Source organism: Hippocampus guttulatus, chromosome 14, assembly GCF_054856545.1.
Source record: "Hippocampus guttulatus isolate MCC_2025c chromosome 14, RoL_Hgut_1.0, whole genome shotgun sequence".
In the NCBI taxonomy this organism is placed as follows: domain Eukaryota; kingdom Metazoa; phylum Chordata; class Actinopteri; order Syngnathiformes; family Syngnathidae; genus Hippocampus; species Hippocampus guttulatus.
Genome location: NC_141274.1, coordinates 10,800,719 through 11,270,290, shown reverse-complemented (window position 1 = coordinate 11,270,290; position 469,572 = coordinate 10,800,719). Strand labels below are relative to the sequence as shown.

Sequence of the window (469,572 nt, the reverse complement as noted above, 5' to 3'; positions counted from 1 at the left end):
ATGGCAGAAGGTACATATTTATTCTCTATGTACTTTTTGGGGAGGGGAGATGCTGTGACATTTTTTTAAAGGTAAAAAAAATGTGCCTTGGCTGAATAAAGGTTGGGAAACACTGTTCTAGTGTACATGGGACTGTACATGTTGATGGATGATTAACGTTTTCCTTTCGGTGATGACATCATCACAGCGAGACAGGGGGCTGAACCTTTGAACCGTCCAAACAAAACAAAACAAAAAAAAGGAAAAAAGGTTCATCCAACCCTACATGCTGGTAATCATCTGCTTTGTTTATTTGCAGAATTGATCGACGGTCCGAACGCATCTGACAACTCCTCACAAATGTTTGTCCGAAAAGAAATCAATCGCGATCTATGGCATCGCAGCCTTGGATATCGTCACATTGCTGCACTGCGAATGGACGCTTTTCCAAACGTGCTCCTGAGTACTGCCGTTGCGCTCCAAAAACTCAACTTTTACAGTCAACGGAGAAGAGCATTTCTCCACTTTGCACTTGATGACCAGTGAGTCACTCGACTTGCGAAGAGTGCAGCCGCTCAGGTCGGTCATCTCCTCTTCGGGCAAACGACACAGAAGCTCGTCCCTGCCGATGGACGCCAGCGGTCGCCTCCGCAGGAAGTCGGGACTCTCGCACAACATCCTGTCCGGCGCCTCGACGCCCTGGTTGTTGTTCAGCACGAAATCATGCAAATACCACATGTGGCAGTCACATCGCCAAGGGTTCCCGTGGAGTCGTAACATGTGCGGGAGTGCAAAGTGGTCCAGGAGGCCCAGCGGGAGATTTTTCAGTTGGTTGTCAGACAGGTAGAGTTGCTGAATGAACTCCTGGTCCTGAAACAATCTGGACTGCAACCTACTCAGCCGGTTTTTGTGGAGGTGGATCATTTTGACGCGTTTGAGCTCGGCGAAGATCCTCTCCGGCAACGATGAGAGTTTGTTTTTCCGAGAGATCCACGTTCTCGAGCGAGGTGACGTTTCGAAAGATGTCTTCCGGGAGCCCTGAAAGCTGATTGGATGACAAGAAAAGGTCAGTCAGGGATGTCAGCGTACTGAGAGAGGACACTTGTGTCAGCCTGTTTCCTCTCAGGTCCAAATGTGTCAGATTCGAAGCCTCCCGTGCAAATACGTCGTCGCTGAAAGTGACGAGGCGGTTCCCACGGAGGTTGAGCACCTTCAGTTTGGGCAACGCAGAAAAGATCTCGTCAGCGAGTTCTGATATTGTATTCCCTTCCAAGTGGAGCTCCGTCAGGTGAGCCACGTGATGGAACGTGTCCGATGAAATATTGCTAATGTGGTTGTTGTTTATTTTGAGAACCTCCAGCGCGGTCAAACCAGAAAAAGTCTCTCCTTCCACTTTCTGGATTTTATTAAGAGATAAATCCAAGGTGCGCAGATTGCGAAGGTTCCGAAACAATAACGCGGGTAAATCGGAGATGATGTTGGCCTTGATCTGCAGGGTCTCTAGGTTTCTAAGAGCATTAAACATACCGGGAAGAATAGTGTGGAACCTGTTGTAGTTGAGCTGCAGCTTGGTCAGGTTTTCCTGCTTGGAAAAAGTCCCCAGAAACAAATGTTCCAGCCAAGGGTTCCCGCTGATCTCCAGTTCTTGAAGCGCCGACAGGTTTTGAAAAGCCCGAGAATGAATACTTTGCAGCGGATTGTTCAAGAAGATCAGCTTGTGGAGTTGGGGACTCTCCTCAAAGGCAGTGGGGAACAAGTACTGCACGGCTGATGTCATGATGATGACTTCCTTGGCTTCCCGGGATATGTTCTTGGGCACCGATGTCATGTGTTCATCAGCACACAGGACTTGGGCTGGCGTAAAGCATTGGCATCTGAACGGACAGTTGAAGTGGGACAAGATGGCGCCTTTGGGACAAAGAAGCAGCAGCATGAACACGGTTGGCCGCAGTCCTCTGTCCATTTTTTGCTGTTGAGACAAAACAGAAGAGCTGTAAAATGGTGGCAAAAGTAACCACACTCGATATTGAAGTACAAGTACAAGTATATTTGTGTAAAATAACACGATGGTTGTAGTAGATATAGTGGTTTTAATTTTTATTGAAGTAAATTTAAGTAACTGGTAAAGTAAAAAAAAAAAAAAAGTACGGACTGAAATGCACGTTAGTACCAAAGCAACAGTGAATTGTTGATGTCAATTGCAGTGCTTCCCAAAGTGTGTTATGAGTTTAAAAAAAGGCACTGAATTAAATGTTCAATCTCTGGATTGTGTCGCAGTGTCTTCAATTCTTTAAATTCAGTTGGTGCATTTCCATCACATTTAACTTCTAAAGCCCTTTAGATGGGGATCTGTAAAAGTGTGAAGGTTTTTGACGACCCTCGTGAGAATAAACCGATTAGAAAATGGATGGATGGATGTTTACTCTTTCTTTCAGTGATCCCCAAAATGTGGAATGAGTAACATGAGTGGTGTGTGGCTCCCTCTTGAGGTACGGTGCAGTACAATTGCTAAGTGCAGTTCACTTGCATTTAACTTTTAAGTACAATACATTTCAATGTATCATTTGGGGTGGCGGGAGGGCTAGTTTATTTTGAAAGAGTAAGAAGTAGAAAGTACGATACATTTAGTCGTACTCGATCGAGTACCTGTACTGTACTAGTATCTCTTTTCAAGGGGAGTAGCAGTTAACAAAGTCATCTAAAAATGAAATATTCAAGCTGACTACAGAGAGCGGAAAAATATACTTCCTGTAATTGCAAAAAAAGAAAGCATTTGTATTTTATTTCTTCCCAACACACTGGCTTTGTAACACGTTTGTAAAAGTGATGTCGTTGTTCAACTCACCGTTGCCGCTGAAATGGAGCGTAGAAATGGATTCAGCAGCGTGCTGACCGAAAGGCAAATAGCTCAACAAGCCGGAATTAGGCAAGAGTAAACCTTTGGTCGATGGCCACTTTGTCTGTCACTTTCTTTTGCTCTCAAAAAGAAACCCCTTTGAGTGTTTTATTGCCTCGATAACTCAATCAAACAAAAAAGTAATTCGGCGAGTTCTTGTTTGCAGACTTGAAGTACTTCTATGTAACATCTTCTTGAAAAAATATGAAGAAAATAGCCACGTACAATTTACGAAAAACGTCAAATGAAAAGTATTGTAATGTCTGTTTTTTAAAAATAATTTTAGTTTTAAGAAAGTGATATATTTTATTGAAAATTGCGTTTGTGTTATAATTGCCTTTGCCTTTTTTAATCAACGTGTACATTTTGAATTTGATATATGTCTTTCAACATTTTAACTTGTTCTAAAAATAGGATGAAAAAATTATGGCTATATTTTGAGAAAAAAAACATGCTCACCATCCATCGTTGTTTTAAATTGCTGCGATGTAGAATTGTACCACCTCATTGAATAAAACATGTCATTTAGAAGTGCGAGTGAGCATAGAAAGACAGTAGCGGAGGATGGTTTCAATCCATCGACCACTGGGTTATGGGCCCAGCACGCTTCCACTCTGCTTTGTAATTTCAATTGTCATTATCATGTTATCACGTTCGGGAATACGCATGCAGTACACAACTTTATCCATTAGGGGTGGACATACACCATCAATAACCTGTCCTATATCTGACAGTGAGTCGATCCTCCCTTTTCTCCAGGTCACTCCCAGTGATACATTGATAGAAAAAAAAATTGTGTGTGTCAAAGAAACAGCCTCAGCACCAAAACATCAGCCTCATTTGGGTTTTTTTCCTACTTGGAGTTTCATACTTGGATTTGATTTGATTTTCCTCTTGTAATATTTTTGCTCTTGATTTGAAACATGGCCAATGCTGGAATACAACTTCTTGGCTTCTCACTGGCCTTTGTGGGTTTCATTGGCTCCATCGCATCCACTATCATGGTGGAGTGGAAGGCTTCATCCTACGCAGGAGACAACATCGTTACAGCTCAGGCACTTTATGAAGGCCTCTGGAAAACCTGTGCATGGCAGAGCACGGGCCAAATTCAGTGTAAAGTATATGATTCAATTCTCCAACTACCAGGTAATGTTCCATTGAATTAAGTGCATTTCCACTAATGTCGTTTATTTCATTTTTCTTAAACAAATGTAATCCAATTACACCATCTCACAAGAGCAGAGCATGACAAGCTGTGTCAAGTCTAAATGACCATTTTGTTTGGGGATCAGTACATGTTCTATTAAAGGCTCTATGCTCATTCAAACCTTCCTTAAGGCGTTATAAAAGTGAAGCGTGGATGCATGCAGGGACATGTCAGTCAAATACCAACCGATGCCTCATCAAACAGCCCGAAAAGTGGGTGGAGAAGAGAAACACAGGGAATATTAGAGGCTAGAATTTGGAAGCGTGAGACCATTAAAAAAAAAAATCATTTTGAATCACATTAAACACATTTAAATTAATTGCCTACACTCACTCTTGCTGTCAAGAATTTGGGAGACTGTCATATGGCAAGATTTTCAGGAAATGAAAAGAAGACTCTTGCTAGTATATTTTTCCAAATAAGAATCCGAGCGTGCTTGCTTCAAGCTGCTTGTTTGTTACCCCAAAGCGGAAGAGCATTTCATTGTTTGTTGAAATTTCGTGTAACATCAATACATAAAACTATCAAGTATGATACGTTGTATATTTAAACACCAAACCATTCAATTCGGTCGAACAAAATTCAGCTAAATTGATGCTACGTAAAAACGTGAAATGCCGCGTGGGTTTTCAAAATATTAGCCTCATTGGGAGTAGAATATATATTGAGATGCTAATGTAATCACATCCATGCAAAGAGAAAATTAGCAGCATATTAGATTCAAGGTGAACAGTATCATCGAGTCATCTTGTTTTTCGATAAAGAAATTAGAGTATGACGACCAAGCTATCCATGGTGTCTGTGAGACAAGCCAATGCCCACTTGTACTGTGTGTTTGTCTCCCCAGCCATTGTTTTGGGCACACGAGGACTGATGCTGACGGCCATCTTTCTCTGCTTGATTGCCCTCTTGGTGGCAATGGTGGGCATGAAGTGCACCAAGTGTTTGGCAGAACAGCCCGAGCAGAAAGCCAAAGTGGCTTTAACAAGCGGAATCATCTTGATTATCGCGGGTGATTTGGTTGAAACACATGCTTTCGGTGCTGGGTGGGAAGCAACTAATTAGAAAAGATTTTGTGACTTTACAGTCTGTTTTACCTTTGCACTTTAAAATGACAGTACATTTTATTTACCACGGTGTTTATTAGTTGTTAATTTTCTATACATTTATGTTTGATTTTTACGGTGATTATTATTGTTTCATTTAGAAAGGTGACTAAAAATAGAAGCATGTACGATATTCTTATTTTGATGTACAATAGGCTTTTCTGGGCATATGACGTTCTGATAAAGTGCTGTCAGTGTTACCGGTGTAAATACATTTGAAATATATTGTATGTAAATAGCAAATCTAATGTTATTAGGCATACTGGTGTGATGTTACCAAGTACAAATACTTAGTTGCTGTACTTTATTTTATTATTCAGGTACCTTGGGTATTTATTTTTCTGACGGTTTTTACTTCCTTTGTCAAAATAGGCTTGTTACTTTTTTAACCTCCGGTAAAGTTCCCATGGTTGAGCTCTTAATATCCATATTTTTATTTATTATCATTATCATTCTTATCCTTATTATTATGCTTTTCCAGGCCTCCTTGCCCTGGTGGGAACATCTTGGTACGGCCACAGAATAGCTCAAGACTTTTACAACCCCTTCACACCAACCAACGCAAGGTGAAGTGACTGGAATTTACAATGCTGTGTTTTTATGCTGATTAGTCTATTTCATGTTGTTGATGTTAAATGTACGTGACATAATGGCAGGTACGAATTTGGAAGTGCCCTCTTTGTGGGATGGGGCGCTGCGATCCTCATCATTATCGGAGGAGGCTTCTTGTGCTGCAACTGCCCCAAACAGGACTCAGGGAAAGCTCCACGCTATCCACGAAGCAACGCGGCCAGCAACTCGGGCAAAGACTACGTGTAGGCTGTCTTTCTCACCAGAAATAAACAGGCCATTAGAGGTTGTTATGTAGGATTTTTTTGTGCAAAATGTACAGGATATTGGCTTTGTTAAATGTTGCTTTGTAGTACTATTATATCTTTATCTATCAATCTATGTATCTAGTTTGCTAGCTAGCTATCTAGCTAGCAAACTAGATAGCTAGCTTTCTCTCTCTTTCTCTCTCCCTCTCTCTCGCTATCTATATTAGGGCTGGGCAATTAAACAAAATGTAATCGTGATTCTGCCTTTTCTCAATCTTTAAAACGTTATAATTAAAGAAAAATGATTGTGAATTCTATGTAATTCTGCCGTCCGTGAACATGCTTTAAGCTGTTGAATGACACCCCAGTGGGAGTGGACTGTAAAACTAAACACACAACAATAAGAATTACACACATTGTAGATTTAAACACAAAATATGCTACTGCTAATGCTAATGCTCAAGTCAGTGTAAAATCCCAATGACATGCTAATGGGAAATTAGCATCAACTTCAAGGGTGATATTCCTTCAAAATAGCATACAAAAGTTGTGAGAATACATAAACACTACTCAAATGCGCACATTCTTCCTATCTGTGAAAAACAAGTTGGATTAATAAAGCTCAATTACAAATTTCTTATTACCACATTGTGTGTACTCCATGGATGCACGGCACCACACGACCCCATACGAGGACAACACGATGAGAAATGTGTTATTAATGTCCATCCATCCATCATCAGCCCATTTTCAAAACTAATTGTGCTAATTGGGGTTGCAGTTGAGCTGAAGCCTATTCCAACTGACTTTGGTATCGTTCAGTAACGCTTACAAGGTCGGTAATTTCTACACTATTCTAATTGTGACTTTATACAACGATTTTTTTTCCCTTCTACCTTTGCGGTTCTACCCAAAGATGGCTTGACTGGATGAAATATGAGTGAACACTTCCTCTCCTGTCTCCCTTAAAATGGGAGCCTCACAGTGAGCTTTTTCGTGTTTCCATGGATTCAAATGCACCAGTTGCTACTGCAGTAACGTGGAGCCTCCGGGGCAGGGAAAAAAAGGAGAGGGGGAAGGGCACCTGACAAGCATTCCTCATTTCATTCATTCCTGTTGAAGCACGCCCGTTTACAGTAAGATTCAACCATCTGTAACAGAGGGCACCTGGTCCCACCTTTAAAAAAAACTCAATTCCCCCTCACCCCATCCTTAACAACCAGAAGTGGTCGAAAACCTGCTGTTTTTGTTGTCCCAACGAGCTCAAAAACGTTCACATTGGAGAGGAAAACGTACAAAATGTTGCAGTTTCAGAAGGTTCATTGGTTGAATACATTGCAGATAGCGCCCCCTTCTGGTCAGACTTCGACTGACTGGATACAGGTAGTAACATGGATTTATGAATCTGTATTACTGTATATGTATATGAACTGCTAACTGGAGGACTGTGGAAAACGAAATTTGTTTCAGAAGTTCAATTAAATAATGTATATTTTTTGTGCATTATATTTTTACTATTATGTTGATAGATTCGAGATGTACACCGATCACATTAAAATCTTCATAATTATAGCTAATGAAAAAAGTATTAATTAAAGATATGATAAACAAGCATCATTTGTTTGATTAAACAATCACATTAAAGTGCAATTCCCGTCGAAAAGTACCATTACAGATTACAAATAATATCATGATGTGATTATTTTTTCTTTTCTTTGTGGCTCTGATACTCCTCCGCGGTACTGCTCATTTTGGAACTGAATATTATCATTTGGCTGTTAAAATAAAGTTGTAGAAAACACAATATGATCATGTTATCAAATGCCCCATTTTGAATATGAATTAGTCGACTTTCACTCGCATTCTGGAAATGGTAATGACTAGAAATTTCCTCCAGAGGACAACAGAGGACACATCTTGAATGATTGATTTCAGAAGAGGCTATGGATCTCAAACTTTTTGGGTCCAGGAACACTTAACAGGAGAGAAATTTTCCTTACCCGTTTAGAATCCTGCTGCCAATTAACATAACATATACCACATGTACCCGTCAATCATACTTCAATAAAGGAGCTTCCTAGTTTTGGGCTGGGGTCAGAATGTCATGATAATGTTTCTTTCCAGCAAAAAATAATGAAATGTTATGAGAATAATAATGAGACATATTTTCCACCCGTACAGGAATAAAATTGTATTTTTACGAGAAATGCAAATTACTTTTTAGTACCAATGCTTGTTATTATTATTATTATTGTTTGCTGTACTGCCCATTTCCCATTGGTGGGACTAAATAAAGACATATTATGATACTGAAGTCAAAGTTTATTGAGGGAAAAATGAAGTGAATATTATTTAACAAATATATTTTGAAATACAACTTCTTACAAATTCTTACAAATACAAATTCTCCAAGTACTGTATTACACTTTTTGTACAACGGCTTTTATTTGGGAAAATACATTTTAATTGTCCCAAAAAATAGGATGCTTTCCTTGGATAATGTTTTCATAAAAAGCAAAACAAAGTAAGCGGCGATAGTGGTGCTGCTATAAAGACGCATTTTAACTGGATTATTCCTCAAGTGAAAGGTCACATAACATTCTTAAAGAGGGATGAGTGGATTATTGAGACAAATCTCCGCACAGCAATGTCAAAGTATGTCACCGTGAGACTAGACGGGTGTATCTCACTAATTTTGAAGATTGTAGAAAAGTTTGTTCATTTAGATTAATTTTTTTTAAAAAAGTGAAACTCATATTATATAGCATGATGAAAAACACTGCAAAACACCTTTTAAAAGGCCGATTCCTCCTTAATTACTTTGTCAAAAATAAGTTTGATGTTTTTTTGTGTATAATCTAATTCCTCAAGATATTATCATCAATCTTAGAAAAATAAATAAAATCATGAAATAGTTCCCTTTGTGGTGAATCTGAATAATATGCAAATTTTATTCCCTGATTTGAACCGCAAACAATTTATTGAGGTACGCTTGTAGCAGGGGAAGAATTTAAAAGCGCTTTCATTCGACTTTAACTTTCCACTTTGCATCATCATTATGATCAAACGTTTTTTTTTTAAATGAGCCTTTCATTTCAATCCTACTGAGCAGTTAACTCAGTTTCCTCCCTAATTGAATTGGGATCCTTGCATAACCGGCTGCATGTGCACCAAAAATATCTGCAGGCTCCCTGCTCCTGAGGTGATTGGCCTGTGTCATGTTCCGAGACTGATCCAAAAGAAGCATAATCTCTGAGGTCAAATCAACCCGATTGGTTAATCCCTACTGGAACTGCGGCAACACATACTCCGAAGTGCATCGCGAGTACGAGGTGTAAAACGGTTCACAAAATCCACCATGCGGGTCCTATCGCAGTTGTGTCGTGCCAGTTTTCAGTTTGGCAAACGTTGATTGTGAGGAAATTCCATTTTGCCTTGTACCGTCAAAACATCTTTCAAAAACTCAAAGAACGAGGCAGTCTGACATTTGACATGTATTCGTGACAGTCTGAGGTGAAATGTAGGTGAGATTCTGGCTGCAAATACACCCGATGAGACACAGCGTATGGGGGATGGCGTAAGAGAAGGATCATGGAAGCTGACCCACATGATTTGATTTCGGGGGCCACATAAAATGATGTGGCGGGCCAGATCTGGCCCCCGGGCCTTGAGTATGACACCTATAATGTAAAACAACAAGGCCAAAGTCATATTTTGACAACAAATCATTTTTTTTGCCTTAAACATCTCCTCATGATGCTGGCTCCCCTGCTCAAATCAGCTACAGACGATGAAAATATTAATAGATATAATATAATATAATATAATATAATATAATGAGTATTTGGTTCAGTTTTTCGTTTCTGTCAATTTGGTACCTCTGCCTTAAATGATAGATACTGTACCATCAATTCATTCATTCATTCATCATAACAACCCACAGGTTTGCCACGTATAGCACATCACACAAAGCAGTTCAGAATCAATAATTATCTGATAACTGGAAAAAAACATAAGAAAATCGTTCAAATGCATCATGTTCACTTGGGGTGGTGATTACTAAATGGATGAATATGTGCAAATCCTAGCCCTTGTGTCTTGCTAGTCGAACACCTTTGCTCTGAACGACACATCAGAGGACAGAAAAATGTTAACCAAGTTAGAAAATGAATTTGAATTGCGATCGGTTGAAGAAACTAGTCGCATTTGCTCAGATAGTTTCAGAACTACTGTTTCTAACGGCCCTGGGCAGATTAAATTGACGTGGCAACACGTAGAGGCAGACATTTGATTGGACAAAAGTGCAGCCAGGAAAAAAAAAAACCTACAGAATTGAGAGAATAAACTTGATAGCCTACGTGTCTGCATTAAAACAAGCAAAGAATGAAGGCTTTTGGGATTTTTACCCCCTCCACTCAATCACTTGTTTTTGTCCATATTTGGTCGTGATAACGTGTCAGAAAAACAGTACATTGAGTAATCAAAGTTAAGTGCTTTGTGCTCTCCCATGTACACTTCCGGCGATTTCACGTGTCATTACGCAAACGCGGCGATGCCGTTGCAGCAGCACGAGGCTTCTTCCGAGATGACAAAGTTCAACGTCTAACTCCTATAATCTTTTTCGATTAAGTAACACAATTATGCCACATGCGGTCTGAGCGGATGAATTGGAATCAGTTGAAAAGCGATGAGGAAAAGGCGGCGTCTTTTACTGACGGTTAATGTGCGTTGCAATTGCAACGTCAAGAAGCAGTTGCTGGAAATTGCCATTCCCTGCAATTTATTAAATGGTACACTGCACGCGCGTTGCCACGGTGACATCAGTGCTCTTTAATCACGATCCGCGACCTCGGACACTGCTGATCGGTCACGTTTGCGCAGCGTTTACACAAACTTCCGAACGAAAATACGTGATGTTTATTTCCAGACGCATTGTGCAATCATTGGATTGTTTTCGTTTGCTTCAGACAAATTAAATGCTGTGATTAAAAAAAAAAACACTACTCATGTGAAGTACAGTGAGATCACAGTGTCTTATGGCACCGCGTGGGCACAATGTGCCCCCCATGTGATTCAATTAACAAGAATCATGTGGGTTTCACTCCAATGACACAGGAACGACGTGAAGGTTTTATCAACCCTTAACGATTCCATTTCGCACGCCGCTTCTTTTTTTTTTCCATCTTAAATTGGCCTGAATGAGAGGCAGCTGACATCATTTCACACTTAATTCTAATTCCAGTTAATTTGACTTGCCTCAGAAGAGACTGGCAAAAAAACCCCCAAAAAACACCAAGTGTTTGAGATAATCTCCTATTGTTTATTGTGATGCATCTGATAGCGTATAAAATGAGCCACAATAAGTGTATAATGTGGCCACCCGTTGGTGCTTAGAGGCGCTTATAAAGCACAAGACCTGTCAAGCCGCCTTTTGTTGCTTTGAGGTGAAAATAAGCCGCTGCCTCTGGACTTTATTGACACCTTGGTAACGGAACGTGGTAACAAGCCAAATAGGTGCGGGCGCGGTTAAATTCTAAATTATTCATGCTCTGGCCAAATAGCTCGCTAACAAGCCCGTTTTCAATTCGTCAGATCTGTATGTTCCAGTTGAAGAGATTCAAACATGAGAAAGGAGAAGACGTGCGATGAAATACTTCTTAAACGAAGAGAGGTCAGCTTGAGAAGGTCTGGAAAGGCTTTCCGTATAGTTATGCACCAATCGCCGGGGTGGGATGTGCATAATCACATTGTCCAGGGCTACTTTGGGACCAGGAATGTAGCGTTGCACATACAAAACGGGAGGAGCAGTTACGGGAGGGGTGCGGGTTGAAGGGAATTATCTGTCGTTGCTTTTCACAAATCATAATTTGTGAAATGTGGAATTCCAGATGTGATGACCTCAGATAATATTCCCGTGTTCGTGTCAGCGCAGTTTTTGGACACGACGCGTTAAGATCGCTAATAGCCACGTGCATCATTTCTATGGCCAACCATTTTCTTTGATCTACAGAAAAGTGTTGTGAGTGAGCAGGAAAATGATATACACACACACACACACACGACTCCCAAAAAGTGAGCCATATGAAGCTTTCCGACTGCACGTCCACCGTTCCACTACTTTTGCAAAGCTTGAGACTCTCTCGCACAGTGCCGAGGGGCAAAATTCCCAACAGGTGTTTGATCCCTGAAGATTTTCCAACCATGTTCAGTTTCACGCCTTTCTGAGACTCTTACGTGTTCTCTTTGTCTTTGATATCTTTCCCCGATGACGCTCTTAAGTGCGGTGGCCACCTCCGACGAGGGGACATGCTATCTGAAGCCGCGCAATGAGGAGGCTTCGGACAGAATGTCCTCAGAGGAAAGCGGACCTGCGCCAAGTTTACACAGTGCCCACGAGCATCCGACAGTAGAGAGACTGAAAGAGTCACAGAAAAGTAAAACAGGAAATGTGTCCTTGGAAATGAAACCCTTGTTGGGATTTTTGCTGTCCGGCTCCTAGTTAGAGAACAGGAAGTTGGGGGCGTAAAAAAATTGTGAAACGTTGAACTGTTGGGCAAGAATTCAAAAGCTGAGATAATAAAAAAAAAGAAAAAGAAAAAAATAAATAAATAAATAGGAATAATGATGAACCGAATCAAAAGTTGTTCTGCGGGGTTGCACTGTCATAACAGATGCAAATAAAAACACGACAATTCAAGAGACACCGTCGCATCTGTCCAACTTGGACAGATCACTTTCTTTTGTCTTGATTCCTCGTCGTGGCCATTTCTGGTTCCAGCAGTTTGGAGCCGCGTATGCGCAGGGCTCCCTTGTTTATATCCTCGTGTGTTCTCGGAGAGGAATGTGATCTCACGAACCCACCCCGATCTGCGGTGTGCAGACGGTGAACTATTTGTAAACCCTTTGACCGCACTGAGGATCGTCAGCCCGCGCAGGTCAGGCACCGTGTTGGCATGACGACGTTTTATTTTGTCGAGTGGCTGCACAAAATAGAACCATCGGGATTTTGATACATTTTTCTGTATTTTATGCAACCACGTCAGGGAATAACATTGAGCAAATTCAAGACACCGTTTTTTGGGGGGGTTTTCGGTGCATGGAAAAAAAATCTAACACTTCGTTTTGTCATCAAGTGCTGACACATGGCAAGCACATTCGCTGGCAAAGATTGTTGTTGTTGCTATTTGTTTGTTTTCTTTGTGTCTGTGTCGCCACGTCAACGCAACGCGCACCGCCTAGGGCCCTCGGAATCAGTCGTCGCGGCAAACGGGTTCTTTGCGACACTGGCCTACCTGGTTCAATAAAAGTTAAGAAGGAACGAGTTCTAAATTTGCCCCTCAGACGCATTGACATCACCGTCTTTCTGTCCTGTGATTGGCTGGTCAGAGGACACAGGTGGACTATCAAAGCACATCTGTAGACATCTGGTGGTGGATATTAATTGCTTTTCCGTTTACTTTTTTTTTGGTCTTGTAATTAGAAAAATGGTGATTCTGAACTGCTCGAGTTGATGTACAGGAAGTGGCAGACTTGCATGCTGTTATGGTCTGCTTGTTGGTTTTTTTTCAGTATTGACAACTTCTAAAATGATGATCACGGCCTGTATTGAGATGCGGATGAAATCGAGTGAATCACCGCAGGCAATGACAAACGAATGAGATGAAATGAAATTGCGGTGGGAATGCCACGCTATTTTTTTTTTCCCCGCACGCGCATTTGTCAGATCCATTTAGGACAAGTGAGGACGAAAAAGTTTTACGTTCCAAACCGGAAAGTGTGTCTTCAGTCTGTGTTTTGTCCCTTAGGGGAAAAACTGATCCAGGGCGCCGACACTTGCTCGCCCTGGAAGTCTGTCACCTGCGGGTGTCGAATGCGAGGCCGAGGCAGCGGCCCCGCCGGCTTGTGACCAAAGAACCGATGATCTCACCACCCGGCCGCTTCTGTGCGAGAGACTTATTTACCTCATGCTCGGGTTTCACGTGTGGGCCTCGACAGGTCTTGTGAAACCAAAGGAACGAGCTGGAATTCTACCCCGTGACCTAAACATGAAATGGTACTCCTGTGCCACGGCGTCTGGTAACGCTTTTCAAAATTCCGTTTTCTCTTCCAACAGCAGTTGTTTGAGCAAAACACGTCCTTGTAAGCGGCCGAGTTGGACCTGGTGTCGTGTGAAGGCGAAGGAATGTACAAGGACATATCTTTCGAGCCGAATTCCATTTCATCTCCATGCCATCATCTGACGCAAACGGCATGAAAACAAAAATCCTACGGTAAAATCTGGTTTCGTAACATGCCACTGCTGACTTGAAGTGACACCGATTAGGGCACGGATTCCAAACCAGTATGCAATGAGAGATTATGAAACATTATTTTGATGATGACGTTATTACTATTCAGCAAATAATGTCTCTTTTTTTTTCCAACTATCCATGCCGGTGATGTATACTCATAGGCCGAACAATTAAAAGTTCTTCTTCCACATGGCAGAAGGCACATTACGAACGTTAATCCTTAGCCAGATCCCGAGCTTTGAAAAAGCGAGGCAGCGAAGCAAAATGCAGCATTAAGCACTTTGACATCAACGTTCTGCTAACTGGCTAGTTAATAATTTTATCAAAAGGCGGCGCCTTAAAATGACTTTGTTGACGTTTTGAACATCTCCAAAATTATAACATGGGAGCCGTGTACACCCAACGAGCCTCCCACCATGGGACCCGACGTCATGCGCGACTTCCCCATGATTGACGACCATCTTTGGGCATTGGAATGTTGCGCCCACCTTGGCCCTATCTATTGCAGTGAAGAGGAGCTTCTGCGCAAGTACAACTTTGAACGTCAGTCAATACATCGACTTGTGGGCCACCAGACCTGGAAGTGTGTCCACTCTCCACATCTATTCTTCCTGCTGATCTAAAAATAAATACGCTGTACGTGTATGATTTTATTTGAATATTTCATGAATTCTACCAGTTCTTGTGTGGGCAATACTGCGGCTTCCTCCCGCATTCCAAAAACTTGCAGGTAGGTCAATGGTCCAATGGTTTTCAAAACTAAGTGTAAACGGTTGTTCATCGACCCTGCAATTGGCTGGAGACGGCTGGGCTAAGCCACAGCTCAGCCATGACCATGATGAGGAAGAAAATGGATGCAGACAGTATTTTTCAAAATCTAGAGCAAATTCTGACACATTTAACCCAACGTGCCCTCAAACCAAAACAATTTGTGTCAAAACAACAATCATAAAAGAAAATTATTTTTCAAATCTGACACGCATTCAATCCAAAGTGCCCAAAAAACAACTGCAATTTGGGGACAAAAACATCAAGCTGGAAAAAAAACTGTGTGTTCGTGCCTCAAGCGTCACGAGAAAAAGACAACGATTCATCTCAATTGAACAGTGGAATCGGGGTCACAGGAAGAGTTCACAGGACTTATTCACAAGTGTCATGTGGACCAATGGAATAGATGGCCTTTTATCACAGATCGAGCAACAAAAAAAAATATTATATATATATATATATATATAATTTTTTTTTGCAGTATGTAGCGTCATTTCCCAATGATTCCAAAACACTCACTAGATCATGTATCTACCATATCATTTTGCATCGTCATAAATTAACCAGCGCTCTGAGCCACAACGCCACACACCGTATCTGATTTCAAGTCCCAACTCGCCGACGAGATTTGCCACAATTTATAGCCCGACCTTGAATCGTGGAGAATGCGAGCGGGCAGTCGAAGCGGTACAAAGGGACAACGTGTGTGCGCGTGCGCCCGTGTCGATTGGCCACTCGGGAAAGCTCGGCGGCAACTACTTCTGAAGCTCGTTTACGACTGCATAATAAACAGCTTGTTGCGCAGAAAGTTGAATTGCGACGACCCTCCGGTTATTTCACGAACGCAAGAATGGCACGCTAATGAAAATACGTTTTGCCAAGCTTGAGGCCTTTGAGTGTTATTTCGCCCAAGGTTGGAAGCCTCCGAATGTAACGCTGGACTATTTCACATCTAGGTGATGATTGTGCGAAACCTCTCAAAAGGCAGCAGCTGCCCTCAACGGGCTGGAGTCTTTTCAAATTCCATTGAAATCGGCAAGAACTTTCTGCGACGGCCGTAGGATCGAGGCCGCTTGTGCTCACTGAGGTTTTCCCCTTCTGGAATCCTTCTCCTCAAAGTGTTTCGTTTGTAACCGTAGCTACATCCTGCGCTCACATTTTCCTGGATGGTCAGGGGCCTTTCGAGGTAAAATCTAAAACTGCAAAGCTTTTAGGAAAAAAAAATAATAATGCAACTCAAACACCCGTGTGGAAATACTTGCCAGACTGGGAGAACATGAAATACTTTGGAATCAACAAGCTCATAGGGGAATAACTGTTGCGTAATTCTGGGAGAGGTTGAGGTTTGGGACAGATGTTTTTCGAATTCCACAATGACACGGGACTCACACTTGTGAGACGAAATGCAAAAACGGAAACTACCGCCGATGGATTGCTTTGGCGTTTTCTCCAGCATTCTCTCACGTTTGGAAAAAACATGCCTTTCAGGTGAAATGAACATTCGGAAATGTTTGTAGGGCACGATGCGTGTTTGTCTGTTCGAGTGGCGTCAGAAATGTCCCAGGACTGGTGTCACAAAGGATCGCTTTCAAAGCCAAACGACGACCTTGAGGGCCAGACGATCACACAGCTCGTCCACAAAGAGAACCAGTGTTTGCTTTGTTCAACGAGGCAAGTTGTGGTAGGACAACTCGTGGCGGCCGCTTCAACCATGACAACGTGCCCACAATGCCCTGAGCATCCGGCAGTTCCTGGCCAAGAAAAACATTTTTCCGCTTTCGCAGGTGGAACATGGAAACTCCATACTGGCATGGGATTCGAACCCGCAATCTGTGCGCTGTGAGGTGGACGTGTTCACCAAGTGTAAACCTTCAGTATATTACTCCCATGAAATTGGAGCCGAGTTAGCAAATTATGGGCTGGAAAACGTTTTTCTGTCCCCGACTGCAATTCAAGTTTGGACTCTTCCACTGCTTAGCTACAATTTACTTGATTGATGGCGAGTTTCTCAAAACAGGAGCTGGGCGTGACAAACCGCGGGGCGCAAGGCCTGCTACTACCACCGGGCGTGAAAGCGCAGAACGGCGAGAGCGGGAGAGAGCGGGCGAGAGGGCAAAGTCTCTCTCGCCCGCCCTCCGCTCAGCAAAAACTCGATTCTGCGGAGGCTTCGGAGTCATTAACTTTGAGCCGTGCCGACTTCGGGTTGTTCAAAGGCTTCAAGCGGAGGATTATGATGCTCAACAACCTGAAGTCAAAGTTGAACTTTGTTGTTACATCGAGGATTAAAGCCAAAGCCGTGTGCTTGGCGGTCCTCACTCCCCGCTTTTCCATTTTTCATGTTGCGCCAGCATTCCTGGGCCTCGTAGTGCATATATTTTAGCTGTCAAGCACGCCGCGTGAATCATCCACACCATCTCGCGGAGGGTGGCACGAATCCAGAGCCGGAGGACGCCACATTTGCTGAGCAATGTCCACGCACGGATTTAAATCGACATAGTTTACAGATGAACGGGATTGTCTGATCCCCCCCACCCCACCCCTCCCCCACTCGCGACAGTAGCACGCTTTGTACAGCAAGATGTTTCTTCGTCACCGTGTGATAATAACCATGTTCAAAACTGTTTAGCTCTGCGAGTCAAAGTAAATTCAATTCGCTAAGGTGCCTTTTCAATGACGAATGGCGTTTGCCAACTCGGAACGAAGAGCCGAGGCCGTTTATATCCGACAGAAAAAGGAGGGAAGTTGAAGCACGCCGTCAATCGGCAGAGGAACCGTGCCCTGTCGTTGACCACTCTTTTTAAATACGGAGCTCGGGTTGCATAGTGATATATAATATTTGGCAGAACGATGAGGCAGCTCGCACCCTGGTAGTACACTGTGATATTTATCTCGCGCCGGCCTGCCTATGTTGTAACCCCTTGCTTGAGGTCAAGGGTGAATCTGCGGCATGAACGTGCAAGGAATGCTCCACGGAAGGGAGCGGAACCCGAAGAAATTTCAATATGAGCAAGTCGATTCAGCGTGTGCTTCTTAACTCATTCAGGATCGGCCAGTTTTCAGACCCTTGAAAAAAAAAATGGGAGGAAACCGGAGGACCCGCAGAAAACCCACACAGAAGCCCGTATTTGAACCCTACATCTTTGCACTGTGAGGCAGTCGACCACCGTGCCATTAGAATGTTCATTGAGACATGATGGACTCTATTTTCAAAGAATGCACTTGCGTTGTGAGCCTGATTTCTGTATTCTTGTGCAAGGCTGCGTATGTTTGTCAATTTGACAACCTGGTCTCCGTCAAGTCGGGTGGACTATTTGGTGGCAGAAAGTCAATCGAAATCTGTTGCCTGCTCAGGGATGGCTAAGTTTAATGCTAAATATATATTTAGCCATTATTTTCTCACCCTGCCTACGTATTTGTCAAGCCCCCCCTCTAGGCCCAGGAGAAAAAAAAATTCTTGGAGTCGTGCCCGCTGCTCAGACCTTGTCTAATAATGACGCAGAGCAGACAGTTGGTCGAACGTGACGTATTTCATTCATAAATATAGGAACAGCGGGAATTAGACCGTCTGACTCACTGTGTTATTATTTGTTGAATGATCCCATTGGGCGTCACAGCAAAAGGGAGGTGTGGGCCACACGAACGATTGGGGTGGGGGTGGTCTCCAAGTGCCCACTTCACATCACAGATATACTTCCGCCATGTACAGACTTTATTGTACCGTGTAATTAGTATGTCACGTTTGAAGGGCATGAAAGGAGTTGCTTCGATTGGCCATTATTGAAGTTGGCTGTGACCACTCCCACAGCAGCGCAGATTTCCCTTCTCAGATCCACCAGCCTCTTCTGGTCTTTGATGGGCTGAACACAATCTAGCTTTCTCTCTCTCTCTCTTGCTGTCCTCTTTTCCTATATATATACAGTATATATATAAACTGTATATATACAGCCATCCCCTCAAGTGTTACTAACAACCCTGTAAAATTTGAACGTTTAAAAAAATATTGCCAAGTATAGAGAATGAGGCTTTAAAATTCTGGAAATTCAAGCTGTTTTCGATGCTCATTGAAAAACGGCTGCTTCTTTGGCTAGCATCTTTCTTAAGCCGACAAAAAACAACACGTTTGAAGTGCGAAAATATATCCACATCCAGTGGCTGGAATGCATCCCACTGGGTTGTCACGAGGCTTTTTTTTCCATGCGGCGACAATGAGGCGCTCCTAAGCGACCATGCCGTGTGAAGCCTCTGACCACACACTGGCTGTGGAGTCAGACTTATAATTTTTTATTTTTTATTTTTAATGTTCCCCATCTCCTTGCTTCTGTATTACTTTCGCACTCTCACGGCTCACAACGAGGCGTTCTAATGCCAACAGGTGATCGGATGAGAAGACGCAAAGCTAGATGCTAAGTGCACATCACAATTACGTCGGGTTAACCGCAGAGGACGGCACGCAAGTTATTATAAAGCGGGGGAAGGGCGACTCACGCCAGACTCCAAAATTTTCGTACTTTGCTGAGAGTTTTGGCCGCACCTCCAGCCTTCATCGTTGTCGTTACCACTTCCTTCCTCAGTGTGACATCATGACCAATCTTTGCACGTGTTTTCAGCAATGAACGGATGTATTTAGAAACAATCTCACTTCACCGGGTCTTGAATAAATTCAAATTGAAGAACTGCGTCTCTTGCCCACACCTCAGAACTGTGCGGCAGGAAAACGTGCTAACCACTCTCACGCCGCGCTTCCCTTAATATTCGTACAGATCTGTTTTCACACGCACACACACCCATCCACACTGCCGTGTTTATATTTGAAGCTATAACGGCATGTGTCGTTTTCAAGAATTTCACTTGCAAAATGTTCGCCTTCTCTCCCCAACTGAAATCCACAGCCACTTATTTTCAAGTCAAGTCAAGTCAAGAGTATTTAGAGAGCACTTTCAAACAGCCATCGCTGCATACAAAGTGCTGTACATGGAGCAATTTAACATGCACAATAAACAGTAAGACAAATCGGTAATAAAGGCGGTAGAGAGCACCAAATAGTAAAACCAAGAACAAATCTAAGTCATGCTGAGTCGAATGCCAAAGAAATTTGAAGTGTTTCGTCCCCCTATCCGCAGTCCCGTTTGGCCTTTCTCTTGCATCGTTGCGTAAACATGCGGCCAACGCGACAGCCGGCTACCTTCCAGCACCTTCTGCAGCTACTGTTTACATTTCAGTGACATTTAACAACAGACAAGCTCACTTTGTGTGGAGTTTCTACAGAGTATCTGGGAACGGGGGGGGGGGGGGGGGGGGCAGAGAAAGCAGCTTCACTCCGTGGCAATGACTCTGGAGGCCACGGCAAAAGATAACAGAGGTGGGTCAAAAGCGCGTCGGAGCGTCTTTGGGATTTTGGGTCACAATCACTCGGTCATCATGAAAATGGAACGGAAGAAGGAAACCTTCCGTTCTCGTTATAAACGACCAAACGTTTGCACGCATGTGAGTTCAATGAGAAGTCTGCCATGTGTTTCCTTCCTTCTATTCAGACATTTTTTTTCTATTGGATGTAGGTGATTTTTGCATGTCCTTATGACATTTCTTTTTAATGTACATAATGCTCAGGAGAAGAAACATACACTACATGTCGCACATTGTTTAAAAGTTTATCCTGGTGGAGCATTTTGGGGATATCAATGCCTTCTTTCATTTGCAACTTCATTTCTGATTCCGCAGACGAATCCAGAATTTGTGAATCGGGGACGTCCTCCGTGTCGCCGAACGAGCTTGTCGAGGCAAAAATACGGTGCATCAATGATTGACTCTCCCCTGCAGAAATGTTCCCGGCTCCTCTGTTACCACACTACGCGTCCAAACCTCGGCGACTGGAGAGGTGCCCAGGAAAACATCAATAACATTCCTCTGCCTCTTACATGCGTGAACACATACACACATGCACACGCACACTCAAATGCATCCACACACCCCTGTTGGATGCGCGGGCAACTCCGACCAATCATCGGGCTTTGCTGTAAAACAACAGGGGAATCTGCCATGTCGACATGGTGTACCCTGGTACTTTTCCACAGTGAAAGGTGGAAGGAGGGGCGTTGGGGTTGTTGTAATGTGTTTTTGGTTTGTTTTATGCATTTATTGCTGAACATTCCATATAGGCAAGGTACACTATGATCAATTCCTGACACTGAAAATGTCTTTGATCAAGCCCGCAGTGACTGGGGCAGCTCGACAGCTCATCTGTTTGCGAGCCAGAGCATTTACTCATGATACTGGCAAAAAACAACAACAACAACATTTACAAAAAGGTATATAAGAACCCAAAAAAAAAAGAAAACGGACAAAGTGTAACTCGTGTCTCTCTTCTGTCCAATCTCATATCACTCATTGTGCGGATCTTCTGACTAAACCTTTCCACTCCAAACTTAATCCATTTAGCCAGCGACGATTGAGCATGCATTCTTGACTGGAGCACAACAAGGCCGCCTTTCTTGTGAGCACCCCCGCGGACGCTAATACTTAGGACATGGCTGACTTTTAGTAGATAGGAAGAAAAAAAAAAACGTGTACAATCCTTCAGTTTGGTCGGGAGAGGATGTGCGAAATGTGCCGATTTCATTAGCAGAAATAATCGTTCGGCGGCTGTACTTTGTAAAAGGGGGAGAATACGACAATCACGGTTCATTTATTTGATGATTTGTTCTTATTTTATTCTTTTTCTTTTTTTTTCACGTAACATTTCTCTCTTTCTGTAGTTATTTTATTGTTAGCGATTCATGTATTTGTTTATTTAGGCACGCTTTATCCAATACTCTTTATTTCATTCTAAATTGAAGCTGCTCTTTTTGATGTGATTGTAAGTGTAATTTTGTTTTATTTTAAGTGTATAGTTTTAATTAAAAGTAGTATTTGATATATTTTTATGTTTTATTTATTTCATTTTCCCTTATTTTTATGATTTGTACTATTTAATTTGAAATGTAATGGTTAATTGTTATAGTTATGCAACAAAAATATTTTTATTCAATTGTATTTAATTTGTAATTCATGCTTGGTTTGATTTCAAATTGAGTTTGTATGTAATCAGTAATTGCATTTTTCCTTCTTTTTTTTTTTTTTTTTTTAATTTGACTTCACTCATGACCATCAATTGTATATTTTAGGATTGGAAATCTCAGACGGGGAAATCCACCTCACGTGGAGCATATTTCGCTGAAGCGGTTCCAAACAGTATATTTTCGAGATGCTGCCAATGAAAAATAAAACACAACAGTTGGAAATTTGGAACAAAAGAAAAGAATCCAAATCTCTTTCATTTTGATTTGTTTTTTAATAATAATTTTTTTTTAAAAAGTCTGTTTGAAGGCAACAACAGTAGCACTTAGTTGATGCATGAGGGTCATGTGAATAATGATGCAAAGGCTGCATACCGCCTGCAAGTCAACTCCCTGTAAGCCTCAGACATACGTAATTAAAGCGGCTCAAAGTTCAAAACGTCCACGCTCGCATGGACTTTCCATACTCGCTGGAGTGTTCCAACCCGGTGAACAACATGCACCTTGGCAACAGCTACGAAAAAAGACACTGGGTCACTATGCTATAAATAAGAAAGGCAAGTATTTGTCGGACTTGTTCATTCAAATCACGTCGCGTCGTTTTTGTTTGCCCCCTTTTAACTGCCGTTTGGCAATGAGGTGACCAATTCAGAAAATCTTGCAAACAGATAAAGTCATGTGGCGGCATTTGTTGTTGTTGGGGTTTTTTTCTCGTGGATCTCATTGCTGTAATTCAGGTCTAAAGTACAAGGTTGCCTTGAAGAGGAATAAATACCTGCCCCTGCCTCGCTCCTCAGGCTATATGTGTGTGTGAAGACCAAACTAGTTTCAGAGTCATATTTTACTGACGTGACCTTTGATCCCTGTCAGGCAACCATGTGCCTGGGTCATGTTTTGGGACAGGCACGTTGATAAGCGTCCGCGTCTAAGGCCCTGGGTCAGTCGAGTTCATTCGAGGGGGTTGGGTGTGCTTATTAGCACAGAAAAATCACCCTGATTTCCCCCCCCCACCAAAACACACACACATGCATATATATTTTTTTCACCAATATCTACATAAAGCAGCGCCTCTATCAGAATTTTGCGTGCTTTCATTCCCATAAGCGATATACATTTAGCTAATGCATCAAAAATACATCTTCCCAATTATCATCTGCGGCATGGCCATTTTCGAGCGCCTCATTGTCAGCCTTGAGTATGTGCATTTGATGGGGGAAAAGGCAGATGAGTGAGGAGGAGGATTTTTTTTTTTTTAATAGATATGCTCGACAAGAGTTGATAGCAATTGTGTGGAACGCGGCTTCATGCTGGCATTTTTTTATGTCCGACTATACAGCCAGCTTGTCAACCGGGCCTTTGCACCGGCATGGTCACTTCAGATGTTGTGACACCAGTAAAGGAGGCATCAAATGTGCTATTTACTGAAAAATGTAGCCATATAGTAAAGATAATTAGCGGATCACTTCTTTCGTTGAGATGATTGTATTTCGCCAAATGTCTCAAGTTGTTCTCTTTACATTTCCAACGGAAAAAAGATCTTTGTCTTTGAAATGAAGGGGGCGGGCGGGGGGGGGGGGGGGGGGTTAACATTCAGGTTTCTGAAGATAACTGCAGGGTAAAAGCATCAACAGTGAAAACGTCATCAAGACCGAGACTTTTAGTTGCCACGGTGACATGAACAGCGGCAGTTTAAACTTGTTGATCTGCTCTGAGCATTTTGTGTAGGAAATTGGAGCGGGTTTATTTGCGTCATAATTGTTTGCAATGTAGACCAGTTTTCAAAAAATAAATATCATAAAAACTGGAACTCAGACTTGCACCGAAGATCCACATTTTCTCTTCTTATTGATATTAGCCACCGAATGAACAAATTCATTCGAGTGGGCGACTTCATTTACTTTTGACGAAAAACACGTCAAAGTCCAAAAAATGAAGAGATCAAAATGGTAAAGGTAAATGGAGTGCATTTATAATATAGAGAGCCTTATCTTGTCCCTACTCTGTGTTTACAAAGCCATATTTACTTATCTCATTCAAACGTATCAGAGTGTCGCCGATGCCGGTGCGTCAACACTCGGAAAGGTGAACCTTTTTCATTTAAAATAAGTTGCGTCAACCTTGACAATCCTGCTTTGTCAATTGTTTGTTAGCATTAGGCTGGCAGTCTTGTTTTTTTGAAGATTCGTTCACTATCTGACAAACTTGCTGTTTGTCATGAAATTAGCTGAGTTCACTGCCACTATACCATGCTTGTATCTCAAATTTGCGCTTTCAAGTCAAAGCAAAAAAGTAAATAAAATCACCCAAATGACAACACATTTGACAATAAAGTTGTACTTGATTTGACTTGACTTGACATATCTTGAACAACTCGAGATCACTTGCATCTCAAGGCACCACTGCACACACGTCATATGATGAAAATTACTCAAATGAACTGTAAACATTTCATCTATGGCTATCCACTCTTTCAGCCTCATTTGAAACACATTTTAAGAAACATCATATTGTACAATGAAACCTCACAGTGTCATTGTGTTACTACATGTTCATGATGACTGAGTGATTCTGACGAGGACACCACATGCACTTTATACAGTCGGGATATTGACCCACTAGCCTCTCCGACTGTGTCAATCGCATGCGCGGCACTGTAGCGGCTGGTGAGTGCATTTGAAAAGTTGAAGTGCATCACAATCAGTCCTTTATGACAAGCAGAGGAAGTCGTATTTCCCTGACGCACTTGTTGATGAGTCTACAGCTACCAATTCCATATCCTATCATGATGCTATTATTCAATTGAATGTCTTTGAGGTGATATGAAGAGAAGTTGGTTGGCCTTTCGAGGTCATTCGGTCCGAGAGTTTTCGAACATGTGTATTGCGAAATGGTGGGACTTGCACCTTGTAAAACTTAGATATGCAGCTGCACGGTGGTGAGACAGGAAGTGGTGGGAACAGATGAGTGAAGGCAAGCGCAGGTGGAAAGTTCAGCACTTGAGAACACATTTTCAAGAAGTCCATTGCATGTGAGGTGTAAAAAAAAAATTCTGCAAACTGTGCAATAATGTTATGCATACAACACATGTACAATGAATATTATGCCTATTAATCTGTGTACTTTGCACCGTTTCGACTATAATTCATATTTAGGCCTCTTAATTTGCACTTGTGCAAACATGACCTCAGACTGTGACAGTCTGATCACATTAACATTTACTTATTTAAAGAGAGAATTTCTGTCAAATCTCAATAGAACTGTCATGCATAAACTCAATTTCAGAGCAACTTCCATACACTCTATGTATGTATTGGATGTGTTTAAATTCGTTATTATGGCACCGTGTATATATATATATATATATATATATATATATATATATATATGTGTGTGTGTGTGTAGCAGTGTCAACAATAAATTGTATTTTGCAACAACTGTACAAAGATTACTGTAGCTTAATTGAACAACATTCAGTACTTACCAAATACAAACATGCAACGTCTTAACCCTCTCTTTTTTCTTTTTCCCCTTTTAGATTAGATTTCAATGTACATGTGTTTAAGTTCATCCTCAATGCTGCTCTTTGTGTTTGTTTTTATTTATTATATTTTTAATACGCGTGAATTCCTAATCTCTGTCTGTCTGCCTGCTAAGACAATCTGAGTTGATGCATATTGTGCCATGCATGAGCTCATACTGCTAAACATTGTCAAGTTTCCCAGCTAAAATAACATTCTCACGACTTATGCATCCATTCCATAGGGGGGAAAATCGGGCTATGACCAATTATTACGACGCGGGGGGGGGGGGGGGGGGTTGTAATACGTGTATTACAGGATGAAAACTCCAAAATGAGGCTTGCGTTGTCCGATTGTGAGCGAGTGTGCTGCCACAAGTTCAACATGTTCTCATTTTCCTCTCGGTATTTATAACTTGGTCAGCTGACCGCTCACTCGGAATGTTCCACTGCTCGGGAACGTCGCTGAAGCATTCGAAAACATGACTTTGCCGTGGCGAATACGGTAGAATTAAAAAAATATTAGTCGATTGACTTGTAAAATACTACCTTTTGTTACGCCGTCTACTTTCTATTAATAGGGTGTTAGAAAAAGGCCGGTGGGGGTTTTTCCGTGACCGCCCCGTCGCTCACAAAATGGTACGTGCCGATGTTGAAATTCCGAGAATTGAGTAGCTCAGTTTCTTAGAACTGGATTCGCAGAAGTGGAGTGGCTCGGATTTTCGAGGAAACTTTTTACAAGGTTAGTTTTTTTTTCCCACTCTCCGGCCTTCATCGCCTTCACTCTTCCCGACACTGAAGCACAACTTTAGGCTTCCCTCCTCGGCTGACTTGCTGTTTCCTATTTCCTATATTAGACATTAACAGTGCCGCTTTTACAGCTGGACCATTATAACAATTTGTGACCTTTTTAAAGTGTAGATGTGTGGAAGGTGATTTTATTTGTTGACATTTTGAATGGGCTTGTGCGTGGCTGAGAAAGTTGGGTTGTTGACTTTGAATTGTCGCCACATTGGCTTGCCTTTTCTTTTATGTAAGCAGTCAAACTTTTTACGACCCTGCTGTCACTAAACGTGGCGCAATCTGACCGGTCTGTCTGGTTTGAGTGTCGTTTTTACTGTCAAGTAAACGCAACAGAAGCTTGCTATGGGGATGTTTTCCTCTGGAAGCAGCATTTCGAGACAAACTAATAATGGCGCAGTCTGAACTTGAACGCAGTGTTGTTGTGTTCAGGGCCTGACTTTCTTGGCGTGGCCAAGCAACCCAACGCGGCTAAAGCGAGTGTCCTTCACGCAACGTGATTATTTATCTTTCAAAATTTGGGAGTTTTGCTGATTTCTGATCAGATTGGGAAGAAAGGGGGAAAGATCGAATATAAGATTGAGATAGAAGATGAGAAAGGTGGGGTTCATATGTTATCCACTGTCATGTTATGTTTATTTATCTATCTGTATTATTTGATAGTATTATCGTTTTTGAAATTCAAACCCAACATACGAAGAGGGCTGATCACTGAGCGTATGTAATAGCTTTTTATAAGGAGAGCAATCGCCCTGTAATTAAGAGACCGTGCTAAGTGAGATCAAGGCGAGTAGGTTACAGTAGTTTTTTTCTCTCCATAATTCGCCGCCCCCTGGTGAGAGATTGCCAAGTGTCAGTTCACAAACTTTTTTTTTTTGCCACGAGCTGCACTCAAAGAAAGAACGTGATCACAACATCAAGTAGCAATCGACAGATAAGATGCAAATATGCAACCTGATAGCTGTGAGTAGAACTCGAAAGGATTGGCACGAGTTCAAGTTGTATTTTTCGGACGGGAAAACATTTTAGAACTGTGCTGAGGCCAGGGAAGGAGAAACGGCCTTCAAACAAGAAAAACGACAGATTTTGAAAACCTAACGGCAAAATTAAGCTAATTATATGTTAGTATGTAGTTTATTATTTTAATATTGTAGAGTAGATGTACCACAGCTGGCTGGCGACAAGTCCAGGGTGTAGTCTTTTTGCCCAAATTCTGCTGGCCGTGCCCCCATTGAAGACGAGCGATGAAGAAAAAAAATGGATGGATAATAGCATTGGTATTTGTTGTCATTTGCCATAATGCAATGCGTTTAAATCAGGGATTAAGTGCAAAACATAAAACAACATAAACACGCTGCCGTTCAAAAGTTTAGGGTCACTAAGAAATGTCCTTGTGTTTGAAAGGAAAGCAGTTTTTTTAATGATTAAACCATTTAATTAATAAGAATTACAGCCTAAACATTTTAATGAGGTAAAACTAATTTGTATATGGGGGGCTGCAGCTTTCCCATGATCAACTAATTGGATATAAGTGGATATTTGTATTACTACACACACAAAAAGGCCACAAATGCCATTTCGGTAGCAGTTATTATTGTTGTCCACTTGAGGTCGCTATCCTCACTGTCCACCCTACAACAACTGAGTGTGGATGGCTTTAAAAGGTGATGCCTGGCCTGGTGAGTGATGTGGGTGCCAGCAAACGAAGGTTAGAGTTGGCTGTTGTGAGCTGAGATTAGGCTGGCGGTTAACTGGTTTGCTGTGAGTCAGGACGTCGAATTATTACCAATATTTGATGAGTTGTTGCAGTCCCATCAACACTGTTTTGATGGAAAACGGTGGTATGGTGGGGGGGTGTCACAATTTAGCAGCCTTAAATTCCCATGATTAAAACCTCATTTCATTTTGGGCACATTTCTTCCTTTTGCTTAATTTTCACAGCACGGCAATGACTGCAAATGGGTGTGTTCAATTTACGCGGCACGCAGGTGACGTCCTGCTCAACTTTAACCGCCTGCGCAGCAGAAATATCCTGACCGACGTCACCATTCAAGTGGACGGTCAGCTTTTTTACGCTCACAAGGCCATCTTGGTGGCCTGCAGGTAATGCAGAAATGTGACCGGACCGCAGGGAGCACCGGGGGACAACGATCCTGATTCCTGTCCTTTCCTTTCAGCGGCTTCTTTTATTCGGTCTTCATGAACCCTGAGAACACAAACCTCAGTGTCATCAGTTTAGATCCCAAAATAGATGCCAAGAGTTTCTCAAACCTCCTGGACTTCATGTACACGTCTTGCCTGAACTTGACGGATAGCATGCTGGCAGGCACCATGAACACGGCGCTCTACCTCCAGATGGAGCACGTGGCTGACACCTGTCACAGGTTCATCAAGTCCAGGTAACCATCGCAGCACACACATTATGAAGTAAGCCCTTGCATATTCAACTTAAAACGCTTTGGGATGCTATAAATTATAAATAGGAATTGCTGTCAAGGAATTACTGTCGAGGAAGTATGTTGAAGCGATACATCTTGACAGAGAAACCAGCTTCGCATGTTGGGGTGGGAGGAGCCAAGTTTAGCCTTGGTTGTTCGTGGAAGATGCATAGTCTTTGTCGTATTTGATACATCCGGTGCATTTTTTTTTCTCCCCAAAATCAAATTGTAAACGCTCAGCAAAAACAATTCTGAAATATCTAAAAAATTAAAATTAAAAAAGTGTTAGCTGTTAAAGATTGCGCTTTGGTATCATCCTGTGGCATTTTAGGGCACGTCACAGAGCACAAAGTACAAGTGATACATCTCGACTTGCAGACAAAATTTGTATTTCGGGGAAGGAAGTTAAGTTGCGCCTGCATTGTTATGGAGAGTCTGTGCAGCATAAAAATGTACACCTGCAAACTAGTTATTTTTCGGGGCGGTGCTGTGAGAAGAGTTTGAAATGATAATTGTTTTAGGGATCGTAGTTTGTGGTATATTTTGTTTTAAAACTATGAATATAGGCAATTATATAAAAAAAAAATTAGTGGGGTCCCTATCGTTCGCGAATGGAAATCAGTGACATGGCTGGATTGTGTTTCTCCAGGCCATCTTTAAATGTGCACGTTGAAGAGGTGCAGACCAGCATGTTACCCCTGGCTGACCAACTCTCCACACTGAGGCCGATCCACGTGACCGAGTTAGATGTTAAAAACAGGTACACGGCCACATCGCCCCCTCTTCAGGAGTGCAGGGGTTACAGCGTTTTTCGGGGCATCAACACCTCCGGCTCCAATCACGTGTATGGCGATCGCCACGTCCCCGCTGGCAAGTCCGTAGATTCCCAACCGACGGGCATCCCAACCAGAGCATTCTCCTTGTCCCACAAACCATTTGTGCAAGTTCCCGGCACCGACGCGCCTCACAAGGAGTCGTCGGCCATTATCGGTTTCCATCCCGCTATCATTCGACCTGCCGCCCACATGGAGGAAGACGGCGTTCAGCACCCTCTTGCCGATTGCCGTCGATCGTCTCTCAGTTTTGGCAAAGGTGTGATTTGCAGCCCTCAGAGTCCCTTAAGATCCGACTGCCAACCCAACTCGCCCACCGAGTCGAGCAGCAGTCGAAACGCGACCCTGAGCCTCAAACAGCCCCCAGATTGCCACAAAGAAGCCAAGGTCCAAAACTGGAAGAAGTACAAATTCATCGTGATGAACCAAAACCCCGAGAGCAAGGAAATGGATGCTCCGAGAAGCAGTCCTGAAAGCGGATCTCCTTCGCGGAGTCCCTGCAGGAGTGGCGGAGACCAAAGGGAATCCCAAACGGAAGAAGCAGCTGGTGAACACAGGGACGAAAACGCCACGACTGTCGATGGGTAAGTTACACAAAGTACACATTTCAGTGACTCGGTGTGAACAACTGTCAAAAATGAGACAGGTTTTATTGGAGAAAACGCAAAAAGAAAAACAGTTTGAACATTAACACTGCGATTCAAAATAGGAAAATATACAAATAAAATGTCTGGCAGATAAGTTACATAGAAATTGTCGCTAAATAAATATTTTCAAACACCAGTTCTTAAGGATTAAATGCACTGAACTCAACTTGGGCAGTTCTTTCATGTACTTCTAGCGGGAGCCCAGGTAGCGCACTTGGAGAATCTTGGCATTTTTATGCGCAATATACGACGCTACATCGGGTCTTCACTGTAGTTCAGTTGTATTTAACTTTGAACTCGACTCAATTTCTACATCCCTTGAAAAACAACCGCAGTTGAAATAAACGGCTGTGCATAAACTCGACAATAAAACAGAAAAACATAAACATAAGTGGAACACAGTGAAACATACAGGAAAGACCATAGAAGGATGGCAATGTTCAAGACAATACAAATACAGGAAAGAAGACGGAAGACGGGGAACAAGTGAAGGATTTTCGAAAACAGCCCAAGTCATGTTGAATTCATCAACGTCTGTCCTTCCCTTGCAGCCGCCACAAATGCTCCTCGTGCGGTTGCGACAGCCCCCAACAGTTGGAGGCCACTCACCTCTTTCCCAACTCTTACTGCGGAGACTCAAAGTTCTCGCTGTCGAGCTGCGGTAATGACAACTCCGCCCTCCCTCCGCATTCGACAGTATTGACGTGAGATCGAAAACAAGGGCGCGCTGACGACGCATCTTCTGACTTACAGAGGGCTTCCCCGAAGACGATTGCCCCAAAGACCACGCGGCGCAGGTCCACAGAAAGAAGCCGTACAAGTGTGACTGTTGCCAGGCTGCCTTCCGCTACAAAGGCAACCTGGCCAGCCACAAGACTGTTCACACAGGTGAGATTACCGCTTACAGTCAAGGTCGTCATCACCCGCTTGGCATCCGGAGGCGCCAATTTGTTTTGTATTTATATCGATATATATATTTTAATTGCCGTTGTCAAACAACGAAAAGCTGTTAAAACAATTAAGGGGAAAAACAGCAGACCAAACACAGCAAATATAAAAAGTGGACACACCCCTGTTCAAATGCCAGGTTTTTGTGGTGCTCCGCAATGAGACCAATAGAAAGCATTTCAAGCCACTCCCCACCATTAATGTGACCTATAACCTGTACAGCTCATTAATTCAAACAAGTCACCTACACACCTGTCACCCTTTAAAGTGCCTCAGATTGACCTCAAAAATATCACATGTTCTAGTAGGCTTTTGTTAAAATGTATTTTGCGTCGTGGCAGAAGCATGAAGGTTTTGTGCTCACACTGATTGTTGTGACATTCTAGCACATTTTCGCACGTGTGTTTGGGAGATTTTGTTACGGTCCGAGTTGAGCTTTTTGCACAGACGCTGTGCTTCACCCCCAAAAAAACACCAATCATCTCTGTTGTGAGGCATGGCAGTGACAGCATCACACTTTGAGGCTGTTTTCTTCAGCTGCAACTGGCGCCTTGGACAAGATGGAAGGAATTATGAGCGGTACAAAATAGCTGACAGTGTGGGCATAAATTCAGGCAAAAAAACAAAACAAAACAAAACCCAGCGAAAGCCTTCTGCAACATCTGAAATGTATTTGCTGTTCATCAAGGGCACTTTAAATGGTGGCAGGTGTGTGCTGACTGTCACTTAACACGAGTTTGAAAATGACGGCTGACTCTGAAAACATTCACGCACCAGTTGTGCAACCACATTATTGCAGTCGTTTGTTTTTGCTTTGCTTCTGGAAAATATTTTGTCATTCAACTTGAACACGTTATAGGCCTCAAGGTTAAGTCTGTGGTCTTATTTATTTAGATCGCAAAAACCGGGCATTCAAACAGGGGTGTGTAGACGTATTTCCACCGTGTCCCGGTGAGTTAACGGCTTATATTTGTCCTTCGTTTGGCCTGCTTGCATAAATACATTTGAAACCTTGACTGAATTTGTCATCACTCTTGTAGGTGCAAAGCCGTACTGCTGCAACATCTGCGGGGCTCAGTTCAACCGGCCAGCTAATCTGAAGACCCACACCCGCATCCATTCTGGGGAGAAGCCATACAAGTGCGACACATGCGGCTCCAGATTTGTCCAGGTGAGAAAGTCTTCCGAGACCGCTCGCAAATTAACTTGCTGCGAACCCTGAGCCTCTTCGATATAATGGTTTGCGGACCAGTTAACTCATTCACTCCCAAAGACGTTTTTAAACGTCTTTACAGACTTGGTCCAGAATTGGCTGGTACTGAATGAGTTAAGAGGGAAGGAAGAAGTAATAATTACCTGCACCCAATTTAAGTGTTCGACATTCCTGCATTGTTTGAATAATCGTTATTTTGTTGTTTTGGCAGGTTGCCCATCTTCGCGCCCACGTGTTAATTCACACAGGAGAAAAGCCATACCCTTGCGAAATCTGCGGGACTCACTTTCGCCACCTACAGACGCTCAAGAGTCACATGCGCATTCATACCGGAGAGAAACCTTACCATGTAAGTGTTCCCGTCAAATCTGCTGGGGGGGGGCAAACAAGAGTATAAGCGCGTATCTGCCGAGTGGTCGTACAAATGGGTAATGGGAAGGATCTGAGCAGGCGTGCAAATGCGTGGGTGGAAACTGTCAGGTAAATTCCCAGAAAGCTTCCAGTAAATTTCCATGGAAAGCCCAGCGTAGACTTTGAAAACTATTCCCCCCCTGTGATTTGACCGTTTTTATTTGATTTTTTTTTTAATGGAAAGGTATTATGTTCAAGCATAAATATTGACCCTGTCAGGATACAGTATTAAAAAAAATCATACTCTAAGGAATCTGTTGCGTTGAAATCGATATATATGGCAAAACCCGATCAGGCAGCAGGGCTCGTCCTGTACTTGCATGGAATCTGCCCGTTTTTGGCCATTTTCTGCTCCCATGTTAGGTTTGCAAGTTTAAAAAAAAAGGTACGGAATTTCGCAACCCTCTGCAACAACTTGAGTTTAAATTGTGTCCTTTGTTCCTCAGTGTGAAAAGTGTGACCTCCACTTCAGACATAAGAGTCAGCTGAGGCTTCACCTCCGACAGAAGCACGGCGCCATCACGAACACCAAGGCGCAGTACCGCCCCGCATCCGGCAGCCTGCCCTGCTGAGTGCAACGCGCCCCCCTCCCCCTATCAGCCAATGTATTGTAAACAAACAAAAGATTTTTGTAATCCAAAGAACCAGATTTTTGTTAATGTTGGACTATTTTTCAGTATTTCAGAGTTTATTCTTGAAAACCTCAACTGAATGTACATTGGGACTGTGAATTTGAACACATCGGGGGTTTTTCTGGTCAACATTTTTTTTCCCTTTCCAACACAACACGACTTGTTACAGTTTGCTCCAGTATTGATACAGGTTTGGCCGCCAACGTCATCACTTTTGTTGTAAATAGGATTGCCATCTGCTGGCAGAGCGTGGAAAGGTTTTCATGCCCACTGAGCTTTTACTGAAGGACAGTGACAATACGACGCTTTGTTTTGGTCACTTTTGGTACGTATTTTTGTGTACAGATTGACATCCATTTGTATTTTCCTTTGTATGCACAGTACAATCTTTTCATAAGCCATCGTTGGTATTTTGCACACATATTGCTGTTATTCATAAAGTCTTCAGACTTTTCAGATATACTTGTTTTTCCCTTGTTACTAACATGTTGAGATGTTCTCAAAAGCATGTCCCTGCCCCTGATGCATGGCTAAGAAAGAATTATTTTGCATTCAAATTTCCCTTGCCATATTGTCCCAATTTTGGTGCTGCAAAATTTCCTGAACAAACAGTACACCTTTGACCGTACTACGTGTATTATTACAGTGCCTTAACATTCGAATGTTTTATTGGCGACTGTCGGTTTCTGATGTAAATGCCATGTACAGCCATGCTTTTCTTTTTTGTTAGTTGTTCACTGTATGCCGCTCGTAAAATGCAGACAAGCTAAAACATGCTCAGGAATATTGCCTATGTTTAATCGCATCTTTGTAACTGCAGAATACGTAATATATATTTATATTTATGAAACAGAAATAAATATGCCTACCGCAGCAGCACTCTTGTCTTTCACGGCTCCTCCTCTTACACTGTACAAGCACTATTTTGGTGATACCAAAGCCATTTTCAAAAGTTGCACAGGTAATTAACAGTTGCCTTTAATACCTTTCATGCACTCACTTCATGAGACACTTGCGTTGAAAATTATTCGGGTCCATTAGCTTACAGTATGACTTAAAAATACATTTTTTTAAAAATTCAAATTTCCCCTTCTGAATGGAAAACAAGTTCAATATTTAACAGGTGGCGATAATTTTATTATTGCAACCAGTTTTAAAGTTGTGTAAAATGAGTGTGAAATCAAAAACACAATCACCAAAAATATGGGCCACGTTATGCTTTAGGTGGGCTTAAGTGGATGTCATGTTCGTCAACTTTGTGTGCTATTGCTCAAGATACACAGATGCAAATAAATACAAGGAACATTTTCATAGCTGCTTTTTATCTTCTGCAGATACAGACATCTCAGGAGGCGTGGGCATGATTAAGCGCATTGAGTGGTTCTGAACTTGCTCATACTCCTTTGAGTCACAGAACTTCTAAGTACAGTAACAAAGCGTGGAAAGCGCAACTTGGTCAGGCCCGTCCGGCCGTGGTCTTGGCAGCGGGATAATTATGCATTTTATGAACTATTTCAGCTCCCTTTGACTTCTCACGTCGGTACGTTTGTTGATTTGGTCTGAAAAGCACGGCGGCTGCTGCCAAAAACGATAACGTAATGAGATCAGCAATACATTTGTGAAGCAAAGCACACCTCATTGGTAACAGTACATTTTGTCCCTACGGACAGCGCTCCGAACTACAATGGAAGACCATACGGATGGACCAGAGTCACTGTGAGCATTTCATTATTAATTCCTACCCTAAACATTGTACACTATGGCCCAAAAAGGAAGAAAAAAAATAGTGCAGATTTTACAAGAGAAAGAAATAGACATGGTAACCGAAAGTGCCAATGGATGCAGAGATAAATATGACGGTTTTCATCACGAAATGGCAGGTGATAAAAAGAAAAACTAAAAAGAGTAAAAATGAGTGCCGGCGACAGCGGGGCCTAAGTCAACCCTCTTTGTCAAAGATGAGTTTCACGTCAGCAAAGACCTGGAAGAGACAAACACGTGAAGAGTGTGGTGCCTTGAGGTCCGCGTGACCCGACTTCGGTTTTTCAAGATGCCAGCTACCGTTTGGCCCATTTTTTTTCCCCCTTTGACTTCCAAGTAGGGAGCATGAACTCAAACCTTACTGTTGCTATGCTGAAAAAAAATTATCACAAACTTTTCTGGGCTAAATGGTCCTTTTGTCTTGTCTCGCTTTTGGAATGGATGAAGTTCCATCTTGTTGTTTCAAATATAAATGCGTTGCGGGGCGGCGCCACGATCCCACATCACAAGTGTGCACACGCAAGCGTTGGACAACAGCACAAAAACAAACCCGGACTTGTCAGAAGGCAGGGCACAGTTATCATTGAAGCTCGGCTTTTTTTTTTTTTTTGCCTTGAGCAAACCCATGTGAAAACTGCCTTTATGTGTAAAAACCCCGGACAAGCATTATTCGATGCGGAGAAGCTGCCAACATTCATGAGGAGTTGACAACTGATTGCAGTGCTGCTTTTCGACACGGGAACCACAGTCCAAAAAAAAAAACATAAGCCAAAGATATTCTTTTTGAGGCCCACAGTGAGCAAAATGAACATGTTGCAGTGATAAAAAAGTAAATGAGAAAGATCTGCACTGCAAAGTCTTAAAAAAAGGAAGTTAAAGCTCTTGAATTCTAGCTTACTTTTGTCTTAAAAAGCAATCCCGCATCCGAGACTAGTGCCCGGTCAACCTGGAGTTGAGCTCTCGACGCGTTTCCCGAACGCAGTTGCCGAGCACACTCACCTCAGCCACAGAGTGAGAGGCATCCACACAGCGCACTTTGCCTTGCTTCTCGTACAGCTCGATGATCGGTCGTGTTGACTGCAGATACGTTTGGATTCTGTACGGGGGGGGGGACCAGATGACACAAGTGCTTATAAGTGAGGTCCAAAAACACTTGCAAAGGTGTCAAAGTACATGAAAAAAATGGGTCATGGATATATTTATTGATTTTGCTCATGTTCAGGTATAGAAAATATTTTACAGTCGAATCTCTGAAGCTTCATCTGAAGGAGTCGTCGGGTTGACGTGGAAAGTGTTTGGGTCATTTTGACTAAAGAAAATGCTAAATTTGATTAAAATGCTGTATATGCATAGAAAAGATAATGTTAGGTTTTTCCAACTACTATATTTCATTCAAATAAAACGACGTATCGGCATTATCAAGTGCCGGCACTCTGTATCGGCGAATACTTGGACTTGTACCATGTCGGAGGGGAAAAAAAGTGGCATTGGTGCATTCCAAGTTTTAATTTTAGAAAACACCAATCTCAGGTTTAGCCCACCGTTTCTCCAAGCTTTCTCTGTTGTCATCTGTACGCCCGCTGCTCTTTCCTCGTTCTAAACATCTTTTGATGCAAACCTGTGCACGGATCACACAAGAGAAAAGAAATCGTCAGTATCACGACAGGCAAAAGCTAAACAACTTCTCTGCGGCACGGCGATCCGTGGCGTACCTCATTGCTGCAGTCAAAGAAAAGGACAAACTTGACATCTGCTTTGCCATCCATGACTTTGTTCCAACCCTGAAGGTTGTCCTCATTACGGGGGAAGCCATCTATGAGGAAGCGAAACTTTTGTTCATCTTTTTTCATGGTCTCTTCCATTGCCTTTAAGGGGGGAATGAAAAAAAGTGGGACATACTTATTGATGGAAAAACACAACACAAACAAGAAACAAATTTGTTTTGTTCATTGCTCAACACAAAATCCATCTGGTTTGTCACGGTGACATAAAAGCTGGGACAAAAATGGAATTGCACTGGCGGTCAGGCTTTGGGCAGAGATTTTTTTCCCCCTTGCCAAAACGGAAAATATTTGTTATTCAAAGCGGCTGGTTGTCACAATTAGCACAGCGCTGCCCCCTTGTGGAAGCAAAGGCTCCATGCACAACAATACCATTTAAGATAAGAAAACCTTTATTAGTCTCACAATGGAGAAATTCCCAATTCACAGCAGCAAAGTTATGAAAGGAAGAAGTAGAACAGGAACATTTGGCAGAAAATTGACTTCTCGTCAATGTGCAATGTGTGGGCCCAATGCAAATATGTGCTCTCATTAAAACGATTGTTAGTGATGTCATGATCTGTTGATGTTCACAGCATAAAGAGGTATGTACTGTCGACTTTTTTTTTTATTCAACAGTACCTTGGACATTGCTGCCATCTAGTGGGCATAAATGCATGTTCGCTGTACCCATTTTTGCATCATTTTAAAACGAACCCCCCCCCCCCCCCCACAAAGGCATCCAAGATACTGAGCCGAACTACTCACTTCAAACTACTACACCTTTGTAAAAAAAGAGGGATCAAAAAAGGTTTCTACTGTCACGAAGAAAATTGTGAGAAAATTAGAATCATTTCAGACAAAGCAAATGACTTGCAAATGGCTCTTGCGGAACTTGACGTGTGGCATGCGTGCGAATCCGTTTCTCACCATTCTAAGCAAGTTGATGGTGATCTCCACAGGGACAATTTTGCCTTCCTTGATGAAGTTGGCGATAAGAACTCCAAACTCCGATCCCTCTCTGGCCCGTTCTGCCCTCAGCAGGTCGCCAGCTGACAGATGGGTGTAGTTGTAGCTCTGAGGTACAAAGCAACACAGAGCTTTTTAATACGCATGGTACACATTCTACCCAATCCTGGAATCTACCCTTGGGTATGCCGGCGACAATCATTCAGTCACATCATGGCCACTTCAACCAAATGTTTGAATTCAAAAACTCTCGCCGGTGAGACACTTGAGCTAAACACTATTTCACCGCGCTGCCTTGTGTTAACTTTGTATACAGCGATGGCTGTTTTAAAGTGCTCTATAAATACAATTGAGTTGAGTTTAAACTTTTTTTTTTTTTAATGGCTTCATCCCTCGCACGCCTCGACCTTGCAGTTACATCCGGGAAAGTGCTCTTCGGATCGAATGAATAGAGCCTCTGTGTACAGCTGTCATTCAGGCCTGAAAACCATACGTGAAGACCAACAGCCAACACCCAGCAATACACACACACACCCACACATACGCTGAACCACTATAAAATAGAAGGAGGATTCAGAAATGTAAACACTTAAGAGTGTATTAGGCAGCACGGTGGATGAATGGCGAGCACAATCACCTTCCTGTGAAGAGCTTGCATGCTCTCCTTGTGCGTGCGTGGGTTTTCACTGGCATCCTCCCACTTAATAAACATGCCTGTTGTAAGACTGTAAATTGTCCTTAGGCGTGAATGTGACTGTGAATGGTTGCCTATGTTTGTCTATCAGGCAAGTGACCCTCGCGCACACAAAGCAATGCACGGAAATAGGAAAACTGCGTTCCGCGGAAATGTTTTGAGACGCAACACGAATTGCCCGGAGCAACTTAAGAAAAAGAGGAAATGGCCGAGGAGTAAAGACGATATCCGAGAGCCTTTTTGCTCCATTCATTGACTGGGCAGGTGCATTCGGTGAGAGGCGCCACGGGTTGCTTTTTCAGCCACAGGTACATTTGAAATAAATATGATTAAGTGTTGTTCGCGACATCGTGTCGCGATCAACCTGCAATTCCCATCTCGAATTGCAGTAAAGCGCACGGTAGGACCCGACACACAGCGGCAATGTTCATTCGCATTTAGTCGCGTTGCTGTGTGTGAAGAATATAAGAAGTGGGTTTAAGGATGGAGCTGCATATTCGTGCAACTTCACACAATCAGTCATAGATGAGCTAATGCTTATACAATTGCACACGTTTGAAAACTCCTCATGGCATATGAGTAACTGATTGCATCTTCATCGAAAAGTTCAACCAACTTGGTGTCTGCGTATGTTTGCGCTGCTGTTCCTTTGCGACCTTCAAATGTGGGGCTGATTAAGGAAACGTTGCCCTATGATTGACATTTTTTAGCATGCCAGCTACTTATAAAATGACCAAGTCCAACTGATCTACCTGCTTTATTTATTTATTTCAAATACAGTTAGAATTCTTTATGTACAATATATATTGGTGTGCCTTGCATAACTGCATGAACGCATATATCACTGTATACACAGTGATATACTTTTTTCTGTAGTTTTTGTTTTCCCCATGGGCGTTGACAGTCAGCCACGTCAAGAGCATAAAACCGGAAGGGCTGGTAGAGATTAAGTTGATACAGTAAGAGCTATACCTGCACTTCTTTTGCAAGCTACTGGTAGCTCAAAATATATTTAATGGGCACCTCTGGTGGACACAGTTTTTGGCCCAAATTCAGATGCAATAGGTTCCAGCTCAACCGCAAGCCTAGAGAGGACAAGTGGTCTCGGAAATGAATGGATGGAAATTGTCTCTGTGTGGGTTGCTTTAAAGGTTACATGGACAAGTGCAGCCCAGACAAACACACTGACCCTGACACAACATCTGCTATCAGAAGTCACTGATAAGGTTACAAATATACTACCTACTTCCATTTCTTTAAAAACCAAATACTGTTTGGATACTGATTCAACGTGTGTGATTTTACCAAGTTTGACTGCGGCGTTAAGGCTCAGCTATTCATAAATATTTGGTTATTCTCACATTCTCTGGAACGACAAGTATCTCACTACCAAAGTAGTGTCGGAGTACTTTTGCCACCTCGCATAACTAGCTAACTTGCTAGCTAACACAGATTCATTTTAGAGGACGGCCGGAAGTCGAAGAAGCGGCGATAATAACTACTGTATTCCTTCCTCGTGTTTTTTTTTAAGTTACTGTCCATGATAAGACGTCATATAAAGGGGTTTGAATCAGTCTCGCCATCTCTTGTAGCCTACCTCGACGATTTTGGCGCATTGGGTCCCTTTGCCGGCCCCAGGCCCGCCCAGCACGAACACAACCTGAGGCTTCTTCATTGCATATACCCGGTACACCAGGCTCGGCACCCTCTGCGCGACGTTATTCACCAAACGGACGATCATAAACCAGCCACGCTGGCTCCTAAAGCGTCGACCAGCACGTCTCGGGGAAGGGAGGACAAACAGAAGCCCGGATAGCCGTCGGTTGAGTGTGTGTCAGACAGAGAGAATGGAGCCCGAGGTCACCACTTCCGCATGTGGGCTCAACGTCCAATGAGAGCTTCAGGTGTTTGTGACGTAATACACGTCCCCCCGCCCCCACAAGGAAGAAGTCGGGTGACGCCACTCCCCTGGCTTTTCAGCATCAGCACCTCCAAAACCAAAAATCCGCACCGAGAAGGAAAAGGATGCTCTCCCGAATTAGCATCGAGAGACGGCGTTTGTTTTTTCCACATTTATCTCGCCTCCGTTCATGATGCACCCTTCATGATTTATAAGAATGGAAGCACAGCACAGATAGCCGGGCTTTAAAATAGCGCCAGCCTATCCTTCACAAGCCGCTTCGCCGGCCTTCTTTTGACGCTGCTTTTTTCTCGTTTCGTGTTGCAGACGCAGGGTTTTATCTTTTCTGGGCACCGTGTAAATGTAGGCAAACAAAAGGAATCCGACCCCCCACCCCCCACACCCTGTTTCCTTTTGACGCACCTGTCAGTCCGGTTGACATGACAGCAGCGCGGAGCCGGGAGCCGAGCAGCAGCAGCAGCAGCAGGATCGAGGAGCCTCCGAAGAAAGGAGTCTCCGGACGCACGGGGGAGAATCTGCATCAGCATCATCATCAACAACCTCGGGGAGGCCGGATTGCAGTTTGTGGGGACGAGCGCCAAGGGCAGTGCGGCAGTCAGAAGGCTCACCAGGGGGAGGAGGCTGCAGAGATCTGTGATACTTCCTCCCCAGTCCCTACTGCACTCTCACCTCCACGTCACCCCCAGTATTTGCCCATGCACGCCGCTTTTACATTTAATGAATGGTGACTGGTTCTACAGACAAGGGTGTAACCTGCATGGGACTGATGTGCATGCTGGTCAGGTGTCATTTGCTCCCTTGTTTATTGCTCGCTCTGCTGGTCACCTGCACGATGGGATGTATTCAAAGCATCGCGTGCAAGCCCCGCATCAGACGGGAGAATATCGTGGTGTATGAGGTGTCAGCCTCAATCGACCAATGCCCCACCATCATCGAGGAGAATTCGCCCATCGTACTTCGCTACAAGACGCCGTACTTCAGGGCCTCGGCGGGAGTTGTGATGCCACCAGTGCCCCGGAATGAAACTTGGGTGGTGGGCTGGATCCAAGCTTGCACCCAGATGGAGTTCTACAACACATATGCTGATATTGGCATGTGAGTATCCAGTAATCTCTACTCGCCATTCACAATTCCCCAGTCCACTACAGTGCGCCTGACTTGAACTGTCCCTAGGTGGCAGAATGAGCAGCACAACTGAAGGAAAAAGTGTGCCAAAACGTGCTTTTGGTTTTTAATTATACAAAACATACATGACATCTCTATTTAAATAGCGCTTTCACGACAGCGGATCTAATGATGTAATTTGCCGTATGTTTTTCTAAATTCTAATATTATAGAGTGCAATTTTTCTCATGAACAGGGGCTCGGTCCTGATTACTGATTATCGTATCGCAAATGAGGTTTTGTTTTGATATGCACGTCACCCAATTTGTATCTTTTCCTCCTTTTCCTGCCACAAGGTCCAGCTGGGAACTACCGGAGCTGCGGGAGGGTAGGGTGAAGGCTATCAGCGACTCGGATGGAGTCAGCTACCCTTGGTACGGCAACACCACTGAGACGGTCACCCTCACCGGTCCCACCTCCAAACCGTCCCGCCTGACGGTCAGCATGAACGACAACTTCTACCCGAGCGTGACTTGGGCCGTTCCCATCAGCAACAGTAACACACCCATGCTCACCCACATCACCAGGGATCAAAGCTTCATCACCTGGCTGGTGGCCATGAACTCCATCACCAAGGTGCGACAAATGAATAGGAAACCGGCTCGTCTTAAACTCCATCCATCCAACCATCTATTTTCTCTAGCGCTAGCCATTATGATTGAAACCTTATCAAAAAGTCAAGAATAACGGTTTATTCACCTATTGTTTAAGTTACTATAATGATAACAAGAAAATGCTTACAGTATCACTCATCTTTATTACAAATGATCATTTTAAATTTTGGTACAGATTTTAGCAAGCATCATGAAAGTTGACATCTTTGATTTGCTTTTGCGGGCCACATAAAATGATATGGTGGGCCAGATCTGGCCCCCGGGCCTTGAGTTTGACATCAGTGATTTAGACAATCGGGGGTTGAACTGATTACACGACTAGTCGAGCTAGTCAAGGTGCCAATTTGACCACACTGCATTACGAGCAAGCCTTCTTATCATTTAATGTCGAGACTGAATATTACGAGTGTAACGGGGACTGATTTGAATCTTAGCCTTGTTACTTATTTAAAAAAAAAATAGTAGTAAAAATAAAGAACTGAGGTAATGTTGCACAGCTGTGCACACCCTCTTATAACTGGCATGTGTTTGTATTTAGAATTAACCAAACAAATTCAAAGTCGTGTTATAAACCTAGCTTAATTTACCCCAAATAAGTTCCACATGTTCAAGTTGGCTTTTTTATTGGCAGTTTTTGCTTTCTAGCAGAAGCCTGAACGTCAATACCCGACTCCACTGTCAGCGAAGGCTTCAACAAAGCTAACGGTGGTCCCCCGCATGACGCATCTCGTTGTTTCCTTCCTCTCCTCTTTCAGGAACGGATTGTACTGCAGACGGTCCGGTGGCGCATGCGGGTAGACATTGCTGTCGACCCCGACATGCCGCTGGGCTCCCGGGCCACCCTTGTAGGTCGGCCTTATCAGGAGCAGCCACACATCCTCAACTATCAGGAGCCCATCCCTCCCAACGCCCTGGGGAGGCCGAACGCCAATGATGCCCAAGTGCTAATGTGGAGACCGCGGCGAGGAGCACCACTTGTCGTCATACCGCCAAAATGAGAGACTTCCAAAAAAAAGAAAAGAAAAATTTTAAAAAGTCATTGTTTTTCTTCATGCCAAAAGAGAAGATGAGGGTGATCGAGCCAACAAAGGAACTGTTGCGTGAAGCGTCAGAGTCGATGGGAGATCTGGTGTTGCGTCAAGTGTTGTTTGGCCAAGAGCTGCAATTAGAAAGCTTTGCCAGCGTTTTTACAAGTGAACTCTTTTTAGATGCACCGGCAGAGAAATTTGACCGCCCCCCCTTCCCGACGAGAACTGCGTCCCGCATCCTCATGTAGATCTTTATTGCATGCGATGAGAGTGAGCAAAACTGTCATTGAAAAGCCGTAAGGCTCGCATTTGTTTTGTATTTCCGAAAGCCTTTGTGATCGAGACGTCACATCGGCCAAAAGCAAACCGCAGGCTGATGATACCTCTTTAGTGCCATCGAAGGCCTTCATCAGCACACTCATCACCAGAGTTCAAGAATGTATTCAGATGTTTTAGGACACCTAAGTATTATATGAATCTTTTGAGTTAAGATCGTGACTATTATTGCAACAAGTCGGTGTGAAACGGACAAACAAAAAGACATCTGCTGGAGTTTATAGCACAATGACTTCATCGGGGAAACATTTCGTGTCCAATTGTAACCGCATCGGCGACCATATTGAGGATTTTATTCACGATGCTTCGAACGGGAGCGCTGGGAATGACACCGAACGGTGTCAGATGGCAAATTTAAAAACAAAAGTGTCATTGCACGTCATATTTGCTACATGTGAAATGAGACTTAATGACTGAAATAGTCGAGGGAATGTGGGCCTAATCAGGCCAGCTCATCTTGCAGCGCTACATGCAAGGTACATCTAATGTATTTCCAGACAATCAGGGAATCTGACTCTCCTCCTCTTATTTCAGAGTGGAATTCCTGAAAAAAGCAGAACATATTCTGACAATGATAAAATCATTGTTCACATATGGCACAGTCGCTGTGTAGCAGTGGTTTTTGTGTGGATAATCGCCAACGAGAGCCTCTTCCCGTGTCACCGTTCTGGTCCGGTTCGCGCTGCGCTTTGTCCACGTCTCTGAACCGCCACTCCACAAACAAGCCACATGGCCGATTCCTCCATCTGTGCTTCTCTCCAGGTTCATGTCTCATCCTCCCATCTGCCTCCTTACACACTTGTAGGTCCACCTCAGCACACACAAGCACACACTACCTCCATTCCAACCTGCTCATTTGCTCTGAAGGCCACAACTATGCAAAGGTTGTCTGAGTGTATAAAAAAAATAATAATAATCTGAAAAAAGATCAGTTTCACTTCTGTTATCATCTTCAGTTATTTGTAAGGGTATTTGCTGAATAAAATGGCCATTACAATCATGTAAATATTCAAAGGATGCTATGGCAGGTTTTATTGATTCATCGCGGATCGCGTTGCTGCACCGCGACTGCAACATTTGTCTGTTGCTATAGAGACCGCTTCGGGTTTTTCAGAGTGCACTGGAACTACAGAACAATTCTCAAAATATTCAATGATGTGTGTGTGTGTGTGTGTGTGTGTGTGCGCGTGCGTGCGTGTGTGTAAGAGAGAGAATAGGCCCCACCTCTGAAGTATCAGGGCAAAGCTCAGTAAGTCCCTGTGAAGTGAAAATAAAAAATGTCATATTCATTGACACACCACACAGTGAAGAGTGTTGTCAGCAAGCCTGTAACATTTTAATCAATTAAAAAAAATAATAAAATAAATGCAGTAAGTAAATGGAACGAGCCTTCCGAATCGTGCAAAATCAAGCCATTCTCTCAACTCTCAGATCAAATACGTTCGTGTAACGAGCGTTTTCCTTACGCCTATATAGTCCACCAAGTCGAAGCACATGGACACACAGTCATGGGTGAAAGGCGGTGGTCAATTGTGTGACCGACGACATCATCCGCAAGGGAAGATCTTGCAGCTCATCTGTCTTAACGCACATGACATGCACGGACCCCCCAAGTCTATTTCTGCTTCCGCAATGTCAAGCCCTCAAGCATGGCATGCACGCTGACTGCCCGGATTTTAATGCAAATGAGGGATGCCACCACGATTGTCGGGGAGTTGGCTCGGTTTCATCCCACAACAGTAGACAATGGGGCAAACACACTCTTATAATTTAATTAAACACATCAAGCTGGTCTCGAGATTGTGGCATCCAGGTAAGAGGCGTTTTTTTTTTCAGAAAACGGATGGATGTATAGCCATGCAAAAAAAAAAAAAAGAGTTCTTATATAGTGGAGAAATAAATATCTGAATTCACTTTACGAGCTCTTGAATTCATTTGTTCCAACACAAAAACATTAATTTGGAAATTAGTAACACCGCAATATGTGAATATGTGATAGCTTTTGTCTCAAATCTCTTTTTTTTTCACCTGGATCTTTCAAAGGCATTTTTCTTTGTCATTCTTCCACTGGAATGAAGCTTAGTCAAGATTTTTCGAGATTCTGTGATAAAATTGAAATATCCAGTCAAGTCCTGTTGTCTCTATAGGCTACCACATTACTTTATTATAGAGTTGTCTTGATTTCACAATGTGTGTATGGATGTGCAACAACTGTTTGTTTTTTTCATTCTTTGGGCAAAGTTGCAGTGATGCAAGGGCATATCTGTTCAGAGTCATTGCAGATTGTCGGTAATATTTTTTTTTCCCCAATTCACAGCAATCCACAGAGTCCTGCTCCGTTTGCGTTTTGCTGGCAGTGGGTCTTCTCTCCTTTATACTTTTGCAGCGCTGCCGCTGGCAGGTTTGTGCTCATAGCCGTACAAAAATGTGGCTGCAATAACCAATGCTGCCCCTGAGAAAAACACCCTGACAAGCAGCAGGAGATAGCAGAGGGAAGAGAAAGGGTGAAAGACGTGTTACAAACACATGTATACAGTCGGAACTGGAAGCAGACTTTAAGACGACAACATCCTCAACAGTCCATTTGCAATTCAAATCACTCAAAGGCTTGTGTCATTAGCATGCATGTATTTACCCCGTCGGGTTGAAGTCTTGCAACAGAAAATATGAGATCAGCGTGGAAACGATGATGGACAGAGAGGTGGCGAACCCTTTCAGAATGTTGTCGGCATATTTAATGACCAAAGCTATGACCAAGCCTCCCAAAGCCTGCAGGCACACAAAACAGTGTTTCAAAGCAACTTGTGGGAGGAACACACACACACACACACACACACACACACACACACACACACACACACACACTTCTGAACATTGAATAAACAGTGGTCAGCGGGGGTGCGAAGGTGGGGTTTTCGATTTGAGAGGCAACACGACTTGTGCTGCCTTCGAGGAACTTCACCCCCTTTGCTGATCAGCAAAAGACAATCTGTTCCTGAGTTGAGTCGAGTATTTTCATTCAAAGTTCAAGATGTTCAGGTGAATTCCCTGACAATCAGATAGCTAGCTAGCTCGCTGGATAGACAGCTAACTAACTAGCCAGCTAGCTAGTTAGCGAGCTAAATAGACAGAGAGAGAGAGAGGTTCATTATCATTCAACAAATACTTTGTAAAGCAGGGCATACTTTATCAAAGAGAAGTACCAAAGCAGAAGAAAAGGAAAAAGTGAACTCTCCTACCTGCAAGACAACCACTGTGCAAGTGATCTTGTTGTAGCCTTGAAACATTCCAGACAGTGCCACTCGCTCGCCATCATACACCATCATTCCGAGTGTACCAAACACAAACCCGAACAAACCTGCAGGAAACAATTGATCATGTGGATGTTTCTATCCCACTTTGATTACGTGAGATCACCTCAGTTTAAAAACAAAGAAACACTTCCAGATATTTTATAGTCAATACTGGCTGTAGCCTTTAAACTTGTCGAAGTCATATAGAGCAGTCGCACAGTCAAGAACACACAATGACATCATCTGCTGATGTTTGTACTTCACATCCATAAAAACAATACACACAAAACTGTCTATTCTTCATCATTAAAAAGCCGCTGACAAAGGAATCGTGTACTCACCCAGTTGTATGTTACGAACCCACAAACTCTGCTTCGTCTCCTTGAGAATTTTTTCAAAGTAAACTCCAGCAAAGCCACTGGAAATGCATGCCGTCAGCACAGCCATCAGACCTACAAACTGGAAGCTGGCGGAGAGAACCTTTTCCTCGGAATCGCCGACAGATGCCGTGGGCCACTGCAGGGGTTCCAGCAAAAAAAAAAACAATGTCGGATTAATTGGTGACTACAGTGAGGAGAGAATATTTAAAAGCTACGCCTGAGGTTTTCTGCCGACCTGCACTAAAGCAACACCAGCCATGAGGAGGAGAAGGGACAGCCATTGATAAGAAACCAGCCTCTTGCCCAACATGGAGACGGAGAACAGCGCTGTGGTCAAAATCTTCAACTGGTACGTGACCTATATGAAAGACAACTCACACTTGTTACGCAATCTTGGATCGTCTAGTTAGTCGTGATTTGGACAAGCTTTGCTTTATCTTTGGACTGAGTATGGTCAGCATGCGTCCTATACTAAGCATGAACCATTTCAGAAACTACTGTATGGTATGCGGCCGTGATTCTCAAACATTGTTATGAGTGCCACTCGTAGTACACGGGCGCTCAAGTGCGAAGCAAAAAAAAAAATGCTGATTAAATAGCTACATGTACAGTATTTAACTTCTCTTCAATACATTTGTATTTATTCTTTAAACCAGTTGTTTTTATAGAGATATATACAGTCATACCTCATTTCAACGTAACGTATTTATGTTTTCACCGCTATAAAGTTCTAATTTCAAAGTAGATAAGACTATTGAATGGCAATCCCCTTCCATCCTGCTTTTTATTCCTACAGAAAGCAATGACTGTAGGTTCATTTTATAGTGGTTATTTGTTTATTTTTAATTTTTTGTACTCTACTGCATTCACAAGCCACCAAATTGTCCTTTGTCATTTAGTGTGCAAACATTTGCGCTCAGCACTCCGTACTTAAACAGAAGACACATTTTCACACATAAGCAGCTCACAAAAGCGTTCACTGTTGCAGTCAAGTGGCACGTGGGTAACCTGATAGGTGGCTGCGTCCAGGTTGGATAAAGCAACATAGAGTAGATTGTTCTGCAGTGTGTAGATCCCTGCAGGAATGGCCAGCTTCATGGTCTCCAGAGGCTTACTCAAAATCTCCTCCGTCAAGAGCTGGTTCATGGCCCGCACTCTGAAATCTACCCGATGCAGAGACAGTCTTGTCAGCTCGCCGCGGAGTGAAGACACAGTCAGGTACTAACGTAGATGTCAACAATTTTTTGGTCCCACCATCCACAATATAAAATTATTTTTATATAAAGTGAATCGCGACATGACGAGAGACGAATGTACTCACTCTTTTCCATCAAGACCAGAAGGGTGCAAATGATGATCTTGATGACCTCAGCGGACACGACGGCGGACGAGGCGAGGTAGCGGGAGCCATCTGCTTTCAGAGTACGCGAGTAGCGCATGGTGAGCACCAGCGAGGTGGTCTGCAACACGAGAACCCCCAGAGACAGATACTTCAGCCTCCTAGAATGCGTGGAGGACATCATGACGGGAGACTCTTCCTGGGGAGATTCTGGAGGATATTTTGGGAAAAGTAAAAAAAAGAAAAAACAAAACCATCAGCTTGGGGAGGAGCATCCCCGCTTGTGTTGTCAACGAAATGCTCAAAACATTGCTTACATAAAATAGAATTTGTTTTTAACGTGCACCAGGCTATCGTCAACCGTGGGCCGATTACCTCCATGCTGTGAAACAGGTAAAACTCGACTTGTGGCGATGGTTGAAAGAACCAGGTCGATTTTCCTGTTTTCTTTCATGGCATAAACCTGTTTCATCGTTCGATTTTGGTGTCAAATGATGCAGATTAATCTGGTGCGAGAGCTACCCTGCTGGTCAGAGCAAATGAATGAATGAATAAATCAATAAAGACTGCAAAGGCTAAAGTAGCATTTTGACAGAATAAGAGGTATGGCTCGTATGCACACTGACCTCTTTGTGGAGCAGATTTGTTGAGTAGCACACAATCCCTCGTGTGTACCGTATGTTTACGTTTATGTACAGCACCTCCAAACAAACGCTCCCCTCACTCCATCTCTTTCCATACATTGAAAAAACTGCTCACGGTGACTGTGAAGCAGCGCACACAGGCTCCGTCGGCACTAACTAACATGTAGCCGGATGGAAGACTCCACAGAATATTTAAACTTTCCAGTGCGCTTGTCGCACATTAACTCATGACGAGTTCACAAATGTAAACAGTGCTTTAAATTGCAGTTGGGATCTGGAAAGCAGTTGAATCAAACTTTCCCTGTTCATGTTAAAAACAACACTGGTTCTGCGACTGTGCTGTACTATCAGAACAGATTTCAAAGCTTCTTTCCAAAGTGCCATCAATGGAAATACAAGTAATCAGTTTCAGCCTCCCCCCTCCCACCGTCAAAAAATGTTTGTAGTTTTTTTTTTAAATCACGGAAAATAGCACTTAACAGAATCCAATAGAATGTAAAGAATTTAACAATTTGTGCCTCATGATTAATTCGTTGGCTCCTTCTTGTGTGAGATTTGGCCACCGGGGGTCAGCATAAGATGGATAGTCATGAAGATAAACGAAGAGGGCTTTCACGACTATTTTCAGTGACACTATAAATAGTAATATTATGATATGCCAGTGTGTATTGTTATATTGTCTGTCTATGTGAGTTGCTGCACCATTTGTGTTCACATATTAATTGATGAAAGCGTAACACCACCACGCCGATGCTACTCATGAGCCGGTCTATGGCATTTCCCATTATGTGTTAGCATTACCTGAGCAGACTTCGAGGCAAAGTTATGTGGTTGTTTTAAATACAGTATGCATATTTTTTTGTTTTGTGTTTACTTGGACAGTCAACTTCAACTGGAAGTGTCCTTTAGCCACTTGAAACCTCTGTTTGGGAGGGGAGAATTTATCACTATCTGCCAAACCCCTGCTTGTTGTGAAATGAGTTGAGTTGGGTTAAAAACCTTTGTTGGGGTAATTTGCATGAAAGGGAGTTGACCAAGACAAATATTGAACCTTTCATCATCACCAGGATGTAAATCCTTTAGAGCCATGATTCTCAACAAGTGAGATGGAAACCATTATGAGTGGGTTGCAGACAGGTCGTAAAAAGGTGCAGGTGGTGCTTATTTTAAGACGCTATATTGAACGAGTTCCACACAAGAAGGCAGGCGCAGTTACAGCTGGATCGAATTGAATTGTTTCATATTTATGTGCTACAAGTGTTATACAATACAAGACATGCTGATTTATATAGCGCTTTCACAACAGTGGCAGCTGTAACAAAGCGCTTAAAAAACAGTTAACATAAAGTAAAATAATAAACACAACACATAACATGGTTTTTCTACTTTGTTCGCATACAGTAGGTTAGTGATAGAGCCCGTTCCGACTTTTGGGGGCTTACGTAAACTCAGGAGAAAAATATTTAACGTGCAAAATAACCTTAGCTTGAAAGGCATGTCTCCGAAAAATTCTAACTTGGGTTTTAATCTAGCCTCTGTTATTATTTTTTGCGCTCAGGCCAAAGAAATTCTAACAGTCATTTAGTGGCATTTTAATGCCAAGGAACTGTTGACATGCGTTGAGGAGTTCATTTTGATATAAGTAGTCCCCGTACTACATTGAGTTCCCGCACAAACATGTTTGGTAACGGACAGCAAGTGTATGTAGTCTCCGCAAAACAAACACAGCGCAGCTCAGTCTCTGGCTACAGACATCCTGGCTTTTTGTGGCAATGTCAAACAAATTTAAACATGAGTGCAGGTTGAAGGAAAACGTGGTCCAAAGGCAACTTCCAGTGGCATTCCTACAGAATGTCATGAAAGCGATGGGTGCCCTTTCGCAAAAAGAAGAAATCAGCACCAAGACATTTAAAGTTGACCGTAATCATTTTTGGAAGTGTTCATTCTCAGTTTCTTAATATGGTGCTCGGAAAGGCTTTTTGATCATAAAAAAATATCCATATATAAATATGCTATTCATGTTTACAAGGGCTATTTAAGTATAAGCACATAATAAGTGTAAATGGTTGGACGTTAAAATTAAACAATAAAAAAGGCCTTTTGTGAAATTCATATGGAAACTTAAACTGTTGAACATCCAACTCGAGTGCGTTACCTGGAGGAGGAATGAGTGTGGGAAAGACTCTGGGGACGCTCATTCACTGGATAGTGATGTCCTCTTCTCTTCGGACAAAAATGTAGCTTTAAAAGTTCCGGCAACCAACATCCTGCATGGGGAGCCAAGTCAAATCCTCCCATAGACGTTCTTCACACACTTAATGGACGCAGGGTTGGGACCTCCCTCTTGAAATCCGGTTTGAAGAAGCCCTCCTGTAGGTCACACGATGAGCGGGGGCGGCCTCTAGTGGACACATTTATATTTCAGCAACACACATTTATATTTCCTTATGCTTTGACATCCTTGACATCCATCTCAAGGTCCAAGTATTATTGGTAGCATTTTTATCCTGGACTTAAATTATCCTCAGAAGAGGATAGTTCGAGCGTGGGGTTTTTTCCCTCTCCCTACCCAGCGTTTTCCTTTCTGAAGTCTGATTGTAATTTCCCCATTGCGGGACAAATAAAGGATATCTTAATACTAATATAAACACTAAATTACAAATGAGGCAAAACTGTGCAGTCGTTGACATCTCTGCACTACTGCTGGAGATGATCTAGGATAATGTTATGAAACCAGTAGACCTCACAGAATGCAGTTTGTGCAGTTTTGCCTCATTTGTCTTAACAAGCCAAAGTTGTCCTACTAGTGAGGACGAAGGAGAAAATGACTTTGTCCGACGAGTAACGGCATTATATGACATTTCTGCGTACTTGTAGCGCTTTTTAACCACCTCTGTGACTTCAAGTCTTTCTACGGGGAAACTGACTATGGACACGGGCCACCCATTCTGCTTCCCTGCAATAAATGCTCCAAAGGCTTTCCGTAGTTGTACTCATCACTGCATTTTGCCTTGATCTTGGAACTGAATGCTGTACTCATAAGCAGTTGTTTTTCACAGTGTTTGATACCAATCTGCAAATAAATTGATTGTATTGGAACATTACATTTCTTCATCTATTCCTTGCAAGAGAGATGACACGCCAATTGTAAAACTTAAACACAATGACAACCAGACTGTTGACAAATCATTGACCGCTTTATTGCTGCCTTGCCCGCATGCTGTAAATTCTGAAACATCCACTTGTGTTGTTATTGGTGTTCCAACTAGCAAGAGTCAGTGTGACAAGCTGACGTTCACGTGGCAGCATTACTTCACATTACATCTCACCACAGCAGTTTTGCCCTGTCCATTTTACAAACTGTTGGCTCTCATCTCCACAAATGGGGGATGAATCCAAGAGAAGAAGAAATGGTTTTCGCAGGCCGGAGACGGAAGAGATCCTTGGCGACGGTTGGGTAGAGAGACCGTTCAGTGTGACACTGCAGGATCACGAAATCCTCAAGGGGAGGGAAAAGTTCACGGTAACAGATAAATTGCGTTCTTGCCTTTTAAATATTTATGGAGCTGTGCTGAAAATGACACGTTATTTACAATGATAATGTATTTATCTGACAAAAATCTGATCGTAACTGGCTAATGTAACATATGCAAAGGATGATGGCTCCTGGCATCTTGAAACGCTTAAACAACTTGACATTCAGGACGGGGCAATGGCTTTTGCGCCACAGGTTTACAAGATCCTCGTGCTCGGGAGTCAGGGGGACAGCTGGATAATCTTTAGACGATACGCAGATTTCTGCAGACTCCAAGACAAGGTGATGACCAATCACACGTTTCACTCATCTAGGAGTATTCTAAAATCCAAGCCAATGCAATACGATTAAAGAAAACAAATGATTTGTGAAGAGTGCGCACAAGTGGACAATGTCATATTATTCCTTTTATATGTTGATTTTCGAAGCTCAAGGCTTTGTTTCCGAGCGTCCACTTAGTTTTGCCTCCAAAACGTTGGTTCAAAGACAACTACGACGGGGAGTTTCTGGATGACAGGCGGACTGGCTTGCAAACCTTTTTGCAGAATCTGACTTGCCACAAAGACATCAGCAACAGGTATTTTGTGGCGAGAGAATACGGGATGACAGTATATTTGTGCCATATAAGTTTGCATTTTGAACAATTAAAAAAAACGAAAATGTAGACATTCATTGCCATATTCAGGTAAAAAAAATTAAATGCGTGTTACTAATTCAGACTTAAATTGGCATAGCTGCATCATCGGGCATTTTGGCGCCATCTTAACTTTGAATTAGATATGTTGAATTGTTGACAGAAAATTGTATGGTTAAAAAAAAAAGTTAGAAATCGAAATTTAGTGTTGCAGCCATTAGATTTCATGTTTTCATTTCGAACACCGAATCCACGCGACGTGAACATCGCAGCCATCCGAGTTTGAACGTGAATTTCGAACACGGAATGGTTGGACCGTCAAACATTTCAATGTAAAAAAAAAACATTGTCTTAAATGTTATTGTAGTATAATGTCTTCAATATTCAAACTCAAGATATATCTGTGCTGTCTTAGTTTTGTGTTAGACATTTGATGGTTAAAAAAAAAGAGGATTTGGAATTCAAAGCCAAACGTCCAATGTCCAATTTGTTCTCGGCTCAATGAAATAAAGTCAGGAATTTATCTGATCCCACTGCAGCTCATATGATAAACACATGATAAACTCACTCTTGATTTTTGTGTTACCAGCGTTTCTGTCAGGCAGTTTCTCTGTGTGAGTGAATCCCCAGGCCCATTCGACAGTCTGGAAGAAAGCAGAGTCGGTTATCTTTCCTTCATTCTTGTCAAAATTACAAAGTTCCATCACCGGTATTAGGCTCGGTATCGTAAATACTACATCATTAAAATGGTTTCATGTTTTGCAGGCTTTCTGTGCCGCTCTGGAGGAAACGAACCATCGCCTACAGAGGGAACTGATGGAAAAACAGAGAGAAGTTGAACATTTGAGGGAGACGCTGAATGAGAGGACGGACTACATCAATTTTTTGATGAAGAAACACTATTGCGTTTCCCTCCTCAAAGAATCTCAAAAATCATCATAAAGCTATCAACCACGCATTTCCACACACTACGTTAACTTATGTAAATAAGCGTACTGCTCTCTGCTTCTTTTATTGCCCCACGGGGATAAATAAAGTTTTCTAATTTGAATAGCTTTCATTTTTCTTTCACCTCAACTTCCCATTGATGTCCGCTAAGGGGCGCCAGAAGCCTACACCCCACTGCAATTAAGGATTCATTCTTTCACAGGTTTCCTGACCGAACTTTTTGGTTCCAGAGAGCCCTTTGGATGATATTTTTTGAACACCCCCAAGAACCCAAAGTAATAAACGTAAAGTAAAAGTTCTGAAAAACCCAATAAACTACAACATAAAAACCCATGACAGTCAAACAACGATCCAAGTCGCAATCCTTTTAAAACAAAAGGAGCTAATGACATGACGACAAACAGGTGCGACGCTGGACGAGCAGCCCTCCAACGCCACTTGTTGGTCACAAACGGAACAGAGCCATGCCAGTAAACTATGAAACGAAGTCAAATCTAATTTAAAAAAACAGAATCATGACAGATAGTGTCATTCTAGTGAGAAGACGAAAGGCACTTTAGTGTGACACTGACCCAGCTAAAATGAACAAATTTGAAGTCAATATAAATAACGATTAGGAGTTTTTTTTGTATAGCTATCCCCTTTCTTTCAGTTTAGTGCAAGAAATGATCTGCATGTCTTAACTGTCTTGAAATAATCTCAAGACATACCTTGGAACATCTGTCCCGTTTAATAAATTGTGGTTGTGCAGTTTATTTATTGGGACGTATTACAGAGCTGTGGGCAACAGAACATATGTTTCACATCATGAAAAAACAACAACCCCCATGGCATTTCTCAGACTATTGCTTAATCTTTCTTTTTGATCTCGTGTCGAGTGTTTGGCTTCACGTTTGGAAAGAATGACAGTTTTTTTAGAGTGGGAAAGACAGCGAGATAACCAACCACAAAGCTGCTGCTTTCATCATTGTCTTGGATTGTACTTTCCCGTGTCTTGTCTTGTTGAAAGCGCCTGATTTTTATCACCACTATTGAAATCAGGAAAATTCAATCAGAATTGTTGTCACGCAGCCAGCAAAGTAACTAACTCCAGATGCTCTTTCCCAACTGCAGAGACACAAGACTCGTTGTTGTCATATTTATGAATGAAAGACGATGACATCCACCACCACCGGCGGACCTCAGAGTTTGTGTTGTGGCCTCTGTCTATACACCAATCTGACGTCGGCAGTTGGGAAATAGACATGACGCGTCTCGTGCAAAATGTGGTCTAATTACCAAGCGGCAAGCTACACTAAGAGTATTTTTTTCGCAGACACATGAAGCTTGGCACAGTCAGTATAATGTTTCGTCTACTTACAGGCAGCCACCGTGTCAAAAGAAACGCCTTCAATATCCCGGAAGTCCCACCATGGCGCAAAATATGTTTTCAAATTCCTGAACACGCTAAACAAGACTTGCACCAGCACAAATCAATCAAATCACATCAAGATGTGCAGCTGCACACAACCGTCTATGAAGAAGTATTATTTTTTCCTAACATCACTATTTTTTTTGTCTCTGTCAACCTTAAAAAAAATTAAAAGTTGCTACCGTAACTGTAGGACTAGTTTTTACATCTTTTTAATTTCTATAACATTTTGGATGAGACGGGTTAGATGAGGGGTGGGGGGGGGGGGTTGATATGTTGCTTTTTATAAATTAAGAATTACGAAATTGAGACTAGGATGACCAGCAAATTATAACACACACACACACACAAAACCTAAGAGGCAACGTTTCTGGTGATGATTATTATAAATAATTTTGATCATAATAAGCACAAAATTGGCCACGTTTCCTCTTCATATTGTTCATCTTACCGGGGGCAACCTCATGTTCTTCACCAGGCATCGTTCCCTGAAATCTGTGGAGCAGGTGGGTGGAGCCTCGAAGTAGAGTCAAGGCACAGTTGAATCTCCTCAAAGGAGCGAAACCTACTCATCAAGTGAGCAACAGCGAGAGGGCCGCCACTCTTGGCTGTTGAGGAAACTATTGCGGTGGCAAGGACCTTTCGTCCATAAGATCACACCATCATGAGAAAAATCAGTCTGAACGGGAATTACCTTTGCTTGTTGCTGCTCGTCGTCCCACTGTGCTTTGTGGTGGACGCCAAGAAAGGTTTGAGGCAGCAGGACATTGATGCAGGTCAGAATGACACACTATCTATCTATCTATGGGAGGAATCGCACAATAAAGGGAGAAATATTAGACTTCATACTTCTGCTGGTTGTTTTCCACAGTGTAAAGTTAAACAGGTCTTCAGGCGTCGTGATCATATAACTGTTCTCACGAGTAGTTAAAGAAATTTACTGTAATTTATATTTGTGACGTTATTGCTTCGCTGCAACGCTTTCATCATTGTAACATGCGCGATACCGCACTTGACTTCTCTACAAAGTGATAATGTGTGAAACCAAAACAATTGTGGGGTTGCCGGGTGAGAACAAAACAAAATAAATAAACAAAAAGCGCAATGCTTATTATTTATTTTTTTATCATGTGAATAGGAGGTCTGTTGTAAAAGAAATATATAAAAGATGTCTTCACTTAAACCAAAATGCGCGGGATACTTCCTATGCCCAAATATGGTCAATTTTGTTTTTTTTTCAAATGTTTGATTGTTCAATGGTGAAAATAGCTTGCTGTCATTGACAGTGAAATGTTAATGCGTCAGATATAGGTTTGTATATATATATATATATATACACACACACACACAAACCTATAGATACAGGTTCTGGGAGGAAACCGGAGTACCAGGAGACCATAGCCTGTATTCGAACCCCCAACCTCTGCACTGTGAGCAGATGTGCAAACCAATCAACAAACATGGTGCTACACAAAGTTTAATCAATAAAAAGTTTTTTTCCCCCTCCTGAAAGGATAGGATTCTGGTTAATAGCACTGATATCAAATATAAGCATTGATTTCATTTTTTTTTTTGTCTTTTCCCACAGTTTGGACCAGAAGACTATTTGCAAGGCAAAAGATCTCAACGCCAATTGAGACTCGCAGTCCGGTACGTTTTTTTTTTCTCTCACTCACTTATAATTAAAACAGTTCTTCCGTGTCGTCCCATGAAGACATAAAATAAATGTGAGGGGTGTACTCAACTTCTGTGAGATCTTGTGAGATATTTTCAACAACAGAGTGAATTTTAAATCATAAGTCTTGAACATACTGACAACCAAATGTTAAAAGGATTTGGTGAAGAAAAATGTGTTAGTAGTTGTAAAAAGTGAACAAATTATTCAATGTTCTTATCGTATTTCTTCCAACATGAAAAGAACACATCTATTGAACAAGCATCATTCATTTATTTCACGCGTGATCTCGAACAAAACAGCATACTGTCATTCCAGCTTTCCGATCATTAAAATCGAGGTGAACTTCGCGGCCATTTAAAAAGCTCGCTTTGGGCGATTTTTCAGAAATGCAAGTCAGAGGTCTCGGCGCCCGTGCGTCGCTGCAGCCTCCCGAAGGGGAGCTCCTCTTCCAGCGAGCCGTACTGCGGCCCCTGCTCCTTCTGCCATTGTCGATTCTTCAACGCCATCTGCCGCTGCTGGAAGATTAAGCCTCCATGTTTGGGGAGGAGGAAAATTCCGTGCACGAGCTTCAAGTAAACATCATGTTCCCATGTGGCGCGGCGCACAGCAATAAGAATGAGAAACTATCAGACAAAGCTCCTTGATCAAAGTGTCATGTGTTGACATTGTAGGAATAATGATTACTGGTACCGGTAATTTGATAATGTGATGCACAGTGGATCGAAAAATTCTACATCCCCCGGGTCAAATGTCTGGTTTGTGTGATGTACAAAATATTCCCCTGCCCCCTTAATGTTAACGATAATCTGTACTACTCAATTGAAACGGATATATTTTATATGGGGTGAGCAGAAATAAACTGTGATGATTTGGTTGCGCAAGTGTGTACACCCTCTTAGAACTGGTAAATGTTCAGGATTAAGGGGGGAGGGCGCACACAACCGTTCGTGGGTGGTGGGGTGTTCTCCAAGGGCCCACTTTACGACACAGATGTGCTTCCGACATGTTGAGACTCACATTTAAAGGGAATGAAAAGAGCCGCTTTGATTGCCTATTAATCAAGTGACCACTCCCGCAGAGATGCAGCCCGCCCACTCGCAGATCCGCCAGCCTGTGCCTCTCCATGAAATTAGCATTATATGGTGTAATCCGTCTCCGTGCAGAGTGCCGTGCACAATTTTACGCCGGTCCCAAAAATAGATTGTCAGGAAACACCTGGCATCGTTTAAAGTGCCTCTGATTCACTCTAAATGAAATTCATTTGTTGTTGTTCTTGTTTTCTGGCATATTTTTGCTTTCGAGTAGAAGCGTTCCCTCCAGAGCCGCACCTGTCACAGATCATCCGACAACTGGCTGTTGGATTATTTCAACCTTGCTCACGACTTTTGTCTCCAAGTGCCTGTTTATTCATATACAAGAATACGTTCTTGACTTTTTGCCTCATAGCTTCTCGCCTCACAGTAAGCAGTAGTTGTTATTTCTCGGTTTGTATTTTTGTGGATTGATTGATTTACATTTATCTTTTTCCTTGCCTTTTAGCAAGTGTTTTTTGGTTTGTGTCGTTTTGATCTGGTTCTTTGTCACCAACGTCATTTGTTGTACTTAGTCAGTCTTGCGTTTTTTGTGAATAAACCGTTTTGTGCAAAGACCTTATCCTTGTCTATTGTTTGGAGGATGCACTCCTATACATATTATTCCGGAACTTGACAGAAATACTGGGAAATCAACTTTATAAGGTGACGCAGCACTGTATATCTGTCAAATGTTTGAGGCAGACAGACGGGCCTTCATCATTACTGTGAACTCCTTTGGGAGAGGCCTAAGTAGCTCGGCCAGGAGTTCAGACTGTATCCATCCTGCGGTAAACTTTATCTTGAAAGCCTGCAATTGCTGTCCAAAGCGTAAGAATGCGAACAAGTCAAAGCGGTTGCTGATTTATCCAGTAAATCGACTCCAATCTAAGCAGAATCGCTTTTACAAGCTGTTGTCTTTCTGATTTCATGTGTTGACATGAATTATTTCAGGATCATAAGATCATTTTTGACAACCCATGCCCACAAGGAGATTACAAAACTCTGGAAGATGGATTCTTTCAACAAGAGGTCATAAAACCATGGCCACCTGTTCAAACCAGATTACCGGTAGATGTTTTCTTCTGACGGGCATGAAACGAAGATGTTCCCATTTCGACCAGTTAATGTGCTAATGTGGTTTTGGGTAAAACATTTTTTTGCTTTTACAGGTGGAGCAAAACTCAGTTTCTCATATTCTGCCCACTTTGTTCAGTCTGTTGGTTACCTTTCCAAAGTCCAAAATCTTGGGGTTCTGATAGATTCGGACCTGACTTTGAGGAATCATATGAAAGGAATCACAAAAACAGCCTTTTAACAGGCTGAAAAACTGCTCCAGACCGGAGGGTGGCATGCTCAGACCAGGAGAAACGTGACCATGCTTTTATCTCCAGTAGACTTGATTCTTGTAACGGTTTTCTTACTGGACTCTCTCAAGCCTCAAATAGCTGCAGCTCATTCTGAACGCTGCAGTTTGGGTTCTGACTAAAACAAAAGTGATCCGTACATATTTCTCCGGTCCTAAAGGGTTTACACTGGCTACCGATTAGCTGAAGGATCGATTTCAAAATGTTGCTTCTGGTCAATAAATCACTGAATGGTTTGGGTCAAGAATACATGAAAGATATGCTGATTGAATATAAACCCAGCAGGGCTGTGAGATCTGCAGACTTGGGTCAATTCGTGGTGCGCAAAGTTCAAAGTAAACATGGTGAAGCTGCATTTAGCTGTTACGCTGCACATATCAAATAAGATGTCACCAGAAGTGAAATGCTTTATTTCTACATCGAACTGAAGGAGCAACATCTGGATGTTGCAGATCTCATCCCATCTGGATCGCGGAGTGTGTCGCGCAGACAAATGTCCAAATGAGATCACCGCGTTTCTGGGTACAAATTAAACCGTAAGGATGTGGATGAGATGCACTGAAAGCAGCAGAATTTAATAAATGCACACGAAACAGGTTGCAGTTGAATTAAATCTAAGTCACTCACTGATTATCTTCATTGTACAACAGAAGAAGAAGAAGAAAAAGAACTCATTACCAATAAACAGATTGCTGTTTTTTAAATATTCACATTGTGACCGTGTTTGTCTGTTTCAAATCACACAAGTGTCAAGAAAGGGTGCAGCAGCTCATGAGGCATGAAAGTTTCATTTTGGCCTCTGAGAAATGTGTCCATCTTTACCCTTGCACTGAGGGGAATAAAAAAAAAAAAAAGGAAAATAAACTGTCCGTACCGCATCAACATCACATAAAAACTTGAATAAATATGAATTCATCATGCACGTTGGTTGTATAAGGGCCTAACTTACCACACTGGGTGGGGATTTGAAGGGGTATGTAGTTGTGTTGGCACAGATGAACAAAAGCAGACGCTAATCGACAGGGAGCAGTGGAGGAGCTTGACTCGCATACCAAGGAGAACTGACCAGGATCCACCTGATGGTAGACACACAGAAAGTACTCCAGAAAAAACAGCCCAAAAAGTTACAGGGACAGTCGCATTTTGTGCGCCATTTCAAGATCAACCTAAAATGCACTGTGACCTTTATAGGTGAACTTTTCTAATGGTGGGACCAATAAAGGTTATGTTAACATCGTGTAGCATGAGCTTGGATAATATTACACTCCCTGCTGCCAAGATGAGTTGTGTCATCAGGATTTGCCTCAACAATAATGATGCTCTGTTTCTAATATCACTGTCATTATACGAAGCTTCTGGATATCCTGACTTTGCTCTAAATCAATCTAAAATCAATTAAATGTTAGGGGGGTTGCACTTATCCTAACATTAAGAGCTCTAAACACCAAATAAAAGCATGTAATCATAAACTAAATGGTTTTATAGTTCTTGATAAAAAACTGTTTTGTTTTCTCAGGGATCAACCTCGCTGAACAATAACCCCGCTCGCCAACACACACACACACACACACACACACACACACACACACACACACACACACACACACACACACACACACACACACACACACACACAGCGTTCATACTCACCACCCCAAAACAGGAACTTAGAGGAGAATCAGCAGAGGAGAACAAAAATTCACATGTGACTGCCCTGGTGGCTACAAATTGCCTTTCAGCTGTCGGTCTTGCACACTCAGAGTTCACCTTGGCACAGAGCATGAACATCCACGTAAAAATCCTCGATTGTAGCCAATGGATCATTTCAATTTGCAGAGGGATAAATTGTTCACAGACAACAGCTCAAATAAATGCCAGACCTACCTGCCAGCTGTTGATGAAGTCCTTCATGTTTTCAGCTTGGGAATCATCACGCAAAGGTGAGTCATTGCCCGCTTCGTTGTCATTGGTCCCCAACAGACCCGTCGACTTGCCTGTATGCACACAAACACGCGTATTCTGTATATCTACCAGCCAAGGCGCATCTTTTACATGAGAGAAATCTTACAGCGCGGCACCAGACAAAAAATAAATAAATCTCTTGGAGAATATCATAAATGGGGGCTTGAAACATGGCTGGAACATCAGTGAGACCAAAGGGCATCACCAAATATTCAAAGTGGCCAAGGGCCACCTTAAAGGCTGTTTTCTACTCTTTCACCTTCCGGATACGCATTGCTAAGATCTAGTTTGATAAAAACGGAGGCTTGGTTGCTTGGTTGAGGGTCTCAAAGGAGGGAGGGGTCAATGAGGCGGGGTGGATACCTATTTTTAATGGTGATGTCATTTAGTCGTCTGAAGTCACTGCATGGTCACGGGATCTTTTTTTTTTTGGTCCACAAAGAAGTATGACAAGGTGCTCCTGTCAATCCTTTCGTGTCTTAAATTCTCACCATGCAACCATCCGTCGAGAGTCAAGCTGCACACCTCAATTCTCAGGTCACATGAGACCGACACGCCATTGCGACTGGATACCTGCACAATGCGTGATCCCTTACGGACGATGACGCCGCCATCACTTCGCCACATGTGTGTCACGGTTTTGTTGCACTGAACATTTACCTGTGACACAAACAACTCTTATAACAACTCTCCACTGGATTTGTGCGCCCCCCCCCCTCAAAGAACACGTGACATCATGGTGAATGTTCCCATACCTCTCCACTGCGCTGAATCCTGACAGTGCTGTTATTCAACCGCAGCAGGAGGAGGTTGTGTGGGTGTGAATTGAGCACAAGTGTGAATGAGGGCTGGGAACTAACATCTTGGGCCAGAAGAAGTGGGCAGGAAGGTGGCAGCTCATAAAGATGGCCATCGAACGTGACTACAAACTGATCTGCCACCAGCAAAGCTTGGTCTGTTGGAGGTAGAAACAAAATAAAAATCTAAATGTCGCAACAGTATGTAAGCAGCGGAGCTCATTAGATTGAAGTGTTTCTTACGAATAAACGGACTGTCCATGATCTTCCTCTTGAGGCGGTAAAGTTCAGCGGTGGATCTAATGGAGGCGAGGCTTTGCAGGGGCTTGAGGAGCCACTCTTCTAAAAGGATCCCCACCAGACCGGCCTCAGCCACACGAGTCCAGCGCAGCGGGGGAAGTGACATAGACGCAGCTACAGAACACTCACTGGCAAAACAAACCAACTCAAATCCTTAACAAGTGCAACATCTCTCACATTTGTTTGAGATGCACGTGCGGTACCTTGGCGAGTATCGATAAAGTGAAGCCAGTTGTTTCCGGAGTCCGGAAAAAGCCACTCCCAGTTTGCTTTCTATCCAGTGGTACGTGTGCTGGCCTGCCTGATAAATGCAGAACAGAATAACTTCAGACCTGCTCAATATATACAAAGTAAATTCAAATGTCAGTCGGCACAAATAACAAATGGTGAAGAGCTGAAGCTGAGCTGAAATACGGAGAAATACCGGCAAATGCAATTGTGCAAATGTGAAGCTATAATAATAGTTTGGATCACAGAACAAACTTTGATAGCATAATAACAACAATTGAGAGGATCTTGAAGAGTTCCTTACCAAATCCATGGCACGGCTGAGGGTAGCCATGCTTCCTCGAGCTAGCGGCCTGAGCTGAGGACTCTCCCGCAAAGCAGGGGCGGCCTTCAGAAGTTTGTCGGTCCACAAAACAACAGCCTCCCTCCACACAGCCTCCAGCCGCTGTCCTTTCACATCCTGGTACACGCCTGCGAGAGTGGCCAGCGGCTCTGTGGACGGCAAACATACTCGATGAATAATCTTGGATCGAGGTACGGAAATATAAGCCTCGAGCGGATCATAATCCCCGCGAATGACTGTTGGCAATCACAATTGAAAAACAAGTGTTACATACTCCTCAGCTCCAGCTGTCCCAGTAGCGAGGTGTGCTGTAAAAGGTGAAGATATCGAGGCAGGCTCGTAGTGACGATGTGCCGAAGGGAGCTACTGTGCCACAGAGCCAACAAACTCTTGCCTCTGTGTCCCAACAGAGACTCTGCTTGTTGGACAATAAGCAGAGCCGCGGCACTCACGTCTTGGAGCAACTCGCTTTCTCTGGACTGGAGAAAGGGGAAAAACTGCTTGTTAAATGTGTCCTTTTGTCACAAAAGAATCTTTTTGAGTTTTTTAAAGGAAAAGAAAAGAATTTACATCAGTGCCAGCTTTCTACTGACTACTTTACAGTGCCAGTAAATTCCTCTGAGATATTTTCGACATAACATCACAGCAGTATTAGCCGGTTAGTCACCTGTTGTCTGAATTCAGCAAGAAGATATTTCATTGTCTGGATTCTCTCCAAAAGCTTGCGTCTGACCTGAGAGCCGACAGCTTGAATCCGTGCCTTTAAAAATAAACACACCAAATAGGGAGAAATGCAAATACACTAGTCACACGAAAAGATTTTGGAATATTTGACTTCTGAGTGAAATTTTATCTATTTGCAGATTTCTTTTTTTTTTTTTTGTGTGTGTCAACATGTAGAATCTTACGGCTGCTGAAATGCAGTAACATGTCTGAAGCAGCATTACCTCCACTGCAGTCAGACTCTCCACACAGCCACTTGCTGTCAGCGTGAGCCTCCGATTGGCTGCTCCTGCAGACAGACTTCCCAAAGTTTCGGACTGGCTGCCGCCATCTCTTTTTTGTAACGCCAGCATCAGATTGCGACTTGTCCCCAAACACGCCACCACAGAAACATTCTCACTCAGGCCAGTACCTGCACATACACGGATAGACATGTACAGTACATACTGTGCATACCGTACTAGCTAGAACCATCAAGTACATTCGATGTGTCAGTCAAACTAAGCATGATTATTTGGTGAGCGTTGTGTGGCTGATTCTCTATGTACCGTTTTTATAGCCTGCAGTGGTCTGGAGACATCTTCCTTCCAGTGTGCCATTCAACCACATCTCGTCTCTGTGGTCCAATCTTGTGCGTACAAGAAGAGCAGACCCCTGGAGCCATGACAAAGCACTGGCTCCTACCTCCACACTCCAGTTCCCCATCCTAGACTGATAAAATATAGAATGTTTTTATGATAACCCACCATAGCATTTGGTTTCCTGGGGGACTCAACCCCCGTGAAAATTACTTAGTTAAGAGCAGGGACTCGGACATCACCATACACATCCATCTTATTTCTGTGGCACTTCATACCTACCGACCACAAACAATCGCAGGGTACATATAGACAAACGACCATCCACGCGCACATTCGCACTTCCCTAACGCTCTTGAATGAAATATTTTACAGACAATTATCCAAATTCATACTGTATTTGTTTTGGGGGTTTTTGCAGGGGGTGGGGGGGTTGGTCACCTTGTTTCAGATGCCTCTGTTCAATTACATCTTTAAGCATTTGCTTGACATTTTATGATTTCATTTCATGCACTGTTTTGCACATTTTAGTTAAATGTATGTGTGTGTGTGTCTATAATATGGATGTACATAACAATACAATATTTTCACGAAATAAAATGATGTGATAATTATCACAATATTGTGGGGAGGTCGCCGATATCATAAACTAAGCTCACCATAATATATAAAAATTCACAATAAAATATTAAAAAAAAAAAAAAAAAGCTCATTGTATTTGAAAAAAAAAAGTGCAATATTGCTTGCCCACCCCAGTCTGCACCTCAGTAAAGAGAGTCACGTTGGTGCGCTCAACATTCGATGAGTTGGTCAGAGTGAGCGTGAGGCTGCAGAGGTTGGGGCGTCCTGTTACCGACAGACGAGACTGGGTGTAAAACAGCTCCTCTCCAGAGTTCAGCCTGTGAGAGCCTGACCACGATAGAGTCTGAAAAACACAGACACACATGGAAACGGTTGCACATTGTCTGAATGTTGTACAACCCCTGGTAAAAATGTGCAATCTCTCTCGGAGGACGTAAATCGAGTTCTTTGAATTTGTAGGGAAAAAAAGCAGGTCATGAAATTCTATCAGTGTTAGGGCTTCTCCTTTTATTTTCGCTTCACTCAAGTGGTCGCATATCTCAAGCAAGTCAAGTCAACTGTATTTATAGAGCACTTTCAAACAGCCATCACTGCATACAAAGTGCTGTACATGGAGCAATTTAACATATACAATAAGCAGTAAAACAAATCGGTAATAAAGACGGTCGAAAGCTCAGCCAGCCCGGGTTACTGGAATGTTGTGCCCCACCTTGGTCCTATCGAATGCATTGAAGAAGTGCTACTGCACATGTCAAACTAATAAGAAAAAGATTAGTGAGCTCCCGACTGAAAATACCCCACAAAGCCAGACAACAGAAATTAAATAACCAACTTGTCTCATGAGTAAGCAAATTATCCCGCTCATCTAAAAAAAAAAACATATATTTTGAAGTTGTACTTAACTATTGAATGTTTGTCATAATCAAGATGATTCAGATGAGTGGAATGACAAACTAAAATCACAACAAAAAAAAAAATCAAAATTGATCATGTAACGGGAGAATTTTATCAAATCAAATTATGTTCATCATATTGACATCGCTGGTAGTTTTGGTTCCAACAATATTCTGTTGGATTTTCTCACATTTAAATTACTGAATGATGTGAGTTTAGTTTCCGGACTTGGAGCCACGTACTTACGGGCTGTGGCGGGCAGAGGGCCATCAAAACCGTGTACTCAAAGCGATCTTTGAGGTTGGTTTGGATTTTCGTTAAGACGGAATGTGAGGGACATGGCGCAGGCGACACTTTATCCAGGCCGATATTCACGTGGAGGCTGTGCATTCCTCGTGCACCTTTCTAAAGAAACACACAACATGATTAGATCTGCCAGAAGAAGGAGAATTTACATTGTCATTCAGTCCAGTGCAAGCTTTTGCAAGTTGTGTGTACCTCATACTTCATGCCTTGTTTTACACTCCTGTTGTCCCATCTTAGCTCAGCATTTTGTGAGAGCAAGTTTCCTTCCTGGCTGACTGAGACACAACCTTTCACAGGAGATGCCACTATCTACTCACACACAAATATACGGTATTAGGCTCAGAATGAAGATGGACCCTGGTTTGAGATTGACACCAATTGTTGCTTCCCTACCGTCTGGGTTGACAAGTGAGCACAAGCCTGCCCCCTGCTGGAGTTGAGCTGCCATCGTTTGTTTAGGCTGATGGAGATGTTGACCGGCAATCCGCTGAGCCAAGACAGCTGGGTCTGAGTTGAGCAAAAATATGGAAAGGAGGATAGCGGTGGTCACCTCAGACTGGTTGGGCAGGCAACCTGTGCAATATTCATGCTGTCAAATCAGCAGCTTGAATCTGAACGTGTACCACCACCTGCAGGAAGCTGCGCCGCTCTTTCTCAGGGCCGTGTGAGAGTGTGTGAAGTGAAAGCTGGCTAAGTAATGAAGAAAAGGGCTGGTTCAGCTCCAACTTGGTCTCATTCATCTCCCGGGATCGACTCCGCAAGCTGAGAGCTCTGACCTTGAAAGAGATAAAAAAACAAAAGTGATTAAAAATCATTCCTCATGAAAAAAAAAAGCTAACAGTCATCTGTTTCAGTGTGTGCGAAGGCCAACCTGCTCCAGTCGACCGTTTCTCATCCAGCCTAAGGAAACGCTGTCCAGACAACCTTGGAGGGAGCGCTCTCGTGCGACCTCCAAACTGGTCAAACGAGGCCGCCACTTCATCTGAACTACGGTCAATCACATGAAAAACCGTACACTTAAAGGTGAAAGAACATGATTTATTGTTTTTAAATGTTGACATCTGAAATGTGACAAAAGTCAGAAAATAGAATACAGCAGTGATTCCCAACCAGTAACAGTAAGAGAGAACACAGTGTATTCACTGACCGCAGCGCAGCTGGACCTTCTATTCATTAGATGAAACAAAAAAGCTTATTTGTGAGCATTGATGAATTTTTGCATCACACTCACCTTTTAGGGTTTGATTCCCGCTCTGCAGTGACGGAGGTGCCGTGTAGAGCCCCGACAAACTCAACTCCTGCTTTCCCCACAAGGCTCCGTGTTGCACGAGGTAACTCCAGTTCCTGGCTTCATACAAGGTCTTCACCGCAACATTTCTTGGCAGCAGCTTCAACTGCAGAACACAGACAGAGTGAGATGAATGGATTAACATGAATCTGAAGAAAAGCGATGTAAATGTGATATCGTCTTGGAATGGAAGCACAGCACTGCCTTCTCAAGAGCAGCCACTCTTGGTATGCACGTTTTGCATATCATTCCTCTGGCGAGGCGCGATAGCCAAAAAAACACAACCACTGGGAAGCGCCAGGTGAAGGCACGCCTCGGCAGAGCTGGTGAAATATCTGCGTACAAAATCCCAACAATACCTGAGGGTACGAGTGTTTGAGCTCGAGAGATTGTCTGTATCCACCATCAATCACCGCCAACTCCCCAAAGCTCCACAGACGCCTTTTGCCGGACAACAGCTCTACCAAACCCCCCATGCCGGACTGGCTTTGGTTCAACTGGACAGAAGAAAAGACAGATCATTTGTTTAGAGATGGCGAGTCTGCCTTGGGCATTACTCAGCATGTCTAGCATCCAACCGACCTGTGAGTGGAAATTGAGTTGTGATGGCAAGTAGATCTGCATCTTGGGAATACTCTGGACCACCTTGACTAGCAGATCCTTGCTGAATAAAACAATATTTTGTCGTCATTCGTAGTGATTACCAAAAACTGTTCCATGACACATGATTCCAATTGGTCCAAAAATTATTATTTGCTATAAAGGATGTAGAATTGATCATCTATCAATCCCAGTGACGTATAGTGACAGGCAAAATTATTAAAAGACAGACCCCCCCCTGTGTTGGTCTCATTTCTCTTTGTGCGTTGGTTTAAAATGCTAATTGCCTGCACGTGAGAGCAGATGGGTGCTTCACCTCAGGTAGAAGCCAATTTTCAGAATTGTGTTATTTCCACGCCTACCTGTTGGGCAGATGGTGCCCTTGGATGATTATTGCAAGTGAGGATGCAAGTTCAGGGTTCAATGCCATGGAGGACTTCAACTGTGACCCAGAGAGTCTTCCCCACGCCTCAACCTAAATGAACAAACAGAGAGATGATTGGCAATCTGCAAAAAGTCCCGTCGTCGATGCCTTCTGCTCTGTGTAATTTTTTTACTTGCAAGGCAGGACTGGAGTCGCCAGCTCGGATGTGCTTGAGAGTAACTCGGCCCTCTTTGGACACTCCCTTGAGCCCCCAGCCTGCAACGTCTGCGACCAAGCGAACCCGCCACTCTTGATTATGAGCGTGCACTGAGATGCTCCTTAAAGGACCTGTCGAGAGAGAATATCATAGCATCACATTTCTTCCTCTACGGTGCAAAAAAATTTCAGTTCAGCTCTTAAGACAAGCTGACCTTTAAAGTGCGCAGTCACCACAGTATTGAGACTGAAGTGCTTCCATGTTTGATTTGAAGGTGAGGGAGAGTAGGAGAGAAGTGCAGCCAAACGTCCGTCAACCGAACTCACATTCACACCCGAGTCCAGCAGCTTGTGCCCGTCTAGAGTAACCTGAGCCCTGGACTGGAGCTGGGACGACATCCCTTGTGTGGAACATAAGCCCTTTAGGACACATATATGTAAACATAAATACATTTATGTATTTTTTCTTGGCCTGATAAAAAAAATAGATTTTATGTCACCTTTATGAACATGCATTTACATATCACACAATCCAAAAAAATTGGCTGTGTTCACTCCCACAACAGCGGAAACTCTCTCTACTTGCAGCCATCTAGGAAAATGCCAAAAGAAACAAAACTACACCTCTGTGTACATTTAGACTGCGCTTTGGGAAACACTTGCACTGGGCACGAAAACAGGACCTGAGTGTTAGCTCAAATTGTTTTTTTTTCCAGATCTTTATTTTCAATCTCATTGGATTACAGGGAAACCTCATTTACTGTTATACCGTACCTCGATATTGTGCGGTACCCCTCTTTGCTGTAGCCACGGGAAACTGTGCCACATGATTGCTCTTATCTCTTTGGTCATGGGAAAACATTTAAGATTTAGTCTCAGTCCTGCTTGCAAATGCCCAGATTGGACCTTTACGGTTAGGGCCTTCCCTTCAGAGCACCCAATCTCCAGCTGTAGAATCAACACACAAATTAAAATATTGGCTCTTTTAATTGTCAGAGTTGGTGATTGACTGAATGTACCTGGATGCTACTGTTGCCAGGGAGACCCATTGAATTCAGGCGGCTCAGTGTATGTCTGAAATGACTCTTCACAATAACCGTCTGAAATGCTTTCTCCACGGTCATCTCTTGATTGAACTGTAATCCAGAAAGGACAATTTTTAGTTTAAAAAGGTACAGTCACCGGTCCCACAAACGTTACCTTTTCGTTCTGTGCTCTGCAGTGCATCCTGTAATAATACGATTGATTGCCATGATTCCCAGAACTCAGTAATATTTCCGTGTGAGTTGTGAGACCGAGTTTCTTTAACAGGGGCACGGAGTGGTCGAAATGAAGTGATACCTCATTTTGTGCCTGAAAAAGAAGAACATGGCATTATTAAGGTTCTCTGAAGACAAGATTGCTACATGTATGTGTTTACTGGGTCACCCAAAACAAAAATTATCATTCCCCCTTACTCCTTCCACATATCTCAACCGATTCAAACCATTTAAATTATATCCCAAATTAGGATGGACATATTTATCATATTTATCTCCTCCTTCTACAGACAATTCTTGACTGATTCAAACCATTCCAACTTAAGTCTCACATTCTACATTTTAAAAAGTCCGCAGCATTTCAGTTCACCATCGGATCTTCGGCAGTCGCATGCAATTACGACAGAAATTGCATTCTCGAGTTATTTATGATTTTCAAACCTTGGTTTTCTTCAGAGCAACTAATGAATGTAACTCAGCCTCGTCAATCGCCATCGACATTTGAGATTCAGCATGAACTGGGGTGATAGTCAAGGACCCAGAGGCCTGCATCATGTCCGGACTACCCCACTCCTGGAAAGCACAAATATGAGGTCAGCTTTTGATAAAGTGAACCAAACAGGAAGCAACCTTGTGAATGATATTGGACACACGCTACCTGAATTACACTGCAGTTGTTGTGATACATAAATGACCCCTGCAGGCCAGAACGTGACATCACAAATCCTCTGGCTCTCACAGCACATTCATCAAGTAGAACCAGAGCCTCGGTGGCGTATTGTTGTTTGCCGAGTTTGCCTGTTACCCTCACTTTGCTGAGTTCAGGGAAATTTCCCAGAGAGGGAAATTTATGCCTGAGCTCACCCTCCACACTTAACTCGGGCCATGGCTGCGCAACGAGCTGCAGGAAACATCTTTTGCCGTCCACGTTTGCGTCCACCACGGCTGCCCATTTGCCCTCGTTATCCCGCCACGCTGATCCATTCAACTGAGCCTGAGCAGAAATGAGGAAAGGTCACTGAAAATATTTTTGACAAGGAGAGGTGGAATCTATGAAGCCCCAGACATGATATGGATGAAAATGATGCCGCAATGGAATTGTTTTTGTCATGTCTCGGGCTTCATGAGAATCATCTAAAAGTCAGGAAAACGTTTTTACTACTTCTCCCCACAAAGCGTACTTGCAAGGTTGGGCAATCTGATTGCAGAGCCCAGAACAGCCGCACCCTGTCTTGGTCCTCAACAAATCTTATTTGACAGGCTCCAGCTTTTAGGAACAGAGTCCCAGTCCGCTCAGTGCTTCCTGGAGCAGTGGCCTCAATGACGACCATATAGGGAACACCTCGGCTCCTCAAACCTGAGAAAGAGTGTGTAAGGCTTGCAGACAGATGTGGGGAGCGGCAGGACTCGCGTAGCTCAAAAGCGAGCTCCTGGTTGTCTGCGTTCAGAGAAGAGCTGATCATACGCCCGCAGGGAACCCCTGACAAAGACCCCCGAAGAACCAAGATCGCAGGAATGATTGTCCCCTGTGGAAGAGGAAAAATGATGAGGAGCATGTTTGTGGTTTGCTTCTGTTGCATAGCTGCTTTGTTCATGTAGTCCAGGGGTTCTCCAACTTTTTCAGTTCAGGGACCCTTTATAAGACGGACGCCTCTCATATTCCTAATACTAATTATGACATCTACCTGTATTTGTACATCTAAAATAATAGATTATATAACTTAAAAAGTTGCCTGTTTTAAAAAAAGAAGTTGTAGCGTTACACAAATGTCAACATTTTCGAGAAAAAAAATGTATGAGCCTGAAGTCATATTGTTTTAAGAGAGAAAAAAGTTGTAATCTTTACAAGAACAAAGAAGTATTTTGTGAAGATGAACAGTGAAAATATAAAGTCATACTTTTCCAAGATGTTGAATTCGCCTTTTGTTCTACATGATAAACAACTTTACGGATACAAGCAATCACATCTGAGCTTTAAATTGAACCAAAGCTTGGACAGGGAGGTACGCGCTTTTTGAAATGACACCGTTTCCTACCTGCAAGGCAGGGCAGGAGTTGGCCACATTTACACTGTAAGAAAATCCATTGCTCTCTGCTTCTGAAGATTTGCCTTTATCCAAAAGGCCGCTGAAGTGACAGTTTCCAATGTCCAGGCCAACCTTTACAAGAGGCAAATGTGTAGCTAAGACACTGATGACCAGTGCGCCATTAGAAGGGAACCCCAACGCTTGCAATGTCTCTATAGAGTGCCGGACTGATGCGTTCAAACTAAGACTAGGCTGAAACGCAAGAGACAACGTAAAGCCGCCTCTCTGCTTATTTTGAGCCAGGAGATCAATGTGGACATTTGTAGAGGAACCAGAAGAGTTGATGGAGATGTTCATTGATGCCTGTGAGGGTAGGAGCACCTATACAACAAAAAGAAGAAGAAAAAAGTTAGGAACAGGATACATTTGAATTATTCAGTTTGTAAAATCTGTGGCAAATTTTCAAATTGTCATAATGTAATAAATAAGTTGAGATCTTTTCTTGTTACCCGAACAATAGTTGAACAAAGTATTCTTCTAAAAATTCTGATCTCCACTTTAGCTTGGAAACAAGATGTCTGACATGCATCTTGTTTCCTGTCTAACCTTCAGAAAGACACATTGCTGATGAACAAAAACAGTCCAGTGGCGTCTCCCGTTCTCTCCTCTCCTTTGTTGATACAGCAGAAGCATGGAACATTCATCACTTTCCAGCTGAAACCCGACTTGACCCGCTGTGGAGAGCACACCTACAGCGAGTGCCCATGGTACCTCGCGAGACACATTTTGGTCAAGCGTCATCCTGAGTGAGGGGAAGGACTCAAAGGCCACGGTGACACCTGACTGAGCAGACTGGCTTTGGACAGACTGTTGAGCACTACCATTGAGGAAGTTATCAAGCAGATGACCAGAACCTCGAAAGTCTGGTGTGCTTGGGAGGAAGGAGAAGCGGGAGGCCCGTTTATTCTGGAAGGTCCCACTCCGTTCAGTCTTCCGTTGCTTCAGTCGTAGAGAGAAGATGTGACGGATGGAGTCGTGTTGGTTGTGGAAGTAAAGAGCAGCTTTCAGTCCATCTTTCACTGCTTGCCCATCTGCCGTTAGCGACGTCTTCCGCAGCACATCCCCTTCGAGTCTTCTAATCTGCTCCAACACTAACCTTCCCTTCCCTCGACATCGCAAAGACAGCAGCAAACTGGAGCTGACCGAATCCCACCATGTAGTGAAATCCGCCCAGATGTGACACCAGCTTTCCAACCTCACGCGACCAGTCATCTCAGCCTTGTGTGTCACGTTACGACTGCCATACGCAAGTTTTCCATACCAGCCATACAGCCCACCATTCTCCATTCTCAGCCCCAAATTCCAGTCCGTTATCCACGGGCCAACGACCAAGCCAACCCCCAAGGCCCACCTCTGAGGCCCGGGCCGGAGGAGCAGCCTGAGGCCAGATTTGGTGGGCACCCCGTAATAGCTCAGCAGCACCACAGAAGAATGTGTGAGGTTAGCTTTGAACTCCCTGTGACCGTTAGGACTCAAACAGCCTTTAGCTTCTGCTTTGAGGCTCAGGTGTGCAAGTGACAGACCGTAGCAGAGCCTGCGATGTGGTCGATGAGAGCGAAATGCTCGTACCTCCACTGGGCGCCCTGCCACGTCTCCGTAGCACTGCGCAGAGAAATGGTCTGCAGCTGTGTCCCCTGTGCAGTTCATCTGTGAAAACAAAAGCCCCCAATGCCCCCCTGTTGTTGACTTTGCTGTTCAAAGCAGAAACTAGAAAAGAAAATAGCATTGTGGGATAGCACATTACGGATGTGAACCGTGAGAGCTGTAAAACACAGGTGTCAAACTTGGGGCGCCGGGCGAGATCAGGAAAACTTGTCCACATTTTTCCGAAATATTTGTTCCAATCAAATATTTTTAACAATGATGAGGGCCAAATGCAAGACAATGTCGCAGTTTGTTTTGGATTTACTCTATCCAAAGGGATTGAAGTTGAAACCAAGCTATGTACTGAACTATGATTGTTGCCATACCTTTACACGCTTGGTGATTATGCGTTTTCTGTTTCACCGCTAAAACCAGAATGATGTGGACCACAATGATACCAAGGAAATCCTCTTTGCTGTTTTTTGTGCTTTCTACTGTCTTCGTCATTAATTTAGTGTCTGGTTGTTCGTTGTGGTGTGAATTATTTTGCTCCATGTACGGCACTTGTTTTAAACTGCTCTATTAATACAGTTTAGATGAGTTACTCTTCAATCTTACTGTTTTTGGAGGGAGTGTTGCTTCACTGTGCAAAACAAGACATGCTTGAAAAAGACAAGAGTGCACAACCCCAAAAACTGACCTGCGACATGGCAGGTATGATCCCTTGCAGTAGCTTTATCTGTTGCCACACGGATGCTATGAATACAGCTGTGTTATTTTCTGTTCCGACAACTAAAAGGGCGTCAATCATTTTCATCTCTTCCATTTCAAATGCCACCCTGGCATCTACCCCAGTGGTATCTATCTGTTAGGGGAAAAAAAAAACAATGAGACTGGCACCATCAAATTAAAAATCCATATTCATAAGTAGTTTCGGACACCTCGCAATGCGCTTTGACTTGCATGGAGTTTGGTAAGCCTCGTCTCTGTAGTGCTTCAACTCTGTGCCGCAATGTCGAGAGGATTTCCCAGCGTGGGACAAGTCGGCTTGTCCTGCCACCGTTCAACTCACCTTTTAAATGCTCAGGTCCAGCCTGCAATTCTACAAAGGCTGACAATCTACTTTCATCTTGGTCCCAATTCACATGGGCACTACTACTCGGCGGTAAACCTAATAGAGTCACACAGCAAGAAAGGCTTGGTTTAAATTGCCATTTTACACCTCGGATTTAGAACAAAGTTATGCAGTTTTGACAAATGCAGAATTCAGAAAAACAGAATACAGCGGTGCCGTGAGATATGACCGAGTGTGGTCACAGAACAAACTCTAGTCATATTTCAGGGCACCGCTGTATGGATGAATATCGAATATAAAGCAACAGTCATGGAATATTAAGTCAATCTGCTTGAATTACGTAAAAAGTATGAGTTACCGATTACCTGTGGCATTGAGTAATCGGGACACGTGAGACAGCTGGATGTGGACCTCACCCACCCCTTTTTTCTGCGATTGCCTACTCACATTCACACAGACATTCTCAGCCCCCGACAGAACACACATCCAGCTACGGGTGGGGGACAATTTCTGGTCAAGAAGTTCTTCCTTTTCCTCCTGATGCCTCAGATCCATGCTGTAAAAAGTCTCCTCCACTCTAACTCTGACTTGCCCTTGAACCATTTGAAGAATTTTCAAGAATTTAATCAAGAATTAACAAAACAAAACAAAGCAAAAAAAAAAAAAAACATCGAGAATAGTTTTACCTTCAGTAATGGTGTCAGACAGTCCCAATATGACATCTAACCCCAGGATGGAGGGCAGAATAGCGAGGTTAGTCATTGAATGCCTCAGTTTCCCTGACACTGTATACTGAAGACCACTGCTGTTCCTTCGAGAACCTTTCACCTGAGCCAACAGAGTGTTACGTCCCTCTGCATAGGAACCATGTAGAGACACGCTAGAAGGCCAGAAGTGAAGAAGAAAACTATCCAGATAACAATGCTTTCTGATCAACTGGGGAAAACAAGTGAGAAACAATACGTGCCTTTGTCGAGACATATGGGCGGCCATTTTGACATGCAAGTCGGTGAGTTCGGGCAGAAAACTCTGCGATAAGTTGAGCCTCAGTAGGACTGATTTGTCTTCCTGCAGAAATAAGTGAGAGACCTGCGCATCCAATATCAGCTTGTCCCTCCCATCAGCCTTGACACAAATGGAGCTACTTCCTCTACCAGCCGGTGTGGACAGGTTAGCAGTTGCTTTTGCCTTCACGTGAAAATAGAAACATTAGGAGGTTATGCACTCACATTTTCCAAAAATCCATTAATGCTGATTTCTTATTTTTCAAAATCATGATAAAATTAAATCACGATAAACCTGGGGGAAATTTTTCCACATAGTTGCTCCAATCGGATTAGTTACATTTGTTTCTCAAATGCCATGTTTCCTATTTCATGATCTGTCCAAAAATGCACTGTATCATAAAATGGAAAAAAAAACAACCCACCTCCAGAGATTTGGGAATCTTTGATTTGAAAGGATGTCTGAGAGCTGAATAAAGAAGAATTTTGTCTGAAGTTCCATTGACCTGCATTGAAAGCTGAAGGGAAAATGGCGTTTCAAAAAAGCAAGCATTTGAAACCTGCCCGGTTTGACTTTAATGAAGACCTCAACTGTTTACTCACTTGACACTCCTGTCTCTCAATTTTTAGTCTCCCGCGAACTACATAATCAAATTCTCCGTTGTTTTGGGGGCGCCAGCATACATCTCCTTCCACCAAAGCAAAGGAGGGGATTTGCAGCTGGAACAGCAAAAAATGTTGAACTTGTCAAAAGGTAAATATAGAGGCTGGACGAATACCTAAAAACATTATATTTGGTGTAATTTAGGCAGCCATTTTTAATCTGCTGTTTGTTATTTTCAAATTGTCAGTTTGTGTCAAGGGCTAATTTACCTCAAGTTGATGGGTGACATTGGCTCGAACTTTTATCACTTGCCGATTCGGGTGCAATGAATTCGAGAGAAGTTCCCCAAAGAAACTCAGGTTCTCTTGGCTGCCGATCCGCAGCCATCCTCGAATGCCTTTCTGGGTCTTGAAGGAAAACGCCGATACATGTTTAAGGTCATTTACACATGCTTAAAAAAACAAATTGAACAGCATTGTTTTAATCATTGTCATTAATGTTTGATTTTAACATTACATGTCACCCAATTTAAAATGAATTGAATCATTAAAATGTAGATATTTAAATGATTTTAATGTTGCCTGAAATATTTTTTATTATATTACATTGCCTTATTGGTGACCCATTCCTGCTTATTTACAGTGTACAACTAGAAGTGGCAATGATGTTAAAGATCGAAAAAAAATGGAGGATACTTCTTGAATATCACTTGAGAATTTAGACCGTGAAATACTTACTTGGTTGCTGGAGGTGATAACACAGATCTCACAGTCTGATGGAAATGTTTCAGTGTTGAAAGGATGAACCAGCGCAGAGCAAACCTAAATATGAGGATATGCATTCAACAGTACCGTACCGAATTAACAACTCACACAATCCTCTTGTAAATACACAATTTGATTGCACTTACAAAAGGGCTTGGCGGCTTGGAGCAAATGGTCAGCGTGTGAATGATCTCTTTCATGCCAAAGAAACCGGCTCTTGATTCCAGGACGTAAAGGCCTTTCAGGAGGTCCACGGTGAAAGTCTCCCTAAGGAGAAGCTTCTGAGGAAATGACTTGAAAGGCTGTCTGTGCGAAAGGAATTTTTTTTTTTTTACATCAAAATCACAACCATAAAAGATTATGAGTGTAAATGAAAGTCGTGAACAGACCTAAGTTGCAGCAATGCTGTTTTTTGGTACATCTTCTTGTCCTTCATCAGCTCCTCCAACGTCCCTTCAAACTCAAACTCAGTAGGGGGACTCTTGGGCTCCAATAAACTCACGCTCAGTCTCACTTGCTTCTTTTTCAAAAGCTTGAACAGGATCGTTGAGAATACGGTCAATAAGACAAGCACATGCATTTTCCAAATGGGAGCAGAGCACCTTGTCAATGGTGTTCAGGGCAGCTGCGAAGGTGATGTTTTGTTTGCCGTAGCTGTAAGACATCTGCAGGGTGAGGCTGGATTTCAGGGTCTCCAGAGAGATGTCGCCTCTCAGGGGAGCAGTCCACAGGGAGCTGAGAGAACAGGAGGCTTTCATATTCTTCTTTCCCTTGAATCCCAGTCCTCCTACCTGTCAGGGGATGGGGGGTACAGATTGAGCACCGCTGATTTCACTGAACCTGACATAATCAAGGAGGTGAAGTTTCACATTACTTGCAAGAATGTGACACCTGGAGTGCAGAGCTTGAGATGGGCCTCCTTCTCGCGACCCCTATCTCTGTAGGAAGCCTCCAGGATGAGATTCCGGATTGTCACCCATTTGTTGGCGGTCAGTTCAGAGTTGAGCTGCAGCGTGTGGTGATGGTGCTGACTCAGCTTGTGGGTGGTGTAAATGTACAGCCACGGAGTGTCCATATTAAATGTTCCTGAGGAAGTCAAATACTCTGTCACTTCACATTGGCACAAAAAGACATCAGAGAGTTTGAGATGATACAATTCACAGCGAAGTTCACCTTCCCATTTCTTGTGCGGCGTGTCATTCGGAGGACTTTTCCAGTGTAAACCAACCACAAGAGGCGTAAAGTTGTTGTAGTTGATTTTAAGATGAGTACTGCTGTCGGACCCCAGTTGTCGAACGTAGGAATGCAAAAGCTGGGTCCGGTAGTTTAAATCTTTGTCGGGAACTTGTAAATTGAACTGAAAAGATTTGGGGACGATTTCAGTCGTTCATGCAAGATCGGGGCTACTCATCAGAATCGGAATCATGTGACATAATCACAAAATTGACAAAGTATACAGTGCACAGTAGTGTGTTAAAAATGATCTACAACAACCAACGGAGTCATTAGGTTTCAAACAAACAGAACAGACACAGAATTTTAAACCGAACATGATCAAACGATAGGCCCGGGTTACCTCTAATATGTAGCTGGTGTGGTTTTGCATGGTCTGATTTTTAAAGGACTGGCTCAGAAGAAGCGTGCGTTTGTTGTTTATCTCGTCCCAGTGTTTACCGTAGCTCATATCCATAGATGATCTCACATGACTGGGGCTTTCTTCGTGCCTGAAATGGATCTGACAAGAACACAAATTGGTTGGTCAAAGCAAGCCAAGTTCAACGAGCAAAATACATTTTTTGTTACTATTGTAACATGTAATAATGGGTCATATCATAATAAATCATCATATCATCATAAAACAGCTACTTTGTGGTTGATAGCAGCCGTGTTGGAACAGTAGAACTCGTGGTCAGCTCTCATCGTGAATGTGAGGTTAGCATGCCTCTCACTCTTGACACTCTGGGATGTATGGCACTCTTGATGCAGGTGCCGGGCGTCATCTACGAAGGGGCGAAAGGACATTAGCAATACATAATAATTATACCGACATAAACTCATGCCCAAAATATCATTTGCAATATTTTAGCAAGGAAATAGCTATTAGGAGATTGTATACAAAAGTATGTATAGTGAAAAGAAAGAACCATGTTGCAGGATGTTTCTCAAACACTCACCGCCCAGCCCATATTTGAGACGAAGCGCAGAACTCCACAGCGTCCCTTTCTGCTCCATGATTCCCAGAATTCTGCTGCCGACCACATCGGGGAAGAGAAGATCGGCTTCCAGAGAGTACTGTCTGCTGTGGCTGTCCCTCCTTCGCTCCAGGGCCACTACAGACAAACAATTTATGTAAGTATAATATTGTGAAAGGAAACATGAGACAATTCCATGGCAAAACTGTTGTATACCTGAAAGTGACGCGGGTAGTCTGAACACGTTCTTCATCGTGGCAGAAAAGCTCATTTTCCTGCCCAGTTCACGAGTAACGTTGGCAGAGAGAATGACTGGATTTCGATTGTCAGCCATGTTGGCTTCAAAGTGGTAGCGTGTCCTAAGTTCTGAGATGAGAGTCTGTTTGTCAACCAGAGCCTTGAGTACAGAAAATGGATCCAAATAAACTTACGGGTCAGAACATTAGACACACCTGCACCAAACATCAAGTAAGATCCATTGCATTGAATCTCATTCAACTGTCTGGACCATTTCATAATATTTGTAAACAATCGGCGCCAGATTACTTCTAGGTAAAAGACAAGTGAATCTAAATCTGACCTGAATTGAAATGATGGCATAATACGTGCTGTGTTTGGGTTTGCACTGTCAAGTATTCCCCAAAAGATTGAGGTATTTTCAATGTCTTCGGTTAAAATAAATACATAAATAAAATCACTACAAATCAAGCAGAAACTGTGGGCACACTTCACATATTCAAACTATGGTCATGCAAAAGAAGTCTTAAAATCCAAATTCAAATTGCTTGCTTAATAACTCTGCCTCATCAAATTACAAGTGAGGGTTGGTTCACAACTTTTGCCACTCCTTGAGTGCATGTGCCATCATGATGAAACATCCGGCAGGTGCACCAATGGTTGTGACAGTGTGTGTTTTAATAACAGAGGGAATCTTTCGGGAAAAGTCCAAATGATATGTTACAATACTTACCAAAACATAATAATGAACACCGTCAATTATTAGCTCAAGTTTTGCAGTCGTTGTACTCCTCTCTTGTTCGAGTTGCCCTAAGAACGTAAAACATATTTGGTATTCGCAAACCAAATCTGGTGAACGTTGCTCATTGGACTAACCTTGTACGAGGATACTTTTTACAGGGTGTGATACCCTGAGCAAAAATCTGCGAGGGTTGAAGGTCAGGTCAAGTGACATGTCCCTGGGGATGGATGACTTCGGAGTAGCCAGAAGGAGGTGCAAAGAAGCCTCTCTGGGGAACCAGCTGCCTATCTGAAGTCAAAGATAGGCTTGAGGTATTTGATATTCTTAAATCAGATTAAAAAAACTATCCAAATATATTTTGGTTCTCCTGAAATTCACAAGACAATATGATCTTTGTAGCTCTCACACAGATATCCGAAAGAAGAACGAATAGAAATTCTGCATTATATCTGATAGATTTCTAGTACCAGTGGGGTCATTGAGTAGGCCGCCTCAAGCAAGTAGTAATGGAGACCTCTGTCCAGTTTCAGCAGCCGAATGGATAGGTGGGTAGGACCTGAGGGCGGGAGCGAAATGCCCCCAGAAGCTAAGGGGAGGGACACATTGGCACAAAGTTGCCAGCCGACGATCTTTGAATCTGTGAAGAGAGAGCAGAAAAAGAGGCAATTCTTGCCTGTAAGGCCGGCCACACGCATATCTGACAGTTACATTCACTTCGCTGATGTCTATAGTGTACATGTGAATGTCTTACAGGTCTTTGGTGTGCAGGCAGTGTGCTGGATGCGACTCTTTGGTCCTTTAATCTCCTCCATGTGATCGCCACTGAGTTGAAATACTCGGGAGCTGGTTAACAAATGCAGGTGTGGGTGTAACATATTCAACAAAACACCCTTGCCTGCCTTCTTTTTCCCATTACAAATGGTTTCTTCGAATTTGCTGTGATTTATGTGTGTGGCAAGGTGCGCTCACCAAAGGGACATGATATCCATGGCATCCTCTGGCGTGTTAAGCGTGACTCTGAGATCTTGCCCCTCCTGCATGTGGACGCTCCCATCCAGACTAGTGGAGCTCACCAGTTCAGACATCCAGCCGACTGCAGCTTGACCCAGGACCCCATCAACTCCCATCCTGGCTGACAGGCCTACAAAAGCACTTTGGAAAATAGACACAACTCAACACAACTTGACACTGACAGAATAGGTCTTGCGAGTAGGCATTTCGATCCTAGAGTCCAGGAGGCTACGACTGTGTTGCATTAGACATGGCTACTAGCTGGTCCTATTGGTGTCATCGCAGCACAGAAAGATTTAATTGCATAGTAATAGTGGGGGAAAAAACATGACGAGCACAGTCTACTAGTTATGCAACCCATGCGCTGAAATTGTCTACTAGTGAGGACAAAGACCATACTTGCAAATGGACCTTAAGATGGATAATAACAATCGAATCAATGATCAAATGGCTTTCTAGATATGTCGACCTACTTGGGTTTAATGTAACCACCGAGGGAGAAGTGCGACACATCCCTGTAGTTGATGTTTCCTTTGAGCCGCAGTGAAAGAAAGGAAGTCATATTGGTTGCTATTTTCACAGGTAAACCAGACAAAGATGGCAGAACCAACTCTTCGGTCAAGAGCACAGCCCTGTGATTCAACTGAACCTCGTGACCCTGGAAGAGAAAGAGGATGTAAGGAACCTTTTGAAAAGCCAATCAACATCATGACAACAATGACGATGAAACCACCAGGACACCTTGAGCAGTTTGACAGCTAGTCCCGCCGCGCTAAGTGACATTTGGTCCATTTGCGCGGAGAAATCGTCGCACGTAAACATGCTGAGCTCATTCCCAAACACTTTCACACCAACCCAACACTTCAGGCGAACCTCTTCCATTTTTTGCCTGGTGGATAACTGGAACACACAAACAAATGCATGCTCAGCACACACTATATTGAATGTACACTCTCAGAATGCAACATTAGAAATGCTTGCATCTAATCTGGTACAGATGTGTGTAATTACAATATACTGAGATGACTTTATAATACATATTGTGATTAGATTGTTTTCATTACCAACTTTTATTGAGGCCAGGCCAATATTTTATGTTCTTGTTTCAATTTACTTACAAATTATATATACTCTGTGTAAAATGTGGACACATAACTATTACTGCACTCTTTTGCATGAATGGCAACAAGTGAATAAACGGGTCAAGTGTACCTTCTGCCATCTAGTGGGAGAGCATTGAATTACTTTCCCGGTCACTATATGTCACTGATATCGACAGAGATAGATGAACAAAGATCTATAATTTCTCACAAATAAATAATAATTTCCCTCGGCACAGTGGTTGGTAATCTGATTTTGCTACATCACATGGGAAAAATACGATAACTATGTCACGGTGATGATGCAGAATTCTTCTACACTGCTGCAACCAAAGTGAACCTCCACATATTAATGATTCAGCATTTCCGAAGTAACAGATTTAGAAAGGGGGTGACCTATCCTCTTTTTCGCTGTCTTACTGTATAGCAGTATTACTTTGTCATCATCTGGTGGTGAGTTGAAGAGCACAACATGGCCCGTGGTTAGGTCTTTCCAAAAAGAACAAGTGTCATTTCTAGTGCCCAGACTGTACATTTCTGAGCACGTACTGTACACGCCTATGATAACACCCCGGCGTTGTCATTGTCTCCCACCCTTTACTGTGACCTCACCAATGCCCTGGCCTGCTTCAGATAACTGTTGGTGCTGGATAAACAAACGTCTCTCTCGAGATGGTCTTCGTTTATTTTTCCTCTCGCCCTCGCCTCTTTGGACACCGAATCGTTTTGATGTGAAGATGTGCGTTCCTCTTTTGCAAAGGGACTCAGATGACCCAAAATGCTCTTCAGAAGGGGCTCAGCATTTTCAATGTGAAAATCAACCTAGAATGTAAATTGGGGCTGTAAGTACTGGAGACAAATTTACAGTCGTACCTTTTGCTAACAAAGTGGGGCTTAAAAAAATGGCACTCACTTCTAGAAGGTTGCTGGCCCGACCATGAAAATAAAGTGTAAGGTTCGTGGATGCAGACCTCGGAAGGAATGATTTGGAGGAGAAAATAAGAGTTGTTTCCACATTTGTGATTCCCATACCTGAAACATTCAAAAACAGAAACTTATGAAGAGTGTGTGGCCCTGGAGAACAAAGGCTTGCCCTACTACCTCACCCCCTGCCAATCCCAGCCCGAACCTAGACTCCTCCCCCCTCCAAGGTATTTTTAATAAACATTTGCAGATTTAATCAGTCTTACCATTTGTGACTGTGTTGTCTGAATAAGAAGAGTATTTCAAAAAATCCGATTCAAAGTCTTTGCTGATTATGTCATTAGGTAGAGAATCAATGAGGGTCTGCTTCATGGGGTCTTCGCTTCTCAGGATGCTGGTTAGGTGACTCCACACAAATGAGCCCACTACTCAGAAACACAAAATTCATGCAAAAGATGGAAAACATTAAATGTCATGCTTATTTTCTTATTCAAGTGGATAAACAAGAATAAAACTCACTTTTCAGTAAACCTCTACGATATTGTGGTTCATCACTGGCAACCCTACTATATGTCCCATTTTTAAGTGATTATTTGCTAGGGGGGTTTCTACAGCATACAGGCATAACATCCATGACCATTTCTATTAGCTCTTCTATGGCATTTTGCAATCACACCTAGGGACAGTTTCGAGTGTTCCGTTAACCTGCCATGCATGTTTTCTGAGAATGTGGGAGGGAACCGGAGTACCCGGAGAAAACCCACGCAAGCACGGGAAGAACATGCAAAGTCCATACAGGAAAGCTGAAGCCGGAATCGAAACCTACACCTCTGCACTGTGAGGTGGACGTGCAAACCAGTTGCCCACCATGCCCAGTAAAACGCCATATTGAGGCATCATCTACCGACCTTGGCTGGAGTTTTCATTTCTCAAGATCACCTTCACCGCCTCAAACACATCTTGATCTGGGCAGCGCATGAGCTCCTGGTATGCTGCAATTCTGACCTCCGGATCCTCTAGGGAGGAGCGGTACAGCTGCAACAACAAAGTCCTCTGAAAAAGGGAAACTGCTGTCAGTGACTCATGTCAGACTCCTGCTAACCTCCTAACCTCTTTACCTCGACCCGTCGTAAAGCATGGTTTTAGACATTTAATTCATAAAATCAACTCTCACAAAACACATGTGAATGAATTGTACACAAGATGCCAGAACATGATGAATCATTTCATTTCATGCAAAACGTTGTCATATTTACTCACATTAGTTGTACAATCAAAACGCCTGAAGGCTTTGATGGCAGCTAGTCTGAGCTCCAAAGGTGCTGACTGGTTGAGTCCACAGTGATTTAACAGAGGGATGAAGATTGAAGCAGCCAGGCCCATGTTGCCCACAGATTTCATTGCATAAATAACCTGTTGGATGAAATGAAATGAGTTTGAATTTTAGAATATATTTCTGTCCATTTACTTTGTCTTAAAGTACAAATGCGAATATTGTACTGAGCATTTATTATACCTCTCTCACTTTCGCAGGACTTTGTGGTTCACGGCATTCCTTCAAGGACACTTCTAGTTTCTGTATGAAGGCCTGTACCTGAGAAAGGTCAACGCAGGGTGTAGTGGACCGCTGACATAGTTGATAGATCAGGGAGGATCCGACAAGCAGAGCCTTGTCTCGCACCTCTTGGACGTTAACTAAAGTCTTTCAGAAACATCGAGAGTTTCAGAGCTTTCATTCCTCAAAAACAGTTGCATTTTATAGGATATAAACTATATGAACAAAGTTATTGAGATACATCTCCTAATTGATTCATTAATCAGGGATTGAGATGAACCCGTTGATTCTCACTTATTTTAACGAGCTGTATTAGAAAATCAACTATGGAGGGTAAATTTCGGTAGTCCCTTTTCTGTTTCAGTGTGAGGGTCATGACAGAATTGGAGGTTGTTTTTTTTTTTAAATAAATGCATGTTTGAGTGAGTTTGGTGAAACACAACATAAAAATCCTGACCCAGCACCATAAAAAAAACCTACACACATTAAACTACAATAGAAATTCTGACAAATTCATCTGGATAAATGGAGATGACTCCCACGCTGCAAAGTGGGAACTAGCGACATTTTAGGTACATGATATCACAATACTTTGTACATGTAGTTCATCTCATTAGTGAAAACCAGAAGGTGTAATTCCTGGTTCATGCCATGCAGACGTTCCTACATTGAGGGAGTGTATTATCTGTGGCGAAGGGTTAGGGATGAGGGCAATGGTGGTGAGGAAAGCATGAGCCTGTTCGTCCTCCACTTCTTTCTTCTTCATTAGGTCAGTCAGTAGTATGATGCAGTTTTCTGAGCCACAAGCGGGTAATGCGTCCAACAAGGGCTGCCTGTCCCAACAGTGAATGAATATTATGTTAATAAATGACGATATAACAAAGTTATGCCAAAAGAACGCTGACCGCACTGACCAGTCATTGCGGCACTTGAAAGACGCTTCCCGCCAAAGTGTCTTGAGCTGCGGTAGAGTCAGCTCTCTAAGCTGAAAAGTCAACTCAAGAAACCAATGAGACACCTAAGAGTGTAAAAACAAAACAAAAACAAGAAAAAAAAACATCACTCGATTAGAAAGTACATTACACAAAAAAAGTCAGGGAATTTCATTTTCTTCTGAGTGCTGATATTACGCTGAAATCGGATGCATTTTAAGCCTACCTCTTGTGGATGTGATGTGACGCTACACACCATCCTGGTAGTTTGGACGACTTGGTGAGGAGTGAAACTATTTCCAGATCTTGCAGCTCCTTCGTCCTCAAACCGCAAGTCAGCTTTTGTCCCACAACCTAAAGACTCTGCCAGTGTAGTGACGTACTATGCATCACATTGGTGTTGTCATTTCCATTCCATGTGGTGTGCATGAAGTGAATTTCATCTGTTAGGGCCCCATTTCCATCGCTTACCTGCTCCTGCAACGGTGCCTGACTGGGCTCTGAGCAACTGCAAAGTTGACTCGGTTTGCGTCTTCACCTGCCCTGCAGTCTTGGACCACGTTGGTATGGATACAGTTTCGGTACAATTGGCCTCTTCCATAACTGCTGAGCCGTAGGCCTGAATACAGCGTAGCTCTGATTGCACTGACTGTGGATGAGGCAAACGAGAATGAGGTTCAGTAATCTTTTAGTAATACAAATAAATAAATAATATAAATTGTTCATGCGTCGCAGGATGTCTTTGTAGACGTGCTGCTTGATCTTGTGGCCCACACTGAGGGGTAAAATTTATAGTTTGGATTTGAAATGTACCTTTTGTGATGCCGGTCCTGTCCACAACCAAATTTTAAATGCAGGAAAACTGCCCTGTGATCACTTGTATTAGACTTTGTTGAAGTCATTTTATTTTTCGAGAATACTTGTGCTGTTTATCATCCTTTTATTGGAAATACGAGAACCCCCCCCCCTCAAATCCCCAGGGGAGAAAAAATCCTGGTGCCATGCTAGTATAAACAATGCATTTTATTTACTTATATTTTTTTAACGTTAAAAAAGACAATGAGCATGAACACACCGTGTCTCCTGTTAGAGCCACGGAATGAGTCCAGAAATGTGCAAGCCTTGACTGGTGACACTCTTTCAGAGACCTGGTTTTCAACAGTAATCGTCCTCGCCTTTCATACAAGCTGGCGCACGTCCCGTGCACATCGGTCTGAAGCAGGAACAAAGTGATCAAAGTTAGAAAAACTCTCAGCACTTCATTAGGCTCTTCGTTAACCTAATGAAATAAGGATTTACAATAGAAGTTATAAGATAAGATAAGATAAGAAAACCTTTATTAGTCTCGCAATGGAGAAGTTCCCAATTCACAGCAGCAAAGTTATGAAAGGAAGAAGTAGAACAACAAAATATAGGAGCTGTTATGAATGCATGAATGATTTTTTTTTCTCCAGGTCATTGTAGGTGAAATGCATTAGACTCAAGAACTGACTCCTGGGGGACACCATAAGACACAAGAGCAAGGGATGAAGAGTATTGGTCTGAGGCTACTAAAAAAATGACTTTGATGCCAACCTACTGTTCAAGATGATCCACAAGTGTACTTTAATCTACAGTGCCCACAGCAACACTAAAATCAAACAGGATCAGACCTCACCTCCAATTCTGAATGTTTTGATTTTGTGTTGGAGGTCTGGAGCATGCTCAGAAATGCCCTTTTAATGTTCAACGTCCACATCTGCTCCCCCTCCTGGATGCATAAGTTAAAAACCTTCCCCCCATGGAGGCAGAACTTCAGGGGTGTTCTCTCCAACGACTCCCTGAGAAACAAAAACACCAGCTGAGCTCACTGGGACCCAAAAACACAGACGAGTGTTGCGAGTATCATATGTCATGATCTGGCTGTAAGACTTGTTGTGAGAATAAATAAAGGATGACACCACATGCATTGAGCACACCAACTGATGAAAGGATGCATAAGCAGATATATTTTGACATTACCGCAAACTTTTTAACCGAGGCACAGGGTGGTCCTTCTGAAGGGAAAGTCGCTTTATCTGTGGATTTCTTATCTATGACACAAGTCGCACGTTGTAAGTCATCAACAATCACAGTTTTCCTGATGTTACCGAAAGAGACAGAATTTGACCTGCATCATTAGATGACACTCGGAGATGGCATCAATATCAACCAAACAGTCCAGTGCCAGTCCATTTCTGCCGGCATTCGAACCGTGCAAGGATGTGGTGATTGTTGTTTTATACCTGTAAGTATACCTCACCCCTTTCTGATAGGACATATCAGAAGTAGAGAATGCTGAGGAGATGCAGGAATAAGAACATTATTTTTGAGATTTGCATGGAAATACTTACTTCTTGTTCTTGTTCAAAGAAACGATTAATATCAGTCAGATGCAGCTTTTTTCCAGCAAAATCTGTGCAATATTATAGACACAAACTCGTCCAAACATTTCTCACCTGCACAACTTGAATCACAGATATCAGATTTTGACTGGAGGCAATCGGTTACTGCAAAGATAGGCAAGCCAAATCTCACACAACTTCACTCAAAGATAGCATGGTTTGCTTCCATACTCAACATTCACTCAACACTCACGTTACTTCTCTTGTCTAATCTTATAAGATCAACTCACACACACAATAAAAAAAATAAAAATACACACATACACAGAAACTTACCACGCAGAAGACAAATAAACGCAAAATGCAGACAGTAAAACCATGGCATAGCCATTGCAGCCCCAAGTGACGGCAGGTCCTTCTGCCTCAGAGCCTCCACATGAAAGTGAGATGAAAACGAAGCACTGTTCCCAACCACTGAAAGACCACACTTGTATGAGAGTCTCCACAGTGACCCACACTGCTCACAGCAACCAATCAGGAAATACTTCCCAATTTGTAGCTCCAAACACACTCTGGACCAATCACTTCACACAACGCTGGCACCTAAAAGTAGCTGAACATATGGCACTTTGGTCAGAAAGCAAGGCAGGAGAGCAAAATCCAAAAGTACAAGATTATGAAATACAGAGATGCCTTGAGACACATGTGACCCTACTTATATTTGAGCCGTCGTATGGACAATTATTTTCTTTGACTTGCGAGCAAAAAAAAGAGATACGACGAGCACTCTATGTTGCCAGGGAATTCAACTCATATCACTTCCCAACAAACAGTTTGGCATTGTGAACAATTCTAGAAAAAAGAGGTTGCAAGCAGTTTGATACGTGAAACAGAGATTGTGTATTTCAAACAACCATGTAACTGCCTTTGAGTCTGCTAGCCTAATCCTAAAACATAATGGGAAATGCCATAGACAGACCAATGAATATCATCTTTGTAGTGGTGTTGGAACACACAATATAACAATACTCATATGCATGTATTCTTTATCCCCTGAGAGAGAAAAACGACAAATACTGTATTGCTGCAGAATACCAAGTCACTTACATTTGTTTGTATGACTTGTATGACAAGATATTCAATGTTCAAACTGATAAACGTTATTGTTTTGAGCAAATAATCAAAGAATTTGATGGCAGCAACACTACTACTTTACGGCAGCCCTTTTACGTCACATGCAAATGCTCATTTACGGCATCATTAGAGACGCTTGAATACAAACAATAAGGCAAGCGCGGAGAGCTTAGCAATGTTCGAACTCAAAAGGGAGCCCAAAGAGGAGGTGGAGGACTTGGAAGAGTTGGTGCCGAAAAGAGGGAGCCGGAGTTCCATGGTTTGGCTTTGGTTTGGATTTAAAGCATCAGACATCGAGCAGAAAACGGTCATCTGTAAAACATGCCGCCGTCAAATCGCCACGAGCGACTCTAACACGTCGAATCTCTTCTATCACTTAAAAACGCGACATGAAGAACTGTACATCGAGAGTGTGAGGTTGCGAGAAAGCATAAACGGCACATCGCAACTACAAAGTAACGGAACGAAAAAAACTGACCAGAGGGCTCGAAAGGAATCGTTGACTAAATTCATCCCGTATGACGAGCAGTCTCGCAGACATCGCGAAATTACAGATGCCATCTGTGATTTCATCATATCGGAAGACACGGCCTCTGCATGTACTGTCGAAAAGAAGGGCTTCCGGGCATTGATCAAAACACTTGACCCCAGGTACAACATGCCAGATCGGAAACACTTCAGTGACATCCAGCTGCCTCGCCTCTACGAAGAGTGCCGCGCGAAGGTGACTGAAGAACTTCGAAACGTGGAATATTTCGCATTGACAACTGCTCTGTGGACCTGTGGAGTCACACGGCCGTATATGAGCCTAACGGTGCATTTTGTCAACAATGACTGGATCTTCACTAGCCGATGCTTACAAACTGTTTACTTCCCTGAAGACCACACAGAGGTGATGATGGCCACCGTCCTCAGAGAAGTACTTGAATCCTGGGAGCTGCGTGAGGAGATGCTCATCTGCGTGACCACAGATGGTGCAAAGAATAGCAATAGTGCACTGCAGCTGAACGAGTGGAACAGGCTACAGTGCTTTGGGCAGCGTTTGCAGCTGGCAATAGGTGAGTGCCATGGAGCATTGTCTTAATTGTACTAATCCTATCCAAACAGATTAAACAAAGTTTACACCTTCCTTTGTATCTGAGTAACAGAGAGTAGCCTGAAAACACCGTCTCCTCAAACCCAAACGGATGTGCAACGTGCAGTTGAGGTATGCAAGCAGGTGACAGGTACCATCTCAAATTCATTCAAGAGAAGATGTGACCTGGCCAAGGCTCAAGTGGACCTGGACCTGCCCATTCACCAACTCAAGAGTGAGAGCCCCACAAGATGGGGCTCGAGGCAACAGATGATCAGCAGGTTCATCGAGCAGGAGAAAGCTGTTAAACAGGTACCGGTATGTTTATATCTATGCTCGGCATGCATGGTTCTATGTGGAACACTTGTGTTGACTGTGTGTCTTGAACATATCAACGGGGGGGGTGAATTTTTAAATAAAAAGGGGGAAAAGCAGCAGTGAAATACAGAATCAGGGACAGTTTACATATTCAAACGGAGTATGGGAAGTAAAAAACATACATTGTCCTGGTTGTGGCGCAAATGGACTTTTCACTTGTATAGCGCTTTTCTAGCTTCAAAGTACTCAAAGCGCCTTAAACACTGTCTTGTCATTTCATGACACTGAAATTGTCACAACCCATAACCTTGCGGTTGGGAGACAACCACTCTGCCACCTGAGCCATGCTGCGCCCTCATACTCTCTAATTAGCTTTATATTTATATTATGCAATACATCTTTATTTATACATCGCATATAGTCATTGGTTCACTTCTCCTGTCCCATGTAAATCCGCTTCAATTCCAAGCGCCAATTCTCAGCTCCAAACACGCATTTGCGCTCCACACAAGCTATATTTAAGTGAAATGTGTGGCAAAAGTGAGAAAAACACGCAGTTAGGTGTTAAAATGTAAATCATGACAAATTACGCTGAAAAGTGTTACATTTGAGTGAAACCTCTGCCATGTTTTAGAGTAGTATTTATTTGTGAATATTTGGTTCAAAGGAAACACATTTGTAATATAATTGCAAGACGGAATAGCATTATTTAGTATCAGTTCTCGGTACAGGTATTGGCGGGTACTCAACTGTAATCAGTATCCAAAACGTGCTATTGGTGCAACCCTATGTGTAACATTTTTATCCATTTTTTTAGGTTCTCCGTGAAGACAGTAAAGTCAGGCATCTGATCCCAACCAGGCAAGACATGAAAATTCTGGAGTCCGTGAACAAAGCCTTGAGTCCTCTCATGGAATTTACAGATGCCTTTCCTGGAGAGGAATATGTCAGCGTGTCGTACGTTAAACCTGTATTACACCTCTTGAAGCAGCAAATTCTCAAGTCTCAAGATGATGACTCACCGCTCACTAGAACGATTAAAGAGGGAATCCTGAATTACCTCCATGACAAATATACCGACAACGCCACTGAAAAGCTGCTCGACATGGCCACACTGCTGGATCCGCGATTTAAAACGGCCTACATTAAGGCAGAGCGAATCGACCTCATGAAGACAAGAGCCACTGCAGAAATAGAGTTGCTGGTGGCCGGAGGTGAGACAGCAGCACCGGCTGCCTCCACTCCAGCACCGTTTGCGGATGAATCCGAGCTCCCGACAGCCAAGAAAGCCAAGAAGAGTTTGTCCAGCTACTTCAGGAAAGCAGCGGCACCCAGTTTCCAAAGCACGGCAAAGCCAAGCAGAGCATCCGTTCAACTGGAGCTCACCATGTACTTGCAGACAGCTGACTTGGATCCTGAAGAAGATCCTCGCATATGGTGGAGGCAGCACGAGCTCCACTTTCCATTAGTGGCAAAGCTTGCCAAAAAATACCTGTGCATCCCCGCAACTAGTTTTCCCTCCCAGCAGATCTTCGGTGGTAGTGGGAACATGGTGACATGGAAGAGATCCTGGCTCAAACCCGAACGAGTTGACCAGCTTGTCTTCCTATCCGTCAACCTGTGAAGCACATGAATCAAAAAAAAAAAAGCCACAAGGGGTTTTATCGTATGTAAGACAAAACAAAAACTTAGCAGTCCCCTCCAAAGGTATTGGAATGGCAAGGTCAATTCCTTTGTTTTTGTCGTACACTGAAGACATTTGGGTTTCAGATCAAAAGATGATTATGAGACAAAAGTTCAGAATTCCAGCATTTATTTCATGGTATACACATCGAGAGGTGTTAAACAACTCAGGACAGAGCACCTTTTGTTTGACCCCACCCATTGATTTTTTTTTTGGTGAGGAAGGTATTGGAACATGTGACTGATGCTCACGTGTTGCCTTTTAGATCGATTGCATAAACATTACATTGTGCTTGTTTTTGCCTTTGGGTTTCACCTGCGAAAACTGAATTTGCTGTTAAGTAAACAAGAGGACTAGGGAGCGGTCTGTGTGTAAAAGCAAATCATTTTGAAGCTGAGAGAAGAGGGAACATCAAATTGGGTGTAGCCAATATAACAATTTGTAATGTTTTGAAAAAGAAAGGCACAACCAGTGTGCTGAGCAACAGAGATCGAACAGGTCGGCCAAGGGTGCCAACCGCAGTTTATGACAGAAACATTGCGAAAACTGTGAAGAAACACCTAAAGACAACGGCCGGTGACATCACCGCCAGCTTGCAACGGGCATGTTGGGAGAAGCAATATACAGGCTGCACACAAGATGCAAACCACTGATCAGCAAAAAGAATCGGAAATTTGAATTGAATTGAATTGGACTTTTATTTGGTCTCCCGTAGGAGAAACTTGTCTCGGAGGACAAAGCTAGATTAGATTTTGCAAAGAGGTACAGAGGTGAGGCACAAAAGTTTTCTAAGTTTTGTGAACAGAAAGAGGCTGCAGTAAAGGCCTGGAAAAACATTTCAAGTGAATACAACCGTCTGGAGAAGTCGATGGGCCCTAGGCTTGATGCAAATAAGGGCTATGCGACCAAATATTCAATATTTACTTCAAGTTAATTGAATCACATCTGTTCCAATACTTTTGCTCACTTGAAAAGTGAGTGGCTTCAAAGAAACCGTTCTCTGTCACACCTAGATGTAAATACCATGGAATAAAATCCCGGGAATCTCAGCTTTTGTCAATTTATCTTTTGATCTGAGACAAAAAAGAATGTCTTCAGTATGCAACAAAACCAAAGGTACAGTATTGACCTTGCCATTCCAATACTTTTGGAGGGCACTGTACATTATTTTCACTTTATTATTTATGGTTGACTATCAGATATTTAGAATGGTGCTTTATTTTATTTTCACCTTTCATTCATGTTCTGGTGTTTTCCATATAAAATGTGTTTTGTGAATAAATGGAGAAAAAGATAAAAGAAAGTCGATTGGCTGGCAACTAGTTCAGGGTGTACCCAAAGACTGCTAGGATCGGCTCGGGCATGACAAGTGGATTACAAAATGGATATAAAATATTTGGATATGGAATGTCCTTATATCGGGAGATAAAATGTTGTCCATATTGCACGGTACTTGCACTTTTTTTTTCTTTTTAGTTTTATTGTTCTAAATGTTTGTATGTTAGTATAGTTCATGTCCTGTACTCTGAACTACTGCTATTTTGTTAACATTTTTTGAACAAAAAGCTTGAAATACCTTCATTCGTCATGGTCCTTATTTCATAATGTTACAGTTATACCAGCGTATGTTAAAAGCGGAAGTTGGTCGCATAGATTAGACTTGTCAGAGGAGTTTTAATGCTGCATACATGTTACTTTTGTTTGCACATCTTTGTGAAGAGACGCCATTTTTATGCGTTGAGCTGTTTTCCGCTGTTACTTTTATTTTCTCTAGATGCGTTTACTATTGCTTGCACGAAACTTGTCACATGACTCGGTTATGCCAACACAACTACCAGTGACATTCGGCTCCATCTGACCGATCAAACGGAGCATGGTAGTCACGTGACCACTCACAGCTCTTCTCGGCCCAAAGTGACTTATTTACATGAAATATAGTTGAAATCGTTATTTACCTTTAAAGATAGGCCCAAGCATACCCATGAGCCAAGTAAGAATAAGCGTTATAGAAAATGGATGCACGACGAAAAAGAACAGCAACTGCATGTTATGCACTGTCATCTGTGACTGCCTAAAATGTCGACATTACAACTCAATTTAGAATCTAAGATGACAAGAGGCTGTCTTTGCTAAATGTAATGCTCAATGAACTAAAACCAGCAACACAGCACATTCTCTCTTCGACGATATAATAAAAATGTTTCTGTGCATTAGAAAAGCACAAAGAGAAACAATCAGCACCGAAAATAAAGGTGGATGTTGGTAGAACTCAAATTTTTGGAGTAAGTAGATGGGAGCATTGATGATAAATGTGAGTGAAAACAATCAAGTAAAATCCAATTTTGCTTCGTTAAAATATGTATCGTAAAGTGATAATGGTTAAAATTTGAGCATACACATACAGTATCTTCAACTCAACTGAAAAAAAAATGCCAAGAGAGGAAATAAAACCCAAAGGCTGAGATAATGTGGTTGCAGAGGTAAGTTTAGTGTGTTTAGAATTAAGCAATTAGGTTCAATTTCAGGTTAAATATGAGGCAGCAGAGATCCACCACCATTTAAAGTGTCTCAGATTAACCTCAAAAACGTTCAAATGTTCTGGTAGGCTTTTATTTGATTTTTAAATTGCCTCTCTCTCGATCTTTTTATTTCGGAATTCTAAACCCGCAAAAAAAATGAACAGGGGTGCGCAGATTTTTGTGCCCACTGTTAAATTAGTAAGAGGGGAATTATTTTGTGCTTCAGTACATTTCAAAGTCGAGACTTTTACTTATTGAAGTTAAACCAATGTTTCTTCTTTTACCAGTCTGTTTGTCTGTTTGACACAAATGTCTGTAGTTCTACTTAAGTGCAGGGTTTGAGTGCTTTTGGTTTTTGCACTAACTCAGCCTATCATCAGTCCATTACAAGTTGGTACTGACGCATAAAAGAATAGAGCCATCTAGTGTCTCGGTTTTGGACTTGAAAAATGCAAACAGTGGATGACTGGAAGCCATGTACATTTTTAGCTATAAAAAAAAGTCCCAATCATCCCACACGCCTTTCATCCTTCACTCCTCCCACCATCCTTACTCGAAGCTGGAGCTTGCCAGCCTTCCACGATGCACCCGCCAGGCCTGCCATGGGTCCACGCCCGTGCTGCGACGTCAGGCATTTTGTCGTTAAAGATGCGTTCAAGCCACGAGAAAAATTGGATATAGCGACACATAGGGAGAACTTTCATCGCGGGCAACCCTTGGATCTACTTATGAGCTACGTTCACGATTAAAAGCATGTTCAGATTTTAAATTCCTCAAAATGTGTAACATTGTGCATCCAAAATGACGCAAAGCTGTTGTTTTGCCCACATTCACACACATTTAGAAGTGGCTTTTTTCCATAACCATGGGCCTTGAACGCACCCAGCGGTCCGAATCAGGGGGCGTAGGTTTACCACCGGCTCAGTCAGACACAATGAGCCATCCGTCGTTGGGGTACGCGCATGTTGCCTCGGCGCAACGGGCACCATTTTAACCCACTTTTAGCCGTCGTTGTACACTTCTTTGATGTACTTGATTATTACGGAACAGTGGGAGCTCTTTATGGGGTTTACAAGTGCGGCTACGTCGAGTTTGATAAAAACGAGGTCGAGAGTCGACTACAGTAGTTAGCCCCTCCTGCCTGCTGGACCCCCCGCCACCCACCTCATTTAATTTTGCTACTTTTTGGACCCCAAGACGAACAATGTCGGTCACCGCGTCCTCTGACTACTTCGCCGCCGAGTGCTTGGTTTCTATTTCGAGTGGTCCCGTTTTGCACAGACCCACCCCGGTGGCCCTCGCCGCAAGCCAGCCAAGTACTACCGCGGGCCTGCTCCCCGGGGAGCACGACGGCTCGATCGAGGACCGCGAAGTGCGGGAGACCCTGAGGTTGGAGGGGGCCAACATGATGACCGTGGCCGGTATCCTCACCGACCTCCACGGCAAGTTCCGGCCCATGTCGGCCTACTCCGAGAGCAGCAACTCGTCGTGCGGTGGGGAGAGCGGTTACACCACGTTGTCGGACCCCACCACCCCTACCATGACCCCCTCTGCTACTCCGGTGCCCGGACAGCAACCGCCGAGGGGGGGAGCGGGAGGAGGAGGGGGCGTGGGCCCACCTCGTTCCCCCGTGAAGCGGCACCACTGCACTTTTGACGGATGCGACAGAGTTTACGGGAAATCATCCCACTTGAAGGCACACATCCGGACCCACACAGGTATGGAAACAACAGTGAGTAAGGTCACATGCTGTGGCGCATGGTTGACGCCTTTAGCTCAATTTCTCCCCTTCCCCTAACTTCCGTGAAGGCAACATCAAAAACACGTAATATATAACTTTTGTACAGTAAAGTGTTTCCTTCCGCTTTGTGAGAACTTTGCCTATCTTAGTGTCAGTTTATTTAATCGAATGTGGCCCGCAACCTGTTGTCGAACAAAAGCTACAGGAGGGGGCGAGGAAAAAAAGCTACCCCTTTAGCGACGTCGACAAAGAAGTAAACTAACAAAAGAACTGGGCTGGACGTTAAAACCGATGACGAACCTCTTCCCCGATTCGCTTTGCATATGAAGTGAACGCAAGGCGAAACCTCCGCTTTGTCGTTTGCCAGACACGCTCTCTCCTGTTGATGGCAGTACACCACACTACTCAGCTATTGGCATTACACCCCCACCCCAAACACACACGCGCCAGTGAGCATCTTTTATGTGAAATTAAAAAAAGCCCGAAAACATTGAACGTCGCAATAGTCATGCGACGTTGGACGGCTCGGGAAATAATAAAATTTACATTACACCCCCAGGTTAAGTCGGTTAAATGAGTAAATATGTTCTAATACGTCTATTATGTTGAAAACACTGGTCAGTCAAACGTAATCCTCCTCTTACTCCGTGTGGGCAAAAACGCCCACCCCCACCCATACGCAAATTGAATTAGACATTTTTACGTTATACCTGCTTGTGAAGTCTTTGTAACAAATATAACCCGCCCAGTGTGTTAAAGATACAATCCTTCTTCCCGTGAGCTAAAACGAACGAGATTTTTTTTTCTTGCGTAAATTGATGGGGGACACGGTGCTTTCGGGGTCGTTGAGCAGGCGCAAATGGATTCAGGACAGGAAGTGGCTCAAAGAAAACTGCGATGGAAACGCCCACAAAGTGGTCTGCAACAACAACGTGGTTTGCCTTTGTGATCTTGAAAATGGCTCCGAGCATCCTCCTCTTATCCTGCTTGACTCGTGGAGGTTTGTGGCAGATTAAGGCTAGCAGTAGTTTAGCAAAAGATAATCTGTAGGATCTGAATCCCTGTTCCTCAGTGCTTTTTTTTTTGTTGCTATATTCCACTGTGCAACAAGCCCCAAATCAGTTCTATACCACTACAGTAATACAGACACAATTATATGGGAATAACATACACTGTGACACATGAATCCTGGTAAAATTCGTTAGTTGTGCAATAAAAGAGCGCATACCTACGTATGGGTGTGCCCATAAAACAACTTTACTGTACTAAATCAATTACGCCTCCCTGCCTGAACATTCCTGCATGTGTGCAGCATTTCTACCTTGCAGCAATGGACAAATGTTTGATTTACATGAGTTTTTTTGCAGTTGAGTTCATTTCCATCAATCAGAGCTCTTGTAGTTTGACATTTTTAAAAATAAATGCAATATACTGTACATAATTCTTGGGAATAGGCGCCCAGCCCTAGCGCAATTAGCGAAAACCCACATGCAATGGACGCCAACCTTTTACGGTTTGTAATTACCAATAGATGCCACAAGATGGAGGCAAAGCACCAGCCCTGTGTCAGAGAAGCTCATCCCGTCACTTCAACATTGTTCTTTGAAGTAGTGGCGCACTGAACGGTGAACATTTGCGAGTGTTTGCCCACATAGTAAAGGTTTTTGTGGTTGTTGTTGTTGTCAGGGTTCCTTCAAGGTTGCAAAAGTTTGCACAGTTGTTCGCCAGACATTTCTAAACAGTTTTGAAGGTCGTAAACAGTTTTTCTTGTTGCCATCAAATTTTGAACATGATCAACATTCCTTTGCAGCAAGAAAACCCTTTGCGAACCTGTTTCCGAATGCCTTTGCAACCTTGAACCCTGACGAAAAACCAACATTTGCTACTTGTACAAACACTCACAAACCTTTGCCACCCTGTGAGGTAGGGGCTTTAGCGTCTCGATCCCACAAGATGATGCCCAAACACTACTTTATACGAGAGTGCTAACTTAGTGTTCATTTAGTTAACAAAAACGTGAGAGGAATGTTTTGGTCAATGCACATTTTTCGCCGGACGAAAAGTGGACTAGGCAAGATTAAAAAAATAACTGGGACAAAATCAGTATACATTTTCATGGACTACTGAAGACGAGATGAAAATGTAGTTAATTTAATTAAGACTGGGCAAAAATCTATGGACACGTTGGTTCACCAACAAAGATGAAAATTAATATATGATTTCTATGCCTTGATTAGAGTACGCTCAACCGAGTTCTCGCGTGATTCGCGACAAAATAACACCACGTGAGTAGGTGGCGACTTGCCGGACACGGCAAAATGACCACTACAAAAACGGTCATGTTTTGCATGAGGCCCCGGGAGAAAGAAAAGCCGTGATATGTAGACATATTTTCACTCTTCAGTTAAGTGAAAGGAAGAAAAAGATGCGTGCCTGATTTTAGTCAAAGGGAAGGTATGTGGGCACAAGGTCACACTAAATTATCGGTGCGGTGCTCCTGTTTTTCAGGCGAGAGGCCGTTTCCATGCACCTGGCCCGACTGCGAAAAGAAGTTCGCCCGTTCCGACGAGCTGGCCCGCCACACCCGCACACACACGGGAGAAAAACGCTTCCTGTGCCCGTTGTGCGACAAGCGCTTCATGCGCAGCGACCATCTGATCAAGCACGCCCGGCGTCACCCCGACTTCCAGCCCGCCATGTTGGGGCGCAACAAGGGCATGTCCTCTCCCAGCCCGACTGTCCACCATTAGATGGTTCAGGTTACTCGGGATGAGTGGAAGTGGGGGGGGGGGGGGGGGGGGGTGTTGGCAGGAGCATTCGTGGTCACAAGTGGGTGTTAACCAGCTACAATTTGTTTCATTGAGGAAAAATACAAGCATTGCTATGTGGTGCTGAAGAGGCGCACGTACCCAAATCAACGCAGCGGCTGGATGTGAGAGGCGACGAGCATTCGCTGCGCATCCCCCACAGATGAGTCACGTGACCACTTTCCACCTGCAACATAAAAAGGGTTGGGTTTCATTGGCTGGTATTGAACTGAGACCAGTTCCGAATCCTTCAGTTCAGATTTTGATGTGCTTCTCGATTCCACTTCATCGATTCCCGGAATTAGTCTGCTCGCTTGCACCTTTTCAAATCGTCGCAAAAGAGAAGTGCAGCGTTAAAACAAAGCAGAAAATCTTTCCCCGCCCCCCCCCCCCCCTTCCAAAAGGTGACAAATTGAAGAGACATGCAATCCGATGTGAGGCTAGACAATTCATTTATGTCATACAAGATTTTGTATGTCTAATTTGGGAGGTCTCACTTAAGGAACACACCAGAAAATGATGGCATGACAGACCTTCATGGTCTGGTAACCGTAACTGAAAATACATGATTTTTGCTTCCAAACAAAATTTGGGTTTCTTTTCTCAGGCGGGTTCGAATGAGAATTGGAATCGAAAAAGCAGATTTCAATTGATCCCCCCCCCCCCCCACCCCCCAAAAAAAACAAAAAATAAATCAACCCAACCCTAAAGTCATGTCAGACTTTCACACTCTGCAGGGATTTTTTTTCTACTCTGTCGAAATCTGCACATCACAGCAACACAACAGCCACATTTCCTCTGTCATCTCGTGGTTACTTTGTAAATTGTTGCTGTACTCTACAATTGCATTTATTTACTGTGGGTAGCACAAAAATAATATGATGATAGGTTAGCACAGCTACAACTAGATCATTTATATTCCTAGCGCTGCCAGTTCCATGTTTTTTGCAAGTTTTAGTGGCGATACATTCCTTTTGTTTTTGTCTTTTAAAATTGCATTGAAAGCATCATCCAAGTTATTTCCTTTGAAATGAAATCGAACCATCGATCAAATATGAATTTGGCCATGAAGTGGCTCAAGCTTCACTGTAGGCGACCTGTTTGCACGCCATCCTAAAGACATCCTTTAGCACCCTGGAAACGCTGGCACATGATACGCAGTAGTATTATGTCTAATAATGATGCTCATGTATATAAGCTTTAAGCTTTTAATGTAGAAAAAAAAGTATAATGCAGCTAGCAGCAGAAGTAATACATGTGATGTAGTCCTTATATTGGGGGTAACCGTATGGGCTTCATAGGAAGGTTTTGCCTGTGTGTGTTGGTGTGCACGTGTGCGGGCTTTTATGTTTTTCTTTAGATTTTTATTTTTTGTTTGTTTTTTGCTCAGAACAGATGATTCTTGATGCGCTACATTCAAAGTATAAGCATCAAGTCCACAAGTGTGGAACCAGACAGCGAAATACCTTTGAGGGTGCCAGGTTTTCCTCACACAGCAGCCTTATAAAACAAGACTCTTGCCGTGCGGCGTTCATGTGGTACTGCTGAGCTAAATAGATGGCCTATCCGAGGAAAAAGAACGGGTACAAAGTGTGATTCAACATTTCTGTTAGTTCAAAACTTGATTTGTTAGCATAAGAGACTAGAAAGGAGATAGCGGTAATGTTGAGAGCAAATACCAAATACGTTGGAGAAAGGCCTAGTTTCCAAATGCATCTCAGTTGATTTTGCTGACGCTTGGACCCACACTCTTTTGTGTTGTCCCAAAAGCATTGAAAAGAAAGTCTGGATAGTGACATCCACAGGCACCATCTTGCAGCCCAGCTTCAAAGTTAAAGTGATTTGGTTAAATACACGACATGAAGATGCTAGATTTTGTTTCAATTCATATTTGATTCATACAGGGTTTACCTCCAACAACAAATGAGAGGAAACGCCTTAAAGCCACACAGCAAAAATGGCCCCAAATCCACTTACAAAAGGCTCAAAACCGAGCAAAAGCTACCGTAGGCCCGTACTTGCGCTAATGGAGACGCTCGTCAACACCGTCCATAAATCATGTGATGTGGATTCAACCAAAAGCATCACAGTGCGATCAGTTCAGTGTCCAGACTTTTTTTTCTCCTTCATTTTGCGTGTTTTCCAGATTCCAGACGCACGAACACTAACACAAGAGAAAAAAAACACCAGCCGCCTGTTGTCGTCTTACGCTTCAAAATTGACTCCAGTCAAATCGGTTCAGTGTAATTCAACAAACTTGGACCTTCGAATGATTTTTTTGCATTAGCAGAGTGTAAAATTAAGTTCAGAGTCTTATTCCATGTTTGACCCATGGGGGTGTGAAAATGTTAACTCGGAAAAGCTAAAGCCGCTAACAGCAGTGCCAACAATAACACTAACAGGACAATGTGGCTAACGTCCACAACTTTTTGTGAGTGGCGTAATTGAAACAAGTTTGATGGTACCACAATGCAGCGTGTCAGAGGGCAACTCACTCACTCACTCTTTTTTGCAGGATGAAACAAAGCAAACCTCAGTCCCCCCATACCGCCCACACACTGTTTGTCCAGCATGGACCTATTCCTTTAGCCTCAACACCTCTTCAGGACACTCTGAAAGCCTTAAACTGCGTTAAAAATACTTTGCACCATGTTTACAGTTTGATCATTGTACAGGTATAAACACTATGTCTTCTTTTGGGGCTCTTTACACATACTCCTTATGCAACGTGGCACTTTTGTCTTACAGGTGTACAGTTCTTGGCTGGTAAAAAACAAAACACGCCACGGCAGCGTTGCTATGTGTCCTCAAGCAAAACTGTGTAACTTTTTAAAAATATGTTGCTGGGTTGTCAAACTGCCTTTTGTCGTAAGGGCTTTCAAAGGGGGTGACCGTGTTTTGATTTCTCAGACAGACTCGGATTTGTTCTCATTGTTTCATCTTATGCGGGAGATGTCTTTGTTTTTTCCCGTTCAACGACCACTAGCGCATCTTTATGTACGTGTCAATGTCAACACGAAGTGCCTTTGGTGTGTCCTCATCAGAATCACTCGATCGTTGTGAAAAGGTAGCTGAAGAATGAAATTCTGTCGTCAGTGGCCAAACTTTCGCAAGCATACTAGAGTAATGGAAATGGTTTTGATCATTGGATGTACTTGATGTTTTTTTTTTTTTTAAATTGTGGGACCTTGACCAAGAATCATTTCTAACTGCTTAACATCAACATGATATAATCAACGTGAAGTTCAATAAAAAAGATTTTTCCTGATAAGATTGGGACATTTCAAAGGCACCTTATGTTGATATTGACTCCTACTGTCTCACTGTTCAGACCAATGACAACTGCACCCATTGGAGTTCGTGTTTGCAAAAGTGTTCCACTTTTTTTGTCTTCACACCTGTTGATCAGTTTTTGGTTACTGCTGGCAGTGACTTTGGACGCACGGACAGTTTTTCATACGGATACACAAAACTACCTGTTTTCCTGCTTCCCAGTGGATGTAATTCTGTCAATTTCCTCTCTGACACATACACAAGAGTCCTCACAAAGACTCTCCAAGATTTAAAGCTATCATAATGCAATAAGAACATACCTCACAGTTTTTTCTCTTTTTTTTTCTGTCTCTGCAAAATCCATCCAACATGTGTCTGTCACGGCAAGATCCTGTTGCAACATCAACAGTTTCCGCGCAATTCTCATCCAACCTCTGTCGTTGACATGTAGCGTTAATGACTCAGCTGCATGAATTTTGCTCCAAAGCAGAGTTGCTGAAATGGAACGCAATATATATATATATATATATATATATATATATATATATTGGTAATCTGTCATTTCACTGCAGGTATTAATTGTGCAAGAGCTCAGTCCAAATTGTTCATATCACTGAATGTGCTTTGTTGGATGCATTATCCATTTTGGATTTCCTTTTTATGTGCTGCCTCTCTGAGGAATTACAACAAACAAAAAATCTCTTTCCGCCACACTAATTAAGATATGCACATTGTATTTTTTTTAATTGATGCCTTTTTTAAACATTAATGTAAATTGTTTTTAATTAAAAAAAATTCCTCTGATGAAAAGGCTTTAGTTAAGGAGGAATTGTGGAGTGAAATAATTGCTGCAACAAGCTGTTTTGATATTTATATTCTCAGGTTTGTTCAATTCTTTAGCAACAGGCTTTCAAGAGTTCCTTTGCGACACAAGCATGTTTTCTTTCTTTTTAGCTGATTAATTTATTCTGAAACGTATCAATTTTGTGGTTTGATTACTTTCATAACTACTTTTGTGACATGGAACTGATCATATTTAAAAAAGGGTTCCGTTGTTTGCTTGACATAAAATGCTTTTCTTCCCCCCCTAATAAAAAGCCCCAAGTTTATTCAAGTTTGTCTATTGTTTTGTATTATTTGATGAAAAAAACAAAGAGAACTGTTGTTAACAACTGTGCCAAATTTAAGTGATTTTAAAAATTGTGTTTTAATTCACTATTCGATGCACCTAAACCATAGATGTCAAACTCAGGTCCTGGAGGGCCGCTGTCCTGCATGTTTTCCCAAGTCTCCCTGTTGCAACACACCTGATTCAAATGATCAGATCATCAGCAAGCTCAAATGAACAGGTTCAATATCAGGCTTCCGCAGAGCTTGCTGATGATCTGATCATTTGAATCAGGTGTGTTGCAACAGGGAGACTTGGGAAAACATGCAGGACAGCGGCCCTCCAGGACCTGAGTTTGACACCTATGTCCTAAACAAACAATCAAGAAATCTAATACAAGATCAGTATCAAACAGGAATATTACCGTATTAGTTGTGGAAAATTGTCATGTCCCGAATTAGGTGAACATGTTGAACGATTTGATTTTTTTTTCTTCACACAACTATCTGTACTTCCACAAAGTCTGAGTACTTTTGCCAACACTGCTCAAATGGACAAACCTTGTTGTACATTCATACAATTACTTACGTGAGATCCCATTGAAATCCAACTTTCATCACATCCTCCTTCCAACTGGCAGCAAAATCCACCACAAGCACCTGCTGTAGCTGTGTGTGCCACACCACCTACAAAGTGATGGGTGACAGAATCACGTTTACCTACTTTCCAATGAATACTATTATTTATTATAACTTGACCCTCAGCAACAAATGCTGATAAACATCATACCATTTCCATAGGTTTTGGTAGCTAAAGGCCTGCATGCGCGTCCTTGTACTCGGGCAGTATGTCATTGGCCTTGGCCTGCACCTGGGAGGAGTTCAAGGCACTGCAAATAAAAATATTCCTTCATAAACAAAGTCATCTGCCAGATATTGAAACGGACTTCCAATATTTGCTGACAGCGAAGGCTTTGTTATTACCACTGACAGTTACTAGCGCTGTAATATCGTGTAAAGACGTTTCATCACATTGAATTGATCAAACCCTTGTATCATCTTGACATACAGTACGTAAGATTTAAAATCCTACAAATATGTGAATATTCCTCAAGGAATTAAGTACTTACAGCAAGCTACCAAACAAAAATGTTTTGACGACAAAGCACTTGGAAGTGAGAGGATCATGAAGCACAACACAGTGCATCTAGCAACGACACAATCATGAACCCATGTTACATCAACGACTGTTATTAGTAACCCTTTTTTTAGACATAAACAATCTTCACACAGTGCTCATCAATAGTATTAGCTATCTAAATAAAACCTAGCCGAAATAAAACGCCAGCACAAACTAATGTGACAGTACACGTTGGTAACCAAAAATACACATTAGTCCAAGTCATTAAATTCACCTTTTGGCTTTAACGCGCAATAATAAATGTTATGGAAGGCTACGAAACTATGATGGCAAAGTAGACTATATGGGCTATAGGTAGCGGGACACTGGGTAACAAGTGGAAACATACTTTGACTTTTATATATCTCATACTTGCCATCCGCCATCTCCACCGGTGTTCCACATAAATCGAGCATACTCGACATTTTAAAATGACTGCGTGCAGGAATTACGATTATCAACACATCCATCTACTTTATGCCTCGTGTTTCAGATATGATAAGAGAAAAATACAAAATTAACAGTTACTCTAAACAACTGGGGATTCGTGGACATTATCAGTAGTTTCCCGCGCATTCTCTCCTACCCGCGAGGGCATAAACCAGACACATATCCGAAAAAGTCCACATACGAAAGAGGTCCAGTTTGGATTTGAAAAAAAAAAAAAAGGAATTGTACTGTGAAATAAAAGTTACATATAAGATACAAGTTTTTGGGAAAAAAAATCGGAATTGTACTGTGACATAAAAGTTACATATAAGATACTCAGAACTTGGCTACGTTTTTCATGTTTTCTAAAAAATAAAAGAAAAAATGACCTGGGCAATTATTTTAATAAGGTTATATGTGACCTTCAAAAATGTCACTTGTTTATAATAATACAATATAAATGAACACTTATTGGGTTATCATTATAGTTAAGTATGTTATATTGTATACTTTATATACTCAAGTATCTTTACTTCTACTTAAGTACAGACTACTTTAGAATGAGTGTCTGTTTTACGCCTTTTCAGAGATCGTTAGTCGGAACAAAACTTCTTGCGTGTTCCATGACGAGCATATATAAGTGTAACACATACCCAGTACGTGAAGGAGTGTGTTCGAAATTGATGTCCCGGTACTAGACAAGCGAAATAATTCACTATTCTGTGTGATGTATCCTTGACTACGCCAAGGTGATCTAATGAGATCGACACTCGACAAATAATATCATGAAACATCGACGTTAACGCCCGACACATCACACATTCCATATCACCAGTGGCGTGGCCCGGTTTTAATTTTTAAGCGTCTGTCGGTACAGTCATGGACAGGTCAGGAAAGTCACCAAACTGGATGCTGCTTCATCCAGTGGTGAGTGTGTTTAATCAGACTTGAGTTATCGCCTTGCTAAATAAATGTGCTGCTAAAATACACTGTGTGTGCGTGTTGTATTCAGTATGTCAAGATGATGAACCTTGAGGTGGAAGACAGTGAACAAGTCCATGCTGCTTTCCTTGTTTACATGGATCTCACTGAGGGTACGTTTGCCATGAAATTGAGCCTCACCGTCAAAGTACACTTTTTATCCTAATTAAGAAGACAATTCAGGGTACCAGTAGTACTAACTTGGGCACGCTAGAAGAGGAAGTAGTAAAGTCTTTTTCCACGACTGCCTGACATTTCTGCAAAGGATTCTCCGATCTCGATACCAGTATCTGTGTCGCTAGTAAATATTATACCAATAAATGTATAATTTACAGACTGCAATAATTTAATTGGGCCAACGTTTCCATTTTAAACAATTATTTTTAAGAAATATATCGGCACACCCTTTATAGCCTGGACATAATTTGAAGTTCTTGATTGTTGAATATTGCCATACAATATTTGTTGCTCAATGTTTTGCAGAAGATGAATGAAGCGATTTAAAACAAACGAGATGTTGCTAAGAAACACTGTCTATTCATAATTGTTCTGTGAAGTATTTTGTGTAGAATATCATCAAATATTCAGGATTGAGTTTTTTGTTTTGTTTTTTTAATCAAAATATTTATACAATTTTTGCCCATATCAGCCAAACCCAAGTACATGCAGTTGTGAACTAATTCAGTTGTACCTTTCTAGCAACATTTTGTTGTCCTACTTGTGAGTACAAAGCACATACGAGGACATGGATCTTTAGGTGGATGTCAAGGATGATTGATTTGCATCTTTTCTTCCAATTTTTCATCCTATAAAACACTATGGATGCGCCTTGTGTATGAATGGTGCTGTACAAATACAGTTGGCTGGCCTTAATGTTTGCAGTGCGTCATTGGAAAGAAGTGTCCTGTGTTAAAAGTGACGAACTCAAGCTGGTTTTGTTGGAGGCGAAAGAGAAGGAAGGATCGGCCATCCACTCAGTTCTGCCGCTGCCTGTGCACCGGTCTCTGAGCCACAACGAGTGAGGGAGAAACATTTTCCTCTTTTTCAATAACTGGAAAGCACGTGTTTATGTTTTGAGTCATTCTACATGCTTCTATATGTAAATCAGCAAGTAACGTATCATCAACAAAAAGACAAATGTTACTGTCCTCGACTGGCAGACATTGCCGTGATTATCAAGTTTCCGGATGATGTTGGTAAGTGGTAGGATAACTGTAAAAAGTATGACAAATGTTGATTCTTTGGGAGCAAATTCACTTGCAGGGTTGTGAAGTCATTAAAGTGTGATCCATAAATGCAATATATTTTCTGTCTTCCCTTACAGGATCCGACAGGTTTTGGAGAGAGGTTTTCCTATGCTGCTGTGTGCTGTGGCCTCGGACTCCACGCTGGTCTACCAGAGGTTGACCGACGGTTTGGTGACCCCTGACCCACCAGCAGGCCCCTTCCAGGATGTGGGACGCCGGCAGCACAGGAAGAGACGACAGCAGCAGTCGACGTCCGGCGGGAAGCACAAATGATGGTGCATTTGTTTGGACGTTTAGCCGCATTGCAATTTTCTGCGTTAGCCTACTAGGATGCTGAAGGAGCCTCAGATTGTGTGTGTTAGCTGGTAATGCTAAGTCTACTTGATCAGAGGTCCCAGGATCCAAAATGTTTCTTGCAATACAAAAAAAAATCAGATTAGACCTTTACATGTGCGATTGCGTGGCAATCGGTCATAGGTAAGAATATCTTGACTGGGCATGGAAGTATTGACCGGATCTTCCTTGCGAAAGTTCCTCAAAATGCCTCTTTCTGCAGGTCACTTCATAGAGTTCATCTGGATTTAGGTCTGGGTTCTGGCTGGGCCATTCCAAAGCAAGAAGTCCAGGCATGCAAAGTTGTTTGAGCATTTACACCGTCGCCTTGATATCCAGCTTCAGGTCCATGTACAATTACACACTTTGCCCTTAGACAACTAGTCGAGTGACTGTGATTTACTAGCTATCATTTTCTACTTACTACTGCCACTTTTGGCCTGCTGTTACGGCCTAAGGATGGATAAGAAGACTAGAGGGGAAAAAAAGCTCAACAATTGTATGGAAAACCATTTGAGCATTTATTCGATATCCTTCATATTCAGCTGAAGGTCCATGCGCTTCACAAGTAGTGCTAGTGGCGTGCAGATGTCCACTTGTGCTGGAGCATGTAATTATCCTCTTTGTGTGCAGAAATGTCATACAATAGTGTCACTAGTAGTCCATGGACTTGAAGCAGGATATCAAGGATAAGTGCTCCATCGGCTTTCTATTGCAATGTACTAAAAGTGGAGAAATTAGTTAGTGCAGGTTGAACTTTTACTTTAGATGCCAGTTTTACTTAACACATTTGGATCAACAGCAGTGGAGATCAGTTATTTAAAAAAAAAAAAAAACATTTTTTTTCTAGAAAAACAAAAGACCAACATTGACTTACACAGTAACACTGGTGAGTGAAATACAGACTCTGAACAATATGTGACTTCACCCAAGCGGGGTTCATCTGGACGCGGTATTGAAGCGGGTCAGTACATAGTAAGCCGACCGTGTGAGTGTTTTAAATGTGCAGTGATGACAGGAAGCAACCCTGAGCCTTGTTTCTCATAAATATATTACAAAAAAATGTGGGTAGACACACAGACATTTAGTTTTGGCCCAGAAATTGTAGAAAAGAGATTCATATTGTTTCCTGGAATGCAGAAGTCAACCTGGTGACCTTTCAGGGAGGCATATGGGCACAGTGGGCCTCATGCATGAAACATCTGTATGCGCAGTTTTACTCTATAATTGTACGCTCTACTAACTCAGTTATAGATTTATTATTTTTGTAATCACCAGGCTTAAAGTCTCCATAAGCCGCATGGAAGCTGATTTGAAACATCAATGAAAAACCAAAAATCATGAAAACATGACTCAAGGCAAAGAGTTCGATTTGCTGAATACGTTTCGTCTTCTTTTTTTTTTTTTAAACTTTCATTTTTCCGATGACTCCATTGAGAGGAACACAACTCGGACACCCTTCATGTATTGGGGCATCCAATTTAGGTATAATATACGGATCTTATTTTTCCCCATAAATATATTGAAGTGAAAAATCAGAACCATTCATGCATGAAGCCCTATTTTCTGACTTGTCGTAAACAGCCGTGAATACTGACTTTGAGGCGAAATCCAAGCAGGGAAGAGTTCCTCTTGATCCCGAAATCCCTGACATCCTGTGATGGCTTTTTCAATAAAGTAAACTGAACCGAAGTATTCTCCTCAACTCCTGAACCGTCTTTGATTTTTGGTCGCTGGATTAAACAAGAAGGAGCTTCGTATTGAGCATACGGGCAAGAGGTTGCTCAGTGGAGTTTTGTCCTTCCGCCCTTTACGTAGGTGGAATGATACTTGCCCATTGCAACACTGACATCCTCTGCATCTGATGGCTGAAGGATGCATGGTCATAGTACTATGTCATGTCCTCCTCCTCGGAGCAGTAATCCCTGCCCTGAAAGTAATACAAAATAGTATAATCAAAATTAAACACTGATTTTTATCATCATTAAGTGGAAGTCAAGTAAATTTATTTTTTCAATAATGTGCGGTATTTTGATTTAATGCGTTGGTGGGATGAGAAGGAAGTAGAATAATCCACTCATTTTCATCATGTAACATTTGCAATGTGAGCCCGAGGGCACTTTGACTTCAATTCTAGTCGACAGCAGAGGGCAACAATGTCAAAATGGTTGTGCCTCGAGATACCGGTACAGTGTTTAAACACGAGGGGCACATAGAACATGTTACAAATAAAATGTTTGACTTGACTTCCATTTGAACCGAGTTAACTTTTTAGGCAGACCCGTATCTTTGAACCAGGCAAAAGGTAACTGCAGTAAAAAAGGGAAATACACAAAGTAGAAATACTTTCTCAAATGAAAAAGATAACAATAAATCTTGAAGAAACAGATTCCTAAAGACAAGCAACAAAGAAAAATCATACATTGGTGCCTTGAGATACAAGTGACCAGGTAATTTTATTCTACTTTACTCTATTTTATTTTTTATTTTTTTGACAAAATGCACTCAGGAGTGGCACCCAAATTTCGTTGTATGCAATACAATGACGATAAAGGCGATTCTGATTCTGACCCAACTTCTTTCATGATTTTACAAACTGGCAAACGGTGAACAATTCTTCAAAAAAGAAACTTCAAGATGTTTAATGCCACTCCCATTTGAAGTTTACAGTCACCTTAAATATCAAACAAGGACAATTTCGACTTGTGGTATAACAATAAATAAACGGAACAACTTTGCCTCCACTAGCTTAATGCTAACAAATAATTGAAAATGCTAAAATGATTAGCATCGAGAGTGGCAATGTTATAACCCTTTAGCCAAACGGATATTTTAACACATGCTGAAGCAAAACATGAAGACAGGCTATCACAATACTCACATGCTTATAATCTGCGTAAAACGACAAAATATGAAATGCATTTTATGAGTCACAAAGATCAATGAGACTTCATGACTGCATTATACTGCCGCCCGGTGGCCAAGTTGCGCACACCAGGAGAAGACTCAAGAAATGTACTTTACATTCTCAAAAAATATATATATACAGTGTATAAAATATAAAATTATATAAAATTTTTAAAAAATGGATCCCCCCCCCCTCTCCCGTTTTTAGGGGAAGGCTGGAATGGATCAATTTCCTTTCATTTTAATTGGATGATTTATAGTTACTTGCGTGGTCACCAATGAATTAAACTTGCATCTCAAGGCACTACTTTATTTCCAATGAAGCCACGATCATAAACTTGATTGTTGTCCTCATATGGTTATTGTTGTCGCGTTATCACTTGCTGGAGATTTGCCTCAGTCGGGATAAACCTCGACGACATCATTCCCTCATTATTCAAAGATATAATGTGTCCTCTCATCATACCTTTTCAATTTTCTCATCAAGCATCCTGAAGAACTCTTGCTGGCTCTCTGAGGAATGAATGCTCCTGTAAGGAGAAAACAAGTCAGTAACATGACAGCCCCAAAACAAAATACACAAATGTGATGTTGATATGGAAATACAACATCATAGGCCAGTGACTCTTACAGTATCTTTCCATCTTCATTTGATCCCGTCTCATCCATGTTTTGACTTTTTCCAAGCAAAGCACTTTTCTCCTGCAGGACATTAAAAAACAGACCTTCTACAACTGCGTATACTCAAATATACACTAATATATAGACTTCTCACAAAAAGTTAGGGATATTTGGCTTTTGGGTGAAATGTCAGGCTATTTTCTTTCATCCCTTAGTAAACAAATACAGTATACACATTCCATTTGACATGTAAACAACATACAGTATAATAATAAATGTAACATATACAAGTAAGTATAATAATGCTATGCTAAATGCGTCACATTTACACAGTTTATTCTTGTGTTGATTAATGTGCACCGTCCCGGTGAAATAAATAAGTAATAAGTAAAAAACAAACCATGCTGTCCTGGCCATCCCCTCCTGCCTCTTGTCCACTGATGTACTTGACTTTCTCCTCTCCTTTCATCTTGTACTCATCTGCGAACGAATGGGAAGAGACAAAAGAGGCACAGAGGAGCACATCTCCTTGTATTAATCCATGACACCAACGCCCGGTGGCTCCAACCCTCCCTCTCCCCTCGGTTCACATGCGGTTCTCACACTTCAGTTCTCGGCTAAGTAATTATGTGCTTGATTTCTCACGCTGCGACCCAAATCCTCTCCACACAAAAGCTTGGCGAGCGGCAAACACACGAGGTGTCAGCCTGATTCTCCTCTCACCGCGTTTTCTCTCACAATTGCGTGGCCACCCCTTCCTCCTCTGGCTCCCACGCGTTCAGAGAGTGAGGAGCTAAAATACTCGCTGCATGCAAACATCCAACTAATGTAAGAAATGAAAATCAGCCCCTTGTGACTCAGTGCAATGCCAACTACTTGTACAACCAGGGTAATTTTTCTAATAACACTTATCAACAAATGTTTAAGATTTTTTTTAAAATCCACTCCATTTTTTTCCTCTACCACATCAGATTTGCATAATAATAATACTCTTAATAATATAATATGGAATATAAAAATAGATTGTTTCATTTAATCTGCATCAAAAATATTTTGGGGGACACCTGAAGACACCAGTGTAACGGGCGCACAATCAACTGACCAGAGAAGAGGTCTCCATTGCTGTGGGCTTTGCTCTGGTCCTCTTCACTGTTGGGTACTGCAGACACCTGCTTGGTGGAGGTGCAGCCCATCTCCTCCTGCTCCTCAGCCTCGCTCCTCCTCACCCGCGAGCATCACGGTCAAGTCTGAGGGAAGAGAGAGAGTGAAGAGTGCTGTACTAATGTAAAAATAGAGATATTTGAGTACAAAAAAAAAAGACTCTGGTTGAAGCAGATATATTGGTTCAACTCCTGTACGTAAGTAAAAGTTTTTTTAAAAATACAGAATCTGAAATGTACCCAGGTTTACATTTGCAGTGACTCATTTGTTTGTGTTGTTTTTAACTTTAGTGTGATTTTTTTATGACTATTATTTTTGGTACAAATCGTACTTGTTACTTTTACTTGAGCCACATTATTCAAAAATAGCAGTACTCTTAATTTGAGTACAATTTGTGGCGACTCAACCCACTTCTCCAGCATACATCAAGCACAACATAACCCCCATAGCCAGGAGAATAAACCTCTTTAAGTTGCTCATTTTCCGAACTGTGCTGGCACAATTCCCTCAACCGACAGCTTGAAACCACTCATTTCTCATAATCAATTAGTCATGAAGCAGCAGCACCGCCCTCGCGCAGGTTAAAGCACGTCTCATTCCCAGCCCTTATTGAAGTGACAATGACTAGCCGGGCTCGGTCCACGCACACCAGCGCCGATCTTGCCAAAGAGGGTGCACGGTGGTGCCAGCTGCACCGAAACAATGGATCCTTTTTTTCGCCCTCTCTCTCCAGGCCTTTCAGTGGGGTCATTGATTAGTGCATCCAGAGGTGGGGGTGGGGTTCTGTTACACTCTCAAGGATTAAACTGGCGGCTGCTCCATCCACCACAGACCTGATCTATAAAAGTGAGCTGCATCAGGCTGTGGGCCAGGGATTGATCCCTCTTGATGAACAAACTGAGAGTCCAGATGCAGTTATCTGAGCCAGTCACAACACAACTATGTTTTAACTGTCGGGTTGACTGCAGCCCACAATCACTCATCAGTCATGATGAGTGAGAGATTGTAAAGTATGAATGCTTTGATTCAATTTCCAAACCAACACCGAGGCGGGCGAGGGTTATGCCACATATAAGGAATGAGGGGGAAAATGGGGGGGAACTGCCATCGCGCATGACCACAGACGCAACGATTTTCAACTGTCAAATATGATAAGCGAAAAATTACCTCTCAGGGGTATCCATGATTAAGGGGTCAGTCCTCAGGTTTCAGATTAGAGAGGGTTTTTGGAGCCAGACAGACCGCATCTGCGCCTCTTGGTTGGAGGCAGCATCCGAAGTCGAGATGCAGTCAGTCCGTCTGCCAGCTGGCTGGCCGGTCGCTGGATGATGCCGATTATACCCTGAACTTGATACAAATACACATCCAAGCCATACAATTGAAACAATGACTTTAACGAATCTATGGCATTAAAAACAAAAATGGTGCTGTTTTCAAATCGACTGTGCGCGACGGTGTCCTCGACTCGACGGAGAAACCCACCACGGAGTTGCATTGGCTTCAGGTGTAACACGGACGTATTTCACCAGCGCACCGATGATTTCCGTCCAAATCCTCTCTTCCGCATCGGCAACCCCCCCCCCCCCCCCAAAAAAAAACTTCGTGAAGTTTGGCGTCTCGAGGTTATAAAAGTTAACGCGTGTGAGTTTTTCGACCTCCAGGAGGATGATTTTCCTAACAATGATCGCTCGTGTGGCTGACGGATTGCCGCTCGCCGCTTCCATGCAAGAGAATGATCAGGTTTGAATCGAAAGCTAACTCCTCTCACCAAACCCTTCATGTTTTCAAACTTTTGACAGTCGCTTGCCTATAACGATGATAACGCGCTACCTCGGGTTTTTATTCTGTATATGAAAATTAGGTTTTTTGTTGTTGTATGAATGGCAAAAGGTGCAATGTAAAGCTGCACAGGTGAACTTAATTTGACTTTCTCTGAAATTTTAAATGTAATGTTCTTCTTGCCAGTCAGGAAGAGACCTCCAGCAGTACCAGAGTCAAGCCAAGCAGCTGTGCCGCAAACTTAATGCTCAAAGTCCAGACCGCTGCACGCTGGAAGCAAAAGACATCAGCTTTCAGTAAGTCAAGACAGGAAGCGAGTTGAATAAATATGTCGGTGGCATCATGAGAAATGCACACTATAGTGAACCCTCATTTGTTGCACAAATACATTCCAGATAGGTGGATATCTGCGATATCGGGAGTCCATATCAAAAATAGATTTAGTTGAATTATTATGGTATAACACCAATTTTAAAGTATTGCTTTGCACTGTTCGCATTTGCAATTTTACAAATACGAGGTCAAGTACACTTGCTTCAAGCTGTACACATTATATTATGAACAACACAATAGCCGGGGTTCACTGTATTTATTTTTTGGAAGGAACACATTTGTAAAGTCCTTGTTCACGTTGATGTCCAGTTTGCCTGGTAGCTGAATGCCTGAAATGGTGTATCTTAATTTCAGTTATTTAATAGCAGAAGATGTTTGCTACCTGTCCCTTTGCGAGCCATCTTTCCCCAAGAAAATTGTCTTTGCCTACCTGGAGGACCTTCATCGTGAATTTTCTGACCAGTATGGGAGGAAGATTTCCACAGTCACAAGGCCATACTCCTTCATCGAGTTTGGTAAGTCTTCCTTTTGTTGCACATTATGATGTCTCCTCAACTCTAAATGTCATATATTTCTTCATCTAGACACATACATCCAGAAAACCAAAAAGTCATACATTGACAGTAGGGCCAGGAGGAACTTGGGTAGTATCAACACAGAGCTGCAGGATGTTCAAAAAATTATGGTGGCCAATATTGAAGAAGTTCTGCAACGTGGAGAAGCACTTTCTGGTAAGTTTTTTTTTTCCTTTTTAGTTCGGGCCAGGTTACAAAAACAAATCACAGGACAATATAATAAAATATTGTCCTGTCTGTTTTGAATAATGACACTACACAAGATGACAGCTGCGATAGGCTCCAGCACACCCGCGACCGTTGTGAGGATAAGCGGATTTGAAAATGGATGGATATTCAAGGCTATGGCCTGACTAAGTGAAGCTCATCCCCCTCACATTAACATAGTTCATTGGCCCCAAGATGGCACTAAAACAATACTTTTCTATTAGACATAGCTTTGCCATGACCACAATTTATGGTACATTATGGAGTGAAAAAAATGTTTTTGGACCAATCAAGTGTACTTGGGGCAGACAATCCGTCACCATGCAGTTGTTGTAAGCACTTGAAACTATGAGCTCAATGGATAGTTCTTTGATCATATAAATCTGAATATATCATGGTTATATTTGTACCCCTAAGTGTGTCAATGAAAGCTCTAAGTAATCTGTTTTTCTACCAGCCCTTGACACAAAAGCCAGCAATCTGTCCACCTTGTCGAAGAAGTACCGCAGCGATGCCAAGTACCTCAACACCCGCTCCACATATGCCAAAGTAGCTGCTGTGGCAGTCTTCGTCATCACACTCATCATCTATGTACGCTTCTGGTGGCTCTGATGGAATTTTGACAACGTTTGGAGGGATTTCTCAGAGAGCAGCATGTTTAAATTGATTACCACTGTGCCTTAACAGGTGAGGTAGAGTTCATTGGTTGTACTACGGAAAGCATTTATTCGAGATCCATCTTCAGGGCAATGCTCTTGTGCGCTCGTTGTCCTCACGTGCAGGACAACTATGGGGGGGGGGATATTGAATAAATGCTCAGAACAGCGACCATATGATGAAGGCAAATGTTTCAACAGTGGCCGTGTTAGAGACAATGAGTGTCGAGCGACTTTGAGGGAGTCTTGCTCTGGAAGCAGGCTCGTGGTGCGTTCAAAAAGTTCAACTGTGCTGATGAGTCATGTTTACATGTTTGTTTTAGGGGAGATATCTTTAAGTTAAGCCTTAAAAACTGTGACTAAAAAGGTTCAATGTTAATTAACAAAGTTGTAAGTCTTAAAAGGGATTAAAAAAAGTATACCCAGATGTCAGTGTTTTCTTGTCAAATTTATTAATATCAGTACTGTAGACAGGTGTACAATGTTTACACAGCACATACAAACCATTTTGTCAGACACGTAACGACTACATATCTGTACAATCCGATCCATGAGCCAAAAAGCCAAGTTTTACAAAAAGGTGATAAACACAAACTTTACCCAATTTAAAAAAAATGTAGCTTGTAAGTCCTCACAATATTCCTCAGAAGTCTTCTCCGGTTCAAACAAAACAAACATCTCTGAAAGTTTGCCCAGTTTGTTGTTACACATCAAATTACATTTTATAACACTTAAAACAACTAGATGGCACACCAGATGTGCAATTTGTGACTGTATCAGAAATTGCATAGCAATTTTGAAATGATGGATGGAGACGATAGATTTTGTGTTTGAGAGTGGTGGGTGAGACTATGTCTCTAGAGGTTTGTGGGGAGCAAATAATTTATACAGACAGGTCATTTTCTCCTTATTGATGACAGTTTAACATCTCTCATTTTATCTGGCTTGTTGCAGAATGAACATGGCAAAAAAAAAAAGCAATCAGGCAAACATGTCAAAGTCGTCTCTCTGTAAAAGAAGGGGCCAATTAATGAAAAGGCTGTGATCTTATGAAGTAGTACTTTGCAAGTCAATCTTACAGCAACGCTCACCTCATCATTGTAATTCATGACATGCTGTTTGATTTTTGAGGAATGCACCCAGGTCACAAAATCTTCCATATTTCTGCAAAGATGAAAAAAAAAAAAGATTTCCTACATTCCCAAGTCTGCAGCAGTTTGTTTCCAAGTATTTCAGTGAAGATAACTTTCCAGACCTTGTGATGAGAAACGCTGGATCTGTGACAACTTCCGGGCCCACACGCACATCTGAGAACAAGTGAAGGTCCACTGGAATGTGTTTCCACCTGAGACACAATCAAAACCATCCAGTACAAATGTGCAGACATAAATAAGTAGTGAAGGATACGTCCTTGCTCAATCAAGGTGATGGCCGTTTTCAGGTTCTGGGCCATTCGAAGGGTCAGCATAATGCAGGGAAGCCTCCTCCTGTGGGAGTGAATAGGTTTTTTGTTTTTTTTACAAGGACAGAAGGTCAGATGGAATCAAAAGGGACCAACATTTTAAGTACAACACATTTGCATTTCTCTTCAATTTGTTTTTGAACATTTAAGTACAGTTTCTATTTTCCTATTTACTGCGTTTAAGGGGAAGCCCCTATCGATGCATCTCATTGGCAAGGGGGTCTTTCCACATGCAAATAATGCCAAGACACAAAATAGTGATTAAAAACAAATCCACAACATAATACAAATAACAGACGCTTGAGCACACTGTTAATTTACAAGCTGTGTGCAAATTTGTGCAACGGGGAACACTTTTGCTACTGTATTTTAATGTTGGTACTGTATTTGGAGAGCCAAATATATTTTAGGTGGTACTTGGTGTAAAAGTGTACTTTTGAGCAGTAGAAAGGTAATAATTGTCGCCTTTAAATTCAAGTGTTCTTAAACTAACCCTCATCACGTTCTTTTAATCGTATTACAATCAAGGGGAAGCCAGATGATTCTGGTTTTGACCGTACCCAGTAATTTGTGCTGTTTCACGCTATTTCACCGGATTAAAAATGGTGAAAAAGTATGGCCATGGACACACCAACACACACTAAGTAGTACTGCAAGAGTCTTACCTGCAAAATGATGAAGCCGTGACTTTCTCCGTGAGAGACAAATTCTGTTTGGTGGGGATAAGTCCGGTGCTGTAGCTATTAAAAATAATAAATGCATGAGTTTAACTCATAGACTTGTTTACAAATTGACAATTTAAATGCTTATTTAGGCCATGAATCATATGTAATGTGTGCGCAACGTACAACATATATTTGAAACACTGGTCATACAAGCATCCCCCCACTCCATGAATTGCTTCTCAAACTAATTTTAACCAATGGGGGTGGGGGGGTTCGTCAACAGTTAGTAAAATTTCCAGATTTGTTTTCCATGCTGCATGAATTTTAGTTCTTTCCTTTCATTTTCATGTTTCACTTCAACAATGTGTGTTTAATGGTGACCCCCACCCCCACGATTTGGGAAAGTACAGCTCTCATCTTACTCACACAAGAATATTAATTCCTCTTTTCCAATGATACTTCAAGTTGCAAATACTGTGTATTTAATTGCAAGTAGCCGTTGTCCCGTAATGGACAATTGGGCAAGCAAATTGAGCGCACCTTCTCCAATTGCTTACCCAGACATCCACGTTGGTCCTTGGAATGATATTAAATCCACAAATAAATAATTATTTGTGGATTTAAGTATAAACTGCCCCCATTATATTTTATTTATAATATTTTAAATCGTCTCCTACAGTTTTTCTAGTAGACGATGTGTACTCTGAGCTCTGAATCCATCTTTCTCGTCCAAGTCCCGGATTTTCTGTGCCAAGTCCCTGATGTTCCGACTCAACTTGTTGTACCTAAGAAAGAAACACTACTTTTACTCTTTAATTCCTATGTATGTCTCATTCGTTTTATATACACAGCGAAAAGAGCTATCGGTTGCTTACTTAGTGTAGTCCTCCCTCTTCTCGATACGGAATCTCCTCAACACTTTGACCTCGTGAATGTTGTTGTCCACCTCCCAGTTAATGAAGTCCACCTTCTTCAGTAACTTCTGCTCATGGTATTTCAATTTCCGGACCATTTTGTACTAATTAAAAATTATTTTTGTGCTTACTATTTTCACCCACACGTAGCGTGCTTGTAGACACGGGAAGCAAGCTTTACTCTTCGTTGGTAAAAACCGGAACTCTGATTTTCAATAGTGCCACCTCTCGACAAGACTAGGGAGTGATTTTTATGCACCACTTTACAGAGTGTAGCGCATTTGATCTCACCTCAAAATGACAGAATAAAGTATTTTTCTGTTAACATAATCCAACGATATGTAACAAACGAACTGTGAGGCCTGAAACGTAATAATTTCCTTTTCATACGTTCCCGTAGGGATATTTAATTTGATACACGAGTAAACTGACGGAACGAATTAAATCTTACATCACTGTGCCACTGAGACGAGAAAAACGGCCAGCGCCTGAAACATACCTGTCAACTTTTCGGAGCGCCAACCTGTATAAACTACCAAAAAAATCCGTATAAAGAGCCAAAAATCCTTATAACATGTCAAAATAACGGCACAGAAAAAAAACCACGAAATTTTCAATGATATTTATTGTAGATCTCCATAATGCAATGTCTGGTTAATGTCTAATCATCATTCTACTTAGTGGCATTACTGTGTTCAGAGTTGTATTCCGGAAATGAATGCATTCGAGTAGACGAGCACCGTTCTGGGCAAAAGCAAACGGAACTACCTGTCAGGGGGGGAAAAATCAAAAAACGGAAATTTTCAGAATCCGTATGATTTGTGCGATACGGCCATATACGTAAGATTCACCACAAAATCCGCATGAACTATGGCTAAACCGTATGAGTTGACAGGTATGCTGAAAGTGCGGAGTCCGAAGACACTGAAGGCGGCCTCACAAACCCCGAAGCGTGACGTCATGAATAATAACAAACCCGCCTACTTCAGTCTACTCGTGAGTAGTGACCGAGTTATCTTGAAGGGCGGTGCCGTATTATTTAGCAGACGAAATACACAAACCGAAACGTCCCGGCCTTTCGTGTCGGGGTGTGTATTTCTACCTCAGCAATTAGGCTGAAGTGCCGCTCCCATGTACCATTCCTTCGTTTCCTTCTTCATTAGCTTAGCTCGCTAGAGCACAACGACGTAATGTCATGAGATGTGTGCGAACACGCTGCCGCTCCTCCCCTTGCGTATTTCGAAAAGGCCACTTCTGCTTTTTACGGCAGTCTAGCGCATCCGAGACCTTCGGAAATTCGAAGGCTCACGTTGGGCGATGGAGCCACACGCGGCTACGGGCTGCGTGAACGTTGGTTGTCTGACCAGCACCTTACCGGAGATTCCCTACCAGAAGCTGACCGACTTGTACTACCTAAGCAGAGGGGGCTTCGGCACCGTGTTCAAGGCTCAGCACTCCGACTGGAGAACTACCGTGGCCATCAAGTGCCTCAAACTGGACTCCCCGTTCGGCGAAAGGTACCACGTGTTTATGTCTGTGGTTACTCTTTGTATAGTATAAAGATGGAGCAGCAGGGATGTAGTATTGAGTGGGCGGGTCGGGCTCACCTTTGGTCAAATTCAGTTTTTCCAACTTTTAATGAACCAAGGCACGCAATTTACACAACAACCTGCTCCAAACAAAACGTATGTAAGTTGAGGGGTTCGTTGTTTTTCTTACACGTATATTGTGAATATTGTGGTTTGACAGTCACAAATTGATCTTTTTTTCTGAGGAACCTATCAAAAAAACGAACCTGCCGCCAAAAGCCCCCTCCAATATCCATCCATTTACTAAGCTGCTTATCCTCAGGGTCGCGGGCGTGCTGGGGCCTATCCCAGCTGTTTTCACAGGACACAGAGAGACGAACAACCATCTGCGCTCACAATCCCTGAATAGAAAAGTAGTAATTGGTGTCAACACGAGCGCATCGAGGTTGTGCTCACAAACCCTTTTGAAACTGCTTCAGTTACTGATTCAGTTACTGGTTATGAAGGCAACAGTTAGTGTCGTTACACCTGTTGCCATTTAGTAGAAGAACTGTCTGTCACTGTGTGTGAATAGAAGAAAGGTGAGATTTGTTGTAAATAATGATTGATGTGAAAATTCAATCGGGGTTAAAAAAAAAGTCATATATGGTCATTTCCTGAGCCCTTACCTCACATCAAGGATTTATTGAATTGTTTGTGAAGGCTAATTTGTATCTGTCCGTGTTCCAGAGAGAGGAAATGTCTGCTGAAGGAGGCAGAGGTCCTCCACAAAGCCCGCTTCAATTACATCATCCAGATCTTTGGCATCTGCAACGAACCGGAGTTCTTCTGCATTGTGACCGAGTTTATGAGCAATGGCTCCCTGGACCAACTGCTGCATGAGGTAGATTCGTATGTGCCTCCTGTATCATGTCATCACTGTCACAACATCTGTCTGGTGTTTTAGACACTGAGAGCTTCTTTTTTGGGCACTGATTAATGCGCAGGACTGCAAGTTTGATCACTTACGGTAATGCTGCGGTTCTTCCTGGAAACAAAAGTGAAACTTTCATGTATTTATACTCTTAAGTATGAAGAAAAGCCAAATGTAATTGGGGGAATTTTCTGTCTTTCAGCCAGTTACTAGGCAAAGGTTCGTATTATCAACTCACCTTGGTAAAAATTGTCCGTGAATTTGTGTGTCCTGTGAATGCAGAAGGACATGTACCCCGTGCTCGCCTGGCCTTTGAGACTGAGGGTCCTGTACGAGATCGCCTTGGGAGTCAACTTCCTTCACAAAATGTCCCCGCCACTCTTGCACCATGACCTGAAGACACAGAATATTCTGTTGGACAGCGAATTCCATGTGAAGGTTTGCGCAGGGTGCTTTTAAATTTTTTTTTTTTAAATTATAATGAAGACGAATGCTTCACTGAGCAATCCTGTACTTCACAAACCACTAAAGCCTCTGGCTGGGATATTTAAAGACTATTTGGAGATTTCCTCTTTTTTGATTTTCTTTAATGTTCATCGGGGTAGTATTTTATGCAGAGCTGTACAATTTTATTGAGATACGATACTATTTATAGACGAATGTTGTCGAAACCCCCTAAAAATAATCATTTGAAGATTTGTGATAAAACAGGATTGCATGCCATTAACCAACTTTCAATTTATTTGGCATGTTGGCTTGGCGGCAGCATCATCAACTGTTGTCTTATTTCTTTCCAAAATTTGATTTGAGGATTTTTCCATGTTGTTGAATTCATTGTACTCCACTTTCAAAAACGGTACTTGTCCTTCATTCATCTCCTGAATGATTTTTTTTTTTAACACTCAATGTCACTGCAGTGCATCGACACGCTGATGATCTTCCTTCTGTTTAGATTGCAGATTTTGGTCTTTCCAAGTGGCGCCAGCTGTCTGTCAGTAAAGGCTCGGGGTCCAAACCGTCGGAAATTGGGGGCACTGTGATCTACATGCCCCCTGAGGAGTACGAACCCTCCAAGAGCCGCCGTGCTGGCGTCAAACATGACATGTACAGGTGAGACAATGTCAGTCAACAATCAGTATTGTGGTCTTGCTCACGTGTCTGCCTGTTTTTTGTCTTTCGTATAAAGCTACGCCATCATCATGTGGGAGGTGCTTTCCCGGCAAATTCCATATGACGGTAATTTTTATTTTTTTCTTCTTCTCCATCTGCGCTTGCTCACTCTCGGATTTCGTTGACTTGCTGTCGATGTGACTTTAGTCTGACTGGTGTGTGTGTCAGAAGTGACCAACCCCATGAAGATCATGTTCAACGTACTTCGCGGGATGCGCCCCGACACCGGCTATGCCAGTTTGTCCGATCAGATCCCCAGCAGAGATACGCTCGTTTGCTTAATGACCTGCGGCTGGACCGCGAACCCCGACGAACGACCTTCTTTCCTCAGTGAGCATGCACACGCACCGCACACTTGTCTCTTCAACCCCAACTCCGGTCTTTGTGTCGGCGACGAGTTTGCCCTTCGGCGATGTTCGGTACAGATTTGGTTTCTCGGGATTTGTCAATTTTAGAGTGAGAAAGTGGAAAATAGTTCCGTGTATGGCCTGAAGGTGCTAAACAACTTCAAGTGGAAATGCTTTGAATGTGAAAATGTGACTTTTGGTGCTCGTAGGATTGCGAGTCACAGTTTGAGATCCTCGCTGCCGTTTCAGAGTGTCTCATTGAGTTGGAGCCCATGGTGAGGAAGTTCACCGAAATCGACTTCCTTGTGGCTGTACTAGAGATTAAGAAGTCAAAGGTCAGCACTTTTTTTTTAAAGTGAAACCGTAATTCACCTCTTACAGGAAGTTACTTGCTTCATTACTGATTAAGCCTTGCCTGACTATGAGTCCCGAGTATTGGTTGCATGACATACACGGTACAACATTTACTGTCCCCCATCTTATCTGAATGGCGTAAGGCCGTGACGTGTGTTTGTTTCACAAAGTTCATCCTTGAGAAAGTCCCCCCGGAAGGTGACTGATAATGGTTGACGGGTCATGACTTAACATCGTTTCCCCTAACGTGACCTTCCTCTTTTAAGTGTCTATGTGCATGTGTGAATGTCTGCTTAACTCTTAAGTGGTTATGGGTGAGGAGGCGGTGGGGGGGGGGGGTTAATTACCCTTATTGCATATCAACGCACGTGGGATGGTAACGTTCCCTTGCTGTGGGTCTCGTGAATGCGGACGGAGAAAAACAGATCACACTTTCGGCTTTCAGAAACGTTCAGGTTCTCGCTTATAAAAGACTGGTTGTTTGAAAACATCTTACGTAACCCGGTGGTTCCCAAAGCCTGTGTAGTGACAGAGCATCGGATATGCTGTGGGGAAATTCCCCATCTTCACTTTGTCTCACAATTGTTGACTTCCAAATAGTTTCTCTCTGTTGATCCACCCGTGGCCATTCATGCAACAGAGTCATCGCTTTCTTTTCAACTCATTGGGCGGCATGTGGCAAAATGTTTCTGACGGCGCAATAAAGGTTATGGGCAACACTGATTTGTCGCTCGTCGGCGTGACTTATTTTTGTCTTCCTCTCCATCCGTAGCTGACCCAGCGGTCCAGCTGCTGCTCAGCGCAGCCCGAGAGCGAGAAAACGGCTGAGGATGAAACTCTGACGAAGCTGAGGGACACGTCTCGCCCGTGGCCGGTCAGTCGGGATGCGCCAGCATATGCGATGACTAGAAGAAAAAAAAAGTTAATTCACTGGGTGCGCTTGCAAATGTGAATCATCCTCCCTTGGTGTGTGACAGGAGAGCTGCACCTCAGGCTCAGGCTCTTGTTCATCCCAGGAAACAGACATGTCGCTGCCGGGCGCGCTCACCAGCACCAACACGGAGCCTTCAAAAGGTGACACTCAACTTTTTCGTCGCCATCGTTGCACACGCTTGTTGGAAAGTCAAGTTTCGTCACATCGAGAGAGTGAGCCTAAAAATCGTTTTATGTCATTTTTGAGACTGGATTTATTTTTTCTATAATGCGGGCGGGGCAAACGTTAGTGCTCAAGGACCACGTTGATTTTTAAAGTGAACATAAAATCTAGACATGATCATTACAAAAATTCACTCTGATTTTAATTTCTTATCGTACTGAATTTAACTATGATGACCCAACCAGTTGTTTAATAAAATTAAGAAAAAGAAAGAAATAACAAAAATTATGTATTTTTTATTTTATTTTAATAATTTTTAAAAATTTTACTCACAACACATTTTACAATATTTAGTAGGCCAATTATTTAATATATTAATTTTTAAAAATAATTATTTTTATTTTACTCATTTTATATTTTATATTTAAATGAAATCAACAAACCAATCAATCAAATTTTTTTTTAAATAACTCATGTTTAGATTCTCCATATTCATACTTAATTTAATCACAATGAATTAACCAATTCTGAAAATACGATTCATACTTCATTTAATTATGACGATGGAACTGATTAACACAATAATCCTTTTTGATGTGTTTGAAGTATCGCTTAATTATTTGATTGGACAAAATGAATTCAAATGAGTACCCCGTTTTAGTCGAAAACGAAACCTGCTGAAATAATGCTACAAATATGCTTGCTGACATGAGGTGCTTTCGTTTTCCTCTTGTGCCCTCCCGCAGAGGGACCTCCATCATCAGTTGCCATTGATACGTTGGAGCTTCCCGAATCTCTGAAGGACCCCTGCCCTGCCAGCAATCTGAATGGCTTCCAGAGTGCCCGGCCCATCACCGACCTCAGCAAATCTCTCAAAACTGCTCTGCCCGTAGCCGAGGGCGAAACACAGTTGGGCGCCCTCACACTCCGTGTCAACTGTGCAAAGCCACAAGGTGCCAGCGCATTTCAGTCAGACGCACAATTTTCATTGTGTTTGGAATCGCTCCCGATCCACCAGAGACAGTGGCTAGAACCCGTCGACTGGCCCCTTTTCAAATGATGGCTTTGCAAGATGGTAAAATAGATTAAATTCTCAAACTCCTGTTAAGTGGGAGTCAGCACACACCTACCACCCTTTCAAATGCCTCCTGTTCACCTCAAATAAATTTCAGCTGTTCTAGTAGACTTTTACTGTCACTTTGTCTGAACTGCTCATAATTCCTCGCACCTGGTCAAAGTTTCCAGTTCCAGCTCAGTAAAACTCAGCCCCAAAAGCATGATGTTGTTGCCACCATGCTCCACTGTAGGTCGGCCCTTCTTTTGGCGATGAGTGGCAAGTTAGAAGAAATTGCGAAAAGTTCTCTTTGTGATTAGGGAACAGAGATCGAGTGAATAATTCCAACCGTGGTTTTTGCTGTTTTGCCACATTTTCCAATCAACCATATCATTCGTCTCCTTCCTCCCATCAGATAATTCGCCTCCATTGCGCAGCTCGTCGCCTTCGCAAGGTCCCATCGGTCAGTGGATGTCGACGCGACGCGAGGAGATCGTGGCGCAGATGACGGAAGCCTGCCTCAACCAGAGCTTGGACGCCCTGCTCGCGCGCTCCATGCTGATGCGCGAGGATTACGAACTGGTGGTGAACCAGGCCACGCGCGCCGCCAAGGTACGCCAGCTCCTGGACAACTGTCACAGGCACGGTGAAGACTTCTGCCGAGTCGTCGTCCACAAGCTGCACCAAAACAAGCAGATGGGCCTCCAGCCGTTCCCCAACGAAATCGTTTCGCCCACCGCGGTCTTGGTGCCCAGCGCACCGCCACTTTCGGTGTCCTACAACATCCCGAGGAACATTTAGGCCCGCGCGAGGAACCGTCCAGATTGTAGATAGTGCCAAATAATTGCTCTGTGGGCCTTTTACTGTCATTTTGTCTGAACTGCTCATTTTCACCATTTTTGGGTGACAAAGACTCCAAAGGAACTGATTCGGAAAACAAGATACAAAATACGTCATGATGTTAGCCATTGCTGCGCCCTTACATGTCGCACATGCCAGGAAGCGCCACCGGTGTCAGTCGAAAAGAGGTCGCTATGGGAGGTAAATTGCTTCCAAGACGCAGTGAACATAATCGCCGATGGAACGGCGAATTAATGGACTTTTCTTTGGACGCTGAAAGCCGTAGTCTACTTGTAGGCTAGCCTTTATGTTTTGCTAAATTACTTGAAAAGAGCCCAGACAGATATTTTATAAACACCTGTGAAAAAAATCCCTTCCAAAAATCGATGATGTCGATTTGGATTGAGCAGATTAGAAAATGGATGGATCATTCTCTCTAATTGCACAAAACAAAGAGAATGAATTGAATGAATGCAAATCAAGTTGTATTTTTTCTTGTCAAATTGTTGTCTTTAGAAAATCAATAAGCTATTTTGTCAGTAAAAAAATCAATCAAAACTTCTATTTTGGAAAATATGCCTTTTTTCTTTAAAAAAAAGTAAAGTAAAAGTGGTAATAAAACCCCTCATGTTCTGCAAAAAGAAAAATGTTGCACGATGCATTGACATATGATTGATATTTTTCAGTCATATGACAATGTATCGCACGTTATCTTATGAACCCCAATTTGAGAACAACTGATCGAAAGAAATGTATTTGTGATTTTATTTTTCCGAAGATTCCGTGATTTGCGGTGTTTGTATTGCCTTTATTCAGAGGCCGCTCGACAAAGTCTCGCGTTGGTATGTTGTTTGCGGTCACTTGGATGTCGCCTCATTTGAAGAATGCTTCTCAGCACTGGAGCAAAGATGAAGATATGATAACACTTTTAAGAGGCTGGAAACAAACTGCAAAAGTAGGGTTGACTTGGAGTGCAATTAAAGTGTTCTTTGACCCGTCCAGGGACTTCTTTCATGGTTCATCGCTTCAAAAATATGACAGTTATCCCCTCATAAGTTGTCTGACTAAGTGGGTAGAAATGTTGTCCAACAGTGTGTAAGGGGCGAGGGGGGCGAAGAGTCTCGTTCGACACGGCCGTTCAACTTGTGCGTTGTCTCATGAGGACAAAGATCAGACTAGTATGTGAACCCTAAACTGGATCGCCCAAATGGCATTCCAGAGGTGTCTGTTCATTCTCTGAAACGAGATAGAGATGAATAGAGCAGTGAGCAAAAGCTTGTTTTTGGGGAGGTTGCCATTAGTTCTGCATCACATTGTACGCTACTGCATTTGGTGGCTTCGCTCGCTTCCTCATCATTGCCCTCACTTCCTCAAACTGAGTCTTCAGTGGTTGTATTGCAGCTGCGGCACTGACTGATATCTGAAGTCAAAGCTGCATATCTTAGTTCGCCTTTTCACTGAAGTCATGGAGTTTAAAAAAAATACAAAGCCATTATATTTAGGTCATGGCGTTCACTGACTTTTTAGGTCCAGAGACCCCTTATAGGGGGAGCGTTTTTCCAACAACCCCCTCATAATCCGAATTCATGACAACGTGTAAACCTAAATCCCATTGGAATGAAAATTTGGTTTCTTTTGAGGCAAGAAGTCATAATGTTACATTAAAGTTTTTTTTTCCCCTCTCCCTACCCAGCGTTTTTCCTTTCTGAATTCTGATTGTAATTTCCCCATTGCGGGACAAATAAAGGATATCTTATCTTATTTTATCTTAATTCATTCGCATTTTTTTTGAGAATGAATTAAACCAAACCAAATTTCTGCATAGGTATACAGTCCATACCAGTTGCGATATTCTTTTACAGGCTGACTACATGTTCTTTCGCTGCTCATGCAGGTTGACAGTTTTGACCCAGAAGTGTCCTGTTCTTCTGTAGAGGGGAGGGCAAGATCAGCCCCCAGACTGAAAATAGCACAGACGGGAACGAGAGAATGTAGTTTTGCATGGAGCTTGGAAAAACACATGTGAGATGTAGTTGAGCTAAGCTGTCGGGTTGCCTCACCGGCTGTCTCGCCGTGTACGACTGCTCAACGCGGGCCCGCGAAGGTCTCACGGCCTCGTTCTGGGGAGTGTCAGTGGCCCCATCATAGGAAGAGTCGTAAAAACAGCAGTTGATCTGAACAACAAGGTAAGTCATTCCTGTTGTCTTCTGAGATATTTCCTCTGGAACACTTTGTTTCTTTCATGGCCACACTCATGGACTGCACCAAAGAGACAAACGTGCCTGCTGATGATCCGATGGTGGGAATTTGATAGCTTGCATGACCTTTTTAATTGTATGAGCCTGTTCATGGACATCAAGCTTGGTAGTTTGTCAGCATGGAGTTCTACGTCACTGTGAGAAAAGTCTGAAGTTCACATTTGTAACTTTGTGTTGTTGACCCAAGTGGCTCCCTTTTTTGTGTGAGAACAACAAAAAGTCATGCTCTGCTAGCTTGCTCTGCCTAGTAATTATCCGATTCAATGTGTAATATTACGAGAATAAAGTTTTGAGATTCACTTGTTCAATTATGACTTGTAAATGTGGACTATAATATTAACAGAGTTGGACTTTTCCTCAGCGCCGCCTGAATAATGGGTGAACTAAGAGAGAAGATGAGGGCCATATCCCAGACGATCTGCCCGAGAGGCCGAGTTCCATCCGACGAGGGTTTAAAAACTCCAAAAGAGGGCAAAATGCAGATGAAGAGAGAAATTTCCCTCATGAACGGGGTCTGTCTCATCGTGGGCAACATGATCGGCTCTGGGATCTTCGTCTCCCCGAAGGGAGTCCTTATGCACAGCACCTCGTTTGGACTCTCCTTGGTCATCTGGGCTCTCGGGGGGATCTTCTCGGCGTTCGGGGCCTTGTGCTACGCCGAGCTGGGCACCACTATTACCAAGTCTGGAGCCAGCTACGCTTACATCCTGGAGTCGTTCGGTGGCTTTCTGGCCTTCATCCGCCTGTGGACGTCCATCTTTCTGATGGAGCCAGCGAGCCAAGGTGTCATTTCGCTGACCTTCGCTAACTATCTGGTGCAGGCTTATTATCCAACCTGCAGTCCTCCATACAATGCCGTACGGCTCATTGCAGCAGCCTGCCTATGTAAGAGTTTGATTTTATTTTTTCACTCATCAACACACTGCCCATCTCATCACGTTTTGGCTGTATCATGGCCACTTTTGACCAAATGAAAACCATGGCAAATACATTGGAGCCCTGACTTCCAAATTCAATTAATTCCGTGACCATGTTCATATCTCAAATTATCTTTTAACATTGAAATAAATGAACATGCCATTAATCCGTTCCTGGCCCCCCCGAAAAACATCAACAATTTTTGTAACATGTTTTTTATGAAGAAAATACCACTCTTCAATATTGCACTTTGTACAAACATACTGTAATAACATAATTGAATAGCATGCAAAGGATGGATGGATGGATTTAACGCTAACAATGTAGCAAACTCAGTGACAGAGTCCATCTTGCTGTCCTTCATTTGGGACGGTGGGAAAACCTTGCCTGTTTTCTGTCTCCTCTGGCTTCTCCAGGCATGATCATCTTCATCAATTGCGCCTACGTGAAGTGGGGGACGATAGTGCAGGACATCTTCACATACGCTAAATTGTCAGCCCTCGTCCTCATCATAATGGTAGGGTTCCTGAAGTTGTCCACCGGTAAGCAGCAATGAATCAACAAACCAAATCATCTGAAGACAAAGTGGCTTTTCTTTACTCAACTTCTTTGTGTAGGTGAGACAAAAAGCTTTGAAAGTCCGTTTGAGGGTTCCACTACGGATCCTGGAGACATCGCTTTGGCCCTTTACGCGGCGTTGTACTCATACTCTGGCTGGGACACACTCAACTTTGTCACAGAGGAGATTCAGAATCCAGAGAGGTAAAATAAGATTGAAAATCCTCTTCTTGTGTTCCTCTTTTACGCTGTCTGCTTTCCCTGCACATATGTTTCGTCCGATGACATCATCACATTCTGTATGAGTGGAGACGGCCCTTTCCTCAACCATTTTTAAACAATGACTCCATATACTCCTTCTCGACAGTCTTTCTTTGATAACAATGTATCGTTCTTCTCGCAGGAATCTCCCCCTGGCCATTGCCATCTCCATGCCCATCGTGACAATCATTTATGTGATGACCAATGTGGCCTACTATGTGGTTCTGGACATGCCCTCTCTGCTGGCCAGTGACGCCGTCGCTGTGGTGAGGCATCAACAGCCACTGTGCTGCTAAATATAGTTCTGCTCTTCCTGGAATGCTTTGACTCAACATGTATTTTCCCCGTTTGACATGAAATCTGATTTCAATGATTTGTGATTATTCGGAATTGAGGATGCAAAATTTGATTACACAGACTTTTGGGAATGAAGTTTTGGGACCGTTCAAATGGATCATCCCTGTTTCCGTGGCCATGTCCTGCTATGGAGGACTAAATGCATCCATTATTGCTGCTTCAAGGTAATTTTCAATCAGCAGCAGTGGCAAGTAATGACGCACAAACACTTAACTATCTAAGTAGTGAAGGAGTTCAAACAGTAGTGTTGGTACTACTCCGTAAATCTGGTTTAACCAGAGTAAAAATTACACTTGGAAGAGAGTAAAATATTCAGAGTAAATTGTACTAAAAAAAAAAAACCATTAGCAGTTTCGATGCTAATAACTAGCCGGCAGCCACAATTAATCGTCTCATCTTTTGCTGAGTTCCATTTGCAAGTCAGAATGCAGCATGTCATGGATTGACCGATTTGGACTCAAATCTGATCACATCGTAGACGTCTTTTTGAGACGATGACAGAGAAGAGTACTTTTGCCACTGCTCTAACATGCGCACAAGTCACCTTTAGCCAAGGATAACTCAAAAATATCCTTATGTTGCAGGTTGTACTTTGTGGGCGCTCGAGAGGGTCACCTCCCTGACACCCTCAGCCTGATCCATTTGAAGCGCTACACACCCATCCCTGCAGTGTTGTTTAATGTGAGGACATCCCAACTCAAACTAGAATGGGACATCTAAATTCTATTCGTTCATAAAAAAAAAAAAAACAACAACAACGAATGAATGACTGGATTTCTTTTTTTTTTTTTTTTGGTATCATTGCAGGGCTTGATGGGCCTCATTTTTCTATGCGTGGAGGATGTGTTTCAGCTCATCAACTATTTCAGTTTTAGCTACTGGCTCTATGTGGGCTTGTCTGTGGCCGGCCTCATCTATCTGCGCTTCACCCAGCCCGACAGGCCCAGACCCGTGAAGGTGTTGTGTTTGCTTATGCTTTTTGTCAAGTCGGTTTAATATGTTAATAGCTTTTGCTAAAATTAGGAATATAATGTACGGTATTCTCAGATGGAAACATAACTGAACCCCCCACGCCCCCACCCCCACAATGCTTTAAATAACAGCTGCGAATACCATCACATTTGTAGACGACTGGCTGGCAGGGCAAACTGGACAGCTCCACTGAAACATCATCTGCATCGTTTCTCAGAAAGAGATTAACGTGATTACGCCTGAAAACAGATCCGTTACCAAGGCAGGGACCTGAACTTATCATTTTGGTCTTTTGTAGAAAAGCAATTATATGCAGGACAGATAAAGACAGATGAAAGAAAATTCAGATGCCGTATGTTGCCGTATCATGTGTCCAAACCAGCCACCTTTTAATTTCACAATATCAAGTGTCTGGGTGTTTGTCTCTCATCACACCCATGCAGGGACAGAGCTATGTGGTGGCCAGGGTTGGCCATGGCCACCCTTTGTCACTCTGGCCACCCTCACACCCGGAGGTAGATTTTCATACCTGTGACTATACTGCCATTTTCACATAGAGGCAGTATTCCTAGACGTCTCGATATTCGATCTCCCGTCCAGATTTCTGGCGCGCCCACCAAACATAACCACCAAAGCGGCATGTTTCAGTGCAGCCTAAGGGTGGCTCGAATTTCCATATCTTGGACTTTTCGTGACACATGAATTATCGTGATCCATTTTGAAAACATGTCACACTTGGATCGTGAAATTCTACTTGCGTCGTGGATCCGCAAGTTATCGCCAGTGACGCGCGCACATTTCAACGTTCAGTCGTCATTGCAATGTCTTAGGGATTCGCTCTTGAAAAATCAAACGAGTTCAGAGTGTTACGATTCACGTGGTAGAGGATCACATGGAAACGAAGTGATACGATAACATTTTCCATCACGGGGGTACACATGGTTGTTATGTTTGTATGATGAGAGGGTCCTTGGACAAATTTGAGATTCCTCGGCTGTAAGACGTCTCTGGAGCCAAGATGTTTGACAACCCCTGCTCTGTTCTCTCCACAGCTGACCTTGTTCTTCCCTTTCATCTACTGCCTGTGCAGCCTGTTCTTAGTCATTGTCCCTCTCTATGGAGACACCATCAACTCTCTCATAGGCATTGCCATCGCCCTCTCCGGCGTGCCCGTTTATTACGTGGCCATCCACCTGCCCGAGGAGAGGAGGCCAAAATTCTTGCGGCCGCTCAACAGTAAATTTCTCTTTTGAAAATGTTTCCTTTTCTCCACATGTGCCGAATGAAACTCTGATTCCCTTCCTTTTTTTTTTTCCAAGTCTTTGCTACCAGAAATACCCAAAAGCTACTCTACTGTTGCTTGACGCAACACGACGGTAAAAGACAGTGAGCTGTGGACAAACTTCGGCGTGAGGCCGCCCACCGTTCTCAAAAGAAGGAGCTGATGTTGCGTCTGGCCGCGAGCAGTGAGAAACGACCCCCGCACGTGTCTGTGAACATGTCACACGGCGGGTCAAGTTTAAAAAAAGGCCTGCGGTATCAAATGACGGCTGAGGGCGCTGGCCTTGAAAAGCAATATGCACTACTCGCAAAAAGTTGGCCGACGTGGAACGAGACCCCTTGCACAACCCCCTCCCTACAAAAATCCACAAGTAGTTGACACCCACCCATTAAGGTGAGTATGATATTTTTCGCACAATAAGGTGCTATGGAGTCTAAGGCGCATCAATTAATGGCCTATTTTAAAACTGTTTTCATATTTTGAGCGTGCTGCTTGATGAGGCGCGTAGAATCGAAGCTACAGTAGTGGCTGCAGTTGCATTATGCATCCACTAGATGGAGCGACGCTAAAGGGAATACAATACAATACAGCTTTATTTATATCGAGCTTTCACAACCGCTGCAGCTGTAACAAAGCACTTTCTAGAACATTTAAAACACTATGTCCAAGAAATCGGGATATTGATCAATAAAGAAGGCGCATAGGATTATAAGGCGCACTGTCGGCTTTTGAGAAAATTGAATGCTTTTAGGTGGGCCTTATAGGGCGGAAATTACGGTAATTCTCGATACATGCCAAAAGATGGTGGCAAAGCAATATTTTTATAGTGGACGTTGCTTTGGCACAAAACAGTGATCAATGGAGTCCAGGTTCCCCCCCAAAAAAATCCATGAATGACAAACCAGGGTTTTGGACTTTCAGGTGAAATATCCAAATGACCCTTTTCTCTAAACTGTTGATGTTCAGTAGTTCAATGTTTCACTTTGTTTTTGCACAATTTTCTGTTCTCTAAGTAGCCACAATGAAAAATTCACAACCGGTATTTGATCCATGTCCATCCAAAAGTTTCGAGAAGGTCAAATGAAATTTCATTTGTTAGGTTGATCCTGACATCTACCCCAAAAGCCCAATATCCTAAACTTTTTTGGAATCGTTTATTTCTCACTAGAGATCATTTGGTATCTTCCATGAGGATTTTAAGAAAACATTATTTGAGATGGTGCTCCCTTGTTTTGTTTGACTGAAAACCAAACCGGAAGGGCTTTTTGCAATGCATGGACTGATGAATTGTAGGACCGTTTGTGTTATCTGTATAGACTTTGTATTATGTGTTTTGTGATTTTACACCATGAAGAATATTTCATTAAAAAGTACAGTTCCACAAGATGTTTCGGAGTGATCTATTTTCTGTCTGAACTGAAAGAGTGGCGTCAATCCAACTTGACTTTTTTTTTTTAAGAAAAAAAAACCTCCAATGGGTTGCCTTTCTCTTTTTTTGCTGGCCAGCACCATGTTTGAAGTGACGTTGCTCTCCCTGATTGAAGGTGAGCACGATAAACAAATGACAAAAGAAAATCAAAAGACTCTCTCGATCTGCTCCAAGCGCCGTCGATTCTCATGCTTTGTTCAGGACAAGGAGCAGTTGGCGTTCTCAAAGCCAGCACAGATCCACTTGTTGGTGAAGCGTTTGTATCCCTCAGCTTCAATCAGGTCACTTCCTGAAAGAAAACACGTAACACGTCACATATCACATCATCTCGACTAGTTCGGAACAGGGTTGCAATAGTTTGGGATTTTTCATTGCAGTTGTTTTTCTATTTCATTTGGACTTATGTTTTTTTTTAAAATTCTGTTCGTCTTAATAAGTTTTGAGATCAAGTTTCTTCGTTTTCTTTTGTTTTGTTTTAGTTTCAGTATTGGTTTTTGTTTTTGTTTTTTTTAATCGATGGATTATTTGTCTGGGGAAAGATTTTTTTTAAATGCTCACGTCACGTCAAGGTATTGTGTAATAAGTAAACTGCAGTTCTTGACTGATCTTCCTTCTTCTGTACTGTAAATACGTTTAAAATGAACCCCGAAAGCTCACGCATGATATTAATTGACAAAAATAAAAAGTTTCCCTATCATTCTACATAGTTTCCTAAAAGTAAGATGTCATTTCAGTGAGGTTTTTTTTCGAAGCATTTTTGTTTTTATTTTCTTCACGGAAATGTTTTCACAATTTTTCTTTTGGTTATTTTCGTTAATTGTCGTTAACTATAATATTAATATGTGCAGATTGCTACAGATGTGGTTTGCTTGTCCAAGTTGCCTTTTACACGTTTTGCTATGGCCAATCAATCAGAGGATGCAAAAAATGCTGACATTTATTGCATCTGTTAAGATGAATTGAATTCAATGGAACAATTGTTAGAATTTAGCACGGAAATGCAGGCCGTTGCTTCCGAGTCTGCAATCGGCCACTCTGTATTTCCAAGTAATTCCTGCGCACATGAACTGACCATCCATCAAGTTCTGAAGGCTGCAAAAATTGGTGCTGTTCTCGGCTGGATCTTTGGAGGACTCCGACGTTCCTTCTCCCTGTGTATGACCCAAACACTTTGATCAGTTTATCAAATCAATACCTTTTTTGACATGGACTTCACATTTACACGTCACATTCTTTTCTTTTTTTTTTTTCACGAGCTTTGATATCAGGAATGAATAACATACGGTCACTTTGCAAACGGCGGACTGCTCCAGAAGAAACTGCAGGTCGTTGACTCTCTTGGTTTTTGGAGACGTGTGCGTGGCTGTTATCATGTGTGGACCAGTTGACACGAGCTGCAATGAATTTTGAACACACAACTTTAATAACACAATCAATTTTTCACCCCCAGCCTGGAAACAGTGGCTGCAGTCATTGTGATCATCCTCGGCAAACATCGTGGTGACATAACCGACGCGTGGAATTGAGCAAGATCGAGTTCAGGTTCAATGACATGTTAACTGAGGAGGAAACAAAATGAAAACATTGTGCTTTCCTTCAAGCGTGTCATTGAGATTTTTTTCCATTTCTCTGGTTCTATTTACAGAGGCCAAACTCTTGACCAGCCACAATATTAGGAACAGCTTGAATCTAATGAGCAAGGCACTTAATGCCCTCGTTATTTGCTGATCTGGAAAGTAGCCCACCACGAAAGGGATTGTTCAAGTGTGTGTCTAATGGAATGTCTGGTGAGTGTACTCATCAACTGACTTCGTATGAGCATATCTCTCCTGCATCTAGGCAGCTTTGTCGGATCTGCCAGGCCTTGATCTGGTTCACCAGTGTTCCATAGACATCTTCACACGGGATTCCAAACAACCTGCAAAGCAGATACCACGGACACTTTTTTGTAACTCTAATGTTTAATTAATGATTATAGAACATATACATCTTCAATCATTTATACAAAAAAATGGTGTACATGTCTTTTAAATTTATTTTGGTTTTTCACTAATCAATGCAGTGTCAAAATTTTAAATGTTCCATTTAAATTCCAACCAACAAGCCAATCCTTTAATAAATGTTGTCAAACGTTCTAGACTATATTTTATGTCCCGATGAGTCAAGCTCTATAAACTACTCAAACACAAATCGCAGCAACACATGTAGACCAAGCCTATAATCATTCCCACAAACACAAATTATTTATCCTCTGTGGAAAACAGATTATATTGCTGTAGTTTAGTACAAAATAGAAGCACTCTTCTTTTTTCATCATCAAATATACGTGCAGTATGGTTCCGTGTACTATACTGTCTCCTGGTGGCCAGGCACCCACACCAAACATAATCCCCATGAATAATTATACATGAAATCATGATGCACAAACTGCTTAATTCCTCGCTTTGTATTGATTTTTTAAAATCATTGTATGTTTTTATAACGTAGAATACTTTTAAGTGCGATTTTTCTTACTAAGAAAGCCTTTCAAAACATTTTATTATTACCGACATCGACTAATGGTATTTCCATTCATTTTGTTGGGGACAGGTCATTTGAGATACGAGTGTTTTGAGTTATGAGCGTGGTCACACCACACATTCAAACTCCAAAATCAAGGCCTGCTGTACCAGCAATAATGAAAATAATTTGTTGCAGAATGACGCTCAAATAAAGAAGCATAGATGACATGCTAGCTAAATGCAATGCATTGTAAATCTAAAAGACAGAAAAAAAACAAAACATCCTACCACTTGATTTTGCACTGCGCTGTGCCGTTCGCCAGCGAGATGGCGAGTGTTGCTCCAAGAATAACGGCTAAACTTGTAAACAGGAACCTCAGGTCCATTATAACCAGATCACCACTAACCGGAATGTGCTGCGTGCTGCACTGCACGGGCTCCTTCTGTCCACTCCGACAAATGTGACGGCTTAAAAGGACAACTCACAGTTCATGGGGAACATTGCAGCAGAGGACCATCCCGAATGAATTAACACAAGAGGGACATGGGATTATGAAACCAATGTAGCCTCAATATGAGAGGAAAATTGCAATTAAAGCAAACATTTGAATCGACAAGTCAACTCGTTTTACTTTTGACCGGGAAATGGCCCGCATTTTCCTCTTGGGTTATATCGGTCGTAATTCAGAGCAGGGTTTCCCCCTTTTCTCTTGACAGTTAAGTTCCTTAGTTAATCATACACAGTGGGCAACAAAGACAAGTACAGTATTCACGCTCTGTACTTAAAAGATGAAAGTTGTGAAAAATACTGAATTTAGTGCTTGTGCTGAGAAGTAGTTGTCAGTCTTTGCACGTTTTCAGTACCGGTAATCATCTCCGCTAGTGTTTAGAAACAAATCTCTGAATTCACTTGACAGGGTCGTTAGCTTTTTTTTTTTTTCCATGATCAATTTCAAAGCAGAGACTTCATTTTGCACGAACCCCTCTCACTTTCCTTAGTTGACAAAGACAAAGGTCGAGTACAACAATACCGCAGTGTTCACACAACTGGTGAGTGACGATGAGGTTTCATTTCCTGGTACAGAGCACAAGTGGTCAGAGGAGCCTAGAGAGCAGAGAAGAAACATTTTCCCACAACTGATTTCACAGCTGTTTTTATCCGGCACGACGTTGTCATCTTCCTGATGCTTCTGCTGATCCCGTTTGTTGTGTCTGTGACCTCATGTGCTACAGGAACAAGTGAGTAAATTCAACTCGCCTCAAACATTTTATTTAAAGGATTTTCAGTGATGGCAAGAGGATAAGAAACAAAACAATCAAACAAGCTAAATTATTGTTGATCATTATGACCTCTCCAGTCGCAGCAGGGCTGCCGACAGCCCCAAACTCAACGTCACCGACAAAGCTAGGCAAGTGCGCTTTTTTTCTGCTTGCAACTTCCATATAGGCACTTGTTTGAATTCTTCTGAAATGATGTCATTTTGTGTTTGCCTGTAGACGTGATGGCCATTTTGGAGATGAGAGTTCTGTCTGAAATTGACTTACATGGCATGCCAACACAACCATTTTTGGACAAGGTAACTTGAAACCACAAGTCACAGTAACTCATTTATGCACCGGCATGAAACCTAAACATACGATTCAATTATTTGTGTGTTTCAGCTCTATGAAGTCTTCCGGATGGAATCAAATGTGCCATTCGTTCTAACAATAAAGAGTATCACGGAGGTTTAAAATGGGAAGGCAATTCTCAGCAGCATGTCGAATATCTGTACAACAAAAAGGTGCCTTGAGATACAAGTCCAATGTGTTCCCGACCATGCTTGGAACTCAAAACACACACGAGTTGCGATTAGAGTGATTTTAAATTCCAAGTATGGCTCCCCCACTTAAATGATTGGAAATGCTACAATTCAGCATCCTCAAAGAAAACAACACCAATTTTGACAAATCTGTGTTTTTAATTAAGGAAAATAGCACTCCATAAAACTGAGTTCAAGAACATTAAGAAGTCAACCTAAGCATTTTCTTTAACAATAATATATTGTGTGTGCACCCACTACTCTAATCAGAGTATTCTGTTTCACATTGCGTTTGTGGAAAATGAAAAAAAAAGCAGCAAAATCTCCCCGTTTTCAACCATCTTGGGAGCAGCCATTTTGCCACCTGCTAATGAAAAATGACGTCACAGCTGCTCGGGGCTCAAACATTACAGGTCTCTTTCGATTCAATATAAATGCTCTGTTGACTCTTTGGAGGGCATCAAGCTTCGACTCACCATTTAAAAGCCCGCCCGCCCCAAATGGATTTGTTCTCAGGGGGTCACTTACGTGAGAAACGTAGCTGCGACAAATGCCGTGCGAGCAGGTTTGAATTCTTTCATGTGACCACTCTACCGCGTTAGCTGTGGCCGCTGTTACAGTTCACGTTCATGCTTTCGATGCACATTCCTGCCACTTTTCATGTAGTGAAACTTGAGAATGAATTCAGAAGTTGAAAGTGAGGACAATTTCATGATTTATTGGTTATATTTCCGTTGTTGCAAGGGTTTTAACACTGCCACACCGAGGGGAGGCTGTCTCGTTATTTTTGCAAATTTGTTAGCTTATCTGAATCTTTGTGGTTGTTAATTCAGCATTTTTTCTTTGGCGTGCCAAATTATTTACAACTGTTGTAGCAGGCTTTTCCTGAGCTTTTATTTTGTTTTGCTTCGTAACGGGTAGATTTTGTGCTAATATCGACTGCTTTTTTTTTTTTGGAACTTGCTCATAATTCCCTCCATCTTGATTAAGATGGGGCCATAGTGAGCTGAAGAATAATAATAAAAAAAAGCCCCTACCATGCTTCACTTGCGCCTCCTCTCAAAAAGCTTCTTTTTTTCCAATGAGTTGTACGGTTTGTATTCCACATTACAGGAGGGAAAAGTTTTTAAATGATTTACATATTTTGGTCTATTTTTTTTATAGCATAAACACCTGGCATAGTATCATACTATGGATTCTTCAAGTTGCTGCTGGCTGAGCTGGAGCCCCTGCTGACTGAAAAAGGAGGGGAGGGAACAGGTAGATCCAGACTGAGGGCAACAGTCTTGACTAAAGAAGACTGAGGGGCAGAGGTGCTGCGTCTGCTGGCTGAGGAAGCTGAAGACCTGCAGGTTGGAGGACAGTACATTTAGACATTGACACTTTTTTACTGATTGAATGTTTATTTCAAAGTCAACACCCAGTATCAATTTGATCCCATCCTGAAACTGTCGCCCTCTTCCACATTTGCGAGTCTAGGAAAATACCCCGCAAAAAAGGGAACATTCCAACCATGCGCAAAGTTAAGACTGCACTTTGCACCAGAATTGCATTGATCACAAAAATAGGGCTCCAAATGTGTGTGTCAGACCTGGCAGAGGTGGAAATGCGAGCCGAATTGGTCTTGGAGCTTCGGTGGCTGCCGGGTGTGGACGCAGGAGATGGAAAAGACAAGTTGGTCTGAGAGAGAAAGGAAATTCAACATTAAATAGGGTTTTTAAAAATATATATTTCTATTTATTTATCTGTTTTAATTAAACAGTAAATCCCAGGCTAAAGGCTGCATCATATCGTTTTCCTGCAGTTTACCTGTAGAAAGTACTTCTCCAATACTGATCTGAGGTCAGGTCTGTCCTTTGTGGCATCATTAAGCATCTTGTTGATACTCCTGTCTAAATTTTTTAACTGTCTCAGCTTGACGTCCTTCTCCTCAAAGGTCTCTGACTTGGTGTTTCTTGAGCAGCGAATCTTTTGTGTTAGTTTAGAGCACTGGGTAATCAGAAAAACGTGAAAAACATTTCCGGTACGTTAAAGAGAACTTCTGCAATCATGATACATGTCAACGAAATGTACAGTCCAGTAACGAAAAGAAATCGGTCACAACATCAAACCTGTTTTGTGGCTCTGTTAATCTTGTCCTGCTGAGAGGCAACCTCCCGATTCAATTTGCTGATGAGGGACTGCGTGTGTTCGATCTTTTGGTTCTCCACCTGTTTCGCCCGTAGGAGACTGTCCAAGGTGTTGTTCAGTTCCTGAACAAAACCATAAAGGTGAAAAGCGCAGAAGTCAGTTCCATGGTTGACTCAGAAAACAAACAAACACAAAAACCACACAGACACCCAATTTGCCTTTGTGATACAACATGAAATGAAGACAAAATAGAATTGTAAGAATAAGTACAAAATGATTTTAATGCTAAAATTCAAATTCAGTCTACTGAGTTCTATTATGATCAATGTCCTCCAAATGGATCGATGTCGAAAGATATTTTCATGGTACTGTCCAACCTGCAACACTTCCACACAACGATGCTGCTCCAGGGCTCCCCCTACAGTCATCAACTATAATGATCATCTCAGGAAATTAAGAGCAGCCACACTACCTTTGTAAAAATGTTTAAATCTCAAATGACAATTTATTTCGACATTTATTTGGTTAAGCCACACCTATTATTTTTTTTCTATTCACTATTGTTTTTTTCTTCTTTCTTCTTTCTACCCACAATCTTGCTGCTGTAGACTGCCCCTTCATTTAAAATGCTGGAGACAACATTGGGCTTTGATGTGTGCATTCAGTCGATGATTTAGGACTACAGTTGGAATCCAGTAAATGAAAAAGTTCAGTGAGAAAAATAATAATAATAACAACAACCAGTTGGTCTTGCTGAAGCTCTCCAACTTGTCTTCTCTTGTACTTCAGTGTGCCTTCGACCAAACGTAGCTGCTCTTCCATCCTGATTTTTTCCTGGTATTCTGGACCTGACAAAAGAATCATAAGTGGTCCAACTAAATCATCCAAAGGAGAGGCCTGTAAGCTATTCCTAAAGTGACTGACGACAACATTGACTGACTGGATTCTTTTGCTTTGGCGACCGACGTGTGGAATCCTGAATTGCTGACGTTGAACAGCAGCGTTGTGTTCTGCAGAGCTTTATTTTCTTGCTCGGCTTTGCGTATTTTGGCAGTCAGACACTCTGCCTGCTCCATCAGTTCTGCTCTCTGTAGCGCCGCCTTTTGGGGAGGGGGGGATGCAATATGGTTACACAGGTGGTTTCTCAATCTTAAGATAAGATAAGAAAACCTTTATTAGTCTCGCAATGGAGAAATTCCAGATTCACAGCAGCAAAGTTATGAAAGGAAGAAGTAGAACAACAAAATATAGGAGCTGCTGGAAAGGCAGCCACTCACGCGGCGCCATTTTGAAGTCAAAATAACAAAAATAACACAACACAACACATAGGACACAGACAGTCGTGCAATCTTCACCACTTTTCTGCATACACTTTGTTCTCTGAAGCAGTTATAGATGAAAGAGGAGAGGATCAAAGTGTCCTTTCACCAGTGGATGAGAGACGTCGTGCTGAAAATGTGCACACGTCTGCTACAAGCTAAGTTTTGAAAGCAAACAACTGAGCCCCCCAAAAAATCCTGTCACCTTAGCAATGTAGCGAGCTTGACACTTCACCACATCTTCCTCATCCTCTCCAGGGGTTGCCATTGAAAAGGTCACAACTTCAAAATGTTTCTTCACGGCGTGAATTTTGGACAACTTTCTGTTCAGGTCAGCGCTGTGAAGAAATCACTTTTAAATTCATTGGCTTTTTGCCGCGCTAAAACTTGCTTGAAATTTGAAGGTCGGGACTTAACAAATGAGCACCGATACAAACGAGAACGACAGTCGAAGTTTCACCTGATTTTCTGTCTCTCCTGCTCGGTGGTCTTCAGCTCCTGACTGAGCATTTGACTGTAGATTTTGATCTCCTCTTGCCTCCCTTGGATGGCTTTCTTCACATTCAGTTGTCTTTTCTCCAAGGAGAGCACGCCGTTGGCTTTGTTGAACAGAAGGTCCCTCTTGCGCTTCACCTCCAGCTTGAAGATGTTCTGCTCCACGAGCTGTTCCTGATGAGGAGCGACACGGTGCATGGTGACGCCGATGGTCCGAGATCCACCACGGATCAAATTGTGGGACCCCCCCCCCCCCCCCCCCCGCACTCCAACGCGTGCATCCTAAGTCATTACAAATACACTATCGGGCTTGCGCTGTAACCGTGACAAGTTAGCTTAACTTGACCGCCCCTCAAGATCCAAATTTTCAGTAAATTTGGCACAACTTGGAAGTTCTTCAACCGTGGGTCGAATGGCAACATTGACGACTGGTGTTTGAGCCATGCCAATATCTCGACTTTCTAAACACAACCCGCAAAAGTGGATTAGATGCAAAAGCTCCTCGCTTGCACTGCGCTGCGTAAACAGTATTGTTGAGTTTGCCTCTCGGGATTTTCACCTCCAGGTGTCTGGATGTGTCAGTGAGCTTGAAGATTTTTTTTTTTTTTAATACTGTCACACGAGACTTCCTTCAGGTGGTCATATAAAAACAGAGTCAACTGTTTTGCAGAGTGCAGTACCTGCTTATTGAGGCCAAGTCTCTTCAGCTCTTTTTCAGTATTATTGTTGATGAGCTTCAACTCTTCAACTTTGTTGAAGAGTTCTTCCTTCTCGGCTGCTGACTTGTCATTCTCTTTCCTCAAATAGCGAATGTCACCCTGTCAATGACAAACTATGTAATGACAACTGGAAAAATGGGGTCAAGATTGGTGAATTCTCCCGTACGCAGGCTGACTTCAGATTCTTTGATGGCGTTGATGATCCTGCTGGACGTCTTCATCATGTTGTCGAGGGCTTTGGTCAGTTCACCCATTTTCATTTCTAACACTTGCTTCTCATCCGAGTCGTGAACGCCTTGCAGTCGAGCGAGCTTCTTCTCCAGAAAGACGATCTGGAAGTCCTACAACGCAAGCGTGCCAGAAGAAAAGACGTGCTACCATCTGATTTGAAATCACAGTTTTGGCCCAGCATACTTTTTCACTCATGATCATCTGCTGCCTCCTCAAATGCTTCTCCTGTTTGCTGAGCTTTCGTTCCAGACTGCTGATGGTGGATTTGCTCCACAACTCTTGTGCCAAAGAGTCCTTCTCCATTCTCTTGAGGTTGTCAACATGCTGCTTACAACGGAAGAGCTCCTCCCTGCAGTCACGCAGTTGGACATCCAACTCCTTGTACAAAAGAAAAAAAATTATCTATTTTCTTTTAAAAGGCCTTTTGGGAACTATTTGGGTAACATCAGCGCATATCCGGCAATGTTTGTCCTTCTTCATTTATAAGTGATCACATGATTCCTCACCTTAATGGCCTGTTCCTCGTCTGTGAGGAACTGTTCCATTAGGGCAGCTTTCTCTTTCTCGCTCAGGGCGTTCTGCGTCACAGCTTTCAGCTTCTCCTCAAGGGCCGAATTTTGGCTCAATGTTTGCTTGAGTCTACCATCAGACATGAAGAAACAACTTGTTTACCAGTCCCTACAATGCCTTCCATTGACAGCTGTGGCAAATAACGGACGAAATGTGACTGACTTGACGTTGTTTTTCTGGATTTGATCTTTGAGCCTGGCGATGTCGGACTTCATCGACTCCACGGTGGAAGCTGTTTTATCCAGCGAGGTTTTGCAGCTTTTTTCCTGCAAACGTGTCAAACAAGTCAAATACACAATCAGCTCAGTTGAAATACTGCATATTCATGTTTTCATGGATTTGTTTTGGAGGGCGAGGGGGGACTTATCCTTGTTGATTTGTTGAGTTTGTGCTCAGGCCAAAGCCATGTCTAATAATGAAAATATATACAGTATAGGTTGGGTGCCATTTTGATTGACATTCTGAAAATCAGTGTCAAAAATATGCTTGGGGACACATAAAACCATCTCTGGATTAAGTTTTCTATTGACCAGTGATCTCGGCAGAATTTTCGTTTCACAGCACACGATTTCATCTCTGCTCCGAAAATGTTTACCTCATCCTTCAACTCCAAATAATTCTTCTCCTGCTCCTTCAGTTCTTGCCGCAGTTTTGCAGCCTGGCGATTGGCTGCGGTCAATTTCCTCTCGTTTTCCTTGTTGTCGTTCATATGCGAGTCGTACAAGTGCTTCATTTCTGTCAACTGGCCATTCCTTTCCCTGATGAGCTGGTTGGTCTCTGCGAGATTCTGGAATGATGGATGCACTCGTCTGTGTTGTGCAGGTGTGTTTTGTGTACTGCCAGGGTTTTTCTATTTTCCTGGGTCAAATAAAGGCAGCGATGGTACCATCCTGCTCGCTCAAAGGATGGGAAACTCGAGCATCTTTTCAAATCAAAATGAGGCGGAGTGGTCCACCTGCGAATGTTATCTACAGGAAAAACCCAGACGTTGTGTGGGAAATATTGTTTGGTTGGTTACCAGAGCCAAGTGTTGTGTATCATCATCTCGTTGCTTCATCTGATGGATAGTGTTTTCCCACTGGTGGATGATCTTCTCGGTTTCCCGATGAGCCTGCTGCAAATGCTCCGTTGTTTTGTCTAAAGCAATCTGACAGGAACAATGGGAAATTTGCGATTCCACTCTGTCCAATCTGTTCTTTGATATATGAGGTATATCAGGTACCAACAGGCCAAAAATGACATATAACTCATCTGTACAGAAAAAAAATCTGTCTCCTTCACTCATAAAATCCTCACATGCAAAAAAAAAAAAACCCCCCAAAAAACACATCGACCAAAAAATGTTTTGGGGTTTGTTTTGGTGAATTAGACCACTTTTGGGGCATTGGTATAAACTCTGTCTGCGTGAGTTTTGTTGGGTTTGGAAAAAAAATTCTGGGGGGGGGGGGTTCTTTTCAGTGTTGGATTTCAATTCAACATACGTCTTGCTGCGTCGTACCTGTACAGATAAATTTTCAGTCATTTGCATGTCAAGGGCTTTGCGCTTCTTATTGGCCTCCAGCGTTGTCCTCTCGATGGCCAAAGTGAGGCCCTGTGAGATCAACAAGAGATTTTATTGGGCTTTCAGAGACCTTCAAACACAAGCTCTTCTCATGACCTTGATCCTCTGTTCATCCTGCTGCGAATACTTGACGATGGCCATCACGTCGTCCTCTTTTCGTGCCGACTCCTCCAAAAAAGAATCCATGGCCCGCTGGTCCCAGTTCATTTGAGTGCGAAAGCGCTGCAGCTTCTGTTTCGCCTTGAAGATGTGATTCTGACGACGCGGCCAAAAGGTTAATATAGCGGTCACGCCGCCACACCTGCGATTTGATATTTCAAAGGAAACGGACCTCAAGCGTGTTCTTTCTCTCGGCCAAAGATCGAAGCTCATTTTGCATCTGAGCGGTTTCCTGCGCCAGGTGGCCAATTTCTCTCTGGGCAACGGCAGTGAGGTGCGTCTCCATATCTGCTTCTCTGTCTTTGGCCTGGCATAGGGCCTTGGCACGATAAAACCACACAGCATATCAGAGCGTTTGCATATAAATGACACGTTCTCTGCATCGTTGGGGGGGGGCGCAAATACCTCCAAATTGTGCAGCTCTGCTTCAACGTGTTTCAGGAATTCCGTTGCCAGTTGTGTTTGGTCTTTATGATTTTCTCTCCTGCTTTTCAATTGCGAGAGTTCCTTCCTCTTCTTGAGGATCTGTGAAGACGTCATCAGATGACTTGAATCGTGGGAAAAATCTTGCCCACATTCAAATATATCCCTAAATTCATGACTTTTTCTTGTTTCTTTTGACAGCTTTTTTTGTTTTGTTTTTTGCAGTGTTATATTATTCAGATACTCCGTTAATCCCGCAAATACAAAATAAACAAGATAGCAATTGTGGTATATTTCATAAATAAATCTCTCACCTCTTCAATTAAAGCCTTGTTTTCAACATTGGCCCCGGGAACAGCGTAACATTCCCCCCAGCTCATCTCTGGAAAAACTGCCAAAGCGGCACTCAACATTGCACATAAATCCCGAGTCACCCCAAAGATGGAGATCTAATTTGAGCTCTAAGGTTTTAATTTCTTTTTCTCACTGCGTTACTATCCGTAGCTTCTTGCTGTAAGCTGCGAGGACTGCTGTTTGTTGTTAGTTGCTCCTAGCAACCATTCAGGCTTCTTTTTTTCCCCCTCCCCAAAGATGAGCACCAGGAGGAGGCAGCAGGCAGCTAGGTTTAAAGCCCTCTAGCACAGGACAAATTTTGCTCAACAATTTTAAAAATGCATGTATTTTTCTAATGTCATCATTGGCAAAATTGTTCAATGACTCACAACGGCTGTGCTGTAACTGTTGCTTTATTTGTAATCAAGGGGAAAATTTGGACTGAAGCACGTTAAGAAAAGGAACAGGTTCCACCACACCACCCGAATTTAATGTTGCAAATTTCGAATGAACTCCCCGATTTCATTTCCAGCCAATTAAACTCACATATTTTAGGGTTCAGTCAGAATCTTTAGAAGCCACTGGGAGGGGCAAATGTATCATTTTACATGTCACTCAAGTATCTGATCTAAAAGGACTATCGCACACTATTGCCCTTTTTAAAAGGTAAAATGTATTTTTAAAAAAAGAGTTTCCAATAGTCTATGCCTTTTTTACTCATGTGTGCAAGGAATAACAATCATCCAATGCACACTCTCTCAAGGAGAGGAGGTCAATGGCCAAGTTGCTGAAAAGGTCACGAGCTCAAAACCGTTAGGGAAGATCCTGGCCCAGGATCACGGTCTTCACAGTGGGGTCCGGCTCATCAGAAGGCTTGCGGCTGCTGGCTGAGAGTGCAGCACACCTGTGATGGCGAGGGAAAACTAGAGTTACACACCCAGAAACAGTTTTAAGTATATTTAATTATTTTATTGGTGTGTTTGACCTTGCAGAGAGAGAGCTGCTGACAAGGTTGGACCTTCGACTCATGCCAGAGACAGTACGAGAGGGAAAAGGCAGATTGGCCTAAAAGAAGCACATACTGTACGTAAGCATTATTGCATCGCGATAATATCAACGTCCAAGTTTCCCAATCTTGACACGAGGTGCATATTATACATCCGAAAAATCACACGGCAGCAACGAGAGTAAAACGTATCACGATCAAAATCATGATCTCATCTCGATTCACTTCCTCGTTTAGCAACTAGTGTGAAATGTGAACGCAAATCTATTATACGGCTCAGTTGTCCACAGTTTAAAATGCACCCCTCTTCCATCTAGTTGAATAACGTTGTCACTGTTCATCGCTGGCATAGATTGATGAACAAGGATATATTATTTGTACTCAATAAATAATCTTTTTCGGCCCAATTGGGTCCCACACAGTTGTTGGGCATCACTGATCTCCATCTATTTACCACTTGGGATTCGTCAAAATGTTACCCCCCGCACCCCCACACACACACACGACCTCATTGATGACAAACACACGAAACAGCGTGAAGAGCCCAACCTGCTGAAAGTGTTGCACTAGCGACGATTTAAGCTGAGGTTTATACTTGGTGGCAGCAAGCAGCATGTCATTGACAGAATCATTAAATTCCATTATTTGCATGACTTCCTTCTCCAAAGCCTGCTTGGCTTGTAGTCGATTCTTCAAGGCACTGTTAATTTCCTAAGACAAAACAGGAGAAAAATGCGAAAGAAAGAGGAAGAGGGTCGCGCCCAGCTTGTTTGAGAAGTGCAAGTTTCGACGTAACTGTCATAACAAACAGATGCCAACAGAGAGAAGCATCGCATCACTTTGGATTTGGGATCTGGCGAGCTGTTAAATTGAAAATAGATGATCGACTGAATCTCGATTTGTCACGTCAAAAATGAGGGAGAGAAATGCTAACACGTTGGAAGTTCAACATGAACGCTAAAGAATGGACAAAGCAACTTCGTCATGTTACAGACGCTTCTTAAAAAGGTTTGTTATCATAAATAGATTGTATGTTAAATCCTACTAAATCCTCGCTTGCAGTACCTGTAGGTCCTCACGAAGCTTTTTAGCCATCTGCCTTTTGGAGCCCAGCGTTTCCTCGGCTACCTGCAGCTGCTCTTCAAGCTTGAACTTTTCCTGATAATCTGGAGCTGACGTGGAAACACGCATCTATTATTGATCTTTTTCTCAATTTCTTACTCTCACATTTATAATTAAGAGATCTCAACACTCGTAGTGAAATGAATGGCAATGCTATTAATCCGTTTCAGAATGCCCTCTGAACTATCAACATTTTTGTAATGTATTTTAAAATATAAAAATCGCATTTTTTATAGTTGACCCAAAACACAGAATTGGCAATTAAAGAGTGTAAGGAATGCATGGGAATTCACAACTTTTTTTTTTCTTCACTTCAATGGACATTGTGCTGTTCCTTTGGATGTGTGGGCCTTGGACAGCAGGGGGCGGCATAATGCACTTCTACTGATAGACACAAAAACATGCCATTAAGTATATTGGCTGTCTGGCACCACTGCATATGTTAAGTTTGAACGGTTTCTATCGGTAGAGAAACTTGGGAAACAGTATTGGGGCAAAAAGGGACAATCACACAAAATCAAAGGTTTTACAAGCAAACTATTCTCGCGAATCATTGTCAGCGATAAGAACGTCACCGTCAAGTTTACATACTGGCTTCTTTCGCTTTGACGACTGTTGTGTGAAATCCGGTGTTGCTGATGTGGAATAACAGAGTTGTGTTCTCCAGAGCTTTATTTTCCTGCTGGGCCTTGCGGATTTTGTTATTTAGGCACTCTCCTCGCTGCTTGAGTTCGGCTTTCTCTAGCGCGGCCTAGTGGAAGAGAGTCGCATCTCCATGACGGTGCCAGAAGAAATGGCGACGTTTCCCATCTTCTTACCTTGGCGATGTAGTGAGCTTGAGACTTGACGGCGTCCTCGTCGTCCTCTTCGGCGGCCATAGTAAAGGTCACAACCTCGTAATGCTTCTTCGTGGCTTCAATCTTGGACAATTTTACATTCAGTTCCAGACTAGGGAGGATGGCAATTAAGAAAGGAAATTGTGCTTCAGTTGCCAGCGCAACTCAATGTTGTCAAAAAAGTCAAAATTCCAAAGAGAAAGCCGTCAGAAAACCTGGGTTGGACTTTATAAGGTTCAGTTTCAACATTTAGCCATCTTTTTTCTTTTTTTTTTACCAGATTTTCTGTCTCTCCTGCTCTGTGGTCCTCAGCTGCTGAGTGAGCATTTGGCTGTAGACTTGGATCTCCTCTTGCCTCTCGTGAATTGCTTTCTTCACATTCAGTTGTCTTTTCTCCAAAGACAGCACGCTGTTGGCTTTGTTGAACAGGAGATCCCGCTTCCGCCTCACCTCCAGCTTGGAGATGTTCTGCTCCACGATATGCTCCTGAAGAAAGGCCACTGGGCATTATTATCAATGCAGTTGATCCATCATTAACTGTTTTTTTTTTTTCAACAAGAACATAAACCCCAAACGTATCTACAGTGGTAAATTTTATATACAGTATCTCATAAACGCGAGTAGAAAAATGCATTTTTGCTACAACGTAAAATAGGCAGCGTACAGCTGCTATAAGAGCGTAAATTGACTGTGCCCCCCCCACTCACACACACAAAAAGAGGGCAATTAATATCTTAACCGCCAGCAACAAAAGTGAGAACACCGCGAAGCGAAACTGTCCAAATTGGGCCCAATTCGCCATTTCGAGGCGTCACGTGAGTCATTCGTTTTTGTTTTTTTTCTTCTTCAAGGTCTTCAATGTGAATCCGTAGCAGGTATGTTCAATTTGCATCGCTCGCACTCTTTCAGAAGGAAGTTCAACGCGGCATCCATGCATCAGCGACCTGTTTCTTGAGCCCGAGTCTCTTCAGCTCTTTCTCAATATTATTATTGATCAGCTTCAGTTCTGCTACTTTGTTGGACAGCTCCTTCTTCTGAGTGGCAGAATCTTCCCGCTCTTTCCTCAAATACCGAATGTCCTCCTGCCACAGACAAAATAGGAATACAAAGAATGATGTCATCGTTTGTTAAGATTGGCACGTCCTCCTGTGCGCTGTCTCACCTCGGACTCCTTGATTTTGACGAGGATCTTACTGGATGTCTTCTTCTTCTCCTCGAGGGAATTGAGCAGCTCCGTGATCTTCAATTCCATCGCCACCTTTTCATCGGAATCGCCGACGACACCTTGCAACCGTGCTAGCTTTTTATCTAAAATGATTAACTGGGAGTCCTAAAGCAGAAGATAAAAAATGGGGAGAGAAAGCAAGCAATTGGGCTGAGGTAATTATCGCGTCTGTTTTTTTTCTTTTTTTTTTAGGTATGCCTACCTTTTCATTCATGATCATCATCTGTTTGAGTAAGTACTCCTCCTGTTTCCTGAGCTGACATTCCAACGTGTTGATGGTGCATTTGCTGCGTAACAAATGCGCCATATAATTCTTTTCCCTTTTCTTGTAGTCCTCCCCATGCTGCTTGCAACGGACAAGCTCCTTGCCGCGTTCACACAGCTGGTTGTCCAACTCCTGGTAAAGAAAGCGGCATGGTGAGCAGCAAATAAAGCACAGTGTGGTGCCTTTAGATACGACTTGAATTCATTTGCGCAAAACATTCATGACCCAAATCATCGCTCCCCATTGAAATGAGTGTGCGTGCCATAAATCCGTACCAGCTCCAAACCCAAGGGATGATTTTTGCAAAACTAACTTCTTCCTTCACCATAACATCCACAAGGATCGTAGGCTGTGTTAACTTCAGCTTCATCGATAACTAGTCAAACGCGAACTAAGCTTCATATTGGTCATACCTTTGATTGAATAGATCAGGGGTGGGCAAACTACGGCCCGCGGGCCGGATCCGGCCCGTTGGTCTTTTTAATCCGGCCCGCCGAAGATTGGTGCACAATTAAGGTTTGATTCCATTCATTTCGTTTGGACTTGTAATGACTGGTATTTCATCACCAGGTGGCGCAGTTACTTCAAGTTGCAGAGCACAGGGAGGGAGGGGTAGACGAAGAAAGAGGGAGAGAGTAATGACCATGGAAGGGAAAGTGATATGTATCTGATTAAACGAAGCGGGTAACAAAGTACGAAACATTCAGGAGACGCCTGGAGTCGGAAAGACTCAAATCTACGAGACTTTGAAAAACAAGGAAGCGATTTTTACTCAGTCCGATTCTCGCAATTTCCATGCTCAGAGTGAATTGCTTGTGGTTCGAGTAAATGAACATTTCCTAGAACGGTTTGATTGTTATCATGTTAAAAACTTTCCGCAAACTAGACAGCTAATAAGAGTCGGAGAGCAGTCAAATGTGTAGAGCGTGAACAACAGGGGGCTCAGTACACATCCTTGAGGAGAACCGGTGCTGAGTGTGATGGTGGAGGAGAATGTTACATTATTACTGGCATACAAAGACATTGTGCTATCTTCTTTATTTTCTATTTCTATTTGTAACTTTTGGCCCGGCCCTCCACAATATTTTCTGCTTCTCATTTGGCCCCCCTGGGAAAATAATTGCCCACCCCTGGAATAGATGATAAGTACCACGAGTGGTACATGCTCTCCCTCTAGTGGTGTTAGAGGGAATCGCTGAAGCAAATACAGACATTTACAATTAACACATGCAGTCTATTCGAACACAATGTACTTTTTGTTTTTTAATCCAGGACAGTGAATGTACTTTCATGTATAGTACATTTTTTTCTTACTTTTTCAGAATAAAACGATCTTTAAGTACAGTTCAGTTACGTTTGATTGAACTCTTTAAAAATGTGATTCTTTTAAAACAACTTCATTAAAAATTTGAACGTAATTAGTATCGTCACTGAGTGCTAAGTAGCTTATGCGCGGGTAAATACGAGTGAGCAAAACTGAATGGCTTGACTTATAACTTGCTTAACCTGTCATGACTTGACCCGACTTGCCCGAAAACTTGCAGGTTAAGAAACGGGATCAACTCGTACGTGATGTGATTTTCTCCCACCTCGGAGGATGACCAACTTGTATTTTATGGCTCTGATTTTGCAACTGCCATGGTGGCATGAAACAAGCGAAGCGTACAAGGTCCCACCTTGATGGCCTGTTGCTCTTCCTTGAGGAAATTTTCCATCTGGGCAGCTCTCTCCTTCTCACTCAAGGCGTTCTGGGTGACAGATATCAGCTTGGCCTGAAGGGCAGCATTTTGAGCCGTGGTGTGATTCAGTCTGCGAGAAACAAAATCTCGAATCATTGTTCTGCGGGGTTTGGCACGAGACGGCGTGCCTGTTGAGTTGGACTGACTTTTCGTTGTTGTTCTGGATGTTTTCTTCCACCCTGCGTATGTGGCACTTCATCGAATGCACGTTGGAGGTTGTTCTATCCATGACTGCTTTGCAGTTTTTCAGCTGGAGATACATGAGGATAAACATTTAGAAACAATAAAATCAATTCAATTTATCTTGAACAAAAATTAACTTTTATTTTTTTAATTATTTTTTTTAATCTTAATTAATTTCATAAAGTCATCTGAAATTTTTTTTGGGGGGGATGGGGGATCCTATGATGTATTCCCAAAAGTCTATGCTCTTCATTTTATAAGGCTTGATCTTGACTTCCAGTTTGCGTTCATGAATGTTGGACATTTTTCTCCAATCCGATTTGAGCCTGTGTTGCTACGTCCATCAAATCCGCCTTGGCACTCAGTAGCGCTGGCCCGTATCAATTCAACGCGCTGGGTATAAATAACCTAGCATGTCGGACCCAGACAATTTTTGAACTGCTCCAGATGACACGCGGCAGTCGCGTGCTGTCGTAACGTCGCCAAAGTTTCTGTGATTGCGATGCGCTAAGAGGTCGATGAACTCGGGTTCAAAAGCGCGTGGCCGCCCGCCGACTTTCACCTTACCTCATCCTGCATCTCGACGTAATTGCTCTCCTGCTGCTTGAAGTCCAGTCGCAGTTTTGCAGTTTGTCGATTGGTTGCGGCCAATTTTTTCTCTTTTTCTGTGTTGTCGTTCATCTGCGACTCCTGCAAGTGTCTCATTTCCATCAGGGTGTCGTTCCTTTCCCTGATCACCTGGTTGGTCTCAGCCAGTTTCTAGATCGACGGCGAGACCAGCGGGTTACACGTGAGCGTGTGTGTTCACATTCTGTTTTGTTGAGATTGTTCAATCCAAAGTTGGTTTACCAGAGCGCTCTGATGGATTTCACCATCTCGTTGCTTCATCTGCTGGATGGTGTTTTCCCACTGGTGGATGATCTGCTCAGTTTCTACGTGAGCCTGCTGCAAATTCTCTGTCGTCTTGTCCAAAGCAATCTGCGAGGAAAACGCGAGACGTACGGACGGTCCTCAAGTTCCTTTTCCGTTCCCCCCTCGGATGTTTCTTTTGTTCAGTACCTGCGCCGCTAAAGTTTCGGTCATTTCCTTGCCAAGTCCTTTGTGCTTTTTATTGCCCTCCACCGTCGTCCTCTCAATGGCCAAAGTCAGTGACTGCGGGGCAGACAATTCCAGCGCAGTTGAGAACGATTCGGAAATGACGAAAAGAAACGCGTGGTGCCAATTTGCTAATGACCTTGATCCTCTGCTCATCCTGATGTGAATACTTCATGATGGCCATCATGTCATCGTCTTTTATGGTCGATTCCTCCAAAAAGGAATTCAAGGCCTGCTGGTCCCAGTTCATTTGCACCCGAAACTGCTCCAGCTTCTGTTTGGCCTTGAAGATGAGGTTCTGAGCATGGATTGGGGAGGGGGCGAAAGGTTAGTCATTGCATTTTGGCAATTTTAGGGTGATATTTCAAATCAAAAGGGAACAATCCACCTCAAGAGTTTTTGTCTTTTCTGCCAAATACTGGAGATCGTTTTCCATCTTCGTATTGTCTTGCCTCAGGCGGCCGTTTTCTCTCTCGGCAATGGCGGCAAGGTGTTTCTCCAGTTCTACTTCTCTGTCTTTGGCCCTGCACAGAGCCTTTGCACAAAAAAAAAAAAAAAGTGACTGGTGAGCCAATTCCCAAAAGACACTTTTTTTTTTTTTTAATGAATCCTACCTCTGTGATTTCCAGCTCCTTTTTGGCATTTTTCAGGCAGTCGCTTCCCAATTGCTTTTTTTCATCATTAGTTTCACGTTTGTGTTTCAGTTTCAAGAGCTTCCTCTTTATGTCACATATCTGAAGGATCAGAGAACAAACATGGCGTCATGGCATTCCCAACAATTTGCTCCTGCACTTCCTGTTCAGCATTTCCGCACCAAACAGAAATGCATCAAATAAACGGATCAAGCTAAATTATTTCAAAACTTTTTCCGCCATCAATGTGACCTACGACACATACGACTCAATCGAAAGGCAAATCTTGGAGAGAAGTAAAAATCAACAGGAGGCGATCTGGTTGCACAAGTGTGCACACCCGCTCAAAAGTGGGGACGGTGCTCTGTTCAGAATTAACCAAATCCAAATCATGTTAAATGGTAGTCATTGCACACCTTCCACCATTTAAAGTGCCTTTGATTACCACCAAATACGTTTCAGATGTTCTAGTAGGCTTTTCCTTCCCTTTGTGTGTGTGTGTGTGTGTGGTCCCCAGCAACAGTTTGAAGGTTTTGTGTGCTACCCCCGACTGCTAATTGGAACAGCTCATAATTCCCTCCACCTTGACCGAGGCCCCAATTCCAGTTGCAGAAAAACAGCATTTCCTTTTTCAAACGAGTTGTACAGATATGTCGGCCACACAACTATGGAAATATTTTTGAAATTCATTCATTCTCCAAACCGCTCATCTTCAGTAAAGTCGCAAGGCACGTTTTGAAATGATTCGCAAAGTAATGACACTTATTCCACATTGCGTCGTGGAGATCAAGCATGTTCGGTATAAAACTTACCTGTGGTCGTGAGAAAATAAATCAGGGCCATACTCACCTCATCTATTAAAGCCTTGTTTTCGGTGTTGAGCACCGGGAGGGCATAGTGCTGCTCCCAGCCCATCTCGGATAACACTCTTGCTGCAAATGCGGCCATATTTACTTATTGCAAGTCAGGTTTCTATATTGGTAAGGATTTCTTTTGTTGGCTGATGCAACCGCAGCATCAAGTTAAAAGTGTACATGGATACAACTGACTCGTCACGTCAAAAGCTGAACGTATTTCACCCTCCCGTCTCCCTGGACTGATTGAATGTACGACATCGTTGCATTGGGTGTCGTAGTCACAGTGACTCTGATGATGTCACTTACCGAGATGCATCATTTGAAAGGCAACACTTACAGGGGGCACTTTATGACACCATATGGCAGAAGATCCCCCTTGGAACTATGTCTCTTGTCGCCTAGCAACGATGCTAGGGGATTGGGGAGGACTGGGCAGTCGGATGTAGAAGTAGCCAAAGTAGTGCGCTCACGTTCTGTACGTAGCGATATTTCGTGTAAAAAGTAACCTATAGTAAAGAGAACTCCTGTCCTTGAGTAAAAGTTAAAACTGATTCTGAAATGTGCTTAAGTACTAAAATGTTGTCATCACATAAATCAACCATTTCTGCATGAATATGGTCTGATTTATTGGAAGCACACGGGGGCTGGCAGTTTCCAGATACCAATCAATACCAAATTGAAACATTTATTTCATGTTCAAAGAAGGAAACAGCATTGATCTTGGAAAAAAAAAACAGGCTATAAATGAAATCGTCACAGATGTATCATAATAAAAATCGGGATGCCACTCAGAAGTCAAATTTAAAATTATTATTATTATGAAAGAATGTTGACATTACAGTTCATGAGTGTGTTTGTTGACACTGGAGCGGAGCCCAAACACATCCCAAAACAGAGACGGTGCCTCCTCTCGCTTGGCTTGGGCACCCCCCCTCAAAAATCCCAATACTGTACTGTAGTTAAAAGCGCCCCAAACCACCACAAGCTGACCGACAAAGTGATATGCATTATTTTTATATCCGTCTTGTACGTACACGAACACTCACTCACATGTTTTTATAAAGTCTCTGCTGTGTAAAATATTTCAGTCCTGAGGATTGAAAAGGCAACGTAGTTGTCAGCTCAGTGAGGGCCACGTGTTCTTTTCTCTTGTCTGCGTGGGCTGTGGAGAGGAACTTAAACTGCAGTACTCTTGGTCCCGACGTGCGGTCGTGCAAACTCCACAAAGTCATCGATGAGTACAGGCCAGGCTCCTGACGGAGGGAAAACATTCATGAGGCCACGATGGTTCTCGGTGAATATAAAATATGTTTTGTCTCTTTTAACTCTTTCGGGGACAGCAGTTACTGCAGTGGACAGCTTATCGCTTTATCAGGTTACAGGGTGCATGAAAGGATTCTGGAGCCGTCTGAAGCCATAACTGAATTTCCTAAGAGTCGAAAACAACTACAAACCTTGCAGAAGGATTTTGTTTCACCCCATATACTGTCATGATGCTGTTACGGTCTGTCTTATGTGCGATGCTGCAAGGTGCTATTTTTTTTTATCAAATACACTGACATTTTTTGGGGGGTTCAAGTGGGGGGGCGGGGGGGGGGGGACACCAGAACGGATTAATGGCATTTCCATACATTTCAAAGGGGATAGATGATTTGAGATCCAAGTGTTTTGCGTTACGAGTGTGGTGACAGAATGCATTGTGCTCAGTGTCAAGTCACCATCGGATGACAATACAGGCTTCTAAATCCAGCGACATTTAATAGCTTTCCCGATTGTAGCCATGCCGAGAGCAGACACCTTTTCATTCCAAACTGAAAGGCGGTACGAACCTTCCTCGTCATAATTGGACATGTCATCTGTGATCATGGTGCTGAAGTCCAGCAGCAGGTTCCATGTATCCTTGGGAATCGATCTTTTATGGTGCTCCTGCAATATAAAAATGGCAGAGTCAAGCCAAAAAAAAAAAAGATATTAGTGAGCAAGAACTTTCCTCGAAGCTTTAGTAGGATTGCTTTGAAATTCTACGACGACTGAGATATTTCAGATGACATTTTGGCTGGAGTTACAATATTTGTCATCGACAAACAAGGCCATTCGCAGTCATTTAGAGCCGCTGCAGACCGACAATCTGAGATGACCGCGAGTTAGAGATAACTTCCTTTTCAGAATGACTTACTGTAACAATTCTTGTGAAGGAACAATGTCAAAGTGCATCTTGGGAACGCATGCGGTGTACTTACAACTAAAAATGTTTTCCATAGGTCGAGGAACTTGAATCTTCCATCCAATACTAAATTCCAATACGCAATAGCCATTTCTAAATCTAGAAGAAAAAAGCAAAAGGGGGGAGGAAAAAAAAACACGTTTAAAATAGAGATTACAAAAAGCGGGTTAGCGCACATCATTTGGTGTGTCACAGTTGCGTTACCTAAACCTTTCTGGCCAGGATTCTTTGCAAAATTAAATGTAAACTGGTAAAAGTCCTTAAATCTTCCTTGATCTTTTAACTCCTGCTCCATCTTGGGTAGCTGAGCTTTTAGCTTGTCTACACTGTCGCATCTGAGGAAACACAAGACAGTCGATGATCACGTCTCATACTTGGTCCACAACAGGAAGCCCGCAAGAATCGGACTAAGGGCTCCCAATTTCTGGACTTTCTTGACTCGATTTCGTTACCCTAACACGACATCGCCCTACGTCTCACCCTTGCTCTGCCATGCCATCCATGAACTCCTGTTTCGAGAATTCGCACTGCGTCGCAGCCCTGAACTTCCAAGCGATGAGGAGAACGCTTATACTGGCGGGGTCCAAACCGAGGTCGTCGCAAAACTGCTGGATCCCTTCGATGCCAATCTTGTTGTCATCGTGAGGATCTGGGTGAAAAAGGTGGGAAAAATGATCCATAATGAATACGTCAATAAAGATTTTAGCGTAGTAATCTGTGATCAATCTTTCTCCCAACCCGCAACAGGATAATATGCAGAGTATATTTGTTGAAAGTCGTACCTCTATATCTGTTGTATAGTTGCTCAAGCTTCTTCTTGTCCAAAGCCCCTTTTAAACTGCAAACGTAGAGCTCTGGGTTTTGGAAAAACTTGTCGGTGGCCACCTCTAATTTCCAGTCATGTTGTGACAGACAGACCAGTGCAGTCTTCTCGTTGGATTGTGTGAAAATCATGAACTGGCGAATTTTATCCTTGTGTGAGGACTTCAGCTTGTTCTGCAAAAGGAGAAAAACCAACAACAAATTTTCGAGACACCCGAAAAGGCATACAGCCAACACACAAATACTACAGTATGTACAGTAATCACTAGGGCTGAACAATTTTGAAAAATAATCTAATTGAGATTCGCCCCCACTCACTATCGCGAAAAACATTTATAATGCAATTCTTTAATTTCAAGGTCCTCTTGACATCCATTTTACATGTGCCACTACATTAATCACATCAACTTAATTCATTTAGCACAGTAGTAGTAATTGTTTTAACACTTTTACGAAATCAATATCTTGATTAAAAAGAAAAAAAAAACACCTTCAGAGTATTTCAAAACAAGTTCTCCAATTGGAGACAAGCTCTAATAGGACGCTGCCATTTTTAAACATGTAAACGACACTGCCACTATCAAAACAGGGCATGACTTGACACGGCCTGGCTGTTTCGACTGAACTCTTTACATAGCCCCTTTGATGATGAATAAAATTCCAATTAGATTCAGACTTTGTATTCCCACTGAGCTGTTCCGATGGGAGTTTTGTCATTCCATTTGCCCATTCGGTTTCATGCTGATCGAAATACAAGGCTCCATGTTAAGCTGTCATAAATCAGATTACACAATAATGCAAACAAATCTGTGGCTTTTGCACTTCATCGTTTCATGTTTTACGAAGCAACGATATGGAAATATGTGGACCGTACTTTTTAAGTGCTAAACATATCCAAACACTATATAAATAAGTGCATGAAGTACACGTGTATATTTAAAAAATAATAATAAAGCGTACCAGCCAACCAAATTGAAGCCTTTTTTTCCCCAAAATTACATTCTACAACTTTGTGATATTGATTTAAATTTGATCAATTGTTCAGCTCTAGTAATTACACTTCATAAAACATTTTTATTTTTTTACATGCTATTTTATTATGCTTTTGCATCAACGGTGCTACTTTTCTTTATTACTAATGCAGGGGAAATTTGCATTCAATGGGAAACATTCATTTTAGTCACTCGTTTAGCCACGGAAGGAAATAATTTTGAGTTACGAAATTTGTACAGTTCAGTCTGCCCTTTACTTTTACTTAAGTGAAGGAATTGAATAAGTCATTTAATTTCTACCATTTTTTTACACAAGATTTTACGTCTACTTCAGTACAGAGTGCGTATGTAAAATAAGGCAAACTAAATGATCTTAGATCTGAAGCACACTACAAGACTGACTTAATAGCTCCATCTACATTCCAAGGAGCCCACACATTTCAGTTATCAGACGCCAAAACACTGTTTGACAACTGTGACCAACTGATTATCCACTTGCTCCCATTTGTTTGGGGAAGGAAACACTTCGCCAAGAGCAGGTCGACAACACTACGGGGGTGTCATTTGCGAGGAGTGTACAACTCTGATTATTTGGCATCAAACCCCTTCAGCAGCTTGGTTAGCTGAATGGACGAGTTGGCCTCAATACCTTCAGCTAGTTAGCGCATGCTAACGCGCCTAGTTGCGTATCGATGGGACCCAGAAGGGCTGTTTCAGGCAATTAAGTGTTTTTGTCGACTACAAGGACCGCGTTATCGGGATTATTGATATTCTCAGCAGTGCACTAATGTAAGAAGTAACGTTTCTTACCATGTTTGTCTTTGCTTGGCTCCCTTTCCTCCCATCCAGCTGGCTAAAGCTTGTAAAGTTGTTACAGAAACAAGTAAGTTTCCGGTTGTTTTTTGTTCAAAATAAAAGCGTATATTTGTTTTATCTATAATATTTCAGAGAAGATTTAATTACCTGTAATATCGATGACTAATGCCGAAAATATTTACGTTTATGACTTAAGATTTGGTGGAACGACAAAAGGTTTGGCCACGAGTAGCCAGGAGCAATTGCTTTTATAGTTCAGTTCTGGTGTCGGAAGTGATTAATTCATTGTTTCAACCTAGGAGTTTATCCGAGTAAGGTTAGTTCCTTGTTCCTCTGAATGTTTCGAAAAGTACTGGAGCGATCACGGCTTAAGTGGAGATCATACCGGCACCGATTTTTGCCTTGGGTTGTTTTAAACATTTCTAAAAATGAGAAAACACTTCGAAATGTTCAAGAGCGCCGTGAGGACAAGTTGGTCCCGGACGAAGAGGTCTCACGGAACCTCCTGCATTTCTTCCGAGTTCTCCACAGGGCGAATCGTCGTGTGGAATTCGGTAATTTCCACAGCCAGGTAATAAGTGACTACGAGCGGCGTGTACATGATGCCATGTTCCAATCACTTGGATTCTGCATCGACCGGAAGCCCAGCACACTTCCCGATGCAGGAAATGGAGTGTTTGTCACCAGAGGCTTGGTACCCAAAGGAGCAACAGTCGCCATGTATCCTGGTACCATCTACCAAGCATATGAGCCTATTCTCCTCCAATCCATCAGAAACCCATTTGTCTTTCGGTGCATTGACGGCGTCTTGGTTGACGGAAATGACAAAGGGATCTCTAAGATGGTGTACAAGTCATGCAGTGGCAGAGACCGAATGGGTCCTTTCATGACGAGTGATACCACCTGGCTGACAGTCACTCCACAGAATCCGCTGGCAGTGGGTCAGTATGTAAACAATTGCTCTAATGAGAGGCCCGCCAATGTGTGCTACCAGGAGTATGATGTTCCCGACACACTTCCCATGGAGTTTCGGTGTTATCTTCCCAATGTCAACTACAGTGCGCATTCGCAGAGACCTCTTCGCTGTGTGGTCCTTGTATCACTCAGAGACATTACAGCAGGAGAGGAGCTATTTTCCAACTACTACACTATTGTGCATTAGAAGCATCAATTTGACATGGACCTAATAAGGACCACTCGGAGCGAAGTACCTAAAAATAAAATGTGCCTCCACAGCTCTTTTGTTTGATTGTTACACTAACTCATCTAATCGTACAACTGTGCTTGCATTGTAATGGTTCTGTTTGGTCCAGAAATAGCTTCACGGATTACATGCATGTTAGATTCACCAACTCTGGTCCTCGAGGGCCCCGATTCTACATGTTTTCAATGATTCTCTACACCTTTATACTGATTGAAATGATCAGGATCGTTATCAGGCTTTTACATTTTCCTCTCCCATCCCACCTTCACTGAGTACAAGGGACGTTTCATGACAAAGCCTTATGTGTCTGTACAATTTTCCCCAGCCAGCAGCTGCAAAAACAATCCTGGCCAGGAAGCACCCATCCCCTAGCTGTCGTTCTCAAAATTGTTTTCAATAACTGTGTGTACAGGGAAATGCAAGACAGACTGTTTGGCAAGAAATGAACACTGTTGGATCATCCCTTCAGGTACTACAGAAAGAACTATTCATTCTCATGACTGGAATACTTTAAGGTCAAACTGCAGTGTCAAATGAAATCACTCCACGATGCAAATAAATTGCACTCCCAATTACACATTTCAAGTTGCATTTGAACAATTTCATGAGTTGGTCAGTAGAAGGAAAACCGTGAAATTGCACTAATTAAAATGACCAAGAATCACTCGAGAACAGACTCCAAGATGCCAAGGAAAGCATATCTGTCTGGCTTGATTGAAGAATCATATTGTGCAAGCCCATGCTGGTCAGTCTGAAACCAAGTCTTGTTGCATGAACTGGTGTAACCTCTGACGTGAGGCAAAATGTGTTCCAAGACAATCAATTCAATGCCTTGAGGAAGAATTGACATGGATTAATGAGAATATACACAAGCACAAGTGAAGCTGTGTCAGCATGTTCAGGTATGTGTGGTATCAAGTTGCCATGTATGGCAGTCCCTTCCCCAGTGGTAAATGTGACCCATGTCACCCACCACCAGTCAAAGCATAATTATAAATAGTACTCTGCATTGATTGTCTCTGTAATATCATGCCAGTCTGTGCATGTTGTGGATTCACTGGCCACATTAAGTATACTTCAAAAGAGAACCTCCAACAAGAAGAGCGTCAAAAGCAAAGAAACAAAAAACATGTAATCTGGTTAGAAGTTCATATTTTAATAACTAAAGGGGAATGATTTATTCTTCATAAAATCACAAAAAATATCAGAAACACCTCTCAGTATAAGGCGGTCTAGTAATACGCCACTGAAGACTACAGTAATAATCATATTAAATCAATACCTATTGGTATAAACATTCTGACTCCACGAAAATGTTGAAACAAATGAGGTATGGACTCTTGTCACGATACAAGACATCGTTTTCATTGTACCATTCCCTTTGGTTAAATGACAACCCTGTTGCGAAACTCTACCGCCATACGTTTGTCCTTTCCCAGGCACTGTAGTTGCCGCAGTACTATTCATTACTGCAAAATCCCTCCGCTAATAAATGTAGTCAGCTATGATTTCATTTTTCTATTAATATACGTAGACACTATTTCAACGAACTGATATGTGTTATATTTTTATACGCTGTAAAGAGAAAAATCCACACAAGATAAACAATATTCCCGACGATAGCGAGTACTGAGTTCAAACGGCGAAAGTAGTTCGGCCGCATAAAGGGAGTTGACGTCGCCATCAGCGATCTTTCCAGTCGCATGCCGAGCTTGGATACGTATCATGTCTAACGATTGTGCTGATTACAACAGGTAATTAAAAATTACGCGGCGGGCTAAACATCGTTGCAATGCGTGGAGCAAAAGCTTATTTATATGTATATGTTTTCGCCCTATGTTATGCCGACTAACTGAAAAGCAACATAGGCCCCAAGGCCGACGCTGCTAACGGAATGGGGTAGCTAACGGTTGGCTAGTATACGTTCGCGACGAGTCCTTCCCTCTGTCAAATATGAATAATATTTTTCCTATAGATATATAATACAATGTGTCAGCAGTGCTATACTGTTAATGTGAACCAGGTGGACTATGTTGTAATGGAGGTAAATGTAGTCCAAATTGTCCGCGGACTGTACAGTACTGCATAGGCCCAATTGGCCGACATGTTGGCCCTGTGATCGAACTGTGGACTCCATGTTGGGATTTTCCTCACATTCTGTACATGCGTACGATAATAATTTGCGGCGCAATTTGGCACGAACGTCCACACTGGTACGAAACACGCTCGGTTACATAAGCAGCATTTTTTGCGGGGGGGTAGGGGGTGGTAGGTAGGTAGTTGATCGAGCTCGGCCCGTTTTTGCGAAAGTTGACGAATAGCTTGATTTATGACTTTAATCTTATAGGGCCATGGTCATCTGATATTTGCTTACGATTTTTTTGTCTAAATTAATTTTTTTAACGTTAATCCGACACGATTGCGCCATAACGGGGAGTCTTCGCCGCACCACGTGGTTGCAGGGGCTCGGGTTATTCATTTGGGGGCCGAGGCAAAAACCCAGTCATGAGGCCCTCCGGATCTAATCATTGCATAGATTTTGAATGTTATAAGGTAAACTATTTGGGTATGAACATTTTCTCTTTTCGGCACATTTTCCTAAGCAGTATGAAATCTAAAAAAATACTTGAGGATGAGGGAACAAACAAGGCGGTCATGGCAACGCTTTTCTGCAATTGATAACAATGTTACTCAACATGTAATATAGTTAAAAATATCAATATTACTTACCACCACAATGTTAATATAATGTAATGAGAATTGTCCCCACATGGTCTTTACAGCATCGCCCTTTCCTGACGATGGTGGCAATACTACTATGGCCAAGAACGTTAATAATACATTTTATTTATAAGCGCCTTTCAAAACACTCAAGGACACCTTACAATCAGTTTGGCTCTTTTCTGTTGTCAATCATACACATTTGTTGTCACAGTGAAAGAGATTGAACCCTTTTGGTAGTCTTAATCCAAAGTCATTGTTTTCTTCTCATATTAGCCAACCCTCTCCATTTTCCTCGCGGTGAGTCCAATTTTATGTCACGTTTTACCGAATCAAATCTGCATATGTGCAGCAAAGAACAGAATGGCCTGTTCCATGAGAAAGGAGGGCCGGAGCACTTAAAACAAGCATTAAATATTAAGAAGCTGGATTAAGATTTTTTTTTATGTTTGGCGGCCCCTGGAAATGGTTAAGTAACTGCCAATTGTTTCCCCAATAGTAAGTCTGCCACTGCGCGGTTGCACATAGCATGGTGTGGTCGTTCACGCCTTGTTTTACCGAATAAACGTGCCAACATTCCACTAGTTGTAAGGGCAGAAGTGCAGCCAAAAAAAAAACGCATCAACATTTGTGTTGCTTCAATTAATACAATTTGCTGCTCTATCAACCCAACTGGTTGAGGCAGATGGCTTCCCAACTGAGTATCAGGCCTGTTCAAGCGTTCTTCCTTAGAGGGAGTTTTTCCTTTCTGTCGATGTGTGGGGAGTGTTTCTTTCGACCTTGCTCCATTATTTAAAGTGCTTAGAGATGACCTGTATAATGAATTATGTCCATATAAATTAAATTGAATATAATTGGGGGTTTTTTTTTTTGTCCTAACAGCGACCATGTGGGGCCAGATGGAATGGAGCCAGATGGTGTCATTGAGGTACGAGCACTTTGCAACCAATTCATAGTGAAAGATGCCGACACATTTGTTCATTTGAATTTTGTTTTCAGAGCAACTGGAATGACATTACGGACAACTTTGATGATATGAACCTGAAGGAGACGCTTCTCCGGGGAATTTATGCATACGGTTTTGAGAAGCCTTCGGCCATTCAACAGAGGGCTATAATCCCTTGCATTAAAGGTACAGTCGTCTATGAAACCCCTAATTTAACTGGTGTATTTGAGTGACATGATGCTTAACCATCTTTCGGGACTTACCCAATAATGGTGATACCTTCTTTTCCCTGATCACTCAACATGTAGTCAATGTTTCCCAACCTTTTTTGAGCCAAGTTGCACATTTTTACATAAGGGATATCTCAACTGCGCGCCACCAGACATCTTGAAAAAGATTATTGTAGCTGCCTGGTTGAATCATATCTCCAAAACAAGTTCTCGGAAAGTTAAAATGTTTTGCTCTTGACAATACCCGGTACATTTTCAATAGGGTCCCAGTCAGGCATGTTCGCAGCTCAATCAAGTACTGTCATTACAAGGCTATTAAAACGGGGATTGGCAGCTTTGATTTATGGGCAGGTGCCAAATCCCGTTGGAAAATAAAGTCAGGCGTGCGAAGCACTCAAACATTTCCTGGTAGCCAGCAGTGTCGACTGTGGACTTGATAAAAGACGATGGACGGCAGCAAATGACGTTCCTCAAACCATGTCTGACTGACAAGATCACACTGGACAACATTGTTTTTGATCTGTAAAGAGGACCACTGAGCAATCCACCAGAGGCCTCACTTAGTGTGTCGGATTCTAACAAAAGTGTACGTATGCACAAAAAGCATAAAATAGTGTGAATACGTACGCGTGCCCTTTCTCTTGATAAGTCACTGAACTTGGAACCCGCACGTATCTCCCTCTACATGATCAATGGTCAATCCAGTAGCAGTAAATGAGCCATGCTAGCCAGTACTTTGTGAAGGGTGAATCATAAGGACCATGTTTATCAGCGCAGTGGAAACAAAGAAGGGAATATTGTTTGGTGGTGAACAAAAAAGAGAATTTTATTGTTGTGACTACATCCCATCGAGTGTTGCTACGTGCGCTCACACAGATATACAAATGTAACTGCTCGTGTACGCTGTTTGTGGTTACAGTGTAGTAAATTGGCATATATTGTAGTAAAATCTAAAAATAAGGTGCTGGCTGCCGATTTGATGGGCGGGAGTGGCTCAGTAGTTGACGCGCTCTGGCTCCAAGCCAGTGACACCGACACAAAATATGAACTAATATGACATGGAAGCATTCTACTAGTCGACTGTTTGGACGCTCCTGCTTCAACATTACCAGGGTCTTCTCATTGAAGATAAATTATTGACAGCATAACGGTCATTTGAGCAAATGTGTTAAAAAGTTTATATCAAATTGGTAGCGCTTTGCATTAATCAGTACCCAAGAAGGAGATCCCGGTTTTTGACTGTCCGAAATTGACTAAATTTGGACTTGGCCAGTCGTCTTATTGGCAGCCGCTCTTTTTGGCTCAGGGCATAAAGTATCTGTAGTTTGGATGGCAACACTAAGAACACTTAATATTGAGGTGCTGACTTGCTAATACACGCACGCGTGAATAGAGTCAAACGTGTTGTGTTCACATGGCGATTAGCCAGGGTCTTAAAACGTAGGTGGGCAAAGCGTGCCCAATTCAAATTAAACCTGCCACCAGAGAGTGCTAGAATTGCATACATGGAAAACGATCTCGCCCTTTGAACAGATGTGATTCTTTTAATAACTTGACATGACGACAAGGCTATTGCTGTTCTTGCTGTTATCGTTTCATCCCTACGACATACTGTGTGAAATCCATCCCCGTGTGGTTGTACAGTTTGTATTCTGTTTTGACCACCAGAGGGTGCCGGAATTGCACAAATTGAAAACAATCTAGCCCGTTGAACAGACGTGATCCATCGAGCAAACTTTATCCACTATTAATGTCTTGACACAACGATATTGCCGTTGTTACATTCCTGCTAATTATGAAAAATGTTTGGTTGCACAGTTTGTATTCTCTTGTGGCGAGGCACGGGGAATTTCTTGTCATTGGGAATATGCCATTTAACTTTATTTTTTTGTGTGTGCTGTGGCACAATGGTTGGGGAAGCAGCGACTTAAAAGTATGAACAAATGACTGCCTGTACCTTTGAGTCTCGCCATGAATAATTCTGTGCCCCTTTTGTCATCAGGCTATGATGTCATTGCCCAAGCCCAGTCAGGCACTGGCAAGACGGCCACATTTGCCATCTCTATCTTGCAGCAGCTGGACATAGAGCAGAAGGAGACTCAGGCTCTGGTGTTGGCTCCAACCAGAGAGCTGGCTCAGCAGGTATGCTGTTCCTGAGGTCATGACTCATGAATACCTCAGCAGTGTCTCAGACCTAAGCAGCACATTGAGGAGACTATTCAGATCTAAAAGGTACCGTTCTTTAAAGACTTGTGTAAATTCTGCAAACTTAAACCTTAGCCCTCTAAGATTTGGTGTAGTCCCAGTCCATGACTGCACTGGTCTAAAAGGTGATCTGGCTTATCTTCCTCTGTCTTTTTTGGGGAATTTGTTGGTGTGAATAACTGGGTGACGTGATGGCATACCATCTTTCGGGACTGACTCTTCGTGTTGAGAGCTCTTGACACACTGATCACTCTCCAGTTTGTCTGCGCGGGCTGCCGTTCTTCGGTGTTACTCTGAGCCCGGTGTGCTTGTCTTCTGCTTCTGCCTGCTCTTTAGATTCAGAAAGTCATTCTGGCCCTCGGTGACTACATGGGGGCAACTTGCCACGCCTGCATCGGAGGGACCAATCTCCGCAGTGAGATCCAGAAGCTTCAAGCCGAGGCCCCACACATAGTTGTGGGCACACCGGGCCGAGTGTATGACATGCTCAACAGGAGACATCTGTGTGAGTGCAATGACGGGAGTTTTATTTCTTTTTTTAATAATAATCCTAATAATAATGAAACAATTTGAAGCTGTTGGCAAGCACACTCATGCCAATTAATTTCCCTTACAGCACCAAAATGGATTAAGATGTTTGTTCTGGATGAAGCTGATGAGATGTTGAGTCGAGGTTTCAAAGATCAAATCTATGAGATCTTCCAGAAATTGAGTACAAACATTCAGGTAAGACTATTGGACATTAGCAGTTGAAGATTGTTTTCACCCCCTCCTCCGTTAAGAGAAGTCTGCTAGAATTGCATGATCCAGAACGTTTTATCTCAGTGTGGAAGGTGGTGTCTTGTTTTAATTGCCAGCTTGCCTTGAGAAGACGCGCTTATCGTTTTCAACCAATCCAGGTTGTCCTGCTCTCGGCCACCATGCCTACAGATGTGCTGGAGGTGACCAAGAAGTTCATGCGGGACCCCATCCGCATCTTGGTGAAGAAAGAAGAGCTTACCCTTGAGGGTATTAAGCAGTTCTACATAAATGTTGAGCGGGAGGTAGGTCTGTTATGAGCCGTATTGACTTTGAAACGTGCCTTCTCTCTAAAGCACCCTGCCCAAACTGCAAAAGCCGAGCCCCCTGGGGCTCGGCCAATGTGGGTGTGTAAGCACGGGTACACCAGGGAAGGAGATTAAAGCCACAGTTTCGGAAATGAGGCGTGGAGGGACCTCTTTCTTAATGTCCGCTGTCCATGGTCTCGAGATTCTGTGCTACATGGCTTTTTCATCAAGGACTTAATTGCTACTGAATTTGTTGAAGTGGCTGGACGTGAATGTTTGTGCGCATGTGTGACCTCAGGAGTGGAAATTGGACACTCTGTGTGACCTCTATGAGACTCTGACCATCACCCAGGCTGTGATCTTCCTCAACACTAGAAGAAAAGTGGACTGGCTCACAGAGAAGATGCACGGTAGAGACTTCACTGTTTCTGCTCTGGTAAGATGAGTGACTTCATTACACTGTTTAATTAACAATGTAGTGCCCGTTACGTTTGCCAATTCAGCCGACGGAGCATTTACAGTCAAGTTCATAAATGTTGGGGCATAGGCCCAATTCTCATCTTGGCTGTGTCACCAGCTGCGTGTCAGGAAAGCTCAGATGACTGATCACAAAAACGTAGAACTACTATTAGGGGGTCTGAATATGATTCGGATGAATCACAATACTAGTTTTGTGCCTCCTCTCTCCACAGCATGGTGATATGGACCAGAAGGAGCGTGATGTCATTATGAGGGAGTTCAGGTCTGGCTCAAGCAGAGTGTTGATCACTACTGATCTGCTGGTTAGTATCAAACGCAGCGGTGTTTTGTCAACTTTTATACATTGGAAAATCCCAACTGCAAATCACCACATGCCCCAAAGTGTCTATATTGAGAAAATAATAACCTCCGTTTACTTGCGGTGAAATCTGCGCCAGTGATTCTGTTGTATGAATGGCTACAGTTGGATACACGTGCTGATTGTACTTTCTGCCATCGAGTGGAAAATCCATTTCATTTTTCCACTTGGCATCCTTGTCGCTGATGGTTCATTTTGGGACCAATTTTAAGTGAACCGTATCGTTGACAATGTAAATGTGCTTCGGAGTCATTGCAATAGCGGTTGTTGGTTATAATTGTGTCAAGCCCAAAAGCTTCCAAAAATTCTGTAAAAGTCCCACAATGACTTGGGAGATGAGTGCTCAGACTCCACAATGGCTTCCTCTAATGTAGGAATCTGTTACTTATACCCGAGCGACATTAGAGTATAGCTGAGGTTAACCATCAAACGTCTTGATTTAAATCAGTGGCCTAATTTGTCGATTGTTCTCCCAGGCTCGTGGAATCGACGTACAGCAAGTGTCCCTGGTCATCAACTATGACCTTCCTACAAACCGAGAGAACTACATTCATAGGTAAGTTGGAATTGCCGATGAGAGTTTCTCCCAACATGACAGACTCCCTCCATTCCCCCCAGAATTGGCCGTGGTGGCCGCTTTGGCAGAAAGGGAGTCGCCATTAACTTCGTCACCGAAGAGGACAAGAGGATTCTGCGCGACATTGAGACATTTTACAATACAACGGTGGAGGAGATGCCCATGAATGTGGCAGACCTCATTTGAGCGTTTTGGGTTTTCCGTTCTAAAAAGGCAGTGATAGTTGACTGTACACTTGCATTGTGCTTATTATTCCAGGAGGTGGGGGAGGAAAAAATTAAATAAAACAAACCACCATATTGATGCTAAACCTTGGATCTAAATACTTTTGCGAGGTGATTTCTATGGTAGTCCCACTCGGGCCATTGTAGGCTTCGTACCCTGCACGGTTTTGGCTGGTTGGAGCTACAAAGCCATGGGGTCTGTTATCGTGGTCCTTTTCAGGCATTTCTTTCCATGTTCTATTATAATGCGTATATTTGATGTGCTCCACCATTTAGTAACCTTCTTGTGGACTAAAAGGTACAAGTGCTGTATAAAGTCTGCAAATTCTGTTATGCTAACATGTGCGATGTGTTGTGGGCCTGCTTACTTAGAGGCACTTGTCACGGTATTATATAATATAGTAGATTTGTATTTGCTTTTTTGTGAATGTTTATTTAAATGTATCATGTTTTCATCCAGCTCGCAGTCAGAATTTCTCGGCTAGGCCATAGTTTGCTGGTGTTTTACTCACAATAGGGTATATTAGCATTTAGTGACATGCACACCTCCCCCCTGCACTACTTTTCCGATCTCTCAAATTATAAGAATGTCTTAATAAATGAAAATTGCTGTAACCTGCTGTTGTAGTCCTTTGAGGTTTTAAGTCACCACCCGCTAGCGATACGGTTGGTGCCACTTTTTGACAGTAAAGCGTCATCTAAAGCATTACTCTTCCCAAGCAGGCAGATATTGCATATTTTTGTCCCGCTTTGCTACTGGTGTGAATGGGCCACATGCAATGGAATCTTTGTGCTTCAGTTTGCTGAAACAGTAACACCACTATACACTCACTTCATAGTCAATGAAAATAGAAACTTGGGGCATGCATGCAAAGCTACAAATTGAAATGCAGGCATTCTGATTAAATTCGCTCATTTGTAGGGGTTGGTCATTATGCCAATTGGTGAAAATGGCATCACGGTGATGGGGCACAGCTTGTCAAAGTCACATGACCCAATCTTCCCGAAAAGGTAAATACAGGGGCTCTTGTTTACAATCCATTAGGTACTATTAATATTATGTGTTGCCCTCTTAGCGTATACACCGAACACTCAAATATAATTTGCTTCAACATAAAGCTAATTTTGGATTTAAACTTAGGTGTCTAATATGTACTTTGTGGTGCGATGCATCATACAAAGTGCAATATTAGTTGTTTGGGATCCCTTTCATGTGTTTATTGGACATGTACTGTAAATTCTCGAGTAAAATGACACCATAAAAACATAGTAGGCCTTTTTTATGACAGTTTTATTTCAGTTCACAAAACTGCTTGCATTATCAGTCACATTCAACATTTTTCTTCTCTGTGTGGAATTTTACACTAAGCCACGCAGATGTTTTTGGACTCATTTGATTGGCCATCCTTTGGATTCACAACCAGGACCAGCTGCTTTGCATTGTGGTGTAAACCAGTCGACAATTTTAAAGTCATTTTATTTGACTTGAGGCAAGACACAGCATCTGTATTCAAGAAAATGCATATTAATTCAAGTACTCACAGCTAAAGTTCAACCGTAGCTTAACGAAAGACGGTATTTTATATATATTTTTAGCAGGCAGTGTGAGTGATTGAGAAACAAGACGGAGCATTTACTCTAAGTGGAGCACAGAAGGAAACCGGCACGGTCTTCTCCGACAATTTTTATGAGGTTAATTTATTTTAAAAACGAACTGTGTTTCAAAAATGAATGCAGGGAATTGAGTCTTAACTTTGGTGTCTCGTTACAGCCCTACCATCCGTGGCCTTATTTGCAAGAGGGTTTCATGGCTAACGTGTTGTTCCAGCCTAAAACCCACCAGCTTATTGTCATTAATTCTCCATCTAATTTGACAAAGCACCCAGGTAAGATGTATTTTCTTTTCCAGTTGTCGAGATTTGTGATTTATTTTTTGGTTTTTTGGGTCAGTTTAGGTTAGCGAAGCTGTGGGAACACGTTTTGATTGCGTTAATAGCTTGTCCTTGCTTTGTCAAAACAGATATTGTATATAAATGGCAGTAAATATATTTTTTACTTTTGGCCTTAATTACATTCCAGAGTGTTAGGAGACTTACGGAAAAACTCAGCTCAATGGAGTACTTTTACTTAACTAGCAGAGCATGTGTACTTCTTAAGTCGAGTTTTTTGCTCCCTCTAACAGTAAGGAAGACTCCAATTACAACACTTAAGTCATGTCATGTCATGATTGTAAAAAAAAAAGTTTGTACTGTACAGTGGGGTAAGCCTGCAGCCACAACTGTGTACTTAAAGGGTGCGGGGCCTGTGGCGGTTCTGGGGGGGGGGGGGGGGGGCAACGGGGGCCAGTGCCCCTGTAGCACCGATTCTGGCCCCCCCTCCGAGCGCAGATTACGCAGTCGTGCCGAGTCGCCGACGCGAAAGGTGGAACCAACGTGCGTAATTTAACATTCTAGTCGGACCCTTTAGTGCGCTGCGCCATTTAAAAATGAGCGGGAAAATGAGAAGCAGTCCGCAGAGAAGGAAATTACCACGACACGAGTGCTATTTGCGTGTGTGCGTGCGCGCGTGTGTGTGCGTGCGCGCGTGTTTGTGCGTGTGTGTGTGCGCGCGCGTTTGTGTGCGTGTGTCCGTGTGTGCGCGCGTGTCTGTGTGTGTAACTTTTTTAGTCTCCCTTTTTATTTTAATTTTTATTTAACAGGATCAATATATAAGACATTGCCTTTTAAAATTTGGATAATTATATGCATGTAAAACATCTAGCTTCAGTGTATTTGCAATTTATGTCCCCGGCCGGCTGGTACCATATCATCCCCTGGCTTGAATATTCTCAACAGACGTATTGTTACGCTTGCAGACATTTTAGCCCGCCTAATACTGTTTTTTTCTCATCACTGTAATGTTATGACTACAATTTCAAAGTCTGAAGAAATAAAAAGTCAAATAAGATTTCGAATCTGTCTTTTTAGCCCTGGGTTGAATGTGCCCCCCCATCAAAACCCCTGGCCCCAGCCCGGCCCCCTCAGTGAAATTGATCCAGAACCGCCCCTGTGCGGGGCCGATTGAGTGACAGCCCAATTGTCTTCATGTGGGTAGTGGATGTGAGCCTACTGTATTTTATATTTGTGTGTTTTGACGATTTCTTGCATTCATTCATCCATGTTAAGAACTTGTTCAGCTTGTCCTGTCAGGGCCCACCAAAATGAGTGACTCACTGACATGGAATAGGTAGTTGGGGTTTTTTCCCCACTCTTGACTCGACTTCCAGCCAATGGGAAGCTCACTTGTAACTTTTTTTAATTAAAGCAACACAATCCCAAAAAAATTGTTGATGTGGTTATCGAAGTATTCCAGCCATACAGACGGTTCATTTATTACAGGCGGCAATGACGTGACGTCACCTTCAGTAGCCGTCTCCATTAAATGAGATCATGGAGCTTTGACTCATATACCCAAAACGTTTCTACTTCTTGCCACCACGCTACTATTGCGATAGGAGATGATCAAATGCACCCCGATACACATTTACCTCCGTAAGCACTGTGCTGGTGTATGTCACTTCATGTCGTGCATTGTGCCCATGCGTGTGACATCACAGACTCATTGATTTCAAATTAGAAGGCGTATTTGTTTTTGTAATGTGAACCAATACATCAGATCAAATTTAATAAAAAAGTCAGAATTGGGCGTCACATCTTGCGGTGTGAACGCAGCCCAAGTAGCTCAATTCAGTTGCAGTCATTGTCGAGGGTCAATTTTATGTCTATTTTGTAAGACAAAGTTTAATGATTATTTAAAAAACATAACATGCAATGCTCTTTATTTTATGTTTAGTTTGACGGTCAACTGGGATTGTTGAGTTGAATCAACTAAACTTTTTCACTCTCTTCCAAATTGTGTTAAGTTCATTGCCAACATTTAACATATCTTTTCGGTCCAATTTATGCTCAAGTCAAAAAAAAAAGGGATATTATCACCAAAAAAACCCTCCAGAATCACTTTGTCAATCAGGGTACCGCTGAATTTTTAAATGTTCCTTCCTTGTACAATCTCAATAAAAAGCGGCGAGGCAAGGGTAGCCGTTGAGATGGTATCGACAAAGCAGAAAGATCTTCACGGCCGTGCAGTAGAGCTTGCCTAGTAGTCCAGACGTCCTCTCTTTCACCTTCGGGTGTGTGGCCGCCTTCCACAAGTCTTGGAGGTCCTCCACATGTCCGTGGGAGGTAATCATCTGGTTATAGATACACAGGTGGTACGGTGCCTTCCCCTCCCCCGAGAAATACAAATGCTCCTGCGGCGACACGCCAACGGCTTTTGCGCAGATGCCCATGAACACGTCATCAATGTGAAGCGAGGCATTCAGCGTCAGGGTGGCGTGGTAGATCTTGTCCGCCACGTTGCCGGACAGCACGTAGCCCCCCCCGGGCGTGTAGTCCGGGTACGATATCCACTGGTACATATCCGGAGGCACGTAGTACTTACTGTCTTGACTGCGCTTCGGTGGCGCGCCCCGGTGGACCCGGCCCACCCAGAAGTCAGAGATGCCCTGGTCTCGGACGCCTTGCAGGTATGCCACCAAGTTGGGCATGTGAATAAAGACGTCGTCGTCGGCCGTCATGAAAAAGCGGGCGTGAGCGCAGCACCTGTGCATCCAGTGAAACTGCATGATCAGCTTCAGGGTTAAGTTGTGGAACGAATCCCGAAAGTCCTGCTGGATCAAATCGCCATGGTGACGGTCCTCTCGGAACAGCCGCATCTGAAGAATAGCGTCCGTGCCGTTGGGTCCCGAGGGCGCTCCCAAGGCGAAGACCACCTTAACCGTCACCCCCAGTGAGTCCAGTATGAAGGTCTCGTTACCCCAAGTGGATCGAATGGCCTCGCGCCTGGCGGTGTTCACCGGGGACGATTTCACAAAGAGCAGCAGGAGGACATCCTGGTCGTCACATTTGTTCGGGTGATCCAGCAAGTTGCGGAAGTTGCTGAAGCTGCGAGCCTGCTCCCGCGTGATGGTGAGGCTCCTGTTGATATCGCCGAAGCGGTTCACCAAGAGGCGGTACGAGTAGGACTTGACATGGTTCATCATGCCGTTATCCCACCAAACCATGACCACCGACAGCACCAGGCAGGTGGTCATCAGCCGGACCCAGTGCGTCCTCATTGAACGGCGGACTCTCCAAAACATCTTGTCACTCGGTCGGTCCAGCGAAGCGGCGAGGTGCGTTATGAAAGCTCGGAGCTGCGGTACCGTGGCCCCTCTGTGCGGCACTTAAAGCGGGTCTTCCATTCGAGGAGGCGATGATGGGATTCACTGGGTCTGTTGGGAAACATCGTCCATCACTGAAGAATTACTCGCGCCCTGCAAGCTACTTAGCAGCCAGTCATTCATCTTCATCTGAGGAAGGAGAGCATATTTACTGTGGTGACAAGATTAGGGCCAAACAAACTGCAGCGTTAATAGGATAGTTCATGAAAGTCCAACAAACAGCGGTAATTGCACCGTCGCGGATGACGGCCAAGCAAAAAAAAAAACCCCCAAAAGGTAGAGCACAGTAAAGCTGAGATGTTGCGGTCCCCCGCGATTTGAGATATTTGGGGTCTTCATGCCATTTATCCTCATTAGGTCAAACATTCACATTCTCAACTATGGACAAGAACCCAACGTACACGTTTTTCCAAATGTGGGAGGAAGCCCGAGTACCTGAAGAAAATTGAGGTGGCTCTTTTGGGGTCTTACAAGGCGGAAAAAAACAGCGACATTGAGGATTGTGAACCAGGGTCCAACAGATTAATCCAACCATCCATTTTTTTGATCCGCTTTATCGTCACAAGGGGGGTGCTGGAGCCAATCCCAGCCGTCTTCGGGCAGTAGGCATGGGACACCCTGAACCGGTTGCCAGCCAATCGCAGGGCAAACAGAAACGGACAACCATCGGCGCTCACATTCACACTGAGGGGCAATTTCAAGTGTTCCATTAGCCTGCCATGACTGTGGGAGGAATCCGGAGTACCCGAAGAAAACCCACCCAGGCACAGGGAGAACAAACTCCACACAGGACAGGCCGGAGCTGGAATCAAACCTGGTACCTCTGCACTGTGAGGTCGATGCACTAACCGCTCACCCACCGGGCCGCCCCCAACATTTTCAGAGAAGCATTATATTCGCCATTGTAGTGGCGGATGGTCAATCGAGGGCCCCCACCCTTTCGCCTCAAATAAGACCAAAATTCAATCACAAAAATCAAATACTTTGATAAACCTCAAAAACTTATTTTTACATATTTCTGGCCTTGACCTTGACCCACTGATCCTTGGTTAAAACTTTGATTGCCCAACTACCCCACCGAGAGACACACAGAAAAACGACATCCATAGATAAGAGAATTGGTTGAACAAAAATAATTAGCGTCTCGCGCTGGCTTCAAATCCACCGGTTTTTACCATTAACAAAAATTCTCCGTCTCGTGTAAAAGAACTACATACGGGTACCGTGTCTTTTTTTTTCCTGCTGTTGTTACCTTTCGCTAATTTAGCATTTTGTCATTAGTACATGTCACGTTAGCAAACATGCTATCTTGATGGAGTACACGTGTGAGTACTTTTACAACTTGTACGTTAAAAAAAAAAAATCACGATTCCACACAGTTGATTCGCCATTTCTGCCCCGTAAGAACAAAACCACTATAGCGTGCAGCTTCACCGCTAGGCCACAAGCAAGATTTAAGAGATGATGTTTTTCCGCACCTTCTCAGAGAACGGCACCTCCATTTCCTGAATCATCACGGCCGGCAATACTGACGGAGGTGGAGTAAGTCACATAAGGGGAAGTCCGAAGTACCGCATTAACCTTTGAGCATGTTCCAAGCTACTGTGGCAAAATTCAAGCACGTCAAGTCAATGCTTGGGTTCCGGAAGTCATAAATCATGTCATGCCTTCTTGCTCAGCCACAAGACAAAGAGTATGGTCACCGATGACATTCATCATTTCGGCGCCACATTTAGTTTTTTTTTTTGTAATGGTCGCAAACTAGACTTTGTATTATCTGTTACTGTGCTCAGTTATACCCATAGCAGACATAAAACTTAGTTAATGTTTCACCAGTGATCTGGGAGCCGAACTGTCAAGTTAACGTATCTCACATGTCTTTGCTCGCTCGCTCTATTGTGACCGCTGATGATGTCGTCGTCGATGCGGAAAACCTTTTTGTTTCGTTCATTCTCTTCTTCACAAATTTCATGGAAAAAAGAAAACCCTCAATCATCGAATCCAAATGAAATCATCACGGGCGCTCACTCCGTGATAGCGTTTTGATGGAGTGGCCTCTGCACTCTGAATCAGAGCACGCGGATGGGTTGCCAGGTTTGACTTTAACGTGTGTAAAAGTTCACAACAAGACTAAGCCCAACAAGCTGTGGGACCAAATGAGAGACTAAAGTATCTGATAACGTAAACGACCCAAAGCGGCAAACAATGTCACAGTAAATGTCAAGGTAAACAAACTCCTTTTCCCAGTTTGATCCAAAACTCGGAAGATCCCGACAACTATTTGGAGGCTTTGCCCAACATGGGGCGCTGTGAGAATGATTGGACGGACGGCCATTGCGCCAACTGGAGTGGCCTGGGCCATCGATACCGTTTGAGTTTGTCGATCCCTCTAAAATCGATTCTCAAACTGAAACTCCAATACTTCAGTCATTTGAGGCACTCCATTTGAAGTAACATTCCGGAAAGGGAAATCGGTACGGCTATTGAGTGACTCATGCGTTGGAGCCGAGCGGATTTCCGCGCTAGCAATTCAACCTAATTAGACGGCTGCATATCGACATGTTGCAGCAACATCTAGAAGCGGCTACTAAATTTGTGGCGACCCCGCCACAGGTAAATGTGAGAAAGACTGCAGTTGTAAAGTCTTAATTTCGCGGAACCGTCGATGCATTAAGACATGTCGTCCGATCATAAAATGTGCATAAAATGCAAAAAAAACCCCAAAAAAGGTGATCAGATCTCGGCGGTGCGATCTTATAGTAGTCGATGATTGGGGAGAACAGTTTCGTCACGTTCGGCCGCATCTCTCGCCGTGCAGTGGGCCTTCAAGTCTGCCGAGAAGTGAAAGCACGCTTGCGGTTAACGGTACCCAAACAAACAAACTAAAAATAAACGGCAAGAGTTGGCAGAGGCCGCAAGGGTTTGGACGAAGAGGGGGGCAGGGGGTTGGCGGACATTTGCTATCTGAATGCAAAAAGCCAACACAGCAAATGTTGCCATATAAGGGAGGCCGGGAGGGGGGAAGTGGACGACCCTGTGAAAGCGCTGAGAGCCGTGGAAAAGCGCGTTTGTGTGTGTGTGTGGGGGGGGGGGGGGGGGAGCACAATGGACGGCATCAGAAAAGCTGTGCTGCACAATGCAACGGGTGAGAATAGTCCTGCTTCCTGCTCTCAAACCTGCAAAGGGGGCAAATCCTGATGGGGTGTGAGTGGCCCGAGTGTCCCACCGCACCCTGAGAGCTTTTTAAACACCACCAGTGGACGTGTGGTGTCTAATGGTGGGTCACTCCATCAGAGCGGCTTTTTTCTTTGTTTGTTTTTTGACTGGGGGTAATAAGACACCCAACTACCAGTTTGCACTGTACTGCGCGTCCCAATAATAACGAGCCAGATCCACCAACACACCTTAATGAGCATGGATAAGAGAGTATGGGACAGGACAAAAGAACTGCTCTCACCTCATCCTCGCCGCAAACGGACTTGTGGTTTCAGGTCGGCTCGACTGTTGACCGAGGGTGTCGCTGGGACCGCTGCGGCTCAACTATGACAACTCTGTGTGGAAAGTGCAGTAGCTGGACTGAAGAACAACCCTTCCGAGTGTTTATGCTGCGTCTAAAACCAGCGCAGCAGGGAATGTGCAGCGCACCGCTCGCATACTTCCAAAGTTGCCATTCGTCTCAATAGGAGGCGCGCCAGTGTTAGACACTCACCCCAAAGAGCGGCTTGAACCGTCCCCCACTTCTTGCGTTAAGTCCACAGTTTGACATCGAGTTTGCTCATTGGATTTCTTTGATACAGTATTTGGTTCTGGTTTGCTCTCTGTCTGTCTGTCTGTCTGTCTGGAGTGTGTTGCCTGAGCGGGTCTAAATCTTACCCGCCTCCCACTCTCACTTCCCCTTATGGGTGTGGATGGGGGTGGAGCTATTCAGTCAATGGAGTCAAAAGGCAATTAACTCCCAATTCAAGGATTCTCACATTGTTTGGGTGAAAGAAGCTCTCATCGGGAGACATTTTGCCATGCCTTAGGATCCATGAGCCAATTAAGCGTCGCTACTGTGACCGGCGAAGGCCAGAGGAATTAAAAAGTGGCTGATTTTTAAGGATTAAAAAAAAATTTGTGACATCATGACAACAATTTTTTTTTTTGAGGAAACAAGCAGCAGAGAGCTGATGGGGTGGGCAGCCATTTTGTTTTCAATTTTGTCTCCTATTTTTCTGCGCAGGGAGACTGGAGATATGTTTAAAATCCTGATTTAAGATCTATGGATTTCTAAACTGTCGCATTTCGTGAAACCGCACCTGGTGCACAATTAGTCTCTTGCCCTGACATCTGGATTCTGGCTTGTGTTTTATGTGCCTTGTGTGTCATCACTCTTGAAAGGGAGAGTAAGAGAAAAAAATATGGACGAAACAGTTTTAAGTGTAATGTATTAATGCCACACGGCATTTTATTATCTTGACTGTAATATTCACTCACTCTGCATATTATTATCTCATTAGGCAGCATTCTGGCGACGACACATCTCCTCTGTTGAGTCCTTATCAACAAAGTCGAACTTGAGCAGTTTGCATTGCTGTGGCAACCTTGAGCAGTATAGCGCTTGAACCCAAGTAGATAAGCGTTTGCTTATTGTTACAAGACAAGGGTTCCATTCATCTGCCGATTCTCAAAGAATTACCATTCAGAAGCACCGTACAGTTGTCTTTAACGTTGAAGTTCAGTACATTTGCATTTCATCGTTGTTGTTTTTTTTTGTGCAGGATTACATTTTTTAAATAAGGAGACAGAGACGGCCCAGTCGAGTCCTCAATCACCCACTCCTGTTGACCAATTCCCCTTTAATTTAAATACGTGTCTATAAGAACATTGTTTGAACTGGCCAGATTATGTTCCACCAAAATGTTTTGTTAAGAGTGTCTCGTGCAACGTTTTCGATGTACGTTTTCGTTACCGCGTAGTGATGGTTAAGTTGTGATAGACGTCGCAGTCACATACCGGAAGTGGCACCAATTCAGTGTCACAATAAGGGCCCAAACCGGAAACGCTTAAATGTTGCCAGTTTTAACGAGGCTTTGTGTCATATGACTTGCGAAGTGAAAGTGTCTTAATTTGTGTTTATTGCGTTTTTCTTTAGAAAAGCCAGATAAACATAAACATACCCAAAGCCCACAATAGTATACCAATGTTGTATGAAGACAGAAGATGACGGGTTTTCTTTTAAATTGTGGTATGAATATAGCTGTAACGTGCACAGGGAATGAGTGTGTAGCCATGAAATACTAAATAGCGCTTCTCATGATCTTTCTTGTGAACGTTTTGAATTAGGTTAATAAATGGCGCGCGCCTTCACTTGGACCTTAAGTTCAGGAAAAATACTGCTATTCATTTATATTTTGTGCGCACATTTATACTACTTAGTGGTCACAAACAACTTTTGGGTGCATGTTACACTTTATTAGCGGCCAAACTATTTAATATAGCCAGATGATTTACATAGCACAATTGCAGGCTCTGATGTTGTTTTTAAAAAAAAATATATATATTGATGGTTTATATAATTTTATTTTAATGTATAATTTTTTTTAGGGGGTTGTGGGAGCAACCCTCTCTCGCGGCAAACGCTCTGGGGCTCTGTCAGATTTTGAGGGGGGAAGGGGGGCAATGAAACCAAGTTTTCTTATCAAAATATATTTTATTCTAGACCTTGAGATCTGACTGCTATTCCAACAGTCAGACTGCAACCATGTGGTGAGTGAGAGCGTACAACGCAAGTGGGGGCAAAGACATCACAAAAAAAAAGCAAACTGTTATTTACATTTCTGTGATACACCAACAGTTATCCAGATTTTTCTTTTTGTTCATTTTTGAGTACATAGCTACAAATCAATCTGAATTACAAAAGTTTGGAGGAATACAAAACCTTCAAGGGCTCTCAAACATAGCAAAGATAGAAGAATCAACGTTAGTATATATATATATTTTTTTCTTGGTAGGAACAAAAAACAAACAAAAAAAAAGCTACCACTTGAATGCAGTGTAAAAAGCGTATCTAAAACAAACATTAAAAAATACCATTCCACTGTCATGGACCTCATTTTGCAATGACTTATTTGTAGTACAGCTCAGTCACCATCGACACCACTGAAGCAAACTTCAAAATAGTACAAAACGTTTCAAACAGGTAACACTCTGTCAGACCTCCCATGTATTTGTATATTCGTACAGAGCTGATGTTATGGCTGTAAGATGACACCTGGAATGCAGACATTGGCTTCAACATTTATGAGGAGTCAGACGAAATGTAATTAAAACCCCTTGAATCTCACTAGAACACTGCACTGTTTTTTTCCTCTTTTTTTAATTGTTTTTTTTTTAACTTTAGATGTGTTCAACTTGAACAAAACACACCTCCCTGTTTCTCCATTTTTTCTAAAGTGCAGGAAAAGAAAACCCTTTCAAAGGGCAGCTAGTTCATCTTTCCAATGACTGTTAAATGGTATTTTATCACAAAAAAAAGAAAGAAACAAACAAAAACATTCTTCATGGTCACGGCCCCTGGTCACGCTCGAGAACATCACGCATTGCATTTCAAACATGACAATGGACTTCAATCCACTCTATGTGCTAGAGTGGCACACACATGGATGCGTTTTAACAAGCACAGACTGGCAACAGGAGATAAAAACAAACAAAACAAAAAAGCGCCGTCCATCTGTGCATAGGCTCGAACGAAGCCCGTCTCCAGAGCATTTGATCAAAGCAAGAGAGCCGCTCACAAACGATTTGGGCAAAAGTTGGAATCGAGTTTGAAACTTGCGGTGCACAATTGAGAGAGGATTAGTTTGATTATCGCTCAGCATTACTTTGCTTTGAATTGAGGATGCAAGCACAATGACTATTAGGATGGATGCGAGTTAAAGCTCCACTGCGCCCTTTCCCTCTCTCTCTTCAGATCCCAGCCACGGTCCTTCACTATGACAGAGGCGTAGGCCAGATTCCGGCGCGAGGACGACGACGCGAGACCAACTTAAAGAACAGAGACGATAAGTCTTGAGGTTTTTTTTTTCCTTTCTTTTACAGCTCGACATAGAACCTGATGAATTGAGAACACTTGGAAAAAAAATCGGGGCAAAAGATGCAAACAAAGTACATTTGGATTGTTTGGATGACTTGCGTTATACCGTATTTTGCTTAGAATAGGGGAGGGGAGGGGGGGTGGGGGGAGCAACACGTAAACCAATGTACCTTGTAGTCTATACATCTGCATGTTTGAAGAGTGCCAAGAAGTGATGTCCTGCTGAAGAGTGGGCATCCATTAAAAAAAATCAAATAAAAACTCTCCATCCTTTTGCCCCAGCACATGATATAAAACTTACAGTAAAATCCAATTTAAAAACAATGTCCACAGGACACCAAATGCTGACATATGCAATATGCACACACCAACAGAGAACGACAACAACAACAAAAACAAAAAATCTTTAGAATTCTGGAACAAAGGGGGGTTAAAAAAAAAGAGGGGGTGGGGGGAACCCAAGATATTCTGGTATTTTGGTGTGCATGTTGCGGGCTATGAACTGGGTTGAACAGAAAGCAACGCCTTTCACTTGAAAGTCTCTCACATGTGCCAAAATGTGGTCCTCGAATGAGTGTTGAAAGGCGGGGGATGGGGCAGCGTTCCGTTTGGCGGTTATGACAGGCCATGGCGTCTGGTGGGGACTACAGCAGTGTGGCGGGACAGGCAGGGACAGTCAGTCATTTTGGCTATGTACACATTCGTAGTCGGTCCATGGCTCCCCCGCACGAGTGTCATTTCCTCAGGTCTAATACGCAAACCTGCAAATGGGAAGAGGAGGACGGCGGTGAACAAAACTGACAGTTTACAGCCAGGAAGCCACAAGATTCTCACTTCCTCATCCAGATTGGCAGAGTAGCGAGGGATGGGGGCGCCAAGGCTGCACGCTATTGGGAAAATCATGCCCTACGGCTGCTGAGCTATCATGGCCATATATTACCGCTATGTACCCAGAGAAATGACAGTATCGAATGAAAAAATATATATATATAACAATGAGACGAAATAAGTAGATTCAATGCATTCTTGTAATTGTAGTAACTTGTTAAAGTTGTGTGTATCCATCATAACACGCGTACCTATTCCGAGAGAAAATTTTGATTCAGTTGGCCACCAAATAATTTTTTGGGGGGGAACAAATAATGTTATGATTAAAATACAATTAATCGAGAAGAATTATAAAGCCCCCCCCCCCTTTTTTTTTTAATCAGAGAGGTACTTACAGATCCATCCGATGCGCTGGCTCCTACTTTATCACCAGTGGCATTCCAGCACACCTCGAAGATCCCTCCTGTCCCTCTGTAGCTGTGGACTAAAGCACCGGTCTGAAGACACAAACGGACGTTAGCCACGACTGCCTCGTATGTGCGTGTTAGTCAGAGAGAGAGAGACAGAGAAAACTTAGCGCGCAGACCTGAGTGTTCCAGATGTGGACACACTTGTCGAAGGAGCCGCTGGCGAGGTGTCTGCCGTCAGGACTGAAGGCCACGCTGTACACGGGCTCCTGGTGGCGAGTCAGCGTGTGGATGCACACTCCGCGCTCCACGTCCCACAGGCGTACCGTTGAGTCGAACGACGCACTGCGAGGGAGAGAATTACACCACACGTCACAGAGGACCAATTAAAGCTGTCCGAGTCCGCCCTTGCGCAATTGTTGCCACGGTTAGCTTGAACTCTTCTTCCTGCTGGGTACCCGAATCAGTCGAGGACTCGTTCCAGCCCGAGTAACTGGTTCGCGATTGTTCTGTTCATGTCACGTCGCTTGATGCGTGGTGGCCCTCAGAGTAAATTCGCTATCAGCGAGTGATTTGAGCATAAAATGTCCCGGAGTTCACCTGGCCAGCATCAGGTTGGCATTGGGGTTGTTGGTCCCAGGCCCCGTAGGGCTCCACTTGATGGTGTAAATTTCTTTACTGTGGGCTTGAAGGTCATGGACACACATGTCCTGTTTCATACTCCAGATCTGCAAAGAATCCAACAAGAGACCGGGCCGTGAGGTCCAAGCGCATGCTTTTGCGTCCGAAGGTGGCCACCAGACAGCGCATGCATGAACTGACCTTTAGAGTCATGTCGTCGGAGCAGGAGGCCAGCAAACTGCCAGTGGGGTCCCACTTGATAGCGTTGACCTCATTCTACAGCAGGTCACGTGAGGATTGAGTAAAGGGGACGTTGACACACAAACTTATTCGAGTGGCATCGACCAACTAACTTTGCGTCGTTGACTTACCGTGTGTCCCTGGAAGGTCTTGACAGGTCGGTCCTGACCCAATTTACAGACATGAATGCACATGTCTGTACTGCAGGAGGCAAACGTGTTGTTACTCTGCCAGTCAACGTCCAGAGCAGGCGCTGCGGGGAGGAACAGAATAAAGAAGACATTTTTGCAATTCGGGGTTTATTAAGGAGTTACAAAATGTAACCTCCACCCAATAATTGATTTGCACGGCATTAATTGCCATTATAAGTCTTTCTTGCCCCACAATAAAAACTTGATATTTGAACAGGGAAGTTTAGACTTTTCAATTCTGCTTTACAAATCAATGGTAACCTCTTGAGTCTCACCTGAGTGGAAAGGAAACTGCTGCTTTGCCTCTCCTGTGTGTGCGTCCCATATAATTGTGGTCTGGGTGAAAGACATGAAAAAAAAAAACACTTAACCATCAATATGCAAATATTCAGACTATAAAATGAAATTGTTCATCCAAAACTTTAGTGAAAAATGGGCTACTGCTGATTTCTAATGAATACAAAATGTTTTCGAGAGAGTAAAATAAGAGAGTCGACGTTCTCTTTTGGTGTGTTTGGTGTTTAGATTGTCGCAACACAATCTTTTGTCGCTCTTGAAAGATAAAGTCAAAAATCCAACAAAACAGCTGGCGATGCCTGGCAGTAAACCGAGCTAACGGCCAACGTTAGGAACAAAAAGAGCAGCAAATATGATATTTTTGAAAGATGACGTTCAGATTTTTTGCAGTTTGGGCAGTTCCTCTTTCATTCATTTGTTTTACTTGGAAGAAAATGCATTGTCAGCGGTGAGAATACTTTGCACGCATGTGAGATATTCTTCATTTTGAACTCGGCAAAAAATAAATTGAATAACATTTTTCATAACGGCTTGATGATAATGATGATTTTACAGCCATATGTTCTACTGGCGAACACCAGGTGGCAGTGTTGAACAATGAGGAGGCTCAGCCAGCTCATCGTGACTTGGGAAACATGAAACAGTTTTAAGTATTTGAAATACTGAGAATACAATCTAGAGAATATTCTGAACATAACTGTTTGGTGCTCGTTGCTCCCAGAATGACTTACTTTGTCGACCCCAGCACTAAGTATGAAGTTTCCTTTCTTATTCCACTTGAGTGCAAATATGGGACCTTTGTGCTGACCCAAAGTACTGGCCAGATTACCTGTAAAAACCACATCGTTGAAATATGCGGGCAATATTAAAAAACAAAATAGAAGCCGTGCGAATTTACCATCTTTTGTCCATATCCTAGCAAAGCCGTCGTAGGAGCCTGTTGCTAAGAGCGTGCCCTCGCTCTGAAAGACAACAATTTATTTTCATCATGAATCAGGAGATAAACTGACCCGGAAAAAAGGCGATCACAGACACGCGCGCCAAGTTTACCACGAGCAACCCTACGGGTGAATTAAACACACACTCACATTCCAGTCTAGTGAGGTGACGTCTTTGTTGCTCGGCACGTCCTGGCCTCCTTCCCGTATGCAGTGTCTCAGAACCAGCTGGGTAGACCCACCTGAACTGTTCTCACTCAGGTTCCAGATTCGAGCCGTCGAATCTCCAGACCTGTCATAGTAAAAAAATAAATAAAATTTAAAACAGTGTTCATATCAATTTCAATCAAATTGTAAACGCTATGAACACAATGCACTCTCATCTCTTACATTTCTTATTAATCGATAATACTTTGAAGCCTTCAATTTACAGGATCAAACTCAAAGTTCCTCCAAAAAAAAAATAAAATTGGACTGTTATTCCACATCTCAATCATTTAAGTCATCAATAGGTTCATAAAAAATGGGCGGTAAAATCACATTTTGGAGACATAGATTAAGAATGAATAAGAAGTATCTTGCAAGGAGGCACTGACCCAGATGCCAGCAGGTCATTGACCGGATTCCAGGCACAGATAAAAACTTCTGATTCGTGACCTCTGAGGACCATGGCTTTACTCTGGGGTATTTCCACATCCCGATCCACCTCCATCATCTCTGAGTGGTGATCTAAACAAGGGGCGGATTAAATTTTAAAAATAAATCAGGAAGTGAAATGAAATAATGTACAAAATATCATACAACAACAACAAAAAACTGTGGCGCATTAACATTTGTAATATATTTCAAATCACTTTTTGAGAGCACATGTAAATGTGTAACTGTGTTTTCCACTCAATATAACTTTCACTATTTAAACTAATAATAGGCTCTCGTGTTTCTTATAAGTGCATGACATTCAGTTAGTCCCATGACAGCCCAGATGCCACACAGGACAAGATGGACAGTCGTGCGGCTCAGGACTCAAGCTCGTTGGTGACAGACGGGTTGTTGAGAAATCCTTTTGATCGTCAAGTGGGCTCCAAGCCCACCGACAAGAGAAAAGAAAAACGCTGTTTCGTAGCTTGTTGACAACCATGCGCTTGCTTACTGGCTAAGGCATGGGAGCCGTTTTCCTCCCCGTTGGCTGCACCCTCGCCGTTCTTGGTGCTTCCCGGGGGCCCGGTGCCGCTGCCGCTGCCTGCCGCCGCCTGCTGTTGCTGCTGGGCCAACTTGTCCCTGTAGGCCTGCTGCCTCGTTTGGACCACATCGGGCATCACAGCATCGATCAGAGATAGTGACTCGATGGGGCGCCCGTCAAATAAAGTCCCATCCTGCAAAAAAAAAAAAAAAAAAAAAACAAGCAGGGAAACAATTAGAGAAATATGATCATAAAACGCGGTGACGACAGATTAACACCGCAGTCACAAAATGAAGCCGCGTGTCTATGTCGAGCTGCCGACTGACTTCGTTGATGCTGACTTCAGCCTCCACATACTGCAGGCCCTTCTGGATGATGGAGATGAGGGCAGCAGGGGGCACCAGGGCTCCATTGATGTTGGACTGGCTGATGTGGCTCTCTATGCCAAAGGTGAATGCTGAGTGCGAGAAGCCTGGAGAAGAGCAGCAGGGAAGGTTGCTGATGCATGCTTTTTGAATACGGACAAGGTAAGAAAAACTAATTATTCAGTGGCGTGAACACGTTTGGCTATGCCTACGGTTGCACAGGTCGTCTTTTTCTAAATGTTTTTCCCCAATCCGGGAAAAGAGAGAGAGAGAAAATAAATAAAAACAAGGGCTATCAAATATTTTTTCAATTCATTATTCTACCGATTATGCTATTAATTAATCTAATAGATGAAAATATTTTTTTTTTGTTTTCAATTAGGTAAATAATTAAATAGTGTATGAATGTGTCTGTGATGTGTCTATGAGTAAAAAGGACCCCATGAAGCTTTAAGACACAGACTTTGCTCTGACTTTTTTTATTGGGGGGAATCAAATTGCCAGAGTTAGACGAATTATCGTTTCAGCCCTCAAGAGAAAGAACGACACTTAACCATTTTGCCAATTTGGACAATCGTTTGCATTTTTGCAAAAGGCAACATATAAACAATGTCCGTGTCAAGTAAGACGCAAAATGATAGTCAGGTGCAATTACTCCTGAAAAACAAAAGTGAACAAGACACGACTAAAAGGCCACAACAGAAAACCCCAAAACAAGAAAAAGATCCGTTTTGTTATCTTGTCTCTCAATGAAGTGAATTGCATGCATATTTACCTGACTCCTGCAGGTATCTGTAAACCAGGAAATTAACCTCATCACTGCTTATGCTCATTTTTAGTCCTGGTCATTAAACCATTTGGTCAGCACACTATAGGAGCCTGGGGAAGAAAAGATTTGCTTATTCACACTTTGTGGCAAAACACAGCACAGGCTCAAGAAAAATAGGAGCAACGCACCATAAAAATACATAGGATAGCACTTGGCACCAGCAACAATTACTTTCATAAGGGGATTGCGTGGACATTCCAGAGGGTGGAGGAGAAAAAAAAGGAACTTTTATTTATTTTTTTAGCCAACAAAAACACAAGTGATCTTTCATTTGATGAATAATTCAAGTTTGTTTCTCCGAGCTCGAGGCAGGGAAAGCGTTTCCATTCATTAACCTACAAGGGAAAGAATTATCAGTTTTCTCCACAAGGCAGCCATTACGGGGTATTTCGAACTAAGTCTGGAATAGATAGGCTTCCATAATAACAGATCCCAGACCTTGTTTTCTGCAATGCAGATTCTTTCTCGCAGAACTAGCGCTGGTCAAATGCCAGTCGCTTTATCGCTTTCGACTTGTCAAGTTTTGTGAAGATCTGCACTCCTAAGCACAATATAAATAAATATCCTAAATATATCAAACAAAGCCTTCCGGCCGACCGAATTGTTTTTTTTCTTTCGTTTAAGCAAATTGCAGCCTTTGTAATTTTAATACGTCGTTCTGGTCGACGACATTGCGATGTCCATTTGAATTCGATGAATCGTTCAGGCCGAGAGAACAGCGAGTCTTGGGAACTCCACTTCACACTCGGATACACACAGGCAGCATTCCATCTTTGATACGACTACCTCTAAAGAGGGCAAATTCCCGAGGTTGACTTCAATCTGCTAACCCGCATCAATAGCGCACACAGAAGACCATCAAGTCAGTTGAAAGGCGGGGGGGGTATCTGTCTCAGATGGGCAGTGTGTAAGGGGGCTTATCCCCACCGCTGCAACAGGTGGTGATTGTGCTCCTTTCATCTAGTTAAGCTACGTCATGTCAAACAAGGAAGTGGTGGGTTGCTGCCAACCGCGCCAAGTCGAGGGGGTCAATATTTTTGAGATGCATTTTCATAATTGTGTCGGTGTTTCTTGTTGGTAAACTATTTCATGATGCAAGTTGAAGCAGAGACGAAAAAGAAAAAAAATGTTGCCCCCGTAAACACACGCCTTTCTTTATCCACCCCCACAATACAGGCAAGATAGAATACAGTATTGCGAACAGTGTGAGAAATTGAAATAACAGCTGCACCGCTCGTAGGAAGTGAAGGTACACAGCACAAACAGCGACGCAAACACTCTGAAAAAGAGTTTTCAGACTTTTTATACGATTTTTTTTTCTCCTGGAAAGATACTTTTTGTCAAAGCCGGTGTGTTTTATTGGAGTGTCCATTCTCAGGGTGCACACTTACGCCCCCGCGCACTGTTTGCAAAGTAAATAATGTCGGTGCCAACAAAGTTAGAGTGGCGACAGTCATTTTAAATGAGCTTGCCCACTGCAGTTAAACCGCATTCCAAGTTATTATGCTTCTGATGTTTTCCCCAGATTTTCCCAGGTCGATGCAAATTAATTTGCAAGTCAAGAATAAGTCAATGTATAATAAAATACAAATGTAGTTGTTAGTATGCACTTTGAAAAGTCATTCGGTGTGACTTGCCAGCCCATATTGGACGATTGTTTAGCGGCTAGCTACTAGCCGCTACTCTTGCAACAGACGCCGTCTTATACGACGTCAGCGTAATTTGAATTGACTATGCCAAACCACATTCGTGTTGCAACACACGTGTTGCAACAGCGCGGCTTTGTAGTAAGCATCACAACTGCAGGATTATCAAGTATGGGTATTCAGCGAGTACTCTTGTACTCATGCTCAGAAATAGTGATATTGGGACATGCCCGGTGGCGATACTTACGCCGACGTCAGTCGACACGAACGTAGGCCGATTTTGAGCCGACACCCACGTCGCAGACAAACATTGTGTCTCGTAGCCGATTTTGAGTTGCCCTGAGGCATCGTAGTCTGTGTAGTGTGACATACTCAACGATTGGTCGTAAGGCGTGTGGGATGCTTAGCGAGCACGACAGCGAAAGTCTGGCATGTCAGAATTTTTGTTCGTCTTTCCGATAACTATGACACATCCTACGTCGTCCTCCAATTGGTTTATCGACCGTGCCCCCCTACTTCTTGATGAGAGACTGGACGTGGCGCACAATCATAATGTGGCGAATATTATTGATAAGTATACGTAGTGTTTCAACACACGCGATATTTGCCAACTGCAAACAACCGAGTAGCAAACGTGGCGTCATTGAACAAATTTGTCATGTTCTTCTTCCGACTACTTAATCCTATTTGCTCCACGTGAAAGTACTAACCAAGAATTTCGCTCTATTTTCCAACGCTGCAGTCGAGCAGACAGGACACAAATGTAACTATGATCAGCCCGAGTAGCAGCAACAAACAACTGCAAGCACATGACAGCTGCTGCCAACCTCCCCTCCACTTTATAACCGTTGTCATGTTATGACTATAAACAACTGAGACGGCAACAGAATCCATATTAATGGGAATAGGTGCGCCTGCTCCACTAATGGATTTAACGGTAGTTCGTGTAATTCAAAAGTGCCATCGTCGCACCGGTTGAATACAAAGCACTCTCACGGGGGTACGGGGCAAAACGGGACCCGGATAATGGAAAATATCTTACCCATGTGATCAGGATATCTTTATGCGTGCATCATCGCTTTGTTGTCCTCAAAAAGAACGCTCAACCCCTGAGAAACACAAACAATAATGATGTGTCATAGAAGAAGCATTTATATTGCATCACTGAAAAATATTACAAGGCGCTGTGGGGTCAAGCTGCTTAAACTATCGGCTACCCCCGGCTGCCATGGAACCAACATGAATTCACACTTAAACTCGACTTCAAGTGAAAAGTGTGCAGGCAGTCAAACCCTATCCAAACACGCCGTACTGGTAACAGCGTTATGACAATGAACTTGTGCCAAATGAACGCTTTAGCAAGGTTGTGTCAGCGTGGCTGAGAAGAAGTAAACACGGAGGTGCGACACCAAACAAGAAGAAAACGGTCACCAACCCGAAAGCGAAATGAGGAGTAGATAAGGCCAATGTCTAACGTGAATATTGACTATCAATCGATTAGCTTTATTTACAGACTTGAGGTTTCGACTTAAGACAGATACGCCAATATATTTACTAAAATGCATCAACGGTAAAAAAAAATGTTTCCAGATCTGAGACTGCTATCACATAGCATTTAACATTATGTTCAACAAACACGACATGTTTTCATTGTTATACAAAGCATGCTTATGCATTCAGTCCATCAAGGTCAAGGGTGTCAAACTCATTTTTGTCGCGGGACAAATTGTAGTTACCATTTCCCGTGGAGGGACGTTATGATTGCCAAACCAAATGAAGAAGTCAAGAATAATGGTTTATTCAACTATTGTTTAAGTGACTGTCAAGAAGGGTTTGGTAACAAGAAAATGCTCAATATATCTCTCATTTATTATGTGCAAGCATCGTGGAAGTTGACATGGGATGTGATGGGCCAGAGCTGGCCCCTGAGTTTGACATCAGTGATCGAGGTCTATCAAAAGCAATAATCGCAGAGCATCATTATGCGTAAAAACATTTTCAGTCGGCTAGTTCAAATTTTTGTGATTTTATTTATAAGTTACTGACAACACGGCTCCCAAACACAAATATTGGCATTTGGAGCATTTATTTGCAGCAAATGGAAACATAAAAATACCCCAAAAGGTCCTGTTTTTTTCATCACTTAATTTCTTACAGAGTTGCATGAAACGGTACGCTCTGAACAAAGACAGCTTTACAATATTCTATACTGGACTAGACATCTGTTGAAAGGGTGACGTGAAAATGTTCCATAAAGTTAAATCAGAGATGTCCCTATCCATTCCAACATTGTGTCATGCACCATTGTGGCCTTTTACTCCCAGATTCAAATGTAACGAGAGTCAACTGCGTCACCCTGGAATTGCTGTTTTCTAATGGGGGGGGGGGGGGGGGGGGGCTCGCATCGTATCTTCACGTTTGCTTTGTCCCCTCGTTACATTGTTAGTTTCCCTCTACAGCGAAGTCACGTGTATGCAAAAGCGTGTCAACATGCTTATCTGTCGGGGGGCTAAATTAGCAGGATAGCGTGGCGTGCTAGCCATTTGCGGAAACACGTCGCCCATCCCCCAACACATTGGCGGTGAATGGGCTCCACATAATAACAGTGTTGATCTGCACCGATGCATTTGGTCATCTGAAGCACCCTTCTTTGAACGCATGAATGATTAATAATGCATTTATATGAGTAGTACGCCATGTCATCACTTACCCATCAACCGTATATTAACGCGGCCACTGCATAATCGGCGAATGTATGACTAATGACAACGGCACATCACCTCATTTAAATACACGGTCATCGGCAATTGTCGCATATTTAATGTAATTTCAATACAATTATCCAGGCTATTTTCTGGATATCGTGTACGACCATTCCAGCAACGCCCCAGCCGGCAATGCTCTTCTTAAGGCGGTCGCCACACAAGGCGCTTTCAAAATTGAATTAATCTTCTTGTGATACCACTGAAAGTGTTGCTGGTGCTTCGTGGTTCTCTCCATCACACGCCCACCAATAGATCCATTACAATTAGCTTATTTATAAGGGGATTGAAATGAGGACTGTACTAGGGCATGGCTAGGTAGCTCCAAGCTAACCTAGCCCCCCTGCGCTAAAGCTGCTAACAAGCTGGCTAACCGCTAGCGTGCTAAGTGTCGCTATAATCTGGTACCTACTTGGGTCAAAACCTTTTCAAATACGACGATATCTCCCGACAGTTCTCGTGTAAAACTTGGAGCGTGTCATGTGTGCTGTCGATTGTCTTTTTTTGTTGTTATTGTTGCAAATGTTAATATCAATCGTTAGGTTAAAATACTAAAGCTAAAGCCAGGCGGTAAGAAGCCTGCAACGCTTTCAGAGGTTCGACATAGTGGCGTGACCCAGCAGGCGAAAATGGGCTGCCTGTAACTACTGTTATTTTCAAAGCTCCGCGCTCATTTCATTTTCATGTACTCTCCCGGCGTGTTTATGGTTACCTCATATGCGATTCTAACACCACAACAATAAATCACACACAGACGTACTTTTTAGCACAAGCAAGGCGATCGTAGTAGCGATCGCAAAAATCGTCACATCGGGGACTAACCTATTTTCCGAAAAGCAGCAAACACCCGGTGTATGTCCTCTCTTGTTTTGCGGATAAATTCCGGTTACGTTGAACGGCTTCACGGTAAAACAGAGTCAGATGTCCTTGCCGATTCGAGCGATGAGAGGAAAATGTAAAATACCAAGGCCCTGGAAGTTTGTCCTGCAGCCAAGGACCAGTCATAACAACAGAGAGCGCGCCCATCCCCCACCACACAGCTCCTTTCTGCATGTGTGGTCACCACTAGCTAGGATTAATGACACCCCACCCCCTATCCTCACCCCATCTCCTCACCCCCCTATCCTTCCGTCAGCCATTCAGACTGGAAAAGTCAACAAGCTTACATCATCATTGCAATCTCTGTTCTACACAGATTTTGTTTGTAGCTTGATACAAAATCCATAATCACATTAATTCATCCAATGTCCCTAAATGATGAAAATTGCCCGTCGATATTTATGATGCTCGCTGATAAACATGTATACTATTCATTGCTATTCGCTTATACAGCAAATTTCCACATCATCCATCCATTATCTTCGGTTTATCCAGGTTCGGGTTAGTGGGGCAGTGGCCTAAACAGGGAAGCCCAGACTTGCCTCCCCCTGCTACTTCGTCCAGCTGATTTGTTGGTATCCTGAGATACCCAGCTGCATCATCTGTATCTCTACTCTGAGCCCCTCTTGGAGGACCCAACCTTCTCACCCTATCTCGAAGGGCCAGCAGACATTCAAAGAGCTTCTTCCTTCTCCCCAGTAACTCCCTAAACAGTAACTCAAATCTATAGTGTCTCTTTTGAGTTCTGAGCTTCAAAAGTCAGTGTCATTATTTTGAAGCTGTAGCACATGGCACGTATTTCAGGGTTGATACATCTCAGCTCTGCTGACGGACGTTACCACCCTGCTTCTGCCCTCTCCCATGTGAGATGATGACACACAATGAAATACCACATTGGGAGCTCTTTCAAATGCATTGTTGCAGCGACAGCAAACATTTTCAGAGCATCTTTCAGGCAAGTTAGAGTGTTTCATGTTTTTTTTCTCTTTACAACACAAAAGAAAGGTTTAATCTACTTTGGGTATTTAGACAAACTACTGTCGCCTTTGTCAGAATTGCTCATAAATGTGTTATACTGTATAGAGATATGCAGGTCATGGAGTAAGTTGAGAAATGGTTCACATTTACAGTATTTGTAGCCTATATCCAAAAGGGGATGATAAAAGCGTGATCAAGTGATGGATTCGGTTGAAGCAGGAATACTGCAGTTACAGCCTCTGAAGCGTCTGATCCTTCCTCCCACTCAATTATTGCAGCACTCATCTATTTTAATTTATTTATTTATCTATTATTTTTTTTTATCTGCAACTCCCCTCTCCCCCACATCTCCAGTCACATCCTCAGAAATATGTACGGATGATTGGGCATCACAGTACGTCGTAATTTTCATGCGCAGATGTCAACTGCGAACATTCTTTACGGCGTCGTTTTTGGCAGCCATGGATTTGGAGGCATAGTAGCTCAAGACTGCATTTCAGATTTATTGCGGTTTGGTTTACGTGAGGGTTTCCCCATATGCTGCCTCTTTGCGTCTCTCTCATCGAGCCAGGGGCAGGAAAAATACATGCGCCACATTCCTACTGTGTGCGGGTGTTTCCCACCAATGATGTGAGGGAAATTCCTTCCAAGCCAGGTGTTACACAATCGCTGATTTACTTGATGTGCAATGGAATTCCCTAAACACCATCCATCCATTCTTACATCCATATTCTGCCTTCTATACCTACGTAGAAGATAGCGGAAATCGACAGTCCTTGAATCTGGATAAATTGCCTCAAAACTAGATCCGAGTGCTCATTCTAGCAGGAGTACAGCTGTGGGGGCGGGGAGTACATCTGCAGGTCAATGACATCAGGTTGCTAAAGGATATAAGCAGAGCAGCAATGCTGATAAATATGAGGTGGACCTGTTGACATTGTGCTGATTGGATACAGCAGTAGTGGCAGTGTGCGTCATCATCTTAGAAACAGTAGCTTTGCTTCAATTTAGGTGGCTTTCATTGAGGTGGCTCAGTTCCAAATTGGGGGTGAAGATTGTTGTTTGTCATTTGAAAACCTGTCTCGCGTGAGACTAGTATGAATACAATAGGGAGTCCCTAGGAAAGTCTCCAGAGCAAAATGGCGGTGAGATTGCATGCACTTACAAATATGAATCCTTGCATTATGGAAAGGTGCCTTAACAGTTCCCGGGGTATTATTTTTATTTTTATTTTTTTTTGCAGTCCATGATGCAGTGAGATAGTGGAACTAAGGACAAACAGGAAAATGGAGCAGTAAAAAGAGCCGCATGGCGGCTTTAGTGCCTGCTCAGCAAGAGCTATTTTTAGATCTTGGGAACAAAGACACAGAATTGCCTTTCTTCCTTTTTCATCTAATTTCACCTCAAAATGTTACATTGAAGGGTAGCCTACAATCATTGGTGCTATGTTTAGATCAAAACATGAAAAACAATTGATTGCCTTATCTGCCATTGGTTCATGTTTTTCCATTTGGGCAAGATTTGTTCACGTCTACCAAGTTTTTGTTTGTTTATTTGTTGTTGTTTTTTTTGTTATGGGTTTGCACATTTTAAAGATGGACAGAGAAGGGGCTTGTGTAATGTTAACGGAAGGTCACCAGAAAGGTCAGTCCCCGCTGAGGACCCCCCCCTCCCACCATACCTCGAATAGAGTACACAGTCTTGTGCATTTTGTATGACTAAAAAGACAGACCTAGTCAAATAATAGCATCATCTCAGGAATGTGTCATCTGTTCAGCAACTATCGGTCTTTCACGTGACAAGACACTTCATATTTGCAGCAGTACCCAGTTTGTTCCTATTAGGTTAGAGAGCCATCCTGTGGCACAAAATGGTAACATCTTGAAGGCATCGCTTTCAAGGTGCCTCGAGTACAGTACACACTACACATAGCAAGACAGAGGTGGTTGAAATAAAAGATCCTGGATTCCTCTTTGGAGGTACAGAAGTGCCAGAAACAAACATAGCAACAGGCCCAGATAGGTGCTAGTCACAACCAGCTATTCATTCACTGTGCTGGAAGTCTGGGACCAATTCATTTGAAGCGAAATATCATGCAGCTATTATTAAAGAAAAACAAACAAAAAAAGCAAGTTGACAGATGAGCACTATATGGTCTATAATAGGTTGGAGATGGTCGCCCAATAGCGCATGCACTAGTTTCACATTCAAAGGATATACTGGTTAATCTTATTGGCATGCATGTGCATGTTGGATAGAATAACAAGTTTCTTATTATATGACAGGGCGGCCCGGTAGTCCAGTGGTTAGCACGTCGACTTCACAGTGCAGAGGTACCGGGTTCGATTCCAGCTCCGGCCTCCCTGTGTGGAGTTTGCATGTTCTCCCCGGGCCTGCGTGGGTTTTCTCCGGGTACTCCGGTTTCCTCCCACATTCCAAAAACATGCATGGCAGGCTGATTGAACGCTCTAAATTGTCCCTAGGTGTGAATGTGAGCGTGGATGGTTGTTCGTCTCTGTGTGCCCTGCGATTGGCTGGCAACCGATTCAGGGTGTCCCCCGCCTACTGCCCGAAGACAGCTGGGATAGGCTCCAGCACCCCCGTGACCCTAGTGAGGATCAAGCGGTTCGGAAAATGGATGGATGGATGGATATTATATGACAACATTCCTCTTGACTGGGGAATGAATACTGACAATGCCAATCAAGATATTTTTTTCTTCCGTTAAATACTCTTTAATTTTGGAATTATCCCACGTGTAGTAAGCAATCATCGCAATCATAAATGAATGACAAGTTGATTTCAATTCAGGCTTTGCATTGTTAATACATTTCAGGTAGGGGTTCCCACCCTTCAAGTCGGTGGGGGTGTTGCTCAGTTGTGGCTATTTAAAGTCATCAAACACAAGAACACCTGACAGTCAAGCAATAATCACTGGAAGGACGAGGCAAAAATACATGCTGACACATTCTTCATCAAAGAGCGCGTTGGTAGCAAAAGTGTGCTTTGGATACCAAAGCACACAAAGTGAGAGTGAACGCCTCCAAAATCAAATTGTCTTATTTCATTTTAAAAAGAGGACACATTATCCGCCTAAACTAGTCAATCTGGAGGGTGTTGAATTTATATTCACCTTTGTTTGACGTAACCATCTCGACGAGCCATGCAACTGAGCCCCCAAAAAATACTACAAATAGAAATAAACACCTGCTTTACAGTTATGTTGTCTGTCACATGCCATCAAGATTTACCACTCATCCACACACGCTTTCAAGACCGGAGAGCGGCAACTGGAAGAAATGTGAACCGAGCCACATCAGTCACATCCATCCAGGAACGTTTACTGTACGGTAAGGTCAGTTGATCGTGTATGCGTCAGACTCGAGATATGTGGTTTCTCAACTTAGAACAGGTGGTCTGAAGTCCGAACAATAAGTTCCTGCTAGGTGAAGTTATCCACTGCAAGAACGTGAAGCATTTATGATGTGGTTTTTGCTCATTGGGCTAGTATTTCGTAGGGCAATACTCATGCTCTACATTTGTTTAATTCTTTCCGCTGACCGTGTATAACACTCAAAACTATATATATATGGTAACTTAAAAATGGCACGGGCAATTAGGCTAACAACCTTGTACCGTTAATTGAAAATTTCACTGAATTCATTCAATAGTCATATAAGGAATTTTTAGATTGCAGATCACATCTTGAAATCATTTCTGGAAAATTCAAATTTTGCTTGAATAGCTCAAGCCCCCCCCCCCCCCCTCCCCATTCTGTTGGAGCTACCCTGGAGGCTTCTGCAAGGTTAGAGTCTAAGAGACTCCCAGCCCTTTCCTTTCATTCACTCAGAAGAGTGACATGAGCCATTGCTTATGAGCTATTTGACAGGAAGTCACCTGCCACATTTCAGTTCAGCCTTTGTGGAACGTGGAGCCTGGCGAACAAGTGACACACTCTTCAATAAGTTTACAAGCTTTACTCTGATTGTAAAGTTAGCTGAAGCAGTCAAACGGTGATTGTTAAAATTTATGTGTCCGTGTTTAGCTGAAATCAATCCAGGCATGCGTGGAACTTGAGGCACTCTGGACGCAATGGCCAGTGTGCTTCCATGACGGAGAAAAGTTGCAAGACACGGCGTCAAAATCATGTAAGTGGAAGTCTGTGTGGTGGGAATGCATGCAAAATGTTACGGAATCTTTCCAGGAAAACATGATGAGTTGAATAGTTTCTTTCCGATGTCTTGTGTCACTCTCAGAAGACTTTTCCTGAAGCAGCTGGGAATATAGTGCAATGAAAAAAAATAGCAATCGTCCAAAACCTTGATTTCTTTTTTTTCCATACTACTTTGCTTCTAGTGCATCCACTTGATTCCCTCTTCAGTGACAAAAAATTAGGAAAAAGTGAATTTGGATACATTTGAGTGCTGTGTGAAAAACATGGATCGCTGTCATACTTTGGTGCAGAAGGAACTGTGCAGCCACGAAGGTATGTTTTGCGTGCAGATTCATTTTCGCCTTTCATACTGTTTAGTCAGCTCATCGTGTTATTTATCTTTTTTTGAGAAGGCGTTTGGGAATATAATGGAACTACAGTCACCTGCTTTTGTTTTTACATCCCTGGTAGGAGCTGCAGAGAGAAAAAGGATCCCCATGCAAGGTGTTGTTGTTTTGCCAAGCAAGGACCCAATGACTTTGTGTTGACAGCGTTCATGATCCAACGGGTAGGTTTTTCACTGCCTCCCACCCCCCCCCCCCCCCCCCCCCCACATCGGCATTACACCGTTCGTCTGTCATCGACTTTACATTTTTAGTGTTTCTTTGTGTTCAAAATGGGATGTTCACCTGGTAGCCGTCACCAGGAAGTCAACTATAACCGGAACGATCCCGTTCAGACAACGTCGTAAAAATGAAGGAGCGCAGGATTATTCATAGGTGTAGATACAATCACTTTAAGTATTGCACTGAATAAGGGTAGACATGCACCAAAGGTAGGTATAGTTAGATTTTTATTTATTTCTATATTTTTGGGGTCCTGTCAATCCCCTGCCTAAGTATTTCATTTTCAGGTCTTTCCAGCAATCTCCTTGTTCCACTTCACTGAGTAAAGGAGGAAGAGGATCATCAAGAAAAATGTTCTTTGTGGCCGGGGCCAAAAATACAGCATTGGGTGTCGGAAATGAAAGGAGGTGAGGAAGTGTCAAGTGGATGGATGTATCGAGAGAAGCTCTGTAAACAAGCACTTTGATTTCCAGGTTGTTTTATTTTCTGTGTGGCTTCTGTGTAACGATACAATTTTCTCTCATCCGTTCTGTAATTGTCAGGTCAATTTATCAGAAATTCCGGGAGGTTGATTTACTGGACAAGAAAAAAACCGTGACAGCTCTCAAGCCGGGTGAAGATCGAGCGATTCTCCTGGGTCTTGGAATGATAATTTCCTCCGTCATGATGTACTTTGTACTTGGGATCACCATCTTACGCTCATATGCTGAAAGGTAACGCTCCAAATTGCCATCTTCAAAAACTGTGCTTTGAAAAAAATTGTTGCTTTACGACCGCGTTCTCTTCACTTGATAATTTAAATGATAATGAAATAAAAACTTGGGACTGTGATCCCCCGCGTATTTTCAGATTTTTCTGCTTTGACTTGCAAGCAAAAATATGAGTTATGGGTGCTGTATGATAACAGTGAACTCAACTCCATTCACAAGTAGCAGTTTGTCAGATAGTGATAAAAAAAAATTCAAAAAAGAGGCTTGAAAGTGATTTATTGCAATTCCCAGCTGACGTTAACGGTCAAACTCAACCTAAAATCAGAAAAATACAAAATGTATATGTAATACAGCCACAAGTCTGGTCAGGATATTGGCAACGAACAATGCGAAATGCCATTACTGTTGCAGTATTATAACCCTTTGTCCAATGTATATTTGAACACAGATGGCGGACCGGTGGACATATAGTATACATGTAACCTCATGCATATATTCTTTATCCCCTGCGAAGAACAACTCATTACTGCGTCTTACTGAAGAGTTTTGACCAGCTCCGTATGTATCCGTATGACTGCTCCAAGTTTGCCAAGGAATGTCCACTCGAACTGAAGTAAAAAATGTGAGAAAAACGTTTTATTATTGACATTCCATCTCATTATGTCTTTTTTTGCCGGTAAGTTAAATATTAAAGAGGGCCACTTTTTGGATTAAAACCACCTTAGAAGTACATTTTTTTTTGTTGGATGGGGTTCAACACATATTTCAAAGCAGCACAAGATGTTGAAGTCAGTTGAGGCATTTCATTTAGAAATAAGCAGGGCTTTGCTGCCATCTTGTGGCATCCACAGGCAAACCATTGTGGTGAGGGGTGTTGTCAAGTGAATAGCGTGGGTTTACTGTACCAAGATTAAAAAATAAATAAACCCCAAGCCAAATTGTTTGGCTTTTTTTTCTTCTTATTTTGAAATTGCATTAAATGTGCACCCCCATTTAAATGTCACAACAGTGCGTGGACAGAGGAAGGAGTGTGCGTTGTCCTCAACTCCACGGTCACGGCAGACATGAACTGTTCCTACAACTGTGGCTCCGATTGCTGGCGAGTCTCCAAATACCCCTGTCTGCAGGTCTACGTCAGCGTCAACAACACCGGCCGCATCAGTCGATTATCTCACAATGAAGAGACGCAGGATGCCAGCTCGGAAGTGAGTAGTACGCGAGGATTCACATGACGGCATTTGGAGTGAGTCCTTCTCGAAACAGGTGGACAACTGCTCACAGCCGGTCGTTTTGTGGCAGTGTTTCTATGTGCCCAGGTGCCAGAAGGACCGTGCCCAAATGCACACCATCATCATGAACATCTCCGAGCGCCTGAAGGCCAACCAGCAGGTTCCCTGCTACTTCGATCCCAGCGAGCAGCAGGAGACGGTTCTCCTGACTCGGCTCTACGACCACAGAGTCGTCTTCCACTCGCTGATGTGGCCCTCGTGCATGTTCGTGGGAGGTGCCCTCATAATTGTGATGGTCAAGCTCACACAGTACCTCTCCAGGTTGTGCGAAGAGATCAGGAAGATCAAGATGTGAAGCACCTGACATTAAATGCGAAAGAGGAGATTTCACCAAAGGAGCAATCTGGGAAATGATGCCTTTGGCTCAGGCATTTTGGGGCAGCTGACTCTCTCGGGATCGAGGATGCAACCGAAAAAAGGTTCCGAAAGAGGAAAGTGTCAACTGTGGTTGTTAGGAGAAAACCGACTGAAATGGATTTTACAGAAGGTCATAGCACTGCACAATCAAAACATTTAGAGACTGTTTACAAGTTTTCTGTCTGCAACATGAAATATTTTTCATTGGAGATACGTGATATGTAATTATGACAATCCCAAACCTTTCCATAATTTATAAGAGCAATGTCATTTTTGACATTGTTCTTATACTGCCTTATAATTCAGAAAAGAGAATCATGTGCTCACGACTATTTCGAGTGACCAAAACAAACAGCAGGTCTAGGCAGGCTTTCATTACCTGATTATTATTTTCCACTTCTTTTTTTATTTAAAATTCTATGCATTTTCTATTAGAAATGAAATGTCTTTTTGTATGCAGCATTACATTGTCAGATAGGGTGATATATACTCGATTACATTTATGGTACAGGAAGGGGGAACCAGATTTATTGTCCATTTTTTTCCCAACATTACTCACAAAAGGTGCATCGCATCTTAGACCTCTTTTAAGTCTCTGTAAAGTGAAAATAAATTTGACACAGCACAGAGAAAAGAATTGTTAACTATTTTTTCATTTTGCCGAATCATCAGAATATGCACTGCATGTAATTGATAGTAAATTTAGACTTTTGTACTAGAGTACATTTCAGAGGGTATTTTTTTGTTTTACTTTTCATATTGGTAACTCTACTTAAGTTATGATGTTTATTACCTGTTTTGTGACGCACATTGAAATGTGCTATATAAACAAAGGTTTGATGAAACTGATATTTCATTTTACCTTATTTATTTACCTAATTTATGCTCTAAATGGTACTTAGAATATGTAAGCATGGGTACAGTACTGTTTTTGCTTAAAATATGATATACATGAGGCTATTTTTGAACATGACATTTTTTTGTTAATGTCTAAGAAAGTGGGTCATGATTTTTCCAATAGGAACCGTACAGCTGAACGGCAAAATTAACAAGTGGCGTTTGACCTAAGCTTTGACCACAGAAATACCAAGGACATCTACTTCTTAACCTTTCTGTGACTCGTCCAGTCTCTCATGTTGAGATTTTAGGTTCATCTCAACATCTCATCCGAAAGCTGAATATCCCTCACTTTTTGTGAGTAATTTATGATTGAAATAATTTTGTAAAGCTAGGCCCTAGAGCTTTCTATAATTACTAAGTATAAGTTAGTCAGGTCATTGTTATTATTTGTTGCCTGTTCTCTGTTTTATCAACCTTTCTAACACCAACCTTTTGAAAATAGGATTAAGATTTTCACCAGTCATTACTTTTGTATTTGTCTCAGTAAAATGATACTTTTCACCAGAATCGTCTTAAAAACATCTGTTAAGTAATGCTTCTTTCGTCACTCTGAAAGATTTCACACATACCTACCGTGACCCATATGTTTTTTTTTTTAATTAACTTGTTTAAAACTGGGCGACGCCTTTTCCATTAGAAAGGTAAGTGTACCGGGGACACACCTGATCAGAACCACTGGTTTAATCAATGGAATTCCTCCAGGTTGACCTCATTCCCTTCAAGAGGAAGATAAACAGAAGATGTTTCCAGTAAACTCCGCCGTCAACAAGCCGCTTCCCTGGGCGGTCCGTCACGAGGAGCCCGCTTGCAGTTAGCTCGGGCCAGCTAGCATGTTACCACACCGTGCCGTTTACTTTGGGGGCAGCCCAACGGGAAACATCATGAAGTCGTCTATCATTTTCCGCACCACCGCTGGACAATAAGAAGCGTATTTCGGTCCCACGGCCATGCTTTGGAAGGACTAATGTTTCGGAAGGACTAATGTTTGGACCTCCGAAGCAGGCTCGGATGGGATTTGCGCAGTTAGCCGCCGCTACTAATGATTGTGCTGGATGGCTAGCGTCGCGGCCAACCGGTTCGGACTAGCTCTGTGACACAGGTAGGTAGCATGATGTTTTCCTCTCCTTTACCCCTCCCGATGAACAAGCACCCGATAACAAATGTATATCGCGTAGATGTACACTGGGCTTGTGTATGCGTATCGAGGTTTTCCAAATTGCTTGTGACAGTTGATCTGCTTAGACAATTCGCGAAAATGATCCATCAGCTAGCATTAGCCCAGTGAGTAGCAGCACAAAGTTTGGAGGGATGACTGGCAAGTTTATGTGTGAAAACAACATCTTAGCACAGTAAGTCTTATTTTGGGGAAAATGCCAGATTAGAGTTTCCTGTGCAACACTATGATATTTGTACCGTAATTGGAACGCTGTCGTGTGGCACTTGTGAGATATCACATTCTTTTATAACTTCTAACATTATTTTCTTTATTAATGTTGGTAGCTATGTGTGTAAAATGTAAAAGATTAATTGAGCTGGTTTGTCAAGACACATATTTTAAAAACAATTCCACTGTTCTCAATACCAGTTTTCCTGAAACAAACAATACGAAAGTTAGGACTATTTAAAACAGGTGAAAATGCACCAATTGCTCTTTTTAATACAAAGACAATGTTGAATGTTGAATCCAAGTTTGAAACTATCACAATCTTTTATAATCGTTATCTTGTTTTCCAAAGGGTGTTGTCATTGGAATGCTTGCTACACACAAACAACAGTACATACATGTAGTCATGGCCATGACTGTGTACTAACTTCAGTAATATATACAAATACATATATATATATTTTGTATACAAATACATTCATGTATTTGAAATATAATATTCCATAAAATGTGTTTTTGCCACTGGCAGTTCTCATTTGAGGACATATTTTGGATGGAATGGCACAGAACCCCCAATGATTTCAAATATTACTCACCATCAATGATGTTTTTACAAGGCAGGTCTTAAATGCACTGTATTCTAACAAGTGCTGTCGTTACGTGTCTTGTTGTTGGTGCACAATGTCCTAAAACATCTGTAATGCATCAAGTTCTCATTGGAACACTGTTGTTGTTCATGGAGATAATAACCTGGCAATGAAGTGTCACTTTGCGTTGCTGCTTTTTTGTGTGGTTATATTCCATGATCCTGCTGCCGTTGGTACAAGTATATTAATTCAGCAAGAAGCGACCGGGCTGGCGATAGCTAGTGACATCAGACTAACCCCAATCAGTGCCCTTTATCCAGTCGAGCGTGTGTTTTTTTTTCCTTGCGTCATAACAACATCCCATTTCTGCTGGATTTTTTCAGTACTAAAAGTAATACGTCCCAACGGCTGCCATAATTTAGAAATGTGTACTGGTCCAGCATCTGAAGGTGGATAATGGCCTATCCGTGGCCTAGTGGCCGTCTGGTCACTGTTAATGTTAAACGCTGCGGTTCTGTTCCCACGCAAAGTACGCGATCAAGACTGACCACTTCTGACAGCCAGTCAGTGGTCAATACACACGCAACTATACTAATGAAATGCTTATTATCGCATCAATCACATGGAATTAATTATTCCCTTTCCTTGTTATCGGCTCCATCTTTAAACCTCCCTTTCCTTACTGTACTGTATTAAGCATGTGTACAGAATGTTAACAAAGAAAATCTTCAGGGAAATCTAAATGCTGGAGTAACGTAGCTTTGGCTTATTTGGTTCTAACGGAAAGTAAGTCCATCAGCTTTGAAATCAAAAATTGAACTTTTAGCCTGGCACTATTGTTCTTGGGCATGTTGTACATTTGTAACTCTTGTTTTCCTTCTACCCGTTTAGCTGGTTCACATCGATCCTATAAAAAACAAAAACAAAACAAAACAGGTGGATTAACCGGAAGAACCATGCCACCCCGGCCATCCTCGGGAGAACTATGGGGGATGCACTTGATGCCACCCAGCATCAAAGTGGACTGCCTTCTGCCGAATGGCATGATCCTCACGTTGGAGTGCCTCCGTGAGGCCACGCTAATCACAGTGAAGCACGAGCTTTTCAAAGAAGCCCGGAAATATCCTCTTTACCATCTACTGCAGGAGGAGAGCTCCTACATCTTTGTCAGTGTCACCCAAGAGGCAGAACGAGAGGAGTTTTACGATGAAACCAGGAGGCTATGCGACCTTAGACTCTTCCAGGCCTTCCTCAAAGTCATTGAGCCTGTCGGCAACAGAGAAGAAAAGATTCTCAATCGAGAAATAGGTATCGTTCACAAATTACCGTAGAATGAACAAAATAATAGTACTGTTGGCCACAACAAGCTGTATGGAAATCTGTCAAAGTTAACGGGGGTTGCTTATAACAACCGAAACGAACTTTAGAGCACTTGAGAAGCAATGCGAATTACAAACATGAAAACTGGAGCAAGCAGAAATGATGTGCTTTATCTGCATTAATGACGCTGTTGGATGTGTTTGTTCTTCCCTTTTAGGTTTCGCTATTGGGATGCCCATATGTGAGTTTGATTTGGTTAAAGATCCGGAAGTGCAGGACTTCAGAAGGAACATTTTAAATGTTTGCAAAGAGGCAGTGGACCTTCGAGATTGTAATGGACCCCACAGTAGAGCTTTGTATGTCTATCCCCCGAACGTGGAATCCTCAGCAGAACTGCCCAGGCACATCTATAACAAACTAGATAAAGGTGAGTCAAAAGCTATTGATGCTCTTTTTTTTTTTTTTTAACTGAAATATTGTAACCAAGACTTTGTATTTCTTTTTCCTCAGGTCAAATAATTGTGGTAATCTGGGTTATTGTGTCACCCAGCAATGATAAGCAGAAGTACACTTTGAAGATCAACCACGACTGCGTGCCGGAGCAGGTTATCGCCGAGGCCATTCGCAAGAAGACGCGCAGCATGCTGCTCTCCCAGGAGCAGTTAAAGATGTGCGTGCAGGAGTATCAAGGGAAGTACATCCTCAAAGTCTGCGGTTGCGATGAGTACTTACTGGAGAAATACCCTCTGAGTCAGTACAAGGTAATCTCATTTCACGTGACACAAACTACATCTGATGCTTATCCACCGAGCGCAAAGTGCATTGTATCCAATTCGGTTGAAACGGAAAGGACCAAAATGTGTTGTGAATATTTATTTACGTCATTTTTAGAAATTGTGTTTTTTCTCTGTCCTCAGTACGTGCGCAGCTGCATCATGTTGGGGCGAATGCCCAACTTGATGTTGATGGCAAAAGACAGTCTGTATTCCCAACTGCCCATGGACAATTTCACCATGCCGTCATACGCCAGACGAATATCCACAGCAACTCCTTACATGAACGGGGAAACATCCACAAAGTCTCTCTGGACTATCAACGGCGCACTCAGGATTCGGGTGCTCTGTGCCACTTATGTCAATGTCAATATCAGAGACATAGACAAGGTACAACTGCAGCAAACGTGTAGTTACATCATCTTTGATTATTGTTCGGCTCTTAAGTTATCAACTCTTACTTTGGCTATCGTTGCGCTATTCCCTCACATGGTGATCAGTTGAGATGGTGATGAATCAGTTGTACGTGGTGTATGTTTGCGCCTGATTTAGATCTACGTCAGGACTGGGATATACCACGGTGGAGAGCAGCTGTGCGACAATGTCAACACCCAGCGCGTGCCCTGTTCAAATCCCCGGTAAGTCACAACAAAATCCTGTGACGCACACTCATCTGTGTTTTTTTTTTAAACATGTCATTCTTGTCCATCCTAGGTGGAATGAGTGGCTGAACTACGACATGTACATTCCAGACATCCCGCGGGCTGCCCGCCTTTGCCTCTCCATCTGTTCTGTTAAAGGCAGGAAGGGAGCAAAAGAGGTGAGCTGCAGTTGCACTTAAAAAGGAAGTCAGGTTACTGAGATGACCATTTTCGATAAATTTGGAGCAATGTTTGGTGGTTGCGCAGCTGGATGACATCATTGCCATCAAAGTTTGTCCTATGTTGATACCTTGTCTACTTGAGAGTACTCATTGAGGAGTTTTCCGCGTAAAAAGCAATCACACACTTGTCCCTCCTTTTTGGTTGAATCGTTTTTTTTGTTTTTTTTTCTGAGCTAAAATTTGATGTACGGGCGAGCTTCAGATAGGTCAGCGCTAGATGACAGTTTAGGGAAAAGCTCGGTCACAATCAATTTTGAAAAAGTGGGCAATTAAGGGTCCCAGAAGGTGAGTTAGAAACGGCTGAATTATTAATATAGGCAATTGTAAACATTTTGGGTGGGGGTGTCAATCACTCATAGTTCATTAGTGTATTTGTATTCTATATTAATTTGTGTTAATTTTTGTGTTAAACGTTTTTAAGACCAGGATAAAAAAAACATTTTCTTTCACGCTTATGTTTGAGCTCCTTTTTAAAGCAATGATGTTTAAAATCTTTTTTTTTTTTTTTTTTTTTTGCACGATACATACTTGTCAAAAATCGAGTAAGCTGTCTTTTATTTCTGACATCTGTCTTTAAGTGTCTTTACTTCCTTGTTTTTAAATGTTGCACTTTTCATCACATAAAGCACATTGTGTCACCTTCTGTCTGAAAAGCTGCCCTGCCTTGTTTTGCCTTGACTCAGCTCTGACTCGATATACTCTACTCACGTGGACAAACAGCATCATGGGAACCAAACAAGTTAGCAGCGGCTTTGTTGCTATTGTAATTGTTTTCTTGCGCATCAACTTACCGGTATTTTCCTGTAGGAGCACTGTCCTCTGGCTTGGGGCAACATCAACCTGTTTGACTACACCCACACACTCGTAGCAGGAAAGATGGCGCTCAACCTCTGGCCCGTCCCACACGGCCTGGAAGATCTGCTCAACCCCATCGGTGTCTCGGGCTCAAACCCCAACAAGGTCAGCCAAATTTTCTGCAGAGTCTAATCGTGCATTATGTGAACCGACATCTCCACTAGTAATAGAGATGGTGGTAACTTCATGATTGAATTTTGACCACCTCTCTTTAAGCAGCATGTTTTTCACGATGTGATTGGCATTCTTTCATACAAAAATATTAATCTTGTAGGAAACCCCTTGTCTGGAGTTGGAGTTTGACCATTTTAGTTCTCCAGTAAAGTTCCCTGATATGACCATCATTGAGGATCACGCCAACTGGAATATATCCCGAGAGCTTGGCTTTAATTACTGCCCCACAGGTTTGGTAAGAGAGCACACTTCTTCGGTTTGCACCATATTCATCATGACAATGAACATTTCCACCTGTGCTGACCCCCAACAATAAAATACAGTGGAGCCTCAGTTTCTGCGACGAATCCTTTCAGATATTCTGACTAAAATGGAGTCCTACAAAAACGGAAGCAATATTTACCATAGGAAACGATGTCAATGGTATTAAACCTTTCCAGACATCAAAATATGATTTTTTTTTTATAGAGAATAACTGTAGTTTATTACACAGAAAGCAATGTGAAATATGGATAAACGACTGAAATATTAAAAAAAAAAAGAACATTAAACATCACTTACCCAAATCTCCTGATGGTGCTTGAAAGACCGCAAAGGAGGGTGGGAGGGAGGCGGAGAGGTAATTGTTTAGAAGAGTAATCTGCCATTTTCGTACGTTGAAGTTCCACGGTGTGTCCCGTCCTCTTTATCGAAGGCACGGCACTTGGAACTGTCACGGGCACCCTGGTGGCTTATTGAACAGGTGCGCTTCGTAGATAAGCACAAAACAAAATGCGGGTGCGGTGACGCTCGCTCGAGCCAAAACTTCGTAAAGTTGTGAACGTGCTTGGGATGCTTTGTGTGGCACGACTCACACAGGTAGGCACACATGAGTTTGGTAACGGATCGTTTTCAGCTGTGCGGAAATTGATCGGATGTGCGAGATTTGGGATAGTATGAAGACAAACCGAGGTTCCACTGTAGTTTATACATCACATGCAGTTAACACGGTCCAGTTTATTTCAATGTGTGGTGTGGTGCAATAGAGTAACAGAGTGGCCCGAGACAACCCCTTCACAGACATCGACAATGAGCAGCTTCGCCAAGTTTGTAACCGGGACCCGTTGTCTGAGATCACTGAGCAGGAGAAAGACTTTTTATGGAGGCATAGGTAACGTCTGCAAGTCCACGATGTGACCGAATTGTTACAAATTAATTTGACAGCCTATGGCAAATTGTTTTCTTGAGTTTCTCTGTCACATTCTAAAATATAGCTGATGCGCTTTCCTGAAACTCTCACAGACATTATTGTGTCAACATGCCCGACATCCTTCCCAAGATTCTCCTTGCTGTGAAATGGAACTCCAGAGATGAGGTTGCACAAGTAAGATCCGTTGCCCTTCCTCCTCCCCATTGCTGACGTGTATTCATTTCAAGACATTGTTTGGGTCAACAAATGTCTACCGGGCTTTCTTGAGTTACAGACAGAACTCAGCAGATTTTGACATTGATAACGACAGCGGATTCCCTCTTTCATCCAGTGTCGATTTGTTTTCCCGTGTTTAGAACTGCTCAGCGTAATTGTCCCTCTTTGCCGCCAGATGTATTGCCTTCTGAAGGATTGGCCTGCGATCAAGCCGGAACAAGCCATGGAGTTGCTGGATTGCAACTTTCCCGATCCCATGATCCGAGATTTTGCTGTCAAGTGCCTTGAGAAATATTTAACTGATGACAAACTGTCACAGTACCTCATTCAATTGGTTCAGGTGAGTTATATTTTGCTGTATCCTGCGCTCATGCTGGGCCATGTACAATTGACGGGACGCTTTAGGAGGCATACCTGCTCAACAGAAGGAGACCGATACAAGAGCTGTATTTAAAAAAACAAACAAAAAAAAACGGCGTACACAAAGATACCATAGTTTCCAATTCTGAGTTTTTTCGTCATTTTCATGTAGCTTAAGTCAATCACCCAACCTTGCTAAATAACAGTCCTCCTTTTTTAATGAAACGCTTGTTTTACAGCTTTCAAATGCTTGACGTACTGCAGTATGAATGATTTTTTTGTACACCTCTACATTTTCTCTGCGTCAACAGGTTCTAAAGTATGAGCAGTACCTCGATAATCCACTCGGCCGTTTCCTGTTGAAAAAGGCTTTAACCAATCAGAGGATAGGACATTTCTTCTTCTGGCATTTGAAGTAAGTTTATTTTCATATCTATAAAAACCAAGGACTTTGGTCTTGATGGGTTTATTCCGAATGGATTTTACACAAAAATATTAAGAACAATATAGACTGCGATTTTTATTTTTATTTTTTTAACCACCAGAGCAGCACAGTGCCGAGCAGGCTGTGGTGTGTGACTGGAAGGTGGTGGAGGGTGGAAAGTGCAGCTGTCAGTGACTGCAATACACATTTTTTAATTGAAAGTAAAAACCACACCTAAAAAGAAAACAAATATAGAATGAGCAAAGCGCTCAAAAAGAGCAAATCACCACGAAGGTTTAAACATTTTTCACCTGACATCTCAATACATTATCAGCTTTAGTCTAGCATTTTGACAGCTAATGGTGGGCATGTTTTGTGAAAATTAATTGGCAGTTTCCTCAGGATCCAGTCCAATTCAGACAAATAGGTTTTAAATATGTCTCCACTGGAAATACTGTACAAATCTAAAAATGTGAGGCATAGACACATTAACCATGTTTCTTCTCCCCCGTGTCTTCAGATCAGAAATGCACAATAAGACAGTTAGCCAGAGGTTTGGACTCCTGCTGGAGTCGTATTGCCGGGCCTGCGGCATGTACCTGAAGCACCTGAGCCGGCAGGTGGAGGCCATGGAGAAACTCATCAATCTCACTGACCTCCTCAAACAGGAGAAAAAGGATGAGGCGCAGAAGGTAATCCGACTGCTGACAGCTGCTTGGCCAAATCACCGAGTTTAATCTCGGCAACATCTGGCCTCGGGGCCACAGAGGTCATTAGTGTGCTTTAGAGCTTCGGATACATTTGGGGATGGTTGCTGTTTTCTTGTACTGTTTCGTCCTGTTCTATTGTTAAAAAAAAAAAAAAAAGAGTACAGAGAAACGTTTCACAAAGACTGCGGTAAAAATAACCAGTCTTTTATTTATTTTAATTGGCGGTTCAGATAATGGATGGATAGATGATATTAAGGTGGTCCCCAAGTACCAGGATACCCGTGCATGGGCCACTTTGGTTGTTGTCTTAGTTGGGCAGCGTGAATATTCAATCCACAAGCTAGCAAAATGAGTAAAATAAACAGATGTATTTGGAAAGTTTCTTTGCAATGGGCACAGGGCCCCAGTGAGCATTCAACAGGAGTCTTTTTCTCCCTAAGAAGAAAAAGAAAAGTGCATTTCACAAAGAATACCTTCTTGTTGGGAAAGCTATGCATGTTGGCAAGTCTCTTGTGTTATCCGTGAGCGATGTGGTATCTGACCTTCCACACAATACATATTATATTGTACATATTTATTTATTTAGGTATTTATTCGAATAGATGATGTCGAGTTCAGAATCCTTTCATCATTCTTACTTGCATTGCCAAGAGTTGTACGCGTGGACGACTTACATGCCCGCTGGGTGTTTATTCTCCCACTCAGCCCGCAGTAGAGCAGTGTTACGTCATTGTGAAGGCTTAGTCTTTTTGCTGAAGCAAACCAGCAGATGGGCAGCGCTTCTGTTTACCGCTCTGGCTTGACTCGTTCCAGCTGCCCACACCTGGCGGGTTATTGATCTACCTGATTCTCTCCTCTCAGGTTCAAATGAAGTTTCTGGTGGAGCAAATGAGGAGGCCAGACTACATGGATGCACTGCAGAGCTTCACCTCTCCGCTCAACCCAGCACATCAGCTGGGAAACCTCCGGTACTTCACAATCCTTATGTAACTCACCTGACTACTGCTATTGTGCGTGTGTGTCTGCCATACCGCCGTATGGCAGATATTTTTGGTTGAAATGCGACTACTTTCTTATAGCGGAAATCCAGGCTATATTTCACTAATGTGTGGTGTATGCCGATTGTTTTCAATGTATTTTTTTTCTTAGCATCTTTAATGTAAATATAGTAAATGTGTAATATTGATTAAAAAGTAGCGTCTGTATTTTAAATAATGAGACTTCAGCAGTTCTGTTTGGCTTTGGAATCGCTGCTGGTAACAAAACACTATCTAAGATAAGATAAGATAAGAAATCCTTTATTCGTCTCAAAATGGAGAAATTCCCAATTCACTGCAGCAAAGTAATGAAACAGTGGGGTATAGCCTAAACTTCGAGTGTTTCCTGTGATTTTATCCCCCCTGACTTTTGTTTTATTTTAACGTGTACAATATTCCACAAGCACTCTGCATGTTCTCAGACTTCTGGTAGTGAGCCTAAGGAAATTCCTGGGCCCCCCCAGGCTGACATTGGGCCCAGTAGACAAAGCAACATCTCTGCCTTTGACGCTGCAACAACAGCTTGTTTGAAATCCCCCACAAGGGCCCCTTACTAGCTGTTGCTGGATGATGGCAAGTCGGGGGGCCCTGTGAGACGGCTGAGATTGGTTCATATTAGTCACATGCGTTCACAGAGCGCTTAGCAATACTGTATTCTATTTTTTTTAAATACATCTTATGCTTTTACCTTTAGTTCTGAATGATGTGTTTGCTAAGGACACAGCTGTCTTTAAAAAAAAAAAAACCCAAAAAAACAACTGTATTTTGTCCGCCATCTCTGCCCGAGTCATACCATTCTTTTTCTGCTTCTCACTAATTGTGTGCTGGTTTCTGTTCCAGTCTGGAAGAATGTCGGATGATGTCATCTGCCAAGCGACCGCTGTGGCTTAATTGGGAAAACCCAGATATGATGTCAGAGCTCCTTTTTCAGAACAATGAAATCATCTTCAAAAATGGAGATGGTAAGTTTTTGACATCATCCACATTTGCTCCGGAACTCAAGATGCAGTCTCTGTACTTGAAATCTGGTCATGGCGTTATCCAAAGCGCACTGTGCTATTGTGTGACCAAAGAAACGTTGACAGCCCTCCTCCATAATGTCCCAACACGTCGTCGAGTTACTAATGTTATTCCCATCTACTTTCCCATCTTACCTCTGTAGATCTGAGGCAGGATATGCTGACGCTGCAGATCATTAGGATAATGGAGAACATCTGGCAAAACCAAGGCCTTGATCTCAGGTAGGTGCCTCACTTCATCGTGACAGCAAGGATGCAGGTGCTCATTAATAGGCGGCGGATAACTTTTATGTTCTCTGATCGACGCCTTTAATGCTGAATAACCTCAAAGCGTTCCAGCCACCTTAGGTCATCACACACTAAAGCTGCTTTGACATTGGCTTCCCACTAAATTGGCACATCAGAGGTGTAGCACTAGAGCCTCTTCTTAGTCGCCCGCCTCCTCCACACCGACCGACCTTGTTGAAGAGGGACAGCCAATGCAGGTGGACGTATGTGCTAATGAGTTGCTCGGTGATGTCGGCGCAAAGGCTACATTTGCTGTAAAAAAGAAACGGGGCGTGCACAGTGAGTCCCAGGTGATAAGTGTTCACAGTGTTGATACGACACGGCGATTCCAAAAGCGTAAGCCAAACTCATCACATGATATTTCAAAAACAGGAGGCTCGAGCTTGGATACGTGTTGTACATACCTTCACGTTATTTCATGTTTTACTCGTGCATCCTGTGATGTCAATATTTTCCATTTTTTGCTAAAGATAAACCATATTCATGCAGGGCTGTCAAAATAATGCGATAATACATCACAATGTCATGTTGAGTGGCCCAAAGCTAAGCTGGGGTGGGGTCATTGATGTAACATGTTTGTTTTGCTGGCACGTTGCCCCAATGTGTAGATTTTAAAAATAATAAAACAATCATTATTTCTAGTTCTTGGGCAAGCCGCAGCTCGCGGACCCCAGTTTGAGAACTGGCGCCTGAAGCTAGCCAAGAAAAAGATGGAAAAAGAAGCCATTTTAGATCGCCCCTTCCACACTGGCCTACGCGGTTCTTGGGAACCACAGAGAATCCTTTGAATTAACGTGCAATTTCACAACCCTAAATCTTTGATCTTGGGCCCCCACTTTTTTTCCTCTCTCTTTTTCTGTCTTTCAAGGATGCTCCCTTACGGTTGTCTGTCAATTGGTGACTGCGTTGGGTTGATCGAGGTGGTGAGGAATTCTCACACCATCATGCAGATCCAGTGCAAAGGAGGCCTAAAGGGGGCGCTGCAGTTCAACAGCCACACTCTGCACCAGTGGCTCAAGGATAAAAACAAGGGCGAGATGTGAGTGGCGCAGCGCAATACCCGGGCAGTGCTTTAGTCAGAATAATGACAAGCCACACATTAGAACATTAAACCTAATTCTGATGCCCTTTGTCATGATTGACATTGATTATTGATTATTATTTTAGGTATGACCAAGCCGTAGATTTGTTCACACGATCATGCGCAGGCTATTGTGTCGCCACATTTATCCTGGGGATAGGGGATAGACACAATAGCAACATCATGGTTAAAGATGATGGACAGGTAAAATTCAACATGACATCATTCTAATCTTCCGCTCATACTTCTCACGAGTGTCCTTCATTTATTGATGCGCTGCAGCTGTTCCACATCGATTTTGGCCATTTCCTTGACCACAAAAAGAAGAAGTTTGGATACAAGCGAGAGCGGGTGCCATTTGTACTGACGCAAGACTTCTTGATCGTCATAAGCAAAGGAACGCAGGAGTGCACCAAAACAAGAGAGTTTGAAAGGTACAGTCCGCGCTCACTTTCAATACGGATTTTTACTTACCGTTGTTCAATGCAGTGAATTTATCATGGGAGATGCGTTCCAATCCCACTCCAATAGGTGAAAATCTCCAATATAGGGATACCAAATGAAAAATATTTTGAAAATAGTTGTACCCCTCACACACACGTATTAAACAAACTTGCTTTTTTTTAAACTTCTCAAAATATGCTTGTATATTTAAACACCAAATTGTTCAACCAAGCCTTTCATTTTTGTATACCTAAAGTCTGCTTGCTTAATGCTAATGCTAGTGAACAATGTCTTCCTGTTTCGTGCCACTCCCAGTTGCAGTTTACCGTCAAACGAAACATAAAACAAAGATAATTACATGTCTGTTTAAAACAACCACACATTACATTCCACTAGCTTATTGCTAACACGTAATGGGGAAACCCCATATATGGGCTCACGAATAGTATCTTTGTGGCAGTGCTTTAACCCTTCAGGAAATTGATATTTTTGCACACTGGGCCAGATAATATAATGATGCCAGGCATACATGCTTTATCCTCTTCGAAGAACAATTATCATCCCGGTCTACTGAAGAGTTTGCAATGTGGCCGTAAGAAGATAATACCCCCCCCGTAGCCAAGGTGCGCGCACCAAAACGAGCAGTGCAGTCTGCGTTGAATTGAGGCAGAAAGTGTTCAATTCTTCACATTCTGTTGCGTGCTAAGCTTCCAGAGAAGATTATTGGCATTTCAATGGGAGAAGATAATTTGAAGTACCAAGACACAACCGTCTGGGAAGAAACCGAACCTCGGTCCTTGTGACAATGTTTGTCACAAAGGCTGATGCGGTTTTGGATTTCCTTTGCGCCCACCAGGTTTCAGGAGATGTGCTACAAGGCCTACCTGGCAATCCGGCAGCACGCCAACCTCTTCATCAACCTGTTTTCCATGATGCTGGGCTCAGGGATGCCCGAGTTACAGTCATTTGACGACATCGCTTACATCCGGAAGACCTTGGCCCTGGACAAGACGGAGCAGGAGGCCCTCGACTATTTCATGAAGCAGATGAACGACGCTCACCATGGCGGCTGGACTACGAAAATGGACTGGATCTTCCACACCATCCGCCAGCACGCCATGAACTGAAGCGGCAAGCGAAATAGTTGAGCGAACAGAAACATTGACCAGAACGAGCTGCGCACTGAGAATGCAAAATGCAGTAGCGGCCAGGAATTGCCACACGAAGACCTGGTTTCGTTTGCCAGCATGTGACTCTGAACCATTACCTGCCAGCGCAGTATGAACAGGGGTGCTAAGAAGAGCCTTTATCAGGGACACTAAATGTTTTCACACCCTTAGGAATTTATTTGTGGCTGCACTATATGAACTTCTGAAGGCATGGTGGAGTTGTATTTCATCAGTTCCCTCCATAGGAACGAAAACAGTCTCATGGACCTCGGGCACATTCGGCCATCTTCATAAGAGCTAGCGAGATATCCTTTTTTTTCGGGGGGGGGGGCAGACTTTGTCAATGCATTACGAGGAACATCACTATGAAGTTGTACATCTTGAGCACAGCAGGCTTTTTTTTTTTCATTAATTTTTTAAATAATAATAACAATAATCCTGGACAGCTGACAGGGGTCATACTACATAATTTACACTACCTAATTTAAAACTATGAACCATTAAGAAAGTGGGGAATGATATTTGTTCATATGGAAGAAAGAAAAGGACACAGAAGCCGATTCAGGTGACTCATCACAATCCTGAAAAAAGGAAGTAACGGTATTCACGGTACAAATGGAAAAGCCGTGAGAGCATTTATTCGATTCGGTACGGTCTTTGTCCTCACAAGTATGACAATTCAGCCAACTAGAAGACTTTTTCCACTGCTTTCTTTCACAACAGTATATTTCTGCACTCTAGCAGGACTACTTTGGTATACTAGTCGGACAACTAGATGACGCCAATGAGGCAAACTATGCACTAGTTGACACACACCGCCTTCCACAACAACTCTGCACACTAATAGGACAACATGTTACTAGTGGACATATTGAGACTACTAGTAGGGTCGAGGAGGAGTTGGGCTTTGTACTGTTTCTAATCCAGCACGGTAGGGTCCCTTGTAAAATTGTAGGATAAAAAAAATGTTTGCACTAGTTGTAGAGTTTCCCCTCTAATAGAAAGACTTTTTGTTCTACTAGTGTGCTGAATTGTCAATCCAGGTCAAAAAGTGTACTCGTACATGGCCATCAAACTGGGAATCAAGAAGATCAAATAAATTCTCAAACTGCTTTCCATAAGCATGAGACTGACTGAGATATTTGAACAATAGCATTTATTACTTGGACTTACCCGCCTTTGCTAATTTCCTAACTTGTATAATATAGATATGTCCACCATGTTTGAAGTCATTACACCGTTTTTGTTTCTTTTTGTTCAGCAGTATAGTCCATTTCTGAGCCAAAGTGCTACATGTGTTAACCCCTCTACTCGACAGTCTTATTGTTTATTTAAAAAAAAGAAAAAAGGCAGCCCCCCCCCCCCCCCCCCAACCCCTCATCTGGTCCAATTGTCATGTACTCATCGCACTGATTTCTGCAGTATGTGTTTTGCGCATGTCATTTTATCAGTATTATTCGGTCGGAGGGAAAATGCGCAGATTTGAACTAACCTCTTTGGCCACTTGGTGTAAATTGGCCTAGTTTAAAAAGCAAAAAAGGGGAGAAAAAAGTGCAGTGTTCTTTTTAGTTGTTGTTGTAATTATGCTGTTACACTATGCAAATTGTGATCCTAACAAGTACTGTAATATACAAAAAAAAAAAAACGATGTCACGAAAAAGGAAAGCAACTCCCCAACTGAAAAGTGTGCAAACTTGAAACCCATTACAAACATGAAAGAAAATAATGCACAAAGCTGCACTGCAACTCTCATCCACTTTGTTTCCAAAAAGCCTCAAAAGGAAACAAAAACTTTTTTCCTGCCTTTTTAACCTTACTTAACATCAGTCAGTTATGCTCTTGTCTCCTTGCCGGCGCTTGTTGTCCTTTTTAACTTTCCAAGTGTCCTCCTTCCTATGATTGTCATCTTATACAGAAGAGGTACCTAGCTTTACCAAACGATGCATTTATACACATGCACTCACACACAGTGGTTTCCTGTGTTTTTTTTTTTAATTTGTTTTTTTTTTTTAATAGAGGAAACCAGTCCTGTTCAAATGCTTGGGCTGGACCCATTCGAACTGAGACCCCATTCGTATTTACTTTGTGGAGAAACAATTCACATTCTCCTATGCTTTGTATGTTTTTCCCCTTTTTATTTTTTTGGTCACACTGCATTATGTATGAGGTCTGCTAGTATTTTTTTTTTTGACCTGATGCTGTTTACTTGAATTTCATGTATAGAAATGACCTTGTTACTTGTGAGGTACAACTAAGTCACAATGAAGGTAACAGAACTGCTACTGCTACATGTGCAAACATTTTTTTGTTTGTTTTTTTTCCCTTGAATAACTACAGAGGTAATATATTTTTGTATTTGAAAAAATATATATAATCAAAGTCGTATATTAAATTGCTAACAAAAAAAAAATGTCTATCATCTAACCCAGTAGACAGCTTGTAGTTGTGAAATGAAAGACAAAAGTTGAGTGGATGAATGCACGGGTTGATGATGGCGTTCATCAAGAGCACAATGAGGAGGGAAAAAAATACCCTGCATGTTTAAAAAAAAAGTTCCACATGTTATATATCCATCTATGTACATATTTACATATATATTGTACCTATAAAGCCTCCAAATACTTTTTAGTCATTCTCCTATGACTTGTCCGACAACAAACTGTATCCATTGTTAAATAAAGCGTTTCTCCCGACAAACATAATGACCTTTATTTTACTGTGAACAAACATGAAATGTTTGTGCAATGGCACTTATGTTTTATTGTGATGATTTTGATGAAAGAAATAAAACATTTTCTGATAAAAATGATGATCGAGTAGACAATGTGCATTATCAGCAAACGTTAGCTCTTTTACCGGCCTGTCTGGCCGGTTGAGCAGGAGCTCTTGTGGCTACAAACTGTGGCAGGGTTTTTACTTTCTTGACCTGGATTTGCCACCTCTGCGGATGACACGTCACGCCAATGAGACACGTTCACGAATGAACCGTCTGCGTGCATGGCAGTGTCGCCACAAAATTCCACTTCGGGCTTTTTGAAGTGGGATGAAATTCAAATCAAATTTGAGCACCGTTACAACTTGTAGATGAAAAGATCATCGTGATGGCTCGTTCCAAATTCCGTGTCCGTCGCCCCACGATGCAGGCAGCGCATATTTGGACTGACTTGTCAATACTTAGCACTATGTTTCAAGTGTTGATGCGTTGCTTATGTGGGACATTGAATCAGAAAAAAAAAATGGCGAACCGTCAAAACGTTTTTATTTCCTTGATGTGGACAAATGCATTTGATATCATATCCATCATTAAATATCCCAAAAACATGATTGTCACAAGTCACATCAAATGGCACGTAACTATTTTAATTGAAAAATTCTAAAATCAAATTTGAGACACGTCCATGTATTGGAAATAAGTTGTAGAATTTGAATTTTTTGCATATCTCAATTTGCATTTTCGACCCCACGAGGACCGTGGAGTTGCACTCTATTTCTTGGACCTCGCTAAATTAGTCACTGCATGCCAACCAACTTTGGGCATGTTGCTTATTTTCTGACATCAACATTAACATGTTGTCACATCGGCGAGCACACAGCCGACCTCTGGAGAAGTTGGAAAAATTTTCCCCGAGTGTATCTGGAAGTCATGCGCTCCCCCGCTGTCACGCTGCATATCTCGGCCGACAGATGAGCAAGACACTGTGTCACTTTGACCAAGCCCACCAGCAGGGCTCCGCCAGTCAGCATCAGGCTAGGCCACAGAAGTGCGTACAGGGTCCTCCTCAGGGTGTACTTTCTGGTCAAGATGACATCCCCGGGGTGCCTGGCCAGGTCTGTGAGGCACAAGGAGGCGCTTCCCAGCTGAGAGTCCAACTTGGTTTTCACCTTCAGGGCTTCACCTTCAAGTTCTGTTTGCTCCATTGTACACTTGGGCATGTAGAAACACTGCCGAGAAACATATTTGCTTACTAACGCTCAGAAGCGCTTCATGCAATCATCCGATAACATTCTGTGTTCGCCGTGATTTTTATTTCTGACAGCACTTGAAGCGGTTAGGAGCATTGTAGATATCGCGACAATCAAAGCTCGTTCCGACGTACCCCGTTTATGTTTTCACTCCTATAACGTTCACATTTCAAAGTCCCAATTTCACGTCATTCATTTTCCATTTGCCGAGTTTGCTTACAACAAATGCCTTACTTCATGAATGTAAACTTCAATATAACGGCCAGATTTCCCATCCACAAAATAGTGAGGAGGCCTTGGTTACGGCGAATGGTGGGAAGCTAACTGCCGCCGCGACCTTGCTAATGAACAAAATGTACTGCGTGGGATTCCCCTCCGTTGCTTAGCAACGCTGATGATCGTCTTTTACGTTGTTGGTACTTCCGGAGCGCATGGTCTGAAAACGTGTCTGGTCAACGGAAGCAAATCTTGCTGTCTGTGAAGGCTGAAATTGTCTCTCGTTTTTGAAAGGGAGTCTCCCAGACATCGGCGGCACCGGCAGTCAATGCATTTCAATGGGTTTCACTTATATGAGAATTTATGCTCTCGGTCGAGTCTCTATTCCCCACGAATTGCGGGCATCAACTGTACATTTACTGTTTAAAAAATATTTTTTTGAATCCTTTTTGCTTCCCAGAATGCATTGCATGGCACAATGAATTTAATTAAATAATCCTTGTCCAGGGTGGCCATTGGGAATTTCAGTAAAATATCCGAATTTTCCTGAATGGGTAGTGTATTTCCTTGCCGGTCCTGAAACATCACGGCCGCCGGTAGTTGTCCTTCAACACATTGACGCTTGATTTATATGTTGCTCTAAGTTTGTATTTTAGTCTTTTCTTCTTCATCTTCTTTTCTTCAACCAGGCCACTAAGCATCTTTGCGGGCTGGCACGGCCCCCCTGCGGTGATGGGTCTGGGTGAATATTGAATTTCTTTCAACTGAATCTTGCATTAGTGCTTTCTTTTCAGCAGGGTATCCATTTTGGTTGAAGATTTGAAAAAAAATATATTTTGTTTTAGGATTATTGGGTGCGGGCTTGGAAAAAAAGTTTGAGAAGTCATGTTGTATTGATATTATTCTTTTTGATCATATAAGATGCAGTACGTTTTCAAAGACCCAAATGGCAGTGTCCCAAACGACTGCCTTACCTTGGGTGCAAGCATCACTGACTCCTCGTCAAAGTGCAGAAAGGCTTTTTGATTGGAGCGTGTGAGATTAACGGTGACCGCCAGGCACGGCACGCTGCTCACTCCTCTGCAGTCCACCCACTCATCCAAGATTTCAGTGTGCAGCAGCACACAGCTGTCCTCCTCCTCCCACTTGCTGCAGCACAAGGAGGCGGTAAGGCCACGAGAGGAGTCACAGATAAACGCAAACTTTTGTTAAATTGTTAATTATCGTCATTTATGTTTGAGCATTATATTCTTTCGTGTTACTATTACCTAAATATATTCCGTGTAATAATTGCTTAAACATGTTTATGTTGATATCGTCTGATTGGCTGAAGGAAAGCAGGAAGTGTTTGAGTAGCCGGAGGGAGGTGTGTTCTCGTTCGTTCGTTCCGGGTTGCAGACGTTGAAAAATGAAAACTGCGTTCAAATGAAGTCCATCTCTCCTTTTTTGCCCATTCTTAACATAGAGCCATCCATTCCAAAACTATAAACCCCTCAACTTACATAAGCAACAACAAAAACACAAACAGACACACAAAGATTGACACAGACACTCGCACGGAAACATGGAACACACCACTTCCTGTTTCTCTTACTTCAACAACCAATCAGAACCTATCAACATAAAAACATGTCGACGCAATTATTAAACAACAGAATATCATTGAGGTATTATTAACATGAAATAATATGATGCTCAAACATAAAATGATAATGATTAATAATATAACATAAGCTTACACAGTGTTACTCAAGTACAAGTTCGATGACGATTGCCAGCGCCGATGCAGTTTAAGCGTACCTGTTCACATGCGGCTTGACCGTGGTGATTCCAACCACGAAGAACATGAGCACAGAGAAGGCCATCATGCCGAAGCCCAGCAAGATGGCTCGCTCTTCCCCAATGCTTGCCACCAACCTCTGGCTCCGAACTCGCTGCTCCCCGGCACCTTCGACACTTCCGCCTGCGTCTTTTTCTTGGGATGTCACCCTGTGGAGGAGCTCCCTGTATCTCGCGCACACACGCATGAAAACAAGCAGTATCGTAGGCGGTCAAAACGACGAGGGGGCCGTCAGGGCCTTAATTCAGAATCAGCCAAAGTGGATTCACTTGCGGTTGTGGGCATTTGCGTGTGGGAGAATGTTGGAAGTGCTGCCCGTGAGAGTATTTCGATTGTGTTTGTTTGTGTGTTTTCACTGGTGTGTGAAAACATGTTAGTAGTGTGTGAGGGGACATTTCATTTGATGCGAGAGCTAAATTTGTGTGTTTCAGTAGTAGGTGAGAGCATTTCAGTAGTGAGTGAGAGCATATCTGTAGCATGCGTGACATTCTTTCAATGGTGTGTGAGAGGACATTTCAGTCACGTTTGTTAGAGCATTTTACTTGTGTGTGAGAGCATTTAGTGGTGTTCGTCCTGTGTTGAGTTTTTTCATTGTAGATGGCTGTTTCAATAATGCGTGTGTTTCAGTTGTGTGTGAGTGTTTCACTTGAGTATGTGTGAGAACAGAAGCCTCAATTTGTATGTTGAGAGCCAAAGTACTGTAGTTAATGAAAGCTAGCAAAAGAACTAAAATGACAATTGGGGAAAAAACAGTGTCGTTAGTCCAATAAAATAAAAACGAGAGGACTTTTAGAAAGTCGAAAACTAGCCAGTTGCAGTCGCCTTCATTCAGCGTGTTTGCTCACCAATCACTCCGTAGCTCTGGGCAACTGCTGATATATTTGGTTTCAAAGAGCAAATTATGTCAAGGGAGAAGTTATTAAAAAATATATTTTACCATGCTACCGTTTGTAAATGCCCTCTGTGGTACCACCGGACCAACGTGTACTGTCTTTTCATGTATATGTCCATTTATGAGAGCGCCATTTTGTCGGGCGCAAAGCGTCACGTAAATAATCTTATCTGTTTACCTTTCTACAAATGAGTTTTATACGTTGCGGAGCTGTGGGAACAGATCAAAATGAAATGTTTCATTCACAAGACTCACTTTGAAGGGACAGTATTATAAATACTTAATGTGCCATTTAGGATGACGGATGAGTGACAAAAATCAAAGTAGCAAAAGCTCTTACGAGTCAAGCTATGAAAAGACATTTTCCGTAATGGGGTAACCGTGATTACGTGTCATCGTAGCCCTTAAAATATGATACGGAGCCACGCTTGTCGAAGGCTGCAACCCACCGGCGATAATACGCGCCTGGTCAAGATTTAAGGTTTTAATTTCTCACATCTTTTTCAACGAGTCATAAGGATTAGTATTTGCCCTTTAACTTGCGCAACCGCAGACATTTTGTGACATTTACATTTATTAAAAATACATTTTCCCCTCAACATTCTACAAAACACATTCCATAACGACCAGATCATTTTGCTGGAATCAAGCAATCAAAATATTGCATGTCATCACCCTCCCCCCTTGAGTTTTTGAAAGCCTAGTTTTTTTGCAAAGTGGCGCTGCATCAACCCCCCGCCCCAAAAAAAATGCGCTGCTGAATCCAGAATGTACTGTATGCTCCAACCAAACTTCCCGTTCAGAATCGTAATGAGAAGCCGAGTGAAACTTGAGCATCGTTTCTAATGATCTCCAAAGAGTCTGCCCGGCCAGGTCGATGGTCCTCCTACCGTGCGTGCCGCCTGCGAGCACCCTGCAGGTTGATGTTAATTGGGATGCTGAATGATCTCCGGGGAGAGGCCGTGTTCAAAAACATAGTAAGTCGGTCACCGCCGGGCCCCAGATATCCACCCTAACAAGCTGCTCTGTCTATCTGAAAGTCAAATATCTCTGTGTCAACAGCCGAGCACGGCTTATCTTCGGCAGGCTCCAGAGCCCGCGCTGACAAAACTGGAATGGACGAGAGCCGGCCGCCGAGGGAGCAACCCGCTTGTTTACCCAGGCTCAAAGGTGAGAAGGAAAACACCCTCATGTCTGTTCCTATAGAAACAAGCACAGGTAAGCCAGGTAGGATGTCTAATGGCCTCTCAGTGGGCCCGAGAAACCGAGACAAATGTCACCACTTGTTTTGAATCCCACAAACAGCATCTCAGTCTGTTGGAGCTACAGTATGTGACATGTGCCTCAATTCAACTTCGGCTCAACTTAAATACGCTGATATGATATGAGTGTAATTTCGAAAATTGCCAGTGGATAAAATAGCAAACCATAGTCATATGCAGGTGAGTGTTGACCCCCCCGACACACAAAACATCCACCACACCAAGACTAAAATAACTAAGAGAAAAGAATGCTTGATAATAGTTTTAATAATACCAAATAAGTCCGGAGTACCCACTAAAATGCTATTTTCTCTTGTCCTTGCGTTTGACTTGACTTTTCTTTTTCAAGTTATCTCCTCAGATTTCTTCTCTTTAGTTTTGTAACTGCTGACCTGAGTTGATTTCACCGCAGCCTCCTGCTGTTTTAGGCCCAGCGTGTTGCATTTAATCTAGACCAGGGGAAAAAAAAATTGTCATCGTAACAAGATGGAGGGGAAAAAAAAGGCGGTAAAACAACACATGACTGTCCATATAAATATCCTCCAGTAATTGTGCATTTCTACCTTGAAAAGTTACCGTATTCAGGCAACTTTGATGCTGTGGAAAGGGTCTTCTCTCCCGCAGCTCGGTCACATCCTGACGACCTCTCTGGTGTTCCCCACTTACGCCGACTGCCTATTTTGCCTGGAAACAGCGCTAGACAGACGCCAGTGGCAATTGGATTCGGGAGATTTATTTCCTCCCATGTCCACAGGCAGCAGACGGCAATAAAACCTTGGGAAAGAAGCGGTTAATAAAACTGCAGCGTGCGGATGGTGGTATGCATGGTGAGCAGAGAGAGAGGAAAAGACAGACAGTTTAAGAAAGATACAGCATGTCGGTGATCCCAATCCTATGTGAATGTCGGATATAAACTTGATCTTTTTGTTTGGTGATCGACTGGCATCCAGTCCAGGGCGTTGTCTGCCTTTCAATGCCTGTCAGATCGATGTCCCGCTGAGCAGAAAAGACGCTTTCTCAATGAGGCCACTTTTATCCTGTCTAGAGGAAATCGAGACCTGGTTGACACTGATTCTCAATGAAAAGAAGATGGAAGCGATGGTGTTTGGTCCCAGTGGCCCTTGTACTTCCCACCCTGCCGACTTGGGGCCCCCTGGCTCTTTATCTTAAGCCAACAGTTTCAAACTTGGGTCTTAAACTGGACAGTGATCTTCAATTGGATCTGCAAATTGGTGCTGCTGTTAATTCCAGCTTCTTTCATCTTCTTAGACAGCTGGCTAAGGTAAAGCCTCTTCTTTCTCAAGAGCACTTTCAAACAGTAATTCATGCCTTTGTCTTATCTCGGCTGGATTGCCCTAATGCACTTTAATTTGGAGTCAGTCAATCCTCCATTAAGCGTCTCCAGTTGGTCCAGAATGCTGCTGCTCGCCTCTTGACTGATACTCGTAAGAGGGAGCAAATAACTCCCTTCACCGGCTCCCTCTACATTTTCGAGTTCTTTTTAAGATCCTATTCTTTGTTTTCAAATCTTGAAATGGCCTCGCTTCACTTTACCTCTCTGAGCTCCTCCGCCACTACGCACCCGCCTCTGGTCTGCAGACCAGAGACTATTAGAGGTACCGAGAACTAAGCTGAGGCTCAGAGAACTTGGAGCCTTTTCCGTTGCCGGTCCCTCTCTTTGGAATGACCGCCCACTGAACGTTCGGCAAGCCCAACTTTAAAAGTCGTCTTCAAACTCAATTTTATTCTTTGCCTTTTGACTCGGCGTCAGACTTGATTCCTCGTTCTACTGTTTTTGTGCTTTCCACCATCTTTGTTATGAATTCATATTTTGTCGTATGAATTGTTTTTGCTCCACGTGCAGCATTTTGCATACCGTGATGGTTTGTTTTGAAGTGCTCTAGAAATATCGTTGAGTTGAGAGTCCGAGTTGGCTGCAACCCCGAATAAAATAAAACAACTCGATGGACGACTTAGATGACCATAAGTCTGCCAATGGTTGGTGGATGAAGTAACAATGGTTAGATCATAAAAGGTAACTACATGAAAGAGAGGTGACAAAGCAGGTGGTGCTCCTGACCGGCGGCCTGCAGTAAGTTATACGGTGTAATTATTTTAAGGGCCAACTCCTCTCCTCTCCGCCAGCGTTTCTTTTTTGTGAAGCAACCAAGTGCCTCGGGGCGCACTAAAACAGTGAGACAGATGGATTGAGTAAGAGTGGCTGTTTGAACTGTGCCCGAGAGAAGGAGCTAGCGGCATCCGCGGCCAAGGATTATTCAACTCCGCCCTGTCTTTGTTAGCTGCTACGACACACAGCAAAAGGGTTCGACTCTGAATCGTATCAAAGTGGTCAAAAAGCTGCAGCCACCGTTCACGTTTGTCTTATCCCTTTTTGCTGTCATGTATCGTCGCGTACAAACGTCAACACAACACAACACCACGCCAAAAGAACGTTCAAACGCAAATTTATGACTCTGCTTTTGATGAAAATGCTAGCACGTCGTAACCAGCGGATTCAAGCTGCACTCACATTAACCCGCCAGCCAGACAAGAAGCCTTTAGTACTTCTGCTACCAACAAAATGACTACGGTTCCATCATCGTCAGAACCCGACCTTCGTGTCTGACTGCTTCCTTCTGTACTGAAGCGTTACAGCGATCCAATGTTGCACAGCTAGCGCGCAGCGTTGGACGTCGAAGAGTTTTACAGCATTTCTTCTCAAGACAATTCAAGCATTAATGACGGTTAATAGATTTGCTCTGAAGCTGTTTTCCACGTTAAATCGGTTACTATTGTGTAAAAATAACAAACAGCGTGGCGACAGACCAAACACTGAAGGTATCGGTTTGTGAAAAAAAAAAAAAAAAGAAATTGACATTTGGACATCTGAGGTTAATGGCTAACAGTCAAGGTAAAATAAATACTTTTCCCCTCCAATTTTTTTTGTTAGTTTTTTTTGGGGTGGGGATTTTTCAAATGCAAATTCTTTACCTTGTCTCCATCCAGGTCGGGAAACACTGTTCTTGGTAATACAATGTTGCAAAGAGACGACCAGGTGGTCGTGCTCAAGGACGACTTTGCCGACATATGCTCGGGGAGCAAAAGGGAACTTTATTGACAGCGAGCGGCAGCACTGCAGTCAATCCTTGTGAGCGATCAAGTCACCGGGAAGCTCTGATTCGGCCATGCCTGCCGTGCAACTGCTCTGATAGCCTTTGTCAGCCAAGTCCTGCTCTAAATTTAGCTTTCAAGAAAATAAATAAACAACGCTCTCTTCAGATTAGTCGACAACTCGGCGCGTATAGGAAGAGCTGCGTTGAACTCGGAGGCATTCTCGGATGCCCCTGACCTGAATTCATTATTATCATTTTATTTTTGAGCATCATATTATTACATGTTAAGATACCTAAATTATATTCTGTTGTTTACTAATTGCTGAGACATGTTTTTACGTGGGCGGCCCGGTAGTCCAGTGGTTAGCACGTCGGCTTCACAGTGCAGAGGTACCGGGTTCGATTCCAGCTCCGGCCTCCCTGTGTGGAGTTTGCATGTTCTCCCCGGGCCTGCGTGGGTTTTCTCCGGGTGCTCCGGTTTCCTCCCACATTCCAAAAACATGCATGGCAGGCTGATTGGATGCTCTAAATTGTCCCTAGGTGTGAGTGTGGGCGTGGATGGTTGTTCGTCTCTGTGTGCCCTGCGATTGGCTGGCAACTGATTCAGGGTGTCCCCCGCCTACTGCCCGGAGACGGCTGGGATAGGCTCCAGCACCCCCCGCGACCCTAGTGAGGATCAAGCGGTTCGGAAAATGGATGGATGGATGGATGTTTTTACGTTGATAGGTTCTGATTGGCTGTTGAAGTAAGAGAAGCAGGAAGTGATTTTAGTTGGGAGGAGAGTTGTGTTCTCGAACGTGCTCTGGTGCAGACGTCTTTTTTTTCCCTTTTAATAAAAGTGCATTTAAAGGATTCCATCTCTCCTTTTGCCGTTGGTAAAGTAGAGCTATCCACTAAAAACAACGAACCCCTAAACTTACATTAACAACAAAAAAAAGTTGGCTTCCTTAGCTGCGTGCTATCATTTCCAAACCAGAGTTTAACCCCACAATCAACAGAAAAAATAGATGAAATTACATATGGATCAGATACCTCGCTGGCAACTTCGATTTTTTTTTTCCCAGCGAGTTGGTGTGTTTGGCGAAACTCGAGACGGCTCGATTAAAAATGTATAAAGCTTCAGTGTACTTGACTTCACCTGGTAACGCGAGGCATTTCCTCGATCGTCGGGCTCACGGCGTGACGCCACACTTCATCCCCCGACGTGAGTCAAAGAGAATTTTGTCTTGAACATAAATGCCGAATGGTAAAGCGACCGCACTGCTGTCATTTCAGAGCGGACAGATTTCCTGTGCTGCGGCCGGCTTTTCATTCATCACCCTCGCGGGGCTTCAACACGTGATCTCTTATTTTCATCATGCTCCAAAAGGACTTTTTCAAATGGTGGAACAAATTCCCTTTATGGTCCCGCTAAGGCGACGTAATTGGAAATGTGGTGTGTCTTATTATCCGATTTTACCACTGCGCCGCGTCCCCGCGACACATGTGCAGAGGTCGTTGTGTAAAAAAGTCGCAGTATGGACAATCTCCGGAAGAGAAATCAAACTTTTATTACCATTGGACTAATATTTACGCTCAGCGGCATCGAGTATGGTAAGTACATCATCATGTTTAAAAAAAATAACCAGTGATGGGATGTAATGGAGTACAAGTTACTGGACAAATGAAAAAGTTTCACTCGGACTTTTCTGGCAATTGAAGTAACGCAGTAGAGTCAGCATTTATACTTTTACCTTTTCTTTTTTTTACCCAAGTATCTAAACTTCTACTTACTTCTTTGTTGTTGAGACTGAGCATACGTCTGCTAGGAACAAAGCATTCCGAATGTTGGCTTCAGCCTCCCCATTATTGAGGACTTTTGATCAGATTTTGTCGAGCTGCAGTATTTCAGAAGTTGTTGTGGTCATTCATTGATCCCCTTCTGCTGTTTTCAGCTGTCATTTTGCCGACAATATGGCGATATCTCCAGATCCTAGAGGCGCCGCCATATTTCTTGGGTCTGGGTCTGTCTGCTTTCAGTCTGAGCGGCCTTCTCACCGGACCGCTATTTGGCTGCTGGTCAGACCGCAGCAGAACGACCAAGCCCATTATTCTTTTCTCCAATCTTTTTGAGATTGCTGGTGAGTCGCAAATCCACACGGAACATCGTCACATGACGTTTTGATGACTCGTTGTCTCAGTTCAGAGGGCACCCCAGAGTCTATTCTCGCGACAACACAAAGCGGATCGTACTGGTTGCAAACCGTACTATGTTTGAATTTGGGATCTATCTCTCCGACAAAGTGCATCTTAAAGACCCTGTAAATTTAGTTCAGAGATATGTTTCGAAATACTTATAATACGTTTGAAGGTGATTGGTGTAAAACGTCCAAAGACTGAGAACTATGTCGTGCTCATGTGTGCAGGTCTCGGAGGGAGACCTAGAAAAACTAGGCAAGATCCTAATGGTTGTTTTTCTTACTTTCCCAGGTAACTTCATGTATTTTATCGGCTATTCAAAGTGGCTGTTAGTAGCCAGTCGCCTTGTGACAGGTTTGACACGCACACAAACACAAACACGCGCGTGCCTAAATGCAGCAGCTGCCGATCAAGACTTAGGTCGGTGTAATAGCTGGATACGGTTTACCTCTCAGGTGTCGGTGCAGGAGCAGGATCCTCCATCTTCGGTTTCCTGACTCAGTGCACCCGGCCAGAGGAACGAGCCGGCATCTTTGCAGCCGTCATGGCCTGTCGACAAGCTGGCCTACTTGTGGGTGAGTTGCCTCCGATCCCGGACACTTTCCCCCCGACAGTTGCTGACATGCGTGTGCTACATACGTCACTTGGGGCAGGTCACAATCATTATTTCCTAACATGACAAAAAGATGCACCGGTAAATAAAATACATCATAATCACCTTACATGATGAAGATGATTAAAAGTATGAATTTGTGTATGCAGATCGCTACAGCTGTCTTTGCTGGCTTTGTTTTGTTCTGACCAAACCTAGCTTAGCTTCGGCTGTTTTCAACATTTTAAATTGGTGACTAAGATGGGAAAATAATCGAACATTCGTATCAATTCCCCCCACCCCCCCAATAAATGTGATGAAGTTTGCCATATTTGAAGTCAGAATGACGATAAATTGAGATACCCGAGCCGGATTTGATTGATATGACGACACATCGAGGCTGACATTTGATTGGACAAAAAAACAAAACAACAACAACAACAAAAATACCTAATACATGCATACACATATTGGAAAGTGGTGCAGCGACCAAGAGAAACACGACCAAATAAAAAGAATAAAAATTTGAGAAAAAAAAAGGAATCCAATTTTGTGGGGCCATCGGGTCAGTGCTTCTGATAGTGTTAACAAACACACATGGCACACACGCACACACAGGCTGGCATTCATTGCCGTCTCTTCACCGCCCGTCGCTTCTGAGGAAATATCAGATAGAGGGAAAAAAATATATATCTCTCCAAGGTGGAGCTGTTGTGTTATTCCGTCTCATCTTGAAAGAACTTCCTCCTGTCTCTCCAGGGCCGGCGTTCAACCTGTTTCTGCGGCTGTGTAATTTCAAACTTGGACCCTTTGTTGTCAACAAGTTCACATCTCCTGGGGTAACAGCATCCTGATCAATAAACTAAGGTTTCTCCCCCCAAAAAAACTCATCAACACAGCGGCAATGTGCAGAAACTGAGCCCTGCTTCTTAGTCTTTTTTTTACTCCCTCGGAGTAAGAATCTAACTTGCTGCTCAGACTTTCAACAGCCCGCATCGATCGACACTTCATTTGGTACTCCTGCATAATTTAGAAGAGGAAAAACAATAATTTTATTCCCTACAGTTTTACACTCTTTTCATTCCCCCCCCCCCCTGTTTTGCATATACATGAGCATGATGCTCAAGTAATTGGGTGTTTGGTGCATTGCTCAAGGGCACCTCAGCAGAGCTCCCCCATAAGCGGTCCAGATTTCCATAATTCACTCTCGAGCTGACATTTTCTTCCGAGGACCCCTAAGTCTGGCCCAAATCTTGTTTTCTTTATTATTTTCTCAACTGATATTTTGAATTCATGCGAGACAATACAGTTTGAAAACCAAAGTCATAAAAATAGTCTTCAACGAAACCAAAGTTGAGCATGAACGTGTTAAAAACACACAATAGTTGAAACCAGTCTTGCGTTGCAGGGGTGTCAAACTTGTTTGCCCGATGGTGAAATGTTGATTCAGATAATTTTCTTCATCCCTGCGGGTTAGTTGCTCGTCTTCTTTTTCGAAAATTTAAGATGCATGCAAGAGCACCAGTAACTCAACTGTGTGAATGATTATGCTATAAAAACATGAAGAATAGCATTTGTTACACCGGGGAACACAATTTTAGGCCTGACGGCTGTTTTTTGAAATACATTTTTTGGGTGCAGAATCAAAAATTGATCTTCGTTTTTCCTCAATAGCTGAGCTACAGGATCCCTGTTTTCTGAAAAAAAAAATGAAATGAAATGAATGTGTATAGAGGAAAATAAAACACTAAGATGGCATAGTGCCAAGCTTTGAAATCTCCATCCATTTTCTAATCCGCTCATCCTCACGAGGGTCGCAGGCGCACTTGGAGCACGCATCCCAGTTTTCTTCAGGCAGTAGGCGGGGTAATGTACACCCTGAACCGGTCGGCAGACAATCACAGGGCACACATATGACCAACAACTATTGGCACTCACCATCACACTTGGGGACAATTTAAAGTGTTCCATTAACCTGCCACGCATGTTTTTGGAATGTGGGAGGAAGCCGGAGTACCCGGAGAAAAGCCACGGGGAGATAATGCAAACTCCACACAGGAAAGCCGAAGCCAGAATCGAACCCTGCACCTGTGCACTGTGAGGCGAACGTGCTAACCAGTTGCTCACTGTGCTCCTTGCTTTGAAATCAAATCTGTTGGGAGCTGCACACAGCTCTCGCCGCACTGTCTCAGTTGTAACTGCACAAACAAGTTGCCACGTAGCTGTCGATGAGTCCAATCATAAATAGATGGCCAATTTTACAAAAGCTAATCAGTGGGTTTTTTTCATATCTGGTCAGCTGTGCAGAACAAAATTTGACAGCCACGAGTGTAAATATATCCGGATTTTTTTTTTCTCCTCTTCGTCCTCCCAGATCTTCATGTGCTTGTTGTGGTTGCTGCTGCAGTTCGTGGTGCTGGCAATGTACTGGGACTTACCGGCCATGGACGCCACACAGGGGGCCGTACTGATGATGGACCTGAAACGGGAGGAAGACGAAGAGGATGAAGATGAGCCGCTGATGGGCCCAGACGGTGTGCAGGTGCATGCTTACCAAGCTGTCAACTCCAGTCAATTGGAGATCTCCCCCTCATCTGAAATGCAACCTCTCCACGAGGCCTCATCGCCTGGAACCGAAGCGTTCGATAACTCCAGCATCAGTGCAGGTAAGCCAGCATCTTTTCAAGCCCCGATGAGGAATTTCTTTCAGGTCATAAGAGACTGCGCGATCATTCCGATTGGTTTTAGAAATATGTCCTCCACAGACATCAACTTCTGTTCCGCGTGTGTGACTTTGGCATTTGTGCCCATGTCTCATGATGCAATAATCATTGTAGCTTTGTTCTGTTGAACATGTCGATTTTTTTCCCTTATATTCCTGCGAAAATACCAAAATAAAGTCTCACCCACCCCATGGCTATTACACAGTGTGGGAAATGAGTCATCCAAAAAAAACTCAGGGAAAGCCTACTAGAACAGCTGAACTTTATTCAGGGCTAATCAGAGGTACTTTAACAGGTGGCGGTTTTGTGCCGATTCCCTTTTTAACGTGAGTTTGAACGTGATGCGGTTAATTTACTGTTAGCTTCTATATTTTTTTTAGGAAACTAACAGACGACTTCATTAGCGCCTAAAATATGATTCATAGACAATACATACAGTATGCCGCAGCCTACCTTTGTTTATCTATCTACTCGAGCGACATTGGGACCAGCGGAACAATGAACTTACTCCCCACCTGCTGCCGAATACAATCGAAGAAAAGCTTTTCGGCTCATCTAAACAAAGCCAGACGTCACACTGAATAAGTCCCGTTGTGAGAGATTTGAGACAAGGTCATTATTATTGATCTATATAGCTAGCGAGCTATTTATTTATTTCATTAATTGGGTGGCGGTATATTTCTTCATTTACATTTTTTTTGTCATGGGTTGGGGGGGGGGGGAAGCGCCCTCCAGGATTAGTGTCAGTTTACACGTAACCAGCCACTCAACGCTGCCATTGATTACCTATATTGCATCGCGCTGTGTGGACGTGTGTATTGTACAGCGCCCGAGCATGTGTCAAACCCTGACATTGATTCTTTCATTCTGTGAAAATGTGGCAAAGAAAGGGCTCGATGGAAAGCGCGCTATTGACCGAGCACGCTGCGGTGACTCGACACAGAGAAAGAAACGGTCGTGTGCTCGACGTTCTTCTCATTGATTTTCCTGCGTAGTGAAAAGTTACGAGCGGCCCGGACTATTCCGCAGCCAAACAAGGGAAAATGCGCATTCCGAGCAGCAAGACGACTCTTAAATATCGATCTTATTTCTTAATATAGTCATAGATTCAACACTGCGTTGTTGTTTTGTTTTGAGTGGGGGGTGCTCTTCGGCGCAGTCATGGCGGCATCAGAAGGCTCTGCAGTAACTTTCTCTCTAGAATGTGCTCATCAGTCAGCTGGTCAATTGGGGGTGGGGGGGGGGGGATAAGAACAGCCGCTATCCTCTCCTGTATGTCCACGACTATAGATAATAAGAAGAACAATTTTCATGACCCTTTATCCCATTATAGAAACAAACGTTCTCAGTTGCTATCGCTCCTCCTTCCAGACATTCTGTTGAACTTCTGATAGACAACCCCCGCCGCCCCCCCCCCACCCCTCCAATATTACTGCAGTTATTGAATCACTTCCAGTGGTTGTAAAACTCTTCTTTGTTTGTGTCTGCCTGACTGTATTATACTGCCCCCTGGAGGCCAAGTGGCTCCAGAAGGAGCCGCAATGAATTTATCATAATACACATACTGTTTATTTTTTAGCTTCATTCTGTTTATTATTAGAGTCAATGTCCAGTACAATATTATAAAGCCCTCTTTTAATTATTGAAACATATTACCCCCCCCCCCCTTAAAAAAACAAAACATTTGCATGGGTGGAACGGATTAATGACGTTCCCATTTGTTTCAAGAGTGAAAGCTGATTTGACCTACAAGCATACTCACAGAATAAATTAAACTTGTATCTCAAGGCAGTTGTTGACACTTCTCATGTGTCGGAATCATCATCTATTAGGTGTGCAGGTGGGGCCGACTTAATGCGTTGGGCGAGTGTCCATTTTCTCCTTTTTGTTGGCAAAGCGACTCAGATGTAAATCTACATTTACTGTACATCGAAAGCATGTGTGTATTTCAGGGCTGTAATCCCGAGCGTTTCCCTTCGGCCATCTGGCCAAGCCACATCCAAATTTAGCGGCGATAGTAGCTTTGTTTTCACTCCATTCTCAACAATTCCTTCTGGAGAAGATTGGATGAAAATTTGGACTGGATTAGAAGACACTTTGTTCTTGTCCTGATTGCATTTTTGGACACAAGAAAAACAAGCAAGCCATTTATCTCCCACGAAAAGCACCGCCAGTCCAAGATGCACCCAGCCTGACTGACTATTTTTTTCTTCTTCTCTTGGAGCTTCTCTTTCTGGGCATAAATTGCCAGTTTAAGCTTTCAATTTAATGGTAGCACTTGATCTGATTTTAGGATATTTTTCCCCCTCTCTTTTGTTGCTCAGTGCAGCTGTCTCTCATTTTTTTTGTCGGTCACTCCTCAGAGTTCCTGAGGGAGGAGGTGATTGTTCTTCTCACGGCTCAGTTCATCACTCTCTTCAATCAGACTGCGCTGGAGGTGAGAACTGCCACACAGCCTGCACCCATCAGCCAGAATTCCCCAAAGTCTACATTTCACGCTGTTTTCATCCCGCCCCGAAAAATGGATCCGCTTGAGTAACAGAACGGATCAGTTATTCTGAGAATTCACCGGATGTGAAGCGCATTTACAATCTGAGAAGAAAGAATATGAATGCACTGTACCTTATCCACAGGCAGCAATTGTACTCGCAGAAAAAAAAGTTGCTGTTGTAAACCCCAAATCTCAATTAATCAATCAAAATCATGCACACGTCAATTAGCGCGCCACGCAGAAAGGGAATGAAAAGAGCCGCCACGATTGGCTGTGATTGAAGTCGCCTGTGACCACTCCCAGAGTGACGCAGCCCTCCCTCTCACGGTTCCGCCGATCTGCGCATTGTTCAAACCCGCCTTGGCGTAGAGCGAGAGTGGGCAACCCCTGTCCTGGAAGGCCACTTTCCCGCATGTTTTCGACGTCTCCTTCCCACAACGCACCTGATTGAAATGATCAAACCATCAGCAAGCTCATCAGGGGCCCGATAAGGATCCTGATCAGGTGTGTTGGAGGAGCGAAACATCTAAAAAAAGGCACGGAAGTAGCCTCAGAGGACTGGAGTTGCCCACCACAGAAGAGAGATGTCACGCAAGATTTACGGCGGGCACAAAAATGGAGCCCAAAGTGGCGAAGTGCTTTGACAGAGTGGTCAGACATTATTGGCGGGGATTGCCATCTGTTGAATATGAAAACATGCAATGGTCTTCGTGATGCTTGTGAAGAATTGCTCTAATGAGGGCGTCCTTCACTTTACCCTGACTGAAGTATTTGAGTGACCTTGTAATTATGCATTTTAGACCATGGTGACTCCTCTGACGCAGCGCTACTTCGGCTTTGGCGAGTTGGGCAACAGTGTGATGTACAGCCTGTGTGGGTTGGAAGTCATCCTGGGCTTCCTCTTTGTTCGCTGGCTGAGCGAGAAGGTGGCTGAGCGTGCAGTGTTGGCTGCCGGCCTGGTCATCTGTTGCACCGCCTGTATCTGGTGCCTCGTCTTCCTCTGCAACCTCCGAGGTACAAACCAGGCCAAGCAACAGATATTCCCCCACTAGATTGTGGTCCCCCCCACTCCCCACTCCTGCTATACGGCATTTTTAGAAAGTATGTCTCGCTGAAATCTCAGCTATAGTGGATGCAACAAGTCTACACACTGGTTCAAATTCCAGCTTTTTGTGGTTAAAAGAAAAGATGAATATTTTCAAAACTGTTGCGCGTTTTTTTCATGCTTTTTTTATAGTATCGAGTGAGACAAGGAACTAAGCCCTGCGAAAAGCAAGAGTCTGAAAATTATCGACTCCACGCACAGAAACAAAAAGGCTGACGCCGTACTGTAATTGCCTTTAGATGCCACAAGAGGGCAGCAAAGACTCTGGCTATGGCCTGAGCGCAAAAAGAACCAACAATACGTTTTCCAGCTAATAAAGGAGGATAGGCTTCCGCCAGGGCGGCCCGGTGACCCTTGTGAGGATAAAGCGGATCAGAAAATGGATGAATGAAGGTTTCGGCCAAAATCCGCTAATAGGCGATTAAAAATCCTGTATCACTTTCTTTTTTTACTTTAACCTCACAAGATTACCAAATTATCAAGGACAAATATGACTTTATTTATTACCACTTTCTACCCCAACAAATTATGTCTTCGGATTTAAAATAGATTACACCTGTAAGATTCCATCTTTCCCCCTTGAAAATAGGCAACTTTTAAATTTTTAGGGCATTTAGAGGTACACGTGGCAAAACTCGAGAAGTCCTGCTTTGCAGTGAATGTACTCTGTCAATGATCTCACTCGGCATTTGTAAGGCCATCTGGAGCTCGTGGAGCCAAACCGGATCGTGTGTCTTCACGTCAGTGCGCGTCTGCCTTGGCATGTCACGTTTATCACTGTGATGACAAACGACAGGTGCCGGGGCGGGAAATTGCCTGAGTACATATAAAGGGATTACGGTAATCTTATTAGACCCGAATGCTATTTGTTAAAGCGTAGCGTACATTTGTACGCTATTTGTTAGAGCTGAAACAGCAAAACAAAGAAACCAATCTCAATGTTGACGTACCTGCAAACGTGATTTTGTCTGGGACCATTTAGAAGCATGACTGATTGATCGAATTGCATTTTGAAAATTAGATTACAGGCTTTCACTTGAGAGAGAGGAACATCCAACATTTTTTTTTTTTTTGAGTGGGCACAGAATTCACACAAGCATGTGCGTGATGCAGGAGCAGCCCAGAACAAAAATGAGAGCTTGGCACAGGTTTCATTTTCAGATAGAGCTCTCTGTGCTCCTGCCAAAACATTTGTGGACACGGGAAGGTCTGGAGCAGTGAATAAAAGATCACAGTCTACCAGCGAGTAAATAACTTGAGATTGAACACTAAGATTGTATTGCATAGTTCAGACAAAAGTCGCCCCCCCCTCCCGCCAAATGATAGGTTTTACTGACGTAACAAATGAGACCAAGATTAAGCATTTCAAACCTGTTTTGACCATAAATGTCATCGATAACCAGTGTGATGCAATTGAACCCCAAACAAATGTTAGCTGTTCTTGTCGGTTTTTGCACTAAGCCCGTATTTCATTGAGCGGCAAATGCGAACGTAGCGTATTTCATCAGGGTTTGTCAAAGCTTGCAAACATGTTGGCAAACAGTTTTTCTTGCAGTTTCCTTGTTTCGCTAAGTAGCAAACGTTTGGGAAAACGGCTGCTAGCTTTTGTTATAAGTCCACCTCTGCATAATATGAATCTTTACGAACATTAGAGAAAATAAAAAATACACGTTGTTCAATTTACAATACAAATTGGGTTTATTGACATTGTTTTATAGTCTGTAGTAAAAAAAAATGTCAGCCACTGACACCTACTGTAGTGGATGTGTAATTACACTTTACTCCAACATTAAAAAAAAAAAAAGCACGCTAGCCTGGTCTTGTTTTTCATCATGATTTATTTACCTCCATCAAATAATCTGGATTTGCTTGTGTGTATGACTGGTGCTCAACAAAATACAAATGCTTTGCTTGTAGGAAGCTACGAGTGGAAGCTGTCAGCCTTCATTATTGGCGTGTTCCTGCAGCTGTTGGGGCTCCCGTTGGTGGCCGTGTCTCAGGTGTCGCTCTTCTCCAAAGTGACAGCGGAGAAAACACAAGGTGACCTTGGCCACACATGTAGTTCAACCGCAGTAATGGACATTTGTTTGTTTGTTTGTTTTTTTAGTATGCACAGGAGTAGACTATATACTTTGTAGTTAAGAGAAAATAAATTGTATATACTGTAGTGATTAGTTAGAAGGACCATTCCCTACTCAATACATCGGGATTTTTATATCGAGTCAAGTCAGCAGTCAAATGAAAATAATGATGATCATAATCCTAACTGTGTTCTTCAACGTAAAGGATTCAGCCAAGGTATCAGACGATCAGTCGGGGGCCTTGCCACCATCATGGGTCCTTTATGGGCTGGAGGATTGACTGATCATTTATACATCATGATCGCTATGATGTTGGCTCTCCTCTTGATGGTCACCGTAAGTATCGCTTTTGTCATGTTTTACACCCAACACGCCATTATTCATAAATTCACGTCTTTCTGTGGAAACTATTCTCACCGCCTTTTTTTTTCTTTTTTGTTTGTGCTCTTTCTGAAAATGTGCTAGAAAAGATGCCGCCAAAACCCGGGCTAATTGAAAAGTAGCACTTGCGGTGCAAAAATGTTAGCTTTATTCCACGCTCAAAATGTGATTGTGGAAAGGTGTTTGTCTGCCTTGGAACTGGCTGGTGACAAGTCCAGGGCGTACTGCCGCCCAAAGCCTGCTGCTGGTCTCGGCTCCAGCGTACCCACGACCCAAATGAGTTCAAATGGTTTCCACAGAATCTCAACTTGGTCGGAATTAAGGGAGAGACAAACGCTGCTTAGGAGGATTCAATAGTGTAAGGCATTGACTTGACATTTCAAACTGTCATTTTATCTCTTCACATCCTGAGAGTGTAGGAAAACAAAAAAACGACAAAGCACTGCTTTGGGATACACTTGGATGTAAAGGCCTTAACTCAGCATGTCTTTGATCGGTTTTACTTGCTGTTGCATTCTCCGAAGAGGCGACCGTGTGCTGCATACGTTTCAGGTGATGACGGTGTTGTCGTACGGCCGTCTGACTCAGCCCAGAGCGGTGCAGTGTGCGCAGAGCTCCGATACTGGAGGATAGACACAAAGAGCGAGAGAGGCCCCACGCAGAGGGAAGGCCCTTCATCTCCGAGAGGATCAATACGGGCGGACTGCAGAGGAAAAGCTGAGACTTAAAAAAAGAAAAAGAAAAAGAAAAAGCAGACTGTCATCAGTGGTGAGAAGTAACTTTGTTACTGGACTCGAGTGGATTTTTCAGGGATCTCTACTTGACTTGAGTACATAGTTAATTTTTTTCTGGTGACTTTTGACTTGTTCTCCCTGCTTTTCTGAGGCATTTTATATTATCTCATCTGAAAAAAAGCAACCCCCCCCCCCCGCCCGGAAAAAAAACGCATATAGGTAAAGGTTTTTCTGTTATTTTGCTCTTCACAATAAATCAAAGTGTGCAGGGTATTTTTCCGATAGTGCCAAATTTTAAAACAGGCAAAGCTGACACGAGGGGGCACTGTTGCTCTCATGTAAAAGATGCAGGGGGGGGGGGCATAATTGAGGAAGAAAGTGATTCTTCTCCCAACTAAACTATTTATACCCCCATGTGTTGATGGAAAGATAAGAGAAGAGGTTTTTCCATGTGACCCGACTTCTCATTCCTTGTCTCCAGTCTTATTCTTTCTGAAAAAAAAAAAACAACCGACTTGAAATGAAACAGTTGACACGCTGAGTGTAAAAGTGGAGCTGTCAACATCTTATCAGCTTCATGACAGTGAGCTGACAGGAGCGCATGTTCAAAAATAGTGAGGCATCGCAGATTGCTTAATATTTATTGGAGAAAAAAATGTGCTTTTTTTTTATGGCTCAATCAAAACACAAAGCCTTGACGACACCACAAAGAGCATCTCTGAAAATATACCGCCACGCGGCCTAAATCATACTTGTCAGTTGCTAATATTTCTTCTTTCACAATGAAGGAGAAGGCGCATTTACAGCTTCATTTTCCTTATTTGTAATTCAGCACTTGTCAAGTTGTTAGCCGTGCACAGTCAGCCACTTGCAGGTTGTATTGTCCCTCAGGATGAGCCGCATCCTCCACATCTGCGTCTGACGGGAGATGGCTGGAAGCAACATGAAGGCAGTCGATTCCTTTTGTAGGGCTGATCACGGGCTTGGACAATCTCTCTGTGTTTTGCATAATTTACAGATAAGGCCCAGTAACCTTTCCATTTTTCAACAATCAGCGTCCCTTGTTTGGCTTTCTGGAGCCTTTTCACCTGAAATGGAAAATCTAATCTCTGGGGCTCAAGGACGTAGTATTCATAAGCACTTTCATGCAATGATCAGCATATTCAGCCTCTTGACATTTAAGGGAGATAAGAAAGTGTACAGAATCAGGTCAAAACTGATTTTACACTCTTTCAGCTCGCTGACTTTTTCAGCAGGGTTCCTGCCTGCTGCCGATTCCTAACGGCAATCTAAATCGCCCCGGCCAAAAGACTTCCTCAAAAACAGGTTTGGCCGATCTTGAAAGACTCAAATTAAGTAATTCCACACAACTTAGTTTGTAAGGTGGAGGCAGGGATTATTACATTTAGATTTTATATGCACGTGTAAATGGTTTAAAACTTCCTTTCTTTATAAATCTTGTTTAATCATAAAGTGCATTACTATATTTTTCAATACCAATTACTTGTTAACGTTTGTACAATCAATGGGATCAGTTGCAATGCATATACTGAATGTGAATGATAAAAGTAAATTGCTCATTTGTTGAAGGAAATGTAAGGTGCTTCATGAAATGTTTTGTAAAAGATACGTTCATTAAATTTCAACATTTTCCAAATGTCCTTGTGCTTCTTTATACCAAAACAAAGGAAAGAAATATTGTTTTGGTTGTTTATATGAAAGTATGGGATCATTTTAATGGTCCGGCCCAATTGACATCTACCGAGGCCGTATGTGGCCCACCATGTGAAATGAGTTTGACACCAGTGATGTGTAGTAAGGTGTTTTTAGCCGAAAAAAACGACCATGTATAGTAAGGCGTTTTTAGCCGAACAAAATGACCATGTATACATGTACTTTGAAGTCAAGATGGCGCCCGAGTAGGCAGCCGTCAGCAAGTGCTCTCATGAGCCTTGCTTTTTTTGTTGTTTTTGTGTTTGTTTTGTCACTTTGTGTTTGTTGTTACGTCGTGTGGACCTGATGTGGACTTTTTTCAGCATTTTTTGGCCATGACATTCATCAAGGAGGAGACTCTGTGCTTGGTGGTTGCGCCTTCTCGGCAGCATGGGTATACCAGCACTGTTTTTGACTGGGAGGAATGTCGGCGCCATTTGACTGTCGTTGCTGGACAGTCCCGGGGCGCTTGTGTCTTGCGCCTGTAATGGGCAGCATTTTTCACTGCCCCGCTTTGTTCAGCGGAGAGATCGGTGCTGTTGAACGGTCTACGGCTGGATGGATGTACGGCTTGAGGAGCCGACGATGAGAAGAAAGGAGCGTTAACGCGGAGCGCCGATGCGGATTTGGAGCTGGGAGTAGCGGCTTGGAGTTTGAAGCGGATTACGTGGGACAGGAGAAGTGAACTCATCTCTTTTCGTCAATGGACGCTACAGCTTCGTGTTTGCTTTCAAAACTTAGCTTGTAGCAGACGTGTGCACATTTTCAGCATGACGTCTCTGATCCACTGGTGAAAGGACACTTTGATCCTCTCCTCTTTCATCTATAACTGCTTCAGACAACAAAGTGTATGCAGAAAAATGGTGAAGATTGCACGACTGTCTGTGTCCTATGTGTTGTGTTATTTTTGTTATTTTGACTTCAAAATGGCGCGCGAGTGGCTGCCTTTCCAGCAGCTCCTATATTTTGTTGTTCTACTTCTTCCTTTCATAACTTTGCTGCTGTGAATTGGGAATTTCTCCATGGCGAGACTAATAAAGGTTTTCTTATCTTATAGAAAGGCGTTTTTAGCCGAAAAAAACGACCATGTATAGTAAGGCATTTTTAGCCCAAAAAAACGACCATGTATAGTACAGCGTTTTTAGCCGAAAAAACCCGACCATGTATAGTAAGGCGTTTTTCGCTAAAAAAATGACCATGTATAGTAAGGCGTTTTTTGCCGAAAAAAACGACCATGTGTAGTAAGGCGTTTTTCGCCGAAAAAAACGACCATGTATAGTAAGGCGTTTTTCGCCGAAAAAAAACAACCATGTATAGTAAGGCGTTTTTCGCCTTACTATAAAAACGACCATGTATAGTAAGGCGTTTTTAGACGAAAAAAACGACCATGAATGGTAAGGCGTTTTTAGCTGAAAAAAACGACCATGTATAGTAAGGCGTTTTTAGCTGAAAAAACCCCCACCATGTATAGGAAGGCATTTTTCGCCGAAAAAAATGACCATGTATAGTAAGGCGTTTTTAGCCGAAAAAACCCCAACCATTTATAGTAAGGCGTTTTTAGCCGAAAAAAACGACCATGTATAGTCAGGCGTTTTTAGCCGAAAAAAAACGACCATGTGTAAGGCTTTTTTGGACGAAAAAAATGACCCTGTATAGTAAGGCATTTTTGGACGAAATATTTAGCCGAAAAAAACGACCATTTATAGTAATACGTTTTTTAGCCGAAAGAAACGACCATGATTAATAAAGAAACACAACTCCACTGCTCTTTGTGGTGCTTTGGCTCAGTGGTAGAGTGATGGAGTGCCACACAAGAGGTTGAGTGTTCGATCCCTGGTTGTTGCAACAATGTCTACTCTTTAACCACCCTATACAACTTATTTGAGGAAAAACACAAAACAACCCAAAGCTGATTGTGGTGGGTTAGCTCAGTGGTAGAAAGCTGAAGTCCCAAATTCAGCGGTTGGGTGTTCGATTCCCAGTGTTTGCAAAAAGTCTCATCTTTCTTTAACCACCATTTGCAGCTTTATTGAAGACAACACAAAACAAACAAGAAGCTATGTGAAGGTGTGGCTCAGGGGTAGAGAAACCATGTCCCAAACTAGCGGTTGGGTGTTCAATCCCCAGAGGTTGCAACCATATCCCTTCTTTTTTGACCAACATGATAAGTAAGATTTATTCAAGTCAATTTTTGTATCGTAAGGCGTTTTTCGCCAAAAAAAATGACCATGTATAGTAAGGCCTTTTTGGACAAAAAAAAACAAAAAAAAAACGACCATGTATAGTAAGGCGTTTTTGCACGGAAAAAAACGACCATTTATAGTAAGGCGTTTTTGGACCAAATTTTTAGCCGAAAAAAACGACCATGTATAGTAAGGCGTTTTTGACGGAAAAAAACGACCATGTTATAGTAAGGCGTTTTTAGCCGAAAAAAATCCACCATGTATAGTAAGGCATTTTTAGCCGAAAAAAACGACCATGTATGGTAAGGCATTTTTAGCTGAAAAAAAAAACAACCATGTATAGTAAGGCGTTTTTAGCCGAAAAAAACGACCATGTATAGTAAGGCGTTTTTTGCCGAAAAAAACGACCATGTAGAGTAAGGCGTTTTTAGCCAAAACAAAACGACCATGTATAGTAAGGCGTTTTTAGCCAAAACAAAACGACCATGTAGAGTAAGGCGTTTTTAGCCCAAAAAAACGACCATGTATAGTAATGCGTTTTTTGCCGAAAAAAACGAACAGGTATAGTAAGGCGTTTTTTGCCGAAAAAAACGAACAGGTATAGTAACGCGATTTTAGTCGAAATTTTTAACCGAAAAAAACGACCATGTAGAGTAAGGCGTTTTTAGCCCAAAAAAAACGACCATGTATAGTAATGCGTTTTTCGCCGAAAAAACCGACCATGTATAGTAAGGCGTTTTTAGCCGAAAAAAACGACCATGTATAGTAAGGCGTTTTTCGCCGAAAAAAACGACCATGTATAGTAAGGCGTTTTTGCACGGAAAAAACGACCATGTATAGTAAGGGGTTTTTGGACAAAATTTTAGCCGAAAAAAATGACCATGTATAGTAAGGCATTTTTCGCCGAAAAAAATGACCATGTATAGTAAGGAGTTTTTAGCCCAAAAAACCCGACCATGTATAGAAAGGCGTTTTTAGCCGAAAAAAAACGACCATGTATAGTAAGGCGTTTTTCGCTGAAAAAAACGACCATGTATAGTAAGGCGTTTTTAGCCGAAAAAAAACCCCCAACCATGTATAGTAAGGCGTTTTTAGCTGAAAAAAATGACCATGTATAGTAAGGCATTTTTCGCCGAAAAAAACGTCCATGTATAGTAAGGCGTTTTTAGCCAAAAAAACCCGACCATGTATCGTAAGGCGTTTTTAGCCGAAAAAAACGACCATGTATAGTAAGCCGTTTTAGCACCAAAAAAAACGACCATGTATAGTAAGGCGTTTTTAGCCGAAGAAAAACGACCATGTATAGTAAGGCATTTTTAGCCCATAAAAAAACGACCATGTATAGTAAGGCGTTTTTACTTACTACACATCGTCGTTTTTTTCGGCGAAAAACGCCTTACTATACATGTTTTTTTTGGCTATTAACGCCTTCCTATACATGGTCATTTTTTTTCGGCGAAAAACGCCTTAATATACATGGTCGTTTTTTTGGGGCTAAAAACGCATTACTATACATGGTCGTTTTTTTGGGCTAAAAACGCCTTACTATATACATGGTCGTTTTTTTCGGCGAAAAACGACTTACTATACATGGTCGTTTTTTTCGGCGAAAAACGCCTTATTATACATGGTCGTTTTTTTGGGCTAAAAACGCATTACTATACATGGTCGGTTTTTTGGGCTAAAAACGCCTTACTATATACATGGTCGTTTTTTTCGGCGAAAAACGACTTACTATACATGGTCGTTTTTTTGGGCGAAAAACGCCTTATTATACATGGTCGTTTTTTTGGGCTAAAAACGCATTACTATACATGGTCGGTTTTTTGGGCTAAAAACGCCTTACTATATACATGGTCGTTTTTTTCGGCGAAAAACGACTTACTATACATGGTCTTTTTTTCGGCTAAAAACGCCTTTCTATATATGGTCGTTTTTTTCAGCTAAAAACGCCTTACTATACATGGTCGTTTTTTTGGGCCGAAAAACGCCTTATTATACATGGTCTTTTTTTCGGCTAAAAACGCCTTTCTATATATGGTCGTTTTTTTTTTTGGGCTAAAAATGCCTAACTATACATGGTCGTTTTTTTTGGGCTAAAAACGCCTTACTATACATGGTCGTTTTTTTCGGCGAAAAACGCCTTACTATACATGGTCGTTTTTTTGGGTTAAAACACCTTACTATACATGGTCATTTTTTTTCCGGCGAAAAATGCCTTACTATACATGCTTTTTTTTCGGCTAAAAACGCCTTACTACACATGGTCCTTTTTTTCGGCTAAAAACGCCTTTCTATACATTGTTGGTTTTTTCGGCTAAAAACGCCTTACTATACATGGTTGGTTTTTTCGGCTAAAAACGCCTTACTATACATGATCGTTTTTTTCAGTGAAAAACGCCTTACTATACATGGTCGTTTTTTTTCGGCTAAAAACGCCTTACTATACATGGTCGTTTTTTTTGGCGAAAAACGCCTTACTATGCATGGTCCTTTTTTTCGGCTAAAAACGCCTTACTATACATGGTCCTTTTTTTCGGCTAAAAACGCCGTACTATACATGGTCGTTTTTTTCGGCTAAAAACGCCTTACTAAACATCGTCGTTTTTTTCGGCGAAAAACGCCTTACTATAAATGTTTTTTTTTTTTGGGCTATTAACGCCTTCCTATACATGGTCATTTTTTTTCGGCGAAAAACGCCTTACTATACATGGTCGTTTTTTTCAGCGGAAAACGCCTTACTATACATGGTCGTTTTTTTTGGGCTAAAAACGCATTACTATACATGGTTGTTTTTTTTGGGCTAAAAACGCCTTACTATATACATGGTCGTTTTTTTTGGCGAAAAACGACTTACTATACATGGTCGTTTTTTTCGGCGAAAAACGCCTTACTATACATGGTCGTTTTTTTCGGCGAAAAACAACTTACTATACATGGTCATTTTTTTTCGGCGAAAAACGCCTTACTATACATGGTCTTTTTTTCGGCTAAAAACGCCTTTCTATATATGGTCGTTTTTTTCGGCTAAAAACGCCTTACTATACATGGTCGTTTTTTTGGGGCGAAAAACGCCTTATTATACATGGTCGTTTTTTCGGCTAAAAACGCCTTTCTATATATGGTCGTTTTTTTTTGGGCTAAAAACGCCTTACTATACATGGTCGTTTTTTTGGGCTAAAAACGCCTTACTATACATGGTCGTTTTTTTCGGCGAAAAACGCCTTACTATACATGGTCGTTTTTTGGGTTAAAACACCTTACTATACATGGTCATTTTTTTTTCGGCGAAAAATGCCTTACTATACATGGGGGTTTTTTCGGCTAAAAACGCCTTACTATACATGGTCCTTTTTTTTCGGCTAAAAACGCCTTACTATACATGGTCGTTTTTTTCTCGGCTAAAAACGCCTTACTATTCATGGTAGTTTTTTTCCGGCTAAAAACGCCTTACTATACATGGTCGTTTTTTTCAGCTAAATACGGCTCATCGTTCACTTCAAAGACCCAGGGCCAGATAAAGGGCCAGAGTAGGGCCAGATATGGTTTTACAATGCGGCTCAGATCTGGGCCGAATGCGGCCCACATCATGGATGCCAGACGTGGGCCACTGCAGGACCGTCATTCACTGAGGTATGTGGGCCAAGTATACGTGCCATGTCTGCCCCAGAGCTGGGCCAGCCCAATTTTGCTGACTGGGTCATTTATAACGCACCGCAACGAAGTGATGTCGTCTTTCTTAGACGTCGCCGTAAAATGAGAAGGAGGGGAAGCGTCGCCTTATTTCCCCCCCAACATTTTTACCTCCTCCCGCTTTGCTACTCTGGCGATTTTATTGTTAAAAAAGATGGGCTCCGACACGCGTGAATTATTGACTTCCGTAAACACTGCGCAACTTGACGTGACTCAACATGCGCTTTGTGCGCATGCGTGTTACGTCACGCCTGCGTTACGCTCACGTTTAAATGCTGTATTTTATTTGGGCAATGTGAACCAGTACATAAAAGGATCGGATTTTACAAAAATCCAACTTGGGCATCACATCCTACATTGTGAACGTAGCCTAAGGCGTTAAACAGCGGCAACCTGTTTTAATCGATGAGTGAGATGTTTGTTGCCCTGGAATTTGGGCGTGTTATCTTACGTGTACTGTATGTAAAACCCAAAATATCCAGTTATTTTATAGAACTGATATGGACCATAAATGATGGTCAACCCTGACAGTTTTCCAACCAGACAGAGGCAGAAAAATCTCTCGACATGTCCCACACCACAATGATAATCGCTAGCGACATCCGCTAACTGGGTCTCTGCTGAATTTGTTCAAAAGGGGGGAGGGGGATCAAACTCCACATCGTCCCTTGTATCATGATGTGTGTACCCAACTTCAGTTAGCAGGACGACACCAAACAACGCAAATAATTCCAATTAACCTGTAAAATCTATTTGAGTACCGTAACAGAGGATTTCCACTGTGTTACTTTTCCACCACCGCTGATATGGACGAACAGTACAATCCTACATATTCTGGTTAGCTGCAACGACTAGCCCACACAGGCCATTAAGACACCGCACAATCCTCCCAAAGGATGTAAATAGACAAGTCAGAGGCCGGTGGGGGTGCTTTTATGTTAAATGCCCCAAAGGTACGCACAAAAGCACACCGTATGAAAATTTAAACATGCTGTGCACGGAGCGGCCATTTGATGCAGTGGCTAACTCTTCTCTCGGTGAGTCAGATGTTTGTTGCCATGGAGATTGGGTGTTGTAGGTTATAAGTAAGAGCTACAGATCCAATGAGATTATGCAATGGAGAGGCGGTTGTCGGACACATTCAGGTGGAGTGGAAATATTTGCATGTCGTACCGGCGGCTGACTTGAAATGGCTGCGTCCTTCTGCTCGACGGCATCGAGTGGCCCGCGCCCGAGCGTTTATTTCAGTCTGCAAATAGCTTCAGCCATTATGCAGTGTTAAGTCGTTTTTCAGGAGGTCACCGTTGCTGTACAATGAACTGAACCGGGCAGTAATTACATTTACTCCTCCCAGGCTTTCTTCATGCCAAGTCTGCCTCACTCCACACCTGAGTGGTTGATCGTGACTAAATATCCTCTTCTCATATCAAAAAAATAATAACCCACGGCTGTTGTCATTACTTGCACTGAATGAACAGCTATGGAGGTGCATTGGTTCTCCGCCACATCACAGCTCATCATTCGAGGCCCCCGCGCTATATCACAAATTTGAAAATGCAGCAGTCGGTTTTCACGGTACACAGGCGAGTCCCGATGTCGAGCCGTGCGCCTTCCGTGGGGTAGCGCGGTGCCTCGATATACGAGTCACCTGACTTTCAAGTTTTTGGAGATGTAAGCCGTTGTTGTTTCCATGTAGCTATCTTTGGATATGGCCGATTTTCACCTATTCCAGGTTAGGGTCTGGAACGCATCCCCCCTCGCAACGAACCCCGGGGTTCACCCTCCATTAACATCTCCCGAAAGATAAAGATAATTGGTCGCGAAGCGTGAAGCCGCCGCCTTTTGAAGTCCAACAATTATGCCGAGCGGCGTCAGGATCTGTTCTTTGCCGATGCCGTTAGCCGGACGCAGGATGGCTGTTAATGGCTCCCGCAAGATAGATGAGCTCCAGCGCTGAAAAATACAAAAGGGACTTGAAATCCTGCCAGCTATATTCCATCCATAATTTCCCGCTGCTATCCGGGCTCCCGGCCACAAATCATCTAAGTGGAAGATTTAATCTTACAGGAATATATTTATCCAAGGGTGTCATTTTGCTTCCGTGGACGAGCCCATTTATGGAGGCAAATCTTTTGAAATAGATGTCGGGTGGCTGCTTTACCGCTCGGCTTGGTCACAAGATTTGCGGCGTCACATCTTCGCTGCCGATTTAAGACGCGGATGGCTTTGCCGAGGGCTGTTGCTCCAGTCCAACAACGTGTGTGTGCTTTCTGTCACCAATGATATGAGCCCAAGCCCCCCTCTTCTAATTAACAGCATTCTATGTCACAGGAAGTGTAATTGGAAGAGAGTCTCAATCTCGAGCCTCAAATGTAGATGGCTACTAATGAGCAGGGGAAAAAAATGGGAAGGCAGAAGAAGGGACAGCTCAGGCTTCGGTATCGATGAATACCAATCACCCCCCCCCCCCCCCCCCCCCAAGTGTTTGGCTCGGGATCCAACAACAAGATGAGCAGGCGGCAATGCAAAGAGATTTGACTGATCACATGTGACGGCCGCCCCGAGCCCGGCGGTGAGCACGGAGGTCGGTAGAATCCGCAGCGGCTCAGGTATCCTCCCTCTGCAGCTCTTATCTGTTGCGCGCGTGTTTGTATTCTGCGCACTGGCGTCGCCTCGCATGCGTTGAATCAATTTCCTCCACCCACGGCCAGCATCCACCCGCACCCTCATAAGGGAGTCTTGGTGAGATGAATGCCTTTGTGGGCTCGTGCGTAAATCGCAAAGTGCGCCTGCTTACAGATCATGATGATGGCAAAATGGGGAAACTATGCGGCGGTATGAGCGAGGAATTAAAGCAACGCCCAAATATAAAAAGAAAGGATGCGTGATATACTGCGAGAATATGGATCAATCCGTTACCGAGTGAGCATCGCCAATATCGATACTTTTAATTATTAAAGTTGATGCGCCATGAAATTGCTCAGTCTGAATGAGATTTTCGTGACCGTTGCGTGTTTTTGTGTCTTTTTTTCATTTGGGTCCGGGCTGCGACTAATATTTTTAGAATTGATTATCTATACAGCCATCCATCCAGTTTTTTTTGATCCACTTCATCCTCACGAGGGTCGCGGGAGGTGCCGAAGCCTATCCCAGCCGTCTTCGGGCAGTAGGCGGAGGACACCCTGAACCGGTTGCCAGCCAATCGCAGGGCACAAACAACCATCAGCGCTCACACTCACACTTGGGGACAATTTTGCCATGCCGTGCATGCTTTTGGAATGCGAGAGGAAACCGGAGTACCCGGAGAAAAGCCACGCAGGGAGAACACGTGCAAACTCCACACTGGGAACCGGAGCTGGAATCGAACCCAGTACCGCTGTACTGTGAGGTCCACCTGCTAACCACTGGACCACCGGGCTGCCTAGAATTGATTCTTCAAATGAATATCTGATTAATTAATTGGGTAAAAATGGATTTGGCAGCGTGAAACAACTGAGGTGCACCTCACGTTGGAACGGATGAATAATATTTCAATTCATCTCAATGGGGAAATGAAATGCTTGTAAATTGAGTTTTGAGCTTTTTACACGACATTTACACAACCTCCACCTGGAGAATGATTCGATTTCGAACTTTAACCCTGGAGAACTCACGGGGTCAAATTTGGGCCCCTATAAATTCTGCTACTCAAATGCTACCCTTAAATCCCAAAGGGTCAAATTTGGCCCGAATCCTAAATTAGGATTAAAGCATTAAATATTTGAAAAAACATATATTTCGGTGTTCAGTGAACATATAGCAGTCATTTCATGTAAAACTCATCATTTTCCAAAGAAGAAAAGGGTTCTTGGGTTCTCCAGGGTTAAGACCAACCCACCCCCAACTGGAAATGAAACATCGCTAAATTATCTTGCTGAGTTTGAGTTTTTGTTTTTTTTAATGAGAAAAATTAGCTTGGAGCTCGTCAAATAGTCGTTGCGAACAAAGAACAGGCATGTTTTGCCATGATTTGAGGTACCTCATCTTGGTTAGAGTTTAAATTTTGCAGCCTAGCGGCATACAGTATTTTTTCTGAAAATATTGTTCAAATTCAATTTAGGATTATTATTTTTTTGGGGGGGGGCAGGGGGGGGGGGGTGAATCACGCATTGCTTTCAGCCCCTGACATTCAGGTGGAAGGCAAGAGCCTCTGCGCCGACAGTGAAGCCGCCAGTTTAGTTCCGGTGTGCGGTAAAATTATTCACAATTTCCACGGTCTGAACCCTTGTGAAGGTCTGAAGTAACACCACTGAGCTCAATTTCATTTTCATGGCCTGAAATGAAAAAAAAAAAAAAAAAAAAAAAGAGTTGAGCTCGTGTGGTAAAGAAACAAAACAATAAAAAGGTCATATTACAACAACAGCGACGTGAGGCACACGGTCACGCCGGTTACCCGACTAAGGTGGAGGTTCAGTCAGGCCCAGTGGGACAGCGCCAAGCTCATTAGCAGTAAGTGTGACCAATAATATCAAGTGATGAGAATGTTACCGGGGGGTGAGAGGGGGGGGGGGGGGGGTGGGGGCAAGGATCAATATCAAATCCTGTTTTAGTCATAATCCTGCAGGGCAGAGAGGCTCGCCGCGGCTTAGCTGCTTCGAGATGGCGACGCAGAACAATTTACCTTCATGCTCATGTGAATCAGCGTAATAAGGAACACGTGCTGTGAGAAAACGCTTTCGTTGTCTGGCCGCGGGCAACGAATGCACGATAAATACAACCTGATGAATGATGGAAAAGTTCGGCCAAAGAGCACAAATGTGATCCGGGAACGCCGTCGCCGCCGACGCGATTCATAATCGACTCCTGAAATATTTGCGCCTGGGCTATCTTGAAGAGGATTTGCCACGCTGCTGTCTTTCATCTTTCATCCTTTTAACGAAACGCCGCCTTTCGATCTCGTTTTCTTCACACTCCAACATGCGATGACCGTTTTGCTCCCGACATCCACGGTGACATTTGAAATGGTCGGCAACATTGCGCAACAAAGCGAGAGGGGCAAGGCAGGGGTGGAGGGGGGGGTGCGATCCATCCTGCGTGGGTGCAGCACGTTCGCCCACTACTACGACCACTCCAACTATGTTCATATTTATTGATCGATTTTTTTTAGCGCCTTTCTAGACACGCAGAGAAAAAAAACGACACGGTGTCCAAAAAGTCACGATAGGCTTTTCCCTTCTTTTCCATCTCAGGTCCTGAACCGCACTCGGCGACAGAAAAAACGTTTTGCTAAAGTCACGTGATGCCGGCCTCACATCTGTTGGAATGAGACCCGAGACAAATTTGAAGAAAGGAACGGTATCGCCGCGTTTCGGGGCGTCCTGTATTTCCAACTGAAAAAAAAAATGCTAACCTTTCTCTTGATCGCAGTAGCTAAAGAGGAATCCGTTTCGCAAGCAAAAATGTTTTCCTCCACTTGCCGCTCTGCGTCGAGGTCCGATTTGTGAACATTCCCCCGTGAATGATCTCAAGTAACGGCTTTAAACGCCGGCCAGATGACGACAAATTGCTCTGGTTTCGCCTCTCGAATTTCCAAGTGGCCCTTTTGCCTCCTTCCTTTTTTTTTTTCTCTTTGCGCCCTTGGAGCTGAAAATTTGGGATCGGCCCGGATTGATTCATGCGCAGGAAGGCACCCCCGAGGCAACTTTTTCCTCCTTCCAAATCTCAACGTTTGATCTTTTGATTCTAACGTCGTCGGACAATTAAGCCGTTTGAAGTCGTCTGAAAGAAGAACGGCAATAATTTGGCTGCAGGGACGCACCGCAGGGGTCCGCCTTCCCAGGGCCTGGACGTGTAATCCGGTCTAACACGCATGCAAATCTCATCTATGCCAGCACACAATGGAGCGTCTGTGTGTGAGAGCGGGGTGGGGGTTGGGTTGCATGGGGGGGGGGGGGGAGGGCTAGACTGGAGCACGCCACGATGGGTCGTGACACCGGGAAAGTGGGCTCACAGGCTGCAAGAGTATTGGAGCGTTGATGTTTGAACACCTGCATAATTATTCGAATATTTGTGAAGCTCTCTGAGTGGAGAGAAAGAGAGAGGGGGGGAAAGGTGGGGGGGGGGGGGCGGTACAGCCTGTGGAAAAGAGAAAATTGTACAATCCTGGCGCCGCAGCTCTTTTCGCCGCCGCGCGAATTCTCCAGGGAAATTAAAAAAAAATCTTTGTCTTATCCAGCCAATTAAATGAAATAAAATTTCTTACATGGCGGCGGACCACAGAGTCTATTTATGACTGTGTTGTGGTTATTTCTCCAACCGCACTTCACAGCGCAGGATGAAGCCAGAACTTTTTTTCTTCTTCCCAGCGACCCCGGGAACTTTCCATCTGTCTGCAGTTTGTACTTTTTATCGGATGAGGCCAAGTGCAGTTTTGGTCATCGCTTCTTTCATGTGAATTATTGGATGAAACGGTGAGGGCGCTTTTGGGTGTCGTCTCCTTTCTGATTTGGTTTCTTTCATTGAGCTCGATGAGGTCGGGATGCCGTCATACATGTCGCGTGTGCCGTCGTTGTCCCCGTCGACCATTTGTTGCTCTTTTGGGACCTCGGAGGGGAGTCTTTAGTCCAATTTGCCCTCGTTTGTCACCATTCGTCCCTTGCGACGGACAAAATGTCGGCCCCGGGTCGCCTGCCTGTCAACCACAAGCGCACGTCATAGACTGCGGGCGGGCCCGTCAGCGGGCTCCCGGGCGGCACTTTGTCGACCCGAGATGCTAGCGGCTACATAACTGACCTTTGTATTCACTTTTTGTTCCATTTTTCTCTGGCGGTGTCTGTTTTTTTTTTCTCCTTTGAACGATGTGTCGTCGCCGAACGAAGGTTGAGAAACTCGTTTCTATTGAGCCCAATCCCGTTCTTAAGCATATATTTTTCTTCCGCCTGCCTGCTTGCAGAGATCCCAAAATAGTTTCCCCGTCCAATTACGGCATTTCATCTATCATTAATATTGTAGAACGCTACCGTTGCATTATTGATGACGTGTTTGTTCTGGCGCATGAGATGCTAATTAAAAGATAAAGTGGGGCTTGTATGACGGAGGCCGGAGGCAACGATGAAAGCGTCGGAATGCTCCAACCCTCCGTTTCAGGGCTTTTCATTGGCGATGCCCGCTTTTGTTAATGTCGTTATCACAGGGAACTTGGATTTCAAGGTAAGGGCGTAGTTGCCAAGTTTGATGATAATGCGACGCCGGGCGGACTTCTAAGCCTGAGAGGCTTGAGCGCCGTGGCCGAGATGGCTCGGGCGGATAACAGCTTGCGCGCCGATCCCCGATTTCCAGCCGCCTATCGCCGCTTGGCATCTTCGCTCGCGCAGCTGAGAAAGTAAAACATGGCAGATTGCTGCCTTGCCCGTAAAAACACGACGAGGTCAGTCACTTTAAGAGCTTTCCAAAAGCTTCCTCGGGGAGTCGAGGCGCTGTTTGGATCGCTTGCGTATGGACGGTGTTCACAGCGAGGGGGTCGCGGTGGGAAGTAAGAAAGCTTTGTACTTTCGACTGGGTCACTTCTGTCGCTCCACCCTCGAGACCCCAATTCTTTGGTTCGATATCACGTAAGCGATGCCGAGGCCCCCGCCTCGCCGCTCCTCCTCCAACACGTGATTCGACAAGATTTGTATTTTCTTCTGGAGGGCAGCCGACGGGAATGCGAACGATTGTCGGATTATTTTCTGCCACAGAAATACAACCAAAAATATTTTTACAAAAGGCGGACATTGGCTCCGCCCATTTTTGGGTAAAATGCCTCAATTACGGTATGCGTTATTTCCGTTGAGCTAGCATGTGAACACCGCTGGAATGTGTTCACGTGCTAGCTAGTCCGATTCATCATTTCGACTCCAAATCACCAACTTCTGGCGTTCAAACATTTTCCGTCCAACCTGAATAAACACATCCAGGTAAGGTGTATTATGATGATTATTTTTTTCAGTCATGATCTGGTTATTTGCTCTTCTCTCTCCTTCACCACAGTCAGAAGCTTCCGCCGCCAATGGTGGGATGAGCTGACAGTTGGTCATATCAATCGGCCGGCCGAGTGGATGTCTGCCGCTCCCGCTCAGTGAATCCGCCGATATAAATAAGTTGGCACAGAGGCCGCTTGCTTGGCACCAACGCCCACGCGGCTCCCTTTTCGGCCCAGTGAGGACCCCAAAAACAGATGTCTGGTTTCAGGCCACGGCGAGCTTCCTGAGCGGCAAATTGAGTCTTGTTTGAAGTCAGCCTGTGAGCGTCGCTCATTTTCAGTATCGTGTCATGCACGTATACTTTTTTTTTTTTTTTTTTGCGCGCGGCTTGAAGACTCTCATTATGTCAAATGAAAAGCGTCAGAAAGTGAGGGAAGCCATTAAAGAAAGGCGAGTTGTTAGGGGGAAAATGGAGGAAAAACTTGAGCTGAGGAGAGTTCTTCATCATCATCATCGTCGGTAGTCACGTAAACCTTCCCAAAAGTGACAATGCACTTCGTTTTGGGTTTTTTTTCTACTTCCTTTCAGGTGTCAGTCTGACACATGTGAGACAATCGGCTCTGACTGTGCAATTTTTTTTTTCTTCCCGGCATATCATTGCCTTTCCCGTGGCTCACCAATTAACATTGGACTGGACCAGCGTTGCGAAATTGCTGACCGAGACCGGGCTTTTCTGTCCGCCGCCTGCATTTCCGCGCCAGTTTGAGAAGCTTGATCAACTGCCTCAGCGCCTTGCGATTTTTAAACTCCTTGTAGAAAGTAGTTCAAAGCGGAATCCGTTTTTGACGAACAAAAGTTCGATCCAGCAGATATACGGCGCGTGATCGAGCTGAAGTCGATTGAAGTTGGACAATTTCCCCGGCGCATCACAGTGGTAGGGAATCGCCGATGCGGTTGGCATTTCGGTGAATTAAGGGCACGGTCGGGTCCGTCTGAAATTGGCAGCTGCGAAATAATTATCAAGCAAAAATGTGTTATTTACTCCTGGCTAAATAACATTTGCTCGAGTGAAAAGCGCCCAACTGATGGAATGAATGTTTTCTTAATGAGACGAGCCCCCATTTGGACACGCGTTTCAGAAGCTAATTGCGGCCGTAACGAGGAGTGCGGAATGGAAATACAAAAGCCGCAGCGCTCTCGGTAGGAATGTTCATTTCACAGCGGCAGTTAACGTCATCATCGGCTAGTGCCCGAGCGACATCCTCTCGACACAGAGGCTCCATTACTGGACTCTTATCGGTCAGAACTGCTGAAACCTTTGAATCGGAAAAGACCAAATGGGAGAAGCGCAGACGCAAAGTCCGGTTCCACGTGTGACTATCCAGCAGCAAGGCGTGAACCTCATGACTTCCAAAGTTCAGCCAGAGTCTGAGCTTTTTTTTCATCTTGAACGCTATCACGGAAATGCAGCTCACCTTCCGTCAGTTTTGATGGAATATGCCCTCCTCAGGTTTTTATCCTCTTTGACAAATGATCAATACGACAGCATCTTACTGAGTTACTTTTTGTCTTTGTTCGCGTCTGCATGACTGAATTATACCGCCTCCCGGTGGCCAAGGTGGGCACAACAGAAGCAGCAGTGCAACCAATTGAATTGGGGCATTAAATCACGGTCCACAAACTGTTTACATCGAATGGACACGCGGCACTGCTACACCTTTAAATGGGCGGGGGGTGGAGGAGGGGGGTACGATTTAAGACACGGGCGTTTTGAGTTACGAGCGCACTGAACTCGTGTCGCTGGGCCTTGCTTTAAAAGCGGGGGAAAAAAAAAAAAGACAGACTCGATTGTGCGGTAAAGTCAAGAGGAAGCCATCAGCATAAAAAGGCAATCCGGTTCTCTTTTAACCTGAACATTGCCGTGAAAAAAATAAATAAATGTGTCAACGCAGACATAATAATACTTGACTGAGCGAGAGCGGCGAAACGAGCCGAGCGCATTGATGCAAAGCCGTCTCATAAAGCATCCATCATGCAATTAAGGTTATCGATCAGATGCTCTTGTGATTATCTGCAATAAGAACAAAGGGTAAAGGAATGTGCAAAGACTGGATCGTATTCAACCCCCCCCCCCCCCTTTCCGGCGATGGATTTTTACATCTTTATCATTTAGCTGGAGATTCAATTGAGCGATCCGACTGATGCCAGAAAAAAGAAGAAGAAGAATAAAAGACATTTCCGTTGCTTTGCTACGCTGTGGTTGACTTGAACGAAACATCAAAGACATTCGCAAGACTTTTCATGTCATGTCCAGCCTGGAATGAGCCCTGCAGCGGTTGCCTTTTTTTTTTTTTGTTCGCATCCTCTCCTGACTTTTCTTTATCCTTACAAAAATCCCCCCCCGTGTGCTAACAAGCCACAACGCTTACCGAGCGAGCAGACAAGACCTCAAGGTGGGGTGGGGGCGGAGACGAGGATCAGAGAGACTTGGAGCTCTTGGGTTGGTCGGCTCAGTTTCTTCTTTTTTTTTCAGCCGCCAACATGCAGCTGGGGCTCAATTAGTGGCCATTTTTAGGAATTAAGCACAGATCCTGCCTGAGTCAGTGGTGCAAAAAGCACTGTTGTTTGTCAAATCGTACGCTTTCGGTGGCTTGCTGCCCCCGAGGCAGCCTACGGTACACTGTTTACCACTCTCAATCCCTCGTAACTCTCCAAACTTTTTTCTCTATGCTGTATATATTTTTTAATTCTTTGTGACCTTCCGCAGGGACTTCAGATGCAAATGAGCTCCCGCTATAATCTGGCACAGAGCACCTCTGCAGTTGAATGGTTTTTGTACGCGGCGGCTGGCAAGTCAACAAACGAGCGGAAAAACCGCGCTTCAAAAAGCTCAACTCTGAAGTTTCGCGCAAGTGAAGCTCGGCCCAGCTGATAAACCCCGAAAGGCTCGAGGAAGAAGAGAGCGACAGTCGCGGACATTTACGGTGTGAAATACTACCGGGCTGGTGTCTGAAGTTTACACTTTGTAGTATGATACGTGCTAAATTGCTCCCGCAGAGAGAATCCGGTCGGACGCCGTCAATCTCTTCGCGCCATCTGCGTGCGTTATTCATTTTCCCGACGCGACGACGCACCTCCCGCAAGAAAGGGTCAGCAGCGCCTTCTCCAAAATGATCCGTCAACTCCTTCCATCCCCTGTCGCGCTCTTATCGCGGCGGCGCACTGCACTCTCCGCTGTTGCCATGGCGGCGGCTTCGGGCGGGGGGGGGGGGGGGGGCGGGGGGATGAGCGGTATCAAAAGAGCTCTGGAGTTTGGCGAAAACTCCCTGACACTCTTACCTCTGTTGTGTTGCGCTAATCCCTCCCTCGTCATCTTCTTTCAGACAGCGGACAAGCTGGATGAATTCACGCCCAAACACCTCACAAAGCTTCACGCGACCGTTCGAGCGGATGAGGCGTCGGCTCCTCTCGCCGAGCTCATCCGGCCGGTCCGCGGTGAGGCTGCTCTCCTCCAGATACGGCCTCATTATCGACAACGCGCCGCATCCAAGCTCGGCTTTCTTTGAAGCTTCCAGCCAAACAATGAAATGTGAAAATTCCAGCGCGGTGAAGCTGCTCTTTGTGCTAGATGACTTCAAAAAGCGCCGTCCATATGAGACGGTGGCGCTAAAATGATCACAGTGACTATAAACCCCCCCCCCCCCCCACCTTCAAAGCTCAAGAACTCACCAAAGCGGGGACGGCCGAGTCAAAACGTCCACATCACTCGGAATGAACGCTGAAAAGTGGCCGAGCCGGAGTGTGAACGGTGTTCGCTCATTGGCTGCAGCGGTCGCGGCGAGGTTTCGTGGTGTGCTGCTGAGATTTCTATAATTGGAATGGAAGAAACAAGATCAAGGAGGGAAAAAACACACACAAACACAAACACGCGGACGGAAAAGACAAGAAGATGTCTAAAGCAATTTCCCCGAGAGGACGAGTCGGCATTTTGAACATTGCGGACAAAGACTCCAATCGAACGAATGCCGAGTCTGAAAGAATCTTGAGCATGTCAACCTGCTGGTCCCGCAACTGCCCCCCACAAAAAAAAGAGCATCTCATTTGCAAAAAAATGTCTCTTTGTAAGGTAGGATTTTCTGCAATCACGTGACCGAAACAGAAAAATAAAATGAAAAAAACGGAATAACATAAATAAGACTCTAGCTGTTATTGTCTCCTCCAAGTGCCGGATGGGACGACGGTCCACCAAAATTTTGGCAAAATGGAAAGTGGGTGGTCATAAAACGAGGCATAAATCTTTATTCCTGTTTTTATATTTCAATTCTACGCGGTGTAAATCTGCCGTCGTTAATTTTGCAGACGAGTAAAGGCCAGCGCTCCTGAGAGTGATTGAAGTCGATTTTCGGGTATCAGCCCCGACCCCCCCCCCCTAAAAAAAGGGAACGGAATCAGTACTTTTTCATTTGGTATGAAGTCCGGCATGCCGTCCGTCAACAATCTCGCCTCATTAGCATCGATGCCATCGGCGAACAGCTCCCCCCCCCCCCCCCCCCCTCCACGGAGCAATTAACAGTAATGAACGACAATTATCGCGGCGCAACCGGCGAGGTGGCGACACAGCGCGCAACAATTAACCGTCCTGCTTTTGAGATGCGGCGCCATACCTGTTGTGCGGGCCTAAAAGGTTGAGCCTGTATGTGACTTGTTGTTGTGAAGACGGCCGAGTTTATATGGTCGGCATGATGAATAGCCGGTGTCAAGTGTTACCATGGGGATGATTACTTGGGAGCAGCCGAGGCATTAGAAGCATTCCGGATTTCTAGAAAGCCATCAAACGCTTGGCAGGCCATTTATTTCCAATATGCAGGTACGTTCAGGCGATACCAATCTGCCTGCCTGGGTGTGTTTGTTTTCTTTCTTTCTTTTTTTTTTTTTTTTTTTGCAGACCAAAGCAGGAACCTCAGTCCGGCGGTGGCGCTTGCTATTATTTCACGATGAAGCGGCGCTGACACAGATTGCCGTCGCTTCCGTTGACCCCGCCGCCACGAGATGCGGCAAGAAAGAGCGTTATTGTTCCTCGTCGCTCTTCGGCATTTTCAAGCAGTCTGTAAAAAGCCCTCCGTAGGCCCGGACGAGCCCCCCCCCCCCCCCCGAAGCCAGGAGGCCTCGTCGTCAACACGCCCCCACGGGCCGCAGCAAAAGAGGGCCCCCTTTGAAAGGTTTGAGTGGCGGTCTGGGCGGCGAGATCCGCCTCGCTGCTTGTCGCTGATACTTTGCGCGTTTTACAAGGACGGGGAGTTAAGCCGGGATGCACCGAGTCTCTTTGGCCTTTGGTCTCTTTTCTCTGCTGATCTGGGACATCTGTTCGGAAAAAACCGCAGCATCACACGCCCGCACCCGACGTGTTTACTAAAAAGCTTTCAGTCTCCCGTCTCTCTTCTCCACCCCCGTCGGCAGACGTTCGCCCTCCCGAGTGGGGATTTGTGATTCAAACCGGGATGAAGGAGGTCCAAACCCTTCAATCTCATCAGCAAACACACTAATGCATAATCTCCTTTTTGTTTTTTTTGAACCAAGGTATTCAAATGCATGAACGATGCCCGTCTTGTCAGCCAGAGCCGATGGCGCCGCCGCTTTGAAACTCACTTCACTCTGTCGCGTGTTTCAGATGCTTTTTTCGTTTGCTTTTCTTGTCTTGTGACAGAGAGCGGAAATGTTGAACAGTTTGAGGCAACGTAGGTATCACCTGTCTGGCTTGAACGTGGCGCGCCGCAAAAACTGTGCGTCGTTTTCGTTCCACATCGCAATGAAGTGCGACTTCATGCCAATCTGCCCGCGGAAGCTATTCCACTCTTAGCAGACTGCTGTCGAGAAATCACTCAGCACGTGTGCCGGCTTCTTCTTCCACCCCCAACTGCCGTAATAATATACTCACTACAGCCACCTACAGGCCATTACCGGCAGCACACCACCATACCCCGCTCATGTTCACAAGAATAACTCCCCCACAAAATGCTTAAACATTTCATGACATCGTTAAACAAACGGCGTCTCATCTGCCACCCCTCGCGCTCGCATTTATTTCCTACGACTTGCGCTCGAGGGCCTGCCTGCCTGTTTCTGTTTTAGTCGGCGCGCGTGTGTGGCCCTGAGCCGAGCGACAGAATGAGGGACGGCCGCAGTTGGTCCGCTCATCTGGGCGCACGGCGCCCTTCGTACGCGCCGGGCTGGCGACACCCTTGAATCGATGGCCTCGGCCTCGGACGCGTTTTAAATTCAATCAAACCGAGCTGCGCGGCTTCATCCTCCTCCTCCTCCGCATCAGCGGCGGTGTACAAATGGCAGACGGGGAAGCTAAGCGAGCGCAAAAGCGCACCGTCGTGCTCATCGACGGCCCTGAAAACGCGAGCATACCAAACCGAAATGCGACAGTAGAAGAAAATGAAGAAGTCGCAGACTATAGTCGTCGCTTAAAAGAAACCAAATGGCAATTGCACAGCATTCAAGGTCAAAGCAGGGAAGATTCTGATTTCCCCAAAAAAAAGAAAAAAAAAGGCCTTTCATATATTTTCATCACCCTCACATGTTGCGTCTCATCATTCTGTCGCTTTTTCTCAGCGTGCCCCATTCGCGCCGTTTGCCACCTTCCCGGCGGTTTTGCATATAAATTGTTGCTGAAAAGACTTTGATTTCCATTTGTTCTTGCCATTTCCACATGCAGAAATCGCTCCACAAAAAGAGCCCGTGTACCGGATGCTTCAAAGCCTGATATTGTTTGTCTCCTCGCAGTTTTTGGGGTTTAGCGGCTGCATCCTTAAAGAGGGTCCTTTTTCCATTGATGGGATGGCACGGGGCGGTTTGAGCGCAGCCAGCGGCAAATCGTTACGCCGTTGAAAGATCCCGACGCGTCGCAAACCCTCCCGCCAAGCAACTCGTTGCTCCGAATCCGCCTGCTTGCCGACCCCTAGCAATTTGGGGGCGTTGGACAGTCCCGCGAACGAGTCATTGGAGCTCCGATGAGAACCGACCGGCGCATTCCCGAAAGCCCGTTCACAAGTCAACTCGAGCTAAATCTGACAAATCACTACCAGCAGATTTGCGCGAGTTAGCGCGGCCAACACAAACGTGTGTTTGGTGTACGCCCAGACGTGCGTTTACAGTGAGCTTCCCCTATTTTGTTTCGGCTTTGGTTTCGTGGGCAACTGAGCCGCTGCCGTTAATCCGGCCTTAATCCCCACGGCCTGAGCGGCGACATCGCCTTTTGGCCGCGAAGCGCAAATTGGCAGCTTACCGAACTCCAAAATCGCCCGTCGCGCCGACATCCCGTCATCCTCTCAGGTTTTCCGACCCCCCAGCGCGCTCATTAAAAAATCCGTGCGATCGGCACTACCTTAATGAGACGTTTCCTCTTTGCAGTCGTTTTGCATCATCTCTCGGATGCGGCGGCGAGATATATTCCAAAACCGTTTCTGCTGAGACGGAGGGAATGTTTTCTCTGGCGAGCAGTGAGCCAGACACTTCAAATGTTGAATGGGAGACGGGACGCATCGGTTGAATGTTTCATCGGATCTTGGACGCAATGGAAGACAGCGAGCAAACATCAAGAAATACGCCGTGGTTTTAGGCCGGGCTCAGTTCTAGGTGAGACTCGCTCAGAAGCAGTCAGTCATGTGAGCCTCGAGCTTGTCAAAGGGCCGCCAGCGTCGTGGGTTTCCTGCGATTGACAACCTCCTTTCGGGCGATCAAGAAATTGGAAAATGCTGGGCAGTAATTGGACACTTTGGCGGGCGGTGGAATTAATGCTAACCCCATGCCGCCTAAAAATATTTTATTTTATTTTCTTTTTAACACACTGCTTACCATAGTTTAAAAAATTTTAATCTTCCATATAAGTAAAACGGATTATTTTTTACAAAACTAAAACCAACACTAAATCTAAATTAAATATGTTTTTGAAAAAACGAAAACTAATAAAAACTAAAAAAACAACCCCCACCCCCCCCCCCCCAAAAAAACTAGACTCAAAATAAAATCAAAACTAATTATTATGAAAAATCCCAAATGATAAGAACCCGGTTGTGAACTTGCTGGATTTTTGCCGGAGTCACTTGGGACTTATTCTGATGTTTCTGTGTAGTTGTGCAGCGTATGCTCCAACTATTGAGCCAACATAAGAAGAACACAAGGCTAGCAGGCTAGCTGTCCCCTATTTGGAGGCTGATTAAAAAGGAGGATGTCGTTTGAGCAGTCGTTGGGAGATGATTAGGCAAGACCCACCCCACATCACCACCCAATAGACACATCCGCACTGACAGATCTCTTCCCCATCTAGAAAAACCAAAAGGTGACAGCTTTGCTCACCTGCTCTGAGCTTTGTGTCCTGGCTGACAGATTAAAGCAGAACAACATCGACAGCCATATTAACTTTGTCTCCTTGAAGCTTCTCCAGTAACGAAGCCTAGAACAAAAAAAAAAATTCCGGTTCAGGCACGTGATATCATTATTTGGCGAGTGGCACAAATGTTAACTCATCTTAAAAACCAAAACGGGTCCATCCCAAACTTGCGATTTTCCAACTGTGGCGGTAAAACATGTTTGCTATTCCTTCTTTTCATCTCTCGGCCGGAATGAGACCTGAAACTCCAGCCTGGTGAACATGCAGGGAAATCAAAGAGAATACCAGACTCTGTTTAATAATTTATTTGCATATGATTATCGTAAAAATATTGAAGGAGAAATGCAGATTTTTCTTCTAGTTTTCTGGCTTTTTTTTTGTGTGTGTTTTGTTGTGGGGTTTTTTTGATATACAGTATCTACTACACCTTGAATTGCACAGGAAAAAGTCTGCCCTTACAGACGCATGTTTTCTTCTTCTTTCTTTGTGACACACAGTTTCAGATACGTAATGACCGTTAACACTTTTCATTTTTTTTGCCATTGTTTGCTTCCTCACCAACAAACAAACAAGCATGTAAACAAAGGTCACACAGAGGCCAAAGTCAGGTCAGAAAGCAGTAGAATGCGGATTGATCCAAAAGAGTTACCGTGGGGTATATACAGGCAGTCATTGAGTTGAATAGGAACCGCACCGGACAACATTCAGGAGAAACAGATCGGGAAGCCGTCGACTTTCAATCCACATTTGTGGGTCAGTTCAGTATTAAGGTCAGAACGCTTTCATCTGTTGGCGTGACCTTTTTAACGCAAACATGTTTGCCAAAGTCAGAGCGACAATTCACAGGCGTCGTTCATTAAAATGCAAAAAATAATAACATGGAAAAGCTGAATAGCAGAATTGTCTCCATTTTGTCCTTTCAAAGGTTTACTCATTCATTCTGGTCTGATCGATCACTGAAAGAAAACACGCACGCACGTGTATGACCACGCGAGCGTTGTAATAAAAAAAAACTTTGAGCCCCGGTTTAAAAAAAAAATAGCACAAATACACTTCATCAGTCTTAAGTTAGCATTCAAAACAATGCGTTATAGGTTTCAAATAAGAAAATGCGGACGTTAAAGTCCATAGCAAATGCCAGCAAAGCAACATATAACGCGGAAGATTCCAATTTGGCATGCACGTGACGGACGTGTCCAGCACAGTATCATTTTGCAGTCTTGCTCTGCGAGGAGAGACCACGTGAAGACTCGGATGCTTTGTACACAATTAGAACACGGAATTCTCCCAGTTCATGTGTGGAAGACATGAAGTTTACAAGGAAGCAGATTTACCTGGAAAGTGACCCCCCCAAAAAAAAGTAACAGGAAGAGAAAGACAGAGTAGATTAAGTAAAAAATAATAAATCAGTGTATCATTTGTTCTTTTTTGTTTCAACTGGCAATTGCAAAAACAAAAGGTAGCTCATTATTTTATTTGCTTTTAAATCCAACACAAAGAGTGGAATGAATTTGATTCTATGAAATAAAATGAATGAATTGAAAAAAAAAAAAACATGCCACGGGACAGAGTTTGATTTGAGTATTTGGTTGTGTTTACGGGACCCGTAAATTTGACAATTGGGATTCCCTCACAAGATACGATAGCAGGTTAGCAGCCACAGTCGGTCAAATCCTTTTCCGATTTCTCAAGCTCATGGGTCTTCAAGGGGACTGTTACGTCTACGAAAGCTGTGGAGGATCGTGAAAGAATCCTTCCGGGAGCGCATGAAGGCACGGAAGAGAAGGCTGCTTAGGTACCTTTATCTTTTGGGACTCCTGTCCTGTCCTGTCCTCCGATAAATGAAGCTGCTAGCTGGTGGTCTAGACTGATTGTGGCGACTAACAAGCTACGTAAATTCATCAAACATACGGGTCACATAAACCTGACCAATTCCAAGTCCCTGTAAAGTGAAAATAAATATCTTCCATATTAGACACACCGCAGAGTGTTTTTTTTAAGAAACCCTGCCAAATTGGAGTAAATCCAAAACGCAACGACAGAAGCTCGCCACGAGCTAGCAGGCAAGCTTACGGGCTCTCGGGCTTCATTTGACGTCGTTCGCAATGTCACCACCGAACTCGGGGATTTAAATGACAACACCGAGCTGTTCTGAAAAGGGTGACATCCCAGGGAGATGCATTTTCGAGATGCGGGAATACCCAGCGAGCTAAATCCATGCGCTAACTGGTTGGAATGGATGTGAGTCACTTGCAGTTACAATGAACAACCACTGACGCAAACAAAGGCGCTCAAGTTTTTATATAGCCTCACCCCCACCTCCCACAAAAAAAATCAGGAAAACGTTCCCGGTGATAAAACAGTTTCACGCTATGTCGCCACAATTTAGCTCGATCTACTGCTCAGTCTTTGCAACTAAATAATGAGTTACTTTTTCCATGTCTTTTTTTTTTGATTCCCAATTGATACTGGAAAGAACAAAACTAAAAAGACACCTACAACAGCTGTCTTTGAATCTTGGCACTGTCGGATCCTTCCAGACCCTCATCCTAAGTTTCTCGAGGAGAAGCCCAATTGGCTCCCAACCAGCAGAAAACACATGCAAACATGCAAACACAACCTGAGAGGGCCCAGAAGAAGTTTGGCTTGATGTCAACAGTCACAAAACCACCAATGAAGAACACACGCACACACACACACACACACATACAGACCGCAATGGAACATTCTCTTTTAACACAAAGTCTTCGAGCGCTCGCACAAAGTAATCCGAGTGGTCCTTCCTGTGCAGTGGGAGCTTCCCTCTGGTTATTTTACATCGGGCGCTTCGCCTCGAGAGTTTATCTAGGTAGTTTCTTTTGAGCGTTCCGTCTCCACGAGGTTGCTTTGGCGACAGCTCACACTCTGATGGGGAGAGTTTGGCTCATTTGCTGACGCACAATTTCCTCACTGCTGTCCGGACTTTTCCTGTTGTGTCCCGGCAGCGTTCCTCCCAGCCTCAGCAGGTCCCTGTCGGTTACAAGTCGGACAAAGTCAGCGGCGGGTCAAATGACACATCGCGGTGCAGCCACATTTCCGCTCAGTCGGCTTTTACCGCCGTTTCCGCGGCAAAGGTCTCAAATTGTTCAACCCAATACGGTTGTGCCTGTACTTTTCGACCATAGAAATGAATTGAAATGTCATCAATCCATTCCGGCACGGTGAAGGAGTGGTTAGTACATCCGCCTAAAAGTTATGGGAGTTGGGAGTTGCCGCCAAGCGGTTAATTCACTGTTTGCATCTCCTCCATTGCTCCTCGGGAGTGTTTTCATTCCGCATTTGTGTGTTTTTGACAGTTTTTTTCCATTCAATGAAGGGCTGAAAGTACACTGGTGACTTTTCTATGTGAGAAAAGAGCTGCAGGGATTTCGGATTGATGTGAGACACAATCATATCCGAGCTTTTATTGGCCCAAAGCTAAAGTAGAGAGAAGGAATTGGTGCACTACGTTTTATGGGTGTGTCCTCATGACAGCAACGGCTGTCATGAGGACACCTCGTTTGTCCAAATATGTTCAATTTGATATTTTTGGAATAAATCGACACTATTGGTCTGTCTCCTGGTCAGCAATGAGGTAAGCGCATGCAGATTCCTTTTGTTTTACAAAATTCCAGATTGTTTTACTTCTTGCATCACTCTTGGGTATGAGACGTTTGAAAAAGAGCTTGGGGAAGAAGATGATGCAGCCACAGTTGTTTGTTTTGGATTAAAGGCTTTTTTTTCCTGGTCAGGGGAGTGGGGGAGGGGGGCACAGACTTTGATGTGGAAGGCTTGCATTGGAAATGCACTGACGACTACCATTTAAATCAATGTCAGAGTCATAAATTCAGTTTTAAGGGCATTAAATTAGTGATTGCACATGATTTTGGGGTGGTGTGTTAATGTTGGGATAGAATGCTCTATGATGGAAATCCCAAATCCATTTGGGAATTCAGGCAGGAAATGTGTTTTTTTTTTGTTTTTTTTTAAGGTGCAACATAATTTATTGCAAATGTATTTTACGGACCACCGAGGTACGGCTGGGGACCACCGTTTGAGAACCACTGGGCGAGGAGACGCCTTCCAGATAGCGTTGCCTTCCATCTCGTCTCTCCGGGGACGCTATCTTGCCCACCATCGTTACAATCACGCGCTGACAACACAATGCGTCCTCCTCCTCTTGCCACTATCTCTTGCTGTGGCATACAGATGAGGCCATAAATTAATCATTGGCATGTCATCAGCGCACAGTGACACGTAGCATAACATGCGTACGCGCTGGTCTCACACACTTCTTTCCTGTTGCCCCAAGACGGCATCGGGCGCGCACTCTTCCCGATGCATCAAAAAGCTCATTAGCAAGCTAATTAAACACATTCCTCTCTTTTAGCTTCTCCTCAATCTCCCTTATTACTCACACTTCATCACCGCCTGCTTTTCCACATCAGCGGCCCTGGCTGCTGTCTGTCCTACCGCCGACATTCCAGCATCTCGCCAAGCGTTGGGGGGAATTAAACCGAGGTCAGCCGTGATATTTCCACACACAATTAGCTTCACTGAGCCCAAATCTTGGCATATCGCTTGGCCTTGGGGGCAGGGGGGGCCTCCGGCGCGCGAGTGAAGCGCTGCGCCAAGTAGCTGGAGCCGGCACACCACCTGGATACGTGAGGTGTCATTCTTACCTTTTTGCGCCCATCAGAAGCAAAATAGCACGAGAGAGCCGGAGACAGCCCCCACGTGTGCTTAATTCATGACACAGAAATACTTTGCATGATGCAGACATCAGTGATTGGGCAAGCCAAGGCAGCTTGATTTTGAAAGCGCGTTTCATGCACAAGGTAACTCAACGTGCTGCCTTTACAAGCAAAAGCCAAAGTGCATACAAAATTCTTTCATCACAGGTAAAGGGAAAAAAATGCATCGATTTTCCCCAGGATTGACACATTGGCGGCTTATTCTATTTGCGTGCAGCATAACAGCTAAATTCTGCTTGCCTATATTGTCTTTAAACTCTGAGCTCTAGACTGCAGACGTCAGAGTCTATTGTTTTTTTTCGCATTCCTTTCCTGTATTCAGGACCTAAACCATTCAGTGGTTTATAGACCAGTAGTAGAATTTCAAATAGGTAAAAATACCCGCTTTAAACACATTCTAAACGATTAAAGGACCCTTTTTTTTAAAGACAGGTATTCCCAGGACAGATAGATCGATCGATACGTCCCACAAAAGAATCTGAGAAGCAGCGTGTTTGTTGAGGATGAACCGCGTTACAGCGGGTCACTCCACATCGCTCGAGAGGCGAGGATGCCGCGTCGACACGAGCGTGCCGGAAGAGTCGCATTCGCCGCGCTCGACGTTGAAAGAACAAACGATCAGCGGGCGCACCGGCACCTATGAACACGTTGACTTCACAGAGCGGCGGAGGCGCGCGACTGTCTGGCAACAAAAAGCCTTCCAGCTCTGAGGGAGCGAGGGTTTCGCTCTCAAAACAAGCTGAAAAGCGACAAACCCGACAAGAGGGAATCTCATTTGCCTCTTTGCAAGCCCGCCATATTTGTCTTTTCCACGACATCTTATTCCAACAACCCCCGGGGGCAGAGACATCTCTCGCCGTGAAGGAGGCTTCATCCTCTGCTTCACAGCTGTCATATACAATAGAGGGCACATTTTCACACGGGGTCAGAGAGCAGGTAGTGGATCGTCCTTTCGTTTTTCTTTACCGAGATGAGCTTCTCTTGCGGGGGTGAAAAAAAAAATGAACGCACCACACGTTCATTATCGGTGGTGGGAATTAAAGAGCAAACACTTTCTGGTAGCTACTGTCACAGGGATGAAACAAACAAACGAACAAAAAAAAGTTGAATTGGAAAATTGGTTTTGATTCAAAAGATTCGAGTGCATCGAATCAAACCGAATTGAGTTCTGCTTTCGACATCCATATCGAATCGTCTTTTATGGGGAGGGGGGGCTAAAACTGGAAATGCCACATTTACCATACTGACAAGTTCATTCTTGTGCACTGTACGTAAAAGAACAACAAGCAACTCATTGCGTCAGACCCTCTCAAACTTGAATCGAATCGCAATCCAGTCCTTTTTTTTTTTTTACCTTTGTACCCAAGTATATTTCCTAATTAGTATCTTTCTACGCTAACCTTTCCTGGACTGTGTTTTTTCTCCACTCAAGTATCGATGCTTCTGAGGAACACAGTGTGAGCACTTTGGCTCATTACGATTGATTACAAGATAACTGTTCAACGTGGCAGGGAAAATCTGGCGTTCCGATCCTCAATGACGAGTGATCGTCATCACATCCTTAAACCCGACGCGTTGACTTGGGTGGGCAGTCACATGACAAAAAACGCACAGTGGGATTTCACACCCATCTCAGAGAGAAAAAGGCTCCCTTCGCTCCGCAGTCACCCCCACTGAGTTGGTGCACAGCAGGCGGCTGGCTCAAAGCTGTGTTCACAGAATCCTTTCACTTTAGTACAACACCAATTGTACAAAAACTAACTATAGCCTATCTATGCACTGAAATAATGATGAGCTCGTCTCAGTTTAACGAAGAAATCTACTCACTCTCCGGGCCTGATTTACTTGCCTGGAAAAAATGTGTGCACACTTGATTGCTTATGCAAAGCGCATGTGAAAGCTGAAGATGTGGAGCTAACGGAGGGCATCCAGGATGGCGTCTGCCAAAATGCCAACGTTGTTCATTTTACGGGTTTTGGGAGGAGTATGAATTGAGCACACGGCATGTGATTGATCAAACCTGAGATGATTTGCAGAGGGTGATTTTACTACCTTGTCTGAAAGGCAGGTACAAATGAGATCAATGAGTGGCGGACGGGAGGATTTTTCCACTTGCGCTACCGTTTGTGAGATGCCAGAAACAAAACTTATCATGACAGCAATTCCATTTTGGAGCTTCTGATTGATCCGAGGGCTGACTTGGAGTCAGTCACAAGAGGGAGTCATTCTACATTTCCAATGCTTTGGACTGGTCTCAAGTTTAGTTTACCTCCAGCCACCATATTGTCAGATGCGCCGGGGTGCGAAAAAGAAAAAGCTCTCGTTCCACCAACCAGTGGTTCCCAAAGTTTAGATCGCTCAACAATTCAAACACCTTTTCATTTCAACCACAAATAACGACGGAAGCTCAAGTCCACTTACCCCGAATACGTGCTCGTCACCACCTTGAGGCTGCCGGCGTTGCGCAGCAGTTTGTCCAACGTGTTGACGATGCGCGAGAACTTGGGCCTCAGGTTGCGCTCCTTCATCCAGCATTCCAACATGAGCTGGTGCAGCACCATGGGGCAGTCCATGGGCGGGGGAAGCCGGTAGTCCTGCTCAACCGCGGTCATCACCTGCAGGACAGTTTCGGACAACTTTATTCATCACGGTTGGCAGACTCTCGAGAGAGGTATTTGCTAGGCAATTGGCCGGTCGTTCGAATGCTTGTTGAAAGTGAAAGGAGACGGGGATTTTTCTTTCCAAATAAAATCACTTCTGAAAACAAACAAACAAATAAATAAATAAATAAATAAGTGGCGGTTTGTAATTAGAGGAATATCAAATGAACTGTTTGTAGATTTGGGAGCGATTCAAATTTACCAGAGTCATCTGACTGAACATGCTCAGAGGGGAGCGAGGGGCCTCGACTCTTTTTTCTTTTCGCTATTAGCATGCTACATGTTTACATGCTAAGCATCAGTGATGGAATCTTTTCGAGTGGAGTGTGAAAAGCCTCAACAAATTTTATTTTGAGCAACAAAAAGCCTCACTATCGCAGACTGCCAGTTTCAGTTCGCGATCTTTCCGGAATGACACAAATAACATTCTCCAAAAATGGATGGGTGAGACAACAAGCGGAGACTGCAAACGTTCACTGGCTGGATTTTCACAGGGTTCAGTGTATTTTTTTCCATATGGTTTAAAAACTCCACAAGAGAAAAAAAAAAAAGCCATCCGGGACTAAAAACATTGCTCTCCCCCCCTGCAGCCCTCCTCTCCTTCTTCTGCGTGGATTTTCATTTTTATAGATGGGCTTGCAGCAGACGAGAACCTCTCTCTACATCTTCTGTTTGTTGACTGTTGCTTATTGAGCAAAGTCTGTGGCAAGTGGGAACAATGGAAGCTCTTGACTTTGATACTTTCATTACCGCACGCGGCGTTTGTTGCTGGCAATTTTCACCGCGCCTTCCTTTTTTTTTTTTTTTGTCTCTGTTCTTATAGGCATTACAAGTCTGACTTTGAATCGCAGCGCCGAGCAGATATTCCACTGTGAATCGCCAAGCGTTGCGAGTGTGATGGAGGGACACAATTTGCTGTGAACCCACTGCTGGAGTTGCGACGTCTGTGTGTTGCAGATAGCCCGGGGGTAACAACAGCCCGTGTCTGAGTGTGTTGGTGTGTCATGGGGGGGAGCTTTGCAGTCTGCATATTTGGGAGGGTTGGAGGGTCAGCAGACGAAAGTTGTAAATAGGGTGAAATAAAGCAGAACACAGACACGCTGCTGCAGTGAGGAGATAAAGAGTGCAGGCCTAGTCAGATAGTGGATACCAGACTCGGTCTGAAATGTAAAGCCGCACGTGCCTTGGATCTCCAATTGTACGTTTGGAGCTTTTTTTTTTTTTTTAAGTATTTGTACTTTACTTGAGTACAGTGTTCCATCACTCCTTTTTTTTTGTTTGTTTTAACCCAAGTCCAAATTTGGAGGTGTGCGCCTTCAGTGCAGTACCACTTTGTGCCACAACATGTCAGGCAGCACTGAGAAGACATGCAGGAAGAGACGCAGCGTAATTAAGAGCAAGCGGCAGACAAAGTAGCCAAATACACTTCACTAAGAGCCGCTGTTCTCACAGAGCAGAGAGAAGACATGCCCGTTAGCAAGCTTTGTATTTCTTGCTGCCACCATCTCACTCAACTCAAATTTCTGCGCGCAACTTAAGACAAAGAAAATGTACGCGACACGTTTGTTGACGCGCCACCGGTGCTGACTCACGTCCTGGTTGCTCATGTCCCAGTAGGGTCTTTCTCCATACGACACCACCTCCCACATAACGATGCCATAACTCCACACGTCGCTCGCAGAGGTGAACTTCCTGAAGGCGATGGCCTCTGGCGCCGTCCACCGGATGGGAATTTTCCCTCCCTGCTCACTCACACACACACACACACACACACACACACACACGCAGGGAGTGAACGGTCACAGTCCGGGAAATACTGAAGTCATGTAGCAACAGGCAGTCGGCATGCATACAGCAACAAAAGGCGTTCTGGCACAGTAATGTCAACATTGGCACATACTACGGGGAACACTCCACGTGGGCATTTTAAATTAGCGTAGCGAGGACCTCAGTTGACTATTACTTCAAAAGGTGGACTGCTGTCATGCATAAATTGGCTACAATTTTGAATTTTTACTCTCCCCCTCCTCATTGACCTTGCTTCTTGTTTCTTATCGTATAGGGACCTTTTCTCTTGACAAAACCTTAGCAAACAGTAATACACACAGACAGACACACACACACACAAATACTCACCAGTGAGCTTGTGTAAGTGGGGTCAGACGAAGTGTCATCCAGAAAGCGTGACAGACCAAAGTCTGAAACCTTGCACACCAAATTGCTGTTGACCAGGATATTGCGGGCAGCGAGGTCTCTGTGGACATAGTTCATGTCCGACAGGTACTTCATTCCTGCGGCAATGCCCCGCAGCATCCCCACCAGCTGAGTCACTGTGAAGCGGCCATCGTTCAGCTGAGGACACAAGAGGATGGTGCTTGATTCGAGGAGAGGGAAACAAACAAAACAAAAAACAAGAGAGCAAGATAGTCGAGGAATCCAATCCGAGACAACCGGCCAGTCACTGAGGCCATAAACACGACAGCTGTCATCATGCTTCGTGACAGTCATTTACAGGTGACCTTTTATGAGAATTCCGTCCAATTAGATTTTTGATTAGACTCCTTACTGTTACACAAAAAAAATGTTTGGATGTGTATGATATAACGGAAGCATTTTTTGCTTTTATTTCCAGTTGTACCTTCTTTAAATGCGACTCTAGTACTCGGAGTCCTTTTGAGTCACAGTTAGTGTGACAGTGTGACCCGGGGAGGACACACACGCTGTTATATTTTTTGTTTTTTGTTATTTTTATGCTAGGACAACTCGCTCGGAACAATGGCCAAAAGGAGGAACAGACCGAGTGGACATTCGTTTCTCCATGAACAGCGCAAAGTCTATCAAATTAAGGCACCCTTTAACAATTGTGTTGACTTCTCCAGACGCATTTTCTGAACATTAGTGGCTTTGTAAAGACCCTAAAAACATTCATTTGACTCTTTCTTCCAGTGATTTTAATGAGGAATGACCACAACTAAATTTAAAAGTGCGTTTGCATCCTGTGTTTACATGCCATTTAACGTGCTGCGGCTGATTAATTATACAGCTTGCCAAGTGATGGTGAAGCATGTGGCTGTAATAAATGTCTTGCGGCTCACTCGGCTGGACCCACGCAGGAATTTAAAAGTCATAAAATGATGTTGACGGTGCTTGCTGCAGACAACTTATTGGCGTCAATGTAATTGTCAAGTGTCAAGATTTTTATTGGGAAAATTGGGGAATTCCGCAATTGGGCAAAAGTCCCGATTTAGCTGAATATATGCACGTTGGAATGGTTTGAACCGGTCAGGAAAGATGGGAGGAAGTCAAGACAGAAATGAATTTAATGATGGAAATTTGGGAATTTTACTGTCAGAACTTGTGAATTGGTGGACTACTCCTTTTTGAACAACCGACTTGATATTGAAGCTGCTCCTCTCGTTCCCCTTAAATTCAGAGTAGGAGAGGTGTAGTTTCTACATGGCGGAACTGCAAGATCTGCATTTGCGGATGATGTAAAGTTGGCACTTGGAAACAGCCTTCAACTCCAGATTGTGTGTCTGTGTGTGACACGCACGTTTAGTGGAAATGCTGTATGTAACCGGAAAAAAGGTCATTAAAGGTCAGAATACAGATTCACCAAAAATATTAAGAAACCCCTTTTATTCTAAAAGTCTTCTCTCAGCTCAACCATGCCTTTTTATCAAATGTAAACGGCACGTAATAGCCCCGCACAGTTGCAAATGTAATATGCGACGCCTCATTTCTCATCCTGTCTTTGTTCGGCACGTTGCGGGGGCGGCGCAAAGCGAAGAACTCTGATCGCTAACGTACTCTGTAGTCACGTAAAGACTCCGGGAATACACTGAAGCAGGCATTCAAACGCAACAGTTTTCCACCTGGAGTTAGCGTGTTGAGGAAAAAGGTGCCAGCATCAGAGCGTCACGCAGAGACACCGCGCCTGCCGACAAACGTTACATTGCACATTTCATCTCTATCACTCAGCAAGTCAATGCCTCGGGCTGTTTTATGAAGCGTAACACATCCCGATAACCCGGGGGGTGTCGTAGAAGACTGCCATTTTGGCATGTTTTGAGAGATGTTCCTTGAGAGGGGAAACAAGATTAGGCTCTCACATTCACCAAGTAAATGTTCTCTCGAAACAAATAACCTCCAACATCAAAACATCAAATTCCGTACCTTTCGCACGCAACAAAGTCTCTCTGATACAAACACGCCCACATTAAAAAAAAATATATCACACCAAAAAAACTCTCCTACACACCAAAACATGTGCCAAATGTACCCAAAAAAAGGGATTTACACGCCCCGCCCAAAAAATTCACACGACCAAGAAATTTCTCACACACCCTAAAAAACTAAAAAACTCATACTCAGCAACAAAACCTCGAACACACACACATACACACATAGACCAAAAAAAAACCCTCACACTCACCAGAAAATCTTTCACACACGCTGTAATCTCTCACTAAGCCACCCAAAAAACCCTCCCTCACTAAATACCTCTCAATCAACTCACCCAATTTTTTTTTTTTTTAAATCCTGAGTGTGAGAGGCCACTTTTGACCTATATGGCAACTCATAGTGCCTCTCTCTTCTTTAGTTGGATGTGATGTGGTGAGCACTTGCCATCAGGCTTACCCGGAGGAAGGAATCAAGCGCGCCATTCTCCATGAATTCTGTGATGATGAGGACGGGGCAGCTCCGTGTCAGCACGCCCTCCAGCCGGATGACGTTGGGATGGTCGAATTGGCCCATGATGGACGCCTCGGCCAGGAAGTCCCGCCTCTGGCGCTCCGTGTAGCCCGCTTTCAGGGTCTTGATGGCCACCACCATCTCCCTGCGGCCGGCCTGCTTCAGCCGTCCACGACACACCTCGCCGAACTCACCTGAGGTGATACAAGGGGCGTGGCCAAAAAGGGGTGCGGGGGACGAAGGGAGGAGGTGAGGGCCATGAGGGAAAAGGGTCTAGTGAGTTAAGGAAAGAAAAGGAGGAGGGGGCTGGAGACCATATGAAGGGAGTGAACTTGGATGATTTTGAGTGAGGTCAGTGCCTAACTGTGTATGAGTGTGTTAGGGGGTGTCAAAAAATGGAAATGGTGAGCCAGTCAAATGACAAATTCTTCCTCTGATTGGGTGGTCAGAGCAAAACTTGTTACAGCCAACTTCGACGAGCAAGATGCGTGAGTAGCCATCTGCACAATTAGTACGTTTAGCTCATTCATTGCTATTGGTTTACATTGGTATATTGGTCATCGAGAACATTTTTCAGTGGGTAGGCACGAAGCATGGAAGAGGGTTTTGCCCAGCTTGTCTATGAAATACAGGTTTGTAAAGCACTGTAATTACGAAGAGATGCCTCTAGATGGTGGTGTTGCAATGCTTTGGATTTGAGTTCAGCACAGTTTTTGAGTCAAAGATAAGGATTAGGCGGTGAATCTCGGTTTGTCATGTTGATTATGAGGGAGAGAAATGCCAATATGTTGCACGTCAGAGAAGTCTAGGCTCCTCATACTCAAACCAAGTGCGTGTGTAATTGGTAGAAAGTGTGCGTTATCATAAGAAAAAATGACGCAGTTTGTGGAGTGAATCGCGAACACCATGTAAAAAGCCACTCACAGTGCGTGTCATAGTTGCACATCTGTAAATAATTATTTTACCATGAAAGGCCCTTTCTGTCTTCTTTGTTTGTTTTATAGTTTGATGTGACAAAATTAAAGGCCCAGGCACCAAATGCATGGCCCGCCCCGCCACCGCAAAACTGGAGAGGCAACTCAGGCAAGTGGTCAAAGGGTAAAGATGTCAGGGAGCGAAGGGGTGATTGGTCGTGATCGAGTGTGCAGTCTGGGAGTGGTGTAGGGACAACGTGGACGGGTGAGGAATTTGGGTGTTGTGCTTGTGGTGCCTGAGTCAAAACATAGACAAAAAAAGCAGAGACAAGGAGAAGGAAAAAAAACCAAAAAAAAAAACCATGAAGGAATAATAGTCGATCACACTGTCATTCAGAGGTGCCGGAGAGAAACAAAAACAGGTTGAGAGGGATTTTCACCTCAATCCGCCCTTCCCACCCGCATATGTCCCCGCAATGCACGCACAGAATCCAAAGTCCTTTTTTTTCTGCCTTCAAGCCCATCACACAGAACAAACCTGAGGGCTTGATGGCACATTCCTGTTCAGATAAATCATTCATGAACGCGACTCGTTTGGTCGTCCCTTTCGGACAAAGGCAGCAGAGCTATTCACCTGCACCGATGACTTCTTCAATCTTTATGCAGGAAATGTCGATTTCCTTCGCAAACTCGTGGATGGCGTCATTGGGGTCCTCGTAGGTGAAAGGGTCAATGTACACTTTCACACCTGGAGAAACTGAGATGTTCAACAGTTTTTTAGTTAGGGTTTTCCCCCCCACCAGTCAGCTTTTCAGCAGTCACACGCATTTTCTTCAGAAATTGCATTCCCCAGTTTTAAGATGGAATACTTATTTTTATTTTATTTTTTTTTTTTTTTGTGGTTCATTTTACAGATTGTGAAGTAGTCCACAGCTGATTCGAGGTTGAAAGTACCGCTGTGTTGGGCACATGACTCTCACAGACTAAAAAACATCAGCCCAAGCTTGGTGATGAAAAGAAAGACTTGCGTTGTTGTCCGGCCAGAATCCCAATTAATTTGCGGTCTCTGAGTAAATGTTGAAAGGGCACCCTGACAGCATATTTAGCTCAATTAATATACAACACGCAGCAAAACATTGTCCAGATGGAATGGGAGGGATTGTGCAAATGCAAAACTTGTTTCCTGCCGGGTCAGGTGACTTTATCGAATCGGGTAGTTAACAGTCCAGGCATGTCCGATAAAGCAGAACTGCAGAACACATAAACTTACTGTACTGCTGCAGTTTCTCTGTGTACTCCAGCTCCGATCCACTGCGCTGCTTCCTGTAAACAAAGTCACGTAAAAATCTGTCTCGACTTTTTCCAGCTGTTAATTTTATCGCCATCAGATAAATGAACAGCTGTATTTGCTTCAATACTGGCTCCATTCTTGAAGGTTAAGTGGAGATTCACTCTGAAGGCATGCGCTGGATGGAAGACAACCAGTGCAAATACTTTGTTGTTGAATAGAAGATTTTACAAGTCCTATCGGTCAACCAGTCGTAAAATGATCATTGACAAAGTCAGCTCTCTTGTAACTCAAATTTCATTTGAATATACAAGACATCAGAGAGAAGGTTTCAAACATTCTCGTCCATTCAAGGGCACACCCGCAGTGAGAACACCGCCGTGCACTCACACTATTACATTTGGTGCTCTGCTGAAACTATGGCGGAATATCCATGGCTACGAGTCTTCAAACACCCTGACCCCCTATTTTAAATACAGGAGTTTAATTACAACTCCAACGTATGCCAGAGGCTTTATGTTTGTTGTTTGTTTTTTTAAAAGGTACTTCAACTTAAGTACAGAGTATTATCTCCACCTCTGAAGGCATGGAAGCAATTAACTAGCCCCTTTATTCAGGCTCCAATTAACTAAATGAAACATGTAGTTCACGTTGTCAGTGCTGCGCACTTACTTGAGGCAGACAACAGCAATTACCACCATGGCAACAATGACCACCAACCCTGCAGAGGCGGAACCGATGATGAGAGGCAGCTGATCCTGCACAGACTTCTGAGGATCACCTGGACCGAATCACACAAAAGGCACAAATGAGTACCAGTCAAAGCGTGGCTGCGGGGATTAGACAGTGTTGTGTACCACTCGGGTAGCAGAAGCCATTAAAACCACGAGGCTCTAAAACCGTCAACCATAGCAACAGATCACGGCAGAGATAAACCGAGGTCTTACTGTGCAGGCTGGTGCTGATGTCCATGGGGTTGCTGTAGCGACCGTATCCAGCGACAGTGCGAGCTCGCACCTGCACAACGTAGGGCGTGGCGGCCCTCAGCCCCTCCACCTTGGCTGAGCTGTGCTGGGACGTTACCGTGTGTGACATAGCCTGGCCCTGCAAGACGTGACGGTTGATGTTTACCGATCACTTTGCGTCATCACAAGGAAGGATATTTTTCCTACGATTGCGTTGTACAAGCAGGAGAATTGACGACGGTCACATTTTGAATTTAAAATGGCTATTCACTGGACCGAGCCCTGCTGTGAGTAATTGACGCTCCCCTCTAAAAATGTTTCTAACAGCCTATTCTCAGAGCAACAACACTGATGCAATAGGAGGAGGCCCGCGCAGCGTCGACTGCAATCTAACAACCTGGGCTAAGCAAACAAGGATTGTTCGTTAGTCGAAAAACAATGTCATCATACTTCCTTGACACCGATTCCTATTTAGACAAGGCTTTTGAGGCATCTTGGGGCATTTCAGATCGAGCTCCCTGTGAAAATGTGAATTTTGGAAGAGTACCGTATTGTCTAAAATGTCATCAAAATGCTTACCCGAGCAAATTTTCACTCCGCAAAATCAAATATAATTGTCCCATCAATTGACGAGCCCGGCTATTTAATTTGACTTTTCAGACTAAAGTCCGTAATATCGTTATGACTTTAGCATAGGACCCGGAAAATTCCCGTTGGCAATTTTCAGTGTTGTTAATGTGAAAATAAAAGTCTCCCCTAGTTAAACAGACATCATCATGCAAGCGAACACTCCCGTCGAGAATTTTTCTGCAATATGAAGGTCGTTTGACCGTTGGAGGTCATAAAAGGAACACATTAAACCTTAAGGGCCCTTGCCAGGAACTTGATCAATACCGACGACTCAACATTGCAGGAGCTGCCGAGGCCCTCCATCAATAGAAATGACTCCCTCACACGCAGCACTAGAAGATTGTATTTCCCAGCATCTGGAAAAGATGAAGTCTCCAACTCACCCTTTCGTGGTATTTAATCTCGTAGTCCAGAATGACTCCGTTAGGTTTCTCCGGAGGCAACCATGATAGACTCAGAGTGTCTGCGGTGGAACGCATCAGATGGACTGTTGGGACTGCGGACGGTGCTGCAGCAAAAGCATATGATGATAAAAAAAAAAAGGGGGGGGGTGGAGTTGCTTCATTATTTTTAAGAATGACACAAATGTCTCCAATGTCTGTGTGATATATATATATTTTTTTGTTTGTTTCTTGTTGTCAGTCAGCTTCACCTGGGCTGAAAAAGACACTTTGCCTCATAGGTTTACCACTCAAGGCCTACTTTTGCTCACGCTCACCTGCCTTCAAACCAAACCTTACAGTAGGATCTTACAAATTGAATCAAAGTATAAATTTAATAGGCCCAACTCTCCGGCAGTAAAGGTCGAAGAAATGGTGCGTGTTTCACATTGGCTGCATGGGTTGATGAAGCCGAAAAAGTGACTCATCTCGCAGCCATTGTCTGCGTTCCATTAACCGCAGTAAAGTGGATTAAGTGTGGGCTGATTTAAGTGATTACAGTGTGTGAAAGGTGATGAAAAGTTGGCTGGGCCAAGACATATGAAGGTGACATTGGTTGATAGCCGAGATCATTTTCTTGGCATTTAATCCATCTACTGTACCTCGACATTTTTTTTTTAGACTGTCTACGGTTTTTACTGGGATAGCTGTGAATCGACAGAGGTGAAATTCAATCACATAGTGTTGCAAAAGCTCATTTCTAAATAGGGTCAGTTTTATCCATTGTGTTCCAGTTATCCACGTTCAGGTCGGAGGATTGGCAGCTGAAGCAAGGAAGCCCCACGCATTCCTCCCCCGAGTCGGACATGCCCGCAACGCCTCACCACGGAGGCGTTCAGGAGACTTTCGCCAACAATTTTAAAGAAATGGAGATTTGGGTGTCGACGAGGCAAACTGTGCGACCATAAAAACCGTTTCAAGCAAGTCCCAAATTACTGTGGCAAAAATCAAGCAAGTCGAGTCCCAAATCCGACAATTTCATGAGTGACTAAAGTCAGGTCACGTGGCCGGAATCCCCCCGCCCCTGCTACGAGATCATTAAGAAACTCATTGACATGGACTGAGCGTAGGGTCCAATAAACTGCCTCTTTCATTGGGCTTTTAAGCGATATTGATCGAGGGGGAGGCCTATGAATTAACTTGGTTTGTGGACACACGCGGAAGCGTCATTGACAGGTCTACTAACCGGCCTGGTTGGTGGTGATGTTGACTGTGGAGTAACGCGGAGAGGTGGGGTTCTTCCCGGAGACACCGTTGACCGCTTGCACTTCAAAGCTGTAGCGGGTGTGAGCCTGCAGATTCCTCACCACGACCTTCCTCTGCCGCAGCCCCAGCCTTCGAGGGGAGATGTCCACGTTGTCGTCGCAGCGCGTGCACGGGCTGCGGTCCCGCAGGCATTTCTTACACACCACGTTATACACCAGGTCATTCCTGCCACCGCTGTCTTCGGGTTCCTCCCATTCCAGGGACAGCGAGGTCTCATTCACACTGGAAATGACATTGCGGGGAGCCGACGGGATTGCTGCAAGGTGTTCAAAACACAGGTCAATGATGAAATGACACGGGGATATATAGATTACATGCGCAGCATTTCAAGCACTGACAAGGCGAGAGGATTAAAAAATATCATTTCCAAGGCATTGAATACACGCGTTGAACGCAGACAGACATCTTGTAAGTGCAGCAAATATGGCACAATGGTGACATCACCGAGAACTGGATGTCCGCCTCCCTGATTAGCTTTTTTTTTAGTTCATTTTTAAAATATAATACAATACAGCATTATTTATAGAGCACACAAAACTGACATTTGAGAGGATTGTTTAGAATTTTAGACCAACTGAAAATATTGTGTGAAATATCTATTTTATTGAAGGTGTGTTAGCAATAAAGCTGGACCCCCACGCTTGACACTTAGCTGACTCAACTCAACTGTATTTATAGAGCACTTTCAAACAGCCATCGCTGCATACAAAGTGCTGTACATGGAGCAAGTCACATATACAACAATAACTACTCAATAATTACTCTGTCGTCAGAGAGAGAGAGAGAAAAAAAAAGTTTGTGAAAAATGAACATTGTATTTTGCAGAGAACGCACTGAACTTTCGGTTCAACTAAACAAAGTTATTCCAGTGAGAGAATACAATACAGGACATTAGTCCATTGTGAGTGGTACCTTGTGGACAGCTAAGGAAACATTTTAAGGGCACAAAGGGTTCTAAATTACACGAGCGTGCTGGCATGTCACAAAGAGGAAGTGCTTGTGGTGGGTGTTTTTTTTTTCCCACCATACAAAATGCATTCAAACACAAACAACAGCGCAAATCTCGGTTAAGCTGTTTCTTTTATCACTGCAGTATGTCTGCAATATTGTAAGCAGTGAAATATGGTGATTTATTGTAAATAGAAAGGAAAAAAAAGTGGGGCAGCGTTTGACCATCTGGTTGGAGCATACTTTCTGAGAACCAGCCATTTATATCCATATTGCACGGTAGTAAAATACTCTGATGTATCTGCTGTCAGAAGGATGAACTGAGTCACCGCAGAGCCCAAAGAAGTTGAGAGGAGTAGGGAGAGAATCCTCGTCTCAACCGGCCATCCGCTAACTTCGCCCTCAGCCACGTTTCCCTCGCCCCGTCCTTTCTAATTAGAAAGAGACGGTTCAGAGTGGAGCCTCTTCTAATTGGACGCCCGATGGAAACGCACGCTGAGCCCAAGCTGCCGGCTGGCTTAACCTCGTTTGTGCAACACCACACAAAGGACAGGCTGGCACACAAGCTCTGCCAGGCCACAGGGACACAAGTGTCAGGCCTGCGTGTGTGTGCGTGTGCGTGTGTGTGTGTGCGTTTAGTCGGAGGAGGAGGTGCCGCCTGAGTTCCTGCCCGTGTGTGTCTTGCTGGTCAGCGTCAAGAGTGCACAGTGTTCCCGCGACAGGGATCTGGGGAGGACAGTTGCGGGGCCGTGTGTGTCATTTAACGCGTGGAAAGGCCCCCCCGGGAGTGATTTTTACACAGTCGAGGCAGCTCATGTCACTCTCCATCAGCGCCATCGCTGGGCTAAGAGCTTTGTCCACCCGCGACTGATATGGACTGTACATCAGATCACATTAGTACCAGCAAGCCGGCGACTTGCTACTGTCATAGCACACATTTGCTTATATATTATTATATGATAACAAATGTGCATATTAAGTTTTTCTTTTTATGCAGGAGTAATAAAAGACGGCTTGGAAGAATTTTAGAAAAATACTCTACACACCCGAGACGATCGCTCTAAGCACTTGATTAGTCTATGATTTGGTTTTACTCATGCTTGAAGTCGATTAACCTCTAATTACATGGTGTTTCATGTATTTTCATCTTGTCTTACAATTTGCCAATTTACAAAGGGGTTTTCACTCGCCCATCCGCATTCGGACAATAACGCTTTGAGGAGCAGCAAAATGTCCGGCCAAGAAGGCGACGCTGTCGCCATACGTGCTGCGCTGTCTGCACGGTTCTGAGAGTAGGAAAATATGCCGGTTGTAGATAAGAATAGCAGTTAGCCTCACTAACTTCGGCTATTCTAGTCTTGAAATATTCATGCCAGCGGGACCGTGGGGCTCGCGGCGGCGAGAAACGATGGTGATGGCGCAAAGTGAAGCTCCGGGTTTGTCGCCAAAAGGTGATGGGCAATAATGGGCCGAGAAGAACTATGTGATCCCGAGAGCTTTCAGTGAAATGCTGAGGTATATTTTGAATCAATTGTTCTGATTTGCTGCTGGTCAATCAAACGTATGCTTTCGGTGAAACTGGTTCATGGCGCAAAAAGGGTTCGGGACTAAGATAATCGCAACGCTCGAGCAGTGCGACGTTCTTGTCAAAAGACATAAAGCCCAAGCAGCATTTATTTGGAGCGTTTTCAATGCGGGATGACTTACTCGTGCAGGCGGTGTCAGGTGGGTCGCTATCAGCGCGGTAGAACCCACTTTGGCAGGGACAAACACTGGCTCCTCGGGCACCAGTGCGACTGTTGGACGGACACGCGACACAGGAACCATCACCGAATTTGGATTTGAAAGTCCCAGCCATGCAAGCTGGATGAGAGAGAAGATGAAATCAGAGTTGGGAAGTAACAATCATTTGTTACTGGACTTTTTTTCAGATGCTTGTACTTTACTTGAGTTGAGAAAACAACAAGAGGTATTTTTTTTTCAGTTATCTTGTGCAAATTCAGCATGTTTTGTGAGCCAGATCACAACATTAGCTTGTGGTCACATTGTTTTGCTAACATCAAAGTTGAGCCAATGCTAGCTCACTCCCAAAGAACACGTTACATTTTTTTTTTGTCTTCTCAGTCACCTAAGTCAATAAAAGAAGGAAACAAATTTGTGTGCAGTCACCCCCCCCCCTTGTGCTTACTCATCAAATATGTTTTGTGTGTAACTGACAGTGAACATTAATTTGTACTTTTACCTAAGTACAGGAGAATCTGTTGGAGCAAAAGTTTCTTTAGTACTTTGACTATTACCAGAGTGCCCCCCCTTTTTTTTTTTTAACTACTTTTATTTATTTATTTTTTTGGCATTCGTAGCTATACGACAGAGTTGCAGTACTTTTGCCACCGATGGAAGAAATAAAGAAAGCAATCAGAGAGAAAAAGGAGTAACGTCATGGTAACGACAAGTAGATGTCACACCTGTCAGTGAACAAAACAGTGCACTGATGACGCTCGGTATTTACGGAGACATCAGAACACGAGTGAGAAATGAGCCACATTTAAGAAAACGTTATCTTTGTATTTGCATCTGGTCTTGCTCCCCCCCCCCTTCCTTTTATAGGTGACATTAATCTCTCGAAGCTTGGATGACACTGAAATTTAATGGTGAAGAGGAGGAAACAAGGGATAAAGAAGAAGATAGACCGCTGACAGGAGATTGGTGTTTTCAGACAAACAGAGATGGAGAATGCCTCGGAGGGGACGGATACACCCTAAACCTATCCATCAGCCCGCAGCTCTCAGGATACCATCAAGCCTCCAAATGCATACAGAGCTCTCTCATAATTAGCCTATAAATCAGCGCTGTGTTTGAAGCAACGCCGAGACACAAATTAACTGACAAGAGTTATGAGGGAAACTAAATAACGTTTGTTAGGTGCCAGGGTAGAAAAGTGACTGACTTGAAATGGTGAGTTTGAAAAAAAAAATTAAAAAATCATTTTTTCCTCCCATACTTGTTAAAATTGTCATTATGACAAAATGATCTGTGTGGAAAAAAACAGCCCTCTTCAACCACATCTTTTGCCTCTAATTTGGATTTTCAAGCTCCCATGCCGCTTGAGGAAAACCAGCCAATCCCTGCACTCACTTATCCTCGTGAGGGTACTGTAGCCTATCCCAGCTGTCTTCAGCCACCTGGTTTCTTGACAGGTAAGTTTTTCACCGCTTTTTGAGTTTTAATAAAAAGTTTCAACACGATAACTCTATTTTCGTGCATGTGTGCTTGTCGTAAAAACTGCTGTGATTTTCGGGTCAATGCAAGCCTCGTTTGAGCTTGTTTGGGAATTTGGCAGAACGCGCTGCGCCATGCTGGGCGTTCCAGCAGACCGAGAGCTTTTTCTTTTACACGTCCCTGGCACGCCTAAAAATCGCCTAGCTCAAGGTAGACTAAACTTTAGACCAACTGGAAGCAGGTCTAAGTTGTGGCGCAGGTGGTGTAAGGCAAATTTGGCGAATGTGATCGCCGTGCCAGGGCGCATGCACACACGGACACAAACGATCGGGTTGGAAGACGGCCTCCCGAGTGCCGCGCTTCACGGTGGTGATCTGTGCTGACATAAAACAGCTGACTGACACTTCACCTGGTTATATTATGGTGGTACAAGCCATTAACATTGTTTTCCAAAAAACTCTTCCTTAATCAAATGACACCGGAGGGTTTGTTTAGTCGCGGGTCTGGCGGAGAAAGCCATCCGGAAGTAAATGTGACGTCATGGTGAAAAGATCTACCGGATTACCTTGTTAAATCTCGCTAAAATTGAAATGTAAACCATATGAAGACAAGACTGAAGAAGGGTTCTGATCAAGGGGATTAGTGGTAAAAGATGTGGACGAATTAGCCTCGGCAGCCCCATTCGCCACATTCCAAAGCGGTGGTGTAAAAGTGGGGTGGGTCTCTGGCAAACATCTGCCCTGTCAGCATGAGGGCTCATGAAACCCAACCAGTGAGTGATTAACTGGTCGGCTCAAGTGCTTTTTCGGTTTGAACTCAAGTTGCGGGCTAATTCTCAACAATGGCGCTTTTAGAATAATCCTTGCAGCTAAGAGCCTCTCATTGTAGCTGGAAAATGGCGCCAAAAAAAAAAAAAGCTCAAGTCGCTAAGTGACAGTGCAGAATTGCTGCCTCGCGACAGGCCTTCAGGTTCCACACACTATGATCTGATTTATTGTTCTCGGTTATTTGTTTTCACTTTCCGTGGCCTCTTTGGAGAAGTTGTTGAATCGCCCCACTGTCCTACTTCAATCCATTAACCCCTCCAGAGCGATGATGACCCACCACTTTTTGATACACTGACGTTTCCTCCACTTGATTATTCCCTGCGTTTCGTAGAGAACACCGCGAAAAGTGAAATCAAACTAAGATTAATCCATTTTTCATTTTCGGCATCCCAGCATCCCCTCATACTTACACCTGTGACCGCAATCATGATCCGTTCTCTCGTCTATTGACTACTTGACACAAGATGCAGACCGCACGGTAATAAAAATCCGGACCTCCTTGTATCCCAATCTGAAGGGACTCTTACCGGGCCGAATTTTATTCCCAGCACGTCCCTGCTTTGAATTGCCCCTCGGGTCTTTGAGTCATTTACGTACTTCAATTAAAAAACTGCGTGGGAACCATTTATTTGGTCTACACCATCAGGAAGAAACTAAACGGTGTACGGCTCTGTTCCGTCAATTTTGCAAATATCTGGGGCAATATTTGTTAGCTGTCAAGTCCCACTCCCCTCCACTGCGGGCTGCTTGCATCAGGCGTTCTGGGTTACACACCCAAAAACGTATTTGTCAGGCTCATAGCGCAACGGTCAAATTCCAAGGACATCACCGCCTTGCATGTTAGTAAGAATAAGAATCAGAAAACAGTTAATTGTTTCACAATGGAGAAATTTGATTTGAGATACAGTATTTTGAGTTGCGAGCGTGGTCAAAATTTGCCCCAGAAGTTTTGAGACCCCCTAGAGCGTTTTGTCTTGAGAGCGTCACCCACACTGAAGCAACAAGTAAAACGCCGGAGTGATGAATGATAGCGTGGCCATGTTGGCTCACGTTTCTCTGAATGGTGTTAATGAGTGTGCCCGGCTGTAGATTAACTAACAGGAGGCCGCCGAGGAAATTACACTTCCTCGTCGCAACCCCTGGCTGAGGCCCCGGAGAGCTTTTTATCAGGCAGTGGCAGCAAGCTTTTAACCTTGAGCCGCCAAATGGTCACGATAAATATCTCCGCCACGCGTTCGACACCGTTTCTTAGCCCAGGTGAGACAGACGGTAATGCTTCAGTATCCCACAGCATTTACGCCACGCCACGCCACCCCCACGCCCTCTTTTTTTTTTTTCATTTTGTTCATTCTTGGCTGCTGTTCCGGTCCCATGTTTGGCAATTCACACGTTCCCTCGTCGGCTAATATCTCTCCCTCTCATCTGTGGACCTCCAACGTGTCTTTTCTGCTCCCATCTGTATTTTCCGTCGATTGGCTCTCCTTTCTGCGCCTCTCTCTCTTTTTTTTTTCCCCCTCCCTCGTGTCCCGCTCTCACTGTATTTGTATGCCGCTCCTTTCGGCAACACCTCATTAATTCATACTCTCCTCCACCCTCCTTCACCTCCATTCAGGAGCCGCACAATACATGCCGAGAGGGCAAAAACTGGGGTGACTTGCGGGGGGGAAATATTAAGCAGCTTTGGTTCAATAATGGTTGAAATGTCACATTAGATACTAGGGAGGAGCAAAATCATCGATGAATTGATCATTAACTCATTCACTCCCAAAGACGTTTTTAAACGTCTTTTCAGACTTGGTCTAGAATGGGCTGGTACTGAATGAGTTAGAGTCCTCGGATTTGGATTTTGTGTCGCCTAATAAATTTGGGGGCAATCGAGTCCTTTAGCAATTCAAAGTCTCAACTCGTTTTGCCTAATTCCCAACCTCTGTGGCGTGGCAGAATATGATTCAATTTCACTCCATTGGTCCAGGTGTCCATGTTTTTATTTGTTATGATCATTCTCATTTTGTTTTACTTGAAATGTTTTTGTCGGAACCTCCGCAAAGGTGGTGCCAACACAGAAATCGTTCCCATTCTGTCTTAGCATTCAGCGGGCGGTGCATTCCCGAAGCAGTTGTTAAATCGCTGTTGAATGAATGACATTTATAATATTTTTATCGCTGACAAATGTCAAAGCGAGTGAAACCGATGTAAAGGTGAAATCCACATACCTTGACATTGGGCGCGATCGGCGGAGGGTTCATAGCCAGCGACGCAGGTGCACGCGCCCACCGGAACCATCCACTCTCCGTCACCGTTGCAGTAGAGCTTCAGCGGGACGGACATCTCCATGGCGTTTGTCACACAGGCCCCCGGCGCAATGACCAAGGAAGTCGCTTCCGCCCCCGTGGCGGTCTCAGGGAAGACGGCAAAATTAGCAATGGTGGTGGAGCACTTTTTGAAGAACACCCGGACCGAGATCAGCGACATGCAGGCTCCGAGGTCCTGGAAGGCCAAGAAGAAGCCCGACTTGGACAGGGGGCCAAAGCTGCGCACTTTCGTGTTGATCCTGCCAGCTTCCAGGAGAGAGAAACTCTCATCGGGGGCGATCGTATCCACTTTCACATATGGGTTCTCCCTCCACAGGGGGGTGGTGTCCGTGGCCGTGTCCCCGTCCGACTCGTAGTAAAACAGATTAAACGTCTCTTTGCAGGAGCCGGGGATGTTGGGGATGCTGGCACAGTCGCGCACGGAGAATTTGAGCTCCACGTAGACACGAAGTACACCCCTGCGGGGGATATAGTCCGTCCTGAGCCAATTGTTCTGGTTGGGCTGTCGGACATTACACACCTGGTAGGTTCTGATGGGGCTCATGGAGTCATCATAGCCACTCACTTCTTCCCACTGTGGGATTAAAAAACACGCAGTGTGACAAAGGAAGGCAGGGGGAGGTTTGATGATGACACGGTGCACGTTTAAATGGGCTCATTTTAATTGGACAATGGGTCTATTTCTCATTTGCCGACAACTGAGCCACAGCAGATAGGTGCTTATCTGTTGCGTTTTAATTAATACGGAGTTCTATTAAACATAGAGCCGTCTGATACAAAGCGGCGAAGCGTGAGCGCATTCAAAAGTGAGAAATGACATCTGATATAAAAAGGCACATCCCACATTGTGTCGGGTACGCGCTGTGAGGAATAATTTGCAGCGAAACAAGATGCGAATTGCAAGAATCAGTCTGCAAATTCTATTCATTACATGCAGACTATTCATAGAAAACACATTTTCTCATTAAAACGCATTTCCGAGCACGCCCGCTACTTGACAAACACATCTGGGACCGATCATCAATTGTAAAAACACGGTTGTTTTGCATTTATAATGCAAATGTGGTGTCCACATTTGGAGGAAAAATGTATGTATTATACAGGGTGTCCACAAAGTCCCTTTTACAAGTAAAAAAAAATCTCTTCTTTCGTCCTTGTTTAATCCTGTTTGTTCATTTGCTTTTAAAATCAACTGCGTCGTGCCCTGTATCGATTTAAACACAGGGGCAATTTCAAATTAACTCCAGCGTATATTTTGGATTGTGTGATATACGTTTTGTAAATGTAAATGTAAAAATGAATATATGACATTTAGTTTGTTCCATCACTCAAAACATTCAGATCTCAAGTCTTCTTGCACCATTGAAATGAATGTAAATGCCATTAATCCCCAAAACAACAATGTTTGGAATACGTTTTTTGAAAAAAAAGAAAAAAGAAAATAGTACTCTCAAATGTATAGTGTAGTACATTTTTGAATAAATAAGGCAGTAGCACCTTTTTGGTCTATGCGCCAAACTTTTTTTTTTCCTTCAAACCTAAATACAAAATAAAAGCATTGGGAATTTTGAGTATAAATGTCTTTAATTATATCGATTCCATTAATCTATCAGTGTACGACTGCGAATACTAACGACGCAGAGCAGAATTTCTTGTATTGGCTGAGTTTAATCGTCTCAATCACAAAAGGTAGCAGAAAACAATGTCCTCCCGTCAATGAGAGTGACAGAGCGTGCCCCGACACAAATTATACGGCACAGCAATGTATTAAAATACTTAAACTTGTAAAGGAAAGGAAACGTTTTTTTTTCCCGGCTCTAAAAACGCTTACCTCCTCATGTACATCAAGAGAAAAAGGGGAGAGTTGGATTTAAAAGAGGCAGTGCCACATTAATTACTGAAGTAGAGGAACATCTTTTTTTTGTTCTACCCTTTGATAACGGAGGATAGAGTAAAAGAACGTCAGGTATTCACAGGTTTTGTGTGATTATAATACAGTACAGTAAGTTGTTTTTTTACTGCCCCTGTTACACGCATACACACACATTTATAAATAATAATAATAATTTAAATGCAATGCCGTGCTTTGGGAGCCTTCAGCCTTCCTGTGAGCTATGACCTCACCCAGAATATCGTTTATGCACTACCCCGTGCTCGAATTAGAAATATGAGCATCACTTATCTGCTAATTATTTACGTATAGCTGTGTTACAAGGTGAAGTATTTATGTGTTTAATATTTTATGATTCGGACTGTCAATATCATCTAAAGTTGATGAATAGCGGCTCCTCTGCATATTAACGTATGGTAACTAACATTAGAGTCTGATTAATGGCCCAGTTAGTCAATAAACGTACAGTCCATTAAGCAACCACCTCATGGCAGTCAATCAATTTTTTTATTTTAATTTTCTTACCCTCCCCAATTCCCAGATGGACCAAATGCTTCGTTTCCATAACAAATGAGCTTGCAGAAGTTGATTATTTCCACAGCAAGAAAATACTGCATAAGTCATCTCACGTCTCTGAGCTGCTGTGCAATTTATTCCCCACGCGATGAGCCCAGGAGTCAGCGTTTGTCGTCATAAATCACCAGCAACACGTTGATGCACTACCTGACAAATATGATAATTGCAGGTCCCTGAGTGTATGGGCTTGGCGGACAAGCGGCCTGGTGGGGTGGGGTGGGGTGGGGGCAGGGGGGGGGGGGTGTTACCAGTACGCTCAGACCGCCCTTTTTAGCAAAAAGGAGGGAGCCTTTGCTACTCAAGATCGTTTCCATGGAAACCCAGCATTTCCATTGACTGACTTTGCGCTCACGTAGTGAAGACAAATGACACTGGCCAGGAGCGGGGGGAGGTCTGTCAGGCTGTTAGCCCTCGGGTCAAATTCATGTTGCTTCATTTTCCCAGCACTCATCCAGGGCATATCAACACAACACCTTCATTTTGGACTCAAATACCCTCTCCGATCTGAATTATCAGGCACTCCACGATTCCTAGCGGTTCTTCAGAACAATGGGGATTTTCTTTGATTCATTGGCATGTTTGCGCTTTGGTTCGTTTGAAGCAGTAGCATTCTAACTTGAGTCCCAAACAATTTGCAATCAAGTATTTTCTTGTGTCATTGAAAAAAAAAATGCTCATCCTCATCACACTTCTAGTCATTTGGAGCAGAACATTACCCAATACCAGTACAGATTTAGGGAACAAGGAGGTTAACAAAACTGCCAGAACAGAGATTGCGGGTGGTGTTATGGATAGTGAGCATAGAGCAAATATAGGGTGCGGTCTTGTGAAATGATTGTTTCATAGATAAAGGGGGACCAGCAAATTCAAAAGGTGGCCGATTGAACAGAGGTAGAGTTCACAGTGATGGGTGTTCAACGGAGCACCGGCGGTAAAGTGGATGGAGAGTTTTTGAAGCTGATCTTCACAGTACATTTCTGTAATCTAAGATTGGGAGGGCTGTCATTTTAACGAGAAGCAATTTGGCAGACTTTCTTCATGAGGAATTTAGTGAAGAGAGGCTTTTTTAACTTTACGGAGAAGAGTGGTGACGTGCGATTCCAATGAAACACTTTGAAGGCCTTTTGAAACGGTGAAGGCTTGCCCATATTCGGAAGTGTTTGCATAGCACTTTACTAGAAATTAACAGTGAGGCTTTTCCCACTCAGCAATATGCACGTCTCTTTGGTCCCAAAGTTCAGGACACTGGGACGCCCAGTGACTTCCATCGCACCCCCCCCCCCCCGGCCCCCACCCGCAGGACTTTAAATCATTCGAGTGGCAAATGATGACATCAACTTTGCTGAAACATGGCTGCCACTTGAAAAGTACATCATGCCGTGGTTATACTTATTTCTGCTTTTGTTTGTTTGCTGTACCGCAATCTTTTTTCTTTGCATTCCTGATGAAATGTGTCTTTATTCTGGTAAGATTACAGCTTTTTATCCCCCTTTAGTCTTACAAGATTGCGACTTTTTTGTACCATTCCTTTTTTTCTTGAAGCCTTTTTCATTCTCAAAACATTACAATCCACAGCCCTCCAAAAATCTCAACTGTTGTTTTATGATTTTGAAGTTTTTGTTTAAAATAGGCAAGATTTTAATTCCTCTGTCATGTAACAGTCCCAGTTGTAGTCTTATATCATTTACATTAGAATTATGAGGGGGTGGGGGGGGGGGGTTCTTTCCCGCCCAATTCTTCCTTGTAGGTCCTACACAGTGTGGGGATTTGCTCTGGTTTTTCTGCATGTTTGCACATCGGCTTGTTTAGAGAACACGATGCACAGATTGTGCGGGGCTCATCAAGCTTTTGGCTTTTCTTTCTTTTTTTTCTTTTTTAAATACTGAAACTCTGCAATTGCTCCGCTCGCAATGTCACACAGCGTGTTTCTGATTTGCGTTTTGAGTATCCCAGAAAAGCAAACACACGCTGCAAAAACAAAGCAATAAAACAGTAGGAGGTGTGCTACTCAAAACACTCGGGGCTCTATTAACGAGCAAATGGAACAAATGTTGTTAAGGGGGCAATAAACGGAATGGGTGTGGCCACAAAACACAGGCAAACATATGCTCACCCCACTTTCTGGGAATGTAGTCCAGGCCAGCTCTGTTGTCGCCCACCGACTGTCCATAAGCGTTTCTGCAAAGTCAGGAAACACTCATTATATTTCATGCACGACAATGTCAATGAATTCACAGTTCACAAAAAAATAAATAAATAGTGAAATCAGAACAAAGTGGGATTCCCTCAGGATTTGTATGTGAATGCTGAGATGTAGCGAATTGGATGCAGTTTGATGTGATGTCAGAATTTTGACATTCTTCACTCCTCTTTCGGTGCCAGTGTCAGAGTAAGCAGAAATTTAGCTGATTGGTTTTAATTATCGCTCAGCTTGCATCAAAACATCCTGTTTTTCTTTAGATCACAAACCAGTTGAGACCGAATCAAAAGCATCTCTGCCTGTTGTAGCCAAATAATACAACCATCAATTTTCCCCATTATAATTAGCAATGCAATTATTAGTTGAGGGTTTTTTTCAGTAACTCATAACAACCGTACCTGAAATCATCTTTCACCATTGGAATGAATAGAGATTCCATTAATCTTCACTTCAATGGGCATTATGCTGCTCACTCTGTCCACGGTAATGCAGACAGAGCCATGTTCAAATGCTTCTTTCTATTTAGAATCATTTACCTACCACGAGGGGTTTTCACAGATGTATTTTTATTTTTTTATGAATATTTTTGAGGAAAACAAGTGCTCGAAGTGACCTTCTCTTTCACAAAACTGCCTCCTACAAAAAAAAAGGCCATTTTTGCCTTGATTTGAGATCTTTAAATTGTGGTTTGATCTTAATTTTTGCATTGTAAGAACAAAAACCTCACCGTGACACACCAATTCTGAAGGCTCCCGTGAAAGTACACACCGTGGCTCCTCTCAACTGAGAGTTGGCAAACAACGTTATCAGACGACCCTATTTACGCTATTTACGACTTTGCAGAGAGCTGAGAGAGGAAGGTAGGTAGAGAAAGCAAATGGCAGATCAATCGGCACTGTTGTCTGGATGTCAATTAGTCCTCACCTGGGCCAGTGGGCTTGTTGCACCTCTCCCAATTCCCACAATGGGCGAAAGGCCTCCCAAAGTGATGTTGTTGTTAGCGCAGAATTACCGAAACAATTACACTTTCTTCCCACAGACTCAATGGCACGGCGCCTGCTGTGCACCATTTGCTCACAAGTTGTTGATAGCGCAGCCCGACGAGAGGGAGATGGTGCCGGCAAACATAGACGCGCACGCCCCTGGGTAGAGCACAACAGACGAGCCACACTCTTCCTGGTGTTGTTCCATACTGTTGTGCTTCAAAGAAAGAAGGCAATGCGGCGCGAGCACGCTGTGTGTCCCCGACTTGCCTGAAGAGATCATTGCTCCATCTGTAGCTACTGAGTTAAAAGACTGCACACTGTTTACAGTCTGGGCAGCGCCTTCATTCAAAACCCCACAATGGCCTCGCTTCTCTTTGGAATACATCTTTGCGGTTTGCCGTTTGTGAATTCACGTATGAACAGAGACTCATTCCAGACCCACCGGCGTCACGTAAAAATCAATGTTGCGAAAGGACAATATTAGCTGCTGAAAACAAGCATCCAAATATTGCACTCGGCACTTTTCCTGATTCATCGAATGGCCACGCCCATTACAGCAGGCTCCGCCCCCCACCAAAAAATGATCAATAAATCAAATTCAGAGATTGAGAGATTCGGAAAGTAAATTGCGTTTTATAAATTGATAGACTTGACGGATGGTTGGACTTAGACCACAACATTTTTTTCTAATTTCAGTTCATTTTGAGCAACCTCAATGATACTGACGACTGATACTGATCCAACCCAAAAAGCTGAGTTGATGACAGTCCCTAAATTGTGGTGAAACTGTGATCATATCTCACCAAAATCAAAACCGTTATAATTGGTAAAATGGCCAAATCTGAGAATAAAAACGCAATATCTGGGAAAACAAGTTTCTCAAAGATCATCACCAGAGAAATCACCATTGGAGCCATGAAACTTTAAATCACAATTGTCTGGGAGATTTCAAACTGTTTTGGAACATAATTTGTGGTATATTTACTATTTAAACTTTTGACATAGGCAATAACAAAAACATACAATAGGGAGTCTGTCAATAACTTGCATTTTTTCCCCCCTGTTCACGGCTTGACTGTCCATATTGTATTCTTTCCTTGAAAGGACACAAACGGTGTTAAAAAATGTAACAGGCTTGCCTTCTCATGTTAGCGTTTTACTACAGTTGGATGATGAGCGCAAACGAGGAGCAGCCAAAAAAAGAGACCTTCTTGTTGCAATGCAAATGAGCTTTGTGTGTGTGTATGTGTGTGTGTGTATCTGTACATGTGCGCGCGCGCGGATGTAAATGGAGACGAGACCTGACATCTGGTGTAGCAGCTACACAGATACAATGTTCAAAACCTGGAGAAGCTCACGGAGCGAATAAATCCAGCACAATTTGCAATGAATGAATGCGGATGCAGCACAAATTCCGGGTGCTCTTCCTTTAACAACGCTTGAATCAATTACCACAGAGAAATGCAGGAACATCCGAGTTCATCTCGATCTAACGGCTTAATTCATAGACTCCACTGAGTCTTTTCTCAAAAGTAATGCACTGCAATAAGTCATTTTGGGAATCACTTTACAGCGGAACCACAAAAGTGGAACGTCTTTCTATTCGGAAGTCAAGCAAACAATTTTTTGCTCACCGTGGACATTTATTAATCCACCCGACGTACATATTGGATGTGTGGAGCACGTATTTTTTTTCAACAGGTAGGTGCGGAACACGGATTCGCCCAGCTAGCCTGTGAAATTCTGGTTTGTATTTACAAACGGATATCTTTAGATGGCGCTGCATCCTGGCTCGTCAGGTGGATTTTGAGAAGATGAGAAAAGTTTAGGCACCTCAGACGCTGTCGGTAGAAGAAATTCTGCGTCACGATCGTGAGAAAGGAAGATGAGGTTCATGGAGTAAATGATGAACACCATGTGAAAAAGCCGTACTCGAGCCATGCAGTGAGTTAGCATTGCTTACGGTGCATTTCGTGGAATATCCATAATTCACAATCATTTTGCCAGCCAAAGCCCTTTTTCAATCTTGTTTTTGTTGTTTTACAGTTTGATGTTTCACAAAAGCAAAACAGTTTTTTTTAGCATCAAAATCACCGTTCTACTTGATGTTTCTTCTTTTCATCAAACTCATTTTGTCCCCTTTTTGTTCAGGAAGCGGCGTTTTTGCCGAAACCAACGTATATTCTACTGCTGACTTCTAAAGAACGGAAAAGGATAAAAACGAACCTGTTTTCTTGATTAATCAGAATGCCATGTTTCGATTAGTGGGGGCATTTTTACGACTCAATGAAATTCCTCAAATCAGTTCGACTTGCTTCCTTGGCACCAAGATCACATTGGATGGTGCAAAAGTGACGCTTGTATTGCTTGCGCCTAATTTTTCAACCAATAACAGAGGACATATATTTTTTAAAAAATGTGCAAATCAGCAACTAATAATTTTGATAATTGCCTACTTAGAAGGTTGATTTAGCACCTATGCCTTTTTACAGGATTCTGTGAAAATATTATAAGAACACATCGCTCTATGAGAATCCTCACAGGAGCATATAAAAAAATTTCTACTTCGTGCCTCTATTCCCTTTGATTTGGTCGCCACATACATTTTTCAGCACATATTAATAGATGATTTATGTTGCCGGGACTTTTTCCCATAAACTCCATTATTTTTTCATGGTTCACAACAGGAATTCAGGAAAGGTCATGCATTTAAACATCAAGAATCTTCCTGAAGTTGAATAGTTTAGTCGGCTAAAGGGGGTGTGTCAAGTAGTTCGGAGTTCAGCTCACGTTTGCCTTGGCAGCAACAACACACTGCTAAAAAACTCAAATCAAATCAACAAGAAATGTGTTTTAAAATGAGAAAAAGAACACTGTATGGGTTTGCAGTTCATAAAAACATCGACAAATTATAAAATGAAATACAATGTAAAGAACAAAACCATTTTCGTCAGATTTTGATTCATTTCAATGGCCATTGTGCTGCTCCATCTGGTGCGCGCATCTTGACCACCAGGGAGCAGTATAATCCACACATAGGGATATAGATGGGAACTATTCATTCCCAAGAAACCTACGGTAATATTTGGCATTCTTCGCAGAGGATAAAGCAGATATGCTAGTGGATATTGTTATATTATCTCTCCACATGTGTTGCTTCACAAGTTATGTTCAAATATCTGTTGCTCAAAAACTTGAAACATTGCCACATAAATGTCACCCCCAGGAAGACTCCCATTATTTGTTAGCATGAAGCTAGCCAAGGCTACATGGTTGTAATTCTCTTTGTTTTATCTTTAGCTTGACAGTCAACTTCAAGAGGGAGTGGCCATGAACAGCCCGAGGCCTCTCTTTGAGCTATTGTTCACTAAAACTGCTGCTTATTGTGTTGTGAGTCGAGTTTCCTGCCACCGCGTTGTAATATATGCCAAATTTCACTACTTTTGCTCATGTTTTTCAAGCTCGGTCAGTTTTTGTTGCGCGCGCGTCTGTGAATGACAGCGCCTCGGTTCGAGCACACACGCACAAAAATGAAGACCTTAGTTTTTGTCATTCGTCGTGAGAGAAGGGATTGGGGGATGTGGGAGTGGGGAGCAACCAATCGCAGCTGTGTTTGTTTGACTACTCTCGGGCCTTGGGCAGCACACACAGCTGGTTGAGCCTGGGATCACGCTCAGCCCCTAAGGAGCCCGATCCGGTTCACCCTCTGCTCAGGGGCAGCGAGGGCAGTCGTTCACAAACTGAGGTGCCGCCAGCCGTAAAGTATGGGCCGCAAAATAATTTGCAATTAATGAACATGCTGTCAAAAAGTGCATTCCTGCACGTTGGGACCGGCATAGCAGTAAAAAAACAAACAAAAAAAAAACATCCAATTATTTCCTCCTTCCGTGGCTTTCAGTCAATGAAAAAGATCTGATATGACGGTGACATCGTCCCATAAATTTGTAAACATTACAACAATTTTTTTTCTTGTAACAAATACAGTTATCCTCAGAAGTTGCCTTTTTTTAAAATCTGAACTTGTTTTCCGATTTGTTTTCTTTGAAAAATAAGAATATGTTTCACAACATATTTTGACAAAGACAATTTTTTCATGTCTTTTTTTTAAAGAATGTTCTTGTAAAGATTACTTTTTGAAAACATTATTTTCACAAAATTGCAACTTTATTTAAAAAAAAAAAAAAGAAGCTTGTTCTTCTAAAGATTATGCCTTTTATTTCTTGAAAAATAAGAATTTGTTCCGGTCACTTCATGACTTTAAAAAAACTACATCTTCGTTCATGTAAAGGTTATGAATATTTTTTTATTGAAGAAATACAATTATGTTCTCATAACATTAAATCTGTTTCAAAAATCAGAATATGTTTTTTCATTATCCCCTTTCAAGGAAAAAAGGGAAGCTTTCAAATATGCAGCAGCAGCAGTCTTGTGTGAATTTATCTTCACTTGAGTACAAAAAAAAAGCCTTGTTTTCGTATCCAGCCAAGAGGTTTGATGTCATACACCTAAATCCACTCATAACACATTTCCTTCATTTGTTCCAGAAACTGTTTCAGATCGTAAAAGATCCCGTTTGTGCCTGAAAGCCTTCACACCCCCTTGTTAAATTTACTACACCTTTGAGATAACCGCCACTATTAGTCATAGCCCCCCTCCTTTCCCCCAACTCATACACCAGCCCCAGCCCATAAAACTACAGCAGCAGCAGCAGCAGCTATAGAGTTGCCCTGGGGTAAAAAATAAAAAAAATGCTGCAGCGAGTGAACGTAAGATCATCTCCACCAGTGGCATTTACCGTCCTGTTTTTTTATTTATTTTTTAAAGTTACCATCACCGGAGCCACAATGCCACACATCCACGAGTTCGAAACACACTTTGGGAGCTCACACATGTTTTATTCACTTTGAGAAAGCGCAGAGCATCATGAAAGGGAGGCTTCCTCTTACAACGCGGGCTCGCTTGCCAACAAGCTAACATATGAAATATTCACCAGCAAATATTAGCATCGGTGATAAGAGGATGATGAGCGATAGAGCCATTAAAAAGGTATCCTGCATATATTTTGGGGGCGGCAAATCAGCCCACTGTGGGGATCTGACATCTGAGGTTTTGCACAGCTGCGCTTCATCTCTGCTTGAGATTCTCTCCGGTGGGAATCGTTCGACACTTGATGAGGAGCTATTCCACCACTAAAGTCGACCTGGTTTCAATTCACGGCACAGCTGATTGTACATTCATTTGCGGGTCAGCAAATTATTAAGAATCTCTCCGTGAATCATTGCGTGTCGGAATAAAGTGCATCTTTAATGGGTGATGATTATTTTGTGGAAAAGCGAAGGAACGGTCGCCCTTCCACTTTATGATCTTTTAAAACAACTATACCGTAAAAGCTCTGTGCAAAATGGGAGTAATGCAACATAAAAATGCCACATTTTATTGCAGTCTGTTGGTGTGAACTGCAGAGATGTGATTACGCGAGCATCATCAAGTTGAAGCTTGCCAAACTGAAAGAAATAACGAAAGGGATGAAATCTAAAGAGCCTCAAGCGCAACACAGAGATTAAAAAAAAAATCTGACCATAATATGGCAATAATGTGAACGCAAAATGCTAATTTATGACGAAGTGTGCACAAAATGCTAATTTTTAGGTTTAATATCATTCCTGTCAACAACTTGGACGTCTAGGTAAGCAAATGGAGTTCACCTTGGCTAGACAGATGTTCACTGAAAAAATTGTGTTGAAATTCCTCAATTTTATTTTGTGAATGGTTGCACAAAATCATCTTTATCCAGATTTTTTTTTAATGGATGCATAGAATATGTTGTATGTGCCAGCACTATTCAAATTATGGTAGTCTGATTAATACTGCATTTGTGGAAAAAGAAATATAAGGAATAATTCATCAATCTTAGGGGGCTGCCATGTTGGGCAATAGCACCCTCCGGAAGTGACGTCACAATTACAGTCGCTTTTTTGCTCGGTAAAGCATTTGATTACGCCTGGTTTGTGAAAAAAAAAAAAACATGGATTGGTAGGCACTGTAATTGCGTACGATATGCAGTGCTTTCAATTAGCGATTAAACATGATTTTGTGGGATGGTTTTGCGTTGATGTTGGTATCGTACATAATGGCAATAATATAAACTCTTGTCAGCTCATTCTCCAGTCAAAGTCAAGCCAGTCGCCAAAATGCTATGCTCTGCATTAGCGCAGTGTTCCCCAACCGGGGGTACAGGAGCACGTTCCAAGGGATACCTGAAAACATTTAATCATTCATTTCCAAGATCAATAAACTGTGGCACTGCCGCACCGAAATCACAACAGGCACATGTCAGCTCAAGTGTCTCATTAAATCTCAGACGACTGATGAAAAGAATGCAACACTGCCCCGCGAGAGTGAGTCTGCACATTATGCTTGTGAAGTGTTTTGTTCCTGAGATATAAAGTTTAAATGCCCGTTTAAAGAGAGCTTATTCTAAGGAGCTGCAGTTTTTTCTCATAAATGTTATGAGTTACATATAACAGAGGAGACGTTTTTTGAAAAAATTGTTTTTTTCCAATCCATATTGATATTATTAGCATCCGTCATTAGCTGGTCAGTAGATCTGAACGATGTGTAGTTTATCGTCGCTGAATATTTATGACCTGACATATATATCGTTCTCTGAATTCACGTTCCCGCAGCCCCCTCCGACAAGAATAGGACAAAGATTTAATAGATTGAAGTGAAAAGTATCAGGTAAAGAATAACAACATTTAAAACATCGTTATAACAAATTGAGTTTAGTTCCTCTTGAAGCATTTTGCCATACATGCCACGCCTTGGGCGCCATAGGCCTCTACCGAGGTACAACTGAATAATCACAGCAGAAAACGGCCTTGCTCACTTCTAAACCCTCTGTGATGGTCTGCCCTTCGTGTTTATCCCCAGAGGACAAACACTAGTTAACCCCTGAGCCTTCAGTTAAAATCTGCAGATGGCTTGGGAGAAAAGGACCCGATCATCTTGGCGCGAAAGCCTACTGGGACTCGGGAGGGCCGGCGTGCCCGCTGCATTGATTTACTTGCTGACACCAGAATTGATGAGGAATCATGCTGGCTGCGCTCCAAGCGAGGCAGAATGGCCGAGGAGGTGAAGCCCAGAAGGGGAGGAGCTCGGCGAAGGCGAGGGTGGACTTGATTTTCCCTCGAGCACGGCAACACGACCCGGGTGCTGAAGACAACTCAAGGGGCTGCGGCGTACTTGTTAAACCACTGACCTTTAATTCACTATTGTCACCTATCATGTTTCACATGTATGTCCCGCTGGCTTTGAGGCAGGAATAGTGGTGGTGGTGGTGGGGGGGGATAACCGCTGTCCAGTCTGATCTGTGCTTTAATCCTCTGCGGCACGCTTCAATTTCAAAGACGTGAATTCACTCGCTGCCCTGCGATTGGCTGGCAACCAGTTCAGGGCGTACCCCGCCTGCTGCCCGAAGATAGCTGGAATAGGCTCCAGCACGCCCCGCGAGCCTCGTGAGGATAAGCGGATTAGAAAATGGATGGATGGATGGAATTCACACTCCAGGAGATGTGGTGGAGGGGTACCGAGCACCCTCATATTCTGCTAGTGCATGGGATCTCAAATTCTTTGGGCCCAAGTTAGGATTTAATCTTAAAATAATAATGACCATAATTCTATAGGTGTGGGTTAGGATGTGGGGGACGGAATGGAGAGTTTTAAGATAAGATAAGATAAGATAAGATATCCTTTATTTGTCCCGCAATGGGGAAATTACAGGGTGGCTATGTTTACTTGTTTGATGAAATCTTGCCAATTCAATGTTTCTGCTTGTATGAAGTAAAACATTCCCCATTTCATTATTTTTTTTAAGACTCCGACTACTTCTGACTTTGCTGAAAAAAAAAGTCAGACGTCATCGATTAAATCGATTTCAATTTGACTTTCATCACATTATGGTCAATCTTTAATCGATCATCCTTATGGGCAAAAATTAAACATGTCAAACCAAGTTTCATTCACAACTAATCCAGAGTGCACATTTCATTTCTGTTTTCAACAACAACAAAAAAAATCGACGGCCGTTCAACCCCTATCCTGTGAGAACACATTTTATGTTCTTTAAAAAAATGAATCTGCTTTATCCAAGCACCAATGTCGTATTCCATTGCAGGTTTGTTACAATCTCATCAGAGCTTTTAATTGGTCTAATTAGTCTAAATTGGGGAGAAGAAATTGGTTTTGCTAGTCCCCATATATAGGTATCATGCATTTTCCCTTTTTTTTTTAAATTATGCAACGTAATAATATATTGTAGCTGATTTTTCGGACCCCCACGTTACAGATTGTCAACCCGCGGGGGTCCTCAGATCCCAGTTTGTGAACCTCTGTGCTAGTGGGTGTGACAACAACAGGGACAATAGCAACAGGGCAGCCCTTGAGCCGCAATGCACGGCCGTGCAGCATCACACATCGCAAACCCACAAAATCATCCACTGACACTCTTGTCTTTTTGCAGCCTTCAACGAGCCGAAAAGTGACTGCGCCGAAACCACAGATCGCACGAGCTACTTTTCATCTCGTGGGATGTCATAGAACCAAATTCGAACATAGCCATTGTTCTCGTGTGGGAGACAAGTGTCGAAAAGGGTGAAGAAGAAGAAAAAAATAAATCAAACATACCTTCAACAGCCAACACCATTGGCACCAGGAGGCTGCACACCCACAGCAAGTAATCCATTGTCAGGAGCCAGGCTTTTGTAACATGAATAGAGACCCTCAGGATGGCTGCTGGCTGGCTGGATGGAAGGAAGGATGGATGGTGGGCTCAAACAGTGATCACCGCTGCGGGGCTTTGTGTTCCTCACTCATATCACGGAGGGCTCCTGCCGCACCATTCCAGCATCATCCAAATGTCTTTTGTTGTTATTGTTGCTTTTTTTTTTTAACCCCCCGTTATTTACTCACGTCCCGTTATTCCAGTGACTGGGCGCCGTCTCATTCCCGTGATTTGACTTCACCAGCATCTGACCACGGGCGCATCTCTGTCTTTCTCTCTTTATCTCACTCCGGGGTTGCTGTCCTCCCACCCCACGCGCACCGAATTAGGTTGGGAGGTGGGAGGAACCCGCATCCGAAGACGTGGGGACTGGACCGGAGGTTCTAAAGGAAGTCCACTTGGGCAACTCCGCTTAGCTGTTGCGCCTCCGTTGGGGGCTGTGCGTCGGAATGGCAACACTGGGACCGACAGACAGAGAGGGCTCTGGAGAAGAGGGGTGGGGGCTCGGGGCAGGGGGGGGGATGCACCGTTTCAAACCGCAGCTCGTGAACCGACGGCATCCGGTGGACACTTTCAAAATAATAGGTACCAGGTGCGGATACTGTAATGGTAAAAACAAGAAAAGAAGAAAGCGGAGATTAAAAATGTTTGATCTTTTTGTTGATGTCAAACCTCTGAACTGTGTATTTTCATTCATTCATTCGCTCACAAGCTGTCTTTGGGCAAGAGGCGATTTACACACCGAACTGGTTGCCAGCCAAACAAACAACCAGTCATGCTCGGATTCATAACTACGTACAGTTCAGACTATGCAAGTAACCTACCCTCGCATTGTTTTTGCAAAAACGGATGTTTATATTTTCAAAAAAGGTACTTTTTTCCCCAAACTTTTTAACGCTTTGTTCTAGTTCATTTTTACATCAAGTGACATCTCGAACATTCGTTAGAGGCTCACAATTAAAAAAATACTGGATTTTTCCATAAAGCTTGTATTGATTGTTTAAATAATTATACAAGGAAAATAAGATGTTGCTTTCTTTATTGTTTACACGCATTGTCATTTGTCAGTCGACCGTTATAGAGATACTTTGTTCCATTAGTTGTGAGCCATTTCGAGTGAAATGTTCTTCCTGGACTGGGAGCAATTAAAAAAATATGAGTCACAAAGGAGCAGCTGCCTGAAAATGACCAAAAACTGTGACGTCACACCCACAACACCTCACGTCATCTCATCAGTGATGACACGTCGGGGTAGCACATCACTGTGTCGTGCGCTCACTGTATTAAGACACCAGCTCTTTTATTTTGTCGTCAACGTGGATATTTTGCTCAGGAAGTTTGCGTGGGTCTTGACAGAAGCTGCTGCCGGTGCTGAGACTGAGGTTGAGCAGGTTTCGTAGCTGGCTGAGCACGGCCAACATCCCTTGCAGCATTTGTCCATCCAAACAGCAGGCAGCAACGTGTCGATCAATTGCGGTATTAAATGGACTTTGGCGAGCGTCTATGTAAGCCTGGATAACAATGGGCAGACAGCACCTCCCGCGGTTTATTGAATGGCCTTTGAGACTGATACCGCACAACAAAAACCCTGTGTGCTTCCACGCACTCATTTGGGTGTACATGCAAATTATAGTAAATGAATCGGAACAAAAAAAAAATCCAAACAAAGCCAACCCTCACACAGCTGAAGAAGAAACTTTAGATCGTGTTTGACCTTTACAGTGTCTGTCACTGTCAGAGGAGGCTGTTTTTGTGCTCAGGCCCAAGCGAAAAAAAGATACAATCTGGGGGCATCGTGGTACAAAGGAAGTGAGTTGAGGAAGTTTGCCACCATCTTGTAGCGTACTAGTACCGAGGGAACTAAAGTGAGACGAAGAGCTCCATTTCGGCAAAAGTAGTGCTTTACTTACATTTTGGTGTCAAGGAACTTCGTTGAAATGAGTTGGAGTTTTATTTAGAACTTTATCTTGGCCCCAAGGGAGTCTGTTGAAGTGAGTCAGGCAGCTTCATTTAGACAAAGCTAGTGCTTTACCACCATTTTGTAGCATCCTGGTGTCAAGGAAGCATGTTGGAGTGAGTCGAGGAGCTTCATTTAGGCAAAAGTAGTACTTTGCTGCCGTCCTTTGGCATCCTGTTGCCAAGGAACTGCTTGGCTGCTTTGTTGTGACATCTAGGTGTCAGGGAACGACCCCCCGCAAATACTGATCGAACACATTATAGTATAGTATAGTATCGTATAGTATAGTATAGTGTAGTATAGTATAGTAGCGTATAGTGGGTGGATGTGGGGTTGAGCTCTAAAAACTCAAGCACAAGGCTCCCTTTCACAGTACCTATTCATCAGTCTGTACTCCCCACTGCTTTTTCAGTCCCACCAGTCCCCCCCACCCCTACCAGATCCTCACCCCCGACATACACACACAAACACACACACACAATCCTAAACTTGAGATCCCCTACTTCTTCATCCCCCTTTCCCACTTATTTTATCCCCCCCCCCCACCACCACCACCTTACCAATCCTTTTGGCTTTAGCAATTCTACCACCCTCATCCCCTCCGCCCTCCAACTCTCTTTTGTCCCCTCAGCTTTGTGCACTAATTAACTACAGTTCAGTTCCCAGCAGGCTTGGGTCAGCCCACACTGTCGGGGGAAGTGATTGACAGCTCCCTTTGGCTAGCCGTACTCAAACGCAGGAAAACTCGTACAGTTAACCCGTCAGTCATACGAGCAGGTAAATAATGGCATGGGAATGTCTTAAGAGTTCGCATTTGAATGCCATTACTAAAGCAAAAGGCATTAAAAAAATGGTCGGTGACTTAATTGTTGTTTCGACAGGTGAGGAAAATAAGAGAAATTGCTCCAACTGGAGACTCAGCCCATCTGGCTTCAGATGACAAGTCAGGTCTCGGGCTCAGGGGGTTAAAAGTCCAAGAGACACAAAGAGTCATGGATGGAAGCAGAGGAAATGAAAAGTAGCTCGGTGGAGCGGTAGTGCTTAGCCGACAAGAAGGGGGTGACAGAAGGCCTCCAAAAACTCTAAACGACTTGTGAATTATGGAGTCGGCCCAGCACCCCACACTGTGTCTGTGTGGAGGATAAACAACGCATGACCACCGAGGTCCATGTTGTGCTTGTGCAGCTGCAGTTCTGCCATTAATCTTAAATGAGCGCTCCTCATGTTTTACAAGAGGGTTCCATTTGTTTCCAATCAGCATGTAAAAACAAAATATTTAGCGACGAGTGGTCGTACTGGTCACATAACCGGTGATAAAGTGAGATTTGGTTGACGGAAACATTTAAGAAAAGGCCCCGTTTGTCAAGAGTAGCTATGCAGTTTAAACCTAACACTTCTGAGGAAAACCAAATTACTCTGCACATTTGTTTATTTTATTTATCTGAGCCGCACGGCCAGACAGCCGCAACCCGGCCCCGAGCGCACGAGACTAGACTTGCTCTGGCACGAAAAAGAAATTAGGCTTGTTTTTACACTGAGCGCATGGGCACCAGTCTACCAAAATAGGGACCAATATGTTCGTTGAACAGCTATCATTTGGGGACTACAACTGTGTGTCAACTACCATAACGGCTAACATTGGCCTTCTGAAGCATTTGACCACAGCATACAGAGACTGCAGAAAAAGGGGTCAAGTACAGACCCTTGAGGGATCCCACATGTCATGGCCATTCGAATAGATTCAAAACTTCCAATCGTCAGAACGTAACTCCTTTCCTCCAAGGAGGACCTGAACGATTTTAGGTTCCATTGAATGCCACCAAAGTTTCCAATCTGTGCGACAGTTTATTATGAGCAGTTGTGTCAAATGCTGCACTGAGATCCAATAAGAGTAGCACCGACACCTTCCCTGCTTCAGTCTTCAATCTTATGACCTTTCTTGACGTACGATGTAAAAGGCAGCGATACAGTGAGACCGCAAAAAGTCAACCGTGATATGGAGAAGGATGGTTGGCTATCTCAAAGGCAGAATATTGCTCTTGTACTGGATGTCATTAGATTGCCTTATGGCCTTATGTAGCGAGGACATTAGGCGTAAATCATAAACGAGATCCAAAATTATTCACACGCTTGCCCAATTTTTGTTTGAAACCCACATATCCCCCTGGAGTGCAACCCTCCTGGTAGGCGGTACTCTGGCATATTCATCAACCAGCATCAATCTGCATATTTTGGTCCCATAGCAGATGTTTTGCTTTTGGGTCCTTATTGGATGTCCACAGGTGACAAAAACTTACATTCTGAGAGAGATACTTGTAAAAGAAGAAGTAATGATTCAACGGATTTACATAACGGAAGAGTTTGGGTTTTTTTTCTGAGAAATCACCATGCCCAAGTAAAAATAACCATAGACAGAAGGCTGGATTGATGCGGAGTTAATTATTTGCCTTGCACTCGCGGGCACATTCACATCAACCTCATGCTGAGTTGTTACCTTGAGCTTCAGGATCTTTACTGAAACTATGGCAGAATAGCCATCTCCAAATTATGAAAGCATGCCCATCTGTGTTGTATAAGTCTAAATCAACTGAAACAGAATGAAAATTTCGACACACCATCCTCAGATCTTGCACACACTGAGCCACAGCCAGCTATTTCACTCGAACATTTCTCTCACCCTGTATACATTTTAATATATCTCAACCCTGTCTGAACTCATCTGTTAACAAGGATGAAACAATCCCTTATGAAACAGGACTTGGAAAAAGTGCAGGGGTGGGTTTTGCGTCGGAGGATGGTAAAGTAATGATTCATGAGTATGCGTTAACAGGGAGTTGGTTGTTCGAAGGTGCCAAAGGGCAAAGACACTGCTGGGCTCTTCACAATGGCCTGTCAGCGTGTTGCTCCGCTCGTGTTTATCTCACGGAAATGACTCCTTGTCGCGAAGCTATGAGTACCACTGGTAGCTCCTGGAGTACCAGCTGCACTTGCTCTGACTTGCAAACTTTCAGTGTTCTAATGAGCCAAAGCTGTCACTGACTTAACCATGATATGCTATACGAGTCTAATTTGACAGTGATAAAAATACCATGAATGTCATTTATTCCCCCACCCCCTCCCAGAAATTTGATGACTTTTCCTAATTTAGGACAGTGATGCGACTCACTGGGTGTTCCGGCGCAAGGTGCTGCCGCAACCCCGACGCATCTGACAATTTGGTGACAGAAAGTAGACTGGGTCCGGCTTAAAAATTGTAATTTTTGTGCCTTTTTTAGTATAGCACGTATGCTATACTAGAAAAGTACGTGCGCATGCAGATTAACAGTATGGATGGTTTAAATGGGCACATCTTATTCAATTTGACACCTGAAAAGTTGAAGGTACACTAAGCAACGAATGACTAGCAAAATAATGAGCGCTGATTCACGAGGTGAGCAGACACTTGGCAAATCCTCATTAAGAAAAATTTCACTGTAGTGAGCGCCGGCACCGTTTCCTTCAGAATTATTCTCAGCAGGTGTTATTGATGATTCGCCACATTCTGTAATTTTATTCCCCACTGTTTTCCTTCTCAAGTATTCACCCTCTCCTTCCTTTTTAATCTCTTGTGAGCTGAGTCAGAATTCCACTTCCATTTGCAGACCTTCCCTCTCAATGCTCATCTGTAGCAGTGATTAAACGGACCCCGGTGGGGGCGGGTCTATTTGAGGTGGCGCTTTGCAGTGTTCTTCCAATCTTCCAATGAGCTAAATTTTACTTAGATAAACAAAGTGTGGGCTGGCTTTGATGATTTCTCTGTGTATTCGCTTGGCTCGCATGGGGCACATTTGCAGCAATTTAACAATTACTTGCTTTGGAAGAATCCTTGGTTTCTCTCCCTCGCCGGTGTGATGCAGCCAACTGGGCTCCCACTGGAAGAGTGCAAAGGGAAGAGTGAAGGCAGAAAAAGAATACAGACGATTGTTTCTCATCAGCCGCAATGGAGCAAAAACATGTTCAAATAGGACAGAGATAAATTAAATAAGAGAGGGATGAAAATTAAAGACAGCACGGCGGCCGTTTCCGCCGCCGGCTTGTGGGGAGTTATTTTTGTAATATGCAAGTTGATGAGAGTAGCACATGTAGAATACACTTACAAGATACTTTATTTGGGACATCATCGTACAGTGGCACCGTGTCCTATTACTTTCATTTGTTCTGTCACCACACTCATAACTAAATCACTTCCATCCCAAATCATCTTTTCCAATTGAAATGAATGGATATGCCATTAATCCGTTCCATCCCCACAAAAGAAATCAAGATAAAATATTTGTAATGCATTTTTAAAAAGAAAAATAGAGCTCTACACATGTGTATTTTATAAAAACATGCGGTAATGATTGAATTAAATAGAATGTGAAGAATTAAACAGTTTGTGCATCACAATTTCATGCTTCAATGCCCATTGACATTGGGCTCCTTCTGATATGCGCACCTTGGCCACCACGAGGTAGCAGTATAATACAGATATAACGCATGAAGAAGAGTCACAGAGTCACAATTAGTACAACCACTAGTTCTGTTGGCTCGTTTTGCATTGGGTGTTAATATTGAACTTGCAGATTTTTGCGAGTCGCATGGTTTTGACATACAGTATATACTGTATATGTCTCACTTGACATGACGTTGAGAGAATTCCAACTGTTATGACTAACCGATGACTAACTCCCTGACCATCTTCTTGAACGAAAACATTTTAATGGTAATAGAGACCGTACTTCTTGCCCCTGATGAACTCCTCTTGTTTTCTTGGCAGTGCTTTCAGTGGGTCATTATCTTTCTGCATGATGAAGGATCTCCCAATCATTTTGGTTTTATCTTGCTTGAAATTGGCAGACAGAAAATTAATGAGCCCATCTCAGAAGAACAAGGCAGATCATTTCTTTCTCCAAACTTTAGTCAGTCTTCAATCACTTTGGTTAATCTTTACGAATTCCAGCCTGGCCTTTGTAGCGTTCTTGCTAATGAGCGGTTTGCATTTTCTGGATGTAACTTCTGCACTTTCAATGTCATTGGTAGTTATAAAATGTTGAACTGGGATCTTATTTGGTTTCATTATCACGTGACAGGACTGGATGAAGGTGTCCATGCAAAGATTGTAATTTTACAGTACAGAAACCTGCAGGAAAAGTACTCCCGTAAATTGCGAGTCATTAACATCCCCTTAAGAAAAGTTTGTAATTGCATATATTTATAGTTGAATCATCATTTCAAAATTATTTTACATTGTCCTTAAAAAAAATGGTTTACGCAGAATTTGATTTTGAAAAAATACACCGGAAGTGCCCGTAAACATGCCCACGTGGTGTAGACTCTCCGCTACCGCATGAACAACCCAGACTAAATATAGCTCCTCCCTGAAAAAAAAAAAAAAAAAGATCGTTTTAGTCGAGATGGCTCACTTCAACATGCATCTTTTGGGTAAGGATTTGGCGTCATCTTGTGGCATCGAAAGGCTTTTCAGAGCACAAATAGGTGAATTATTGAGCAGCGAAACACACATATGTGGAAGATACTTTAATATATCCAAACAGATCCATTTGGAGTTGTAGTTCCTTGCCCTTGACTTTTAGCAGGACACTCACCTAACTTGTGAGCGGGCCTTTATCGCACTTTTTCGAAGTGAGATATGTGTGTGTGTGAGAGAGAGAGAGAGAGAGAGAGAGAGAGAGAGATCAGAGATGCCTCGACTAAGGTTTATTTAGTGCTTGAGTAGATTAGACTGATATAACCTACAGGGCGGTGTCAGGGTAAAGCAAAAGCGCACATTGCTCAAATTACTCCCCAGCCATATCTACACAGTACATAAAAAAAAGGTGCTGGTCATGACAATGAGCGCATGTGACTGTGCCCCCCTTTGGAGCACTGCAGTCCTCTGCAAAGGGTGACGACAGAGGCCGAGGGGACACAAACGCCTGGTTGTTACACAAACACAAATTTAAAATCGGATGCTGGTAATTTAATCTGGCAGGAAAACACTGGGAAAAAGACTCATGATGCAAGATGACGTATGGTCTGCTATACGATTTAATCACGTATGGAATCAGAGCGCCTCTCAGTGTATGAAAGTGGAAGTACACTTTTTTTTTTTTTTTTTGGTCATGAAACGAATCCGTAAAGGGGTGACCGACCCAAGCATGCAATTATTGACGGAAACACTACATCGAGCCACAACACAAGCAATCAATACCTATAATCTTGTGTAATCTCATTTGGGATCAGGAACCGGCAGGCTATTGCATTTCATGCAGTACTTTTCAACCTTTATTGAGCCAAAACACATTTTCCAATGAGAAAAAAAATCTCACAGTGCAGCACCAAACTAAACTGTCACAAAGAGGGTAAATACGGAAATAATGATTTTGTAAATACAGAAATAATTATTTTGTCAAAGTTTACTCATAAATGTACTTGGTGTGAAATCAGGACCTGTTGAATTGCGCACAAAGAAAGCTATTACCGGTAGGTTACATGAATGGCAATAGGTGGACATGCAGATTCATAATACCTTCTGAGCATGTCATTCATTGTTCTGTCTGTCTCTGTGTAACTAGCATTGAGACAGGAAAAAGGACAAGGTCAATTCCTTTATTTTGGGTTCAATCAGATCAAACATTTTGCATAATCATGAAACGGATAAAATATTCAAGAATAGGAATGTTTTTTTTTCTATACACGGTTCGCACAGGTGCAAGGAGATGAAAAAAAAAACGGACTTGCATTGTTTCAAAATACGATAGTTTAGGTGCAGTTTGGAGCCCAGCAGCAGAAATGGAAAATCTCAGCAAAACTGGACAAAAAAAAAAGGGAAAAAAACCCCAATTTAAAGCGATAGTCAAAATCAGAAAACAACCGCAGCTACATACAGTGCTCTACATATACTGTACTAGAAAAATTAGAAATAGTTCTCAGTGCCTCCAGTAGCGTCTGGTCCAGGGACCTGAGGCACCAGGTAAGCCTCAGAGGGCCAAGGTGGGTCAAGACCATTTAAAGATTTAAAGACAAATAAAACAATCTTAAAATGAAATGGAGTTGTGCGCTTCCTCCTTCGAGCTCCAGGGAGCGAGTAGCAACATTTTGGACCAACTGGAGATGGTTGCGGGAGGACTGGCTGATATAGCACATTACAATAATTCAACCCAGATGTAACAAAGACATGGATTACTGTTTCTTAGTGCTGTTGTGCAAGGAGAGGCTTTACCTTATCCGGCTTCCTTTTTATTTTATTTTTTTAAGGATGGATTCATCAACAGTCCCAAGGTATCAGCTTAATTTAAAATCACTGTGTCTGTGTTGGCAGTTACCAACCGAACATGGATATACGTCAGTCCCCACACACGGCAATTACTCTCCTAATGGGGAATATACGTCAGCAAAACCTCCTATATGCATTTGTTCCCTTGCGAATTATTTAATCAAGCGCTTACACAAGCCGTTGAGACCAAGATTCTGCAGGGGGGGGGGTTCTCTTTAATGCTACTGTTCACACAAAGTAATGTGACCTCTCTCCATTCGTAAGCAGCCTGAAATCACTGCGCATACAAACACTGCAATTAAGTCAACCGGTTGAGATTGGCTGAAGTGCCAGGAAAGTGGGATTCAGTTGATTGTTTTGTTTTATTTTAAATAATTTTCCAGTCTAAGAACTCTGGTCTTAGTTTGGAAGATAGCTGAAAAGAGGCCAGAGCAGTTATACCCCCCGCCACAGAAACGGAATTTTGCGTCAGACACACACAAAGAAACCTCCATAAGTGTAATGATGTAGGTCATACACCATACTGTCGCCTCAACCTCTGTCTGACACATTTCCAGATCCAGCCGGAGCACTTTTCATTGTGAGAAGTGAATAGAAAATAGTCACCAATGTCACTGAGAGTAGCGAAGTATGTGCGGTATTAAAAGAGAACGTCAGTGGGAGCCTGCTAGCATTCCCATTATATGATTGCGAACAACCAAGATTTAAAAAAATAACTAAATAAAATCACAATAGAGGAGTAATGCGTTAAAGAATTTGCGGAATTAGCCAAGACTGGCATTTAGTATCTACAGAAAGTTATCCTGATACTTTGTAATGAATTTCTAAGAATATTTAAACTATTAAGCTGTCAAGTGAAACTACAAAAGGAAACCAAAACATAACCAGTGGATCTCAAAGGTCCTAAAAACTCCTTAAAAAAAAAAAAAAAGAAGAAACAAAACAGATCCAAGAAATTGCTGGTGTTGGCAAAGCCAGCATTTGAAGGTAACGCTTTTTGTTTCACAGGAAAATTTCAAAACAGTCATCCACGTCTCCATCACGTCGGCGGAAACGTAGTAACGCAATTTACTTTGGAGTCAGCCAGTCGTAATTCACACAGCTGTTTGCTCAAAATGATGAACTGGAGCGTGGAGGAGTGAGCCCACCACTCCTCGTCTTGCCTCCCTTCACCGGCTGCCTGTGTTCATTTTCAGATTCCCCATTTTCTGTCAAGCTGCAGTTTGGTTTTTGCTCAACAATCGAGAAATAAAATTGAGTTGACTGTCAAAAGGGAAGCACAATGCCGTCAAGCGCTTTTCGAAAGAGGGCATTGTGTCCTCTCAATCATTGGGTCTCTAGATGGCCTTCCCACACATCATGGAAGCGAAAACTGTGGTTTTGAAGACGAGAAAAATATTTCTTTTTTTTCTTCCTTGTTTTTATTTTTTTCAGTATACTGAACCAGCCCCTTTATTTTTAAAAAAAAAGTTTGTTAATCCTCCAACCATCAATCAATCAACCACTCGCATTTACTTCTAGCACGAGTCACTTGTTTTATTAAAATATAAAGGATTTTAAACATTTGTACACATGTACAATCTCGAGAGAGAAGGTGAAGGTCTCTGTCTTCATATACAGTACTAGTACTTGCTTCTTCAGACTCTTGATGATTCTCTCCAACCCTTTCATCGCCCTTTATTTGACAAGTTCCACTCGCACTCTCTCCCGGGCAGACATTTAGCTTTTATTATCGTTTGTTCGTGAGCCCAGAGCCTTTTCCTGTCTCATCCTTTGTTCGATTACTTTTACCCCTGAAAGACGGCAGCGGTGCAGCCGTGTGGAGAAAGAGGTCATTGATTGCCTTGACCTTGGAAATCTTCCGCCTGAGCAACGAAACATGCAGTCCACTATATTCTACATTTCCATTTTTTTCCCCGATGACTCTCCAGCTGAAAACTGTGTGTTGCATATTTACACGAAGCAAAAAGTGTTTCTTGACGTCTACTTGGCCACAAACCAACAATGTGACATTATTTCTGTTTAATTTACTCAAGTATCAAGAACATGAACACACTTACCGCATTTTTGCGGAGGTGGAAGAGTCTCATGCTAGCTGAAGGTCACTGCCAAACTAAACATAAAAAAAGTTTCATATTACATTTGATATACAGTAAATCGATAACAATATTGCATTTATTGTCTTCACAATACACATCATTTATGAATATAATAAATCCATTTTTTGAAAGTAGACCATGTTACTCTTCCCTCAGCCCATTAAATTAATTCCAGGATGGTGTCTTTGAAGGTGCATTAGCATGTTGGACGTGTTGCCCGTGACTCGGGAAAGTTCTTTTGAAGTGCTTACGGCAAGTCGTCTGGGTGTTGTCAACTCCGCACTTTCCATCTCTGTTCTCATCCTTGTTGAAATGCTCCCATACGGCTGACCGAGATGAGCTTGGAGGGTCCGCAACTTCGGGGTTATTATATGACCGTATTTGGGTTTAGGGTTTAGGGTTTTCACGACTGTGATGGTTGGAGGCCTGAGCCCACTGGCAAGTTAATTTCCGAATTATTTTATTTTTTATATATAATGTGTGTGTGGGGAAGGGGGGTGGGGGTCGGGGGTGAATCCTGGTGCCAAATCAAACCAAGCTCCCTAACAATTCTTGCCGCAGCCAAACACCACTATAGTCTGCCTGCGCTTCCGTGCCACCAAATATCAAAGATTGAGCATTCTTTCTGTTCCATCCCGAGCCTTATCTCACAACATGCTAGCATCTTGGTCACTGACGCTAAAAAAGAAGTCAGGAGGTTGTACAGCATTCTCCATTTGGGCTCCCCACGGATGGGAGACTGACTGTATTTCTTCACTCTTACATTTCGTTGAACTATACCAAATCTAGTGGCATCTTGTCCTGCCTGCATCTGGAATTTGGCCTGTTTTACTGCCCCCCCCCCCCTTCTATTTCCTCATGATGGGATCCATTGTCTTATCACTCTGGAATGGGGCATTTCTCCAGGTGACAAACCCCACCTGTGTGTGTGCGCATGTGTGTGTCAGAGAGAGAGAGAGAGAGAGAGAGAGAGAGTGTGAGAGAGCAAGTTTCTATTCCACAATCTGAGAATCTGAGGCAGTCGTACGACACAGAGTCAACGAGAGCACAGCCTGCATTCTGTTCTGACAAGAATACCAACATTTGAAGTTCTGTCCCATAGCTTCCACTTGCATCTATTTCCTTGAGGACTACAATCTGCAGGTGTGTTTTCATTTTCTTCTGCTCTGGACACAAGTTGATCATCATGAATCGCGTGTGTATAAATAAATGGGAAACCCTGCAAACAAAATCTGCATGAACACATATGACCAAAGAGATATTGAGATTTCTTATCTGGCTATGAGTTTTTGTTCCAAATAAGAAATGCCACATTTCCTAGTACACTAGTTGCAAGTCGTTGCTCAGGGTTTTAAGGCTCCCTAGAATTACTTGTTGAAAGAAATGTTGTCAAATTGAATAGGTCTGTTCTCCTGTCTGAAAAAAAGTAATGTTTTCCTCAATTTGGGAGAGAGTCGAGTAAATTGTATATTTATCATTTATTTGTGCAACTTATGTGTGGGAAGTTTATTCTTGAAAATACACTCATAACGATGATTTAAAACACACTCATGATATACCGTGTATTAAAGCGCGTGGACATTGAAAGGTTTGTCCTTGAAATAATGAAATGGTGGTGGAATGAGTTAAATGAATGTGCATAATGGAAGCTTGCGAAACAGGATGCTCGCGACTAAATGACACGTTGAAGTGTCGTTCATCGAGAAAGCAGCTGTGTGAGAAACCCAGTTCTAATGAGACTAACAAATGAATAGATTTGGATTCCAACGGTGACACAATTTCATGCCTGTTGTCATGGGTGAATTGCTGGGTGTCCAACTTTTTAATTTTAGCCTACTTTGAAGTGAGTGGTCTTTGGGTTCCAACAATTACTGAATCCTTTTTATCAATCAATTTTCTGCAAAAGCTTTGACATGAAATTAGATTCATTTCATGAAATGTTCAAATAGCACTTCATCTTCGAAACATTCAGCTGGACAAAGAGGAGTCCTTCTATCCATTTTCTACATCATTCTATTCGGGCTCGTGGGGAGTTGGGTCGTATCCCGGCTAACTTTTGGCAAGAAGTAAACGTACCAATAGACCAACAGTGAAGTAGGAACTCCTTCAGTCAGAAATACCGGTATTGAGAATTCATTTGTATTGACTTGGGGCATCATTATTTATCCATCCATCCATCCATTATCTGACCGGCTTCTCCTCAGGAGGGTTGCGGGCGTGTTGGCGCCTATCCGAGCGGTCTTTGGGCAGTTAGGCGGGCCACACCTTGAACCAGTCGCCAGCCAATCGCAGGGCACACAGAGACGAACGACCATTCGCGCTCACAATTACACCTTGGGACAATTTAGAGCTTTCACCCTTGTTTTTAAAAATGTAGGAGTAAACTGGAATACCCGGAGAAAAGCCACACAGACATCGGGAGCCTGTATTTCGAACCCTGCACCTGTGCACTGTGAAGCGGACGTGCTAACCAGTCATCTACCGTGCCACCCATCATTATTTAGGTTTTAATTTATCTGTTAAACTACTTTGCATAAAAAAATGCCAGTACATCCACATTGACCGTCTCCAAAAATAGAGCCCGAGATGTCTCGATTTATTGCCGCTCCTTTTTGAACATGGAAAACGAGGTTGAAGTGATTCCTTGTCGAGTATTGATTTTCCATGTTCGAAATAAACATTTTTTTTCTTGAGCGACTGAAACCGTCTCCTCCTCATATCCTCTGTTGGCAATGCAAGAATCCAACCCGGGCACGATGCCAGAACCGATCTGCTTCCATGCAAGCGCTCCCACGATGAACATCTCGACTGATATCGGCTGCCCCAGCGCCGCTCTCTTGTGTGATCTAAACATCTCCCGCTTCTTGGAGAACGCCACCCAGCGGGACGTGGAGGAAATGTGCTTGAGCGAAGAGGAATACATGTCCATGGAACTGGGGCCCCCGAGGTCGCCGGTCTTCCTTCCCGTCTGCGTCACCTACCTGACCATCTTCACGGCGGGCGTCTTGGGCAATTCCCTCACCTGCGCGGTCATCTTGCGCTACAAAGTGATGCAGACGCCCACCAACTACTACCTTCTGAGCCTGGCTGTGTCCGACCTCCTGGTTCTGCTTCTGGGCATGCCGCTGGAACTCTACGAGATGTGGCAGAACTATCCGTTCCTGTTCGGGGAGGGCGGCTGCTATTTCAAAACCTTCCTGTTCGAGACGGTCTGCTTCGCTTCCATCCTCAACGTCACGGCCCTCAGCGTGGAGCGTTACATCGCCGTGGTGCACCCCCTCAAGGTCAAACACATGACCACGTCGACTCACGTCAAGAGGGTGGTCTTCGCATTGTGGTCGCTCTCCATGCTGTGCTCCGTTCCCAACACCAGCCTGCACGGGATTGCGGTGCTGCCGCCACGGTTTGGACGAGACTTCCCCCGCTCTGCCATCTGCCGTAAGTATGGAACTTCTCTTAGATGTCATCGGGCCCCGGTTGTGGTACAAGAGTTTCGAGAATGCGTGCCCGCCCTCGCTGAGGCCGACCGGGGAGCCGGGCCGGTGCAAGAAACATGCTCCAAAAGCTGCCTGGTGTCCAGGTTTGATTCGTAAAAAGCCTAGACAGAATGTGAGAAGGATGAGGGACCCTATCAGAACATGACGGGCCAAGAGGGCACTTAAGAGCATCTGTGCTAACCCGATTTAGCCAGAATTATTCGGGGGAAAAAAATGGGGAATGGTTCTGCCTTGGTCACCAGAAACATGTCAACCAATTCCAATAAAACCAGGAAATGCATTGTTCCATTCGTGTTCGAGGGCAGCAAGTCGGACAAAAACGATTGGATGATGTAACAGTTGGCTGTATTCGATCCCTCATTGCAATGTTTCCATCCTCAGAGTTGGTCAAGCCCAAATGGATGTACAACCTGATCATCTTGATTTCCACGCTGGTCTTCTTCATCCTGCCCGTGCTGATCATCAGCATCCTCTACCTTCTTATCGGACTGCAGCTGCACAAGGACAGGATGCTGAGCAAGGTGGAGGACACGTGCAGCTTTGGACCGGAAAGCCTCCGCAGATCCCACAAGCAAAAACTGAATAAACGCAACCTTCAAGTCACCAAAATGTTGTGTAGGTGACATCATCAAGTTATTCCCGCCTTTTTACCATCTATTTGAGATGAGCAAATTCAGTTACTGTTACTGCAGTTGAGTGAGACACGCAGCCCACTGATTTGGAATCCCTGTTGTAGCAATTCTGTTGAGGGAACTGAGCGCCGATCCCAGACGACTTTGGGTGAGAAGCGGGTTGATCATCTGCCGTCCCCTGTCTGAGAACCCTCCGTTTCATATTCCATCTGTCCAGGTGTGCTGGTGATCGTTTTTGGTCTGTGTTGGGCTCCCTTCCACGTGGACCGTCTGATGTGGAGTCTCATGGACACGTCGCTCGAGGGACACCTGCGGATCTTCGAGCACATCCACGTGGTCTCAGGCGTCTTCTTCTACCTGAGCGCCGCCATCAACCCCGTCCTCTACAACCTCATGTCCACGCGTTTCAGAGAACTGTTCCGACACATCTGGTGCCACAGCGACATCTGGTCGCTGCGCTCCAGCTTAGAGATGACCGCGCGCAGTAGCTTGAGCCAGAAAGCGCAGCGAAGCGCCAGATGGACTCGAACATCCACGTTGAAGCAAAATACATTCAACCGGGATGGCTGAATTATTCAGACGGCGGTTGTTTGATAACCGAACATGATTAAAAACACATGTCGTGACCGTGGCAAGAGCAGAAAAACAGGATTGTGCTAATTGGCCGGGGGTTCTTGATTTTTTTTTTTGGGGTCCGGGGAGCCCGTACGGGCGAGAAATCTTCCCAAGGGAGCCCTCATAATCTTGACGTTAATTCTATTTAACTACCATGTGCCGCCCTAAATACCGTGTGGATTAATTATATTTTGAAGGTTTCTGCTGATATATTCGTCACCTGCTAATAAAAAGAAATTTCACTTACAAATGAGCACCGTCGCTGTGGTACGCTGCTTAAACTAGCAACATATATTTGTTTCTGTCATTGATATTGAATTCAAATGTATTGTTTGTGTTGTGTGTGTGTTGTGTTGTACTGAGTAGCTAAAGCTATGCCACAATATTCTAGTCCCAATTCTGTTCAATCACTACAGCTTCACCTTTTGGCTTCAAGGGTACCTTCTTCACACACACACACACAAAAAAAGCCAAAGAAAAAGTGAAACACACTTGTGGGGTTGTGAAAATGTATCATTTCTGAGGGAATAAAAAATTTCATTGTATTTATAGTACCTTTTGTGACAGTTCTGGTTCTCTAATCATGGTTGCATAGCATTGGATCCATCCAGTAGGTGGACTACATACCCCCTGAATTGGTTGCCGACCAATCGCAGGGCACACAGAGACGAACAACCATTCATGCTAACAATCACACCTAGGGACAATTTAGAGTGTTCCATTAATCTGCCATGCATGTTTTTGGAATGTGGGAGGAAACCGGAGTACCCGGAGAAAACCCACGCAGGCACGCAGGGAGAACATGCAAACTCCACACAGGGAGACCGGAGCTGGAATTGAACCCTGGACCTCTGCACTGTGACGCCGACGCGCTAACCAGTCGACCAGTGTGCCGCCTGCCCGCCTTTTGTCCAAGCAAATATAAAATAAGGACAATCAAATGTGGAGAGGTGGATTGTTGCTCGTAAGAACAACACCGACATCCATTGTCCTGATACAGTACATACACACAGGTTGTATTGAGGCATACTGATTTGAAAATCATTACCAATTCGTCTTGCAAAATCGTGCCATTGTGTGACAATTGTGCTAGAGTTGAATTCTTGAAATGCAGCGTTTATTGAAATGTATCATGTTGTAAAATATCTGGAATGCAGTTCCTGTATGCGAATATCTATAACCTCTTGTTTTAATGACCGATAGCATATACGCACCCATGCCTTGAATTTCTGATTTTATGACCTCTTTTCTAAACATTGGTGCAGCTGGTGGGATAAAACAGCAGATTTATTGCTCTATGGGAAGCAGTTCTGCCTTAATGAGCCTTGAAACAAATTTTCATATTCACAGTGGAACCTGCTCCGGGATGAAACCGCCTTCTGCACAAAGCTGTTGAAACACGAGCGGCAAAAGGACTTAATTAAAAGTATTTTTTCATCAGGCAGTTTCTTTGCAACTCTCTATGAGTCACAGTTTAGGAGTCGTGGAGCTGCGATGGAAAAGCGGAAGGGACAAGAAGAAAGACGACAACATTATCATGAGTTTGTTTCGGTCAACACTAATCAGTATGCTGGATGTCAACAATTGGACCCAATTTGTATCACGGAACCAAGCGGACTCAATCACGAAAATCACGGTTACTACTGATTTTATCAGTTCATGTTGCCAAAATGTGTCAAATGTGATTTGAAATTTAAAAAAACAAATTAGCCTCTGAAGATGTTTGCAAGTTGCAAACATCTATATAGCCCAAAGAGTATGTTTTTAGATGAGCAGGATAAATAGTATCGTCACGAGATCGATCAGTTTTTGGATGTTGTTACTAAACTCCGGCCGTCACTTTTCATCGACTACATTTACATTCATTGTTGTCCTCGAATGACCGACACACCTGAAGATGAACAGAGAAACAAAAACATTCATCCATTTATCCCTTTTCCCAACCGCTTATCCTCACTCGGGTCGTGCCGGAGCCTACCGCAGCTGTCTTAGAAAGGAAAATAATCAAGTAAACTCAAAAGAGGAAAACAAGTGCTCCCCCCTGTCCCACTAATTTTGTCAAGCGATCCCCAATGAAATGACAGCGATGATCCCAAACAAACGCATCATTAATTCCCAGCAGCCTGAGCAAGGACAACCTCAATATATTTGGGTGACAATTTACGACCCCTCCCGAGAATCATAAAGGCACTCAGCATTGACTCTTCATACTCCATAAAACAGGAAGTAGACTGCTAACTAACAGATGGTCAACAACAATCACAAATACAGAGCTCAATGTCGTTTCTTATCAGTTTTGCCTTTTCAGCCTCTCAAACGTGCACTGAAGTGAATCTGACGAGAGAAAATCAACTTGCAAGGTGACAATATTGCAATGTCAAAGGAATGATCAACTTACACTTGGGTCAAATCAAGGATGAAACGTTGCTTTGCGTCACACTTCTCACGGGAGTTTGAACGGAGCTGCTTCATTCGGGTACCAATGGAGGAAAAGGGGGCGGGGGGGTCACCTCCGACAGAGAAACAAGTTTGAAACTCGTTGGCAGGTGCTAAATCGTTGGCTAATGCTAACTGCTATCTTGGTTGACAGGACACCGAGTAGATGTCAACTTCTCTGCGTGCCCACAGACCGCAATGATTATTTTGTTCGCCATTTTTTCTTCGCGCAACGTGCAGTTCGAGGTGTGTACGTGCGTTTTGTGACGTATGACGTAAATCCTCAACGCCGCCGCAACGCGACGTCGTCTCGCGGTTCAACTGTCGCGTCGGTTGTGTCGCCCGGCAGGGATTTGCAACTCGAAAAGCGAACTGCATCGACTCTCGATTTATACACGTCACGAGAATAGTTCTCTTTAGTTTGATCATAAAATTCGTCCGATTTCCGCTTTCCGAAACTGCTCAAGCACAATCTGTGAGAGAACTGTAGTTTCTAGTTGACGGAGTTAGTTGGAGATGCAAGTTCATAGGCTCATATTAATGCTTTACTTCTTTTAGCCAACCCAACCGCGGCTGCACCAAAGGCCTATAGTGCGTGGATGGCGTCTTGCTAATTAGGGCAAAACAATATCTAGTCGGAAATGTTGGGATTCAAAAAAGAAAAACAGCCCCGAGTAGTTTCTTATTTGTAAGATAGTTTTTTATGAAACGTGTGCGGCTTGCTAAAGGTCAAGGCTGCCGCCCTACACCCAAGTGTAGTTCATTAAGACTTTACTAAAGCGGAATGTAATTAGTGTTCACGAAAGCTAATGTAACCGTGATGCAACTCACGATGTACAAATACACGTCGTGGATGTTGGCAGACAGGCGATGAGTATGTTTTGTTTCAAAATGTTCTTTTTTTTTTGTTGTCATTACTTTTTCCACAAATAATTCAGACCAGTGAACAATAAACACAAAGTTTTAATCGTTTGTTTCAGAAAAACAGTTTTGCAACAGTAAAAACAAACCCGATGAAAAATTACAGATAGTCCTTTCTTATTTTTCTTAAACCAACACACAATGTATTAGCATTAGTAATGATCAAAATTTGAAGTACTCCCTGATGCAGTACAGCTTCTTGTCATTTTATGACAGGTGGTCTCTTAACATCTTATGGTCCGTAAAACTACAGATACTCACACTTAGAATAAATGAACATTTAGTAGAAAAACCTCAGCACCAAAGGTTGTGACCAGCATGTCATAACATAGCCAGTAATAACCAACAAACAGAAATAAAAACAAATAAGAGTATGCCTCTCAAAGACCTTTGGGACAGTATTTTTTCTCAAACTTGGGTACGTCAAACTTGCGAAGGCAGCCTTTGTAGTTCATGTAGCGGATCTTTCCAAATACGTCTCTCTCTGCCCATCCTTGGTCGTGGATGCCACAAATAGACCACATACAACCTAAAGGTGTGGGGGGACACAAACGAGCGGAATCAATAAAGGAGATCGTCATTGGCTTCACCAGATGAGTACAAAAGAGCAAGTACAAATGTGGCATACCCACAAATCCGTTGGGGTCCTGGCCATCAAGCTCGTAGCGATCGTTGAGGTAGAGAGCGATGGAGAGCGCCTCCTCTGGCGAGCAAGTCCACTCGAGAATCTTTTTGGCCCAGTACATCCGCAGGAAGCCGTGCATCTTGCCCTCGGAGACCATCTGATACTAAAGCAAGGATGTTATATTGGGTGAGTGAAACACACGCGTGCACAATTCCAGACGCGACATTGTCATTTCTGTCAAAAACACAAAAAGTAGACCCCCCCCATAAAAAGTGTGTTTAGCTTTTTCCATTCTTTAACCCTTTCAGGGACAGAGGTTACGACAGTGGACAGCTTATCAGGTTACACGGTGCATGAAAGGATTGACAATCAACAGTCGAACAGAGGTTGCTTTCAACCAAAACGGACATTTTTGACCAAAATGCTGAGAGGACAAGATTTCTGTTGGAAAAAAAAAAGTCAAGCAGAAGAGTAACCCGATTCTGTTGCGCTGTCCTTTCCATACTATTCTCCCCATTGATTGAGGTCACCGTTCTACCTGGGCGGCATTCCACAGCTTGTCGTGCGTCTTGGCTCTCTCCAGTTGCTCTCGGGTGTACACATACGGCCTCTTGTCCTTGGCGTGATCTCTCAAGCTCTTTTGGGCCCACTCGTAAGCGCCTGGAAATATACCGCATCAAATAAATAATGAAATAGGTACATCAATAAATAAAAGGATGAGTCCGTACCCAATGGAGGAACTCATCCACCGCTTAAGAGGCAAATTTAACAGATGAAAAACTTTTGAATAAGAAGGAATATCTATTCAATCCGAAAATTAAGTCAGAATGTGGATTTGTTTCTTTGCTTCTTCACCACATTCAAAAAAATGATGTCACGAAAACATCACGGTTACATCTTTACTGATAAGAAATACTAATGGCCATTAATTGGTTTTTAATGTAAAAAAAACCTGTATGAACCTTCCTTGTTCTTTTTTCGCATTCTGTTCTTCAGTATTCATTAGTTCCATCTTTCTGTGTCATCACGGGTGCCCTTTTTGGATATGCCAAAATAAACACACACTCCACATTTTCAAAGTCATCTTTTAGGCCGCCGTTGTGAACAAAACACGAAAGAGCTCAACTGACCCTCCACGCTGTCGTACTTGTCGTTGTAAAAGCAGAAGTTGTCCGTCAGCTCTCTTCGCACAACCAGCTCTTCGATGAAGGGCGCGACCGATTGACTGGCGTTCTTCCCGCCGCGCTGGACTTGCAGCGCCACACGCTGGGCAGACAGGTGTCCTGACAGCATCGGTCACAAAAAAATTGATCATATCAGTCAGAAGTTTCAAGAGCAGAATACAGTGACCCCCCCCCCCCCCCGCCTCCCCCTTGCCCCAATTAGATTGCAGATTTTTAAGCGATCCTTTTTTAGGGGGTTTTGCAGATTTGCGCGCATTCAGTGTTGTGCCACAACATGCCAGGCAGCACTGAGCTCTAATTGAAGGCATGCAGCAGAGTACCATCGATACTAATGTCGGTTAGCCTGTCGATGTGGTATCAACATGATGTTAGCATCGGGCTAGCAGACGTTCATCAGATGAAATGCTATGGTTTGGTTGAACATTTTAGTCTTTAAATGTTGCAATGCTGAATCCTCATTTATTCTGTGGGACAAGAAAGCTTGAAGCAAGCACTCTTGGATCTTCATCAGAAACTTTGGCAAGCACGCCAGTCTTTTTATTTGCTCAAAATGATATTGTACAAAAGTTTATTTCGAGAAACGAGAGGCACTAAGGAATTTTACTACTACAAGAAAAAAAAAGTATTTTAATAAGTTTAGTTGTGTTTTAATAAAATTAAATATGTTTCGAAAGTGTGTGAGGGGTAAAACTAGAACAGATAAAAATACATTTCTATGGTCACTTTCTGACAGATTTTTACCATTCGCGATTGGATCTGGAACATATCCCCCGCGGTAAACAGGGGTTCAACAGTGCAATGGAAAACTGGGCCGTGCTTATGGCACGTGGATGCACTTGCGTCTCTTCGTGATATACAACTGAGATCAATGGCTCTTGGGAGAAATCAATAGAAGAGCACTGTGACAAAAGCAATCCAGTGGTTCAAGGATAAGAGGCGGCAGCAGCATGATCGCGTGGGAGAGTGCCACACGGCCGCATTACGGATGGAGGGAGTGTCGAGCGACCTCAACTTGGGCCTAGCTTGAGGTCCATTTACACAGAATGCGCTTTTATTGAGTGGGCCCCTTTCACAACCACTTAAAGCTCTGCGTGTAGCTGTTTCTTTTTTTCCTTTTTTTTTTTTTGCACTTGGATTGGTTAAAAACAGACTTTTGAGTGGAAAAGTTCACTTTCAGTTTCATAATATATGTACAGTATGAACATGTGGTCCCTGAACATATTCCTTATTAGTGGATTTTTTTCTTATCTGTCAGCCATTACTCGCTGAAAAACTCACCTACTTGCAGTGAAACTAGTATCGATGTTGCTGTAGTTTTAATCCTTTAAGCAATGGACATATGAATACAAATAGTGTGGCAACACATGTGGACAGACAATACCAAAAAAAAAACCCAACAACCCTGTATTTTAAGAAAAAAGAAAATATTCTTGATGCTCGCCGGTGGCCAAGCACACACCAGAAGGCGCACCACAAAGCCCATTGAATTATGATCCAGAAACTTTCGAAATTTTGACATTCCATTGACACATTACTGTAAGTGCTATCTTATGAATAACATATTACAATTTTTTTTTTTTGATGTGTGTTTTAGTCTGGAACGGATTAATGGCATTTCCATTCATTTCAAAGGGAAAAGTTGACTTGGCACCACTGTATGTGCATATCTTTATAATTTTGTTAATACAAGACATAAAGGGGTTCCTAAATCCACTATTTAAGAACCTTTATGTTCAGCAAGTATGATTACATTTCAAGCCATGGAAAAGAATGTGTGCAAGCTTGAGTATGTAAGTGTTCCAAACATCTTTCTTCAGGGGTGCGACTCACCAAAGCGGATCCAAGGGGAGAGCTGGCTGAGCGCTGCAACATTGGGGTCATTACGTTGAGTGCCAAACAGTTTGAGGCGAACGTCGATGAAGGATTCTAACATGACCATGCCCGATGTGGTGCCTGGTTGGGCCCACTCCGGCTCACCCACGGTTCTGTCCACCTGCATGGAGGCGATGGTTTTGGCCCAATCTACTGGCTGGGGGGGAAGAAAATGAAAAAAATCATGACAGTGGTCTAGTGCTGTAATAACATCCACATCTGTGCAAAAAAAAAAAGCTTTATATTGGCCCGAGGCTACAGCGGAGAGGAGTAATTGCCGTTTTATTTTGGCTTGTTTCATTTGCGTTGGTCTCCATATGTAGATATGCACATTCCTGAAATGATGCCGCATGATTCGTGCACTTCTGGGGTGTTCAGACACTCCAGTTTCAGAACTTACTTTGGATTTTTTTGTTGCTGTGTAGGGGTGCTTCTCAACCAAGGGGAAATCAGTGAGGAACTCTGGTAAAAGTTTGGTAATTTTCCCTCGGATTGTCCGGGCGGCATATTCAAGTTTAGGAGACGCTACCCAGCATGGAACAATATTGTGCGCATCAACCTGTAGAACAAAATTATGTGGCCAATTAAAATGGAAGTAAATCGGGTTGAGAAATTATTCCGGGAATTCCAGATCATCCAATTGCATTTATCGCCAAGCTTTTCCATTTACCTGAATGAGTGGAACATCATCTGGAAGAGCCTTTTTCACATCATCCAGCCACTTCAAAGGCTCCCTGAGGGGTGAGAAGTCCGTCACGACCGCCCCAAAGCCGCGCTCGGATACAAAGCCAGGCAGCACTTTGTCCGCGGAGCCGTGCAGCAAATGGAATTGGATGTCTAAAGATTTGCATTCCTATTTGATGACAAGAATGGACTGTTTTAACTTGGCGCAGCCTGTGCATTTGGTACCTTTGACTGGGGACTTACCCAACTACCTCTTAAAATGACCACTATCATGTCAAAGTGATACCGTTGATGGTGTGTTCTGCTCGTTTAAAATGAAAGTAGCAAGTTCTGTTCTGACCAAGCAATCAGAGGGTGGAAAAATGCTGATATCATCGATGTCTGGCCCTGTGAGGATGAATTTAAAACCCCATTGCTAATCTGGCTACAGTTACATGGGCCAGCATTACTGATTCTGAGGGCAGAGGGAACATGAAATGCAGATGGCAACGTATACAGGCTAAAATTGAGTATGAGTAACTGGACAAAAAAAAAAAACTTCATTCAATTCATGTACAATGTACTGGAAGCAGTGCAGCCAAGAGAAATGCGACTGAATCAAGGAAATAGACTGAATAGACAGTTTCCTCTCAGTGACACCTACAAATGTTTTCAAAATACCCCCCCAAAAAACGTGCTTGGCTGCATTTATAATTTACCGTCTTAAATGATCCAGTCCTAAATATAAATTACATTTTAGTACCTTTTCAACTTCTTCCAGACCCTTCAGCATGAAGCTGTAATGTCTCAGTGTGGACAACTCAGATTTGGGGACAAATAAGCAAGCACAGATGTGGAGAGGCAGTTTCTTGTTCGTGGCAAGGCGCTGGGCGTGGATCAACGCCCAGTTATCTAAATAAAATAAAAAGCTGTTATTAAAATGACCATAAGGAAGAGCTTACAGATTTTTTTCCCCTCAATGTATGTGATCCTGTGGTCACCTTGTACTCTCTGGTCCCTCAGCATCCAATAAAGGACCCCTTCTGATTCCTCCTTTGCCTCTTGCGTGTCTGATATAAATCGAACACGTTTCTTGTTGACTTTCATGTCCTTATTATCGGACCTGTGTTGTTTGACAAGGTCTTGCAGCCAGCCTGCTCCTTTCTCCGTCTTGCCTTCCTTGGTGGAGGCCAACTTCTGCTGCTTGGCACTGGGCTCAGCAGCAGCAGCAGCAGCTGTGGTTGCTTTGCGCTTCTTGTCTGACATGATGGCAGCTAATGACTTGGTCGGGAAAGAGAAAAATGAGCTGTGAAATAAAGAAGAAAATGAGAAAACGGAATACAGTACGACAAAACACTACTTGCTGCAAGACAATGCCAAAGACATTCGTTATAACCAATGAGTACTCATTCGTGTTCGAACTTACGTCCTCGTAACACAATGCCTCATACACGGTGTAAAGGAGGTAAAAAGAAAAAGACGCCAAAAACGACAATATAATAAAACTGAATGAAATAATCTTTGTAATTCTACCGTACAGGACGAATCCACGTGAGTGGTCTGCGTTTACACAAGTCTTACGGGGGGGAAGACGTCAACATTTTGTAACACTATGTATGAGTCGCGTTCTATTTCATTTTAACTCGGCTCCTCGTCATCAGCCAGAAAGTGAGAAAAGCATATGGTTGGGGCCCGTACATTGGGATGGCTAGCTGTCTCTCTAGCCTGTTCGTAAGTTAGCTATTCTGAGCTGAATGGGACGCGGCCAAAGAGAAGGCCGCACCCACGTTCGGGTTGCCACGTGAAATACATTGTCCACAATGCAACAGTAAATTTCGCGCATGCGTCGTCCAATTTATGTTAGGGGCTTGGGGAGGGTCCAGGACAACAATTTAGCTCGAAAGGTTCAGCGGAAACAAGCGTCGCGCCGTATTCGTATTTGTCACTTTTTATTTCATTATTTCTAGGCTTTTATCCGTGCTGCCAATCGGGATGAATAAACGTCATTATAAAAAGCAGTTGGTTCGCGATAAGGTGGACATGTCATTAGGTAAGGTCCTCAGCATAGACGCGTTAGCCTAAAAATGGATTATTGGTTGTTGCTGTCAGTCAGCTGGGTTCAGTTCAGTTACCTTCATTGACTCCAATGTTTACCGTTTAATTTCATTCTCCACGAGCCAGGTTAGTTTCACACACATCCAATTATATTAGACCAGCAAAAGAAAAAAAAAGTGCATATATTTTGTTGTAGACCAGCAAAAGAAAAAAAAAGTGCATATATTTTGTTGTTGATTGGGTACACTTCCATGACTTTCTGTGACTCTTCCGGTCTCTGTTGCCATTGCTCTTTTGTTTGATTATTTGGCAGATGACATAATTCGGTTGAATAAAAAAGAGCAACACACAAGAGGGAAACAACCCAACAAAAATCAACAAATACTCCGCCGGCGAAGGACTCCTCGAACACAAGGAAAAACGAAAATTCGTTCCAGAAACATAAACGGTATTTTACATTTCTTCATGTTGTTGCCTTGCCGATACGTTATGCATACCTATTAAAATGTTACAGGCGGTGTGTTCCAAGTTGGAGGAGCAGCAGCAACTAAATTAAGAACTCGGGTCATGCCGGGTGTCCGGCGAATTCAGGGAGTCATCACCGGTCTGTCAGCCCGGAGAAATGCAACCCTCCTCAAGCGACCTGCTCAGGTGACTTCGAACAGGACGTAACCTTATTCACATCCCTTCATCAGTTAGATACAGTAACAATAACTTGTATTTGCAAAAGTGGGGTGATTACTATTCACTTGGGATAAATTTGCAAGGACGGCCTGCTTTTTGGTGATTTTGCCATGTGACGTAGCAAGGTACTACTGTGGTAAAATTGTCACTGTGAAGCTTCATGGCAGAGATTTTGCTTTGGCTTTTTTTTTTTGCAATTAGAATGCATTGACACATTATTTCTTAGATCTTCGTAAATCTTAAGAAATACTCAATTAAAAGAGATGGGAGAGTTTTGCAACATCGAATTAACTTAAGTGCGCCCATTTATGTTGAGCACTGTGCAGTGTATTAGTTGTATCTTAACAGATTACAATATACATTTAATTAAGTCTTATTGGGTTATGGAAATGTATCTGTTTTTTTATATTTTTAGAGAACAAAACAAAAGCCCCAGCCTTTCTTTCAACACACAGAGTGTACTGAAAAAAAGGTTGGGGCTTTTGTTTTGTACAGAACTGCTGCCATCACCAAGACGGACCCCAGTGGAAAGCCAGTCAACAGACCATTTCAACAGCAACAACGGTGAGAAGACCTTTGCTACTTTGCTACTCATCCTCAAAGGTTGATGAGAGGACAACTTGACTTCTTGGTTGTTTGACAAAATGAAAGTACATCGAATGGAATTAATTTTCTGTGTTCCATTCACAAAGACATCTCCCTTGTGTGCATCAGACGGTTGCACGCCAGGCCACATTTCTTCATCACCGAGGACTCAAGGTGATGGGATGCGTGCGTCTGCTGATGAATCCAAGCATGTTGTGTCAGTGCCACAGTTTTGTAACGTACTCTTTTTTTGCTCTACGCCAGGTGCAAACTCTGGTACAGAAGCCAAATCCTCACAATCGTCCTGTTAGAACTCGCCCGTGAGTTGTTGTTTAATATTGTTGCTGTCAGGTGGAGTCCTCACAATTCCAAAACTACGAATTATCGGGAAATAGAAATAAAAAGACAAACAAACAAACAAACACTGCATCATTAAAGTCGATAGTAGGCCACAACACATTCCCATAATCATGTTCAAATGCTAATTTAATATGCTCAAACAAATCCCAACTTTATTTCACTGTCATTGATAGAATTGTTTATGACATGTTGCCACAGTCAGCTGTGCCCATTAAAATCTGCGCCAAGAACACCCATTAAATTGACAGAGGATTTTCAACGTGTGTGTCTGCCACCGTCGCCAGCCAGTTCAGCTCTGTTTGTTGCCAAAAAGTTGCGCTAAGCTCTATTCTTTATAAAATATCACTGATGTCATCAATTAATCATTGTCACATTTGTGTCTAATTTAATTAATCTTTTATCATTCGAAGCCGAATTTGGACGTAAGAGCTTTTCGCCAAAAGGCAGTGTGCTGTGATTTGTCGAACGTACATGCAAGGATGCTCTATCAGAGGTCATCAACAGCAAGGCTTATTTTTCCCCATTATTCCACTAGGTGGCGCACGTCTACAAGTAGCACCGGAGTTTTGACCGTATCCATCGACAACACCACAGCCATGACTCAGCCTGAGTAAGACTGACAGGAAACAAACAGAATGTGACACGCAGCAGGAATAGAAAAGTATTTGGACCTGCTTGCTCTCCGTAGGCCTCCTTCTGCCTGGACTCTGCATCCGGCGACGGCTCGCTTGGCCGCAAGTGACGTGGAAACGGCAGAGAAGAAAATACCGAAAGGAGTGCCTCTCCAATTTGATATCAACAGTGTTGGGAAACCAGTAAGTTTACAAAGTCTAAGAACCTACGTACGACTGGGATGAGCTAACATGTCACCCTTTATTTCCCCTCCTTCCAAAAGCAAACGTCAATGACCTTGAACGAGAGATTCCGCATCTTGAAAGAAGGACGTGCAAAAAAAAGTAAAGGCAACAGATTTGTTGTGGTGGACTAGATTTAAGGAGGAACTGCACACAAAAAAACGAGAGCCCGCAGAAGCCCAACTCACCTTGACTTTCACCTCAATAACAGGTTCTGTGTGTGAACAGAGAACAAAAAGCAACATAGACTTTTGATACTGTTGTATAGGCAACAGTTGATGTTCCTGTTGATTCTGTCAGAACCACAGTGTTACATGTTTTTTTAAAGAATGTTTTTGTAATTATTCAATTAAAGGACATGACTTCGTCACGTTGTCATTTGACTGAATGCTATTGACAGAGTTAACTATTTAAAAACAACTACAGCGGAAGTGAAGGACTATACATAAAGATATAGCACAAATTATAATCTAAAAAAAATAAACTTCTCTAGTGAAAATATACTTTGGAAAAAAAATTGAAACACTCCTGCTGTACCTCCTGTATTTGTACCAAGCTCATATCTTCCTCACAAGTACCGCCTTCATCAGTCCACGATCGTGCACGATGTGGCCAATTTAGAATCTTCGGACCCTTCATTCGTCTTTAAAAAAATGTGAGACAAAATTAGATTCAATGATCTGATTAGAGCAGACATGTCCAGCTCCAGGCCTGGAGGGCCACTGTCGTGCCTGGTTTCCAGCTCTTCCGCCTGCAACACACCTGATTCAGATGATCAGATCATCAGCCAGCTCTGCAGCAGCATTAGATCAATCCTGATGATTTGAATCAGGTGTGCTGCTCCCGGGAGAGCTGGAAAACAGGCAGGACAGCGGCCCTTGAGGACCGACTTTGGACACCCCTGGTTTAGAGGGGCATCTGTCCGTAGAACTTCTATGTGGTTGTTGAGCACAAATATTCAAGTAAGGTACTAAATAGTCAAAGAGGTGACAAACAAAAAAGCAAACTTGTCTGGAATTTGAATATTGCTTTTATTTAAATACAATAAAATTTGCAATGTAACAAAACTATTGGCATATGAAATTCAAACATTTCAATGAACAAAACATGGCTCACTTCATTTTGTGTGACTAGTGTCCGTAAACACCAGCATTTATTTTTCTCACCGCTGACGCCAACTCTGCTGTGATTGAACCTCTTTTACCCCCAAGCCACCTCACTTACACTGTTCACAGACTGACTTACAATAAGAGTGCTGAATAAAAATGAGGTAAGAGAGTGGTTTGAAGGTTACAGAACATGCTGAATGGCAACAAAAATATTTTGTGATGGCGTCACAAGAAGAAAAAGAGAAAATACACTACGAGGAAAAAGCTTGGGATATTGGACTTGGGGGTGGGGGTGGGGGGGGGGGGGGTTCTGGATGAACCTAAAATGCACTAGATGCGTTTCAGATGAACCTCATTTCAACATAACGTTTGAATGCACTCAGTCCACTTGCCTTTTGGAGACTGGAAGAGTCACAGAAGGCATTGAAGTGGCCCGTTCTGGGAAGTCGTCATGGCTTTGCGCGAAAGCCTATTCTAAGAGTTTGGTGGTCATATTAGGCTTTAGGATGCACGGTTCGTCAAGAGCAGATCTTGTTTTGAGAAACTGGCCCCATCTTGTCGGTGGCCACTGAGCTTCCAGTGACCTCAACAGGTTGCAACAGAGGGAGCGGAAGAAGCAGAGTGTGACAGAAAGGGAATTTTTGATCCATCCTGAAATTTCACCAGAAATCCCAATTATTTTTCCAAATAGTGTTCATGCGTGCATTACGAAAAAAAAAAATTGAAGTGACAGATTTTTCCATCTTTGGTTACAAAGTAGGTTGAATGATTTCACAGCTTTCCCTTCAGCCCCGAGGCCAAGTGAAGGTGGGGAGGTGCGGCAAAACCATCTCAGTTTTCGCCAACGACTTCGGCATCAGACGCCTCCTCCGGGGCACCGGTTCAGATTTGATATCAGCACATGAGCAGTCACTTATCGAGGCTTTTTAAGATTTGATAACATACATTCATACTGAGTCTTGTTCACTTGAAATTGACAAGGGCAGTATGAAATCTGAGTTAGTGTTTCACGTTTGTCAGAATTCCATGTTGCTTTTCGGTTTGTTTTTTTCACTACTATATGTGAGCACAGGGGCTCTCAAACTTTCTGCGGCCAGGGGAAATTTTTTTCCAAGGATTCTCTCATCATCATCATCATCATAACACCAATTGAACATAACGACCATACGTAGCCATAAATTAGTGATTCGCTACCAGTGTGCCAAGAGTGGTCATAAGGTAGCAGGGCATTCACCAAATTGGTTTGAAAATCATTGACTTTCAATAATGAATCTGGATTTTTTTGATACCAGTGACAAAAAAAAATGCGCGCGTCATCCAGGTCATGTGAATTTGCAAAGGTTGCTTCAAGGGAACTGGACTACTTTTCTTTCTTGGAATTTGTTGTGGATTCTCCTGTTTTGCAAAAACGTTGGGAAAACCCCCCCAGACATGATCCAGACTCCAGTTTGAGAACCCCTGCTGTAAAGCATTGCCCCCCTGGGAAGGTCGGCATATTTTTTTTCGACCAAACACTGAAAAAATCAAACAAACAAATAAAGGGGCTCTTGTTTCATTCGATTCATTTATGAAGATAGCAGCCCCCCCCCCCGTAATAAATAAATCACTTGACAGCAGAAGTCAAAAGATGAACTGAAGGGTTGATGTACAAGTAACGACAGAGTTGGCGCTCCATAGATGAGACTCTTTACTAGGATTCAGCAAGGCTAAAATCCCCCCTCCCCATGCCCCCCCACCCCACCCTACTTTACTCACATGGATCTTCTTAAAAAAATATTTTTTGTGACAATCATTTGTCCCTTAACATGAGGCAAAACTCCCTCCCTTTAACCTCTCCTTGGTGGACTTGTGCAGGTCTCAGATCAGTCTTGGACCCCTGCAGTTGTCCACGCGTGGGGGTGGGGGTGTCTTGCCAAGTTTCAAAAATGAAACATCACCCCGAGTTCTCCGATACATGCCGTTTGATTCTGCCTCATGATGATTGCATTAACACTGGAAAGGCCCACTGTACAGACAAACACACACGGATGCGCACACAGACGCGCACGCACGCACACGCACACACTGCACTTTGTGGTCAAGCTGGTGGCTAAGAGAACAAAGGTTTCTTGAAACGTTTTTTTTTCCTGTAGAATTCATATAGACATTCGTAAACCCTCACCATTCCGCAGATCTCATTGTAATTTAGTGCTCATTCCATCCTGCCCTAAGGAGGTGCCAAAGACACGGCCGATAGGAAAGTTGGGTTTGGTGTGAAGGAAGCGCATTGCTCACAAAAGGTTGGGGCAATTGGTGTGGCGGAGCAAACTGGGGTGAAGCCTAACACGCACTCTGACCTTTATTGGTGACTTCGCATGACCTTCTTCCTCCACTTCTGTGTCTTTCTGTGACTCCTCCAGTGGCACTCCAAGCTCAGCGGGCATTCCCCTCTCAGAACAACAGGGTGTCCTCAAAGGTGGCCTCCGAGCTTACAATGTTACCAGCAAGTTGCAACAGAGAAACGAAGAGGCAGTGAAAGGCACAGAAGTGGATATCCCTGAAAATATGGCTTCAAACACCTGTCGTGAATTTGGCAGTTCCGTTCCTTGTTCAAGCCCAATATTTGAGTCGGGTAGGTTGAAGTGAATTGAATTCGAAGGTCAGGAAGAGCTACGTTTTGCCAGGGTTGTTAGCGGAAAGGCTTGCCTGAGCTAAAAAAAAAAAAAACTCTCGTCTCGTTCCTGTTTCTAGTACACCTTTATGCTTGTGATTGTGGGTATCGTTCTGTTTCATGGATGGTCTCTGGGTTTTTTTAAAGCACTTTGTAAACACTTCTTTTTTTATTTTTTAGGAAGTGTTGTAAAATGAAGTTATCTTCATTACTTCCGGTGCAATTTGTATAAATCCAATCATCCGGAAGCCATTTTATTTTAAGGGCAACGATGAGTTGGATTAAAGTTTTGGGTTGGCATCGCAATTGGCCACAGAGCTCCGTCCCACTGCCACGTGAATAGCCGGGGGGTTGACCGTAATGGTAATGTCTCTTGGGTTTGTTTACACCCGTAGCACGTTTTGTCAAGCTGAGGTGACGTTGGGTTGCTGTTGGCTTGCGTCGAGCTGAGGATGAGTCTGCGGGGCCATCGGGTGTTGTTGCTGCTGCTGCGTTTGAGACTGAAGCCCGGCCGCCGGCTGCTGGGGGGGCAGCGAGGGCTGAGACTGAGGCGGCAGTGCCGTCGGTGCGGGGCCGGTCAAAGCACCCCCAGACTGGGCGGGAAGCTGCGAGAGCTGCTCGCTGTTGGCCAGAGACTTCAACACGGCATTCTCCCGCTCCAGCACAGAGTTCCTCTCGAAGAGCTCTTTGATCTGCTCCTTTAAGACCTCCACCTCCTCCCGCACGGCGTACATCAGATGGCTTTTCACCAGGTCCTGACGATAAACAGAAGACGGTGTCTCTGATATTGTGGTATACTTTGATTTATACGTTTAGTTTGGTCCGCGATTAAGCTCGTAACTCCATTCACACACATGAAATCAAATTTCCCCAGCGAACCAATAATGTGCCATTGTCGCTAGCTTATGTGCACTGCTTGCACTAATACCAGGTCTGCGAACACAGAGAATCAACGTTGCCAATTTTGCGACTTTTCTCACCCCTCGCGCAGCCGGTTTCCCAAACAGAGACTCGCAACTTTAACTCCTACGGAGGAAACGGACAACATGAGCAGAATGAGTTCAAGTATCGCGTTGCGTGTGACTAAATAGGCAATCGTGGAGTCAATTGGGCTGAACATCGGCAAGGACACTCACATGTTGCGCCTTTTCATCTCAAAAGCAGAAGACTGTTGTAGTAATGATAAACTTTTTATTCTTAGAAAAATAAAAGACAATTCATGTAACAGTGTGAGATTTTTATGACGCCTCACAAGCAAATCAGAGCTTTAAATCGGCCCAAAGCTAAATTAGGGAGAAGAGCATATTGTGAAAAATGATACGACAGTTTATTGCAAATAATTTTGCAGACCCCCAGGGGTCTGGAAACCTTCTTTAAAGAACAACTGCTTTCACGTTCCCAAATTAAAAAGAATTCCAGCAGATTCGCTTCTAAATGATGGTCTAAAGTTCCTTGATGAAAAATGGGGAGCGTTACAAATGATTTCACGGAAATTGAAAAAAAAGTTAGTTTTTTTTTTTTTTTTTTTTAAACATCGATTTTAGTGGGATGGCCGAATGTCTGTGAATGTTCTGAACCACTCTTTGGATGCCATCTTGCAAAGAGGTTGCCACGTCTTGGATGGAGCTCAACTTCCCAGACACATCCAATTTCCCAATTTATCAATTATCCACATGCCAACAGAATTTGTGTTGACAAAACCTCACACACACACAAAAATCACTTATAAAGCAAGTACTTACCATGGCCTGTTCTATTTTATTATCAATGGCAACAATATTCGTTCCAGAGGCACTGTAACAAAGAAGAGGGGAAAACAAAACAGGTCAGTTCAGAGGTACAAAACACAAGCGCTGGAGACACATCGTGAATGGAAATGTTTTAAATGTGTGCATTTCAACAATTTTCACAAAATATATATTTCACATCTAGCTGAGCTGCTCCTCCCAATCAAATGTGGGTCAGGTTTTAAAGAGAAGCGCAGACTAGGTTAGTGCAAATACCACACATTCCCATTTTGCAGTGAGAGCCAAAGCAATCCTCCAAATCGCGACCTTTAACTGCAACTATTTTGAAACTCCCAAGCCCTTGAAGCCATTAGGTTTGCAGTCGTGCGGCCGGCATTTAAAATACCTGCAAGGCGGGCGACGGGAGAGCGGCGGGCTCGTCCCTCCGCGGGCCGGGCTGGCGGGACAGCATGGGACCTTGTAGGAAAATCTACACGGCATGCTTTGTCTGCCGGCACCGACCGCTTCCTTGGGCAGTTGCGAAAAAGAGAGCCACGGTGGCGGATGGGAGGTATTTAGTGGCTGCAAGCGTGACCGCATTTAGAATAAAGAAACATGAACCAACCACGAAGCGAAAGAGAGAACGAGAGAGAGAGAGAGCGAGAGACATTGGCTATGATTAAAGTCACTCCCATAGTGAGTTTTGATATTTTGTAGTAACTTTTTACAACATGGGCACATACCACCTAAAAAAAATACTTGTCTGACCAAGTATCAGCGTCACAACCTGCACTCAAATACAGTAGGCCTCAGTGCTCATCAAAAATGAGAAATGAGAGGTTTGACTCCTAAAAAGTACATTTAATGTTCACTCTAAGTCAGTCGAACATTCTGCAGAGTTTGAACATTAAAAGCCTAAAAATCTCCAACACAAGTGTTTTGCCACTGCCTTATTTTTAATCTGAAAAATAACCACTTGCAAGTAAAAAAAATTAAACAAAAAAAATCACTACAAGGAATTGGGCAAAATATGTTCATCAAGTTAAAAGCACATTTTACCTTGACAGAAATGTTCTTTAATTCCACAGAGTCAAGATGCCCCCCCCCCAATTGGGGGGGGATGCATTGACTGCTGACAAATTAACCTTGACTGCCCTCTATTGGCCCAAAAAGAACAGTACAATTGCATGTTGCTATAATTCATTGCTTTAAAAACCTCCAAATGATTCTCCCTTTCAGGAGAAGACGTTCCCTTTCTTAATGGCCTTCATTTTATGGGACGAAGGTTAGTAGCGCTTTCAGTAGCTGGTAGTCAAGAGGCCGCCCTGATGGAGCCGCACGATGCCGCCGCCCCCCCTCCACCATCAAACCGTCACATTACTTGTCCTATACGACTGACTTCATTGGAGATGACTGCGTGGGCGACGTGCCATGTCACTGCACTGTGCAAAAGGCAAGTCTGGCGACTGAGACATTCAATGACTCCAACTAAGAGAAACACACACACACACCTCACATTATTCAGATGCAAGAATGTACACGTACTGTATACGAGTTCCTAACTCAGTTCCATATTTCACATATATGATAGTATAGGACCCTCTAAAAGCCCCAAGCTCGCTGGCCAGTGACATTGAACCCGAAGACCGACACAAGCCAAAATATACAAACCAGATTAAAATGAGTATGACATGATTCATGAGGCGCTTGGTTGAAAAGATATTTGAAAACACCAAAGCGAGTCAGGACGGCCCTCGAGCCAAAACCATATTAGGACAGCATCTGGAACAGAGAGTTGAACTTCCAGGAATTGCTGGCACAAAAGCAAAGACTTTTGAAGCAACAAGCGTGAGTGACTTGCGCTTTGCAGAGCGAGTCAGAGAGAGCCTGGCAAGACTGCGTCTCCTGACACACATGATCTTGTTTAAGCCGACGGAGCTCATGTCAAAGCGACAAAGAGCTTGTTTGAGTGGCTGACTTTCAAAACAAAACTCGCAGTGTGACTTCGCTCGGGGGCAGTGTACAAAGTAAACAGAGTCATTTCTAAGGCCTTATGCCACTGAGGGGCGAACAATTGGCTCTCTGCTCAAGTGCATTGAGAATTGCGTCGCGTAGAGTGACTGACGCAGAGGAAAGTTGAACCCAATCAGTGTATTTGGAGCTGTCCAAATCCGATATGAAACTACCTCCCAAATGTGGCTTCAATCCCAACATTCATTCATTCATTAAATACTTTGGATTTCATGTTCTTTGTGAGTTTTCTGTCGACAAAAGGGCCACCCGGTTTCAATCTGGATGCGGTAAAAAATAAAAGGATTTTGCCTGGCGTTCTGAACAAGCCCTAAGATGCACAGTTCCGTATGGGGCTGCAATGGTTATTTTAATCATCAGTTAATCAACAGATTAGTCTAATAAAATGTTTTTGACATTTCCATCACTTTATTGAAAAACAAGACAGTATTTCAAATCGGCACAAACTATTTATGAGTCAGTTACTGGTTTATAGTCTGTGACATGTCAGAAAAAAGGCAACCATGTTGACCTTTGTTTTCCAAAATTAACACAATGTTTTATTTTGATTCAAAACAAAGATAGGAAGTCGACCTTCATGCAGGACTACAACAATTGAAAAGAAGCTGAAATTCCGAGCATGTGGACAATTTAAATTAATAAAGCGTCTTCACGATTCACCCATGATCAAAAATAATTAGAAATTAATTTGATCATGCTGACCCTCGTGAGCATAAGCGGTTGGGATAAATGGATGGATTAGTTGTCCGTTCATTGTTGGCACCTCTCGTCTTGTACATCGAGAACATAACTATGACCGAGTTTACCAGACAAAAAGCAGTGTCTCAAGAAATTACGGCTTGAATGAGCATTTCTGGAAGCTGACAAAAACAAGAGAAGGGATCCCAAACAACAACAACAACGTGAACCGCACAGAGAAGAATAAAATTCATTCATGCGACATGAGCGGTCATATGACCAGGAAAGGTTATAAAAGGCTTTGAGCGGCTTGCTTTCTGAGAAGTGAAACTTGATGCGAGTGCTAAAAGTGGACAAGCGTTTGACATGTCATGATTCGGAGCTGCTTCCTAAACTCATCACCTCTCAATGGTCTTGCTGATGCCAGCTTGTTGTGGAAACTACTTGGAACAACGTGGCCAGATGCATAGAAGAAGGAAAATAAATAAATAAAGCATTGAAGAGAACACAATGAAATGAAAGTAAACACGTTCCAGACTTTTGAACAGCTCAGATTTGGATGCAATGTTACTCATAGGAAATAACGGAAATCCATAGGCGGGTCCTCGATCCTAAAACTTCAAATTAAGCCACGGATGAAAATTGGCTGCAGAACCTCTCACGCTGAGATACACTTAAATCGCGTCACTTGGTGTCTGGCGGGCCAATTGCAATGTCACAACACGTTCTTTATGCACGGCAACAGATGAGCTCGGGTTGTTTTGTGGTGTTGTACCAGGGGTGTAAAAGTCAATAATATCGGTTTATTCAACTATTTAAGTTACTGTAATGAGGGGTTTGGTCACAAGAAAATGCTTACAATATGTCTCTAATGTATTAAATATGAGAATTTTAAATTTTGGTTGAGATTTTAGCAAGCATCATGGAAGTATTTGATGTTTCATTTGCTCTGGCGGGCCACATAAAATGATGTGGCGGCCCATATATGGCCCCCGGGCCTTGAGTTTGACACCGGTGTGCTATGCAGTCGAACCACGTTAAAATGTACCTCAAGAGACCTATAACAAAGTTGTACGTTATAACAGTAGTTCGTTCTAACCAATTCCAATAAAATGGCCGGCAACTATGATGTATAATGCAGTATGAACATTTATAGGTATGAAAAGCTCAACGTGGAATACAGTATTAAACACGTGTGAAGACAAAAATGAAACAATTGTAGATATATTTTAAATGTATTTAGTGTTAGCAATGCCTCCAGATGCGGTTCTCCTCTTGGACAGCGATGCGCTCGTTCAATGTTGCATCTAATTGGTCACAGTCGATAAAACCATACGATCGCATGTCTTCGCGATACGCATATCGCACAGGCCACCATGACGGAGGTTTTTCGCTATATCGCGTAGCCCTATTTAAGGTATGTTTTTTTTCCTAAAACGTTTGCAATTAAACGGGGGGAGCAATCAACTTATAAGTTTCATTCTCCAACGGCAAGAGTGTCAGAGAACGTGCAAGAGGAGGAAAAGTGAGGAAAAATTGGAGAGAAACAAAGATGTCATTGAGAAGTCTGTAGGCCAATTGCGCTTTTGCTGCCAAGCTTTTCCAAACTCATTTCATGCATGTGGCGAACAGCAAAGCTCTGGGCTACCGAACGAACACTGCACACACATTGTTGCACTCTCGCAAGGCCCCGCTCAGTCCATTCCAGTATAGTACTGTACCTATCACTGTGGGCCTTTGAGTCCCTTAATCTGGTGCCAGACTGGAAGGCCTGGTAGAAAGCCTTGGAGGGGTTCCTGTGTCAGCCACATTCAGGAAAGGGGGAAAAGAAAAAGAAATAAGGACAGATGAAATAGGGAAACAAGACGCTTGTGTCATCAGCTGCTAAGAAATGGCAATTTAATTTCACCGTTTGGCCAATCATGTGACTTTGGAGAAAACAAACTTCCACATCATTGACCGAAACTTGGTCATGGTTGGTTCAGGTTTTCACCATGAGTAAGCTGGACTGAAGATAACCTTTAACCTCCATTTTTCGTGTTCAACTGTTGACGCAAGTAACCCAATACAAAAAAGAAAAAAACCTGTGAGGTACTGTAACTTCAGGTTGAACAGCAGAACGCCGTGCAGTCAAAGATGACACGCCATCGAGGCCAAAAAAATACAACCTTCACTGACCACTCTAAAAGTGTTCTACTCCGGTCCTGCCGGTAGCAGTCAGCAGAAACTCGTTGAAAATCAATCTGGTGGGTCTAATAGCAAAATGTATCAGTTCTTCCTTGGCTCATGCACTCTTTCTTTTCGTGGAACTCACTCAATTCAGAGAGATTCAAACCTCAGTGGAATGTTGACTGCGCACCTAATGCCGTAACCCCTGCGCAGAGATTCCCGATGTTTGGCGGCGAGAACACCGTGTCCTGCAGTAACGGATGTGTGTTGGAAAAAGGGAAAGGAAATCCCCACACTGTCCCCTCATCTGCAACACCGCACCCCCCTCCCCCTCCCGCCACCCTCCCACACACGCATCCAAACATTTGCAAACTTTTTGAAACGATTTTACAAACCGCAACGAGCAAATCCAAACAAACGCACCGCAACTTGGCAAACGGTGAGCAAGTGGACGCACATCACGCACACGCAGGAATAAGGAGTTGATTTACAGCATGTGTGTCAGCACATACACAAGGCTCCTGTCCTAGAAACCTAACACACAGACACACACACACACACAAACACACTTCCTCACATTACCTCATGACTAAACACTTTCACAAACCTCTCCCTATGCTCGAGCACACTTTTACTTTGTGGGCAAAGATGCTTAAGACCCCAAACACACGCACGTACGTACATGCAATTCCACGCCACTCCCCCGAGACAAACTCCTTTCACAGTTTAAAGCTCAGAGCTTGGAGAAAGCCAGCAACGGGCTGAAATGATCATGGTCAGATGACTTGGAGTGAGTCACTGCTCCTTGTTTTCGAGCAACAAACAATACCACGAAAGTGCGGTTTGGTTTGAAAAATGATACATTCAACGGTTACAATTTTAGAGACGCGAGCCAAATCTGGTCACAGGCAGTGCACAAGAAGATAATGCCAGCTTTTTTTTTATGTAAATGATCACCTTCCAAAAATATTGACCTTTTTTTTTTCCCGAAATATTTAAGATCATCATGATCATCGGCTTAAAAAAAATCGCCTTCACTTGACAGATCACACAATTATACCACTGAAATTAAATTAGTAAGAAATATTTCAGCCTGATTACATAATTGCTTGCGGCATTTTTTTTTTGGTCTCATATTTATTGTGACATTGTGAAAAAAAGGTCTTCCACAAAGGTTGAATCGAGGTGATGAATTTGCTTAAATATTCAAATATGACTTAGGTAGCGATGCTATCAGGCTAACTGTATTCTGTCCTTTTTTGTGTGTGTGCGCTTTCTGAATAAACAAAGACCTAGGCCACAGGTGTCAAAGTCAAGGCCTGCCACATCATTTTATGTGGCCCGTGAAAGCAAATCAAGCATGTCAAGTTCCATGATGCTTGCTAAAGTCTGAACCAAAATGTCAAATTGTCATATGTTATCCACAATAACAGTTCATGATTCTTGATTTCTGATTTTAAAACTAGTTATTCATCAATTTGTTTTGCGCTGTGTATGTAATATGTGGAGGGGATTAAACATTTATACGGTTTCCCAAAATTCATAACGGCCCTCCAAGGGAAACCATAACTACAATGTGGCCCGCGGCAAAAATGAGTTTGCCACCCCTGACCTAGGCTATTACTTGAGGAAGACGATGACGTAGTTTATATTTTTACAGGGGAGCATGAAATACTCTTGGGTTTTCGCTCCGTCTCTAACCCCACGAAGAACACATTTAAAAACCCTCTGTGAAATCTCGTTCAGTAAGCTTTGTGAGGCTTCAAAATCTTCGCAAATGAAGGGCAAAGTTAGAGGGGAGATTTATATGGAGACTACCATTAATCGCGACGCAAGGGTGCAGGTGGGGATTAACTGGAGTGTTGAAAGCTCCGACTGCTGGTGCTCACGACCTGAGCAACATCTATCCACGTGCCGCTGAGAAGAACTAGGTCAAACCTATTTGGATTGGCTTGGTTGCCTCATTTCGGGTTTTTTTGGAGTTTTTTTTGCGAAGGATCTGGATTCGAGGAGAGAGCGCATGGGAAATCACAGGCTACAAACTACTCATCGTCCCATTCACACAGTCCACTTCCAATGGGAAATTCTCTTGACGACGTGATGAGCGCAAGGCCATACAGTAGTTTCAAATTCCAAGACCCAGCTCGCTTCCGAGCACAGGACTTATCGCAACATAAAAGCAAGCTGTCAAAGTATGAAGTCATTCAGGCAAGAGGAGGACCGAAACGAGAACATGAGACCAAATGTTGACTGACGGAACACCGGGTTGGTTTGGATCAGAAATCAAATGCACCTGTTTTTTGCGGCAGCACACAATTGAACATTGATTGAATTGCGTATATTCATGCAATGGTGTCCCAATGAACCTACAGGGACAGTACAGCCCATTTTCCACGATATGGTTGTGACTCGCCGTGTCACAGTTGTACACGCTTTTTGCTTCCACTGTCAAAATCAGGTATTGCGAGATACAATGATGGTCCACTCTGGACACTGCACTGTTCCAATTCAGAATGTCCACTTTGCTAAGCATTCGCTTACTCATCAAATCAAAACACCATCTTGACTTGTCCAGTCTCTTGTGCGATTATCTGAATCCCCCTCAACCCGCCACTTCAAACACAAACAGTTCATGCGAGCTACTTTATAAAAAAAATGAAGCAAATCCAGGAGCAAGATAGAACAACGTTACATTGTTCTTTTACACCATGGGTAGCAAAAACCATCTGGGGAAACATTAAAGCAGCGTGACTCATATTCCACGTATGCAAGCAGCCTTCGCTATCTCTGCAGTTTAGTCTGAAGGACCGCGGCGGCAAGGTGAAGGAGGGGAATTTTATCTACAGGGCCGGGTTACTTCAACTATGTTCGTAACAATCAATAGAGCGTTAGAGCTTTGCTATTTAAAACACATGATGCCATCAACATGAATCAAGCCGGAAGGTAAAAGGGTGTTTGCTCTAACGTGCGGTTTGTGTTCCACGGGGGAAGAAACATAATTAGTGCAGTGGAAATGTAGAAATACAGCAGAGTGTGCAGGGGCGATTGAAGCATAGCGCAAATGCCTGTTGAAGTAGCTACACGGGTCGTCCCTCTGCAGCTTCCTCGACCACTTCGGCGTACAACGCAGTTACTGCAGAGAAGGAACGTCATTCAGCACCTCGACAGCTATCACGGCTCATCTGTCAAGCGCTGATCCGAAGGTACCCGATGAGACCGCACCCAGTCGTTCTATATTACCTAACCGGTAGATATGAAATGTTGGAGAATTTCAGGAGGGCCAAAAATGGAATGTATAGAAAATGTGTGTCACAAGGGCAGTTGGTCGGCACACCCCGCTGACAGAGCTCTTATCAACAAAATAGTATCATAGTGGAAAGAGTACTGCTTCATGTCCATGTCCGATAGGGCTTTGCTGAGGTAAAGGACCCCGCTCTTATCAGTAAGGGAGCTGGGTCCCTTCAGAGAGAAACAGAATTCGGAGAATGGGGTTGGGGGGGGAGAAGAACTTCACCAGAGTTGTCTTCCAAACAAACGCATACGTTGAGAACAATAAGTGGTGCTTACACACTGCACTTGGTTTTCGCGGCATCACCCGCAGAGCAGGGTGCAGGGACGATGCAGGCACAGCGCAAGCTTGCCCTTATTTGGCACCGTCACACAGAAAGAAAATTGGTGCATCAAGTAGCCAATAGCTCGGCAATACTGTACATATTTGTCACATTTCAACGGAAAGCCCTGGCTTTTCTAAAAACGAGGAGGAGAGAGGAGATGAACAGCAGCTAAAAAAAAGGGTATGATGGCATCCAATTGTAACGGTACGGCAGAATCTGGGGGAGTTTAGGCCCAGTGGAGAGCCGCAGCTCCATGAAAGCTGCTTCAATGTGTACTTTAGGGTGAGCGAGGAGCAGTTCGTTTGTTACCTCATCATGGTATGTCATCGATGTTTCAGATCTCCAGACGCCGAGACACCATATTACTATAATTAGTGATCCCTCCATTTTCTGCTACGTGCCATTTATACTGTACAACCCCGCCAAAATCTCTTTTTTCCACTCTTAAATCACTCTGCCACCATCCTCCCTTATTGAATGTGCTATGATGTCGTCAACGGGCACTGCAAGGACCTCATCTGACACTCTTGTTGCCAGTGTGGGACAAATAAAGGATATCTTAAATTTCTTTTAGCAGTCACGTGACGGTACCGATGCTGATCGCTTTGGTCACTAGAACGGATATGAAATGGTCATTCGAAATAGAATCTGCAGAAAGGGCTTATTACCTGCAGGATGAAGTGAAACAATTTCTCGTGAACACAAAAGCTTCAAATGTGACTCATGTGCACGATTGTGTTTTTGAGTAAGCGGAGGATGGGATGATTGTCTTCTACACATGCGCGACCTCAACTTTTGAGCACAAGTGAGAAACATCTGACATGTTTCCTTCCTCTTATCACTTCCTCCGAAACGTCAACCTGTGCACATCTAACTCATGCTATGTGAAGTGCCTGCTTTTTTTTTTTTTTTTTAAGAGGCTCAACCAGTTCAGGGTGTACCCCGCCTCCCGCCCAAAAATCAGCTGGGTTAGGCCCCAGGCACGCCTGTGACCCTTACTGAGGATAAGCAACACAGAGAATGGCTGGACCGTTGGATTATTGTACTGGTATGTGTGCTAATGTTTGGCTACTTAAAAGAAGATCATTTTGTTTCATTATTGTACGGCATTTTTAATGATGACCGAGTGATTCTGATCAGGACATCAGTGGCACTCGATTGTGATACCGCACGGGCATGTCGTTGACAATGTAAATCTCGCCACGGATGTGAGCTTTTTAACAACACACAATTTGCAACGTAAAAGAATATAGAACGTTACCTCTCCTCATCCCCGTCGACAGGTATGTGGATTCCAAACAGGCTAGTGACCGTTGGAGCGGCGAGCTGTAGGCTCTCGGGCATGAGGGGCTTCACCAGATCCTTCCCAAACGACTGTGCATTTACAACCCCCTCAAACTGTCCAAATCCGGTTGTAAGGAGGCTGTGCCCCGCCAAGGCCCCTGCAGTTTTGCCTTGACTCAACTGACCTGAAGTCAAACTAGCTGCTGTCACCGTTGGCACGGCTGCGGTGGAGGCACTGGGCACAGCAGTTGGCACAGCAGGGGTCAGTCCGGAGCTCTCTGCAGTGACAGGCACATTTTGTACACTAGAAGATGCGGGGTGGTCGCCGTGGGGTTTGGACTGTCCGGTGGTGGCATACTGACCGTGAGGAGATCCACCGCCCAATGCGGAGCCCGCGACGCTTCCCATTTCAATGGTCTGGCTCTGAGATGTCTGTCCAGGGATAACTTTTCCGCCGCCAGCGACGTCCCCAAAATGACTGGGAGTAGAAATTCCTGTCGACCCCTGGGGCATAGCAGGAGAGGTTGCTTGTCCCACTGTCTGTGGCCCTGCGGACTGGCCGGACACCAACAGTGACTGGCCGGCAGCGAGTCCAGACTGCTGTTGATAGAACTCAGTCTGGTGATGTCCCACAGAAAGTTGGTACGGTTGCGTCTGGGCTGATGCAGGCAAGATGGGGGACCTCTGCATGTGAGGCAATCCGTTCCCAATGCTCTGGGATGCGGCGGGTTGGAGACTCGCCACTGCAGGCTGGACTGGGACAGATGTGGACTTGCTACTGGTTAGTGCAATCTGCGGGCCAGACCCGCTGAGAACATGTTGCCGGGTGATGAAGTTCTGATGCGCGGATATCTCGGCTGGATGCAAGCGGACGACATCTGGTGAAGCACCGGAGGCCTGGTTTGTGTGTGTTATCGTGGCAATTACAGAGCCGCCGGTCTGCCCTAGCCCAATGTCTCTGTCTGCAGCAGCCTCGGACAGTGCGCTGGCGTCTCTCCTCGTGCCATCAACAGTCCGATTCATTGCAGAACCATCTGACTCTTTCTCATAAAACTCTGTACACATCCACCGGCCTCTTCGGAAGGGTTCTCCAGTACCGTGGTCAAGTTTGATGACCCTGAAACGGGAAGTACAGGTCACTGTGGAGGCGGCAGGGGCAGCAGGAGGACCTGGACTGGGCATTGTAGCGGGATGGGAAACATTTACGGAGACAATGACAGGCCCAGGACTGGACGTTGGGGCAGCCTGTTGCTGTGCGCCAAAAGTCGTACCGGGCACCAGTGTTTTCCGAAACTCCCCCAAGGGATTGACTGACAGCACAGAGAAGTGAGGTAAATGCGACGGCGCCACAACTCCCGTCGCTTCTGCCTCTCCGATGTTATTCAACACTTCTTCGGATGGAGTCATGTCACACACCGGCTCATACTCAGTCTGGGACACACCGTACATCTCTGACGACACATCCTCGGCGTGGGGCTCATCCGGGTCCTCAAGGCTTTCTGTGTCGTCCACTGCCCCAATAGCAGCCACCTGGGCCTGAGTGACACTTGTGATCTGGAAACAGCTCTTCTTCTTGGCCGGCATTTTCGACATAGTTCCAGGCTGATTCCTCACCTCGAGTGTGTCGAGATCCTGCTCCACCAGAAAAGGAGAGGCTGACAATTACTCTGCAGGCCAATTTACGTCCTGTCCATCAGGTGTTTTTGTGGTTTTCTGGGTGTCAAAATTGATCCAAGAGTTACTGAGCGGCAGACTAGGTCATATTTTAGGATTAAAAGTAACTGAGGTGAATCTGCGCCATCCCTTTCACGTCTTCGGATGCGATTCACCCCGCAGACGACGTCCAAATAGCGGACGGAGTTGCCTCAAAGTCCGGGGGCGCCCTCCTTGCCTTGCCTGCTCGTCTCCCCGAGTCGGTGCCGCTGTCGAGTGTGTTCCGCCGCTACGGGAGGGAACTACTCGAGGGCTGAGGAGGGCCCCGCTGCCCTCGCAAAAAGCTAGCGAGTCAAGCCAACTGGCTGCCGCACACTCCCCCCTACGTCGGAACTAGTAAGCGACACATCTTCTCCAAAGCACTCCCCCACGCACTGTCCACGCGCTTCACCGCTCACTTACCATAAACGCATTTACGGTCGAGGGAAGGAAAGGGGAAAAAACGGCCCTAAGTGTCACCGTTTTAGAATAACGAGGATATAACGACAAGGGCAGCACTATTGCCTCACTCACTCCGTGACAAGATGGCTCTGTTCGTATGTTGTATGCTACCGCGGTGCATGATGGGTAGACTAGTGCAGCCGGTGCTGCCTTCAACTACCAGGAGGAAAAGTCGGAAACAATACGCGGCGTCACAAGAACGGATTTTGTCTGAGAACGGGAGTGGCGGGTGGCAGACTCGTGAGACCCAACAAAACTGTGACTGGATGTGCATGTTCTTTTATCATTTCGTTTGTATTTTTCATGTTAAAATTAGCGAAGGCGACCATACTTGACTAGGGGATTGAAGTAGTCAGCAGTACTCCGACATAAGACTTATACTGTCCCTAGTGGCTAAATATAGGCAATAAATAAATAAATTGATAAATAAATAAATAAATAGATTGATTGATAGATAGATAGATAGATAGACTGCATGTTAAGATATTTTGATTCAACCAATAATTAACGGCCATTTTTTCTCTCATTACAAATTCATGTTATTAAATAAACAATTTTATGTTGATATAATTTTTTATTTAATCGCGTAATTATGATGTGCTAAATGACAAAAGAGGGTTTGTTTTTTATTTAAATTTGTAAGAAAAATACATCTAATTCTTAATTTAAATGAAGCAACTTCATAATTCATTTTCATGTTTTATTTTATTTGTCATGATTTATTTTGTTAAATCAATATATTATGTACATGCGAAATGAATCAATTATTTAATGAGATCAGTGAATAAAGGTTTAAATAAAACTTTAAGGTTAATATGACAAATTGTTTATTTTAACAAAATCGTCATTTTTCATTTTTATTGTGTTATTTCTAATTAATTTTTAGAAATGTAAGCAAACTGAAAAAAAACGTCATGTTAAACATTTATTTGAGTATTTTTAATTGGATGGATGGGTGGATATTTATTTTAGAATCACCAACAGAGAGAAGTAACACCCTATAAAGGGCTGTACCTTATTAAATCCATGGACTTAAGGTCCATCAGATATTTTAGAGTTGTGCCTTGACTGACAAGTTGTTTTTGTTCTGTGACCAGATGCGTAACTCAAAACACTTGAATCTCAAATCATATTTCCCCATTCAAATGAATGGCATTTCTATTAATCCACTCCAGCCCCCTATGAAACACCACCAGCAAAATTTATCACACTATTAATAGTACTTAAAAACATACAGTGAAAAACAAATACAATGTAAAGAGTTTAAACAGTTTGTGCATCCCGATGACTTCATTGTCTGGCTCCTTCTGGTGTGGCCGCCTTGGCCACCAGGGAGAAGTACAATACAGACATATCAGTACAGTTTACACGCAGTGTGTGTATACTGTACTGCTTTTGAGAGATACTGTCTTAAAATTGTCTTGATGAGCTGAAACATCGAAGGATGATGATGATGATGATGATGATGCAAAAGAGTATGAAGTTGTAATTTTTTTTAACTAGTCAAGAAATGTGGAAGGGTGGTATGTAAAATATCTCTTGTGGATATTTGCTTCCTGGACATTTGAGAATTTGGAGAATGCAATCATTTGTTCCCAAGATATCTTGAGTGGTCTGAACTTTTGAAGTTGCAATGGTTTGAATTGGCCAAGAAATGTGGAAGGACGAGGAAAGATGTGAAATCAATGCATTGATTGTAACATGGAAAATGTGAAATAACGAAAACTATGTGACGTCAAGGAATATGAAAAATAGTTCCCAAGATTGAGCACAACACTCCGACAAAAAAATGTCTTCTAGAATGTGGATTTGTGGGGGGAAAGGAATTTGGGCAAAATAGTTCCCAAGATTTCCTGACTGAGGTGAAAAGTTGGCATGGTTGAAAGAAACGTAGGAAGGCGAAACTTGGTCATCAAATAAAAAGGGAAAAAGGGTGCCGAATTCTTCAACATTCGCACAATAAATAAGCAGCCTTTGTGTGCACCCCAGGCCAGTATTCCCCCAGACAGTTAGCTCATTCCCTCTTCATTCTTTCTTCCGCCGCCTGCTGCCGTAAAAAAACGCCGGTAGCGGTGGAGGCTCATTGTGCGGAGTGATCTGAAATCCTGACTACACCCAGCCAGCCGCAGCCGCAACCGTACTTGTGCCTCGGCTTTCTTTGCCGCCCCAGCGCATCCGAGTTGTGGTGGCTTTCATCCGAGGCTCCCGAATCGTTCTCCTTTAGGCCTTGGTATCTTACTCGTGCCTCTTCGGCCATTTTGTATCCCTGCTTTGTCTTTATTCAACATGTCTTGGCAAAACTACGTGGAAAACCTGATGGCCGATGGCAGCTGTCAGGACAGCGCCATTGTTGGCTATTTGGACGCCAAATACGTTTGGGCAGCACATGACGGTGGGACTTTCAACAATATCACGGTAAGAATATGAAGTCGAGGGCAAGGTATGTGTCAATTGTTGAGAATCTCAGCGCGAGGCTTGCCAGATAAAGCGCCGGGGGGAGGAAAAAATCCGTTATCTATGCAAATGACTAGCCAACTAGCGGCTACGCTAAGCTAACGCATCGCTGGCCTTTCCTGGCTAAGTAAACGCCGCAGGATTATTTCGCCGCCTCGTGTGCGACGAGACATATTCGAAACGGGCGTGGACCCCAACACAAAACATCGTAGTCACACCCACAGTCAATTGTAGATCATAAGAAATACTCTCTCACAGTTGGTTTCATTCCAAACCCACAAGCAAATTGGATTCGGCTTTGAAGTAAAAGGAGCATTCTTTGTGTGCCATGGCTGTGATGATTAGCTAACGTTAAGCCGCCGATCTGCGGTTACCTGTGGTCACAACACACACACATAAAAGCTTACACTCACTGACTTTTGATCAATCTGTCACAGAAAAACATTTAAAACCATCTTTATTGTTACTGTGCCTATGTGGGATTTTTGCACTTATCAGTGGAAAGAAGCGATTCGTCATTTCTAATTGCTTTGATTGTGTGACATCATTGATATTATAGTTAAATGGATCGATCCATAGGCCGCAATTCATTCCTCAGCTGTTATTTTTCTGAATGTGCATATTTTGCTTTATTTGTGTGGATGTAAAAAAAAAAAAGCATCCCATCCGTTGCAAGATTCAGGACATTCGGGGAAATACCCCCCCCCCCCCCCCCTAAAAATTCCCATTCTTGACATAATTTCATTTTCCCACATTGGAGATATACACTCAAGTGAAGTGAGGCATTCAGCCAAAAAGTTTCTTTCACATTCAGTTCATTCATGGGAACTCCTTTATGCATCCCGCAATCCACCAATCAAATACCTCACTTTTCGATGTAAAATGACCAAATTTAAGAATTTTGCATAGCAACTTGAAAATGTTGCGCTAATTCAAGACCGCTACCGTTCCCCAATCCCACACTCCCAGTTCCAGAGTCTTGGAAATGGTTTTGTAATGTTTTGCAGACTGACAGTTTTCAATAACCTTTTTTATAATTTATTCTTGAATTTCTTCGGATCGTGGCATGATTCGTTTGTTTCTTGATTTTGTAGTCTACTGCACTTTGTCTGACACATTCTATTTATGTGATTTCTTGATCCAACAAATAAAGTGCGCGGGTGTTGCCTGTGAAATTTAACTCAGCTTTCTCAAAACTGTCATTAGTCACAGTGACTTGGTGATTTAACAATACTATTTCACAACACTGTATATGACATTGTACTCTTTTACTTTTTGGATTGTGTGTGAGCAAAACAGAGTTATCAATTCTGCAAAATAATTTGAAATAAAATGCACATGTTAATAAGGTGCAGCATTTGTTGTTGCCCTGCTTTTATTTGATTTATTTGTGTATTCGTTTTTTTTTTCCCAGTCCCAAGAAATTGACGTTCTGGTCGGCAAAGACAGAGAGACCTTTTATACCTGCGGTCTCACCCTGGGCTCAAAGAAGTGTTCGGTGCTCAGAGACAGCCTCCAGGATGAGGGCGACTGGACAATGGACATGAGGACAAAGAGCCAAGGAGGAGAACCCACATATAACATCTCTGTTGGACGAGCTGGGCAAGGTAAATAGAAGGTTTTAGAATAGTCTTATTGTAAAAAGGTATTATCTTGCTATGTAAATTAATTAAGATAAAACGTTCCGCAGAGCCAACTTAAATATTGGTAGGATGCCTCTTTGAAATGATTAGTTTTTGCTGTATTGGACAGGGCAAAGTAGCAACTTAACTTTTTGGGAGAATTCTGAGATTTGTGAAGCAGGCTCTTGGTTTGCACCATTGAAATGAGAGTAAGTACTAGCTTAGTTTTATTTTTAATAGTTTCAGCCTCCCTCATTAAACCCCACGTAAGGATTGGCTCAATCATTTTCTCTTCTGATCTTTTCATGTCTGTTTCAGCCTTTCTCTTGTATCAACTTTCCCAGTCTGTCCAAATCCAATGGGGAAAAACCAACACAATTAACCTTTTTTCTCCTTTTCTTTCAGCCCCCTTCCCTTCAATTATACGATGCAGTATCATAAATGTTTTTTTTAAAAAGTGCATAAAGATCGCACAGTCTTAACACTTAGGGTTTTTTCCCCTACATTTTCTATGATGCCTTCTTTCAATATCTGGCTTTGTAAGAATAAAGAAGAGCTCAAACCAAATTGATTCATACACCAGTCAAATTCTTTGTTAGCAAGTTTTTATCTTGTGAATGGGTATTTCCAGTCATAGGATATCAATTCAAAAAGTCACTAACTCTTGGGCTTAACCTGCAGCTGTTTGTTCATATCGAACCCAAACTGACAAAGCTGTGCTGGTGATATTGGGCTGCTTTTTGCTGTTTTTAGTATGTTTAGTTTTTATTCAAGAAAGCACACTTAACTGCAAGCTTGACGATGCGCTCACCGAGTCAGGGTACAAGAACGAGGCTCGCAAACTTTACAACATATCTTCATCTTCTCATGAAAGTACTTTGGGATGCTTTCCTTCGTTTCTTACCTTTTTCCTTTACCCCCCACCCCCCTTTCCCCATCTCTTGTCTTTCAGTTTTGGTTCTTGTAATGGGAAAAGAAGGGGTCCATGGAGGCGGATTGAATAAGAAGGCTTACTCAATGGCAAAATACTTGCGGGATTCGGGCTTTTAATGTTTCCCAGGCTCATTTAGGTAAAAATTGGAGGGACATAAAGAAGAGAAAATAAATATTGCTGTTAAGATTTCTCCTGCAAGCTGTCAAATGTCATGGAAACCTTTATAGCATTGAAGAGCGGTAAGATCCTGACACCTGGACCTCCCCCTCCGTCACCTGGGGGTGAGGACAGTTCTGTTATGTTCATTTTCTCTCTGTTTTTTTCCCCCCCTTATGTGCCCCAGTATTGGTTATTGTCATGGGAAAGGAGGCAATCCATGGTGGAAATCTTAACAAGAAAGCACATAAAATGGCGGATTACCTGAGGAAGGTTGGATATTAAGCAACCTCACCATCCATCCACCTTAACAGCTCACCACATACTTCCAGGATTAAAGGGCAAAAACGTTTCTTTCATCCCCTTCTGTTTTATACACAGCCACATTTTGTTTTCCACCACCCTTATGAGATAAACATTTGTTGACACTACTGTTTGACACTACAGCAATGGCATGATCACTGAAATTGTTTAAATGTTTATAAACCAAAGGAGTGGACAAAAAAATAACCACAAAGTGTAATAAAAATTGAAATTGCCTTGTATGACATCTGCTTTGCTCGTTGCTAATTTAAAAAGAGAAAAAGGCATTTCCCCGTCCTATTCCTCAGCATGTCGGCATTGTTGCATGCATATTTGCTTTTCTTCTGGTTCCCCTGGCCCGTCACCCGTCTCCCAGCCAAAACATCCTTTCATCTTCCTCCAATAAAAACAGTTTGCGCTGACTTAAGCTTGTAACTGTGTATCCATTTGCCACTCATCCCTGCCACCCCTTTTTTTGACCTAGCATCACATCACATGCTTATATGTCTTGTACCTGGATGTGGTCTTGAAAAGATGTGATGCTGGTTTCTTGTTTGAGTGTAGTCCAAAGACAGCGTTTTGATACTTCCAACACATTCTTCTGGAAAGCTGTCTGAGTATTTCATATCCTTGATTTGTAGTGGAAGGTCCATGCACTAGTAAGATATTGGTGAATGCTCGAACAGCTGTCCAGCCAAGTGATCTCTTAGCCTATATGCTACCAGTGCAATGAATTGTGAGGTAAAACTAGTCTACTGCAAATAAATGCTCAAAACGTTGTGATAGCAAACACTTGCTGCATTTATTTGAGATCCTTAATATCCAGCCCAAGGTACATGTACGAATGCTCTTTGTCCTCACTTGTTGGACAACTACAGACGAATAGTGAAGCAAAAATGCACATTGGTTGACATCTCCATGCTACTCATACTTTTTGGCAGCGGGGGGGGGGGGGGGGGGGCTTTTGAGTCCTCACGTTGACGTCTAGCTAAAGGTGACTGTCCTTGTACGCTCCATGTCATCACTTGTAGGACGGTGGAGCATCATTCTACAAGTGTGCTGACATGTCCTACTGGTAAGAACAAAGTGCGTACTCTGGTCCTCAAGGTGAATGTCAAGGATATCTCACTAGAAATGTTTCTCGCACTTTTGTCACTTTGACCTACTGGTAAATAATTAAGCCTTACTAGCAACACTACTAGTCCCAAATAGGAGGCATGCGTCACACACTACTAGCCTCCTGGACCATACTCGTAGCACCAAAATGCCCACTAGTACAGGTACCACTTGAGTAATTTAGTGTGCAGAAAGGTCACTTGCGGAAACTTGTGATTTACAAGTCCGCTAGTTGACTAGCTGACTAATTGACTAGTCAACTAGTTTGGAATTCCGTTAGAGGTCCCTGTAATAATAGACTGTGCTCGTTTGTAGGACTGCTCCACATTCCTAGTGAGTTAAAACTGTGCACTAGTTGACATCTGTACAGAACTAGTACGCTAGTAAAGCACGAGATGTCAACTAGTCGACTGTTACTCGTAGCGGCATTCACTTGTCAACAACACATTTTTTCCTAGCTAGTAATATTGGTTTTTGACTAGTATGTCTCAGGTGTACAGCTAGTGAGGACAAGGAGTACGAGTACGGTATATGAATGCTAAACTGGAGTCAAATTGAACAAAGCCACTTCAGCATTTATTTGAGATTTGTTGATATCCCGCATAAGGTCACAGTAGTGGGCCCCAAAGTAGCACACGTTGTGGAACGAGGAGAATTGAGACGAGTTGTAGTAGTGCATGCGAGTCATTGTACAAGTGTTGATGCACCTCTACAAATTGTCTAACTGGAAATGACAAAACGTTGTACTAGTACACGGACCTCAGGTTGGATGTCAAGGATATTGAATAAATGCTCAAACGGCTTTCCATTCATTGTGGAGTCTGCTCATTCCACCCGTGACAGCTCACATATATCAGTCAGCCCCTGCAATTTGTCCAATTGGCTGTTAATTAGCACCCCCCTTCCGCGTCCTCCTTCCCCATTTGTTCCCACCTTGGACCAATCATTGTACAAGGGTATGTTCACCTCCATTCTGATAGATGATTGTTGGCATCACTTGTTGACTGTAATAAAAATAAAACCATAGGCGGCTTCAGAAAGTTGTAAAATTGTAACAGCGCCTTTTTTTTTCTTTATAAGACTTTGACACTACTTTAAATTTGTCAACACTACTAGACTTTGTTTTTCATTTTTGACTAACTTCATTGACTACTGAAACTACATGAATGCATATTGACTGTAAACCAAGGGTGTCGGCTTCGGACACCTTGTCATTATTTGCATTGTGCTTTAGTCATCCAAGATGTATTCACAAATTGTCATCGTATGGTACTTAGAAGTATTATAGCTTAAAAAAATAAAAAACAATGCTGTGTACACTAAACTTATTGAAAGTGGTGTTGGTTGGAATAAGAACATTTGTAAGGTGTCTTGTGATAAACTTCCAAGAATTGTGTATTCGGTGCCATAAAAATCAACCTCATGTGTTGCTACTAGTTGGATTTTTACCTGCTGCCCTGGCAAAATATAACTTAATGGCACTTTCTGAAGGGACATTTTGGCATCAGTCATCTCCAGACTTTGTGGAATATGTACAGAATTAAACGAGAGAGAAAAATGTGTCGGTCTCTTTGATGACATTGGAAACTGCATGTGATTTTAATTTCATCAACCCAAAAACTTGACTTTTTATCAAATAGCAATTCTGAAATTCAAATGATGAGGTAACAGAGACGCAAATGTTCACGATTGGAAAGACTTTCCAATTTCTCTGACATGAGTTTGTGAGAATAGCACAAAGATCAAGAAGAATTGCCCCAAATCCATCCATCCATTTTCCGAACCGCTTGATCCTCACTAGGGTCGCGGGGGGTGCTGGAGCCCATCCCAGCCATCTCCGGGCAGTAGGCGGGGGACACCCTGAATCAGTTGCCAGCCAATCGCAGGGCACACAGAGACGAACAACCATCCACGCCCACACTCACACCTAGGAACAATTTAGAGCGTCCAATCAGCCTGACATGCATGTTTTTGGAATGTGGGAGGAAACCGGAGCACCCGGAGAAAACCCACACAGGCCCGGGGAGAACATGCAAACTCCACACAGGGAGGCCGGAGCTGGAATCGAACCCGGTACCTCTGCACTGTGAAGCCGACGTGCTAACCACTGGACTACCGGGCCGCCCTTTGCCCCAAATCAGTAATGAAAATCAATCAGAATGTGTTACTGGAAAAATATTTTAATTGTCAATATGAAACCAATTACGTTCCATTAGTCTGGGAATGGTTATCTCTCTGTGCCCTGCAATTAGTTGCAACCAGTTCAGGGTGTACTAACCCCCACCACTCGCTCAATGACAGTGGGGATCAGAATCAGAATCATCTTTATTGGCCAACTATGTAGAACACACAAGGAATTTGTCTCCGGTATAACACGCTGCATTAGTATCATCAGCTGCAGCGCGCCCAGGACCCCACCAATGAGGATAACCTCTGCAGAAAATGGATGGATGCTCATGTACAGTAGTTAGTAACAATGTACACATAAACAGAAAAATATGTGAGCTTGCTGACATGGTGGACATTACTGCTTCTATAAAATTTCATTAAGCACATGGCTGACCTTCACTTGCCACTACGATTCTGGTGAGCAAGCAAACTACTGTTGGTATCAATATTTCATTGTGACAGAGTGAAGCTTGACAACATCCAAATCCAACCATGAACGGAACTGCCTATCGTCCCAAGAGTCGTGCGTGCGCTGGAGCCAATCCCAGCTGTCTTTGGGCGGTAGGCGAGGTCACACCCTGAACTGGTTGCCAGCCAATCGCAGGGCACACGTAGGCAAATGTTCACACTCAAAATCACATCTCGGGACAATTTCGAGTGTTCCGTTAACCTGCTGTGCGTGTTTTTTGGGAATGTGGAAGGAAACCGAAGTACGGTACTTGGAGAAAACCCACCCAGGCACAGGGAGACATGCAAACGGAACACAGGAAGACCAGAGTCTGGATTCAAACCCTGGACCTCTATATGCTAACCGCCTCACAGTATAATAAAATGATGTTAGAAATAATCAAATAAATCAATTACCTCGATCCGTTTTGGTTGAAATTGAGCAGCCGGCCCTCGAAAATATCTTTCTGCTCTCTGACTGGTTTGGTCAGAGCAAAACTATTTGACCAGCAGAACAACGTCTGTAGAGATCTGCATATGTGGATGTTAAATAAGCCGGTGAATAAAATGCAATTTGATAAACAGCATTTCTGAAATGCACCAGATCATGTACGTGTGCTGTTATGTCGCGTTTTTAGAGAATCAGAGGTTGTCACATTGGCTAAGCCGCCGCTGAAGGCCCAGGTACTCGGCGCGTGGCCTGCCGCTGTGTTTCAATAGGACACATTTGGGGCCACGCCCACAATTAAGCCATCGATGACACCTGGTGCGGCGCGGCTTGTTGTTTCCTCATTAATCCTACCTGTGCAGCCGACTGTCTTTTAAATGGTCAGCATAGGAGAACTCGACTTTCTCTTTATGCGGTGCCTTCTTTTTTAGTTCCAATGGCATGTAGAGAGCACAGGGGCTCAAAGATTTTATTGTATTTTGGACTTTTTCTGCTTGCTTCCGACACATTTTGCCAATGCTCCCGGCTGGCAGTTAAATCAAGATGGAACTCCCCGCCGATTACAAGCAAACGTGATGTTTCCTACAGCGGACGGCTGTTGATCTCCCAGCAGGTTGCCCCTCCGAACAAAGCCTCAAGTCACATCTTGGATGCGGATTCAGATTACCAAGGAGATATGGGTACGTATGACTAAATTAAAAATGGGTGTATTTTGCAGCTTAATTCATGTGATTCCACGAATGCTAGTTGGGCTGCATATAACCCATTATTGTCAAGAAAATGTTTGAGTTGACTTCCCCTTTAAAAGGTAAAGACAAAATGACACCACATCCACCTATTATGGTGATCCTGACCCTTGAGGGCTATGGAAGTGACCGTTAAAATGGTTAATTGTATCGGTTGTATATACTATATTTTGAAAATGCATCAATGCATTTGTATATAACACCTCCCACCCCTCTTCCTTCAAAGGGTGGGATTTTTACAAGCAAGCCAGTATGCAGGATGAACATTTTTCCAAAGCGGTGACACATCAGCTCATTAAAATGGATCCAAAGGTGGAATGTACGACACACTCTATGAAACTTCAAGTCCAAGATGTCGCTTCCACTGCTGGATCGCTGATTTGGGTGGATAGGGGTATGTTTTCCGCTTTGGAATATTTCACCTCAAATGCAAAAAATACTCAATTTCTCACTAATTCTAAATTGTTAAATTGAAATTGTGCCCTAGGTAGCCTGGCTCCGTTGCCTCTATCCAAGCTGCCACAAAGCTGTGGTTACACCCTTGGGGAAACGCAAAACGAAATGTTCTTGGTTACCCCTTATGATGGTTGTTTTGTCACTCTGGAGGTAAGATTGTTAATGGCAACTTGGCACTTTTGTTGCTAGATTTCACAGCTTTCCGCAGTCACTTGGCAACAAATGAATTTTGTTCGGAAAGTTGGAGCAGCTTTTGAAATGTGAGTAAAATGCATTAATGATGCAGTAGAATGATAATATAGATGTAAAATTTTAAAAAATAAATCTTAAATTATATAAATATATATATAAAAAATTAAACGAATGTAAAAAAATATTAAATAGTTTGGCTTGATGAAAACACTACATGTCACTGGAAATTTCAATCACCCTAGTCTTGCAAGAATTTTTCATATTTGATACTCATTTTTGTGATAACTTAGTTGATTCACTTAAATGTTTCAAATGAAGAAAATGAACCTAGTATATATTACTGTTACAAATGCAACATATAAGTACCGTAATCAATAGAAAAATCTTATTTCCTACTTGAATGATGCCACTGTGTAATACATGCAAATATCATTTACAAACAAAACGCCTAGCGACGCATCCAGAAATGTGGTGCTTGCACTGAGGACACTAAAAACAAACACGCACACGATAATTCAGCAAAAATTGTTTTTCCAGGAGGATTCTTATGTGCTACCATTACTTTGGTGGGGTTTACCAATGAGGATGTCATGCCCTGTGACGAGACCTTCATCCAGCCTGCCAATGGTCACATGCCATACAGAAGGCATGATTGTGAAAACGGAGTGGAGTGTCCCACTCTCTAGAATTAAAATAAATGGTGAGCTGCTATTTAATTTAGTTTTGCAGACCTACAAGTTATGGATTTTTTTTTTTTTAAATCATCGCATATTATCAACAGTGAATGGAAAATGGGAGCTGATAAATGCTGTATTACATAAATGTGGGATCGGCGTAGTGGATCATGGTGAAGGTGTGGTCCTGTCTGTCAGCTATGGTGCCTGTGTGGAGAAGAAGGTAAAGTTATCGTTTCCAGTTGTTATTTTTAAAGTGTTTCAATGGTTGACATCTTTTTATTACAGGATGGGATGTACACTGTTGAATTGGCTGGTGAAGGAACAACGAAGATTTCATGTCCTTCAATGGCCCCAGGTCTATCTGAACCGATGACAAGCCCAACACCCACAAAATTGGAACCACCAAACATAGGCTTGGTTCCCTCACACTCATTCTATTATCCACCTTCAAGTCACTCCAAACCTGTGGTACCACCCAACCTCAGGCCTGTTGGAAATCCATTACAACCTGAATCCCCTTCTGGTCACGGAGAGCAGCCAGTGAACCCTCTTGTTCCTGTACGGCCTGAAAATGAACCCAAACCTTCGCCGCAGCTTTCACAACAGCAAACGCCTGAATCTCCATCCTTTCTCTTCCCCTACCCACTTAATCCTACACCTGACCCTGTACAAAAGCCCCCAGCTGCTCCACATGAAACTGAAGTCCCTCATGTGGAGAAGCCACATTATCCCTTTTTGCCCAATTCACAGACTGAAGATGCCAAGACGGTTCCTTCTCCTATTCCCGCCAAGCCACAACGACATCAAGTCCCTTCAGGTCAATTCCATAAACCATATTATCCATTCTTGCCAAACCCACGGGTTCAACCAGGTCAAGGAGCAAAGCCAGCCTCTCCTAACAATGCATTTTACCCTTTGCAAACAGCTGATGCCAAGCCTACATCTTCCCAGCCAGAAAACCCAGAGGCACAAACAGGTCGAGCAAGTCGCCCACTCTATCCTTATCGCTATCCATTTTTCCCTGAAACTGAACCACAGCCTCCCCAACCGCAAGAACCAGGTGAAGTACACCAGCCTGTCAACCCCTTTCCTTCAAACCCCTTGCCAGGACCTGCACTTAAACGAAACAACAAGCCCATGCCAGTTCCACAACCGACTGGGAACCCTCTGGATCAAATACATCTGCCAAAATATGCGTACACCTATCCACGTTATCCTATGCGCAATCCTAAAATCCCAATTAAAAATCCTAAACTTGAGGTCCCTCCAGATCAACTGCAGGAGCCAGGTTATCAATATGCCTTTCCCTACCCTTATCTACCTTTGCCCATTCCCAATAAACCAATCAAAATGCCTCTTCTTGATCCAGAAAACCCTGAAGTCCCTCCAGGTCCAGTGCATCAGCCACCCGAGTCATACACCCACCCAGTTTACCATATGCCCAGTCCTAATGAACCCACCAAAATGCCTAAACCAGAAAAGACAGTGGTCACTCAAAGTCAAGTGGATGATCCAGTTGATTCATACCCATATTTGCTTTACCCTATGCCCAGTCCTGCAGAACCCACTAAAAGGCCGATGCCTAATCCACAAAGGCCTGAGGTCACTCCAGGTCAAGTGGATGAGCCAATCAATCCATACCTCTACCCATATTACCCGATGGCCACTCCTAAAGAGCCCACCAATAAACCACTGCCAAATCCACCATACCCTGAGGTCACTCCAGGTCCATTGGAGAAGCCAACCGATCCTTATTCCTATCCACTTTACCATATGCCCAGTCCTAACGAACCCACCAATAAACCAATGCCCAATCCACAAAATCATGAGGTCACTCCAGGTGAGGTGGAGCAGCCAACTGATCTATATCCCAATCCTCTTTATCCTATGCTTAGCCCTCAAGAACCCACTAAAAAGCCGTTGCCTACTCCACAAAAGCCTGAGGTCCCTCCAGATGCAGTGGAGCATCCAGCCAATGCGTACCCGTACCCGCTTTACCCTACGTCCAGTCCTGGAGTACCAGCCAAAAAGCCATTCAAACCACAAATATCTCCTCTTGGTCCATTAAATCAGTCACCCAATTCATACCAGTATCCCTTTTACCTAAAGCCAGGTCCTAACGATCCAGCCAAAAAGCCAATACCAAATCCATGGCTAATCGAGCCTCGGCAACCCAAGGTCCCTCATGGGCATTTCAAGCAACCATCTGATCCATACCCATTTCCACGTTATCCAAGGCCCAATCCTAAAGAACCAGCCAAAACGCAAATGCCAGATCCATGGCCGTTCAAACCACCAGACCTTGAAGTCGCCCATGGACAAGTGAAGCAGCCATCGAAACCATACCTCTTTCCACCTTACCCTCAACCCAGTCCAAAAGAACCAGCCAAAAAGCCACTGCTCGATCCATCGCTGTTGAAACCTGCTGCTCCACTGAGTCATGTGGAGCGGCGGCCAGTCTACCCTACCTGGCATGAAAACAAATTACGTGCCAAGCTTGACCATCCCCCAGCACTTGCACTTCCTCCAAGTCTGGTCCAGCAACCACACAATCCCTACCTGGTTTACCCTATGCCTAACCCAGAATTGCCCCAAAAGCCAATACCTTTATCACACCCACCAGACTCAAAGCAGCCTGAAATCCCTGGTCATGTGCATCAACCAGCTAAACCGTTCCCTCCATTTAATGTTGGAGCCGTTATCAACAACCCACCGAAACATGAGGTCCCTGGGAATGCTTATTGGCCTCTGGAACCTCACACACCTGTCAAACCACTGGCAACACGTGTTGACACTCAGAAGCCTAAAGGTGAAACATCTGCAACCATCCAACCTCTAGAGGGTAAGATGCCTCATCCACATTGGCAGCAGTCTATAACATTACCCCCGGCCAAGGAACCAGAACAGGCTACTCCACCACCGCAGCACACTGATGGTGCCGTGGTCCCGCAGGGCTCAAGTGGTTGCGTTCAACTTTGTGCCATTGGGTTTTCAAGTTGCTGCCCACAAATTACTTTTCATCAGCATCTTTATCTCGCATCTGATGAAGTGACAGGTGTGGTCTCACAAGAATTTCCATTTGTTGCTTCCAAGCATTTTGGACCTAGAACTCACATAGGTCATACTTTGCCTGATCAAAAACCAGATGAAGAAAAATATAATCCGGAGAAAGCCTCAGACTCTCTTCTCAATAAAAATCAACCATATCACCAGGCCCCAGGTGTCAATTCTGCTTTCTTATCAGGAAGTGTCCCATACAAGGAAGCAGTTCCTCGAAGAGAAAGTTACCCTTTTTTGGGTCCTAAACCTAATTCGCAGTATTCCAGCTTGCCATATGAGAAGAGTCCAAATTTACCACAGAGCATATCACCTCAAGACATGCCCCTCGGAGTTCAAAATTCATTTTACATTCCTGTAAATCAAGAGGCACAAAACAAGCACTCCAAAAAGCCCAACGACCAATTGAGGGTCTTCAATTATTGGCCTCGTCCGAATGCCAGATCTCCACTCGCCCCGTATCTGGAGCAGCGGAACCCAAATGGTATGACAGCGCCTAGGGCGTTCTCCTTTGGATCTTATTGGCCTTCCCATCATGGGGTCCAGGAGGAGCTTGGCCCCTTGTTCCCTTACTCCATGCTTAATGATGCTGAATCAACAAAAAACAGTTCATTCGCCCAGAATTTGACGCATTCATCCCGTCGGAAGAAGCACAAAAAGTCCTCCACGCGTGATTCGACTGGGCGTTTGTCTGAACCAAAAGCATATATACTGCTCCAGCGTGGTCCACCAGGTAAAGAGCCCAGAAGGTCTCCAGAGTCCCCAAATAATTTCAGGGTTCTTCCTAACCAAGATGTCCCAGGCCAACATATTGGGAAGCCTCGTCATCTTGAACACGTTAGCACCAGGAATTTAAAATCTCTGCTTGAAGGACTGTTCAAGTCTTCTCAGAATCACTTTCAACCAAGAAAATCTCAAACCAATACAGCACTTGGTCCTGGATCAAAAGAATGGAGTTCAACAGACACGGTATGTCAGTTTAAAGGTTGAATGTCCTCTCATGATCTTGAAACTGATCTTGTTTCTTACAGGATTGGACCGTGGCATTGAAAGAGAGGGTCACGAGCTAAGATGACACGCATGAATTGCAAATAAACTTTTGACTTTACCTGTTTTTTGTTTGTCATCCCTGGAGGTTGAGGGGAAAAAAAGGATCAAGCCTACCTTGGACTAAAAAGTACAGTTCTGTTTTCAAATGTACAGTGTGAAAAGTTTTCAAAATAGATTCTCAAAAAGTACAAGTATCTGAAAACTAAAATACTGTAATTTGATTGTACTGTATTTTATTTCCCACCACTGATTTACATTGGAATTCAATGAGACTTGCTTTCAATGTCAGTCTTTTGGTCTGTTTTGTATTAAAGGTCAACTTTGAATTTGTCATACCTCCAAATGTGTTCAACTAGTAGAATATGGGTGTATATGCAACATATGAATTTGAGCCATGATTCAAATAGTATTTCAGAATTCTTTATATGTCTTTTTTTTTCTTCAGTCTGACACGTCAAGCAAAAGAGTTAATGGGGTTAAATGGCAACTTTACAAATGTATGGAAATAAAGATGTGAGTTCTACTTGGAGCCAGTGTTTTTAGAAGTAATCCAGGTTATGAAAGTACATGATGGAACATTTTTTAAAAGAATCGGACTCTTCCGGGGCATGGTGCTATCAGAAGAACTGGGTCTGTAACGGTGGCAGGGGCGTCTGGTACGTCTCTCTTAACCACGGCGACGGGAACCTCTCCACTGACTGAGGCGGATGATGTGTCAGCAGTTGGAGCGTTCAAGACTGCAGGGGTGGCGACAGACACCACTTCGGCAGATTCTGATGCCGACTCGGACGAAAGAAGGCCGGTAGCATGCGGATCATGGAAAGCGGTCAGTTTGTGGTGTCTCAGAGCATGCTTTCTGGTCATGTTTTGTGTGTACACGTGGACGCTTGGGAACACGTGAGAACCCCCAGTGCTGTTTGCGTCTTGGGGAGGCACCTGAAGAACATGAATCAGCAGAGTAAAAGTTATTTCTTTTGCATTCCACCCTGAAAGCCCGTCATTCCTAACTGAGTAGCGTCCGATCCCATAGACAAGACGACTGTATGACTCACCATAACGGAAAACATCTTGCAGTCAACTGTGTGGGCAGCTCCCAGGCCTTTGGCAGTGCAAATACCGCGACTCTGAGACAGACAGTATGGACACGTCAAACCACTCGTCTCGATCTTGTCTATAGATGTTTAAAAAAAAAGTTGGCCCACAAGCTTTAAAAATTGAGTAAACTTTTTGGGAGAGGTAGAAAAGCCACATGACAGAAGAGCCTTCAGGTTTCATAAACACATTTCAGAAAATGTCAACAGTTCAATTGACCTTTGTGGTGAATTACTTCTGCACCAATCCCCGATAGCTATTCATTTTTAACAAAACGGGCCTACTCAAATGATTCTAACCCATTTTCACTTCTTATTTTCTCAAAAAAAAAAAAAAAAAAAAACAATCTTCAGGTGACAATGCTGCACAGCTCATGGCAGGGGTGGAATTTTACAATACTCAAGACAGTAAAAGCATTCAAGAGTTAAAGTATTACCTCAAGCTACTTCCAACATGTGAAATTGATTAATGAGTCATAAATATACAGTATATATATTCAAAAAATGAAATTGACCATATTTGAATTCATGGGGTTTTACAATATGCGAACATGATCTCTTAATTTACCCAACATGAAATCTGGGCTGTTTAATTGAACACAAACATATCTTTCTGTCCTATGATAACAAATGGACACGCAGGTTAATTGCACCTACTGCCATTTACTGGAAGAGCAATTAATTGTTCTGTCTGCCTCAATACCTTCGCTGGCAAAGATAAGTCAATTATTCTTACATTATTATGAGGTGAAATGTGATCGTTTCCTGCGGGGTCACTGGTCGGGTTTCACTGCTGTGGAGGATAACTTATCGAGAGGCCTACTTTGTGTACTTACAGCCATGACATCATTCAGCGGCACACAGACATCATCTGTGCAATTAGCCTCAGCGATCACATATTCTGCCAGATAGCGCGGCCCACCAGAGACAATCTGAAAAAAAAAAATGATTCAAATGTTTTTCCCCTCAGCAGGTTGTCACACAAAGCAAGAGACCCAGATGCAGCAAAGCATGTGGGGGAAAAAAAGACAAAGCGCAGGGACCCACCTGTGTCGACATCCTTCCGACCTCAAGCAGAGAGTAAGTTGTGTTGACTGTGTTGTTGTTGAAGGTAGCCAGAGAGGCGTGCACAAAGTTCAGGGCTGTGGTATCGTTGAGCGGAAGGAGAGTAGGACAGCCCAAACAGAGGTCCTCTGTTGATTCTAAAGACCATCATAGAAAGAAAATACCAATATAATATAATTTACATACCAATGTGCTGTCAAAGTGGCAAATGAGACAAATTTTTGCAAACAAATCATGTTGTGAGTTCATGTCGAGACACGGCACACGCACACACACGGTGTCAGAGTTTACCTTCAGTCTTACACTTGAAGGCTGTGACGGTCAGCACTCCTCCAACCCTTTTCATAACCACATCACAGTCTCCTTCTACTGACTGATTTGAGACACAAATCAAACAAGTCCAAAACCTTGAGAGCAATGCAGAATATGTGTTACGATTGCTCAAGGCTGCATTTGGTTTATACTTACGGTGAGTGCTTTGGGTCGGACTGTGCAGTTAGCAACAGGAGTGGGGTCCAACACGTGACAGTCCGTTTCCAGAAGGTCCACTTCAAAAACATAGATGTCATCTGCATTGGCCTAGGACAAAGCAGACATTCTATTAAATTATTTGGAGAAAGGCGGCCCGGTAGTCCAGTGGTTAGCACGTCGACTTCACAGTGCAGAGGTACCGGGTTCGATTCCAGCTCCGGCCTCCCTGTGTGGAGTTTGCATGTTCTCCCCGGGCCTGCGTGGGTTTTCTCCGGGTACTCCGGTTTCCTCCCACATTCCAAAAACATGCATGGCAGGCTGATTGGACGCTCTAAATTGTCCGTAGGTGTGAGTGTGTGCGTGCATGGTTGTTCGTCTCTGTGTGCCCTGCGATTGGCTGGCAACTGGTTCAGGGTGTCCCCCGCCTACTGCCCGAAGATAGCTGGGATAGGCTCCAGCACCCCCCGCGACCCTAGTGAGGATCAAGCGGTTCGGAAAATGGATGGATGGATGGAGTTGAAAGCCTGAAACGCAAGAATTGCTTTTTGGCCCCTTTCAATTTCCGTTGTTCAAGTGAGTCCCTCGCTTAAAGTGCAGTACTTTTTTCTGGGCAGTAAAGGTGTTCAAAAAAGTCTCAGGTTTCAAACCTTTCGGCCACTGGGTGAGTTCAGAAATGTGTCTGATGAAAAACGGTCATTTAAATCTGCAAACTATTACGTGCATTTAATCTGTGACTGTCGCTGCTGTACCGAATGCTTCCTTTAGTCCGGACGCACTCGTTTCATGCATATGCTGTGTAGGAATACATAATATGGATCTTCTCGACATATTCTGCTCAAATGTTGACCCTGGCGGTTGAATCGGGTTTTGAATCTATTTGCTGAGCCACCAGGCCCTGTCCTCCCTCATGGCTGAAGTCTTCTATGTCGGAGTCGACGTGGGCACTGCCAGTGTGAGGGCTGCTCTAGTGACCAAGGAAGGTCATTTGAAAACCGCTGCCCAGGAGCCCGTCAGCATCTGGGAACCTCACAGTGACCATTATGTGCAGTCTTCCTCTGAGATCTGGGACAAATGCTGCGCTGTTGTCAGGGTAGGGGCGTCAGGGCAGTAGGTGTCCCCCGCCTACTGCCCGAAGATAGCTGGGATAGGCTCCAGCACCCCCCGCGACCCTAGTGAGGATTAAGCGGTTCGGAAAATGGATGGATGGATATTTGGAGAAAAAAAAATAAAGGAAAAAAATATTACTTCTGTCTATACCAGGTTTGCCCAAAATGTTGTGGTCTGCTGCATATGCATGTTAAAAATAAATGAAACCTGCATCAAATGTTGTGTGTGTGTGCGCGTGCATATATTTTTTTGTGGGGGCGGGGGGGTTAAATGTAAAAAAGCATATCAAATGTATGTTTTTAGATAGTATTTTTAAACTCAAAATAAAACTAACTATATGTAGGATTGTGGAAATATTTTTTCACTAAAATTTAAAAACGTGATTGCTTTATTCAAAATTGTACAATTGAATGTTACAAGTGATCAAACGTTCCATTTAAAATTATTTTTAAATGTTAAAAAAGTGAATTGAAAATTTGTCACGTGATTTTCTTTTATCTGAAATAAATTTGAATGTTACAAATGATCATGCAATTTCTTTAATTTCATTTTTGTAAATATATCTCACAAATTTCATAACAGAGGTAAAATTGAGATTGTGTTTATTTATTTATGTATTTATTTATTTTAATGTTATGTGACCCCTACGAGCCATACCTGTTCTCCACCGTAATTTTTTCCCCCCAAATTTAATTAATCTCATCATCGAAAAATTCTTCTGCATCCAGATCCAACTGTTTTTACTACGTGTCGCCGGCTTACCTTGGTGAGGATCTTGATGTCCTCAATCCTGTTTAGTGCATATTTGTAGCCATGAGCATGCTGACCATTGAGGTAGTCCTGAGCCGCATATGCGGCTTCTTCCGCCTCGGGAGAGTCACACTCGGGCTGGCGAACACCAAGCTGAGCACACCCGAGCGCCAGCAGTCCCAGGACCATCGTGATACTGAGTCGGTTCATGTCTGTGCACAAGGAGGAGGAAGATGCTGAAGAAAAGAGGGCGACCTCACACAGGCTCCAGCGTATATATAGCACTTCAAACGGGAAAACAGCCAAGTCAAACAAGTTCTGTCATTCCTTTCGCGTCACGTGTGGGTTGGTGAACCTGCGTGCTGCGAACGGTGAGATCAATAGTACGAAAAAAGCTTGGGACTTTGTCACTATTTTTCATTCATTCATTCGATTCATTCAAGCAGACAGAAAGTGGATTTTATAGGTGTGAAAAAAAATCAGGACTGAATAAATAAGTTCGCTTGTGGTGTCTTGCAAAATACTCTTTTTTTTTCTAAATGAGGTGAGTCCAAATGTTCAGAGGAGTGACACTTTCTTAGTGACACTGCCCAGTACAGACAGCTCAGACTCCCATTCCGAAATTACTACCATAAAAATCACGCGGTATCATGTAATTCTCAAGGCAAGGTATCGGGGTACTTTTCGACTATTGGTCGACTGTTCAGCACTGCATGTGTGTCGATTTGAAAAGAATCACTTGTATATCACTGTCCCATCACTGCTGAGTTATTTTTTAGAACACCCCCTTTGATATTCGATGCCTTTATATTGAATGAACGTGGCATCGATCATGAAGCGCAACCTGAAATGTCTGCTGAATGTAAAAAAATTATGAATGGAGGACAAGTACAGTGCACACGCCGGGGACAGACTCCGTGCAGGGTCCCTCACTTATCAGTGGATTGCTCAATCAAAAGGATGTTTGTCATGAGGTGCTTATTTGAAGAGAGGAGCACTCATCGATTTCCAGACCAACCGGATTCACCGTGTACCATGCGGCAGAGGTTTCAACTCAGACCAGATCATTGTTATTCCAGTGCTTTTGTTTTGTGGTTTGTTGTAAGAGCTTTGTCATGTAAAGTGTGTTCTTTTTGTGTGATAAATATTAAGAAACACCGTGGAAAAAATTGGGGGGGAAAATATTTTGCGTGAGATTTTTAGGATAATTAAAACTAAAATTGGCATGCTCGTTCCAAAACATAAATAACTACCTAGGATTGAATGTGTGGAGTCTGAACAACTGAATATTAATTTGTTGTCTGGCTGAAGGAAAACTTGGACTTTTGTTCTCTACATTTAACAGAGAGTTTGTTAACAGAGCAAACAGGAATGATTTGCTGGTCTATTCTAGGTCATTCAGTTGTTACTGATCCTGGTGGCGCACTGAGAGTGTGGGGTGGTCCAATGGTATAAAATGAAACATAAAAAGAAAATAAACAATGTATAATAGCCCGAATAGTGTGCAATTTGGGGAATATGTTTGATTTACCTCCCAAAAAAAATGAACATTTTATAGTTGGAATGATCTGAATTGGTTCGAGAAATGTGGAAGGAGGAAGTCAATGTATATAATATTCTCTTAATTTGGGAGTTTTACTGTGAAAATGTGGGATCTTTGGGGAATGTGATGAATAGTTCCATATGTGTCTTTAATAAGTTGAACAGTTTGCGGTTGAAATGCCTTGAATCTGTCAAGAAATGTAGAAGGAGAAGCTATGTAAAATGGGAATAAATGTTAATGTGGAAATGAGGGAATATTTGAAAATGTGAGCGTTCTATACATGTGTTGAATAATCGTTTATTCAATCAAACAAATGTTATTTGTCAAGCGCTTTTTGTATGTAAGAATGCAACTCAAAGTCTTTTACAAAAATCACTCCCCTACCCACCACCAAAGCCCACAAGAACGCAAACATGCGCTCGCAAACATGCACGAGATAAACGGAGAAAGAGCAATGACCTAAGAACCTGAGGCTGATCAACAGTTTGAGGATGAAATGGTTGAAAAATGCCATTCGTTTGAATGAAGACGCTGAATGCTTGATCGAAGCATTCTCATAGCAGCAAAGGTCCTCTACCCAGAAGAAGGGATGTTGACACAGGAGAAAGACGGTTCTTTGATGGACCAAGAACTGTAAAAGCATGATTCAGCACAGGAGTAAAGAGTTGAAAGAATTGAAGAGGGATTCTAGTATTTGGAACTTGAATACCAACGTAGACGTGCGTGCAGTGGGGAGAAGAACTGTAAAGGATGCTTAGAGAGGGAATTGGAAATCTTTTTGTAACTCAGTGGGAAGGGACACTGATGTGGATCAAATGTGGAAGGTTAATTGAAAATTGAATGGAGTAAAGAGAGAATAAGGTGATGCAGTCTTAAATGATGGGGAAATAATAGCAATAAGGAAAAACGAGACAGCCGAGATGCTTGTTAAACATTTTGTGAAAGTTCATAGTTCGAGTAATAGGTTCGCGACAACCTGTTTCACACTCATTACCAGTAGATGGCGACAATTCACCTAAACGTTTCTTACCAAATTCACAAGAAGAAGAGGATGATGACATCATCAACTTGCGACGCCTGGTACCAGCCTTCCATGCTTTTCTTTTTTGGTCAATGTGGTATAAAACATTTCTGTGAACTCCACGCGTAACGGTAAGTTAGAGCGGCTCTTCTTTTTTTTTGTTGTTGAAAATAATGTTATCAAAGATACTTACTGGGTAAACGTAAATGTAACAGTGCATACATCTAGAGTACATAAATATAGCGGTGCATACATGTAGAGTACTATTACGACTGTGGTACGTCGTGTTTTTCACACGATGCTGTTCACTTTGCATAGCCCGCGTTCGCAGACGTTTTGTTTGTGAATCAAAACGTCAGCCCCTTCTGGCATCTTGTCAATTGTTGTGGTAAATTGCCTTTCACTTTTATAGCGCTTTTCTACACTGTCTTCCCTTCACTTACTGATGGTGCAGTATCGGGAGCAACTGAGTTTCAGTATCTTGCTCAAGGACACTTTGATGTAATGACATGCGCTGAGGATTGAACCAACAACGTTCGGGTTGGGAGACAACCACTCAACCACCCGAGCCATGCCCCCCTCTGTTGATGCGATGTGTATATAGCCAAGAAATCACCAAAAAAAGCTGTCCTTACCTTCCTCACCCTTCTGCTGAAAAATCAAACCGCCAATCCCCGTTAGATTTGTGTGCAGTCCACCCATTCTGCTTAAGGAAAGTCTTCTACAAAATTTTAGCGGAGAAGGAACTTTGTTGTTTAACACGAGCATACGTGGAGGGCAATTTTTGATGGCTAAAAAAACAACCTAATTCTATTTTGCAGAAGATGTTAAGAATGTAAACTCGATCATTGATAGATGGACAGATTTTCAACTGAACAATGTGACATGAGCATGTGTGTCAGGCAATTTATGACATGTTTATTCTGTCTTGCAGGAGATGCTCACAATGTGCACGTCGACTGGAGAAGGTGCCAGAATCAGTGAGGTGAACACAAGCAACTCTGATTTAACCTTTTTTTTTCTTCCCTGAGCTCAAATGTTAACACAAGCTTGAGCTGGGTGTATGAATGGCGTCGATAAAGCACAGACATTTCCGACCAAGCAAATTGCCTGGTTATCTCACGTGATCTTTATTGGAGGTGGGTTTGGAACAGAGACCCCAGGATAAACTGAGGTTCATTGTATTCTAAATTTCAAAAGATTAAAAAAAAATACTCTACTCTCATATTCCCCTTTCCAACTCCTCCAGGTGTACTGGATAAAGAACCCCCAACACAAAGTGAAGTACCACGAGTAAACAAGCGAATCCATGCCTTCAGTGAAGGGAGATTCCCATCTCTCCAGGCGGGCCAAGAGACGTCTGTATTGTCAATTGCAGCTGTGGATGTGGCGGCGATGGAGAGAGAAGTGCTTTGGGGGTTTTATGAGGTGCAGAAGATTGGTGCAAATCAGGCGCTACAGATCGTGCCTCAGCATCGGGGCACAGAGAAGTAAAAAAAACTTTCACAGGTGCCCTTCACCAGTTCAGGGACAATCGCAAATGAAGACATCCACTCTTGAGTCAGACCTCGGACATACTAGCAAAAGAACACATTTTTCGCCAACATCCGACTCTCTTGGCACCGTCCTACAAACCACAAGCACGGCGCCAGAAAGCATGGCAGAATATGCATTTGCAAACCCCTCGGAAGTAATACTCACTGGGCTGGATTCTCATGTTACGAAACGAAGAAACGGTGTTTGTGTGCTTGCTGGTGACCAGTCAGGACAATGCACGGCTGCCTATCAAGAAATACTTGATGCCAAAATCTCCAGCAAGAACAAAACACCTCCTCAAATTGAAGTTGGCCTCTCAGAACTGACAGACCGTATTGATGGTATGAATTATTTATTATTATTTTTAAATATTTATTTTCCAACTGGCTTTGTGAATAACATATTCTGTGTTTGTAATCTCTCTAGAATTTCTCGGTGACTTCTTCACAATGTACGGAACGTTCATCCCTCTGCAGAAAAGCGATGTGTTGAGCCACCTGGAGAAAATGTTCAACGCCGATTTCACTGACAGGTGAATGTCCGAGAACATTTAAAAAAAAAAGGGGGGGGGCCTGGGAGGGAACTTGGGTACATTCTGATAAACACACACGTGTTATCCAAAGAATCATTCTTCTGCACGCACAAAATCCCAAATGTGCTTCCATTTACTCTCTCGTGATTTTATTGTATTTTTTTACTGACTTTCAGATTGTTTTGTCATTGGTTTTTTTTTCAGGCATTGGGTCAATTTGTTTCAATGGGTTTTAAGGAGGCGGAGCATCTGTTTGGGTTTTTTTGTTTTCTGCCGCACAGATTCACCATGCCGTTCACTGATGCCGATGTTCACAAGTGTTGCATGTCATTCATTCTCGTGCAGGAGAAATTTCATCTCTGAGGTGGTCCAACGTCGAATCTCCCCAGCGCTTTGGAATCCTGCTCCCTCCTTCCGGGTGGTCTTCAAAAAACACACCCTGACACTGGATGATTTGTCCACGCTGGCCCATCAGAATTGGCTCAATGACCAGGTTTCATACGCAACAGCATTTCCACTTTGATATTACCGAGCAGAGCAACGCTTGCGACCTTCTTTTTTGTTATCTCTTTCCTCCACCTGTAGGTTATAAACATGTATGGGGAGTTGATTATGGAAGCTGCCCAACACAAGGTAATCGGACACATTCTGGGTTTGCTTCCGAGCAAGAAAATGCAAAATATTGCACCGGAGCTCGGAAGGGTTGCCGCTAAATGAATTTTAAGAGGCGACGAAAGATGGCGGCTGTTCTTTTCTTCGATTTGCTGCGTACTTGTTTCGTGATTGCCTGCGTGTTGTTTATTTGTCATTCCCAGGTGCATTTTCTCAACAGTTTCTTCCACCGACAGCTCATGACCAAGGGTTATAACGGTGTTAAGAGATGGACAAAGCAGGTACTTGTTCTTCATGCAGCCCATGTTTCAGTGGAGGATAGCGAATGCCCCCTTTGGGGTATTCATGCTTTCCTATCCGGTGTTATTTTAATTCGAAAGAGACTCCAATGAGCCATTAACACTTGAATATGCTTCCAAACTCATCCCACAATATTCCCTTTCAAAATAAATCGCTGACTGATGTGTGGACTTATTTTTTTTTAACGATACCTCTTCGCGACCCGTACAGATACCAATTACTACTTTCCTATCTTCCATTTTGTTTCTTTGACTCTGTGATTTGTAGATCCACTGGTATCTTTTGTACGTTGTGCCCGCGTCACAAGTCATCGCTCAGTCCTTTGACTGACTTATGTTTATGCCGTAGCTTTGTACCCTTTTCTGAAATTTCCGAAGATGCAGCAAGATGGCACCAGTGCCTTGTATAAACAGGAAAGTTGTAAATATTCATGTCCGGGAGATACATTGATACGTCTCGACTAAAGGCTTACATTTTGCCTGTCTGGGAGGAGCGAAGTTTAGCCTAGGTTGTTGGTGGAACTAACAGAGTTTTTGACGCGTGTACATCTTATGCGTTTTGACAAAATCAAACTTCCTCTCCATGTATTGTCATGTTGTAAGATGAGTTTGAAATCATTTTCAAGTGTTTCAGCATCATAGTTTGTGGGATATTTATGGTTTGAACAAAAAATATAGGCGATTACATATATTTTTAAAACTGTCTTAAGAGGGGAGTTTTACTTGGCAGATTCCTATAAATTTTATAGGGGGTTGACTGTAAAATAAAAACCCAGATGAGATTGACTACAAAAAAGGGTATTTTGAGTGTCTGTTGAGTATCGATTGTCCCTGGGCGTCATTCTGCCAAATCTGCAGGTTGATTTGTTCTCCAAGAGTCTCCTGTTGGTGCCCGTCCATCTGGAGGTTCACTGGTGTCTCGTAACCACAGATGTCGTCAGAAAGAAAATCTGTCTCTTTGACTCTCAACGGAATGCGTTGCACAAAGTTGCGCAGGTAAATGCCAATTTGCGTGTTGGCGGTCCCCGCACTGGCACCATGGGGTGGACTCCATGCATATTTGCTTCCCGCAGAACATCCTCAAGTACTTGATGGCGGAAGCGAGAGAGAAGCAACGCGCGTCTTTCGTCAATGGTTGGACCGTGTCATTAGATGAGGTATACCGTCGTCTAATAGCCGGCGCGAAAACGGGGCCGAGAATTCTGCCCGCCGCCTAAGTATGCGATTTCTTTTTCAGAACGTCCCACAGCAAACCAACGAGAATGACTGCGGCGTTTTCGTCTTGGAGGTACTTTCCGTAGCTCGGTACTCTTGACCATGTCGGCCCAGATATTCAAATCAACCCCCCCCCCCTTTTTTTTTTTGTTATTGTCATCCTCAGTATTCCAGATGCCTTGCCTTGGCACAGCCGCTCTGTTTTTCACAGAGAAACATACCAAAGATACGCAAGCGAATCTATAAAGAGCTCTGTGAATGTAAGCTCCGTGAAGACGCCCAACAATGACATTCTGTCCCTCCTCCCAAAAAAACGTTTGGGATTTCCAGGTGAAATTTCTGAATATCGGGATCAAAAAGAAATCCACTTTGATTTGACTTTCTCTAAATATATATATATATTTTAATGTCCAAACAGTGCACGTCTTTCTGAGAGTGGCTTCAAATCTTCATGGCGTTGCGAGAACGTCTTCCGCCGCGTGCCGTTTTGTCAAGGACGTATCCTGTTTCCGAGAAACTTGACGTGGAGCAGCATGACGGTCAAAAAGCTTCTCAAACCGGCCTTCAACTGAAGTTGCAGGCGGACAAACTTTGCAATGGCGAGGCCACAGACAGCGAGAAGCGGCCAATGAGCTTTGACTTTGGCCCAGGCTATCATCAGGAAGTGTCACGTGCCTTCAAAAACTTCCACCTGACTTCACCTGAGAAGCTGATGGTGCATTTTAAGTTCAGGCTAAAATTGCACTCGGAATACCCAAATAGCGGAACTCTTTTTTTGAGTCTGGAGATTTCTCATTCGAAGTGATTGTCGCAGTTGCTGCTATCCGTACAGCGGTGTACCCCGAAGTGCATCTCGTCATTGGTCGCAATTTCCAGGCGGAGCCCTCATGCTAACGTGATTGCTCTCTCAACCTTATTTAGCAATAGGCACATATTTAGAAAAAAAATCTCACATTACACCAACAAATGAAAATTTGACCAAATCATGTACACTGAAATCATACCGATCTCATCTGAATTTACTCATGTGAAATTTGGGCCCGATTACTCCTCACTAATTGATGGCTTTGATATTAAAATAGCATCAGATGTTTCCTGTTTGACTTGACCAAGTGAGCCTTTCTGTACTCTCACAACAGCCTATTGTTAAAGTTCCTATATTTTAGGGTTATTTCCTGTTTTTCCCCTCTTGGTTTTTGTTTTATCACATGTGCATCTTTTTACAAAGAAAAAGCTAAAACTGTGCTTCTTGTTTACGGCATACAACTGTGTATCTGCAACAGCAGATGGCAGAATAGCATATTTTCTTGTATGGAGAAGTGGACTCTGAACTCTATAGTATTTATTTTTTTGTTTGTAAAATGTTAGCCCAAATGGTACGACAAAATTAAAATTCATTAACATGGAGCTTCACAACATTTATTTTTCTTTCCGATCAGGGACACTGAGCAAGGAATGCAATCCACCAAGGTCTTTATTGAGTTCACAACAATGGGACGGTATTAGAAATATTCTTGCTCTAAATTCTCTTGTGGCTGTTAAATTCAATGTTGCTGAACAGTCGAAATGTGCTTTGATCAGAAAACGGTGCTCGGCATTCAAAATGAGGAGCTAAGGCACAAGACCCCCCACCCCTCCCCCTGTGCTATGTGATTAAAAACATGAAAATGAAATGTAGGACACAGAATATAATTGTCATTAGTAGACCAATCTTTTCAAATAGACCTTTAAATGTCTGACCAAATCGATATTCTGCCATTTACAAACGATGAACCCGAGCCTCCCAAGAATAGCGGCAATATGAAGTGCGAAAAAACATGTATTGAAATCAGAAATTGTACTTTAGTGTGGAAAAAAAATATGCGAGATTTAATTTTAAGGCTTTTTTACCCAGCCTCAAGGTTTTTGTCCCCCACGCCCCTCCCCTGCTCTTTTGTGTTTGCATTTCATTCCTTTTAACTACGTTTGTGTACAAATGTGAGCTAATCGTTAATCTGGAACCCCCACTCGATTTCTGGCTCGTCATCCAAGCGTATGATGAGGTAGGATGCTAGCTGGAACAAGTTCTGCCACAGGCCCAGGAAGACGTAGATATAAAAGTCACTGACGTCTATTTGGCAGTGGATTCCCGAGTAATTCAAATCGCACACGCACTCAAATCTGTTGACGTAGTTGAGACAGAATCCTCCGTTCATGCACGGGTCGGAGGCACACTCGTCCACGTCCTTTTCGCACCTGTGGCCGAAAGACAGACGAGAAGGACAAAAGTATCACGGAAAATACGTAGTTTCCCAACTTTTATTGATCAGCTTTGGAGCAGCTTTTTGTATTTCTGGCTCCCCCGTGTGGATTCAATTAGTCCAACGTAGGCGAGGAACCAAAACTGAAATTCTGCCAACGCCTTACCATTGTCCTGAGAAGCCAGGCAGACAGAGACAATTGTCGTCCACGACTGAGCAATTCCCTCCATTAAAGCAGCTGAAGTTCCATCTCGTACCGCTACACTTTGACACAGGCAGCAAAGGAAGACTTGACAGACCCCAAGAGAGAGAGAGAAAAATAAAATGCAAACATTAGAACATTCCGACCGTTCTTAAAGATTTAATGCAAATGTGTTGTGCTTGTAAAGTTAAATACAACTGAACGGCACCTAATATATATATATATACACACACACACACACACTGCACTGGAGCCCACGGTTCACTTGTGGTTTCCATCCCCGCTTTGAATCCATCCATCCATTTTTCAATACCGCTTATCCGCGGGTGTGCTAGAATCTATCCCAGCTGACTTACTGGAGATAATTCATGCAAGCATGGCGAGCACATGCAAGCTGAGCTAATAACTGCTGAAATTAAGTCATTAATGTTGAGGCACTTACGGGTTTGTCTCGATGTACCAGGGGATCTCTGGAATTTTCACACTGTAAGAGACATGTTTTTCGTCAGTATAAGATGTTTTCAGGGGCATGGGTGCCAAATTCAATTTCAGAATGCCGTCTTTCGACTCATGGGGCCCCATAGAACATATTTTTGCAAACATTTTGGGGTTGACTTCCCCTTTAAGAAAAGAGTCTGCTGAGTTACAAATGCCATCAATGCATTGAGGAAAAGTCAACAGAAGTTAAGGTGAAAGAATCACTTTTGGGTATTTATTTTTATGACTGTCAAATGTAAAAATGGACCAAATTTGACCTGAGCAGTATGTCAGGGTTAAGCTGGATATTTAAAAAACATGCTCAAATGGCTTCCCATACATGTTGGAATTTTGGTCTTATTGATGATGAATAAGAACTCACTTGCAATATTGACCCGTGAGGTTCTCAGGGCAGAGGCATGAGTAGTTCTGAACTCCTTTGAGGCATGTCGCACCATTGCTGCAATTGCTATCCACACACAAATCCACCTCCATCTCACACTGCGCCCCAGTGAATCCTTGCTCACACTCACACTGGTACCCCCCAGGAGTGTTGCGACAGTTTCCATACACGCACGGCTTGGCCACGCAGGGGTCGCTCAGTTCTTGGCACAACAACCCGCTCCAAGTGGACGGACAATTGCAGTGATGCAGGTCGAAGAGATCCTCACACAAACCCTGATTATGACAAGGGTTGGACGCACACACGCTCGCCCCCCAGCAGCCGTAGTGCGGATGGGCGTTGACGTTCAACTGCGAAAACTGCTCTTCCTGAGGCCTGAGAAGCTTCAAGTCTGTGTCCAAGTGGAAAGGAAGAAGAAGGCCTCCGATTTCCACAGGAGCCAAACATCCGGAGAAACTCACCGGGGAGTCCAAGCTCAGCCCACCAATGAAAATGTCTGTTCCCTCCAAAAGAAAATTCAAGTCCGCAACACCTGTAAAGATTTCTTCTGTACTTTCATCCACATTTATGATCCACTTAGAGGCTCGAACGTCCACGCTGAGGCTCACGGAGTGCCACTCTCCGTCACTGACCGGACGCTCACTCTGTACGGAGGAATTGTCGTGTTCCACTCCAGCCGAGTGCTCGACAACCACGCGGGAGTCCCGAAGGGAGACGGTGATGTATTTGGAGCCCCTTTGTGCATGCAATATGGTGGCGGCGGTCTGTCTTGTGCGGAAACCGAGAAACACGCTGGTGACACCGACTGTGCGGTTGTTGTTCCTATTGTTCCGGTAGTGCAAAATTGCACTTTCCGGACGAACTGTTACGTTAGAAAGACCTGTAGAAGGAAGGAAAAAGTGGAACATGAAGTCATTTTTTGAACAGTGACACTTCAAATATTGACACTGGCTGTTTTCTGGTGAGACTTAATCAGTAAATACATTGTGTGTATATATAGCGCTGTTTTTGGCCACCATTACCTTACCATCTTCACATCTGTGTGTGTGTGAACAATTGTGCATTACTCTGATGCTCAGGGTGCACACGGTTACGCTGGCGCGCACCACACACATTACATTTCTATACTCATCTCTCCATTCCCACACCAGTTTAGTCTACAAACGGGACACCACACCATTCCCGCATCCCTTACAGTTTCAGTAGTGCGACTGAAAGTGCACACTCGGTTGTGTAGTTCCAAGCGTAGATTGACACACTTACTCACCACTGACGAGACGCTGCAGGACCGCTCGATTCAGGAAGTCCAAACACGGGCCTAGTTTAAGAGACCTTTCTATGAGGCTCTTTCGCATGTTTCAGAGGTCAGGTGACTCGAATTTCTTTTGTGTTGTTGAATGGCGGGTTTTCCATTAGTATTGAGATTCAATTAATTATGTTTAAAATGACCTGTGCGCTCAAATAAAAGTAACAAACTCAGGATGATTCAATTTGAGTCACAAATCTCTTCTCACCGAGTATATGTTCCTCCCGGCCAAGGTAATTAGCCCCCCACCCCCTTTTTTTTTTATTCCCAGTTGAACATGTGACATCTCCTGCAGGACTCGTCATCGCAAACCTCCTCCGGCATGTGGCGGTAGACTTAATCTGACCAGGGATTAGCATGCTTTAGAGGAATCTTATGTCGGATCCCTGCTTCAATTTTGTAATCAGCCACCCTGTAATTAATTGGTGGTCTTTGCACCAGTCAGTGGACCGAGGAGACCACAGACACTTCCCTCCAGACTTTACAACCCAAAATACGATGTGCCTATCCGATATTTGGCTTTGGTTGAAGTCCTATTTCTTTCTAAAACAGTGTCTTATTGACCTCAGGCTAACGTATTTTATGGCAAGAAAAGTGCGCAATGGTTTCTTGTGTCACTCACACTCAAAGCCCCGCGAGGTCTGCTGGCATATGGTGGAGGCGGGACAGGGAGACAGCTCACACCATTTCACCTCCTCACAGCGCTGCCCTGCCGTGTTGGGGGGGCAGTTACAGGTGAAGTCATCCCACACGGAGTAGCACACGCCGCCATTGAGACAGGGGTTAACCTTCAGGAGAGAAAAAAGCTCAAATCAATCCACCGCTGCAAATGATGAATGCTTGTCATGACAGGGAGTGTTTGAACGAGAATTTAGCTGAGCTTTAGTATTTTATACTGCTCTGTACCGAATTCACGGTCCGGCCCTGTCTATCGAATGGAGTATATTGCCAGTAACTTACCGCACAGGCGTTGTCACTGCTGCATCCCGGCGAAACATTTAACAGCTGCTCCAGTTTGTAAGATTCCACAAAAGATGCTATGGGATAGAACTGAAGTCGCTTATTGTTCATCCGCAGATCCTGAACACATCCTTTAAAGTAGCCTCCAAATGTCGCCGAGGCCCTCGGGTCCGCCAGTCCGCCCACAAAGACCCGATCCCCGTGATGGGCCCAGATGTGTCTTATGGGTCGAGAGCTTTGAACCTGGGCCGACTGGGTCAAGGTTACCTCTGGACCGTCTAGCTTCACAGTCACCAGATGGAAATGGCCGTCACTGATCACGCTTTGGCCGAGTAAGGTCTCAAAGTTGTTGACTTGAATTTTGACTCTGCCCTGATCCAGCCAAAGGCGAAGGTACTGACTGGTGCTGTTGGCCAGGATCAGGAGGAGGCCCCTCGGCTGCCTGGTTCGAACGAACAAAGACACGGTCAAAGTCTCTCCGGGGTCATCGTCTATTGAGAAGACGGCATAACTTTCCAAGTCTTTGCTCCCGAACCTTGCAGTGATGTACTCTGCGAAGGGAAACAGAGACACATTATTTTGTATTATGGAGCAAACATTGTTTACATGCTCAGTATTTCACTCAACACACATCCAACAAAAGTGAGTACACCCCGATGTGAAACTGTCCAACCCAGACCCGGTTTGCCATTTCCCCTCCTGGGTGTCATGTGACTCAGGAGGGTTACAAGCTCTCGATGTGAACTGCAGCCGTGTTAAGTTTTGTCTTTTCTCTCTCGCACTTTCTCATACTCGTCACTGGAAGTTCAATGTGGCGCCGCAGGGAAAATAATTTTTTCAGGATCTGAAACCTCCGCAGCTCTGAATAAAGATTTCCTACGCTGCTGCTGTCCCATGAAATGATGTGATTCAAATCTTGACAAGAGTGTGAGCGGTGGACTTACTTTTGTGAGATTCTGTCGATCTCGGATGTCGTCTCGCCTTAGCGTGATTCGGTAAGACTCTTTAACTTATTCCGGATAAGCTACTGAAAGCCACGTTTTGGCAAATCCTGAGCCCACGGGTGATGCCTGAATACCTCCTCGTTGCATGTCGATGCTATTTCTATCTTTAAGCGCCTTTAAAGTCTGCTGACTAACCTGACTGTCCTGTGGGTGTGGCTTTCTGCCCACCCCGCAGTCACACTGTCGGACTTGACAAAGCATGACCCCTTTGACCCCTTAAATCCTTGATTCATGCTGTCCCTTTCTCTGTACTCTCAAGCGTCCTTGTGTGGGGTCGTTAAGCTGTTGGTGGCCTACTGTTTTGAATATTGTGCATTCAAATGATCAAGTTCCTGGTCAGACTTCTGCGAAGCTTGCCGATGAGCTGATCATTTGAATCGGATGCGTTGGAGGAGGGAAACATGCAAGACAGGCTCGGATCGGCTCGCTCGAGGACTGGACATGGGCACCCCTGTTGTGAGGGACTATGCCGAACATCTTTTTAGAAATGCGGATCAAGGACTAAGCGATGCTAAAGAACTTCTGTAAAGCACTTTTCTCCAAGTCCTTCCCGGTCATCCCGCTGGGGTAGGAATTTGAAAGTTCCAAAGCAAAACCAGAATCTGAAAAGGCCCGTATACTTTAGTAAACGCCTTACCCTCTGCACAGTTGCCGCCCTCATAAGGTCTGTGGCACTCGCACATGTAACTCCTCCAGCCTTGGCTCACACAGCGGCCTCTGTTCTGGCACGGTCCGTCATCGCATTTGTCGTTATCGTTGCATCCCATTGTCACGTTCACCTGAATGTCGGAACCCTTCGCCGACATAACCGGCACCACCAAATGGGAGTCGACGAGCACATCTCTTAAGCAACCCAGAAAAGCACGCGGGGGTTCCGTTTTGTCGCCTGGACCTGCTCCGATGAAGAGACTGTGACGTACTGTCCCGGGTTGAGGGAGAGCCGAGGCTGCTTCGAGAACTTGCACCTCGGTCTTGCTTTCCCTGGCACAGTTTCCCTCGGTACAGAGGAGCCGGATCAGGCTGACCACGCCGCCGAGTGAGGCTTCCAGCGTGTGCCATTTGTTGTTGGAAATAAATTCCGGTAGCTGCTGAACCAATGTGCTGGACCCTTGGTTTTTGAGACTGCAGAGGCACAGATGTCCATCCGTTAGCTCAATGCTAAGAAGGAGGCCAGCCACTCTGCGTTGCAAGAGAGTCCCGACAAGTTTTTCTGTCCGGAAGCTGAGTGTAACATTCAGAGGGGCTTCCGGGTCAACAGGTTGAGTCTCGATGTACATGTAACCTTGGCTCTCAAATGAAAAAACAGTGGAGGTCTGGCATTTAGAGCCCGAGAAGCCGGCGAGGCAGATGCATGAGAAAGTGTGTTTCCCGTGTACAAGCAAGGGTGAGCATATTCCACCGTTTTCGCATTGGTTGTCATCGCAGCCCAAAAGTGGAACCGTGCAGGTCTTCCCCCCGTATAAACGGCCATGGAGGGCCTGCTGGGAGCAAAGGCATCTGAAACCGCCGAGGTGACTCTCGCATACGCCACCGTTTTGGCACGGCTGCTGTTGACATCCGCTGTTGTCGCCATCAGAGAAAATGCCTAGAAAGACAAGGTTGTATCATTAAGATACTGCCTATTGTGAAGTGAATTGAGTCACGTTTGTGACAACCACACAAGCACACGTATCTCCAATCTCAAAGCGCTCGTCAAGTCAAAGCCAAAAAAATCGTCGGAGTTGGTGTGTGGTCGAGTCATGCCTGCCTACCTTCAAAAAGCCACCATAAAATCCAAACCTGCGCGATGAACTTTAACATAGTGCTCCTCAAATCCTCCAAATTAAGAGCTCTTCAAGAATGTCTTCATTTTACACCAAATCCAGCCGGGGAATTGTATGCAGCGCCATCGTCATGGCTGCTCCTCCATGCGTACTTGTGTGCTCAGTGGCACGCTTGTTTCGTCGCAAGCCAAGATTGGAGAGATTAAACTAATGCACTTACAGCGTCTTACACTTTAATTGTGTTGGCAAAAGGAGTGCTCTAGCCAGGAGGCTAATTTGTGTGATCCCTCGAAGATCTGACTCAGATTTTTTTTTTAAAATTAGAGTCTGATTCAGTGATAATAATGTACAATTGGGGGGGGGGGGATAGTGGATATTAAAATCAACTTCGCAATTGCATTACTGTGGTTTAACACAATTTTTAATTGTCTCAGGTGAGAAATGCAAAGAGTTTTCAGTATTTTCTTCTGGTTTTCATTTCTTTCTTTTAAAAGCAAAAGCTAGTATTTTGCACTGCACTGTAGCATATCATCAGAAGTACATTGAATGTGACAGTTGTAGATGAAGTCAAGATGATAAAATCAAAAATACAATATTTTCTTATTTGAGGCAATATTTTCCTTGATTGACTTTTGTCTTATTGTCATTGTAACAGAATGTTATTCTCAATGATAAAAATATCATTGAGAATAATTACCAACGTTTATTACCAACGTTTAGATGCGTATTTGTTTTGATGCAGTTTAAACGTGCACGTGAGAACCTGCATGTCCTGGAACATGTTCTCTTAAATCTGTCCTAAGTATGCTTGGCACAACCTCTTGCTGGTCTGAGGCATGAAGTTTCAAAGGCGACTCAGGTCATTTGCGCTAATCTGAGACACAGGTGGGCCAATTTTACAAAGTTTTTTATAGGCGTCACTCAAACTGCGTGTGGCTAATCGCGCTGGCGTTAATGAATTAGACGTCGTTTATCAATGAGGCAGATTTGCATATAGGTGGTCAATGTCAAACATATGCATGTTACCTCATTTAAATACGCGCAAATACCATTGGCGCACCGAGACGTGTCTCAGCTCGTGACGCATCTCACTATTCTGCGCGTGCTTTGTGGTTTAGACGATTTGTGGACTTGCTCCATTTTTACTGCTGAGCGCCATGCGAAAGCCACGCACTATTTTAGTGAATTCGGCCTTCAGAGTAGTAGTCGTAAAGTGAATTACCGAACGCGGATGTGGACATCCATCCATCCATCCATTCTCTGAACAGGAAAACGTCACCCTGATAAACATAAGATGCAGAACTATCTCTTCTGAGAAAACTGAGCATTTTATACTTTTAAATACCACAATGTGTTTTATGTAATATCACAATATATTTATAACGTATTCATACCTGTCAACTTTTCGGAGCGCCAACCTGTATAAACTACCAAAGAAATCCTTATAAAGAGCAAAAAATCCTTATAACATACCAAAGAATTTAAATGTCAAAATAACGGCCCCCCCCCCCCCCCCCCACACACACACACGAAATTTTCAATGATATTTATTGTAGATCTCCATAATACAATGTCTGGTTAATGTCTAATCATCATTCTACTTAGTGGCATTACTGTGTTCAGAGTTGTATTCCTGCGTTACTTTTTTCACCAACTCCAAATGCTGACCCATCGGCTCGAAGTTACAGCATCCATTCATATTTACTTTGGAAATGAAAGCATTCGAGTAGCCTAGCACTATTCTGGGCAAAAGCAAACGGAACGACCTGTTGGGAGGGGGGGACGGAAATGGTCAGAATCCGTATGATTTGTGCGATACAGCCATATAGTAAGATTCACCACAAAATCCGTATGAACTATGGCTAAACCGTATGAGTTGAAAGGTATGCGTATTGTTAAATAAAGTAAGAGATCTCGTACGTTTCAAAATTTGAATTTTGACTACGTTACCCAAGATTCTACAGTACCGGAAACGTTAACATTCTTTAGCGACACATCCGCCTTTTTGTGTTTATGTGTCTTTTCACGTATATTTTGGGTATTATAAATATAAGTATTAATTTAAGATGTCCGATTGTTTATTACATATCAAAACTTAAGAAAGTTTTAAAAACAATAATAGTTTTGAACCACCAATGGGCGACCTGTTTGTTGCGAAGTCCGTAAGGAAGGAAAGGAGGAACGTTTCAGATATACACAAAACCATTATTGCTCCACTCATTTGCCCCACAACAGGATCATTTGGCTGGAATCTGCACGAGTTGGTGAACACGGCTCACATACTTGAGGTATGCTTTTTGTCGAGGGAAAAAAAATCCCGTTTCTATCGCTAATTCATGTAAGAGCGTTGAGGTCGTTTGTCAACATCTCCTTGGAGGGGGGCCCTGTGTGTCCTCTGACTGGTGGCATGTTAGGGGTCCTTGAGGTGGAGAGTGAATGTACAACCAACCACAGCTCTTTCATTTAACCAAGAATGGCTGTTAAAAATGCCTTGTAACTACTCTCATATTAAAAAAAAAAATACAGTCAGTCAGCGTTAGCATATAACCTTGTGTAAATGTGGAAAAGAAAAAGTCAGGAAAAGCCGGCTTTATCATCTGAACTTTATTTGGGCCACTTTGAATGGTGTCAGGTGTGTGTTGATTTCCATTTTACATGAGTTTGAGTGTAAAGTTACAAAGGGGTGCTCACACATGTGCAGTCACATCATCGAAATTGTTAATTGTAACTTCCCCTCTTCAAAATGTATTTTCCATTTTTGTACATGTTTGTATAATTTTTTCCACCATTAATGTGACCCCTCATTAATGGTGGAAAAAATCATTTGTATTGATCTCACCAAAACCTGTCATTTGAACAGTAGTGGGTAGACTGTGTCTACCCACTACTGTTCAAATGACACTATAACAGTGAAGGCTAGCCTTTATGTATACAGTAGAGATTTGGTTTGTATTAAAATAATTAAATAAGGATTTATGTCACAAGATGCTTCCTATTGTGGTTTTAGTTTACGGTGATGTCCAACTGCGCTGCATCATATTGCACGGTGTTTTTCATTCTTCAATGTCCTCCTCTGTTTGTTTCAGGTGTTCAAGCACTTAGGTTGTTGCCCCCCAGGACTAATTCATGGTATCCTCAAGCACTCCAATGAAGAAAAGAACAACCAATGCTTCGCCTGCCAAATACGGCAGGCAAAGCCGGGCTACGAAACCATGCAAAACAGCACCTGGCACCTCAACCGGCTCTGCATTTGCCCAACAAGCAGACCCACACATCCGGCACTTGACCATGGCGCATCACAGTCGTAACCTACTGAACTTCTTGAACGAGGATCGGACTCGGCAGAGATTCTGCGACGTGTCCGTGTCCGTGGGTGGGAAGCTGTACGGCGCCCATAAAGTGGTATTGGCCCACGGGAGCAGTTACTTCCACGCCGAGCTGTCCAAGAACCCCGCCATGAGCCACGTGACTCTGGATCACGTGGAGGACTCCGTTTTCCAGCACCTGCTTGCCTTGCTGTACACGTCGGAGTGCGTGATTGCCGAGACAGAGCTCCAGGCTGTCACTGAAGCGGCCCGCTTCCTGGACATGATGGATGTGTTAAAGCTGGTGTGTGAGGAAGGGCCTAACAACAACACCGTCAGTGGGGATGAGACGAAATCACTAATAGCCACCCAAGCATCGTTTGATCAACAGTTATGCAATGAAAACTCACCACAGGACCAGAGTCTGAATGACGGTCAGGCACAAACTCCAAGTAAAAGCCAGAGGTGTGGCGATACGGCGGCCACCATGCGGAGATCTGCTCGAAGGAGGAAACCTCCGGCCAAGTTTCAGAAAGACGATATGGAGTGCTTGAACAACACCGAAGAAACACGAGTGGCTCCGTCACCGAAGGAGCAGGTCGAAGAAATATGGAACGAAGAAGAAGCCGCAGAATCCAAACTGGTGGTGGATGAAACAAGATCATCACACGTGGAAGATTTTTTGGATGAGGAGGAGGAAGAAGGCAAGATTGAGGAGGGCGGCAAGGCACCGGCCCCAGGTCCAGTATATCCCAAAGGTCTGGCTCCTGTCATCATCCGCATCGCCAGCAAGAAGATTCTCAAGTGCCCCAAATGTGACAAGACCTTTGATCGAGCAGGTGGGAATGGTGACGTTCAACTTTCAACTTCAAAATAAAAGCTAGACAATGCTGCATGGACAGCAATGCCTCGCCAAGCTTTTATTTTGAAGGTGCCCTTCGGAAGCAATCTTTATCGCGACTCACTTGACTTCAAATTGAGGCTGGCCCGACCTACTCGTAGTGTGCAAAATCCCGATGGCCGACTTGAGTTGGAGTTCAATTTCAGGTGCTGGTGCGCACCCGCGCGCTGCTATGGTTTAGTTTTGCAGGTTGAACAACTGAGCTCGGACCAACCAACGAGAGAACAGAAAAATGTGTTGTTGGCCAGCAAACTAAAATTGAAATCCATTTAGTTTTTTTCCCGACAAATTTCAACACCTGAATGAACACCCGCAGAGACTGGTGATTTCATTGTTTTTGTCGGGGTTTCCAGTTGAAGTTACATAGGCTAGCAATTTGGTAGCCACTGGGCGGATTACATTCCTGTGGCAACACAAAGAGCCAGAAATCTAGTTGGACAAAAAAAAAAAAAAATTAATATGCACGTACTGGAAGCAGTCCAACCAAGAGAAATGCTACCAAATTGGGAGAATAGACTGTTGGAAATAAGTTGATACAATCTAATAGAAGAAATACGAGACTGGGTTGTCAATGGAGATCACAGCTTCTGATAGTTTTAGGCCAGTGGGCACTGCTGTATCGCAATCATTTCTCCAAATGATTGATTTTAACGACTGTATTTTCCAACTCCCCGAACTGGTGATTCCCGTGTCGACCAGGGAAGTACGAGAGTCACACCAGAGTGCACACCAAAGAGAAACCCTTCCAGTGTGACGTCTGCCTGCAGCGCTACTCCACCAAGTCCAATTTGACAGTTCACAAGAAGAAGCACGCCAGCGACGCGCCCTTCCAGATGAAAGAGCACAAGTGTCCCTTCTGTAACAAACTCCACGCTAGCACAAAAACCCTGGCCAAGCACGTCCGGAGGTGAGACGAGGTTGCCTCCAAGTTTCTTGACATTTTCAAGAGCAATTTTCAAAACTTTTGATCTGGATTTCAAAACTGTTTACAGTAACCCTTCGCTATTGCACAATCATGGCCAGCCGTTCATTTGTTCAACCGCAAGAAAGGTGTTGGTCTCCTCTGTCCCACCAGGTTCCACCCAGAACACCTCCAAGAGTTTCTCAGTAAGAGGAAGAAGAAGAGTGAAGGCTGGAAATGTCCCGTGAGAGCTTCTCTACTTGGTTTATTATTATTATTATTACTTTTTTTAATGACCCTAACTTGATCACGCACCGCTATCGGGAAAGAAGCTCGTGCATTTCATGAAAGCAAATGACTTGAATCCGTTTCTCTTCTCTTGCCCATCCAGATTTGTCTGAAGTCTTTTACCCGCAGGACTCACTTGCAGGAGCATATGATCCTGCACACCCAAGAGCGGCCATTCAAATGCGCTTTTTGCGACGAATACTTCAGGTCCAGGTTTGCCAGGCTCAAGCACCAGGAAAAGTACCACCTGGGTGAGCAATTGTGATTCCCTTTATTCTGAGAAATTGCTTGTTCAACCTGACGAACTGAGAAATGAGAGTTTTGACCTCTGTGTGACGGATTTTAAATAACGTGGAACCTCTAACGTCAGATCAGTTCAGTTGTTGGAGACGGAAATAATCCACTTTCTCGATCCTAAATCCACATGTAACCACACAGGCAATTTTAAGTATCATTTTAACATTCTCACTTGTCATACACATTAACCGGAAGCATCGTAATAAACCCCCGTTAGACGTTAAAAAAAAAAAAAAAAGGGACGTCCATTTTCTCAATGTAACAACTTTACAGTTACATATTTAAAAAAAAAAGTTTAATTCATCAAACTGAATGAATAATAAATAATGCAGTAACAAATGAGCGTGACTTTACTTTTAAAATATTAAAATCAACCATTTTACTTTTACTTACGACGCTTGCACAAACATGCTTTCTGAAATAATTTGTACATGAACAAAAATTTTTAAAACGCATGCATTTGTTGAAGGGGACTATTTTAAATAAGTACAAGTTAAAAAAAATTATTCGAGTATATATTTCAAAATACTTTATGAAATAGTTTGTTAAAAATGATCATGATTTTTGAAAAAAAATAAAATTTACTTTTTTTTAAATCTATGTAAGACGTGGCCCATCTTTTTGTTTTCAAAATCTATTTTAAAATAAGCACTTACAGTATATACATATTCTATTAAATAATTTGGTCTATTGATTGAAAATTAATTAGTTATCGATAGTACAGTCGCGAATGAACCTCTCTTTATTTTTACAATAAACACATTTATTATGATTTTTATATAATTCTCAATTCTCAATACAATTTTAAATTAGCATGACTTTTCTGATTATTAAATGTAATGCTATGACACGGCTCCCCGCTCCTAATCACCTCCGTGGCCTGTCTTCCTTCAAAAACAAACAAACGAACAAACACATTTTGCATTTTCAGGACCTTTTCCTTGTGACATCTGTGGCCGAAATTTTAACGACACCGGCAACCGGAGGCGCCACATTGAATGCACCCATGGAGGGAAAAGAAAGTGGATGTGCTTTGTGTGTGGGAAATCGGTCAGGGAAAGGTGGGAAAGGATCTTCTTCACACAGACTTGTCTGACCGTTCTTTGGAATGCTGCCCGTCACGACATTTTTTTTTTCTCTATTGGCAGAACAACGCTGCGGGAGCACATGCGGATCCACAGTGGCGAGAAGCCTCACATCTGTGCTCTCTGTGGCCAAGGTTTCCGCCACAAGAGTTCATACAGGTTGGTCAGAGGAGATTCGAGTTCCATTTCTGGCGTTGAAGATGGATTTTCTTGCAACCGTGTCGTTTTTATTTTTAATAACAGGCTCCACTTGCGAATGCACCGCAATGACAAGCGCTACGAGTGTGACGAATGTGGGAAGACCTTTATACGCCACGATCACCTAACCAAACATCAGAAAACGCACTCTGGTACGATCCCCTTCAAACGCCAAATATATTTCATCGTGATTCTCAAAACATTGCAAAATGAGCTTGCAAGCTCATTTTGGGAAAATAATCAGATGAGTTGACATATCAGTGACTCGATTTATGAGTTTTTTCAGAGATGAGCTGTTAGACAATTAATTGTTTTGACTTCGGAGCAAAAATTGGAGATAGAGCTGTCCGTCGCAAATGACAAAAAAGTCATGTAGTTTAACATGGGCCACTAGTGAGCAGCGAATATGAGTATTGTGATATTGTCTGTCTACATGTGTTGCTACACCGCTGCTCATAAGGTTATAACACCGTTGTATTCATGCGAGCTTTATTGGCTCATCTTTGGCATTTTACATTGTGTGTTAGCATTGAGCTAGCGGACTTGAAAGCAAAGTGACGGGGTTGTTTGAAATGCATAACGTAAAATTCACTTAATTTTGAGCTCAGTTTGCTTTTCTTGCAAATGGTTGCTTGCGAGCGAGAGAAATGGATCGGCCGAGCGATAGCTCGGATCGCTCGTGTCTCGAGGCACCATGGCATGTCACTATTTCTCACACACCTGCTTTTATTTCAGAGGAAAAAGCACATCAGTGTGAAGAATGCGGCAAGTGTTTCCGGCGCCAGGATCACCTGTCAGTCCACTACCGAAGTGTTCATTTGGGAGAGAAAGTGTGGCAGAAGTATAAACCGGCCACGCATCAATGTGACGTTTGCAAGAAAGAATTCAAAGGAAAGTCCAGTCTGGAAATGCACTTCAGGACCCACTCAGGTCATTGCTTAATTGTATTACCTAACAATTATCATTGTGTGTAAATTAGGCTCACCATATTTTGGTTCCCACCCCCCAAAAAAGGAGGACGCTCGCCCTGGCCTCGCGATACTGAAATGATACTCAACACGACGCGCTGCAGTGTTTTGATTTTGTTATTTGATTTTCCTGCAAAAGGTGAGAAACCCTTCACTTGTCCAGAGTGCCACCAGACGTTTCGGATCAAGAAGACCTTGACGAAGCACATGGTGATCCACTCGGACGTCCGTCCTTTCAACTGCCAACAGTGCAACGCCGCCTTCAAGAGAAAAGACAAGCTCAAGTATCACGTGGACCACGTCCACAGCAGCCGCTTCCTCGAGCAGCCGCTCGGGGGAACCCTGTCCCAGGACAAGATGGACCCCGATCCTTTTAGTACCCAACCCAAGTCGACACCTACGGACGTCTGTGCGCCCGGTACTTTAGACCCTGTCCAGATGGCGGCGAGACCCGGGCAGGGCCAATTGGACGCTCATGCGGGCATGCGAGCTGAAGAACCGCAGCCGAATTCAGGCTACCAGAACTCCGAGCTGGCCTTTTTAGAGAAATACACCCTGGCGCCTCAGTCGGCCGACATCGTTGCCCCCGTGAGGTCCGATCACATGCTTGACACCCGAGAGCAGGCTTACCTGGGAACACTTCTTGGTTTGGATTCCACTTCTTCTGTGGAAAATATCTCAAACGCGAACCAAAGTCACCGGTGAGACATTCAGGGACAGTGTTGCTAAAGTGAAGCGAAACAGAGTCACTCGATGTACAGCAACTACGAATGACAGTGGTACCTTGGCCTAAGAGCGTTTCTTCTACTTATTTCAACTATGAGTGACCTGCAGACACGCTTGAGTGAAGTGAGGGGGCGGGGTGGAGGGGGGGGGGGAGCGCAACAGTTGCCAATGTACTAAAAATGCTGAGGTCATCGAGGGCCAGCTCACTGGCCCTGTGAGGACACATTTGAAATCTGATTGGTTCACGAAACAGTCCCATTGCTAGTACGGTGGTACCTTGACCTGTGACTTTGATGATTTTGTGTTATATTCCGCAGTATAGTGTTCCTTTTCTTAACGTGTAAACAACGATGTCTTGTATTGTATAATGTAACCCTTTAAGCGCCAACGTAGCAGAATTGAACCAAGTAACTAACTTTACAGGATGTGTTCATCTCGAAAACATTTTCAAGCTGCTTTTGAACTAGTTTCGTCAAATCTAAATATTTTATTTTAAAAACTCTGGCGTTCCTCTTCAAAATCTGCAACAGTGGTGACACTCTCGAATACATTGTGTTGAATGAAATGAGTTGTGAATCCTCTGATGTACTGTATGTTGAGCATTCTCAGTCACAAAAATATGATTTCCCCCCCACCCCCTTCTGCTCCTTCCGCATTTTTGAAGCGATTCAAACCATTGCAGCTTCGAGTCTCACATACTAGATTTGCTAGATTGCATTTCCTTCCATGGCGTTTCGGCTCAGTGTCGGTTCGTCGGCATCAACGTGGACTTTCTCCTGAAAGTGCGACTTGCCTCGTACTCGGGCTTTGGGCTTTATGGGTAATGGATGATTGCTCAAATCACAGAAACACCTCAAAACGATCATTGTTTTCGGTTCAAGATTTTATTGACCACGGTCCATCAAACATTACATTGTGTGTTTTGGTTTGTTTGTTTTTAATGTGAGTGGCAAGCAAATTGACAAAGTAATTCATAAAGCTCTCAGTGAAGCTCCAAAAGTAGATTTGGGACCACAAGCCAACCATCATCAGAGCTGTGACGAGATACGTCTTCGATCTTGACCTCTTAGCATGAATTCTGATGGCAAAGACATAGGATTTAATCAGTCGGAATATTAGATCAAAAACCAACATTGTATTCATAAAATGAATTAAGTGTGACTTACAAACTTCAGTTCCCACCAATTACAACCTGAAACAATCATAAAAGATCGTGAGTACTTCAAGTTTTGGTCAGGGTCACGCATTCTTCTCGCGAAGCAGTTGGTTACCATAATCTTTGGGCATGTTTGTGAATTTACAGCAATTGACTTCCAAATCATACTCACATTTGCCCAACTGTATTCTTCCATTGTTGCACCGCCCCACCGAATAATGACTCGTCAGCCAGTGGTCCAGTTTGACGCATTCCAGTCTCACCCTCTCCCCATCATTGATGTACTTCACTCCGTCGTATTTTAACTGGGGGTATTGATCGGTGTCCACGGAACAGTAGGAAGCTGTGCGCACGAGAAGCAACAAATAAGTTCACCCAAATGCCCTGCGTAACAGTCAGTTGTTTCCTTGGGCTTTTATCGATTCATTTATTTGAACCTTTGCAGGTGGGCGGCGTGGACCACTGGCCGTTAGTGTAGCAGAACACTTTCTCCGGACCCACTTGTTTGTAGAAACTGCCGCACTGATATTTCAAAAACAACGGATCCCGTTCCACAACCTCACCATCGGCGACAATGGGAATCGTTCCACACTGGTCAACTGAAATAATAAAATGCACTCAAGATATCCAACGTTGAGCATCTGAGATGATGAAACCATTGGGGAAAACGAACGAATAGCTACTTGTGGTCACTTGTGGATCCGTAGAGCCGGTGTTGGTTGATGATCCTGCGAAATATAATAACACATCGTGAGTAATGCATTTTATTTGAATTCTTTTTGTCATCTTTGTCTCGATTAGATTCTGGGCACGCTTGCTACCAGTCAGCACAAGATAGCTCATGAAACCCGTTCGCTTGAAAGGACATCGATTGCGCCAATTGGCTTAGCATCGCAAAATACATCGGAGCACCATCAGTTTTGTCCAGGTGAGTTTCATTGTGCTTTTGGACCCGAAAAAGCAGTATTAACTTCCCTCTGTTTCAAATCATTTCAGTGACTAAATTGTGAGTGTACTGTATATCTGTGTGTGCTTTTCTTAAATCGAATGGCACCACAAATGTTGTTTGTCCATGTCCATACCTCCACCTGCAGGCCCCGTCTCACTGCCAGTAGACGTCGAACTACCAGGAGTTGGCTTTGTTTGTTTGACTGTGGAAAATGTCAATCAATCAATAGAAATCTCTCAATTTCAGCAAAGATGCGCACAATTACTGCCCTAAAACCCACATGACGAATCTCCTTCATTTTTACTCACCGCAGGGCGGGGCGGCCGACCACGCTCCACCGATGCAATAAATGGACTTTTTATGTTTTCCTTCGACATCATAGCCATCTTCGCATTCGTACGGTATTTCAGTATCGGAAGCATACACGTCCTGGCGAGGGCCCTGATTGATGATTACGGCGTGGGTAATTTTAGGGGGGTCATCACATGCCTGGGGGCTTCCTGTGAAAACGAGCCCAATAAAGGTGCTGTACAGAATATGAAAACATATTAAGAAAAAAATCGCACCGACTTACGCTGGCAGATCGGTACAGAGAGCCATTTCCCATTGACGCACTGAGTTGTAGCGTCCCAGTCTTTGGATGAATACCCGGGGTCACATGTTATCCTTATGACGTAGCCGTCCTCATACCAACCCGTCTGGCTTGACGTGTATTTTGCATGGGGAATAGTTGGCGGAATGCAATTGTTGACATCTGGGGAACAAAAATGGGGGGGGGGGGGCACATTTAGATCTTAAATAAAACATTTTAAGCAGTTTTTAATGCCTCCTGTATAACATGTTTTGTTTAGCTTTAATTACCTGTACTTGTGACACCTACTTAGACACTCAAGTTGCAACAAAACCTTTAGGACTTATTCAATTGTCCAAAATGTCTGGTTAAGAATAAGTCGCAAAATATGCTGCTCATATGCATCTGTAAACGAAGCTCACGTGTGTAGTGTGTGCAACAAATTCACATTTTTAGAGAGGAAAAAATAAGGTTGTAATATTACAAGAAAGTCATTTTTCCAAGAAAAAAAAAGTTGCCCAACAACAACAACAATAATAGAGGCACGAAATGCATATGATTAGAATTAATTTTCGCATTTTAAATAGAATATTTGACACATTTTACTTCCACGTTTTGTTTTAAAGTTAGAACGTGGCCCATCTGCCCCATTAAAAAACATCACCGCATTCTTTTTCTCACCTCTGACATACTGTGAGTCCAACACTTACCGATACATTGCGGTTGAGTGGACCATTTGCCATTCTGGCATGTCGTCGTTGCCCACCAGCCCTCCACTGCTGGCTTGAATCCATTTTCACACGCGTAGGGCAACACAGTTCCATGTGAATATGTATCTTGCTGAGGAACAACATAACCTCCATTTACGATGGGCGCACGACAAAAAGGACTCTCTGAATTACATCGATGGGCTCCAGAAAGCCAAATCATGAAAATCCATCCAATATACTTCTTGAACATTCCCAGCAGCATTCTGATTTAAATATCTTTGGAGTAGGTAAATCTAATGCTGTGAGTCTGGTTGTGGTCAGCAGTCAATAGATAATTGCAACTGTGACCTTCCCCATATCAGTTTGGAGATGAGGAAATAGCAAACATTACTGAGTTAAAGCGTCATCAAAAAAGCATTACTCACAAGTCAAAACATAAATGTACAAACGGACTCGGTACTTGAGTCACGGCAACCGTAAATGTGAAATTTCCAACAACCGGTGACGCATGTACAAGCTCCTTTGAAAGAGACCCATGGTGTCTGCAAAATGCGTGCCCCCCCCCCCCCCAAAAAAAATCAATGATTGTGTCCAGAGGACATATTTCGAAACAGCTTCCCAGGTTGCTCTGATTCAGCAAGAGAACAAAAGTTGAGTACATCCCTTTGCATTTTGGTCATTATGTGATTTATGGTTTTCTGGAGAAATGACATTTGTTACAATGTCAAGTGTACAGCGTGTACCAAAGTGTAAATCGATTGTCCCCTCAAAATACACTAACACGCGGCCATTAATGTCACATGCAAGAAAAGTGATTACACCACTCAGTTTGTTCTATTTTTGCAACACTGGAGAAATTATACTTTTCTCCATTGTTAAGTTGTCATACTTGTAAAACCAATGAAAATTGACTTTGCCCTTAAAACAACCCAGCACCTTGGCATTGATGTTTATGTTCCTGCCAAAAAAAGGGAGTACACCACGCAGTGAAAATGTCCAAATTGTGACATAGTATCACCATTTAGGAACGGATATTCTACACTACGTAAATTGCCATTCATTAGTAATTAGAAGTTGATTTATGCGCTGCCAAGAATCGGTTTGGCTCATGGAGAGTTGAAAGCCTGAAACGCAAGAATTGCTTTTTGGCCCCTTTCGATTTCCGTTGTTCAAGTGAGTCCCTCGCTTAAAGTGCAGTACTTTTTTCTGGGCAGTAAAGGTGTTCAAAAAAGTCTCAGGTTTCAAACCTTTCGGCCACTGGGTGAGTTCAGAAATGTGTCTGATGAAAAACGGTCATTTAAATCTGCAAACTATTACGTGCATTTCTGTGACTGTCGCTGCTGTACCGAATGCTTCCTTTAGTCCGGACGCACTCGTTTCATGCATATGCTGTGTAGGAATACATAATATGGATCTTCTCGACATATTCTGCTCAAATGTTGACCCTGGCGGTTGAATCGGGTTTTGAATCTATTTGCTGAGCCACCAGGCCCTGTCCTCCCTCATGGCTGAAGTCTTCTATGTCGGAGTCGACGTGGGCACTGCCAGTGTGAGGGCTGCTCTAGTGACCAAGGAAGGTCATTTGAAAACCGCTGCCCAGGAGCCCGTCAGCATCTGGGAACCTCACAGTGACCATTATGTGCAGTCTTCCTCTGAGATCTGGGACAAATGCTGCGCTGTTGTCAGGGTAGGGGCGAGCTCCACGAGGAAGACGAAGCAGGAGATGCGAAATAGCGCCCCCTAGATAAACAATCGCCGAGGAAAACTGTCGTGAGATACAATGACGTACTATTATTTCACGATGCACACGGGGACGAGAACAAGAGTGCCAAAAATGATATAAATAACCTGTGAAATAATGAAATATCCAAATTATTAAATTGATTTTGAATTTTGATCAATAATTTGAAATGAATCAATGTTGAAAATAAATAGTCGTCATGACACATGTATTTATATATTTAAATTGGACACTCTTGATCGTCCGTCCAAATGACATTGTCTTTGTAGAAATGTGTGGGCTTTTTTTTTTTGTATGTGTTTCAGGAAGTGACACGAGGAGTGAATAAAAAGCAGGTGAGAGGGATCGGTTTTGATGCCACCTGTTCCCTTGTGGTGTTGGACCAAAGCTTTCAGCCCGTAGCAGTCAATCGGGACGGTAAAGTCTTACCCGACGAATGTACGTCATCACGTCTCAAAACTATAACCACCACCATGACAGCCTTTCGTCCTTATCCAGGAAACAATCGGAGAGATGTGGTGATGTGGATGGACCATCGTGCTGCTGAGCAGGCTGCTCGTATCACAAGCACCGGCCACAGCGTGCTGAGTCGGGTTGGAGGGGTCATGTCACCAGAGATGCAACCACCTAAGCTACTCTGGCTCAAAGAGGTGAGAGGTGAGCTCGGTGTCATGATTTAGTCGATGTTTTATGGGGGGGGGGGGGGGGTTCCCTGCCCATTCCCTATGTGAGCATTTTTTTCTTGGTGGAAAGATTCTTTCATGTCTGCAGTTTTTACATTGTTGTGTGTGCTTTGTGGGGTTTGAACAACATATATTTTTTTTTTCCCACTCCTGCAGAACCTAAGGGAAAGCTGCTGGAACAAAGCTGCCCACTTTTTTGACCTTCCAGACTTTCTTTCATGGAAGGCCACCGGCTCATTGACCAGGTTTGTCACACCACAATAACAATGTGTATCTTCTACAAGGATATCTTTATGATAGAACCGAATTATATTATTAAGCCTTTTATCTCCGCTTGTTGGAAAACATGCAGCTGCTCACGCTACTTTCTTCACTGTTTGACAGATCCCTTTGCACTCTGGTTTGTAAATGGACGTATTGCCCCCCGGAGGGATGGGATGCCAGTTTTTGGAATTCAATAGGACTGGAGGATCTCACTGAAAACAACTTTTCCAAAATAGGTCACTTAAAAAAAAGTATAATATGAAACGGAATGAGTTTATTTGAATAGAGTTTGATTGATTGTGGAATTATTCATTGTTTGTCTCCCAGGCAACGTGACGTGTTCACCTGGGAGTCCTCTTGGGGACGGCCTGACTCTAGAGGCAGCAGCGGATTTGGGTTTAGATCCAGGAACGGCGGTGGGGGCTTCACTCATCGATGCTCACGCCGGAGGCCTCGGTACCGCATGCGGAACATGTTTTCTCGATGTTGTCTCTTGTCGCAATCTCTTCACCTCTTTGTCCCCGAGTGGGCGTGTCAAGTAAAAGAAAACCCTTTTGCATCAGCCAATGCTAATAGAGTGGCGGTTCCTTTTTAATACAGAAGGGCCGTGTGTCTTTTGCTGTGTTTCTCCAGGTGTGATCGGAGCAGACGTGAAAGGCTTCCATCTGCCGTGTGAGGGCCAGCCAATCACAACACGGATGGCCATGATCTGCGGGACGTCGTCTTGTCACATGGCAGTGAGTGTTCCCCTCTTATCTTTAGTGTATTACATTTTTTTTAATCAGGGATATTTTATTTAATTATTTTTTTTTTTACGATGTACTTATTTATCGCAATGCCCTCGCACGTGCGAAAGGAAAGCCAAAAACAGTGCCCAATGCACTTTATCGCCATTTTTAGAACCCAAGTGGAGCATTGAAACATTTGAACACACGCTTGCAGGAGTGGCTGTTAGCTCTCTGGCTGTCACGATCGAATATCTCTGCAATTGATTATTCTATCGTTTATTCCATCGATCACATGAATAATCGGATACAATTTTAGTTTGCATTAATGTTGGCTACAAAACCATGTTTTTTTTGTTTTTTTTATCCGAGTATAATTTCGAAAATGAGGAAATGCAACTCGAAAGAAATCTTCCACTGCATGGCCAGTGTTTTGTCGACATGAATGCATGTTTTTTTTTTTTTTTTTAATCAAGTGTTGTATTTAGTCAACAGCGATTGGCTTCAACTCTCACCAGATCAGTGAGCAGCCGCTGTTTGTGCCGGGGGTGTGGGGTCCCTGCCTGTCCGCCATGGTCCCCGACGTGTGGCTTAACGAGGGAGGACAGAGTGTCACGGGACGTCTGGTCAGTGCATTCTGCCGCCGTGGTCCTTGCATGCGCCAGTGCGTCCACAAGCCCAGATATTCATCGCCGGTCGAGCCCAACTGAGAAATTCCGCTGCAATGTATTCTCTCAAACAAAAAAGAGGTTATTAGACCAGATGAAGCGCAATTTTTCCACTTCCGTCTTTATTCATATGGCGCTTTCACAATAGTTGCAGCTGTAGCATAGCGCTTTACAGAACATTGAACATAAAATAACAAGCATTTTTTTTTTTTTTATCGCTGGTAGCATTTTATTTTACAAAAGGCATACGTAGCTAGTCCGTACAATGTCATCTTGTTTAAAATAAAAGTCCCCTTTTCAGGATAGATTGTAAAGTTGTGTCAAATTACACGTTGCCCCAAGCCAAGAAAAAAAAAAGTCAATCTATCCATTGCACAAAAAGATATTTGAAAATGCAGAACTGTCGTCCAATGGAATGTCCACTCACAAGCCGCCATATTAGACACCGTTTGAAAATGACTCTTTTGTTCCTGCGACGTTGACCACACGTGACCTTTCTGTGTGTTGGTGTCTCTCCTCTTCCAGATCGACCACATGGTGAAGGGTCACGCCGCTTACGCGCAGCTCCAGGAAAAGGCGCGGCAGAGGTTTGTTGGCGCATTCGGCATTTGGAGCTTCCCAAACCCTGGAACACAGCTGTCAGCCTCCATGAGCTGACACATAATGACATGATAATTGAGGAAGATTAGGTTTGGTAAAAGGGTTGCGTATGACTGACAAGGTTGCCATGGCTGGCTATTCTGTGGCCATGAGTCACCGTGACTGATGAGACCAATGCTAATGAGGCTGCATTCATCCATTCATTTGCTGTGACTCCTCGTTGTGGGTTACTTGGAACCTATCCTCGCTGATATAGTGTTGTGGTGACGAACACACCAACTCAGACCAAGACTTTATCGAGACACGGATCAAGACATTTGAAGGTGGAGACCGAGCCCATTCACATACATATTCGCACCTACGGACGATCAATTATATCAAGATACAATATCCCCCCGTTTGACTCATTCCATAAAATGATCCCAGAGGAATTTTTAGAGACGTTTTTTTTTCTTTCTCGCTCGTCATAGCGCGGGCGACGATTTCTACAGCTACCTGAACAGCCACCTACGTGGAATGGCTTCTTTGTGTTCGGCTGTCGACTTGCTGGGCTCAAGTCTTCATGTGTGGCCGGACTTTCACGGGAACAGGTCACCGCTGGCTGACCCCGCCCTGAAGGGCATGGTGAGTCAAAGCTAACTCTCGGGGCTAAACCTTTTTTATGTCTGTGGACACTGCGGCACTGGCTGTAAATATTGTGATATAACACATTTGAAAACACGCTTCCTGGGTGTCCTGCTGTGACATGCTTTGAGGGGGGGGGGGTCAAATCAAGAATAAATGATACACCCCCCTACTTTTGCCTCGCTGAAATTAGCTAATGCTAGTGATCGACCAGTACACATTTCAATTCCCATGACGACGATGGGTGGAGCTAGGAGCGGCGACTAAGTACATGCATGCTAGCGACCACAAAGACGGGATGGATCGGATTCCTCCTCTGCCGTTCGATCTTAATCACCAAGCTGCTGAATTAAAGTTGTCAATTAATTTGCTGCTCCGTATGTGGCACGTGCAGCGAACACAACGCCAAACAGAATTCTCACCATAAACTATTTTACAGGTCGTGGGACTCTCTCTTTCTCAAACTCTGGACGACTTAGCTTTGCTCTACTTGGCCACCATACAAGCCCTGGCGGTCAGTCCATCGCTTTTTTTATTATTAGTATTATTATTTTTTGTATTTGCTTCCCCGCTTCCCTCATTGGATCCTCCTCCGATTTCAGCTCGGTACACGACATATATTGGAGGCCATGAAAGAAGCCGGCCATGATATCAAAACCATCTTCTTATGCGGAGGATTGAGCAAGAACAGCCTGTTTGTGCAGACTCATGCCAATGCAACAGGTACAAAGTCCAAACGGGAGAGACCATGACGTGCGCCATTGATTGTTCCAATCATCGAAAAGGGCAACTTGCTCAAAATGCAAACTGGGAAGGGAGGATTCAAACAAAAGTTGCCGTCTTCGATGCAAGTGTGAATACCTCGAAAATAAAAGCCGACATCGTGATCTCTTGTCTCGTATTCAGATTTTTTTTCAGCCTACAGCAAATATTCAAGACTTAGCCTCACTTCCAGTTCTTTTCTTTCGTTTTATGTTCCTATTTTTATTTATTGACTCCAAATGCTTTTGAGTAACACATTTGCTCACTTTCAGGGTTGCCGGTGGTGTTGCCTGAACAGACCGAGGCTGTCTTGGTGGGAGCGGCGGTTCTTGGGGCGTGTGCATCGCACGATCATGGCACTATACAGGTGCAAAAGACACACACGCACACACACTCACATGCGCACCCACACACTAACCACTGGACCACCAGGCCGCCCTTGTATAACACACTGTATTATTTCACTTATTTTCACAGAAGACAGTCAAGATTTCCGCATAGAGCGTTTAAGATTCAAGATCCTGAATAACCTTTTCTGTGATGTCCCGGCATCAGATCTCATGACACCAGAGAATGATGAGCCTTTAAGCCAGATACACAAAAAATAAGACGTTATTGTTTGAACTAGGCCGCACCTGTTCAAGGCCCCCTGCCTCCCTTTTCAAACATTTGTGCAGCAGGCATTTGTTTTGTCTGAGCCACCGGAGTGTGCAGCGTTAGAGTGCAGAGAAGCCGTGCACTGTATTAGTCATGCGCTGAGCCGCACTAAAAAGCAGCGTAGCCCAATTCTTTCGACAACTGGGTCATGGTTGGCCTTGAAAGTGCACCACATGTTTTGTTTTGTTGTTGTTGTTTTTTTCCATTCTCATCACTACTCTAGGAGGCGATGGCGAAAATGGCAAAAGTGGGAAAAGTAGTTGAGCCCGACCACAGTCTTCAAAGGTAAGATGAAACGTTGTAACGTCATAATTCTCGTCCTTATTAGCTCTTATTCATTGTCCCTTTGACATCCGTGTCCCATAACTGATCCAACAGCAATGCAATGACTTCAACCATCAAACATCGGATAAATCTAACTAACCTCTTTTGCAGATTTTACCAAAGAAAGTATCAAGTGTTCCGGTCCCTTGTTGCCCACCAGAGGGAGTACCAAGCCCTCATGAACACTTTGGGGACCGAGTGTTCATCACTGTAACTGTGAGCAGATGCGCTTGCTTCCAGGGATTTGGGACCGCCTTGAAAAAAAAAATCACTTCGGACCACTTCCACAGCAAGTCTGCAAATTGAAAAGAGTCTTTTGTGTGTGTGTGTGTGTGGGGGGGGGGGGGGGTCCTTGTCAGTCATCGTCACCCCCGCCCTGTTTCAGCATACATGACTAGCAGTGATGTAATACATTGGAACCAATGGCATGCCTCCTCTGCTTTTCAGCATGATGATTTCCTAATAAAGATCAGTTCATCACTTTGCCTATCTAAAAAGCACATCTTAGAAATGTATTTATGTTACTGTGTGTGTGTGTGTGTGTCTTTGCATACAATCCCCTCGACAGTAATCGACAAGCCACTTTGTCATTCACAGTGAGACTGACAGACTGTGTGAGTGCATTTCTTTTGAAAATGAAATCATATCGTGATTCCAACAGTGGGACATTAGGATCTGCCCAAACGTGTACATTTATCACTAAAGTGACATGCCTTTTACTCGTCCGGTCGGTGTGTTGCGGCGGTGTGCAGCCGTGCCGCATGACTTCCAAGTCCAGCCAGTAGCACGGATGTAAACAGGGGGCGGGCTCAGGTAGGCCTAACCTGCACCCGCTCAGCCAATCACAAACCGCCGTCTCTTGCCTGCGCTCCCTTTTCGCCGTTTCCCATTGGCTCAGCGGCGCGTCGATATACTGCATCGAGGCGATCCAGTGCGATTTCAGGGAGAGAGAAGGGTAAAATGAGTAATCTGTCAACGGTGAATTTGTGCTCGGAATGAGAGACATCCGGCCCCGAGCGTGACGTAGCACAGCCCGGAGAGCAGCATTAATTCGCAGGAAGTCCACATCGAACCGCCGTAGTGCCGCCATAGCAGGTGGCGCCGTTCGTGTAATGGTGCAGGCTCGCAGCTTCTTCGCCGCCTGATCCGAGCGTCCTTTCAGCACTGGACAGCGATCGGGACCACCGCGCTACAGCAACGCCGAGGAGGTCCTGAGGCGAGGTAGGCTGACACGCCGCGGTCACTTATAACGCCCTGATGACACCGCCAGTGTTTTACGAGGTGTGCATGCAGATGATGGTGCTTCACCTGGCGTTTGTGGGTCGTTTGGCCTTGCAGAATGCATGTGCTTGATGGATTTAAAGCTAGAGAGCGTCATCCACCAAATGCCCTTGAATCGATAGGCCTCTAGTTATGCGTGAGTGAGCGTGTGTATGTGTGGGGGGTGGGGGTGGGGTGGGGGTGTTGGTGTTGATGATAAGCAACTGCGCAATTGTCTTTCCCTGTCTGTTCATATCTTCCTTTTCTACGCCTCTCTCTGTCTTGCAGTCCTCCCTTCTTCCATAGTCAGTCCGACCCTCTCTTGGCTCGGGGCAATACGTGTCTCGATGACTTCACTACATCACCAAGCTCCGCGGTATCCTGGACTAATATAGCAACGCCACATCCCCTCCTCCATCTCTCTTTCTTTCTATCTCCCCCCGTCTGCCCGAGCTATTTGTCTCTCTTTCTCTCTCGCTCTCTCTTTCTCTCTCCAATCGCTGATCCCTCCGTCCAAAGGCACCATGGGAAACCGTGGCATGGAGGAGCTGATCCCGCTGGTCAACAAGCTGCAGGATGCATTCAGCTCCATCGGCCAGGCGTGCAACCTGGACCTGCCGCAAATCGCGGTGGTGGGCGGCCAGAGTGCAGGAAAAAGCTCCGTGCTGGAGAACTTTGTGGGCAGGTAAAATTGAGCACAGCAAATAGGATAATCCCTTAACCTTGTGACATAAGTAGCCTATGGGGGGGCAATCGCTAGTGGCCTGCAGAGTACAAAGCATTCGCGGTCACCATGCTTAGAGACTTCCAGGTTTAAATTGTGTTCACCGCACAAACCACGACACAGCCCCGTCTTGTGACTACTCGAGCAAAGCTGGATTTAGGTCGCAGCGGCACCTTTGGGATCTCAGCCCAATCGGCAACTACAGCCAGCCGTTTGCACTCATTAGAGAAAGATGATGCCTGACATTTCCTGGCATTATATTGTACATGCTTGGCTGCCCTATTCCACCCCCTCATTCGCTAATATTCATGATTTTAACATGAATAAAGAAGAAACTAGTCCAGGGTTGCCTAAAAGTGATCTTGGATGGGCTTGTGCAGCGAATGTATGGATCGTGTTGTTGCTGGCGTAACTGCACACATTTGGTACCGATACAGTGTCTTGTGGTACGCCTGAAGGTCTTCGAGGCGAGCGCAGAGTTTGGGTCGGACATGCAAGAGTGCCCATCCAGATGGAGGAATATTGTCTCGTTCCTGTTGAGTTGATGCCGAGCAACGGTCCGTCTGTGGCGAAGGCGACGTGAAGGCCTTTGAATGGATGACAAGTGTTGCTTTTCTTTCAACTCTTCCGACTTGTGGCGTTGGCCAGTCCTGCTGAGCGAGCTGAAAATTGTGCCCGCGTGTGTGTGTGTGTGTTTTCTTGAAATAATTTTGTTATCCAGGTTATGAGAATCTGCAAAAGCTGAATTGGGGGCAGCTCTACTCCTGTTTGTTGAAATTGTTGTGGTTTGTGAAAACTGACTTGGCGAATGATGTAATTCGGCGAGCAAAATAGGCTTTTTCTGTACAGTACTGACATTTTTCAGAGGAGCAACTGTCCTTATGACTTTGTGGAATTATGTCCACCAACACAGATTCAAGCCCCCCCCCGCCCCCCAAAGAAAATGGTGGGCTCTTCATTTTAAAATGAGTGCATCAGTTTCAATTCAGGTCGTCTTGCTTTTTCCAGCTGGAAATTCCGGGCTGTAAAAATGGCCAGCATTCTATTCAGCGTTTGAGCTAATGAAACCATAAACAGCAAGAAATCCAGGCGTACAATTTAAAGATGTTTAGCGTTGACTGGATTGGCTGTTTGTCCACAGGGACTTTCTGCCCCGTGGATCTGGCATTGTCACTCGCAGGCCGCTGGTTCTGCAGCTTATCAGCGCTACTGCAGGTGGGTTGGCCACGCATTTGTACACCCACACATGCTGCTGGCACAATCACAAATTGACAAATGCAGCAGCCTGTCTTTTTTTTGGTCATTTAAATTGAGCTTTTTTTTTTTTTATTCCCTGCTCCCACTTCGGCGTTCTTTCCCTCTCACACGTTGCTCCATCACCACCGCCCTCTGTTGCACGTTCTCCGTCTTCGCAGAATGGGCCGAATTCCTCCACTGCAAAGGGAAGAAGTTCACGGATTTCGATGAGGTCCGCCAGGAGATCGAAGCCGAGACGGACCGTGTCACCGGTGCCAACAAAGGCATATCTCCCGTGCCCATCAACTTACGCGTGTATTCCCCAAATGGTGCGAAACCACATTTTCCTTCCATTTTCAACACTTAAGTGACAACTCAAAATAGGCATTGAAATAGACTGCGATTGTTCTTTTTTTTTTTTTTTTAATTCCTTGATCAAATACTGAGGGTTGTCATGCAGCCTTGATTAGTCACTTGTAGTCAAGAATGGAAGGATGGTGATAAAAGAGGGCGTCAAGGCTTCTCTGCTGTTCTGTGTTCCATTTATTGCACTTGAGAGGATCGACTCAATGATGTCCATCCGGTGCCGATGTACATCTGAAGTCACAGTTCGTTCAGAATGAAGCAGACAGTCATCATCGGTTAAAAAAAAAAAAAAAAAACTTTCAGTGATAGATGCTGTACGTTTATTCTGTCGAAGGTTCGACTTTTTTTTTATTTTTAAACGCTGATATCTGTTGCACTTGAACAGGCCGAATTTGCATATTTCAATTTTGTATGAACCGGTCACCTATTCACCCGAAAGACTTTCAGCAAGATTTTGGAGTGCGGCTGTGGGAACATTTGGGCCATTCCCAAGACGCACCTGCAAAAGTTTGTCTGCGAATTTTCCAGAAGCAAGCCAAATAATTAAGATTTGTGGATTTGTAAAACTGAGATTTAGGGTTTGAATTTCATCTCTGGCCTTCCCGTGTGAGCTTTGCATGTTGTTGATGTGCGAAAGTCAGCCTGGATAGGCTCCGGCTGACCCGCAACCCTCATCAGGAGAACAGTCAAGAACTGTACTCACCTGCCGGTTCCAGTGAAGACATTTATTCCTATAACTCATGCGTTCCCAATAATCGTTCCAAATGTCTTTTCCTGTTCTCATTTCGTGTTCTCCCACCTGAACAGTGTTGAACTTGACCCTCATCGACTTGCCGGGGATCACCAAGGTACCGGTCGGAGACCAGCCCGCTGACATCGAGCAGCAAATCCGGGAGATGATCATGCAGTTCATCACCAGGGAGAGCTGCCTGATCTTGGCCGTCACTCCGGCCAACACCGACCTGGCCAACTCAGACGCCCTTAAACTGGCCAAGGACGTTGATCCTCAAGGTGAAGGAAGGGCGACTGCAAACAAGGTGGGGGCGAGGGGGGGGGGGGGATTCAGCAACGCATGGCGCGACCCTTAGCGAGACGGCCAATCTGTCTGCTGTCAGAAAACACCATTTGTGTTCGAACTTCCGCTTTGACCTCTCTAAATTTGGGCGCACCATTTATCAGTAGCGGTTGCTCGAGTTTCAATTCATTCTCAGAGAGCGGGGAGGGGGAGATGCGAAGATAATTGAAAGAGCCGCTAAAGGACGGAAGACGTTTGACCGGGGGACAAGGCAATAACTGCAGATGGGATGACGGAGGGTAATTTGACCTCCAGACTGCGGGGAGGGAAACGAGAGAGGACGCGCGGGAGAATGAACTTGAAGGCAAACGGGAAGAGGGCGAAGCAACGGGGCGGGGAGGGATGATTCATGGTGGTGAATGAGGACAGGAGGATCCATCTTGCACTGGGGTTATTGTTGTTTGGCACTTTTCATGATTGTATTTGCTTTTGACTTTTGCTTTTTCATTTCATTTAGTTTCTTCGGGCAGGTTTGTTCGATTTTATTAAGTTTTATGCTTTTGAAAATGCTTTGTTTTAGTTTTTTCAAACATATGTTCAGTGCAAGATTAAAAAGAAAAAAAAGAAAAAGGTCACTAAGCATCGTGTGATGCAGAAACATAACCTACTTTTTCTTTTGATTTTGTTAGCAATTAACTCATTCAGTACCAGCCAATTCTAGACCAAGTCTGAAAAGACGTTTAAAAACGTCTTTGGGAGTGAATGAGTTTAAAAAAAAAACAGTTATAGTTTTTTTTCTCAATGTTTTTTTGGGGGGTTAACTAAAATCACCTTATTGTTTACTCTGCGCATGTTAACATAAAATGGAAATAGTAGTTGATGACGTGGAGCAGATTGTTTTTGTTTTTTTCACCCGCAAACAAGTAGACGTGATGGTCGTGCGGTCGCCTCTGTCCCGTAGGTCTGCGGACGATCGGAGTGATCACCAAACTGGATTTGATGGACGAGGGCACAGATGCCCGTGATGTGCTGGAGAACAAGCTGCTGCCACTGAGAAGAGGTTTGTCAGCACACTGGCCGCCAGCCTCCTTTACACAACTCAAGCATTTTTTTTTTTTAAATGTCTCCCTCCCTCCGGGCCCAGTGATTATTTTGGCCGATTTGTGTCCTTTTTGTTGTTTTGTTTTCAGGCTACATTGGAGTGGTGAACCGCAGTCAGAAGGACATCGATGGGAAGAAAGATATCAAAGCAGCTCTGGAGGCGGAGAGAAAGTTCTTTTTCTCTCATCCGGCCTACAGGCACATAGGGGATAAAATGGGCACCCCGCGCTTGCAGAAAGTGCTCAACCAGGTGATCATAGATTTACTCGCGGTGCACTTTGCACAATTAATAAGATGGTGGCCTAGATTTTTTTTTTCTCCTCGCTTTCATTATCTGACCTGTCATTGTGGAGGATGCAAGACGCCGTCGATACAAACAAATCTGCTCACGTGGTTATTTTTCCTTCCTTTTAATATTTATTGGATGTATGGATTTATGTTTGATTTAGGTTGCGCTGTTTTGATTTCACTTTAGGTTGTGTTTAAAAGAGTGCCATCCAGGTCAAATCCTTGCACAACTTGCATTGCTCACGTGTGTTCATGTGGAAGTAAAAACAAAAGTAAAATCAATCATAAATACTCCTGCACGGCAGCAAAATTTCAGTTTTATCAATGATCTCTTTTGATGAGCTCTGTCAGAGACAGGATTACGGTTGCAGTTTGCAGTGGTGCAAAAAGTGCACCGAGTATTATTTTAGAAATCTTGCTCCTCTCATCTCCCCTGACAGGAAAACCACATATTCGAAACATCTCTCAGTGGACTCCCACATCACTGCAAGCTACAACGGCAAAAAATTAACATTGTACCCTCCTGATGGTGCCATTTAAAATCCAGCATGAATACAACTCATCGAGACAGTTTATTTTTTTGTTCTATATGGTTGAATATTATGAAAATGATTCTTGTCCGAATTGTGTTCCCATAGCAACTGACCAACCACATCCGAGACACTCTGCCAGCTTTTCGCAGTAAGCTGCAGTCCCAGCTGTTGGCTCTGGACAAAGAGGCCGAGGAATACCGGGGATACCGACCGGATGACCCGTCCCGCAAAACCAAACAGCTGTTGCAGTCAGTATCAGAGCACCCAGTTTCACCCAGAAAACTCTTCTATCATATTAATGGACCACTGAAAAATATCTAGGTTGTTTCATGGGTGTCACGGTGGATGACTGCTTAGCACATCAGCTTCACAGTGCATAGGTTGTGGGTTTGAATCTGGGCTCCGGCCTTCCCGTGTGGAGTTTGCGTGTTCTCCCCCGTATCTGCGTGGGTTTTCTGCGGGTATTCTGGTTTCCGCTCCGCATTGCAAACACATGCATGTTACGTTAATTCGACACTCTTAAAATGTCCCGAGGTGTGATTGTGAGTGTGAATGGTTGTTCGTGACCAGTTCGGGGTGTACCCAACTCCAGCGCCCCTTGTGAGGATAATCGCTTCGTATGGCCGGTTGTTGGGACTACTGCTGGTTATCGTGCATCCCTTTTTCAGGATGGTGCAGCAGTTCTCTGTGGACTTTGAGAAGCGGATCGAGGGTTCAGGAGACCAGGTGGACACAGTGGAACTCTCAGGCGGAGCCAAAATCAACCGCATCTTCCATGAGCGTTTCCCATTTGAACTGGTCAAGGTAATCTTTCATCTGTATTATTTATTGAAGCAAAACGATTACGGCCAGTGAGAGCGTTTCAAGTGGTTGTGCTTTTCAAATCATTTTGCTTGAACTACATAAAGGCCGGCAGTTTTTTTATTTCTGAAAGCGATCGTCGAATATAACTCCCACAAGGTCGCTTGTGTAATTTCTTGCCTACACCGAACGCCACGCCGAATAGGAGACAAAGTGATTTGATTTCTTTGTGTAATTTGTCCCTTTGTTCTTTATACTACACATGGCTCAAGCCTTACAGTATGAGCTCACTGTTAAATCGTTGCATGGCAGTCACACACTGCACCGGCTACTTCACCGACTCTCCTAATTTTGTCTGATTGTGTATTCTTTGTAGATGGAATGTGATGAGAAGGAGATGCGTCGTGAGATCAGTTACGCCATCAAGAACATCCACGGAATCAGGTGGGAGCCTTTCCTTGTGTCTCCTTTAATCTCCATTAAAAAAAAAAGCGCCTTGATATGGCAAGCCAAATACTTAAAAAATATGATTTTTAATGGGAGAAGCCTTTATTTTCTCTGATCTATATACTGTCTAGTTGGCAACCACTAGCATCAAATATATTTATATATTATTTTTTTCTTCCCTGACCAAAAATACAAGCGGTTCCCATGGTGTTTGATTACTTTTGTTGATTGTACCTTGAAGGTTTTACGTACCATTATTGCGGGCAGTTGATGAAAACGGTATCAAAACAGACTCTAAATGGTGGATGCGTCATCCATTTTGGAAAAGACAGAAACATTGAGAAGAACAACAACATTCAGTCTTTTTTCTCTCTCTCTCTTTCTTTTGCTGGTCGGCAGGACGGGGCTGTTCACTCCAGACATGGCGTTTGAAGCCATTGTGAAGAAACAGATCATCAAGTTAAAGGAGCCTTGTGTCAAGTGCGTGGACATGGTCATCCAGGAACTCATCAACACTGTTCGCCAGTGTTCCAACAAGGTGATTCGTACATTTTTATACTCTGTTATCATGCAGTCAGAACCATTCGTCGCAGCCAGCAATAAGACGAAACAATTTGAAGCCATTCACGACAGACAGCTATGGGGGGGGGGGGACGATAAGATTGATTTGTGTGATTTTACCGTTCTTTTATCAGCAGTCATGATGTGCCGTTTGTGGTGTGTTCACAGTTGGAATGTTTTCCGAGACTACGGGAAGAAACGGAGAGAATTGTGACTTCTCACATCCGTGACAGAGAGAGTCGGGCTAAGGAACAGGTAGCACACAGTCCTTGTTTTGATCTGTGCGAAACGGTGCCTGTCCAGCACGTGGTCACAGACGTATATTGGTCGGTATAATATTAGTTACTGTATGTGTACGTTTTGTGATGCCGTCATGTTTAAAATAACATTTTTCTGCATGTGAGGAAAGAAGCGTTTGGATGATACGTGTTTACAAAACGTGAGCCTAACAATCAGCATAGTTCAGCAAAACTAAAACCAATGCAGATTCATCACTTAACAACACCTTTAAACACTTTCTAAACGTTTTTCAAGTTCATACGGGAAAAAAAACAAAAAGTATTTGTGAGCACGTACTACCAAGTTAGCCTTTAGCTTGCTAACCTAGCTTGATATGTTGTGTACCAATAATAAGAAAACAAATCGCCCAAACTATGTATCTCACTCTTCATGACGGTGTAAAACGTGTCTATTTGAATTGTTTCAGGTTCTGCTGGTGATTGACATCCAGCTTTCCTACATCAACACGAACCACGAGGACTTCATCGGCTTTGCAAAGTAAAGACTCACCTTGAGGGCGATGCCGTTTCTGAGTTTTGTCTCTCTCTCTTTTCTTGTCACCTTCATCCCCTTCATCCCCACAGCGCGCAGCAGAGAAGCAGTCAAACTAACAAGAGTCAGAGTTCCGCAACAAATCAGGTGAGGGATTAAGCGCAGGATGGACACCGCGTCGGTAGAAAAACATGCAAGATGGAGATTTCAGATGTAGTCTCGCATTGGAGTTTGTCTGTTTGCTCTTTACACAACATATAGGCCTTGATTTTTATTTTTAGATGTGTCCGTTATTTTGTACCATGGCGCATTATGTGTGAAACTGGGCACTGGACAGGCCGTATTATCATTTGAGTTCCAAAGAATCGCATTGGATTTGCTTTTTTTTGCCACCACCATCAGCATCAATGTCATTGTTAAGACCTTTCGCTTTTGTTTGATGCCCTCCTGTGTCATCAAGGTGCCACTTTGCATTTCATCCCCATCCCGTAGTGAGAAAGTCAGCTGCCCACTTACGGGTGTCTGTCGGTGAGTATTGCTCATTGTGGCGTCTGGTTTGCAATTTTCATCTGAGGCTGCAATAATGCATTCGCCCAAAGTATGGTGCTCTCTGCCACCGTTGCCTTCGCGGGAACATGACCTAACCTCTGTAAGACTCTTTTTTTTGTTGTTGTTGTTGTTGCGAAATGTCTTTCCATATGGACTAATGAAATCTGCTTAAAGTGACCTTCAAGTTTGTGAGAACACTTCCAGATTGCAGGATAAATGAACGCCTATTCTATTCGAATCTGTCTCCTTTCGATTGTATTCCATTCTAAAAGCCCGCCATTCCTCCTTGTTGCAGGCCTCCTCTCCACCCGCATCAGGCCTGATTGTAAGACATTACCAAACAATCGTTTGCTGTCTGACACCCTCACAAGGCTCACAGACGACAAGGCGGTGCCTCATAAAGCCATTGAAATATCCGAGAATTTGGCGGACTCAAATATTGTATCCAGTATCGCTAGTGTTGGACATTTGTCTCCGTACTCTGTCGTGCGTGTACGCTACATATGTGGACAAAGGTACTGGGACACCGGCAAAAACTCTCAACAGCGTTGGTCTCCTTTTTGCAGCGATAATAGAGCCTGCGTGCTCCCGGTGTAGTATATTCCAAATGGCAAAGGCCGTGGATTTTATTTCCCCCTTGGCAAGATTTGGATGTCAGACTTAAGAGGAAATAATTGATTTACAAGTGTGTCCCAAGACTTATGTCCGTAGAATGTGGCCGCAGCTTTTTCATAAACGATTTGGGTAACCTCCTTAGTGTGGCGGCGCAAGACTGACCGTAATCTAACCTACTAACCACTTGGCGCTATGTCTGCAGGCGTGTTTGCGCCGAGCTCGTGGGGTTATGACAACTAACACAGCGCGTGCACACACACACACACTTCTTGTCTGATTGTTTGTCTGAAGCACTTAACACGATGGTCACCGAATAATAAGATAACTCACCTCTTTGAATGACAGCGCACTGACGTCGAGTCACCACCACATGGCTAACTCTTACCACTGCACACGTTTCATTGCAATCCAAAGCAAATTAACATCTCGGTGGGTGAAGAGCTTGTGTCCTTCGCCACTTCCCTTGTCCTAGCAGCGTTTCATTTTCAAGATGGATTTTTTTTTTTTAAAACACCTTTTGACCTTCTTGCCCTCCCCAGGTCATCCGCAAAGGCTGGCTGACCATCAACAACATCAGCATCATGAAGGGAGGAGCCAAGGAGTACTGGTTTGTGCTTACCGCCGAGAGCCTCTCCTGGTTCAAGGATGATGAGGTGAGTCGGAAGTTCTTTTCGATGAAACGTGTGACCCGACCGATAAGGACGCACCACGAAATGACGCGACTGTCGCCGCGTTCACACGGTTCGTGGCCGTTATCAACACAAAGCAAAGGTGACGGAGGTCAAACGCAGGAAGAACAATTTTATTTGGCAAGCGCTTCATTTCGTCGCCGTGGCAACGGTCTGCGGCGGACACGCGACGACGACGCGCCGATCCGGCGTCTCAAATTGGCTGCCTTCGCGAACAAATGTAAAACGCGCGCTCCGTTCCGCGATGTCAACATTCCATCAACGAACGACCGAGGCGATTTTTTTTTTGAAACCGCGCGGTGGAGAACAAGGCTAACTGAGAAAAGTGTGGCACATGCCCTAAATGGAAATGACTCATACCAGTTAAGTGCATTTAATCGTTGACACGTGTAATAATAACAGAAATAGCGGCGATGACTGAACCCAGGTGCTTGTGCAGATGTGGCAGGATGCCTCGGTCGGCCGGCTGTCGCCTATCTGCCTGTCTGTGCCTGCTGTACAGTTTGGAGGATATTCTGCACAGCAAGTGTAGATAGGCGGACACACTGCAACCTCTTCGGCTCGTGATGCGGCGCTCAGAAGTAAAAAAAAAAAAATCACATTCGTTACTTTGCGACGTCATTCGATCGCAAGCATTCATCGGCACCATCTTAAATCAACACCGGCCTTGATGAAAGTATCGTCGATTGGAAATGATTTTCAAATGGTCGCCCATTTTTTTTCTTTTGCATTCCATAATGTCTTTCGTATGCGCGCGGTTCCTTCTCCTGGGAATTGGGGCATTTGTTTCATCTTTGCAAATTTGGATACTTCCCAATCTCAACCACATGTTTCGCTCACAGGAACCCAAAATGTATGAACGCCACTCGGTGTCAGACTGCGCACGGGCCGCGCCGCATTGGGGGGGTTCGGATTGTTATTTGATACTTTAGTGTGGCAATGCAGGAAATTATAGACTCCGCGAGCCCGGCTGTGTATATTTCTGCTTTACACCCTGTGAACTTTGGAAAGTCACATCCACATGCGTGTGTGTGTCTCCCCTTGGTGTGGTTGGGCCTCGGAAGAGTTTGCATTCCCGAGGTCGACTTTTTAATCCCAGACATCAGCCTTTAACGATTCTGTAGCAAGAAAAAAAGAAATGTCAATCTCAATATTTAGGTGACCTGCAACTCCTCCTTGACCAAAACTATTCATCAAAACTTAAGTGAACCTTTTGAGCATTCCACAAATTTCTCCCGTTATAAAAACTCATTGATTTATCCATGTATCGACGTGTACATACAAATTCAGCGTGGATGAGTACAACGGCGTCTTCGGTAGGCTTCTGTGGCATGTGTCAAATTACCCAAGTCCATTATGGCCACCCACTGAAATGATTTTGTTTGGGTCTGACTGTATTTCCAAACTCCACTTGATTGATTGTCTCCCCCCCCCCCCCCCCCTCCTTTGGCTGGTGTTTGATGCTTTGCAGGCACCTATGCTCCTCCCCCTGCACCCCCCCCCCCACCCCTCCCGCGAACCACATCTTCCTCCAAGTGCTAGGCTAGTAGCCCGCACACTTAACTCGTTCATCGGGGCTATAAAAAAAATGTTTGAAACATCAACACTTTGACTATCATATCGCTCAATCTTCAGACTTCTACCCTGTTGGTTTTTATGGACATTTTCCTTCAAGAGTTAACGGCTTTGTTTATTCCCCAAAAAGAAATGAAAAGGGAGGTGTGAGAGTTATGAATCACTTAGGTCAAATGATACATTCGTTCGGATGAAAGTGAAGCAAGGGAAAAAGAGAGAAACGAAACAAATCAATTGCATCGCTCGGAGACAGCCACACACACACACACACACACACACACACACACACACACGCATGCACAGAAAGAGAGACTGACAGAAGAAGGTCCATGCCCAATCTAACCAATGTGCAGACTACTGTACACCAGTATGACAATGAACAGGTAGTCTGAACACTGGGTGGACGGAGCCGGAATGAAGTTTCAGGCCTTTTCGCTGTTTTCCGCCATTCCGGTTGCTGGCGGCTCGGCGGTGTCGTCCGTGTGCCCTCCCGTGTTGGCACCAAAGGATCCCAGCGAGCGAAAGCTCTTAAAAGTGCAATTTGCTCGTCAGAGTTGTCGCTTCCCCCAGCTTTTAGGCGCACATCTCTTGGCGTGATTATTATTATTTTTTCAGTCGTTTCGCACCCCGGCCGGGTCCCCCCCCCTGCACGGTCCATTGTGGTCACGCCGGCCATGAAGAGTATCCAGTCCTGACGTGGCATATTCGCCCAGACGACTGGGACAGACTGGCTGCACGTTCAGGGAGGGGATATTTCAAAAAAGGGGGAAAGAGGGAGATGGGGGGGGGCGTGAGTGAGAAAGAGAGAGGAAGAGGGAGGAGACCTGCGTGACCATATATGGAGTGTCGTGACCCCTTGGGGAATACAACCCCGAATGGGTCCGCCGACTCTCAGATTCTACGGATCTCTTCTCTCATTTTAATTTAATCGTGCGACGGTTTGCTTTCACGTCTCGGACCAAAATCTCCAAATTGAGTTTGGTGTTTTTTTTTCGCCGAGCCAGTCTTCCCTCCTTGGCCTGCCGTCTCTTTAACTTCAAACACACTCCTCCTCCTCTGGTTCTCCGAGCGCTGCTAAGCACTACCAGATGTTGAATTTTAACGCCAGGCTGTCATTTAATCTCGCTGTCTCTCCCGCCTTCTCGCCCCCCCCCCCCCCAAAAAAAAATCAGGCAGGAAGTGGGCCCCTCTGGAATGGAAAGAAAAAATATTGAAAAACTACTGAGCGTAGGGTGATAAAAGTAGGAAGTAAAATCAACTCTTAAGATGAGATAAAGTCTAAATGTGATGGATGGAACCGTTTGACGCAAAAGCGTCTACCGCCAGCCCACTCGTGTCTCCGTAGCCGCGCCTGAGCCTTGCCCCTTAACGGCTCAACGTGCGTTTGAGCGGCGGCGCATTATGTGGAGCTCCCGTGCTTTTCTACATCTGCGTTTCCTCCGACTTGAGCGCCGGAGTTTTCTCCAGCCTTTAGCTGCCAGCTCTCCTTTTTTTTGCATAACTCACCGTGAACGACGACTGCGTCCTGACCCGCTCCGTAATGACTTCCACATGTGCTCTCTTTCCCTCTCTTTCTTTTCTTTCCCCCTCTCGCTCGCACTTTTACCTCCCACTCTCCTTTCTCCCCCATTCCTCCTCTCTCCTGTCACCCCTTCTCTTTCGACTCACGCCCTCTCTCGCCTTCCCTTGAGACCAAATTTCACCTCCTGCTTTGCCAACATCACCCAGGACTATTGTGTACGCAAATATCGTTGCGCAATTGTCAGCTCCGACACTAACAAAAGGGCGTTTTTTTCTCTCGTTCACAGGAGAAAGAGAAAAAGTACATGCTCCCCCTGGACAACCTGAAAGTCCGTGACGTCGAGAAGAGTTTCATGTCCAGCAAGCACATATTCTGCATTTTTAATACGGAGTCAAGGTCAGCGACCGGTGCTTCCGAAAATGAGTTTGGAGTTGTATTGACCATGTGACACTTCAAAAAGAGTTTTTAAACCCGGGCGCAAGACTTGAAATATGTTTTGGATTACGGGTGATGTCGTGTGCGCATGAGCGCATCCAACAACACATCGTAAGAACTCCATTCAATTCACGATCGAGCTATTAATTCAGATTTGAGATTTTGATTCCAATCGAATCAAATTGAGAATTATGAGTCGCCCGCTCGCTCGTCTTATTTACACAAGTGTGTTTTGACACACATGACTCATTTTGATGCGCGTTGTTGCTGTGGCATCCAGGAATGTGTACAAGGACAATCGGACTCTGGAACTGGCTTGTGACTCACAGGATGATGTGGACAGCTGGAAGTCTTCTCTGTTACGTGCCGGGGTCTACCCTGAGAAGACCACCACGGTGAGCACACTTACATCGAGCGATTGTTATGTCTGGTCCAAAAAGCGTTGCGTAATCCGCACCAACTTTTTGCCGTACTTTTCCATCCCGTTTTCGTCACGTTCGAGTGTTTTTTGTCATTCCTCCATCTGTAGACTCGGTCATTTCCTTTGACCACACGCGGCCTTGTAAACTTCAATGTCTTCTTTTCTTCTGGAATTCTCAAAAGGTCGAGAGTGAGTCGTCCACCACCACCTCGGATAACTTCTCCATGGACCCTCAGCTGGAGCGGAAAGTGGAAACTATCCGTAACCTGGTCGACTCCTACATGGCCATTGTGAACAAGTGCATTCGAGATCTCATGCCCAAGGCCATCATGCATCTCATGATCAATAATGTAAACAAGTCACTCATTTCCGACCCCCCTGTGTTTATTTGCAGTTGATTCTGCGCCCGAATGCTCACTCTCCACTTCCTCTCTGGACGACTAGGTCAAGGAGTTCATCAATGCCGAGCTGCTGGCCCAGCTGTACTCTGCAGGTGACCAGAATGCCCTGATGGATGAGTCCCAGGAGCAGGCCCAGAGGAGGGATGAGGTGCTGAGGACCCACCAGGCCCTCAAAGAGGCCTTGGCGATCATTGGGGATATCTCAACCACCACCATCACCGTTCCTCTGCCACCCCCTGTTGACAACTCCTGGGTCGGGGGAACAAGCGGTGGTCGCAGGTACTTTGCGGACAGCGTCTTCCCAAAAACATCTTGCAATGATGTGGAATTGAATCAGTCAAAAACAGGAAGCATGTATTACTCAGGCTTTTTTTTTTCTTCTAAACATTCCAAATACCCCCGTAGGTCTCCTCCTCCAAGTCCCACTGCCCCAAGGAGGATGTCTGCAGGCCAGCGCCCGGCACCTCGAGGAGCCCCACCACCACCAAACCGTCCCGGTCCCTTGGGACCCTTCAATAACACTGCTGAGAGCCCCCAGGCTCCCAGCCGCCCAAATCGAGCCCCCCCAAGCATTCCCAGGTGGGTACAAGAATCCATGCGATGTTTGTTTTACTCTTGGCTTTGCGCTTTACAAGGAAAGGAAACATATTTGGCAAGGCGCACGCGGAGGAGAAGTCAGGTAATGGTGAGAATGAAATGAAAATAATTCAAACGTGATCATTTGGATTTCACTCGATGAGGTCTTGACGTAATTCATCAGCACGGAACCCCTTTGAAAAAGTGATACAGTGGTTGTCATTTAAGATTTTCTTTTGTCAGAATAATATTTAGATGAATTTATATGTATGGAATGACATTGCAACGCAAATGTAATTAAATTTTTTTGTCAGATGAGGGAGAGGGTGGCCGATACTTGTCCGTATGACGTCAGTCGAGCAGATAATTAGCTCATTTCGGCACAGAGATACGAAACCAGGTTAGACAGACTTCCAAAAGTTTTGATCACTATTTGGCATCCTGTATCTTGACCAGAAGTTAGTTGCTCTTAGAACGGGGCACTCCAGTCACTCTTACAAACATTTTGTGCATCAGTGCAACTGTAACTCAAAAACAAGGGAAATTCCACAGAGCAATTATTTTCTTGAAACTTTTTAATTGTTGCAGGATGCTGGTTAACCAGTATATTTCAAAACAGTTCCCCCTCCCTGTTGATCTGTTTCCTATTCATTCAGCATCTTCTTCTTCTTGGTTCATTGGTGCTTTACAGCTCTTTTGTGCACACTGCCACCTACTGGACAGGAAGCGCAAAGCGTCTCCATGTACAGTCAATGGAAGCAAACCTGCTTCTATTCAGCCCCACGAACAAACACGCGAGACAGGCAGAACATGTTTCTCTGAGTCATCAGCAAAATAGGCGTCCATCGGCGATGGGCTGAGAGCTCCGTCAGAACATGACCCTGTTAGTGATGATGACATTGACAGACGAAAACCCATCCCTCGTCAGGACTTAGTCCGTCATTTAAAAATAAAATGTCCTGACATACTGACTGATTAAACGGACCTTCCGTCAGTGCTGACAGAATGGGCACCTCTGCTCTGTTTTACATTGCAGTGAGTTGGTTTCTGCGTATGAGGGTCAAATGGTATCGTACGTTCTTGGTTGCCTTGCATCAGGACATCCTGCAGTAACTTGCGAATATGAGCTCTTTTCAAAGCTAAGAAACGTGACTTCAACTATTTTTTTTCAGGTATTTTCCGTGTCAGAATGAATAATTTTTTTCCTCAACTGGTTAAATGTATAAAACAGACTTTGCTGTACATTGCTCACGTGACTAATGCAGTATCCTCTGCGACCAGCGTGTGACGATAACTTGCATTTTCTCTGCCTCTCAACATATTTCCGATAGCATGCATGATGACCGTTCGTCCTCCACATTTTCGGTGTGAAATGAATCGTCTATTAACGCTCGAGTCTTTGGACTGCTCCCAAATTCGCGTGCCCTTTTTTTAGAATGTTCAAACAAAGGACATTCCAATTGAAGATCGTTTCCAATCTTATTTAACTCGTACAAATACTGTGATTGATCTCTTTTTCTTCTTTTTCCTCCCACCTGCGTCGCTCTGTCGCCTTCCTCGACATCACCGTTCGATGCTCACTCAAGTCGACGACCACCACCATCGCCAACAAGACAAGTACCGCCATAATCATCCACAGGGGTCGCCCTTCTTCTTCCTCCCTTCTCTCTTAGCCATGGCTCTGCTGCCCCGCCCACCCATTAGTGAAAATCGTGACTCCCTCCCGATCTCCCGCCAGTCGACCATCTCCGTGTATCTATGTACAGTATTGTACTTGTCTTGTGGTGTGTGTTTTCGTGCGCTTGTTGCTCGCCTGTGGTCCAGGTATGCTCCAGCAGAACCACATCCTAGTATCATCCAGCGAAACCTCTTCCCCCTCCGATCCTTCGCCAAGTCAGCCGCGACCGGAACTTGCTGCTTCGACGTGAAAATATGCTCAGCCGACGTGCTGCCGTCTTCATTCCAAAATGCAGCATGGCACATAAGCTGCTTTTATTGCATGGGAGTGTATGTGTGTGAATGTCCTTTGCGTGTACGGGGGAGGGGCTAATTTGCCCGAGATATACACTCGTATTCATTTAGTATTTATTTATTATACACTCCTCCCATAAGTGTTAATTATAAGCCTACTGTTCTCGATAGGAACACGAGTTGTATCTTAGTATGTGCGCGTAAACACGCGTTTTGTTTGTGTGCAAGTAATACTGTGTGTTGCTGCGAGGACACATATGCATACGCAGTCCGTCTGCACGTTTGTTCGCCGTTTCAGTTCATTTTGTTTTCACGTTCAAAGATGTTTATGATGACTCATGAACCCTCGGGGTGCATTTACTATTGGACTTTTGTGAGATGTTTGTGTGCTGTAGTAGCATTCGTACACACATAGCAAGGCGGAGGAGCACCGTGAGTATTCTCTATATGACACAGAATCAATACGACATTTAACCTCGTCATAGGTGTCCACCTGTGCTGTATCAATGGGCAAAGTTGTGACCCTTGACACCTTAAGCTCAAATTCAGATGCTGACTGCTTTCGTGGCTGCAACCCTCCGAGATGTTTAGCTGTGGATTAACAAACGGCATGATTTTACATCTTCCCTTTTAGTCTTGATCTCAGGTTTGAAACATGCAACGAACTTAATGCACACGAAAGACGGGCACTCGTATTTGTTCAACTACCCCGTGTCCTTTTTTTTTGTCAGATACTCATGTCAGTCAGTCAGCATCTGTGTTCGATCTTAAGCAGCTCTTGTCAGTGTTCAAGTGCTTCTCTGTCAGTTTGTTCATGTGTATATGGTCCTAAACTGTGTTCTGGTTCTGCTGTATATAAGTATTGATAAGGAAAATACTGTACCTGTGGACTCTTAAGACCTCACAATGGATCCTAGCGCTTTAATGGTTCTCTCTGTCTGTTCACTCAACATCGAATTTAGACTGCCTTTGCGGCATGAATTACAATTCTATATTGCCAAAGCTAAATATATAAAGAGAATTGCAGAGTATTAAAAGAAAACTAAAGAACAATGACTGATTCCATTTGTGGTAAGATGTTTGTCAGAGAGCCTAATGGAAAATTGCATCTATTGTTATTTTCTGTGTCTGTATTGTTCCTCAATTAAAAAAAAAAGTCGTACTTCGCAATAGTGTTCATTGGTTTCACCAAAAGGCCAGCAGATTTGCTGGTGAAACACAACAAAAGTATACAGTAATTGTTATTCTTAAACATTGGTCTAACGGTTACCGATGTGTAATTTCCCCATCTGGAAAAATTTGAAGATACAGTGTCAGATTAGAAATAAAAATACACACACATGCTGACATGCTGTTCTTGTTCTTTTTTTTAATTTATATACCACAGTCTCTACTTTGATGTTGTGCTCTAATTTCTTGCTGCCCTGACTGATTTTTCCCCTGGAAAATAAGACAAATCTCCTCCTCTTGCTGATCGCTGTTCGACACACGCCATCTTGTGACACTAATAATAAAGTGCATGTTAAAAAATGTCTGACCAAAACAGAACACATGCTTCTGTAGGGCACCATCACACTAAAACATAAATTATTGCATGAACATCTGATTTTCTACAGTCCCAATTCACATTAATAATTAATATTTAATAATACTAGTCATATGTATTATAATTATACTCCTCCTCCTACTACTACTAATAATTTGTTTTTATTATAAAGCTGAAATAGTTGTGTTTTTCCTCGTAGTATTTTGATCGGCGTTTCCGATTAAAAAGTCCGACGTGATGATTTCAAGTGCGTTGAATTCTCTTACCCGACGGTCACAATTATTGTGCTCGGTCCACTTTGCAAAGAGCACCGCCTTCCAGACGAGCCCAAATAATAAATCGAGTGCGCCCGAAAGAAACCCAGTACGACGTTGCCATTGGCAGCACAAAGCGTGACGCAATGACAGTTGGTAGCAGGTTGTTTGGCTGTCAAGCTGCAGTGAGCGATTCGGAATTTGCCGATGTTGGCTAAGTTTAGCTTTACCAACGGGCCATCGTGTCCCCCCCGACAGCAAGGAGGACATATAGCTGGGCCAATTTAACGTATTATACCAGCACGCCGAGAATGTCTTTCCCGACAGGACAGGGATGAAGATGATAATATGGCGAGCTGTGACTCTGTGGCTTTCTGTGGCACTCGTATTTTGGTAAGTTTCTATATATATTTTTTGCTCGGTAGTTTCTATTTCACGGTCAGAGTTTAACCTCTAACGTAAAAAGACTCAAGCTACTTGTTGAAGTGGAATCGGCTAAGGCCAAACGACGTACTCGGTGCATTTCGTTAGCTTGTGCTAGTAGCGACTTGCTATGTTGTGATGTGGCATCTGGCTGACTTGTAACCGCTCGCTTGTCGTAGCTTGCTTTGCTAACCCGGCCCGGGACGTGGTCTCGCTCTTCCCAACATTGCCTATTCTCAAAGCGTCCTTACTGTCCCAACCATTACAATAAAGTTGCATTTGGAGAAAACACCAGCGCAGTTGTTACTGGCCCACGTAAATCAGGGCAGTATCGCCCTACTTCACTTGTCAACGTAGCGCAGATTTGGTTCATCGGGATTAAAAACCTTTCACGTCAGTAGTCCTGGAAACTGGATGCATCTGCTGCAGAGCTAAAGCCCTCACAGAGAATGAAAGCGATTACGTTGACTGATTATGCGCTCTGCTCGTGATGTTGCCCGACGATACACAGAAAACTTGACTGGCTTACTTCTTGCCCTTCTGAGCGAAGGGACGCACTGCACACCTAACCGGCGAAAATTTTAGGACTCATAGAGTTCAGTAATTATTCAGTAATTCGCAATCCTTTCAAGTGGACGTGCATAATGAAGACAATGTCTGGATACATGCATTCGGGATTATTTATGTTTATTACAAGTATGCAGAATATATATTTTTTTGAACATGTCAAAAATAATTGTTGGTCACCTACCTGTGTAAGGATGTACCATATACAATCATTTGTGTGCTGCTTTAATTAAACATTTGTCGTGTACCCGATTCATTAATGATGGCATTTATAAGGCGATACCATAATGGCAATTAAAAGTAATAATGGATTCGGAGCCAATGATTTTTGAGGGAAGTCCAATCTCTTATATTAGGGTTAGTGTTGGAAAAAGCAATCCAGTAGCCAAGTTAAGTGTTTGACCTAAAAACCTAAAAAAAAAATTAAAATCCTGGCTTGTGTGTCATGTTAATTTGCTACGACAGGAAGTGCTATGAGATGCATTTCCAGTGAGAACATAATTTGAGAGATTCACTCATTTCATTCTCCTTTCTAGTTGATAAAATGCATACTCTATCGAGCCTGTACCGTGGGTAGCTGCATGTTATCGCTCGTGTTTTCAGCCTCCAGCAAAAATAATGAATTAGCCTTAAGAGTTCCAGTAATTTTCTTGTCAGAACACAAACGTGTTGGAGTGAGCGAATCGCATGTTTCTCTTTGATTTGTCAGCCCTCCTTGACTTTGTAAACTGATAAGATAAATTAGTCACGTGGCGTTACAAGCCACCTGGACTTTCTCACCGCGTCACACACATAAAATGTCTTGTGTTCTTCATTCCTCCATATGGGTCGTCGAAGCTGGGGTTTTGCGCTCGGTGATAAGCAACGTGTAGTCAGCCAAGAAACAAATGAAACAAACAAACAAACAAACAAGCGTTGCCTCTTTGTCCCGCAGGTTCCAGAGCTGCCGTGTTGATTGTACAGAGCCAGACCAGGAGGCCCAGCGCTCTGAGCCTTTGCAGGACATCAGTTCGGAGGAGGAGTCGAGAGGCTCTCATCAGCAAGACAAGGTTGGCCTGACAGTTTCCAAGTCGCTGTTGAAACAATGAAATTCCTCAAGCTCCAATGTAAAAGTACTGTTTGTAAAATATAAAATATTTTCTCATGTATCAAAACGTGTCTGATGTCTTGAGGAGGATGAGAGCTTGGCTTTGCTCCCCGAGTCCTTGTCCGGGAATGGGGAGTCACCAGGGGACGATCAAAAAGACGAGCAGCCGACGCAGGCGGCGGACAAGAAAGAGACGCATTCAGAGGCGAGTTAAATGACAAGTAGTTATTGTTTTTGCCAGTAAAGTATCGTACGTAAGTACTTCAGTATTCAAACCGTTGCCTGTTGATGAATATCAAGTAGTTATTTCGTGACTTAAGGCGCAACCCACCTCCCACCCAAAGTTGCATGGCAGATGCTACAGTTACCAGTCTTTTTAAAAAAAAAAAAATTCAGGACAATATATTTCACATGGACGGATGGGTGGTGTCCCTCAACAGGTCAAACAGTTCAAGAATGTTTCCTTGACCTTGATCTTCCAGGTCTCCGAGCCCACCATAAATGCAACGATGGAGGTCAACAGCAGCGTTTCGCCGCCCGAGCCGGAACACGAGCATCCCTCAGAAACGGAAAACCTTGACGCGTCCGCTGCTCAAGACAAAGACTCGGTTGTCCTCATTATGTCTTCCGATACAGTCCACGAATCCAGTGCTGAGGAAACTGACAGCCTCGGTATTCCGACCCTTCACGACACCGTGACAGTCAGGCAAGTTTTTTTCCCCCCCTAATCATATCTCATTTCACACTTTATTCATTAAGATGCTACATCAACTACGGTCTTTTTCTGTGAAATATGATCAACTCCGCAAGCATAAGTTGCTCGTTGTCGTCATAGTGTTTCAGACGACGCAAGCGATGACGCTCAACCCGAGGCCCTTGACTCTGACTCTGCTCCCGCCGAATGTGCGGAAGAGGCAAACCCCTACGACCATGACAGGTTGTGGACTAAATTCAACCGGTTATGTTGAACTCTTATTAAAGTGTTCAACTTGAGTGTTGAACTCTTATTAAAAACGATGCCTTTGTGTTCCTTGCAGGCATCCTCCAGTAGTTTTGGAAAACATGTCAAACGTTCACACAACCGGGACCAAAACTCACAGCGACCCTCCAAGTGTCCAGGCTGGTCAGCATCTGGACGGGAACCTATCGCACACTCTCAACGAGCAAGTGAGGAACATTGGTTACCGAATGGCCGCCGCCTCCTGCCCAACCGCCGGCGCCAGCTTTTGTTTTCTCCCTGGTAGGACGCGAGTGCCGCCGTCATCGGGGACACCGATCCCAGTGTGAGCGGCAAAGATCCCGAGGACATCCCGACGTTTGACGAGTGGAAACGGAAAATGATGGAGGTGGAAAATGAAAAAAGTAAAAAGTCCATCTTGAGTGGTATTAGAGGAGCAGTCTTAGCTGAAACGAGCACGACCGTAATCCGACGTTTCCCGTAGCTCTGTCCACACACACTTCAACGAACGGCGGCTCCAACGTGGTGAAGAAGGTGCAAAAAAACTTCAACAACTACGCTTCTGTGGAGTGTGGAGCAAAGATCCTCGGTGCTAACCCAGAAGCGAAGGTACGTTATGCGACACATCATTTGCCACATTATCGACCGATCAAAAAGGCTTTGATTTCAACAGTCCCATTTTGTCACTTCCAGAGCACGGCAGCCATATTGAAGGAGAATATGGACCTGTACATGCTTAACCCCTGCAGTAACAAAATCTGGTATGTTTTTTTTGCATGTTGTCTTGACGCAAACGAATGATGAACGTCGCTGTTTGTGCTTTTCGCTCGCAGGTTCATCATTGAGCTCTGCGAGCCCATTCAGGTGAAGCAGTTGGATATTGCCAATTTTGAGCTCTTCTCTTCCACACCCAAAGACTTCCTCGTCTCCATCAGTGACAGGTGAAGTGCAACGCGCTCTTTGAACCAGACAGGAGTTACAAAGTTTAACGGTCGGTTCGCGAATATGCCTTTTCGCCGATGAGCGACCAAACAGCAGGCTGACTTTCTCGGCCCTTGCAGGTACCCAACCAACAAATGGCTCAAATTGGGAACCTTTCATGCCCGGGACGAACGCACTGTCCAAAGCTTTCCATTGGACGAGCAGCTTTATGCTAAATACGTCAAGGTAACCTCAGTATTTAATTTGATTTTTTTTCATTGGACTGCCCAGTTCTTCTTCTGCTTGTTTTTCTTTAGGCGTTCCGAATTTATACACTGACACAATTCTTGAACCTAATTACCGTGTATCATTTCAGTGGTGTTAAGCATGTGAGATTGTTTTCTGTGCACCAATACGGCTTATAATGTTTTCCTCTCCTTCTCCCCCTCCCCTCCTTCTCTCGCTTCAGATGTTCGCCAAGTACATAAAGGTTAGCCTGTGCTTTGTGTTAGATGTCTGCGAATTAAGTGCATTCAATAGGACTGATGGAAAAGAGCATTTTTTAATTGATTTTTTTTTTTTTTTGCCTTTTTAACCTATTCGTCCATTTGGCTGATCTGTTTCACCTTGTACATGCTGCTAACCACACTGCAATCAATTTTCCTACATTGGGAAACTCACACAATGTCAATGAACTAATCTTGTTCAATGATCCTGCTTTCCCACGACGAGAATCTTTTTTTTTTTTTTTTTTTTTAAATTACTGCTCCCGGTCTTTGTTCACGAAATAACAACTTTGATGAGATAAATGCCATGAATGAATCTCGCATGGCATCCACCCCTTGTCATATATCTCAATTGTTTGTCCGCTGTTTTTCTAGGTCGAGCTGCTCTCTCACTTTGGCTCCGAACATTTCTGCCCCCTCAGTCTCATTCGGTATGTGCTATTCAAGCTACCGGGACTTCAGCATGTCCATCAAGAATCAATACAGCTGAAAAGCTTTGATGTTATTAAGAAGGGAGTCACTCTGTCCGCTTATGTGATCGGTTTAAAGTGGAAATCCCTTCTTTTGCCAAAAAGAGTTTCTGAAAATCAAACGCTCTTCCTCCTAAGAGAGTTCAAGTTAAAAAAAAAAAAAAAAAAAAAACCCCAACATTTGTGATTGTCATTCTCCCCATGAGAGTTTGTTTGACCATCGTGTCGAGTTGACTCGGGAGCAAGTCCAATTTGTTGGCTGATGAGTAAACGAAGGCTGCCCTTGACCCAATAATGCACCTCGAAAAAAACCTCAACCTTTTTTTTTTTTAGAGTGTTTGGGACCAGCATGGTGGAAGAGTATGAAGAAATAGCCGAGCCGTCTGAAAGACCAGAAGATCAGGATGACGACTTGGGTATTGATGTACAGTCATCCCTCGTTTATCGTGGTTAACGGGAACCAAAACCACCCGCGATAAACGAAAGTCTGCCAAGTAGCGACCAATTAATATATATATTAAAAAAATTTGCCCCACGTGGGCCTTTGCGCTTGAACAGAGCGCACTAACACACACACACACACACACACACACACACACACACACATTTATTTTTATGAATGTTTGAAAAAATATGCGATGCACCGAAGCTGCGATAAACGAACCACGAAATAGCGAGGGATCACTGTATTTTATTGCGATAGACTTCTGTTCATTTTGTTTTGTCAAAATGATAAATACGTCGATTTTGCGTCTGTCTTCAGTTTAACAAAACCCACAGAAATAGTTCCACTTTTGAAATATTGTGAATTTGTTGTCAAAATGGTGCCAAGTAGGAATGTTTTCCTCCTTCAGATGATGCATCCGGCTACGGACCCGGTGAAGTCAAGTATTCCAAGAATCTGATTGGCTCGGCCAAGGGTAAGAGAGCAGCAGCAGTCGTTGCTTTGTTGTTTAAAGCATCGACGAGGCTGAAAAAGAGCGACTCGATTTCTGGCTCTTCTTGAAATTCATGTGCTCTATTGCGCTCCTCCTCAGATGTCATTTTGAACATGGTCAATAATATCGCCGTAAACGTTCTTGGTGGTAACTCCGAAATGCAAGGTATGTCCCAGTCATCAACCTCACTTTAAAAAAAAAAAAATTAAACAGTCTAATAGCAGCAATGCTATGCTATTCAAAATTTCAATGTAATGAGATCTCATGCTGCAGTTGTACCAAAAATGTGAAAAATGCACAATACCAGAGAATTATTGATTGAACAATATTTATTGAATTCTAACCTGTTCTCTGTCCTGCTCAAATGGTAACGCGGGCACACAATGTAAATTGGGATTCTTTGTGCTCATGATCAAATGTAACGCATCTCATTTATGTTTTGCAGGAAACCTTTCATCCGGCGATGTGAGTGTGAATGGGCCCGGTGTTAATGAAACACGGACTCAAACTCCCATCATAGACTCAACCTCCGTGTGAGTACCCGTCAGAAGCCTCATTTCAAACGTAATATCTCAAATATAATACACAGAGAAAGGTGTAGTGCAAACAATCCGTCCATTTAGTCCGCTTTCATTGTTTTTCCTCCTTCCAGTTCAGAGTTGGAAGAGGCAACATTGTCTCCAGATGCAGTCGTCACTGAAACTGGTGCCTCACCCTCAACAACCGCTGTCCCAGAACAGCTTCCGGATGATCACAGTGAACAGCAGCCTCCCCCACCCGAGGAACAAATTGTGATTCCTTTGGAGTCAGAGGAAGAAGAATCGATCAGCTCCACAATCACCCTTTTGGAGAAAGAGGAGGAGTCGGATGTGGAGAGGGAGAAAATGGATCGCAATCAAGCGCAACGTGTGGACTTCTGTGCGTTTCTTCCTTTGTTTGCCTCTTGTTCGTGCGGCGCTTCCCTTCAGGAGTATCTGCAGCAACAATGTTTGGCGCTGCTGTCCAAAAAAAGGAAATGCCAACCCGCGGACAGAAAGCAAACGGCTCCTTCCAACCGCACTCCCGCTTGGCCCCCGCTTTCACCCTCCTCCGCCTGTCCCGTTCCCGAGCGGGATCACAGCGAGGCACGTCAGCCCCATGAAAACCGACAAGCTCCCGAGGGGGAGCCAGAAAGCGGAGCCAGCCCGTCGCAAGCGCCTCAGCCTCCGGAGAAAACGGTCGTCGAATCTCTTTACGGCTCTGCGTCCGAATCTCCTCTCCTGGAGCCCAGTCAGACATCAAGCCTCGCGAAAGCCGCCGTCCCCGATACATCCGCTGCCAACCCGACTGTTGTCGAGACCCCGCAGCTTCCCTCTGAGGCGCCGGCAAAGCCACGAAGCTCAGAGGAGAGCCAAGACATGCCGGCTGTGGAGAAGCAGACGTCGACTTCGCTACCTCCCAGTAGCTCGGTCATCGCACCCGCAGCGGATGATGGCAAAGTGGCGCCGACAGAACTCAAGGCCAGCACGGTGACGCATGACTCTCTGCCAAATCCTGATATGACAGGTGAGTCCCAGACCGCTTCCCCTCGTGCACATCAGTCCTCGGACCCAGCCGCCGTCCTCGACAGCGACACTCTTTCTGTTGAGACATCCCAGCCTTCCCCACACGCACCCGTTGAACTCGAGCTCTCTAGTAGCGCCCCGATCATTCCCGATAGCAAAACGGATGACCTCACCGAAGATGCCTCGACCCCCGGTCTCCCTCCCCTCCCTTCGACATCCCTCTCACCGTCCCTCTCAGACATCTACGCGGATCCCCCGAATGGCACCGAGCAGAATGGCAACCCGGTGCACGGCTCCAGCCAGAAGGAGTCGGTTTTCATGCGACTCAACAACCGCATCAAGGCCCTTGAGATGAATATGTCGCTCAGCGGGCGTTACCTGGAGCAGCTCAGCCAGAGGTCAGGCAGAGGTTGCTTTGGTGTCTTTTTTTTTTTTAATTTACTTTTGTCTGACCCTTTTTTTTTCCTTCCAAGATATCGGAAGCAGATGGAGGAAATGCAGAAGGCTTTCAACAAAACCATTATTAAACTCCAAAACACCTCCAGATTTGCAGAGGAGCAAGTGAGGAACATTTCTCATGGATTGTTCTCAGAGTCTTTTGGAAGTACCCCGATGTATTCTAATTGTAGCATCACGTGGTCAGATGCAGACTTTTGACTCTTTCAAAATTCTCATGTAGGACCAGCGTCAGACAGAGTCCATTCAGTCGCTGCAAGGCCAGCTGGAAAATGTGACTCAGATGGTTCTCAACCTCTCGGTTCAAGTCAGCCAGCTGAAGAACGAGGTCGGTAAAACTGCATCATGATTTGCCACTCACCAGCCACAGCTTTAGCTTCACTTACACAAGCTGAAGACCTTTTCACACTGCACTTGTTAAGGCCACAGAACTGGCTCTCGGCAGCTGTGGCAGGAGAGAGGTGCAGCGAATCCGCATTTATCGCGGGGGATCCGTTCCGGATCCATTTGCAATCGGGGGAAAGTCTGCACTAGAGTCCACGTTAAAAAAAAAAAAAACAGCGAGGGTGCGAAAAAATCTGCGATATAGAAGGGGGATGCTGTTCACAAAACTTGACTGTTTGCATCACAGTGAGGTGCGTTCAAGAACTGTCAATAAAATAGGACCTCTCAACATTAGACAGAAAAAGTACCATCAATGAATGAAGCGTAAGCATTTAAATGTCTGTCATATCTGCACCAACAGTGTTGATTTTATTGATTTATTTTTGAAAGCGTCATTTTATGACGAGAGACTGCTGGAGTTTGGCTTGTGACATCACGGGTGGTGGGCGTGTCTCCCAGGTGTCAGACAGGCACAACTACCTGCTGCTGTGCCTGCTGCTGAGTCTGTGTTTCGGCGTGGTGCTGTTGGCCAACCGCTGCCGCATCTCCATCACGCCTCCAAATGCTGAGCCGGAGCCCCCCGCACTAAACAGCTACACCTACTGCTGTCCCGAGAGGTACCGGCGCAACTGCATCTTGACATTTGTTGACCCCCCCTAAAATAAATAAGTAAATAAAGGGGGGTCGGGCAAAATAGAGAATGTCGAAAAAAGCAATGTTCTCAATTTTAAATGCCTTTTTGGGAAAAAAAGAACATCTTATTTTGCCCTGCCTTTTTTTTTTATGAGTCATTAAAAGCTTCCTAACTCGAATCCAGAGTGAATCGTGGTGGACTTTGACAACTGTGATGATTTTCTCGTTAGGAATTTCACCTCCGGTGATGACTGTAGTTTGAAGAGGAGCGCATCCTACCCGCTCATCCACTCAATCCAGTTAGTGCCTACTCAAGGTACAGCTGTCTTTTGAATTGGATTTTTGATTGTCTGACAATGAAAAGTACATTTGAAGCCTTTTTTTTTTTTTACCAGTAGAAATTAACATAGCATATTCTCTGGCTCCCAGGTCTCGAAAGTCTTCATCCTGAGGAGAGTCAAGCGAATAGAAAGGTGCAGAGAAGATCATGATTAACTTCAAACTATTCACAGTGGTACCTTGATTTACGAGTTGAATTTGCCCAAGCTCAAAATTGATCAGATCCGTTTTGAAAAGCCATTGATGTTCGCCAGCCGTTATCAGGAGCGCGAAAGGCATCGGTTCTTGAAACGGCCCCGTCTCACAGATGACACAGATTGCAAATGGTTCACAGAATACGCCGCGTGGATGTGACCTAACCTCTGCCTGTTCTTGTCTCAACCCGTCCCTGTTCAGAAAAGACGCCGTAAGATGAAACCCGCCGAAAAAGTGCAGACTCTGACATCCTTTCACGGCCCTCCGCTCGCATGCAACGGAGCCGCCGTATGGAACAGCGCGCCCGTCACGTCAAACCCGGCCGCCCTGACAAGGAGCCTACTTTTACCCGCCTTCAGAGAGTCCCCGTCCGAGGGCAGCTCGGAGACCTCGTCGCATTCGGACGATCCCTCCCTGTGTGGAATCAACAGCGCCTGCTCTCGCATATGCCAAGGTCTGTCCCCGCCGAAGACCCGGGCGGAGAAAAGGGCGTTAAGACGCAGGCGTCCCAAGCCCACTTGTGCCGTGGTGGACTTCCTTCGGGTCCCGCAGCGAGACAAAAGCAATACGTTGTCCATCTCTGCTACACAGGACATCATGAGCATGAAATCAAAGCAAAGCTCGGGGACTTTTGGCCTGAATCTCCCTCTCTCAGGTCCTGTCTGACATGGAAAATCCACATAAGACTGCAAGTTTGCACTGCTGGCTTTACTCTTTGTCAAAGAGCCCGACTGATCTTAGTTCCTGTTGGAACATGTGACCGTTTCCATCACCTGTACTGTTTTCTCCTTTTTGCTGTCATTTTTATGACATTTGTATTTGTTGTGCGTCGCGCCATCTTCCAAGTCAAAATGTTTCCAATCGTTTGGAATGAAAAGACGAATATGCAAAGTGCGAGTTGGAGTGACTTCTTTTGCTTTACTCGAACCGACCGATGAAAAGAAATAATACATTGATGATTTTTACTTTTTTGGGAGAAAACAAAAATCGACATCTCACGTTTCCATTTATAACTGTAAATGCTGCAGCTTTAATGATTTTAAAAAAGTGTAAGCTTATGTTAAATAATTAATATATTAACATACGTTTACATAATGCTCAAATATAAAATGAAAATAATTAATAATTTAACATAAGCTTAAAAAAGTAAGGAAATGATGATTTAAAAAAATATTTCTTTGGAATTTCATTTACACTTTAATAATGTGATGCGCAATCCACAATAAAATAACAACAATTTGACGTGTAACACAGGAACGTAAATATCAAAGAATTGAATACATTGTCAAAAAAAAAATGCTGACAACTAATAATGATAATACAGTCTTTAACTGAGGCACTTTTTCGTTGGAATTTGAGCTTTGAAAAGAAAATTAGCCAGTCGGATCTGGTGCTATTTGCCAATCAATTTATTCATATTATACCAGTTTTGATGAGCAATGACAAAATAGCAAGCGACGATATCATACGGACTGCTGTACAAGGATACCTTTTCCCCGCCAGGGGGCAGTGTTGGATAAAATAACACATTCAGCCACCGAATCGTTGCCACAAAATCATTTTCAATATCATTACAAGTGCATGAAAAAAGGTGGAGACCTTTTTTTCAACGTTATTTCCATTCACTTCTAGATAATCTCCCAGAATTATCACATATGTGTGCATGTAGATGTATAGATGAATGGATGCATGTCTATATACAGCATTATTAATGTGTGTGTGTGTATGTATGTATATATGTATGTATATATATATATATGCACGCGCCAAATTAGGTTAGCCGCTCTTTATTCATCAGACTGGGTTGGATTGCAGTCGTCTGTCTGAGATAAGCATGCCTCATGCTCTTTTGTCTCTTCAATTTGTGAACAGAATTCCGAGGTTTCTCTTGGCCAGCCTAGTCCAAAGATGATCTCTCAAGGCAGACTGAAATCCTCTTTCCCTCAGCACCCTGGATTTATCCGAGGTTATGAACTAAATATTTTCTGTGTGTTTTTGTCTGAGTGTGATTTTATTGATTCATTCGTTTATTTGCTGAGGGGTGGAGGGGGGCCTGTGTACGCTATTTTTGGCCAGTTGTTTCTGGGGTCTAGCCATCCATTATCTGATCCGCTTATCCTCACGAGGGTCGCGGGCGTGGTGAACCCTATCCCAGCTGGCCAAACAACCGTTCACACTCACAATCACACCGAATGACAATTTAGAGCGTTCAATTCACCTACCGTGCATGTCTTTAGAATGTGGGAGGAAGGAGGAATACCTGCAGAAAAGCCACACAGGTACCGCCCTCTTTTTTGGGTCTAGTTCTGTCTAAAAAGGAGAGCTCTCCTTCAGCATCTCCTGTCTCAAGAACTCAATAGCTCCCATGTTTGACGTAAAACCAATGATCTTATAAATAGCATTACGCAGTCTCTCTCTATATATCGAAAAATATCGATGTCTCTTGCATAGCTTTAGTATATTTACGCATGTGCTTTGAATCAATTTAGTATACTTTTGTTGTTGCTCATCAACTTGTCGTTCACCCTGCAGCTGTCCTCTGGCATGGACACACACACACACACACACACACACACACACACACGCAGCAGTTTCACCGATGAGAGATTGTGGCCGCATGCGACTGAAGGAGAATAATCCTTGGAGTGGCTTGCTTTCTTCGATTTTGGTCCCTTGAGCTGTTGAAAAGGGGTCTCTTTGATGTTTCCGCGGCTACCGTTTGAGACTGGCGCATGAAAGCCGACTTCATCCCTTCCCTCGCCTAATGAGAGTCTTTGCTCGTTTCCTTCTTTTTGGTTGAACTGAAGCACTTTTATTGAATCCACACGCTGCTCTTCCGCGATCAGAGGACATCATAAACACAAGTTACACTTGCGTTTAAAGGATTCTCAAATCTACTGAGTTAAACTTTGACCGAGGCTGTTTAGCGGATCAGACAATTGGCAGCCACAAATCAAAATCGGCTACGCTTTGTTCTCAGTGAAGACGCCGTCGCAGGGGTCCTGTTGTCATGCGTCTGTGATTAGGCCCCAGGCGCACAACTGAAATAGCCATTTGAAAAATCTGGCGCAGACGTGTCACATTTGATCATCTTTTAGTGCAGGGAGATGTGTGTATTTGTGCGTCTGTGTGTATGAAGAAGAGCCTCCTCCAGAGAACCTACCGCTTCACTTTCTTAATTCCTCGGTACCCTGCGTGTCACTTGCTGTCGTCTGATGTGACACGGAGAACTGAAATGAGGTGTTCCTTGTGATCGAGGCTCGTCTGGCCCAAAAGCCCGAGGAGCGCGTGTGTGTGTGTGTGTGTGTGTGTGTGTGTGCGTGTGTGAGGTCTATCGACCGATACGCTTGCACATTCAAGCTCTCGTATCCTGCATTCCTGTTACACCGCTGCACACACGGACATGCAATTTTGAGACCGCATTTACTGGGTCAAATTTGTGTTCTCACGCGAGGCCCACATGAGTGAGACGCAGCTGAGGCACACGTACGGAGGAGATGTGACATGTTGACTAAATACGGAATCGGATGCGCACCATCCGCCTCACAGTTCTGAATGATCATGCATGATGGGCACTGTCACAGAAGCGTGGTGGATTCCAAACACAACCCCCCCCCCCCCCACCACCACCACCACCACCACCACCACCACCACCCCTGCCAATGCATGACTCACAACCAATCCAGACACTAAAGGTTAACCTGCCCTTTTTTTGCGTCTGGCCCCAGTCAAACCCTTCTCAAGACAGGCAATAAAAATGTTCTTATTTTCTTTCGCCCTAAATTTGACCATCAGTTTGAAGGCCACAGCACTGACCCCAACATTGTACAATATTGTCTCGATGGGGACACCAAATGGGTGTCCTGCAGCTAAAGATGTGCTGATTATGATCTTAGTGTTGTTGGTTGTCCTCGTTCTCCTTGTGGTGCCTTGCTTTCAAAACAGGTCCACTGTGCAGCCAGCTCTCATGACCTCTGTCACCCCCCCCCCCCCCCCCCCGGGTGCCGCATACCAGGTGAGGAATGCACGCAACAGGAAGAGGAGGACCATGTTGGCGCTCTCTCCCTCGAGCAAGGTTGTTTTCGCTCATTATATGCATTCAGGGCTGTTATCCCCCCCTCCCCCCCTCCCCCCAAAAGAAAAAAAACAATTGAGAATGAGGTGATTCAAATTGAAGTGCGGAGTTTTATTTATATATTTTTTGCATCTGCTACCATATTACAGTACAGTACTGTACAGATCTGGGTGATACAATCCCCTCCAAAAGTACTGGAACGGCAACGTCAATGAGACCAGAGGTCCTCAACCACCGGTACCGGGCCCACGCCCATTTGGTACCGGGCCGCACAGAGACACACCTGCGAGCTGTGAGAAAATTGACTCCATCGGACGTGGCGGACATGTGCGCCACTCGAGCCAATCGGAGTCCCCCTTGTCACGTTATTTTGCAAGTTGAAATCAACAGATTCTGACAAGAAATGAGAGAAGAGGCAGTAAATGGAAATAGTAGCACATTGGCCACACGTACAGCTCGACGCGCAGGTGATGGGCAGCCATGATTTTCGAAGAGGAAACAATTTGACAAGAGAAGTTCCTCCCCTACGCGATGTCTCCTGAGCGACGTGGAGGAGGAAGCTGTTTCGCATGGAATGTCGTCAAAAACAAGACAACGAAAAAAAACCCTGTTGGATTGTTTGAACAAGTGGCACTCAAGTGATCAAGTGAAAAGCACGAAAAAAAAAGGTGAGCAGTCTGCACACGTAAACATGAGCAATTCAGTCGTTGATAACTAGCCGGCAGCCACCGGATGAAAGCAGCAATTAGTCGTGCAATGTTTCGATCAGTCACATTCGCAGGTAGCAATGATGCGAACGCCGTATGTAAGATCATAGCTTTAAAATTATGACGTTTCCATTATAAGGCGTAATTATTACTCCCGATTGGTGCATTTGTTAGTAGTTCTCTGTGTTATTTTATTTTTTTGTCTGTATTTGTTGTACAGTAGAATTGCACTCTTTGAAATGAATGAAAACAAATCCATGTTGAGGAAATGTTTAATTACTCTATCGTTGTCTTTGTGGTCACAACCAGTGCTTTAAAACCGGCAATTTAAAAGCAATGGGACCACTGAATTCGACTTTGGGCCAAGGGCCGGATTCACTTCGGATTGGTCGCCAGACAACTGCAGGGCTCAATGTGGAAAATTGGCAAAAAACAAACAAACAAACAAAAAAAATCGGACAAACAGAGTGAGATGAGAACATGCAAACTCCACACAAAATGGTCCAAGCTGAGCTTCGCGTGCTAATGTCGCTGGAAAGCAGACACGGTGCTGCTAACTCCATGCCACATAATTCAGTGCGACCTTTGTTGGAATTGATTTGTAATTTGCAAATTATCTTGTTTTTGGTTTTCATACTTTGCCATATTGGCGTGAGCTAGAAAATTGAAATTTTGATTTACCTTGCCCCCCCACCCCTCTCCCCTTTCCACTCGCTGGTGCTGTCGGGCTCTCACATCGGCAACTGCTGATTGGAGAAGCGTATCAACGTGATGCAGGCGCCCTGGATAATGAGTCAGATTGCTTTTAATGCTGCGATTCTTTTCACAACAATCAAGCCGCACAAAGTTCTGGCAATTTGCTTTGCTTGAAAGACTGCATATTGCCAGCCTTCATTGACCTTGCCTGTTTTCTCCTCGTGTCTCTTAGTTTGTGCGTCATTGTGACGAAATCTGGCCATTTTACAGGTACTTTCACTGGGGAAATTGTTTTTTTTTTTGGGGGGAATGTCAGCTGACATATTTGTGACGGTATATTGTGAACGCACGGTTGGGTTTATGCTATGTGATGCCTGCACATTACGTGAGCCATCCATGCAGCCTACCTGACCTCACTTTAGCCCGCATCAAACAATGAATTCTAGTTGTGCGCATTTGGCTTTTTCCCTTTGGCTGTTTTGGATCCTTCTTCTGAAAGATGAGTGAGGAGAAAGAATATCCACCAGAAGTTAAAGTGAATTGAGCATGAATACGCCAGTGGTATCAAAATACCCGTGGTCACTTGCTTCTTTCAGGATTTTTATTTATTTTTTCCTGCCAAAGAGTTTGATTTGGATCTGCCATGACCGGTGTTGTGCATTTTGACTCCCAAAGAGAACAGATTTTGAGAAGCCGCGTTAACTTCTCGTGCTAGCTCGCAGTTAGCCACGCCCACCCAGTGGCGGTTTCACGCAGAACTGCATTGAACACTCTTGGCTGCACAGAGGAGAATTAGCTTCTGATGAGATGCACTTACTTGACTTCTCAGTGAGGGATGGGTGATTGCGTTTGCCGTCCATTTGTCCGAAATGCTGCTTCTTTTGTGTTTTAGTAATGATAATGTTAAAATTAGACCAGTTAACTACTGTTGTCGCGCAAAGGCTATAAAAACGAAAGTCGAAATATTTCCTGCACAGTTAATAAAGGCTTCACGAAGGCAAAGGGGCAATTTTGTTTTGACAAACAGTCCACAAACAAATCGGAGCTGGTTGACCTACTCTGCCGACAACTGAATTTCTCGGAGTTACTCTGCCATGCAATCCACTTGAGGGACTTGACATGATTAATCCATTAAAGTTGGAATTGCGGAGGACTTTGAGTCATGCCGTGCCTCGATTAGCTGTTCAATGTGTGTTGTTGTTGTTTTTTATTTTTTCTTTTGGTGTCAGTTCACTGGGTTGAAATAAATTCCTGCACTAATTTCATAATTGCGTTCAAAGCTTTCTGCCAGTGTGGGGGACAGACGGCATCGGGGGGGCTTTTTGTGTGGAATGAGAGCAATTGGATGACGTTGACATGGTGTGTTCACGAGTGACTCTCTCCCCTTGATGCGTTTCCTCTCTTCAGTGTGACTCAGTATTTCTTCTCCATCTTTGCGCTGTTTCGCTCACCAATGAAAAATAGCGCACAACCAGTTTTCTTCTGCCACTTGCTGGTTGGACTTGCAGTTCCCTTTCATTATTTGATTGTTACAGTCAAACCTCGGTTTTCGTCCATAATCCGTTCCAGAAGGCTGTTCGAAAAGCGAAACCACGCTCTTTTTAAAATAAAAATGTTGATTGAACACGTCTGCTCAAAATGGAAAGCAACACGAGGAAGCGTCGCTTCCTCGTGTTGCTCAAATGGTGCATTCAAGTGCGCTCAGTTTGTTCGAGAACCGAAATTTGTTCTTCATCCGAGGCATAAAAAAACCTCGTAATTTTTGGTTGAAAACCGAATTGGTCGAAAACCGAGACGTTCGAAAACCGAGGTTTGACTGTATATTTGACTCCAGACTGTCAAAGAGGATAGCAATGGTCACCTTCAGTGTTTTTTTTGTTTTCTTCCAGTGGCGTCCATTATAGCATAGCTGATGTCATTTATTTTCAAGGCTAAACTTGTGTTCACAGGGCTCACGGTAATATTACTCAAGCCAAATCACGTACCGTAGCAGCGTCAGAGATTGACGACGGAGCCGACATGCTATTATGAGTTGACCAACTCCGTTGCCGCCAATCGTTACTTTCACATTTTCTCATATGGAAATGTTGAGTGTCAAAATGGGGACGAAAATGCGCAATGTTGTCACTGATTTGGATGACCCTAAACGAGCAGTTGTCGCAACAGCCCCATGACGTTCTCCTCCGTCTGAGCCTCATCCGCAGCTTCCGTCAACTCGCCGCGCGCTCGCCGTTATCGCGGCGCCGCGCTCTCGAACGGGCACGCTTTGCCCGAGGTGCGAGAGTCGCGATAATGGCGTGTCTCGCAAACCCGGCCGGCCCGCGCCTCTTCTGACACTCGTATGCTTTGTTGCCTGCCCGCCCACACGTACCTGCAGTCACACAAATCAAATCATAATCCGAACGAGAGAAAGGGAAGCTGACGGGTCGGGATGAGCTCTTTTGTTTTCCCGCGCGCTCCACAAAGCAGATGCTGTTCAGGGATTTGGCATAGTCCTTGATCGCAGTCGTGTTGTTGCGATTTCTTTGTCCTTGATTATTCTACCCCGCCCCCCTTTGGGTAGAGGCGTAAAAGTCATCATGTACTCGCCAAACGGCAGTCCGAGCCTTTATTTGTGATGTGAGGGCCCCGTGTTGTGTGCAATAGGTTCCAACGGTGTTTGCTCTTCCGCCGTCATCCCTCGCCTTCCCTAATCCCGACTGCAGCTGCACACACAATGCGGTAATCCCGTCACGGAACGATTGTGCTCGGAAATAAAGACACGCCGGCCACAAAGGAGAGAATCGTTTGTTGCGCTCGCAGGGGAAGGTGGAGTGCTGTTCAATAGGAAGGAACCTGTCCAAAAAGTACATTGCACGTGACGGTTGCTCTTAAATCGAGAGGAGCAGACACGGTTCGGTTTGCCACGGAAAAGAAGACGCAGGATCGGCGTGAAATACAACAAGCCGGTAAATTTGACGGCAAAACCTGGGTGACGACATCACTCCGCGCTCGCCTTATCCATCTTGAATGAAACGCACCAGCCAAATCTTCCTTTACTTTCTGCACGCGCGCGACGGAATTTCGTTTTCCGTCCAAATTGTAATGTGCGAACGTGGCTCATCCTTTCCGTCCGGCGCGGCGGCTCGCGTAATGAACAGCCTAAAGCCAAAGGGGGGGGTGGGAATTCCGTTGGATCCCATCATCCGAGCCCTTCCGTCTGTCTCGCGACAGCGGAGGAAAACGGCGGCTTTTCTGTTTGAAAAATGTTGCTTGTGCGCAACCCAGAATTCACAACAGATCAACTCTTAGTGGCGTGAAACACGGCTGTCAAATTCAAAGCCCGCGGAAGTCATTTTCGGGTTTGCCACAAAAATTGTCGGGCGGCAGGTGTAACCGCAGTCCGTCAACAAACACTGTGCGGCTCAGCTTCTGTCCAGTGGACCCTCATGGAAAAACGATACGTTCAAATAATCCCGGCAAAGCAACATCATAATCCACATTATAATTGGTGTTGTTTCCTCGATAAAAAAAAAAAAAATTGCTATGAACTGTGACCAAAAGGGAACAGCCCCCCCAAATATGAACACGGTGTATCTTTTTATCTGGTATTTGCAATGTGCCTCTGCAACAAAATGCTCCTAGCCCTCTTTTGATATGGAAAGCTTGTTCTCGTTCCTGCCTTTGACAAGAATTAAATTATTTCTCCTGCCTGTTCCGCTGAATTGCCGAGGGCACTTCAAGCCTCATTACATGAATCGTACATACACGAGGAAAAAAAACAACAACTCCTCTTTATTTGTCCATGTCCTCATTTACTATTTTCTCCTGGAGTCCACTGGACAATGACTACCTTAGCTGAGCTGACAGGGTCATGCCCCCTCCTGACGGTGTCTTAAATAGCTTGTTTGGAGGTCATGTGCGATTACCCGCTAAGGTTGAATAATTACCATGCCGCCGGCAGCGTACGGAAACCTCCGACGGGATTAAACCCCTGCGGCAAAAAGTGCTGCAAGACTTGATGGGTTAACATCAGTTGAGCTTCCTGCCCAGATATTAAGCGGGACCCGCCTTGCCGAAAGCTTTCAACAGTTTTCCGCGAATGCTGCTACTGATCCTGAGCAAAATATTCGATCCTCTTAGTGCCTGACAAGTGAGATCTTCATAAACGACAAAAGGCGAAGATGATGTGAGGCCTTTGTGGCAGCCGTCACGGAATCTTTACTTGGCCGTTAGTTTCCCAAGGTTATCTGCTGAAATAGAATTTGTTCTCATTGAGACTCAAACAACCAGTCATCTCGCCCCTTTTTTTTTTAAACAGTTGCTTATTCTCTGTTTTGTCTGAAATGTGTTGAAAATACGTCAGCATTTTTTTTTTCGACCGTCCATGCTCAATTTCCTAGATTGACATTTGTGAAGGACGGCCACGGTGGTCCAGTGGTTAGCGCGTCAACCTCACAGTGCAGAGGTGCAGGGTTCGATTCCGGCCTCGATCCCCGTGCCTGCGTGGGTTTTCTCCGGGTATTCCGGTTTCCTCCCCCATTCCCAAAACATGCATGGCAGGTTACAGGTTTGCATGGCGAGCGCGGACGGTTGTTTGTCTCTGTCTGCCCTGCGATTGGCTGGTGAGCGGTTCAGGGTGTCCTACTGCCCACAGACAGCTGGGATAGGCTCCAGCACCCCCCGCGACCCTTGTGATGTTAGAGCGGATCGCAAAATGGATGGATGGACATTTGTGAAGACCTTTTTTTCCTGTTGTGCTCATCACGCTTATCGCGATGCTTGATAAAACTCTAGTGTGACCTCATTGAAATGATCTAGCGGAAGAATTTCCAATGACGAAGGGGTTTATGTTTCGAAAAAAAAAAAAAGTGAGCAGAAGGCGCCAGTGTAATTTAGTTTCTGCTCCAAGGAAGACGGCACATCCGATGAATCCAGGTTGTGTCACTTTGCACTTTCTGTTGGCTCGAGCATATGGTTCTCTTTTACTCCAGTTTGCGGGGCCTTTAATTAGCCCGGTGGTCCAAATGAGGTTACCGAAGCCAAGGAAGGGAAAATCAGATGAGCGCAAGGAGGGGAGAGAGGATACGTGTGTTGTTGTGGCGTCGTTTGCACTCTGGGTAGAGCAACGCGTGATAAAATACGGTGGTAGATTATGTAAAGGATCGATCATGCGGCTGTGTCCGCCCCAACCTCGATTCACGACGTGCGCGCATGCTAATCATCTTCTCCTCTGAAGTTCCCGGCTAATTGTTTCTCAGGAGGCGTAGCTTACATCCTCTCGGTATGTTGTTTGTACTGCTGTGCGCAGTGTTCGGCCATGCGTGCATTTGCAAATGTATTTCTGTGATCTAAAAGAACAAATATGGACCGATAACCTCTCTTTTGATGAAACGGCGCTTGTGAATCCATTGGCAGATGGATGTAGGCTGTGCGTTCCGTGACTACCGTGTTGTTTTCCAATTTCAACATATTTTCCCTCGTAAGATTATGCATCCGGGGGTGTTTTTGTCAACGCCGGCGCGTTTATCGCCGCGGAGATGTAGTTCGTCCTTTCATTTCACACGACAGAGATCCAACTGTTTGCATGCAATCAATTCAAAAATGAATCGCGTGTTTCCGAAGCAGGCGTGTGTAAATGTGCTGGAGATGGACGCAGACAGTTCTCAGGAGTGTTTGAAACGACCTCTAAACTGTCAGACATATACAAAGAGAAGCGAACCTCTTCAAATGAAATAAAGCTACGTGCGGTTTTAAGACGAGCGACGGGCGCAGAATGGAGAAGAAACGGCATCAGATTTGCCGAATATTGTGGTCAGCTTGTCGTGCTCGTTCAGGCCCTGGACAGCACGTCTACAAAAACTGACGAGTCACAGTCACACACCCATGTGCAATTTTGAGTTTTCAGTTCACCTGATCTGCATATTTTGGGATGTAGGAGCACGCTGGAGCACCTGGACAAAACCCACTTCAAATCCTCAGAGCTGTGAGCAAATCAAACCACAATTCCTCTTGTGCTGTCCACTTCTAATTCTGTCTCACGAATTGAAGTGAATATCAATGCAACGAATGTCAGGCATTAAGCGATAGTAGTGTCTTACTTGGGGGGGGGGGGGCATTTGTCCTACCTAATCTTTACGATCCGGATTTTACCTTGACAGCTGCACTGCTGCATACGAATCCTGCCGCGAAACACGACTGTGAAGACTCTTCTCTTTGACTAATGGCTATGTGTACACTGCCAGAAAGCTGACATCCCGCATTGCGCAACTCTACGTGACACCTGTCAAGATGGCGAGATGCCCGTTCTCTGTTTTCGCACTCCCCTGCTCTGTCACTGCTGCTTTGTTATTTTCTTTTCTTCCTGACACGAGATCATCGCGTCTCCCTTCCATTCCTTCTTTGATATCTGAGCACCGTTGCGTCCCTCGCCTTTTCTTATTCCGCGTTTCTTTCATAGGATTCTTGTACTTTTTGGTCTTCTGTTTTCCTCTGTCCCGCTGTCTCCGGGGGGGGGATCATCCCCGTTCAAACGTCCAACCGTGTCATACTTCAGAGTGCGAGGGGACGCCCCACCTGTTTTTAATTGTCCCGGCGGAGGAGAAGAGACCAAAAGCAGGAGAGGGGGAAGCCGCGTCTCGCACAGCAGAGGCAGCGAGGTGAATGCGCTTTGACTAAATCTCCCCCTCAGCCACTTATTAGTATTCATAAAGTTCAAACTCTGCTCTGCTGCAGCTCCGAAATGGACTATAAATCTGTGGGTTGCATAAGGAGAAGTCAACAAACACTGAGCGTTTTTTTTCCTTTTTTTTCTTGAGGCTGGGATGTTGTTGTGCATATTTATGAACACTTCCTGGCAACATTTGATACTCCAATGTGATCGAATTGTGCCGCGCTCTTGCTCGATCTCCTGATTTGTTATGTCTAACTTACCAAATGGCTTCTGAATATTTTATCTTCCTTCTTTGCAGTATCATCCATTCATTTTTTAAATATTATAATTACTTCATTCAAGTCACATCGATAAACCGCATCCTGACAATTACCGGTCGCCATTTACACCTTCTTCGAAGGTGTGAGGAAGCCGCAGTCCAGACAGAAAACCAGCACAAATACAAGGAGAACATGCAGACTCCACAAAGATTCCAACTGACCCAAATGGATTTTTAATGACTCGTATTACTTTGAACGGTTTTCAGGTCAAATAAATCAATATTGTCATCGCCGGTGGTCGAGTGGTTCGCACGTAGACCTCACAGTGTAGAAGTCGTGGGTTCGATCTGGCGCCGGCCTAACTGTGTGGAGTTTGCATGTTCTCCCTGTGCGGGTTTTCTCCGGGTATTCCGGTTTCCTCCCACATTCCCAAAACATGCATGGCAGGCTGATTGAACGCTGGAAATTGTCCCGAGGTGTGAGTGTGAGCGTGGATGGTTGTTTGTCTTTGTGTGCCCTGCGATTGGTTGGCAACCGGTTCAGGGTGTCCCTCGCCGACTACCCAAAGACGGCTGGGATAGGCTCTAGCACCCCCCCCCCCCCCCGTGACCCTTGTGAGGATAAAGCGGATCAGAATATGGACGGATGGATGGCATGTCATCGCCGCCCATGTCCACGTAATGCAGGATCGACGGTTTCAAATTCACATGAGACCGGTCACGGGGACAAAGTTACGGGGAGGGACGACGATCCCGCCCCACGGGCGCTATGGCAAGCCATTTGAGCATTTATTCCAAATCCCTGATATCAAACATAAGTGTGTTACACTAGTTCGATCTCTTTCAGCACTAGTTCGACACTCGGCCACACTAGTGACACCGAATGTCGAACTAGTTGCACAGAAATCCTCACTAGCCACTCATTTTTGGCAACTAGTGCCACTTTTGTCCAACTAGTGCTGACAAAATTCTAACTAGTGACACCTGGAAGCACACAAGCAGAGGGAACTTCCCAGCTAGTCAGCTTTTTTATGCCCTAGTGGCCCACTAGACCAAACTAGTGAGGTTCAAAGTCTTACTAGTTTACTAGTAAGGTTTAAAAAGTGTTAACATGTTAACTAGTAAAACGTGGATTGTTCTAACATGTTAACTAGTGGCCTATGATTTCCTGCACTAGTTAACTAGTGGGAGCTGAAATATCCATTAGTTAACTAGTGGAGGATAAAACGTTGATAGTGCACTAGTTTAAGACCGTTAAAGCCTTGATATCCAACTAGTGAGTCCAAAAATGTTACTTGCTCACCAGTGATGCCCCAAATATCCACTAGTTCCACTAGTGCGACATTTTGACTTCACTAGTTCGACTAGTGAAGTCAAAATGTCGCACTAGTGGATGTCACCCTACTCACTAGTCAACTAGTTAAATGGTCGTTTGATTTAACTAGTTAACTAGTGATGGCAAAATGTTCACTTGTACAACATGTGAAACACTAATGGCTCACTGGTCACACTAGTTACGCTAAATGCTAATCAGGAGGCAGGACAGTGCCAGAAGTGAACACCTCCTATTGGCTCCACGATAAGAGCACCACCCAGCAAATAATTAACCCTTTAAAACCTGATTCTGAGCTTTCACAATTATTTACCGCCATTTGCGTAATATCTGCAGTATACAGAAGGAATCAAGCAATTTTTACCAGTCAATGTATCTGTAGGTGATGTTTATTTATTATGTACACGGAGATAAAGAGTAATGGTACAGCTCTACAGTATCTTTCCACTTTTATATATGTATGCTATACTAAATAAAATTAATACGGCACCATATAATGCAACAGTTCTGCAACATATTCTCCCTAAATAATGATATGAATTTTCAGTTGTTGCTAAATCAGTTAGGATGCTATAATTTGTGGTGTAGATGCGAATTTAGGAGAGCAGGACATCGCATTGCAATTGGAGCAGCAGCTTGGTTGATGATGTCCCCAAACCGGCTCATCTATTATATTTGTCGTGCAATACAACGAAAACATAGGCTTCTTGTATTTTAAAATAAAATAATCACATGTTTACCGTTCTGGGGTTTCTACAATCATGAATGAAGGCATTATTTACAGCATCTTGACAGCAGTGTGATCGAGCAGATTAGATGGAGTAGAATTTGATTGGGGCTTCACTGATTTATTTCATACAATTCATATCCAAAACACAGTTGAAAAATATTTGATTGTTAAAATATTTAAATACAAGAACTCTATCAAGAAATTAACAAAACATACACAGTTTTTTTTAATGAGGAGAAAAGTCTAAAAACATATCACAGATGACAAACGTTGTGCCTCTCCTCCTCCTGTTCCTCAATGAAGCTGATCACCCTCCAGCTCCCGTTAGAAACATCGTGCTGCTGACGGTGTGCCGGCAGAATGGTTGTGATGCAGGAGGTGCTGTGGACTCTCCCAGAAACGAGGACCTAGTTTAGTTTAGTTGTAGATCCAGTAAAACATAGTGCAAATGTTACATTATTTATAATGCACAGTTACAGTCTTGTGAATATTAAAAAATGTACTTCATGTAATGCAGGCAGCGAATAATTCAAACGAACTAAGGCAGCAAACAGTAAGAGCAAAATCATGTTCCAAACATTAACTTTAACTCTTTTTTAAATGTCAATTAGCTTGTGAGTAATAAGACAAAATGTGACTGTCAGACAGAGAACTGTCAGAGCAAACGGCAGATTTGAGAAAGTCCTGCCGAAATAAATCTGCACCCGACTGCGACTGTCAGCGTTGAACTGCCGCCATTGCTGTCAAAGTCAGACACATCTCCGAAATTGTTGGAGCAAATTTTTAAGCAGGCTTCATCTTGATAAATTGACCACATATTTGACATTTACACCATACCTTTACCGCCTAAAATAATCGTAAAACAACATTTTGTGTAACAACAAGAGTAATATTTACCCGAAAAGCTTTCAATGCGTCTGAAAGTTTTCTCCTCCGTTCTTGGCTCGAAATGCATCATGATTGGCTGGCTGCCGAAGTCCACGTGTCTGTCGGACGTGCTCTCATTGGTCTACAATACAATCACGGATGAATAAATACTCAAAGGGCTTGCCAGGCAAGCCCTTTGAGTATTTATTCCATATTGCCCACTAGTTCACTAGTAAGATCATTTTGACGCTTACTAGTGAACATGTAAGCCACAAAACGCCCACTAGTTCACTAGTAAGATCATTTTGACGCTTACTAGTGAACATGTAAGCCACAAAACGCCCACTAGTTCACTAGTAAGATCATTTTGACGCTTACTAGTGAACATGTAAGGCCATAAATGTGCCCACTAGTTCACTAGTAAGATCATTTTGACGCTTACTAGTGAACATGTAAGGCCATAAATGTGCCCACTAGTTCACTAGTAAGATCATTTTGACGCTTACTAGTGAACATGTAAGCCACAAAATGCCCACTAGTTCACTAGTAAGATCATCTTGACGCTTACTAGTGAACATGTAAGGCCATAAATGTGCCCACTAGTTCACTAGTAAGATCATTTTGACGCTTACTAGTGAACATGTAAGCCACAAAACGCCCACTAGTTCACTAGTAAGATCATTTTGAAGCTTACTAGTTGACATGTAAGCCGCAAAACGCCCACTAGTTCACTAGTAAGATCATTTTGATGCTTACTAGTTGACATGTATGCCCCAAAACGCCCACTAGTTCACTAGTAAGATCATTGTGAGGCTTACTAGTTGACATGTAAGCCACAAAACGCCCACTAGTTCACTAGTAAGATCATTTTGAGGCTTACTAGTTGACATGTAAGCCACAAAACGCCCACTAGTTCACTAGAGACGCTCGTGTTTATTCAACTAGTTAACTAGTGGGAGGCATTTTGTCTCACTAGTCAGACCAAGAAATGAACTTGTGCAAGGTTTGACTGAACATTTTTGACATTTTTCCTACATGTTGGGCTTTTCTTTTCACTTGTTGGTGTTAATCAGCACTTGTGAGCGAATGTGCACAACGAGTGCAACAAATATCTAACATGTAGGGATTTTTGTTGCACTAGCTCATGTTTTTGGCATACTAGCTGGCATGCACATCGCACTAGCTAAATAAAATTGCTTACTAGTTGACATGTGTGCACAACTAGTGAACTTGTAAAGTTTTGTAACTGCCAAACATGTAAACTAGCCAAATGTGATTATTTCACTAGTAAACTAGATGTGTGCACATGTCACCTAGTGCCCAGTTTTGTCAAACATGTTCAGTCAAAGTCTATACATGTTCAGCATTGAGCCTGACAAGTGAGACAAAATACGTTCCACTAGTTAACTAGTGATATGAAAATCGGTGTCACTAGCTCACTAGTATGTCACACTGAACCCAACTAGTTTACTAGTGAGGAAACATGTGTATCACTAGTTAACAAGTACAGTGAAAATGAGCCCAACGAGTGTAACTAGTGGATATCTCTACATTGACTTGTGAACATGTTCACATTTTGAAACCGTCTAGTTAACAAGTAAGGTCAAATCGATTGCACCTAGTTTACTAGTTTGGATTTCTGGATTCACTCGTCGACATGTAACCAATAATGGGCATCCTCCAGTGAACTAGCTGCAAATCCTCAGGACAACTTGTAAACTAGTGTAAAACATGCAAATGAAGTGGGTGTGATTATGACAAAATCTGAATCCCGATTGGTGTATTTTAACTGCAGATCCAATAGGAATCCTGCAGCCACATTTCTGCCCCACCTCCTCATTATATTTTGTGCAACTAGCTTACTAGTGAGCAGGTTGGCATCCACTAGTTCTACTAGTGAACATTTTAGACCTCACTAGTTGAACTAGTCCGACATTAAATGTCACACTAGTGCAACTAGTAAATATTTGGGGCATCACCAGTGAACAAGTAACATTTTTGACACTCACTAGTTAGATATCAAGGCGTCAAGGGGCTTTAACTAGTAAACTAGCTACTGTTTTATCCGCCACTAGTAAACTAGTGAGTATTTCAGCTCGCACTTGTTTACTCGCGCAGGAAATCACGGGTCACAAATTCACATGTTAGAATAATCCATGATTGACAAGTTGACATGTTGCTGAAAATGAATGACTAGTTGGAGTTTGTATGCAACTAGTTCGACATTCGGTGTCACTAGTGTGGCCGAGTGTCGAACTAGTGCTGAAAGAGATCGAACTAGTGTAACACACTTATGTTTGATATCAGGGATTTGGAATAAATGCTCAAATGGCTTGCCATAGGGCGCAGCTTCACCGCCACTGATGCGTGCTCAGGTTTTGACACGTTTGATCAGGTGACTGCGAGTGTACACATTGCGAAACGGAAACGCATGCTGGAGATCACAGTAGCCCTCTGTGTTTTGTAAAACAAGAATGCATATTGCTCTTATGCGTTATTCATGTGACGTGCCATTAGCGCAGACAGGTAGAGGAAGGGCCGACGGCTTTGATGAATTTTTCAGACGATGATGATGATGATGAAGTGAGGATTTGCCTGTGTGGGAGGTGACATTGTTTGTTGTCGAAAATTGGTTCAGATGAATGCTCACGCCCAAGGTGTATTCTGTTTGAAAATGAACTGCAGCAAAACTTGAGCTTCGGCACCGCTTCTGGAATTTGCGGAAATTGATCCGTTTACCGATTCTGAACGTGTGCGAGAACTGTTGGTTCTTTTTTTCTTCTTCTTCTTCTTTTTTCATTCTTCTTTTTGTAAATAAGACCATAAGGCGGAAGCTTGCTGGCTAACCGCAACAAATCCAAATATGAGTTTAAGTACAACGCTTATAAATGAAAAAGACATTGTATTCATCCAATTTAATGACCAGTTAAATAAATCCACCAGCAAATTTCCACTCATTCCCTAGAAGAGCTGATTTCAATCTGTGCTCCCCCGAGCCACATCGCATGGCGTGAAGATATCCGTTCAAGCTCTAAATCACGTTTTGTCGAATACTCGTGCTTTTCAGACACTGGTTTATTCATTCACATGCAAATGTGTTGTATTTGCATCCAGTTAAAGTTTATTTGCGAGACAGTGCACGTAAACAAATGTAACACAGCTACGGAATGCAAGGCTGATTAGTCTATCACAGGGATGTCAAACTCATCTTCGTCACGGGCCACTTTGGAATTACGTCTTCCCTCGAAGGGTCGACTAAACCGAATAAATGTTTAATCATCTCATCGTATTATTAATTGTACACAACCCCCCCCCCCCCCCCCCGATGGTATTTGGAACTCATTTTCAGCCCTGGAATTGCATAGCTCACTTTAGTTCACAACATTTCAATGAATATTTTTTTCCGTATTTAGTGCTAAAATGACTTGCCATTCTGCCCAAAAATCGAGATTTATTAACTATTCATTTTGTATTTGATTAAAAATGAAAATGACAACTGAGCACACTTAAATGTTCACCATCAGTTTTGATGGCAACATAAATCGACAAAATGGGGACTTGTAGACAAGTGTACATAACTATGGGATGGGACACTTAGAGGGGAAGTTAAAACCAAAATCTTCTTGACAGTCGTGTTTGATACGCCTCCACTTGTCTAAACACGACATTTTGATTAATTTTGCGTTCGTGGAATCTGAGTTAAGCAACAAAATCCATCCGTTGTTCGCCATCTCAGGAGGCGGCCATTTTGTCACTTTCTGTCAACCGGAAATGACATCACAGTTGCTCAGGGCTCAATCTCTCGAATTAACTCTTCTCTTCTGGATTCGGCTCGAGAGGCGTTCAGAGACCGCCTCAGAAAAAACGCAAATTAACGATAGCTATAATGGCACTAAGAAAATCGAAAATCATGCAGCAAAACAGGAAATCCAGCGAGGGAATCACAAAATAAATTCTATTGGGGGTAGTTGTGAACAAACAACAAAGGAATAATTAACACAGACAATTCTGAAACAGTCCGGTCTGCAACACTAGATTTGATACATTCATTCATCCCAAATGCCATAAAGCGATCCAAACTGTGGCTTCGAGATCAGTCCTTCATCAATTTGGTGACTTTGGTCACATGAGCATATTTTGAACTTGCGTTTCTTTATCAAGCCCTCAGGGGCGTTCACCCCTCGCTGAGCCGCAGCATTAATGTCACCGTGTGCATCAAAGTGGATAATTGAAAAAAATGTCTTCATAGAAATGAGGAATTCCAAAGCGACAACGTCGTAACGCCGCAGGACTTTTGCATGCTTCACGCCGGTTACCTTGAATCATTACTTCCGAGTTTGTACCTGGTCGAGGGGCGGGACTTGATCGACAGTTGAGCACTCTTTAGGAAAAAAAACAACCCAAAATGTTCTTCGTCTAGGTTTTTTTTCCTTCTCAAAATGACGCTTGAATGTGTCAAATGGAAATGACCCTTTTTCAGTGATGTGAGGACACAGGTGTCAAACTCAAGGCGCGGCGGCCAAATCTGACCCGCTGCATCATTTTATGTGGCCTGCGAAAGCAAAGGTGTCCACTTCCATGGCACTTGCTGCAACTTTGCAACATTTCAAAGTAATCAAAATCTGTAATAAATAACCGACAAGCACATTCTTGTCACTTAAACAACAGTTGAATAAACCATTTATTGGACTTTTTTTTTATTCATAACGGCCCTCCGAGGGAAATGGCAACTACAATGTGGCTTGCGACAAAAACCCTTGATGTAGAAAGAAGGCCTTTTAAAGTGCACCCCCATCCCCCGCCACAAACAAAAAGCAAACTATTGAGTCCGTAGCATGTACTGTTCATCGCACGCCGCAGCTTCCTGCATCGTGCACGGCAACGTGAAGATAACATTGGCAAACAATCCAGAGCAAGCACTAAACGGAGCACATCGATCATTCTCTTTGCAAAGGAGGTGAGGTGGGGGTTTGTGCTGCTGCTGCCGCCGACCGCCCGCCCGCCGACTAGCGTGCGTTTCTCTCCCTCCGATCGCGGATGAGGAGTCCTGGTGGCCGCGGCTGCTCTGTGACCGCGGCAAATCCGGGGGAACATATTCATGTTGACAGTCCTCCTTCTCGCTTCGAGCCCGGGAGGAGGATCACAGAAGCTGTCACTCAGTCGGCGTCTCTCCAGACGGGCGCTGGTTAAAAGTCGGAAAAGGGGAGGAGGAGGTAATGAAGAAAGGGTTGAAGATGGAACAAGCTTGCAGGCGAGGGAGACGTGTGAAGGCCCTCTCCCGCATAATCCATATCGAATTCAACATATTCGCTTTCAAACAATCTGTACGTGTTGTTGTATTGAACCGAGTTTATAACACGCCGGACTGGCGGAATATGTTGAAACCGCACGGAGAAGAAATCAGACGCGTTGACGCATCTGCCTGACAACTGTGCGTTTACATTTCTCGGTATAGGCAAGCCGCATGATTTGGTGCCATCACGCTCGCGACTGGCTCGTTTGTTGGTTTTCTTAACCGCAATCTGGGGCGAATCCCTTTTGTGCACGCTTTCAAATCAGAATTGGTTTGTTTTCATGAGATGGCCTGAGGATGCGCAACAGGCATTCTTGTTCCCCCGCGAGCCTCGACATAATGACGAGGTGAAACGCAAATTGACTGCGCTTTTCATTTACAGGTCAACGTTTGCTCTGCCTCTCCGCTCTCTTCTCACTCTCCTCCCCCCTTCGCCAGCCGCCCATTTCGGCTCCTTTCATTTGCTGAATGCATTTGAACCCACGCAAATGCGAACAAGTGAACAAATGAATGTTTCATGATTGCTTTTCTGATGAGAAATATGCAAATGAGGATGAGTGAATGAATGAACGAATGTTTAATGAACGCTTGTTTAATGAAAAGGACTTATTAACTAGAGCGCTGACTTAGCACTGCGCCCCCTGCCCCCCACGCATAAAAGCATCACTTTCTGTTTTGGCAAGGTTCTGATGCAATACATGTAGATGAACAAGCCCGCTTCATCAGTTGGACCTGATTGACAGGCTGGCGACACAGTGAAGTCGCTGTTGCTGTTAACTGTCACTTTCCCTTGCTGGCCTGTGTTTTTGTTGGATAATGGTGTGCAAACATGCAATCTGATGAGCTAAAATTGCCCAGGCCGTGCCAGCAGCTTTGCAGGCCCACACTTGGAAGTCGCATCATCCACTAATTAGCTGTGGTTGCCTTATTTGACCACGTCTAACACGGATATTTAGCAGGAAATGACGTCAACTCCACTCCGGGATCATTTAAAATATTTTCAATCCGTATAATCCAGGGACCTTGTAAACTGACCTTGAGTAACTTGAAAGTTGCCCACAAATGAAATGTCAAAATTGTCTGAAGAAAAAAAGTAAGTGGTCAATTTGAAACAGATTTCGACACCTGCAATCAGGGGAGACGCAAGATGAGAGAAGGGAAGCACGAGGTTTGGAGGAGATGTACTCCTGGGTTACCCTTCTCAAAGTGAAACTGTCCTAAAGACTGGATAGAGCTGGAGACTGTAATTGATTAAGAGGAGAGGGCTCAGATGTGAGCCTTGTGGAACGCCCGATTTGACCAGGAAGTGAAAATTGCCGGTTTTGTATCCATTTAGTTCACATTTTGTCACCCCCCCCCCCCCATATCTTGTACCAGCTCACGGGGAAAAAAAATCGTCTAATCCTCAACCTCTCGTTCCATATCACAACTCCCTCGACAGATGCGTGAGATCAAAAATATTGTCCAACTGGCTGCGAAGCCGATGGGAGAAAACTGTGTGAGCGTATCCAAATAGCCGCCATTTGAATTGCTAATCGGACCAGAAAAAAAAAAGGCTAAGGCTGAGAGCAAAGCAGAGAAGGTCCTTGCTAAAGCTACAGCGTTAACTCCTGGGTGAGCGGCCTCAGTGCGAGATCAAAGCATTTAAAAAAAGGACAGACTTAAGCTTCTTCGGGGGACCGTTCTCACTGGCCTCCCAAATCCCCTTTTCTCACAGCTTCTCCATGAGAACTGCTGCACCACGCCACAAAGACACAGAGGGAAAAGGAAGAGGAAGACGAGCTTTGTTAGCGATTTCTAAATTGGGTTGCCTTTGTGCAAATCCACTCGTCTCTCACAACTAAAGTGATGCTTTTTGTCCCCCCGGTGGGTTTTCAACACACCATAAAATGGTCTGCGTGGTGCGCGCGCGCGCCAGTGGAACGCTTTCAATGTGCGCTCCCACGTGCCGATTCTCCCGCGGTCGAGATGCGCACGGATTAGACAGCGGGGACCCACACATCAAAACGCATCGCTACTCATGTGGAACAGGAGTCGGATTGCGGCGGAGGCACACAACCCACTGGTGGGTGAAACGTGCACCCACACGCGCTCACGTGTTCAACGCTACATCGACGACTTTTTAGTATTTTGAGAGGACGTATGAACAAAGAACAAGACAAAACACCGTATTATAATATTAGTATTATTATTATTACTGTGGTGTCACAATTTTGTCACGATTGTTAATGTGTATGTCACTATATTGAAACTATCTCCCCAGATGATCACATCTGTGTTTTACTGTATCCCATCATTTCATGTAACCTAAATGCAGTGGGGGGGGGGGGGGTTCTCATTGGGAGTGGGGTGGAGTGAGGTCTGTTTTCCAAAGGTTCTTGGAAAAAAAAAACTTTTTGCTTCTTCTACTACTAAAAAGCCTGCCGCCAGTTTAGTGCCGGGCAGGTGTTGTGCATTCAGGCAGGCACCCCGAGCAGATGTTGGCTGTGGTTTAAAATGACAGAGCGAAAGACGGTGCTAAATGCCAGAAAACTTCAGCGCTTTACTCGAGTGTGCTTAACAAGCCTGAACAAAAGAGTGTTCCGAACTGGATTCCCATCGGGGATTAAAAAAAAAAAAGATGTTGACAAAAGAGAAAATTGTTCTCCAAATCGCCATTTACTGCAAATATGTTACAATGAAAATAAAACCTCAAAAATACACATCTTTCTCAAAATAGAACAATGAAATCATCATATCGGTGCTATTTCATCAATCTGAATGAGGTTTTATTCACTTTTAACCCTTTCATGCACCCCGTCCCCCCGATATCATGCTAAGCTGCCCGCTGTGGTCACCGCTGTCCCACAAAAGGGTTCAAGTTTTGAAGTAGCGCTTCATTTTCACCCTTCAGGTAACCCAAGTGCAGCGACGTGCAGGCAAAATCGAGGTTATCTGAAAATCTGTCTGGAGACGACGGCATACCGGAGTACGCATCATCAAGGCAACGTGAAGTAGGTCACAGCTGAGCTGTGCTAGCCATTAGCAGCACTTACCCAATAACGAGCTGTCTGAGCGGTACAGTGGCAGCGTGTTTTAGTCAACACGTTGACACCGAGGTCAGTCTCTCTGTCGTACGGATCTCTCAAGGACAACGCGACAACTGTCTGATCCACACGATTATCATTTCATATTGCCCCCGCCGACCCCCATGCTCTTCCGTCTTACGCCGCATGCAATGTGAGTGCGTTTTTCATTCCGTTTTTATTTGAAAGGCACAATCCACATGAATGAACATGGGTCCAACATCTGCCTAAGTGTGGCCAAGTTAGCGTAGACTTAATTTGCATTTGTCGTCACCGAGGCCTCCTTCGATAATTCACACGTTCACATTAAATCCGGTAAAACATTTACATGGAGCTCTGATTAAGCTCAGCCGGGGCAATTCATTGTATGATTTTTCATGCTCCACTACAACCTAACACATCTACATATCATCAAAATGAAGGGTTAATATCTGAACAGAGGTTAAGTAGCACTTTTTTTGCCCTCTTTGTCGTGTTTGTAAATTTTTCAATTCGATTTTTTGGTGAATAATCGGAATTCATTTTCGGCATGTACTCAAACCATGTTGGTAACTCATTAGTCGTAAACAATGCTTTTTGAGTGCTCATGTGAGTGCCATTTATGGATGTTTTGTGCATTATGTGACCTTAACTGGAAGTGTAATTATGAAACCTTTAATTGAAAAGGGCATAAATGCTTCAAGGAGCTGCAGTCAATCCTGGCGTTTTTGAAAAGGTCATTTGCCCTGAATGTCCTCCATGTGTGGTAGAAATCATGTTGATGTGTTTACCCCCACCCCCACCACCCCCCCTCGGTGAATCAACAGGTGGGCCATTAAGTAGGCCTCGTTTCATTTGTGGCCATTTTCTTTTGACGGATGTCAAGTCTCTGTGCTCCACCTCGGCGCTGTTCCTTCCTCCACAGCAGCTCGGTGTTTGTCGACTTAATGCTCTAATCTGCCATTAAGACGGTGGCGAGTGAGGCTTACTGGTGTTTCTCTTACAAATCCACTTCCAGAAAACCCCCAGCAGAGATGCTCCGCCGCATCCCAACAGATTAGCAACCGCTGACGAGCGTCTGTGATGCACCAAAAAAAAAAAGTGGGTGAACAAGGAGGTCATGCCGACAAGCAATTTAGCGAGAGGATAGGTCAGGGTGAGAAAATGGAAGCGTGTGTGTGTTCAAACATTTGTTTAGGCTTATGAGGGAATACATCAGAGGCAGAAGTGAATTGGAAAATGGCACAGGAGGGTGGCAGGAGTGCGACCAAGCGGAGGAGAGTGCAGAGAGAAGTCCTGTTCCTGTGAGTGTTTGGAGCATGAGGGGTCGGAGGCTGAAACATTTGATAGCGCTGTTGATTTAATGTGTGCAAATATCGGTCACTGGCACTGGCAGAACCCCCCGGCTCCCCTTCTTAACTCCTTTCAGCTTGCGCAAACATCCGACGGATTTATTCAGCGGTCTCACTCCATCCTCGCCGCAAATGTAATGATCCCCGTACGGTCCCGCCAGTGATGTGGGATCGCGTGGCGGCCCAGTCACGGCGATCACCTTTTCTGAAGGCTGTCCATCTGTGCCGGCAACGCTGTCGAGCCAGAGCAGGGTTCTGAAACGGAGCGGTTCCGACAAGCAGATGGCTCGTCCTGCCCGTGCCAAGATTGCGCCCGTTTGCATCCAACTCAGCCCTTCGTGGTTTAGCCCATCTGTGGACGAGCCCCGAGGGGCAAATGCAGCCCACCTGGGCTGGCTTGACATTCCCCGGTACAGTATCCGTTTTTGTTCTGGATTTTTTTAATGAGTCAGAGCTCAGACATACTTAGCAAGCAAGAAAACGCCCACGCCAGCCATCATCCAAGGAGCTGCCCCTCGAAAGGTAAGTAAAGGGCCTTTTCCCCTCGCCTTTTAAACGCTCTTGGCTTTCTGTGGGCGGTTGCCATGGCGACGGCGAAATAAGCGACCACCTGTGGGTTCGCTTCAGCAAAAAGAGACGAACCACTCAACTGCAAAGTGATTGAAAGAAAGTCGGCTGGAATAAATCCGACCTTTCCGCGAGACGTTTTGTGATATTTGGAGATGCGTTTCTGAGATGCATCGGTCAGATAGAAACTTTTGTCGCAGTGGGCACGGCCAGCGGATTTGATTTATTTATTTATTTTTGGCCTGGGTCAGAGAAGGCCGAACCTCTAAAGGAAAATAGCTGCGCTCGTCCAACCTCCTGCTGGACATCAATCTTCAAAGCTGCTGTCTCCGCAAAGAGCAGATTTGATTTCTTCGCCGAACAGCACTCAACCCCTTGACCTGCGCTCCCCTCACTGCCGCCCTAGTTGTCCCAAGTAGTTGCTATGGTAACTCTAAATAGGAAGGCTGTAGTCACTGAGGTGCCGCTGCGAACATTAGAGCAATATACGTTTGCACCGCTTCCTCGCCAAATGTAATTGAATGCCTTCAAACCGCTCGCCGCTTTCATTCAATCACCGGCTTTGTCATGGCCTTGAGCATAGTGACGGCGTGTGATGCGTACGCACTCACAGACACGCCGCCGTCAGACTACACCAGTGTTTCTCAAATAGTGGGCCGGCTCGGTCAAGGGGGGGGGGGGCGCGTTTGATGTCGGGGGAACATGCTATTTTATTTTTTTACTGTCCTAAAATAGCGTGCAGTTGCACCTCCACTACATTAGGGGGCAGTAGCGCTCTCATTGGCAGAGTTTGCGCAGGTAGCATTCTCAGGGAGGAAATATGACGAGGCGTATGAAGCGCTTGGCTTCAATGTGACTGCGGTGGCAGACGAGGAAAGATCGATGTGCCGACTGTGTCTAAAAATTCTGGTAGCGGACAGCATCAAGCCAAATAAATTAAGGCTTAAAGACATTACACCCTGATACAGTGTTATGCAAAGGTGTACTTATAACAATTTTATAGACAAATGATACAATTTATAGTCGTGCGGGGGGGGGTGCGAGATGCTTTCCTTTTCCTTGGGGGGGGCATGACAGAAAATAATTGAGAACCACTGGACTACACAAACGTGTAGCCAGATTTTGTTTTTTGAAAGTCAGAATTCGGGCAGGTCCGAATTCTTGTCGTTCTTACCATATAGTGTGTCATTTCCCGTACTTTGTCCTTCGAACGGTTCTTCGGCATTAACCCTCCTACTTATGACGAGAGACTGGACGTGTCACAATATGGTATGTTAAAACGTGACTTCAACAAAAGGGGAAATATTGGAAAGTAAACGTAGCATTTCAAGTCGTGCTACGTTTGCTAGCTGCAAAGATAGTAGCTAATTAGCAAACGTGCTGATCTTCACGGGGGTGGAACGTGTGCGCCTATGATGCTGTTTGTTTGCATGTGTACGGCGTGTGTACCCAGCTTACATGTTTCCAAGCATGTGGAAATGCGCCGCTTCGGTGCCAGTGGCATGTCGGCCTCACAGCTGCGTCCCATTGGTCGAGTTGAACGAGGGAGAGGGCTCATCTGCATCGGAGTGGGTTAAAGTTGAGGGAAGCCTGAGCAGAAACTATTCTGACGTGTCAGTGGTTTGTGTCTGTGGATTTTCCGTGTCTGCAAATCGGGTCAGTGGGGAGTCAATGTTATTTACTTAACTCAAAATTCACCACAACAGCGTGGTATAGGTCATAAATCAGCGACTATCAGTTTGGTCAAATGCAACTTTCGGCTGATGTTTGTCTCGCTTTAAAGGGGAATTAAAACCAAGACACGGCGGACAAACACCTTGTCCAAGTCCGCAAAAGACATGTAGACCGGAGCATGGTCCACTCGGACTCAATGTCCCTCACTTCACCCGCGACGCGAGTGAAGTTGTGCCAGCTGCCAGCGGTGGGAGTTGAAACTCACTCTGACAGACTTTCCCAGCAGACCCCCACAAAACGTTCGGGTCTGCCATGTTGGCTCAGCATCTCCCCCATCACTGGAGCCAACACACCACTAGGTGGTGATCAGTTGACAGCTGCGGCCCTCTTTTCACCCGAGTCTCCGAGACGTGCGGCCGCAAGTTCCGCGGCGTGACCGCAAAGTCAATTATCAAATTGTGGCCCAGAGTGTCCTGCTGCCAAGTGCACATATGGACAGCCTTATGTTTGAACATGGTGTTCAGGATGGAAAATCCTCTGATGAGCACAAAACGGTCCAGTGCACTGCTTGGGTTCTGATCGAGGGGTCTTCCCTACCACTCACGGCCTTTCAGGTCTCACTCTCATTGCCCACGTGATCCTTGAAGTCCCTTTTCCGAGGACTCCAAAAGGGTGGGTGGGCCGAACTGTCATTCTGTGCATCAGCACAAACAACTGTCAGGGTGCCCCCCCCCCCCCCACCGATGGCGAAGGGAGGTGACCATTTCGTTCACCAGGACGAACCCTAATGCAGAGGCACCGAGCGGGGCGGCAATACGTATTCCCACACCTGCTTGGGGGTCTTCCGTGGGCAACTCCAGAGTGGAAAAGAGTCCAATCCCTCTCTAGAGGACTGGTGCCATCGCCCACGCTGTGTGGCAAGGCGAGCTCAGCAATGTCTAGTCTGTCTGAACTTCTTGACCTTTGACGCAAGCTCAGGCCACGCCCCTGCCACCGGCTTTCCACATGCGTAGAGCCGGTTTTTATACCCAGGCATCGAACCACAAAAGTCTCCGCCTCCAGCCCACCTGACTCCAGTGGCCCCTCCCACAAATGTGAGCCCGCAGGTAGATGATCAATTCTTACGGTTGATTGACGGCCTGCGCTTTGTACGACCCAATCAATGTCTCAAGCATCCTCAGATCGCTTCAAAGATTCAAGAGAACGTTCTTTCCATTCTCTTCAGAAGTGGAAAACGCTCCTCGCATTGAGCCTTTTGTCTGCTGCAAGCAAATGTCATTTTTCGCATCACAAGACAGCATCCTTTTCGCTCAAGCCAATGAGAGTTCATTTTCATGTGCTTCCTTCATCTTCTCTATGGTCCACTAAGTAGGAATGCGTGCATGCTCCCTCATGCATACTGTAAATATTTTGGGGGGAGTTCAACTGCGATGCACCGCACTGTAGAATATATATCGGACAAAACGGAGTCGCGGTGTACAAAGTATGTTTACATTTGAAAGCCCTTTTACCATAGACCGTCTCACAAAGTAGATCTGATCCCTGGGGGATTTGAACATTGAAGCCCACCATCCTCGTTGTTTATCTCACCCAGGGAACGTGGAATTAACAGATTAGCCAAGCGGTGGGGTGATGTCGCCGACGGACGAGAATGGGGCATGTCTCAACTCTGCTCACAGCACCTGATGAATGCCAAAAAAGTCTTTATAATGGAGCTGGAGCAAGTGTCTCCCTCACTGTCCTCTTTTTTTTTTTTTTTTTGCCCACAGTGCATGTGCATTCGCAGACGAGTCCGTGCTCTATAGCGTGTGAGCAAGAAAACGAGACTGGGAGACAGACAGAGCCGTAGCGCGGGGATGAGAGAGGGTAAATATATTCGTCTTTACCGTCAATTCAGTGTCTGAGTCACTGCAGATGGAGGGCATTTTTCATGCTGCATTGCAACACGGCTCTCTTTGCTGCATTATTTTTTATGACACCCCCCCCACCCCCCACACCCGAAGGATGTTGGCATCTTAAGGAGGCCCCTTGACTGTGATTAATACAACACGCCGCTGTTACCGACTGACATTTGATTATTTTTTTTTTTTGGTGAATTTTTTTTAAAACTCCATCCCACAGCTGGCTTACTCTTCATCAGCCAGGTTATGGCGGGGACCTTTCGTCATGCTGCACTACACGACGAGGAATGTCGGAATATTCAACCCCCCGCCCCCACCATACCCCGACCCCGTTCGTGCATCCATTTTTCATTTTTGTCCTCCACCTACGTCTTTGGTGTCACACGGCCCCTGTTTTGAACACACATGTCGCATCTCTCCCGATCTCGTTTTCACTTCTCGCCACACCAAACAGGTTGCAAATGGAACACGGCTACCCGGCGGGAAACACCAGCAGCTTGCTTCTGGTGTAATTATTAGGATTTACAGTTCTTCTCTGTTGAAGCAGCGTATCACAGCGACGCCCCAGGTGGCGCAAATCAAAACTGGGTCACAGGCTCAAAATATAAGAAGAGACGAGTCTGGTCTTATTTGTGTAATGTGGAGCGCCATATTGTGCCAGAATCGAAGTCTCTAAACAATAGGTCGGCGGAATTAGGATGGGACGAGTGCTTGGTGGGAGGAGAAGGATGTTGTCTCCAGATGTCAGCGCAGCAAATGTTCTCGGTGTAGCCGATGTGCCTGCAGCTTTTTCAGCACCCGAATTTGGATCTCGGCCTCGTGAAGCTTGGCTGCGCATCACCTAAACGCCCAATGTCATATGACTGGAGTGTCTCAGGACACCCTGTCATGCGTGGGTCTGTGAGATGTAAAGCTCGCCCGTGCGTCAGCCTGCCGTGGTGTGTCTCCCGCTCGCCTGCGTGTCGTGTAAAGTGCGTGTGGGTGGTTGAATATATATGTCAATGAGACACCGAGAGGTGTGTGGCGGCTGCACACATCTGCTCGCGTGTGCACCAAAGTGTGAACGAGCTGGAGATGCGCATGGAGGTGTGCCTGCCAAAGCTGTGCGGTTACTTGCAGTCATTTCGATGAAATGGGAGGGAAAAATCAATACCCTCCCGCTGCCTGGGGCCACCTCGTTTTGAGGAGCTCCATCTATTGACAATGTTGTATAACACTTTCCCCACTTCTGTGGTAACTTGCATTTCAAGTTTAATTTGTTGCCTGATCAAGCTTTTAACTCAAATTTACTCATCCTGTAACCCCCCCCCCCCCATTGAAATAAATGTAAATGCAATGAAATCACAGAATCAAAGTAACAAACAAACACAGGGAATAGACTCTTCGCGACAGACGGAGACAATTGACACCACGACAATGCACAAACACTAACCAAGTGATCAAGATTAGCGCTGAGTCCAAATCACAATCAAAGAACAGAAATCTGGCAAAGGCGACACTAACACTTGTGCTGTACTTGCCAAGAGCGCAGCAGCGTGTTTGGGAATCGAACGGCAGGGGCGGTGACTGACATTTCTACGACGCATACATGAACAGACTTTACACTCAATCCGTAAAACAACATTTCTGAAAATGTACGAGCCTCCTGACTTGTTGTCCTGCATATATATCAATCCCTTTTGTCCTTTTCCGGTGGCCACTCTGGAAGCACGTCCGGGAAACACCCCCCCTCCCCCCGATTCATTTGACGCGTGTGTTTGTGTCTTGGGACTTCATGCTTAGAAATGCGCAATACGCTCCCACTCGACACACTGAAAAACACACTGACCCACGCCAAGGCAAACTGTGTAAACTAACCCCCCCCACACACACACACAGGCATACATACACGCGTACACAAACAAACGATGCAGTGCAGTAAATACAATGATGGTATTTTGACAGCCCTTTTTCTCCAGAATGTTGACAAGCCCCCCCCCCCCCCCCTCCATCCTCTCACATGGTTGAAATGAAATCCAATTATATGTGTAATGGCTCTCCAACTCCTCTTCTGCCGCTCTGAAGGCATCAGCTTGCTTGAGTCACCACCGCTGAACGCAAATGTGCTCAGTAAATCAGTGATGTGCAATGGAGACAGATGTGGTGTGTGTGTCTGTGGGTCTGGGGGAGTGTGTGCGTACGTGTTCCTGTTTTACTGCTCATGTGTGGTCTTAAATACAGGAAGCATGCTTTATCGGTGTCACGCTTGATGCAGGCCCAAACGCTGCCATCTACACTCCCCTTCAAAAGTCTTGGAATGAGGAGAGTTAACCCCCCCCCCCCCCCCCGAAAATAGGCTAACGAATAGGAGACAAGAGCTTCTTTTAAGCGGCACACCAAATGTTTCTGTAAACTTCTGGGTTCATTTTGCTGCCGCCATTGTCTATTACATCATCGTGGATGATTAATGAGGCCGTACCACTTGCCCATTTGGGATCATGAGCGGATCATTTCTGCCTCACGACCATCACTATAGTTCCGACTATATATCCGGTTCAGATGTAAATACCTGCATTTAAAAACAAAATTCAGACTGTGACTCAAAACAACAACAAAATGAGAGCTATTCGGGAGTCATGTAGTTTTAGTTGGGGTTGGTATTGGGGATTTTAAAAAGATTCTTTTTTTTTTTAAATGTCCCCACACAGATACTCACACAAACGTGTGTGTGTGTGTGTGTGGTCTGATGCGACTCTGTCAGAAGTGTCAAAATGTCCCTCAAACTTTGTCTGTCCCCGCTACATTATGAGTCATGGGTTATGGCTGAATATTTGCATATTTTAATTAAATAGCTTGAATTTAGAATGAATCACTTCCCAAGTTTATTGGGTAATTACATGCTGGTTGTCCTTGACTTGGCAGCATCGCCCACCCATGAATATATTCATCATCGTCTTTTGATGGCAGCAAAAGTTACCCTGACACTTGCAAACTTTGTCTCCTCCACTCACCCCTCAATTACCCCCGTTTTTCCTTCCTTTCTGACACCATAAATCACATCCTGTCACATTATCTATGTCATCGGGTCTTCGTGACAAATTTATCACGGTGGCGTGTGGGTGGAATGCGCGCGCATTGTCTGTGTCTGCGCGTGTCTTGGGATTTCAAACTACTTAGCAAAATTAACAGCCTGTTTGTCAGAACCGGACATTAGCCGAATGCGGTTTGTTTCCATGGTAGCCTCGCAGAACTGATGCGGAGATTAGAATTGGACGACGACAAAGCCGAGTGTGTCCCGGTGGGGATGCAGCAACACGTCAACGTTATCAATGCAGGTGGAAAAATAATTGGCTGGATGCGGTTTGCGTTGCGGCGAAGATGGTTTGAAGCTTTGGCTTACAAATGATGGGGAACAGTAAGAAATGTGAAACATCAAATATAAGCGTGGAACAGGACCGAGATTCGCGGACTCTCTTGACCGTTAGTCAGACGCGGGCTAACCACTTCTTCGCCGTGCTGCCAGCAAACGACATGTGGATGATATCCTCCAAACGTCTGTGACCTTGACAGGACATCTGTTGTGACTGCATGTGATGAATGAGCGGCTGTTTGGCTTTCACACAATTCGCAACAAAGGCGGAAAGCGGCATAACACAAACGTAGGGAGGGGAAAAAAAAAAGACTAAGCGATCCACTCGTTGGTCCTTTAACAATTTGACTTTATTCAAACTTATTCACCACCGGATCGCTTTTTGAGTTCTCTTTCGAGGTACTGTGAAGATAAATCACTTGCAAAATGAGCGTATGAATATTAACCGTGGCTAACATCTCCTTGACAGTGGAAAACTGCTTCTATTATTCATAGGGGAAAAAAAAAAAGATTTCATCCGTAACCATTCACTCTGGTCAGTTTTGCGCTTCCTGTCAAAGCTGACTTTGGGCGAAAGGCGATGCCAGCCAGGATTGATCGCTTGTCAATCACTTTGCACGTTTAGATTTTCACAATGACAGAATCACTGCGTGGGAACGCAACTCAAGCTACACGGAAGTCAGGCGAGTGAGCCGTCTCCTCACCCTCAAGGTTTTGGACTAAATTTGCTGTGCGTCGCTCCGATTTCGAAAGGTGTCACGAGACAAATTCAACAACTCAACTTCAGCTCTGGCTTGGCACCTGAGGAGTGCCCCCCCCCCCCCCCCCCAGCAGATTTTTGATTGCCTACTTGAGAAATAACTTCCTGAAGCAGAGGGCAGCTTTTCAATAACCCAGCAGTGAGGGTCAAGGGTCACGTGTCATTTATCGACATCAGGCTTCTCCCTGCTGGGTTTTCCAGACGACCAATCACTTCCATTAATACAGAAATATGACCGAAAGGATCCATTAGCGTAGAATTTGATGCAGGCAGTCCGCCTTTGCTTCCCGATGATATTCTTGAACCGTTTTGACGAAGTGGCGGCATGAGGAGTCCGCTCGTCGACACGCTACCAATCCCGTTCAATACGACGTAAGAACCTTTTCTCATGCACGCTGAGGCTGATGCTGCTTCTTAGGAATCAAGTCCATGGTGGGGGTGGTGGGGTGGGGGGTACCCGTTAACCATCTCCCCTCTGGGAGACCACTAATCATTTGCAATCGTGCGGCGATGGAAATTTTGACTGCACTAATCTCTGGATTGGAAGGAGATTAACCGCCATGTGGGGGTGATGACTTTCCTCTTTGTTTTATTTTCCTTTTTTTTTTTTTGTGTGTGTGTCTGGGGATCTGCTCGCCGTATCTTATCGCTCTGCCTCATTTTTTTTCCCAAGGCAGCTTGCAGCCATTATCAGCATCAACGCCATCTACACGCATATCAAAGCCTTTGCAGAGGGAGAACGGGATTAGCGACAGGGGGTGGGGGGGGGGGGTTACGCATGAAATGAGGCCCCTCCTAATTCATGCTAATATCACACTGTTGCAATCAATGAGCACGGCCTAAGGAGGGAACAGTGAGGAGGTGAACGGTTGCTCGAGCAAGGTGCCGCAATGTGTCACAATGCGCCGTTCGTCTCTTCAAAGGTTTCATCTGCAAGGCTTCCCGTTTATCTCCGGGCCTTGAAAATGGGGATTAACGCTCGCCTCACAGGACCCAGCTGCCCGATTCCTCTAGTGACACTGACCTCCTTTGTTTTATTTGTTTTGTTTTTTTCTAATGACCATGAATTGATGCCTGCCTCTCTACTTGTGCTTGTGTACGTGTCTGTTTGTATGGCAACAGGGTGGCCGCTAAAAGGAGGGAGGGATACGGGGGGGATTAGAACTCCCACAACCTACCCCCCACTCGCCCGTAAACAAAAGTAAAAGGTACTGTAATGTTTGTGTGTGTGTGTGTGTAAATGTATAACATGCTGGTGACATTACACAAAAGAGGGAGGAGGAAGACTGAGTCCATCTGTGAACGCAGTGGGATTAAAGCTTTGCGCAAGGCGAGAGCTGCATGTCAATCATCAACTAAGTGGATGTCTACGTGCATGGACTTTACAGTGTGTTTGTGTGTGTGTGTGTTACATCCAGTTTTGCTGTTCCGTGGGGGAAGGGAAGACCCCAACAATGTTGTTGTCATTCATAATCTGGTGGGATGGAGAGACGGCAGTGCTATAAAGAAAATGTTTTTGTTGGGGTTTTTTTGTTCATTGTAAGGTTTTTTTTGGGGGGGGGGACAAATAACTGGCATCCTGCAATAAGGAATTTATCTTAGACCTCTTTTTTTTATCATGAATCTTAATTTTTCACTTGACCAAAATATTCTAGACATCTCTCCGTCCACAATTTTGTGAAAACGTGGGCAGACTGGCAGAATTTGAGGCATCATATGTCATCAAGTTACGCGACGAGATAATTCATGATGAAGTTGAGATAGCATTCGGGTCTGCGGCTGACAGTATCTCAATGCACAAAGCGAGTTCCGTAAAGACCAAACTCATCCATAAAGCTTGGATGAGTTTGGTGTGGAAGAAGCTGAGAGTCTTCATCTTAACGTCACCAACTTGCGAACGTGTGCTTGCTATGACTTGCTCTTGCGATCGCAGCACGTCTCTCCATCTATTGTATGCATGAACAGTGGTGGACTTTACTACGCTCTTCGAAGGTGGGGGCTGAACCTGGTTTGCTCCCGTGCACCTTTTGGCCCCGCTATTGGGGGGGGGGGGGGGGGGGGGGGTTGAAATCAATACTGCCTATGATGAGATGACCGGACTGGGATGGACGGCACAGAGGAGAGACGGGAGGGAGTGTGTTGGATTGGTTTGATGGATAGCTGATCTAAAAAAAAAGGAAGGGGTCGTACGCGGACGTATGTACCGAGCAGAGAGACGGAGGGAGAAATTGGGGATGAGAGGAGCACTCCACAGTTTGCATAACATGCTGCAAGGGTGAAATCTGGTGACAAGTGGCAAACTGGTCCACCCCTCCCTCTCCAGTCCTTTTATTTTTCCAAAGTATTTAATCCCCCCCCCCCCCGCCCGTCCCTATTTCAGCCCCCCTCAACCCCCCCCCCCCCTCCATTATTCTCTATGCATTTTAATTTTTTCT

General features: G+C 43.7%; 43 protein-coding genes, 5 long non-coding RNA genes, 3 other non-coding genes and 1 pseudogene across 89 annotated transcripts; 31 read left to right on the top strand and 21 right to left on the bottom strand.

The window, feature by feature from the left end:
* Positions 1-266: 266 nt before the first annotated feature.
* Positions 267-2,876, bottom strand: LOC147195060 (uncharacterized; annotated as a pseudogene). Its single transcript, XR_015102881.1, has 2 exons — positions 2,825-2,876; positions 267-1,948 (listed from the first exon to the last, which is right to left on the bottom strand). The product of XR_015102881.1 is annotated as an uncharacterized LOC147195060 (transcript).
* A 787-nt stretch (positions 2,877-3,663) lies between these two features.
* On the top strand, positions 3,664-6,654 carry cldn1 (claudin 1). The gene is made up of 4 exons (XM_086129622.1): positions 3,664-4,021; positions 4,930-5,094; positions 5,670-5,754; positions 5,845-6,654. Exons 1-4 carry the CDS (start codon positions 3,799-3,801, stop codon positions 6,005-6,007), a joined length of 636 nt encoding a protein of 211 aa, XP_085985748.1. The 5' UTR covers positions 3,664-3,798; the 3' UTR covers positions 6,008-6,654.
* Positions 6,655-12,779: 6,125 nt separating this feature from the next.
* LOC147195058 (uncharacterized) lies at positions 12,780-14,942 on the top strand. Its single transcript, XR_015102867.1, has 2 exons — positions 12,780-12,941; positions 13,812-14,942. It is a non-coding gene; the product is annotated as an uncharacterized LOC147195058 (long non-coding RNA).
* An 11,345-nt stretch (positions 14,943-26,287) lies between these two features.
* Positions 26,288-34,433, top strand: bcl6ab (BCL6A transcription repressor b). Of its 2 annotated transcripts, XM_086128383.1 has the most exons (10): positions 26,288-26,376; positions 28,377-28,538; positions 28,613-28,834; positions 29,523-30,290; positions 30,905-31,014; positions 31,107-31,241; positions 32,196-32,252; positions 32,342-32,472; positions 32,726-32,863; positions 33,372-34,433. In XM_086128383.1, the coding sequence occupies exons 2-10, from the start codon at positions 28,384-28,386 to the stop codon at positions 33,495-33,497; spliced, it is 1,842 nt and encodes a 613-aa protein (XP_085984509.1). In that variant the 5' UTR covers positions 26,288-26,376; positions 28,377-28,383; the 3' UTR covers positions 33,498-34,433. The 2 variants fall into 2 exon arrangements, with proteins under 2 accessions (XP_085984509.1, XP_085984510.1); XM_086128384.1 differs by lacking the exon at positions 32,196-32,252.
* A 425-nt stretch (positions 34,434-34,858) lies between these two features.
* Positions 34,859-40,613, bottom strand: cmpk1 (cytidine/uridine monophosphate kinase 1). 2 transcript variants are annotated; one of them, XM_086128390.1, is made up of 6 exons: positions 40,339-40,611; positions 38,009-38,155; positions 37,031-37,183; positions 36,860-36,936; positions 36,318-36,414; positions 34,859-35,538 (listed from the first exon to the last, which is right to left on the bottom strand). In XM_086128390.1, exons 1-6 carry the CDS (start codon positions 40,480-40,482, stop codon positions 35,497-35,499), a joined length of 660 nt encoding a protein of 219 aa, XP_085984516.1. In that variant the 5' UTR covers positions 40,483-40,611; the 3' UTR covers positions 34,859-35,496. The 2 variants fall into 2 exon arrangements, with proteins under 2 accessions (XP_085984516.1, XP_085984515.1); XM_086128389.1 differs by lacking the exon at positions 34,859-35,538 and having other exon boundaries at positions 35,562-36,414; positions 40,339-40,613.
* Positions 40,614-40,705: 92 nt separating this feature from the next.
* fam78ba (family with sequence similarity 78 member Ba) lies at positions 40,706-44,403 on the top strand. The gene is made up of 3 exons (XM_086128387.1): positions 40,706-41,757; positions 42,123-42,402; positions 43,196-44,403. The coding sequence occupies exons 1-3, from the start codon at positions 41,384-41,386 to the stop codon at positions 43,436-43,438; spliced, it is 897 nt and encodes a 298-aa protein (XP_085984513.1). The 5' UTR covers positions 40,706-41,383; the 3' UTR covers positions 43,439-44,403.
* Positions 44,404-45,113: 710 nt separating this feature from the next.
* slc35a3b (solute carrier family 35 member A3b) lies at positions 45,114-51,782 on the bottom strand. Of its 2 annotated transcripts, XM_086128386.1 has the most exons (9): positions 51,616-51,779; positions 49,134-49,339; positions 48,799-49,026; positions 48,486-48,640; positions 47,713-47,835; positions 47,439-47,613; positions 47,044-47,162; positions 46,440-46,573; positions 45,114-46,270 (listed from the first exon to the last, which is right to left on the bottom strand). In XM_086128386.1, the coding sequence occupies exons 3-9, from the start codon at positions 48,998-49,000 to the stop codon at positions 46,177-46,179; spliced, it is 1,002 nt and encodes a 333-aa protein (XP_085984512.1). In that variant the 5' UTR covers positions 49,001-49,026; positions 49,134-49,339; positions 51,616-51,779; the 3' UTR covers positions 45,114-46,176. The 2 variants fall into 2 exon arrangements, with proteins under 2 accessions (XP_085984512.1, XP_085984511.1); XM_086128385.1 differs by lacking the exon at positions 49,134-49,339 and having other exon boundaries at positions 51,616-51,782.
* Positions 51,783-52,842: 1,060 nt separating this feature from the next.
* LOC147195053 (sorting nexin-16-like) lies at positions 52,843-54,571 on the top strand. The gene is made up of 5 exons (XM_086129445.1): positions 52,843-52,983; positions 53,191-53,277; positions 53,424-53,572; positions 54,219-54,288; positions 54,395-54,571. Exons 1-5 carry the CDS (start codon positions 52,843-52,845, stop codon positions 54,569-54,571), a joined length of 624 nt encoding a protein of 207 aa, XP_085985571.1.
* Positions 54,572-56,533: 1,962 nt separating this feature from the next.
* asip2b (agouti signaling protein, nonagouti homolog (mouse) 2b) lies at positions 56,534-59,319 on the top strand. Its single transcript, XM_086129268.1, has 3 exons — positions 56,534-56,764; positions 57,577-57,638; positions 58,051-59,319. The coding sequence occupies exons 1-3, from the start codon at positions 56,653-56,655 to the stop codon at positions 58,240-58,242; spliced, it is 366 nt and encodes a 121-aa protein (XP_085985394.1). The 5' UTR covers positions 56,534-56,652; the 3' UTR covers positions 58,243-59,319.
* A 1,343-nt stretch (positions 59,320-60,662) lies between these two features.
* Positions 60,663-89,108, bottom strand: apoltp (apolipoprotein lipid transfer particle homolog). The gene is made up of 73 exons (XM_086129825.1): positions 89,054-89,108; positions 88,832-88,882; positions 88,504-88,670; positions 88,356-88,426; positions 88,012-88,174; positions 87,430-87,567; positions 86,826-87,003; positions 86,581-86,717; positions 86,337-86,440; positions 86,090-86,255; positions 85,384-85,569; positions 85,128-85,280; positions 84,776-84,920; positions 84,134-84,292; positions 83,857-83,975; positions 83,556-83,765; positions 82,585-82,743; positions 82,317-82,501; positions 81,802-81,984; positions 81,584-81,675; positions 81,300-81,469; positions 80,967-81,120; positions 80,824-80,900; positions 80,070-80,250; positions 79,836-79,991; positions 79,528-79,661; positions 79,238-79,396; positions 78,835-79,018; positions 78,536-78,747; positions 78,264-78,452; positions 78,051-78,193; positions 77,808-77,967; positions 77,635-77,718; positions 77,167-77,304; positions 76,897-77,013; positions 76,719-76,811; positions 75,976-76,477; positions 75,655-75,882; positions 75,156-75,385; positions 74,915-75,079; positions 74,200-74,277; positions 72,580-72,951; positions 71,725-72,069; positions 71,202-71,537; positions 70,985-71,116; positions 70,485-70,637; positions 70,304-70,420; positions 70,059-70,232; positions 69,500-69,704; positions 69,262-69,416; positions 69,067-69,179; positions 68,687-68,768; positions 68,464-68,601; positions 68,048-68,210; positions 67,688-67,803; positions 67,446-67,592; positions 67,210-67,323; positions 67,009-67,125; positions 66,757-66,915; positions 65,798-65,959; positions 65,005-65,167; positions 64,681-64,868; positions 64,401-64,493; positions 64,008-64,212; positions 63,695-63,882; positions 63,366-63,463; positions 63,106-63,290; positions 62,821-63,020; positions 62,557-62,725; positions 61,988-62,097; positions 61,754-61,870; positions 61,053-61,179; positions 60,663-60,932 (listed from the first exon to the last, which is right to left on the bottom strand). The coding sequence occupies exons 1-73, from the start codon at positions 89,106-89,108 to the stop codon at positions 60,922-60,924; spliced, it is 11,529 nt and encodes a 3,842-aa protein (XP_085985951.1). The 3' UTR covers positions 60,663-60,921.
* An 852-nt stretch (positions 89,109-89,960) lies between these two features.
* Positions 89,961-94,498, top strand: LOC147195050 (E3 SUMO-protein ligase ZBED1-like). Of its 3 annotated transcripts, XM_086130079.1 has the most exons (5): positions 90,035-90,110; positions 90,503-90,575; positions 90,733-90,909; positions 91,000-91,238; positions 92,062-94,498. In XM_086130079.1, the coding sequence occupies exons 3-5, from the start codon at positions 90,747-90,749 to the stop codon at positions 92,866-92,868; spliced, it is 1,209 nt and encodes a 402-aa protein (XP_085986205.1). In that variant the 5' UTR covers positions 90,035-90,110; positions 90,503-90,575; positions 90,733-90,746; the 3' UTR covers positions 92,869-94,498. The 3 variants fall into 3 exon arrangements, with proteins under 3 accessions (XP_085986203.1, XP_085986204.1, XP_085986205.1); XM_086130078.1 differs by having other exon boundaries at positions 89,985-90,110; positions 90,503-90,909; XM_086130077.1 differs by having other exon boundaries at positions 89,961-90,909.
* A 1,871-nt stretch (positions 94,499-96,369) lies between these two features.
* Positions 96,370-99,983, top strand: LOC147195049 (Krueppel-like factor 9). Its single transcript, XM_086129831.1, has 2 exons — positions 96,370-97,165; positions 99,697-99,983. Exons 1-2 carry the CDS (start codon positions 96,652-96,654, stop codon positions 99,936-99,938), a joined length of 756 nt encoding a protein of 251 aa, XP_085985957.1. The 5' UTR covers positions 96,370-96,651; the 3' UTR covers positions 99,939-99,983.
* Positions 99,984-106,642: 6,659 nt separating this feature from the next.
* tsen15 (TSEN15 tRNA splicing endonuclease subunit) lies at positions 106,643-110,237 on the top strand. 2 transcript variants are annotated; one of them, XM_086129738.1, is made up of 5 exons: positions 106,643-106,911; positions 106,997-107,078; positions 107,848-107,983; positions 108,290-108,487; positions 108,769-110,237. In XM_086129738.1, the coding sequence occupies exons 1-4, from the start codon at positions 106,864-106,866 to the stop codon at positions 108,483-108,485; spliced, it is 462 nt and encodes a 153-aa protein (XP_085985864.1). In that variant the 5' UTR covers positions 106,643-106,863; the 3' UTR covers positions 108,486-108,487; positions 108,769-110,237. The 2 variants fall into 2 exon arrangements, with proteins under 2 accessions (XP_085985864.1, XP_085985862.1); XM_086129736.1 differs by having other exon boundaries at positions 108,290-110,237.
* Positions 109,303-114,787, bottom strand: LOC147195047 (uncharacterized protein C1orf21 homolog). 2 transcript variants are annotated; one of them, XM_086129740.1, is made up of 7 exons: positions 114,717-114,787; positions 114,402-114,581; positions 113,176-113,320; positions 112,474-112,553; positions 112,084-112,154; positions 111,919-111,982; positions 109,303-110,475 (listed from the first exon to the last, which is right to left on the bottom strand). In XM_086129740.1, the coding sequence occupies exons 3-7, from the start codon at positions 113,264-113,266 to the stop codon at positions 110,437-110,439; spliced, it is 345 nt and encodes a 114-aa protein (XP_085985866.1). In that variant the 5' UTR covers positions 113,267-113,320; positions 114,402-114,581; positions 114,717-114,787; the 3' UTR covers positions 109,303-110,436. The 2 variants fall into 2 exon arrangements, with proteins under 2 accessions (XP_085985866.1, XP_085985865.1); XM_086129739.1 differs by lacking the exon at positions 114,717-114,787 and having other exon boundaries at positions 114,402-114,710.
* Positions 114,788-114,818: 31 nt separating this feature from the next.
* sec22ba (SEC22 homolog B, vesicle trafficking protein a) lies at positions 114,819-117,211 on the top strand. Its single transcript, XM_086129734.1, has 5 exons — positions 114,819-114,974; positions 115,200-115,309; positions 115,701-115,861; positions 115,931-116,077; positions 116,586-117,211. The coding sequence occupies exons 1-5, from the start codon at positions 114,900-114,902 to the stop codon at positions 116,738-116,740; spliced, it is 648 nt and encodes a 215-aa protein (XP_085985860.1). The 5' UTR covers positions 114,819-114,899; the 3' UTR covers positions 116,741-117,211.
* A 2-nt stretch (positions 117,212-117,213) lies between these two features.
* Positions 117,214-120,612, bottom strand: imp3 (IMP U3 small nucleolar ribonucleoprotein 3). Its single transcript, XM_086129735.1, has 7 exons — positions 119,787-120,612; positions 119,589-119,696; positions 118,912-118,986; positions 118,192-118,271; positions 118,040-118,091; positions 117,876-117,948; positions 117,214-117,792 (listed from the first exon to the last, which is right to left on the bottom strand). The coding sequence occupies exons 1-7, from the start codon at positions 119,921-119,923 to the stop codon at positions 117,766-117,768; spliced, it is 552 nt and encodes a 183-aa protein (XP_085985861.1). The 5' UTR covers positions 119,924-120,612; the 3' UTR covers positions 117,214-117,765.
* A 219-nt stretch (positions 120,613-120,831) lies between these two features.
* Positions 120,832-128,127, top strand: ripk2 (receptor-interacting serine-threonine kinase 2). Its single transcript, XM_086129732.1, has 11 exons — positions 120,832-121,342; positions 122,084-122,237; positions 122,550-122,705; positions 123,220-123,377; positions 123,454-123,503; positions 123,606-123,767; positions 124,034-124,119; positions 124,911-125,012; positions 125,116-125,212; positions 125,981-126,187; positions 126,704-128,127. The coding sequence occupies exons 1-11, from the start codon at positions 121,143-121,145 to the stop codon at positions 127,087-127,089; spliced, it is 1,758 nt and encodes a 585-aa protein (XP_085985858.1). The 5' UTR covers positions 120,832-121,142; the 3' UTR covers positions 127,090-128,127.
* Positions 128,128-129,062: 935 nt separating this feature from the next.
* LOC147195043 (Y+L amino acid transporter 2) lies at positions 129,063-135,109 on the top strand. Its single transcript, XM_086129733.1, has 10 exons — positions 129,063-129,314; positions 129,748-130,271; positions 130,721-130,846; positions 130,922-131,066; positions 131,266-131,389; positions 131,541-131,644; positions 132,065-132,161; positions 132,288-132,437; positions 133,505-133,688; positions 133,772-135,109. The coding sequence occupies exons 2-10, from the start codon at positions 129,761-129,763 to the stop codon at positions 133,840-133,842; spliced, it is 1,512 nt and encodes a 503-aa protein (XP_085985859.1). The 5' UTR covers positions 129,063-129,314; positions 129,748-129,760; the 3' UTR covers positions 133,843-135,109.
* A 143-nt stretch (positions 135,110-135,252) lies between these two features.
* LOC147195042 (uncharacterized) lies at positions 135,253-138,084 on the bottom strand. The gene is made up of 5 exons (XM_086129742.1): positions 137,953-138,084; positions 136,973-137,081; positions 136,447-136,557; positions 136,236-136,314; positions 135,253-135,452 (listed from the first exon to the last, which is right to left on the bottom strand). Exons 1-5 carry the CDS (start codon positions 138,048-138,050, stop codon positions 135,361-135,363), a joined length of 489 nt encoding a protein of 162 aa, XP_085985868.1. The 5' UTR covers positions 138,051-138,084; the 3' UTR covers positions 135,253-135,360.
* A 668-nt stretch (positions 138,085-138,752) lies between these two features.
* LOC147195040 (uncharacterized) lies at positions 138,753-148,565 on the top strand. 2 transcript variants are annotated; one of them, XR_015102901.1, is made up of 6 exons: positions 138,753-138,903; positions 139,023-139,073; positions 139,162-139,241; positions 139,327-139,448; positions 140,631-140,818; positions 148,399-148,565. It is a non-coding gene; the product is annotated as an uncharacterized LOC147195040 (long non-coding RNA). The 2 variants fall into 2 exon arrangements; XR_015102900.1 differs by having other exon boundaries at positions 139,327-140,818.
* Positions 140,651-147,579, bottom strand: LOC147195041 (coiled-coil domain-containing protein 39-like). The gene is made up of 20 exons (XM_086129741.1): positions 147,388-147,579; positions 147,056-147,175; positions 146,823-146,969; positions 146,588-146,746; positions 146,429-146,521; positions 145,949-146,077; positions 145,526-145,717; positions 145,093-145,196; positions 144,867-144,999; positions 144,544-144,738; positions 144,306-144,470; positions 144,091-144,228; positions 143,376-143,584; positions 143,121-143,253; positions 142,537-142,696; positions 142,338-142,444; positions 141,578-141,718; positions 141,276-141,455; positions 141,027-141,146; positions 140,651-140,848 (listed from the first exon to the last, which is right to left on the bottom strand). The coding sequence occupies exons 1-20, from the start codon at positions 147,484-147,486 to the stop codon at positions 140,651-140,653; spliced, it is 2,922 nt and encodes a 973-aa protein (XP_085985867.1). The 5' UTR covers positions 147,487-147,579.
* LOC147195038 (coiled-coil domain-containing protein 39-like) lies at positions 148,107-156,457 on the bottom strand. Its single transcript, XM_086129731.1, has 19 exons — positions 156,359-156,457; positions 155,492-155,611; positions 155,266-155,412; positions 155,017-155,175; positions 154,842-154,934; positions 154,632-154,760; positions 154,350-154,541; positions 153,746-153,849; positions 153,537-153,669; positions 151,798-151,992; positions 151,533-151,700; positions 151,315-151,452; positions 150,648-150,856; positions 150,353-150,482; positions 150,126-150,285; positions 149,478-149,584; positions 148,962-149,123; positions 148,392-148,471; positions 148,107-148,310 (listed from the first exon to the last, which is right to left on the bottom strand). The coding sequence occupies exons 1-19, from the start codon at positions 156,455-156,457 to the stop codon at positions 148,220-148,222; spliced, it is 2,616 nt and encodes an 871-aa protein (XP_085985857.1). The 3' UTR covers positions 148,107-148,219.
* Positions 151,788-152,047, top strand: LOC147195039 (uncharacterized). Its single transcript, XR_015102902.1, has 2 exons — positions 151,788-151,826; positions 151,928-152,047. It is a non-coding gene; the product is annotated as an uncharacterized LOC147195039 (long non-coding RNA).
* Positions 156,458-157,037: 580 nt separating the features above from the next.
* Positions 157,038-161,324, bottom strand: dcun1d1 (DCN1, defective in cullin neddylation 1, domain containing 1 (S. cerevisiae)). The gene is made up of 7 exons (XM_086129785.1): positions 161,215-161,324; positions 159,373-159,586; positions 159,071-159,239; positions 158,795-158,925; positions 158,607-158,689; positions 158,196-158,292; positions 157,038-157,619 (listed from the first exon to the last, which is right to left on the bottom strand). The coding sequence occupies exons 1-7, from the start codon at positions 161,215-161,217 to the stop codon at positions 157,543-157,545; spliced, it is 774 nt and encodes a 257-aa protein (XP_085985911.1). The 5' UTR covers positions 161,218-161,324; the 3' UTR covers positions 157,038-157,542.
* A 197-nt stretch (positions 161,325-161,521) lies between these two features.
* Positions 161,522-162,455, top strand: setd9 (SET domain containing 9). The gene has a single exon (XM_086129784.1). The coding sequence runs from the start codon at positions 161,558-161,560 to the stop codon at positions 162,380-162,382; it is 825 nt and encodes a 274-aa protein (XP_085985910.1). The 5' UTR covers positions 161,522-161,557; the 3' UTR covers positions 162,383-162,455.
* Positions 162,456-164,019: 1,564 nt separating this feature from the next.
* Positions 164,020-171,826, top strand: eif4a2 (eukaryotic translation initiation factor 4A2). 2 transcript variants are annotated; one of them, XM_086129463.1, is made up of 11 exons: positions 164,020-164,178; positions 166,028-166,073; positions 166,145-166,277; positions 168,324-168,463; positions 168,863-169,031; positions 169,143-169,252; positions 169,426-169,569; positions 169,871-170,008; positions 170,265-170,354; positions 170,887-170,966; positions 171,009-171,826. In XM_086129463.1, exons 1-11 carry the CDS (start codon positions 164,150-164,152, stop codon positions 171,151-171,153), a joined length of 1,224 nt encoding a protein of 407 aa, XP_085985589.1. In that variant the 5' UTR covers positions 164,020-164,149; the 3' UTR covers positions 171,154-171,826. The 2 variants fall into 2 exon arrangements, with proteins under 2 accessions (XP_085985589.1, XP_085985588.1); XM_086129462.1 differs by having other exon boundaries at positions 164,021-164,178; positions 171,029-171,826.
* LOC147195035 (small nucleolar RNA SNORD2) lies at positions 166,319-166,390 on the top strand. Its single transcript, XR_015102954.1, has one exon. It is a non-coding gene; the product is annotated as a small nucleolar RNA SNORD2 (small nucleolar RNA).
* On the top strand, positions 168,708-168,779 carry LOC147195034 (small nucleolar RNA SNORD2). The gene has a single exon (XR_015102953.1). It is a non-coding gene; the product is annotated as a small nucleolar RNA SNORD2 (small nucleolar RNA).
* Positions 169,606-169,790, top strand: LOC147195033 (small nucleolar RNA SNORA81). Its single transcript, XR_015102955.1, has one exon. It is a non-coding gene; the product is annotated as a small nucleolar RNA SNORA81 (small nucleolar RNA).
* Positions 171,827-174,189: 2,363 nt separating the features above from the next.
* LOC147195031 (lactosylceramide 1,3-N-acetyl-beta-D-glucosaminyltransferase A-like) lies at positions 174,190-180,323 on the bottom strand. 4 transcript variants are annotated; one of them, XM_086130097.1, is made up of 3 exons: positions 180,181-180,310; positions 179,929-180,022; positions 174,190-176,600 (listed from the first exon to the last, which is right to left on the bottom strand). In XM_086130097.1, the coding sequence occupies exon 3, from the start codon at positions 176,388-176,390 to the stop codon at positions 175,260-175,262; it is 1,131 nt and encodes a 376-aa protein (XP_085986223.1). In that variant the 5' UTR covers positions 176,391-176,600; positions 179,929-180,022; positions 180,181-180,310; the 3' UTR covers positions 174,190-175,259. The 4 variants fall into 4 exon arrangements, with proteins under 4 accessions (XP_085986223.1, XP_085986225.1, XP_085986226.1 ...); XM_086130099.1 differs by having other exon boundaries at positions 174,190-176,522; XM_086130100.1 differs by lacking the exon at positions 179,929-180,022 and having other exon boundaries at positions 174,190-176,522; positions 180,181-180,323.
* Positions 180,324-182,143: 1,820 nt separating this feature from the next.
* On the bottom strand, positions 182,144-194,876 carry LOC147195030 (F-box-like/WD repeat-containing protein TBL1XR1). 3 transcript variants are annotated; one of them, XM_086129280.1, is made up of 16 exons: positions 194,673-194,876; positions 192,131-192,197; positions 189,389-189,492; positions 188,575-188,720; positions 188,219-188,441; positions 187,665-187,797; positions 187,219-187,360; positions 187,029-187,092; positions 186,862-186,959; positions 186,109-186,169; positions 185,774-185,895; positions 185,604-185,678; positions 185,382-185,509; positions 184,961-185,126; positions 184,770-184,871; positions 182,144-184,307 (listed from the first exon to the last, which is right to left on the bottom strand). In XM_086129280.1, exons 3-16 carry the CDS (start codon positions 189,444-189,446, stop codon positions 184,281-184,283), a joined length of 1,545 nt encoding a protein of 514 aa, XP_085985406.1. In that variant the 5' UTR covers positions 189,447-189,492; positions 192,131-192,197; positions 194,673-194,876; the 3' UTR covers positions 182,144-184,280. The 3 variants fall into 3 exon arrangements, with proteins under 3 accessions (XP_085985406.1, XP_085985407.1, XP_085985408.1); XM_086129281.1 differs by lacking the exon at positions 194,673-194,876 and adding an exon at positions 194,263-194,455; XM_086129282.1 differs by lacking the exon at positions 194,673-194,876 and adding an exon at positions 193,799-194,138.
* A 5,670-nt stretch (positions 194,877-200,546) lies between these two features.
* LOC147195029 (calcium-activated potassium channel subunit beta-2-like) lies at positions 200,547-203,567 on the top strand. The gene is made up of 4 exons (XM_086129423.1): positions 200,547-200,893; positions 201,029-201,199; positions 202,206-202,401; positions 202,496-203,567. Exons 1-4 carry the CDS (start codon positions 200,838-200,840, stop codon positions 202,778-202,780), a joined length of 708 nt encoding a protein of 235 aa, XP_085985549.1. The 5' UTR covers positions 200,547-200,837; the 3' UTR covers positions 202,781-203,567.
* A 913-nt stretch (positions 203,568-204,480) lies between these two features.
* LOC147195028 (phosphatidylinositol 4,5-bisphosphate 3-kinase catalytic subunit alpha isoform) lies at positions 204,481-220,464 on the top strand. Of its 2 annotated transcripts, XM_086128904.1 has the most exons (21): positions 204,488-204,841; positions 206,605-207,021; positions 207,251-207,460; positions 207,544-207,794; positions 207,951-208,196; positions 208,359-208,444; positions 208,521-208,626; positions 209,497-209,649; positions 209,819-209,953; positions 210,744-210,868; positions 211,000-211,081; positions 211,299-211,463; positions 211,795-211,898; positions 212,428-212,599; positions 213,479-213,585; positions 214,495-214,616; positions 214,817-214,895; positions 215,830-216,000; positions 216,129-216,246; positions 216,325-216,476; positions 217,343-220,464. In XM_086128904.1, exons 2-21 carry the CDS (start codon positions 206,670-206,672, stop codon positions 217,611-217,613), a joined length of 3,207 nt encoding a protein of 1,068 aa, XP_085985030.1. In that variant the 5' UTR covers positions 204,488-204,841; positions 206,605-206,669; the 3' UTR covers positions 217,614-220,464. The 2 variants fall into 2 exon arrangements, 1 of the variants encoding a protein (XP_085985030.1); XR_015102808.1 differs by lacking the exon at positions 216,129-216,246 and having other exon boundaries at positions 204,481-204,841; positions 217,343-217,489.
* A 451-nt stretch (positions 220,465-220,915) lies between these two features.
* On the bottom strand, positions 220,916-225,705 carry kcnmb3 (potassium calcium-activated channel subfamily M regulatory beta subunit 3). The gene is made up of 4 exons (XM_086129458.1): positions 225,457-225,705; positions 223,635-223,838; positions 222,809-222,983; positions 220,916-221,597 (listed from the first exon to the last, which is right to left on the bottom strand). Exons 1-4 carry the CDS (start codon positions 225,540-225,542, stop codon positions 221,229-221,231), a joined length of 834 nt encoding a protein of 277 aa, XP_085985584.1. The 5' UTR covers positions 225,543-225,705; the 3' UTR covers positions 220,916-221,228.
* Positions 225,706-229,974: 4,269 nt separating this feature from the next.
* Positions 229,975-242,877, top strand: LOC147195026 (major facilitator superfamily domain-containing protein 8-like). Of its 2 annotated transcripts, none has more exons than XM_086130057.1 (11): positions 229,975-230,534; positions 230,876-231,061; positions 231,411-231,473; positions 231,575-231,694; positions 232,471-232,550; positions 234,086-234,377; positions 236,798-236,871; positions 237,726-237,939; positions 239,948-240,070; positions 240,317-240,447; positions 241,045-242,877. In XM_086130057.1, exons 1-11 carry the CDS (start codon positions 230,459-230,461, stop codon positions 241,123-241,125), a joined length of 1,440 nt encoding a protein of 479 aa, XP_085986183.1. In that variant the 5' UTR covers positions 229,975-230,458; the 3' UTR covers positions 241,126-242,877. The 2 variants fall into 2 exon arrangements, with proteins under 2 accessions (XP_085986183.1, XP_085986184.1); XM_086130058.1 differs by having other exon boundaries at positions 236,759-236,871.
* Positions 242,878-260,100: 17,223 nt separating this feature from the next.
* Positions 260,101-265,337, bottom strand: LOC147195025 (uncharacterized). The gene is made up of 3 exons (XR_015102782.1): positions 265,117-265,337; positions 260,485-260,622; positions 260,101-260,323 (listed from the first exon to the last, which is right to left on the bottom strand). It is a non-coding gene; the product is annotated as an uncharacterized LOC147195025 (long non-coding RNA).
* Positions 265,338-265,440: 103 nt separating this feature from the next.
* On the bottom strand, positions 265,441-304,957 carry ephb3a (eph receptor B3a). 2 transcript variants are annotated; one of them, XM_086128565.1, is made up of 15 exons: positions 304,425-304,957; positions 294,667-294,731; positions 289,988-290,660; positions 285,436-285,591; positions 282,701-283,036; positions 281,458-281,582; positions 280,427-280,583; positions 280,152-280,260; positions 279,462-279,514; positions 278,826-278,948; positions 277,224-277,471; positions 274,719-274,934; positions 274,175-274,324; positions 272,344-272,537; positions 265,441-268,159 (listed from the first exon to the last, which is right to left on the bottom strand). In XM_086128565.1, the coding sequence occupies exons 1-15, from the start codon at positions 304,480-304,482 to the stop codon at positions 268,048-268,050; spliced, it is 2,775 nt and encodes a 924-aa protein (XP_085984691.1). In that variant the 5' UTR covers positions 304,483-304,957; the 3' UTR covers positions 265,441-268,047. The 2 variants fall into 2 exon arrangements, with proteins under 2 accessions (XP_085984691.1, XP_085984692.1); XM_086128566.1 differs by lacking the exon at positions 304,425-304,957 and adding an exon at positions 295,678-296,173.
* A 105-nt stretch (positions 304,958-305,062) lies between these two features.
* LOC147195022 (uncharacterized) lies at positions 305,063-323,258 on the bottom strand. 2 transcript variants are annotated; one of them, XR_015102760.1, is made up of 3 exons: positions 323,017-323,258; positions 315,836-315,888; positions 305,063-305,122 (listed from the first exon to the last, which is right to left on the bottom strand). It is a non-coding gene; the product is annotated as an uncharacterized LOC147195022 (long non-coding RNA). The 2 variants fall into 2 exon arrangements; XR_015102759.1 differs by lacking the exon at positions 305,063-305,122 and adding an exon at positions 310,343-310,389.
* Positions 318,631-320,622, top strand: LOC147195023 (neuromedin-U receptor 1-like). Its single transcript, XM_086129425.1, has 3 exons — positions 318,631-319,312; positions 319,753-319,986; positions 320,221-320,622. Exons 1-3 carry the CDS (start codon positions 318,631-318,633, stop codon positions 320,571-320,573), a joined length of 1,269 nt encoding a protein of 422 aa, XP_085985551.1. The 3' UTR covers positions 320,574-320,622.
* A 741-nt stretch (positions 323,259-323,999) lies between the features above and the next one.
* Positions 324,000-330,067, bottom strand: cpdp (CPD photolyase). 2 transcript variants are annotated; one of them, XM_086129624.1, is made up of 10 exons: positions 329,746-330,067; positions 329,321-329,625; positions 329,083-329,231; positions 328,327-328,509; positions 328,057-328,215; positions 327,615-327,813; positions 325,731-325,883; positions 325,139-325,260; positions 324,604-324,763; positions 324,000-324,504 (listed from the first exon to the last, which is right to left on the bottom strand). In XM_086129624.1, the coding sequence occupies exons 1-10, from the start codon at positions 329,766-329,768 to the stop codon at positions 324,356-324,358; spliced, it is 1,602 nt and encodes a 533-aa protein (XP_085985750.1). In that variant the 5' UTR covers positions 329,769-330,067; the 3' UTR covers positions 324,000-324,355. The 2 variants fall into 2 exon arrangements, with proteins under 2 accessions (XP_085985750.1, XP_085985751.1); XM_086129625.1 differs by having other exon boundaries at positions 329,321-329,600.
* A 98-nt stretch (positions 330,068-330,165) lies between these two features.
* On the top strand, positions 330,166-333,224 carry LOC147195020 (UAP56-interacting factor-like). 2 transcript variants are annotated; one of them, XM_086129627.1, is made up of 9 exons: positions 330,166-330,369; positions 330,688-330,822; positions 330,889-331,025; positions 331,474-331,622; positions 331,751-331,817; positions 331,908-331,963; positions 332,539-332,613; positions 332,692-332,818; positions 332,899-333,224. In XM_086129627.1, exons 1-9 carry the CDS (start codon positions 330,312-330,314, stop codon positions 332,989-332,991), a joined length of 897 nt encoding a protein of 298 aa, XP_085985753.1. In that variant the 5' UTR covers positions 330,166-330,311; the 3' UTR covers positions 332,992-333,224. The 2 variants fall into 2 exon arrangements, with proteins under 2 accessions (XP_085985753.1, XP_085985754.1); XM_086129628.1 differs by having other exon boundaries at positions 330,355-330,500; positions 331,554-331,622.
* Positions 333,225-333,869: 645 nt separating this feature from the next.
* On the bottom strand, positions 333,870-350,378 carry LOC147195019 (TSC22 domain family protein 2-like). 4 transcript variants are annotated; one of them, XM_086129003.1, is made up of 5 exons: positions 348,482-350,378; positions 348,097-348,397; positions 342,774-342,848; positions 338,359-338,410; positions 333,870-337,371 (listed from the first exon to the last, which is right to left on the bottom strand). In XM_086129003.1, exons 1-5 carry the CDS (start codon positions 349,710-349,712, stop codon positions 337,021-337,023), a joined length of 2,010 nt encoding a protein of 669 aa, XP_085985129.1. In that variant the 5' UTR covers positions 349,713-350,378; the 3' UTR covers positions 333,870-337,020. The 4 variants fall into 4 exon arrangements, 3 of the variants coding, with proteins under 3 accessions (XP_085985129.1, XP_085985127.1, XP_085985128.1); XR_015102829.1 differs by adding an exon at positions 338,750-339,831 and having other exon boundaries at positions 337,289-337,371; positions 348,097-350,378; XM_086129001.1 differs by having other exon boundaries at positions 348,097-350,378.
* A 1,986-nt stretch (positions 350,379-352,364) lies between these two features.
* Positions 352,365-356,164, top strand: pfn2a (profilin 2a). Of its 3 annotated transcripts, XR_015102869.1 has the most exons (4): positions 352,365-352,688; positions 354,142-354,334; positions 355,302-355,522; positions 355,627-356,164. XR_015102869.1 is itself a non-coding variant. In XM_086129469.1 (3 exons), exons 1-3 carry the CDS (start codon positions 352,560-352,562, stop codon positions 355,397-355,399), a joined length of 420 nt encoding a protein of 139 aa, XP_085985595.1. In that variant the 5' UTR covers positions 352,365-352,559; the 3' UTR covers positions 355,400-356,164. The 3 variants fall into 3 exon arrangements, 2 of the variants coding, with proteins under 2 accessions (XP_085985595.1, XP_085985596.1); XM_086129469.1 differs by having other exon boundaries at positions 355,302-356,164; XM_086129470.1 differs by lacking the exon at positions 355,302-355,522 and having other exon boundaries at positions 352,367-352,688.
* Positions 356,165-360,920: 4,756 nt separating this feature from the next.
* On the top strand, positions 360,921-366,566 carry LOC147195017 (uncharacterized). Its single transcript, XM_086129444.1, has 6 exons — positions 360,921-361,062; positions 361,156-361,274; positions 361,854-362,016; positions 362,098-362,213; positions 362,279-366,019; positions 366,082-366,566. The coding sequence occupies exons 1-6, from the start codon at positions 360,921-360,923 to the stop codon at positions 366,118-366,120; spliced, it is 4,320 nt and encodes a 1,439-aa protein (XP_085985570.1). The 3' UTR covers positions 366,121-366,566.
* On the bottom strand, positions 366,505-370,838 carry ahsg2 (alpha-2-HS-glycoprotein 2). Its single transcript, XM_086129471.1, has 7 exons — positions 370,597-370,838; positions 368,725-368,835; positions 368,548-368,629; positions 368,239-368,393; positions 368,028-368,123; positions 367,153-367,224; positions 366,505-367,036 (listed from the first exon to the last, which is right to left on the bottom strand). The coding sequence occupies exons 1-7, from the start codon at positions 370,792-370,794 to the stop codon at positions 366,683-366,685; spliced, it is 1,068 nt and encodes a 355-aa protein (XP_085985597.1). The 5' UTR covers positions 370,795-370,838; the 3' UTR covers positions 366,505-366,682.
* A 2,363-nt stretch (positions 370,839-373,201) lies between these two features.
* LOC147195015 (sentrin-specific protease 5-like) lies at positions 373,202-378,749 on the top strand. 2 transcript variants are annotated; one of them, XM_086129631.1, is made up of 12 exons: positions 373,202-373,279; positions 374,083-374,133; positions 374,398-375,025; positions 375,111-375,216; positions 375,562-375,709; positions 375,802-375,849; positions 376,032-376,109; positions 376,986-377,123; positions 377,201-377,284; positions 377,365-377,415; positions 377,509-377,672; positions 377,761-378,749. In XM_086129631.1, exons 3-11 carry the CDS (start codon positions 374,458-374,460, stop codon positions 377,629-377,631), a joined length of 1,344 nt encoding a protein of 447 aa, XP_085985757.1. In that variant the 5' UTR covers positions 373,202-373,279; positions 374,083-374,133; positions 374,398-374,457; the 3' UTR covers positions 377,632-377,672; positions 377,761-378,749. The 2 variants fall into 2 exon arrangements, with proteins under 2 accessions (XP_085985757.1, XP_085985756.1); XM_086129630.1 differs by having other exon boundaries at positions 374,083-374,287.
* A 49-nt stretch (positions 378,750-378,798) lies between these two features.
* LOC147195014 (protein crumbs homolog 1-like) lies at positions 378,799-385,848 on the bottom strand. Its single transcript, XM_086129629.1, has 8 exons — positions 385,686-385,848; positions 384,572-385,519; positions 382,931-383,481; positions 382,593-382,758; positions 380,644-381,544; positions 380,227-380,268; positions 379,749-379,871; positions 378,799-379,577 (listed from the first exon to the last, which is right to left on the bottom strand). The coding sequence occupies exons 1-8, from the start codon at positions 385,732-385,734 to the stop codon at positions 379,325-379,327; spliced, it is 3,033 nt and encodes a 1,010-aa protein (XP_085985755.1). The 5' UTR covers positions 385,735-385,848; the 3' UTR covers positions 378,799-379,324.
* Positions 385,849-387,712: 1,864 nt separating this feature from the next.
* On the top strand, positions 387,713-394,493 carry zbtb41 (zinc finger and BTB domain containing 41). The gene is made up of 10 exons (XM_086130096.1): positions 387,713-387,985; positions 388,784-389,841; positions 390,603-390,810; positions 390,979-391,048; positions 391,196-391,343; positions 392,321-392,450; positions 392,538-392,633; positions 392,718-392,824; positions 393,408-393,602; positions 393,780-394,493. The coding sequence occupies exons 2-10, from the start codon at positions 388,824-388,826 to the stop codon at positions 394,343-394,345; spliced, it is 2,538 nt and encodes an 845-aa protein (XP_085986222.1). The 5' UTR covers positions 387,713-387,985; positions 388,784-388,823; the 3' UTR covers positions 394,346-394,493.
* A 738-nt stretch (positions 394,494-395,231) lies between these two features.
* Positions 395,232-398,289, bottom strand: LOC147195012 (complement factor H-related protein 1-like). The gene is made up of 9 exons (XM_086130206.1): positions 397,753-398,289; positions 397,046-397,225; positions 396,780-396,971; positions 396,605-396,673; positions 396,206-396,250; positions 395,960-396,121; positions 395,695-395,865; positions 395,533-395,558; positions 395,232-395,444 (listed from the first exon to the last, which is right to left on the bottom strand). The coding sequence occupies exons 1-9, from the start codon at positions 398,012-398,014 to the stop codon at positions 395,433-395,435; spliced, it is 1,119 nt and encodes a 372-aa protein (XP_085986332.1). The 5' UTR covers positions 398,015-398,289; the 3' UTR covers positions 395,232-395,432.
* Positions 398,290-398,421: 132 nt separating this feature from the next.
* On the top strand, positions 398,422-405,300 carry fggy (FGGY carbohydrate kinase domain containing). Of its 6 annotated transcripts, none has more exons than XR_015102950.1 (16): positions 398,422-399,013; positions 399,242-399,439; positions 399,799-399,910; positions 399,992-400,143; positions 400,333-400,421; positions 400,561-400,676; positions 400,768-400,896; positions 401,074-401,177; positions 401,654-401,791; positions 402,359-402,420; positions 402,904-403,057; positions 403,497-403,571; positions 403,660-403,780; positions 404,092-404,186; positions 404,297-404,761; positions 404,912-405,007. XR_015102950.1 is itself a non-coding variant. In XM_086130200.1 (16 exons), exons 2-16 carry the CDS (start codon positions 399,257-399,259, stop codon positions 405,012-405,014), a joined length of 1,695 nt encoding a protein of 564 aa, XP_085986326.1. In that variant the 5' UTR covers positions 398,423-399,013; positions 399,242-399,256; the 3' UTR covers positions 405,015-405,300. The 6 variants fall into 6 exon arrangements, 5 of the variants coding, with proteins under 5 accessions (XP_085986326.1, XP_085986329.1, XP_085986327.1 ...); XM_086130200.1 differs by having other exon boundaries at positions 398,423-399,013; positions 404,700-404,761; positions 404,912-405,300; XM_086130201.1 differs by having other exon boundaries at positions 398,426-399,013; positions 401,684-401,791; positions 404,700-404,761; positions 404,912-405,300.
* Positions 405,301-405,708: 408 nt separating this feature from the next.
* On the top strand, positions 405,709-424,004 carry dnm3b (dynamin 3b). Of its 2 annotated transcripts, XM_086130198.1 has the most exons (22): positions 405,709-406,021; positions 406,349-406,745; positions 407,926-407,999; positions 408,200-408,349; positions 409,194-409,397; positions 410,363-410,461; positions 410,592-410,752; positions 411,429-411,571; positions 411,992-412,127; positions 412,501-412,568; positions 412,971-413,109; positions 413,301-413,387; positions 413,839-413,909; positions 413,996-414,050; positions 414,748-414,777; positions 415,607-415,720; positions 419,140-419,249; positions 419,569-419,683; positions 419,892-420,059; positions 420,154-420,389; positions 420,516-420,689; positions 422,273-424,004. In XM_086130198.1, exons 2-22 carry the CDS (start codon positions 406,585-406,587, stop codon positions 422,313-422,315), a joined length of 2,538 nt encoding a protein of 845 aa, XP_085986324.1. In that variant the 5' UTR covers positions 405,709-406,021; positions 406,349-406,584; the 3' UTR covers positions 422,316-424,004. The 2 variants fall into 2 exon arrangements, with proteins under 2 accessions (XP_085986324.1, XP_085986325.1); XM_086130199.1 differs by lacking the exon at positions 414,748-414,777.
* Positions 424,005-424,589: 585 nt separating this feature from the next.
* Positions 424,590-434,772, top strand: LOC147195009 (SUN domain-containing ossification factor-like). Of its 6 annotated transcripts, XM_086129520.1 has the most exons (25): positions 424,591-424,850; positions 426,382-426,496; positions 426,620-426,739; positions 427,017-427,240; positions 427,370-427,471; positions 427,572-427,701; positions 427,779-427,896; positions 427,977-428,101; positions 428,186-428,253; positions 428,326-428,433; positions 428,554-428,659; positions 428,883-428,903; positions 429,295-429,350; positions 429,723-429,805; positions 430,244-430,309; positions 430,427-430,492; positions 430,773-430,860; positions 430,980-431,872; positions 432,110-432,269; positions 432,345-432,432; positions 432,551-432,655; positions 433,171-433,328; positions 433,575-433,660; positions 433,774-433,817; positions 434,080-434,772. In XM_086129520.1, the coding sequence occupies exons 1-25, from the start codon at positions 424,792-424,794 to the stop codon at positions 434,542-434,544; spliced, it is 3,654 nt and encodes a 1,217-aa protein (XP_085985646.1). In that variant the 5' UTR covers positions 424,591-424,791; the 3' UTR covers positions 434,545-434,772. The 6 variants fall into 6 exon arrangements, with proteins under 6 accessions (XP_085985648.1, XP_085985646.1, XP_085985644.1 ...); XM_086129518.1 differs by having other exon boundaries at positions 426,623-426,739; positions 430,980-432,269; XM_086129517.1 differs by having other exon boundaries at positions 430,980-432,269.
* Positions 434,773-469,572: the final 34,800 nt, after the last annotated feature.

Coding starts and splice junctions, on each gene's coding strand:
- cldn1 (XM_086129622.1), top strand. CDS start 3,799: ATGGCCAATGCTGGAATACAACTTCTTGGCTTCTCACTGGCCTTTGTG. Junction 5,095..5,669: donor AATCATCTTGATTATCGCGG/GTGATTTGGTTG, acceptor ATGCTTTTCCAG/GCCTCCTTGCCCTGGTGGGA. Junction 5,755..5,844: donor TTCACACCAACCAACGCAAG/GTGAAGTGACTG, acceptor ACATAATGGCAG/GTACGAATTTGGAAGTGCCC.
- bcl6ab (XM_086128383.1), top strand. CDS start 28,384: ATGACTGCAAATGGGTGTGTTCAATTTACGCGGCACGCAGGTGACGTC. Junction 28,539..28,612: donor GCCATCTTGGTGGCCTGCAG/GTAATGCAGAAA, acceptor CTTTCCTTTCAG/CGGCTTCTTTTATTCGGTCT. Junction 32,864..33,371: donor CCGGAGAGAAACCTTACCAT/GTAAGTGTTCCC, acceptor TTTGTTCCTCAG/TGTGAAAAGTGTGACCTCCA.
- cmpk1 (XM_086128389.1), bottom strand. CDS start 40,482: ATGATCGTCCGTTTGGTGAATAACGTCGCGCAGAGGGTGCCGAGCCTG. Junction 36,937..37,030: donor TCTTTGACTGCAGCAATGAG/GTACGCCACGGA, acceptor ATCCGTGCACAG/GTTTGCATCAAAAGATGTTT. Junction 36,415..36,859: donor AGAGAAAGCTTGGAGAAACG/GTGGGCTAAACC, acceptor CCCCCCGTACAG/AATCCAAACGTATCTGCAGT.
- fam78ba (XM_086128387.1), top strand. CDS start 41,384: ATGGTGACTGGTTCTACAGACAAGGGTGTAACCTGCATGGGACTGATG. Junction 41,758..42,122: donor ACATATGCTGATATTGGCAT/GTGAGTATCCAG, acceptor TCCTGCCACAAG/GTCCAGCTGGGAACTACCGG. Junction 42,403..43,195: donor CCATGAACTCCATCACCAAG/GTGCGACAAATG, acceptor CTCCTCTTTCAG/GAACGGATTGTACTGCAGAC.
- slc35a3b (XM_086128385.1), bottom strand. CDS start 51,658: ATGAGCGTCCCCAGAGTCTTTCCCACACTCATTCCTCCTCCAG. Junction 48,641..48,798: donor TCTGGTCTTGATGGAAAAGA/GTGAGTACATTC, acceptor TGCATCGGGTAG/ATTTCAGAGTGCGGGCCATG. Junction 47,836..48,485: donor TGGACGCAGCCACCTATCAG/GTTACCCACGTG, acceptor TCTTTCATATAG/GTCACGTACCAGTTGAAGAT.
- LOC147195053 (XM_086129445.1), top strand. CDS start 52,843: ATGGGGGATGAATCCAAGAGAAGAAGAAATGGTTTTCGCAGGCCGGAG. Junction 53,573..54,218: donor CACAAAGACATCAGCAACAG/GTATTTTGTGGC, acceptor TTGTGTTACCAG/CGTTTCTGTCAGGCAGTTTC. Junction 54,289..54,394: donor ACAGTCTGGAAGAAAGCAGA/GTCGGTTATCTT, acceptor CATGTTTTGCAG/GCTTTCTGTGCCGCTCTGGA.
- asip2b (XM_086129268.1), top strand. CDS start 56,653: ATGAGAAAAATCAGTCTGAACGGGAATTACCTTTGCTTGTTGCTGCTC. Junction 56,765..57,576: donor GCAGCAGGACATTGATGCAG/GTCAGAATGACA, acceptor CTTTTCCCACAG/TTTGGACCAGAAGACTATTT. Junction 57,639..58,050: donor CAATTGAGACTCGCAGTCCG/GTACGTTTTTTT, acceptor GCGATTTTTCAG/AAATGCAAGTCAGAGGTCTC.
- apoltp (XM_086129825.1), bottom strand. CDS start 89,108: ATGGCTATGCCATGGTTTTACTGTCTGCATTTTGCGTTTATTTGTCTT. Junction 87,004..87,429: donor TGGCTCTAACAGGAGACACG/GTGTGTTCATGC, acceptor CCTCATCCACAG/TCAGTGCAATCAGAGCTACG. Junction 80,901..80,966: donor AAAAAGTATCCTCGTACAAG/GTTAGTCCAATG, acceptor TTACGTTCTTAG/GGCAACTCGAACAAGAGAGG.
- LOC147195050 (XM_086130077.1), top strand. CDS start 90,027: ATGTTCGAACTCAAAAGGGAGCCCAAAGAGGAGGTGGAGGACTTGGAA. Junction 90,910..90,999: donor GCGTTTGCAGCTGGCAATAG/GTGAGTGCCATG, acceptor TCTGAGTAACAG/AGAGTAGCCTGAAAACACCG. Junction 91,239..92,061: donor AGGAGAAAGCTGTTAAACAG/GTACCGGTATGT, acceptor CCATTTTTTTAG/GTTCTCCGTGAAGACAGTAA.
- LOC147195049 (XM_086129831.1), top strand. CDS start 96,652: ATGTCGGTCACCGCGTCCTCTGACTACTTCGCCGCCGAGTGCTTGGTT. Junction 97,166..99,696: donor ACACATCCGGACCCACACAG/GTATGGAAACAA, acceptor CCTGTTTTTCAG/GCGAGAGGCCGTTTCCATGC.
- tsen15 (XM_086129738.1), top strand. CDS start 106,864: ATGGACAGGTCAGGAAAGTCACCAAACTGGATGCTGCTTCATCCAGTG. Junction 107,079..107,847: donor TTACATGGATCTCACTGAGG/GTACGTTTGCCA, acceptor TAATGTTTGCAG/TGCGTCATTGGAAAGAAGTG. Junction 107,984..108,289: donor CGGTCTCTGAGCCACAACGA/GTGAGGGAGAAA, acceptor CTTCCCTTACAG/GATCCGACAGGTTTTGGAGA.
- LOC147195047 (XM_086129740.1), bottom strand. CDS start 113,266: ATGGGCTGCACCTCCACCAAGCAGGTGTCTGCAGTACCCAACAGTGAA. Junction 112,554..113,175: donor CAATGGAGACCTCTTCTCTG/GTCAGTTGATTG, acceptor ATTCGTTCGCAG/ATGAGTACAAGATGAAAGGA. Junction 111,983..112,083: donor AATGAAGATGGAAAGATACT/GTAAGAGTCACT, acceptor TTCTCCTTACAG/GAGCATTCATTCCTCAGAGA.
- sec22ba (XM_086129734.1), top strand. CDS start 114,900: ATGATTTTCCTAACAATGATCGCTCGTGTGGCTGACGGATTGCCGCTC. Junction 115,862..115,930: donor ATACTCCTTCATCGAGTTTG/GTAAGTCTTCCT, acceptor TTCTTCATCTAG/ACACATACATCCAGAAAACC. Junction 116,078..116,585: donor ACGTGGAGAAGCACTTTCTG/GTAAGTTTTTTT, acceptor TTTTTCTACCAG/CCCTTGACACAAAAGCCAGC.
- imp3 (XM_086129735.1), bottom strand. CDS start 119,923: ATGGTCCGGAAATTGAAATACCATGAGCAGAAGTTACTGAAGAAGGTG. Junction 117,949..118,039: donor CCAGCGTTTCTCATCACAAG/GTCTGGAAAGTT, acceptor TCATCTTTGCAG/AAATATGGAAGATTTTGTGA. Junction 117,793..117,875: donor TCATGAATTACAATGATGAG/GTGAGCGTTGCT, acceptor CTTCTTTTACAG/AGAGACGACTTTGACATGTT.
- ripk2 (XM_086129732.1), top strand. CDS start 121,143: ATGGAGCCACACGCGGCTACGGGCTGCGTGAACGTTGGTTGTCTGACC. Junction 122,706..123,219: donor ACAGCGAATTCCATGTGAAG/GTTTGCGCAGGG, acceptor CCTTCTGTTTAG/ATTGCAGATTTTGGTCTTTC. Junction 126,188..126,703: donor CAACTGTGCAAAGCCACAAG/GTGCCAGCGCAT, acceptor TCCTCCCATCAG/ATAATTCGCCTCCATTGCGC.
- LOC147195043 (XM_086129733.1), top strand. CDS start 129,761: ATGGGTGAACTAAGAGAGAAGATGAGGGCCATATCCCAGACGATCTGC. Junction 132,162..132,287: donor TCCCTGCAGTGTTGTTTAAT/GTGAGGACATCC, acceptor GTATCATTGCAG/GGCTTGATGGGCCTCATTTT. Junction 133,689..133,771: donor ATTCTTGCGGCCGCTCAACA/GTAAATTTCTCT, acceptor TTTTTTTCCAAG/TCTTTGCTACCAGAAATACC.
- LOC147195042 (XM_086129742.1), bottom strand. CDS start 138,050: ATGGACCTGAGGTTCCTGTTTACAAGTTTAGCCGTTATTCTTGGAGCA. Junction 137,082..137,952: donor GCGCAGTGCAAAATCAAGTG/GTAGGATGTTTT, acceptor TCTGCTTTGCAG/GTTGTTTGGAATCCCGTGTG. Junction 136,558..136,972: donor GAGAGATATGCTCATACGAA/GTCAGTTGATGA, acceptor AATTCATTGCAG/CTCGTGTCAACTGGTCCACA.
- LOC147195041 (XM_086129741.1), bottom strand. CDS start 147,486: ATGTTGAGTGCCGCTTTGGCAGTTTTTCCAGAGATGAGCTGGGGGGAA. Junction 145,718..145,948: donor ATACACAACACTTGGCTCTG/GTAACCAACCAA, acceptor CCATCATTCCAG/AATCTCGCAGAGACCAACCA. Junction 141,147..141,275: donor TGGAGAAGTACTTTCTACAG/GTAAACTGCAGG, acceptor TTTCTCTCTCAG/ACCAACTTGTCTTTTCCATC.
- LOC147195038 (XM_086129731.1), bottom strand. CDS start 156,457: ATGGCCGCATTTGCAGCAAGAGTGTTATCCGAGATGGGCTGGGAGCAG. Junction 154,935..155,016: donor AGGATGAGCAGAGGATCAAG/GTCATTAGCAAA, acceptor TCTGCCCCGCAG/TCACTGACTTTGGCCATTGA. Junction 148,311..148,391: donor AGCAGCTCTCTCTCTGCAAG/GTCAAACACACC, acceptor TCGCCATCACAG/GTGTGCTGCACTCTCAGCCA.
- dcun1d1 (XM_086129785.1), bottom strand. Junction 159,240..159,372: donor ACTATACAACAGATATAGAG/GTACGACTTTCA, acceptor TTTTTCACCCAG/ATCCTCACGATGACAACAAG. Junction 158,690..158,794: donor TCCTGGCCAGAAAGGTTTAG/GTAACGCAACTG, acceptor TTTTTCTTCTAG/ATTTAGAAATGGCTATTGCG.
- setd9 (XM_086129784.1), top strand. CDS start 161,558: ATGTTTCGAAAAGTACTGGAGCGATCACGGCTTAAGTGGAGATCATAC.
- eif4a2 (XM_086129463.1), top strand. CDS start 164,150: ATGTCTAACGATTGTGCTGATTACAACAG. Junction 166,278..168,323: donor TATAATCCCTTGCATTAAAG/GTACAGTCGTCT, acceptor TTTTGTCATCAG/GCTATGATGTCATTGCCCAA. Junction 169,032..169,142: donor GCTCAACAGGAGACATCTGT/GTGAGTGCAATG, acceptor TTTCCCTTACAG/CACCAAAATGGATTAAGATG.
- LOC147195031 (XM_086130100.1), bottom strand. CDS start 176,390: ATGTTTTGGAGAGTCCGCCGTTCAATGAGGACGCACTGGGTCCGGCTG.
- LOC147195030 (XM_086129280.1), bottom strand. CDS start 189,446: ATGAGCATAAGCAGTGATGAGGTTAATTTCCTGGTTTACAGATACCTG. Junction 187,093..187,218: donor TCACCTCACTAGACTGGAAT/GTGAGTGTGTGT, acceptor GTTGTCTTTCAG/AGCGAGGGCACGCTCTTAGC. Junction 186,960..187,028: donor TAGGATATGGACAAAAGATG/GTAAATTCGCAC, acceptor TGGTTTTTACAG/GTAATCTGGCCAGTACTTTG.
- LOC147195029 (XM_086129423.1), top strand. CDS start 200,838: ATGTTCTTTGTGGCCGGGGCCAAAAATACAGCATTGGGTGTCGGAAAT. Junction 201,200..202,205: donor TTACGCTCATATGCTGAAAG/GTAACGCTCCAA, acceptor ATGTCACAACAG/TGCGTGGACAGAGGAAGGAG. Junction 202,402..202,495: donor CGCAGGATGCCAGCTCGGAA/GTGAGTAGTACG, acceptor GTTTTGTGGCAG/TGTTTCTATGTGCCCAGGTG.
- LOC147195028 (XM_086128904.1), top strand. CDS start 206,670: ATGCCACCCCGGCCATCCTCGGGAGAACTATGGGGGATGCACTTGATG. Junction 207,795..207,950: donor ACCCTCTGAGTCAGTACAAG/GTAATCTCATTT, acceptor CTCTGTCCTCAG/TACGTGCGCAGCTGCATCAT. Junction 214,896..215,829: donor AACCAAGGCCTTGATCTCAG/GTAGGTGCCTCA, acceptor CTGTCTTTCAAG/GATGCTCCCTTACGGTTGTC.
- kcnmb3 (XM_086129458.1), bottom strand. CDS start 225,542: ATGTTTTTGAACACGGCCTCTCCCCGGAGATCATTCAGCATCCCAATT. Junction 222,984..223,634: donor GTCAAGCCGCATGTGAACAG/GTACGCTTAAAC, acceptor CTTGTGCTGCAG/CAAGTGGGAGGAGGAGGACA. Junction 221,598..222,808: donor CAGTGATGCTTGCACCCAAG/GTAAGGCAGTCG, acceptor GTTTCTCGGCAG/TGTTTCTACATGCCCAAGTG.
- LOC147195026 (XM_086130058.1), top strand. CDS start 230,459: ATGGACAATCTCCGGAAGAGAAATCAAACTTTTATTACCATTGGACTA. Junction 231,695..232,470: donor ACAAGCTGGCCTACTTGTGG/GTGAGTTGCCTC, acceptor CTGTCTCTCCAG/GGCCGGCGTTCAACCTGTTT. Junction 232,551..234,085: donor ACAAGTTCACATCTCCTGGG/GTAACAGCATCC, acceptor TCGTCCTCCCAG/ATCTTCATGTGCTTGTTGTG.
- ephb3a (XM_086128565.1), bottom strand. CDS start 304,482: ATGGATTACTTGCTGTGGGTGTGCAGCCTCCTGGTGCCAATGGTGTTG. Junction 281,583..282,700: donor CATCACCACCAACCAGGCCG/GTTAGTAGACCT, acceptor CTTTTGCTGCAG/CACCGTCCGCAGTCCCAACA. Junction 278,949..279,461: donor AGAGAAACTGCAGCAGTACA/GTAAGTTTATGT, acceptor TGAACATCTCAG/TTTCTCCAGGTGTGAAAGTG.
- LOC147195023 (XM_086129425.1), top strand. CDS start 318,631: ATGCCAGAACCGATCTGCTTCCATGCAAGCGCTCCCACGATGAACATC. Junction 319,313..319,752: donor CCCCCGCTCTGCCATCTGCC/GTAAGTATGGAA, acceptor TTCCATCCTCAG/AGTTGGTCAAGCCCAAATGG. Junction 319,987..320,220: donor TCAAGTCACCAAAATGTTGT/GTAGGTGACATC, acceptor CCATCTGTCCAG/GTGTGCTGGTGATCGTTTTT.
- cpdp (XM_086129624.1), bottom strand. CDS start 329,768: ATGAGGCATTGTGTTACGAGGAC. Junction 328,216..328,326: donor ATGATGTTCCACTCATTCAG/GTAAATGGAAAA, acceptor TTTGTTCTACAG/GTTGATGCGCACAATATTGT. Junction 325,261..325,730: donor CAAGTACGACAGCGTGGAGG/GTCAGTTGAGCT, acceptor GTATATTTCCAG/GCGCTTACGAGTGGGCCCAA.
- LOC147195020 (XM_086129627.1), top strand. CDS start 330,312: ATGAATAAACGTCATTATAAAAAGCAGTTGGTTCGCGATAAGGTGGAC. Junction 331,964..332,538: donor CGTCCTGTTAGAACTCGCCC/GTGAGTTGTTGT, acceptor TTATTCCACTAG/GTGGCGCACGTCTACAAGTA. Junction 332,614..332,691: donor ACAGCCATGACTCAGCCTGA/GTAAGACTGACA, acceptor TGCTCTCCGTAG/GCCTCCTTCTGCCTGGACTC.
- LOC147195019 (XM_086129001.1), bottom strand. CDS start 349,712: ATGTCGAAAATGCCGGCCAAGAAGAAGAGCTGTTTCCAGATCACAAGT. Junction 338,411..342,773: donor TCAAAGGCCCACAGTGATAG/GTACAGTACTAT, acceptor TCTTTGTTACAG/TGCCTCTGGAACGAATATTG. Junction 337,372..338,358: donor ATAAAATAGAACAGGCCATG/GTAAGTACTTGC, acceptor GTTTATCGTCAG/GACCTGGTGAAAAGCCATCT.
- pfn2a (XM_086129469.1), top strand. CDS start 352,560: ATGTCTTGGCAAAACTACGTGGAAAACCTGATGGCCGATGGCAGCTGT. Junction 352,689..354,141: donor GGACTTTCAACAATATCACG/GTAAGAATATGA, acceptor TTTTTTTCCCAG/TCCCAAGAAATTGACGTTCT. Junction 354,335..355,301: donor TGTTGGACGAGCTGGGCAAG/GTAAATAGAAGG, acceptor CTTGTCTTTCAG/TTTTGGTTCTTGTAATGGGA.
- LOC147195017 (XM_086129444.1), top strand. CDS start 360,921: ATGCAGGATGAACATTTTTCCAAAGCGGTGACACATCAGCTCATTAAA. Junction 361,275..361,853: donor GTTGTTTTGTCACTCTGGAG/GTAAGATTGTTA, acceptor TTGTTTTTCCAG/GAGGATTCTTATGTGCTACC. Junction 362,017..362,097: donor CTCTAGAATTAAAATAAATG/GTGAGCTGCTAT, acceptor TATTATCAACAG/TGAATGGAAAATGGGAGCTG.
- ahsg2 (XM_086129471.1), bottom strand. CDS start 370,794: ATGAACCGACTCAGTATCACGATGGTCCTGGGACTGCTGGCGCTCGGG. Junction 368,836..370,596: donor ACATCAAGATCCTCACCAAG/GTAAGCCGGCGA, acceptor GCTTTGTCCTAG/GCCAATGCAGATGACATCTA. Junction 367,037..367,152: donor GCAAGATGTTTTCCGTTATG/GTGAGTCATACA, acceptor CATGTTCTTCAG/GTGCCTCCCCAAGACGCAAA.
- LOC147195015 (XM_086129631.1), top strand. CDS start 374,458: ATGCCTTCAGTGAAGGGAGATTCCCATCTCTCCAGGCGGGCCAAGAGA. Junction 375,026..375,110: donor ACTGACAGACCGTATTGATG/GTATGAATTATT, acceptor TAATCTCTCTAG/AATTTCTCGGTGACTTCTTC. Junction 375,850..376,031: donor TGGAAGCTGCCCAACACAAG/GTAATCGGACAC, acceptor TGTCATTCCCAG/GTGCATTTTCTCAACAGTTT.
- LOC147195014 (XM_086129629.1), bottom strand. CDS start 385,734: ATGTTAAAGTTCATCGCGCAGGTTTGGATTTTATGGTGGCTTTTTGAA. Junction 382,759..382,930: donor GCAGTGACAACGCCTGTGCG/GTAAGTTACTGG, acceptor TCTCTCCTGAAG/GTTAACCCCTGTCTCAATGG. Junction 380,269..380,643: donor CTCACGGGTCAATATTGCAA/GTGAGTTCTTAT, acceptor TGTCTCTTACAG/TGTGAAAATTCCAGAGATCC.
- zbtb41 (XM_086130096.1), top strand. CDS start 388,824: ATGGTATCCTCAAGCACTCCAATGAAGAAAAGAACAACCAATGCTTCG. Junction 391,344..392,320: donor CCAGGAAAAGTACCACCTGG/GTGAGCAATTGT, acceptor TTGCATTTTCAG/GACCTTTTCCTTGTGACATC. Junction 392,451..392,537: donor GGGAAATCGGTCAGGGAAAG/GTGGGAAAGGAT, acceptor CTCTATTGGCAG/AACAACGCTGCGGGAGCACA.
- LOC147195012 (XM_086130206.1), bottom strand. CDS start 398,014: ATGCTGCTGGGAATGTTCAAGAAGTATATTGGATGGATTTTCATGATT. Junction 396,251..396,604: donor GACGGGGCCTGCAGGTGGAG/GTATGGACATGG, acceptor TATATTTCGCAG/GATCATCAACCAACACCGGC. Junction 395,559..395,694: donor AAGAATACAGTTGGGCAAAT/GTGAGTATGATT, acceptor TGATTGTTTCAG/GTTGTAATTGGTGGGAACTG.
- fggy (XM_086130200.1), top strand. CDS start 399,257: ATGGCTGAAGTCTTCTATGTCGGAGTCGACGTGGGCACTGCCAGTGTG. Junction 402,421..402,903: donor CAGGAAAAGGCGCGGCAGAG/GTTTGTTGGCGC, acceptor CGCTCGTCATAG/CGCGGGCGACGATTTCTACA. Junction 404,187..404,699: donor ACGATCATGGCACTATACAG/GTGCAAAAGACA, acceptor TCACTACTCTAG/GAGGCGATGGCGAAAATGGC.
- dnm3b (XM_086130198.1), top strand. CDS start 406,585: ATGGGAAACCGTGGCATGGAGGAGCTGATCCCGCTGGTCAACAAGCTG. Junction 420,060..420,153: donor TGCATCTCATGATCAATAAT/GTAAACAAGTCA, acceptor CTGGACGACTAG/GTCAAGGAGTTCATCAATGC. Junction 420,390..420,515: donor GGAACAAGCGGTGGTCGCAG/GTACTTTGCGGA, acceptor ATACCCCCGTAG/GTCTCCTCCTCCAAGTCCCA.
- LOC147195009 (XM_086129517.1), top strand. CDS start 424,792: ATGAAGATGATAATATGGCGAGCTGTGACTCTGTGGCTTTCTGTGGCA. Junction 428,660..428,882: donor TTTATGCTAAATACGTCAAG/GTAACCTCAGTA, acceptor CTCTCGCTTCAG/ATGTTCGCCAAGTACATAAA. Junction 432,270..432,344: donor CTGGAGCAGCTCAGCCAGAG/GTCAGGCAGAGG, acceptor TTTCCTTCCAAG/ATATCGGAAGCAGATGGAGG.